The sequence below is a fragment of the Homo sapiens genome, chromosome X (assembly GCF_000001405.40).
Source record: "Homo sapiens chromosome X, GRCh38.p14 Primary Assembly".
Taxonomy (NCBI): Eukaryota; Metazoa; Chordata; class Mammalia; order Primates; family Hominidae; genus Homo; species Homo sapiens.
This window is the reverse complement of record NC_000023.11, coordinates 18,387,929-18,877,177: the sequence shown is the minus strand read 5'-3', so window position 1 is coordinate 18,877,177 and position 489,249 is coordinate 18,387,929. Positions and strand designations below refer to the sequence as shown.

At 41.8% G+C, this 489,249-nt stretch overlaps 3 protein-coding genes, 2 long non-coding RNA genes, 1 other non-coding gene and 4 pseudogenes across 27 annotated transcripts, besides 17 other annotated features; 5 read left to right on the top strand and 5 right to left on the bottom strand.

Moving 5' to 3' along the window:
* Positions 4,296 to 4,795: an enhancer, noted in NCBI's record as "H3K4me1 hESC enhancer chrX:18890501-18891000 (GRCh37/hg19 assembly coordinates)". NCBI's record gives its function as "activates a minimal SCP1, AML or CMV promoter by ChIP-STARR-seq in naive H9 embryonic stem cells {active_cell/tissue: H9 hESC(naive)}" and the evidence as "EXISTENCE:reporter gene assay evidence [ECO:0000049][PMID:30033119]".
* Positions 4,796 to 5,297: an enhancer, noted in NCBI's record as "H3K4me1 hESC enhancer chrX:18889999-18890500 (GRCh37/hg19 assembly coordinates)". NCBI's record gives its function as "activates a minimal SCP1, AML or CMV promoter by ChIP-STARR-seq in naive H9 embryonic stem cells {active_cell/tissue: H9 hESC(naive)}" and the evidence as "EXISTENCE:reporter gene assay evidence [ECO:0000049][PMID:30033119]".
* HAUS1P2 (HAUS augmin like complex subunit 1 pseudogene 2) lies at positions 10,427 to 11,805 on the bottom strand (annotated as a pseudogene).
* Positions 13,633 to 14,133: an enhancer, noted in NCBI's record as "H3K27ac hESC enhancer chrX:18881163-18881663 (GRCh37/hg19 assembly coordinates)". NCBI's record gives its function as "activates a minimal SCP1, AML or CMV promoter by ChIP-STARR-seq in naive H9 embryonic stem cells {active_cell/tissue: H9 hESC(naive)}" and the evidence as "EXISTENCE:reporter gene assay evidence [ECO:0000049][PMID:30033119]".
* Positions 14,134 to 14,634: an enhancer, noted in NCBI's record as "H3K27ac hESC enhancer chrX:18880662-18881162 (GRCh37/hg19 assembly coordinates)". NCBI's record gives its function as "activates a minimal SCP1, AML or CMV promoter by ChIP-STARR-seq in naive H9 embryonic stem cells {active_cell/tissue: H9 hESC(naive)}" and the evidence as "EXISTENCE:reporter gene assay evidence [ECO:0000049][PMID:30033119]".
* Positions 20,647 to 20,886: an enhancer, noted in NCBI's record as "active region_29459". NCBI's record gives its function as "activates an Ori minimal core promoter by ATAC-STARR-seq in GM12878 lymphoblastoid cells {active_cell/tissue: GM12878}" and the evidence as "EXISTENCE:reporter gene assay evidence [ECO:0000049][PMID:35858748]".
* BLOC1S6P1 (BLOC1S6 pseudogene 1) lies at positions 37,698 to 41,666 on the top strand (annotated as a pseudogene).
* LOC124905254 (uncharacterized) lies at positions 41,431 to 45,053 on the bottom strand. Its single transcript, XR_007068404.1, has 2 exons — positions 45,006 to 45,053; positions 41,431 to 44,068 (listed from the first exon to the last, which is right to left on the bottom strand). It is a non-coding gene; the product is annotated as an uncharacterized LOC124905254 (long non-coding RNA).
* Positions 43,240 to 44,163: an enhancer, noted in NCBI's record as "H3K27ac-H3K4me1 hESC enhancer chrX:18851133-18852056 (GRCh37/hg19 assembly coordinates)". NCBI's record gives its function as "activates a minimal SCP1, AML or CMV promoter by ChIP-STARR-seq in naive H9 embryonic stem cells {active_cell/tissue: H9 hESC(naive)}" and the evidence as "EXISTENCE:reporter gene assay evidence [ECO:0000049][PMID:30033119]".
* Positions 49,261 to 202,111, bottom strand: PPEF1 (protein phosphatase with EF-hand domain 1). Of its 19 annotated transcripts, none has more exons than XM_047442194.1 (22): positions 201,048 to 202,111; positions 194,343 to 195,488; positions 190,947 to 191,040; positions 186,084 to 186,324; positions 179,247 to 179,333; positions 176,743 to 176,845; positions 169,352 to 169,519; positions 146,870 to 146,997; positions 143,370 to 143,430; positions 127,226 to 127,386; positions 119,437 to 119,551; positions 115,602 to 115,648; positions 98,002 to 98,168; positions 94,776 to 94,812; positions 93,130 to 93,279; positions 87,905 to 88,057; positions 73,101 to 73,286; positions 70,633 to 70,775; positions 59,033 to 59,139; positions 53,092 to 53,255; positions 51,343 to 51,427; positions 49,261 to 49,902 (listed from the first exon to the last, which is right to left on the bottom strand). In XM_047442194.1, the coding sequence occupies exons 7-22, from the start codon at positions 169,395 to 169,397 to the stop codon at positions 49,691 to 49,693; spliced, it is 1,962 nt and encodes a 653-aa protein (XP_047298150.1). In that variant the 5' UTR covers positions 169,398 to 169,519; positions 176,743 to 176,845; positions 179,247 to 179,333; positions 186,084 to 186,324; positions 190,947 to 191,040; positions 194,343 to 195,488; positions 201,048 to 202,111; the 3' UTR covers positions 49,261 to 49,690. The 19 variants fall into 19 exon arrangements, with proteins under 19 accessions (XP_047298150.1, XP_047298151.1, NP_001365311.1 ...); XM_047442195.1 differs by lacking the exon at positions 194,343 to 195,488 and having other exon boundaries at positions 201,048 to 201,101; positions 201,696 to 202,088; NM_001378382.1 differs by lacking the exons at positions 119,437 to 119,551; positions 127,226 to 127,386; positions 194,343 to 195,488 and adding exons at positions 180,748 to 180,840; positions 191,174 to 191,246 and having other exon boundaries at positions 186,084 to 186,263.
* Positions 82,828 to 83,411: an enhancer, noted in NCBI's record as "OCT4-NANOG hESC enhancer chrX:18811885-18812468 (GRCh37/hg19 assembly coordinates)". NCBI's record gives its function as "activates a minimal SCP1, AML or CMV promoter by ChIP-STARR-seq in naive H9 embryonic stem cells {active_cell/tissue: H9 hESC(naive)}" and the evidence as "EXISTENCE:reporter gene assay evidence [ECO:0000049][PMID:30033119]".
* Positions 184,491 to 188,535, top strand: PPEF1-AS1 (PPEF1 antisense RNA 1). Its single transcript, NR_046642.1, has 3 exons — positions 184,491 to 184,553; positions 185,575 to 185,740; positions 188,273 to 188,535. It is a non-coding gene; the product is annotated as a PPEF1 antisense RNA 1 (long non-coding RNA).
* Positions 202,086 to 202,272: a silencer, noted in NCBI's record as "fragment chrX:18693026-18693212 (GRCh37/hg19 assembly coordinates)". NCBI's record gives its function as "represses an EF-1alpha promoter that drives an FKBP-Casp9 reporter gene in an ReSE screen in HepG2 liver carcinoma cells {active_cell/tissue: HepG2}" and the evidence as "EXISTENCE:reporter gene assay evidence [ECO:0000049][PMID:32094911]".
* Positions 202,197 to 202,269, top strand: TRV-TAC1-2 (tRNA-Val (anticodon TAC) 1-2). The gene has a single exon. It is a non-coding gene; the product is annotated as a tRNA-Val (tRNA).
* On the top strand, positions 205,070 to 237,490 carry RS1 (retinoschisin 1). 2 transcript variants are annotated; one of them, NM_000330.4, is made up of 6 exons: positions 205,070 to 205,161; positions 219,513 to 219,538; positions 220,420 to 220,525; positions 229,846 to 229,987; positions 232,553 to 232,748; positions 235,022 to 237,490. In NM_000330.4, exons 1-6 carry the CDS (start codon positions 205,110 to 205,112, stop codon positions 235,172 to 235,174), a joined length of 675 nt encoding a protein of 224 aa, NP_000321.1. In that variant the 5' UTR covers positions 205,070 to 205,109; the 3' UTR covers positions 235,175 to 237,490. The 2 variants fall into 2 exon arrangements, with proteins under 2 accessions (NP_000321.1, XP_047298293.1); XM_047442337.1 differs by lacking the exons at positions 205,070 to 205,161; positions 219,513 to 219,538; positions 220,420 to 220,525 and adding an exon at positions 226,539 to 226,882 and having other exon boundaries at positions 235,022 to 237,261.
* Positions 215,290 to 215,841: an enhancer, noted in NCBI's record as "H3K4me1 hESC enhancer chrX:18679457-18680008 (GRCh37/hg19 assembly coordinates)". NCBI's record gives its function as "activates a minimal SCP1, AML or CMV promoter by ChIP-STARR-seq in naive H9 embryonic stem cells {active_cell/tissue: H9 hESC(naive)}" and the evidence as "EXISTENCE:reporter gene assay evidence [ECO:0000049][PMID:30033119]".
* Positions 223,549 to 451,570, bottom strand: CDKL5 (cyclin dependent kinase like 5). Of its 3 annotated transcripts, NM_001037343.2 has the most exons (22): positions 434,917 to 434,954; positions 434,755 to 434,803; positions 370,018 to 370,243; positions 366,324 to 366,358; positions 312,656 to 312,701; positions 301,688 to 301,824; positions 297,210 to 297,330; positions 295,228 to 295,287; positions 292,825 to 292,915; positions 289,035 to 289,224; positions 281,750 to 281,830; positions 278,565 to 278,716; positions 272,310 to 273,276; positions 268,266 to 268,367; positions 267,608 to 267,713; positions 263,903 to 264,026; positions 257,212 to 257,311; positions 251,931 to 252,050; positions 248,591 to 248,807; positions 231,088 to 231,171; positions 226,586 to 226,768; positions 223,549 to 223,746 (listed from the first exon to the last, which is right to left on the bottom strand). In NM_001037343.2, the coding sequence occupies exons 3-22, from the start codon at positions 370,079 to 370,081 to the stop codon at positions 223,634 to 223,636; spliced, it is 3,093 nt and encodes a 1,030-aa protein (NP_001032420.1). In that variant the 5' UTR covers positions 370,082 to 370,243; positions 434,755 to 434,803; positions 434,917 to 434,954; the 3' UTR covers positions 223,549 to 223,633. The 3 variants fall into 3 exon arrangements, with proteins under 3 accessions (NP_001032420.1, NP_003150.1, NP_001310218.1); NM_003159.3 differs by lacking the exons at positions 434,755 to 434,803; positions 434,917 to 434,954 and adding an exon at positions 451,483 to 451,570; NM_001323289.2 differs by lacking the exons at positions 223,549 to 223,746; positions 226,586 to 226,768; positions 231,088 to 231,171; positions 434,755 to 434,803; positions 434,917 to 434,954 and adding an exon at positions 451,483 to 451,570 and having other exon boundaries at positions 236,982 to 248,807.
* Positions 227,099 to 227,847: an enhancer, noted in NCBI's record as "H3K4me1 hESC enhancer chrX:18667451-18668199 (GRCh37/hg19 assembly coordinates)". NCBI's record gives its function as "activates a minimal SCP1, AML or CMV promoter by ChIP-STARR-seq in primed H9 embryonic stem cells {active_cell/tissue: H9 hESC(primed)}" and the evidence as "EXISTENCE:reporter gene assay evidence [ECO:0000049][PMID:30033119]".
* Positions 236,345 to 236,514: a silencer, noted in NCBI's record as "fragment chrX:18658784-18658953 (GRCh37/hg19 assembly coordinates)". NCBI's record gives its function as "represses an EF-1alpha promoter that drives an FKBP-Casp9 reporter gene in an ReSE screen in both phorbol 12-myristate 13-acetate-treated (for megakaryocytic differentiation) and untreated K562 erythroleukemia cells {active_cell/tissue: K562 | K562(+PMA)}" and the evidence as "EXISTENCE:reporter gene assay evidence [ECO:0000049][PMID:32094911]".
* Positions 310,927 to 311,489: an enhancer, noted in NCBI's record as "OCT4-NANOG hESC enhancer chrX:18583809-18584371 (GRCh37/hg19 assembly coordinates)". NCBI's record gives its function as "activates a minimal SCP1, AML or CMV promoter by ChIP-STARR-seq in primed H9 embryonic stem cells {active_cell/tissue: H9 hESC(primed)}" and the evidence as "EXISTENCE:reporter gene assay evidence [ECO:0000049][PMID:30033119]".
* On the top strand, positions 320,229 to 320,368 carry LOC124905289 (uncharacterized; annotated as a pseudogene).
* On the bottom strand, positions 341,389 to 342,312 carry GJA6P (gap junction protein alpha 6, pseudogene; annotated as a pseudogene).
* Positions 407,907 to 408,108: a silencer, noted in NCBI's record as "fragment chrX:18487190-18487391 (GRCh37/hg19 assembly coordinates)". NCBI's record gives its function as "represses an EF-1alpha promoter that drives an FKBP-Casp9 reporter gene in an ReSE screen in K562 erythroleukemia cells {active_cell/tissue: K562}" and the evidence as "EXISTENCE:reporter gene assay evidence [ECO:0000049][PMID:32094911]".
* Positions 434,100 to 434,599: an enhancer, noted in NCBI's record as "H3K4me1 hESC enhancer chrX:18460699-18461198 (GRCh37/hg19 assembly coordinates)". NCBI's record gives its function as "activates a minimal SCP1, AML or CMV promoter by ChIP-STARR-seq in primed H9 embryonic stem cells {active_cell/tissue: H9 hESC(primed)}" and the evidence as "EXISTENCE:reporter gene assay evidence [ECO:0000049][PMID:30033119]".
* Positions 434,600 to 435,101: an enhancer, noted in NCBI's record as "H3K4me1 hESC enhancer chrX:18460197-18460698 (GRCh37/hg19 assembly coordinates)". NCBI's record gives its function as "activates a minimal SCP1, AML or CMV promoter by ChIP-STARR-seq in primed H9 embryonic stem cells {active_cell/tissue: H9 hESC(primed)}" and the evidence as "EXISTENCE:reporter gene assay evidence [ECO:0000049][PMID:30033119]".
* Positions 451,250 to 451,319: a silencer, noted in NCBI's record as "silent region_20685". NCBI's record gives its function as "represses an Ori minimal core promoter by ATAC-STARR-seq in GM12878 lymphoblastoid cells {active_cell/tissue: GM12878}" and the evidence as "EXISTENCE:reporter gene assay evidence [ECO:0000049][PMID:35858748]".
* Positions 451,655 to 451,949: an enhancer, noted in NCBI's record as "tiled region #2020; K562 Activating non-DNase unmatched - State 4:PromP". NCBI's record gives its function as "activates a minimal TATA promoter and a strong SV40 promoter by Sharpr-MPRA in K562 cells {active_cell/tissue: K562}" and the evidence as "EXISTENCE:reporter gene assay evidence [ECO:0000049][PMID:27701403]".

Genomic DNA, 489,249 nt, shown 5'->3' with positions numbered 1-489,249 from the left:
GGTGCTGGGCTCTACAACCTCTGCCACTAGCTCCACTCAGAGGACCCTCTCTCCATCAGAAAGTGGCGGCAGCTGTGTCCAGGTCACCAACCCCCAAACTCTGGCTCCTCGCAGTGTCTGTTCAGAATCCCAAATCTCTCAGCAGTCATTTAAGCTCTGCAGTTTTTCCGAACACTTTCAGAAGTTAGAGAACAACTTCTTCCCTTTGGCCATTAAAATGTAAGCAATTGACCTGGCACCGTGGCTCATGCCTGCAATCCCAGCAATCTGGGAAGCTGAGGCAGGAAGATCACGTGAGCCCAGGAGTTTGAGACCAGCTTGAGCAACATAGTGAGACCTCATCTCTACCAAAAATTTAAGAATTAGTTGGGTGTGGTGGCACGCACCCTTAGTCCCAGCTGCTCAGGAGGCTGAGGCAAGAGGATGGTGTGAACCCAGGAGTTTGAGACCAGTCTGGGCAACATGGCAAGACTCTGTCTTTAAAAAAAAAAAAAAACAAAAGTAACTGTACTGTGAGTGGCAAAACAGTTAAACTTCAAATATCAAAATTCAACTTCCTTCAAGTGATCTTCTCTTTAGGTGTCTGACAATGTTCTTTGGAAATTCAGGTTGAAATACAGTGACTTCTAGGGCAAAGAAAACAAGCAGAACATCCATTCCCCATATCCTAGGCACACTCATCCCTCACATGCCATTTGTTCCTCACGCCACCTCTCTGAGAGAAGGCATATCACCCCCTTCTGTGGACAGGGAAACTGAGGCTTAGAGATATTCAGAAGCTGGTCTGGATTCTAGCGCCTGTATAGAAGTGGCAGAGATGGGGCCGGGTGCAGTAGCTCACACCTGTAAACCCAGCACTTTGGGAGGCCGAGGCAGGCAGATCACTTGAGGTCAGGAGTTCGAGACCAGCCTGGCCAACATAGTAAAACCCCATCTCTACTAAAAACACAAAAATTAAGTGGGCATGATGGCACGTGCCTGTAGTCCCAGCTACTCAGGAGGCTGAGGCAGGAGAATCTCTTGAACTCGGGGAGGTGGAGATTGCAATGAGCAGAGAGTGCATCACTGCACTCCAGCCTGGCCAACAGAGAAGACTGTCGGGAAAGGGAAAGGGAAGGAAAAGGGAAGAGAAGGAAAAGGGAAGGGAAGGGAGAGAAGGAGAAAGAAGTGGCAGAGCTGCAATTCAAAGCCAAGCCTTGCCCTTTAAAACTATACACCTTCTTCCAGGGTTGGAGGCCAAAGGATTCCTCCTTTCCACCACTCCTCCTGGAGGAACATGTGTCGGTACCCAAAAGCATGCCTGCAAGGTGGAGAGACAGGGAGAGGTTCGCGTGGCACCCAGACGAGCCCCCTAATTCATGTCATTTTTCTGCATTGAGTCCTGATGATTTATTTCCCCAAGCACAGCCCAACTGAGGCTGAACCTCCTGGGCCCACGTGACCTCCTCAGCCTGGCTCCGGGAGGAGGTAGCTGAGCCGCATCTTCCCATCTGCTAGGTGTCAGGTTTTGCAGGACACCAGGCCTGAAGCTGTCCCTGGCCGTCCTCTCCCAGTCGCCCCACCCCACACCATTTCCCAGCTTCCCAGGAGGCGACAGATCCCTTGTCTGTTCCCCAGCAACGCACCCCGACCCCAAGTCTCTCCTGCCCCCAAGCAGATCCCATTCTCAGAGCACAAGGCATCCTTGGCCTTCAGCGCTGAATGCTCACAAGCTTATGTGATCAGTGTGCACACCAGCACCAGCAGCGTGCCAGGGCCAGGCATGTTGTACAAGTGAAATGCCAAGAGTGTGCTCCAGGGAGCAGCCTGGAAGGAAGCAAGAGTGACAGGGGAAGGAGCTGAGCAGGGTGTGGCATCAGGTGGAACCCAGCCAGCCCGACGCCACAGGGGGCTCTGGAGTGAGCACTGCAAGATAAAAGCAGCCTCTGCCATCAGTTAGCCAGTGACTGCTGGCTGCCCGCGGGTGGCAATGGGGGCAGTTGGGGGGGACGCGGATGGGACACAAGCTCTTAGGCAAGCACCTCCCATCAGTCCAGGGCAATGCACCAGGAAAGGGGGTCGCTGTGCGTTGCTGGCACCCAACATTCCTAGAAGCTGGAGGATGAGTGCACCGGCCAATAAAGGGGATGCAGCGGGGCCAACAGCTTCCACTACAACGAGATACCGCTTCCTGTGCTACGTGCTTCACGTACATTCGCTCTCATCTTTGCTATGGTCCCGGGATGTGGTTGTGGTTACGATAAATGGAGGCTCCGAATGCCCATGTCATTTGTCCAGAGTTTCCCATACCCTTGATGGCAGAGGGGCATCTGAAATCAGGTTGTATGACTTCAAAGTCCATGTAGGGTTGCCAGAGTTGACAACTAAAAATACAAAACGCCGGCCGGGCACGGTGGCTCAGGCCTGTAATCCCAGCACTTTGGGAGGCCGAGGTGGGGGTGGATCACTTAAGGTTAGGGGTTCGAGAGCAGCCTGGCCAACATGGTGAAACTTCGTCTCTACTAAAAATACAAAAATTAGCCGGGCATGGTGGCACACGCCTGTAATCCCCGCTACTCAGGAGGCTGAGGCAGGAGAATCACTTGAACCTGGGAGGCGAAGGTTGCAGTGAGCCAAGATCACGCCACTGCACTACAGTCTGGGCAACAAAGTGAGACTCTGCCTCAAAAAAAAAAAAAAAAACAAAAAAATACCCAGTTATATTTGGATTTAAGGCCCAGTGCACTGGCTCACACCTGTAATCCCAGCACTTTGGGAGATCTAACATGGCGAAACCCCATCTCTACCTAAAAATACAAAAATTAGGCAGGCATGGTGACGCACGCCTGTAGTCCCAGCTACTTGGAGGCTGAGGCAGAAAAATCGCTTGAACCTGGGAGGCAGAGGTTGCAGTGAGCTGAGATGGTGCCATTGTACTCCAGCCTGGGTGACAGGGTGAGAATCCGTCTCAAAAAATAAATTTGGATTTCAGGTCAACAAGGAATCTGGTTTTAGCACAAGCATGTCCCGGACAATATTTGGGACATGCGCAAATGAAACTATTATGCATCGCTTATGTGACATGCAAATTAACGGGGCGGCCTGTATTTTAGCTGACAACACTAAAGCCCACAGTAGTGGGCTGCCCTCTTCCACTCTGGTTACTCAAGCAAACAGGGCCGGGGTGCGGGGGGCGTGGAAAGAGCACATGGCACCAGATACTGGGGGACAGCATTCTGTTACACTGAAATACACACAAATGCTTTCGTGCTTTGCAGAGGGAGGGGACCTACAGTTTTTGTCTGATAACGAGGATATAATTGTGGCCACATCACCACGTTTGAAATTATCCCCTTTAAATGCTGTACCTCCGGGGGGGTTCTCACTGAAAGCACAAAGCGATGAGAAGTGGGACATTTTCTGTCCGGTGTTATCGGGTCCCCGCGAGAACGCCCCCGAGTTCGGCAGGCAGCCCCGGGTTTCCCTCCACCCTCGCGTGAGGGAGCTGTGACTGGATTCTCTCTCTCAATCGATCACTCTAGGCGCCCACACTCGGCGCTGACAAACCTCAACTCTGCAGGAGCCCCTGCACGGAGGGGAAGCCCAGGAAGCACAATCCCCCCCATCCCCGGGGGCTTGAGCTGTACCCCAGAGCTCTAACTTATTTGACGACTCTGCCTCCCCGCCCAGCTGAGGTCCCAAGAGCTGTCCACTGTGCACGATGTGACACATAGCACCTGCAGAAAACCATTTCCAGTGCCTGCTCCCACTCTCGCACTGGGAGGCGTTTCACCAGGCGCCGCGCTGGGGGTAGTGAGGGATGGGGTGAGCTTCGGAGGCTCCCCGAGGCAGCAGTAAATCTAGGCTATAATTAAATCAGACTGTGAACATATTGTTCACGGAAACCTCAGCAGAACATGAGTCATGTTGCTTGAGTGAATCACAGCCTCAGAGTTTCCATTTATAATTGCTTTATCTGGGGCCTTTATATTTCACTCAGGATTTTGGCCCATGCTCCCGTTATTCTCCCTTTTGGGGAAAGCCTGAGGACTGGACATGGCTAAGAGTGTACCTGGGCAGCCAGGAAAAAGAGCAAACGCCAGGAGAATCCTCTCCCCAGCCCCAGGGGCACCTCCCTCCTGCGGATGCCCCCAGGGCCATGGGGACAAGCGGCAGGGGAAACAGAAGGAGGGGACATCGGGCCATTTCGACTCTTGCTAGTTTCTGAAATTTTAAGTAAAATTTGATGAGAGGGAGGAGGTTGAAAGCTCAGGTTAGAATGAAGTTTCATGATCTCTGTGCTGCTTTTGGTTAACTCGGCTACCGGGACACAGCAGACAGCGCACAGTAGTGCCCACACACAGGCCCCGGAGCCTGACTGGGCTCTGCCCCACCGCGTACCAGCTGCACAATGTTGACAAGTGGCTTCACCTGTGTCTGTCTCTTCCTGTGTAAAATAGGAGTGATAATAACAGTAACCTCATAGGCTGGTTGTGAAGATTAATGAGTTAATATGGGTGAAACCCTTAGAATACCAATGGGCTTGGTAGAAGTGCTAGTGTGTGAGTTTTCATCACCATCACCACCAACATCATCTCAGACCACCCGCGGCATCGCTGAGCACTGAGGGACAGGGCCTCACGTGCTTCACACACAACCCACAGGCAGCAGTGCAGGTGGAGGCAGAACTCACAGGATAGGGGTGCTACCTGGGCCTTCCCTGCATTCTGTCCGTCACTTTTGTTGTAGGCGAGGAAATGCAAGCCCCAGCTCACACACATTAGCGGTGAGCCCAAGCAGACAGAGCTGAGCCTCCTGACCCCACCCAGCACGCTTTCGTGTGTTCCCAGGTGTTCCTACTGCAACCACGTGCTTGGAGCCGGGAGCAGGTTTCTCCCTTTAGGAGATTTGCAGGGTGGGGTCTGTAGCACTGGTAGGCAGTGGGAGACTGACACTTTGAGCCACACCCGGGGCTGTGTAGTCAGGGTCCCCACAACCAGAGCGCCAGCACCCTCATCACTCAGTGCACACGTTCAGGATGCAGCAAGTTCCAATGTTGTCACCTCATTTGGAACCTCACCACAATCTTTGGAGGCCAGCTGGGGGCAGGGGGGCGGGGGTTGTGGACGAGGTGCCCCTGCTGCGGATCCTCTGAGAGCTTTGTAATGAAGAGTGATTTCACCCACTCAGACCCAACATGTAAGTGGCCCCGGGGATCCCCAACGTTTTTCCTGCAGGGATCTTTTTATCACCCCACTTTCCCTGCTTTGAACGAGTTTTTCTCCAAAGCTGCAAGTGATAAGTAAATTAATTTGTTCTCCTATAATTTATTAATTGGCAATGAACATAATGGCCAAATGAAGTTTCTGTTCAGCATGGGAGAAAGGGTGCTCCCAAGCCAAGGAGCTGGGATTCCTGCCAAGAGCAAAGAAATGTGACATTTTCCTTGGCCCGAGATATCTTATTAGGAGCTCCAAGTACATTCTCCGGAAGGCTTTCTAAAATGACAACACCAGATAGGCTCCTGTTAGGATGGCTGTCCTCCCCACAGGCCCAGGGACCCCAGGAAGGGAGTCATCAGGGGCTGCGATCCCGCTATGGCAGTCCAGCCCCTCTAGGTCAATGACTGGGTAAGGGCCTGTATTAGTCTGTTCTCACACTGCTAATAAAGAACTAGCTAAGACTGGGTAATTTATAAAGGAAAGAGGTTTAATGGACTCACAGTTCCACGTGGCTGGGGAGGCCTCACAATCATGGCAGAAGATGAAGGAAGAGCAGAGGCATATTACACGGTGGCAGGCAAGAGTGCGTGTGCAGGAGAACGCCCCCTTTATCAAACCACCAGATCTCGTGAGACTTATTCACTATCACGAGAACAGCACAGGAAAGACTAGCCCCCATGATTCAATTACCTCCCCCTGGGTCCCTCCCACAACACATGGGAATTGTGGGAGCTGCAATTCAAGATGAGATTTGTGCCCAGATAGAGTGATAACCCTGACCCTAAGCTGGGCTGAGCATGAGCCATGTTTTTCAGTTAGAAATGCTTGGTTTGGGGCTGGGTGTGGTGGCTCATGCCTGTAATCCCAGCACTTTGGGAGGCAGAGGCAGGCAGATCACCTGAGGTCAGGAGTTCAAGACCAGCCTGGCCAACAAGGCAAAACCCTGTCTCTACTAAAAATACAAAAATTAGCCAGGTGTAGTGGTGCACATCTGTAATCTCAGCTACTCAGGAGGCTGACACAGGAGAATCACTTGAACCCGGGAAGTGGAGGTTGCAGTGAGCCGAGATTGCACTACTGCACTCCAGCCTAGGCAATAGAGCAAGACTTCGTCTCAAAAAAAGAAAGAAAAAAAGGAAATTTTTGGTTTTGCTCCAAAGCCCTGGTATTGTGGAAAGATCACTTGAGTTACAGTCAAAAGGACACCAACTTGTCTTTCAACTCCATGAATGTATCTGTTACTTTATCACTTAAAATCTCACATAAAGTCTTTTTTTAAAAGCCCATATACCTATAAGTCACATTAAAAGTCTAACAACAGTAGGTATTCACAAAGGGGAAAATGGAATGAGCGGCAATTTAACTAGAAAAATTAGAGGAAAAAAAACCAACAATTTAATAGAGTAAGATGAATAAAATGAAATCAAGTATATCAGTCAACTTACCAGAGGTGATTAAACTGAATTCACTCAAGAAAAGACAGAGATTATCAGATAGAGTTAAAAGTAAAAATCCAGGTATATGCTGCTCACAGGGAAAAATGCAAAAATAAAATGAGAGAGAAAAATTGAAAACAATATGCCAAAAAGATATCAGAAAAATGCCAATAAGAAGAAAGCAGGAAGAGCAGAGGTATGGAGAAAGTTGAAGTTCAAAACCCTAAACAGGATGAAGAAGAACTTGTGTATAATAAGAATGTACAATTAAGAATATATAACATTCATAACTTATGTGCACTAAATAACATAGACACTAAAATCATAAAATGAAAAAATATAGAAATACAAACAGAATAAAAATATAGTTTTGGTTTTTTTCCGAGATGGAGTCTCCATCTGTCGCCCAGGCTGGAGTGCAGTGGTGCAATCTCGGCTCACTGCAACCTCTGCCTCCCAAGTTCAAGCAATTCTCTTGCCTCAGCCTCCCCAGTAGCTGGGACTACCGGCGCCCGCCACCATGCCCAGCTAATTATTGTATTTTTAGTAGAGATGGGGTTTCGCCGTGTTAGCCAGGCTGGTCTCGAACTCCTGACCTCAAGTGATCTGCCTGCCTTGGCCTCCCAAAGTGCTGGGATTACAAGCATGAGCCATCGCGCCTGGCCAAAATACAGTTTTAGTAGGGTGTTTCAGTTCACTTCTTTCAGAACTGAATATACCTAATAAGCAAAAAAGTCAGTAAGGGCAAAGACAAAGTGACTGATACAACCAACAATTTAGTGTAACAAGTACATAGAGAGCCTTACATTCTTCAAATGGAAAACATACATTTTGTTTATATGTCCATGAAACATTTACAGAAATAGATTAGGTACATGGCCACAGGGAAAATCTTATTAAAATTTTAAGGAATAATAAAAGAGTGAAAATTTGAAGTTTGAAATATTTTAAATGTGGAAAATACGAAACACTCCTGGAAACTCCTTAGAATAAAGAGGAAATTAGGCCGGGTGTGGTGGCTCATGCTTGTAATCCCAGCACTTTGGAGGCTGAGGCGGTCGGATCACAAGATGGGGAGATCAGGACCATCCTGGCTAACATGGTGAAACCCCATCTCTACTAAAAATACAAAAAATTAGCCAGGCCTGGTGGCAGGCGCCTGTAGTCCCAGCTACTTGGGAGGCTGAGGCAGGAGAATGGCATGAACCCGGGAGGCGGAGCTTGCAGTGAGCCGAGATGGCGCCACTGCACTCCAGCCTGGGCCAGAGTGCGAGACTCCATCTCAAAAAAGAAAAAAAAAAAAGAATAAAGAGGAAATTAAAAGGGAAATTACTGTCTAGAAACTAATGAAAAGAACACTTCACACTAAAACTGACCACACAGTGAAAGCAAGGCTTAAAGGAAAATTTACAGCTTTAAATGCCTTCATTATTTTTAAAAATTTCTAAAAATTAATAACCTATACCAATCATAAGAAATTAGGGAAAAAGGCCGGGCGTGGTGGCTCACGCCTTTAATCCCAGCACTTTGGGAGGCAGAGGCGGGCGGATCACGAGGTCAGGAGATCGAGACCATCCTGGCTAACATGGTGAAACCCCATCTCTACTAAAAATACAAAAAAATTAGCCAGGCATGGTGGTGGGCGCCTATAGTCCCAGCTACTGGGCAGACTGAGGCAGGAGAATGGCGTGAACCCGGGAGGCGGAGCTTGCAGTGAGCCGAGATGTGTACAGATAAAAGCTGAAACAAGTGAAATAGAAAACAAATACCCTCCCCCCAAATATCTCAAAGGATAAATAAATGTAAAACTGGTACTTAGAAAACACTAATGAGGCTGGGCGCCATGGCTCATGCTTGTAATCCCAGCATTTTGAGAGGCCGAGGTGGGCGATCACCTGAGGTCGGGAGTTCGAGGCCTGACCTGAGGCCTGACCAACATGGAGAAACCCCTTCTGTACTAAAAATACAAAAAAAGTAGCTGGGCATGGTGGTGCATGCCTGTAATCCCAGCTACTCGGGAGGCTAAGCCAGGCTGAGGCAGGAGAATTGCTTGAACCTGGGAGGCGGAGGTTGCAGTGAGCCCAGATCACACCATTGCACTCCAGCCTGGGCAACAAGAGCAAAACTCTGTCTCAAAAAAAAAAAGAAAGAAAGAAAAAGAAAAGACTAACGATAGAGACAAATCTCTTACAAGCCAGATCAAGAAAAAGAGAAAGAAGGCAGAAGTTCACAAGAGGAGGAGTCAGAAAGGTGACATAACTACAAATTTAAAAAAATCTTAAGAAGCAGTAACAAGTAAATTTGAAAAATTTAGAGGAAATTGATGATTTCTTTGCAAAATTGAAGTTACCAAAATAGACCAATTACTGAAATAGAGCAATGATCACAGAAGAGATTGGGAAGGGGAGTAGCAATCCACTGTGAAACAGGCACCAGGACTGCATCACCCATGGCTGAGTTTTATCTAACCTTTAGTGGACAAAGGAGACTAATGGTATTTGTACCCACTTCTCTCAAAATGAATGTGTACACTGATAACCTGTGACTCTTGATAAAATGCAGATTCGGATGCAATAGACCTGGGGCGGGGCCCTAAACTCTGCATTTCTAGCAAGCTCCAGGTGAGGCAGATATTGTTGGTTCTTGGCCCACACTTTGAGTAGCAACAATTTAAACTATTTCAGAAAGTAGGAAAAAAAGATACAAAGTTCACCAGTTTATTTTACAAAGCCAACGTTACTTAAATACCAAAATCAGACAATGGTAATTCCAACAATAACAGATCCTCAGCTTCAACTAAATGTATAAATATAGAGGCAAAGTCTAAATAAAATATTAGCAAACAGACTTTGGCATTGAACAACAGAATTAGAAAGTTCTTCAATACAAAGAAACCCAGCAATATGACTCTTTGCATCAATGAACTAAAGGAGAAAACTGCCAACCTAAAAGGAAGAAGCTGAGGCACATTTTTTAATACTTCTTTTATTTGTTTTGGAAATGAGGTCTTCACTATATTGCCCAGGTTGGTCTCAAACTCCTGGGCTCAAGTGATCCTCCCGCCTCAGCCTCCCAAAGTGTTGGGATTACAGGCGTGAGCCAATGCGCCCAGCATCTGAGGCAAAATTCATCTGAGTAGAGTTTATTTGGGCCAAGTATAAGAACTGCAACCCAGGAGTGTAGACAAAAAGAGTGAAACGCTATAAAATATTTAAAGAGGTTTGTTCTGAGCCAAATATGAGTGGCCATGGCCTGAGGCACAGTCTCAAGAAGTCCTGAGAACATGTGCCCAAGGTGGTTGGGTTACAGCTTAGTTTTATACGTTTTAGGGAGACATAAGACATGAACCAATACATGTGAGATATACATTGGTTGGATCTGGAAGGGTGGGACAACTCGAAGTGGGGGGGCTTTCAAGTCACAGGTGGATTCAAAGATTTTCTGATTGGCAATTGGTTGAAAGAGTTAAATTATTATCTAAAGACCTGGCATCAACAGAAAGGAGTGTCTGGGTTAAGATAAGGGGTTGTGGAGACCAAGGTTGCTAGGAAGTGTCACAGATGAATGCCCTTAGAGACAATAGATGGCAAATGTTTCCTATTCAGACCTTTAAAAGGTGCCAGACTCTCAGTTTATCTCTTCAGGATTGGGAGGGTCTGGAAGGGGAGGATCTAGTTATGTTAATGGAGATTCTTTACAGATGCAAACTTTCCCCCACCAAAGATGGCTTTGCAGGGCCATTTCAAAATATGGCAAAAAAACACATATTTTGGGGTAAGATATTTTGATTTTTTTTTATGAAAACGATGTATTTGGGCACAAAAATGAAATACAGTTAGAAACCATATTCTATCAATTATGATATTCTGTAATCTAAGAACACAGAAAATTTTGTTATTAAGAAATGCCAAGAGGAAAAAGAACTCTGTGAAGTCCTATTCAATTTACTTTGTTAGGGAAAAGGCTGTTTATTTGGCTCTTGTCACAGTTCCATCATGTCTACTCTTCTTGTAAGTTCAGCTTCAATGCTATCTAATTCTCACTCTGCTTCTTCAATTTTCACTTGAGCAAGGATGGATTCGGCATTAAATCTAACTAGGACTCCAATTTTTTCTTCAAAGGTATAGTCTGTTGTTTTAATTTTGCCAGTTTCTCTGACAGTGCTACTAGGGACTGATGAGACAGAGAAGCATCCATGCCTCTGGCTGAAAGTTGCTCCCTCTGCAGCCTTGATTCCAAATCTGAATTCCACTGACTTTGGTTTTAGAAAGTCCATGTTCTGATGACGATTATCAACTTTGGCCCTTTCTGTAGACAGATGCAACTCTGCTTTCTTGAGATCCTCTTGTAGACATTTTTCTAATACTAAAGTTGCAGTTAGATTTTTTTTCAAAATTTTCCAGTTCAATCTTGATTTCTTCACTTTTGGATTTGGTACGAAAGAGGTAAGAGGTCAAATCATTCACTACAGGGATAAAACTAGTTAGTGAGGCATCCTTCGTTTCAAGGGCCACCGCACTGCCAACCAAAGCATTCAGATACCTGGAACCAGTGCTAGAGAGATTGGCAGGGGAAAAAATTCACACTCTCCATGAGAAGGTCTTGGAGATACTTGGCTTCTGACTGGTATTCACTTGCTTTCTGCTTCAAGTCCTCTATTACCAGGTAGACATCCCTGTTCTGGACCCTGTTGCGTTCTGAAAGGTGATGTAAAATCTCTGTGGTCCGTGGGTTCACCTCATACTGTGGAATGGGATGATCTCCATATATAATATCTTTTTTTATTATTTATTTATTTATTTATTTTTGAGACAGAGTCTCACTCTGTTGCCCAGGCTGGAGTGCAGTGGCGCCATCTCGGCTCACTGCAACCTCCATCTCCCGGGTTCAAGCCATTCTCCTGCCTCGGCCTCCCGAGTAGCTGGGACTACAGGTGCCCCCCACCATGCCTGGCTAATTTTTGTATTTTTAGTAGAGACAGGGTTTCACTGTGTTAGCCAGAATGGTCTCAATCTCCTGACCTTGTGATCTGCCCGCCTCAGCCTCCCAAAGTGCTGGGATTACAGGCGTGAGCCACCGAGCCCGGCCCAAATATTTTTTCTAACCACACAGCAATGTTTCTCTCTCCTCCAGCAGCTCCATAGCTGCCACTTCCGCCACTTCACTAGCAATATTTTGATTTTCTTCTCTGTCCAGTGGTGTTATGCCAGTCAGGTTGGAAAGTAACACATTATATAGAGTTAAATAAAATTCACCTGATGAGATGTTATGGTTCGTGATGTTATATGGTTTGTGATGTTATGGCGTAACTTCCCAGGTCCCTTAGATAGGAATTTGGGCAAGAGGGAAAAAAGGTCAGAGATTAGTCCTCAAGAGAACAGATTCAAGTTGCCCTGAATATACACTCTGGATTAGTGGCAGTTACAAGTGGATTTTTTTTTTTTTTTTTTTTTTTTGAGACGGCGTCTCGGTCGTCGCCCAGGCTGGAGTGCAGTGGCACGATCTCCACTCACTGCAAGCTCCGCCTCCCGGGTTCACGCCATTCTCCTGCCTCAGCCTCCCCAGTAGCTGGGACTATAGGAGCCCACCACCACACCCGGCTAATTTTTTTGTATTTTTAGTAGAGACGGGGTTTCACCGTGTTAGCCAGGATGGATGGTTTCGATCTCCTGACCTCGTGATCCGACCACCTCGGCCTCCCAATGTGCTGGGATTACAGGCGTGAGCCACCGCCCCGGCCTACAAGTGGATTTTTAAAGGAAAGGAAGAGGAAGTTCCTCAGTTGTTTACCAAGAATTTACATTAAAATAACAAACTACTGACAGGCTACATACAGGGTTCTTTGTATTACAAATTCCAGGCCAGGCGGTGGCTCTTCCCTGTAATCCCAACACTTTGGGAAGCCAAGGCAGGTGAATCACTTGAGCCCAGGAGTTCAAGATCAGCCTGGGCAACATAGGGAGACCCCTGTCTCTACAAAAAATAAAAAAATTAGCTGGGCATGGTCATGTGCGTTTGTGGTCCCAGCTACTCGGGAGGCTGAGGCAGGAGGATCGCTTGAGCCTGAGCGGTAGAGGCTGCAGTGAGCTGAAATCAAGCCACTGCATTCCAGCCTGGGTGAAAGAGAGAGACCCTATCTCGAAAAAACAAACAAACAAACCCAAATTCTAGGAACAAGAAGGCAAAGGGTGAGACAGCTGGTTGGGAACAAAATGACTTTAAACAATTGCCCCCAGGCATGGGGAGAGGGGGAGCAGGGAGGAATGAAAGTCCCATATTCGTGTCTTTCTGGGCCTGCAGACCACACATAGCCCAGACTGTTCTATTCTTCTTTTCTCAAAACCACATAATCATATTAATAGGTGCTAAAAGCAACCATTCCTAATCAAAACTTAAACAGGGCTAGATGGAAACTATGTAAACAAAACGAAGGATATTTACTAAAAACCAACAACAAGTGTTATTTTAAATGTCAAAACACTGGAAATATTTAATTAAAATCAAGAACAAGATTCTTGATGCTTACTAACATTATTATTTAACATGGATTTAAGGCAGTGGTTCTCAACCCCAGATGCCCATTAGCATCAATCTGGGAAGCTTTTAAATATATGTATATATACACCAATTAAATCTCTGAGCCTAAGGGCCTGCCTGCCATAGGAGGTTTTTTTTGTTTTGTTTTGTTTTGTTTTTCAGAGCTTCCTGGCTGATGCTAATGTGTAGCCCAGAATGAGAACCAGTCTTAGAGGCTTCAGCAAATGCAACAGAAAAAGAAAATAAAGCAGCAGGCATCCTCGCTGGGAAAGAAAGAGGGTTGTTAGATAAAATACAGAACACCCAGGTAAATTTGAATTTCAAATGTATCATGAATCGCTTTTTAATATAAGTATGTGCCATACAGTACTTGGGACTTACTTATACTAAAAAATTATTCCTTATTTTTCTGAGATTCATATTTAGCTGGGCATTCTGTATTTTTGTTTGCTAAAGCTGGCAACCCTAAAAGAAGAGATATAAATGAATTCTATTTGCTGATGCTATAATTGTCTACCTTGAAAACCCGAGACCCCGTTACTGGCAGTGAATCCATATGGTTCTGCAGCAACCTCAATTCTTGGCTCCTCAGAAGCAAGAACTCAACTGAGGGGCATAAGGCAGAAAAAGGGACCAAGGCAAGTTTCAGAGCAGGAGTGAAAATTTATTAAAAAGCTTTAGAGGCCGGGCACGGTGGCTCACGCCTGTAATCCCAGCACTTTGGGAGGCCGAGACGGGCGGATCACGAGGTCAGGAGATCGAGACCATCCTGGCTAACACGGTGAAACCCCGTCTCTACTAAAAATACAAAAAATTAGCCGGGCGTGGTGGCGGGCGCCTGTAGTCCCAGCTACTCGGGAGGCTGAGGCAGGAGAATGGCGTGAACCCGGGAGGCGGAGCTTGCAGTGAGCCGAGATCGCGCCACTGCACTCCAGCCTGGGCGACAGAGCGAGACTCCGTCTCAAAAACAAAAACAAAAAAATCTTTAGAGTCAGCTGGGCGCAGTGGCTCACGCCTGTAATCCCAGCACTTCGGGAGGCCAAGGTGGGCAGATCATTTGAGTCCAGGAGTTTGAGAGCAGCTTGGGCAACATGGCAAAACCCTGTCTCCACAAAAATACAAAAATTAGCTGGGTGTGGTGGTGTGTGCCCGTAATCTCAGCTACTCGGAAGGTTGAGGCACAAGAATTGCTTGAACCCAGGGGGCAGAGACTGCAATGAGCTGAGATTGTGCCAGTGCACTCCAACCTGGGCGACAGAGTGAGACCCTGTCTTAATAATAATAATAATAATAATAATAAAAGCTTTAGGGCAGGAATTAAAAGAAAGTACTTAGAAGAGGGCCAAGGGGGCATCTTGGAGGTCAAGTGCCTCATTTCACCTTGGACTTGGGGTTGTATATGCTGGCCTACTTCCCGCATCTTGCATCCTTTTTCCCTTGATTCTTCCCTTATGGGGGCTGCCCACATGCGCGGTGGCCTGCCAGCAATTGGGAGGTGAGCATGCGCAGTGTGTTTACTGGAGGTGTACGCATGCTCACCTGAGGCGTTCTTCCCTTTACCAATAGAATGTCCCCAGAAGGTCATATACCACTTAAACTCCTCCATTTTGCCCCTTAATGCACATGCTCCAGCGCATTCGCCCAATTCCTGAGCTCTTACTGGGAAACCGCTGATCATCAGTTTCAGGTGTTTTTATCTATTGGGAAACTGCTTTTCCCTGGTGCTGGCTGTGACCAATTATTATTTTAGAGAGACAGTTAACCGACTGACCATGACCTGATGGTCACCTGACATCTGACATTCCTGGTGGTGGTTGGCAGGGAAGGGGAGGGGTGCTCTCCTGTCCTGTTTAATGTCTGACTAGCTACCTACTGTAACAATTCTATTAAAAAACTTTTAGAGTAACGATATTTGGTAAGGAGACTGGATACCAGATACATTACAACAGTAAATAGGCTTTTTTGAATAAGTACCTATGAGGCCATAGGGACAGGACTTGGCCCATGCCCACTAATGTATTTTTCCATACATACTGACCAGACCTTGCAAGCTGTTTGAAGAAACTAAGATAAACAGCAACCCCCAATAAATCTTACTCAAGGCACCATACTGGCTGATCGCAGGACCTTGAAAAACTAAAATAAGCAATATCCCAACATAAATCTTACTCAAAGGAGTTAACCCTATCACCCACATGTGCACAAGACCAGACCGCCCAAGGAGGGGCTTATCTGCCATTTTCCGCTCATGTGATGTATGTGTTAGCATAACCCCTTACTACGCCTGTGCTTCTTGAATTCCACCCTGCACATGTGGACACTCTCCTAACCTCATGAATTAGGTATGTCACCCTCATTAAGACACCGCAGTGCACTCCCCTCAGAGGCAGCTGGAGAATTTTTTTCTCCTGCACTGTCTCCCTTATGCCCAACATTTCTGGGCATGTCTTAATCAACCTTATCTGGAAAAGGCTTGCCTGGCCTCATGTCTTTTCTTTCTCTTTTTTTTCTTCTTTTCTTTTCTTTTCTTTTTCTTTCTTTCTCTCTCTCTTCTCTTTCCTCAAGACAGAGTCTCGCACAGTCGCCCAGGCAGGAGTGCAGTGGTGTGATCTCGGCTCACTGCAACCTCCACCTCCCGGGTTCAAATGATTCTTCTGTCTCAGCCTCCCGGGTAGCTGGGATTATAGGCATGTGCTACCATGCCCAGCTAATTTTTTGTATTTTTAGTAGAGACGGAGTTTCACCATGTTGGCCAGACTGGTCTCGAACTCCTGACCTCACGTGATCTGCCCGCCTTGGCCTACCAAAGTGCTGGGATTACAGGCATGAGCCTCCATGCCCAGACAGGAAAGGAGCCTTTATTTCTTATAAAGGGTTATATAGCCTGCAGGCTGGCTATCCCACAGGCTGCGAAGTGTAGCCTCCAGCAGACACTTCGAGGGAGTGGGGAACAAAGATTTATGCTGAACGGGTTACATCCCATGTTCACTTTGGCGGGGAGACTTAACATTTAAATGGATAACAATTAGTCCCTATCAAAGCTGTAGTGATGGCTGGTAGAACAGAGGGTTGGGGGGTCACTTAGTGTTTGGTGGTGGGTGAGCTGCAATTGCATCAACATTGCTTATTTCAAAACCAGTGCTTGTTTAGTTGCTAGAATAAAAGGGAAAAGAAAAATCCTTGTGGCAATTAGAACACAGTTGATTCCTTTTTTTTTTTGAGACTGAGTTTCACTCTTGTTGCCCAGGCTGGAGTGCAATGGCTCGATATCAGCTCACTGCAACCTCCACCTCCCGGGTTCAAGAGATTCTCCTGCCTCAGCCTCCTGGTAGCTGGGATTACAGGCACCCGCCACCACGCCCAGCTAACTTTTTTGTATTTTTAGTAGAGATGGGGTTTCTCCATGTTGGTCAGGCTGGTCTCAAACTCCCAACCTCGGCCGGGCGCAGTGGCTGACGCCTGTAATTCCAGCACTTTGGGAGGCCGAGGTGGGTGGATCACGAGGTCAGGAGATCGAGACCATCCTGGCTAACACGGTGAAACCCCGTCTCTATTAAAAATACAAAAAATTAGCCGGGCGTGGCGGCATGTGCCTGTAGTCCCAGCTACTCAGGAGGCCGAGGCAGGAGAATGGCGTGAACCCGGGAGGCGGAGCTTGCAGTGAGCCGAGATCGCGCCACTGCACTCCGGCCTGGGGGACAGCGAGACTCCGTCTCAAAAAAAAAAAACACAAAAAAAACCAAACTCCAACCTCAGGTGATCCACCTGCCTCGGCCTTCCAAAGTGCTGGGATTACAGGTGTGAGCCACCACGCCCGGCCCATAGTTGATTCTTTAAGTGTAGGAGCGTGTAACTTAACCCTTGCCTGGCGTGGCTTTAGGTCTTGTTTATAATTTGGTATCTTATTGCCACAGAGGGTCCCTTCCATCAGTCTTATGATCTCTATTTCAGCATTAATTCTGGTTAGTTGTTCTGTCTAAACTGCAGAGGGAGATGGTATAACGAGATGTTTCCAACCTCCCAGCTCTCATGGCAGGGAACACAGTTTTTAAGGTCTTTCTGGGGTGCCCTTGGCCAAGAGGGGTTCCACTCAGCTGGTTAGTGGGGGTGTGGATTTTATTTTGAGTTCTCAGTGGCAAAAGGTAACATGAACAAAGTCAATAGACAAACAATAGATGTGGACAAAAATGTATAATAAAGGGTTAATTTCTTTTTTTTTTTTTTTTTTTGAGATAGAGTCTCATTCTGTCACCCAGGCTGGACTGCAGTGGCACAATCTTGGCTCACTGCAATCTCCACCTCCCGGGTTCAAGCGATTCTCCTGCCTCAGCCTCCTGAGTAGCTGGGATTACAAGCGCACACCACCACGCCCAGCTAATTTTTGTATTTTTAGTAGAGAAGGGGTTTCACCATGTTGGCCAGAATGGTCTCGATCTCCTGACCTCGTGACCCCCCACCTCAGCCTCCCGAAGTGCTGAGATTACAGGTATGAGCCTCTGTGCCTGGCCTAAAGGGTTAATTTCTACAGTATACAAAAATATCTTGCAAATTGATGAGAAAAAGATGTATAGACCCAAAAAAAAAAAAATGAGCAAAAAATATGAAGAACAAGTCCCAACACATGAAAAGGTGCTTAAATTGTCTAGTGGTCAGGGAATATATCATGCTAATATCATTTTATACTCATGAGATTCACAAAACACAGAAAGAACTCTAACATCCAATGCTGACAGAGATGAGGGAAAGGGGAATTTTCAGGCATTGCTGACAGTAATGGCATTGTCACAGGGTTTTGTTTTGTTTTGTTTTAAAAACAAGCAACAGCATTTACTTTTAAAAGGCAATTACTATACTAACCAGCAATTTGACTTCCTGCAATCTGTCTGATATGGTTTGGCTATGTCCCCACCCAAATCTCATCTTGAATTGTAGCTCCCACAATTCCCACATGTTGTGGGAGGGACCTAGTGGGAGGAATTGAATCATGGGGGCGGGTCTTTCCATGCTGTTCTTGTGGAAGTGAACAAGTCTCACGAGATCTGATGGTTTGATAAAGGGGAGTCTCCCTGCACAAGTTCTCTTTTCTGCCGCCATATGAGATGTGCCTTTTGCCTTCTGCCATGATTGTGAGGCCTCCCCAGCCACCTGCGAGTCCATTAAACCTCTTTTTCCTTATAAATTACCCAGTCTCGGGTATGTCTTTATCAGCAGCATGAAAATGGACTAATACATTGTTCCATTAGTAGAGATAGATCAGTATCTCTACATAGGGACATATATACAATATTTATTGCAGCTTTGCTTTAGTGGTCAAGAACAGGAAACAAAGTAAACACCTAATAAAAGTAGGATCGCTGAATAAAGGGTGGTCCTCCATAGCAAGGAATATTATACAGCCATTAAAAAGAATCAATTAATGAACAAAAACGTTCATGGCAGCACTGGCCATAATAACCCCAATGCCTATTAGAAGGAGAATAGATCGATAAATTCTGGTATAGTCACACAATGGGATAGTATACCACAACCAGAACGAACAAGCCACAACTACATGCAACAACATTATAAATGTCAAGAATATAATATGCAAAAAAGTATGTACTGAACGTTTCTTTTATGTAAGGCACAAAACAGACTAAAGAAATCGATGCTGTTACAAGTCAGGAGGATGGATACCCTTGGGGAGGTGGGAGGTCAAGGGGAGGAGGCACGTTGGGAGAGGTAGCAGTTCTCGGGCACTGGTAATATTTTATGTCTTGATCTGGGTGCTGGTTACGTGGGTGTATTCACTGTGGAAACTCATCAAGCAGTACATTCATGATTTGTGTATTGAGAAACACCAGACTTAAAATTGTAATAACTTGCAGGGATTTCAACTAGGTATTGATTGTTGGTTAAGAAAAACAGGATGTGGAAAATCATGTATAATATAATCCCATTTTTGGCCGGGCGCGGTGGCTCACACCTGTAATCCCATCACTGTGGGAGGCCAAGGCGGGCAGATCACGAGGTCAGGAGATCAAGACCATCCTGGCTAACACGGTGAAACCCCGTCTCTACTAAAAAAAATACAAAAAATTAGCCGGGTGTGGTGGTGGGCGCCTGTAGTCCCAGCTACTGGGGAGGCTGAGGCAGGAGAATGGCGTGAACCTGGGAGGTGGCACTTGCAGTGAGCCGAGATGGCGCCACTGCACTCCAGCCTGGGCAACAGAGTGAGACTCCATCTCAAAAAAAAAATATATATATATATATATATAAAATATATTATAATATATATATTATATATATATAATCCCATTTTCATACAGCATACAACAATAAAACCACCCTGATTATGTATTCCTGGGGGTGTAAATACATGTACATATGAGGATATATGTGAGTCTCTATAGATTTATATGCAGACAGATAAAAATATGGAAAGCTGGCTAGGCGCAGTGGCTCATGCCTGTAAGGAGGCCGTGAGAGGCCAAGGCAGGTGGATTACCTGAGGTCAGGAGTTGAAGACCAGCCTGGCCAACATGGCAAAACCCCATCTCTACTAAAAGTGCAAAAATTAGCTAGAGGTGGTGGTAGGCGCCTGTAATCGCAGCTACTTGGGAGGCTGAGGCAGGAGAATTGCTTGACCCCGGGAGGCAGAGGTTGCAGTGAGCTGAGATCAAGCCATTGCACTCCAACCTGGGCGACAGAGCAAGACTCTGTCTCAAAAAAAAAAAAAAAAAAACTTGGAAGGCCATATAGCAGGTTAAAATGGCTTCCCTCAGTGAGGGAGAAGGGGATGAGGGTCATGCTGATATTGGGGGAGGAAAGGGAAAAAGGAAAATAATATGCCCTTGTTTAAAAATGACAACAACAACAACAACAACAAAGTATAGGCCAGGTGTGGTGGCACGTGCCTGTAATCCCAGCTACTTGGGAGGCTAAGGCAGGAGGATTGCTTGAGTCCAGGAGTTCAAGGCCAGCCTGGGCAACATAGCCAGACCCCACCTCAAAAAATACATATATGATCCCATCTATGTAAAAAAGATACAGAAATTTAGAAGTAGGTCCTACTAAGGTTTAAAAATTGAGACCCAGGAAATGATTTATGTTGCATAACTCAAGCACATGGCATATTATGAACATTTGGTCATTGTCTGGGAAAAAATATGAAGCCTAAAGATTATTAACAAACAGCAAAGAATACAAACAATCTACTTATCAACTGCTAGCAATATGGTGGACTCAGACAACCTGAAAATTCTTTTACTATAATCACTTAGAAATACTGGGTAAAATGTAACTTAACTATTTTAAATGTAGAGCTAGGCCCACAAATAATAAAATCAAATCCCCGGGTGCCAGAAACAAAGAAGGAAATGAAAAAGCAGAAGGGTGAGTGCCTGAGTTAATGGGGAGCAACTGTCTGCAGAGCCTGGGGGTTTGGGAATGAATGCCCACACAGGGGCAGGAAATGAGGCTTTGGGGCTCTGGGAGCTAGGGAATTGCCCAGAGAGCTTTGCTTACAGCTGAGACCCTCAAATAACTATTCTATAAATGAAAGGATTTAAAAACAAGAGGGACCACAGGACACAGGGCTTTTGGTGGGAAAAAAATAAAAGCTCTCTGAGAAGTCAAAACCACAAGACCACAATTCACATTGCTTTTACTCTACCCACATAGTTCAGAAACTCCAGACTAAAAAGTACCGTGAGAATTATTCATCAAGCAGTGATACTCCTGGGGCACAAGGCAGAAGCAAACAAAAAACTTCTTTGAATTGAAGCTCCCACATCCCAAATATCATGGAATGTTCACACACAAAAAAATAAACCCTGCTAATGATGAGTTCACAGTAGAATATTACAAAGCCCATTGGTGACTAATCCAACTCAATCAACAGTCTGCACATAGTACAAACATACAATTATACCCCCACAAACTCCAAATGCACACAGATAACCAGAAAGAGATTATTTTAAAAATACATATAAAGTAACTGCAGACTAGATAAGACACAATCAGATCCTAATAGAACTAAACTCTATGGAAAAAGGACAAGAAGGATTGAAGAAACATCAAATAGAACAGTAACCCCATAATGTATCAGGGAATACGTTTTTTAAACAAGATTATAGGGATGATAATAAATTCTTCACTGAAAGACATTAGAGAAGACTAAAATGATTGAAAAAATGTACCATTTCACAGATGGGAAGACTCAATATAGCGAAGGTGGCAACTTTCTCCAGATTAGCTTATAAATTTAATGCAGTTCCCATCAAAATCCAACAGAGGATTTTACAGAATTCACAAACTGATCCTAAAATCTGTACAAAGTGCCAAAGGGCCAAAAAAAAAAATGTTAAAGAATAAAGGTAATGGGGATGGGGCTCATACTACCAGATATCAAGACTATTATAGACAGGCACTGTGGCTCATGCCTGTAATCCCAGCACTTTGGGAGGCTGAGGCAGGAAGATCACTTGAGCCCAGGAGTTTAAGGCCAGCCTGGGCAACATTGTGAGACCTTGTCTCTACAAATAATAAAAAAGTTAGCCGGGTGTGGTGGTGTGTGCCTGTAGTCCTAGCTACTTGAGAGGCTGAGGTGGGAGGACTGCTTGAGCCTAGGGGGCTTGAGGCTGCAGTGAGCCATGATCATGTCACTGCACTCCAGCCTGGATGACAGAGTGAGACCCCATCTAAAAAAAAAAAAATACTATTACAAACCTATAGTATGTGATACATGAGATATTAGTGAGAAGATAGTCAAAGAGACCAGTGGATCACAAGGCCTAAAAACAGACCCATGTGGATATGGAAGCTTACTGTATGGCAGAGGCGGCCTTACAAATGAGTAGGAAAGAATGAACTGTTCAATAAACTGTGCTCCCACATCATACCTTAAAATCATTTCTAGTGGATGAGAGAGCTAAATGCTCTTGAAAAGCAAAATTTAAAAAAAACCTTTGGAGGATACAGTTGATTCTCATTATTCACAATAGCTGTGTTCTATAAACTCGCTGTGAACACTGAATTAGCAAATACTGAACCATTGCTCTTAAGGGAAACACAGGGTAGGGTTCCCGTGAGCCTCTGGTCACGACATTTTCATCACCCTATCAATCCAGAACCTTGTTTTGTGTATGTTTCTGTTGAAAGGCATCTCATTGAATTGTATTGCTGATTCCTGAACACTAAACTCCCGGCCAACAGGGCCATCCCTCATGCTTGAAGGAAGCTTCTCTAACACGTGTTTTCTCTGTAAGGCACATCACAGCTTCCTTGCGCTTGGGAGTGCCAGACAACACTTCCATCTATGCTTGGGGGCCATTTTAAACAGCAAAGTCACCCACAAAAAGCACAAAAATGTGGAAACGGTGGCACTAAATGTGCCTCAAGAAGGACACTTGTTTACAGTTTGACAGCTGAGACAAGAAGGCAGAGTGTCACCTTGTTCCACCTCAGCTGGGAATGTGCGTGACTCAGATTTTTTCACTACTTTTGCATGTGGTCACTGAAGATACTGATTTTGGCAAGTAGGCAAATTTGCAAATACAAAATCTATGAATAATGAGGATCAACTGTATCTTTCTGATCTTTCCAGGAGTGAAAAGGATTTGTTTGTAAACAAGACACAAAAAGCACAAATTATAAAGAAAAAGACTGACAAACAGGACAAATAACAATTTAAAACGTCTACTTGAAAATGGATGCCAGAAAAAGAGTGAAAAATCAAGTCACAGACTAGAAGAAGACATCTGCTTCACAAATAAAGAACAAAGTATTGGTATCGAGAAGCGTTTTTAAAGTTCTTAGAAATCAATAAGAAAAATACAACCAGCCATTAGAAAAATGAGTAAAGGCTGGCTAGGTGCGGTGGCTCATTCCTGTAATCCCAGCACTTTGGGGGGCCGAGGTGGGCAGATCACCTGAGGTCAGGAGTTCGAGACCAGCCTGGCCAACATGGTGAAAGCATGTCTCTACCAAAAATACAAAAAGTAGCCAGCCGTGGTGGTGGGTGCCTGTAATCTCAGCTGCTCAGGAGGCTGAGGCAGGAGAATTGCTGGAACCTCGGAGGTGGAGGTTGCAGTGAGCCAAGATTGCAACACTACACTCCAGCCTGAGTGACAAGAGTGAGACTCCATCTCAAAAACAAAAACAAACAAACAAAAACCAAAGTGGTCATTTAGTTACTATATCAAATCAAGAATATGTTATCATTAGTGCAGATTATCTTATATGGGGGACTGGCAATGAGTAACATTAGAACACGTGAGAAATAATTTCTAGACTTGTGTCTCAGTGTGTCTCCATTCTGTAAGTGATACACCTCTTCACTTCAAAAAGAGAGTGGCAAGAGATAAGATTGAATGGGGAGGAAGGCACCTTCTCCGACCACACTAAGGGGTTTGAGTTTAATGCTGAAGACAACAGGAAGCCAGTGAGGAAGCTGAAGAAAGGAAGGATAATCTTAGAAGTAGAAAGTGTAGAAGAAACCCAATAAAAAAGAAATGGAAGCTAAAGAGAGAGGGTTGGACAAGAGAATGAAAACGTATATCCATGCACATACTTGCAACTTGAATGTTCTTTGCGGCAGTTTTCATAACAGTCAAAAAGTAGAAACAGGTCGGGCGCAGTGGCTCACACCTGTAATCCCAGCACTTTGAGAGGCCAAGGCAAGCGGATCACTTGAGGTCAGGAGTTCAAGACCAGCCTGGCCAACAGGGCAAAACCCCGTCTCTACTAAAAATACAAAAAAAATTAGCCGGGCGTGGTGGCACATGCCTGTTATCCCAACTACTTGGGCGGCTGAGGCAGGAGAATCATTTGAACCCGGGAGGTGGAAGTTGCAGTGAGCAGAGATCGTGCCACTGCACTCCAGCCTGGGCGACAGAGCAAATGAATGTTCATCAACTGATGAGTGGATAAACAAAATGTGCTATATCCATACAGTGCTATACTAGTCAGCAATAAAAAGGAATGAACTATGAATATGTGCTATGATACAGATGAACTTCAAAAACGTTATGCTCAGTGAAGAAAGCCAGACACAAGAGACCACATATTGTTGGGTTCCATTTATGTGAGTTATCCAGAAAAGACAAATCTATAGGCAGAAAGTAGGTTCATGGTTGCTTGGAGAGTGGATGGGGTGGGGCAGGGTGAGAGCAGTAGGAGGGTTAACCAGAAGTGTGCGCGAGGGATCCTATTGATCTAATGAAAGTGTTCTCAAACTGATTTATGGTGATGGTTTCCTAACTTAGGAAATCTACTAAAACATTATTGAATTGTACACTTGAAAAGGGTGAATTATAGGATCCAAAATATCCCTCAGTAAAGTTATTTTGAGAGAGAAACAGAGAGTAGAAAAAAGCACCTAATCGGCTTAAGAGAGCTTGCGGGCCAGCTGAGAGGGAGAACGCGCCTGGGCATGAGACTCTGCCCGGCTTCTGGTCCACAGGCCTCTAGGCTCTTCCTGCCCAGGAATAGGGCATCACTTTCAGGCAGGGGCAGCTTGGAGAGCTGAGCTGACCGTGGGTCAAGTGGACTTGGCCTTTGATCCTGCTCTCACTGTGTATCCTACCTCTAGCTAGACCTTGGCCTTGAGACCTGCTTGCCCCAGTTCTTACCTAAGAGGATCTAGCATTGCTTTTGACAGCCCCATTCAGTGACCTGAGCCCAGAGGCTCCTTACTCCAGCCCCACTACCACCACTGCTGACCACCGAGCGGGTCCGACTGACACCTGCCTGCCCCGCCTCAGCTACTGGCCCTTCTGATGGGCACTAGGGCAAGGTCTTCCAGCTGTTGCCCATGAACACACTCTTAATTTTGGCACTGCCTCCATTTGGCTGCAACTGAGAGAGATGGTGGCCCATAATAAGATTATGCTGTGGTGGTCAACCTTGGGCAAGGTACTTAACCTCTCTGATCTTCATTTTCCTCGTGGGTGGAACAAAGAAGATACTGGCATCTCTCTTATGGGATAAAATGAGATCATTCATGTAAACTGCCAAATACAGCAGCCAACACATAGTAGGTACATACAGTGGGTGTGTCTAGTTCTATGCTTGGGTTCCTTTCTGTTTGGGTTGAGAGACCTCAGTCTCTCTGCATGCTGGAATGTGACACAGGTCACCAAACAGACTTACAAGTGTTGACTCTAGAAAAATTGGTACCATTATCAGTGATACATCATATTGATAGTAGGTATCCTTGATATAATTTATTCAAGCAGAATAATGCTGGCTTCATAGAATGAGTTGACAATTTTTGCATCCTAAAATGCCACCAGGATGGCACTTAACCTCTGTGGTCTTCCTTCCCCAAACACACAACCCCAATCTAATCAAGAGAAAAACATCAGACAAATCCTAGTCAAGGGAGATTCTACAAAATACCTGAGCAGTACACCTCGAAACTGCCAAGATTATAAAAAAAAAAAAGGAACTGTCACAATCAAGAGGAGCCCAAGGAGACGAGATGACTGAATGTAGGTAATGCCGTATCCTAGATGGGATCCTAGAACAGAGAAATAACATGAAGTGGAAGCTAAGAAAATTTGCATAAAGTATGCGTTCGTTCAGCAGTTGCCAACCTTTTTGGCACCAGGGACCGGTTTGGTGGAAGACAATTTTTCCACAGACTGGGGTCGGGGGATGGTTTTCCACAGACTGGGGTGGGGGGAAACTGTTCCACCTCAGATCACCAGGCATTAGATAGATTCTCACACGGAGCACGCAACCTAGATCCCTCACATGCACAGTTCACAATAGGGTTCGTGCTCCTATGAGGATCTAATGTTGCCACTGATCCCACAGGAGGGGGAACTCAGGCGGTAATGCAAGCTCACCTGCCACCCACCTCCTGCTGTGCGGACCAGTTGCTAACAGGCCACAGACTAGTACCTGTCCGCAGTCCAGGGACTGGGGACCCCTCCGTTAGTTAATAATAATGCATCAAGGCCAGGCGCGGTGGCTCACACCTATAATCCCAGCACTTTGGGAGGCCAAAGCAGGCAGATCACCTGAGGTCAGGAGTTCGAGACCAGCCTGGGCAATGCAGTGAAACCCCATCTACCAAAAATACAAAAATTAGCCAGGCGTGGTGTGTCTCTACTAAAAATACAAAAAAATTTAGCCGGGCGTGGTGGCAGGCACCTGTAATCCCAGCTACTTGGGAGGCTTAGGCAGGAGAATCACTTGAACTCAGGAGGCAGAGGTTGCAGTGAGCCAAGATCACACCACTGCACGCCAGCCTGGGCAACAAGAGCAAAATTCCATCTCAAAATAATAATAATAATAATGCATCAACATTGGCTCATTAATTGTGGCAAGTTTACCATACCAATGTAAGACGTGAATAGGGGAAACTGGGTCTGAGGTATGTAGAACTCTCTGTACTATCTCTACAACTTTTCTATAAACCTAAATCTATTCTAAAATAAACAGATTATTTACAAAGCAAAAACACAAAAAGTCTGTCGTCCACACATGTATGGATCTATTTCTGGACTCCATTCTGTTCTATTAACCTATTTATTTATCTTTACACCAATACCACACCGTTTAATGAGTAGAGCTTTATAATACATCTTGAAATAAGGTAGAGTGTTAGTTCTCTAAATTCGTTCTGCTTTGTCAATGTTGTTTTGCTTATTCTAGTTCCTTTGCGTTTTCATATGAATTTTAGAATTAGTCTGTTGATTTCTATTTTTTAAAAAAAGGCTGCTGGGATTTTCATTGGGACTGTGTTGAATCTATGGATTAATAAACTGGGAATGGTTGGGGATCTTCACATTATTGAGTCTTCTGACTCAACACAGTATATCTCAAGATTTATTTAGATCTTCTTTAATTTCCCTCAGCAATATTTGTAGCTTCTAGTGCACAACTTGCAAATACTTTGTCACATTTATTGCTAAATATTCCATTTTTCGAAGCTCTTTTTAATAGTATTGGTTTTGCTATTGTTGTTGTTGGTTTTTGTTTGTTTGTTTTGAGATGGAGTTTCGCTCTTGTTGCCCAGGCTGGAGTGCAATGGTGCAATCTCAGCTCACCGCAACCTCCGCCTCCCAGGCTCAAGTGATTCTCCTGCCTCAGCCTTTCGAGTAGCTGGGATTATAGGCATGTGCCACCACGCCTGGCTAATTTTGTACTTTTAGTAGAGACAGGGTTTCTCCATGTTGGTCAGGCTGGTCTCGAACTTTCGACCTCAGGTGATCCGCCCACCTCGGCCTTCCAAAGTGCTGGGATTACAGGCGTGAGCCACTGCACCCGGCCAGTATTGGTTTTTAAATTCCAATTTCTGATTGTTCGTTGTGAGTATATTGAAGTAAAACTGATTTTTATATATTGATCTTATATCCTGCAAACTTGCTAAACTAGCTTATTAGTTCTGGTAGCTCTTTTGTACAGTCCATCAGATCATGTCATCTGCACATAGAGATAATTTTTCTTCTTCTGTTCAAATCTGGATGTCTTTATTTCTTCCTCTTAACTGATTATACTGGCCAGAGCTGTAGGTTTTTCATATATGCCCTTTATTAGGTTAAGGAATTTTCCTTCTGTTTCTAGTTTGCTGAGAAGTTTGATCAGAAATGGATGTTGGATTTTATTCAACATCTATGTTTACTGCGATACTCATATGATTTTTTTGGTTTGTTAATAAGGTGAATTATATGGAATGAGAACAGTATTTAGTCTAAAGCTAATTATTCCCCACCACTGAGGCAAGGTCCTTTGGAGTACTCTATCCAATGCTCCAAAAATCAGGAGATTTTCCACACTAATTAGTGGGACAAGGCTTTATTCTGGGCCCTAAGTGAGCAGCGGGTGGTTCTTTCCCTGGCCTCAGGTAATTTCCTCATGTGCATGCCCTGCTCAGCCTTCTGCTAAAAACTTGAGGGGAAGCCTCTGCAGATTTCCAGAGTTCTCTCTCTGTGCAGCTGTCTCCTCTTCAGGACTATGTCCTACAAACTCTAGCCACCTTGGACTCCCAATTTAGGGATTCTTCTGGCTTTGCCTGAGTTTCCCCTCCCTGTGCCACAGCCTGTAAACTCTCTGAAGGGAGTAAGCTGGAGCAATTGTAGGGTTTACCTCATTCATTTCTCATCTCTCCAGGATGACTATTCTTTAGTGCCTGATGTGCAGTGTTTTGGAAATAATTGTTTCAGATATTCTGTCTTTTGTTTTTGTTGTATCAGGAGGATACATCTGGTCCCTGTTACTCCATGTTGGCCAGAAGTAGAAGTTGACTTCAGGTTTTCATTTACTTTGAAAATCTTCTAGCTGGATGATAGAGATTAAAAGTACTTTTATTTTCCAACTCAGCCTGCCCTGGCCCCTTTATATTCCTCATAAATCCTGCTTGAAAACTGAACAGTTTTTGCTTTGGCTCATCTCTCTTTTCTTATACTCTATTATACACAGCTAGGACCAATCAGCTGTCACTTTCAACATTTTGCCTGTAGACCTCCTTAGTCAAATCCAAATTTCATTAAGAAGCTTTTCCATCTTCCATATTATCATAAACTACACTTTTGGAAATTGTTTCAAAACCACATAACATGTGTAACCATGTTTTGTAGCCTGCAATAGCAGTTTCCTAGCTAATTTTCCAGGTTTTGCTGTTTCCTCACTGCTTTTCCAGCCTCTGCCCTAATGTGGCAGGCCAAGTCTCACTAACACAGGCCTCCATAACAACTGTTTCAATACTGACTGAGTGGTTAAGTTAAATATTAAAAGCTAAAAAGCCAGTGCCCTTATACAAAGGCTGGAATGTAACAAAAGCCCACCAAGAGTTTTGCCTAGCCCTTCCCTGGGCCTTAAAGCATGACAAAATAACGAAGGAATTCTTAACAGGACCCATTTAGGATTAAACATGTTTTATTGTGGGTCTGAAGAAACTCCCCAGGCCTCTGCAAACAAGTTTACTGGGGGTCTGAAGGAACTCCCCAAACCTCCGTGATTTAGCAGGAGACAAGATACGGGTAATCACCTCAGCACTTGGACCCATTTAGATTAAGTAAATTTACTGAGGCTCCAGAGGAAGGTCTTCAGGACTCAGACCTTAGTTACAGATTAAAAGAAGTTAATCACTTATGTCTTTAGATGAGTGCACACTTACACGTAGGCATACAGCTTAGAAGGTATATAAGCTCTGGAAAACTTTGTAATTTTGAATTGGCCTGGCCATAATTTCCAGGTCTTCTCCCTGTAGCCAGTTGCAGAAATAAGAACTCTCTTCCTCTCCAGTTCAACTGCATCTCGTTATTGGGCCACAAGAAATAGCAGCCCGATCCTCAGTTTGGTCCAGGCACACTAACACCTTGTCCTAAAATTACTGACACATATTTCAGTTTTTGTTAGGATAGCACTCCACTTGTAGATATCCTTTTCCTTATAATTTAGTTTTTGCCACATTATAAACTACTCTAAAATTCAATGTCTTAAAAACAGCAACTGTCGGGCACAGCGGTTCACACCTGTAATCCCAACACTCTGGGAGGCTGAGGCAGGCTGATCACCTGAGGTCGGGAGTTCAAGACCAGCCTGACCAACATGGAGAAACCCCATCTCTACTAAAATACAAAATTAGCTGGGCATATGTAGAAAGAAATAGACATAAGAGACTCCATTTTGTTCTGTACTAAGAAAAATTCTTCTGACTTGAGATGCTGTTAATCTGTAACCCTACCCCCAACCCTGTGCTCGCAGAAACATGTGCTGTGTCGACTTAAGGTTTAATGGATTTAGGGCTATGCAGGATGTGCTTTGTTAAACAAATGCTTGAAGGCAGCACGCTTGTTAAAAGTCACCACCACTCCCTACTCTCAAGTACCCAGGGACACAAACACTGCGGAAGGCCGCAGGGACCTCTGCCTAGGAAAGCCAGGTATTGTCCAAGGTTTCTCCCCATGTGATAGTCTGAAATATGGCCTCGTGGGAAGGGAAAGACCTGACCGTCCACCAGCCTGACACCCGTAAAGGGTCTGTGCTGAGAAGGATTAGTAAAAGAGGAAGGCCTCTTTGCAGTTGAGATAAGAGGAAGGCATCTGTCTCCTGCTCGTCCCTGGGCAATGGAATGTCTCGGTGTAAAACCCGATTGTATGTTCCATCTACTGAGACAGGAGAAAACCGCCTTAAGGCTGGAGGTGAGACATGCTGGCGGCAATACCGCTCTTTAATGCACCAGATATGTTTATGTATGTGCACATCAAAGCACAGCACATTTTCTAACTTTGTTTATGACACAGAGACATTTGTTCACATGTTTTCCTGCTGACCCTCTCCCCACTATTACCCTATTGTCCTGCCACATCCCCCTCTCCGAGATGGTAGAGATAATGATCAATAAATACTGAGGGAACTCAGAGACTGGTGCCTGTGCGGGTCCTCCGTATGCTGAGCACCGGTCCCCTGGGCCCACTTTTCTTTCTCTATACTTTGTCTCTGTGTCTCTTTCTTTTCTCAGTCTCTCGCCCCACCCGACGAGAAACGCCCACAGGTGCGGAGGGGCAGGCCACCCCTTCAGGCGTGGTGGCGCATGCCTGTAGTCCCAGCTACTCGGGAGGCTGAGGCAGGAGAATCGCTTGAACTGGGGGGGCGGAGGTTGTGGTGAGCCAAGATCACGCCATTGTACTACAGCCTAGGCAACAAGAGCGAAACTCCATCTCAAAACAAACAAACTAACAACAACAACAAAAAACCCAGCAATCACTTATTTGGACTGTGAAAGGGAAGTATCTTGGGTCCCCAAAATCACTAAGCTAGGAACTGCTTAGGGAAAACGTGCCTCCCATTCTATTCAAAGTCATCCCTCTGCTCACTGAAATAAATGCATATGTGATTGCCTCCTTTGGAAAGGCTGATCAGAAACTCAAAAGAATGCAATCGTTTGTCTCTAGCCTACCTGTGATGTAGAAGCCCCCTCCTCTCTTCGAGTTGTCCCCTTTCTGGACCAAACCAATATTCATCTTACATGTGTTGATCGATGTCTCATGTCTCCCTAAAATGTGTAAAACCAAGCTGTGCTCTGACCACCTTGGGCACATGTCATCAGGACCTCCTGGGGGTGTGTCATGGGCACGTGCCCTCAATCTCGGCAAAATAAACTTTCTAAATTAACTGAGACCTGTCTCAAATTTTGGGGGTTCATAAGACCATAACTTTGTACATCAGCAATTTGGGCTAGCTTCAACTGTGCAGTTCTTCTGGCCTGGATGGGTTCAGGTAATCTCAGCTGAACTCATTCATGCATCTTCAGTTGGCTGGTGGGTTAGCTGGGGCTGGCTACTTTATGATGAATTTAATTGGGATGACTAGGCCTTCCTCCAGAGGCCTGAGTTTGTTTAGTTGGAAGTGGTCCTAAACCATCAAAGGTGATAGTTTCCGTGACAGGGATAATTAATCAATTTATACTGAATATTTGGATTTAAATCTACCATATTACTGTTTGGCTTATCTCTTCTATATTCTTTTTCCCTTTTGACTTCTTTTTAAAATTGTTATTATTCCATCTCTCTATAGATTGGAAATTATATACCTTTACTATTTTTTTAAACCAGTTATTCTAGAGATTACAACATGCATTCTTGACATCACAATCTAATGTTAATTGTTGCTTTGACCGTGTTTTTAGACAATAAAAAGACCTTAGAACCCTTTAACTCCATTTATTCTCTCATCAACTTATGTACTAACTATTGTTATCATTTAGTCTCTGTAATTTTACTCTTATTTTAACTCTTATAAGAGGTTATTATTCATTTAGATTTTACTCACACATTTACCATTTCAATGCTCTTGAGTCCTTCGAGCACTTCTGATCTTCCATATAGGCTCATAGAAGCACATCCAAATAGAGAGAGGTGGTGGGGGTAGGACTTGAGAAGGATCAGTAGTGCCTTGTAAGGCAACTAATTCAGGGGAGGCCATTACAGGTCCTCCAGGCCCCAAAAGGGGAAAAGTACCCTCCTCAGGCAGGGATGGCAGGGCTGCTTCTCCAGGAAAGGAAAATAAGAATCAAAATCTGCTGGTGGGTCCTGGAAACAGTAAACTAGAGGTTCCTCTTCAAAGACTTTCCTCCCCATCTAATTAGGAATAAATAGTAACTTCTCTTAGAAGCAAAATTTATTCAAAGACCTGTGCTAACATTCTTAAATATCTGCTAGCCGTAATAAAGAAATCAATGTACTTTATGTTCTTAGCTTCCACAATTTAGCCTAAATATTTGCCCTGGCATGCTTATACTGGCCCAAGCAAGCATTAGGTCATATCCTGTTCCTCTTCCTTATTTGAAGGTGTTTTTACCTTTCTCAGCATTCCACAAGTTACTTCCTCCTTCCTTTGTTCTCCTCTGCCTTTCCCTCTTTTAGAAAGTTCTAAGTTGCAGGCCGGGCGTTGTGGCTCGCGCCTGTAATCCCAGCACTTTGGGAGGCTGAGGCGGGCAGATCACAAGGTCAGGAGATTGAGACCATTCTGGCTAACACAGTGAAACCCTGTCTCTACTAAAAATACAAAAAAATTAGCCACGTATGGTGGCATGCGCCTGTAGTCCCAGCTACTCGGGAGGCTGAGGCAGGAGAATCACTTGAACCCAGGAGGCGGAGACTGGGGTAAGCCAAGATTGTGCCACTGCACTCCAGCCTGGGTTACAGAGCGAGACTCCGTCTCAAAAACAAAAAAAAAAACACACACACAAAAAAGTTTAAGTTGCTAGCCAGTCAGGACAAATACAGAATTTGAGGTCCCATTCCAGCCAATGGAAACCAGACACAGCAGTAGGGTGGACACGTCAGGTTAAATGACCCTGTCTCCTCTGTTCGGTGTACTCTTACAGCAAAATTGCTGGCGAGTGTACCCTTTCTGCAGAAAGTGAAAAAATGGCCTTGCTGAGGAAATTAAATTTATGTTCAAGTGCTGGTTGTTTACGGCACCGGGGAACAAGCATTTCTAACCGGTCTCCATTCCAATTTTCAGGCTGCCATTCCTTCCCAATCATTGTCCTTTCAGCAACATACCCTAAGAGGTTGGGAGTTCAATTTGTATTGTCATTCAAGCATTCACAGGATTAGACTTCGGGTTTGGCTTTCAGAAATCTAAGCCTTGTGGCTATAGGAGATAAGAGTTTCTTTCCTGGTAGTTTTAGAAACATTCAGGTCCTTTATGTAGACCTTGAGCTGATCACTTTCTTTACCCAAGTTCTTCAGTAAACAACCAACCAACCAACCCTATTATACTCATCCTTTTGACTAAAATGTTAAAAGTAGCAAATACTTGTTCTCCTAGAGGTTTGCCTTCTATAGGTACTTGATCGCAAGTATCTGAAGGTGATAATTTGAGTAACTATTTTGCCACTTCACACTGTGGAGTACAAGTACCTCTTTAGCACTGGAAACAGGGCTACTCGTACCTTTAAATCAAATCAGAGTAGGGAACCAATTTCAGAAAACCCAGAACCAATTCAGAGCACTTATCTTTAAGATTCTGTTCTTCTGGAACTACTCTCAGTACCAAATTCTGTGTCAGTCTGGGTTCAACCAGAGGCAGAACCAGAAGAAGATACAGATAGGTAGGTAGGCAGATAGGTGATTGATGATTTATAGGTAGATAACCAGTAGAAACCAGATGTGGTCTCCATATCTGATGCTGGAGCTCAAAGTCTACAGGGCAGGTAGTCAGGAAGGAAGATCACGAGCAGGCTAAAACCCACAAGCACAAGCTGGCACCCCACAAAAATGAACTGAAGCCTGTGTCCTTTCTTACCATCTCTGACCTTGGTCATCGAGTTGCCCTGCAGAAGCCAAGGCTTTCGGTCATGGAGCTAAACACATGTACACAGCCCAGAAATCAGAGAAGCTGATAGGATCCAGGGGTAGGTAGAGCAATTGCAGGCCTAGCTACTGTTTCACACCAATGAGGTGAATCTGCAGATCAGCCACAGCATGTGTAAGCTGCAAAATAGCAACTCCTTTCCTTTTACCTCCCAAATCTCCTGGCCCACCCTAACCAGAAACATACAAGAGAGGGAATTCTGAGAAAGGTAGTTCAGCCTAGCCAAACTGACACAATTACAAAGCCATCACTTTCTTTAATGGTTATATGTCTCTTCAGACACTCCTTTTGTTCTTGAGTTATATTTTTCCATAGAAAATAGTCCATGGGGCCGGGCGTGGTGGCTCACGGCAACATTACAATTTAAAGATCTTACTTGGCTTTGTGATTCTAGAATCAGGCAACACTTCATTCCATAAAATTAGAGTAAGTGTTCCAATGAGTTGAGCAGAGGAGGTTGGTATGGACAGAGAAAAGCTGAAGAAAGCAAAGCGGAACCAAAGAGTGAAAGCAGATTGGTCTCCTCCAAGTTACTTTCCTTGTAAGGTAGAAACAGAGAAACAGAACACTAGACAAATAACTGATTGGAATTGATTGGTTAACACCAGGTTACTTCAGATTACATTTTCTTTTCCTTACTTTTTTTTTTCCTGTTTTTTTGTTTGGCGGGGGGACGGAGTTTTGCCCAGGCTGGAGTACAGTGGCATGAACTCAGCTCACTGCAACCTCCGCCTCCTGGGTTCAAGTGATTCTCCTGCCTCAGCCTCCTGAGTAGCTGGGATTACAGTGCCTGCCACCATGCCTGGCTAACTTTGTATTTTTAGTAGAGATGGGGTTTCACCATGTGTTGCCCAGGCTGGTCTCAAACTCCTGACCTCAAGTGATCCACCGGCCTCGGCCTCCCAAAATGCTGGGATTACAGGCATGAGCCACCGTGCCCGGCCAGTTTCAGATTACTTTTTGTTTTAAGGATTAAAGGCAGAGGGAACTTCATTATCACTTGGGTGGAAATTGGCCCATTTGGGAAATGAGGCTGTTTCACTATCCTGATTTTTTGGAAGGCCAGCTAACAACTCATTTTTGGTTTGGTGATGTGGCACTTCAGCATGAGTGACTCCACTTTGATTTTTAGTCTGGTCTGTTTGTTGCTTAGTTGAAAACAATGGCCTCCTCCAGATTTTTGTTTAACACCTTTCTCCTCTTTTGATCAGGCTCTCCCCTAGGTGAGAGTGCCACCAAAACTTAGGGCATCAGCGCTGCTCTCAGTTACCATCATCTGGGTTTCTAGTCTCAATATATCAATCACAGGTGATGGTATCTTCATGATCACACACTTCTCTGAGTTTCTGTCATTCCAGCAGATGAGAGACCATTTCATGCTTGACAAATGGCTGTGTTCAAACATTTAAAACTTTTTGAGAGGATACAGTGCACTACGGAGACTACTATTGTAACTATCAGGAGGATAATACCTAGAATTTGGAGTATGGTTCTTAGCCAAGGTTCCCATAAACCAACCCAACTAAAATTAAGTAGATCAAAGAAGGAGCCAGATGAGGGGTCTACCATCATAACCAAGTAGCCTGTTAATTTTTGCAACTGAGTCTCCAATACCTGATGGATTTATCCCTGAGCAACAAGAAGTGTTAGCAACTGTACAGATGGCAGTAGGCAGCAATTTTATTATCCGCCATCCCATGACTGGGTGAAATTAAAGCAAAGAGTGACCATTTGCAAGTGACCTGCAAAAGCTACTGACTGAAATTCTAACTACGGCATCATTCTGCCAAGTGAAAGAGGTAAGAATAAGCAAAGAAAAATTCAGAGGAGTAAGAGTCTTAGGATAGGGAGGCTTCTTCCGATTGTCTCGGGAAAGCTGTCCACAGTGTGAAGTTGGCAGCTTCGCATCCTGGTTTGCAGTTTCAATGTTTCTGGTTGTAACATTGGGCATTCTGGTGAACTCTTTGTGTGGCCCACACATCAGGCATGAGACTTGTCCCTTCCCAAATTTACAATGAGTTGTTCAGCTTCAGCTTATAGGGCTTTAGGAACAGAGCAGTTTTTGTTCTTAGTTGGAGTTTTATAGCCAGTTATTGGAGGAAACTAGAATTCAGAAACAAGTCCAGTCTACAAGTAGATAATAAAAACTCAAACACAGTGAACAGGGCTATGATCTAGTAACGGGGTACTACATTTGTTCTTCTGAAACACAATTTTTCTCTCTACAGTCACTCTCATTCCTACTAATCAGAGGTAAACTAATTTGTTTGCAAAATAAGTTTACTCTCATTAAACTTGGCCTGGTTGTTTTACATAAACGCAGCAAGAATAATCACTTAGGTTCTTTTAAAAGCTGCTTGGTTGGAAATTTTGTAAGGAGTCCCACACTGGACTTTTTAAAACCTCTCAATAATAGACCGGGCGCGGTGGCTCACGCCTGTAATCCCAGCACTTTGGGAGGCCGAGGTGGGTGGATCACCTGAGGTCAGGAGTTTGAGACTAACCTGGCCAACATTGTGAAACCCCATCTCTACTAAAAAATACAAAAATTAGCCGGGCGTGGTGGCACGTGCCTGTAGTCCCAGCTACTCAGGAGGCTGAGACAGGAGAATTGCTTGAACCCGGGAGACGGAGGTTGCGGTGAGCCGAGATTGTGCCACTGCTCTCCAGCCTGGGCGACAGAGCGAGACTGTCTCAAAAATAAAATAAAATTAAAATTAAAATTAAAACCACTCAATAATAAAAAGCCAAACTAAGGCAGACATCAGACTTTGCCTGCAGTATCTAATATCTTGAGAGTGACTTTTTTTCCACACTGTAAGGCTGGGAACCCTTGAAAGCAGGCATTTTATGCGCATTCTCAAATATGACAGTCCAGTCAAAGCCTTAGTATTTTAACCAGTGTTGTCAATTGTATCCTGTTATAAAGCAAGCAAATGCTTATTGAACTTATGTGAATAACCAGATTGCCATAAAAATAAGAATACTCATGAATAGTTTCCAAATTCTGGAGGATAAGGTAGGAAGAAAAAGCAAATGTTTCAATTTTTTTTTTTTTTTTTTAAACGGAGTCTTACTCTGTCACGCAGGCTGGAGTGCAGTGGCGTGATCTTGGCTCACTGCAACCTCTGCCTCCTGGGTTCAAGCGATTCTCCTGCCTCAGCCTCCCGAGTAGCTGGGACTACAGGCATGTGCCACCACGCCCAGCTAATTTTTGTATTTTAGTAGAGACAGGGTTTCGCCATGTTGGCCAGGCTGGTCTCAAACTCCTGACCTCAGGTGATCCACCCACCTTGGCCTTCAATTTTTGTTTACAAAAATAAACTTTATCAAATTGTTGTAAACTATAGGTAGCTTAAAAGAAAAAAGTGTTCTTAAATCTGAAAAACAGGGCTGGCCACGGTGGCTCATGCCTGTAATCCCATCACTTTGGGAAGCCGAGGTGGGCGGATCATGAGGTCAGGAGTTCGAGACCAGCCTAACCAACATGGTGAAACCCAATCTCTATTAAAAATACAAAAATTAACCTGGCATGGTGGCACACACCCGTAATCCCAGCTACTCAGGAGGCTGAGGCAGGAGAATTGCTTGAACCTGGGAGGTGGAGGTTGCAGTGAGTGGAGATTATGCCATTGCACTCCAGCCTGGGGCACAAGAGTGAAACTCTGTCTCAAAAAAAAAAAAAAAAAAAAAGCAGATGAGGCCCCTTCCCTGTTCCTAGCTGGAGGGACACGAGTGTCCTTGGGCCATTGTCCTTGGACGGGGCCCTGATAAGGCCACCCAACAGCCTGGAATCCCGGGAGCCCACGCTGGGTTTAAGTGACACTTCTCTAGATGAAGGGTTAATAGAGGACTTGACTATAAAACAAGGCTGTGGAGCAACTGCCAGATCTGCACAGATCAAAACAAACCCTCCAGGAGCTCACACAGAACCAGGTTGTATTGTCAGACACACTGGAACAAGAGATTTCAAAATTTAAAGACTGTCATTCTATGTTGGATATTAATGCTTTGTTTGCTGAGGCTAAATACTATCCTGCCGAGTTGGTGAATATAAGAAAAGAGATGCTGATGCTTCATGAAAAAAACATCAAATTTTTAAAAAAAGAGCACAGGCCAGGCATGGTAGCTCAGGCTTGTAATCTCAGCACTTTGGGAGGCTGAGGTGGGCGGATCACTTCAGGTCAGGAGTTCGAGACCAGCCTGGACAATATGGTGAAACCCCATCTCTAATAAAAATACAAAAATTAGCTAAGCGTGGTGGTGCAAGCCTGTAGTCCCAGCTACTTGGGAGGCTGAGGTAGGAGAATCTCTTGAACCCGGGAGGCGGAGGTTGTAGTGAGCCGAGATCGTGCCACTGCACTCCAGCCTGGGTGACAGAGCAAGACCCTGTCTCAAAAAAAAAAAAAAAAAAAAAAAAAAAGGACTTAAACTGCAGCAAAGGAGGCAAAAAAGAGTTGGAAAAAGAGCAGCAATGAGAGGAGTTTGAAAGAGAAAATTAGTTAACTGCCAGACCAGCTAAAAGGACGTGACAATTTGTGTTTGTGTGTTTTCTTCTCCTATCCTATATTTGGATTAAGATGGCTTAAGTGTAGACTGAAGTTGAGGTAGTGGCTTATACCGTTATGTCAGATCTTGAAATCCTTATTCCAGGATTACTGTGTCTCCATGCCTTTCTTCCTAAATAGTAGACATCATACTGCTTTGTTTTTGATATTTATATGTAAGTTTTTCAAATTTTATTTAATTTTAAAATGTACTATTTTGACCTTGAATCATTTATAAACTGGAAAATGGTTTATTATGAGTCTAGACTCTAAGTGGTTAAAAATTCAAATGAATTTTTTAGCTTCTTAATGAATATAGATTTAAAACTTTCCAGTTCTTATTTTATGAACTGGCTTGCGTTTCTGGCAATACAATGCTGATTTTTAGTAATTGTCTTTTCATTGCTTAGTTAAGAAGAAATGCCAGCTGTTTAATCACATCTACCCCTGGAAAAGAGGTGAGCCTTGTGAAGAACATAATGGAAAAGTGCACGCACAGGAAATAACAGCAGTTCAGGTGTAGTTCAGGTGAGCAAGATGCCAGATAGATTCTACTAACCAGTGTCGTTGTCACTGCTTTTGAAGCTTTTGGGTTCAAAGATTACATCTAGGCCGGGCGCAGTGGCTCACGCCTGTAATCCCAGCACTTTGGGAGGCCGAGGCAGGTGGATCCCTTGAGGTGAGGAGTTCGAGACCAGCCTGACCAACATGGTAAAACCCTGTTTCTACTAAAAATACAAAATTAGCTCGGTGTGGTGGCACATGCCTGTAATCCCAGCTACTCGGGAGGCTGAGGCAGGAGAATTGCTTGAACCCAGGAGGTAGAGGTTGCAGTGAGCCAAGATGGCGCCACTGCACTCCAGCCTAGGCAACAAGAGCGAAACTCCGTCTCAAAAAAAAAAAAAAAAAAATTCTTGAAGTGGAATGATGTATAGCAACGACCCACTTTATAATGATAGAGATGGTGAAAAATTAGTAAATAGTTTCACAAAGAGGTAGCATGATACCTTTAGTGTTTTCTAGATTTTTTTCTGGATACTATATGTAGAAACTTACTATGTGAGGAAAATATTATGAGGTTTCATTGTTTAAAATCAAGAGTGTATTATTTACTGTTTTACAGTATTATTTAATATCCAACTGGTCTCCAATCTCTATTACATAGGGACTGTGCAGAGCCTGTAAAAGTGTATGAATGTGTATCTTCCATAATCCACATTATATTTTTGGTAAGCTGGAATCACTACCTCTGATCACGTATCAGGCTAATGATGGAGAAAGCATTGGATTTAAGTTCAGGGCTAAGAACTGGTTTGTTTAAAAGTTTAAATTGTGGCCAGGCACGGTGGCTCATGCCTGTAATCCCAGCACTTTGGGAGGCCGAGGTGGGCAGATCATGAGGTCAGGAGTTCGAAACTAGCCTGGCCAACATAGTGAAACCCTATCTCTACCAAAAATACAAAAATTAGCCAGGTGTGGTGGCACGCACCTGTAGTCCCAGCTACTTGGGAGGCTGAGGCAGAAGAATTGCTTGAACCCGGGAGGCGGAGGTTGCAGTGAGCTGAAACGGCACCATTGGCGTCCGGCCTGGGTGACAGAGCAAGACTCTGTCTCAAAAAAAAAAAAAAAAAAGTTTAAATTGTTTGAAAGGGCATTTGTCTTCTTTAATGAATGATGATCTCACAATTCAGTTGACTTTGACCTAATATTTAAGAGTATAAATATATTTTCTTTGAAAAGGCTGAGTGGTGCCCTCAAACACTTGCTAAAACTGCCTAGGGCAGGATTCATTAGGGCTTGCAGGACAATGTCACCTAAATTGCTGAATGTACTCATTGTAATGTGATATCTGACAGAGGGGGTGCAGTGTTTCTGGGTCATTTTGGACCAACTGCAATGGTTGTTTCAGATGCTGGTTCCTGCACACTACTCTCAATCTACTGAAGCACATCTGGTTTTTTGTTTTGCCTTGCTTTTAGTTTTTAAAGTTTCCCCCAGTGATTCCAATGCACCTGAAAAATTGAGAACCACAGGCTCAGTGGTAGGTCAGGGTTTCCCACACTAGGCTGCACAGCATTATCACCTGGGAACATTAAAAAATACAGACATTCTCAATTCTTTTAGTGTAATTAGCTATGATGTGGATCCCATGTATTTTTTAAAGAGCTCCCCAGATAATTCTGATGTCAGGAGCCACCGGTATAGACTATCTAGTGAGTTGTATTATAAACAATAAAATACTTTAAAAGCTACCCAGTAACTTTTGGGATTAATTTTATGAAATAAATTCTGAACTGCTGTTTTTGATATAGTCAGACTTAAGACTGAAACCTAGCAGGCAGGCAATAGATATAGAATTCTAGTTAATTGAAATTTTGTGACCTGTATAAAAATAAATCATGTTTATTGAACGGATGGCAAGGTACATATACTTTCAGAATTGTATTAAGTTTTGAAGACTTTTTAAAAAAATGTCAAAATGTATATATATTAGTATCCACTATCTTAAGGTCGATTATAAACCAGAAGTACTGTTATCTTGGTGATTAAAATCTATAACTTTAGCTGTATTTCAATAACAAAAACATATCTTACTAGACTGAGTGTGGTATCTCATGTATGTAATCCCAGTGCTTTAGGAGGCTGAGGTGGGAGGACTCATTGAGCCCAGGAGTTCGAGGCTGCAGTGAGCTATAATTGCACCACTGCACTCCAGCCCAGATGACAGAGTGAGACCCTGTCTCTAAAAAAAACAAACAACATATCTTACTGACTAAACCTGAATGGAACTCATAATTAGTCTTTCTGTATTTTTCCACAAAATAGCGAATTGGTACTTGGGAGACTTCTGTTTTTTTGTTGTTGTTGTTGTTGAAAAAACTGCCTTTGTTCTGAAATTATATCACCTGTGTTCTGAACTAAGATGATGGGAGTTCATTTTGTATTTACTTTGCAGTAAGTATCATGTAAATACGCAAACGTTGAATGTAATATAGATTGTGATCGCAGTGGTTTTTTGGGTGATACAGTTTATAAATATACCAATTATACACCCTCATACATTTGTCTGATTTTGAATTTGTAAAATGAGGACTACTGTTTACACATTTAATACAAAAAAAGGTCTCCGGAAAAAAAAAAAAGATGAATACTCTAAGAAAACCTTGTTTTAACATAGGGGACTAAATTTTAGTTTTGTATTAGTGTACTTTTGATCTCAAAGCTTAATTTTTAGAAAACCCTATAAATAATTCCCTTCCAATTTTTGCCAACTTGATCACATACAAAATTCTTTTTTTTTGAGACAGGGTCTTGCTGTGTCACCCAGGCTGGAGTGCAATGGCGCAGTTGCGGCTCACTGCAGCCTCTGCCTCCCGGGTTCAAGTGATTCTCCTGCCTCAGCCTCCCGAGTAGCTGGGATTACAGGCATGCACCACCACACCCAGCTAATTTTTTTATTTTTAGCAGAGACGTGGTTCTGCCATGTTGGCCAGGCTGGTCTCGAACTCCTGACCTCAAGTGATCCGTCCACCTCGGCCTCCCAAAGTGCTGGGATTACAAGTGTGAGCCACCTCGCCTGGCCTACAAAATTCTTTTCATAGGATTCATCTCCTACACACCTACAACTTGCTCAGATCTCTTAGAACTTGCTCAAATCTTGTACAACTTGCTTAAACCTTCAGTTTTGTTCTATACTTCCTTCTTTTTCATATTGGAACAACCAATCATTCTACTTTATGACAAAAATTTACTTTCCTTTTTCCCTTATCATTTTGACAACACAAATTCTTCCTCATACAAAAAAAAAATTACTTTTTCTCTTTTCAACTTTTTTTTAAGCCAAACATACGTTTTCATACTTGTAACTTTCTTGACATCCCTCTTACTGGTTCCTCCCTACCTCATTTCTATTTCCTTCCAAAATCCTTATTTTGAAACAACTTTTAAATAACCTCCAAATTAGACAAAATTATTCTTTTTAAGAAAAAAGTATCCTTCTATTTTTTCCTCACCAAAACACATCTTACTTTCTTTAGTTTGCATACAGAATTCCTTTATAGTAGTTTTATTATTGGAATTTTTAATCCTTAGCAATTGTGAATCAGTATTCTATAAATTAAGTTTCATAATTTCTAGAAATATGCACTTTCTCAAAGTACAATTTTTCATATTAACAGACCAAAATATATTTATTTTTCCATAGCTTTTCTTTAAATAGACTAAAATATATTCAGTCTTTATTTTATCTTATTTTTTGAGACAGAGTCTTGCTCTGTCACCCAGGCTGGAGTGCAGTGGCGCGATCTCACTGCAACCTCCACCTCCTGGGTTCAAGCAATTCTCCTGCCTCAGCCTCTGAGTAGCTGGGATTACAGAAGCCCACCACCGCGCCCAGCAAATTTTTGTATTTTTAGTAGAGACGGGGTTTCACCATGTTGTCCAGGCTGATCTGGAACTCCTGACCTCGTGATCCGCCCACCTCGGCCTCCCAAAGTGCTGGGATTACAGGCATGAGCCACTGCACCCAGCCATATTTAGTCTTTCTATAAAATTTAAGAAGCCAAAAATAAATTTAAAGTTACGTTCAAATTAATGTTTCAGTATTCTAACTTAATTGGAAATGACTCAGACAGTTCATGAATATTACTTAATCATAACAGGACTTTAAGTTACGGTAAAAGGTTTTCAAAACTGAAAAGTTCATTTATCAATTTGTATACCATTTACATACACCTAATTTACTCATTTTTAACAATTATGCTTGAGTTGTTCATTAAGCAAAGCTAGCCATCACCTCAAGTTATTTTTCAAAAAAATCAGGAAACTATAAGTATTACAGAAGCAAAAAGATTAATAGGTTAAACATGGTTCTTCCACTCTGCTTTTTTTCCCTTTCCTATTGGGACGGGTTAGTTCTCTTGAACTCCTTCGTGGGCGGAAACTGGAGTAGCTCATTCCACTCAGCCCGCACTGGCTACTCTTGGCAGGAGGGAGCGTGCAAGCGAGTGAGTGCAGGAACCAGAGCAAATGAATCCTGGGACCGACTGGTCACTCTTCTCTGGTGGGAGCAGGCTCTTGTGGGCCCTGCAGCAGCGTCCAAGCATGTTACGACCAATGCTCTTTCAGTTCTGCCATCCGGGGATGGCCAAGTGCCAACCAGGTCAGTGGAGGGTCAGGGTGGCAAACCCTGCCCTCTCAGAACCTGGGTTCATGTCCGATGAACTGTTAGAAAGGTGATGAATGCAGACTTTATTGAGCGGTGGGTGGCTCTCAGCAGAAAGGGAGGCTGGAAAGGGGATGGGAGGGTGATCTTTCCCTGAAGCCCGGCCGTCTCTGGCTGGGCTCCTCTCCGAAGCCGCACCGCCTGAAGTTAGCCGTGTCTATCCATAGTCTCTGACGCGCACTGCTTCTCTGCTCACCACTCAGCTGCTTGTATCCTTGACATTCAGCCACTTGTGTTGCTCTGCCAGCTGAAGTCTTTCATCGGCAAAGGATAGGGGCAGGGCAGGCCAAAAACGGCAACATTTGGCTGGAAAAAAACGGGGTCAGCTGTTTTCACTTAGGGCCAAGGTTCCAGGCTTATGGGTTGGGTTTAGCCAGGAGCCCAGCCCTTCTGTATCACCATGACTGATAGGTATCAAGATTTTTTTTTTTTTCATGTATTTTGCTCTTTGGTTGGCTTTATAGCTTTATTATACATCTAAGAGGTAATAAGCTTGTTTGACTAGTAAATTTAGGGGAAAAATATGCTTGCTTTATAATTAATGACTTTAAACACTTTTTCTTTAAGCCAATTAAATAGAGCTCTTTTATATATTTTGGTATGAAAATATCAGATACACATAACACATAGATATACAAACATACACACAGAAAGAAGCAGATCTTATTGCTTTCATTAAGATTCATTTGCCCGGTCGGGCGCGGTGGCTCACTCCTGTAATCCCAGCACTTTGGGAGTCCGAGGTGGGCGGAACACGAGGTCAGGAGATCGAGACTATCCTGGCTAATACTGTGAAACCCCGTCTTTACTAAAAATACAAAAACAATTAGCCGGGCATGGTGGCCGGCACCTGTAGTCCCAGCTACTGGGGAGGCTGAGGCAGGACAATGGGGTGAACCAACCCGGGAGGCAGAGCTTGCAGTGAGCCAAGATCACGCCACCGCACTCCAGCCTGGGCGACTGAGCAAGACTCCATCTCAGAAAAAAAAAAAGATGGACAGGAAAAGCAACTTAAACAAAGGTAAACGTTGATATGCAAGCTTTTAAGCCAGTGCCTTTCTCATTGTAAAAGTTTCTAATGGTTTAGGTGCAGAGAGGGAGATAGCCTTACAAATGGAGATTTCCTTTACAGATATAAATTTCTCTTAGAAAGAATTTCAAAATCCTGTTCCTTACTTAGATCATTGCCTTCAGGGCAGAGCTTTTTAACAAACAGGGCAAAAACTAACCAGTAGAAACTTACCAGAGCTGTCTTCGGAGGCCTGTCAGTCTTGGTGGTTAACATAGAGATGATCAGAGGTAGGCAGCTTGTTTTTAAGGGCTTCTCTCAAGTTCTTTGGGAGCAGTCCCTTTTTCAATGTTTTGATCATTTGCACAAATGACAACTAGTTTTTCGAAACCGCAGTTTTAGGGGTTGCTTATTGGAATGCCCTGGGGCAGGCCCACAAGTCATTCTAGGTTGTTGGTTGCCATAGAGCTGAAATACTTTGGAAATAGCTTTCCTAAGGTCATTTGCAATCTTTCAGGGTTTGTCTGACCCGTAAATGGACCAGGTGGGGCTTGTCAGGTCACTAATATAACTCTTAGGAAAATACCATTCTGCCTCTTTCATCTATTTTTGGGCTTTCCAGATCCCACCAACATGTAAATTAGTTGGTGTAGATCAGGTATCCCGGCATCTTTTGTTTTTTTTTTTTTTTTTTTGAGACAGAGTCTTGCTCTGTCGCCCAGGATGGAGTGCAGTGGCGCCATCTTGGCTCACTGCAAGCTCTGCCTCCCGGGTTCACGCCATTCTCCTGCCTCAGCCTCCTGAGTTGCTGGGACTACAGGCGCCCGCCACCACACCCGGCTTTTTTTTTTTTTTTTTTTTTTGTATTTTTAGTACAGACGGGTTTCACCATGTTAGCCAGGATGGTCTCGATCTCCTGACCTCGTGATCCACCCGCCTCGGCCTCCCAAAGTGCTGGGATTACAGGCTTGAGCCCCGCGCCCGGCCCCCATCCCGGGATCTTAAGTTATAATTAAGACTGTGAATTCTGGCTGGGCATGGTGGCTCACGCCTGTAATCTCAGCACTTTGGGAGGCTGAGGTGGGCAAATCATTTGAGGTCAGGAGTTCGAGACTAGCTTGGTCTAAATGGCAAAACCCTGTCTCTACTAAAAGTACAAAAATTGGCCGGGCATGGTGGTGGGTGCCTGTAATCCCAGCTACTTAGGAGGTTGAGTCAGGAGAATTGCTTGAACCTGGGAGGCGGAGGTTGCCGTGAGCCGAGACTGCGCCACTGCACTCTAGCCTGAGTGACAAGAGCAAGACTACGTCTCAAAAAAAAAAAAAACACACTGTGAATTCTTCAGATTAAAGGTCTTCCCTGGGTTTGCAAAATTTTTAACCTATGGCCCTGAGCTGTTTTTATCCAGGCAATGTAAATCACTCCAGGATTGTCTCCTGAATTTTCAGATGGTTTTATGCTACAAGGAAACTGTTTAACTGTTTTTTTTTTTTTTTTTTTTTTTTTTTTTTTTCACAGAAGAAGGGCAATTCAGACAGAGTATTAATAGACTAAATATTCAGGCAAAGTAGGATAGAGAGGAGCAGTAGGAGTTACATCAGTTTTACCATCCTTGGTGTGGGGGATATCTTCCATTTCTAGCCTTTCATTAGCTCTTTGCAATGAAGCTTTTAAAAAGGCTATTTTGGAATCCTGGGCAGGTAACCAAGCAAAAATGTCAGCAGATTCTAAGTAGGCAGGGGAGGACAGAGAGAAAGAGAGCTTAGAAGCCTCTACATGCTAATCAATTATATACATCCCATTCAGACTTTAACCCTATAGCTACAGTCTGCTAATTTAGTTCTAAGAATAAAAAGAGGTTGGGCGTGGTGGCTCACGCCTGTAATCCCAGCAGTTTGGGAGGCTGAGGCGAGTGGATCACGAGGTCAGGAGTTCGAGACCAGCCTGGCCAACATGGTGAAACTCCGTCTCTACTAAAGATGCAAATCAGCCAGGCGTGGTGGTGCGCGCCTGTAATCCTAGCTACTCGGGAAGCTGAGGCAGGAGAATTGCTTGAACCCGGGAGGCAGAGGTTGCAGTGAGCCGAGATTGCACCATTGCACTCCAGCCTGGGAGACAGGGCGAGACTCCCTCTCAAAAAATAAAAATAAAAAAAATAAAAGAATAAAAACAACCTTGGGAGGCTTGAACAGTCCACATAAAGACCACTGGAACTCCAAATGGTCCTTGGTATAATCTTTTTTTGTTTTTGTTTTTTTTGAGATGGAGTTTCACTCTTGTTGCCCAGGCTGGAGTGCAATGGTGTGACCTTGGCTCACTGCAACCTCTGCCTCCTGGGTTCAAGTGATTCTCCTGCCTCAGCCTCCCGAGTACCTGGGATTACAGGTGTGCACCACCATGTTGGGCTAATTTTGTATTTTTAGTAGAGACAGGGTTTCACCATGTTGGTCAGGCTGGTCTCAAACTCTTAACCTCAAGTGATCCACCTGTCTCGGCCTCCCACAGTGCTGGGATTACAGGCGTGAACCACCGTGCCTGGCCAAGTCTTTGGTATAATCTGCCCATAGGTTTAAAAACGTGCACAAGAATGGACCATAATGTTTGAATACATAGCTGTCTGGAGTCCCTAAAGGGGGACTATATTTGCATGCATTAGAACTTGGGGTGTCCATTATGTTTCTTATTAATCTTTCTAGATCAAAATCCAGAATACCAAAGACAGCCAAAAGAAAGAAAGATTTAGACATAACAGTCAGTATGCTAGTCACAAATAAGGTGCAACCCACATTTCTGTCTAGCCATATTCTTGGCAACTCCCAACCTTTTGGTTGGTTGACCAAGTTCTCAGAACACAAAAACATGACAAATAGGAAACCTATAGCTGTCCATGGGAGGGAAAGAACCACTAACAAAGGGGCAGCCTAAAGCCAAGAGTACTCAGTTCTTTAGAAATTAAGGATCCTATTTTTATGTTGGAACTTGGGTCTCTCAGAGCAAAGTTGGTTTTGGCTCTGAAATCCCTTTAACTTAGCTAATGATTTTTCTTACCTCAGCACACAAGAAGAGAAGAAATAAAGTGGATAGATAGCTGTGAATTCTGAAAGCCAGGCTCACTCCTACAGTAACAGTCAGTTACTGCAACTACTGTCAGTTACCTTTGAAACTGCAGCCCCTGCCGGTGACTCATCATCCACTGCAAACCCAAAAGCCATGTGTCCTCTTATGGCACAAACCCTTGGTATTTGTTTTAGTCTGTTTTGTGTTGCTATAACAGAAAACCTGCAACTGGGTAATTTATAAAGAATGGAGGTTTATTTAGCTCATGGTTCTGGAGGCTGGGAAGTCCAAGATTGGGTGGCTGCATCCAGTGAGGCCCTCATGCTGTTTTATAGCATGGTGGAAAAGTGAAAGGAGCAGGGGAGAGAGAGCACTCACACACCAGAGAAAAGGGGGCTGAACTTCTTTAATTGCTAACTTACTCCCATGAGAAAGGCACTAATCCCTCTTAAAGACCCCACCTCCCAAAATGGCCAAAATGGCAATAAAATTTTAACATGAGTTTCAGAGGGGACACACCATATTCAAATCATAGCAGTACTCCAAAGTCAAATGCTCACTCTTGGCATTTACCTTGGATTTGAAGGCCAAAAAATTCAGGGGTCTCAATGCAAAAACAGCAGAGTCTGGCACAAAAGGAACTTATTTACAACACCTAGGACTCTGTGAGGAAGACAGGGGACCTGAAAGGGGTCAGCAGCACGTCTCCTGCATTCCTCAAGAGGCCCTTAAGAGTAATTAGTAGTCTCCTTATGGTCCCTTTTATGGTCACCAGATTGGTCAAAAGATAACATTTAAAGATCTTAACTGGCTTTGTTTGTGATTCTAGAATCAGGCAACACTTCCTTCTGTAAAAATAAAGTGTTCTGATAAGCTGAGCAGAGGAGGTTGGTTTTATAGACAGAGAAAAACTGAAGAAAGCAGAACCAAAGGACAAAAAGCAGACTGGTTGTTTCAAAGTTACCTTCCTTGTAAGACAGCAGGGAAATAACAATAAACAAATAATTGATTGGTTAACATCAGGTTATTTTTGTTGTAAGGCAGAGGGAACTTCATTATTATGCCAATTGAAGCTGGCCGGAGATGACACAGGACCTCAGCATGGGTGACCCCATTTTGACTTTTAGTCTAGTCTGTTGGGGCCTGGTGAAGGAGCTTAGTCCAAAACAATGGGCTCCTACAATTTTCATTTAACAGTATGCATAAGCAAGGCCCCATCTTACCAATGAAGGTGTCAAACCATATTAATTATAGGGCTCAATCCAAGTGTATTCACTTTGTATCTCCAACATACACACACACACAAATACGCTTTTTCAAACAATACACTCCCACAGATTCCCCCCAAGAATCCAATATGGTTCTCATCCCTGAAGGGTGGATCCCTTAATTGAGGATCACTGGCTTATAAAATCTCCAAAGAAGATCACAGTTTAAAGATGGAAAGACTTTATTCCATGAATAACCTGGTATTCCTCCTGTCTCCCTCAGTCACTCACAGATGTCAAGCTTAGTAGTTTTCTCTTGTGCTGTATGAGTTCCTTTCAGGATGTTTTCAAACCGCTCTGGCCTCCTGGTTAGGTGGCACTCACGACAACACCACTAGGTCCAACCCAGTTTCTCACTGGCAATATGTAGGTACTAATGCTGAAACCAAATCCTATTACTGACATTTAACCTAATCTTACCAATAACAGCTTGCTAGGGACTTCCAAAACCCATACTATGCATCTGTTTGTGGGATGAATTGGGATCTGCTTTTCTCTGCTACTGACTATGAATTTCAGGGGTGTTGGAAAGGACTGTACTTGTGATTTGGGCCTAGCTGTTTCAGGGAGCCTGAGGGAAGCTCTCATTTGTGTTTAGCCAAGGTTGGTGACATCAGGTTTCATCAAGTCTTCATATCTATGCACTACATAGAAAGCCTTTAAAAACTCATTAAAGTCAATGCTTCCATCTTTGTTCAAGTCCATTATGTTGGCAAGCTTATTGACTTGGGAATCATCAATGTGAACATTGTAGTGAGAACTAAAAAGTTTCCACATGGCACGAAATTCTTCCACGGAGATCAGGCCTAAAAGAATATAGGAGAAGGTTGTGAGTGTTCATTTTAAGACCCACCTAAGGCAAGGGTTGGGGAACCCACACTGATTAAATAGCCCCAGTTAGAAACTCACTAAACTGCCTAATCATGAAGATACTGAAGGATATGGAAGAGTAAGATCATAAATGTAAGAAACAATATCTCACTTTCAACTACCAAGGGATCCTGAACTTATTCTAAAGCCAGAATGAGCAAACAGTGAAGAAATGGGGACGGGGTTGTGGACTATGGGACTAAATGTGGTATAGAAATTACAAGACCTAAAATAGAAAGGTGAGGTGCATGGAAGGAGGGCAGAGAGGAGGATGACATCAAAGCAGAGGGAGAAGATACGGTGGGAGTCAATAAGAGGATTACAAACAATGGTGCTGCCTTTTTCACAGGCAATCATTTACTTTAATGTGTTGATCATTGATTTTTTTTTTTTTTCGGTGTTCAAAGGTCTCTGCATTAGGGGATTATCTGATGAGTTTTTAAAAATTTGAAAATAAGTAATTGTGCATCAAAGCTAAAGGCAGAAGGCCGGGCGCAGTGGCTCACGCCTGTAATCCCAGCACTTTGGGAGGCTGAGGTGGGCAGGTCATCTGAGGTCGGGAGTTCGAGACCAGCCTGACCAACATGGAGAACCCCATCTCTACTAAAAATAAAAATTATCAGGGTGTGGTGGCGCATGCCTGTAATCCCAGCTACTCAGGAGGCTGAGGCAGGAGAATTGCTTGAACCCGGGAGGCAGAGGTTGTGGTGAGCTGAGATCCCGCCATTGCACTCCAGCCTGGGCAACAAGAGCAAAACTCTGTCGCAAAAAAAAAAAAAAAAAAAAAAAAAAAAGCAGAAAATGACTTTTCATAGCCCTTACTCCCCAAAACAGAATCAGATTTCTAGGAATGATTTTTATGGCCATGAGTAACTAAGATACTGAAATGGATAGTAAATCATCTTTTCATTTGTGCTGGTGATTTATAAAAAGTTATTTCAGTTTGACTGATGGCTACCTAGGCTTCTGTAGGACTCTATGGTCTTGAATACAGAGTCTGCAGCCAAACTGAAATAACAATAATATTAAATGAGTTTCTTTTTCCCCTCAAGTTTCATCATGTTAGATGAAGAACAAAATAGATAAAATCAGAGTTCTGATTTCAGAGAACCAGATTAGCCTTTGCTTTCTACTACTGCTACCCCATTTTGACTTTTAGTCTAGTCTGTTGGGGCCTGGTGAAGGAGCTTAGTCCAAAACAATGGGCTCCTACAATTTTCATTTAACAGTATGCATAAGCAAGGCCTCCATCTTACCAATGAAGGTGTCAAACCATATTAATTATAGGGCTCAATCAAAGTGTACTCATTTTGTATCCCCAACATACACACACACATACACTTTTTAAATGGACTCATCCAAGTTCATTTATTTACCTGAGTGATCAGTGTCAATGGCATTAAATATGATTTCCAGGTCAGATCTGTATCTGTACAGAGTTTCAACTAGAGTAGAATGAGCCTAAAATAAAGATTTTCTAAGTGTTAGAACATATTGAATTCATGACACTGATCGCTTTTAGCAAATGTAACAAACAGAAAACATCATCAACAATTGAAATGATGTGATTTAGACAGAAATCTGAGAAGGCCAGACTTCCCTTGGAGGCCCCACCCTCTTCATTCAGTCTGTGATCCTCAGGGGACAGGGCCAAAATGAATAAGGCAGCAGTAACTAACACAGCCACCATTTACAGAGAACTTTATGTGGATTATTTCATTCGGTCCTCTACAACAAGAATGAACAAGAACAGAACTATTATTATGTCCATTTTACAAATTTGAAAACAGGGAGATAAAGGAACTTTCCCAAGGGTCACAGAGCTGGTGAGTGGGATTTAAATCTCGGCTGCCTGAAGCCAAGGCCTGTGATCTTAGTCACCATGGTAAACTGCCTCTGAAGTGACGTCAAAAGCCTCCTTCCTGGGGATACTTTAGTCTCTAACCTACCTTTACTTCCCTTCTCTCTGCTCTTAACGTCTCATCTTCACTGCAAATGATCACCCAAGTCCTAGCTCCAACCAGCTCCTTTTCAGCTCAATGTCATATTTAACTGCTGATGAATTGTTAACTAATAAGTATGGGGATCTGATAAATCTCCCTGATATTCACATTCTAAGAAAAGATTTCTACATTTCAAAACTCTTTCAGACATATTCTGGGTCATGTCAGCAAGTCTGTACACTCAGGCTTAACAAGCAATACATTAAGTATTAGAAATGGTATGTTGTATAAAAGCATGGATGTCAGGCCAGGCACAGGGGCTCATGCCTGTAATCCCAGCACTTTGGGAGGCCGAGGTGGGCAGATCACTTGAGGTCAAGAGTTCAAGACCAGCCTGGTCAACATGGTGAAACCCCATCTCCACTAAAAATATAAAAATTAGCTGGGTATGGTGGCAGGCGCCTGTAATCTCAGCTACTTGGGAAGCTGAGACAGGAGAGTCACTTGAGCGTGGCAGGCAGAGGTTGCAGTGAGCCGAGACTGCACCACTGCACTCCAGCCTGGGCAACAGAGCGAGACTCCACCTCAAAAAACAAACAAAAAGCATGGATGTCATATCTCCCCTTCTGCTAGACAGCACTTACAAAAAAAAATCCAGTATTTGATGTGGACTTGCTTGTGGAAGCTTTTTCTTTTTTCTTTTTGCTTATCCTGGGAACACACAAATTTGCTGAACAGACCACAGTGTACCTGGGAGATTCCCCTTCGGCTTTTCCTAAGACTGCCACTCCATCTATTAGATTATCCCACTCCCAGCTTCTCTTTTTTTGAGATGGAGTCTCGCTCTGTCACCCAGGCTGGAGTGCAATGGTGCGATCCTGGCTCGCTGCAACCTCCGCCTCCTGGGTTCAAGCAATTCTCCTGCCTCAGCCTCTTGAGTAGCTGGGATTACAGGTGGGCACGACCACACCCGGCTGATTTTTGTATTTTTGGTAGAGACGGGGCTTCACCATGTTGGTCAGGCTGGTCTCGAACTCCTGACCTCGGGATCTGCCCGCCTTGGCCTCCGAAAGTGCTGGGATTACAGGCGTGAGCCACTGTGCCCGGCCACTCCCAGCTTTTCAAAGGACTAAGTTATGTTTCACCCTGGCTAGGTTTTAGCTGGGGCTATGTTTCACTTGCCTCTTGTACAGGTTTTTCAATGCGGATATTCTGGAAGCTGGACATGTATTCAACGTTTCCATTTTGGTCTATGTTTACCAGATTCGAACTGAGGGATCTCCATGGTAAGTTCAGCCCCAAAATGTTCTCCATGCAAAAAGCCCACTGGCTCACAGAAAGTTTTCCTAACAACAACAATAACAAAGCCCAAATGATTTGTTAAAATATGATTTTAAAGAATGCAACCTCCTTGGGAGAGCCAGGGCAGCATGGGGCCAGCTGCTCTCCCTCATAATTTATCCTCCCAGGCCCTGCAGCCCTGAAGGAGAACTAACTCAAGGATATCTTCAGTGTTCCACAGATCGTGTCCTTCCTGTCACCTGTAAGAAATCAGACTTCACGTGTTAGATTTTTTTTTTCCTTTTTTTTGATTAACAAAGTAAGGTATGCTTACTTATTTATTTATTTATTTTTTTTTTTGAGAAGGAGTCTGGCTCTTTTCACCCAGGCTGGAGTGCAGTGGTGCCATCTGAGCTCACTGCAACCTCCGCCTCCTGGGTTCAAGTGATTCTCCTGCCTCAGCCTCCCAAGTATCTGGGATTACAGGTGTACGCCACCATACCCGGCTAATTTTTTTGTACTTTTAGTAGAGATAGAGTTTCACCATGTTGGCCAGGCTGGTCTTGAACTCCTGACCTCAAGTCATCTGCCCACCTCAGCCTCCCAAAGTGCTGGGATTACAGGTGTGAGCCACCATGCGCGGCCTAGGTTTGCTTATTATAGAAGATTTGAAAAACACAAAAGAATACAAAGAATAAAAGATGTATTATTCACCTGTCATTTCACAACTAATATTCTTTTCCTCCTAATATATGTAATTTTTCAAAACACAAATATCTTTATTACATATAGGCTGTTTCTATTTTTATAGGGATATCCATTTGGCCCAGCATCGTTTATTGAAAAGACTCCTTTGCCCACTGCTCAGCAGTGGGACCTTCAAGTGTCTATATATGCATGAATCTGTTTCAGGATTCTCTACTTGCTTCCATTGTCTATATGGGTATTCTTGTGCCAATTGCATACCATTCTAATTACTGTACTTTTATAATAGATCTTGATATATAATAGGGAAAGTCTTCCCACCTTGTTCTTTTTCTTCAGGAACATCTTGGCTATTTGGGGCCTTTTGTAATTCCACATGACTTTTAGATACAGATTCTCAAGATCTACTGAAAAATCCCCACCTTGGGATTTTGACTGAGATTGCATTGAAACTATAGCTCAATTTGGGAGGAATTTGTATCTTGACAACTTCAACCCTTATAGTCCTTGAACACAGTAATACCCACCCATTTATTTCAGTCCCCTTTATCTTAATAATATCTTAGAAATCTCATACCTCCCCCGTCTCTACTAAAAATACAAAAAATTAGCCAGGCATGGTGGCGGGCGCCTGTAGTCCCAGCTACTTGGGAGGCTGAGGCAGGAGAATGGCATGGACCCAGGAGGCAGAGCTTGCAGTGAACCAAGATCGTGCCACTGCACTCCAGCCTGGGCGACAGAGCAAGACTCCGTCTCAAAAAAAAAAAAAGAAATCTCATACCTCATTCATTAGGTTTCTCCCACAGTACTTGATTATCTATTGTGAATGGTATCTTTTAAGATTTTTGTTATCTAAAAGCTAATTGCTGGCTACCCCAGCTATCAATTTATTCCTACTTAGCTCCAAAACTAGTCTTTTTTTTTTTTTTGCACATTTTGTGATACTAGAGCTGGACCCTGTAATCATTTCCTCTTTGGCAGCTCGTATAACGTTAGTCTCTGTTAGTAGACAGTGCAGGAAGAACACTGCAAAGAACAGCAAAAGAAAAAGCTTTTCTTTCTGGTTCTGGTGTGCCTTGCTTCTTGTTTCTACAGCACCGCACGGTTAGCATGTGTGGAAAATGTAGTGGCACCCACCTTCTAGTAAATTTCACTGACACCACAGCCCATGGCTTCCTCACCATTAGTGTGTGGGAGACGCGGTGGTGCACAGCCCAAAGAGAGTCTTGCTGGCACCTCAGTGGGTGGCTCCATCCTCTCCAGTCCTGGCCCACCAGCCGGAGACCCAACTGTAACTTGAGGCACCTCAGTGAACTTCTGCCCTATCCAGTGGACCATAGCCACATCCTCACCAATGAGGGCTTGATCTCATCTCTTGATTGGGAGTAGGGGGTCCCTTCCAAGTTTTTCCTTCCTTGGGTCCTCTCTCTCAGCCTTAGACAGCAGCTCCTCCCTACACTTGCACTGGTTATTTGTTTTCTCTCTCTCTCTCTCTCTCTCTCTCTCTCTCTCTCTCTCTCTCTCGCCATGGTTTCGTCAACTTCAACAGTTCCCTCAAAGAACCATTTTTTGGCCGGGCACAGTGGCTCATGCCTGTAATCACAGCACTTTGGGGGGCCAAGGCAGGTGGATCACCTAAGGCCAAGAGTTGCAGACCAGCCTGGCTAACATGATGAAACCTTGTCTCCACTAAAAATACAAAAATAATTAGCTGGGCGTGGTGGCATATGCCTGTAGTCCCAGCTACTTGGGGAGGCTGAAGCAGAAGAATTGCTTTAACCTGGTAGGCGGAGGTTGCAATGAGCCAAGATCGTGCCACTGCACTCCAGCCTGGGTGACTGAGGGAGACTCCATCTCAAAACAAAACAAAACAAAAACAAATTTTTTTTTTTACTTTGTTAATCATATCTTTTACATTTAAGGTTATCATCAATGCCTCTCTAATTTGCATCCCATAAATTCTAATACATTGTATTTTCATTGTCATTCAGTTTCAGCAATCTAATTTCCATTGTGATTCTCTTTGAGCCAAGGATTATTTCTTTTTTTTTTTTTTTTTTGAGACAGAGTCTCGCTCTCTCTCCCAGTCTGGAGTGCAGTGGCGCAATCTCGGCTCACTGCAAGCTGCGCCTCCTGGGTTCATGCCATTCTCCTGCCTCAGCCTCCCGAGTAGCTGGGACTACAGGCGCCCGCCACCACGCCTGGCTAATTTTTTGTATTTTTAGTAGAGACGGGGTTTCACTGTGTTAGCCAGGATGGTCTCCATCTCCTGACCTCGTGATCCACCCTCCTCGGCCTCCCAAAATGCTGGGATTACAGGCATGAGCCACCACGTCTGGCCGGAGCCAAGGATTATTTCTAAGTATATTTCTCATTTCCAAGCCAAAGGGTGATTTTATTACTATCTTATGTTACGGAGTTGTATATGTCAGAGACTTTATTCTGTAATGTTTCCAATTCTTCAAAACCTATTGAGATTCACTTTATGTTCCAGTGTGTGGTCACTTTTTGTAAATGGTCCATTTGTGCTTGATAAGAATATGCATTCTGAAATTTGGGTACAGAGTTCTATGTAGTCTTTTAAGAAAAAAGTTTGCTGGCCAGGCGCGGTGGCTCACGCTTGTAATCCCAGCACTTTGGGAGGCCAAGGCGGGTGGATCACGAGGTCAGGAGACCAACACCATTCTGGCTAACACAGTGAAACCCCACCTCTACTAAAAATACAAAAAATTAGCTGGGCGTGGTGGCACACGCCTGTAGTCCCAGCTACTCGGGAGGCTGAGGCAGGAGAATTGCTTGAACCCGGGAGGCGGAGGTTGCAGTGAGCCGAGATCATGCTACTGCACTCCAGCCTGGGCGACAGAGCAAGACTCCATCTCAAAAAAAAAAAAAAAGAGTCTGCTAATCTTTTATCTGTTTGTTCTTTTAGTTCCTGAGAGAGGAGTATTAAAACCTCCCTCTATCGTGGTAGATTTTTCTACTTCTACTTTTTATTCTGTCAATTTTTGTTTTGAATAGTTTTGAAGCTATATGAATAAGTACATACACATTTAGAATGGATTCAATTGGCATAATTAATATTTTATCATTATGAAATGTCCTTTTTTATTTCTAGTAATATATACTTCCTTAGAGTCTACTTTGCCTGATACTAATAAAGCTGTCTTAGCTTTGTTTTTGTTAGTGTTTTCATGGTATATGTTTTTCTAAATTTAATTTCCAATGTTTGGTGTATATGATTCTATGGTCTAATTTTGCAACTGTTGAGAAATCTATCAGTCTAATCGTTATCTCTTTGTAGCAATATGTGTTTCCTCTCTGCCTGCTTTTTAAAGATTTTTTCTTTGCTACTGGTGCTCTGGAGTTTCACAACAAATGTGTGTAGGTCTGGATTTAACTTCATTTATTCTACTTGAGAATCACTGTTCCTCTTTATGAATTTGAGTCTTTTATCAATTCTGGAAATGTCTTAGCCATTACCATGTCAAATATATGGTCTCTTACATTCTATTCTCTCCTCCCAGTACTCTGAGTAGGTGTATGTTCAACTTCTCATTTTATTGTTCATAACTCTTTTTTTGTTTGTTTGAGACAGAGTTTCACTCTTGTCACCCAGGCTGGAGTGCAATGGTGCGGTCTCGGGTCACTGCAACCTCTGCCTCCTGGGTTCAAGCAATTCTCCTGTCTCAGCCTCCCAAGTAACTGGGATTACAGGTGCCTGCCACCATGGCTGGCTAATTTTTTGTTTTTTTTTGTATTTTTAGTAGAGGTGGGGTTTCACCATGTTGGCCAGGCTGGTTTCAAACTCCTGACCTCATGTGATCTGCCCGCCTCAATCTCCCAAGGTGCTGGGATTACAGGCATGAGCCACTGCGCCTGGCCTGTTTATAACTCCTAAACTAATTCTTTCTTGAGTAGCGTCTAATCTTCCGTTTAACCCATTCATTATGCTTTTACTTTTTTTAACAAGCATATTTTCTATCTCTTTGGTTTTTCTTCAAATCATTCCCAAATGCATGTTTCTGGTTCCATATTTCCTTTGAACATATTTATTTGCTAATTCCAATATTTGATGTCCTCGGGGAAATAATTGTTGTTTCTGCTGACTCTCACTCATGGTAGTTTGTATCCTTGTTTGTTTGGTAATTTTTGATTGTGATCTCATGTGAGTTGATCTTAATCTCTGGATACGTGAGTGGCCAAAATTAGGGATGCTTCCCTCAAAGATAAATTTGCATTTGCTTGCCAGGAGTCAGGGAGCATTACAGACTTAGGACAACTTTAGCCACTTTGAGGGTCCAAGCATGATGATGGAAGTCTCAAATTCAGCTTTTCCATCTTCCTACTATATTATAATTTAGTCTCAGAATTGATTGCTATACCAATATCAGCATTGGGCCCCAGGAAAATCTAGTCTTTTGTGCTTTCTTGTTGCTCCATGCTCTCACATGTGGTTTCAAATCATCTTTCACGGAAAGTGAAGATGCAGCTGGAAGATTCACGTTACTGTGAGGCTGGTAAATGCATTAACATTCTACATCCTCCAAAATCTAGCTGTTTGTTAATAAGAAGGCCCTCCAGAACATCTAGTCTAGCATACTATCAGAATAGAGGTTTAGGGCCGGGTGGCTCACGCCTGTAATCCCAGCACTTTGGAAGGCCAAGGCGGACGGATCATGAGGTCAGGAGTTTAAGACCAGCCTGAACAACATGGTGAAATCCCATCTCTACTAAAAATACAAAAATTAGCTGGGCGTGGTGGTGTATGCCTATAATCCTAGCTACTTAGGAGGCTGAGGCAGGAGAATTGCTTAAACCCAGGAGGTGGAGGTCATAGTGAGCTGAGGTCACGCCACTGCACTCCAGCCTGGGCAACAGAACAAGACTCTGTCTCAAAAAAAAAAAAAAAAAAGTTTAATTCAGGGTTGTTGTTAGTTTTCCAAGTTGAAAATAGCTTGCTAAAAGGGAGAAATATGCCTTTTTTGAGCAAATAATGGATTATATTTTATTTTTATCTCTATTCTTCCTTCTTAGTAAAAATGGAGAACTGAAATCCTAAGGAAGCAAGGAAAATGAAAAGTGATCTGTATGTAACTTGGTGTGTTAAGAAATGGTAAATGTTATGCAAATTTGTTACCTGATTTTCTGTGGTCTTGAAGTTGGAAAGCACGAGTAAGGTCACTTTTTCGTGAAATCACTCTCTCTCTTAATATCTTGATGGCGCTGTTTTCCATAGTATCCACTCTGCAAAGAAAACAATAATTAGGTAAAAGTAACATAAATCATCCTGTTGTGTTTCATTTTAATGTGCAATATTACTATTTATGAATTTTTACTTTAAATGAATTGCCCAGATTCTCACATATCGCTACTAGATGGTAAATATATGCATATGTATATGTATGTGTATGTGTGTGTGCATGCACACATGCATTTCATGAAGTTTTAAAAGGATTACAAATAGTATTTTCTTTTGAATGTCAAAACTCACATGAACAATCATTTGAAAAGAAGGAAAATAAAGAGGAACTTACTATACCAGATATTGAAATTTATCATTAAATCACTGAGATAAAACAACAGATGTTGACACAAGAGAAGACTGATACATGAGTAGAACATAATAGAAATTTCATAAACAAAGGCCGGGTGTGGTGGCTCACACCTGTAATCCCAACACTTTGGGAGGCCGAGGCGGGTGGATGACAAAGTCAAGAGATCGAAACCATCCTGGCCAAAATTGTGAAACCCCGTCTCTACTAAAAATACAAAAATTAGCTGGGCATGGTGGCACGTGCCTGTAGTCCCAGCTACTTGGGAGGCTGAGGCAGGAGAATTGCTTGAACCCAGGAGGCGGAGGTTGCAGTGAGCTGAGATTGCACCATTGCACTCCAGCCTGGGCAATAGAGCCAGACTCTGTCTCAAAAAAAAAAATTCATAAATATATCAAACTATGTATGGGAATAATATATATAATACAGAGGTATTGCAATTCAGTAGAAGAGGACAATTTTTAAAAAGAGTGCTAGGATAGTTAGCTAACAACCTAGACTTCAACCTCTACCTCAGACCATTTACAAAAATAAATTTTCAAATAAAGGAGGAACAGAGGAACAAAACAGTCACACACATACATATAATTACTGTTTTGTTCCTCTTTGTATTTTTTGTGCATGTACACACACACACACACACACACACACACACACACACATGGCAAAATGATAGATGTAAATCCAGGCATATCAATAATAACATCATATGAGAATGGATTAAATAATCAAAAGGCAGAGATTGTGAAACTGGATAAAAGCAACAAAACAAGATCTAACTATATGTTGTTAATAGGAGACACACTTTAGTCTCAAAAATACAAAGAGTTTAAAAGGAAAAAGACAAAAAGGAAATTCCATGCAAACGGCAAGCCTGAGAGCTAGAGTGGCATACCAATAGCAGACAAAATGGACTTTAAGACAAAAATTGTTACCAGAGACAAAGAGGGGTATTTTATAATGATAAAACAGTCCATCAAGAAGATGAAGCAATTATAAACACATGAGAACCTAACAACAGAGCTCAAAACTACATGAAGCAAAAACGGACAGAACTGAAGGGAGACATAGACAATTCAACAATAATATTGAGACTTCAATAGTCGACTTTCAGTAATGGATGAAACAACTAGGTGGAAAATCAACATGGAAAGAGAAGTCTTGAACAGCACTCAAACCAACTAGACCTCACAGATATGTATAAAACACTCCACCCAACAACAAGAGAATTACATTCTTCTATAGTACATGTGGAACATTCTCCACAATAGACTCGATGCTAGGCCATAATATAAGCCTTAATAGATTTAAAAGGATTAAGATCAAAGTATCTTTACTTTGAAGAAAATTTAGGATTTATTGAAAGAAATAAATTAATAAAGTAATTTGGGAAAATAAATAAATTAAAAATTAACAACAGAAGAAATTTGGGCAAGTCACAAATATGAGAAAATTAAACAACAAAATCTTAACCAATAGGTCAAAGAAGAAATCACAGGAGAAGTCAGAAAATACTTTTAAGATGAGTGAAAATGAAAATACAACATACCAAAACATATGAAGTAGTGCTTAGATAAAAATTTATAGCTATAGATGCCTATATTAAAAAAAGAAAAAAGATCTCAAATCAGTAACATAATCTTCCACTTTAAAAGATTGGAAAAAGGCTGGATGTGGTGGCTCATGCCTGTAATCCCAGCTACTTGGGAGGCTGAGGCAGGAGAATCACTTGAACCTGGGAGGCAGAGGTTGCAGTGAACCGAGATCACGCCATTGCACTCCAGCCTGGGCAACAAGAGCAAAACTCCATCTCAAAAAAAAAAAAAATAAATAAATAAAATAAAAAATTGGAAAAAAGAGTAAACTGAACCCAACATAAGCAGATAAAAGGAAATAATAAAGAATAGAGCAGTAAGAAATGAAATAGAGAATGGAAAGATAATAAAGAAAAATCAACAAAACTAAAAATTGGTTCTTTGAAACTAAATTGTCAAACTTTTAGAATGTCCAAGAAAAAAAAGAAAAAAGACTCAAATTTCTAAAATCAAGAGTGAGAGGGGACATCACTACTGACCTTACAAAAGTAAGAAAGATTATAAAGAAATACTAAGAACAACTGTAGACCAACAAATTAGATAACATAGATGAAAAGGACAAATTGCTAGAATGACACAAACGATCAAAACTGACTAGGAAGAAATTAAAAAACTGAACATGCCTGTAACAAGTAAAAAGACTAAGTAATCAAATGATTCGCAAAGACAAGCCCAGAGCCAGATGGCTTCACTGGTGAATTCTATGAAACATTTAAGGAAGAATTAATGCCAATCACTCACAAACTCTTCCAAAAAGAAGAGGTGGGAATACTGCCCACTTAGAAGCTAGTATTACCTTGATACAAAAACCAGATAAAGATCACAAGAAAACTACAGACCAGTATCTCTTATGAATATAGATACAATATCCTCAACAAAATACTAGCAAATGGCATCCAGAAACATATAAAAAGGATTATACACCATGGGTAAGTGGGATTTATTCTAGGAATGCAAGCTTTGTCTAATAGCTGAAATCAACCAATGTAATATACCATATTAACACAGGACAAATAAACAATGGGGAAAGGACTCCCTATTCAATAAATGACACGGGGATAACTGGCTATTCATACGCAGAAGAATGAAACTGGACCTCTACCTATCACCATATGCAAAAATTAACTCAAGATGGATTAGACTTATTAATAAATGTAAGACCTCAAACTGTAAAAATCCTAGAAGAAAACCTAGGACATACCCTTCTGGACATCAGCCTTAGCAAATAATTTATGACTAAGTCCTCAAAAGCAATTGTAACAAAAACAAACATTGACAAATGAGAACTAATTAAACTAAAGAACTTCTGCACAGCAAAAGAAAATATCAACAGAGTAAGCAGGCAACCTAAAGATTGGGAGGAAATCTTCACAAACTATGTATGCAACAAAGGTCTAATATCCAGAATTTATAAGGAACTTAAACTATTCAACAAGCAAAAAACAAATAGCCCCATTAAAAAGCGGGCAAAGGATATGAACAAACACTTCTCAAAACAAGACCTATAAGCGGCCAACCAACATGAAAAAATGCTCAACATCACTGAACCTCAGAGCAATGCAAATCAAAACCACAATGAGATACCATCTCACACCAGTCAGAATGACTATTATTCAGAAGTCAAAAAATAATAAATATTGGCAAGGCTGCAGAGAAAAGGGAATGCTTATACACCGCTGGTGTAAATGCAAACTAGTTCAGTCACTGTAGAAAGCACTTTGGAGATTTCTCAAAGAGCTAAAAATGGAACTCCCATTTGGACCCAGCAATCCCATTACTAGGTATATACCCAAAGGAAAATAAATCATTGTACCAAAAACACATGCAGTTGTATGTTCATCATAGAACTATTCCTAATAGCAAAAACACGGAATCAACCTAGGTGTCCATCAATGGTGGATTGGATAATGAAAATGCAATACATATACACCATGAAATAGTATACAACCATAAAAAAACCAAAATCATTTCTTTTGCAGCAACATGGATGCAGCTGGAAGCCATTATCCTAAGTGAATCAACATAGGAACAGAAAACCAAATGCCATATGTTCTCACTTTTAAGTGGGAGCTCACCATTGGGTACACATGGACATAAAGATGGGAAAAATAGACACTGGGAACTACTAGATGGGGAGGCAGAAAGGAGGGCAAGGGCTGAACAACTAAGTATCGGGTATTATGCTCACTACCTGGGTGATGAAATCACTCATACATCAAACCCCAGCATCACACAATATACCCATGTAACAAATCTGCACATGTACTCCTTGAATCGAAAATAAAAGTTGAAATTTTAAAAAATCACAAAAATCACATGATCATCTCAATGCATGCAGAAAAAATTTATCTGATGAAATTCAACACTCTTTCATGATAAAAACACTACCCAAACTAGGCATAGAAAGAAACTTCTTCCACTTGACGAGAGGCATCTATAAAAATACACAGCTAACATCATACTTAATTATCAAAGAGTGAATGCATTCCCTTAAGATCAGAAATAAGACAGGTATATCTGCCCTCACCAGTTTTATTCAACACTGTACTGGAGGTTTTAGCCAGGATGATTATACAAGAAAAATAAATACAAGGGATCCAGATTGGAAAAGAAGTAAAACTGTCTCCATTAACAGATATGATCTAGGTTATAAAAAATCTCAATGACTCTACTAGAAAAAGATTAAAACTAACAAGTTAATCAAGATTGTACAAGATCAATATCCAAAAATCAATTGTTTTTTTTTTTTTTTTTTTTGAGACGGAGTCTTGCTCCGTGGCCCAGGCTGGAGTGCAGTGGCGTGATGTTGGCTCACTGCAACCTCCGCCTCCCGGGTTCAAGCCATTCTTCTGCCTCAGCCTCCTGAGTAGCTGGGACTACAGGCGTGTGCCATCACACCCAGCTAATTTTTGTATTTTTAGTAGAGACAGGGTTTCACCATATTGGCCAGGCTGGTCTTGATCTCCTGACCTCGTGATCCACCCGCCTCAGCCTCTCAAAGTGCTAGGATTACAGGCATGAGCCACCGTGCCCGGCCAATCAATTGTATTTCTATACACTAGAAATCAAGAATCTAAAAATATAATTAAGAAAACAGGCCAAGTGCGGTGGCTCACATCTGTAATCCCAGCACTTTGGGAAGCCAAGACTGGAGGATCACTTGAGCCCAGGAGTTCGAGACCCAGCCTAGGCAACATAGTGCGACCCTGTCTCTACAGAAAATTGAAAAAATTAGCCGGGTGTGGTGGTGCAAGCTAATTTTAATGTAAGGCCCAGGAATTTGAGGGTGCAGTGAGCTATGATCACATCACTGCACTCCAGCCTGGGTGACTGAGTGAGACCCTGTCTCCAAAAAAAGAGAAAAGGAAAGAAAAGAAAAACAATTCCATTTACTATAGCAGCAAAAGGAATAAAATATTTAGAAATAAATTTAGCAAAATAAGTCCTAGACTTGTACACTGAAAAGTTCAAAATATTATTGGAGGAAATTAAAGAAGATTTAAATAGAACAAAATTTCATGTTCATGGATTGGACAACTTAATATTGTTAAGATGGTAACAGCCTTCAAATTGATCTACAGACTCAACATAATCCCTATCAAATTCTCAGCTGGTATTTTTGCAAATTGACAAGCTGATTCTGAAATTTACATGAAAATGCAAGGGACCCAAAATAGCCAAAACAATCTTTAAAAAGAAGTGCAACGTTCAACTCACATTTACCAGTTTTAAAACTGTAGTAAGTTTGTAAAGTTACAATAATTAGGACAGTGTGGTCCTAGCATTAGGATAGACATAGACATAGACAAATAGAATACAATTTAAAGGCCAGAAACAAACCCTTATATTATGGTCAACTGATTTTTGACAAGAGTGCCAAGAAGGAAAGAACAGTCTTTGAGTCATGGTTCTGGGACAACTGGATATCCACATGTAAAAGAATAAAGCTGAACCCTTCCTTCACACCATACACAAAAATTAACTCAAAATGGATCAGAAACCTAAGTGTAGGAGCTAAACCTATAAAACTCTTAGAAGAGAACATAGGAATGAATCCTTATGACTCTGAGTTAGGCAATGCCTTCTTAGATACAACACCACCAAAAAAGCACATAAATTGGATTTCATCAAAATGAAAAATGTTTGCACTACAAATAATACCACAGAGAAAGGGATAAGAGATCCCACAGAATGAGAGAGAATGTTTGCAAATCAAATACTGAACAAGTGGCCAGTCGTGGTGGCTCACGCCTGTAATCCCAGCACTTTGGGAAGCTGAAGCAGGTGGATCTCTTGAGCCCAGGAGTTCAAGATCAGCCTGGGCAACATGGTGAAATCCCGTTTCATCAAAAATACAAAAATTAGCCAAGTGTGCTGGCTTGTGCCTGTAGCCCCAGCTACTTCAGAGGCTGAGGCAGGAGGATCAATTGAGCCCCGCAGGCCAAGGCTGCAGTGAGCCATGATCGCCTTTGCCTGGGCAACAAAGTGAGACCCTGTCTCAAAAAAAAAAAAAAAAAAAATATATATATATATATATATATATATATACTGAATAAGTGATGTGTATATAGAATAAAGAACTCTTGCAATGCAAAAATAAAGAGTGACAATTAAAAATGGAAAATGTACCTGAAATATAATATTTCTAAAGAAGATGTACAAATGTCCAATAAGCACATGGAAAGACGCTCAACATCATTAATCATTAGGGAAATACAACGCAACACTACAATGAGATTCTACCTCACACCACTAAGAGAACAATAAGAAAAAAGAGAGATCAAGCTGGGCGCGGTGGCTCACACCTGTAATCCCAGCACTTTGGGAGGCCGAGGCGGGCAAATCACCTGAGGTCAGGAGTTTGAGACCAGCCTGGCCAACATGGAGAAACCTCATCTCTACTAAACATACACAAATTAGCTGGGCATGGTGGCGCATGCCTGTAGTCCCAGCTACTCGGGAGGCTGAGGCAGGAGAATCACTTTAACCCAGGAGGTGGAGGTTGCAGTGAGCCAAGACTGTGCCACTGCACTCCAGCCTGGGGCAACAAGAGTGAAACTCTGTCTCAAAAAAATAAATAAATAAAAAGAGATCATAACAAGAGTTGGCAATGATGTAGAAAACCTGGAATCCTCACACACTGATGGTGGAAATGGTAAACTGGTTAGCTTCTTGGGAAAAAAGTTTGCAAGTTTCTCAAAATGTTAAACACAGAGTTACCATATAACCCAGCAATTCCATTACCAAGTATTTACTCAAGAGAAATGAAACATGTACACACAAAAACTTGCCCATGAATGTTCATAACACCATTGTTTATAATAGCCAACTAGTGGAAACACCCTAAATATCTATCAACTCATGAATGGACAAACAAAATGTGGTCTATCCATACAATGGAATATTATTCACCCATAAGAAGGAATGAAGTACTGATATAGAATACAACATGAATGACCTCAAAAACATTGTGCTGAGTGAAAGAGGCCAGCCACAAAAGACCACATATTGTGTGATCTCATTTATATGAAATGCCGAGAATAGGCAAATCCATAGAGACAGAAAATAGATTAGTGGTTGCCTAGGGCTGTGATGGGAGGAGGTGACTGAGAAATGACTGCTCAGTGGGTATGAGTTTTCTTTTTAGGATGGCAAAAATGTTCAAAAGTTAGATAATGGTGATAGTTGCACAACTCTAAACGTACTGTCATTGAATTGTAAATGGGTAAACTTTGTGGTATGTAAATTACATCTCAACGTAGCTGTTAAATTTGAGAATTTGTGTGTGTGTGTGTGTGTGTGCGCAGAGAGAGGCAGAGACAGAGAAAGAGAAATTTTCTAAACAAAGGTACAGATCCAAAAATTATAATGAAATTATAAATAAATATGGTATGTTGTTTTTCAGATTGTCCAATGTTATAACCCTTCTGAAGTAGCTATTAAAATTTTAAACATATAAATTCCATAAATTCCACATTGTAAAATCTTACATTAAAAAAGCCACTAAAACTTATGGATATATGTCCACACACACACACACACACACACACACACACACAGAGGATTTTTTCCAGCTTTATTGACATAAAACTATAACATATTTATAACTGGCAAATAAAATTGTACATATTTAAGGTATACAATGTGATGATTTGATATACCTGTATCTCCAGATATCCTCCACCTCTCAGCCCCTGGCAACCACCATACTACTCTCTGTTTCTATGAGTTCAGCTTTTTTAGATTCCACATATAAGTGATGTCATACAGTATTTGTCTGACTTATTTCACTTAGCAAAATGCCCTCCAGGTTTATCCATGTTGTCATAATGTCAGGATTTCTTTTTTATGTTGGAATAATATTCCATTGTGCATGTACAATCAGCCCTCTGTATGCATGGGTTTCCCTTCAGTGGATTTTTTTTTTTTTTGAGACAGGGTCTCACTTTATTGCCCAACCTGGAGTGCAGTGGTGCAGTCTTGGCCCACTGCAGCCTTGACCTTCCAGGCTCAAGTGATTCTCCTGCCTCAGCCTCCAGAGTAGCTGGGATTACAGGTGTGCGCCATCACGTCCAGCTAATTTTTGTATTTTATGTAGAGATGGGGTTTCACCATGTTGCCCAGCTAGTCACGAACTCCTGGGCTCAAATGATCCTCCTGCCTCGGCCTCCCAAAGTGCTGGGACTACAAGCGTGAGCCACTGCGCTTGGCCAAATTTATTTTTTTTAAAACAGATGGTTGTGCCTGTACTTAACATGTACAGACTTCTTCTTGTCATTATTCCCTAAACAATACAGTATAACAACTATTGACATAGTGTTTATAGTGCATTCGGTATTATAAGTAATTTAGAGATGACTTAAAGTATATGGAAGGATGTGCATAGGTTTTATGCAAATACCATGCTATTTTATATAAGTGACTTGAGCATCCAGGGATTTCGGTATCTGAGAGGGCTCCTGGAACCAATTCCCTACAAATATCAAGGAATTACTAGATAGATAGATAGATAGATAGATAGATAGATAGATAGATAGATAGATATAATGTGATATATCTATATATATATAATATATAAATCCACACACGTATATCAGTCACACTTTCTTTTTCTGTCTTGATAGACACTTGGTTTGTTACCATATCTTGACTATTGTGAATAATGCCACACTGAGCATGGGAATGCAAATATCTCTTCAAGATACTGATTTCATTTCCTTTGGATATATACCCAGTAGTGGGATTGCTGGATCATATGGTACTTCTATTTTTAATGTTTTGAGGAACTTCTATACCGTTTTCTATAATGGCTGTACTAATCCATATTCCTATCAACAGAGTACAAGCGTTCCCTTTTCTACACTCCCTGGTCAACACTTAGGTTTTGTCTTTTTGATAACAGCCATTCTAACCGGTGAGAGAGGGTATCTATCTCATTGTGGCTGTGCATTGCATTTCCCTGATAATTAGTGACGTTGAGCATCTTTTCGTATACCTGTTGGCCATTTGTATGTCTTTGGGAAAATGTCTATTCAGGTCCTTTGCCTATTTTTTAAATTGGATTACTTGGTTTTTTTTTTTTTGCTGTTGAGTCGTATGAGTTCCTTATATATAGGAATGCTAGTTATAGCATTGTTTTTAAATGCAGAATCCTGGAACCAATCTGGATGTCTATCAATTGGATAAGATTTAGTTGCTCCATAACTGTTATGGTACATGTATACTACAGAATAATATGTATGTACTAAAAAGAATGAGTTAGGTCTATCTTTACTAACTTGCGGTGATGTTCATGATAAAATTTTTAGGGGAAAAATTCAGTTGCAGAATACAGTATGCAGTGTGATTCTTTCTTTAAAAAATATACGTACGGCCGGGCGTGGTGGCTCACTACTGTAATCCCAGCACTTTGGGAAGCTGAGGCGGGCGGATCACAAGGTCAAGAGATCGAGACCATCCTAGCCAACATGGTGAAACCCCCTCTCTACTAAAAAAACAAAAATTAGCTGGGTGTGGTGGCGTGCACCTGTAGTCCCAGCTACTTGGGAGGCTGAGGCAGGAGAATTGCTTGAACCCAAGAGGCAGAGGTTGCAGTGAGCTGAGATCGCACCACTGCACTCCAGCCTGGCAACAGAGCAAGACTCCGTCTCAAAAAAAAAAAAAAAATGTACGTACAGGCTGGGCGTGGTAGCTCACACCTGTAATCTCAGCACTTTGGGAGGCCGAGGCGGGCAAATCACCTGAGGTCAGGAGTTCAATACCAGCTTGGCCAACAAGGTGAAACCCCGTCTCTACTAAAAATACAAAAATTAGCCCAGCGTGGTGGGGCATGCCCGTAGTCCCAGCTACTCGGGAGGCTGAGACAGGAGAATCACTTGAACCCAGTAGGTGGAGGTTGCAGTGAGCCAAGATCGTGCCACTGCACTCCAGCCTGGGCAACAGAGCAAGACTCCTTCTTTAAAAAAAAAAGTATGTACATTGTTTATCGTCTTTCTCTTCACACTGAGATATGTGTTTGATGAGGGGACTTCAGCCTATCTTATATTATGTATGCCTAGAATAGTATCTGACACATGGCAGGTACTCAAAGGTTTTTTTTAATTCAATGACTGAATAAATGCTTGACTATTTTTGTAAGAGCAAGAAGAGGGTGGAAGGGGCCATTCTAAACTGCCAGTTTTAGTTACCTCTGGGGAAAAGGATAATTGAGAAAGGAGAGAAGTTGTTAACAATTTCTTTATTCTTCTTTGCTTTTTTTCAGTTGTTAACAACAAACATGTTAGTTCTATAATGTAAAAAATCTTAGACCGGGCGCAGTGGCTCATGCCTGTAATCCCAGTACTTTGGGAGGTCAAGGCAGGCAGATCACATGAGGTCAGGAGTTCAAGACCAGCCTGGCCAACATGGTGAAACCCCGTCTCTACCAAAAATATAAAATGTTAGCCAGGTGTTGTGGCGGGCCCTTGTAATCTCAGCTACTCAGGAGGCTGAGGCAGGAGAACAGCTTGAACCTGGGAGGCAGAGGTTGCAGGGAGCTGAGATCACGCCACTGCACTCCAGCCTGGGCTGCAGAGCGAGACTCCGTCTCAAAAAAACAAAAAACAAATGAAAAAAAACAAACAAAAAAAAAACCAAAAAAAACACTTAGAAAGATAATGTTAAAGGGAGAAAAGGAGTATAAGCTACAAATGCCATCACATGGAGAGAGACACTCAACTATTTGTCACATACACTTCTGGATAGAGAAGAGAAAGGGGCAAGACCAGATAGAGCTGTTTGTGGGTCAGAGAAGGTTGTAGGTTGGGGGACTGAGTGGGTGTGGGGATCTTCTTTTCTTTACATTCAGTTACGTTTCTGAGGGCTGACTGCTTTATCCATCTAAAAAGATGTATGAATTTAAAATTGCTCTTTTTGGTTTCAAATATGGGTGCATTCACCACTTGGTGTCTGGAACTATTTACATTTTGTTGATACTAATGAGTAAGCTATAAATGACTCTCTTCACTCACGTGGCTGCTCTTAGTCACGTGGGACTGGTTCTAATGGGTCCGTGATACCAGTGCTCAGCACTCTCGGTATAGTATACACACCTTTGGCGAAGAGGCTGAAAGCACGTTGCTTTAGTTACTTGGTACTGGAAAAATCGAGGAGTTGTACCAGAACATAGTTTGATGTAAGCTCCTCGATTGCTGCCTTCTTCATAATAATTAGAAGCAGAAAATATAGTCACCACCTGGTTAAAGAAAAAGAGGGTCAGGTTCACGTAACATTAGTTCTCAAAAGGTCATTCAATAAGGTCAGAAATAGCTCAATTCTTAAAAAGCAAAAATCAAAGAAGGTTCATAAACCCTGCAAATCATCACAGTCTGATGTGATTTCTATGACTGCATCGGAGGAAAACAAGGCTACTACCCAGTGTCCCCAGCAGCACTAACTCCTGGCCACTCAGCCAATGTCCTCAGCGCATGGCCCTGCATTCTCGGGTACAATTTTAGTGCCAAATCTCAGAATCCTCTTTAATGTTTGATTTTGCAAATTCTTTTTCCAAGGGGATAAATCCCCTATTTTCTTGCCTTGTAATAGTTGAGCATTCAGAACAAAATTTGTCTGGTACTTCGGTTTTTTTCTTCTGCTTGGAGCTGAGTGATTTAGAGGGTTCAGGGCCCCAGAAAGTCAGTGCTTTAAGGGCAGAGGTGCAGTGGCTAGAATAAGGGACCACGACCACTGTCTTGTGAAGGAACTAGCCTTGGGCTGTGGTAGAATATGGGAGGACAATTTTTTTTTTTTTTTTTTTAAGATGGAGTCTCGCTCTCTCACCATGATGGAATGCAATGGCACGATCTCACCTCACTGCAACCTCCACCTCCTGGGTTCCAGGAATTCTCCTGCCTCAGCCTCCCGAGTAGCTGGTACTACAGGTGTGTGCCACCACGCCCAGCTAATTTTTGTATTTTTAGTAGAGACAGGGTCTTACCATGTTGACCAGGATGGTCTCGATCTCTTGACCTCGTGATCCACCTGCCTTGGCCTCCCAAAGTGCTGGGATTACAGGCATGAGCCACCGTGCCCAGCCAGGAGGACAATATTTGTGGGTGACAGGGAACCTGGTTTAGGCCCCGTTCTGTCCTGATGAGCATGTCACTTCAGACAAGCCACTGATGTTTTCTATCTATTTTCTTACTACAAAGAAACCCTAAACAATACTTGCCTTACTCATCTTGGAATGTTAGTATGAGCTGAAAATGAATTAATAAAGGTCAGAAAAACAAAGTGCTGACACAGAGGGAAATGCCACACAACTTGGTGTCCATTTTTATTTATTGCTGTTCACTATAGAAAAAGGTGCATTCCAGGCCAGGCGCGGTGGCTAATGCCTATAATCCCAGCACTTTGGGAGGCTGAGGCAGGTGGATCACCTGAGGTCAGGAGTTTGAGACCAGCCTGGCCATCATGAAACCTTGTCTCTACTAAAAGTTCAAAAATTAGCTGGACGTAGTGGCGGGCGCCTGTAATCCCAGCTTCTCGGGAGCATGAGGCAAGAGAATCACTTGAACTCGGGAGGCGGAGGTTGCAGTAAGCCGAGATTGCACCACTGCACTCCAGCCTGGACAACACAGCGAGACTCTGTCTCAAAAAAAAGAAAAAAGAAAAAAAAAAGAAACGGTGCATCCCAGAACAACTTGGGACAAGAAACCAGCTCCTCGGTCCTCACCTCTTTTAGCCTTTGATCAGACACCACTGAAGGAACACAACACACTCCGTTTTAGTGGCTGCAGCTAAACTGACTACAGTGAGCAACTTGCTGGAGGTCACCTACTCAGGGAGCTGAAGGGAAGTGTGTTTTGTGTTTTGGGCCCTGCACAGGGAACATGTAAAAAGTGCAAGAGCAAACTGGATTCACTGCTGCCTTTTATGCGCTCTGTGAGGAAAAGGACATTCTCAACCCCACTGTATGGGACAGTTGCCTTATAAGAACCAAGCCTTTCTGTGTGTCTACTTAGTGCCATGTATCAGAATTTCTGTTTCTGGGGCCAGGCGCGGTGGCTCACGACTGTAATCCCAGCACTTTGGGAAGCCGAGGCAGGCGGATCACCTGAGGTCAGGAGTTTGAGACCAGTCTGGCTAACATGGTGAAACCCTGTCTCTACTAAAAATACAAAAATTAGCTGGGTGTGGTGGCGCACACCTGTAATCCCAGCTACTTGGGTGGCTGAGGCACGAGAATCACTTGAACCCGGGAGGCGGAGGTTGCAGTGAGCTGAGATCACACCACTGCACTCCAACCTGGGTGGCAGAGTGAGACTCCATCTCAAAAAAAAAAAAAGAATTTCTGTTTCTGGGATTAGGGAAGATCAGGGAAATAAACCAAATATCTTTTAGGATAAGGGACAGTGAGGCCCCTTCAAACAACCTAGATGAAGCTCGCCTTCTCTGGTTTCTGTTTGGTACTAGAGAAGACATCTTCTCATGGGCTTCTAGGCCAGACATGCTCTGTGAAGAAAAGACTGTGCTTAGGGGAAGGATGTTTATGGGAATGTCACCAACAATTTTAGCTTACCTTCCCATCATGACAGATTTCATACCCTTCGGGCTTACATTCATGAGACCTGATGAGCATCTTCAACTGGTATTTATTAAGAATCTTGGAAGTAACATCTGGTCCAAAATAGCAGCCCCCTCCTCGGCACGTATTTGGAAAACAGCCATTTTTGCCTCTGGGATCACTCCACAGAATATCAATAATCTTGGAACAACAAACCAGATTTCGCTGTAACTTACAAGTGAGAGTATATCTTTCTAGATTCCAACTTATTTGTCAGAAATATTAACCCAAGGTATCCCAAAGACCACTTCTCATTCTTCCTTGAAAATTGTTTCAGGCCTGGCGTGGTGGCTCATGCCTGTGATCCCAGCACTTTGGGTGGCTGAGGTGGGAGGAGTGCTTGAGGCCAGGAGTTCAAGCCCAGCCTGGGCAACATGGTGAGACCTCAACTCTGCAAAAAATACAAAAATTAGCCAGGCATGGTGGTGCATGCCTATAGTCTCAGCTACTAGGGAGGCTGAGATGGGAGGATCACTTGAGCCTGAGAGGTTGAGGCTGCAGTGAGCCATGATCACTCCACTGCACTCCAGCCTGGGTGACAGACAGAGACCCTGTCTCAAAATTGTTGGGAGCAGGCCCCCCTAAAATCTGGCCATAAACTGGCCCCAAAACTAGCCATAAACAAAATCTCTGCAGCACTGTGACATGTTCATGATGGCCATAACGCCCACGCTGGAAGGTTGTGGGTTTACGGGAATGAAGGCAAGGAACACCTGGCCTGCCCAGGGCGGAAAACCGCTGAAAGGCATTCTTAAGCCACAAACAACAGCATGAGCGATCTGTGCCTTAGGGACATGCTCCTGCTGCAGTTAACAAGCCCAACCTATTCCTTTAATTTGGCCCATCCCTTCGTTTCCCATAAGGGATACTTTTAGTTAATTTAATATCTATAGAAACAATGCTAATGACTGGCTTGCTGTTAATAAATACGTGGGTAAATCTGTGTTTGGGGCTCTCAGCTCTGAAGGTTGTGAGACCCCTGATTTCCCACTTCACACCTCTATATTTCTGTGTGTGTCTTTAATTCCTCTAGCGCTGCTGGGTTAGGGTCTCCCCTACTGAGCTGGTCTCCGCAAAAAAGAAAAAGAAAAAAGAATATTGTTTCATATTCATCTCCTCCATGAATAACCAATACAGCAATAACAATAACCAAGAATCAGGCCTTGCCATTTTTTTTTTGTTTTTTTGGCTTTAAAAATTCCATCACAATTGTTTGACAATTGTTGAATCTACAAGGTTCTTTTCTCTTAAAAGAACTTCATTGTCACATTCAGGGAAGAAATTAGCTCCCCACAATGCCCACACATTAGGTGTGTCTTAATATGTTCAAAGACATAAAGTAGGTCTCCTGCTGTGGCTCTGGGCCAGGTTTTTGTCCTGTTGAGCACATAGCCTGAGGAAGCCCTTGCTGTTTCCCAACACAAATGTGGAAACCTGTTTATCTGAGGGTGTCTCCTAAAGCATCTCCTTCACTTTTCCCCCCTCGATGGTAAGTACATTCTCAGTTTCCGCAATACATTTAGTAAATGACTGGTTTCCATAATGTGTTCTAAATCCACAAGTGTTGTATTATTATAACATTTCCTTTGGGGCGCAGGAGAGGCAAATGCAGGTTACATGATGTCCAGGACTAAAGATCCAAATTTTTAAAATCATTTTTCTGCCAGGCACAGTGGCTTATGCCTGTAATCCCAGCACTTTGGGAGGCTGAGTCAGGAGGAATGCTTGGGTCCAGGAATTCAAGAGCAGCCTGGGTAAACATGGCAAAACCCCATCTCTACAAAAACTTAAAAAATAAAAACTAGCCAGGTGTGGTGGTGCCGGAATGTGTTCCCAGCTACTTGGGAGGCTGAAGTGAGAAGATCCCTGAGCCCAGGAGGTTGAGGCTGCAGTGAGCCATGTTCATGCCACTGCACTGTGGCCTCGGCAACAGAGCAAGACACCATCTCAAAATAAAACAAAATAATATTTTTCATAAAGATTGGAGGCTCCGTCTTTGTGGCTCTCATCTATCTGTAATGTTTCTTTTCTTTTCTTTTTTTTTTTTTTGTGATGGAGTCTCGCTCTGTCACCCAGGCTGGAGTACAGTGGCATGATCTCGGCTCACTGCAAACTCCGCCTCCTGGGTTCAAGTGGTTCTCCTGCCTCAGCCTCCTGAGTAGCTGGGATTACAAGGGCCCGCCACAACACCTGGCTAATTTTTGGTATTTTTGGTAGAGACAGGGTTTTACCGTGTTGGCCAGGCTGATCTCGAACCCCTGACCTCAGGTGATCGACCCACCTCGGCCTCCCAAGGTGTTGGGATTACAGGTGTGAGCCACTGCACCCGGCCTGTAATGTTTCTTTATTGAAACTTCTATAACAGCTTAAAGCGGTGAGAAAAACTCTCTCTGCCATTAAAGCTACATAACCTTGAAAATCCTCCCTGGGTCTCACTTTTGAGATCTTTAGAATCAGGCATTTGGACCAGTTGACCTGTAAAGTATCTCAGATTCTAACAGACTGATTCTAACAGTCTATATTTTCCACATGTTTCTTTTGAGTGCATGAAAAAGCAGGCATGTGAAGTTATGCAGTTATTCTAGTGGCTCCAAATCAGGTCTGGAGAAGAGGACCAGGAATTGCTAAACATGATTGTACACCCGTTTATAAGTTTGGTATGGAAGAGGAGCTAGAAAATAAGTGAGGAAAAAGACAGTGAGGTGAAAAGAGCAGAACTGGCAGGAGAGCTACCCTGGAATAAGTACCTGGTCAGAACTAGAGAAAAGAGAAACCCTGTACCAGGCCCACATCAGATACCTGCAGAGTTTTTGATGATTGAAGTGACAGTTAAAACCACCCAAAGAAGAGTCAGCCAAGGGGGCTCCTTTCTCCCCACTGAATTCCAACATCAGCACCGCCCTACTCTATGAATAAATATAATGGAACCCCTTTACTTTGCTGGTGTTTATGACAAAAATAACACTTGCATTTTCAACTGAGTCAAATCTGGCTCTTACACCATGATGTCATGTTTAGGGACATAATTCGACCTGTAATATAATGATGGAGGAAAGATGGAAATCAAGGAGTTGGGCTTTGTTAGGAGGGGATTAAGCTTCCAATTTCTACATGGGATGCAAATCATTTATAGCCAAAATTACCCCTGGGAAACCTCTTAAGTTACCCTTAACATATATAGTTGCCCCTCAGTATCCAAGGTGGATTGGTTCCAGGACCACCTCCTACATCCAGGATACTAAAATCTGTGGATGCTCAAGTCCCTCGTATAAAATGGCGTAGTATTTGCATATAATCCACACCCATCCTCCTGTCTACAAATGGTCCCTGACTTAACGATTTTCAACTTCACAATGGTGCAAAAGCAACAAGCATTCAATGAGCTCCTTGACATGATAGAATTAAGTCCAGATAAACTCATCATAAATCAAAGAGTATCTGTACTATAAATCATCTCCAGATTACTTATAATACCTAATACAATGTAAGTGCTATGTAAATAGTTGTTATGCCATATTTTAAAATTTATATTAGATTGTATTGTTATATTGTTTTCTTTTTTTCCAAATATTTTCAATCTGTTATTGGTTGAGTCCACAATGCAGAACCCGTGCATACGGAGGGTTGACTGTACATGAATGTATGCATACAACTCTATACAATAATATGGATATGTGAATGTTTTATATATATTATATAAATATGGATATATTATTTTATATATGTGATAAAGTATATGAAAATAAAATTTTCCAGTATTTTTCTCCTTTTTTGCCATATACAATAATTGAAATTTACATAAATTCAATGCACATATGATGGGACTCTGTTGAACTAGAATAAGCACTGGCCAAGGAGTTAGCACTTCAAGTAATTACCTAAGTCACCTTGGGCAAATCACTTAACATATTCAGGACTTAGTCATCATCAAAGGAATGAGGAAGATATATCTGACACTCATTTTTCTTTGATTCTAAGTCATAAGGGGTAACAGTTTTTAAGAACTGAGCTTGTCCTTCAGAATCCATTCCCTGAGTTCTGCATTTCTTTTTTCTGTCTAGAAATCATTTACTTGACTAGGTTTACCCAGATCGTAGTGGTAACGTAAGATTAATTGCAGAACTCACAAAAAAATTGCATAAAAGCCCATTTGTTGGTGAAACAAATTCCTCAGTAGAAACCATCTCTTTCATCTCAACAACACATTATCCTCTGAAATGCAGGATCCTTGGGGTGATCACTGCATGAAAGACTAATTAATTCTTTACAACATTCTTTCCTGAAAAATTTCAAACAAAAAAAATGGGAACGTTTTACTGAATTACAGCTTTTATATGACCTGGTCAACAAAAATCTATTTGTGTGTCAGCCTTTTAAATCTCCTCAATCTAAAATAAATCCTTCAAGAAGGACCTTGCGCATGTCTGCAGCTCTAAGTAATCCAGACTCCAAAAGTGTGCTTCGAGGGAGAGTTAATAGCTCTGAAAGGTATATCTAAATGCTTCTCTTCTAAAACATTAATACTATAGATTCACTATTCTTTCATATTTTCCCTTAGTTATACATCCTCCCTTCCAGCTTTTGACCATGTCATTTTTAATTAATTCATTAATTCATTTATTTTTTGAGACAGAGTTTTGCTTTCGTCGCCCAGGCTGGAGTGCAATGGCGTGATCTCAGCTCACTGCAACCTCCGCCTCCTGGGTTCGAGCAATTCTCCTGCCTCAGTCTCCCGACTAGCTGAGATTACGGGTACGTGCCACCACGCCCAGCTAGACCATGTCATTTTTTTTTTTTTTTGAGACGGGGTCTTGCTCTGTCGCCCAGGCTGGAGTGCAGTGGTGTGATCTCGGCTCACTGCAACCCCCGCCTCCCAGGTTCAAGCAATTCTGCCTCAGTCTCCCGAGTAGCAGGGATTACAGGCATGCGCCACCACGCCCGGCTAATTTTTGTATTTTTAGTAGAGACGGGGTTTCACCACGATGGTCAGGCTGGTCTGGAACTCCTGACCTTGTGATCCGCCTGCCTCGGCCTCCCAAAGTGCTGGGATCACAGGCGTGAGCCGCCACGCCTGGCCTAGACCATGTCATTTTAAAAGCTATGCTCAGGCCGGACATGGTGGCTCACCCCTGTAATTCCAGCACTTTGGGAGGCCGAGATGGGTGGATCATGAACGAGGTCAGGAGTTCGAGACTACCATGGCCAACATGGTGAAACCCTGCCTCTACTAAAACTACAAAAATTAGCCGGACGTGGTGGCAGATGCCTGTAATCCCAGCTACTTTGGAGGCTGATGCAGGAGAATTGCCTCACCCTGGGAGGCAGAGGCTGCATTGAGCCGAGATCGCACCATTGCACTCCAGCCTGGGCGACAGAGCAAGACTCCATCTCAAAAAAAAAGCCGTGCTCAGCCCAAACCTTCCAGCCAGGTACCTAGATTTCTTTAAATGCCTTCCTCCTGCTCCCTGTCCACCCTTCAGGCCTCATTGAATAAGGGCTGACTAAAGTAGGTCACGTCCTTCCTGAGAATGCCTGTCACTCTCATCTATCCCTTCAGAAAAAGAGCATGGACATTCAAGTCAACCTCAGGATCAAATCCTACTCTATCATTCCTGACCAGCCAAGACACCTCAATCAAGTCATTTCCCTCTTGGGAGCCTCCTCAATGCTGCTGACTACGTTATTTAAAATTGCAATTTTGGCCAGGCGCCGTGGCTCATGCTTGTAATCCCAGCACTTTCTGAGGCAGAGGAGGAAGGATCGCTTGAGCCCAGGAGTTCAAGACCAGTCTGGGCAATATAGTGAGACATCATCTCTATAAAAAATAAAAAAATGAGGTGAGAGAATCACTTGAGCCCAGGTGGTCAGGTTTGCAATGAGCCGTAGTTGCACTACTGCATTCCCACCTGGACTACAGGAGTGAGACTCTGTCTCAAACAAACAAAAAAAAAAAATTGCAATTTTGTCCCCAAGTCCAGTTTTCCTGTTCTCCTTAACTCTGCTCTAGTTTTTATTGTTCCCATAGAACTTATCACTTAAGACTGGGCGCAGTGGCTCACGCTTGTAATCCCAGCACTTTGGGAGGCCGAGGCAGGGCGGATCATGAGGTCGAGACATCCTGGCTAACATGGTGAAACCCCGTCTCTACTAAAAATACAAAAATATTAGCTGGGCGTGGTGGCAGGTGCCTGTAGTCCCAGCTACTTAGGAGGCTGAGGCAGGAGAATGGTGTGAGCCCGGGAGGCGGAGCTTGCAGTGAGCCGAGATTGCGCCACTGCACTCCAGCCTGGGCGACAGAACGAGACTCCGTCTAAAAATAATAATAATAATAAAAAAGAACATATCACTTAAGATATCATATCATTTACTCATTACTGTATTGTTTGTCATCTAACTCCTCCCCCTAAAATGTAAGCTCTGCAAGGTAACGGATCTTTATTTGGTCATTGACATTTCCCAGAAGTCTAGAACAGTGTCTGACACATAGTAGGTGCTCAATAAATACCTGTTAAATGAATGAATAAAGAGAGGGGAGTCATTCAGACTATAAATAATTAAAATTATTTTTGAAACCTTTCTGGCCTCTGTCTCTTTGTAAGTCTGTCTTAAAGAGTATCATATTCATCTCTGTATAGTGACTTAACTCCGATTAAATATATCCCCACATCTCAGTGAACATAAGGGAAAATTTAAACTATAGCACTCTGCCAAGAATTATGAATTTCCATGACTACAAGACAAAATAAAGAGTATATGATCTTTATACAAAATAGCTCATAGATATTAAGAAATAAAGTAATTGTCAGCTCTGTTTTTATCTGGAAATTTCGGCTCTAGCATAACTTATGTGTGTGTTTATCCACTATGTACCAGGAACTGAGGAAAGAAAATTAGGGGCACAACTAAAATGATTAAACATCAGAAATGAGGTTCTGGCCCATTTTACCCAATGTCAGCTCTGATCATGTGTGTGGGGTCTGCAAGATGCTGTATCTCTATTGTTTGGGGAGTGGGAGGCTCTGTTATGGAATAATGAGCCCCAGTCTCCTCCCTCCCACTTCTTAAGGCTCTTCTAACTCTTCTAGGCTTCCAGAGGCCACAATTTTCTTTGTGTGCAGCTCCAATTTCTTTAACATTATCTTCTTTATTCACCATAATCCTAGAAGAGCTTGTTCTAACCTTCAGTCTTTGGGATTTGGATGTCAAGGTTTAAGGAGGCATCCTTTCCTACTTGCTATGAGATGCCTCTCATGCTTACTTGATTTTTAAATATTTTGGACTCACAGCCAATGATGAATTCCATTTCTCCCTCAGTCTGTCTCCCCACTTCTCTCTCTCCTCATTGATTAGGGTATATTTTACACCAGAAATCACATTTTAGTCAACATTTTCAGCAATCAAGGTATAAGGGTCCCAAATCAAGAAAAAGAGGTTTCTTTAACAATTACTGAAGGGAAGTAAGAAATTTAACACTGTTTGGTAATTGTTTAATTATGTTTCCCAGCTACAGATGTAACCAACATCATGTGGGCACGTGTCTATGTGTACTTGTGACATTGCAAATGCATGTATGTGTGTTTATATCTGAAAACGAAAGCTACTTATTATGGTTATGATTCTATCTACAGGAAGAACACTTTTATCATTAAGCGTTAGTCCATATCCAATAATTTTATTTCATTTCTTTCAGAACAGGAAACCTGAAGAAAAGTCTTCAAAAGTCCTTTCTAAGAGGTCATAACATTCCCATGTAAGAAGTTGAAAACCAGAGTTCTGGGGCCGGGCACAGTGGCTCATGCCTGTAATCCCAGCACTTTGGGATGCCAAGGCAGGTGGATCATCTGAAGTCAGGAGTTTGAGACCAGCCTGACCAATATGGTGAAACTCAGTCTCTACTAAAAACACAAAAATTAGCTGGGCGTGGTGGCACATGCCTGTAATCCCAGCTACTCCAGAGGCTGAGACAGGAGAATTGCCTAAACCCAGGAGGTGGAGGTTGCAATGAGCTGAGATTGCGCCACTGCACTCCAGCCTGGGTGACAGAGTGAGACTCCATCTCAAAAAAAGGAAACCAACCAACCAAACAAACAAAACCCAGTGTCCTGTAACATCTTTTCCTACAGTGAGAGACATGGTATGACCTAGCAGTCAAAAATGAGAAGCGTAGAGTCCAACAAATTTGGAATCAAAACCAGACCCATCATTTAGCAAATTATTCAACTTATGTGAGCTTCAGTGTCCTCTTTCGGGAAATAGGAATAATATTATCTACGTCATCAGGTTGCTTTAAGGATTTAATGAGATAATGCACATAGCTGTTGTTCTTAAGAACTCATCCCTGCCATATAGGGTAAAAACTGACAAGAAAGCAGTTAAAATGTAGGACTGGAAATTTAGAAAAACGCTAAATTTCACCAAGACAAATGAGCAAGAGTACTCAGGAGTGATCAATACATTCTTGTTGAATGGATGAATGAATGAGAGGAATATTTATAGATCTTACTCCATGCCAGAAGCTGCCAGAGACTCCAGACAGGCAGCTCTGGATATGCACGCTGTCACAAAGATGAGTACATGGCTTATTGCCTTTACATCCATGTTTATAGACATACTCAGTACAGTTCTCAAAATGACAACATAGTGACAGGAATGGCAGTGTTAGGGGCTTGGCAGACCCTCTCCCCAGTGAAACAACCATTTAACTGGTGAACATCTTTTTCTTTAAGACAGGGTCCCACTCTGTCGCCCAGGCTGGAGTGCAGTGGCACGATCTCAGCTCACTGCAGCCTCCGCCTCCCAGGTTCAAGCCATGCTCCTGCTTCAGCCTCCCAAGTAGCTGGTACTACAGGCATGCACCACCACGCCCAGCTAATTTTTGTACTTTTTATAGATATGGGGTTTCGCCAAGTTGCCAAGGCTGGTCTCCAACTCCTGGGCTCAAGCAATCCGCCCACCTCAGCCTCCCAAAGTGCTGGGATTACAGGCGTGAGCCACCACGCCCAGCGGAAAATCACTTAAAAAAAAATTAAAATAGTTAAAGCCACTGGAAATTGTCCTAATGGCATACAGCATATGGAGAAACATTTAAGAAAACTTACTAAATTTTGATACCAACAGAGAGAGTCTGTGGCATTTGAGCCATGATCTACTCTAACCCCCTTCACTGATCAGCATGAAGGATGCTCTACTTCAAGTGGATGCATCCAAGACGGGGCTCCTTCTTCCCCCAGCTCCCAGTAGAGGGCTATGGTTTTGCCCCAGAAGGAGCAAGCTGATGGGCATCCCTCATTCCCCTCAGCTCTGCGTTACAGAAGCTGGATTCCAGGCAAGCACAGCAGAGAGGACTGGGGTCACTTCTCCCGCTCATTGGGCAGAAGCCCTATCCTAGGCATGGCAGCCTGCAGGTGCTAGACCCCAACTGCCCCCATGCTTGCTCAATCATAAGGAGGAGGTGCTATGCCAAGAAGGGCAAGCCAAGAAGACCAGGAGCTATCATCCCTGCCTACTACCCCACTTGTGGAATGGGGCTGTCACTGGAGGAGAAGTGGGTCACTGTCCCTGCTCCCAGCTGCAGTGCGATGGCACAGTGGTTTGGCCCAGGGGGTGAGGCAGGTCAAGAACAGAGCACTGCCACTCTTCCTAAGGGACTGGCCTTATTTGGCACAGAGTGTAAGGAAGTTCATGCCTAAAGGCACTGTTGAAAACAATGGAGATTGTTGGGAATAAGCATTTACGAGGAGGATGGTAGTGCCGAGATACTAGTAGTAACAGTACCCCAGCTAGAAGAAATTTAACAGACTGAATCGGGGAAAGACACAGATGAGAAAAGAGCCTTTGTGGAGGTTGGAGTAAGCCTCAAACATGGTTAAAGCCCTGCCCCTGCAAAGGGGTCCAACTTTAATCGGATCAGACTGTAGAGCACTCTGTGGGCCAGGGCATTGTTATTGTTAAAAACAATAGAGCAATCGGCTAGCAATTAGTGAAGGCTAACAGCTGGGACTGCTTCAAATAGAGGCAGATGGGTCCGAAGCTTAAAGGAGAGATCAGGGAAAGAGACAGTCAAAGAGAGCCCAATTAAATCCACACCAGCCCTGGTGGTGGGAGAAACTGTATGCATGCCCAAGGCAGCACTCTGTGAAGAGTGACATCAGAGGCTGCACACTGAAGGGGAATAGACTTCACTAAACTAGTCCAGACAAGTCACTCAACAAATAAACAAAAAAGCAAATAACAACAAGCCCCAGAGGGGCATGGGAATAACTACCTAGGGTTACTACAATGTAAGATTACAGGACATGCAAAGAAAAAAGTATGACTCATACACGGGCGGGGGGTGGGGGGAGCGGAGGGGGGAAGCAGGCAATAAAAACTGCTTTTGAAGGGACTAGACGTCGACTTAGCAGACAAAGATTTCAAAGCAACTATTATAAATATGTTCAAAGAGACATATATAAAACACTCCACCCAATAAGAGTGAAATATATAGTCTTCTGAAGTGCACATGGAGCATTCTCCGGGATAAACCATATGCTAGGCCACAAAAAAAGCCTCAACAAATTTTAAAAGGATTTACCAAAAAAAGAAAAAAAGTTTTAAAGGAATTTAAATCAGGCAAAGCATGTGTTCGCTGACCACAATCAAATTAAATTTTAAATCAATAAGCGAAAGAAATATGGGGAATTCATAAATATGTAGAAATTAAACAACACACTACCAAATAACAGATAAGTTAAAGAAATCACAAGGATATTTAGACAATACTATTGAAAACAAAAGCACAACATAGCAAAACTATTTTTTTTAAGGCAGCAGCAATTGTTTAATAACATAGCAAACTTAAGGGATGGAGCTAAAGCAGTACTTAAAGGGAAATTTGTATCTTTGTTAAAAAATAAAAAAGATCTCAAGTCAATGATATTACCTTCTAAGGAAACTGAAAAAAAGAAGAGCAAACTAAACCCAAAACAAGCAGAAGGAAGGAAATGATAAAGATTATGAGGCAGGAAAATAAGGTCTGGAGGCAGGGAACATAAGGCCAGTTCACACTTCAGCTATGACAGGAAATATCCTCTCCATTGGGCTTATGCTGTAAATGACTTTGTAACTTTACTTCAAACTCTGCATTTACATAGGGTGTACCCCAAGTAACCAATGGAATCCTCTGGGGGTATTGAAACTCCCAGAAATTCTATAACAGGGCCTTTCAGCCCGTATGCTCGGGGCCACTCCCACACTGTGGAGTGTACTTTCATTTCAGTAAAACCCTTCATTCCTTCCTTGCTTTGTTTGTGCGTTTTGTCCAATTCATTGTTCAAGACGCCAAGAACCTGGACACCCTCCACTGTTAACAATTAGTGCAGAAATAAATGAAATAGAGAATAGACAACAATAGAGAAAAATCAATAAAACTAAAAGTTGGTTCTTCAAAAAGATCAATAACATTGACAAACCTTAGTGAGACTGACCAACAAAAAAAAGGAAATATTACTACCAAACTTTCAGGAGAAAAAAAAATAAAGAAGTACTACAAACAACTTTAGGTCAACAAATTAGATATATTAGATGAAATGAATTTCATGAAATAAATTTGTTTCAGGAAATGAAACAAATTCCAAGAAAGACACAACTACCAAGACACAAACTACTCAGGAAGAAACAAAAAACTTGAATACAACTATAGCAAGGAAAAATATTGAAATTAGTAATTTTAAAACTTCCTGCAAAGAAAAGCCCAGGCCCTGATGGCTTCACTGATGGATTCTATCAAACATTTGAAGAATTAAAATCAATCCTTCACAGACTTTTCTAAAACACAGAAGAGGAGACAATACTTTCCAATTCCTCTTATGAGGCCAAACTTATACCAAAACCAGACAAAGATATCACAACATAAGAAAACCATAGACCAATAGCTCTTATGAATATAGATGCAAAAATCCTCAAAAAATATTACCAAATGGAAACCAGCAACATAGAAGGTGGATTATACATCATGACCAAGTGGGATTTATCCCAGGAATGTCAGGTTGGTTTAACATCTCTGAAATCAATCAATATAATATACTGTATTAATAGAATAAAGGGAAAGAACACATCATTTCAATGTATTCAGAAAAAGCATTTGACAAAATCCAACACTCTTTCACAATAAAAACACTCAATAAACTAAGCATAGAAAGAAACTTCCTCAATGTAATAAAAGGCCACTACAAACAAATACACAGCTAATATCATACTTGATGAAAGACTGAATGCTTTCCCCAGTATCATGAACAAGACAAAGACATCTACTCTCTTCACTTTTATTCAACAGTGTACTGGAGGTTCTAGACAAGGCAATTAAGCAAAAAGAAAAAAAAGGAAAAGAAAAGGCAGACAGATTGGAAAGGAAGAAGTAAAATTATTCACAGATAACATAATCTTGTAGGTGGAAAATCTCAAGAAATCCACTAAAAACCATTAGAACTAATACGTTTATCAAAGTTCACAACACAATGTCAGTATATAAAAGTCAGTTGTATTTCTATACACTAGCAATGAACAATCCAAAATGTAATTAAGAAAACAATTCTATTTACAATAGCATCAAAAACACCTAGGAATAAATTTAACAAAACAAGAGCAAGACGTGTATACTGAAAGGTAAAAAACATTGTTGAAATTAAAGATCTAAATAAATGGAAAGACATCTCAAGACAGCCATAGTACCCAAATTGACCTACAGATTCAAGGCAACCCTACCAATATCCCAGCTGCTTTTTGGTAGATATTGACAAATCAATCCTAAAATTCATATGGAAATTCAAGGGGCCCAGAATAGCCAAAACGATCTGGAAAAAGAAGAAGAAAGTTGGAGAACTCACACTTCCCAATGTTAAAACTTCCCACAAAGCTACAGTAATCAAAATTGTACAGTACTGACATAAGGATAAACATAGAGATTGTGAAATATAATTAAGAGTCTAGAAATAAACCCTTTTATTATGGTTAACTGATTTTTTGATAAGGGTGTCAAGAAAATTTAACAAGGAAAGTATAGTCTTTTTAAGAAATGGTGCTGGTGGCCGGGCACAGTGGCTCACACCTGTAATCCCAGCAGTTTGGGAGGCCGAGGCGGGCAGATCACCTAAGGTCAGGAGTTTGAGACCAGCCTGGTCAACATGGTGAAATCTCATCTCTACTAAAAATACAAAAATTAGCCAGGCGTGGTAATGCATGCCTGTAATCCAAGCTACTACTCAGGAGGCAAAGGTTGCAGTGAGCCGAGATCGTGTCACTGCACTCCAGCCTGGGTAACAGAGCGAGACTCTGTCTCAAAAAAAAGAAAAAAAAAATTGGTGCTGGGATAACTAAATATCCACATAAAACAGAAAGAATTTGGAATCTCACCTCCCACCACACACAAAAATTAACTCAAAATGGATCAGACACCTAAATTTAAGAGCTAAATGTATAAAACTCTTAGAAGAAAACAAAGTAATAGATCTTTATGACTTTGGATTAGGCAATAGCTTAGATACAACACCAAAAACACGAGCAACCAAAGAGAAAAAATATATCATTTTGACTGGGCATCACCAAAATTAAAAACTGCTGTACTGCAAAGGACACCATCAAGAAAGGGGAAAAGACAACCCACAGAATGGGAGAGGGTATTTGCAAATAATATACCTGATAAAGGATTTGTATTTAGAATATATTCAAAAAACCTCCTACAATGCAATAATAAAAAGATAAATAACTCAGTTTTTAAGATGGGCAAAGGATCTGAATAGACAATTCTCCAAAGAAGATCTACAAATATCCAATAAACACATGAAAAGATGCTTGACATCATTAGTCATTAGGGAAATGCAAATCAAAACCACAATGAGATTCCATCTCATGCCCTCTGGGATGGCTATAATCAAAATGATAGACAATAACAAGTGTTAGAGAGGATGTGGAGAAATTGGAACGTTCATCCATTGCTACTGGAAATGTAAAATGGTGCAGCCACTTGGGAAAACAGTTTGGGACTTTCTTAAAATGTTAAACTTTTTTAGAATTAGTTTATGACTCAGCAGTTCCACTCCTAGGTACACACTTAAGAGAAATAAAAACATACATGCACAGAAAAACTTGTATGTGATGGCTCATAGAAGGATTATTCATAGTAGCCAAAAAGTGGAAACAACCCAAACGTCCATCAGCTTATGAATGAATAAATACAATGTGTATATCCATATAATGGAATATTATTCAGCAACAAATAGATGTTCAGTACTGATACATGCTACAACATGGATGAGCCTCCAGAACATTGTGCTGAGTGAAAGAAGCCAGACACAAAACATCACATATGTGTCCATTTCTACAACATGTTCAGAATAGGCAAATCTGTAAAGACAGATAGTAGATTGATGGTTGCCTAAGGCTGTTAGGTGGCACAGGGTGGCTACAGAAGGGAATGGGGAATGATGCTAATAGGTATGTAGTTTCTTTTTCAGATGATGAAAACGTTCTAAAATTAGATTGTGGTGCTAGTTGTACAACACTGTGAATATACCAAAAACCATTGAATTATACACTTTAAATGGGTGAGTTACATGGTATGTGAATTATATCTCAATAAAGCTGTTAAAAATATAGTGATGAATTCCAAGAGAATCATGTGGTCTCCTCGTAAAGGTAAAGTCACTTTTTATCTATATATTGTAAGGGACAACATGCACGCTAGTGTCATTGTTGCCACTGCAGTGAACACCCTGATTACCTACCTGTTCCCATTCATGCTCTGTTAAGTGTTCAGTAGGAGATCCATTTGTTTTGATTCTTCCATGTGCATTAAAAGTCACACCTACTTTATTGTGCTTCGAGTCAGTGTCATGGTCTCTGTTTGTTTCCGTTGGTGGTATCAGCACAGATTTCATCTATAAAACAAATTCATGCTTTAGTCCAACCCTCTGCTTATTCTGCCACATACAGAGACTTCAGTCCCAGGTGGGATTCTTTCTATGTTGTGGTGCCACAACCCAATGAAAAACACACGGTCACTTTTTGCATCTCGTCCACCTCCTATATCTCACTCATCCACTGATGTCTGTAAAGTGGGTCTGTTACATTGTTGGTACATTTTCCAATTACAGACATTGCCTATAAAGAAAGAGTTTCTGTGTTTCACTGGAGTTTCTCTATAGGTGTTAAACACATTCTGTGGCATCCACACAGAAAATGGAAGATACCAAGGTAGGGGCAACGAGTCTCCTTATTGAGCCTTTATCTAGCCATAGGATCTTCAGGAGTTCAGAAACACCTCTTAATAGAGTGGCTGCTGTGCATTTTGTTATGCTTTCCAGAAGAAAAGAGAAAAGGTACATCTGTGTCCAAGAAAGTTCTTAAAGGGGACATAGGTTGAAAACTTCAGAAGCCCTTCCAACCTAAATGCATTGTGGTTCTCAGCCTGACTCTGCCAGCCATTGACGATGTTCTCTAATCTTGGCAACAAAACTGCTGCGTTTCTTTGGAAAACAAAACGTCTTTCTGATAGGGCATCAATTACTAGAATCCCTCTTGTTCCCTTACACAAGCAGAGACTGTAATTTTATACTTGTTTCTTTGTAGCACCATGTCTTTAAACAAAACAATATTAAACAATACTTCTGTTATACTGGTGGCCGTGGTTCAGTGATAGACAAATTCTCTGTGGTAGGCACTTAAGTTTCCTTTTTTTTTTTTTTTTTTTTTTTGAGACAGAGTCTTGCTCTGTCCCCCAGGCTGGAGTGCAGTGGCGCGATCTCGGCTCACTGCAAGCTCCGCCTCCCGGGTTCACGCCATTCTCCTGCCTCAGCACTGACTACAGGCGCCCGCCACCACGCCCGGCTAATTTTTTCTATTTTTTAGAAGAGACGGGGTGTCACCGTGTTAGCCAGGATGGTCTTGATCTCCTGACCTCGTGATCCGCCCGCCTTGGCCTCCCAAAGTGCTCGGATTACAGGCGTGAGCCACTGCACCCGGCCAAGCACTTAGTTTCTTTTACAAACTAGAGTGTGTAGGAAATCTTACCTTTATTTTTCAAAAATGAAATTGAATCTTATTCTGAGGTCCTGTCTCATTGAGCTAGGTAGAAATTCAAGCTCAGCTATTGCTAGCTAGTTCACAGCCTACCTGCCCTGTCTCCTGCCAGCAAATGTTCCCATTAGGGGCAGAGCAGAATATTCTGGGAGGACCCTCTGGACTTGGGTCCACACAACTCACTTCTTTTTCCCTTTTTCTTTCTTTCTTTTTTTTTTTTTTTGTAAAGATGGGGTCTTGCTATGTTACCCAGGCTGGTCTCGAACTTCTGGTCTCAAGTGATCGTCTCACTTCGGCCTCCCAATGTACTGGGACTATAGGCATGAGCCACCGTGCCCAGCTGTACACAACTCATTTCTGATGAGCTCATTGAGCAAGGCCACATGGTCTCTTAAGTATGTGTGGCTCTGAAGTTTTCAAGGCCATTTGGGATCAGGATACTTTGCCCCAGCTCTCCCTAAGGCACTACACGACCATTTTCCCCCAGGGAGTCTAGTAGCCATCTTTCTGCAAATGCCTTGCTGGGGAGTTTGACAAATAATAAACCAGAATCTTAGTTTTAGAAAATCTTCCTTCATTCTTTAATCCCTCTGCATTGACCCCCCTCAACCTGCCCACCTTACAAAATACCTTAAATGAACCTAGAATAGAGGTTGTCATCAAATTCCCCCAACCCTTCCCAACCCCTGTTAACAATGATACCATTACGACCGCAGGTGTAAACCAGGAAGTATGGTCCCTCCTGCCACAGAGGGTTGGAGGGTCCTATGGGATGGGAAAGTGGGGATTATAAAACTGGACTGGAACAATCTACTTTTATGTCTCATCTGATAGAGTTCCAAATGGTTGAACCTATCATTTTCACTACAGTTCAATGATATTTAATACAACAAGTATGTGTTACCAGTTCAACCTCACTCAAGGAAGGGTAGAAGACACAAACAATATACAAGTTGAATTTCTATCTTTAAAGCCAGTCTAAAGAGCAGGTAGAACAGTTATCCCTGAAGGGGGTGAAACTTTAGGTATCCTGAGAAAATGGCTGGCCCACAAACTCTCCCCAGGGTCTGTATTGGTGACTGAAACACAAACCTCAGAACCAAGTATAAGGAAAAAAGAAGAGAGAACTGGAGGAGAAAGCTATATGTTTAGTAGTATATGCCATTTTCTTTTCTTTTCTTTTTTTTTTTTTTTTTTTTGAGATAGTGTTTCACTGTCACCCAGGCTGGAGTGCAGTGGCTTGATCTTGGCTCACTGCAGCCTCTGCCTCCTGGGTTCAAGTGATCCTCCTGCCTCAGCCTCCCAAGTAGCTGGGATTACAGGTGTGCACCACCATGCCCAGCTATTTTTTTGTATTTTAGTAAGGACAGGGTTTCACCTTTTTGGCCAGGCTGGTCTTGAATTCCTACCCTCAAGTGATCCGCCCACCTCAGCCTCCCAAAAGTGCTAGGATTACAGGCGTGAGCCACTGCGCCTGGCCACCATTTTCTTCATATAGGTAATTACATTTAATCCTCCCAAAAATCCAATATGGTAGGTATTTTTATCTTCAGTTTATACGTGTGGAAACCAAGGATTAGAAAACCTCAGTATGTTGCCCAGTCACCCAGGAAGGGGCAGAGGCAGGATGTTAACCTAGTTCTGTCTGTCTAATCTTAGAGCCTCACAGTCTTTACTATGTTAAGGTGGCCCTCAACTTGGGATCTCCACAGAGCTAGTGAGGGACATCCCAGAGGCATCTTCTCAATATCTCAAAAAGCCCTCGATAGAGCTGGCTGCTCAGGCTAACCTCAGGAAAGCAAAAGTGTTCAATCTGGTCAATTGGAAGAGGCTGCCATGACTGATTAGCACTGTAGTCATAGGGCAGGTGGTGATGGAATGTGGCATTCATGCCCTGTGTTCACCAATATTTGACTGACAAAGACATCATGTTCCCTTGTGCTCTTGGTTAGAATCTAATCCACTCATTATGTTAATAATGACTATTATATCTTGATCAAAATGTCTTATTGGCTTGATTACTCACTGATATAATGAGAAAGGTACCTTAAACTTAGAGTGGGCTTAAGTTTTATTGCAACTGGGTTTTGTTGTGTTTGAGACAAGGTCTCTCTCTGTCATGCAGGCTGGAGTGCAGTGGTGCGATCATAGCTCACTGCAATCTCAAACTCCTGGGTTCCAGCAATCCTCATGCTTCAGCCTCCCAAGTAGCTGGGACCACAGGTGTGCACCACCACACCTGGCTAATTTTTTCTTTTTTGTAGAGATGACATCTTGCTATGTTGACCAGACTGGTCTCAAACTCCTGGTCCCAAGTGATCTGCCCACCTCAACCTCCCAAAGTGCTGGAATTACAGGGGTGAGCTACCATGCCTGGCTGCAACTGGGATTTTTTTTTTTTAGAGTAAAAGGAGGTGCTATTAATAATTACAATAGGACAACAGGTGTAAGCCAGGAAGCATCATCATCAGTTGGTGAGGTGGGGAAGGGTGGTATGTAAAATCACCACAGAATCAGGAGAGGGCTGTAAAAAACTTTCTATTCAGTTTTGTCTTAGGTTTACCCTGCTTTGATCTTAAATCCCTCAAGAGATAGTCAGTGACTATTAAGTACTTACTACATCCCAGGTGCTGGGGTTTTATCAATGGACTAGAAAAACAGAGGAAGATAGTAAACAAACAGTACCACAATTTCTTACTTAAATTCGGTAACTGTGATGAAAGATATGTACAAAGGGCTTGACAGTATACAAAAGGGGATCTCATCTGGTCTGGAGGTCAGACTTATTAAACTTTAATTAAAAAGATGGGAGGATACCAGCAACGACATTCTCATTCACATGTGTATAAAGGGTCCAAGAAGTCAAGGTGCCACTGGGGTCACATTTCTGTCTCTATCAGATTAAATTCCAGCTCTAGACCCCACCTGTCCAGGTTGGTTGGAAGTTGATGATCAGTCCTGAGGGGTAACAGTTCAGGTTTCCCACTAGGACCATATAGCATCATCTGGCTCCACTGCTGTTACTGGTCTTCAACCCATGTGGCGCCCCTACACCTCTAGCCTGAGGGCTTCCTCTTGGCTTGAGTAGAGGAGGAAGACAACTCCAATGACCCTGCAAGACCCGTCCAAGGAACCCTTCACTAGGCGTGAGATCTTCACAGTCACCACATAGCCACTTGTCTCAGAGGTTCCATACTAGCTCCTGCTCTGCTTGTATTTAACATGATTATTTAAACATTTCAAAAAAATATTTCCAAAAAAAGTATCCTAAGTTATTTGATGTGTATTATGTGGGAAATCGTATCAATTCAGAAATAAACTGCACTTATATAAGTGACTCCACTTATATAAGGTACCTAGAGTGGTGAAATTCGTAGACAGAAGGTAGAATGGTGGTTGGTGGTTGCCAGGGGCTGGGACAGGGGAGAATGGGGAGTTAGTGTTTAATGGGTCCAGAGTTTCGGTCTGGGATGATGGAAAATTCTGTAAATAGATGGTAGTGATGGTGATGGTTGCACAACAATGTGAATATACTTAATACCTCTGAACTATACACTTAAAAATGGTTACAGTGGCAAGTTTTATGTTATGTATATTTTACCACAATATAAATGAATGAATTGAGGTTTTAATTTTAAAAATCAGGATTTTTCACTTTTAGAAACTACATAAAATGCCAACATTTCCTCATTTTTCCACCCTCAACATGAATTTAAAATTTTTTTCCATATATAGAAGTTACCCACTTAGTTCTTTATCATGCAGTCATAGATTTTTCTTAAAATTTATACTTTTATATACTCTAATAAAATCTATAATCTTTTTAGAGTTACAACCACTAAAACACAAATCAATTCAAAATAATAAATGAAGAGGTATGTATTCCCTTCTAAATCCCTGAGAGAAGATTCATGCCAACATTACTTCTTACCTTGTTCCTCTCTACACGGTGGAGTAAATTCAAGTCTGTGGTCTCTGATATCCCACCATGGATGACCAGGATTTCATTGTCAACGATTGTACCGATTGGGAGCCAGGCATAGAATTCTTCCAAGATTTGTAAGATTCTTTTTCCATGTAGCTGTAAGTAAGAGCTTGAGTAAGTTTTGTTTTTCTGACAGGTTCAGTTTATTGAATAGTCCCCAAGTATGGACAAAAAGTAATGATTTTCAGGCCACTCAAAGGAAGTCAGCAAGGAGTCACTAACCAATTAGCATGTATTCATCATGTCTTTTTATTCTGTTTTTGTTTTTGTTTTTTTTTTGAGATGGAGTCTCGCTCTGTTGCGCATTGGAGTGCAGTGGCGCCACCTTGGCTCACTGCAACCTCTGCCTCCCAGGTTCAAGCGATTCTCCTGCCTCAGCCTCCCAAGTAGCTGGGACTAAAGGCGTGTGCCACCACGACTGGCTAATTTTTGTATTTTCAGTAGAGACGGGGTTTCTCCATGTTGGCCAGGCTGGTCTCGAACTCCTGACCTCAGGTGATCCGCCCACCTTGGCCTCCCAAAGTGCTAGGATTACAGATGTGAGCCACTATGCCTGGCCCTTTATTCTGTATTTTTGATACTATGACATCTTGGGGCCTTGCTGACTCTGGAGGAGAGACTGTCCCTCCCGGGGCTAGCTAATTCCTAGATAGTCAATGACTCGCCCTTCATATGCAAACCAAGCAACCGAGAGCCCACACCCCAGCTACCTTCTTTATGGAGCTCTCACACTCCTCATCCCGGGGCCAGTTACCAGACAACTAGGGACAACCTCTGTGGCCCAGAGCAGTCTGAAATTACTCAAATTGGTCAGTCCTAAACCAGATTACACTCAGATGCTTCCCTCCACCCTCCCTCTGCCTTCTTTTTTTTTTTTTTTTTTGAGATGGAGTCTCACTCTGTTGCCCAGGCTGGAGTGCAGTGGCACGACCTCGGCTCACTGCAACCTCCGCCTCCTGGGTTCAAGTATTCTCCTGCCTCAGCCTCCCGAGTAGCTGGGATTACAGGAGCATGCCACCACGCCCAGCTAATTTTTATATTTTTAGTAGAGACAGGGTTTCACCACGTTGGTCAGGCTGGTCTCGAACTCCTGACCTCAAGTGATCCACCGGCCTCAGCCTCCCAAAGTGCTGGGATTACAGGTGTGAGCCACCGTGCTCAGCCTCCCTCTGCCTTCTGACCAACTCTGGTGCTTCCCCACGCGGTCTCCCAGAGTGGCTTGCAGTGCCTCCATTTTCTAGAGAATTGTAAATAAAAATCTCTTCCTTCATGACAGTCATTTCTGTGTCTGCATATTTTACCACACCTAAGTAAAACAAATCCTTGGTACCTTTGAAGCAATGAAATATGTATCTATGCTAAAACTTACACAAAACTCACAATGAAAAAGTGTGGTTTAATCCAGAAAGAAAATATAAGACTCTACTGTGGCCAGGGCTTCCTGCTGTGCTTGTATTTTATTGGCATGCATTCTGACTAGTTGGCCTATTACCTTTCCTAAAGCATCAATCTGGTCTTTCTTGGCTCTTTTTAAATTTCTCTATAGAAACAGCAAAGTGAATACTAAAAAAAAAAAAAAAAGCATGTCTTACCTTATATTTATGCAAAATTTCTTTCGTGAAGCCATACCTAAAAAAAAATGGGATTTAAATGATTTGATTGTTGATAACGCCTACTTCCATGAGTCATGCAAAAAGGGAAGCCCTTGGCATCTCAGTATCTATCACAAGAACTCAAGAAACCAGAGTTCAGTTGGAAGTGTTACTTACCTGAGTCCTTGCTAGGCATGATTGGAAAGCATAAAAGCAACCAACGACATCATCCCTACCCTCAAGGAGCTTATAGTATAGCTGGGGAAAGAAGATAGATTTCTATGAAACAATTATAAGACAACTTAAGAAATATGTGGTAGGCACAGGTTTTGTAAACGCTACAAGTATGCAGAGAAGCATGCTGTGGTAGCTGGGGGAAGCTGTGTGAGAGAAGACTTTTCATTTAGATAGAATTTCTCAGACATCCTATACAGTAAATGATTGGAAAAAAGAAAAGACTGAACAAAGAAAAGACTGAACAACTTGTTACCTAGCAGGTAACAAGTTGGCTTGTTATGCTCTCTCTGATACAGGTCCCATAATGGTATTGAGGGTTTTAATAGAAAGTGTCAGGAACCTTAATGCCTGAATAGCAGTAGTGAAGGGAGATTCAATGATGACAATATTTCTGTTACCTTTCCTTGCTTTAGGATAACAGTACATGCCCTTAATATCCAACACTGTGAAGATGAAATGCAATACACTCACTCTGGCTTTCCATGGAAATCATGTCACATCAGGCTTCTACAGTGTAACGTTCTGTTTTCTGAGATGAATTCCATCCTGTACTCACCAAAGGTGTCCATACTATTTAATCCAACAGATGCCTTGCAGTCCTCACCTTCCTCGCCCTCTCTGAAACACTAAATACAGCTGACTCTACCATCCTTCTAGAAAACTTTTCTTTCCTTGGATTCTGTGACCATAAACTCTCTTGGTTTTCCTCCTGGCTCTTCTGAGCCTCTTTTGCAAGCTCTCCTCTACCTCACCTTAAATGTGGTAGTTCCTTCAGATTACATCCTAGGCTCTCTTCTCCCCTCACTTTCTCCTTTGGGAATCTCATCCCTGCCCGGGCTTTCAGTTTTTATCTAGTGTTAATACCACAGGATGATGTTCCAGGCCACACTTCATTTCTGATCTCTGGACATGTATGTACACTCAACTGCCTACTCAATAGTACCTCAAATCAGCTTACCCAAAACTGAATTCATCATTCCCCCTCATCCCAACCTCTCTCCTCTTTCCACATTCCCAATATCGTGAATGATGCCGCTGTACCCCCAAACTCAAGCTGGGAATCTGGAGGTCATCCTTGATTCCCTCCCCCCACCCTTTTTTTTTGTTTTTGAGACAGAGTCTTGCGCTGTCGCCCAGGCTGGAGTGCAGTGGCGCTATCTCAGCTCACTGCAAGCTCTGCCTCCCGGGTTCACGCCATTCTCCTGCCTCAGCCTCCCGAGTAGCTGGGACTACAGGCGCCCGCCACTATGCCCGGCTAATTTTTTTGTATTTTTTAGTAGAGACGGGGTTTCACTGTGTTAGCCAGGATGGTCTCAATCTCCTGACCTCATGATCCACCCGCCTCAGCCTCCCAAAGTGCTGGGATTACAGGCGCGAGCTACCATGCCCGGCCGATTCCCTCCTCTTTCAGCTCTCCCATATCCAGTTACTGAGCCTTAAATCATCATTGCCTAAACTCCTCTTGAATCTATTTCTTTGCATCTCTATCACCACTACCCTAGTCTAAATGAGAACCCATTATCTATCCCTTTAACCTTCAACTACTTCCTAATTGACGAGCGTGTATTCACTCTTGCCCCTCTCCAACTCTCTCCTCCTACTGCATTTTAAAACACAAATTTTATGACATTATTCGGTGACATTGTGTTGTTCTTGGAAGTCCGTCCAAATTCCTTTGAACCATCCAATCATTTCTTATGTCTCCAGCCCTATCAGGCACCACCCTGTCCCTCAGTCTATGCTCCTGTCCTCCTGAACTTCTTTCACATCTAAACAGTCTTGTCCTGAGCTCTGCATAAGTTGTCCCCTCACTGTGGAACACTGTTTCCCATCCCCCTCTATGGCTCTTTCTTGATTGCCTAATTCATTCTTCAGCTCTCAGGCTAAAGCCATATTTCTATGGGGGAACCTTCCATCATCCCTCAGACAAGGTTGGATTCCCCCTTTACAAACTCATCACACTTGAAAAACCTGCTCAACACGCATCTTCCCTGCTAGATGTAAGCTCTATGAGGGCAGGGGCCACGTCTCCTTCATTAACCATTATAGACACTAGATAAATACGATAGGCAATAAGGATAAACAGCATGCCTAAATAAAAGTATCAAGCTATATTATATATAATGGGCCTCTGATAATAGTCCTGGGATTTTTTTCCTTCATAGTTTTAGCATTTGCTTCCATACCTTGAGAATTAGAATTGAAACTCTGTACTCAAGCCAGGCGCCAAAACTGCCCCAAAGACAAAACTAATCAGTTGCTGAGCTTTGATCAAGGCACCCAAAAGCCCAGGACCAAAAGCATGAGACATGCCATATCTTCCACTGTCCTAGAGCAAACTGATTTCTGTTTTTCATAAAACAAGAGATTTTTTAAAAGAAGAAGAAAAAAAGAAGGGAAAAGGGAACATTTGTCACCTACTGTGCCTTCCAGCAAAGATTCTTAAACCATCTAACCAATCTTTATTCCTCAAGTTTCTGGTGAGTTAGATAGTTGAAATGCTGTGTTCGTAAATATGTTTATGAGCAACAATGCCAGAAGCAATTATCATGTCATAAAACAATACACGCATCGGTGAAAAACATGGAACTAGTTTCTGAGACAACATCTGAGGCAAGCCAAGAGTAGCAACAGAACGACTGCATCCAAATCTGTTCGAAGAACCTGCCACACCTCCAAACCTGGCCTCACACACCTACCCAACACACAATTTAGCCTGTGAAGGTCGGGCATGGGAGCAAGAGAAAGAACATAATAGAAGGGAGAAGAACGGACAGAACTGGAAGAAAAGATAGGAAGGGAGTTTCAGGGCAACTGATACTCAGCAGAATAATGGGGGTGGTGAAAGGGGTAAGAATTGAAGTCCTCCTTGAGATCCCCCTCATCCCTCTTCCAATACACTCACTTCTATCTCTATTAGGAATTAAATATGGCAGCATTTTCCAGAGTGCGAAACTTTTAAAAGAGAAAATCTAAAGGCCTGGGTTACCTCAGATTCATCATAAAATCTTCGTGGTTCCCTCTGTTCAAGTGCAGGTCATTGGGGTAGACAAGAAAACTCACACACAGGATCATTAGGATCTCTATGGAATTCTTTCCTCGATCTACAAAGTCACCATTAAAAACATACGGGTTCCTCTCTGAGGGGAGACCATTCTGTGGAAGGAGGAGAAGGGAAAAAACAAGGAATTAAAAGAATATACTTTTAAAGTCAGGCCGTGTACATAACATCCCTGTTAATATGGAAAAAAGAGGCTGAGTCAGGTTCTTCCACCGGGAAAAATCTGCTCTCTCGCTTGAGCCAGTTTTACTCTTCCACGGCAGGCATCTCCTGCAAAGGCCCTGAAAGTGACAAATCTGCTTGGGAATGGAAGATTCCAGGGAGGATGGGACGGTGCTAATTCTACCCACCACCTACTATGAGTTTCCTCTGAAAGGAGCTGATATTTGTCCTATCAAACATGGCTATTCTGACCTCTTCCTTCTCTTCTGAAAAGAGGGAAACTTCTACCCAAGGAAGACCACCAAACTACGAGCCAGAAATCCTTTATTCTAAGGGGCCCTATGGTCAGCTCCTTGGGGCTGTGATTCCCCCAATTTGCAAAATGGGGATGGCACTACATCCCTCCCCAGATCACCTGGGAGAATGGAAATGAAAGTACTCAGGCAAGTGAAGAGTGCTATGTGATGTGACTGAGCAGCTCGGATGTACTGCCAGCGAGCAACTACACCAGGTGTGCAGAGCCCGGGTATATTCTCAGTGATCACTGACCGGGCCATATCAGTTTTTAAGTATTTTTAATATCACTCTTGAGTATGAAAAAATACTTTTAAACACAGTGTTAGCATGAAAAGCAGCAGAGATCAGAACAAAGGCCTGGTCTTTAAAATAGCTATTAATTCATTTAGTACTATACTATAAAACTCTAAGACAAAACAAACACATGTAACATGCCTACATTTTCTCGATGTCATGTTTGATAGGGAGATGGCTATTTCCCTACTGCATGGCTTCTACTGCATAATAAGACAAATTCAAATGTTTTAAAAATATATTACACAGAGACAAATTTAACTACTCATATATAAAAATGCATGTCCTCCTTCAAAAAGGTTACCTTCGCCAGGCATGGTGGTTCATACCTTTAATCCCAGCACCTTGGGAGGATGAGGCGGGCAGATCACTTGAGTTCAGGAGTTTGAGACTAGCCTGGCCAACGTGACGAAACCCCATCTCTACTAAAAATACAAAAATTAGCCAGGCGTGGTGGTGTGCGCCTATAATCCCAGCTACTCAGGTGATGAGGCAGGAGAATTGCTTGAACCCGGGAGGCAGAGGTTGCAATGAACCAGGATTGCACCACTGCACTCCAGCCTGGGCAACAGAGAAAGACTATGTCTAAAAAAAAAAGAAAGAAAAGACCATCCTGGCTAACACACGGTGAAACCCCGTCTCCACTAAATATACAAAAAAAAAAATTCTCCGGGCGTGATGGCAGGCGCCTGCAGTCCCAGCTACTCGGGAGGCTGAGGCAGGAGAATGGAGTGAGTCCGGGAGCCGGAGCTGGCAGTGAGCGGAGATCGCACCACTGCACTCCAGCCTGGGCGACACAGCAAGACTCCGTCTCAAAAGAGGAAAAAAAAAGAAAAGAAAAGAAAAAAGAAAAGAAAAGAAAAACAAAATGGCTACCTTCAGGAAATAATACACATATTCTAGAAATATTAATCTTTTTCAAATGATTTTCAAATTCCTCTTTTGTTAGATTTCTGACTACATTTAAAAATCTTATTAAACTCAGTATCTTATTATGTATATACATTTTAAATTGCTCATATCAGTATAATAGAAATAATTGAAAAAATTTAATACAGGTTACAGCATATAATTTAGGGATTCTAGAAAACATTTATACAATGTAACATGTTCTGAAGGCAATTTCAAACAAACAAATAAACAAGCAATGGCATAGTGTGATAAGAAGGTGAATTCTCTGGTCCAGGTCCATTCATTACCCATGTGTCCTTGGGCAAGTTATGTAACCTTTATGAGCTGTAGTTTTCTCATCTGTCAAGTGAGGATGATATCTTCCATACTTACCACACACGGCTATTTTGGAACTCAAATGAGACCATGTATATAAAATTGCATTAAAATGGTAAAGCAACATACAAATTAAGAGACTCATTTTATTATGACCATGTTATTTCTAATTCTAAGATTCCAATATTTTCTTTTTCTTTTTTTGAGATGGAGTTTCGCTCTTGTTGCCCAGGCTGGAGTGCAATGGCGCGATCTCAGCTCACCGCAACCTCCGCCTCCCAGGTTCAAGTGATCCTCCTGCTTCAGCCTCCCGAGTAGCTGGGATTACAGGCACCTGCCACCACGCCTGGCTAATTTTGTATTTTAAGTAGAGATGTGGTTTCATCATGTTGGTCAGGCTGGTCTTGAACTCCCAACCTCAGGTGATCCGCCTACCTCAGCCTCCCAAAGTGTTGTGATTACAGGCATGAGCCACTGTGCATGGCCCCAATATTTTCTTATGTATTAATTCATATAAGCTTATTCACACTGGGCTTAGTGTAAACCAGTTGCAAAAATACAGGCTATCGTTCATCAAAACGTAAAGAAGTCTGGGCACGATGGCTCACAACAGTAATCCTAACACTTTGGGAAGCCGAGGTGGACGGATCGCTTGAGCCCAGGAGTTCAAGATCAGATTTGGAAACATGGCGAAACCCCTTCTCTACAAAAAGTACAAAAAAATCAGCCAGGTGTGATGGTGCACACCTGTAGTCCCAGCTACTCAGGAGGCTGAGGTGGGAGGATTGTCTGAGGCCTGGGAGGTCGAGGCTCAGTGGAGCTGAGATCACACTGCTGTATTCCAGCCTGGGTGACACAGTGAGACCCTGTCTAAAACAAACCAACCAACCAACCAACCAACCAACCAACCAACCACAAAGAAAGGGGGAAGGATTCTGCATCTCTGATCTCTGTTACTCTTCCACCAGCCTTCAGCTGTCTAGGGTGAGTAAGCTAGAGGAACCTGAGGACTGTTGAAGGCTATAGACTCTGTTGGGATGTCCAGGTCTGAAGGGGGCTAGAGGAGCAGCGGCAGGGAGCCCTGGGGTGAAAACATGGAAGAACTAGGCCTGAGGGGATGGTGGACACTTGATTAAGGGGGTGGCTCTGCCTCAGCATGTGTGTGATCTTGGTTTGGAGGCAGGGGGAGCTGAAATGTTGGATCCTACTAGAAAAAGTGTAGGAAGATGTCTTCCACATCCTTGAAACGAAAAGAACAGATCACTTGCATTTAGGGGTACCTAGAAACACAGAGACTTCTTTTTCACACTCGATGCAGGAGTAGAAACTGTTGTGCCTCCAACTATGGAAAGGCTTAACCTAGCTTAAGCAGAAAATAGAAAATGGAAATAAGCTAGTACCTAAGAGGATCCGGCAACTAGAGAGAGACAGACCAATCAGATCTACTAAAGCAGATGGTCCCCAATAAAACAGGACTGCTGGAGGAAACAGAGAACTAGTTTGTTTTTAAAGTAATAAGAAGAACATACAAGAAAGAACAAAAACTTATTAATTCTTGGCATTAAGAATATACTATTCAAACTTAAAATATCAATGGGTTGGCCGGGCACAGTGGCTCATGCCTGTAATCCCAACACTTCAGGAGGCTGAGGTGGGTGGATCACTTGAGGTCAGGAGTTCAAGACCAGCCTGGCCAACATGGTGAAACCCCATCTCTACTGAAAGTACAAAAAATTAGCCAGGCGTGGTGGCACGCACCTGTAATCCCAGCTACTCGGGAGGGTGAAGCTGAGGCAGGAGAATCACTTGAACCTGGGAGGCAGAGGTTGCAGTGAGCTGAGATTGTGCCAGGGCACTCCAGCCTGGGCAACACAGTGAGACTCTGTCTCAAAAAAAAAAAAAAAAAAAAAAAAGCAATGGGTTAAAGGTAACTAGAAGAAAGAATGGTTGGGAAAATACATTATTGGCCTGAAAGAGCAAGCAGATGAAAAATCTCTTACTCTCATCATTTTGAGTAAAATCAAAATGATGAAAATCAGGAAGAATAAATAAGAGACTAGCATTCAAAGCCAAGAGACTTAATATGCCAATAATAAGCATTTCAAAATCAGGAAAAAGGAACAGATGAAGAGGCAATAATTACAAAAATATGAGAGAACATTTTCTATGGTTAAAAAAAAGACTTCAATTTGAAGCTTGAAACACGACTTCTACACACAATTGATGGGGACAAAATCCCTACCACCTGGTAAAAAGATTAGACGAGGCCAGAGAGAAAGAACAAGTTACAAAAGGAAAAGAATCAGCCTAGCATCAGACTTCTCATCTATAGTAGTGGGAGGTAGGAGACGGTAGAATAAAATTTACAAATTAAAGAGGAAAAAGGACTTTGAACCAAGATTTCTACAGTGGCCAAGACATTAAGTTCTCAGGGTGATAGAAAAGTACTTGCAGATGTGTAAAGAGATCAACTATCACCAACAACATAAATGCTCAGGGTGAAAGACAGACATGCAAATGTGTAGTATTTAACATCACAAAAACAGCAAACATGTATCAATTGCTTGTTATGTACCAGGCACAGTTTTAGGTGCTAGGAACACAGAAGTAAACAATACAAAGTCCCTGTATTCGAGGAGCCTGCATTCAGAGAAGATAGCATCCACATGCCCCACTGAGGAAAACACTCAACAAAACACTGTAACTAAATAACCATACTAACATTTAAAAGTCCCTGGCCGGGCGCCGTGGCCCACACCTATAATCCCAGCACTTTGGGAGGCCGAGGTGGGCGGATCACCTGAGGTTGGGAGTTCGAGACCAGCCTGACCAACATGGAGAAACCCTGTTTCTACTAAAAATACAAAATTAGCCAGGTGTGGTGGCGCATGCCTGTAATCCCAGCTACTTAGGAGGCTGAGGCAGGAGAATCGCTTGAACCCGGGAGGTGGAGGTTGCAGTAAGCCAAGATCATGCCATTGCACTCCAGCCTGGGCAACAAGAGTGAAACTCCGTCTCAAAAAAAAATAAAAATAAAAAATAAAAGTCCTCAAGTCAGGGAAAGATCAAGAGGAGAGAATACAGATGTGAACAATGAATCATGAAATATATAATTATATATAAATCAATATGACAATATGAAACTTGCATTTAAGTATTAAGCAAAGATTCCAGAAGTAGAAGAGACATGCTAGGAAGGAAAACCTAATAATGGTCAGGAACTAAAACTATGGTATGAGCAATAGCTAGGATTTACAGGGGAGGTGAGAAGAGAAAAATAAAATGCTCTAGAAATCTTAACTGAATGGGAGACATGGAGTGTGTAAACAGTTATCTTATTGAGAGAGAGAGAGAGGACTGCAGTGGAAGAATAAAGTTATAGCTATTTGAGAAATACACACATATACATTATTTACCAGAAATGTCAGAAGTGGGAAGGTAACCACTAGTGAATGGAAAAGCAGAGTAAAAATTCCAAATAAAACAATAAAAAATAAAACTTTACCAAAACAGCAAAAAGAAAAGGAAAAGGGTGAAACAAAGTGAAATAGCAAAGTAGAAGAAAAAATTTCAAATATATCTGTTGTTATACTAAGTGTGAATGGATTAAATTCTCTCATTAAAATACCAAGATTACCAGGCTGTGTTAAAATACAAAACCCAGATATATAGTGTTCATGAGAAATATACATTAAAAAGAAGGTAAGAGAAGGTTGAATATGAGGTAGATGCAACAAAAAGAAAGCAAGAATGGAAATATTAATACCGGGCAAAGTAGAGTTTAAGATTAAAGTACTAAACAGGATCACAAAGCAACATTATGTCATAATAAAAGGCACTTTATGAAAAAAATACAACTCATGAACTTATAGTCAATAAAAGAACACATTTTTGCTTCATACATTTAACTACTAAATGCAAGAAGAAATTGTTTAAAAATACACAGTGTGTTATTCAGATTGAATTACTGCTTTAAAATAATGTCCATAAATTCTTTGGCACTCTGTTTACAAGGTGAAGCCTAATTTGCCTCCCCTTGAGCAGAAGCAAGACTTACTGACTTGCTTCTCATGAAGAGAAAAAAAAGCAAAAGTGATGATGTACAACTTTGGAGACTAAGTCATAAAAGACACTGCAGCTTCCTGCATGCTTTCTTTCTTGGATCACTCACTTTGGGGAAAGCCAGCTGCTCTGTCACAAGAAGAATCAGGCAGCCTTGTGGAGAAGCCCATGTGGCTGTTCTGCCAACAGTCAGTGAGGAATTGAAATGCTGTGTCTACAGCCACATGAATGAACCATCTTGGAAATGGGTCCCTCAGCCCCAATCAACTTTTCAGATGACTGCAGCCCTGGCCAATAGTTTGACTGCTACCTCATGAGAGATCCTGAGCCAGAATCCATCCAGCTAAGCTTGACCCAAATTTCTGACCCACAGAAACTGTGAGATACTAAATGTTTATAGTGTTAAGTCATTAAGTATTGAGGTAATTTGTTGCACAGCAACATTCACAGCCAAATTCTACCAGAGGTACAAAGAGGAGCTGGTACCATTCCTTCTGAAACTATTCCAATCAATAGAAAAAGAGGGAATCCTCCCTAACTCATTTTATGAGGCCAGCATCATCCTGATACCAAACCCTGGCAGAGACGCAACAAAAAAAATGATTAACATATATAATAGAAAAAATATGGGAAAATTGAATATACAACCAATAAACTTGATTTAATATATGAAGAACTTTGTGTATTACAAATAAGAGAATACAGCTGACCCTTAAACAACACAGCTTTGAACTGCATGGGTCCACTTATATGTGGCTCTTCTCCCTCTGCCACCCCTAGACAGCAAGACCAATCCCGCCTCTTCCTCCTCCTCAGCCTACTCAACATGAAGATAAAAACCTTGGTGATGATCCACTTCCACTTAATGAGTTGAGTAGTAAATATATTTTCTCTTCTTTAATATATATATTTGAGAGAGAGAGTCTTGCCCTGTCGCCTACATTGGAGTGCAGTGATGCAATCTCGGCTCACTGCAACCTCTGCCTCCCAGGCTCAAGCGATTCTCTGTAGATTATCTGTAGATTCTCAAGCGAATCCCTGCCTCAGCCTCTGTAGTGTAGCTGGGATTACAGGCCTGTGCCACCAGGCCTGGCTAATTTTTGTACTTTTAGTAGAAACGGGGTTTCGCCATGTTGGCCAGGCTGGTCTCGATCTCCTGGCCTCAAGTGATCCACCCACCTCAACCTCCCAAGGTGCTAGGATTACAGGCATGAGCTACTACACCTGGCCTAAGATTTTCTTAATAATATATTTTTTTCTCTAGCTTATAATTATATAACATACAAAATATGTGCTCATCAACTGTTTATGTTATTGCTAAGGCTTCCAGTCAACAGTAGGCTATTAGTTGTTAAGTTTTGGGGGAGTCAAAATTATATGTGGATTTTCAACTGTATGGGGAATTGGTACCCCTAACCCCAGCATTGCTCAAGGCTCAACACTGTAATTAATTTTTTATATGTCCACGGAACTTTTATGAGAATCAGTCTCGTACTTGACTTCAAAGAACTCTTAAGAAATTCAAAATAAGAAAAATGTCACAGGATACAGTCTCATAAAAATGTGATTAGAAAAAAAGTCTGGCTCCTTGAATTAAGATTCTTGGAAATTAAAAATTATCATCTTAATAAGTATTATATCAAAGAGAAAATTAAAAGCAAAATTACAAGTGCAATAGAAGGCCTAGTTAACACTAAAATCAGAAAAGATGTGTAGCCTTAAATGCCTTCATTATTAAAGATGTTCACGAAAGATGGCATTCATCTTAGGAAATTAGAAAAACAATAAAACCCATCAAATAAGGAGAAGAGCTGAAACTAAGGAAATAGAAAAGAAATAAAAAGGATAATTTGGGTTTATATAAACCCAAATTTTATTGGTTCTTTCTTTGAACCAATTTTATGATTTCCTTGAAAATCATCCATTTCCTAGCAAAACTGATTCAAAAGAAGAGGAAAACATGAACAGTGCACTGGCCCCATGTGGCTTTCTAGCAGAACTCTATTTTAATTTTCATGAGCAAATAGTTTTAATGTGACTTAAACCCATGGTGCCCAACCTTGACTGCACATTAGAATCACCTGGGTGACTGCAGTGTATAGCCAAGTTTGAGTTTGCAACCCAGGGATTCAAATTATTATAAGTAAGAGAAAAAGATGAAAATCTCTCCAACTCATTTTATGAAACCAGTATAACCTTAATTTCAAAATTTGAGGAAAGCATCCAATAGTCTAAAATTATATTTATTATGTTTGAATGGTAAACACACTTTCTATTGCGATGACAGATTTTCTTGTATTAAAACTTCTTATCTCGAATTAAACCAGAATTTGTTGTGGGTAAATTCTTTGCTACCTCTGTGATGTCTTATTTCACCTCTACTATGAGCAAAGAGTAATGAATGTCTTCAGTTAAACCTCATTTTAAGCCCCAAATAGTAATGGTCAACTAATCCATCCACCTTATGCAACACACTTGACACTCAATAAGCCTTAACCTTTTCAGAAAATCTTCAAGATTTTCTTCAAGAATCTCACATGTCTTCAAGAGATTAAGACTTGTGATAATAAAGCTCATTCAAGAGAGTATGTCACTATCTCTGAAAGTGATTCTAAAAGGAGTCCTGAATGTATACTGAACTCCTTTCAGTGTTAAGCCCCTCAAGACAACCGCATCAAAGAGGGCAAGACTCATTTGGATGTGTAAGAACTGCCCTGTTGTTCCAGGATTAGTCGTATTACTTTATATAGTTTGGGTTTGAATCCACTTTAGTCTTAGAGTAATAAGGGAACTAAAAAGCACACAGGATGATGAGGAACTAGTCTACTGGGGTGTGAGTGTCTAGGATATTTAGGATTCCGGCTACTGACATTTCTCCAGGTTTCCTTCAAAGAAGCAAAACCTCATGCCATAAAACATGCTTCACCCAGTTCCAGTAAACGAAACCCTCTGGCTCATTCTGCAGCTAATATGCAACAAACCGTCTATGACATGGTGATTAAGTTGACAGATACAGAAAGTCCAGAGTAGCTACAACTCTGAACTGCACTCAGATGACCTGTAGGGGGAAAAATAGCAGACCATAATTAATTAACTTAAACAGAGACAAAAACCAGATGTTTCCCACAGTCTCGCCTATTTCCTATGGAAGCATTTTACAACAGACATCTGGAAATTATCCCAGTGAATTTGGACATTTCCTGAAGGCACATCAAACAATAAGCTCTGGTCAACTCCACGTTAATTTTCTTCTTCTGCAAACCCTATTTCAGAGGTCTGTTCTGATTGTAACATACTACCTTCACCTCAAAAGGAAAATAAAATTGGCCACTGTGGCAGTGTGAAGCATTTCAGTGATAGAAAATAAAGAAAATGTTTGACTACCTTGACAGCTGGAAAATTATGGGTGTAGTGGGTGGAGGATGGTGGGGAAGAGAGAAAAAAAAGGAAAACAAGGCAGTAGGGCTTCCACTGGATAGCATCAGGATGGTACCCACAGGGTTAAGAGTTCATTAGCATCTCTCTGTTCACATGCATCTCTTTTTCAGCGATAGGAGGTCACCACTCATGGCATCAATTTAACAAACTAATTTGGTGATATTGATCTAAAATTTCTAGCTTTCTATTCAATGAGGGAAAAATGTCTTGTAATTTTACTAAAGCTGAGGCTCTGAAAGAAGTATTTCAAACTGGTCACTCTAATTAAGCAACAGGGCTGATTAAAATTAATCTTTTCAGAAAATAAAATCTAAAAATATGACCTAACTAATGATATGTAAATTACTTCACTTGATGATAAGATTATATTTGAAGCCATGTAAAGTTGAGATGCCCTTTTAGCAAAGGTCTGTTGTTAAGAGTATGGTACCCAGTGGGGAAGAGTCCTTTTCAAACCCAGATGCGATTCTGAGCTGAAAATGTTTCCCTTAGTATTAAGGTGCTAGCTGATACAATTTTTAAGGACAACCAAATATTAAAGAAACCAAAATCTCAAAACAATCAATGAAGAACAATAATTGCTACAAATCCCATCATTTATTGTAGGGCACCACAAAAAGTGTCTGAGAATAAAATCTTTCATGATCCTCCAAAACTTCCCTTCATGATTTAGGCACTTACTAAATTACTAAAATTCTTTGAAGAGATCGTCAGAAATGTCTTCTCTTCCAGGAAGTCTTCCATAAGGTTAGGTGCTCTGCCAGTGGGTTCTTTTAGGACTCCATGCTGATCCCAATCATAACATGTCCAACCCTGAACTATCTTGTCTTTTTATCAGCCAACCTTCCCCACTAAACTGTGATGTCTTTGGGGCCAACAACTGTGTTTTAGTCATACTGTATTGCCAACCCTTAGTAGAGTGCCTCATTCATAATAGGTGTTTCATAAATATATGTTAAATCAACTTTGTATGGTCCTTTAGTGTTTATATGATACCTTGAACATTACAGGGACCAGATAAAAGTTTACTGAATGAATGCATTAGTAGACAGATTCACTTTTGCATATGGTGAGTTATAATGATAGAAGTCTTGAACCAAACCAACCACTTGGATGAAAAGAGTAATATGGTGAGGCCTCTCAGTGACCCTACATTAGAACAGTCTCTCAGGCTGTGCCCTTAGTTGGCTTTGGGCCAGCCCCAGCCTTGGAGCCTATTCATGCTATGCTGTATAAAAGAACTGATGAGGAAGAAAGTGTCTAGCAAACCACCAATTGAGATGAATTAAAATTTTGTCTTAATTCAAAGCCTGAGGTTTTCCTACTTACTCTTGTGAGTGATGGAGAGAATCAGTTAGTCATAGTATAACATAAACTTTGGTCACTTATAGCTCCAAAAATCTCCAACAGGATGTAGTTTGCCAAACTATTCCCCACAATTCAAGATCTATTGCTCTTAAAAACAATAATAAAATAAAAGTAAGTGAAAGCACGGCCACTAACTACTTCTAAACAAAAGATTAGGAGCCTGTGGTTACACTGATGTGACTCAATTGTAGCTTCTATCAGTGAACCAGAGTCAGGTATGACATATAATTGGGATTCAATCAGTTGTTGACAAATTGATTAGTACAAAGCATTACAGTGAGAAACAAAGACCATCACAGAAATTCTACCATTTCCCGAAGCAATCAAGTGATTGCTTAGGTCATAGTTATGCACCTCCTGTAATCTGAGCAGGCAACCTTCGTGTGTGATGCTACCAAGAGAAATCCATCACCCCCCAACCCCCTCACCACTCTCTTCCTTTGAGATGTGCTTCTTCCTTTCTTCCTTATCTATTTTTATGGCCCAGTGCTCTTCTCCTAACTAAGCTTTCTCTTTCTTCATGCTCTCTCATCCTCCTATTCCTAAGACCCAATATCCTCATTCATACTATAAGCATTGCTTAAATGGATTTTCCAGATCACTGAAGCTTATTCCTTTGAAAGCTAAAATGCCTTTAAAAATTACTTTAACCATTTTGGCTGGAAGTTTTTAAAATGTGCCATTTGCTCCCTTTACTTCTTCTTATTTTTTTCAGATGGAGTCTCGCTCTGTTGCCCAGGCTGGAGTGCAGTGGCACGATCTCGGCTCACTGCAACCTCTGCATCCCGGGTTCAAGCAATTCTTCTGCCTCAGCCTCCTGAGTAGCTGGGACTACGGGTGTGTGCCACCACGCCCAGCTAATTTTTGTATTTTTAGTAGGGACAGGGTTTCACCATATTGGCCAGGCTGCTCTTGAACTCCTGACCTCATGATCCACCTGCCTCGGCCTCCCAAAGTGCTGGGATTAGAGGCATGAGCCACGCGCCTGGTCCCCTTTACTTCTTAAGAGTATACACCTTATAACTTGAAACTCTCTTGGCCTTGCAGGCTCATCAGTCTAAACATCCCCTCAGGCACTTCTGACAAGGCAAGAACTCTCTTCCCTACACTCCACAGCTCCAGATCGCTGAGTATTAGTATTTCAGTTTTTATCTCATTTTTATAGTTCTGTCTTTTAATTTTCTTTTCTTTTCTTTTTTTTTCTGAGACAGAGTTTTGCTCTTGTCGCCCAGGGTGCAGTGCAATGGCACAATCTTGGCTCACTGCAACCTCTGCCTCTCGGGTTCAAGTAACTCTCCTGCCTCAGCCTCCCAGGTAGCTGGGATTACAGGCATGCACCACCATGCGAAGCTAATTTTTTTTTGTATTTAGTAGAGAATGGGGTTCCACCATGTTGGTTGGGCTGGTCTCGAACTCTTGACCTCAGGTGATCCACCCGCCTCAGCCTCTCAAAGTGCTGGGATTACAGGCGTGAGCCACCGTGCCCAGCCAGAACGTTTTAATTTTCATTGCTGTCATTATGTCTGACTTTTCCATCTTCACCTCCCACTCCCTAATCTGCTGTGGGGTGGGTAGCCAGACAGGCAAACTCATGTGAACCTTGCGTGAGAGAAGGTTTTACTGATACTGGTTCATGGGTCTTTGAGTAAGAGGCCTAAGGCCTGTCCTGTGAGTAGGGTTCATTGGATTTGTGTCAACAATTTCAAGCGTTCAGAGACCCTTTTTACTTAATTCTGGGTTTGGGACATATGAGTGGTAAGTGAAGGTAAGTAAAGTAGGCTGAAGTTTGACATTGGGATAGGTGGGGTATCACTGTCATTTATATTTATATAGAAACACTGTTTCCAGAACAGCCTGTATTCATGCTTTTAGGCCACAGTACATCCATGCAAACTATCATCATTCTCCAGTTAAACTGCAGACAAAAATAAATAAGACAGAAAAGGGCAAAATCCTGACTTTGGTAAATCAGAGATCATCAGATGGTCGGGGCTTCCTCAGATATCTCTGTGTCCCAGCCTTTCATTTCCCTGCTTTTAACTTAGGACATTCTTTTGCTATAAGCTAAGCGACCAAGCACCATCACCCCCAAGCTCTACGTGTCATTCTCCCGTCTGAGACACCATTAAGTACACTACCTTTCCAGCTTCTTTTTTTCTTTTTTCTTTTTTCTTTTTTTTTTTTTTTTTTTGAGACAGAGTTTTGCTCTTGTCCCCCAGGCTGAAGTGCAATGGTGCGATCTTGGCTCATTGCAACCTCCACCTCCCGGGTTCAAGCGATTCTCCTGCCTCGGCCTCCTGAGTAGCTGGGACTACAGGCACGCACCACCACATCTGGCTAATTTTTGTATTTTTATTAGAGACAGGGGTTTCATCATGTTGACCAGGCTGGTCTCGAACTCCTGACCTCAAGTGATCCGTCCACCTCAGCCTCCTGAAGTGCTAGGATTGCAGGCATGAGCCACTGTGCCCGGCCTTTTTCCTTTTTCTAGATAAATGAAAGTAATGTATTTATTCACTTATTATAAATTCCTTTAAAATAATAATATAGTTTCCGGGTTTTCTGCTGTACCGCTGTTGAAAATACTAATGATATTATTGATCAGCTATTTTCCCCATTGCTTTATCATTGTTGCTATTTTCTTCTTTTTTAAAAAATAAATTTTACCATGTACATTCAAGGTATAATATATCATGATGTTACAGAATACATACATATAGTAAAAAGGTTACTATAGTGAAGCAAATTAAAGTATCCATCATCTGACATAGTTATCCAATTTTTGTTTTTTTGTGGCAATAGCAGCTAAAATCTACTCATTTGGCATGAATCCCATATATGGTACAATTTTATTACCTATAGTCCTCGTGTTGTACACTAGATCTCTTTTCAGTTTCTTAAAGTGGAAACTTGCTGTCATCAATGGCTCTTCCCTCGGTTTCCCCACTTAAACCAGGCAGTTTCGAGATTCTGGTGTATGTGGTTCACTCCATGTCCAAGATGCATTTTACCTTCTTCTCACTCACGCCTGCCAGAATTCTAATCCATGGCTCTTGCACACTTCTGTTTTCCAGACATCCCTCTCACCTCTCTACCCAAATCCATCCTAAATATAATAGTGCCCTAGTCTTTCATCACTGGGCTAGCAATCTCCATTTCCTTAGCACTGTCATTGGTTAGCTCTCCAAATATATCTTGCTTGCATTTGAATGCTATATTTTCACCTTTAGTTCCTTTTATAGTACTTCTTACCACCCACCTCCTCCTGTTCAATCTTTACATTAGCACCTTCCAGTTTTATATGTTCCATATAGTTTTGCAGACAGAATTAAAGAAATATGTTAGAATTCTCTTTTCTCATCTGTCTACTCCAGAGTCCTATCCCTTATCGCACTTTCATACGAAATAAAGAAATTTTCTTTTCTAAATGCCTTGGAATTTAGTGACTACGTTCCCGATTTAATTTACTCAACTATTTGCCCTTTTATATATTTCTCAAGACTCTAGATAAAGAATGACCAGGTTTGTTGTTGTTCTCCACATGCCCTGCCCCCTCCTCCTTCCTCACATTGTAATTGTCAACAATAGCCGGACCGCACTTCTGAACATTTGGTGTGGAGCTACGTCCCAAATTAAATAAATCCCATCCCCTGTCCATCCTTCCACCTTTCCCATGGCACTCCAGTGGGGCCAGTAGAATCTCCATTTCATGGTCAATGAAGCCCCTTCCACCTTCAACTTATTCAGAAAGGCTTCTCTCCTCCATAGGCCTGGGCTTCCTCCAGAGCACAGCAGCACTCCTGACTCCTGCAGCCCTTCTGAAGGAAAGGACCCACCCATCCCCAGGACACCCACCTCAGGCCCAGGAGCAGGGGAGGCTCTGCTTGCCCCCAGGGCTGCTCACAGAGAAACACCCCACCACCCTCCTTTCAGGCCCATGACCTCTGACTAAACTTCCTTCCCCTGCTCCTCATCTGGGTCCACGTGGTGCCCCCCACTGTTGAACACACCTGCTTTCCAGGTCCTTGCCCACCTCATCGCCAATACTCTCTTTCGATGGCTTGGGCTGCCCATGTTCTAGGCTCCACCCCAGGGCATCCCTTGCCCTGGGACTGCTCCCCCTGCACTTCCCACCATCCTACCTCCTAAGGCCCTCACTGCAGTCAGCCTGCTCCCTGACACAGTCGGTCAGCATTCCAGTCCTACTACCCTCCTACTTCTCCCAGTTGACTGGCCCATCCTGGCTTCTCTTCCTTCCCTACCCAGCTTAGATTCTGTGGCTGATGTCCAGAATTGCTCTTTCACCAGCCCCCTCGGCTCCCTGCCAGCAAACCTTCGCCTGGACTTCCTACACCAATCTGCTACTTGGGACACCTCCTGACACTCTCTGACAGTCACACTCTACGTCCTGGCTTGGGCCTGCTGAAGTCTCAACGGAACCTCTTCCTAGGTGCTGGCTCTACCCACTCCTGGTTTGGCCTGTCCTCTTCCCTTCCAAGCTGCTAATCTAATGCATGAAGTGAAAACCTTGTGTTTCTATTATAATTTATTATTTTAAAAATGCTTTTGGATACTTATTTTATCCAGAATACAACCTCTTATGGGGTGGAAGCTCAAGATAATATTGCAGCTGAAAAAAAAAATTGCAGTTCATGGAGGTTGTATGGCTTACTCAAGCTCTCACAGCCTCAAAGAGTGGAACTGATTGGTCATCAAAATGTGGCAGGCCAGGTCTCACTAACGCAGGCCTCCATAACAACTGTCTCAGTACTGACTGAGTGGTTCAGTTAAATATTAAAAGCTCAAAGAGCCAGTGCCCTATACAAAGGCTGGAATGTAACAAAAGCCCACCAAGAGTTTTGTCTAGGCCTTTCCTGGGCGTTAAAGCATGGCAAGATAACGAAGGAATTCTTAACAGGACCTATTTAGGATTAAACAAGTTTTACTGGGGATGTGAAGAAACTCCCCAGGCCTCCACAAACAAGTTGATTGGGGGTCTGAAGGAACTCTGCAAACCTCCATGATTTAGCAGGAGACAAGATAAGGGTAATCACCCCAGCACCTGGACCGATTTAGATTAAGTAAATTTACTGAGGCTCCAGAGGAAGGTCTTCAGGACTCAGACCTTAGTTATAGATGAAAAGAAGTTAATCACTTACGTCTTTAGATGAGTGCACACTTACACGTAGACATATAGCTTAGAAGGTATATAAGCTCTGGAAAACTTTCTAATTTTGAGTTGGTCTGGTGATAATTTCCAGGCCTTCTCCCTGGAGCCACTTACAGAAATAAAAACTCTCTTCCTTCCCAGTTCATCTGTATCTCGTTATTGGGCCATGAGAAATAGCAGCCCAACCCTCAGTTTGGTCCAGGAACAATAATGTTAGAGGTGTTTGAACCAGAGCACGCAGAAACCGCAATTACTTTTGCACCAACCTAATAAAACAGTTGCAGTAAAGAAGCCAGCTAAAACCCACCAAAACCGAGATGGCAACAAGAGTGACCTCTGGTCATTCTCACGGCTATACTCCCATCAGCATCATGACAGCTTACAAATGCCATGGCAACCTCAGGAAGTTACCCTATGTGGTCTAAAAAGGGGAGGCATGAATAGTCCACCCCTTGTTTAGCATATCATCAAGAAATAACCATAAAAATGGGCAACCAGCAGCCCTTGGGGATGCTCTGTCTATGGAGTAGCCATTCTTTTATTCTTTTACTTTCTTAATAAACTTGCTTTCACTTTAGTCTATGGACTCACCCTGAATTCTTTCTTGTGCGAGATCCAAGAATCCTTTCTTGGGGTCTGGATCGGGACCCCTTTCTGGTAACAATAATAATCAGAATATATTTTCTTTCCACCCATCTGAGATACCTACGCTACGCCCAATTATTTGACATGCTAGTTGTGGGGGTCACAGGAGTAGATGAACAATAAATGCATTAATCAAAAAGAGACATTCAGAAGACCAGTGTAAAGGGGTAACCGCTGTGAAGGCAGGGATCTCAAGATCAGTTTTCCATATGCAGTCAGCCATCCCTGAAGCAAACATTCAGGCTGTAACTCTTGGCCCAGAGACAGAAAAAAATCCAATCAAAGAGATGCAGAGAAAATCCATGCTGGCCAAGCAGTCTTGTGCCCTCTGTGCTGGCTCTCACAAGCCAAATGCAATAAATGAAGAGGAGGCACAGCATTGGAAGAACAACTGAGCCCATGGATGGCGAATCAGGGGAGAAAAGAGAGCATGCTGGAACTTATTCCTTATCATAAGCAACTCCACTCATGCATAATTAGTGTGCACTGGAAGAGAAGACTGGTATGTGACATGCTCATCCCTGAACAAAATTAAAATAAAACAGACTGCATCCCTCCCCATCCTGTACCATCTAGACATTTATGATGCGATAAAGACAATAAATACAATCCGGTACAAATCCTAATGGATACACAGACAACAATAATGTAGAATGAAGACCCAAAGTACAATTTTTTAAAAATTTATGAGATGTGTGTTAAAAAAAAAAAAGATATGGCTCTACAAATCTTTGAGCCTCCTGGTTAAAAACAGTAACATTATATCTGTATTAGTACATATCTCTAGTAAAACTAATATTGTTATCTGCCCTAAGACTGCCCTCCCCCAAGAAAAATGTTAATATTTAGCAAAATCATCATTTACCTTGTAGAAGATCAAAAAAAGATCATCCAGTTTCCCATGCAAATCACCTGCAGTGCAAATGAAAAATCAGTATTCAGTAGAGAACAAGATGCAATGCCCATTTTTAAAAGTGAAATACTGCTGATCCACTCCAAGTGTTCTCAGGGCATTGGGTTTTTATCCTATGACGATGTTAATTTGACAGGCAATTTGTCTCCACAGCACTCTTCTCTTCCTCTCCTATAGTGGGGACAGCATCTAGTGCTTCAATTACCTTTTCAGTCCAGTCATTTGCACAGGGCTTCGATCACTCTGGGCCAAGCACTGTGCTAAGGGTTTTACATGAATTATCTAGTTCAGTCCTTACAACCACTCTATGAGATGGGTTTTATCTTCATCATTCTCATCTTACAAATGAGGCTCACAGTAGTTAAGTAAGTTATGCAAAGATACCCAGCCATCAAGTATCAGAGCAAGAATTCAAACCCAACTTTAACTCACTTCAAAACTCAAGCTTGGCTGGGTGTGATGGCTCACACCTGTTACCCCAGCACTTTGGGAGGCCAAGGCAGATGGATCATTTGGGCCCAGGAGTTCAAGACCAGCCTGGTCAACACGGCGAAACCCCGTCTCTACTAAAAATACAAAAATTAGCTGTGCATGGTGGCACACGCCTGTAATCCCAGCTACTTGTGGGGGCTGAAGCATAAGAATCGCTTGAACCCGGGAGGTGGAGGTTGCAGTGAGCTGAGATTGCACCACTGCACTCCAGCCTGGGTGACAGAGCAAGACTCCATCTCAAAAAAAAAAAAAAAAAAAATTGCCAGGTTTGGTGGTGCGCACCTGTGATCCTAGCTACTCAGGAGGCTGACTGAGGTGGGAAGATTGCTTGACCCTGGGAAGTCGAGGCTGCAGTGAGCTGTGATCATGCCACCACACTCCAGCCTGGGTGACAAAGTGAGACCCTGTCTCAAAAATAAAACGAAAAACAAAAAACCCCTCAGGCTCTTAGCGATTATTCTGTACACCCACACTGTAATCCCTAGGAGAGCAGCAACAGTATCTATTGTAGTCAGCATTGAATCCCCAAGTGCCTACCATAGGACCCAGTGGATAAGAGGCACTCAGTAAATACATTTCTTGGCTAAGTATATAGCTTTTTAAAGCCGTGTTTTTAATATACTCCAGTAGCAGCATCTGAAATTTAAACTTTGTGAGTAGGTAGTTGACATTCTTTGATGAGACATAGAAAAAAAATGAAAGCCAACTAGGGGAGATCATGAGTATCTGAAGCCATTAATTAAAAAATAAGGCCAGGCACGGTGGCTCATGCCTGTAATCTCAGCACTTTGGGAGGCCGAGGCAGGTGGATCACTTGAGGCCAGGAGTTCAAGGCCAGCCTGGCCAACATGGTAAGACCCTGTCTCTACTAAAAATACAAAAATTAGCCAGGTGTCGTGGCGTGCACCTGTAATCCCAGCTACTCAGGAGGCTGAGGCAGGAGAATCGCTGGAGCCCCGGGAGGCAGAGGTTGCAGTGAGCTGAGATCACTCCACTGCACTCCAGCCTGGGTGACAGAGCGAGACTCTGTCTCAAAAAATAGCAATAATAATGAGTGACTATGTGAATATCCAAAAGCCCCATTTGGATAACTATTTCTAGGTAAAATATCTTTCATAAGTTCTGCTCATAAATTTTTATTCTTTGTATCCAACTTAATTACTATACAATTTAATTTACGAATACTTTTCCCTCAGTTTGCTTAAAATCCCACAACCAAGATTAACCAAATACATGCAATAGAAGACTCCAAATATACTGGAAATAATAAAATAGAAATTCTATATCACCAGCACTTATTTATAAAATACTACTATAATATTATTAGCATATTAGTATCATTGTGTGCTTAAATCTCATTGCTTTCATATGGTCTCACTCTAAATCTAAGGACATAAAGATGGGAGGACTCTTTACTTAGTTTAATATTTTTAACTTCTAGTTGGACAGCGAAAGAAAAACTCGTACCATGGGAAGAAGGACAGAAAGATATTTCCACTGCCAACAAAAACATGAGTGCAGAATTGGTTATCATTTATAATATAACTGTAGACTAAAAATCCTCTTATATTTCATGCATGCTGAAAACTACGGGGCATATTTAGATGTACATGTAAAAAAATGCATCTCACAATTAAAATAATAGCAAATTTTCATCACAATCTCTCCCCCTTTCCTAACACCGTCTTAAACGGAAGATGGTTTTGAAGTTATGGCCCCAATTTTAAATTTTATTATAAATAATCATGAAATTTTTGAAGTTCAATGAGCTGTTAAAAATAGAAAATAATAATATTCCCATGTTAAGAAAACCCACTGGCCTTGTCTTTTCCCCCTACCAATGGTGCCACGTGAAAAAGTCTAGAAATAAGTGCCAAGATGTGGAAATCTTTAACCAATGGAGATGTCCAGTTAAGTCACGCCCTAATCTTTGTCTCACGATGGACAATGAACCACCAGGTACCTAATGCGAGTCAGGATGGCAGATGTGGGGCTGCCTCTAACCTGGGATACAGAAGACCTGATTTTAATTCTGATCCTGCCACTTTTCTCTCTGAGCTTCAATTTCACCCATAAGAGCAAGGAATAGACTAGAGAACCCTTCAGTTCTCACACTGTGGGATTCTAGGACTGCCCTGCCCTGTAATTAACGTGTGTCTTCTTCCAGATCCTTTTAGCAAGGATGAGTCTGTAGTGGCTCCCAGTGAAACACAGGGGAGCGGATCCCATTCTCAGTTTGGGCTATTCTATATATCCTAAGAGCACACCTAGCCCTGGCCTCACAGACTTCACAGGGTGGCATGGCTTTCTGAGCCTCATGACCCGAAGTCTCTATTTTCCATGAAAAGGCCAGGTGAGGCCTTGAATAAAAGACCCCCACTGCTGAGATGAATCATCTGCCAGTCAGAGACGTGATGCCTGATGAGGCTGGAAATGAACCATTAGAGACTCTTCAAAAACCTGAGTCAGGGCATGTGATGAGGTAGGCACTGCTACATCAAGTCCCTGCCACCACTATCAGACGCTAGAAATGCAAATAGTTTAATTAGATTGTCAAATTCACTTCTACCTGCCAGAATAAGAGAAATGCAGGCTAAAAACTGATTTGGAAAATAACAATCACTGTTTTGTAACCTAAAGGCTTAATTAGAAGTTAAGGGAATTGCTGTTCCTTCCACGCACCCCACTGTCAAACGGTTGCAAGCATGCTGAGCACCAACTGTGAGGAATTTCAATGTGTACTGTTTCTTGAAGCAATATCCTGCCAGGCTGGCCTATATGATAGCAAAATCTCAAATCTTGTTATTTAAAAGAACAAGAAACAGATTTCTGGGACATTCCCACTCTTCTAAAAGCTGCACAGACCAGTTGGAAAAATCTAAAACAGCAGCCAAGGGCAGAGAAGAATTTAATCTTCACCCCGCCACGGGCTTTTCTCTTCCCAGCACAAGTGGCATGCAGAGGCCCACCTAGAAAAAGCAACGTGGAACAAAGATAATGAGAGCTAGACGGAGGGCAAAGAATGCTTATTCCACCCATGGGTGGTTTTTCCATATTAAAATGCTGTCTGCCTTTATAAAAAGCTATGAGCTCTTTAATTTCTCACATAATTAATTCCTGCCAGCTGGTATGCAAAACAAAGACAAGATGGGGAACAGTATTATCATGATAGATAATTCTATATTAACATTTTTCCCTTAACACAGTCCAATTTACACAGTTTTCAAGTTAGGCAAACGATGTAGGACCAAGAGGCTCCTAAATATTAATTGGACAACTCTGCTCTGAAACTTACCACAGATTGTTACCTCTTTGGAGGGAGAAGTTTGTATGTGAGTGAAATTCGGCATTTGCTTCAGGACTTTCTTGGTTTCAAATAGCACCTCTAAGACATAATGGGCATGAAGTATCTGTGAGCGGGAAGCAGAGGAAATAGATGTAATGAACAAGGAAGAAAGACATGACTGTATAGAAAACTGTAAAGGTGGAGCAAGCACGCACGTTTCAGGTCGCTGTATTTCAGGATAACCTTTCAATTATTCTGAAATAGATCATTCTAGCCCAGTGTCTGGCATATAATAAGCCCTCAGTCGACGTGTGTAACTGAGAAAATGAATCATCATCCCAGGTCCTTAGAGCCCAAGAGAAGTGAAGGGAGGCACGCCCTTGCCCTAGGGAAACGTGCAGACAAAAAGCCAATTGTAATAATAAAAGAGAAAAAGAAAAAGGAGAGGGAGAATGAAAAAAAATTATAAATACATACTCCAAAATATAATACAGCAGAGATGTGACTACCACACAAATTTAACATATTTTAATAGGTCAAAACTATTTAGACCTATTGCCATATTGGACCTATGCTGTCCAATATGGCAGCCACTAGCCACATGGAGCTACTGAGCATGTGAAATGGAGCTAATCTGAATTGAAATGTGCTGTAAGTGAAAAATTCACACTGGATTTTCAAGCTCTTTCCTTTTTTGTGGTGGGGAAGAGATAGGGTCTCATTAGGTTGCCCAGGCTGGTCTCGAACTCCTGGTCTCAAATGATCCTCCTGCCTCAGCCTCCCAAAGTGTTGGGATTATAGGTGTGAGCCACCACCCCCAGCCACATGTAATCTATTGATTCCCAACACTGGCTTCAGTGTTACCTTAGCTTATCATTGTAGTTTTTCTGGTCCATTGGTAGTACTTATCAGAGTAACTGTTGTCTAAAGGGGAAGTTTTCTTTTTTATAAAAGCTAAATTAACAAATATTCACTGAGAATATATTGCAACAACAGAAAATTATTATGAAAATAATTTCTCTGGGTCTTTGGATTGACTAAAATCATTTTGGTCATACTAGTCCTTGCCTATAAGGCTATCTTTCCATAGCATTAGAATTATATTTACAACTGCAATATTAAATGCTCAAGATGATTAACTCAGATGGCAGTTTCTCCATTTATAAATATATTCAGGTTAAATAACCACTTGAATAAAATAGTCACATTCTTTTAAGTTAGAGGAAAATACTACCTTTAAAGAATATTTCTTTTTAAAAAAGTAGTTTTAGGGCCGGGCACAGTGGCTCACACCTGTAATCCTAGCACTTTGGAAGGCCGAGGTGGGCAGATCACTTGAGGTCAGAAGTTCGAGACCAGCCTGGCTAACATGGTGAAACCCCATCTCTGTTAAAAATATAAAAATTAGCCAGGCATGGTGGGGCGCGCCTGTAGTCCCAGCTACTCAGGAGGCTGAGGCAGGAGAATCACTTGAACCCGGGAGGCGGAGGTTGCAGTGAGCCAAGATTGCGCCATTGCACTCCAGCCTGGGCAACAGAGCGAGACTCTATCTCAAAAAAAAAAGTAGTATTAAAATGGAGAAACACGTCATTTTTTTAGTTGAAATAAAATTTTAAATAGTAGAAATGGGTAAAATAATGAAAAGTCATTTTCCGTCTCCCCTAGATCTTATTCCCCTAATCCCTACCCCTAGAAACAGCCACTGTTAAAAGTATCGTATCTTTCCCAGAAATATTCTATGTGTTTGCAAGCATACAAAAATCAATATAACCACAGATGAATACAAAAATGCATGTATAAACATATAATCCCTTAAATACAATGTGCTATATCCATACAAAGTAACATTACTCAGCTAAAAATAGGAAGGAAGTACTGATCCATGCTACCACGGATGGACTCTGGAAACATGCCAAGCAACAGACGCCAGGCACAAAAGGCCACATATATTGTACGATTCCACTTACAGGAAGTGTTCATATTAGACAAATCCATAGAGAAAGAAGGTAAATTAGTATTGCCAGGGGCTGGGGGAGGGAGCAACTGGGAGTGACTGCTAATGGGTAAAGGGTTTTGTTTGGGGGTGATGAAAATGTTCTGGAATTACATAGTGGTGATGGTTGCACAACATTTTTAATATACTAAAAACTGTTGAACCATACACTCTTTTTTTGGGGGCTGGGGGGGATGGAGTCTCACTCTGTCGCCCAGGCTGGAGTGCGGTGGCACGATCTCGGCTCACTGTAACCTCTGCCTCCTGGGTTCAAGTGATTATCGTGCCTCAGCCTCCCGAGTAGCGGGGACTACAGGCACGTGCCACCATGCCCAGCTGATTTTTGTATTTTTAGTAGAGACGGGGTTTCACCATGTTGACCAGGCTGGTCTTGAACGCCTGACCTCAAGTGATTTGCCTGCCTCGGCCTCCCAAAGTGCTGGGATTACAGGCGTGAGCCACTGCACCCGGCCTCATACACTTTAAAATGATTTAAATGATCACTTTTACATTAGATGAATTTTTTCTCAATTAAAAAAATCAAAATATACATGATCCTTTTTTTTTTACTCTGTACACTGTGTTGAACCTTTTATTCTTCCCTTAATAACAGTCTTTTCATTTTTATAAAGTCAGAATTATCAATCTTCTCTATTATGGCTCCTTGGATTGATTTATCTCCTTGAACTTATATTAAGCATATTTATTTTAAACTCAGAGTCTGATAATGCCACTAACCAAATACCCTACAGGTCTGTTTCCATTGTTGTTTGCCTCAGTTTTCTTCATGTGTCTTATAACCTCCTGTGCTTGGTTATATTTGTATTGAGTTCTGGAAATTGCATATGAAAAACTGAGGCCAGGTGCAGTGGCTCATGCCTATAATCCCAGCACTTTGGGAAGCCGAAGTGGGAGGATCACTTGAGGCCAGGAGTTCGAGACCAGCCTGGGCAACACAGTGAAAACTTGTCTCTACCAAAAGCTAATAAAAAATTAACTGGGCATGATGGCATGTGCCTACAGTCCCAGCTACTTGAGAGGCTGAGGGGGGAGGATTGCTTGAGCCCAGGAGGTCAAGGCTTCAGTGAGCTATGATAGTGCCACCACACTCCAGCATGGGTGACAGAGTGTGACCCTGCCTTTAAAAAAGAAAGGAAGAAAGAAAAACTGAACAAACAATCTCAGGCCTATTGTCTTCCAGAGAAGACTTAAATTTGCTGTTGGCAGGTGGTTAGGAGCCTTAGCTATCTAAGATGATCTCAGTTCAATCTCAGGAATTACATGATTCATTCCAAGCTGTTCTCTGATCATTGAAAAGCCAGTCTTCCAGTTCACTCTTACTCCTAGGTATGCCCTTTAGGGTCCTAACCTGAGAATGAGGGTACTGGGGTGATGTCAGAGAAAACGGTCATGTAGGCAACTCTAAGGTCCCATTCCGCCACAAAAACATTGACAAATCAAGCAAAAACAAACAAACAAACAAACCCTGTCAGAATCAACTTTGTCAGAACTCTGGAAAATACTCAAAGTTTATAGCAACCAAACAGTGAATCAAGAAAAAGGAAACTGAACAATGGTTCAGCACAAGCGGGAAGTAAAGACTAACATTTGTAAATGGCCCAAGGAGTTGAAGGAGTGCTCCAACAGAGAGCCAATCTGCAAATATTTGTTGTTGGTTTTTTTCCCTTCCTTTTTTTTTTTTTTTAAATCGCTCCTGGTGTTCAAGGAAGTCTCTGTCAAAACACTAACTTAACACAAGCTAAAGGAACAGAGATTTCAGAGACCACACACAACTAGACCTAATAGATATCTACTAAACACTTTCCCCAACAAAAGCAGACTATACATTGTTCTCAAGGACACATGGAACATTCTCCAGGATAGACCAGATGTTAGGCCACAGAATAAACCGCATCGAATTTAAAAAGACTGAAATCATGCAAAGTATCTTCTTTGACCACAATGGAATGAAACTAGACATCAATAACAAAAGCAAAACTAGAAAATTCATAAATATGTAGAAATTACACAACATACTCTTAAAAAACCAATGGGTAATAAAAAGATCACAAAGGAAATTAGAAAATACTTTGAGAAGAATAAAAATGAAAACACAACATATCAAAACTTATGGGATACAGCAAAAGCAGTGTTCAGAGAGAAATTTGTAGCTGTAAATGCACACATTAAAAAAGAAGGATCTCAAATCAATAAACTAACTTAATATTTTGACAAAGAAAATACGAATTAGAGTGGAGATAAATGAAATAAAGAATAGAAAAACAATAGAGAGAATCAACAAAACCAAAAGTTGGTTCTTTGAAAAGATCAACAAAATTAACAAACCTTTAAGCAAGACTGACTAAGAAAAAAAGAGAAAATGAAAATAACTAAAATCAGAAACTAAAGTGGGGACATTACCATCAACCTTAAAGAAATAAAAAAGGGTTATGAGAGAATACTATGAACAATTGTACACCAACAAATTAGATTACTTAGATGAGATGAACAAATTCTTAGAAACTCCACAAATTACCAAAACAGACTCAAGAAGAAATAAAAAATCTGAACAGATCTAGAACAAGAGATTGGATCAGTCATCAAAAACCTCCTAACAAAGAAAAGTCCAAGGCCAAATGGCTTCAATGGTGAACTCTACTAAACATTTAAATTAGAATTAACACAATCCTTCTTAAACTCTTCCAAAAAACAGAATAAAAGGAAGCAATTCCTAACTCACTCTATGAGATCAGTATTACCCTGATACCAAAGCCAGGCAAAGACACTACAAGAAAAGAAAATTACAGACCAATATCCCTTATGAAATAGATGCAAAAATTCTCAACATAATACCAGCAAACCAAATACAACAGCATTTTAAAGGGATTATATACCATGGCCAAGAGGGATTTATCCCAGAAATACAAAGTTGGTTCAACATAAGAAAATTATTCAATATATCACACCACATTAATAGAACGAAGGGTAAAAAACGCACAATCATCTCAACTGATGTAAAAAAAAAAAAAAGCATTTGACAAAACCCGACAACTTTTCCTGATAAAACCACTCAGAAAACTAAGAATTGAAGGAAATTTCCTCAACATGATAAAAGACTTTTATGAAAAACCTACAACTAACATTAAACTCAGTAGTGAAAGATTGAAAGCTTTCCCCCTACGATGAGGAACAAGATAAACATGCCTACTTTCACACTGCTATTCAATATTGTGGTGGAAGTTCTAGCCAGAGCAATTGAGCAAGAAAAAGAAACAAAAGGCACCCAAATCAGAAAGAAGGAAATAAAACTATATTCACAGATACCATGATCTGGTATATAGAATATTCAAAAGAATACACCACACACGCACACATACACACACACACACACACAAACTACTAGAGCTAACAAGTATATTCATCAAAGCTGCAGAGTATAAGATCAACACACAAGTAATGAGCAATCAAAAAAGGAATTAAGAAAACAATTCCTTTTATAATATCAACCAAAAGAATAAATTGTTTAAGAATAAATTTAACCAAGGTGATGAAAGACTTGTCCACTAAAAGCTACAAAACATTGCTGAAAGAAATTAAAGACATAAATAAATGGAAAGACACCATGGGTTGAAAGACTTGTATTGTGAGGATGGCAATTATTACCCAAAGTGATATAGCAATTCAACGCAATCCCTATCAAAATCCCAATAGGCTTTTTTGCAGAAATGGAAAATTTGATCTTCAAATTCATTGCAAGGGACCCCAAATAGCCAAAACAATAATGAAGAACAATTTCAACACTGCAAAAGAACAAAGTTGAAGGACTCACACTTCCCTATTTCAAAACTTACTACAAAGCTACAGCAATCAAGACAGTGTGGTACTGGCACAGACACATAGACCAATAGAATAGAACTGAGAGTCCAATAACAAACCCAGATATCTATGGCCTATAGATTTTTATTTGTTTGTTTTTTTGAGATGGAGTCTCGCTTTCTCGCCCAGGCTAGGGTGCAGTGGCACGATCTCGGCTCACTGCAACCTCCACCTTTTGGGTTCAAGCAATTCTTCAGCCTCAGCCACCTGAGTAGCTGGGATTACAGGCATGAGCCACCATGCCTGGCTAATTTTTGTATTTTTAGTAGAGACAGGGTTTCATCATGTTGGCCAGGCTACTCTTGAACTCCTGACCTCAGGTGATGCACCCGCCTCGGCCTCCCAAAATGTTGGGATTACAAGCATGAGCCACTGTGCCCGGCCTGGCCTATTGATTTTTGACAAGGGTGCAAAGACCACTCAATGGGGAAAGAACAGTCTCTTCAACAGATGGTGCTGGGACAATGCATATCCATATGCAAAAAATTAATTTTGACTTCATACCATATATAGAAACTAACTCAAAATCATTCACAGACATAAGTGTAAAGGCTAAAACTATAAAACTCTTAGAAGAAAACACAAAGGCAAGTCTTCATGACCTTAGATTTGACAATGGATTCTTAGATATGACACCAAAAGCACAAGCAACCAAGACACCAAAAGCACAAGCAACCAAGAAAAAACATGGATAAACTGGACTTTATCAAAATGTAACGCTTTTATGCATCAAAGTACATTATCAAGAAAATGAAAAAACAACCTACAGAACGGGAGAAAATATTTGCAAATCATATATCTGATACGGAATTTATATCCAGAAAGAACTCTTATAACTCAATAATAAAAAGCCTGATTTTAAGTGGGCAAAGAATCTGCACAGATTTCTGCAAAGAAGGTATACAAATGGCCAATAAATACATAAAAAGATGCTCAACATCATTAGTCATTAGGGAAATGCAAAACAAAACCACAATGAAATGCCACGTCACACACACTAGGATGGCTATAATAAAAATAAAAAAAAAAACAAAATAACAAGTGTTGGCAAAAACATGAAGAAATTGGAACCTACATGGGAAGATAGATTGCTGGTAGAAATGCAAAATGGTGCCACTACTGTGGGAAGCAGTTTAGTAATTACTGGAAAATTTAAATATAGAGTTACCACATGATCCAGCATAGAGCTACCATATGACCCAGTGAAATATTCTTAAGTATAAGCCCAAGAGAACTGAGAACACATGTTTATATGAAAATCTGTGAATGAATATTCATAGCAGCACTGTTCACAATAGCCAAAAGGTGGAAATGATCCAAATGTCCATTCACTGATGAATGGATAAACAAAATGTGGTATACAATGGAATATTATCAGCCATAAAAAGAAATCAAGTAATGATATATGATATGACATGAACGAACCTTTAAAACACTAAGAGAAAGAAGCCAAACACAAAAGGCCATATATTTGATGATTTCATTTACATGAAATATCTAGAATAGGCAAATCCATAGAGACAGAAAATAGAACAGTGGTTGCCAGGGGTGGGGAGGAGGCAATGATAACAGGAATGGCCTTTCTATTGGGAGTGATGAAAATGTTCTGGAATGAGATATTGGTGATGGTTGCACAATCCTGTGAATGCGTGAAAAAGTCACTGAGTCGTACACTGTAAAATGGTGACTTTTATGGTATGTGAATGATATCTCAGAAAATGGCAAATGAAATGCTGTTAGCCTACAGAGAGGAGCTTGCTGTGCACCTGAGGAGACTTCTATTAAATGAGTAACAGAGGGGAGCTCTCACTTAATGTGAACTGTTTTCTAAAGAAATGCATCTCTGCTGTGGTATGTTCATCCATTCTTTCAACAGTTATTGGGCATCTGTTATGTACAAGAATCAAGGCAGCATCTGCTTCCACTTACCTGTTGTTCCTTGAAGGCCTCAAGAAGTAAATCAATATCCGTACAAGTGAGAGGAAATTGTAGCCGAGGACCATTATAGGAGTCTGGGACATCTATCGAGTCCACATAATCCCATCTATCCCTCATGTCCTGTTCGCTTTCAAGAGACTGATTTCTTAATTCTGGAAAAGGAAGGACAGAACGGGGGGGTGGGGGTGGGGGTGGGAATCAACATTTCAATACTTAAATTTAATAAATATCTTCTTGAATACCTAGCCCATGTAAGGCACTGTGCTAAATGTTCTGCATATCAACACAGCCCACATATAACCACGAGGAATGACTGACCCTGAGACCAGAACATTCACATGGGTCACCACCATCCCTTCCTGGGCAGATGTTTTACCACAGCAGTGGGTCCATGGCTAGTGGGAAGGGGAGGGAGAAGCACAGGGAAAACTAGCCAATCAAGGTATTTGGATGATCGAAGCTCTAGCTCTAAGTTTTTTGCCCACTCTTACATCTCAGACTTTTACAAATAGGGCTGAAAACAGAACAATACATTATATTTGGTTCAAACATCTGCTGCTATTCAGAACCTACAGAAAATTTAACTGCAACATTCAATTTTTCCCCTGTTAAACACTTCAGAGGATTCTATTTAGCTGTAACGGATTTGTTTTTCTCTTTACTTAAAAATAAACTTTCTGACATGATTTTCATTCTTTCTTGGTAACAAAGCAGATAAAGTTAAAGGACAAATCACAGGCAGAAATACCCAAAGAACCTCTCAGTCTCGGAGAGACAGTTCTACATAACGGAGTGCCTGCATTGTCCATTTTAGTGGGTGCTGAGACCCAGGGTCCCTGCCTGCTAGATTGCCCATGAAACAGTCAGCCCCAGTACAGAAATCAAGACAATTCAGACAGAGAAAGACGAAAGGAAACATGGTAGATGGATTGCAAAAGTGATCCCAATTCTCTATCCCACCTTCTATCCATGCTCTTTGTAATGTACTTTTGCAGCTACTCCCGTCAAGAGTGTGTTTCCCCATCCCTTCAAACCAGGCTGGGCTCATGACTTGTACTGGCCTAAAGAATGTGATGGAAGTGCTATGTACCAGTTCCAAGCTCAGGTCTCTCTGGAGGCCTTGTATGCTTTCATGCACTCTTTAGGAACAATGCCACTACCACAAAGCCTAGGCTAGGCTTCAGAAAGACCCAAGACCATGTAGAGCTGAGCTGAGTCATCCTAGCCAAGGTTGTCCTCGATCAGCCCCCAGCCAGCAGCCACCAGTGTTTGTTCTGGACACATGAGTGAACTCCAGCCAAGACCCAAAAAAACTGCCTAATCAAACCTGCCAAGATCAGCAGAAGTGTTCAGCTAATCTGTAGACTTGTTAGCAAAAAGAAATATTGATTACATGCCACTGAGGTATGGTGGTTGTTTAATACACAATATTCTTGCGGATAATGACCCAGAGGACAATGACATACTCTTCAACTCATTAACACCGAATTGTTACAAAGGCCATTCTTCAGAAGTTCTCTGCAAACAGTTTCTATCTTTTAAAATATTCAGAGTGGTCAAGATATAGACAGAATACATTTTTTTCATGATCCAGTTATGCTGAGAGATTACAGTTAAGAACTAAACGTGAAAAATGTTTTCTAAAGTCATACTATTTGGCAATTTAAAAAAATATTTTCTAAATTCTTGTGTACCACAGTGTTTTCTGGTGGTGGTTGATGATGTTTTATAAGAAGCTGAATTTAGGAGTAATAATGTCTGTCTTTAATGTGGTCCGGGAGTGGTTATTTTTCTCATTTGGGTTTGGTTTGAGATTTAAGAATAACTTAATTATTTCAATTTATATTTAGAGACTAGAAAGGGAGAGCATCTTGACAACTTTATCTCAGATTCATTACGTAGGCAGTAAAGCCTAAATACTTCACTGTCTTCAATGCCCATGCCACCCTTTTCAATTTGGTAGTCGTTCTTGGATATAAATCTTGCTTCAAATGAAAACTTTCCTTTTCCTGACTGTACACACTGAAATACCAAGCAACTCTTAGAAAAAACAAATAACAGCAAAAACAAAAACCCACAAAAACCCGCAGTACTTTCACTATATCATCTAACAGAATTATAAAGGTTATTTTCTGTTATAGACTCTAAAAAATAAAGTGAATATGGAACGCATGGTAAAAACTAGGGGATTCTGTTTTTTAGATGGGGGAGGAATTTATGATATGATTGCAGTGTTCATGAGAAAGGCAGTGAAACAGCCTGGGCAACATGGTGAAACCTCGTCTCTACAAAAAATACAAAAAAACTAGCTGGGCATAGTGGCGTGCGCCTATAATCCCAGCTACTCAGGAGGCTGAGGCAGGAGGATGAGCCCAGGAGGTCAAGGCTGCAGTGAGGTGTGATTGTGCCACTGCACTCCAGCCTAGGCAACACAGCAAGACCCTGTCTCAAAAAGAAAGAAAGAAAGGCAGCATAGCTTAAAGCATGCCTGATTTAGAAAGTCAGATGCTGGAAGGAAAGAGGAAATGAAGTTGAGGATGCAGCTATGGATGCAGACAGGCATATGGAACCACCCATGGAGCTGTTCCCCACACCCTTTCTCCCTTCCAAATCCTCAGAGGCCTGGCAACTTCATAGTCACTTCCTCCCTTGCCTGTATCTCCAGCATGATCCTCTCTTCAGACTCTGTAACACAATTAAACATAGTTAGACACTCCTCCGATCTAAGATGTCACCCCGGGACCTTGCATCTCCCCCACACTGGCGATGCTTTCCTCTCCCAGCCCAGCACTCTGTCTTTATTGTTCCCACTCTTCCCTCTCCCTGGACTACCCTTGCTTTCTCTTCTTTGGACAATTTATCATCCTTCAAAACTCAGCAACCCCTGCCCAGTTGAACCCCAGGCCACACCTTTTCCAAGGCATCATGGTGATAATGACAAGGATGGGAGCTCCCAGTTACTGATGTGCCAGGCACTGTTCTAAGCACCTTACACATGTGTATTCATGTAATGACCGAAACCACCCTATGAGATAAATATTGTTGGTATCTCCATTTTATATACAAGGAAAATGGGGTACAGCATGTAAGTAGCAGAGATGGAACTTGATCCCAGAGAATCTGGCTTTGAGCTCAAACTCTTAACCATTACACTTTTACTGCATATTAAAATGTAACTATGCTACACGATACCTACAGTATTATTTATATACTTATAACCGATTTATTTAGTAACCCCAACTCTGTGAGCAATAAAGCAAAAATCATTTTATTTTCCCAATCACTGCCTCCACCCATGCTGTCATCTCTCCCTTTCCCATCGGCTAACTGACACAGCAAATCAGTTCCATCCCTTCCAGTTATGAAGACTCAGTCTTGTTACTTAAGAACAAAATTAAAATATTGTTTTCATTCTTTAAAAAAAAGAGAAGCTTGGTCTACCGTCCCTTCCATAGATCTGATGACCATCATTGCCTAAAAGTTCAGTGACAAAGATATGAAAAAGGACCAGTTCCCTAAACCGATTCTTAGTTAAAACTACTCAATATGAAGTATTAGTCAACGTCAAATCATAATCCTTCTGCTGGTTTTTAGCAACATAAAAAAGAATAACATAAATTCTCTTCCAGTAGCTAATGTGTCATGTATGAAAACAATCAAAGGCTTTAACATTTCTTATGTATATACTGTTCTTGTGGGCTAGAACTATTATAACTAATAACAATAATTTAATGAACAATATATAAAGATTTGTGCAACACAGAATTAATCCTTACCTATTTGGTTTACAATTTTGTCAACATGAATCTAAACTAATTAAGAATTATAGGCAAATGATACCTTTACAAGTTGTTCTAAAGAAAATACCTCAAAAATACCCCCTACACACAATCTTTTCTTTTACCCAGTACAGACTCAAAATCTGGACAGGGAAAAATTTAAAGCCCATAAATTTTTATACAACAATTTCTGCCTCTACCACCCACATGTCACTTTGAAAACAAGCTCCAGATATTGCTGGAAAAAGAAAAGCAACAATTGAACTACATTTATAGTTATTTTTGTTTCTCAGTTATGAATCTGGATCAGAACCATTGGTGTCCATATAATAAATTCAATAGATGCCAAAATGACATTTCATAAAATTTAACATCTGTTCCTGATTTTTTAAAAACTCAGAAACTAGGAATGGAATGATACTTCCTTAACATCGCTTTATAAATTTAAATAATCAATAATGGTTTTTCCATTAAATCATCAACAAAACAAGGATGCCCACTTTCACTGTTTCATTCTAACACTGATCCACTATCTTTGGCCAATGCAATAAGACATGAAGCTGAAATAAGAGCAGTAATTATTGTATAGAAAGATATAAAAATAAAGTTACTTGTGGCCAATGTGATTAAATACCTACACCCAAGAAAATCAATTGAAAAACTCCCAGAATTGATAGGAGAATTAAATGTAATACAGAGGCTGGGCATGGAGAATTGCTTGAGTCCAGGAGTTCGAGACAAGCCTGGGCAACATGGCAAAACCCCTACAAAAAATGCAAAAAAATTAGCTGGGCATGGTGGTGCGTGCCTCTAGTCCCAGCTACTCGGGAGCCTGAGGTAGGAGGATCATCTGAGCCCAGGAGGTCGAGGCTGCAGTGAGCCATGATCATGTTACTGTGCTCTAGTCTGGGTGACAGAGTGAGACCCTGTCTCGAAAATAAATATATATATATATAATATATATTCTATATAATTATATGGAATATAATATAATATATAATTATATTATAATATATAATATATATAATATAATTATATAATATATATAATATAATTATATAATATATAATATATATTCCATATAAATATATAATTATATGGAATATATATTATATAAATACTATAATAAATATATATTTTATATTTTTTATATGTATAAAATATAGACATTAATCACACTGGTTTGAATCACAGCTTCTCCACCAATGAGATGAATAACCTTGGGAGATTGCCTTCTAAGCCTCAGATTCCATATCTACAAAAAGGGGATGATAATACTACTAATCTCACTGGTTTGTCATGAAGACTAAATGAAATGATGTATTTAAAGCACTTAAATACATGGCACATGGTAAACATGTAACAAATATCAACAATAAAAATATTATTATTACTTAATAGTAGCACAATATAAGATAAATTGACATAATTCAAAAGCTTTACTAAACACTACCGATAACCAATGGAAGATATAATGGGGAAAATGTTCTATTCACCATAGCAACAAAAAATATAAAATACCTGGTCCGATAGGACATTTTGGCTGATCTGAGAAGCAGAAAGAAAAGTGAAAACAACACTTCCACACACTCCATCCCACTCCCCGCTTCCGCCAGTCTCTGTTTAAACCTATGGCTATGTATGGCAGCTTCGGCTTTCTGCCTGTGGGAGGAGGCTGATGTGTGAAAAGTGGACTGGGAATGTTTCTGTGGAGTCTCTACACCCCATGGAGTCCTATGCACTGGTTTTGAGCTCTTAAAGTAGTAGCACAGGGAGATCAACTGTTATAATTGATCATCAAGAGGTGGTAGGATTACAAGGACAAGTATGACTGCTTCCAGGGTCACCTCTTATCTTCAGAGTACCCAACGTGTCTCAAGATACTCCATGCCCCAGAGTTAAGACCATTAATCTGGTGGCCCCGATATCTGGAAATGTTAAATAACCTTCTGGTTCCTAAAAATATCCTATTTAGGCCGGGCGCAATGGCTCACGCCTGTAATCCCAGCACTTTGGGAGGCCGAGGCGGGTGGATCACCTGAGGTCGGGAGTTTGAGACCAGCCTGACCAGCATGGAAGAAACCCCGTATCTACTAAAAATACAAAATTAGCCAGGCATGGTGGTGCATGCCTGTAATCCCAGCTACTCGGGAGCCTGAGGCACGAGAATCACTTGAACCTGGGCAGCGGGGAGGTTGCAGGGAGCCGAGGTCATGCCACTGCACTCCAGCCTGGGCGACAGAGTGAGACTCTATCTAAAAAAATAAAATAAAATAAGAAGAGTTAGAAAACTCTTCCAAATTCATAAGAAAAAGACAAATAACCCAATAGAAAAATGGACAAAAAAACCTGAACAGGAACTTCACCACATGAGATGTCCACATGACCAATAAACATACAAAAAGGTGAGCAACTTGGTCGGGAGCGGTGGCTCATGCCTGTAATCCCAGCACTTTGGGAGGCCGAGGTGGGCGGATCACCTGAGGTCAGGAGTTTGAGACCAGCCTGGCCAATGTGGCGAAACCCATTTCTACTAAAAATGCAAAAATTAGCCAGGCGTGGTGGCACATGCCTGTAGTCCCAGCTACTCAGGAAGCTGAGGCAGGAGAATGGCTTGAACCCGGGAGGCAGAGGTTGCAGTGAGCCGAGATTACGCTACTGCACTCCAGCCTGGGGAACAGAGTAAGACTCTGTCTCAAAAAAAAAAAAAAAAAAAAAGAAAAAGAGAAAAAAGAAAAGAAAAAAAGTGAGCAACTTGACTGCTCAAAGGGAAATGCAAATTAAACCTGAAATACGATACCACTAGATATTCACCAGAATGACTAAAATGAAATGAATGTACTATTGCAAGTGTTGGTGAGGATATGGAGCAACTGAACTGGTGAGAGTATAGCTTGTTACAACCATCCTGTAAAAATGTCTGCCAGTATCTAATAAAGCTGAACAGATATAAGCGCTATAACCCCAAACTTCTATCCCTGGCTTGTGGTACATTTTTATGATAATGGCTCCCCAAGGAATCATGCCTCCCTATGTCCACATCCCTTTATACTGTAATACTGCCACTCCTCTGAGGAAGAGATGGATATCTCTTTAACTGCTCTGAATTCACGTCTGGCCTTGTGACTTGTTTTAACCGATAGAGTATGGCAGAACTGATTTCCCAGAGTTCTAGCACATAGGCCTTAAGAGGCCTGGCAGCTTCTGCCTTTGCCCTCTTGGACCCAGCCATCATGTAAAGAAGTCCAGAATAGCCTAATGGACAGAAAGGCTGCGTGAGAAAAAGAGAGGTAACCAAATTTTTTTTTTTTTTTCTGAGATGGAGTCTCACTATGTCACCCAGGCTGGAGTGCAGTAGCACGATTTTGGCTCACTGCAACCTCCGCCTCCCAGGTTCAAGCGATTCTTGTGCCTCAGTCTCCTGAGTAGATGGGATTACAGGCGTGCACCAACACACCCAGCTAATTTTTGTATTTTTACTAGAGATGGGGTTGGCCAGGCTGGTCTTGAACTCCTGATCTCAAGTGATCCATCCACCTCAGCCTCCCAAAGTGCTGAGATTACAGGCATGAGTTACTGCACCTGGCCGAGAGGTAACCAAGTTAATACCTAATACCAAAATCCCAGACATGTGATTAAAACCATTTGATCTTTCCTGCCCAGTCCAGCTAGATGAGTGAGCTCAACTGATAACACATGGAACAGAGGTAAGTTGTTCCCAGCAAGCCCTGTTCAAATGCCTGACCCACAGAATTACATGCAATAACATGGCTGTTGTTTTTAAGTCACTAAATGTGGGGGTAGTTTATTAGGTAGCAATAGATAACCAAAAATGAATATATAGCCAAATAAATGCATACATATTTTACCAAAAGGGACATGTACAAGAATGTACATAGCAGCACCATTTAAATCACCAATCTGAAAACAACTCAAATGCCCATACACAATCGAATGGATCAATTATGGTATATTAGTAAAATGGAATATTATTCAGCAATAAAAATGACCAAATTACAAGGATGATTCTTACAAATGTAATGATGATCAAAAGAAGCCAGACTCAGGACTGGGCACAGTGGCTCATGTGTGTAATCCCAGCACTTTGGAAGGCCGAGGCAGGCAAATCACCCGAGGCCAGGAGTTCGAGACCAGCCTGGCCAACAAGGCGAAACCCCATCTCCACTAAGAATACAAAAATTAGCCAGGTTTACTGGTGAATGCCTGTAATCCCAGCTACTCGGGAGGCATGAGAATTGCTTGAACCAGGAAGGTGGAGGTTGCAGTGAGGTGAGATTGCGCCACTGCAATTCAGCCTGGGTGACAGAGCAAGACTCTGTCTCAACAACGACAACAAAACAAAACGTTAAAAAAAAAAAAAAAAAAAAAAAAGAAGCAGCAGCCAGACTCAAATGGGTATATACCACATGCTTCCATCTATATAAAGAAGTTCAAAGACTAATCTAGGGTGTAGAAGTCAAGAAAGTAGTTATGTGATTGTGTGGGGGTTGGGTAGCAGTACAAGAAGGCAGGATGGGAAACTTATGTGGCCCTGATCATGTTTTATTTCTTGTTCCAGGTGCCAGTTACATGGGTGTGTTTACTTTGAGAAAATGTACTGAGTCATATAATTTGTATACCTTCCTGTAATGTATACTTCCAAAAAAGCTTCTATAAGAAGATTAAACCACTGTCCCCTTCTTTAATAAAAATATTTTTCTTATATTTTAAAATCACCTACGGAATTTTTTAAAATGCAGATTAAAACAACAACAATGACAACACAGTCTGAGTAGACATCTCCGGGCTGGAACCCAGCCACCTGTGGCTCTGAAACTCCGTAAGTGATTCTGATGAAGTGAGCCTGGGTTGAAGTATTAGGTCATTAGCAGAAAGTGCTGTTTCATTTTATCATTATCATATTTCCTCTCAAAAACATTTTTGCCAAGGAATATGAAGCATAAACAACTGTCTTCGAATTGCAGTTATCTAAAAGAAAAAATGGCAAAGTACCCACTTCCACCCACTCCCCATTCCTTAGGTTTGGCTATTTCACCATTCAGAAGGCTTCTACAGATCATTAAATGCTTTAATTAGTTTCATACATATGCACTTAGCTTAAATCATGCCCATTAAAACACCATTCTTTTACCACTTCACTTTGAAGGGTATTTACCAGATTATTTAAAAGATGCTCCTAGATGCCATACACATTTTAATGAGAGCAAAAAAAAAAAAAAAAAAAAAATGGTTGGCCCAAATTAAAGCAAAATGAGCGTTTAAGTCTGGCATCTGTCTTGGAGATAATAACAGGCAGATCTTAATTTGCAGGAGAAATACATGGTTGTAAAAAATTATAATTTTAAAATCATTTTTGAACTACACCTCCATTGCCTGCCTCTGCTTCAGAATGACTAGATGATAGGTAGACAGACAGACAGATCAAAGAGAAGAGAGGCCGGGTGCAGTGGCTCATGCCTGTAATCCCAGCACTTTGGGAGACTGAGGCAGGCAGATCACGAGGTCAGGGGTTCAAGACCAACCTGGTCAACATTCTCAAACCCTGTCTCTACTAAAAATACAAAAAATTAGCTGGGTGTGGTAGCAAGCACCTGTAATCCCAGACACTCAGGAGGCTGAGGCAGGAGAATCACCTGAATCCGGGAGGCAGAGGTTGCAGTGAGCCGAGACCGTGCCACTGCACTGCAGCCTGGGAAACAGAGCGAGACTCTGTCTCAAAAAAAAAAAAAAGAGAGAGAGAGAGGACAGAAAACAGACACAACGGGGCCAACTGTGTTTAATTTGCCATTTTCCCCTAGATCTGCTGCATGAAATACTCAAAATATTTTGATCTCTCAGCAAAAAAGTTTTGTGGATGAAAAATGAAGTTCCCTTGATCTTGGTTCCAAGATGGCCGAATAGGAACAGCTCCAGTCTACAGCTCCCAGCGTCAGCGACGCAGAAGACAGGTGATTTCTGTATTTCCAACTGAGGCACCGGGTTCATCTCACTCGGGCTTATTGGACAGTGGGTGCAGCCCACGGAGTGTGAGCAGAAGCAGGGCTGGGCATCGCCTCACCCAGGAAGGGCAAGGGGTCGGGGAATTCCCTTTCCTAGCCAAGGGAAGCCGTGACAGATGGTACCTGGAAAATCAGGACACTCCCACTCTAATACTGCACTTTTCCAATGGTCTTAGCAAATGGCACACTAGGAGATTATATCCCACACCTGGCTTGGAGGGTCCCACGCCCACGGAGCCTCGCTCACTGCTAGCACAGCAGTCCAAGATTGAACTGCAAGGCAGCAGCAAGGGTGGGGGAGGGGCATCCACCATTGCTGAGGCTTGAGTAGGTAAACAAAGCAGCCGGGAAGCTTGAACTGGGTGGAGCCCATTGCAGCTCAAGGAGGCCTGCCTGCCTCTATAGACGCCACCTCTGGGGGCAGGGCATAGCTGAACAAAAGGCAGCAGAAACTTCTGCAGACTTAAACATCCCTGTCTGACAGCTTTGAAGAGAGTAGTGGTTCTCCCAGCACAGAGTATGAGATCTGACAACGGACAGACTGCCTCCTCAAGTGGGTCCCTGACCCCCGAGTAGCCTAACTGGGAGACAACTCCCAGGAGGGGCCGAATGACACCTCATACAGCCAGGTACCCCTCTGAGACGAAGTTTCCAGAGAAAGGATCAGGCAGCAACATTTGCCGTTCTGCAATATTTGCTGTTCTGAAGCCTCTGCTGGTGATACTCAGGCAAACAGGGTCTGGAGTGGACCTCCAGCAAATTCCAACAGACCTGCAGCTGAGGGTCCTGACTGTTAGAAGGAAAACTAACAAACAGAAAGGACATCCACACCAAAACCCCATTTGTAGGTCACCATCATCAAAGACCAAAGGCAGATAAAACCACAAAGATGCGGAGAAACCAGAGCAGAAAAGCTGAAAATTCTAAAACTCAGAGTGCCTCTTCTCCTCCAAAGGAACGCAGCTCCTCGCCAGCAATGGAACAAAGCTGGACAGAGAAGGACTTTGATGAGTTGACAGCCGTAGGCCTCGGATGATCGGTAATAACAAACTTCTCCGAGCTAAAGGAGGATGTTCGAACCCATCGCAAAGAAGTTAAAAACCTTGAAAAAAGATTAGACGAATGGCTAACTAGAATAAACAGCGTAGAGAAGACCTTAAATGACCTGATGGAGCTGAAAACCACGGCACGAGAATTACATGACGCATGCACAAGCTTCAGTAGCTGATTTGATCAAGTGGAAGAAAGGGTATCAGTGATTGAAGATCAAATGAATGAAATGAAGCGAGAAGAGAAGTTCAGAGAAAAAAGAGTAATAAGAAATGAACAAAGCCTCCAAGAAATATGGGACTATGTGAAAAGACTAAATCTGCATCTGATTGGTGTACCTGAAAGTGACTGGGAGAATGGAACCAAGTTGGAAAACACTCTTCAGGATATTATCCAGGAGAACTTCCCCAATCTAGCAAGGCAGGCCAACATTCAGATTCAGGAAATACAGAGAATGCCACAAAGATACTCCTCGAGAAGAACAACTCCAAGACACATAATTGTCAGATTCACCAAAGTTGGAAATGAAGGAAAAAATGTTAAGGGCAGCCAGAGAGAAAGGTCGGGTTACCCACAAAGGGAAGCCTATCAGACTAACAGCGGATCTCTCGGCAGAAACTCTACAAGCCAGAAGAGGGTGGGAGCCAATATTCAACATTCTTAAAGAAAAGAATTTTCAACCCAGAATTTCATATCCAGCCAAACTAAGCTTCGTAAGTGAAGGAGAAACAAAATCCTTTAAAGACAAGCAAATGCTGAGAGATTTTGTCACCACCAGGCCTGCCTTACAAGAGCTCCTGAAGGAAGCACTAAACATGGAAAGGAACAACTGGTACCAGCCACTGCAAAAACATGCCAAATTGTAAAGACCATCGTGGCTAGGAAGAAACTGCATCAACTAACGAGAAAAATAACCAGCTAACATCATAATGACAGGATCAAATTCACACATAACAATATTAACCTTAAGTGTAAATGAGCTAAATGCTCCAATTAAAAGACACAGACTGGCAAATTGGATAAAGAGTCAAGACCCATCAGTGTGCTGTATTCAGGAGACCCATCTCACGTGCAGAGACACACATAGGCTCAAAATAAAGGGATGAAGGAAGATCTACCAAGCAAATGGAAAACAAAAAAAAAGCAGGGGTTGCAATCCTAGTCTCTGATAAAACAGACTTTAAACCAAGAAAGATAAAAAGAGACAAAGAAGGCCATTACAAAATGGTAAAGGGATCAATTCAATAAGAAGAGCTAACTATCCTAAATATATGTGCACCCAATACAGGAGCACCCAGATTCATAAAGCAAGTCCTGAGTGACCTACAAAGAGACTTAGACTCCCACACAATAATAATGGGAGACTTTAACACCCCACTGTCAACATTAGACAGATCAACAAAACAGAAAGTTAACAAGGATACCCAGGAACTGAACTCAGCTCTGCACCAAGCAGACCTAATAGACATCTACAGAACTCTCCACCCCAATCAACAGAATAAACATTCTTCTCAGCACCACATCACACTTATTCCAAAACTGACCACATAGTTGGAAGTAAAGCACTCCTCAGCAAGTGTAAAAGAACAGAAATTATAACAAACTGTCTCTCAGACCACAGTGCAATCAAACTAGAACTCAGGATTAAGAAACTCACTCAAAACTGCTCAACTACATGGAAACTGAACAACCTGCTCCTGAATGACTACTGGTACATAACGAAATGAAGGCAGAAATAAAGATGTTCTTTGAAACCAATGAGAACAAAGACAACATACCAGAATCTCTGGGACACATTTAAAGCAGTGTGTAGAGGGAAACTTATAGCACTAAATGCCCACAAGAGAAAGTAGGAAAGATATAAAATTGACACCCTAACATCACAATTAAAAGAACTAGAGAAGCAAGAGCAAACATATTCAAAAGCTAGCAGAAGGCGAGAAATAACTAAGATCAGAGCAGAACTGAAGGAAATAGAGACACAAAAAACCCTTCAAAAAATCAATGAATCCAGAAGCTGTTTTGAAAAGATCAACAAAATTGATAGACTGCTAGCAAGACTAATAAAGAAGAAAAGAGAGAAGAATCAAACAGACGTAATAAAAAATGATAAAGGGGATATCACCACCGATCCCACAGAAATACAAACTACCATCAGAGAATACTATAAACACCTCTACACAAATAAACTAGAAAATCTAGAAGAAATGGATAAATTTCTGGACACATACACCCTCCCAAGACTAAACCAGGAAGAAGTTGAATCTCTGAATAGACCAATAACAGGCTCTGAAATTGAGGCAATAATTAATAGCCTACCAACCAAAAAAAGTACAGGACCAGACAGATTCACAGCCGAATTCTACCAGAGGTACAAAGAGGAGCTGGTACCATTCCTTCTGAAACTATTCCAATCCATAGAAAAAGAGGGAATCCTCCTTAATTCATTTTATGAGGCCAGCACCATCCTGATACCAAAGGCTGGCAGAGACACAACAAAAAAAGAGAATTTTAGACCAATATCCCTGATGAACATTGATGCAAAAATCCTCAATAAAATACTGGCAAACCGAATCCAGCAGCACATCAAAAAGCTTATCCACTACAATCAAGTCAGCTTTATCCCTGGGATACAAGGCTGGTTCAATATATGCAAATCAATAAATGTAATCCAGCATATAAACAGAACCAAAGACAAAAACCACACGATTATCTCAATAGATGCAGAAAAGGCCTTTGACAAAATCCAACAGCCCTTCATGCTAAAAACTCTTAATAAACTAGGTATTGATGGGACGTATCTCAAAATAATGACAGCTATTTATGACAAACCCACAGCCAGTACCATACTGAATGGACAAAAACTGGAAGCATTCCCTTTGAAAACTGGCACAAGACAGGGATGCCCTCTCTCACCACTCCTATTCAACATAGTGTTGGAAGTTCTGGCCAGGGCAATCAGGCAGGAGAAAGAAATAAAGGGTATTCAATTAGGAAAAGAGGAAGTCAAATTGTCCCTGTTTGCAGACGACATGATTGTATATTTAGAAAACCCCATTGTCTCAGCCCAAACTCTCCTTAAACTGATAAGCAACTTCAGCAAAATCTCAGGATACAAAATCAATGTGCAAAAATCACAAGTATTCCCATACACCAATAACAGACAAACAGAGAGCCAAATCATGAGTGAACTCCTATTCACAATTGCTTCAAAGAGAATAAAATACGTAGGAATTCAACTTACAAGGGATGTGAAGGACCTCTTCAAGGAGAACTACAAACCACTGCTCAAGGAAATAAAAGAGGACACAAACAAATGGAAGGACATTCTGTGTTCATGAATAGGAAGAATCAATATCGTGAAAGTGGCCATACTGCCCAAGGTAATTTATAGATTCAATGCCATCCCCATCAAGCTACCAATGACTTTCTTCACAGAATTGGAAAAAACTACTTTAAAGTTCCTATGGAACCAAAAAAGAGCCCACATTGCCAAGACAAACCTAAGCCAAAAGAACAAAGCTGGAGGCATCACGCTACCTGACTTCAAACTATACTACAAGGCTACAGTAACCAAAACAGCATGGTACTGGTACCAAAACAGAGACATAGACCAATGGAACAGAACAGAGTCCTCAGAAATAATACCACACATCTACAACCATCTGGTATTTGACAAACCTGACAAACACAAGAAATGGGGAAAGGGTTCCCTATTTAATAAATGGTGCTGGGAAAACTGGCTAGCCATATGGAGAAAGCTGAAACTGGATCCCTTCCTTACACCTTATACAAAAATTAATTCAAGATGGATTAAAGACTTAAATGTTAGACCTAAAACCATAAAAACCCTAGAAGAAAACCTAGGCAATACCATTCAGGACACAGGCATGGGCAAGGACTTCATGACTAAAACACCAAAAGCAATGGCAACAAAAGCCAAAATTGACAAATGGGATCTAATTAAACTAAAGAGCTTCCGCACAGCAAAAAAACTATCATGAGAGTGAACAGGCAACCTACAGAATGGGAGAAAATTTTTACAATCTACCCATCTGACAAAGGGCTAATATCCAGAATCTACAAAGAACTTAAACAAATTTACAAGAAAAAATCAAACAACCTCATCAAAAAGTGGGCAAAGGATATGAACAGATACTTCTCAAAAGAAGACATTTATGCAGCCAACGGACACATGAAAAAATGCTCATCGTCACTGGCCATCAGAGAAATGCAAATCAAAACCACAATGAGATACCATCTCACACCAGTTAGAATGGTGATCATTAAAAGTCGGGAAACAACAGGTGCTGGAGAGGATGTGGAGAAATAGGAACAGTTTTACACTGTTGGTGGGACTGTAAACTAGTTCAACCATTGTGGAAGACAGTGTGGCGATTCCTCAAGGATCTAGAACCAGAAATACCATTTGACCCAGCCATCCCGTTACTGGGTATATACCCAAAGGATTATAAATCATGCTGCTATAAAGAGACATGCACACGTATGTTTATTGCGGCACTATTCACAATAGCAAAGACTTGGAACCAACCCAAATGTCCATCAATGATAGACTGGATTAAGAAAATGTGGCACATATACACCATGGAATACTATGCAGTCATTAAAAAGGATGAGTTCATGCCCTTTGTAGGGACATGGATGAAGCTGGAAACCATCATTCTGAGCAAACTATCGCAAGGACAGAAAACCAAACACTGCATGTTCTCACTCATAGGTGGGAATTGAACAATGAGAACACTTGGACACAGGGTGGGGAACATCACACACTGGGGCCTGTTATGGGGTTGGGGGAGGGGGGAGGGATAGCATTAGGAGTACACCTAATGTAAATGATGAGTTAATGGGTGCAGCACACCAACATGGCACATGTATACATAAGTAACAAACCTGCACGTTGATCACATGTACCCTAGAACTTAAAGTATAATAATAATAATAATAAATAAGGTTCCCTTTACTAAGCTACTGTTGTGTACCGATAGATTGTAGTTCAGAAAAGGCATTCAACAAATGAATATTGAATGAATTCTAATTCAGCTTTTGGAAAAGTGAAAAAGTTAAATGATTGATTTAGTTGACACCATCCAGAGAGGGAAAAAGGCCACTTGAACTGATGTTGCCAGTTGTTGGGTGTCACATAAACAAAAGAGGTAGGCATCTTTTTAATTTCATAGTGTTCTCCCATCTTCAGAATTTACCGCTCTTGATGAAGACAATTCAATATTTAATGACACATTTGAAAAGACTAAGCTTTTTACTTACCTAGCTCTTCCTTATGTATATGTGTGTAGTTTTCCAACATGAAGGAAAAGAAGGTGGATAACTGGACAAAATAAAAAAAAATTAATCAATTAGTGAACCCCAAACAGCTACTGTGACAAATGCTGTTGGTGTTCCACCCGAGTGCCCTTACTCTTGTGGGGCATTTGTATCTCAGCTGCTGCAGGTGCTAAGGGTCACTTCTATGCCTGCCTCCAGAGGACTGCCTGCATCCAGAGCAACACAGGGTAACACATGAACGCCCCTCCTGTGGGGCTGCCCAGAGACAACGACTGGCTGAAGCAAGGGTGTAACAGCCCAGTCCCCCACCTCCCTTGCCTCTGCCAGGGACAAACTGTAGTGCATTTCACACTTGACAGCTCCAGATGGGATCAGGCTGAGGTCAGACTTCAAAAAGTACATCTTGGCCTAGCTTCTCCCCTGTCCTGTCTCGCATTCCTCACTCCCTTACAGGCTTTCCCTGAAAACACACCCTCAATAAGTCACTTGTACCAGAATCCCTGTCTCAGCCTCTGCTTCTAGGAAATCCAACGTAAGACAGCTACCAAATTTTGTTCATTATGATCTCTTCTTTTCTTTTTTTTAAGATGGAGTTTCACTCTTGTCACCCAGACTGGAATGCAATGGCACAATTTTGGCTCACTGTAACCTCCGCCTCCCCGGATCAAGCGATTCTCCTGCCTCAGTGTCCCGAGTAGCTGGGATTACAGGCACTCGCCACCATGTCCAGCTAATGTTTTTGTATTTTTAGTAGAGACAGGGTTTCAACATGTTGGCCAGGCAGGTCTCAAACTCCTGACCTCAGGTGATCCACCTGCCTCGGCCTCCCAAAGTGCTAGGATTACAGGTGTGAGCCACTGCACCCGGTCATGATCTCTTTTCTTTTTGGTGGTGAAATTAAGAGTTAAGGAATATTCTTAAATATCAAATATATTTTGGAAAGAAAGGAAGGGAAAGGTGGAACTTCACCAGCTTTCCAGCCACAATCAGGGTACTGGCTCTATGGCCACCAGGTATCTGCAAAGACCTGCATTTGTACAGCACAAATAATTTCTTTTTCAAGCCCTGCCTCTCATGAAAAGTAAACACTTTATCAATCTGGGAGTAGATCTGGGAGTTGGGAATTGAGAGAAGGAAGACTTTCCATACAGTTATCAAAATGTATGATTTTAATGCTGTTGATGATGGGTTTGTCCATTAACAGTCAATAGAAACCACAATCAGACATCACTTCACACCCACTACGATAGCTATAATCAAAAAGAGATAATAACAAGTATTGGCAAAAATGTGAAGAAATTGGAGCCCTCATCCACTGCTGGTGGGAAGGTAAAACGATGGAGCTGCTTTGGAACACAGTTTAGCAGCTCCTCAAAAAGTTAAGCACAAAGTTACTACATGACATTCCACTCACAGGTCTATACCCAAGAGAACTGAAAACATATGTTCACACAAAAACTTGCATACAAATGTTCACAGCAGCATTATTCATAATAGCCAAAAGGTGGAACAACCCAAATGATCCATCACCTGAGGAATAGATGACCAAAATGTGGTCCATCCATACAATGGAATATTCTTCGGAATGAGTAATATTAACTAAAAAGGAATGAAGTCCTGATATGTGCTACAACATGGGTGAACCTTGAAAGCATTATGCTAAGTAAAAGAAGCTGGGCCGGGCACAGTGGCTCACGCCTGTAATCCCAGCACTCTGGGAGACCGAAAATGCAAAAATTAGCTGGGCGTGGTGGCACATGCCTGTAGTCCCAGCTATTCAGGAGGCTGAGGCAGGAGAATCGGTTGAACCTGGGAGGCGGAGGTTGCAGTGATCTGAAATCGTGCCACTGCACTCCAGCCCAGCGACAGAGCGAGACTCTGTCTCAAAAAAATAAATAAATAAAAAAGAAGCCAGACATCAAAGACCACATATTATATGATTCCATTTATATGAAATGGCCAGAATAGGTAAATCCATAGAGATAGAAAATAGCTTAGTCGTTGCCAGGGACTGGGGGAAGGAAATGGGGAAATGACTGCTAATGGGTACGGAGTTTAGGAAGCGGGAAATGAAAATGTCCTAAAATTGACTGTGGGGATGTTTGCACAACCCTGTACATATACTAAAAACCATTGAATTGCACACTTTAAATGGGTGAATTGTATGGCATGTGAATTACATCTCAATAAAGAATCAATAGAAAATAATGTACTGGTGCTGGAATGTGTCTAAAGCATACCAATTTGGGATTCACTCTACCTGTATATTTATCACTATATTCTACAGTGCTTAGAAAGACAGCCTATGCTGAGGTTCCTAATCTAGACAAAGGGAGCATCTGACTGAATCACAGTATATCATTTTTCTAGCTGCCAAAAATAAATCTAGCAACTTAGTTCTTTTTGGAATGTTCTTAATTATCTTTAAATATTATAATGTGATACACAGATATATGATTGCTAAAAACTACAAATAATTTCAAATAAAAATGAGAAGTCCCTCTTAACATCCCAACCCACACCCACCAATACCATTCCTGTCCTCAGAACTAACTACTGTAAACAATTTCCTGTGTATCTTTTTCCAGACTTTTGCTGTATGTTTCATGTTCTTTCACATAAATGAGATAAACTCTACATATTGTTTTAAAAGTTGATTTTTTCATTAGCAACTATATTGGAGATCTTTCTAAGATCTGTTTATTGTTAAAAGTACTTTTTTAAAATTAATAAGCATTAAAACTAGATTTATGTATTCTTTAAAAAGGCCTTCCTTGGCCAGGTGCGGTGGCTCACGCCTGTAATTCCAGAACTTTGGGAGGCCAAGGCAGATGGATTACCTGAGGTCAGGAGTTCGAGACCAGCCTGGCCAACATGGTGAAACCCTGTCTCTACTAAAAATTTCAAAATTAGCTGGGTGTGGTGGTGGGTGCCTATAATCCTAGCTACTCGGGAGGCTGAGGCAGGAGAATCGCTTGAACCCAGGAGGCGGAGATTGCAGCGAGCTGAGACCGTGCCATTGCACTCCAGCCTGGGTGACAAGAGTGAAATCCCGTCTCGAAGAAAAAAAAAAAAAAGGCCTTCCTCACCCATGTATATTTTCTTCTAGAGCTTGCAGAGGTTTGTTGCTAGGAAATTCTGCCATTTTTTAACCCCTTGAAGTATTTTTTTCTTTTATAAAATGACAACTTTATTTCCTATTAAGGCATCTGCCCCAAAATAGAATAAGACTATTTTTATTAGTTAACCAGATGTTGGGCAGCCCTCTTAAAAATGTGAACTTCAAAACGGAAAAACACCATCCTTTTCCCAAAGCACACTCTCTCTCAATAACTAGTTCCAAGACAATGTCATGACATGCTCTATTAAAGCCTTTCACCAAGCTTCCTCAGCTTAAAATGGACCCAAACTTTCATTCTTTCAATAACAAGGGGTAAAGAGAATCATTTTATCAAAAGAAGAGAAAAGCTTGCAAAACAGACCTGCATTTGGCCTTGTTCATCAGCATATTCGATGGACTGGAAGATGGTGAGGGCATAGTGTTGTCTGGCCTTCAGTCGAGCTTTGTAACCTCGGTACCAGTTCTGGATGATCAACGCAGCTCTCAGTGCTGCAGACCCACAGAATATGAAAGTCAAAGAAAAACAGTTACTATGCACCTGTTAGGAGAAGTAGGTGCTTCAGTGGAAAAAAAAAGCAGTCCACCTGGATTCCTAGGTTCTAAGAATATTAAAACACCAAACAATGAGATTGACTTTTATGTTTTTTATAAAATGTCCTCATGTCTCAAACACTCAGAGAATAATGATGGCACAGCCATTAGGAACAGAAGTTTTGGAGTAAGACTGCCTGAACTTGAATCCTAGCTCTGCTAATTACCGTCTATGTTACTTTGGGTAAGTTATTAAAACTCTCAAAACCTCAGTTTCCTCATCTGTAAAATAGGAATAATAACAGCACCTACCTTTGGCATGGCTTAAGCATAGTAAATCTATGAATCTATGTATACCCTATGAAGTAGCAATTCCATTCTTCACTACGTACCCCAAAGGCAATTCTCACACAGTCCATCAAGGAGACATATGGGGATGCAATTGCTTCTTTGTGGCAATAGGAAGTTTGATACAAATAGGCCTGGCTGCCTATCACTAGGAAAGAGAATCTGTATCTTTGGTGGGTGCACACCACGGAGTAGCACAACACAACTGGAAGCAATAGATTAAATAAACCCATAGCAACCTAACCAGTAGGTCTTAAAAACATAGTACTTCCATTGGAATGGTTATTAAAAAGTCAGAGACAGAATGAAATACTACTTTAATCAATAGAACTATATAGATACAAAACCACATTTCATAAGAACATATACAAAGGGAAAGATGCACACAACACATAATGGACCGGTTATTTATAGGGGAGTGAATGAGCGTGGGGTACATGAAGAGAAGGGAATAAACTAATTAACATAAGAAGGGGTCTTGCACAGACCAATGATGATAATGTTCAATGAGCTGATGGAAACGTATGATTCACACCACCTTCTGCACCTGAGATTCGATTGATAAAATGCAGGTGGATAAAGAAACACACCCCCTCCCTCACAGAGTTTCTATGAGGATGAAATGAGATGTTACAAGGGGAAGAGTTTAGCCCAATGCCTGGTAAAAAGCACATGCTAAGTAAATGGCAACTGGAAGTATTGTCTTGTTTGTGGACTATCTAGGCAGACTGTCTCTCTTCTGGGGAAGGTAGCCTTTGAGCCACCTTGTAGTTTCATCATATTGAAGAAAGAAATCAGGTAAGAGGTAATGAGATTTAAAATACAGTCTCTTATGCCTCCTCGAGTTTTAGAGTGAAGAGCAATCAACACCAGCTGGCTCCTTTTATTCATGCTATCGTTTTTCCCAGTTGGTGCATAAAAAATAAGAGTTGACTATAACAGGAACGATGTGAGTTCTGAAAGCAGGGGTCCAGCCCCCAGTCTCAGCATCCTCTGGTTTAGTACTGCTGCAGTACACAGAATATCCCAGGACCTGGTCGTCTCGCAAGGTTAATTTATTAGCTTCCCCAAGGCTCTTGGGTTCCAGGGACTCTTTCCATTATTCAGGTTTCAGAAAACCCCAGGAAATAGACCCAACATCACGTATCATGAGCTTTATAGGGAAAAACCACAGGAAGAAGAAATAGAGTGACATGTTGTGGTGTTATAATATACAAATGATTTGGCTGTGTCCCCACCCAAATCTCATCTTGAATTGTAGCCCCCAAAATTCCCACGTGTTGTGGGAGGGACCTGGTGGGAGGTAACTGATCATGGGGGCGGTTTCCCCCATACTGTTCTGGTGGTAGTGAATAAGTCTCATGAGATCTGATAGTTTTATAAGGGGTTTCCCCTTTCACTTGGCGCTCATTCTTTCTTGTCTGCCACCATGTAAGACGTACCTTTTCCCTTCCACCATGATTGTGAGGCCTCCCCAGCCATGTGGAACCATAAGTCCATTAAACTTCTTTTTCTTTATAAATTACCCAGTCTCGGTTATGTCTTTATCAGCAGTGTGAAAACAAACTAATACAAGATATATATATAGAGAGAGAGAGAGAGCGAGAGAGAGAGAGAGACAGAGAGAGAGAGAGGTTTTCATCCATGGCCCTGATACAGTCTTTTGTTGTGATGTCGGGTATGTTAGGCCTCAGGGGCAGCCTCTGACCTCCTGTCCTCCTTTCACCTGCCCCAAGGCTCTAATCTTCCCCTGACTTTCTCATTATGGGCTTAAGGCTCTATGCCCTAGGGGAAGAAATGCTGTTGTCTTGAAGCCTTCATAAAAACCCAAGAGAACCGGGTTCAGTGAGCTTCCGGATAGCGAAACAGTGGAGGTTCTGGGAGGGTGGCCTGCCCCTTCCCCCTTGCCTCGCCCTATGCATCTCTTTATCTGTTTCCTTTGTAATACCCTTTATAACAAACCAGTAAATGTAAGGAAGTGTTTCCCTGAGTTTTGTGAGCTGCTCTAGTAAAATAATGGAACCCAAAGAGGGGGTCATGGGAACCCCCAACTTGAAGCTGGTCAGTCAGAAGTTCTGGAGGTCTTAACTTGCAACTGGTGTTGGGGTGGGGTGGGTAGGCAGTCTTGGGGACTGAGCCCTCAACCTGTGGGATCTGACACTATCTCTGGGTAGATAATGTCAGAATCTGAATTAGAGGACACCCAGCTGGTATCTGCTGCTTGGTGTGTGCAGAAAAGTCCCCACACATTTGGTCACAGAAGTCTTCTGTGTTGATGATTGCTGTGGTGTGAGAGTGGAGAAAAAAAATGGTTAGGGGAAAAAGATTTTCCCTACACACATCTTCAACCTTGCAAAGCAAATAATTGGCAGTGGCATGGCTGAAATCTGAAGTGTTCTCACAATACCATGATGGAGGCTCTAGGGTCACCTGAAAGGCCTGTTCTGTGGGACAGTCGCTATCATGATGAATCACCCTCTGGCCTCAGGGGTTCTCATACTCACAAGCACAATGGTACCTTTCCAGTGCCACTTCCTAGGCACTTACAAAGGACCATGCATTGATTAGTCCTGCAGTCCTCACAACACTGCGAAGCTGACAGAGACTGAGGAACTCACTAAAGCTCACTTAGCTGGTAAGTGGAAATAGACAGTGAGGATTCGAACCCTGGTCTGACTGACTCCATAGCCCAAGCTCTTAACCTCCATAGAGCTATTGATCTTTTCTGTGCCTCTGCTTCTTCATCTGCACAATGATGTTGTAGAATAAATGATCACTGAAGTCTCTTCTATTTGGTATTAGCAACATCAATAACAAATAAACAAGCTTGGCCAAGTGCGATGGCTCACGCCTGTAATCCCAACACTTTGGGAGGCCGAGGTGGGCAGAACACTTGAGGTCAGGAGTTTGAGACCAGACTGGCTAACATGGTGAAACCCCACCTTTACTAAAAATACAAAAATTAGCTGGGCACGGTGGTACACGCTTGTAATCCCAGCTACTTGGGAGGCTGAGGTGGGAGGATCACTTGAACCTAGGAGACGGAGGTTGCAGTGAGCCAAGATCACCGCCACTGCACTCCAGCCTGGGAGACAGAGCAAGACTCCATTTCGATTAAAAAAAAAAAAGAAATAACTGAGCTTATTACTATTTCTGTAATAATAGAACAAAATAACTATCATATGTTAAGGGTCTATTACAAGACATTTGGTCCCCACAAGCATCATCATCTCCATGTTACACATAAGGAAATTTTGAGTTCAGAAAGGCGAGTCTCTTGCTCCAAGTCACTTATTTAGTATGAACTCAGGTCCTCTGGCTCTTTCCACTCCAGTCAGTTACTTCATTCCCTAACCTATGTGTACCTTTCCTTCCTTTGAATAATAATGGCCGCCATTTATTTATTTATTTATTTATTTATTTATTTATTTATTTATTTGAGTCAGAGTCTCGTCTGTAGCCCAGGCTGGAGTGCAGAGCCACGATCTCGGCTCACTGCAACCTCCGCCTCCTGGATTCAAGCAATTCTCTGCCTCAGCCTCCCCAGTAGCTGGGACTACAGGCGCCCACCACCACGCCCAGCTAATTTTTGTATTTTCTGTAGAGACAAGGTTTCACCATATTGGCCAGGCTGGTCTTGAACTCCTGACCTCATGATCCACCCGCCTCAGCCTCCCAAAATGCTGGGATTACAGGTGTGAGCCACTGCGCCTGGCCATTCACCATTTCTTGAATGCCTACTAAGTGGCTGGCACTAGCTGGACACCTGACATCTACTGCCACTTCTCCTCCCTGATGCGGAGAAAGAGGCAAGCTAGGCCCCCTCCCATCTCTGCCTAGCTTCCATCCCCACCCCACTCTCCAAGGGAGGAGCTGCTGTTTTGTATATAGCACACAATACGTTCACTGGGTTCCACTGGGAGGGGTGTAAACTGTGGCATAGGAAGTTTATAAACACCTATGGTCCCCTCTGTCTTCTACTTCCTCTTCTACTCCAAAGTCAGGAAACGGAACTGCCCCACCCCACCCCAGCTTGGGAAGCAGCCATCTCTGCCTATGCTCATACGCCTGTACCCGAGCACACATGCCACTTATTAAGCTATCAGGTCTCAACTCTAACCCCACCCTTCCCTAGTCAGCACAGTGGTGCTGAGGCTGGGACTTTGCAGACCCCATTTCAGCTTTGTCAGTTGCCCCCTGTGAGGCTCTGCCAATAGGGGTGGGAAAGGCAGACTGCAAGGCTGGAGGGAGGGACTAGGGACACACTCCTTCCTGTCTGCTTCCTGTTCCTGACAGTGTAACCTAGCAACTGCTCTTCACCCCAGGTAACAGTCGTCGGATCCAGTTTGCAGCTCATCCAGCACTTGCAAAGCCAGTCTCATGGCAGCCCCGGAGATACCAGCACCAGCTGAGTGCACCACTTCTCAGAGGTCTGGGCTTCAGTTCTGTGGGACCCTCCTTGCAAGTTTCTCAACCGGAATAATTCCACCCTTTTCCCTTTGTTCTCTCAACTCTAGGGTGGTAACTTCCCTGCAGTTGCTATAGTTCTTTACATTCAATTCTCTCTGTTCAAATCACTCTGTGGTTTCTGCCTCCTGACTAGACCCTGCCCGATGAGCTCATCTCAGAGGGGTGGGAAAAATAGGTCCTGCTAAGACCTCAAGCCTCCAACTTCCTGCAGGCTCCAACGCACGCCGTCATTAGAGCTCTACGTTGAGATTTGGGGTACTTGTGCAGCAGCTAATAAAGTGGACTTTGATCCACATCCTGCTGTTGTCCCTTGGGCATACATTTCCCAAGGAAACCTCTCCAGGAGAGGGAAGGAGCCCAGCAAGGTTGGGCATACCAATATCAGACCTCCAAAACCTCACCTAATTCCTAAGCCCCATCCACCACAGGACAGCACTAGCCAGCTGAGGACCCTCCCCTGGAGAAGAAACCTCCAAAATAGCAAAGGGTAGAATGCAGGCATGATAGACCCTACCCGAGGGGTTGCTGGCCCCCATAACCCCCCACCCTGCCCAGAGAGTTGAAGATCTGCGTCATCCAGTTCTAAACTTATTGGACAGCTTAGATCTACTTCTGGTCCTGCTGCTTCATCTGATAACAGGGCTTCTCTTCCCGGTCACATTGATTCCATGCAGAATAAATGAACGAACGAATGAATAAATAAATGCATGCTATTGAGGAGCATGTGTAGCAAGGGTCTTCTATTTTTGTTTCTAGACAGAAGCAACAGCATAGATTCAATAAGTTACCTGGCCAACTTTCTGTGGCCAGTAGGTGGTTTCTCTATTGCCAAGCTGGTTTTTTGTTTTGTTTTAATAGATTCTTTTCTCTGGTGGCAATCACTATCATGGTATCTTGCAAGAAATTAAATAGTCATGTACGGGGTTAGTGAGCAAGACAAATAATGAATTCAGAGTGATTGCTTTGTGCCAGGCATTGTGCCTCGTGCTTTATGTGGATCATCTACTTCAACGTGATTTGATTTCATCCTCCCCCTAACAATCCTCTCAAGTGTGACTGTCCCTATTTTACAGATAAGGAAACTGGGGCTCAGAAACAACATGTCTGGGGTCATGTCACTTGTCAGAGGGACAATGCAGAGTCAAATCCAGTTATCTGTAATTTCAGAACCTGGGCTCATCCTCATTTTGCTATATACATGGCATTTGGAATCAGCCATAAAAAATGAGACGGGGCCAGGCGCAATGGCTCAAGTCTTTAATCCTAGCACTTTGGGAGGCCAAGGCAAGTGGATTGCCTGAGCTCAGGAGTTTGAGACCAGCCTGGGCAACATGGCGAAACCCTGTCTCTACTAAAAATACAAAAAATTAGCCAGGCGTGGTGGTGCATGCCTGTAATCCCAGCTACTTGGGAGGCTGAGGCACAAGGCATGAGAATCACTTGAACCCGGGAGGCAGAGGTTGCAGTGAGCCAAGATCATGCCACTGCACTCCAGCCTGGGCAACAGAGCAAGACTCTGTCTCAAAAAAAAAAAAAATCAGATGGTATATAGAATAGCATCTCCTCCCACACCTTCTCCCGCTCACATTCCCTATCTCTTTACCTGTTCTACTGTTCTCTGTAGCACTCTTGAGCATCTGACATTGTCTACAGTTATATGTGTATGGGTTTATTGTCCATTTTCCCCTATTAGCTAGGAACTTCATTTTTTTCATTGCTGCATCCGCAGCACCTGGGGCAAGGCCTGGAAATGTATTATATATTTGTTGAATGAATGATTGAATGAATGAATGAACACCTTCTAGGGGTGTTGTAATAATACATAATACTGTATTAGTAATCTGTTGACATAGGTATTAGTAATATATTAATTGATTCATATAAAATGCTTAGCATATTGCCTGTCATATAGGAAGCACTCGATAAATGGGAGATACTTTTTTAAAAATTGTCTCTCTCCAGGCTAACAAATTCCAGTTAAGTCCCAAAGACTTCCTAATTATACATAATATTTCATTAGAAATTTCACAAATTATGACTGCACATGGTGGCTCACGCCTGTAACCCCAGCACTTTGGGAGGCCGAAGCAGGTGGATTACCTGAGATCAGGAGTTTGAGAGCAGCCTGGCCAACAAGGCAAAACCTCGTCTCTACTAAAAATAGAAAAATTAGCCGGGCATGGTGGTGGGCACCTGTAATCCCAGCTACTTGGGAGGCTGAGGCAGGACAATTGCTTGAACCTGGGAGACGGAGGTTGCCGTGAGCCGAGATCACACCACTGCACTCTAGCCTGGGCGACAGAGCGAGACTCCGTCACAAAAAAAAAAAAAATTCACAAATTACTGTGGACAAACAGGCTACCATCTCCGAACACAACAGCCTAGAGCAAGAAGAGCCCGGCCAACTGAGGTGCATGCAGTTAGAGCCTGCAGCTTTTGCTCAGACATCACCTTTGCGGGAGGCCTTTCCTGACCACCCCTTCTTACATGGTCTCCTCTCCCCTCATCGCCTATCTCCTTCCTTATTTTTTCTCCATAGCACTTATCACCATGTGATATTTACTTCTTTGTCATTGTCTGTGTCTTTCCACTAGAATGTAATCTCCATAAGAGCTGGGATTTTGATCTGTTGAGTTAGCTGCTGTATTTCCTGAGCCTGGAATAGTCTCTGGAACATAGCAGGAATAAATATTTGTTGAACAAATGAAATGACTGTTTAGTTAAGACTTTGTGTCTTACATTTCTCTTTGTGCTGGCTGGTAGAGTCTTTATGTTTGGTTTGGTTTTGGTTTTTAAATAGGAGTTTATTTGACAGATAGTTCTTCAAACAAGACATTTCATATTCAGAATGATAAGGTATTTAAAGGCTCTCTGCTTTTGAAATTCTTCTGGCAGAGGAATCCTGAGGAAGCAGCAGGATTAGCGAATATTTAATGTACCTTTAAGGGGCCTGGCCTCCAGGCAAGAAGAGACCCAGGCACAAGTGCGACACAGCTGATTAAAATGAATTCGAATGAACTGGAAAGAAAATGAATCCTCTAATAGCAAAAGGCTTTAAGCGAAGAGGAGAAGCATCTATAACCTCAGCTGTTCAAAGCATGATGAGAAGAGGATATGGCTGAACTCTGGCCTAGGACCACAGTCTTCATTACTGTTATTTTTGTTTACAGATTTTCTATATCTGCCATCTGCCAGAATGTGCGGCTGTCCCAGTGAGACTTCTGACTTCACTGGAAAAACAGCTCAAAGCACATGCCCAGTGAACATGAGACAGACACAAAGCCTGCTTGTTGGGCAGCAAGCAAGGCAGACACCTTATGAGGCTCGCTCAGCCACAAACTCTGGCAGCCCTGCAGAGCAAGGCCACAACACAGAGGCCTTGTCCCTGGGAGACACTTTTCTGAAAGAAGAGAGTAAAGTGTGAAGTCCAGTCTCCAAACAATGTCAGGCATTTGAAACACAACTATCACTTTCCCTAAGGGACAAAAGAGATCATAATTGTGTCATTCTCAGGAACCTCTGGCCTTCCAGTGAGACAAGAGCGAGAATAACAGGTCATTTCTACAACATTCTATGTACTTACTCTCGTACCCACCAACCCCATCCACATGGGGTAATAAAAATAAGTTCTGACTTTGTCATTGAGATACTTCCATTTGGGCCCTGACTTACCCAGTTGCCAGCTAAGTAACCTCAGGCAAATCAACGAAACTCCGAGGTCCTCAGTTTCTCATGTAAACAATGAGAACTTTGGACTGTGTGATCTCTAAGATTCTTTCCAGTTACCAAATACTCTAACTCATCCATCTACTTGTTTTTAGTGCCATTGCTGCAGCCCACCTATCACTGTACATAGAAAAGCTGAAAATAACCATCCAAGGGCACGATATGATGTGCAAAACTGAACACTCAAACCAGAAACTTCTGGACAAAGGAGACAAATTCTAAAGGCTATTTGAAAATAAATCAATCAATCGGAATCATCCCTGTAGAAAAATACAAGTTACTAATATCTCTGGCTTTTCCATCAAGGAATTGTAGCCAAAGTTTGCTAGCAATTGGTTTGGGAACACTAAACATTTCACACATTAGTTTTTTTAACTGCCTAAAATATGACTAAGGTGTATGATCTGTTAACTGGTTCAAGTGACAGCCAACAAAAGATGGAGGGAAGATGGATGGGGAAGAAAGGGAAGACAAGAGAGGGCTGGCTCAGACTTCACCACCACGCAGTATATCCATGTAATAAAAATGCACCTGTATTCCCAAAATCTATATAAAACTGGAGGCTGGGAGATAGAGACACATGTGAAGTATCTAAGGCTCAGAGGTTTCAAAGAAGACCAAGCAATCAGAGAATAGGATGATAATCATGAAGATTCCAGAGGTGGGGCTTTTCCAGGTGACCATGGGGGCCAGTAAATGGGAGTGAGCAGCTGAAGTTGAGGAGATGAGGGGGTTTCTGGGGCTCAGGAGATCAAGGAACTCAGACACCAAAGCATTTGGGGCTTATTCACATGTACAGTGAAGATACCCAGTATGAGGCTCAGAGTGGGTGGAGAGTCTTCAATGAATGAAGTTGGTAGATGGCAAAAACAAGAAAGGGCTAAAAAATGGTACTACCAAAGGACATAAGCCTAGGTTGCCACCACTACAAACTTGGTAAACTTATCTCAGGATGTACAGGATTAGGGTTTTTTCTTTTGAAAGAAATTTTTGTTTTTTTTTTGAGACGGAGTCTCACTCTGTCACCCAGGATGGAGTGCAGTGGCGCGATCTTGGCTCACTGCAACCTCCGCCTCCCAGGTTCAAGCAATTCTCCTGTTTCAGCTTCCCGAGTAGCTGAGACTACAGGCACACGCCACCATGCCCAGCTAATTTTTGTATTTTTAGTAGAGACGGGGTTTCATCACGTTGGCCAGGCTGGTCTTGAACTCCTGCCCTCAGGTGATCTGCCCGCCTCAGCTTCCCAAAGTGCTGGGATCACAGGCATGAGCCACTGCGCCCGGCTGAAATATTTTCAAATGTATGAAAAAGTAAAGATAGTATAATTGTTAATAACTAGTCTCTCTCTCTCTCTCTCTCCATATACCATCGTCATTTCTTCAGTCTCCTTTATTCTGGAACAACTCCTCTGCCTTTCTCTTCAATGACACTGAAATTTTCAAACAGTACAGGCCAGTTGATTGTAAAACATCCCTCAATCTGGATCTGTCTGCTCTTTTCCTCGTGATGAGATTCAGGTTGTGTATTTTGGCAGGATAAGTGGTATGTCTTTCTCAGTGCATTAGGACATCAGAAGGCATGTGGTGCTCATCTGTCTCATTATCACTGAGCGAACTTGGATCACTTGGGTAAGGTGGTGTCCATGTGAACTTCTCTACTGTAGAAGTGTTTGCCTCTTTACAATTAATAAACAGTTTGCAGGAACACGCTTTGAGACTGTGTATACATTCTGTTCTCCAAAATATCCATTGATGATTTTTGCTTAAATCAATTATTTCTATGGTGGTTGCAAAACAGTGATTTTTGAACTCATTTCTTCTACATTTATTAGGATTAGGATTTTTAAATGGCCCATTTAAAGCCCTATTTGATTCAACAGGGCAATGGAACAACATGAAGATGACATAAAGCCATCTCATGAAAGGTTCCTTAAGAGTTGTCATCCTTGGACTGGGTGCAGTGGCTCATGACTGTAATCCTAGTACTTTGGGAGGCCGAGGCGGGCAGATCTCTTGAGCCTAGGAGTTCACGACCAGCCTGGGCAATGTGATGAAACCCCATCTCTACAAAAACTATAACAATTAACCGGGCATGGTGGCACACACCTGTAGTCCCAGCTACTTGGGAGGTTGAGGTGGGAGGATCACTTGAGCCCAGGAGGTTGAGGCTGCAGTGAGCCTTGATGGCGCCACTGCACTCCAGCCTGGGTGACAGAGTGAGACCCTGTGTCAAAAAAGAAAAAAAAAAAAAAAAAGATGAGTTGTAATCCTTGGCTATATCACTAGTTCAGGAAAATGTGATGCTTCATTTATACCATACCAAAATAATAGGCCAACTCAATAAAACACTCAGACCAAGAGAATAGTTTACAAGTAACTGTTAACCTTCCTACCATATTATGTTTTGCCAATTTTCCAAAAGAATTATTATGAATACATTAATTTTTAAAAACTATTGTATTCTTAAGTATGTAAAAGAAATTTTGCTATATAAAAGAATTCCTATCATTTTAAATTATTAAAATAGTCTCTCATAGGAAATGTGTTCTATTCAATAATTCAATAATAACCTTTAATCTTCACTCAGGAAATAATATCTTGACTGCAAATTCTGTTTTATGTCTCCCTCGTTATTAATTACTAATCTGTGTTATATTGCCATGTTCGTTCATCCAAGGTCAAATACGATCCGCATTAAATTTTTGTCTTTTGCAGCTGCTAAAAGCTAATGAAATATAAAGCCATAATCATATAAGAAAAGCGTTCTGAATATGGGAAATAACTGGCAATTGGGGCTGAGGGATTGTCCTTTCTTGCACTTAGTTGCAATAGGTCTCTCTGTAACAAGATTTCCTAACAATTAACATGACCCAACTGGAAAGCTGGCTTCTTTGTGAATTTCCTAGTAAAGCTGGAAGCCAGTAAAAATCATTTAAACAAAGAGGTGGTTCTGCTCTCTTTGGGTTTTGTGTTGTGTTGTGTGTGTGTTTTTGTTTTTTCTTTTTTGAGACAATGTCTTGCTCTGTTGCCCGGGCTGGAGTGCAGTGGTACGATCATGGTTCACTGCAGCCTCCACCTCCTGGGCTCAAGTGATCCTCCTGGGCTCAAGTGATCCTCTGCCTCAGCCTCCTATGTAGCTGGGACTACAGGTGCGAGCCACCATGTCCAGCTATTTTTTTTTTCCTTTGGTAGAGACGAGGTATTGCTATGTTGCCCAGGCTGGTTTCAAACTCCTAGCCTCAAGTGATCCTCCCGCCTCAGCCTCCCAAAGTGCTGGGATTACAGACATGGCTACTACACCTGGCCTTTCTGCCTTCTAAAGGTTCACGATTCTAAAATGGATATCTAAATAGCCCCTATCAGAGTCTCAAAATACTTGAAATTTTTAAAGCAAAGGTAAATTAATCACACAGCAAATAAAAAGATGAAGATGTATTTAATTGGTGTAAAGAATAAAAAGGTTGTTGGGATGGGTTTGTTTTGTTTTGTCTGTTTCATACAGGCATTAAATGTGTTTGTAGTACCAATCCTATACAAACCTCCAGGCCAACACATTATCATATCAAACGGTGACTATTACCTAAGAATTGGTAGTGAGAGGAATCATGATTTCAGATGAAGAAAATGGTCTCCTTTTACAAAGAAAAGTACTTATTTAAAATGATTCCCAATAAAACAGGGATTAGAGCATATGATGTGGGCTGAAAATAAAGATTTGGAGTCTTGACACACTGATGTCAAAGCCATGGACTAGAAAAAGCATCCAAGGAGAGTGTTAGAGTGACAAAACCAGAGAGCCAAGGGGGAACCCAGAGGAGCCCCAACATTTAAAAGCCAGGAGAAAGTAGAGTCCACATAAATAGTTCATGCAGAGACCTAAAAGAAAAACCAGGAGAATGTGTTGCCCCTGAAGCCAAGGGCAATGAGTAGTAAGAAGGGAGTGGGCAGGAGTGCCAAAGACTGCCAGGAAGTGAGCAAAATCAGCACTGAAAATGCTCCATTGGACTTCGAGGTCATTCAAGAACCTGTCAGATCATCTTCCCTGGGCTGGGATCAAAGAGGAGGTAGGAGACAGCGGGTACAAATGCACCCCTAAGGAGCGAGCTTGAAGGGGAGGAGAGAGACGAGAGGAACTGGAGGGGATGAGAGGGCCAGAGAAGACTTATTTTAAAGGGAAGGAAAGAACAGTTACAAAGGGCAATTTTGGACAACTGGGAAATTCTGAATATGGACTACATGTTAGATAATGTTACACTATCAATGTTAAATTTCTTCAGGGTGATCTAGTATTGTAGTTATATAAGAGAATATCCCTCTTTTAGTAGATGCATGCTGAAGTACGTAGAGGTTAATTCCATAATGTCTACAGCTTATTTTCAAATTATTTCAAACGGGTGTTTATGTACTATTCTTTCATCTTCTCTGTAGGTTTGCAATTTTCAAAAATATTTGGGGAGGAAAACAAAAGCAAAACAAAATGGCTTGAGAAAAAAATATATATATATATACAAACCAAAAAAAAAAAAAAGGAAAAAGGAAAAAAAGAGGAAAGTCACCGAGCATGTCAAGATGCTGATGAGCAATAGCTAGCGGAATGAGCAGGAGAGGCAGAAGGAAAATCAATGCCCTCCCCTACCTACCCCTCCCACAGCTACAGAGCATACGGATAGTCTTAGAGGGACAATGGACTTGAAAGAGCATCTTCTCTGTCTGCAGTTCATTGAGGAGGAAAATGAGGACGGTCCGAGTTCACAGGGATTTTCAATATACCCTACGGTGGCAGTAAAGACTGCTTGATGGCTATGATAACCTAGAACCCTCTGACAAACAATAGCAAGGAGAATGGCAAGAGGCCCTCTAAACTTGGAGAAAATTCTTTAGGGAACACCAAAGATGAAAGATTTTCATTTGTTATTTTTCCATGAAGGTCTCAAACTGAAATATACATCACAGTAAAGGACTTCAAATTGGGAGTAAGGAGATGGGGATGGAGAGCCGGGAGGGGGGCTCTCAAGCAGCTGTGAATGGCTTGATTGTTCGATTTTTTTTTTTTTTTTTTTTTTTGAGATGGTGTCTCGCTCTCTCGCCCAGGCTGTAGTGCAGTGGTGTGATCTTGGCTCACTGCAAGCTCCGCCTCCTGGGTTCACGCCATTCACCTTCCTCAGCCTCCCGAGGAGCTGGGACTACAGGCGCCCGCCACCACGCCCTGCTAATTTTTTGTATTTTTAGTAAAGATGGGGTTGCACCGTGTTAGCCAGGATGGTCTCAATCTCCTGACCTCGTGATTCACCCGCCTCGGCCTCCCAAAGTGCTGGGATTACAGGCGTGAGCCACCGCGCCTGGCGATTGTTTGATTTTTAAACAGCTAAATTAACTAGATGTTTTACCAAGAATTAAAGAAATATTTAGTTTGCTATTCAGTATTTTTAAGTTTTTTTCATATAAAATAAAGAATGAGTACTTTTGAAAGGAACAATTTCCTTTAGAGAAACTTCTATTTGTCACAGCTTACGCATCAAACCACAAAGCCAAAAAAGCACGGATTGTCTTTGTCGGCCTCTTAGCACTTACAGAAATTGAATAAATACATTTCTAAGTGGTCTCAAGGGAAGAAATAAAATATATCAGTGTTTCCAAAGTGCTCCATGGGAACAAAAAGGCAATAGATTATTAATTGAAATACCATTAACATAAAATTTTAAGTGTCAAGTGAAATTCAGGAGAATGAAATTGCAATGTTTAATTTCTGTTATGTGGATAAATTCCAATTCTCCAAGTCAGGGTAGCATATCAGAAGGGCCATGAACTTTGGAATCTGCCAGATCTGGTTCCAATTCAGGCTCTGCCACCCATGAGTGTGTAACTTGGGGCAGTTAAGTCTCACTTTCCTCATTTATAAAACGAGGGAGACTAATCAAAGCTTTAAGAGTTTTGGTAAGAAATAATGAGAGTAGCAGGCACTCAATAAATGATAGCTATTATTAGTCCTCTCTTACCTGCTACATATCACAAAAGAAATAAAATAACAATGACAATATAAAATTGATGTTACTTTTTTTTTTGAGATGGAGTCTCACTCTGTTGCCCAGGCTGGAGTGCAGTGGCATGATCTTGGCTCACTGCAACCTGTCTGCCTCCCAGGTTCAGGCAATTCTCCTGCCTCAGCCTCCCAAGTAACTGGGATTACAGGCATGTGCCGTCACGCCCAGCTAATTTTTCTATTTTTAGTAGAGACAGTGTCTCACCATGTTGACCAGGCTGGTCTTGAACTCCTGACCTCAAGTGATCCACCCACCTCAGCCTCTCAAAGTGCTGGGATTACAGGTGTGAGCCACTGTGCCTGGTCTTTTTCTTCTTTTAAGAGTCAGGGTCTCACTCAGTGGTGGTCCTGGCTGGAGTGCAGTGGCATAATCATAGCTCACTGCAACCTCAAACTCCTGGGCTCAAGTGATTCACCCGCCTCTCAAAGTGTTGGGATTACAGGCGTGAGTCACCGCGCCTGGCCCGATGCTACTTCTCTACATGGAAGCTGGGTAGAGCACAAGAAAGGGAATAGCCTCGATTTTATATGTAGGTTACGCTTTCTCAAACTGCCGTGATACTCCAGAGGCAGAGTACTGTGGTCAGGTGGAACGACCTAGCAGGACAAAAAACCCTTAACACTAGTCAGACCAGTGGAAACAGGAATCAAGCACGAGCCTTGGCTCTGTGACTTGCTGTGTTCCCTTGAGGCAATCACTTTGCCTTTCAAAGCCTCATTTCCTTTTCTGCAAACTGAGAACAACCCTTCAAAAGGCTGTGAGGATCAAACGTATGTTACAGGGCCTGGCCAACTTGAAAAGCACTATGCAAATACAAGGTACTGTATATAAGTAAATTTAATTAAAGCTAGCTTCTGAAGCAGCAACATTCAGAGGTGGCATAAAATGGTGTAATGGGTGACAGCAAAAAATACTTTGTCATCAAAACTCCTTGAATTCAAATCCCAACTCTGCCAGCTGTAAGCTGCATAAACTTACCAAGTAGGCTGGGCACGGTGGCTCACGCCTATAATCCCAGCACTTTGGGAGGCCGAGGCGGGCGAACCATAAGGTCAGGAGTTCAAGACCAGCCTGGCCAACATGGTGAAGCCCCGCCTCTACTAAAAATACAAAAAATTAGCTGGGCATAGTGGTGGGCGCCTGTAATCCCAGCTACTCAGGAGGCTGAGGCAGGAGAATCACTTGAACCCGGGAGGTGAAGGGTGCAGTGAGCCGAGATCACGCCACTGCGCTCCAGCCCAGGCGACAGAGTGAGATTCCATCTCAAAAAAAAAAAACAAAAAAACGAAAAACAAACTTACCAAGTACCACACTGAGCATGAGCTGCTTCCACTATACAAACAGGAATAATAACCCTTTATTCAGGTTTATTACAAGGATTAGATAAAACATATGTAGATTATGTTGAACACTCTTTGGAATATGGTTAGTAATCAGGAAATAATATCTATCATTTTCTATCAAGAGCTTTCAAAATATTTATAGCCCTTGACACGATAATTTCATATCTAATCACCTGAATATAGAAATAATCCAAAATAAGGAAAAGGCTTTGCACAAAGAAATTCTTCAAAGTGTTATTTATATTAGTATTAAAAGGTCCAATATTTGAAGAATAATTAAGCATATTATGGCCTATTCACCAAATAAAATACTTAGCAATGACTAAAATGATGTTTGCAAAGCATTTATAACAACTTGAGAAATGTTTACATAACATTTTAGTGCTGAAAGTGAGGCTACAAAAAACTAACATTTAGGATGATCAGAAATCTATAATATACAAAAAATACATTGAAGGAAATTATCAGAATGTTGTCATTATCTCTGGGTAGTGGAATGATGAGGGAGTATTCATTATTTTCAACTGCTTTTCTATATTTTTTCCAAATATCTGAATGAGAGAAAATTTTATGCACACAATGTTTGTCTATGAATAAATATAAGTAAACATCACTGCATCAGCTTTCAGCAGATTTATTATTATGAACTCATAATAAACCTTGATTGGCATATCCAACAAGAGATAAAAGAAGAAAAAGAATTTTAAATGGCTCTTCTGGACGCACTCCATATGGGTTTGCCCTGCTCCATAAGGAGCAATGGAGCAGTAAAGAAAAAAAAAAAAAAAAAAGAATTTTAAGGGAATACTCTGAACAAGTATATGTCAACAAATTAGATAATGTAGATGAAATGGGCAAATTCCTAGAACTACCACAAATGACTCAAGAAGGAATAGAAAATCTAAATAGTCATATAACAAGAGACAGAATAAGTAATCAAAAAAACTACGCACAAAGAAAACCTCATGCCCAGATAGCTTCACTGATGAATTCTACCAAATATTTAAAGAATTAATACCAATTCTTCATGAACTCTTCCAAAAAATGGAGGAGAAGGGAACACTTTCCAACTCATTCTATGAGGCCAATATTACCCTGACAGTTAAATCAGACAAAGATATCACAAGAAAACTATAGATCAGTATCTCTTATGAATATAGTTGCAAGATTCCTCTACAAAATACCAGCAAACTGAATTCAGCAGCATATAAAAAGCATTATACACCATGATCAAGGGGATTTATCCTAGGAATGCGAAGTTGGCTTAACATCAATTAACATAATGTGCCATTTAATTAACATTATATGCCATATCATAAAATAAAGGACAAAAACCACAAGATCATCTCAATACATGCAGAGAAAGCATTTGACAAAATTAAACACCACTTTGTAATAATAAAAAAATCAATAAACTAGGAATAGGAGTGTGTTTTCTCAACCTGAGAAAGAGCATCTATGAAAAAGACACAGCTGATATAAGACTTACTGGTGAAACACTGAATGTTTCTCCCTTAAGATCAGGAACAAGACAAGGATGGCTACTCTTGCATTTCTATTTGACATTGTAGTGGAGGCAAGAAAATGAAACAAAAGGCATTGGAAAGAAACAAGTAAAACTATATTTGCAGATGACCTGGTTTGTAAATAAAAATTCCTAAAATATCCACTAAAAACCTATTAGAGCTAATGAGTTCAGTAAAGTTTTGGGATATAAGACCAATATACAAAAATCAATTTTTAAACATTTGCAATAAACAATCCAAAAATGAAATTAACAAAAATCCATGTATAATATCATCAAAAAGAATAAAAAACCTAGGTTAAATTTAAGGAAAGAAGTGTAAAACTTATACTCTGAACACTACAAGACACTGGTGAAAGAAATTAAAGATCTAAATAGATGGAAAGACATCCCATGTTCATGGATCAGATTATTTAATTGTTAATATAGCAATACTCCCCAAATTGATCTACAGATTCAACACAACCCCTCTCAACATTCCACTTGGCTTCTTTTGAGACACTGACACATTGATTCTAAAATTCATATGGAAATGTAAGGGACCCAGAATAGCCAAAATAATCTTGAAAAAGAGAAACAAAGTTGAAGAATTCATACTTCCCAATTTCAAAACTTTATTAAAAAAAGCTATAGTAGGCCTGGCGTGGTGGCTTATGCCTGTAATCCCAGCACTTTGGGAGGCCAAGGCGGGCGGATCACAAGGTCAGGAGTTCAGACCAGCCTGGCCAACATGGTGAAACCCCGTCTCTACCAAAAATACAAAAATTAGCCAGATGTGGTGGTTTGTGCCTGTAATCCCAGCTACTCCGGAGGCTGAGGCAGGAGAGTCACTTGAACCTGGGAGGCGGAGGTTGCAGTGAGCTGAGATTGTGCCATTGCACTCCAGCCTGGGCTACAAGAGTAAGACTCCGTCTCAAAAAAAAAAAAAAAAAGCTATAGTAATCCAGACACTGGTACTGGCATAAGAAAGACATACAGATCACTGGAATAGAATTGAGAGCCCAGAAATAAACATTTATGGTCAATTGATTTTTGACAATGGTGCTAAGAGGATTCAATGGGGAAAGAACAATCTTTTCAACAAACAGTGCTGAGACAACTGGATATCCACATGCAAAAAATGAATTTGTACTCCTACCTCACACCATACGTGAAAATCAGCAACTCAAAATGGTTCAAATGCCTAAAAGTAAGAGCTAAAAGTACAAAACTTTTTTTGGCCTTTAAAAACATATATATTTAGGGGGTATAAGTGTAATTTTGTTACATGTATAATGAAGTCTGGGCTTTTAGCGTAACCATTACCCAAGTAGCATACATTGTACTCATTAGGTAATTTCTCATACCTCACCCCCCTCCCACCCTCCCAGCTTTCTGAGTCTCCAGTGTCTATTATTGTATTCTGGATGCCCATATGTATACATTATTTAGCTCCCACTTTTAAGTGAGAACATGGGGTATTTGACTTTCTGTTTTTTGAGTAATTTCACTTAGGATAATGGCTTCTTGTTCCATCCATGTTGCTGCAAAAGACATGATTTCATTCTTTTTTATGGCTGAGTAGTATTCCATGGCATGCATATATATATATATACACACACACACACATATATATACATATATATATGCACACACATACATACATATATACGTATATATACACACACATACACACACACACATATATACACACACACACACTTACATATACATACACCACACATTTTCTTTACCCAATCATCCATTGAAAAACACTTACGGTGATTCCATATCTTTGCTATTGTAAATAGTGCTGCGGTAAACATAAGAGTGTAGATATCTATTTGATATAATGACTTCCTTTGGGTAGACTCCGTGGTGGGATTGCTGGATGAAATGGTAGTTTGGTAGCTCTATTTTTAGTTCTTTGAGAAATCTCCATAATGTTTTCCACAGAGGTTGTACTAATTTACATTCCCACCAGCAGTGATAAACATTCCCTTTTCCCTACATCCTTGCCTACATCTCTTATTTTTTGACTTTTTAGTAATAGCCATTCTGACCGGTATGTAAGGTGGTATCTCATTATGGTTTCAATTTGCATTTACCTGATGATTAGTGATGTTGAGCATTTTTTTCGTGTGTTTGTTAGCCATTTGTATGCCTTCTTTTGAAAAAATGTCTGTTCATGACCTTTGCCCACTTTTTAATGGAGTTATCTTTTTTTTCTTGTTGAGTTGTTACAAAACTCTTAAAGTAAGACGTGAGCAAAAATCTTTTTGGACTCGGGAATGGATTCTTAGATATGACACCAAAATCACAAGCAACCAAAGAAAAAATAAAGTGAACTTCATCAAAAGTAAAAACTTTTGTGCTTCAAAGAACACCATTAAGAAAGGATGAAGAGAATTCAACAAATGAGAGAAAATATTTGCAAGTCACATATTTGATAGGAAACTTGTATCTAGAATATATAAATTTATCTTACAACAATATAAAAATAAATAATTCAATTAAAAATGGGTAAATGATCTGAATAGACATTTCTCCAAAGCAGATATACAAATAGCCAATAAACACATGAAAAGATGCTCAATGTCATTAGTCACTACTGAAATACAAATGAAAACCATGGTGTGATACCACTTCATACCCACTAGGATGACTAAAATCAAAAGGACAGACAATAACAACTATCGCTGAAAATGTGGAGAAATTGAAACCTTTATACACTGCTGGTAGGAATGTAGAATGGTGCAGTCACTTGGGAAAACAGCTTGGAAATTTCTCAAAATGTTAAACATAAAGCTACCGTATGACCCAGCAATTCCACTTCTAGGTATATACCCAAGAGAACGGAAAACATATGTTCACAGCAGCATTGTTCATAACAGTCAAAAAGCTGAAACAGGTCGGGCACAGTGGCTCACGCCTGTAATCCTAGCGCTTTGGGAGGCCGAGGCGGGCAGATCACCTGAGGTCAGGAGTTCGAGACCAGCCTGGCCAACATGGTGAAACCCTGTCTCTACCAAAAATACAAAAATTAGCTAGGTGTGGTGGTGTGTGCCTGTAATCCCAGCTACTCCAGAGGCTGAGGCAGGAGAATCGCTTGAACCTGGGAGGCGGAGGTTGCAGCGAGCCGAGATCGCCCCACTGCACTCCAGCCTGGGTGACAGAGCAAGACTGTCTCAAAAAAAACAAAAAACAAAAAACAAAGCTGAAACAATCCAAATGTCTATCAATTGATGAATGGATAAATACAATGTGGCATATTCATACAATGAAATATTATTCCACAATAAAAAGGAATATAGTACTGATACATGCTACAACATGGACAAAGCCAGACACAAAAGGTCACATAATATATGACTCCATTTACATGAAATGTCCAGAATAGATAAATCCATAGAGACTGAATATAGATTTGTGGTTGCCAGGGGCTGAGAGGAGAAAGTGCTTAATGGATAAGGGGTTTTACTTTGGAGTGTTGGAAATGTCTCAGAAGTACATAGGGGTTGTGGTTGCACGACACTGTGAACATACCAACTGCTGCTGAGTTGTTCACTTGACAATGGCTAATTTTATGTTACGTGAATTTCACCTCAATAAATCACAGGTATTTGAAAGAAAAAGCAATCCAAAAATCTAAGCTAATATTTCCACTTACATGCAATGTTTTAAAAGTTGAAAAGTATTTCAAAAAGAGAGAGGATTTGTTTTTACAAGTTGGACTTGGCTTTTTTTTTTTTAACCTAGGAAATTTGGCTAAATTTAAAGAACTGTGAGTAATCCTAGATATAAAAAGATAATTTCTCTTTACTCTCTGCTAATAAACGTCTACTACAGCAGTAGAGTTCAGATGGAGCTTTTGAAAGATTTATTTCATGACATGCTTAAAGATTTGAAAGAGTCAGTACACCTCCTATGTCCCTTCCTACTTTCAGAGATGAGTTTCCTACATCATCAGCACAAGTCAGCTGGGTAGGAGAATAACATTTGATTCCCAAAGTAAAACATCCCACGCTAATTAGTATAGCACACTCTGCATCCTAAACCCTCCACCTTAAGCCTGAATAAACTTCCAAAGGCAAGACGTGGAATAGAAGTTGGGGGAATTACCTATAACCTAGACATCAAAGAAGTGGAGTTTAAGAGCAAATTACTCATATTAATTGTCCCAGCTTATTTACTTGTTTTTATTTTAATTTGCTTGTTGGAAACTCTATCCCTTAAATGCTCAAGTTTGTTTCAACTAGATGCCAATAGCCATGAGAAAGAACCTCAGTACAAAATAAACAAAGTGAATATTTAAGCTTCTAATTATATGGGGGTACAGAAAGGCATGCCATCTATTTAGAAACAATACACCTTTTTTTTGGAAACAGATGATCTAGCATTCTCCCAATTCTCCTAGATTATTTTTAAAACGTGATGCAAATCTCATGAAGTTCTGTGTTGAATAGATATAGAAATAATGTGATCATTGAGTTATAAAATCCAATAAAAATTCAATGATGCTACTAAATGTCACAAAAGTAGGGATATAGCTATTTATAAAAGTATTGAAGAAACACATATAAATTACACTGCCTTTCTTGTTCCCTGCCACTGAGTTTTAAATTGAGATTTTATATTGGTACATTATCGAATGAAATTAAATCAAACACAAAATATCTCTAAGACAATACTTTATGGTACTTCATAAATTCAAAGCTACATCTTCCTAAATGTAGTTTCCTATGCTACTCTAACGATGCCTTGTGCAAATCACACAGGGCAGCTTGAGCATCGTGGGAGTAAATGAGAAAGGAGAAGAGGGTGAGGGCAGCTCATTTTCCCCTTTTCATTCATAACCACAGGCACATTCCCAGTACTCACATGTGTCAGATCTCCTGGTTTTCGTTGAAGAACTGCTGCATCCCATGACTTCTATCTAAATCATATGTGTTCATGAATTCAACTTCTGATTTTAAGACAGAGTGTGAAAAGTGCCTCCCTTTAAGCTGCGAGGAACCACTCTTAGCCGATCCTCTTCAGTCATAGATTCTAATGAGGAATACACAGGAGGGAGGGAAGGAAACCGCCAGTTAACCACATGGTAGCTGAGGGGCTGCTCAGCAGGATTCATTTTACGCTTCTTCTGAATCGCTGTTCATCATGTGATGTGGAAAGTGATCAGACATAATCTAATCCTGGCTTATTTTCCAAAACACAGCAGCAGCTACAGAGCAGCTATAGGCTGCTTCTCTGCTAGACATAAATGAGTTTCTCCATGTCTAGGTCACATCCAGCTCTGTATAAAATAGAGCATTCAAAATGAAAAGAAAAATCGAAATATGAGAGTGTACGATTTTCTAATTTAAATATGGGGAATGGGATGTGGAGGAGCTGACATAATTAACTGTTTTGGTTTTCAGCTCAAAGTAATTCAACCTATCTAGGCTTTTAAAAACACAAATTGGAAGTTGACTATGAGACAAAAACAACATATTTAACAGCTATGCTGAAATTCAAAGTGAGTTCTTTGACAGTATTTCGCGGAATAAGTTGGGAACATTTGTTTTAAAAAAAAGGAGGCAGCCGGTCGCAGTGGCTCACGCCTGCAATCCCAGCACTTTGGGAGGCCGAGGCGGGCGGATTACGAGGTCAGGAGTTCGAGACCAGCCTGGCCAACATGGTGAAACCCCGTCTCTACTAAAAGTACAAAAATTAGCCAAGCATGGTGGCACATGTCTGTAATCCCAGCTACTCAGGAGGCTGAGGCAGCAGAATCGCTTGAACCCAGGAGGCGGAGGTTGCAGTGAGCTGAGATCGCACCACTGTACTCTAGCCTGGGCGACAAAGCGAGACTCCATCTCAAAAAAAAAAAAAAAAAAAAAAAAAAAAGGAGGTTTGAAACCTCCCCCCAAATTTAGGAATTGTAATCTGTGAGAGTGTCCTTTTATTTATTTTATTTTTTGAGACGGAGTCTCGCTCTATTACCCAGGCTGGAGTGCAGTGGTGTGATCACAGCTCACTGCAGCCTCAACCTCCCAGGCTCAGGTGATCCTCCCGCCTCAGCCTCCCTAGTAGCTGGGACTACAGGCATGCGCCACCACACCTGGCTAATTTTTTGTATTTTTAGTAGAGACGGGGTTTTGCTGTGTTGGCCAGGATGGTCTCGAACTCCTGACCTCAGGTGATCCACCTGCCTCGGCCTCCCAAAGTGCTGGGATGACAGGCGTGAGCCACCGTGCCTGGCCAAGAGTGCCCTTTTAAACAAGCTCTCTGGGCACTGCTGAGGCCCCTCTGGAGTCTAACTTTGTGTTCTATAGTCCTTCTCATGAGCTCCCTGACTCCCATAATCACTTCACGGGAGTTTTCAACAAAATTCCTTTCCATAGTATACTGTCACGTCACTTTTTAGGGTGATGTTTCCTTTATTTTGTGATGCTCCAAACCAACCTGATCTAATATATTTGCATTCCTTTTTTTTTTTTTTTTTTTTCAGACAGGGTCTCACTCTGTCACCCAGGATGGAGTGTAGTGGCACAATCACGGCTCGCTGCAGCCTTAACCTCCCAAGCATGTGCCGTGACACCCGGCTAATTTTATTTTTTTGTAGAGACAGGGTCTCCCTATGTTGCCGAGGCTGGTCTCAAACTCCTGGGCTCAAGTGATCCTCCGACCTTGTCCTCCCAAAGTGCTGGGATCACAGGTGTGAGCCATCTTGCCCAGCCCTATTTGCATTTCTTGACAGGCACAAAGTCAGCAAACAACTGACATATCTATCTTTCCATTGGTACTACACCAAAAGCTTCAAAATTTCAACTCGACTGAAGAAAGGGAAAACTAAAATAAGCAAAATATTTGAACTATGGCCATGTTTTGAAAATAACAATAAGCTTAGTAAACAGATTTTCTGACCAGAGGTGAACCTGATTATTTTATGTATTGAATGAATTAGCCTTCCTAAACTTTGGGTTACTTCCAAATTTTTATTTATTTTTTGAGACAAGGTCTCGCTCTGTCACCCAGGCTGGAGTGCAGTGGCGCAACCATGACTCACTGCAGCCTCCACCTCCCGGGCTCAAGTGATTCTCCTACCTCAGCCTCCTGAGCAGCTGGAACTACAGGCATGCGCCACCATGCCCAGCTAATTTTTGTACTTTTTTGTAGACATGGGGTCTCACCATGTTGCCCAAGTTGGTCTCAAACTCCTGGCCTCAAGCAACGTGCCCACCTCAGCCTCCCAAAGTGCTGGGATGACAGGCATCAGCCACCGTGCTTGGCTTTATTTCCAAATTCGATAGGCATTTCTTTCGTGTCTTCCTTATCTACATCATGGCTAAAGAACATTAACAAGATCAGATCCAAGGGCAGGATGAGCCCTGTGGCATCCCACTCCAAACCATCCTCCAGGTTCACCACAGATCCGTTACCTTCATACTCGCTGAGCACATTTGTTCAGTTAGCTGGTAAACTCACCTATCATAACTCTCATTTATCTGTGAGACATCCTGGAGAATTTTACTAAATATTTTAATAAAATGATGATATGTATATATTTTGATACTTTGACATTCCAGCTTATTCCAGCAAAAGAAGAGAGAGGGAAGGAGGAGGAGAAAAGGAAGGAAGGGCAGGGGAGGAAGAAAGGAAGGAAATCAATTTGGCAACATTTTTAATACAAAATCATAGAAGTTTAAAGGTGAGAGAGACCTTTAAAATTACCTAGTATTTACACAAAGTGCAAGGAAGTTAAGCAACTTGTCCCATGTCATATAGACCTGTGCTTGTCATACTTCGTTGCATATGAGTGTCACCTGGGGAGCTTTTCAAACTCCCAGTACTCAGCCTGCACCTCATTAAGTCAGAATCTCTTGGGGTTTAAAAAATACTGATGCCCAAGTCCCACCCCCAGATAATTTGACATAATTGGTACTGGGTGGAGGATGAGGCATCAAGATTTTTTTCAGTTTTCCAGATTCTAATACACAACAAAGTTTGACAATCTGTAATAGAGACGGTATTTTAGAAAACCCACGGTGCTGCATAGTGATGATCACATTTTCCTAGAAATGCTTTGGCTCCATCTATTTCAAGCTGAATTTTTCCAGAGGTCATATCAAGTCTGTGGCTTCTAGCATATATTCTTTTCTCATTTTTGAAATTGGGGCACTGTTCATCTAGGAATTCATCTAGTCCTGGTGACATTCTCCAGGTGCCTAGATCAGTGCTCTCCAACTCGAGTGCTCACAAGACTTATTGGGGGTGGGGGGATGCAGATTCCCAGGCTTTACTAACAATACTCAGATTCAAAAGTCCAGTGCCTTGGAATACACATTTAAAGTGCACCATGCCGAGAACTTTGATGCAAGGAATCCCCATATCTCAGTTGAAGAAACACTATTTTCCAACAGTATCCAAATCTCGCTTGGGCTTCGCTCCATCCTCATGCTATTTTTTCCACCCCTTTTTATGAAGACATAAGAATTGGGGCTGGGCACAGTGGCTCTCATTCGTAATCCTAGCACTTTGGGAGGCTGAGGCAGATGGATCCTTTGAGCCCAGGAGTTCGAGACCAGCCTGGGCAACATAGGGAGACCCCATCTCTACCAAAAAATACAAAAAATTAGCCAGGCATGGTGGTGCACATCTGTAGTCCCAGCTCCTCAGGAGGCTGAGGTGGGAGGATCACCTGAGCCTGGGAGGTCAAGGATGCAGCGAGCCGTGATCACACCACTGCACTCCAGCCTGGGTGACAGAGTGAAATCCTGACTTTAAAAAAAAAAAAAAAAAAAGGTATGTTTTTTAATTTAAAAAAGAAAACAGGGGAAAAAAAGAATTGAGCATTTAGTAGGCCATAAACACTGATTGGACTGATTGACATATTTCAATTTCGATTTTCTTTTTCCAGAAAAAAAAAAGCACTGTCTCAATATCTCTCCAGAGGCATTTGGTTTTCAGTCACCCCTCAGTTAATCCACAACAAACACAACTGCATATAAAAGATTCAGTAAGAACTAAAAAGCATCAAACTTGAGTATATTTCTGTTAGACTATTAGCCCCACGGGCAACTTCCAAAGTAGCCCTTGAATCTCTGGCACCTACATGGTGCCTTTCACATTGCAGATGTTGGATAATGCTAAATGAATGAATGAATGAACAAAGGAATCAATATTCCTAGGCCAGAGTTCTTTAAAAATTTAGTTGCTAAAAGTCATTATTAATCCATCATTTTGTGCACAGGTAGGTGCTATTCAATTATACAAAAGCATTTTATTAAATCAGAAAGGGGTAGTACTTATACATAATTTTTAAAGAAAGTTTTAAAATCATGATGGAAAGACATGATGTTCTAGAATTTTTTGATTATCCATTAGAAAAAATTGGCTATAATAATTTTTACATTATTAAATAATTATTATCAGTTTATTTTTAACTGTTTTTCTCTCAGGTAATAGGTTACAAAAAAAGTCAGTTCTTTTTCATTCTCACCAAAATATGAGCTGGTTAAAGCAAGATGCCACTTACCCCTCCCATGTACTGCCCCACCTAGACTTCCAGGAGAGAGGGAAGTGAGTTTGTAAGCAGTGCGTGAGCCTTTGAGGACATCTCTGACGTAAAGCTGATAAAAATGATTGGGGATTTTCCATGACTTGGTAAAATCTAAGCTGCTTCCATTTCCCACCCTCTGTTAGCGTTTAAGTGCATTGAAGAAGTCTCTGAAGAAGTGATTCCCTGAGGCCTGAAAAGGGTTCTCAGGCTCAAAGAGGTGGGGGGCTTCCACAGGGTTCACAAACGCCCAAGAATGTCCTAGTGGGTAACATGAGCCGCTGGGTGGATCTTGGCAAAAAAACAGCTTGAAACTTGCCCATTGCTGCTGTCCCTTCTAATATATACCAAGGATGGTTTTAAAGAGTAAACATGAAATAATGACTCATCATTGGCACTCACTTATAATTTGCAAAAGGAAAGCCTTCCGCTAAAAGGTTTTTACTGTGTGTGTGTTGGGGGTGACTGGGTGGAACTGATAATTTTCCATTTTTTTCATGCTAATCTTTCACTTCCAATGCTGAAAATACAAGGAAAGTACAAAAGACAGGCCGTGGGGACAAACTAACGTTCGCCACCAAGCACCCTCCAACCACTAGCCCAGCCTCCCCGAGTTGTTCTTGTTCATTCTTAAGGTGGTCTGATTTCTAAGCTCATCTCTATCCAACTTCCACACCTTGGCTCAGCCACCCTGACACGACCCTCTCTGGCATTCTAGATGTCAGTTTCGTAGTTTCCTATGCTAGAATTCAGCTTTTCCTAGAGATGTTGGCTTTAGCAAGAAATTGGCTTTAGCTCTAGTCCTGAAAACCTGGAACCCATAGTCATTCAACTGATACCAACACCCTCTACCCCCACCCCCGACCACCACAGTGGGAGTGAAGCAGGCAGGTGTAATTCTTCCCCCGTAGATTGTGCTAGCATGAGGAACAGATGCCTCATCAGGCTCACCCTATTGCATTCTGCTTGGTATTCATTGCCACAGAGGTTTTATAGCCTGATGTCTGTGGCCTAAATATAATGCAGAGGCATAGGGTGAGGCAGAGGAGTCCCTGGCAGCCCGTGCCAGAGAGTTCCCTTCCATCACTACCTTTCCAGTAGAACAGTGGAGCAATTACTTATGTCTGGGGTCTTAAATGAGTAAGGGGAGGTCTGTAAGACCAAGCTGGTGATTCTTCCTGGGTCTCGCCACATGAGAGGATAAGAAAAGGGAGGAAACTATACTGACCACCAGAAGGTGTTTGAAAGTGTCTGCTGGTATATCAGACATGATTGTAATCAGGAAACAGCGTGGCCTGGTGCCAGGTTTTCCAAAGTGTGTTTGTGGAAGAATAGTTCTATGTGGTTTATTATTCTAGGACTAAGGCCAAAATAAAGGTCCCACTATTACATAATAAGTTCAGGGGATGTAGAGCTGGACAGGTTTCTTTACTGCAGGACTTCTCAGAGCCTTTAATATATGAACATACATTGTGAATCTCTCAGAAAGAGCTGACCACTATTTCCCAAAGAGCCTAGCAAGGGGCCCTTTTGAAGTAAAGCATCTCAAGAACTATTGTTCCTAACTGCCTAATGCTGGCCCAGTGGAGCCTTGGGTTTAGAAGTCAGACAACAGGAGTTTGAACTCTTAGTCATTAATTCCCCTGTACCTCAGTTTCCTCATAAGAAAACAGTGATAATAATGCATATCTTACTGACTTGTACTGAGGACTGAGTGGTGGGAAAAAACTAGCTTGAACAAAGACCAACTGTTTTTAGCTGATGAGTTAGGAGGGGCCATGCATGGGTGGGAACCCACTGTGTTTGTTCAAGTCTCTTTCTTCAGAATGCTTTGTCTGGGGCTTCCCAAAGACTAAACCCTTTGGGTACCTACAGGTTCTGGTATAATTTAAGAGTCGCAAAGCAATGGGCTCTTTTCCCTTGAGAGGTCTAAGATCGGAAAGAATGCTATACCAGTAATCATAATAGTAGCTAAAATCACTACTATTTATTAAGGGACTACTATTTACCCAGCATAGTGGGTGCTTTATATTTCTATTATTTCAGTTCACTGTCACAGCAAACTTTCAAGGTAGTATCGTCATCACCATGTTACAGATGAACAAAACTGAGACTCAAATAACACACTCCCTGGCGTAGCTGATTAGTGGCAGAACTGAAGACTCGCTCTGTTTAATCATTAAAGAACAAAAATGTCTGCCCACTAAAAGGCTATGCCTTGGTTTCAGGATCCAATCTGATCAGTTCGCATACGAACTAAATCACTAAAGAGAATTTTGAACACTGTAAGGAATTCTGGTTCCATTCTTACAGATAGCTAGAAACCTCTAAGACGACAAGACGCCAAGGGAACTAAAGGAAGATTTCTAAATATGAAGGTGTGCAGTGGAGTTTGGAGAATACTCCCTGAGGGGACCTAGAAGGGTTTCTCAAAGGACCCCTTCCCTCATTTTCTGGCTCTCAATCCAAGTGACTGTGGAGATTTTCCAAATATCAAGTTCATTTGAAATAGGCCACAATCCTTCAGATTGCCAAGTCATCTGTACGTCTTCTTCAACTGATGGCAACTGATTTACAACCAGCATTTTTGAGAACAATCATTCCGAGAAATTGCAAAGCAGTAAGATATACTCCAAGGAGTACACATTCCCTGTTCCATTGCCACACGATATATGTTTATGATGTAGACTTCTGCTTGCCCCAAATGCCTAAGAATAAACAAACATATTACCTGTTTCTTCTGCTTGGCCAATGTAGAGGTTTTTCCTCACCCCAGGTGTTTCAAAGGAAATGAAGACGAGAAAAAAACCTTCTCTCTGGGGAAATGCAGAGGGCTGAAAGAAAAGAGGTACAATTTCAGCCCTCTCTGAAGCACCCCACACAAACACACACACACACACACACACACACACACACACACACACACCCCACTCTGCAGAGAGAGCTCTTGCTTAAATAAATAAACAAACATATATACACAAAGAAATAACTAGAACAGGGCCAGGCTGCTTTGCCTTTCAGCCGGGAAGGCAAGCCCAGAGCCACGAATCTGGGAGACAATGCACTGGCCGTGAGCACAGCTCTCTGCCCCAGCCCTGCTCTGTTCCTGGCCTGGAGATGCACTCAAGTAATGGGCTGCAAAGTCAGCGGCCACGTGACTGCTTCCAAAGGGACCAGGCTCCGCATGGGCAGGACCACGCTATTGTGTGCATAATCTGCCATCAATACAAAATAGAAAAGAGAATTTCAGTAAATAAGAGCAGAAAAGCACTCTTTAGGTAAACTGAGGATAATTTTTAGAAAACGTTACATTAACCTGGTACAATTAAGAGAAGTGGAAAAACTAAACATTTTTCCTTGGTTCTAGAAAGGTGTGGGTTTGAGGGAGCAGCCACTGGGTCATAAGACATTTATACTCCACCAGCTGTTCAGTAGCTCCTTATTGGAGAACCTACCTGTGAAGGGAGAATGACCTCCCTTCATCAGCAGAAAGGGAAAGGAAAGTTGGCCTGTAATCTTGCTGAGTTTAGGGGAGGAGAAAGACATACTTGAAAATTCAAAGTGCCCATGGCAGTAATGGATGCCAGCAGCCACAGTTCTGCTATGTTCGAGGCAATCTAGTGGTGGTCTTCTTGTTCACAGAGTCTTATACTGATCGCGGCCGCGCTGCCAGCAGTTTCCCTGGCAAACTCTTCCTAGCTGGTGACACAGCATACGTGTTTTCAAGCTTACTGGTCTTAGGCTTTGCCAGCTAAAATTTACAGGACTCCAGCCATAAACATTTCATAACCCCACCCAAGCTGCTCTTTAGCTCGATTCCTTTCTGCAATTGAGAGCCACGGGAGATCTAGTAAAGTGGTTACCTAGTTTGCCATTTAATCGGATGGAGTTACTTGAAAAATAACTGGCAAGGTGGCTCTGGGCTTCTGTCCTATTAGTATATTAACATCACCAGAGGGCCTCATTATGAGGCAATACGACCACTCAGGTTTCCATGGTGGGGACGCCAAGAGTAGGACCTGATGAGGCTGCTACACAAATTGTAAATGATAGCATAATTACTCAGGCTCCAAAAAAAATAGTGGACAATGTAGCTATACAGCTGGCTCTCCCAACCAAATGCCTATTCAATCCTCAGCCATTAAATTATGGCTATGTCTAGATACAGTTGTTCCAATGTCACCTCCTCTGTGTGAAGCCTTTCCTGAATCACCAAAGGGGAATTAGTCACTCTGTCTTCTGGCTCTCAAAGCCATGTGTGCGTCCAATTATAGAGCTGCTCAAAGTGTGCTGTAATTTGCCCTTTTACATGTGAAATCCTAAAGGGAAAGGATCTGTTTCATTCCTCTTGGCATCCCCAGTTGTGTGTGTGTTTTCTTATTTTTAAGACAGAGTCTCACTCTGTCACCCAGGCTGTGTAGTGGTGCATTCTGGGCTCACTGCAACCTCTGCCTGCCAGGCTTAAGCGATTCTCCTGCCTCAGCCTCCCGAGGAGCTGGGATTACAGGTGTACACCACCACACCCAGCTAATTTTTGTATTTTTAGTACAGACGAGGTTTCACCATGTTGGCCATGCTAGTGTCAAACTCCTAGCCTCAGGTGATCTGCCTTGACCTCCCAAAGTGCTGGGATTACAGGTGTGAGCCACTGCGACTGGCCACACCCTCAGTTTTAAACCTACTCATTACTGAATGCAAAAGAGGTACTCACCAAATATTTGTTTAACCACAGAAAGAAAGGAAAGCAGGGAAAAAAAACTCATGATTTAGGTTGTTATTTTAATGGCCAGCTCCTGGACCACGAATTGGATTGGCTGTGCCCTTTATGTGATTTGTTGAAAACTCAGAATTTGCTTTGAATGAATAACTTCATTGTATTTTTCCATTGTAGAAAGAACACTGAAATGTTACTGTGAGCACCAAAGGGGTCTTATGGTCAGCCTCCAACTGTTAAATGAACCAACACTGATGTAAGTGAATAAATCACAATAATGATAATATCTATTGAGCACTGACCATGTTCTAGGTACTTTTAAATTTTACATATGTTAATCTTATTTAATCCACACACCATCCTCTGAGGTATATACTATTACGATCCCTCTTCACCCATTAGGAATTGTGGCCTAAAGTCAAACAGCAAATGAGGGGTGGAACTGGGAGTTGAACCCGGGCACTTTGGCTCTAGAACCCCTGCTTATTATAATCATTACACTCTACTGCCTCAGTCAGCACCTTGTGTGTTTGCAAAATTCAAGCTTCAGCCTCTTCTCAAATGCTCTCTGGCTTTCCTACAGCTGACCAGGGATGTGTTCTCCCAGCCTGAAAAAAGAAAAAATGATGGGCAGAGTGATGTTAACAGTTTTAAACCTCCTATGTGGCAAGCACCTCCTATGTAGCAGGTGCTACTGAGGGACAGAGACACAAATGGCAGAGAAAAAAAAATACACATGATTGGATATTGAAATATACATACTAGGTTCTTAAAACAGTGCCAGGCACATAATAAATATCTATTACATGAATAAATGAAAGCAATATGGTATGATAAAATATCTAATAAAACAGGTACGAGACACTCCAGGGGCGCAGAGAAAGAGCCCTATCTCAGAAAGGGGGATGACGGAAGGCTTCCTAGAAGTGATGCACGGGCCGAGACCTGATGACTGACTAGGCATCAGCCAGAGGAAAAGAGGTGGGAAGAGGGGGTTCTCATAGCTATGCATATTCTACAGTACTTAACTAGGGTGTGAAATGGGAGAGGGGAACTAGAAATCAAAATGAACTTCTTTCCTAATGATAATGCTGCAATTACATAAAGGTGCCCGGATGTTAAGATTGAAAAATGGCTGCCCTCTCCACCTCTTCAGGCTGGACTTAATCTCTCTTGATTGCCTTCCCTTCCTTTCTCACTTCCCCACTGCTGTACTTTCTTTGCTCCTGCCTTCCAAATAAACTTGCTCTCAAATGTTTATCTCAGGCTCTGCTTCTGAGGGATCCCAACCCAGGACATTTAGTTAGTCCATGGCAATAGCAAACTATGGAAAGACAGAGGGGAATGGAGAAGCCTGGCTACCTCTCAAGGGAGAGAGGGATTTGTAGGCAAGCCTCTCCTATTTCACAAGCTTCCTGGAGCTGGCCACAGTTCCAATTTCTGCCAAGGCAAAGTAGTTCTAATGGGCAGCTCCCATTATTGATCATGACATACCCTGAGGAGTATGCTAGAATTGAGGTGAAGCAGCTGGACTGGAGAGGAGACTAAGAAAACAGCGGCATGTGCAGATCTATTTGATGGTGGGTACTTAAGGTGTCTGCTTGTGGCTCCTGATACCTCGAAGCCCCGTAGCACCAAAGGGGGGAAGCTCAGACAGGGCTGGCCTCCCAGCTCTTCTGACTCTGAGCTAGCCTCCTGATGCTGGGGCCACTGGCAAGCAATCACACCCAATCACCACTTCCTAACCCCTAGTAGTCTCCAAAACTGGGGTAGCTTCCCCACAGCACATGCACAGAGATCTGCTGGAGAGCAGAAAGCAAAACATCAGAACTCATATTTTTATCTATTTTCTTATTCTTGTTAACTTTTCTATTTCCATGTATATTTGATCATGTACACAATAAATGAGTTCAGCAGTATTAGCTGTAAATAAATAAATATGCTTGGTCCATTCTCACGAAACTTACTGTGAGGGGTCCATGATGAAAAAAGTTCAAAAAGGCTGGGGGCAGTGGCTCATACCTGTAATCCCAGCACTTTGGGAGGCTGAGCAAGGAGGATTGCTTGAGCTGATGAGCTGGAGACCAGCCTGGGCAACATAGCAAGACCTCTCTACTAAAAAAAAAAAAAAAATTAGCTGGGTGTGGTGGGACATGCCTGTTCTCACAGCTACTTGGGAGGCTGAGGCAGGAGGATCACTTGAGCCTGCAAGATCGAGGCTGCAGTAAGCCATGATAGAGCCACTATACTCCAGCCTAGGCAACAGAGGAAGACCTTGTCTCAAAAGAAAAAAAAAATCGAAGGACTCTAATTTAAAGATCCTGCTCCCTTGTGAAGAGAAGAAAGGAATACCAAGTAATTTTTCACTTAAATAGAGAAAGGATCAAGCATATTTTCAAGGGTGAATTCTGGGTACTGAAAAATCACATTAACTAGGAGAAAAGAGAGGCCAGATCTGGCAAGTCATTAGGAAGTCATTAAAAGAAATTAAAAGTGGGTTATGAGTCACTATCAGATGGAAGAAATTCATAAAAGTCAGTGCTTGCCAGATGTTTCTATTGGGGTCACCTGGTGAGCAGCCACAATGACAGGCTAAAACAGCCATCACGTTTTAAGGTGGGGAAATTCAGCTTTCGAAAGGCTCCATCTTAGATACAAAAGTTGAGCTTTCCTTGGTTGTGATTTAATAAATAGATTAATAGATATCAGAATTTTAATTCGGACCACTGCTTAATCTAACCCTAGCTTGGTCCTCGATGGCTTGAGTTTAAAGAAATTCCTTAAATTAACCCTGAATGTTCATAAATCAAATCAAAAAGCTTCACAGAAGGTTCTGGTCTGGGTAAGATGGAAAAGGGACATTTTACCCACTCTACTCTTTCTCTCTCATGGGACAAAGCTATAAAACCTGGACAGAATCCATGAAACAGCTATTTGAGGACTGTGGCAGACAGACTCTAAGCTGCCCCCAATGATCCCTTCCTCCTGGTCAATTCACACCACTGTGTTCATCCCTTCTCTTCAGCATAGGCTGGACCCAGAAACTTGCTTCTAATCAATTGAGCATGGCAATGGTATTGGGATGTCACTTCTATGACTAGGTTATAAAAGACTGTGATTTTCTGTCTTGCTAGCAGACCCTATTATCTTCACAGCTTTTGTGCTTTCAATGAAGTAAGCTGCCATGTGGGAGAAGCCCAAGTGGCAAAGGACTGGGGGAAGTCTCTAGCCAAAAGCCAGCAAGGAACTAAGGCCCTCAGTCAAACAGACCATGAGGAACTGACTCTTGTCAACAACCATACGGGCTTGGAAGTGGATCCCTCCCCAGTCAAACCTTCAGATGACAGCAGCCCAGTCAACACATTGTGTGCAGCAGCTCACGACAGATGCTGACGTAGAGGGCCCAGGTAAGCCACGCCTGGGTTTCTGCCCCACAGAAACTGTAAGATCATAAACATGTGTTGTTTTAAGCCACTAGATTTTTTGGTAATCTGTCCCACAGCAATAAACAAGTAACATGAGGACTCTGAAAAGTAAATAACAGACGGCAGATGAAGGAAACAGATCAGAGTTTGAAGTACCACTGAACTGACAGTGAGTTTACCTTTTGTTCCCTCCAGTTCCTCCAGGCCAGATTCAAGGAAGCAGAAATTAAAATTAAAACCATGAGATACCACTATATGTCTATGAATATGGCTAAATTTGGGTGGGGGGGTTGAGACAGGGTCTCACTCTGTCACCAGGCTGGAGCACAGTGACACAATCACAGCTCACTGCAACTTCAACTTTCTGGGCTCAAGCTATCCTTCCACCTCAGCCTCCCAAGTAGTTGGGATCACAGGTACATGCCACCATGCCCGGCTAATTTTTGTATTTTTTGTAGGGAGTGGGTTTTGCCACGTTGTTCAGACTGGTCTCTAGGTATCCGCCTGCCTCAGCCTCCCAAAGTATTTGTATTATAGGCGTGAGCCACTGTGCCCAGCTAAAATTTTTTTTTTTAATACAATATCCAGTGCTGGCTAGAATGTGGAGCAACTCGAACTCTAACACTTTGCTGGCAGGAATGCAAAGTGGTACAGTCACTCTGAAAAAGAGTTTGGTACTTTCTTATAAAGTTGAACATACACTTACCATACGACAGCAATCCTACTCCTGGGTAGCTATCCTAGAGAAATAAAATTTTCTATTCATGCAAAAACGTGTATGCAGGTTCATACGGTCAAACATTGAAAACAGCTTAAATGTCCTTCCGTGAGTGTCCCACAAACTGTGGGACATCCATACAATGAAATGCTACTTAGCAATAAAAACAAATGAAGCTGATACACACAACCTGGATGGGTCTCAAAGGCATTATGCTGAGTGGAAGAGGCCATGCTGAAAGGGATACAGACAGTTATATCGCATTCTCAAAAAGACAAAACTATAGTGACAGGGAACTGATCAGTGGTTACCAGGGGTTTATGGGTGAGGGAGGGGAGTGACTACAAAGGGCTAGCAGGAGGGAGTTTTGGGGGGCATGTTCTATATCCTGATGATGATGGTGGTTATGCTAATCTATCCATGTGTTAAAATTCACAGAACTGGCTGGGCGTGGTGGCTCACGCCTGCCATCTCAGCACTTTGGGAGGCCGAAGCGGGTGGATCACCTGAGGTCAGGAGTTCAAGAGCAGCCTGACCAAAACGGTGAAAACGTGTCTCTACTAAAAACACAAAAAATTAGCCAGGCGTGGTGGCAGGCACCTGTAATCCCAGCTACTTGGGAGGCTAAGGCAGGAGAATCCCTTGAACCCGGGAGGCGGAGGTTGCGGTGAGCCAAGGTTGCGCCATTACACTCCAGCCTGGGCAACAAGAGAAAAACTCCGTCTCGAAAAAATAAAAATAAAAAATAAATCACAGAACTGTACTTTAGGTTAGTGCAAAAGTAACTGCGGTTTTTGCAGAGATACGCCCACATACTTACTACTGGAGTCCAGAAAGAAATGAGCTCGACCTGGGAACACCAGGAAATGTTTCGTAGGGCATAAAAGATAGAGAAAGACATTCCAGGGAACATGGGAGTCTGTTATATTTGAGATTAGGGGATACATAGAGTACACAGCAAAGGTTGGGAGCATTAACCTGGGGGAGGTAGGTTGGTGCCACCTGTGTTCTTATAAATCACAACAAAGAATCTGGACTTCAACTTATCAGTCAGGGATTGTCCTTTCAAATGCTTAATGGGCTGGGGCAGATAATACAAATGACTAAAGCAGCCTGGGTGGAAACCATGAGACACTGTAGCGAGTTTTTGTCTAAATGAGGTAGCTGCTACTTACTGGTAGCTCCATCTTCGGCTGCTATCCAGAAATCGCAGCCCAGTGTTGCCTGATGTAATTTTCCAAGAGAAGCTGAAGATAGTTTTATGTACGATCTCCTTATTTTTAAATGTTAGCATGAGTATTTTTCAGCAAATTTATGAAGCCACTGATTACAGGGTACACTGCTGTTTTATGTACCAATAAGAGAGAACACCACTGATCAAACTATGTCACTGTCCATTTCAAGACACATCCCAATATCAGAGCTGCTAAAATGTGAAAAAAAAATGCATCTTAGAATCAACAAAATACAGTCATTCTCATTTTCTCAAAATGCCGTACAGACTGCGTGGATTCCGCTTAAAGCTGCCAGATTGCAAACTCTGTTTAAGTCAAGGGGAGCCTGAGGGTAAGCTGATTAGATTCAAGCTGCAAGATCACTCTGGGGATCAGATGGTGATGAATGGGGAAAAGCAGGTAACAGGAAGACCAATGAGGAGGCTCCTGCAATAATCCAGGAGATAGATGGTAAGGGCTGAATTAAAGTCATGGCAGCGGGGATGAAGGGGAAGAAGGAGCCAAATGTAAAAGGGTTTTATGTAACAAACCCCACAGGTCTCAGACTGGGCATGGAGAGTGAGGGAGACAGAGACATCGAGGAGGATTCCAGGGTTTTTAGTTTGGAAGAATAAATAGATTCATCATTCACTTGACAATATTTACTGGGTGTCTACCATGTGCCAGGCACTATGCTAGGTGCTGTGGTTACAAGGGGTGGACAAGATAGACATGGTTTCTGCCTTCTTATAATTTACAGTCTAAGAGATGATGATATTCATTGCAATAGGGTATTAAAGGGTACAAGAGTCGGACATGAAGGGGGACAAGCGAGTTTATGGTGGAGAAAAATCGTGAGTTCAGTCAGCAGTGTGCTAAATTTCAGTACTTGTGAGACCTCACTGTTGAAATATCCCACAGGCAGGAGAAGCCTGGGTTTGGAGCTCAGGAAATAAATCAGGACCAGAGAGTCAGATTAAATAGGTCATCAGGTTGCTGACAATAGCTGAAGTGATTAGAGAAGATAAAATAGCCAGGGAGAGCTTATAGAGTAAAGCTATAGAGGCAAAAGCAGAACACTGGGGAATAGAGACATTAAAGAGAATGAAAAGAGGAAGGAGCCAACAGGGAGGCTAACAAAGAAGCAATCTGGAAAGTAAGAGGCCAAGGAGTGAGGGCTATCTGTAAAGCAATGGAGACTTGATTACCGTATAGTCCATCTAAACCTGCACCTAGAATTACTGCCTGGAAGCAATTTACCTTTGCCATGTACAATTCAGACTGTCAGAGTTATGGATGTTTTGCATGAATTCCAAATAGGCTTATCAGAACTGCTTCTAATTTAGAAAGCTAGGATATTTTTAAATATTGCCACAATCTGTTTCTTTATCTTGTATGTGCTTACGTTTTACATGTATCTCAGATTGACATCTAGCATGAGTCAATGTAGAGCAATGCTAATTCCTTATTTCTTCTTCTTTTCCTTCTACAGGAGCTACAATCTGCCATTCCAAGAACAAAAGTAAAACAAAGACTACACACTGATGCAACTCCCTCTCATGTTAAAGCACTGGGAATTGGGCAAAACTGATCTAGACAGAGAATGGAGTCACCTTGCAAGACCATCATGAGGTTCTCTGCCCAGAGCTCTGTAACAGGTGAGGCTGAAATGTGGTAAGATACTCTGATCCTTCGGACTTGTCTAGAAAGGTCCTCAGACATCTTCATTTTATAGGAGAGGAAACCACGCCCAGAGAAGTTAGGTGGCCTCCCCAAAGTCACAGTCCTGTGACTCAGTGACCAGCACATCAAGGTGACCCAGTTTCACCCTATACATATATATTAAAGCTTTTAACAAACTTCATACATAAAACATAAAGACCACAAGAGTTGGGCTAAACAACTAAACAGACAGAGGCCACAGGTTAACTTTCGATCATTGTCCCATGCCTACCCGGATCATACTCCATTCACCTGGTCCACTAAGTGCTCTTCTCTTACCTTTCCCTCGAGGTTTGATCAGGTCCACACAGGTTCAAGGGGAACAGACTCCTAGATCTTCACTTTGCTGGTTGTTGACTCTTTCAGCCTGACCTGCGGGCTCAGGACACAATCTATCATCACACAGGTCTTATTGAAGAGGGTTTCCCAGTCTCATTTGTAATCTTCAAGAGGTAGATTCTAGAATGATTAATAGGTTGCCTTGGTGACCTCACAATGTAGGATGCAGATATGACAATACCTGCCAATGGAATGTGGACGACATGACCTGGATGAGAGGACTATTTCTTGCTTATTGAAAGGCAGATTCCAGCTTTCTTTTTGTCACCATTGCCTCCTTATCAACTATTTTTGTGTTCATGAACATGGTAAACAAAGAAAAGTTTGTTTCTTGGAGGAATGTTGATAAAACAAGGCCTGGGCCAGGCACGATGGCTCATGCCTGTAATCCCAGCACTTTGGGAGGCCAAGGCGGGTAGATCACCTGAGGTCAGAAGTTCAAGACCAGCCTGGCCAACATGGTGAAACCCTGTCTCTACTAAAAACAAAAATTAGCTGGGCATGGTGGCGGGCACCTGTAATCCCAGCTACTCAGGAGGCTGAGGCAGGAAAATCACTTGAACTCGGGAGGTGGAGGTTGCAGTGAGCTGAGACAGTGCCACTGCACTCCAGCCTGGGTGACAGAGTAAGACTCTGTTCCACGCCTGCCCCCCGCCAAAAAAAAAAAAAAAAAAAACAAGTCCTAGAAAATATCCAGGGCTTTCTTTTCAAAACCCTCACTATTACTGCCTCAAATGCCTAAAAGTTCACGGAGAAGCCTTTGGAAAACATTTTCAGAGCATTTTCTTTTGTGCACTTATTCCTGGCTTGGTTTCATTCATATATTCATTAAATAAATATTTGTTGAGCATCTATTATGTGCCGGGTACTGTTCTACACCCTGGGGATATACCAGTTAGCAAAACTGGTAAGGTCTCTTCCCTCCTAAAGCTTATAGGCTAGTAGGAGAAGTAAACATGAATCAAATAATCATAAATGTGAAATTGCAAAGGACAAGTATTCATTTTATGAGAGTGAGGTGGGGGGTCGAGCAAAGCCTTCTCTGAGGAAGTCATCTTTGACCTGACAGTGGAAGGTTGAATGTGGATTAATTAGGTGAAGGTGTTGATGGGGGATGGAGTCAAGCATACAGTTGAGCTAAGGCTCGTGACCCGGAGTAGCTAACTGGAGACTAGGATTGGGAGACTTTCAAAGGAGAATCCAGGATTCAATATAGGTCTAATTTACTAAAGCCGAAGCTCTTATTTTCACCAAAATTTAAAGGGTGCACAATCTGTCAGTCTTACAACTCATTTGCGTAAAACTCTAAAACAGCACTTCTCAAACTTTAATGCACTTACAAGTCACCTAGGGATCTTGTCAAAACACAGATTCCCGGGCCCAATCACTGCTGAATCCCAATCTGATTTAGTAGGTCTGGGGTGGGGCTGTGAAGCTGCATTTCTAATAAGCTCCCAGGTGACAGTGAAGCATACTTTGAGGGGCACTGCTCTATAACACAGTACTCTTTTTATTTATTTATTTTTATTTGTTTGAGACAGGGTCTCACTCTGTCGAGAGTGAGCTATGATCGCGCCCAGGCTGGAGTGCAGTGGCGCGATCATAGCTCACTGTAGCCTCCACCTCCCGGGCTCAAGTCATCCTCCTCACTCAACCTCCCAAGTAGCTGGGACTACAGGTGCCCGCCACCACACTCGGCTAATTTTTTATTTTTTACAGAGATGGCGTTTCACCATCTTGCCCAGGCTGGTCTCAAATTCTTGGGCTCCCAAAGCACTGGAATTACAGGCGTGAGCCACCACACCTGGCCTCATTCATAGCTTTTGGAGTGTAAACCAAAAGAAAAATTTTAATCCCCGCCCAACCATTGGAATGGACTTCTTCCTAGGCCAGGGCACTTTAAAATTTAACCTGAAAGACTGCTTCAGGCCATGACGAGAAGCAGAGGTCCAACATGCCTCATTATACCTCTCCGGTATTAATATAAACACAGACCTTAGGACGGATAAGAAACATTTACAATCTGTCCTCTCTGAAGCCTGCTACCTGAAGGCTTCATCTATCTGCACAATAAGAACTTTGGTCTCCACAGTCCCTTAACCCAGACATCTCCTTTCTACTGATCCCAGGTCTTTGGATAAACTCAACCAACTGTCAACTAGAACATTTTTCAATCTACCTATAACCCGGAAGCCACGCCCCTCCTCCCCCTTGCTTCGAGTTGTCCTGCCTTTCTGAACTGAACCAATGTATTTCTTAAATGTATTTGATTGAATTCTCATGTCTCCCTAAAATGTATTAATTCTACAATTAATTTTTATGGTTTACTCAGTAGTAAGACCAAAACAAAAGAATGTTGTGATATGTAAATAAAGCAATGCCAAAAGCTAAAGATTTCAAAGACTTGGAAAGAACGAGAGAAATAATAATCATAAGCAAACTGACGTGTCAGTAATGTAGTGAAACTTCTCTAATTTATCCCAGTGAAGTGGGCTGTCAATTCTTACTCAGTGACAAGTTCAATTTATGAAATAGTTTTAAAGAAAAGTAACAAATTAATCTGATGTAACTAATGAGAAGCAATGTCTACATGTTTAATAACTCTTTAACAGGTCAATAAGAGCTATTTGTAACTAACACTTTCATTTTCTGACGGAAGCTCTGGATTTTATATGATGTGAGAGAAAAACCACCTCCCTTTCCAGGCCTCCATTACTTACTTCTGTCACAGTTCCCACTGATGTGGCACATTCCTCCTGGTGGCCTATGTGAAAACAAGTAGGCGAGAGAGCCAAGATTTCTCTGGTTTGGTTTTCGTGAGAAGGTTATGAAGTTAATATAGGGCCTAAAGTGAAATATTGCCATTTAAAAAAACTAGAAATGAACTCCTCTGTGCAGAGAAGAACAGGAAGATTAAGAAAGGGAAACTGGAGTAAGTTTTTATAATTTTGAGGAAATATCAGCTCTGCCACTTTCAACCTGGGGATCTTAGGCAACTTACATAACTCCTCTAAACCTCAGTTTCCTCATTTTAAAAATGAGAATAGGCCGGGCGCTGTAGCTCACACCTGTAATCCCAGCTCTTTGGGAGGCCAAGGCAGGTGGATCACTTGAGGTCTGAAGTTCGAGACCAGCCTGGACAACATGGTAAAGCCCCGTCTCTACTAAAAATACAAAAATTAGCCAGGCATGGTGGTGTGCGCCTATAGTCCCGGCTACTCCGGAGGCTGAGGCACGAGAATCACTTGAACCTGGGAGGTGGAGGTTGCAGTGAGCTGAGATCGTGCCACTGCACTCCAGCCTGGGCAACAGAGTGAGACTCTGTCTCAAAAAAAAAAAAAAAAAAAAAGAAGAATATTTAAAGAGAATAATTTAAGTGGCAATCTCTTTGTAAACTATAAAGTGCTAAACAAGTATTAGCTACCATTTCCAGGAGAGGCCTGCATTTCCCAAGTGGATATACATCCTAGAGAAGAAATGTGGTCTGGCCAGTGGGTCAGGATGTGTCTAGGGACATAATAGAATTAGATTCTAGAGTCAGCTTGCTTGGGTTCAAGTTCTTGCTCAACCACTTAACAGCTCTGTGTGAGCTTGGGCAAATTACATAACCTCTCTGTGCCTATTGCTTCAACTATAAAACGAGGCTACAGATAGCACCAATCACACTGGGTTGACGTAACGAATGAATGGGTTAACACACATTGTAGCAGCCACTGATCATTACTGTCCATTCTCCCCCTGTTCCTTACTAATAAAACCCCCGTTTTGTTCTAGGTGGCAGTGTTCGGGCAACAAAACTTGATTTGCTAGGCTCCCTTGCAACTATGGGTAGTCATGTGACACAGTTCTAGCCCTTGAGATACAAGCAGAAATCTATGGGCTGAGGCTTCCAGAAAAGCTATTTTCCTGATAAAAAGGAAAAGACTCAGCTGGCATAAGCCTCTTCTCTTTTGTCCTTCCCCCTATTCTGCCTGGAACCAGGACACAATGCCTGGAGGAGGAGCAGCCATCTCATGCACACTAGGAAGAAAGCCTCACACTGAGAATAGCGAAACCATGATGCAGGATGGATGCAGGATGGAGGGACGAGCTTGAGACCTGGATGACAATGTGACACTGTATATCTCCTGGCTTCGTATCATGTGGGACGAAAACCAAGCGCTCTGTGTTAAGCCCCTGGTGTTCTATTTACCTTATTTCAGGCAGCCAAACACATTCTCTAACCAATACAACTATAAAGCAGCTTGGTGCCTGGCTCATAGTATTCAATAAATGTTAGCTATTATTATTATCATTAGGCCAGCATTCTGTTCCCTAACCAGGTGGCTAGCAAATAGTCCCCTAACTTCCTTGTAATAGAATCACAATTTTCCTTTTCGAAATCACCCCCGCTTCCTGTTTTTTAGCCAAGTGATTTGCATGGGACTGACGCAGCCCCCAACTCTAAGCGCGGGCCCTGGTTGACTTAAGCCAATTATCCGAGCCCACTCCCCAAGCAACAGCAACTTTTCAGGAACAAGCACATAATTCAGGCCTAAGACAGCATATCCTCTTCTCCTGGCAAAAAGGAGTGTTTGGGGTGGGCGTATAGCTAAAGAAAGATATTATGAGTGAATCTCGGGGTACCTGGAGAGAGTGCTGGGACAGACTCACTTATCTCCCCCTAGTGTGGTGCTCTGAGCAAGGTTTCACCATGAGAAGAGCCAGTCCAGGGGGTGAAATTGATACATGGGGAAGGGCCAACCAAAAGGCAGGGAAATGGAGCCGGAGCCCTCCATCCTTAGTCTCTGGATCAAATCTTACCTTCGGAAGTTTCAAACCAGATTCGTTTGAAACTGGTTTTGCTCAGTTTGGGTCGGATCTTCTGCCACAGGCAACTACAAGATTCTTTCTGATACTGTTAGAAGAAAAAAATAATAATTTTACTGTAAGGACTACATGCCTACAGGGGAACTTTCCAAATCCTGGTGTAGTGCTTCTATTCAGTAAAATCTATAATCCAGCACCATATAAGTTCACATCACAATCACCTTTTTAAAAGAAAAAATGACAATAAGATTCACAATCAATTTTCAGTTGTGTGAATTCATTCAAATTTCTCTTCTGAAAGAAAAAAAAAGTCAGCCAGTTGAAAGTGTTTTGTTTTTGTTCTTTTTGTAAACACGTCCAGGAGAGGTCCATTAAGAATAAATTTGTATCCAGGCTTTAGAAGAACGCTGAGCCCAGAAGCAGACGCTAGAAATGTATGACTAATATTGAAATAATATTCACAGACAGTTGTCATGGCAGCCTACTCCGTCTGCACAAAATAGAACCCACTGCTTTTTTTTCTTTTTTTTTTTTTTTTTTTGAGATGGAGTCTCGCTCTTTCACCCAGGCTGGAGTGCAGTGGCGAGATCTCGGCTCACTGCAAGCCCCGCCTCCCGGGTTCACGCCATCCTCCTGCCTCAGCCCCTCAAGTAGCTGGGACTACAGGCACCCGCCACCGCGGCCGGCTAATTTTTTGTATTTTTAGTAGAGATGGGGTTTCACCGTGTTAGCCAGGATGGTCTCGATCTCCTGACCTCGTGATCCACCCTCCTCGGCCTCCCAAAGTGCTGGGATTACAGGCGTGAGCCACCGTGCCTGGCAGAACCCACTGCATCTTAACAGGATTTAGCAGAGGAAAACTGCTAGCATGCAGATAGCCTCTAAATGAATTAAACAACCTACTAATTGGTTTTGCTTTTATTACTGTAGATGGCCTTAGGACTCTACCCAAATTGTATCCAAAAGATCCCCAATTCTTGAAATCATTAGTAAAAATACACAATATGACTGGAGTTTAACACCTGCACCACACTTGAAATCTTTCCCTCAGACTGTGCAGAAAGCTTAGAGGCAAGTCTTATTGCGTGCCCAGTTGAATCCATGTGGAAACAAATCAGGCAGTAAGTGTTGTGGGAGTCGAGGGAGTAACCCATTCCATTTCCATCACCAATTAGCACTGGCTGCTATCAGGTGTTGCCTTTTAAATGGGACTCTAGAGGAGTGGGCAGTAGTAGTCAAATTGTTCTGTGTTCAGTTACCTAGTCACAGGGGAGTGACTTTAGAAACTAGGCACATCTCTGCCGGGTGTGGTGGCTCAGGCCTGTAATCCCAGCACTTTGGGAGGCCAAGGCAGGCAGATCACCTGATGTCAGGAGTTCAAGATCAGCCTGGGCAGCATGGTGAAAATCCATCCCTACTAATAATACAAAAATCAGCAAGGCGTGGTGGCGGATACCTGGAATCCCAGCTACTTGGGAAGCTGAGGCAGGAGAATCGCTTGAACCCGGGAGGTGGAGGTTGCAGTGAGCCAAGATTGTGCCACTGCACTCCAGCCTGGGCGACAGAGTGAGACTCTGCCTCAAATTAAAAAAAAAAAAAAAAGAGAGAGAGAAAAAGATACTAGACACATCCCAAGATAGGTTAAGTAAGAGAGGGGGAGACAAAACATTCTAAGCTCATCTGTTTCTCTCTCGAGTGGCCATCTCTAGGAAATGTAATCTCACTGAAAGTGATCGTGGGTGATTGTGAAGGTTATAGATAGCTGGTCTGGAGAGGTATACCATGTGAGGCCTTCTTTCCTATTAGACAGGTTTTTGCTTATCACCCTGCCTATCCCTCATCAGCCTTCTCTTTTGTCAAGTTTCTTCTTTAAGAGAAAGGAGACCGGGCCCAAATTCAGATCTAGTAACATCCTACATTAGGAAAACCACATCAAGCCACTATCTTCCATTAACATACTGGAACAAATGAGTCCTTTGGGTTAACTCATGTTCTTCAGACTTCTTGAGATGAGGCCATGTCATATACTTTTTTTAAAAAAGCTCCCGCACTACCCAACACTGTGTTCCCAGACATATTGCAGGCATGTGATAATGAACAACTTCCATCAAGGGACTGGAACACAGGGCAAGCCCTTGGTAGCTGGGGGACAAATTAAAGACATTGTCAAAATGGTACAGGAGAGAGCTACGGGTGAGCTATGTGCAAAGGTTCAATCAGTAGGATCTGTATTTTTCCTCATATAACTGAAACTTCTACTAAACAGTAGCATTAAAAATGAGGGATTTTATTATTCATTTCACAAGGAATCTGGAGTAGGGAATCTGGGGCTGGGACCCAGGCACCTTCCTTCTTTAGGCCAAGCCATGCAGCTTTCTTCTTCCCAATTGTCAACTCATGGGTGCAAAATAGTAATCACGACAGAAAGTGATGCCCTCCTTCTAGCACCACACTCACGTTCCAGGCAGAAAGAGATGAACTATGGGCAAAAGGGGGGATACCAAATGGGTCTACCTCCTTTCAAGGAAATGAAGCTGTTTTAGCCAGACACATCACCAAAGCAAACAAAATCAGGCACTATAGTGCAGAGGCTAAGCACAGCCCACGGAGCCAGATGGTCTGGGCTTAGAACCTTGCTTCTTTATGTCACTGTGTGACTTGGTCAAGTTACCAACTTACTCTGTGCCTCGATTTCCTCACCTGCAAACTATGATAATAGTACAGGGTTCTCATGAGGATTCAATGAGTTAATACGAGTGAAGCACTTAGAATAGTCCCTAATACACAGCAAGCACTGTACAACTGTGCGTTTTTACTTGTCTTATTGAGGAAAAGAGGAACGGATATTCCTCTTTTCCTCAATATCTGCTAGTAGATAAGCAACTAGCACTATCTGACACAGACATGTTGCCCACTGTATAATTGTACCTGGCCTGGTTACTGTGCCACACGTGAGCAAGCGCCCTGCTGTACATGAGAACTACTGGCTCCCCAGCAGACAGGGAAACCACAACCCAGGTGATACGGTTTGGCTGTGCTGCAACCCAAATCTCATCTTGAATTGTAGCTCCCACAATTCCCACGTGTCGTGGGAGGGACCCGGAGGGGAGGCAATCGAATCATGGGGCAGGTCTTTCCCATGCTGTTCTCATGAGAGTGAATAAGTCTCATGAGATCTGATGGTTTTGGCTTCCCCTTTTGCCTGGCTCTCATTTCTCTCTTGCCTGCCAGCATGTAAGACGTCCCTTTGCTCCTCCTTCATCCTCCGCCATGATTGTGAGGCCTCCTCAGCCACTGGAACTGTGAGTCCACTAAACCTCTTTCCTTTATAAATTGCCCAGTCTGGGGTTTGTCTTTATTAGCAGCGTGAGAACAGATTAATACACCTACCCTACCAGAAGCGGCCATTCCCATAACTGTCAGCCTCATCCCCACTTACTGGGGACTGAGAACAACCAAAACTTTCAGGCATCCGAGCCAGGGCACCACCGTTAGCCACTGTGCCAACGCTCATCCATTTGAGACACAGATCATTAGGACTCTTTCCATTGCAAGTGTCAGTAAGCCCATTCCAGCTGGCTTAAGCAAAGCTAGGAATGGTTTCCTCAAATAACTGAAGAGTCAATGGTATATGCATGACTGGGGCCGGGGCGTAAGTCATGGCACCCAGCTGCTCTATTGCTCAGCTGGGATCCCTTGGTGTCCGCTCCATCCTCAGGTCTCCAGCAGGTCGTGGACGTCTTTCATGCTTCATGGTCATTCACTAACTTCTGAACCTCCTCCCTATGTCTTGGTAATTCCTCCTGTTTGACTCCTAACTCGCCAAAGTAGAAACAAGAAATTTGCTTTTCCAGCCTCTTTGATAGCAAGAGCACAGGCAGGTAAACTCAGCTCTGCCAGCGACTTCAATCCAGAAGAGGGCAACCTGAAGACGTGGAGGGCTCCCAAAGGCCATCTACTGCCAAGGTTAGTGGCAGAGGTGTCCAGTTTCCAGAGACAGCAGTGGTCAAGATTCTGGGCTCCAACACTGGTGTGACTTACTAAATATGTACTCAGAGGAGGCAGCAGTGCGCACCTGCGCTGGTGCAGTCCCTCAGTGAGATTTGGACATCATTCCTGGCTTTGGAGTCACCGAGGCCTTCTTGGAGATCCTGTGAGCCATCTGGTGTCCTTTAATAAACTCCTTTTCCTCTTAAACTTGTGGGAGTGTTGAAGCCGCTTAGGTGGTGTTATGCTTTCGTAACAACCCCAAACGTTAGTGGCTTACAATGATAAAGGTTTGTTTTGCACTCCAGTTCCGCGGACAGTGCAGATGGGCTGCAGTTATGTAACATGGAGCCTTCCCTCTGAAACTCAGGCCAACCTGTCTATGGGGCATTGCTGTTCTTCTTGCAGCAAAGGGGAAGGACAGAAGCAGCCACCACACTGGCTCTTACACTTTTGCTTGGAAGTGATACTCATCACTTCTGCTCACATTCAACTGGGCAAAGCAAAGCCACCTGGGCAAGTCTATCGGGGGACCATGGTGTCAAAATCCTACATGGGGAAGAAAAGTGAATATTTTGAACAAGAGGATTCTGTTGTATGCAACCAAGAGCCCTAATATAACGCAATAGTAAGATGGCAGCAGAAGTGCCAGCCTCTACATCATCTCACGTTCAAGTCCAGGGTGAATTAGGAAACGTCTCTGCTCAAGAAGTCAAGCAAAAATCCAGGATTAGCTCTTACTGGAACTCATTGCCCTGGCTTGAGTCACCCTCAACACTGACACATTGTTTTCAAGACATATTCACTGAGCACTTACTATATGCTGGAAACTATTTAGACTCTGCGTAATACAACAGAGAATGAAGCCAAATCCATGCCCTCATGGATCTTTCATTCCAGTCGAGGATGGTGGGGACAATCAACAAAATAAATTAGTAAATATGTAGAAATTTAGTGCTGCAGGCCAGGCGCAGTGACTCACGCCTGTAATCCCAGCACTTTGGGAGGCCAAGGTGGGCGGATCACGAGGTCAAGAGATCAAGACCATCCTGGCCAACATGGTGAAATCCCATCTCTATTACCATTTGACCCAGCCATCCCATTACTGGGTATATACCCAAAGGATTACAAATCATGCTGCTATAAAGACACATGCACACGTATGTTTATTGTGGCACTATTCACAATAGCAAAGACTTGGAACCAACCCAAATGTCCAACAACGATAGACTGGATTAAGAAAATGTGGCACATATACACCATAGAATACTATGCAGCCATAAAAAATGATGAGTTCATGTCCTTTGTAGGGACATGGATGAAACTGGAAACCATCATTCTCAGCAAACTATCGCAAGGACAAAAAACCAAACACTGCATGTTTTCACTCATAAGTGGGAATTGAACAATGAGAACACATGGACACAGGAAGGGGAACATCACACACCGGGAACTCTTGTGGGGTGGGGGGAGGGGGAGGGATAGCATTAGGAGATATACCCAATGCTAAACGACGAGTTAATGGGTGCATCACACCAACATGGCACACGTATACATATGTAACAAACCTGCACGTTGTGCACATGTACCCTGAAACTTAAAGTATAATAATAATAAAATTTAAAAATATTTATATATATAAATTAGCTGGGCGTGGTGGCAGGTGCCTATAGTCCCAGCTACTCGGGATGCTGAGGCAGGAGAATCATTTGAACCCAGGAGGCGGAGGTTGCAGTGAACCGAGATCACGCCATTGCACTCCAGCCTGGGCGACAGAGCGAGATGCCGTATCAAAAAAAAAAAAAAAAAGAGAAGAAATTTAGTGCTGCAGAGAAAAATAAGCAGGAAAGGGGGGCAGTGAGTCTCTAGCATGAATGGAAAAGAATAATAGCAATTTTCAGTAGACAGTCAGGAAAGGCCTCACTGAGAAGATATCTGGGTATGACCCGAGCAAGGTGAGAGAACAAGCAACAGCGTGATCTAAGGAAAAACTATTCGAGGCTGAGAGCAGCAGCAGCAGCAGCAGCAGCAGCAAAGGCCCCGAGGCAGGAGAGGCCTAGTGTAACTGAAGGGCAGCAAGCAGGCCGGTGTGGCTGGAGTGCAGTCAAAGCAAAGGCAAAGTTATAGGATTTTTTTTTTTTTTTTTTTTGAGGACAGGGTCTTGCTCTGTGACCCAGGCTGGGGTGTAATGGCACAGTCACGGCTCACTGCAACCTCCGCCTCCCAGGCTCAAGCGATCCTCCCATCTTAGCCTCCCAAGTAGCTGGGATTACACGTGCATGCCACCATACCTGGCTAATTTTTGTATATTTAGTAGAGACGGGATTTCATCATGCTGGCCAGACTGGTCTCAAACTCCTGGCCTCAAGTGTCTGCCCACCTTGGCCTCCAAAGTGCTGGGATTACAAGCATGATCAACTGTGCTTGGCCAGTAAGAGGATTTATAACCAGAGAGGCACAAGCCTTGTAGGCCACTGTAAGGCTTCAGCTTTTCTAGTTGAGGTAGGGAGCCATTGAAGGGTTTTGCACAGAATGATGAGAGCTAATCTGAATCTTGAAAGGACCACTCTGGCTACTGTGTGGAGAATAGTCTGTAGGGGGGAAAGGGCAGAAGCTGAAAGGCCAAGATCTGAGGCTACTGGCTATGATCCAGGCAAAATGTGATAGTGGCTTTGATTAGAGTGTAGCTGGGGAGATGACAGAAAGCTAGCATAGATAGATCTTGCAGGTGGTGCCAATAAGCTTTGCTAGTAAGATTACACTGGGGGTGTAAGAAAAAGAAGAATCAAGTATGATTCTTAGTTTTAGGCCTAAATAGCTGGAAAGATGAAGCTGCCATTATCTGCGATAAAGAAAACAGAGGCCAGGCACGGTGGCTCACGCCTGTAATCCCAACACTTTGAGAGACCGAGGTGGGTGAATCACTTGAGGCCAGGAGTTTAAGAACAGCCTGGCCAAAACAGCAAAAGCCCATCTCTACTAAAAATACAGAAAAAAATCAGCCGGATGTGGTGGCGCACGCCTGTGATCCCAAGTACTCGGGAGGCTGAGGCACGAGAATTGTTTGAACCCAGGAGGTGGAGGTTGCAGTGAGCTAAGATGGCGCTGCTGCACTCCAGCCTGGGTGACAGAGCAAAACTGTCTCCAAAAAAGAAAAACAGATCAAGAGAGAAGCGGATTTAGGGGCAGAGATCAGAAGCGTGGACACAGACATGTGAGATGCCTAACCTAACAGACATCTAAATGGAGATGTTGAACATGTAGGTCTGGAGTTTGAGAGAAAAGTCTAGACTAGAGATACACACTGGAATCTTCTAGGTTCTCAAGGGTATTGAAAGCCATTAGATTGAATGAGGTCGCTGGGGTGGTGAGAACAAATAGAGAAGTCCAAGCACCGAGACCTCTGAGGTACGGCTGTGTTTAAAGGTCAAAGAGATGAGGCTCCAGCAAAAGTGACCAAAAAGGAGTATGCAGTGAGAGGAAATAAACATCGCGAGAGGTCCGCATCCTAAAAGCCGAGGGGAAGGTACCTCAAAACAGAGTGATGGGTTGTTTTCAATGCTGCTAGTAGATCAAATCTGATGAAAAGGAAGAGCTATTCTGTGTAGCAATGTGGAAATCACTGGATCAGAGGAATTTTGGTGGAGTGCTGGAACAAGTCCCAGTGGGGGGACAGAACTGGAGAGAGCACCAGACCAATCTAAGAACTGTATTATAAAGGAGAGCAGAGACATGGAAGTGGCACAGGTGGAAGTGGAATTAAGAGCTTTTTTCCTGTTTTTTTGCTTTTGTTTTCGTTTTTGAGACGGGGTCTCACTCTGTCGCCCAGGCTGGAGTGCAGTGATGCGATCTCAGCTTGTTGCAGCCTCGACCTCCCCAGGCTCAAGGGATCCTCCCTGCCTCAGTCCTCCAGAGTAACTGGGACTACAGGTGTGCGCCACCATGCCTGGCTAAGTTTTTTGTATTTTTTTATAGAGATGGGGTTTTGCCATGTTGGCCAGCCTGGTCTTGAACTCCTGAGCTCAAGCAATCCGCCCGCCTCAGCTTCCCGAAGTGCTGGGATTATAAGCGTGAGCCATCGCACCCGGCTTTTTTTTTTTTTTTTTTTTTGCCAGGTTCTCACTCTGTCACCCAGGCTGGAGTGCAGCGGTGCAATCATGGCTCACGACAGCCTCGACCTCCTGAGCTCAAGGGATTCTGCCCGCCTCACTCCCCCAGAGTAGCTGGCACCACAGGATGTTTGGCAGCGCCCCGGCCTCTCCCTCCTGGGTGCCTATAGTACCCCTCTCCCAGTCATAACCAACAAAAGCGTCTCCAGATATTGCCAAAGAACTCCCAAGATTTTGTCCCCCAGGGGACATTTTGGGTCATCACAACTGGGTGGTGGGGGAGGATGTGTGCTACACGCATCCAGTGAATAGAGGCCAGGGATGCTGCAAAACATCCTACAATACACGGGACAGCCTCCTACGACAGAGTTAGCCAGTCCCAACCCATCCTGATCCAGAGGAAGAGCACGAGAGCAGACGGTGGCTGGCAGGGGACTTCCAGAAGTTCTCTTCTGATTGCTTCCATTTTTTCACCGCAATAGGAAGCTAGATCATCAGCTGTAACCGAGATTAGGGTTGGGGGTACAGGAGGTTTACGGAGATAAGACATGAAACCGTCCTTAGAAGTGGACACGTATTCTGGACTGCAGAAAGGGTTCACTTGAGCTAAGCAGTCATGAATTTAGTGTGAAACCAGTCAGCTTGGATGTGTTCTTCTTGGGCCATGTTCAGGGGCAGGGTAGGGAGACAGTCAGATGTAAGAGATTGTGGTTTTACCAACAAGCACAAGGAAGAAATGAAAGGGCAAACAAGCAAGTGATAAAAATGACCACAGAATTTGAGCTGGGTGGGGCCGGGCGCGGTGGCTTACGCCTGCAATCCCAACACTTCAGGAGGCCGAGGTGGGCGGATCACTTGAGGCCAGGAGTTTGAGATCAACCTGGCCAACATGGTGAAACCCCATTTCTACTAAAAATACAAAAAGTAGGCCAGGTATGGTGGGGGGGCGCCTGTAATCCCAGCTACTTGGGTGGCTGAGGCAGGAGAATTGCTCGAACGGGAGGCAGAGGTTGCAGTGAGCTGAGATCGTGCCACTGCACTCCGGCCTGGGCAACAGAGCGAGACTCCGTCTTAAAAAAAAAAAAAAAAAAAAAGATTGTGATGACACCTTGCGAGGGGCGGCGGGGAGAACAGAACACAGTTTCCCTCCTGGAATGGAGAAAAGGAACAAGAGTTTTTCACCAAAGGCAGATACCTGTGTCGCATGCAACAGAGGGACACCAGCTTCTTTTCTGCACAGAGGTTAAGCATGCAACAGAGGGACACCAGCTTCTTTTCTGCACAGAGGTTAAGTGTGGGAACTTGGCAAACATACCTTTATACCCAGGGGCAGACAGAAAAATCGGGATGTGGGGGGCTGGAGAGCAAAGCATTTCCTAGAGACACCATCCAAAACACAACCAGTGGGTGTAACTTTAGGGCCAGTTCCTGGCAGTCTTGTTTTCGACCGCTAGGGGTTTGGAAACAGGTGGGATACACTTATTATCAGGCTTCCCAGGAGTCCTGAGGCTCACTGACTAGTGGGAAACGTGGAGCTCTCAGGAACGTATCCTCCGGCCGGTGGCTGGCCACTCTGGTCATCTCGTGGCCCACAATCTAGGCATCAAGCGCTCGAGAGGCCTCTGAAAACGTCTCACCAAAAAAGCAGACTAGAAGGGGGCCCCATGATGAATATGACAGGGAGCTAACTGAGGACATCGGGAAACGGGTACTAGAAAAACCCACGCCACTAGCTGGCCTGCCTCTACTTCTGGGCGGGGGGCGGGGGTGTGTGTGTGGGGGGGATTACATGGCAGATAACTGCCTCCGTTTTCCTACGTGGAAGATGGGCATAACATTGAGACCCAGAGGTGAAAGGGGACGTGTTTAGTCCAACCCTTGTATTTACAAAGGAGGAGACTGAGACCAGAGGTGAACTGACTAGCTCGAGCACCCAGCTCATGAATGGCCAAATCAAGACGAACATCCAGATCCCCACCTTAGTGTTCCCTGCACCCACCTGGTTTCTTCCAGAGGCCTTCCCAGGAAGACAGGAGTTGGCTGAAGGGAGTTCCTGCCACAAAATCAGTATCACTTATCAACCTACCGACCTCAGCAGAAGATCCAGAGAAAAGGACAGCTGCTGCCTGCAGACCAAGTTCACCTGGGCGCTTAAAGATGCCCCCCCCCCCCCGCCCAAATGATTGCAGGTGGGTTTTCAAGCTTGAGAATGGTGAGCAATCCTAGGGTGGTGACGAAGATCCACCTGGAAGCCCTGAAGAAGGCAAATGACACTGACGATGAAAAACAAGAATCACCCTTTGTGATGGAGGGTCCCAGCCCGTTACCCAGACTACAGTCCTGCAAGCAAGTCAGGGACCCCGCACCAGGTTGAATACTCTGCTGTTACCGTGTGAAATTCTCAAAAACTTAACAAGGGGCCTGGCATCTTCATTTTGCACTGGGCCCCTCAATCACGTGGCCAGGGCCGCTGCCACCCTGGAAGCCATAGACGGGTGGCCCCGTCTACACGTCTTCGTCCCCCAACCCCTGCAGCCCTAGACTAAGGAGACCTAACGGAAGCCCTGGCATTTGCACCCCCTAGGCCTGTCCTCGGGAGGGGAAGAAGGCTGCGGGAAGGGGCAGGGGAGCGGGTAGAGGTCCACACCCTCGGGCAAAGGGCCCGCTAACCAGCGGCCCGTCCTCCTTGCTCCGGAGGCGAAGCCTTCCACGCCGCCGCAAGCGGCGACGTCCTGACTTCCGACCGGCAAGTGGGCCGGGTGGCCGAGGCTCAGTTTGCCGGTTGGGAAAATGGGAAGGCGCGGGGCCCTCGCGGGCGGAGGAAGCTGCCGGGGGCGCAAAGCCCGAGCAGGGTGCACTTCCGGCCGCCGGGCCGCCCCGCCGGCGCCTCGATTGAGGGAAAGTTTGGGGACAGATGATAGCAGGGAGGTGCTCTCGGCCGGGGTTCCGGCCTCGCCCTGGTCCCAGGGGCCGCGACTGTGGCGGGCAGGGAAGACAAGCCGCCCAAACGCCGGAGCCCGAGACTCGAAGCCGCCGCAAACTCCTCGCCTCGGGGGCGGGGTCACGGTGGAGAGGCGGGGCTCCGGCGGAGGGACCGGAACTGCTGTGAGTCTATGAATAAAGTCCCAACAATATTCTTCCTCGTAGAGGTTCCATAGTGTAGTGGTTATCACGTCTGCTTTACACGCAGAAGGTCCTGGGTTCGAGCCCCAGTGGAACCATAGCCGTAAGGCGGCTGTTTTTGCTTTTATAGGGTTTCGTTGTTTGGGTTAAAAAAAAAAAAGGGTTTGGGTTAAACAAACAAAAAAAACCAAAAAGCGACAACGAAGTGTTTTTCTTTGTCCTTTTTTTCTTTTTAATTTTTTGGCATGTTTTTCTCGCAGAAGTGAAATGACAGATACCCTCTCCTATCCCACAAGGTCACTGCCGCCATAGTCCGACATGAGAAGTAGTGGAGGGCAGGGGCCGGGCGAAGTCCTAGACCCGATCCGGCGCCCCCGATCCGGCCGGGCCCTACCCCACCTCTCCTCCCAGTACGCCTCGGAAAATCGGGCGCTCGGGGAATGCACCTGGCTGCCCTTTGCCTGCAAGCCAGCAAGGGCCGGCCACCCAACCTCCAACTAAAATGTGGCAGGCAATACAGCAGCGCTTTGACTGCAGGTGAATTATTAAAGGTCGGTCATGATTATGACTCTGATTAAAAGTTCTATTTTTCATTAAACTCTGATGTGCAGAGCACGAAAAAAAAAAAACCCCACAGTCCCTTTTAATGCAGCAGTAGAATTTGTGGAATAGAGTTCATACACAGTATAAAATAAATGTCAGGCTTGTAGACATTCAATAAATACTGGTTGAATGAGCAAACGTTTCTCTAGTTTCTTTCTGTTCCTCTTTACTATTTCATTACAGTTTCCTTTGGGGAGTTTATTATTTGTTTAAATATTGGCTTTTTTATCTTTGACAAGAGGAATGAGGGTGTGGGCCATGGTGAGATGGTGGTAGCAAAAAATATAAAATGGGAAGGGGCACTCAGTATTTTTCTCTGCATTTTCAACCTAGTTATGCATCCTTAACAGTGTAGAAATTTGCGTCTTTTTCTAACTTGAGTGTAACTCTTTCCCTGTTATTACAATCACTTCATCAACTTTATTCTTTTTTTTTTTTTTGGAGGCGGAGTCTCACTCTGTCGCCCAGGCTGGAGTGCAGTGTCGTGATCTCAGCTCACTGCAACCTCTGCCTCCCGGGTTCACACCATTCTCCTGCCTCAGCCTCCCGAGTAGCTGGGACTACAGGCGCCTGCCACCTCGCCCGGCTAATTTTTTGTATTTTTAGTTGAGACGGGGTTTCACCGTGTTAGCCAGGATGGTCTCGATCTCCTGACCTCGTGATCCGCCCGCCTCGGCCTCCCAAAGTGCTAGGATTACAGGCTTGAGCCACCGTGCCCGGCCTTTTTTAAAACCACCTTAACCATTTTTTTTTTTTTTTGAGACAGAGTCTGGCTCTGTCACCCAGGCTGGAGTGCAGTGGTACAATCTCGGCTCACTGAAACCTCGGCCTCCTGGGTTCAAGCGATTCTCCTGCCTCAGCCTCCCGAGTAGCTGAGATTATAGGTGCACGCCACCACGCCCGACTAATTTTTGTATTTTTGGTAGAGACGAGGTTTCGCCATGTTGCCCAGGCTGGTCTCGAACTCCTGACCTCAAGTGATCTGCCTGCCTTGGCCTCCCAAAGTGCTGGGATTACAGGTGTGAGCCACCACCTCCAGCCCACCATAATCATTTTTAAGTGTACAGTTCAGTAGTGTTAAGTATATTCACATTGTTGTGAAACAGATCTCGGGAACTTTTTCATCTTGCAAAACTCAACTCTATACCTATTAAACAACTCCCCTTTTCCTCCCATCAACTTTATTCTGAATGGTGATGTAAAAATAATAGCTAATTATGTCTAGCACTGTGCTAAGTATTTTATACATATGATCTCTTGTAAGCCTCAAAATAACTCTCGAAAGTAGGCATTATTATCATCATCTTACAGATGAGAAAGTTTAGGCGCAGAGATATTAATAACTTGCCCTGAGGTCACAATGTAACAAGTGCTAGTGCTGCGATTTGGCACCCAGTCTGGGTTGGCAGTCTGTGCTCTTAAACCTACCAGGCTGCACTCATCTCTTGATTTACTTAACCAGCCCCCTAACCTTGGCCATTTAGATTGTTTCCAATTTGTTGTTGTTAAAAGTAACACAGCAATGCACAGCTTTGTGTTAACTGTCCTCCCACCACCACCAAATTTAGCATTTTCCTGAGTGAATAGGTGTGCACATGATGCCTAGTTGCTTTCAAAGAGGGGAATCCATGACATTTTCATACAATTCGAGAATGTTAGTGCTTATGTGGCAGGAAATTGTTCAAGGTCACCCCCTAAAAAATGATGGCGAAGAAAGGACGAAAACCTGAGACTTCTGGTTGTAGTTCTCTCCCTCCATTGCTTCCCTTACATTAAGATAGAATGAACAGTATGGGCCGGGCGCAGTGGCTGACGCCTGTAATCCCAGCACTTTGGGAGGCCGAGGTGGGTGGATCACCTGAGGTCAGGAGTCCGAGACCAGCCTGACTGACATGACGAAACCCCATCTCTACTAAAAATACAAAAATTAGCTGGGCGTGGTGGCGTGAGCCTATAATCCCAGCTACTCGGAAGGCTGAGGCAGGAGACTAGATTGAACCCGGGAGGCAGAGGTTGCAGTGAGCCGAGATGGCGCCATTGCACTCCAGCCTGGGTGACAAGAGCGAAACTCCATCTCAAAAAAAAAAAAAAAAAAAAAAAAAAGAACGAAAAGTATCTTCCTCGCGAACTGAATCTCAGTTGATGCTAGTATCTTCCATGAGACTTCCTTGTTGAGGCAGGTAACTCTGTGGGTTAACTTGATGGGGCTCAGCCAAAGACCTAAGAACTAAATGGATTAAGATGCTTAATGAGGCCAGGGCTCAACTTAATCCCCTGCTCCTGGGCCAGCTCTCCAGTTCAGTAAGGTAGAGCTTTGGCCGAGGACGAGGGGAAGATGTCACGCAAGATAGAAGGCTTTTTGTTATTACTTCTCTTTGGCTATGAAGGTATGTGCTATTCAACCATTGACATTCATTGCATACTTAATACATAATTTAATTAATATCGTTGATAAATAGGAATATAGCCTGAATAATATAAATATTATTAATTAGCAACACGTTAATTAACTAACATGTGTTATTAATGAACAACAGTTGTCTTTGTGTGGATGGCTTTCCAGTTCTGTGAGGAGCCTTCTAAAGTTCAAAGGATGCTTAAAATCCAACAGAAAACAGGATGGGTCTCAGAAATCTATAAAATAGCCATAAGTTGCAACAATTAATGAGAAAGTATGGCATATTCTGGAAAACTTTTAGGAGTCAAAGTGGGAGTGATTGTAGAATTTAATATTCCAAACCGGAATGCTATTGACGGTGGAGGACGATGCTATTAATAATTCTGTTGGGACGACAGGTGTAACCCAGGACCATCCAGGGCAAATTGGGGTGTAAGGTCAACCTAGTTTAAATATGGATTAACGTAACATACCCAGTACCACTGGAATCTAATAAAAAACATAATCCAACTGAGAGTCAGGAAACCTCGGAGACTCAGTACACTCACTCATTTTAAAATTTCTAAATATGACCCTAGCAGAAGTGATATGCTTCAATTAGGAAAAAATAAGGGCAAATCTGTAAAATGTCATCCAGTTCCAATTCCCTCTCAATCTTTGAAATAATATTCTTTCATGCCTCTCTCAATTCTCAAGTACCCATCTGCTCAGAATTTCTCCTCAGGTTCATCCAGATGTTAGAAATTGGTTGCCTGTCTTCTTTGTGGACATCGTGTATTTGTGTGTTATAGAAAATAAATTAAAAAGCAGGGAGAAGGAGGTCTCTGTGCTCTGCAAATGACCTGGTAGACAGACACAGCGAAACTCACACAAGTAGAATCAGAATTCTTGGTTTCACGGCTCACTGTAGCCTCAACCTCCCAGGCTCAAGCCATCCTCCTGCCTCAGCCTCCCTAGTAGCTGGGACTACAGGCACGCACCACCACATCCGGCTAATTTATTGTATTTCTTGTAGAGAGGGGTTTTCACCATGTTTCCCAGGCTGATGACTTTTGTTACTTAGTCACATTTCTCAGTATTTGGAAAGACTGGTGACAATATAATTCCAAGGTCATTCTGCAAACCCCAAGGTATATTTCTAAGTAGGGATCATGTAAACCAGTTGTCTGTTAGGATTTTTTCCCCTTGCAATTAATAGTCTGCAACTTGTCCCAGTAACTCTGACTACTTTAAGATGCTTTGGGGTTTTGTTGTTTTTCCTTTTACTCCTTGCCCCCTCCTCTTTCCTCAGCAAGAAAATCTAAGCAGACTCTTTCAAGGCTTAGATCTAAATACTCCTGGTTGTCAGACACTCCCAGGGCTCACTCTCGGATTTCTCTTCTTTGTGATTGGCATGGAGATTCATTCATTCATTCCTTGGTCCCTTCTTTTAAGAGCTCATCCCTGACTATCTGCTAGGGGGCAAACATTGTGTATGACGGCGGGGCGCGGTGGCTCATGACTGTAATCCCAGCACTTTGGGAGGCTGAGGCGGGTCTATCACCTGAGGTCAGGAGTTTGAGACCAGCCTGCCCAACCTGGTGAAACCCCGTCTCTACAAAAATACAAAAAGTATCTGGGCATGATGGCAGGTGCCTCTAATCCCAGCTACTCGGGGGAGGCTGAAGCGGGAGAATCGTCTGATTGCTGGAGAGGGAGGTTGCAGTGAGCTGAGATCATGCCATTGCACTCCAGCCTGGGTGACTGAGCGAGACTCAGTCTCAAAAAAAAAAAAAAAAAAAAGGACTTGACATGCAGGGCATCCTTGTTTCTTCCACAGTGCTGAGTCTAACAACCCTGTTCTGTGACCTCCCCACCCCCGCGATGCGAAGAAGTCCTAGAAATGTTTACCAAAGCATTTTAAAATTAGACCTGCCCAGTTAGTGGATATCAGCAATAAAAGACAGGCTGTCAGGAGGCATGAAGGATAGCACTCTTTCGTGTTCTAAAGTTTACCAATCTTTGTGCATGGCTGGGGAGCTCCAGAAATGTCCACGAAGAGCAGAGAACATCGTCTCTCCAGGTGCCCTGCAACGTGGGCCAGTGGGAAGGTTTGGGGAGCTTAAATTATCTTACTTGCTTAACGCAGGCCTTTAACAGCACTTGAAAGGAAAGCAGCCAGCCAAAAATAGCCAGTGTGGCTTGGCAACCTACTGTGTGCCCTACCCTGGGCCAGAGGGATGCTCCAGGGGACAGAGGACACAATCACTGAACTTAATCAGCATATTATCCAGATGGAGATGCATAAGGCCCATAGACATGGGAAAGATGCATCCCATTGTACAGCTGGGAACCTGAAGACAAAGGCTGTTTGTCCAATTTACCCTCCACTGCTTCTGTCCTTCAGTGGCAGTGTCTCCTCATTACAGTGAAATAAGGTAAAGAAATTGCCTTCACTTAGGCGTTGGATGAAGGTTCATTTCGGAGAGCACACAGCCTCACAGTAAGGCATTTCCTATGTCTTTTTTTTTTTTTTTTTGAGAATTTCACTCTTGTTGCCCAGGCTGGAGTGCAGTGGCGTGATCTCGGCTCACCACAACCTCCATCTCCCGGGTTCAAGCGATTCTCCTGCCTCAGGCTCCCGAGTGGCTGGGATTACAGACGTGTGCCACCACGCCCGGATCATTTTTGTAATTTTAGTAGAGACGGGGTTTCTCCATGTTGGCCAGGCTGGTCTCGAACTCCCGACCTCAGGTGATCTGCCTGCCTCGGCCTCCCAAAGTGCTGGGATTACAGGCATGAGCCACCGCACCTGGCTTCCTATGTCTTATAATTGAGTCAGGCTTCTATTTCTCTTACACCGCACATATTGGATTCAATGCCAATAAGGATTTTTAGAACATCCATCGTATTAAAATATCTTACTTCATTACTTGGTCATGTTTATTATATAAAAACAAAAAAAGTCCTTCAGCCTCAACTTATAGGTGACTGTGTTACCATCAGAGATTGCAGGGGTTTTTTTAAAGCAGTTTTATTGAGATGTAATTTATATACTCTTAAATTCACCCATTGAAAGTCTATTGTTCGATCGTTTTAAGTATATTTACAGATTTGTGGAGCACATAATCTAATTTTAGAACATTTTCATCACCCAAACATTAAGCCCTCGCTCCCCATTCTCCCTGTCTCCCCCCTCCCCCAGCCCCTGGGCAACCACGGATCGACTTTCTGTCTCTAAAGATTTGCCAGTTCTGGACAGTTCATTTCAATGGAGTCACACAGCATGTGGTCTTTTGTCTTTCGCTTAGCATATGTGGTTGAGGTTCATCTGTGTTTGAAGCATGTGCAGATAACAGATTTACCCATGAATATGCCTGTCGCCTAAAATAGTAACACTTTCACACCAGAAGCAATTTCCTTCTTTCTCTTTCACGAGAGGGACATTATTGCAGCCTGCTGCGTGCGTTCCTCCTGTTTCTCAAGCAGATTGGAAGCTGGTTACAGACCATTTTTAATCATTCATAATTTTATGCTTTTCTTCTCGGCTTCATCTGTTTCCATGGGAAGGAACGCTCTATGGTTGGTGATACCCAATCCAAGAGACTAAACTAGGTTTTCCTGTGTGTATCTAAAGCGCGCCTTTCCTCATGGGTTGCAAGGTACATTTCAAGAAATAGACACGCCTTGAAATTTCCTGCTGTGACAACAAGGGTTTCCTCACAGCAGAGTGGCCCTTTTGGACCAAGGGGCAGAATGAGCCCATATTGCATAAATCTAAGCCCACATTGCATAAATCTAAGATTGGTGACTGGCGGATGTCTCATGTAACATGTGGCGGAATCACAGAAGCCATCTAAACAGGGAGAAAAATATGCAACCACATAATCGAAATATTTCACTATTTTTCCTTTAGAGGCTGAGATATTTCTCTTGTTCCCCTTCCAACAATGCTATTTTCTGGTATGATACTATTAGGTTGGTGCAAGAGTAACTGCGGTTTTTGCCATTACAATATGTTGTCGCCAAAAATGCTTTTGTTCTCCAGTTTGTTGGTGATTAAATCATTGTGTGGGACTGCAGCAGCCATGTTGCTTCTCCTTTGGTGACAGCTTTTTCTGTAAAACGCCTGTCGTTCCTTCTCTCTCTGCTCACTTCCATAAGGATATGGTACCTCAGAACCCCAGGCTGTCTACAGACAAATGCTTTCTGCGGGAGGGGAGTCTGGGAAGAAAAGAAATGCAAGAAATGGGTCCAAAATTGGATTGCACCCAGGAATTGGCTCTGAAAGCAGGCCTCTCTTCCTTGGACTCTAGGTTTGCTCAGTGACAGCTCAACAGACCAGACTCTCTTCAGTGACATACATGGCCTTTGAGCCAAGTGGATTTGGTTATGAAAGCCACACTGTCAGTGACCACCAACACCCCTTGCCTTTGGTCTCCCAAAAAGAGGATCTGGCACTGTTTTTTTTTTTTTTTTTGAGACAGAGTCTCGCTGTGTTGCTCAGGGTGGAGTGCAGTGGCGTGATCTTGGCTCACTGCAACCTTCCGCCCGCCTGGGTTCAATCGATTCTCCTCCCTCAGCCTCCCTAGTAGCTGGGATGACAGGCACGCACCACCATGCCCAGCTAATTTTTGTGTTTTTTGTAGAGACAGGGTTTCACCACCTTGGCCAGGCTGGTCTGGAACTCCTGACCTCAAGTGGTTTGCCCGCCTCGGTCTCCCAAAGTGCTGGGATTACAGGCGTGAGCCACGGGCCTGGCACAATTGATGTTGACCTAACTGACAGGGCCCTTCAGAAACTGCCTCACAGCCAGTCCCAGCTTCTCTTGAGGGTGGGGATGGGACAGAGCATCTCCTGGACTAGCAGCCCCCAGCCAACTAGACCCTAATTGCTGATTTCCTTTGCATCTCTTGATGAACAGCTACAGGCCTGAGGTTAGGAGTTCATGTAGTCGTTAACTCCGCAGAGCACAGGGCACCATCCAGCCTGTCTGGGCTCCCCCTTGAGTTCCAGAAGCATCTGTCTGGCTGCCAGCTCGATTTCAACACTGGGGTGTCCCCTAGGCGTCTCAAATTCATTATGTCCCAAACAGATCATCCTCCTCCCCATCCTCCCCAAATCCCTTGTCTTCGCTGAAACCTTCTTCCCCTTCCGCCCGCCCCGCAAATGGCAGCTCTATCCTCCCAGTTGCCCCAGCCTCAGACTTCCGTTTCTTTCACACCCCCACCCCTGCCACGCGTAATCTGCCCGCAGATCCTGTGGGCACTACTTCCCCAGTGTAGTCAGAATCCAGCCACTTAACACTTCCACTGCCACCACCCTGGGCCAAGCCAGCATCTTCTCTCCCTCGGATGACTGCACTCACCTCGGAACCGGACCCTGTTGCCACACTTGCCGTGGCCAGCCCGGTCCACAACATTGTACCAGAGGGAGCCTTTGAAACTGTGGTCAGTAATGTCCTCGTCTATCCTCAAGTTCCACAAAGCCTCACATGGCCCACGAGGCCCTGCAGGAACTGGCTCCCGGACACCCCCAACCTCGTCATCTCCTAAGACTCTCTCTCCTCTAGCTCCAGCCTCAGGAGCTCCTTGCTCTTCCTGGAACACGCCAAGCACACGCTCACCTCGAGGGCTTGGCACATGCTGTTCCCTCTGCCCAGAATGCTTTGCCCACAGGTGTCTCGCCTCCTTCGAATCTTTGCTCCAACATCACCTTCTCAGTGAGGGCTTCCCTAAGCCCAAAAGGACCAGTCCCTGTTCCCTACTTCCTTGTGTTTTCTCCACAGCAGTCACCGTAATTTTCCATACTATCTATTCTCTTTCTTCATTAGTTCATTAATGTATTCTCCCCACCCACTCCCACCCAACACACACACTAGCCTATGAGCTTTATGATGGCAAGTGCTTTTCCTGTTTTGTTTGCTACTCTATCCCCAGCACCTAAAGCTGGGACTGGAATGTAGTAGATGCTCAATGAATATTAGTTGAATGAATGAATGCTTTGAGGTGAGTCATTATCAGTCATTTTTTGTATGGGTTTCTATAATCTGTGGGCAAGAAAAAGGTGGACTGAAAAGGCCAGAGCAAATGGTGAGCTGAGGGACAGGAAAAACCCTCTTTTTTTTTTTTTTTTTTTTTTTTGAGACAGGGTCTCACTCTGTCACCCAGACTGAGGTGCAGTGATGCAATCATACCTCACTGCAGCCTCCAACTCTCATGATCCTCCCACCTCAGTCTTCCAAGTAGCTCGGATCACAGGTGTGTGCCACCACACCTGGCTAATTTTTATTTATTTATTTGTTTGTTTATTTATTTTTAGCAGAGACAGGGTCTCGCCATGCTGCCCAGGCTGGTCTCAAACTTCTGAGCTCAAGGGGTCCTCCCACCTCAGCCTCCCAAAGTGTTAGAATTACAGCCATGAGCCACTGCGTCCGGCCAGGAAACGTCCTCTTTATAGGGAATGGGCTGAGCAGGCGGAGAAGTAGGGGTGGGGGGACGCATTTGAGGCAAAGAAATTCTATGGACGGAGGCAAGAGACAGTCTGGCACATTTGTGGCTTGGCGAGCAGTACAGAGTGAGAAACATAAATCCCGAGAGGTGGGCAGGAGGTAGATCTATCTCCATGACCCCTTGAAGGACACTTTATTATTATATGCATCATAGGGGTGTGGAAATGGAGAGATCATAATACATCTCAGAGGTGGGACTCAGCCCCTGGCAACAGGGACCCGCCAAAGCGTTTTGCGCAGGAGAGTGGCGGCATCAGGTTTGCACCTCACTGCCTCAGCAGCGTGGAGGATGAAAGAGACAAGTCTCTCTTTAGCAGGTAGAGTACCTGGGAGAGAGGGTGGGGCCTCAAAGCAGGCAGTGGGATGGAGAGGAGAGAAAGCCCCTGGTGGCCATAGGATGGTAGGGATTTAGGAAAAAGAGGAGGCTTGGAGGAGCCTTCTGGATGGGGTGGTAGATGGATGGCGAAGCCACTCAGGAGATAAGAAATAGAGAAAAGAGGCCAGGTGCAGGGGCTCACGCCTGTAATCTCAGCACTTTGGGAGGGCGAGGTGGGAGGATCCCTTGAGCCCAGGAATTTGAGACCAGCCTGGGTAACATAGCATAGACCCCGTCTCTACAAAAAAATTAACACAATTAGCTGAGCGTGGCAGCGCAGGCCTGTAGTCCCAGCTACTCAGGAGGCTGAGGTGGGAAGACTGCTTGAGCCCAGGAGGTCGAGGCTGCAGTGAGGTGAGATAGCACCACTGCACTCCAGTGTGGGTGACAGAGCAAGAACCTGTCTCAAAATAATAATAATAATACTACTAATAATAACAACAATAATAATAAAGAACTAGAGAAAGGAGAACAGTCTGAGGAAGCAGATGAGTTTGTTGTTGTTGTTTTTGAGATGGAGTCTTACTCTGTTGCCCAGGCTGGGAGTACAGTGGCGTGATCTTGACTCACTGCAACCTCCGCCTCCCCAGCTCAAGTGATTATCCCGCCTCAGCCTCCTGAGTAGCTGGGACTACAGGTGTGCACCACCATGGCCGGCTAATTTTTGTATCTTTAGTAGAGCCAGGGTTTCACCATGTTGGCCAGGCTGGTCTTGAACTCCTGACCTCAGGTGATCTGCCTGCCTCGGCCTCCCAAAGTGCTGGGATTACAGGCGTGAGCCACCGCGCCCGGCCCCTTTTGTACGTTTTTTAATGGATCCATGTGGTGTATCTGCTTCAGCATTGGACTTCTCACTCAGCATCATGAGATGCATCCACCCTGTGGCATGTAGTTCTAGACTATCTATTTGCATTGCAGTATAGTGTTCCATTGTGTAAACATACCCCGATGTAGATGCTCTGCTTTTGATGGACATATGAGCATTTCCAGTTTGGGGGTATTACAAATACTGCCGCTATGGATCATCTAGCACATGTTTTTGGTTTTGGAGTATATATGTATGCATATCTGGTGGGTAGCTACTTAGGAGTGGAATTGCTGGGTCATAGGGCGCATATATGTTCAGCCTTTGTATAAATTGCCAAATAGTTTTCCAAAGAGGTTAGACCACCTTGCACCCCCACCAGCAACATATGACACAGTTCAGGTTTCTCCACAGCCTTGTCAACACTAGGTTGGTCCACTTTGAGCTAGCAAGAGACATCTACGGGAAGATATCCTGTAGGCCATTCAGTGCTTACTGGATATCTGAACCTTGGATTTAGCAATGTTTACTGGGTGGGTGGAGGAAGCAGAGCTCTCAAAGGAGACTGAGAAGGTGTACCTAGAGTGGTGGAAGCTAAAGGAAGATGGGACTGACAGCACCCAACATTGCGGTGTGAAGATGGAAGGTCAGTGTTGGGAAGAGTCCATTGGATTTGAAAATAAGAAGTTGGCTGGGTGCAGTGGCTCACGACTGTAATCCCAGCACTTCAGGAGGCCAAGGCCAGAGGATTGCTTGAGCCCAGGAGCTCAAGACCAGCCTGGGCAACATAGTGAGACCTCCATCTCTATAAAAATAGGTTTAAAAATATTGGGTGTGGTGGCACGGGCTTGTAGTCCCAGCTACCATGGGAGGCTGAGGTGAGAGGATGGCTTGAGCCCTGGAGTTCAAGGCTGCAGTGAGCTATGACTGCCACTGTACTCCAGCCTGGGCGACAAGAGTAAGACCCTGTCTCAAAAAAAAAAAAAAAAAAAAAAAAAGCCAGGCACAGTGGCTCACGCCTGTAATCCCAGCACTTTGGGAGGCCAAGGCAGGTGGATCACCTGAGGTCGAGAGTTCCAGACCAGCCTGACCAACATGGTGAAACCCCATCTCTACTAAAAATACAAAATTAGCCAGGCATGGTGGCGCATGCCGGTAATCCCAGTTACTCAGGAAGCTGAGGCAGGAGAATCGCTTGAACCCAGGAGGCCGAAGTTGTTGTGAGCCGAGATTGCGCCATTGCACTCCAGCCTGGGCAACGAGTGAAACTCCGTCTCAAAAAAAAAAAAAAAAAAAAAAAAAGTCATTGTTCTTGGAACCAACCCAAACGTCCATCAGTGATAGACTGGATTAAGAAAATGTGGCACATATACACCATGGAATACTATGCAGCTATTAAAAAGGATGAGGTCGGGTGCAGTGGCTCACGCCTGTAATCCTAGCACTTTGGGAGGCCGAGGTGGGCGGATCATGAGGTCAGGAGATCGAGACCATCCTGGCTAACACAGTGAAACCCCGTCTCTACTAAAAATACAAAAAATTAGCCGGGTGTGGTGGCGGGCGCCTGTAGTCCCAGCTACTTAAGAGGCTGAGGCAGGAGAATGGTGTGAACCCGGGAGGCGGAGCTTGCAGTGAGCCAAGATCGCGCCACTGCACTCCAGCCTGGGCGACAGAGCGAGACTCCATCTCAAAAAAAAAAAAAAAAGGATGAGTTCATGTAGGGACATGGATGAAGCTGGAAACCATCATTCTGAGCAAACTATCGCAAGGACAGAAAACCAAACACCGCATGTTCTCACTCATAGGTGGGAACTGAACAATGAAAACACTTGGAGACAGAGCGAGGAACATCACACACTGGGGCCTGTCGTGGGGTGGGGGAGCGGGGAGGGATAGCATTAGGAGATATACCTAATGTAAATGACGCGTTAACAGGTGCAGCACACCAACATGGCACATGTATACATATGCAACAAGCCTGCACGTTGTGCACATGTACCCTAGAACTTAAAGTATAATAATAATTTTTTTAAAAAGTCGTTGTTAACTTCCTCAGCCAGCACAGAGTCTGACATTGAGGGACTGTCTTTGTCTGTTTGAGAAGCTATAATAAAATACCATAAACTAGGTGGCTTATAAACCACAGAAATTTATTTCGTACAATACTGGAGGCTGGGAAGTCCACGATCAAGGTGCCAGCAGATTTGGGTCTGGTGAGAGCCTGCTTCCTGCTTCATCCCTGGCACCTTCTTGCTGTGCCCTCCCATGGCGGAAGGGGCAAGCTAGTGATACTGGAGGGGGGCAGCGCGTGGTCCCTGCCTCGGGCTCCACCCCCAGGCCTGTGCCCACGGACCTAGGTGAGGACAGGCACTCCTGCCTTCGTGCCCAAATGCTGCATTTCCCAAGACCACCCTGGCCCACCACGCCCCCATCCTGTGCCTATCAAAACTCCAAGACCCTAGCAGGCAGACACACAAGCGGCTAGATGTCGAGAGGAGCACATTGGCGGAAGAAGACACAAGTGGCTGGACGTGCAGAAGGCGTTGAGAGGAGTGCGCCGGCGGAAGAGCGCACGATAGACGCCGGCAGCCCCAGGCCATCAACCGGCGGAACGAGGTGGAGTTTGGCCAGGCTGTCGGAGAAGAGTGGGGCCACCTACCAAGCCCGACTCCAGGAGAAAAGCATCTCCCTTCTGGCTCCCCTATCTGCTGAGAGCTCCTTCCACTCAATAAAACCTTGCACTCATTCTGCAAGCCCACGTGTGATCTGATTCTTCCGATACCCCAAGGCAAGAACCCTGAGATACAGAAAGCTTTCTGTCCCTGTGAGAAGGCAGGGAGACGAGTCTAATGGGGCTGACTAACACAAGCCGCCTACAGACGGCAAACTAAAAGAGCACTCTGTAACACACGCCTGCTGGGGCCTCAGCTGTAAACATTCGCCCCTAGACACTGCCGTGGGTTTGGAGCCCCACAGCCTGCCCGTCTGTATGCTCCCCCAGAGGTTTGAGCAGCGGGGCACTGAAGAAGCGAACCACACCTCCCTTGCATGCCCTGAGATGGGGACAAGGGGACCTTTCCTGTTTCACTAGCTCCCTGGAGTCTCTTTTACACAGATACTAATCCCATGTATGAGGGCAAAGCCTAATCACCTCCCAAAGGCCCCACATCTTACTACTACCACATTGGTGACTGGGTTTCAACATATGAATTTTGGGGGGACACTAACATTCACATCATAGCAGGGACTCTGGTGGCCTGCTACAAAGATGGCGCTCCCTAACCTTCATTGCTACTTGAGAAGGTCAATTCTGCCCATAGCGGGTGAGTAACCAGTGGAACAAGGGCCCAGGAGAGACAGCAGTGTGGTGGCTGCAGGTGAGGGTGGCCCTGAATCTTCCTAGGCTAAGAGACATGTGCGCTTCACTCCCACTGCAGCCCCTGCATAGCCCATCGAAGTACTCACCATGGGCATGGTCCAGTGGCCTGTCTTCTCCTGGGTCCTCAAGCCCCTTGTGAGCAGAGAGTGAGGCTTCCATTTCAGAAGGCCCAGTCCTAGTATAGCGCCAAGCCTACAGTGGACACAAAAAAAGTGGTTGCAGAACAGGGAAATGTGTATTATTGAAATTCAAGCTTTTATAATTGTGATGATAAAGGCTTTGTGTGGTTTCTAAAAGCTTTTTGTGAGCATCAGATTCACTTTTTAAATAGCAAAGTGGTTAAAGGAGGGACTTTTATTTCCATTTTTTACACTCAGGTTTAGTCGGAAATTTTTTTATCATCAGAAAAGAAAGAAAGGTATTTGTTTTGTTCAAAATGTCTGGGAAGGCCGGGTGTGGTGGCTCACACCTGTAATCCCAGCACTTTGGGAGGACAAGGCAGGTGGATCACCTAAGGTCAGGAGTTCAAAACCAGCCTGAGCAATATGGCAAAACCCAGTCTCTACTAAAAATACAAACATTAGCCAGGCATGGTGGCTGTAATCCCAGCTACTCGGGAGGCTGAGGCAGGAGAATCGCTTGAACCCGGAAGGCAGAGGTTGCAGTGAGCCAGTCTCAAAAGAAAAAAAAAAAAACAAGTCTGGGAAATGGAGTTTTGGTGGTGTAGGGGAGAAAAAGTAAGCACTTTTCCTCACTTATCTCAAGGTTCATGGCTGAGATCCCTACGACAAAAGACAGATTAATGAGGGAAAACCATCCATACTTATTTAATAAGTTTTACATGGCACAGGAGCTTTCAGAGATGAAGACCCAACGAAACAGGAAGACCTGTGCATTTTTGTGGACAGTTGTGTGGAAATATGATTGGAGGATCAAAGGGTATGATCTAATGGTAATAAATGAGAAAAGCATAACAAGGCCTGTTTGTTCAGATTCGTGTTGGTGCCCCTGTGTGATATTCCTTCCCTCCGGGTATAGGGCAGGACACCTGTCACATGAGGGTCTTCAGGGGAGAAGATTAGACTGACCTTCCTAGGTTTGATGGCCTGCTTCAGGGAAGAAGAGGTGAAAGGAATTCGATGGCCCATTTCAGGAGAGAAAGGGTCAAGGGCTGTTTTTGTTTCTATGGCCAGCTTCAGGAGGGAGGGGGCAGGAGCAGGTCAGAGAGACCTTCCTGCTTCTGCAGTTTTCTCAGTTTCCTTGTGTGTCCAGGTGCCATATTTGATGGTAGCGTTTCCTGCACCCCATCAGTGCTTTAAACCAGCAGTGTCCAATGCAACCTTCTGCGATGATAGAAACGTTCTGTATCTTCTTAGCCAGTACGGTAGCCACTAGTTTCATGTGGCTCTGAAGCACTTGAAATGTGGCTGGCTTGACTGAAGAATTGAACTTTTTATTTTGATAATTTTAATTAATTTATTTTATTTTTTGAGACAGAGTCTCACTCTGTTGCCCAGACTGGAGTGCAGTGGTGCAATATCGGCTCACTGCAACCCGGGTTTCAAGTGATTCTCCTGCCTCAGCCTCCCAGGTGGCTGGGATTACAGGTGCCTGCCACAAAGCCCAGCTGATTTTTGTATTTTTAGTAGAGACAGGGTTTCAGCATGCTGGCCAGGCTGGTCTCGAACTCCTGACCTCAAGTGATCGGCCTGTCTCAGCTTCCCAAAGTGCTAGGATTACAGGCATGAGCTACCCCGCCCGGCCAATTTTAATTAATTTAAATTCCAATACCACATGGGACTAGTCATGACTACATTGGACTGTGAAGCTTTAAACCATCAGTTTCTGCTAATATATGCAAACTCTTTACCTGCTAAAGTGTGAATTCATTCTCTTTATTCATGCTTCTATAAAGAGAGCTTATATGTCAGTTTTATGTTAAATTTTGCACACTTTCAATTTTCCCACATTATGTATATGGTACTTATACTTTGATTGTGGTTTGATATTTCCTGTACATTATAGACAAACCTATAAAATAATTTCTAAACAATGTCTTAATCTTAAATCATCTAATTGTGGCACAGTGAGGGAACTGGGAATCAACTCCTGAATAGCACATTGGGCAGACACAAGGGATGATGATGATGATGATGATGATGATGATGATGATGAAGATTTAATAAAAGAGAAACCTTGGGCCGGGCATGGTGGCTCATGCCTGTAACCCCAGCACTTTGGGAGGCCAAGGCAGGAGTATCACCTGAGGTCAGGAGTTCGAGACCAGCCTGGCCAACATAGCAAAACCCTGTCTCTACTAAAAATACAAAAAATTAGCCAGGTGTGGTGGTATGCACCTGTAATCCCAGCTACTTGGGAGGCTGAGGCAGGAGAACTGCTTGAACCCAGGAGGCGGAGGTTGCAGTGAGCCGAGATCGCGCCATTGTACTCCAGCCTGGGCAACAAGAGTGAAACTCCATCTCAAAAAAGAAAGAAAGAAAGAAAAAAAACACAGAAAAACTTCACACTGCTAGGGTTAAATGAAAGGGAAAGCAGGATACAACACTGTTTAGATAGCAAGTTCTCAAATATATTTAAAAATACACATAGAAAAATGACAGGAAATGACGGGAAATATTTATACTAAAATGTTAACAGTGTTGGCTTTGGTGGTAAAAAATACAGGTGTTTTCCTCTCCCTGCCCTGTCCACTTTGCTACATTAATGTAGTTTCCAAAATTCTATAACGAACAAAAATAATGATTATCTTTTTTTGGTTTGTTTTTGAGACAGAGTCTTACTCTGTCGCCCAGGCTGGAGTGCAGTGGAGCGATCTTGGCTCACTGCAACCTCCGCCTCCCAGGTTCAAACGATTCTCCTGCCTCAGCCTCCTGAGTAGCTGGGATTACAGGCGCGTGCCACCATGCCCAGCTAATTTTTGTATTTTTTGTAGAGGCGGGGTTTTGTCATAGTGCCCAGACTGGTCTCGAACTCCTGGCCTAAGTGTTAGGCCCGCCTCGGCCTCCCAAAGTGCTGGGATTACAGGTGTGAGCCGCTGCACCGGCCCTATAATGATGATCTTGTTCTTTCTGTTTAATTTTACTGTCCCTAGCTTCTTAGCATCTGCGGATGTTTTTCCTGGCAGATATTTACTCACCATGACTTCTTCCAGAAGGGGTGTTGGTAGCTTTCATGTGACTATTTCTATTTCACTTTTCCATGTAACGAGTGATGCTGTTGGATTTCTCTTTCATTAATTAGATTTTTTCTGTCTCATCCTTTTGCTTTAGCCACATTGGGATTATCGTCTACCGAGGTATGTAACAGTAAGAAGGCTGTAATGTACATGCATAGTACTTTTGAAAATTTTCCTAGCCAAAAATAACATAGAGGACTATCACTTTGTTTTTAAATGTATTTTGAAATATATTTTGGCTGGGCATGGTGGCTCATGCCTGTAATCCCAACACTTTGGGAGGCCGAGGCAAGCAGATCACTTGAGGTCAGGAGTTCGAGACCAGCCTCGCCAACATGGTGAAACCCTGTCTCCACTTTAAAAATACAAAAATTAGCCAGGTATAGTGGTGCATACCTGTAATCCTAGCTACTTGGGAGGCTGAGGCAAGAGAATCGCTTGAACCCAGGAGGCAGAGGCTGCAGTGAGCTGAGATCACACCACTGCACTCCAGCCTGGGTGACAAAGCGAGACTCTGTCTCAAAAAAAAAAAAAAAAAAAAAGTATTTTTTTTGGTGATGGTGACTGTAGCACATTTGACCTAGGCAAGCTCCACGATTGGTGTTTGAATGAGAGAATGCAAGTAAAACAGGTCTTCAATCAGATGGCACAATCTTGAATCTATCTCCCCATAGGAACTTCCAGGGGATGTGAAGAGTCTAAACTTGGATTGGGGCTCCCCACACTCCTGAAGATAACTATAATGGGGTGAACGGTGCCCTCTAGATGGGTGTATCTGTGAGATTATTAGTTGGTCGCCCAGGGTGGCAGACATTTTACTTATTTAGAATGGAAGATGAGTGGTAGCTGTGTGTATTGAGGCTGGATTAATAGCTCAATTTGGCCATTGTAGCAAAGCTGCTATAGACGATGCATAAGGACTGAGTGTGATCACTCCGTGGGGGCAACCACAGTTGCCTTTGACCGTGACTTTTCTGCCCTGCCTCTCTGGTTGGCTGCAGGATGAAGGCGAGGACCCCTGGTACCAAAAAGCATGCAAGTGCGATTGCCAAGGAGGACCCAATGCTCTGTGGTCTGCAGGTGCCACCTCCTTGGACTGTATACCAGGTGAGTATCCCCTGTCCTTGGGATGGAACAGTCATTGGGAACACCCCATTTCTCTTCCTTTTTCCCACTCAGCTGAATTAACCCCCTGAACGCTACCCCCATCTTTAGAATGAAAGATGAGTGGTAGCTGTGTGTATTTATTACTATTTATTACTATTAGTAAGCCTATGTTAATGCGGGTTTTCTCCAGTTGGCCTCTGAGCTTCGAATCTCACAATGGCCCCTGCTTCAACACATGGCGTGATGTCAGTGTTCAGAAACAGCTCCCTAGATCTCCATGTCTCCAGGCTGGGATAGTACGATGGGATCTAACTTTCAATGAAATCGATGAATGAGACTGATTGAAAATAAATTAATGGGAGGACGGGCACAGTGGCCCACGCCTGTAATCCCAGCACTTTGGGAGACTGAGGCGGGTGGACTGCTTGAGCTCAGGAGTTTGAGACTCTCCTGGGCAACATGGTGAAACCTTGTCTTTACTAAGAATACAAAAATTATCCGGGTGTGGTGGCTTGCACCTGTGGTCCCAGCTATTCAGGAGGCTGAGGTGGGAGGATTGCTTGAACCCGGGAGGCGGAGTTGCAGCAAGCAGTGATCGTACCACTGCACTCTGGCCTGGGTGACAGAGCGAGAGGCTGTCTCAAAAAAAAAAAAAAAAAAAAAAAAGGAAAAGAAAAGAAAAGAAAAGAAATTAATGCTAGGCAGCCTGGAATTTTGAAAAGAGCACAGGCTCTAGAGCCAGGAAGATGAGGGCTGGAATCCTGGCTGTGTCACATCTGAACTCTGGGACTGCCACTTTTTTCCTTGTCTGTCCAATGGAGGTGATGATAGCACCATGCCTGGATACTGCTTGCTCACCAAACAGCCATGTGCTTCCCTCCCATTGCCCAGCCCCCTTGTAATTAATCAGGTGGTGCCATCCAAACAGCTACAGCCAAGGTGAGCAGGCCACTTTGAAAATGGCACTGAAGGGCTGGCACTCAACTCTTCAGCTCTCCCTTTCCTGCTGTGAAGCCACCTGTTGAGATAGTGGCTTTTTCTGCAACCTGGTCTCAGGCTGATCACGTGGAGCAGAACTCCCTGCCTACCCACGGTAGACCAGTTGCCTGAGTGAAAAATAAACCTGTGTTTTGTGGAGCCTCTGAAATTTCCAGGCCAATTTGTTCTGCAGCTGATTTAGCCTGTGTCTAAGACAGGGGCCAGCAAACTTTGTAAAGGAGGAGAGAGGAAATATTTGTGGCTTTGTGGACCAAATAATCTGTCACAACTAGTCCATTCTGCTCTTGTCTTGGAAAGCAGCCATAAACAATATGTAAATGCTCAAGCATGGCTGGGTTCCAATAAAACTTTATTTACAAAACAAGCAGAGGGCCAGATGTGGCCCATGGGTCATAGTTTGTTGACCTCTGCTCTACGGGGTTGTCAACAAGGAATAAATAAGATGAGGCATTAAAGCAGCCTGTGGGGTACTAGCACACTGTTGAATAAAGGTTGGTTTCTTTCCTACCAGCCTCCTAAGAGCTCACACACTGAGGAGGGAGGGAGCAGATCCAATTTTCAGAGGCTTGGGCAGTCGCTGCAAATATTTGCAATGCTTAAATCCTTTCCATGCTCAGAGCTTGTTTTGCATGAAACCGGCCTTGCTGCCTCTCCAGGGTTATGATGGTATTGTGCCACTTCATTTACTTTACACAATTGCCTAATAATAGCTTCACAAGAGACAGGTTTGTGTGTCTGTGTGTGAGGCTCTTTTCATTATTTCATTAAATATGCATTAAAAAAGCAAATTGCAATGTGTGTGTGGGAGGGTAGGGTACAATGGTTTCTACTGCGTGATTTTCCTATTTTCTGAAGGGGAAGTCATTTCTGAACTAAGTTTGTTTTCCAAGGGAACTATGGGGTCCCAATCGTGAGGAAACCGGTGGGCTTTTCCTATCAGACATCCCCTCAGGCTCCATGGCATGAGCTCACGCAGCCATTAAATGTTGGTATGATTGGCTCAGTCAATACTGACGCACCCTCATTAATAATCCATTTATAACTCAATTCACCCATCTTTCAACATGTGCCTATGATGTGTCAGGCACTGACAAGGAGACAGAAATGAAGGCATTGTCTCCACCTTAGAGAAATTTACCATTCAGTGGTAACGAATGTTCTTTTCACTAGAGACATGAGACCTCCTGGAATTCCATTCCAAGTAAGTTCTGTCTAAGAAGAAATTGAAAAGACATTGTTTATGTGGATTGGCTTCATCGACCCAATCTAGTTTGATACTTCAAGAAAGGGCCATGTGCAGCCTGGGCAACATGACGAAACCCCATCTCTAGATGGGGGGGGCACGGTGGCATATGCCTGCAGTCCCAGCTACTCGGGAGGCCAAGGTGGGAAGATCGCTTGAGCCCTGGAGGTTGAGGCTGCAGTGAGCCATAGTCGTATCACTGCACTCCAGCCTGGGCAACAGCCAGAGACCCTGTCCCCCCCACCAAAAAAAAAAAAAAAAGAGAGAGAGAAGAGTCATGTGTTTGAGGGATGTGATATTGACCCTGGTCCCCAAAGCTGTCTCCCCTACACAGCTGTCATGAGCTTGAAGTTCTAAAATTAGAAATTCTTTTAGCTTAAGTGTTCTCCTCTCTCCACTATTTTTTGGGTTTTGTTCTTTTTTTATTTTTTTATTTTTTTTTTGAGACGGAATCTCACTCTGTCTCCCAGGCTGGAGTACAGTAGCGTGATCTCGGCTCACTGCAACCCCCACCTCCCAGGTTCAAACAATTCTCCTGCCTCAGCCTCCCGAGTAGCTGGGACTACAGGTGCACACCACCACGCCCAGCTAATTTTTTGTATTTTAGTAGAGACGGGGTTTCACCGTGTTGCCCAGGCTGGTCTCGAACTCCTGAGCTCAGGCAATGCACCTGCTCGGCCTCCCAAAGTGCTGGGATTACAGGCGTGAGCCACTGCACCTGGCCCTGGTTTTTGATCTTAACAACACAGATATTTTCAGAAAGGAAAACTCAACCTCAGCGTTAATGGTTGATTCATTGGTGTTAATTGGTTCTTCCATGAGAGAGGTGATTCAGGGCATTGGGACCAGCCGCAGGCTTGCAGAAGTCACTTGCCCGTCAGTGCCGCATTCTCATGGTATGTCAGGAGCGCAGCTTGGTTTACCTGGGCCCTGTGAATCAGGGCTTCCCTCATAACGTGTCTCACGAAGAAAGAGAACCCTGGAAAGCACAGAAGGACAGCGGGGTCACTCAGAGCTGCCAGGAGCGCTAGCAGGTGCACTCTGGCTAATGCCCGGGCCCCCCACGGAGCAGAAGGCCACATGCATTCTGGCCTCCTAATCTTCACTTTAATGCTATTAAAAATACTAAAAGCTCTGTCTCTTCCACCGTTGAGCCAAGATTACCCCGGCACTCTGAGAGCAAAAAATAGGGTAGGGAAATTATCAAAAGTATAAGAAATCTACTGGTTTGCTAATGGTTCCTTTTGATTCTAGATTTTCTATTCTATATGATGCTTGAGCTTATGATCCATTCTTCCAGAAATATTATTCTACATATTTTCTTCTGTACTCTACTATATTGTCACATATATTCAAGTCTAATATCTATGCATAACACTATTCACATCTGTCTGGAATCTTGTGTTAAGAAAGTCCCTGAATTCTGTGTTTCTTTAGATCTGCATTCTTTATAAGCCTGCCTACAAACTCAGAAAGTAGCCACTAAAGTAAAAAGGCTAGAATATGAAATATACACAGCCTTGGGCTGGTAACATATTGCAAATATGCCTTTATCTATCTCATGATCACATCATGGCTCAGAAGAGCCATTTGAGCCACAGAAGATGTAGGCTTTTCCCTAAGGGTGAAATGAGTATAGAAACAGGTCTAATAGCTGCAACAGCAAAGTGACACTGGGTGGAAAACTTGGGAAGGTCATATTCTGTGTGTGTCTGATAAGGATCCCCTTAGTTTTTTTTTTTGAAATGTAGTCTGGCTCTGTTGCCCAAGCTGGAGTGCAGTGGCACGATCTTGGCTCACTGCAAGCTCTGCCTCCTGGGTTCAAGCGATTCTCCTGTTTCAGCCTCCCAAGTAGCTGGGATTACAGGTGCCAACCACTGCGCTCGGCTAATTTTTGTATTTTTAGTAGAGATGGGGTTTCACCGTGTTGGCCAGGCTGGTCTCGAACTCCTGACCTCAAGTGATCCTCCCGCCTCGGCCTCCCAAAGTGCTGGGATTACAGGCGTGAGCCACTGCACCCAGCCTTGGATCCCCTTAATTCTTTCACAACACTATTTATGTTGCCTTCTAGCATCTACTCAATTTATGGTTTCTTTTGATTAGGCCAGAGGTCGCAGTCAGTGTCTACTTCTTCCCTGAGGCCTCTGCTGCCTGTTTCGAAATGCCATTTCCTATGCTTGTCCCCAGTGGCCACCCAAGATGGGGCGATGGTGTGTGTTCATTCATCTCTCCATCCATCTGTCCAGTCAATACCTAGAGAGTGCCCAGCACCTGTGGGCATTCTGCTCAGCTAGGGGGAGAATGGGGAGGGAGGCAGGCGAGGGGAGATGGCAGTGAAGTATGCCTGAGGAGGAGGGGTGCGTGACAGGTGTGAAGGGTGCTGGGGAGGTAGCACCTGGGGCCCCTCAGCCAGCTCAGGGCGGGCAGAGATCTGAAGGCTGAGGCATGGGGGGCCAGGCGGAGGGGTGTGGACGGGAGGGGATGGCCTCAGGGAAGGGCTGCAGGCCACATGTGGACCTGAAAAGAGCTCAACCAGGCCCACAGAAGGAAGAGGAAAGGGGAAGAAGAAGTCAGGAAAAATCACAATAAGAGAACTGGAGTGTGCTCTTCTTCAGGACACACACAGTGTGGGAAATGTCACATTTTCTATTTTTCCACGTTAGAAGAAATCCAGCCGGAGTGCCCCATTGTAATGGCCTGTGAGGAGTGTGCAGACAGGATTTTTGAAGGTCTTTTCTCCCTATTTAGACTACATGAACCCCCCACGAGCTTGCGAGGGCAGGCTGGCCACAGCCCCATTGGAAGGCAGACGTCTCATGGGTGGCTCCTCTCCCTCTGAGCCATACTCAGTCCGAGGGACCTTCCCAAGTTTTCTGAGCGTGCCCAGAGCTTAGGGCTCCCAAGCCCATCCCAGTCCAGCCCCTCAGGGGAATCAGGTCCCTCTCTGCTGCGCTCAGGCCCTCACCACATCCCTGCTACTTTAGCTGGGGCTGTGACCTCCTTCTCTTGGGCAATGCGCTAATTCCTGGTGAGGCCTAGATCTTCCAGGTCCATAAGCTTAAGGGATGCTGTCGACAAGTTTCTCTCTCACATCCCTCTCTGTCTCTCTCTGTGTCTCTCTGTCTCTCTCTCTCTCTCTCTCTCTCACACACACACACACACACACACACACACACACACACACACACACTTGCTCCTGCCTGGGGCAAGGACAGCCGAAACCATTCATTAGTCACATGAAGCTGGCCTCATTCTCTGGAGGGTGTGGCGGGGGGTGCGGTGGTGGGGGGACGGGGAGGGTAATGGGGACAGAACAGAGTAGGATAGAGGGGCAATGGATTTCCTCCCTATTGAGTCTTTGCCAGAAAAACATGCAAAATTCAAGAAGGTTATCAACGTAGTCTCACAAATTCACCTCCACCAATGTCATGCACCTGCTGCTTTTTGGCAAGACGCTGTGCTCTACGAACTCTACAATCTCCAAATAGTTTCACTCAATCTTACAGCAATTTTATGAAGACAGGTACTACATCATGCCCCCATTTCACAGATGAGGAGACTGAGACCCAGAGAGGTTAAGCAACTGGCCTGCGCACACGCTGAGAGGGTGGGCCCCTACCCCAGGTGTCATTGGCTGGACGCAGGCCTGCTTGACCTTGACTGCCCATTACAATCACCTGCAGCTTTGTCCCCATGCCCAGGCCAATGATGTCAGAATCCCTGGGGGTGTGGCCTGAACATCTGCATTTCTACAGCTCCTCGGGCAATTCCGAGGTACAGCCCAGGCTGAGCCCCACCGGTCTAGAGTCTCTGCTTACCGGATTGCTGGGTTGGGCAGCTGAAAGCATCAGTGCCTCGGACCTGGAGTGTCGGGCACATGGAAGTGCCTCGGACCTGGAGTACTGGATAGGGAGCAGGACTGGAGATTGGACGATGAAGGGCTCGGTTTGGGACGCACGGAGTGTGAGGCTTCTTTGGGTCACCACAGCAGAAGTATTCTCCTGGAAAATATTCAGAGGGCAGTGGAATGAAGCTTGGGGCCCGGGAGGCAGGCATCGGCTCCCAGACACCAGCTGAAGCCAAGGTGACAGTGAGAGCGTCACCTTCCCTGGGGAGTAAGTACAGCATCCACGTCTGGACACACGGGTCTTTAGATCGCAGAGTGAGCCACACATTCTCTGCTGCCTGGACAGGCCCTCCCAGGCTGTCAAGGCCATTGGCCCTGGCCAGGTACCCCTGCAGGGCTACAGACCGCTCTGGAGTGTTAGATGAGCTATTTGGGAAGAAATGGCAAAAGAGATGTGAAGGGGAAACAGATGAAGAAGAGCAAAGTGCCAAGAATAAGGTGACTGGGAGAGGTGGCACTGGCTTTTTCCCTTCCCCTCTGCCTACTCTCTCAGAGCTAGTAGCCCTGAGCGGGGCGGCGGCGGCGGGTGGGGGTGGAAAACAAAAAGGAGGTTCAGTCATCAAATGCTCAAAGTGGAGGGGCCTCAGAGACACCCAAGGTTAGAATTTTGCCCATGAAAAATCCCTGCCACCTGGCCTTGTGCCCCTCCCCCTGATCGCTCGGGCTTGTCTTCCCAGCTGGAGGGGTGTCGCGGGTGGGGGAGGAGCCCTCGAGTCCGCAGGCACTCAGTCCTCGGGATCCCCAGCCCACAGAAAGAATGTCTTCCCTGGCAGGCCAAGGTTTTCAAGGTGCACTTTCAAAAGTTGGCTTGTTAAAAATGCAATTGCTCTGGGGTGGAGTCCTGGAAACTGCATTCTTGAGTACTTGAGTACTCAATAAACTACAAATTCTGTGCCCTCACCCTCAGACCCACAGAGCTGCAGATACTAGTGAGATCAGGCCTATTCCTTTCGTGCATTGGGGCAGAAAGGAAGTTAAGCCTCCCCGGCCAGAGGTCTGAAGCTGGCCTGTTTTTAGCCTCTGGGGACAGGGCATGGCCGTCTCTGCAAGCATGTTTCATTCAACTTTACTGGCTTTTGAAAAATTCTGGAGAAAATACTATGATTTGCCTTAATTGCAGTTTATCATTCATCATCAGAAAACTAGGAGAATGAGGTGGGAGGATCACTTGAGCCCAGGAGTTAGAGTTGCAGAGAGCTATGACTGCGCCACAGCACTCCAGCCTGTGCGACACAGCGAGACCAGGTCTCTAACCAAAAAAGGAAAATATATTTGCCATTTGTTTTCTGTAGAAATTCAGTTAGGAACTGGGTTTGGTTATAAGCACAAGACCCCCTAAATACTGGCTTATTGATTTAGGAGTTTTAACTCACATGGTAAAAAAAATTAGGGGTAGGGAGTTATAATACTTAAGGTTATCAAGGCTAAGGTCTCTGTAGTTTTCTTTTTTTTTTTTTTTTTTGAGACAGTGTCTATCACCCAGGCTGGAATGCAGTGGTGTGATCATGGCTCACTGCAGCCACAGACTCCTAGGCTCAAGCAATCCTCCTCCCTCAGCCTCCCCGGTAGCTGGGACTATAGACGTGAGCCACGAGATGGGGTCTCCCTATGTTGCCCCAGGCTGGTCTTGAACTCCTGGGCTCAAGTGATCCTCCCAAAGCACTGGGATTACAGGCATGAGCCACTGCACTCAGCCTCTGCAGTTCTCTCGGCCTTACCCACATGGTGCAAGATGGTTACTGTCACACCAACTATCAGATGTGATCTAGGCAACAGGAAAAAAGAAGGGGCAAGCAAAACCTGACCAGAAATCCCAGCAGGCAGTCTTTATGTCTCACTGGTCAGAAGTTATGTCACCTGGGCACTTCTAACTGCAAAGGAGGCTGGGAAAGGCCCTTTATTCAGCTGGCTACATTGCTGCTCCCAATAAAAGGAGAGCTCTTTAGTCAAAAAGAAGGGGAGGCTGGGTGTGATGGCTCACACCTGTAATCCCTAGTGCCTTGGGAGGCCGAGGCAGGTGGATCCCTTGAGCCCAGGAGTTCAAGACCAGCCTGGGGAACATGGCAAAATCCTGTCTCTACAAAAAATACAAAAATTAGCTGGGTGTGGTGGTGTGCACCTGTGGTCCCAGCTACTCAGAAGGCTGAGGTGGCAGGATCGCTTGAGCCCAGGAGGCAGAGGTTGCAGTGGGCTGACATAGCAGCACCGCACTGCAGCCTAGGACAGGGCGAGACCCTGTCTCAAAAGAAAAAAAAAAGGAGAAGAAGGGGAGAATGAATGAATACTGGGTTGAAAATTGGCAGCCTCTGACCAGGTAACTCGACACTGTGCCTGCCACTGCAGGCACCACCTCGGCTCACTGAAACCTCTGCCTCCCGGGTTCAAGCGATTCTCCTGCCTCAGCCTCCCGAGTAGCTGGGATTACAGGCATGAGTCACCGTGCCCAGCCTCAACACCGTTTTTACTGTGAGGGGACATACAGACGAGAGGAAGGGGGAGACAATCAACACAGAAGAACCACCTTTGGGTACTACCACTGGGAAAAAGCAGTTCCTTTTAGCTGTTTCTCACTCAACAGTCCCCCAAGCACATTTCACCCATTTTTTTTTTCATTAGACTGGTGAGAAAACTGCAATTTACAAGTAGGAAGTCATTCTCTATATCTCAATATGTCATCGCCCTTCTTGCGTCTCACTGTGGTTTTGTCCCTATAATTGGCATGATCTGCTGCCCAAGGACAACAAGAGACCTGACGTCATGAGGCAGGATGGCTAAATCTGTGTTAATGGGGGAAATAAAGATGTATGGCATTTAAATATGGTATTTCACTGTGCACCTCTTGGTTTTTAGATCTCTAAGTTGGTGGAGGAGGTGAAGTATTTCTCAAAATTCCACACACCCCTTGTGAAGTTGCCATAGAGCCACTTCCCTCTGCTTTTACAAAGGCTGTTGAGTCTCTATGGCAATTCCTTTACTTCATCCTTCATTCCTTTCTTGCGTGAGTAGTGAACCGTTGAAGACACAGCTGTACCCATTGTGAACCACAGAGACAGGTAAAGCCTTCTCCGTCTCCGAAGCGCAAAGCAGATGGGTTTGTTTTGTTATTTCAGTCACCTGGTGCTTGTTGAGTATTGAGATATGTGTGAATGTGAATTCTTTTTCCTTTCCCAGAATGCCCATATCACAAGCCTCTGGGTTTCGAGTCAGGGGAGGTCACACCGGACCAGATCACCTGCTCTAACCCGGAGCAGTATGTGGGCTGGTATTCTTCGTGGACTGCAAACAAGGCCCGGCTCAACAGTCAAGGCTTTGGGTAAGCAGGGCCCGGGGATTTTTTTTCATGTGCTTTTAAAAAAAAATAGGCCTCTCTACCAGCGTGGCCAACACAGTGAAACCCCGTCTCTACTAAAAATACAAAAAATTAACTGGCGTGGTGGCACGTGCCTGTAATCCCAGCTACTCAGGAGGCTGAGGCAGGAGAATTGCTTGAACCTGGGAAGCGGAGGTTACAGTGAGCCGAGATCACACCACTGCACTACAGCCTGGGCGACAGAGTGAGACCCTGTCTCAAAAATGAAAAAAAATATAGGCCTCTCTAATAAACAAATGACACAGAATGTACTTATGAGTGCTGGGGGAGAGATGAAGGAAGAAAGACCTCATCCATGCAGCCAGGGAAGGCTTTCTAAGGAAAACATATTTGACCTGTGGCTTGAAGTTGGCCAGGTGAGGGAGGGGAAGAGGCGTGGGGTACAGCAGGTGCAAAAGCCCTGAGTCGGGATGATACCTCCAGGGTGTGGATGGGGAACATAAGCAGGGCAGCAAGCCTGAAGCACAAGTGAGACAAGGTGGAGAGGCAAGCGGAGGTCAGATGGTGCAGGACCTTAGAAGCCACGTTAATGACTGTGGTCCGTACTGTAGGGATAATGGGAGGACCCTGAGTGCGTATTAGTTAGCATACATGTTCATGCTGTTGTAACAAAGAGCACCAAAGTACAGTGACTTAATGTAGAAGTGTGTTTCTTGCTCACTTAAAAGTTCCATTCATCAGCCAGGCACAGTGGCTTACGCCTGTAATCCTAGCACTTTGGGAGGCCGAGGGGGGGCAGATTACCTGAGGTCAGGAGTTCAAGACCAGCTTAGCCAACATGGTGAAACCTCATCTCTACTAAAAATACAAAAATTAGCCGGGCATGGTGGCAGGTGGCTATAATCCCAGCTACTTAGGAGGCTGAGGCAGGAGAATCACTTGAACCTGGGAGGCGGAGGTTGCAGTGAGCCGAGATTGTGTGCCACTGCACACCAGCCTGGGCGACAGAGCAAGACTCTGTCTCAGAAAGGAAAAAAAAAAGTTTCATTCAGTAGTCTAGGGTCGTTATGGCAGCTTGATGGCATGCGGGGCCCAGACTCTACCTTGTTGTTCTGTCGTCCTTAACATGAAGCGTCTATCTTGGGGTCCAGAATGGTGTCTCTGTCTTCTGCCATCACATCCACCGTCTAGTTAGTGGGGAGAAACAAAAGAGCAGCAGAGTGCGCATGACTTGCCTTTAAGAACACAAACATATTCTATTGGCCACTTCTGCCCACATCCCATTGACCAGAGTTTGGTTAGGGGGCCCCATCTAGTTGCAAGGGAGACTAGGAAATGCCATCTTAGCCAGATGGCCATTTGCCCAGATGAAACTCAGGGGTTCTATTACCAAATGAGGATGGGAAGGGAGTATCGGGTGATAATTAGCAGACTCTGCCGGATAAATATTTTAAGTCGAAGAGTATCGCAAGCACATTTGTGTTTTAAGAAAAGTTCTCTGGTTCCTGTGGGGCCAGAGCAATCCAGGGAGAGTAGTTGAGGTGTGGGAAGAAAGAGGGGGACACGGGCTAGAGTGGTGGCGGTGGAGACCGACAGAAGTAGAAGAATTTGAGGCACTTGGAGATGGAGCCAATAGATAGATTGGGCACTGGAGGTGGAGAGGAGGGGCCCAGGATGGTTCTCAGGTGGCCGGCATGGACACATGCAAGGATGGGGTTAACTCAGAGACGTGGGGTCTGAAAGCAGGGTGGGGTGGGGGCACTTAGGGGCTCACATTGGGACGTGTTTCATCTGAGATGCTGAGAGGCATACAGAAGTCCTCTAGCTGGCAACTGAACTCTCTGGATTTGGGGTTTAGAAAAGGTGTGGGATAGAAGTGAAAAGTCAGGAGCCACCCAAGGAATAAGTCTGGAAAAGGAAGAGAAGGTGGCCCAGGGCTTAAGTCCTACAAAGCTAATTAAAATACACACTAAAAGGAAAAAAGGAGGTGGCGGGGGGAACTACTATAGGTTTCCACGATTTATGAGGAATGTAGCTAAAAAAACAACTTAGTTGCTTCAACGGTTATCTGGCTTGACACTTGTCAAAGCCCTTCTAGATCCACATGGGTCAGTGCTCTGCACGAGGCAGGAATGTCACCAACCGAGGGAAACACAAATAGGTGTGAAGAGAGTGAAATGCGCAGAAAGGTTCACCCTGGGAGTCTCAAGCAGAGGGCAGGGGCTGGTGGTCTAACAGCCATGCACCTGCGTGTTTTGCAGACAGACATGTTCAACCACTCCCAAAGGCAATTTCAGCCACACTCTGAGGCATTTCTTTGACAAATTAGTCGAATCTGGAAATCTTTTCTTGGGAGGTGGAGATGCAGGGAGAGGGAGAATGAGATGCAAGTTAAGTATAACGGAAGCTGGCCATTCCTAGGAGACAAGGCTCAGACTGCAGCCCAGACTGCCCGAGCTTGGCAGGGGGCTCTTTGGATGCTGGCATCCCCTCGAGAGCCAGCACCTGCGGGCTTTTTGCAGACATGCACAGGGGGAGTCTCTCGGTGACTCGGTATGTTCTCGGCAGGTGTGCCTGGCTCTCCAAGTTCCAGGACAGTAGCCAGTGGTTACAGATAGATCTGAAGGAGATCAAAGTGATTTCAGGGATCCTCACCCAGGGGCGCTGTGACATCGATGAGTGGATGACCAAGTACAGCGTGCAGTACAGGACCGATGAGCGCCTGAACTGGATTTACTACAAGGACCAGACTGGAAACAACCGGGTAAGTTGGGCTTATCCCAAACCAACTTCAGCTCGCACCCTCTGGGACTTCCCCTCCTGTCCCCGAGCTCCTGTCACTGCCCTCTGTCAGAGCACCGACTCCACAGCACAGTGGATCATCTGCGCTTTCCCCCACAATGTGCTGTGCTCTCTTTCCTGGGCTTGCTTTGGTGCCCAGCACAGTTTGTTTGCAAATGAATGCTATTCTTAAGCTCAAAAAAAAAATTTGTCTGAGTTTCCATATCAGCATGCAGTTGCCTGAACTCTTAAGACTGACCATTTGGACTATTTCAACTCACTGGATCATTGAATGCACTTTGCTTCACGGGTATGGTCTGATGTTATTGATGTGGGTAGAGAATCATCCATTTATATAGATGTGGCCTCTCCTATTGTTTGAGACTGACAGAGGGGAGCCTTTTGAGAACCTAGCAAGTTACCCATTAGCCAAATGGTTAAAAGGACTTCACCAGCACAAACACAGACGAACTTAAACCTTTGGGCAACTCTACATCCTATTAATCTTTGTGGATTGAGACAGAAGTCTTCTTCACCATTGACTAAACGCAGTAGACTCCTGACTATATATATATATATATATTTGCTATGAATAAAAATGAATTAAAAACTCCCTAGCTCTTTGGAAATGGTAAACATCCTTTTGCCTAAGAGTAAGGAGTTCCCCAGGCTAATTTCAACATTTAATCAGGTTAAGTAGACATGTACAGCTGAGATTCAGAAGGCTTTGTAAGTCTCTGATGACAATTTGTACGGCCAAGACGTTCATGGGTTGTTCCAAGGAGTTTGAACACAAGAGGAAAAACCATCTTGATACTTGGACATTTAATTTCATTTTTATTCTTATTAGCTGGCCTCTTCAAAAGACATGAGAAGTTTTTCAAGCCCTGTGCTTCTGAAGGCCTTGAAGGTTCTTTGCAAAGAGGCACTTCACCCCTGCACTTGTGCAATCTGGTGGAGCCTGTTCCACCCTCCCCTCTCTTCACCTGGCTCCTGACTTGAATAGGCTCAAAGACAAACTGCAATAGAGAGGGTGGTGTGGGGCGGTGCCACTGCGGAGAAAGGCAAGAACATGGCAGACCAGGCCCTTCCCGTTTTGTGGATGGATGGGGCCAAATGCAACAGCCAGATATTTTCAGGAGATAATCCCAGAAGGAGATGAAATGTCCTAGTGGCATCAGGCAGAGCACCATGACTTTGGTAAGAGGGCAAAGAATGATTTCTTTGGAAATGGCGTCAAACACCCACAGCATGTTTTTATGTTACATCCTTAAAAACACTAAGCAAACCCCCTTTCTCTTTACTCTGGCACCACCCTCCCCTTTCCAGAATCTTCCTTCGAGTTTTTATGTCTTTTTGTTTTGTTTTGAGATGGAGTCTCACTCTGTTGCCCAGGCTGGAGTGCAACGGTGTGATCTCAGCTCACTGTAACCTCCGCCTCCCGGGTTCAAGTAATTCTCCTGCCTCCGCCTCCAGAGTAGCTGGGATTTACAGGCACCTGCCACTGCGCCTGGCTAATTTTTTTGTATTTTTAGTAGAGACGGGGTCTCACTGTGTGTTGGCCAGGCTGGTCTCAAACTCCTGACCTCAAACGATCCGCCCGCCTCCGCCTCCCAAAGTGCTGGGATTACAGGCGTGAGCCACTGCGCCTGGCCAAGTTTTTATGTCTTTTTAAAAAAACATTTTCCAAGTTGGAAAGGTACTCATCACTTGTATCAAAGTAGGAATACACATTTAAGTTTTGGCTTACAACTCCTGAGCCAAGCACGGGTTTTCACTTGAGCCCTACTTTGGATACCTTTGGAACATGTAAGTGTGATGTGGGCCTTTTCAAAATGTCAAAATGCAAAGGATAAAAACTCAAAAGCGATGAGTCAAGTGGCATTTTCTAGCAGCACCCTCCAATAGAACTTTCTGTGATGGAAATGTTCACATCTGCACTGTCCAATATGGCGGCCACTTGAAATGTGGCTCATGTGACTGAGGAACTGAATTTTTATCTAATTTTAATTAATTGAAGTGTAAACAGACATATTGGCTAGTGGCCACCCTATTGGATGGTGCAGTTCCAGATGTCCCAAGCATGTAGGTGTGATGACAATCACTCAAGGTCAGATTTTGGGGGGCACCCGCAAACTGCTTTAACTACTTCCTAATCATTTCTATAGTTAAAAGTTGGGGCTAGCTCCAGAAAGGAACCCTTCTTCCTTTTCCCTCCCCGATGTGATGGTGACAGGATTTCCTCTATCTCTCTAGGTCTTCTATGGCAACTCGGACCGCACCTCCACGGTTCAGAACCTGCTGCGGCCCCCCATCATCTCCCGCTTCATCCGCCTCATCCCGCTGGGCTGGCACGTCCGCATTGCCATCCGGATGGAGCTGCTGGAGTGCGTCAGCAAGTGTGCCTGATGCCTGCCTCAGCTCGGCGCCTGCCAGGGGGTGACTGGCACAGAGCGGGCCGTAGGGGACCCCCTCACACACCACCGAGATGGACAGGGCTATATTTCGCAAAGCAATTGTAACTGCAGTGCTGGGTAGATAATTTTTTTTTTTTTAAGATATAGCTTTCTGATTTCAATGAAATAAAAATGAACTTATTCCCCACTCAGGGCCAGAGAAAGTCAGAACAAAGAAAATGTCCCCGAAACGAATTTTCTTACAAAAGCCTAAGTAGCAGGGGTAATTTTCTGCTCATTTTTTGTCTCAGTGATACTGTGAAAGGTGCAGTCTCAGGGGAACACAAAGCAGCCCTGATAATTTGAAAATTCATTTGCTTTACCACATTCAAGACAGAAACATACAGTTTCCTAAAGCCTGGCTTTGAATGCAGAAGGGAGCAGCTCCTCCTAGTTAAGTTTCCACTAAATCATCGCCAAAGAGGACTTCAGAGCCCTGGGGAGGCAGCTGAGGGTCTCAAGGGTGACTGGGTGGCAGGGATGAGTGCGGTGGGTGAGAATCCCGGTGCCCTGAGAGGCTATACGTGACAAATGACCAAAAGCCCAAGGTAGGGGAGTTTCCTCTGCTCACAGTTCTTACCTTCAAGGCGGATCTGGGCTTCCACCCTCATGAACACAGGGATTGGGGAGGGACCAGAGCGCCCAATACACACAGCTCCATTATGCAATCCATTCCAGCAAATTCCCCGTGTCTGTGGTCACCATTTAGGTGATCATACAGGACAGGCTGCACATCTCAGTATATGTAGGGACCCCAAATGACCACAACACAGTACAATTGCCCTTTACCTAGGGCTACCATTTCCTAGCAAACCAAACATAGTTCGAGAACAGCTGGCCCAGGAGCTACCACTGGCTACTCAGAGGAGGCTCATTAGCTGGCTACATGCTTCGCAGGAAGTGGGAAGGACTCACATCATAAAAAGGACCATGTAGCTTTTTCCCTGAAAGCTTCTCACCCTCCACCCTCTGCCTTGCAATACGCAAACTGCGCCTGCTCCTGAAAAGCTCTCTGGGAAGGAATGGGCCTGGCTTTCCGTTCCTGGAGGCGGCGCCTTAGATTGGGAGGCCTCATTGGCCACTTAGAGCGCAGCCTGAGTTTCCAGGCCCCTTCCTGGGAGAGGCTGTTAACACGGGGGAGGGGCAGGAGAGGGATATGGAGAGCAGGTGGTGGAATCAGAGGACGAGGCTGCTCTAAAGACTGTTCTGGCCCCAGACACAGGGTAGTCTTTGCTAGCAGCTCATTTCCGAGTTACTTTTCATTTTCAAATGCCAAGGCAAGTGACTAGACTCGCGCTAATACAGTGCTGGACAACACATTCACCTTTTCTGTGAACAGGCAGCCTTCTAAAAGCCCCAAACATCCTTCTTGATGCTTTGGGGGCTCAATTATTTTATATCCAACCCAGCATCTTTCTAGTCCCTATGCTGTATGCTTGAACTTCGGAAAATGCTTTTCCCCGCCCAATCTTCTCTCAAATATAAACACATCACACAGGGTGTTGGGGGTGGGGGGGGGGGGTGGGGGGACTTATCCCTGGCCTTAGGACACAGGACAAATCTATTTTGGATAGAAATGCCTGAACAGAGACCCTTATTTGGAAAGGTGAATTAACTTTGGTCACGACATGGACTGTCAGACAAAATGGCAGTATCCTAAGAGTTAAGGCACATCAAACACAGGAGTCGAGAGAGTGCAGTTCAGGGAAAAAGGAGAGGAGGAAACAGTGAGGCAGGGAGAAAGGCTTTCCAAATAAGAGTTCATGTTGGAAACTTTTGTCACGGCTTTATTGAGATTAAGTTCACATACAATTTGTATCCATTTAAAGTGTACAATTTGATGACTTTTGGTATATTCAGAGTTGTGCAACCATTATCACTAGATCAATTTTAGAAAGTTTATCACCCCAAAGAGAAATCCTGCACCCATCAGCCAACACTCCCCAACCCATCGGCCACCCCAAGCCCTCTGCAACCACGAATCGACTGTCTCTGTAGATTGGCCTTCTGGACGTTCTACATAAATGAAATCATATAGTATGTGGTATTTCGTGACTGGCTTCTTTCACTTAGCATAGTGTTTTAAAGTTCATCCACGTTATAACATGTGTATCACTATGTCACTTGTCACTCCTTTTTATTGCTGAACATCATTGTTCAGTATCATGTCAAGAGCACATTGTTATTTATCCATTCATCCATTGATGGATATTTGGGTTTCCACTCTTTAGCTATTATGAATAATGCTGCTATGAACATTTGTGTATAAGTTTTTGTGCGGATGTGTGTTTTCATTTATCTTGGGTATATACTTAGGAGTAAAACTGCTGGGACACACAGTCACTCTTGTTTAATCTTTGGAGGAACTATTATCCCAAGTGGCTGCATCATTTTACATTTCCACCAGCAATGTAGGAGGCTTCCACTTTCTCCACATCCTCAGCAACACTTGTTACTGTCCATCTTTGACTATACCCATAATGTGTGAAGTTGCATCTCAACTGTGGTTTTGATTTGCATTTCCCTAGTGACTAATGATGTTGAGCATCTTTTCATGTGTTTACTGGCCATTTGTACATCTTTGGATAAAGGTTTTTCAGATCCTCTGCCCATTTTAAATCGGCTTACAACTTACTGAGTTTAAGAATTCTTTGTATATTCTAATTCCCTTATTGGATATGATTTGCAAATATTTTCTCCCATTCTGTGGATCTTTTTAACCCTCTCGATAGAGTCCTCTTAAGCACAAAATTTTAAATATTTGATGAAGTCCAATTTATTTTTCTCTTTGCTTGTGCCTTTGGTGTCATATCTGAGAAACCACTGCCAAATCCAAGGTCATGAAGATTTACCCCTATGTTTTCTTCTATGAGTTTTATAGTTCTACCTCTTACAGTTAGATCTTTGTTCCATTTTGAGTTAATTTTTGTATATGGTGTGAAATAGGAGTCCAACGTCATTCTTTTGCATGTGGATATCCAGTTGTCCCACCACTATTTGCTGAAAAGACTATTCTTTCCCCCATTGAATGATCTTGGCACCCTTGTCAAAAAACAATTGACCATAAATGTGAGAGGGTTTATTTCTGGACTCCAAATTCTATTACCTCACTTTCTTCATTATTGTAGCTTTGTAGTAAGTTTTGAAATTGGGGCATGTGAGTCCTCCAACTTTGCTCTTCGGGATTGTTTTGGCTATTCTGGGTTCCTTGAATTTCCATATGAATTATAACTAACTTGTCCATCATTGCAAAGAAGCCAGCTGGGATTTCACATTGGAAACTGCTCAATACTTCAGAATTTAATAAACAGTAAGATATACGATTCATAAGACATTTATCTGCAGATAATTTGCTTACAACAGCATATTATTTACTTCATTCAATTCATGACAGAATGTATAAAAACTAAAACTTTTATTGAGGGAAATCTGAAGCCTAATAGAATCTTGCTGTCAAACACACAAACTATGCTTCCAAGTATCATTTCTTTTGTGGGGGAAACTTTCAATTAAAAATTATACATAGTGTAGGAAAAACTCACTCTTACCTTATTTTAACATATTTACTTTTATTTTTAGAAATGCTAGAGCACGGTCTACACTGGAGTTTGTTTAAAAATTGCGGTAAAATATACACAACATTTGCAGATTTTTAAATAATTAAATGAAATGTTACGAACAAAGAAGTAGCATTAAGTGTTGCCAATATTAAGGAAAAAAAATCTGAGCTGATTCGGGTACTCTGTGTGGGAGGAGGTTACTTGGACAAAGCAAAGGTATTTCCAGATAGAGATGCTGCTGTGAATCCATTCTCAGAGCCCAGAAGATTGCACCCCTAAAGTGACCCTTGGAATGGATGCTCACAGAACCCCATCTTTCTGTCCACTTGGGGCTTGGTTGCTAAGGCCCACTGACAAACAGCTTACAAGGACTGTTGCTTCCCCTGTGGTCCCAAGAGTACTTCCATGCTGGGTCATTCTTAAGCCCAACCTTACAGGGCTGATACGAAGATCAAATAGGCTACGTGCATCTAAAGGGCTGTGCGGACACCTACTGAGCTCTGTGTAACTGGCATTAAAGATTCAGTGACATTCCTTCTCAATTTCCTGAAACTGCCAAATTGGGACAGAAGTAATAGCAATGTTTTACAATAGCAATAATGTTATAAGAGCTCATATTTCTTGAGACTCTCAAGTGCTCTGCAGGTTATTATCTCATTAAATCTTCACAACAACACTGAGGTAGGTACTGTGATTACCTCCATTTAAAGATAAGGAAACTGAGGCATAGTGAAGTGCCTTGCTTCAAGTCACATGAGATGTAGGAGATGGAGCCAAGACTCCACCCAGGCAAGCGGACTCTATATCCTAGGGATTTATTTATTTATTTATTTTTGAGATGGCGTCTCGCTCTGTCGTCCAGGTGGGAGTGCAGTGGTGCGATCTTGGCTCACTGCAACCTCTGCCTTTTGGGTTCAAGTGATTCTCCTGCCTCAGCCTCCCGAGTGGCTGGGATTATAGACATTCACCACCATTCCCGGCTAATTTTTGTATTTTTTTTTTTTTTTTTTTGAGACAGAGTCTCGCTCTGTTGCCAGGCTGGAGTGCAGTGGCGTGATCTCGGCTCACTGCAACCTCTGCCTTTTGGGTTCAAGTGATTCTCCTGCCTCAGCCTCCTAAGCAGCTGGGATTACAGGCATGTACCACCACACCCAATTTTTGTATTTTTAGTAGAGACGGGGTTTCACCATGTTGGCCAGGCTGGTCTCGAACTCCTGACCTCGTGATCCACCCACCTTGGCCTCCCAAAGTGCTAGGATTACGGGCGTGAGCCACCGCCCAGACCTAATTTTTGTATTTTTAGTACAGACGGGGTTTCTCTATATTGGCCAGGCTGGTCTCGAACTCCTGACTTCAGGTGATCTGCCCGTCTCAGTCTCCCACAGTGCTGGGATTACAGGCGTGAGCCACCACACCTGGCCTGATCCTGGGCTTTTAAGCTGCATCCCCAGAGGACCTCCAGTGACTTGTTTCAATGAAGTGTTCTATTCTCAAATTGCATCAATTACCATCTGCTGGGAAAGGGGATGGAAGGTGGCACATAAATTGTTGTGAGCTTTTAGAGAAGAATATGTTATACATCGTGGGGACTTGTTACCTGCTCTAATTAGTATACTTATTCCATCAGTGTAGATAGCCATTTCTAAGTCTGTTACCCTTTCCTTCACTTGACTAAGTTGTCTTTATTTCTGCACCTAGAGTAAACTTCAGGCAAAGTTTTTAATATAACCTGTGTTGGAAACTGTTTTTGAAAATTTGAACCTTGGAGTTACTTGAATAAATCTGAATTACTAAAGAGAAACAATACTGATTGTGACCACATTACCATACGTGGACGTGCAGTGACTTTTAAGGGTATATGGGCTTTACAATGAACATATTCGGCTTCAAATCCTGGCCCTGCCACTTCCAAACTGGGTGACCTTGGGCAGGTTAATGTCAAGTATGGAAATCTGTTTCCTCATTTACAAAAAGGGGATAATAATAGTACCTGTTTCGCTGGGTTGTTGTGAAAATAATAATAATAATAATAATAATAATAATAATAATAATAATAATAAAGCAAAACACTTGGGCATTGTGCCTGGCCATAGTAAGTGCTATGAACATTAAAAAGTATAAGCACCAAATACTTTCATTCAGTCTTGGTAAGATTATAGTTGAAAGCACAGGCCACAAGTTTCCATGTCACTTAAGGAGATAGAGTGAAGAGGTGGTTGACAGAGGACTTTTAAGAATGGAGAGCACTGACTTTCAGCTCCTACCCTTTGTTTAGAAAGAGAAAGAAAACTGGGGAATATTTCATCTATAAGTTATCACAAAAGCTAAGTTCTTTCCCTCCTGATTGAACATGTACTCGGTTGGTGTTACCCTAAATGATGAAACTGAGGGCCTAAAACGGGTTAGTAAACTATGGCCTGTTTCTATAAGTAAAGTTTTACGGGACCACAGCCACACTTACTGATTTACATATTATCCATGCAGCCTCTGCAATACAAAGGCAGAGCTGAGTAATGTTGACAGGGAACTGATGGGCCACAGAGCCCCCAATATTTACCATCTGGCCCTTTACAGGAAAAGCTTGCCCACCTCTCCTCTAGAATCAAAAAACCCTTATTAAGCTGTGCATCTTTGCTTTCTCCATAGCACTTAGCACAAGATTGGCCTCTCTTCCCATCCTCCTCAAACTACCACGTGAGTGTCTAGCGACGTGCAAAGGTGACAACACTCAAGTATAAAACAAACCAAAGTTTTCAAAATGCCGTAAGGGGAAAAAAGCTTTATAAATAGGAAAACAAAGATCAACATCATTAAGTTACAGGATTTGCCTAGTTTTACATTAATTTCTGTCTCAAACTGATTACAACCTCAAAGGCCCATCATCCCTCATTTGAATTCGAATGCATTCTTTCTTCCCAAGAAGGAACTAAAATGGAGCTGTTCGCAGTTCAAACACGAAGGACCACAGTGCTCAAGATTGGGACGGCCTGGCAGTCACATCAGTCAGTGCAAAATCTGCATTTTATTAAAGACATTTGGGAAGATCCATTCAAAAATACATTGTGCTCAGTAAAAATTAACCATTTCATGCTGATAATGAAGGTTATCACGGAATAGATATTTGTGTAATATTTACAGCAACAATAGAAATTTTACATAAGTTTAGAATGGAATTACATGCCAGAAAAAACTTGATAAGATGTACCAACACATGATACAAAGAGTTATAGAAACACTTTACAAATGGTTCATAATTCACTTGTGAGGATTTAAGTATTCAACACTTTAAATTCAGTTTGGATTCAAAAATTAAAAAGATTAACAATCACATCACACCCTTGCCACAGTAAAAAGTATGGAATTACACTTTATATAATGGATTATAAAGTCTGTGCAATTAAGAATTTCCACTGATTCTTCATCTACCACATACTAGATGTCACATCATTCTGGCTTATCCCTATTTTTAAGAATGAACAGAGTCTAAATGTCACCCTGCCCTGTGTCTTCCCAGACACCACCTTCAAGCTTACTAGAGATTGAAGAAGCTCTGAATAGTTAGCTAAGTATATACAGAATAACTACCTGAATTCAAAATGGCACAAAGCAATTCTTGGAGATAGAAATTTGGGGCAATGATTTTGTTTGGTTTAATTGTTTCTGTTAATCAATCCAAGTTTACAGTGAGAATTTACTTCTTTTAATCACCGTATTACCCCTCTAGCCTGACTCGATCGGTGACCAAAGAGTAAACAAGGGGAGGGAAACAGACTGAGGGCCAGAATCATTGTGTGTCTCTAGAGAAAACAGGTTGTCTGCAAGCTTTGCTTTCCATTTTGGAAAACCTAAGCCGTGCTGGAGAACTTACTTACACATTCTCCGGGACGATAAGCATCTTTTTTGTTTTGTTTTGTTTTTCCATGAAACTCTACAGAGTTTGAACCGGAGCTTTTGACAATTCTGGCAAAAAACACTTTAGTCCCCACAACAGGGACAAAAGTCAAGGCATCTACCTTTTCTATTCCTGGGTTTCTTCTGATAAGACCTGAAGCAGAGCACTAGGACAAGCTTGTCTACCCCTGAAAGAAATCAGATCAGACTTTTGGGAAAGTAAAATCCCCAACCAAAGGAAGTCCTGAGGAATTCTTAGCAGTCTGTCAAAACAGGGGGGATGGAGGAACAGATAAGGCCTCTTTCTCCCTGATACCCTGTGTTGGAAGAGTAACAAACAAGGCAACTTCTAATCTGCATACAACATGGAGACCGATTTTCAGATTCCAAAGGAGGATCGAAATAGGAACCAAGGATCAAATGGGGTTTCGAGAGCTTAACCTTGTGGGAAATGAAGGGCTTTAGAAGTGAAACTAGTTTCACTGCCGCAATTTTGCTGGCCCTACAAATCCAGCGTGCCGACTATTACAATTTTTTTCTGGCAAAATGAGACAAACTTCCTTTAAATTTGGGCATAAACAGGTGATGAATGAAAATGCAAGGCGGGTCATGATCATATTTAATAGCCTACAGTAAATACACGGAAAGGTGGGGTCAGTGCCCGGAGAGGAGAAAGGTGGAGCCAGGACCAAGCCTAACGCTGATGAATGAACAAACCACTGTGGGAAATGAAGATTCATGTAGTAACTGGCTCACATGAAGGCCTACCATTTGTATCGTACATTCAATTCACAAAGAAAAAAAAAAAGAATCGAAGGGGGCAGCAGGCCCAGAGTTTCCTAGCCACCCCACTTCTCCCACATTGCGTGTATGCAGATAGATGAGGGACTTCTTTTTCTTGTATGGTTTCTTACTCATCGTTTCTGAGACAGAATTTTTCATCAGCTGAACCAGACCTCAAGATATTCTGTATCTCAGCTGGTCAAGAAGCAAAAGGAAGAAATTGTAACTGCTTACAAGTTTGGTTTCTGGTTATTTTTGTAAGCCAGGCTTTTAAGTCTTTGAGAGGATCTTCTTGTGAGATTCTGGCCCTGGGAATTAGCGACAGGACACTTACAACCTTTGTACTGTCTTTTCTATGTCCCCTTTCAAAAACAATTGTGGTTCTTCAAACCATAAGTAAGTTTTCTCTGCCTACACACTTTCTTAGTGATGAACTGAAGGAGGCAAGGAAATATTTCACTATTTTCTGACTTGGTTCAGTGTACCCTACCACATTCCAAAGTTCACAAAAGTATGAGTCTGTGGATCTTAGAACCCACATCTCAATATCCCACTATCATGCAGGAGGTAACGAACTTCTAGATAGAAAAGCAATGCTCTCCAGGAAACATGTTCTGACCAGCAGAGAACGTGCAGATTTACTGAGTCCCAGCTGAGCTCCAGCACCGAATCACATTGAGCCATTGCCCTTGCTGAAAGAGTTCAGTCACCACCAGGTCCCAGGTGAACAGAAATAGACAGATCTTTCTACACACTTGCAAAGTAATCCTCTGGCCTTTGAAAAAAAGTTGTACTATGAGTCATTCTCAATAATACATGGCTAGAAGAAAATAAATGGCTTTTTTCCTTATTTACTCTAAAGACTAGTTTAAGAAGTGAGGATACTATGATCTTAACTAAGAGGGGCTGGAAAGGGAAAATGGGATAGCATTTCCTAGTATAGTCCACTAATTCTCAGATTAGGAACATGCTAAACTGGCTAACTCTACAACCACAACATACTTTATAATACATGGCGTGACTAGAGACTGACAGCATAGCTCTGAGCTTAGAATTAAAGTACAACTGCGTAAGGTGAATCTTAAAGCATGTTTTAAAACAGATTTAACCAAAGCATACAGCACAAATACTTCTATAACAGCCACATCACAACCACCAATACGGACTTTTTTGCTTCTAATTGGTCTGCCATATGCTAATATTTGTAAAGAGCTATTAAATGACTTGAATAAAAAACAAAGACATTTTCTTTCGGGAGACACAGCTGAAAGCCACGGATGCCTTTGAGCAGTTGGTAAAAATCATGCCAATCTGCCAGGCTGTTGCTTGCTTCTAAATATAAGCCTCATGGCTCTATGAAAGATTTTCTAAGGATGCTAACCTAGAATTTAAGTTCTCCAACACCTATAAAGTAACTCTGGTCTCCTTCCAAAGTATGCACCTTTTAGCAGGCCCAAGACAATGGAAACGAACAATAGGATTCCAAGGATTCAGGCATAGTGGTTGAAGACTCTTAAGAGAATGTGATGTTGAAGAAATCACACCTGCAGTACTGTAGCCTGGACAGAACAAGGCCAGAGCCAAGCTCTGCAGACTGGTGGGCTTGGGATGGTGTAGGGCAGGGTTTCTCAACCTCAGCACTAGTAGTGCTTGGGGCTGGACCACTGTTTGTTTGGGGGGCTGTCCTGTGCATGGCAGGGTGTTTAGTAGCATCTGTGGCCTCTAACCACTTGATGCCAGTAGCATACCATCACCTCCCCCCCAGCTATGACAACCAAATGTCCCCAGACATTGCCAAATGTACCCTTGGGGGTAAATCTGCCCCTAGTTGAGAACCACAGTTGTAGAGTCAGCTCACTTGAGCCCCTCAGCATGAAGCACTCCCTTTTGGTCTTGGGCTCTAGAAAGAGGCTAAATTTTAGAGCAAGACCAACAAGGTTCAGTTAAAGGGTATTTAGAACTTCAGAGAGGAAAAACGAGGATGGCAGAGAAATAAAGGTAGAAAAACAGTGAAGCAGAGTTTCTTTTCCAAAGGAGATCAGTGATACTTTCATAAAAGTAACATAAGCTTTCATTCACCCTTTTTCTTCTTTAGGAAGTTACGGCCGATAATAGGACATGGATGTCATGAATTCCCCTTCCTAAAGAAAAGGCAAATTTTTCTGACTTTAAATCAAGTCCTTTCTACCATGGATGGCAATCTTTGTGATGTCAGTAATTTTTCATCAACAGGGGAAAACAACAGTTAAAAGCTAAGAGAGGGCCCATTAGGTGTGAGAGAAAACTTTTGCATCCCCCTCCGTGAGCAGGAAGAGAATTGCATGCTGGAAATGCAGATTGTAGTTCACTTACAGCTTATTGGATGAAAAGTCAGAACAGACAAAAGCTGAGAAGAGGATTAAAGAGCTACCTCGAAAACACTGGTTGAAAACATTTGTAGATATCTGTAGGTATTTTCTGGCTCAAATCTGGGAAAGTACAAAAAGTACGTATTGACTCTTCAACAATTAGGTTTACTTTGCTCTAGGTAGAAGGCAAATATTCTAGCCCTTCTTTGAAGAACCGTCATGAATAGAAATGTTCTGCAAACATCTGAGATCCCAGTGTTAGCAAGGATGACAACATGGGAAACCAGCCCCTAGGTGACGAGCCTCGAATGCCACAGCATGGCAACGGGACCGTGCAGTTCCTAAGCGCATAGCACAGTGAGAAGTCTTTCCAGAGAAAAAAAGTGTAGTTTCTGGTTTGCAAGGGGGGAATACAAGGTAGAGATCTAGTATGAAAAAGAAGAGTTAAATACACACCCTTTTAGAGTCATTAGTGTCCAGGCAAAACTGCTGATGGTCCACCTCATTTGTATCATCAAGCAGCTGCCTGGAAAAGCCAGAATTCAGAGCTACCCAAACAGTACTGAACTGGTGAAAGAAGTAAGACAGAAAAAGAACTAAAGAGCATGCAAAACTATTGGTTTGAGTCAAATTTTTTCAGTAATAGTACCCAGTCGAGTTTCATTTTAGTGCCTATTACACTCATTAAAATTAAATAAAAAGCACCTTAAAATGACCTATCTATATAATCAATACACATTATAGTATTTATATAAAAATGCAATATGTGCACAATTTAAGCTTCAGGGAAACTAGGACCTTAGTCTTTATAATCTTCATAATCATCAGAGCTATGATTCTCAAAATCTCGGGGGAGGGTTAACAGTAACAGCACATTTTGATCATAGCTGACTTGATGCAGGGGCTGACACTCAGAATTTGAGGACAAGTAATAAATACTGAGAAGTTATCTCTTTGAGGGGTGGGAGGGACCTTTAAAAGTATTATTGCTCAGAGACTAATTCCAAAAATCTACTACTACTGATAGATGATGGTGCTGAGGTGACTTCCCTCAAGGATGACCCAGAGGCATGGGAGGATAACACTTGATGGCCAAAGGGTTTGATGATACTTGGGAGTAACTTGGGAGCTGAAAGAGATCAGATGAGGGGAAGATAGGTCCTGTTCTGATGGGGGTTGTGTGCGTAACAGGTGTGCATGAAAATCTTGTCATAAGTGGACAGCCCCAGGAAGAAAAAAATGGATAGAGTAATTTTTTATCTATCTGGAATTGCTCCAGGAGCCTTTTAAATATGGTATTGGAGAGAGCAATAGCAAAAAAGGCATTCAGAAATAGAAATGCCACACATATATCTCACACCCCATCAGCCAAGAGTCTCCGGGACAGTGGACAATATTCAGGAGCATAGAGATGGTTTGCAAGATCTGCAGACAGGTACCTCTTATGATCTCACAACAAGGAATGTTCACTGGCAAATCTTTGGTCTACGCTCTACACTAATGCTAAGTGGAAGAGCACATTCTCTCTACAAAGACCCACGAGTAACGCCTCAATCTATTCTCCCCTGTGTGCAAGTAACGTCCCTGGACACAAACAGGAGCCAAGTGTGTGAGGACGGAAACCAGGCCTGCTGGAATTCTCACTGGCCTATCTGACTTTCTTCCCCTGCAGGTTTGGAAAGAGATGCTGCATCTCGTCTGCTACCAAGGATCATGTCTAGAGGCTACTGCTGGGGCCTCAAAGTTGAGCAAGGTTCATACTGTTACAGTCACGTGTAGCCACAATTCAACTCCCTTTAGTAGAAGTATAATACTCACTTCATATCACAAATGTATAAAAATATGGCAGATAGTGTCATAACGATACTTTCTTTAAATGAATATATTTATAAAACAGATATTTACCATATATATATATTATATATAGAATAAAATACTCCTGATGCAATATATAAATGTTACTGTTTAGTTTTTATAGAAACTACTGTAGCTGTCCCACTGCTTCACAATGTTTCAAACAGCTCAAAATAACTTTACATTATAACATAAAAGATATGATTTTAACAGTACAATATTAATTATAAATAAATGTTACAAATCCTATCAAATATGGAAGTTTAGAAAACAATTTAAGACATACAGTTCATCTGCTAACCCTTCAAAGGGATACTCTTGGATTACAATAAACCCCACATTTACTCTAGGCAGAAAAAAATATGTAGTAAGGGCATCGGTCAACACGACTTTCCTATCCCTTGCAGTGCCAGGACACATCCTGGCATTCCCAAGTTCAACAGAGATTGCACTAAAGCTGGAATGTAAAGGGGAGAAACTGGCAAGAATTTCTTCTTCCTCAATGGCACACTCTATCTATTCTCACACAAGACCTGTGGGGAGTGGCGATCCCTAAGGAACTCCTGTGGCTCTAAGATCCCTGACTAGCATTTGTGGCCGCGAGGAGCTCAACGGCCCCAACACATGCAATATTGCACACACCTTCATAAAGCTGAAAATATTGGCTCACCACTTGGCCCGGCCCATGCCCCAAGCCCAGCCCACCCTTTCCCACCCCTCCCCACTGGCTTGTCTGTCCACCCCTCCCCCCTACCAGCACAAATTACAAGGCTGTCTCTTTTAAATCATTCAGATTTGGCATTCGTGAGCGATTTGTTCTGTTATAGGGGTGCCCATTTGGCCCACTTTTGGCACCCAGCTGTTCAGAGTAGGAAGGGCCCTCTGTGGCACTCCTGGTCACAGAGGACACATGCCAACCAGGATCCATCTGACCTGGCAGCTGGAGGGCTGGCCTGCCCTTCGGTGCGGGTTCCTGCCGGATGTTGCTGCTCCCGCCAGAGGCCTGGCTCAGGGGGTGAATCCGAATTTCTGAGAAGGAATTTTTGGTTTGTTGAGCTGTTAAGGGCTGGAAGCGGGGATCTGAGGAAGCCGGGTGATTTGAGGCCGAAGAGAGATGTAACAACTTGCGCAGTGATTTTAATGGCTGGCTCTGAAAGAAAGGATGAGAATGCACACAGGATTCAAGTTAGAGCGACCATAAGGCTGGGGAGGGAAGGGGGCTTAGAGGTGAGGTGACTGGGTGTGGCCAGGAAGGGCAAGCATGTGCAAGGAGGAGCCGGTCCAGCCATATCTGTTCTTCGGGTTTTTTCAAACAAGACTGTATTATTATTTAATGGAAAAGCCTAGAAATCTAGATAAGACATATAGAGCTGGTACGGCAGCCAATCAAAGGCCCAGGCTCATCTACCTGGTTGCATCCTATCTCTAATCAGGGGATCTCATGCTTCAACCAGCAGGAAGGAGAAAGCAAAAGGTGTATGTTTCTCTGTTTTGAGAAGACTTCCCAAAGGCTCCACAAAATGCTTCCACTTATATTTTACCAGCTAGAACTTAGGTACACAGCCATATCTAGCAGCAAGAGAAGCTGAAAATATGGAATGTTTTAGTTAGCAATGTACTCAACTACAAGTCGTATAGCCCTTTTCGTTCTTATCTCCCCAATTTCCCTCTCTCGATATTGCAAAATTCAAATGTTCCCTTGCTGCACTTTTTTTTTTTTTTTTTTGCTTTTTTTTTGAAAGGGGGAGGGTAACATTTGGGCATTGAAAATGCAAAGCACAAAGAAATATGCAAAACCCCATCAGAACTATCTAAAGAATTAATTCACAGGAGGCCTTCAATTCCTAACATGGGCTCACAGTGGTCCGCCCTGCCTGTCTGTCTACTGTGCAGCTAGACATCCCCAGGTGCTGCATCAAGGAGGGAGACTGACTTCAGGGCAGAGGGGAGGAGCCTCAGAGCCGTCTGCTCACTGGACAATTCCTGAGCCTCATGCTCCTGAACGATGAAAGATGGCTCAATCTCCTCTTCCTCGATCTCGGAAGAGACATGGAAAGCACTTGGAAATTCACAGCCAATCATGACTGCTGGATTTGGCCACTTGGGCTACAACCCTAGCCTTGGGACCCCTCTGGGGCCAATTCTCAGAGTACCTTTGCTGTAAATGTCATGGTATAAGGGACATGCATTTAAGGGCTCAGTAAAGTTTGAATAAAATGTTGACGAACTCAAGGAACATTACAAGATTTGAAGGAACTAGGCACTGAAACCCAAGGTAAATGGCTTCAGAACTGACTCAAGTAGATATTGTTTCAGGGGAAAGTATTCTCCATCATCATTTCAAAGTCTTCCCAAGAAAGCTTTGTGCTCCCTACAGGAAGTAGCAGAGCACACTGTACACTCTAAGTGCTCAAAAGTGGCTTTTTAAAAATAATTAAATTGGTATAACACGATGAGACTCCTGGTGATTTTTATAGCCTTGACCACATGTAACTATCAAGCAATTACAATAAGCTGCATTCAGCAAGAGCTATAAAGTTATTTGAAAAGAGCTTCTAGCCTGGGCAACAAGGCGAGACCCCGTCTCTATAAAAAAATTAAAAAACTGGCCATGTATGGTGGCGTGTGCCTGTAGTTCCAGTTACTCTGGAGGCTGAGATGGGAGAATGGCTTGAGCCCAGGAGGTCAAGGCTGCAGTGAGCCATAATCTTGCCACTGCACTCCAGCCTGAGTGATTGAGTAAGACCCTGCCAGAAAGAAAGAGAGAAGGGGGGGGAGGGGGGGGGAGAGAGGGGGGAGAGAGAGAGAGAGAGAGAGAGAGAGAGAGAGAGAGAGAGAGAGAGAGAGAGAGAGAGAGAGGGCTTCTTGGTAAAAGAAATGGTTTCACAAAGAAAGTTCTAAAGCTCTCTATTCTTTTTGTTTTGTTTTGAAATTGGGAATAGAGAAGCAGGCCCTCACTCAGAGGCTTGTCTCTTTAGTTTGCATACATATCCAATAAACTTGGATATCTGGTTCTCTATGCTTCCACCATCCCCAGCTTATATTATGTTAGAAGCAGAAAATATAAATGGCTGGGGCAAATAGAATGGGAATATGGGGAACTTCTGCCAGCAGTTCTATGCAACAGCTTACAGTTAAAAAGAGTAAACAGAGGCTGGGCATGGTGGCTCATCCCTGTAATCCCAGCACTTTGGGAGGCAGAGGCAGGTGGCTTGCTTGAGCCCAGGAGTTCGAGACCAGCCTGGGCAACATGGCAAAACCCCGTCTCTACCAAAAATTCGAAAAATTAGCCAGGTGTGGTGGTGCACACCTATAGTCACAGCTACTTGGGAGGCTGAGGTGGGAGGATTGCCTGAGCACAGGGAGGTTAAGGATGCAGTGAACCGAGTTTGTGCCATTGCACCCTAGCCTGGGCAATGGGATTGAGGCCCTGTCTCAAAAAAAAAAAAAAAAACAGTAGTCCGCTCTCCCAATCACAGAAATCTGTGACACAAGAAATCACAGACACAAGTAATCCTATAGCCTCAAAAGCTCGGGAGGATTGTCAGAAATTATAGTGCAGAAGAATAAAGGATTTATAAAATACTCAATATCAAAAAACAAAATGCTCATTATGGGATACTGAAAAGATACATTACAAAATTTCCAACCAAAATAGTTGTTTAAAGGAGATAAACCTCAGATACCTGAAAAATTTACTGATTCAGTTTCTGCTTATTCCTCCATTACGGAAGATAAATGTGACTATATAATACAGTCTAATATGTAGTTCCTAATGCAACTGTTTGCCTGTTTCCTGTCAAAAACAGTATGGATTTCAGGAGTTGAAATATTCTTTCAAGAAAACTTATCATACCTGTCTTTCAATTTGTATGCTATTATTTTTAATGAAACCTTAATCTTCCCACCATCTGTGTTCATCCTGCCTGAAATGTTATGGCATGCCTCATTTTTTACCATGAATTATGGTTCTTTAACACAGCTCAGCTCTTTCCTGGGCTGTATTTATGGGCTGGGACTACATCTTCAGTTGCCTCCAGCTAGGTGAAGGCTAACAGAAGCTTGCATCTTTCCCAGTAGAACATGGGTCACTGAAGCAAGATTCATCCTGGCTCACGAGATGCATCTGGCTATAACTGAGGGTCTATTTTGAGGAGGTGCTCAGCCTTACTGTAACATTGAGAGGCTAAGTTTTCTCTAGCATGCCCTCCCCGCTCCTCAGGACAGTTACTGGAGAGTTGGAGAGTCTAGCAGTGGTGCAGGATCCACTCACTTGGGTCTGCAGATCTGAGATCTTCTCGGGGCGCCACTCCTTTGGTCTGCTGCTTGGAGTGCTAGCAGAATGAATGGATTTCTGCAACGTCAGAAGATCAGGGCTGTCGGAATTGGGTACCTAGAGCAAAATATGGACAAGCATTCAATAAGCACACTGAGAAGCCTAATTAAGATATGCAACCACACCCAAGAGGAGAACCAAACTAAAAAGCAAACCAAACCAAAACTCAAATAACCCAGTAAAAATAGAACCCCAATCTCTCCCAATGTTCACAATGCAAGTGATGCTAGTTAAATTCTTCTGCCCTCTTAATAATTTTCCCTGCATTAGGAAAAATTGGCAGATGTCATGCAGCTTTGTTAAACCTCAACCCTTAAAGCATTCCCATGCTGTTAGTTTTAGTCGCTGTAAGAGAGAGCAGTTAAATAGGGCTGTACCAGGAATTGCTGTCGTATCCTCATTCCATATTGCAGTTAGGTTGTGAACCAGTTCAATAAAACAGAAATTTTTTCCTGCTGGGAAAATGATCCAAACACTGTATATGGTAGTGCCAAAGAAGTCTGGTAGGCTTTCAAGGATAGCAAAGTGAGAAAGTATGGTTTGGATCATATTCCCAAACCACTGTCTGATATATCTGGATCTATCATTATGTACTAGAGAAATGCTGGAAATCTGTGCCACAAATTCCAGATGAATGCAATTGCTCTATTCACCAGTTTTGGTGAACACAGAAGAGTAATGTCAAATGCCAAGCAAAAGCCCTGGTTTTAAACTGACCAGCAAAAGCTCAAGCCAGACAAGGAAACAAGCTGTTTTTTCATGGAGCCTGTTAGCTCATTCAATTTGGTCAATTCAACTTGGCTTCAAAAAGACAAATTGCCAATCAAGTGTTAACAAACTCTGTGAGTCAAATGCAAAGATATTTGTTAACTGTAAATGTTAACAGAATTCCTTACATAAAATACAGGCTTTTATAAATGTTATCTGCCCATAACTGGCTAATCAGACATGACAAACTAGCCTTTCACTAGTTTGTTTGCTTAATAGACTTTGTGCTTCAACTTTCTTAACTGATTCAGAAGAATGGCAATGAATTTATATCCCAGTGAATTTATGGAACTGGCTCACGTACTTAACTAGCATAAAGAGAATATGACCTCATGAAAATAAGACATGCTGTTGTCATCAGTAAAACAAGTTTACTGGAGCAGTTTTCAGGGCTACCATACATAAAAACGGGTACCATGGGTGGAGTGACTACAGGAAGCTTTTTCAAAGAAGAACTATGCTTTAAATGATTCTTTGAATTAAAAAGAGGAAAGAGGGATTTCTTGATGCTTGGATTCTCCCCGTTGGTGGAATCTGTCTGCAATATAAGATACAAATAAACTAATTGCAAAAAAAAAAAAAAGTGCTCTTATTGAAACTACTAGCCCTTGGAAGCCCTCAAATTGCTAAATATTAACAGTCACTGAAAGAATCTCGGTGCTGTGCATCTAGAGCTTCTGTGCCAATTCTCACCTGGATGTGAAGATGTCAATAATGCAAATTCAAGACAAGCACAAACTTCTTCTAAGTATATAATGTGAGATCATGATCAATACCTCTAGTAGGAATGCCAAGAGACCTAGACACACCTACTCACATTAAGCTTATAAAACGTTAAATAATTTTTACTTACTATCAGAAATATGGTTATAAAGAACTGTGTTAAAGAGCTACTGATAAACTTCAATCTTCTCCTAATTGCTAGAGAGGACTTCAGCAAGTAAAAAATCTACCATGTAATTTGCCTATTAGGAGAAAAAAAATCCCAACATACTGGAAACCCTTTCGAATTTGGTCAACTTTTAAGCCTGAAAACATCACTAGGAAGAGGTATTGATCACTGTGGTGGGATACTAATGTTGAGTAAGAGGCCTTGTTCTGTACTGCTAGAAATATTTACCCAATGGAAAACATCTAGCACAATTCAGATACTGGTTTTCAAAGAGAAGAAACAGAAATTTCAATATTTAAATGGAAGCATCATCACAAGTTGAGATACTAACTAACTAGGATACAATTACCAAGTTGGCAAAGTCACCATATGCTCTGAGGACTTATGTAACTCTGGATATGTAACCAAAGCCAGATTTCCCAAGGCAGCTTCCAGATTTGCTTGAGTCGAAGCAGGCACCTTTACAATACAGAATTATTTTTTTTTGTCACCACTTTTCCCTGTTTTGGATATCTCAATTGTCAGAGAACTAGAATGTCTATGAAGGTATTCAAGTATTTAGGTAATCTTTTAAGGGTATATGTAAAAAGGGATTTGAGTAAAACATCCCACAAATTTTCTTGTTCCAATGACAGGAACCTCGAGGAAGAGTTTAACTTGCATCGCTGAAGAGGCCAGAGGAGAGCTCCTAGAGGCTCCCCACAGAGGCGGGTCCATGGTATGAATTGAGCCTGGACTTGGTATTTAGGAGAACGCAGTTCTGGTTCTCCCAGTTGATTATGTGATTTTTGGGCTTTGAAGCAAGCCCACAACTTGCTTGGGCTCAGTTCCTATACCAGTGAATAAAAAAATTCAACTAGATTTAGGATCCACCTCAGCTTTAACATGTCATGCGTCTCTATGTACACTGGGCATCAGATTTTCATTCTTTTGGAATCTTATGCAAAGGCCACAATGCCTTAAATCTTTTGAAGCTTATTCTATGTAGTTTCTTTTTGCTGAGTTCTAGAAAGTGAAAAACTATTAACAGTTTAAATGCTCATTCAAAGTAGGCAGAGTTAACCCAATGTCAGGCGTAGGACTCTGAGGTTTGGAAGGCTGTACTGAGCGCTCTTTGGAAATCCCAAAGCCCTTAAATTTTATGTTTCATTTAATTAAAAGATGCAGAGATACAAACAACTTTTGGGTTGGTAAAGCTTAAGGCATTATGGCCTATGCAGAGATATTCTACAGTTACTTTAATATCAAAAAGGAAACTTATGAAAACCTAATAAAAAGTTTAAGTCGAGAGGATGTTAGAGAATGGTTATTTTCCTTTTTACTCTAATCTATATTACTAAAATATCTAAAATTTAACTAAATTCTGAATAATAAAGTCAGCCAACATGTATACTCTACTTGTGCCACAGTGAGCCAGGGACTTTAGGTTTAATGTTGCTCTACAGTAAACATCAAAATCTAAATCTATATACAAAAACACCTTCAATTCCTTAATCTTTCCTACTTTCTACCACTTAATCACCCCACAATGCCAGGAGACCTGTGGTTTAGAACAAAAACCACAAAATAAAAATAACAGTGGTCAGGAGGTAGCCAAAGTTTAACGCTCATGATAGAGAAACATGTTCTACAGACAATGATAAAAGTTTTATTAACACTTTAAACATTTTAAGTATTCCTATGTTAAATCAGGTCTATTTGTTCACCCAGTTTAAGTAACAATTATAGTAGTATCTGACTGAGTGGCATTTTGATTTGACACTTTAAAAGTAAGCTTCAGTTAAAAATATGGGCAGTTTTTTTAATGACTACTTCAGAAATATTATGCAGCCATTAGGATTGAAGATAATAAAGTATTTGTAGTAACATACATATTCTGTGCATGTAGATATAGATAGATAAACTGTTAAAAGCCAGAATACAAAATCGTACTAAAAGGATTGCTCTAATTTAAAACTTAAAAAACAAACAAACAAAAAAAAACCCCACCTTCTTGCCACAAACATATGCATAGGCTAAACAGCTGGAGGAAAATATACCAAAATCCTAATACTAGTTGTGGTAGGGTATTAAGATTTAAAACGATCTTTTTCTTTTTCTCAAATTTTCTATAATGAACTCATATTTATTTTATAAGGAAATACATAAATTTAACAAGCAAGCAAGTGAAAGAATGATCTAGAAAGATTATCTAGGAAGGTATTTGTTAACATTTCTAGAACATCTGTGAGATAAAAATGCTTACTTCAGGTTATTTATACACATTGCTATGAACATCTACCTAATCTACTTCCCATTGAGTCATAATTCTATAATTTTCATAATAGAAAGGGCCTCAGAAACACTGGGTCTAATCTACTAAACTTATAGATGAAATCAGTGAAGTCCATCTGAACAGGCCATTTTGATTGTGTCTTTTTCCTCTTCAAATAAATAAGAATAAATTACGTATGAAGTAAAACTAGAACCAAAACCATTCAAAATGGCTAACTAGGCCAGGCACAGTGGCTCATGCCTAGCACTTTGGGAGGCCTAAGTGGGCAGATTGCTTGAGCTCAGGAGTTCGAGACCAGCCTGGGCAACATGGTGAAACCCTGTCTCTACAAGAAATACAAAAAATTAGCTGGGTGTGATGGCGTGCACCCAGTTATTTGGGAGGCTGAGGTGGGAGATCACTTGAGCCCAGGAGGTAGAGGTTGCAGGGAGCTGAGATCATGCCACTGCACTCCAGCCTGGGCAACAGGGTGAGACCCTGTCTCTAAAATAAATAAATAAATAAAAACGGCTAACTCTACCTTGTTTAGCCTTGAAGTTGTCATAAAGAAAAGGGGGATGCAGCCTCATCTAGGGGAAGAACTACTCCTGCTGCTGTCCTACAGGCCGGGTTTCCCCAAGGTTCTCATGTCACTAAACCAGCAGGATCCTTGCTTGGGTGGTTCAGTGAAGTGATGTGAACGGTCCCATGGAGCCAGCTCTTTGTTCAGGCAAAGGGCTCCCAGGAGATAAGGTGCATTCCAACCCACAGCGCGATCAAAAGGCAAACATATTTTCCTTCTAACGCAAGCCCTAAAATCCCAGATACGATCTTTGTGACTATATAACTCAGAAACACACCTGGCAACGTAGGAATTCTGTAACCAGCCAGGAGAGAATAAGGAATGATGGTTATTTACAAATTTCAACATTTAAAAGTAAACCAAAACCCATTTCCTAAGTTTATGCATATCTTTAAATCCCCAGAGAGAAACAAATCCTGTGTCTTCAAAGTTTTTACATTAATATAAGCCCACATAGATAAGAAGTATATTGAGAAAGGCTTAAAGTGTTCTCTGTCATCCAAATTAAATTTCTTCTATTCCTGGAGATTCTGTTGAATGTAGAAAAGGCTCTGTTGAGAGGATAGTTGTAAAGAATTTCAGAAAGAGACATAATACAGTGCAAAAATGTCAAGTCTCAATAAGAAAACAATCAACTTTGATTGCCAAGTGCAAAGTGTAAAGTATCCATTGAATAATGCAGAAACATGTTATTATATATAGAAACTGGTCATCTACTTACTGTTTGAGATTTCTTCTTTTTCTTTTTCATTGACCTGAAAAATCCTTGCTTCTCTTTTTCCTTGAGTTGCTCTGAATGACTAATATTTTCAGGACTTTTCCTAAATGAGAAGACATTTTTATCATATTGATTTTTCAATCATTTTCTTGCCATTGTGTGACAAATATAATAAGGACTGAAAATGCATGACACTAGGTTCCTATAGCCGGGAAGAATCAAACACTTGGGTAAAGAGCCTCTAAAAAAGCACAGGAGGAACTAAATTTAATCAACCATGGTTAGTGATTATCCTCTGGCACAGGCTCACTCAAAAGAGCAATTTGAGCATTATATGACCTGTAACTGTTGCTGCAAGACTATTTCCATGCTGTTGAAGACCTCAGAGTTTGAGATTATGAAAAGTACACAGCTTAAAGGATGGCTTTTCTGTAACTCTACAAGGGAAAGAGCAAAACATTTTCAACACCTACCTTCATTTTTCTATTTACCTTTTAAAAACCAGCTCGACAAGTTTATTATTAGCGACTTGTCAAGATACTGAACATAAAGATCAATACAGCTATAAAAACATCTTGAATGAAAGTAAAAATTTGCCAGAAACTGGAAATATCCTACTTATTAAACCTTTTATGTATTTATTAAAACTAAATAAAAATAGTTAAGAAAAAAATGTAGGGACAGGTGCAGTGGCTCACACCTGTAATCCTAGCACTTTGGGAGGCTGGGACAGGATCGCTTGAGGTCAGGAGTTTTAGACCAGTGTGGGCAACACGGCAAGACCCTGTTTCTTTAAAAAAAAAAAAAAAAAAGCTTTCACGGGGCGGGGGGAAAAGCTTCTAACTGAAAATACTGACATTAAGCTTGATACCACTGACACCACCAGGTATTCTGAACTCAGAATGATACATTTATAATTTTGAAAGCCAGAAAACTTCAGACATGATGAAATGGGTAAGTGTTGAAAACTTAAGAGTCTTTATTTTTATTTATTTATTTTTGAGACAGTGTCTTGCTCTGTTGCCCAGGCTGGAGTAAAATGGTGCGATTTTGGCTCACTGCAACCTCCACCTACCGGGTTCAAGTGATTCTCCTGCCTCAGCCTCCCAAGTAGCTGAAATTATAGGCATGCACCACCAGGCCTGGATAATTTTTTTACTTTCAGTAGAGACAGGGTTTTACCATGTTACCCAGGCTGGTCTCGAACTCCTGACCTCAAGTGATCTGCCCACCTCAGCCTCCCAAAGTGCTGGAATTACAGGTGTGAGCCACCGCGGCCAGCCAAAAGAGTCTTTAAATGTAGTGTTGTATTGTTGCGAAAAACATTCTAAACCCAATGACAGACTGGGCCTAGGCCCTGGGAATTTGGTAAAAGTTTCTTGTGACAAGTTCTTTTGCAATTAAGGAGATGAAACCCTCTTGCATGGGGCTTAAAGACAGACTGTCGTAAGCTAAACTCCAAGACACAGCATTCAGTCACTTGCCATTGGTAAGGAACACTGCAGAAGAGTGGGGTTTTCTGGAATCACAAAAGCATGACTCTGGATGGAAAGGAGCCTCAGAGAGCATCTAGTAGAAATGGCAATACTATTTTTAACGTTCTGTAACTTCTAGAGGTTAAAGAATTATACGTTTATGAAAAAGCTATGTCGTTCCACAATACTATCTGCAAAAACACAACCTAGAAGCACAACAGAATATTCAGATTAATGGGTAGAAGTTTTTACCAAGCAGAATGAAAGTCTCACAAAATACCACAGGTGTGTTGAGGGTAAAAGTGCTTTCTGCCAATCCAGCAAATCTTTAAGGAAGACATATTCATCATGACTGCCATCTCAGAATGTGAATGGGCATTACTGTAAGAATGTTAATGCTGGCACAAGAGGAAATGAAGGCTTGAGACACCAGTCCTAGGAGGAAGTAGGATCTTGCATGGTAAGAGGAGAATCTATGCAGGATGAAACGGTGAATAAGATGAAAGTGAGAAGGGGAGGGTAATAAAAGGAAAGCTCAATGTTTGCAGTTTGCATGTTGCATCGTTGGGTCCCCAGGACACAGGGAAGATGGGCCAAAGACCCTCTACAGGGGCTTTTCAAGAGGCACTGGATAAACCACAGCCCAGGTGGGGATAGAGGAATGATTGGGACATTTTCAAAGATCCAGGCAGAGAAAGATCCCAGAGGCCAAATGAAAAAAAGAAATAAATTACCCTTGAACTGGTGGGTGAAAACTAGGAGCGAAGCGTGTGTTTGCATCACCAAAGACAGAAAGAAGGATGTCAGAGAGGAAAAACAAAACAAGCGAGAAGCTATGCAGAAACATACATACCCAAAGAATTAACACAGAAAGGGAAGGGAGAAAAGGCTGACAGAGTGACTCAGAGACAGATGGAAAGAGGCTGGCTGGAACAAAGGCACTTGAAAAGCTGTGTTGTATAAAGGAATGCAGAATGAGTTATACATTGACAGCTGGAACTGAGCCATATGGGTAAGGGTGTGGTTGGTCATTTCCCTCATTTGCGCATTCTGGCCCCTGTGATTCCACCTGGAAGACAGCAGCTTCGTGCTGAGTGGGGTAAAGAGGAGCAGCACAAAAGAAGGGTAAATAGGGGGTTCACATCAATCTCAGAGACAGAAGCTTTGAGAAGGACTATTCATCCAGTCACCTGGCACCTTCTCCAGAGCAGCAGTTGGGACCAAAACAGTACGGGAGGAGGGCAATGAGACAAGTGGTAAGCAGGCACACAGGCATGGGACTCTAACGTTATCTAACATGACAGCTATTTCCATAAGGGTCCAAGAGGAGACACAATTCCAAAGATTCACCTAAAGAAAGGAAGGAATTAAAATCCAATGAATCACTCAACCAACATTCAGCAAGTACTTTATACATGTCAGGCCCTGTGTTAGGTGTTGAAGAAACAGAGAAAAATAAAAGAACGAATCTGATCTCACTCAAGCTGCTCACAGACTCTTGTTGGGGGTAGGGGACAGGTTTGACAGCTAGGGAATGGGGCGGGGGAGCATCATGGTCAGGCTTATGGGACTTCAGTATAATCCCTCTGAGAGCAGCATGGAAGGTGAGCTGAAGTGGTGAGGAGCATTACTCTGTGACACTTTCTCTGCCACCTGCCCCTCCCCTGGCGATGTGATAAGCGTGGTTAGCTAATGTGTGAGAAGAGAGAGTCAGTGAATAATTCTACGGGAGTAACTCTGAAAGTTATGATGACAAGCACTAATGGATATCAATATATTCATAACCTTACGAGAAAAAGAAGGCTGGAATTGTGCAAGTTACAGCAATTCTTCATTTAACTAGTGGGATTTCTTTCTTTTTTTTTTTTTTAGACGGAGTTTCGCTCTTGTTGCCCAGGCTCGAGTGCAATGGCGTAATGTCGGCTCACCGCAACCTCCACCTCCTGGGTTCAAATGATTCTCCTGCCTCAGCCTCCCGAGTAGCTGGGATTACCAGCATGCGCCACCATGCCCAGCTAATTTTGTATTTTTAGTAGAGACGGGGTTTTCCCATGTTGGTCAAGCTGGTCTCGAACTCCCAACCTCAGGTGATCTGCCCGCCTTGGCCTCCCTAAGTGCTGGGATTACAGGAGTGAGCCACCGTGCCTGGCCAACTAGTGGGATTTCTAAGTAATTTGGTTTACTCTTTAAACATCAATTTTTAACCCAATTGACAGCAGTCTTTCTAAACATATTTATACATTTTGTCTTTCAAAGCAAAGTGAAGCTGCCTGTTTTATAAACACACACTCCATAGAGATCTATGATATGTATGATTTTCCAACCTGCTTCTCTCCATAGCTATTGCTTGGATCCTTTTCCCTCTGCATACTGTAGTATTACCTTGAACTATTTCTTGCCCTGACAACCTCAGTGCTGCCTGCTAGAACTGAGCATAAATGAAGAACAGACTCCAAATGAGGGTAGGGGTGTTATCCTATTAGTAAAGATGATTAATCCCACCATATTAACTCTATTTTGCTTGTTCTGAGATATTTTGGCTATCTCCTGATTCTTAAGTGGGTTCTACATAACTGAGATGGCCAGAATAACAGCTCTGGATATCATACTGCAATATCTATTTATTGCTTTAAAATATAACATAGTAGCTTGACTTTTCCATTGCAAGAAAGGGGTACACTGTACAAATATTCTCTTCCTGAAGTAAATCTGAAGTACAACTACCAAGGAAAAACAGACTGACCTTAGGTAAGAGATTATTTAGGAATAGCAATTCACGGCCAGGCACAGTGGCTCATGCCTGTAATCCCAGGACTTTGGGAGGCTGAGGCAGTCAGTCACTTGAGCTCAGGAGCTGGAGTCCAGCCTGAGCAGCATAGTGAGACCCCATGTTTACAAAAGATACAAAAATTAGCCAGACATGGTGGCATGTACCCACAGTCTGGGCTACTCAGGAGGCTGAGGTAGGAGGATAGCTTGAGCCCAGGAAGCAGAGGTTGCAGTTAGCCAAGATTGCACCACTGCATTACAGCCTGGGCAACAGAGCCAGACCCTGTCTCCATCCCCTCGCAACAAAGAATAGCAATTCACTATATTACCATAACAAGGCTCTTTGATGTTTTTTGTAAGTTACCAAATGTGCATTTCTCTCAAATATGAAGAATCTGATGAACCAATTCGAGAGCTTGTTCAAGAAAAAAAATCAAGATGAGTCAAGTTGAACTAATGACAGACTAAGTGAGATGCGATGAAGGAAGGAAATACGTCATAGCAGCATTATCACGAAGAGTTAACAGAAACAAAAGAATAGAGCCAGTTCATCACTGGCAATTCTGGAACTCTCAAGTCTCATAACAGCAATACTAGAATAAGGATGACCTGATGAAGACTCAACTAAAGTTCAACATCCCAATTGAGCCTCTCATTCTTTTTAAAACAACTCTTTTTAGGTTTCTGTACATATCCACGCGTAAAACAAGTTCTACTTAAACTGATTATCAAAAGACAGAAATAATACATTACTAACACTGTCTATCTCAAATTTGGATTTAATTTTGATCTGACCTAATTTTCACAGGACTAAGGTAATCTGTAATTGTTACTCTTTTAAATCATCACCACTTCATTATGTAATAATCAAGAGAATCCAATTCCTTCTGCACTTCTGTATTCTCACCATTTAGACAATTTTGTCATGACTTATCAAAGCCACACCAGAAAATGGTCAACACTGGTAAGTAAAGAAGTTATACTTGTGTTCTCACGTTAATTCGCAGATCTTTTCTATATACTAGGGAGCTTAAAACAGTCACATGGAGAAAGAACACCAAAGTTTATCATCAAAATGGAGGGGAAACACCTGATGTTGAAGTTAGATGACAACGATAGTAACTGCAGTCACTAACATTAATGAATGCTTACGGAGCCAGGCATTATTCTAGGTGCTTTTAATGCATTGCCTCATTTAATTATCACATGAACCCTATGAGGGAGGTGCCATTCTTAGCCCTATTTTACACATGAGGAAACCAAGAGACAAATAGACACAGTCCTCTGATTGATAGACAAGTTGCCATCAACCAAGATATCCTATTTCCAGAGTCTAAACTCTTAGTCACGAACATTAAGACTGTCATTTTATAAATAGGCAATGGATGTAAATTGTGCTTATACAGCAAAAGTGTATTTATAGCTTTTAAGAAGTCATTTTTTATATTGTTTTAAGAATAATTAAGTAATTTTCACTATAGGGCACAACAACACTGAAACCTTGATGTAACTTTATCAACAGGGTCCAAATTGTGACATCACATGGAGTCAGGAGTACTGACATAAGGCCCTTCTGTTACTTCTGGCAACAAACACCAGAGAGGGACTCTCTGACAGACTGGTCTTGTTCCAAATCCAGTGTCTTACAGTGATGTCCCATTTTATGCTCTTGGTAGAGAACCTGGGCAGTCTTTCAGGGTAGTTGAGAAGAAGTCTACATTATTATTTTTCTTAAAGTCCTTACTCCTCAGACAGATTTGCTAATGGATCTTGATAAAACTGTAATTCTCTCCCTAAATATTTATTAGATGCGACACAAAAAAGATAAAAGAATAAGAAAAGTTGCCACATCATTTGTGCCTTTCATTACCATTATGCTTTTATGGTAGCATAAAGGACTGTTCCCCTATTTCTTTTTACCCTGAATGACAGACAGGTAGCACAGAGGTAACAACCATGAGCTCTGGAGTCGGAGCCCATTTAAGTTTGAACCCTGGCTCCCTTCTCCATGTTACTGGCTGTCCAACACCGGGCCAGTTCCTCGACTTTTCCAAGCTTCAGTGTCCCTGCCACTAGCATGGAAGCACAGTGTGACTATGAGAACTGACTGAGACGATGCACATCAAATGCTAAGCAAAGTGTACCTGGCTCAATGTCAACAAAAGGAGACCGCAAAAGTCATCATTCATATCAGAACAACACAGTGGAAAGCGTATCAGGTATTTAATAATCCAGGAGATTTTTTTTCCCTTACATGATATTTAATCTAAATGCCAAACTGGAAAAAAGTTACCAATAATGAAAAATCACATTTTCCTTATTCAATAATTTATCTAGAGAAAAAAAGGCCTAGCAGGAGAAAGGACACTAAAAAGCTCATCCAGAATTTATTTCAACTCTTAAATCTACAATTAAAAAAAGGAAGAGTAAAAACAAACCAAAATGCTCACCATGGATCGAATGCTGGTTGTCTTTTTGAGTGGTTGGTTCCAGAACTGCTCTCTGATGGTAGAGAAGAAACTCTAGTTGACACATTATTTTCATGGAAAGAATTGTCTGGACGTGGAGATGGCACTGAATAAAGAAAAAGTAAGTCACTGATGGACTTTTCTTTTTTTTTTTTTTTTTTTTTAGACAGAGTCTCGCTCTGTCACCCAGGCTGGAGTGCAGTGGCGTGATCTCGGCTCAGTGCAGCCTTGACCTCCCAGGCTCAAGCAATCCTCCTGCCTGAGCCTCCCAAAGTGATGAGATTACAGACATGAACCACCACAGACGGCTGATGTTCTCTTTTGGTCAAAGCAGTTTTCACGTTATCCTACTGCATTTTCTCTAACACAAATAAAACAACAAACAAACATATAAAAATCCTCATCAGCTCTTCACATAACTTTTGTGTTTTCTGAGGGTGAAGGCATTCCAGGGAACCTTGTCCCTCCATCCACTGCTTATGACACTAATTTGCAAGGGTTAGTTAACACCAAGTAATGTGTATTGAAAACAGTAAACTGACCTGCCAGCTGATAAAGTGAAGAACATTATATTTTTTTTCTCTCTCTCTTTTTTTTTTTTTTTAAATAAGAGACTGTTACTCATGCTGGAGTGCAGTGGCACAATCATGGTTCACTGCAAACTCCACCTCCCAGGCTCAGGTGATCCTCCCACCTTAGCCTCCTGGGTAGCTGGGACCACAGGTGCACACCACCACACCTGGCTAATTTTTTGTAGAGACAAGGTTTCACCACGTTGCCCAGGCTGGTCTCGAACTCTCGAGCTCAAGTGATCTGCTCACTTCAGCCTCCCAAAGTGCTGGGATTACAGACATGAACCACCGCGCCCGGCCAGGGTATTTTCAAGTGTGAATCTTGTAGCCCCTACCACCATTCCCTGCCACCGTTTTGGCATTCTTTGAAGTTAAAGCTTTCTTATCATAGACCAACAATGTAAAATCTATTCTTAGTTTGAAGTAATTAATATGTGTGCTGAAACAGACAAACTACAGTTTAAGCCTTGACACTTGGGAGGTAGTATCACTCGTTTTTAAACAAAATTACACAGAAATTTAGCTATTTCTACAAAAATATTATTTTTCTCTAAATTCTAAATGAAAAGAAAAAGATAAAATATAATGTATGTGAATAAATACTTTTCTGCTTTTGGGGGGATAGTTATTAACTTTTTCTGTCAATTTCTAAGAATGGTTATAATAAAAATATACTGGAAATTTTACCACAAAAGGAATATACAGACTGTATATAAAGATAAATGACACAATTTCACTTGACTCTTGACCAATAGGAATGAAAACAGGAAGCATTCTGGAAACATCTGTTATTTCAATGATACCACCAAATCTTCCTCTAGGACTTAGTAGTATCATTGAAATGACAGATGTCTTCAGATGTTTCATCTAGTTAAATATTTTCCTTCTATATCTGAAATTTTTAAAATTAAAACATTCCACCTGCCAAGCTCTCACTACCCTCTCTACTAATGAGGTAGAGACATATGAAGTATTTCTCTGAATTAACCAATTTATTTTTTTTTGCAATCAAAATAAAACCGTGTTTCCAGAGGTCAAAGACTAACTAACTTAAATCTCCATTAGCATTTTATATTAATGTATATTCTCCAGACATCTATAGAAATAACACACCTATGCTACATTTTGGAGGTAATGCTTTGGTGATAGAAGAAAAGGCTTTTGCACATGTATGTTACAATATTTTAATTAAATTAAATCTTAATTAAAAGCTTAGTCCCATAAAATTCTTTTTTTTTTTTTTTTTGTTTTGAGACGGAGTCTTGCTCTGTCGCCTAGGCTGGGGTGCAGTGGCGCGGTTTTGGCTCACTGCAAGCTCCGCCTCCCGGGTTCACGCCATTCTTCTGCCTCAGCCTCCCAAGTAGCTGGGACTACAGGCACCCACCACCACACCCGGCTATTTTATTTTTTATTTTTTTTAGTAGAGACGGGGTTTTGCCATGTTAGCCAGGATGGTCTCGATTTCCTGACCTCGTGATCCTCCTGCCTTGGCCTCCCAAAGTGCTAGGATTACAGGCGTGAGCCACTGCGCCCGGCCAGTCCCATAAAATACTAAAGCGTAATCATGGTATCAGGAAAAATGGCATATTCAATCAATACCTTATGCTTTTCCAAAGGTGGGGCTGGAAGGGAAGGAACAGAGTAGCCTAATCATTAAATATACATTTAGTCCTAAATAACACTTCTGTGCATTTATTTAGCTGGGGTTCCTAATTAAAATGACTAAGCAGTTCTCCATGCCCCCGCCCCAAATCCTGCCCCTTTCCAACTATCCTCTTAAAACAACAGAAATAGTGGGAAGTTAGGCAACATGGGCATAGGAGGCTTTAGAAAGCTGTGGTGACTCTTGAAGGCTTTACAGGCCTCCTGACCCAAGGCCTTGCTCTTGGCCCTGTGGGCTTGCTGTCCATTTTCTCCACCAGGGTGTTGGAATGCCCAAGGGCTTTACAATCTATTACTGCATAGTTACTAAAAGGGATTGCCTTTGTCATTCAATGTCTCCTAAGTTTGTACAACCCCAAAAGCATCTGTTTTAGTTGTCTGCTAAATAACAAAGTACATTTTAGCCCGTGCAAGTACACTTGAAATTTTTCTTTAATTCAATTGACAAATATTTATGAAACTGTGCGAGGCAGTGTACTAGTCAATGAGAATAAAAAGAAGAGAACACGAAGAGAACTGAATGTCTCACAACCTTGTGAGAGAGAACTCAGACAAAGAATCAGTGCAATGTGGTCAGTGTTACATCAGAGTTACAGGCAAGGTACGACAGACAGAACGGAGAAGAAAATGTTTCAGTCCATCTGGAACAAACTGTGGGAAGATATTATACTGAAGAGGACCTTAAAGAAAGGGACAGAAACAAGCTGTTCCAGCAGGAGGAAGAGTACATTACAGGCCAGAGGAGGGCACAGCCTGTGCAGTCCCATAGGCTGGGTACGAGAGAGACCTGGGGGGTGGGGGAGAAAGTGGCTGGAGAGCATGGCAAGGGCCAGATCATGGGAAGTCTGGAATGACATCCTAGAGAATTCAGATTTTGTCCTGATGCCAATGGGAAGCCACCAAAAGACTCTCAACAGGTGAGTGATAGGGGATTAGGAGTAGGGTGGGGTGGGGTGGGCAATGGGATGCCTTGCTCTATTTTTTCCCCCCTTGTAGCACTTAATATCTTTTACTGCTCTATATAATTATTATGTTTAGTGTCCATCTCTCCTCCCGAGGAAGTGAGTTCCGTGATGGTGAAGATCTTTGACTATCTTGTTCACCAACAAGTTCTAAGCCAGAACAGTGCCAGACACACAGGTAACATCAATAAGTATGTTATGGCTTGACAGAACAAAATGAGTGGTATGGTCAGAACACAGCTTCAGAAGGATCACTCTAGTCTCTATATTGATGGGTACCTTGGAGATAGGGAGACCAGTTAAGAGGCTACCTAAGGAGGCCAATTCATAAGCCAGGAGGGCCTGACTTAGCAGGAGCAGAGGCAGGGAGAACCGCTGGAAGGCGACAGTGTAGGTGAGAAGGCCGCTGGCCTGAGTCGGTGAAAGCAGTGTGCACATAAAGTGAGAGAGGGAGGAGAGGGGAACCTGTTGAATGCCGGGGGTGGGCTTACCTCTGTAAAAGCTACCAACTCTCCTTGGCACAGGATCATTGTATAGGTGTCTATTTTCTTTGGGGGCTGTGCCATCATCAGAGTGTGGGTCATGATACACTCCACCCTGAGGCAGGAAAGAAATTTATAAAAGTTAAGCCACACATTGATGACAATATTGCCTATGACTTTTTTCTTGAGACAGGGTCTCACTCTATTGCCCAGGCTGTAGTGCAGTAGTAGGATCATGGCTTACTGTAGCCTTGACTGCCCCAGTTCAAGCAATCCTCCTGCCTCAGCCTCCCGAGTAGCTGGGACTACAGGCACACGCTGCTACACCCAGCTAATTTTTTAAACTTTTTGTAGAGATGGGGTCTTGCTATGTTGCCCAGGCTGGTCTTGAACTCCTGGACACAAGCAATCCTCCCACCTCAGCCTCCCAAAGTGCTGGGATTACATGTGTGAGCCACCTGGCCCAAATTTAGAACCGTACCTAATCAATCTATAATTGACTTAATGATCTTTTTGAAAGAAAACTCAGAATTATGCCACAAGGAAAACTACTTACTTTATAAGCCACTTCAACTTATTTGTGGGAGACTGGGTATTAATACATTTTAAAAGCTAGGCAGTAATGATGTTGAACAAATGTTTACAGGCATATTTTATTGTGACATACCTCAGACTTCTGGCGTGTATGGAAGGAAGAGGTGCCTTCTCTGGAGGTCTCTTTGACCGAAGATCTTGCCACAGTCATCTCTGGAGGGAGCTGTTCTCCAGGCTGGAAGTAAAATTTAAAAGGATTTATAAGAGCATCCTGTTCCTAGGGATGGAACTCATCATGGCCTTTATTTGGTAGAACTAGGACCATAACCAGCTAAAATAAAAAATGTTAGTTGGCTAAAATACAAATAGTCCCATAAAAGTGAATAATCTGATGAATGTAATATAAGTCAAATTTCACACAGATGGAAAGTAAAATTCTCATTAAAGTTAAGGCAAGCAGAGAACAAATTAGTCTGAAAATAGTTCAATTAATTATTAAAAACAAAAAAAATTACCATTCTAATATCTAGACAGTCATGGTTCTGAGCGGCCCTCTGATTAGGAATTCTATTAGTTTATCTGAAATTTCTCTAGCAGATTTTAAGTCTGAGTTCTCCAAAATGAACTGTGCAGTTCCAAAAGTATATTTCATGCAGGACTTATATGGCAAAGTCAGATGAAAATAAATGATTTTTGAATATATCAAGGAATAGAGTAAGTCCTTTTAATAATTTTTTGTGTTAAAATCCTCTTAACTACTATAGTTTATGTGCTTAAATTCTTGTCTTAATCTTCTCTAGGATAACAGCACTTATGTTTCATGTATTTTCTGAAGCCAAATCATGATAGTGCTCATCTCCAAAGACATACCACTATCTTTCTCTCTCAAGGAAGTGAGTCACAAGCTAAGAACAGTACTCGGTCCACAATGGTGTTCACCGAGGGGAAAAAACACAGCATTTTCTATCATCAGAAAAAAAGATTAAGGAAGAAAATTACCAAGTCATTAGAAGGAGTTCGCTGCATCGTATATCTGTATATTATGCACAGAAAAGGGCATTACCTTAAGCCTATGTGACATATCAAAAACATTTTATTTAAGATTTAAAATATGATTATTTTTCTCCCTCTCATTCTCCAAATGTACTCTGAGGATTCTGGGCAGGAATTCATCCAACATAGCCTTCCTTCTTTCTATTTTATGAAAATGTCTCATTTGACTTTTACCACCTGTACTGTTTACAAAGGCCTCTACAAAAATTATTTTAAGAAAACAAATTATTAACATCTAATATAAACTCAGTAAGAGTCTCTGTGCTTTTCAAGGTGGCCCGATACTTTGCATGGGAGTGATTCCTAGGATTCACTCACAGCTTAAGTTACTTTTCCAGCCTTCTGGTATCTTTGTGCTTTTAAACTTGTACTTTCTTGCAGCTGGGCACTGTACCTCCTGAACTGGCCTTCACAGTCTGTAACAGATCTGTGCTTAGCCCACAGTAACTGTTTATAATTCGTTTATGACCACCATGTTCACAAAAATTCTTTTCCTGGAATTCTCAGAGAGCAATTACTTTTTCTAAGTTAAAAAGCTATTTGTTTTTCCGATTTCTTCTCCATTTTATACCATGCTGAATGCTAGCACATTTTACCCAATTTTCCCTTCCATGTCTCCTCTGCAGGAAGCTGCCAGATCTTTCTAGGCTCTGGAGGTTCTTTCTCCCGACAGCATCTCCTCAGGGCTCCTCTGACCATTCCTCTGACTCCACTTCCAGCCTCTGCAAATGGGCACCTCTTGCTTTCTCCTTTCACCTGGGTGCCAGACCATCTTTTTAGCCTCTTAGAGCACACTTCTGCTTAGAGGCCAAGGTCACTTCAAATTCAACATGTCCGCAAGACACCAGTGGCAAGCAGCTGGCCTCAGCACCTGGAGCTTGCCTCATAATCCCAGCTCCATCCTGAGCTGGTTGGGTAAACTTGGAGCAACTCACCCAACTTCTCTGAGCTTCGACATGCTCATCTGTGAAATGAAGGGGTTGAATTAGGTGACTTCAAAACTACTCTCTTTCACTCCAAAAAGGAGGTCCTAGAAAAGAAACCATGAAGTCTTCCTTTTTCCTATATTCAATCCTTCAAATCACAAATCCTATTGTTTCTACTTCTGAGGAGTAGAAGATCCACTCCGTTTCCCACTGGCACTGACTTAATCCCAAACATATTCTCTTCACCTCGTGCTTGAATTATTGCAAAAGCCACTCCAAATTTTGCATTTTTCACTCCAGCAAAGTGGAACAAGTTGCAATGCCCAAAGCATACCATGCTATGTAACATCTGTTACCTTCCTTCTCCTTCCAATGCTCTTTTCTTCCCTCTTTCCTGAGGTCACTGTCACTTTCTTCCCAACCTTTCTGGAAGTCTCTGCTCAGGTGCCACCTGTTCTAGGAGCTCCCACAACTCACAACTTGGACTGTCTCGCTCCCTTGCCACACTGGCATGCCTCTAGCACAGTAGCCAGAATGTAACCTCACAGTAGTGGAACAACTTATCTGTTGACAAGTGTCCCCTGCCAGCCCACACACTTAAGACGACAGGGAACCTATTCTTTTCATCTTTCTAGCTAGAGCTTTTCATGTTGCCTAGCTCAGGACGTACCTGAACATACCTTCACTCTTCAGCCAATTCAAAGCTTGTCTATACATCCTAGCCCAGAGAAAGACCTTCAGTTGCCTGTAAAGCCATTTCTAACTGCTTCTGCTCACAATGACCTCTCTCTATTCTCAGTTCCTATTTATAGCCAGTGCCATATTGACTTAGGTCTTACTTATTTCATTGTGTGTTTGTGTGTGTGTGTGTGTGTGTGTGTGTGTGTGTGTGACAGTCTTGCTCTGTCACCAGGCTGAAGTGCAGTGGCACGATCTCGGCTCACTGCAACCTCCACCTCCTGGGTTCAAGCGATTCTAGTGCCTCGGCCTCCTGAGTAGCTGGAATTACAGGCACACGCCACCACGCCCAGCCAATTTTTGTATTTTAGTAGAGACGGGGTTTCACCATGTTGGCCAGGATAGTCTCGATCTCCTGACCTCGTGATCTGCCTGCCTCGGCCTCCCAAAGTGCTGGGATTACAGGCGTGAGCCACTGCACCTGGCTACTTATTTCATTGTTATCATGTATCAGTTTATCTTCCCCAAGAGCAGGTAAGTTTCTCAAGTGCAAGAGCTCTCTCAGACTCTTTTGAGTGCCTGGGAACACCCAGCATAGAAAAGGTGTTCAATGTCCAAATATCAGCCTCCACAATCACAGAAGCAGCAAGAATAACTAAAATTTGTTAGACACTTACTTTGTGCCAGGCACTGGGCACAGTACTTTATAGATGAAATCATGATAACATTATTTTTAAAACATGCTCTACTGTAAGAATGCTACTTCTTGTTTTTTTTGTTTTTGTTTCTGTTTTTGTTTTTGAGACAGAGTCTCGTTCTATTGCCCAGGCTGGAGTGCAGTGGTGTGATCTTGGCTCACTGCAGCCTCTGCCTCCCAGGTTCAAGTGAAGGAATGCTACTTCTTTTAAGCAGGTTAGGTCAGTTCTAGAGTTTGACGATGAATAAGATGGAGGAAGCATTATGCTAAAAATGCTGTTTTAAGATTTAAAAACAATCCAAAAGACTGAAAACTAACATTTATCCTGGTATGAAGTTAAATTTATCTGTAGTTCTGGACAAATTTAAAACTTTTAAATTCAGTTAAAATATTGAGTAAGGTACTAGCAAAAGCTTTTGATTTAAGCAAATGTGGTTTGGAGAGATCAGAGAAAATACCCATGAATTCACACTGTATTTTAAGAAAAACTAAAACCTAACTGATACAGCTGATGAATTCTGTAATAAATCAAAATAGGATTCTCTCAACAAAATATTCCAGAAAAGAACATTTAAGAAAAAAAAAAAGATCACTAAAAACAAAATTTGACTTTTCTTGAGTACTCAACGGTTGATCTAAATAGATTTAAAAAACAAAAAACAAAAAAACAGAGATTAGGCCAAGTATTGCTTCCCTAAATGCATCCTATCAAGAAAAGCACAACCTCCTGTAGTAGGGAAAATAGTAGATGGACCCTCATCACATCCCTCGTACCACCTTCCCCTGAAGGGCCACCAGATTCAGTCAAGGTGCTCAACTGTACCTGGGGTGACAAGAGTTGCAGGCTGTTGGCTCTAGCTGCCATCCCTTGCCCTATGCTCAAGCTTCCATCCAAGCCCTTGGCTCTCACTTTGTCACGGGTCACATACATAGAATGCCTATGAGGACGTTGCTGGGAAGAAAAGGGGCTGGTGTAGCCCAGTCCATAAGAAAAAGATTCGTGAGGTGCAGACAGTGAATGGGAATGGCTACTGTCCATGTGCTCCGGCAGCTTCAATTCCTCCATCGTCTTAGAATGTCTGGTTGTGGTTCGACGTGAGTCCAGCGTTCCCTCATTTCGGTTATTTCTTCCAGAAGGGCTGAGCAAAGTTCTCGTGTCACTGTGTCTGGTGGGGGTTGGGCTGGTGGGAGAATTCAAGTCTAAGCAGCTAGATGGGAAGTACCTACTGGTACTGGGCTCCGCAATTTGGGCCCTGGCTTCAGAAAGGTTGCTCACAGACTTGGAGTCACTCAGTGCCCCATGGCTTTTGGCCTTGGTCCTGTAGGAGGGACTCCTAGAGGACTGGGGAATTGTGTCAATATAGCTATGCCGACTCTGCTTTTCATTGGGCTGCAGTGTCCCAGCTTTGCTTTGAGAGCTTTCCATGAATGAGTGGCGGTTCTGCTGAGATCTGCTGTTTGACTTGAGGTACTTTGTCCCTGGGCCTTCTGAAGGCTTTGGGTCAATATTAAAATCAAACTCTGTTTTTGACTTGGCTTCTTTTGGGCTAAGAAGGTGTGGTATGTTGTTGTTGGTGAGATCTTTGCTGGTAGACCCAGGCTGGCTGCTTGCTTGGTAGGTTTTGGTGTGCAGTGGACTAAGACTAGCTCCAGCAAGGTTTCCATTTAGGAAGCTTTCATTGGCAGGGAGACCTTCGTCAGCCCGGGGCAGGCCTACACTCAGGTTCTGGATGTCCTTGCTGTTAGATCTGTGGTGAGACTGCAAAGCAGTACTTTTGCCGGCTTGGTTTCTATGTTAAAAACAAAAGAAGTATATCAGTTTCCCTCAATAGCTGACACACAAAAAGTATTGTTAAAAAGAAAGAACAAATACTCAAAACACCTGGAAGACTAAAAACATTAATTCTCTCAAGCATGTGCCTTCGAATAACAAGTAACCTATCAACAGCAATTAAGTTTCTTAGACCAACTCACTCTGTAACAAAGCACTGGCCTTGATGAAATTATTCTGGCACTGCTAAATGCTCAGCTAACTTGCTGTCAAAACAGTTTCTAAATGATAATCTGGTAAAACATACTCTCATTATATTGGTACTCATATGAGTGTTTGTGATAGAATGACTGCTAAGAAGAGAGCTGAGCTATAAACTCTTTATAACTCTTTTGTCTGCTTGAATGTCAGAAGACAACATTTAGACTTAAAGGTTACTATGTTTCTTGAACTTCATTTTTATTTGTAAAACTTGTAGCCTGCCTCAGAGATACATACTCACAGCACATACACAGACACCAATGTCTCTTCTGCCTGCATAATCAAAGAATGAGAATTCTAGCAATGTACTTAATAAAAGAAAATGACCCTCTAAAAAGAAATGTAAACTGTCCAGTGAGGTTTGTTGGAAAACATGATGATCAATGTTTATGTCTTGGAGAAGTGGCAATTACTTGGGGCTCTTCAGATATCTCTTTGTACAGTAAACAGGAATCCTGTACTATACCGGATTACAGAGATCTGAAAGAGTTCGTTTCTCTCCAAAAGACACAATTATTCTCTTTTTTATTTAACATTTCATTATCCTAGACCGACTGAGCCCTCCTTTAGGACTTAAAGCTTCATTTCACACTTGGTTTAAAATACAAAATATAAATCCAGAGGAAAATCTTGTCCTCTATTTGAAAGCTGAAACTGACACCATAGCAAGGCCAGTTTGTGCTACTGTAACTATTGAAAGGATCTAATTGTAGTTTGGGACAGACTAGAATGTTTAAAAATGAATAATGATTTACACAATTCTGGTTTTACTATGCATTCAAAAAATTTTGCTGCAAATATTGCTATTGCTACAGATGGTTTGATTTGGGAGAGTTTTGTTCCCATGACACACTAATTGGAAGTCACTTTTTTTTGTTCATGTAGAATGGTAGTCTGTGAAGCTCTGACTTCCAATTTTCCCCATGAGAACCTGCATGCTCAGCCATTAAATAACATAAGGACCCATTTCCTAGTCTACCTTTCAGTCAGTAATCTCTGCCAGAAAGCTACCTGAGAGTGTCAAAAAAGAAAAAAAAATCTGATATCGAGCAAGCCTGTGACAGTGTGGGGGGCCTCATCTCTTGAATGTACTCACTAATCTCTTCCAGTTAGGTCATTAGAATTACAGCATTAAATAAAAGGACTCCTAAATATGAGCACTAAAATGGCAAAGCCCAGACCTAGAAAGGAATTACAAAGAAAAAAATGCTAAGTTTCACTTTCTGTTAAATTATATTAACAGAGTCTATCCCCAGATCAATAAAGTCCCTATATCCTAAAGGCATCAGGTTTTAAACCATTGAGTTGTTTGCCAACTTATATCTTGGTAACTGAAATATCTCAGCGACTTTTCAAACCTAAATAGTGATAGACTGTCTCATCCACAAATAGATCTAAGTGTGTTGGTTATTCTCCATTTGCCCAACCTCCAATCCGTCCTCCACCCCCATGAGCCCGGCCCTGGGCCTCAGGAACCCAATGCTGCAGATTGTCACCCACGCTTCCTAGCCAGCTAGCTTCTGGTTGGGCTTAGCAGTGGAAGGCATCACAAGACAAGAGGAGAGAGGGGCTGGGGGATGTCTTCCCTGCTCCTTCCCTGCAGGCATCTGCACCCTGACTCAGATCGTGGCTGTGTCCTTCTAGATGACAGCTTCTACAGGGTGGCTCTTCCTACCCAGGTCCAGCTCTCCCTGGACTCTCAGAACCCTATTTCATCCCCATTCCCCTTCAGGCCTAGAAATAGTAATCGTAGACAGATAACATGTACAGATATTGGGAAACGTCCTCAGCTCACAAAGACCATAAAGGGACAGAGAACAGCAAAGGCAGCTGCTTGAGCCTTTGGAACTCTTAGAAACACTGTTAGCGACGTTAAGCAGAAACGTACATGTGGATCTTAGAAAGAACACATTCAGAGCAACGTAAGAGACAATTCTAACATGAAAAGAGAGGTTATCCAGTTAAGGTAAAACGTGTCAAAGCTTTAGGTTTTCCATAAGTGTACAAAGAGCCTAAACTGCCATTCTGAGTGTTTGTGTCTTAGGATTAGTTGGAAACCACTGAGCTTTGCACATAACGCCTATGTGGAAAGGGCATCATACTCCCTTTGCATCGGAGCTCTGCCAAAGTGCAACAATAAAAAACAGCTTTGAAAATTCCATAGATCTCTTCGACACACAACTGTAAGGAATCTGTGTTAAACTGCCAACTAGTTAAAAAAATTTTACATACAAACTCTTCTTAAATGGTTGCAGAATGGATGGATGGATGGATGGATAGATAACGATTTAGTTAAAGTAAGTTTTAAAAGCAAATGTCGAAGGTGCAAAGCTACACTTTGATGGAGAAGGCTGGTGAAGGACCAGGAGAGTGGCAGTATGGGGCAGCTGATGCACCATTGCACCGTGTCCATGGTGGGCAGAACCTCAGGAGAGCCTGAGGGAGATAGCCAGGGGCTAAGTAACACAAGAGTCCACTGCCTCTCCTAGAGAGAAAAAATTTAGAAGACAAGGTATGCAACAGCATGTTTGTGTCTCCAGAGACAAGGCAGGGGAGTTTGTACGTGGCAACCAATGTGATATGGTGCTGTGAGCATCTCTAAAATGGTCCTGAGAAGTCTTAGGGAGCCATCGTTTGTGTTGAGATTCAAGCTAGAATTAATGTCTCTAACCAAAAAAGCATCCATGGAATAAGTATGGACCATAGACCAGTGTGGAGCAAAAGCCCTCAGATATATGTAAAATGTGGTAAGATCATTCCTAGAAAAATCATGTAAGACTTTTTCTTTAATATATTCAATACAGTGTCAAGACCTGAAAATGATTCTTCCAGAGATTTTAAATTCACTTATAATTTCTATTCTCCTCTATTTCAAAAGGGGACTTGGGAGGACTCCTCAAGGACCCAAACAAATCATATCTTCTGTATCTGCTGAAAACATCATCACCAAGCACATCCTCCTTAACAGATCCCTAAAGAGGTTCCCGAGGAGAGCCTCAGGTCCCCACTGGTTAATTCCAAGAACTCTGTCTCTCAAGTGAGTCACTAGAAGACAAATACACAGCCTCTTTTCACAGTATGGGTTATATCACTAATCACTATAGCACAAATCAAAAACTTATTATCAGTCTACTGGACTTTATATCATTGGGATAATTTTTCGGTGTAAACTAAAGGAGCTAAGAGACAATTAAGGTAAAAAGGAGATAAAAGCACCTGAACTGAGAGTAACCCCAAAGAAGACACAGGACTAATTTGCACCCCCTAAATGCAAAGGAGCAACCAAATGATGACTACTATTCCTTGACTTAGTGTCCTAAAAATTTCATGGCAACAAACAAAGAAAGCCAGCTAAGAAAGGTCTATAAGATGTGAGGGGAAACAAACTGAAACCAGTCATTTTCAAGAAGAGTAAACAGCTCTAAAACACAATTATACTATCACAGTTAAGCAGAGAAAACATACGATAAATGGTCATCATCAGTTTATGGATGCTCTCCCAGACCTAAATAGTACCAGATCTTGAGCTTTTAAAAATCTGATCTATTAAGAACAACTGATTGGCCAGGTGTGGTGGCTCACCCCTGTAGTCCCAGCACTTAGGAAGGCTGAGGCAGGCGAATCGCTTGAGCCCAGGAATTCTCTACAAAAGATAAAAAATTAGCCAGCCATGGTGGCACATGCCTGTTGTCCCAGCTACTCAGGAGGCTAAGGTGGGAGGATCGCTTGCCAGGAAGGCAGAGGCTGCAGTGGGCCATGATTGCACCACTGCATTCCAGCCTGAGCAATCGAGCAAGACACTGTCTCAAAAAAGAACAATGGTTCTATATGGATGGAAAATTTGGGGTTGCAGGTGGGAAGAAAATTTATATTAAAAAACCTTCATATTAGGAATTATTGTTTTCAGCCAGATGCTATGGCTCATGCCTGTAACTCCAGCACATGGGGAGACTGAGGCAGGAGGCCTGTTTGAGGCCAGGAGTTTGAGACCATCATGAGCAACACAGTGAGACCCCATCTCTACAGAAAATTTAAAAAATTAGCCAGGCATGATGGCATGCTCCTATAGTCCCAGCTACTCAGGAGGATGAGGTGGGAGGGAGGCTTGAGCCTGGGAGTTCAAGGCTGCAGTGAGTTATAATCATGCCACTGCTCTCCAGCCTAGGCGACAGAGCAAAGGCCCTGTCTCTAAAAAAACTAAAAAATAAAAATAAAGAATCATTGTTTTCTATTTATCTTGTAATAGTAGATGAGAGAAACTATTTCCTATCTTCCATAATCCAACGACCCCAGATGACAAGATCAGCCTCTTGGGAGATGAAGGAAAACAGGGAGACCATGACTAGGACACTGTCCTCTTGGACATGCAACCAACAGAATTGAGGAATGTCAGGTCTGAAAGACAACCTGATTGTATGGCCCAAATCCTGTGTGTGTGTTTTTCAGGAAACAGGCTTTGAAAAAATTATGCTGAAAAATAATATTTAAAGAGCAACAATTTTAATCACTGACTTTACTATTTCCATATTCTTATTCTTATGAAAAATTAATTTCTCAACTCAATGATTAGAAGACAAGAGCAACAAAAACACAAGACCTCTCTGTAGAGCCAGACCTATTTGGTCCAGTCACAAAGATTACACTAGGTACATTTCCATCCACCATCTGTGTTTGGCATCCTCTTCTCTCTCCAGGAATCCCCTTGCCTTCACCCAGCTTTCTTCCTCCGGGTATCACTGATGGGTTTCATTCACACAGAATATTCTAGCTCTTGAGGCTGTAAACCCCCTTAGTTGCTAACCCAATGCTACCTTTCCCAGGGAATGCATAGGTTTCCATCATATACTAGTTAAAGATAAGAAAGTCTTTAAGACCCACACAACTCCTTAATTGTGGTTCTGAATCATGCAATAAGCATAAGGAAGATATTTTTGAATAAAGAGGGCTTTCCTTCTTTTCTCTAATTGCATCATTTAAGCAGCCACCTCCTCCACCTACTTGTAAGACCAACACTGCATCTGTATTTCCTTAAAAGGGAATATTTACCTATTAGACAATGTGCTGCTTTCCACATGGTAAGGTTTTCTTTTTGCTGACCTTGAAGGAGAACGATCCAGAAGTCTCTGGGTTTGAAATGTAGGGTGATTCAAACACTGTTCTGTCAAGTATCTGTCAGCTGGGTCCAACTTCAGTAAATTCTTAGGAAATAAAATTTAGGATCGTTAAGAACATTACAAAGTCAAATTTAAGTTCTAATAAAAACCTTATTTTTTTCCTTATAAAAGAAATACACAGTCATTGCAGAATATCAAGTAAACACAGTTCAGGAAATAAAAAAAAAAAGACTATCTAAATCACCTATAATCTCATCATCATTTTCCTCTTTGTATATATGATCCCAGCCCTTTTTTGAATATCCTATATACATATTTTCTTTTACAAAATATACACAGTTTTGTATCCTGCACTTATCATTAATCAAAATCACTTTTACAATATAATTAAAAAATTTAAAGTACACTTTTAATTAAGTAGATATTCACTTGAAAGAATATACATTCTTAATCTTTCTCTTATCCCCCAGATACCCAGTTCCCTTTTCTGGAGGCAGCCTAGGTTACCAGTTTCTTAGGCATCCTTCCATAGATATTCCCTATACATATCTCTACCTGTTCCTTTTATTTTACCCACATAGTAGTATACACATAATTGCCTGAATTTAGCTTTCTTCCCACTTGACATAAGATCCTAAGAAATAATTCGGGGCCAGGTGTGGTGGCTCACGCCTGTAATCCCAGCACTTTGGGAGGCCGAGGCAGGAGGATCATCTGACGTCAGGAGTTCGAGACCAGCCTGACCAGCACGGTGAAAACCCGTCTCTACTAAAAATACAAAATTAGCTGGGCGTGGTGGCTCATGCCCGTAATCCCAGCTACTCAGGAGGCTGAGGTAGGAGAATTGCCTGAACCTGGGAGGTGGAGGTTGCAGTGAGCTGAGATCACACCATTGCACTCCAGTCTGCACAAGAGTGAAACTCTGTCTCAAAAAAAAAAAAAAAAAAAAAAAAATCATTCTGTAGCAGCAAAGAGCCTCAACTCTAATTTTTTGGTTTTAAAGTTTCTTCTTTTACATTTTTTTAAAAGTTTCATAAACTTTTAAGTTCAGTACTTGGAGGGAAAACGTTTTTTAAGACTAAAATAGAGCCAATATAATTACTACAGCTAGTCTTAAGGTTATTAGGGGCTTGAATTAATTTTGGTGACCTGTACCCCCACTAAATTGGCTGACAGGATGAGATGGCCATTTTAGGTACTTAGATGTGGACAAAATTAACACGGCAGCTTTAGAGAATGGCAAAGAGAATATTTCTCTTTGAAATATTCAAAGAAGGGATAATTGGTATTTTTCATTTTTCAAATTCATTTTCAAAAAAAGCTAAAAAACAAAAGGAATGATTCTATTTATATAACATTTGATAATAAGGCAATACTAATCTTTGGTGACAGAAGTCGGAACTGGTTTCTGAGGGGGGTGGGGTGGCATAAAGCCTGGAAGGGGGCATAAGAAGGCTTCCAGGGTGTTAGTAATTTTCTCTATCTACATCTGGGTAGAGTTACACTAATATGTTTACATTATAAAAAGTAACTGACATATAGATACAATTTGCGCACCTTCTGAAAGGACATGTCAATAAAAATATTTACTTAAAGAAATCTGATGGTAAAGATATTAAATAAATAGGAATTTGAATGTTTAACTTCTAAACTGGCAGAAGCACAGGATGATTCGGGTAATCTTTCTACTTTTATTTGTGCTAGCTTTTAATCTGGTACCACACTGATGCTTGGCAATTATATTTGGTAATGATTTAACAAAAACATTCAATTATTTTTAACTAAAGAAAGATGAAAGGCAGAAAACATGAAATTGTATTTAATTCCATGTTCCTACTTTATTCTATTCACATTTTAGAAGTTACCAAATTATTGAGGTCCCAATCCATGAGGACTGACTGTGTGAAAAAGTGTATTGACAAAACCTACCTGATTTAAGTGATAATTTATGACTAATTAAACAAAAGGCTTTAAGGGTTCTTTTTTGCCAGTAGCATTTCTCAATCTGTATTCAGAAGAACACTAGAGCTTTAGAGTTTTATAAAAAACAGTATTCAGTATTTAATTAAATTTGGAAAATATTGGGTAAGACAGAAATGCCTCTTTATTGTGATATTTCTGAAAGCCTTTATGGATTAATGAATATTGTGCATCTCTACAAAAGGTTGTATGGTATGTGGCCTTTCCGAAACGTCACACCCTCCTCCCCCACCTCCACCCCCACACCTATGTACACTATGTTCCCTGGAACACAGATTAACATAGTTTAAAGCACGGCAAAGTTCTGAGAATGCCACTCAGAAATTTCCGACTGTGCTAAGTATGCCTTTTAAAGGCTCTATGCACAGTGTAACCTCTACTGATTTTGACAGTTGACTGACTGGGCATAAAATAAAATTGATCCATTAATAAGTGTTCTTTGAAGGTCTACTATCAAACAACCAACACTTGCTTATGCACTTCTGGCTGCAGTGAAAGCTGGAGAAATATGAAAAACAGTTCCCACTCAAGGAGCCGACTGTCTACTGGAGAAAAAAAAATAAACTTGAATAAAGAAATTTGAGAATGCTTTTAGAGTATAGAGCAGGAAGACTTCTGGACAGGGAGGGTAGCATAAGGAAGAACACTCAGGCCACAGCATTAGCAATGATCCTGATACGTCTAAAGTAGAGCCAGAAAGAGTCTGGGAGAGAAGAGACCAAGTTAGAAAAAGAGAAAAATTAGATTCACTGATCAAATCTGTGTAGGCGATGGGAGGCTTCAAATACCATGTCAGAAAAAATTGTTGAATTTCTTCTTTCAACATTGATTTTAAGATTTGTTTTAAAACCTTATGCTTGAACAGCTCTTGCATGCTAACAGATTTTTATTATTCTGTCCATTTTAAGAATGTCATTTAGGGGTCTCATGATTCTGTCTAGATGGACTGTGACAATACCAGATCCCATTGTAATTTTAAATAAGTTACATGCCTTTTAATATGACATAGTTCCCCATTATTTGCCATTCCACATCTCCTAAAATTTCATTCATAAAAGCAGGCTATGGTCACATGTAGACACAAAAGAATCCACAAACCAAAAGACATTTTATAGAGATAATATCAATTGGCCTTACCTTCATTAGGTCAAGTAGAACACTATTCAAAATTCCAAGGTATCTTCTTTCCAAGGACTGAGGATGGTTAACAGCTGGAAACTGTGAGACATACACAAAGGGAATGTTAACATTTGGGGAAGGACATGTGTGTGCACGTGCTTGTGAGTGTTGCAGAAGGGAGCAGATAAGCAAAAATGCCAATCCCAGTCAAATTCATACTTGTATATTACTTTTGTTGTCTATGTATTTTTTTTTGTTTGTTTTTGAGACAGAGTTTCATGCTGTTGCCCAGGCTGGAATGCAATGGTGCGATCTGGGCTCACTGCAACCTCTGCCTCCCGGGTTCATGCGATTCTCCTGCTTCAGCCTCCTGAGTAGCTGGGATTACAGGCACCTGCCACCACGCCTGGCTAATTTTTTGTATTTTTAGTAGAGCTGGGGTTTCACTACATTGGCCAGGCTGGCATCGAACTCCTGACCTTGTGATCTGCCCGCCTCAGCCTCCCAAAGTGCTGGGATTACAGGCGTGAGCCACCACACCCGGCCGTCTATGTATTTTTATATGGATTACTACGACTGGGTGTCAAATAATAGGAAAACTCACAGGTGAAAGATGATACTTAAATCTAGGCAGACAATACTAAGGCATGTGAAACAAACTAAAATATAAAAATTTGAACTAATTATGCAGTAAAATAGAATATCATCTGATTATAAACAATTCAGTTTTAATACAGTGTATACATAATTTGTCTGCTTATACACATGATTCTTAATTACTGATAGTAATTGAGGGTCTAGCAGAAAGGATATGATAAGACATTAGATAGAATCCTTATAGCTTTTTAACAACAACATACCATTTACTTTTGAAAACATAGAAGTAAAAATAGAGAGAAAGTAAGTGGCCAGTACCTAAAAGGTCACAGAAGTAGAGAGTGAATTCAGACACACATTCTGTCATCGCTTTTAATATGCTCTTACAATGACCTGTTTTCAAATTCTTCCTTTTTTAAAGTTGGAACCGAAGACAAACAGGTTCCTAGATTAACAAATGCATTTTTAAATAAAATGAGGGGAAGGGGTCAAGTTTATTTAGATGTGCTTTTTGTTCTTTCCTCTGCCAACTCACATTCTGCAATATCTAGTGGATGTTAAAGTATTGGGTAATATGACTGGCAGAGCCCAATGCCATGTACTCCCTTCCAAATGTCAGGGCTAGTCTGCTTCCATACATTATTTCCTCTATACCAACATACAAGCATTTCTAAGTACCGAAATCCCTAAACATGCTAAATAAGTAAATGGGAGGACTAATTATACAGTAAAATTTCAAACAAGATATTTAAGGAGTGATTATGACATCATCTCCACACCATGCTCTGGATAGCAGGAGACAAAAAATACAGGTAAGACCCAAACCCTGCTCTTGAGGAATCTGCTGTCTGGTTGGGAAAGCAATCAATGTTAAACTGTGCAACCATAAATTCTAATTGAAGCTCAGAGAAAGGAAAGACCAAGATGGTTTATGGCTGTGGAAGAAAGAACCCATAGGTAATATCTGAATTGGGTTTTGAAAAATATGAAAAATGTGAAGACAGAGAAAAGTAGGACAGCACCTTCCAGATAGAGGAGTAGAAGGAATAACATGAACTCAATACAGATGCACAGGCAATAACCTAAAACTGATTTCTGAGGGAAGTGATGTTATGCGAGGCATTTTGGATATATTATTCTTATTTTAGAGATGAAGAAGGTGACAATCAGAAAGTTCAAATAACTGGTTCAAGGCAAGTTACATAATTAAACAGCAGTAGAACTAGTATTTGCACCCAGTCTTGTGATCCAAACCCACACTCTTTCTAAACCTAGGTGCCTCTCCTAAGGGAAGTACAGAGGCTCCCTTCGATGTTACTGGAGCATTAAATATCAGCCCAAATAGAAAGACACCTACCATGCTGTGATAAAAGACCCTATACCAGTACATGTTAATATTTTGTGTATGAGGTCTATCTTATGCTACCAGATACCCCCTTATTTTTTCTAGGAGTGAAATTTCATTGATAAGAAAATTAATGCTGAAAGTCGAAAGGTATTAGAAATATTATAATAAAAAATGACCAAGCAAACTCCTAACTTCAAAGAATTAATTTACATGCGTTTGAGTGAGACCTACCATTCTAATATGAAATAATTCAACAAATAGCCAAAACTCATGCATAGAAGTTTAAAGTATATCTCAATCAGTCTTGTCTCTTTCTGAATCACTTGGCCAATCCAATACAATCCAATGAGAATGCCTCTTTGCTGAGCACTATGCGTGAGGTTCTGGTCTAGACATTTTACAAATAATATTTCATCTTTACACCAATCCAATCAGGCAGTCTTTTGGTTATCATCATTTTACACAAGAAGAAACAGAGGCACAGGATGGTGAAATAACTTCCTGGCATCATTCAAAATAGTAAATACGGAACCAGGCCTTGAACCACAGCAATCTAACTCCAGAGCCTAGGCCCTATACTATGGGGCATCAATTGTTACTTTATCCCAATAATGCAAACCACTATAGCAACATCTTGTAGATTTTCCTGTCTCTACACAACTAACTTCAAATGCACATCACACTGGACTGGTTACTGGTGAGTCCATGGTGCACAGCAGATGCAGTTTACATGTCCCATGTGCTTAGCTATCTGTCATAGACATTTTCAAATAACATCATGAAAGAAAATTTCTCCCTCAAAAGATATTGTCAAGCCTCCAAAGAGATTAAACTAATTTAGTTAAAACACCACAAACACTTTCAGACTAAAATGTAAAGTATTAAGGTTTATAAAAGTCAAAGTGTGATGGAGGCAGCAATTTCCCTGAAGGATGTTTGTAAGCAGCATTATCACACGCTGTCTAGAATTTTATAGACAGTATTGTTTAGGGAAGAAGACTATGAACAAACAGGACCACAGACAAATGAGAAAGAGATAATCCTTTGTGTGGCCTATCTAATCCAAATGCTCCTCGTTCTTCAATATCCATTTCAAATGTCAAATGCTTCATAAAGCATTCTCTAATGAATCCCCAATGATGATTTCTAACTTTCCAGAATATTTGACACTCTCATGGTCTAAACCATATGGAGATACATTAGAAAACCGTACAATGAGGTAAACAATGCAGTACTTTATTATATACCACGCTTTCTTATAAATTGTATTGTTTTCTAATTATTTCATGGATGAAAGTCTTAATTCTTCAGCTAGTTTGTAAGTTATTAAGGCCAAGCAGCATGTCAGATCTGTTCATACTCTCTTCAGAGAATCCGGCATACAGCCCCATTAACCAGGCCAAGAACAAGTCAGCCAGCAAACCAGGCTTAATGTTCCAGCAGTTAATGTTAAAATCCTGAGGTCAAATATTTAATCATTCAACACTATTCAGCCTAGCAGGCACTATTCTAGGTGTGCTGCAAATATAATGGTGAACATAACAGTTCATTTCCTCAGTCCAGTGAGGATACATATTTGCAAACAGCTACTTAAAGGAGAATGCAATGGGTGCTACAAAAGAGGTATAACCAGAGTGTTATAGGGTCACCAGTTTCCCCTCGAATAGTCTAGAAGGTCTTCACGGAGGGAGGACATTTGGCCTGAGTCTAGGGGAGGAAGGAGGAGGAGAAGAAAGACAGGTGAGTGTTGGGAGCATTATAGAGATGGAAATGCAGACTATAAAAGCAATATGTCAAGGAAATGGTGAGAGGTTCAATGTGGCCAAAGAGCACAAACTGGGCTAGCGGGGAGGCAGAAATGAAGCTGGAGAACTAAGAAGGGGTTTTTAAAGCTACCCTAAAGAGTTTAAACTTTATCAGTAACCTTGTAGAGGTTTCTAAACAAAAAAGAGAATTGTGTGGTTTGAGAAATGTGAGAAGGCTAAAGTGAAAAGAGAAAGATCGGGGGATCTATTTGGGGGTGGTGGTCAAAGGTTAGGTAAAGGTAAAAGGGTAAAAGAAGCATGAGAGATGGAGAGAAAAGAAATACAGTTGAGTTTCAATGCTGATGCCACAGACTGGTTAATCACTTCTCAGATATGTAGTGAATACTCACTGGATATGGTAGATACTGTGTTAAATGCTGGAAACACATCTGTGATGTGATAAAACAGTTGATTTCTGCCCTTGAGAAACATATTCCAGTGTGAGAGGACTAGATAGTTAACAATTAACAAGTAAAGAAACAGACAAAATAATTCCATACTGTGGTAAGTTCTATGATAGAAAAAGGATGCTGTGGGAGAGAAAGACTAGGATGGAGGTGAGGGTGGTACGTTGGGTGGCCAGAGAAAGAGGCACTCTTTGAGATTGACAGAATGAGAAGGGACCACACGAGGGAAGCACCTTGCCAGGAGAAGCAGCCATGGGTCCCAAGTTGATGAAACTGGAAAAACCCTGGAATGTTTATGGAAGCCAAAGAACAAAAAAGGCAAGTGTGCTGAGAATCTGGAGAATGGGGGGAATGGAGATAGGTACGAGATGAGGTCAGGCAAGGTCTCATAGGCTACGGCAAGGAGTTTAGATTGATTTTCAGTGAAAATGCAATTCATTAATTATGACTAACTTTATTTCTGAGTATAATAGATTTTTCTTTCTTCTAGACTGGGGACAAGTCCTATTTATTGTCATATTTCCAACACCTAGTATGACAAATGTTCAAAAATGTTGAGCTAACCTGCTGAACCACATATGCTGTTGGCACCCCAATTACTGGTCATAGCTGGCAAATTTCTGGCTTACAAAAGCAAAAATAAAAGGAGAAACAACAAACTTGCCTGAGGTAACTCAGACAGATGTGAAAGACAGACAAAAAGCAGGAGATAAAAAAGATACTGGCATGCCTCTGTCCATTCATTTCGCCCACATTCACTGAGCCTAGAAGGATCTGGACGGTTGGGCACTCAGGTTTGAGCAGTGGTGGTCTCTAAAGGGAAATTAACTGGGGGCCAGAAAATCAAAAGAAAAAAACAAAGTGCTTTGTAAATGGCAAGGTAACATGGTTTGAGAACTACGCATTTCAGAGAAAGGAAAGAAATGGTGGGGAGATTATTTTATAGCTCCCACAATGACCAGCAATTGCCATGCTGGCCCAAAAAAGTGGCTGAAGATGGATTAAACACTTAATGTTAGACCTAAAACCATAAACCCTAGAAGAAAACCTAGGCAATACCATTCAGGACACAGGCATGGGCAAGGACTTCATGACTAAAACACCAAAAGCAATGGCAACAAAAGCCAAAATTGACAAATGGGATCTAATTAAACTAAAGAGCTTCTGCACAGCAAAAGAAAATACCATCAGAGTGAACAGGCAACCTACAGAATGGGAGAAAATTTTTGCAATCTACCCATCTGACAAAGGGCTAATATCCAGAATCTACAAAGAACTTAAACAAATTTACAAGAAAAAATCAAACTACTCCATCAAAAAGTGGGTGAAGGATATGAACAGACACTTCTCAAAAGAAGACATTTATGCAGCCAACAGACACATGAAAAAATGCTCATCATCACTGGCCATCAGAGAAATGGAAATCAAAACCACAATGAGATACCATCTCACACCAGTTAGAATGGTGATCATTAAAAAGTCAGGAAACAACAGGTGCTGGAGAGGATGTGGAGAAATAGGAACACTTTTACACTGTTGGTGGGACTGTAAACTAGTTCAACCATTGTGGAAGTCAGTGTGGTGATTCCTCAAGGATCTAGAACTAGAAATACCATTTGACCCAGCCATCCCATTACCAGGTATATAAAGGATTATAAATCATGCTGCTATAAAGACACATGCACACATATGTTTACTGCGGCACTATTCACAATAGCAAAGACTTGGACCCAACCCAAATGTCCATCAATGATAGACTGGATTAAAAAAATGTGGCACATATACACCATGGAATACTATGCAGCCATAAAAAAGGATGAGTTCATGTCCTTTGTAGGGACATGGATAAAGCTGGAAACCATCATTCTCAGCAAACTATCCCAAGGACAGAAAACCAAATACTGCATGTTCTCACTCATAGGTGGGAAATGAACAATGAGAACACTTGGACACAGGATGGGGAACATCACACACTGGGGCCTGTCATGGGGTTGGGGGAGGGGGGAAAATAGCATTAGGAGATATACCTAATGTAAATGACAAGTTAATGGGTGCAGCACACCAACATGGCACATGTATACATATGTAACAAACTTGCATGTTGTGCACATGTACCCTAGAACTTAAAGTATAATAAAAAAAAAAAACTGGCTGAAAACTTAAAAAGTTGTTTTTGGGGTAGGTGGAAGAAGTAGCCTATAACTCACTGGGCACTCTAATAAGGTGACTCCTCCTCATTTGGGGAAAGTTTATACTTTCTAAGACGCTATTTCACATATTCTCAGAAAAGTTTTGTACAAAGTTGTCAAGTCTAGGAAAGGCTGCCCAAGACAATACACTAGTTGTTGTTTTTTTTTTGTTTTTGTTTTTTTTTTTGAGACAGAATCTCACTCTGTCACCCAGGCTGGAGTGCAGTGGCATGATGTCGGCTCACTGCAACCTCTGCCTCTTGGGTTCAAGCAATTCTCCTGCCTCTGCCTCCCGAGTAGCTGGGACTACAGGTGTGCACCTCCATGCCTGGCTAATTTTTGTATTTTTTTGTAGAGATGGGGTTTCACAAAGTTGGCCAGGCTGGTCTCGAACTCCTGGCCTTAAGTGTTCTGCCCAACTTGGCCTCCTAAAGTGCTGGGATTACAGGAGTGAGCCACCATGCACGGACCCAAGACAATACACTAATTTGAAAAGAAGATTTGATGTTTCACCGTCAGTGGACCAGAAACATCTACTAAAACAAGAACCTTCAAATCTGGGGAATCCAAGTTTTCAGGGCTTTCCTCAAATCACTACAAATATGTTTGTTCAACATTCATACATTTGGTATATTTGGGGGATGCTTAATATTTTGGATAAAGAAACAATATAAGATAACCAAAGTTTAGTGTGTAAAAATGTATACACTAAAAAAGATTTTGAAAAACTGGAACTTAAAAATTAGAAAAAAGATTAGAATTTGAATTCTAACCACTTTTTAAATCCACAAGTACTATTAAAAAATTCGGAAATAAAATATTATAATAGGGATTATAAACACTGTAATGGGAAAAGAAATAGTATTCAAAGGATAGTTTAGCATTCCATTGTGCAATGAACAATGACTCAAATACTGCAGTATTGATTCCATTTTGGGTTTCAGCAAAACCTCTTACCCGGAGCCCATGGAAGCGAGGATTACTGTAGAAAAGCTTCATCTGCTCAGATGGAAGTGGTCCTAGCACCTTCTGAATAGTAAAAAGTTGGTCAATTTCACTTTCTCCAGGAAATAAAGGCTGTCCATCGCTAAGCTCCCCAAGAATACAGCCCACCGACCACATGTCCACGGACTTTCCATAGGGAGCGCTGAAAAATAAAGGAAGAGATTATTTTGGCAACTGAAAAAATATAATGTTTTGATAATTTCCAAATTATTGTGAACAAATTTATGTGCAGCACACTTGTATATTTATGAAATTAAAAAGTTCCATGTGAAAAGAAGGCTGAAAAGCAAATCATCAGAACACAAGTGAATAAACCTATGCTAATAAAGCCATCAATTTAATAACAATTTAGTTAGTATACACTAATTTGAAATTTATTCACATAAATAGATATGTATCTTAAATGTGAACGGCTTAATAAACCCTAATACAGTATACATATCTGGCAAGTAACACCTCACTTGGGGAATGAAATGCTTCCAAATAATTGTATTTTCTAAGACAAATAATTATCCTTTAGCTCTCTAAATGTCAAAAAGATACATCTTATCCATTTTATGAGTTCAGTCTATTAAAATTTACTATGTACTGATTTATGTGTTTCCTTAACACTGAATATTATTTAACCTTCCATCGCTCAGCATCACAGTTTCTGATGACTAAGATTGTGCTAAGATCTACTATATTATTTATTTGAATATAATATATGTAACCTATGTATATAGAGCTTTATGGTAGCTATTTCCCTCAAAACATTTTCCAGTTTATTTAGGGGTTTATAGCTTCTTCTAGGGTGTGAGTTTACCAGAGGGCTTTAGGAGTGTTGCTGTTATTAATAAATGGAGGTTGTATATGAAAATCTAGGTATCCTCAAAACAGCTTTATATCTAGAGTGTTAAATTTACAGCAAATTAAGAAACCACACACACACGCGTGCACGCTCACACACATTTCCAACATAAATAATCCAAGCTTTAAGAAGGGAAAGCCAAAAGAAAATATCTGAAAAAGAATATGGAAAGAAATTTTGGAATGCTAAAATGATACAGTAGTGAAACAAAACTTTTAAATCAAAGGACTGTTAACATTATACAGAACAAATTTCTAGGATAACAAATCATTGCAATAATAAGTCAATATTTCATTTATCTCATTTCCTTCCCATATCAACCTAAGAACTACACAAGGAAACTTCATTTAGATCTTTTTGGTAAGTTTGTTGGGCAGGGCAAGATACTGATCTTTCTTTCGTATCTGTTTGAGAAAGAGAAAATTTGTTCCATAGTGCTAGATGGAGAAACTTATGGAAAATTTTCACATACTCACTACAAGCTATTTTTCTTCTGTCATCTGATTTGAATAATTTATGCAGCTGGAATGATTCTGAATGTCAAGGACAAAGCCTTGAGAATATATAAAACTTAAATTCTTAATGTATAACCAAATACCTGATTTCAAAAGGATTTTTACAAATATGGCTCTTCAACTAGTACTTGACAATCACTTAATTAGCAATATTCATTTCAGCACTAATTTAGTTACATTGTCCCCATACTTTTAGCAGCTAGCACACATCTCTAAACATAACTCCAGTTTTTCTACAGGTATTATTAAGCAGCAGATACTCTCTGAAGATTCACAATAAGGCTGTCCTCAAAATAAACTTTTTGGGGCCATGTTACAGACACCACCATATTATAACAAGCCCTTCTACTACACTTGAGTCCTCAGATGGGGTTCTAAGAATGATCTACTTCATACTCATTTCTCCATTGGTAAAGTGTCCAGTAAATTCAATTCTCCCAAAAGAAAATGGACTATGCATCCCAATGAGTCCAAAAGGTACACGGAAGAAATATAGACAAACACAAAGAAAATCAATCCTAATTCTAAGATTAAAAATTAGCATAAAAACTCTAAACTCTGCCTACACAATGGAAGAGATAATAAAGTGACTAAGCATCTTTGTTTTTCAGGATAAAGCAAGCTTTTGATTTAAAAAAAATAGTAAAGCTTTCAAAAACTAATGTCAATGATTCTTACAGGCTTTAGGTCAGCAATGAATCAAGAATTACTACTAGACGGTTGGTAGACACTGGAAAATAAGTAGTTAATATCAAAATAAACCCTCAGTGAGTAACTTAAACATGTCGTCATCATGCTCTTCAGAAAAAAAATCCAGAAACTTATATTGCTATTATATAAAAAACATTTTTAAAAATTAAATTCCTCATGTCCCCCAGATACACGTATGGCATGCTAAATTAAAGAAATGAGACCTACAATTTGCGCACTTGTCATCATTATCACTATATCTAATTTTATTTGTGGAGTATAAATTATCTGTTTTTGGGTGGTCCCAAAGAAGGAAATACAATCTAAGGAAAATAATCCTACAACTAGGGTAGGTAGAGAATTATTAATGAGAACTACAGGCTCCTTCTTAGGCTTTAAAGTTAAAATGTACTAAAAAGAAAAGAACCTTATCAGAAGACCTTTTTCTGGTGTTAACAGATGAATGAAAGAGCATTGAAAGTTAAAGGGTGGCCACAAAGTAGATCAATGTAGAGATGTTACTGAGAAAATCATCAATGCAGTGCTAGTTTGAATAGCCATTTATCATCAAACAGGATTTACACTGTTCAGAACAAAAATGGCAATTGGTCCATTTTTTTGTTTTTTGGGGTTTTTTTGTGTGTGTGTGATGGAGTCTTGCTCTGACGCCCAGGTTGGAGTGCAGTGGTGGGATATCAGCCCACTGCGACCTCTGCCTCCTGGACTCAAGTGACTCTCCTGCCTTAGCCTCCCAAGTAGATGGGACTACAGGCAGGTATCACCATGCCTGGCTAATTTTTGTATTTTTTTGTAGAGACGGGGTTTCACCATGTTGCCCGGGCTGGTCTTGAACTCCTGAGCTCAAGCGATCTGCTGGCTTTGGCCTCCCAAAGTGCTGGGATTACAGGCGTGAGCCACTGTGCTCAGTCTGGTTCAATATTTACTCTATGTGCCTGGCAAAGTGGTTGGACATAAGAGATACTTGATAAGTACTTGAAGAATTAATAAATGAACAAATAGATAAGCCAGAATGTCAAACTGTGTGGATATTCACATTCTTAATGTGGAAGTTTATTAGCAAAGATGGCTACAATTAATTTCTTCCATTTCCATACATATACCATTTTATAATATGGCTCTGCCACTTGCCCCATCAAGAGATGGAATTTATTTCTCCATACCATGAATCAGGGGTTGGTCATGTAACATGCTTTGGCCAACGAGGCAAAAGCCATACAAAAAAAGGCTTGAAAGCTGCTGTTGCTTTGGGGCTTACCCTCTTAATAGCACAGAATTCTCCAACTATCACACTTAGAAACTTGGAATAGCTTACTGGAGGATAAGTTTCCAGGGATCAGAGATGGTCTGATCCAGCTGAGACCCCTAAACTAACCAGCTCCCAGAAGACCTACCAGCTGACTATAACTTCGTGAGTGACTCCAAGAGAGACCAGTAGAAGAACCATCCAGCTGAACTCAAACTGGTGATTCCCCCACACCCAGAATTCTGAGCAAACAAAAAGGTGCTTGTTTCATACCATTAAGTTTTAGGTAGTTTGTTATACTGCAATATGTAACTGACACATTTAATTAACTGAAGTTCTTATTTTCCATAGATGAACTCAAAGCAAATGACAATAGAATCAGCAGATGTGGAAATGTCATTCTATTTTGGGACGGTAACTCACCCAAGTAAGAGTTCTGGGGACCGATACCATCTGGTGGCAACGTACTCTGTGTAATTAGCATTATTGCCTTCTGACAGATTACGAGCAAAACCTGAAAGATAGCAAAGTCCAAAGTTGTAACTTTGAAAAAGAAATAATAATTCATGTGGGCAAAATATTTCAGCGCTAGTAATACTTTAAACAACATCAAAAGAATGTAATGACTGTTCTCGCATGGGCTATTTATTAATAATATCCTTGTTATCTTAAAAAGTTAGTAGAGTGTTCCATGTCAATTGAAAGACATACAATGTATTCACTACAAAACCAGTCTCTTCACTATGCTAAAGAAAACCGGGTTTTCGAAGTCATCCCATGCTTTTATAATTATTCAGAGCATACTTTTAAATCAGCTCTCCCAATAAATGCAAACCTTAGGAAAAAAATGAAATAAAGTCCCCACAAAAGCTAGAAATCAAAATCAAAGTCAAACTAGCATATTGTAGACGGTCATTAATTTTGCTATGTGGCACTTACACAGTATTTGCATATGTACTGTTGCTGAGCAATTCTAGCCTTTACATAAACAGTGATGGAAACAAAGCAGGCCAAAATTACTATCATCTCCTAATGACTGAGAATATTAGGGGTATCTTAGTTACCAATTACAGACTCTACCACTACTTTTACCCCCACCCTTTGAAAAGGTTTTAGGGCTACTGCATAGCCACAAAATAAGGCAGGAGGATAAGTTAATCACCCATCTAACTCACCAAACACAACATAGGTTCACTGTGAATAGTTATAGAGAATCAGAACATTAAAATTAAGAGTAAAAATCAAGGTGTACGTCAGTTTTGAGACATGGAAAATACTGTTTCTTAAAATGAAACGGTAAAAAATAAAAACAATCCCAGCGTAAAACAAAACCCCTAACTTCAGATAATCAATGTTTCTTCATAAGACACGCTTTGAAGAAATATTTGTATTTTTGAATGGGGTTCTTCAAGTCAGACCAAGGAGTGCGTACTCTGGGAGGGGAAGCAATTAGGAAGTCCTTGCTAGGGATACACAGGACACAGGATACCGCATGTGGTGCTGCCAGGAGGAACTTCCTGACCATTTACAACAGTCTTTTCTCTGAGAAATGCCAGACCAGGAGTACTCTTCCTACTACTAACCATTCTATGGGCATTCTTTTATATTTATAACTTGCTTTATATTTTCAGTAACTTAAGTCTCTGTTTTGGGTAGTAATCACAATCACGGACAGGAAATCAGAAACAGATGTTGTTCCTGAAAATCATAATGCTAACAAAATGCTAAAAATGCCACAATTAAAATCTTTCAGATCCAGTATTCAATATTTCCTTTTTCCTAAGTACATTCTTTATAAATTTAGGACACAGACTCTTTTACATATCATTCCTTATCATAAAATATGAAGAAAATTAAGTCCTGTAAAACATTTTTTCTCAGACAAACAGGTTAATAATATTCAAAATCTTTGAAAATACTGAGTGACAAGAGCTACACATGCTTCCATTTGCTACACTGGACAAAATGGGTCATTCTACGAAGCAAATTTTGACAATGCCTCTATTTCTTGCTTGTGTAATTCATCTCCTATGCACTAATCTAATCTAATTTTTCCTTATAAGGAGATGGATTCTTAGTTATATGTGGAGGTTTACATTGTATTTGTGATTATATTTAAATATATGAAAAAAGACATTTAAAAAATCAAGTGTTCATTTTTCAGCATACAGGTTAGGCAAAACTATTATTTTAAAAAGTGACCCATGACCCTAACATACAATCTAAAATTTTTTCTGAATTATTTTAATTTAAATGTTTAATAGAGCTTAATACAGAGTTATCTACATGGGAGACACAGACAATTTTCTACTAGGAGAGAGTACAACTAAAAAAATTTCCCTATACATTCAATCAAAAGCTGTAATATTATACATGACTAACCCCATTCATTGAACATTTAGAGGGAACAAATGAAAATGTTCTAAAAATGTCTTTTGACTTTATAGATATATAACAATTGCATATACAAAATACTTATGTGTATTTACAGAGGGATATTTTAGTGTTCATGATTAAACCTGGAACAACTATCAACATTCAAAAAAAATTTTTGTGAAGTCATTAGATATTGGGCATATGGGTGTATTTGCTTTGAATTAGTTCTGATTAAACAAAAACCATGATAAAATTTTAAAAATAGACAATACTCTGAAGAGAGCAGTACTCCTCCAGCAATCAATTTTTCAACATGTGACTCAAAAGAATGTTCCTCTACCAATTTAAGTCAAAACATAACAATTACTTTTAATATTCCTTTAAAAGCTACCTATGTGTTACAATAAATTAATTCTGTAAGTACCAGGACTTAATTTCTTTTTAACTTACCAAAGTCACACAGTTTTAGGACATCATTGTGGCTGATTAAGAGATTTTCTGGTTTTATATCTGGAGTGTCAAGATAAAAAAAAAATTAGTAAAAATGTTCTATGTTCTCCTGATTGACACTGTTAGATCACTGTAATAGCATCTAATTAGAAATATCTAGAGTAATTTGAATAGAAAACTGTGGCAGCAAAAATAAAGTAACACATTTTATGCTGGTACATAAAAGTTTCAATGAATTTCTTTCTCAGAAACATGCAGACCACAACTTCAAAAATATTTTTTTCCTCTTTAAGTATTAAAAGGATTAGTTGGATCTCTGAAAGAATTTTAAGAATAATTAAATATAGGCCAACACATTTCAAAAACCTATTATTACTTCATAAAATACTAGTAATACAAATTTTTGGAGATAGAAATATAAAATGTTTACACCCACAAGATACTTTAAAAATACATGAGAATAAGTAGCTAGCATTATATTTACTGGAGAAGACATACAAGACATGCTTTCTGTTACATTCTTCTACATAATTTCTATATTTACGTCTCTTTAGCTTTTCTGCATGGTTCACAATTATCAATGTCTAATGCTGAAGCCATACTGGATGAGTCAAATTAAGATTTCTAATTTTTTCCATGGATGTTATGAAGATGTGGTGGGAGTTAAGTAGAAATTCACAGAAAATGCAGTTGAATTCTCTCCTTGGGAGGCATCTCGCAATTGTATTTTTAGAGTAGAATACCCATGATCTATATCATATGGTAGAGATGCAAATGGAGAAAGGGCAGAGGTAGTGAAATCTGTAGATTTCAAATCATGGTTTCTACCATTAATTTGCAACCAATGATTCACTATGCACATAATCAAATCACAGTATCATGATGGAAATGCACCTAACTCGGCTCCTCATTAATATCCCCAAACTACAGTATAGACTGTTACTAGAATCATTACCCTAGACACTGGATGTCCAGTTGACGTGGAGATCTACCCATGCTACCAACAATCTTGATAAGGTAACTGCTATGAGAGTCAAATGCAAGAGAAATATAAACTGTTTCTAGGAATAAAAGACGATGGCATTCTTCATATGACCTTTAAACTATTCTCACAAGTGAGAATATTTTTAAAGTGATATCCTTGTGCATTTGTGTATAGGTAAATTAAAATGTAGCATTCTTTTATCTGCTAATCTAAAGACAAAAAGTAAATACTGCAATTTTTTAAATAAATATTTAGGGTCATTGTTGTATCAATTTGTGTCCCACTACTGTAAAACTCTCCAGTGCAAGAAAGATTATCAGGAGAAGAGACAAAGTTGATGCTGAGCAAGTAATTTCCCTTTCATTGCTATAAACCACCCACTTCATGGCAGTAAAGGACAAAACAGTTTATGGGAGTATAATTATGACCTTTATGCAAGGTTGATCATGCCTGCAACTGCAGACAACGGGCACTTTTCACTAAGGGGTAGAGAAAATTAGGAGGTGAAGATACATACTGGAGATTGTTGGTGTAAGAAGGAATGAGACATGAGTGCCAATAGGGGCCAGTGACTTAGGAACCACCTATATAAAGCCTGATTCAGAGTTGTTTCACATTACCTGGTCTACCTGCAGGACCAAGGCTATAGAGATCAACATTTTGCTCTTCTCCTATCCCCAAGTAAGTTTCAAAGTTCACATTTGTTGAGTTCTCTTATATCACTAGGCATTTCTACAATTGGGAGTGGATCTATAATAGTTATACAAATGTAAAGATCTCACCACAATATCCAAATAAATTTGTAATCCATCCTTTTGGTGATAGAAAAGGAGATATGGAGAGCAAATATTTCTCATGTCTTGCACTTTCAAAATATATTTAATTTAAATGGCAATGCCAATGCTTATGAAAATATTCTTAAAGACAGTAACATGTGAAATACTCTTAACTTTATTTGATGTTTTAATATTTTCCATTTTAAAAATCTCATACTCACCTCGATGGACAATATCATTCTTATGGCACCAGTGAATAGCCTTGATTAGCTGATAGATGTAGCTTTTTACTTTCTCAGGTGGAACTCCATTTGGCATTTCTTCCAGCAATTCGAGCATATTCTAAAAATTAAATAGAGTCATTATTTCCCAAATTAGGTAGGCCCGTAAATTATGTATTAACAATTTTACAAAGCATCTAGAATAATTCATCCAATACAGAGCTTTTTTTTTTAATTGTTTTGCTTTCTATCTACAACTTTCTCATGCTGAATCAGCATTAAAATTGGGGCTTTCTTTTATGAGGAATTCCATTTTTACTATTCCCTAATGCTACCCCAAATAATAACCCTGTATACTTTTCACTCTCCCTAAAGGTTTTCAGGCATTATTTTAGAATAATTAGAAGAGAAAAGCAATACAAAGTAGAAATATGACACTGTAATGTATAAAGGGGGGAAAGAGCCTTTTTAAACACAGTGTGCTGTATCTCTGCAACAGAATCTTGTGATAAAAATCAAGCCTTGAAAATACACCTGGAAGATCCACGAAATATTCTTAGTAGAAAAAAAAATGTCCAAAATTAAAAATGATCAATACATTTAGTACAAAAATTCAAACAGGCCAGAAAATACTATTGAAATAAAGAGTCACAGACCCCCTACAATTCAATATTCAAAAACCTTAATTTGGAGTCAGAGACCATTATAACTAAAATTCATGCAAAATTTTTTATTATGTAGAAATTCCACTTAGCCGGTCTCTACTGAATTTCCAGATTAACCATTCTCCTTTCTCACTGTAAAGTACAAGGCCCGTGGTACAATCACAGCTTATTGTTTGTAAGCAACCATCTAGGACAGCAGTTCTCAAAGTGTAACATGTGGATCTGTGGGGTCTCAGATCTTGCGGAGGGCCCATGAAGTCAAAACTATATTCATAATAAGACTGTGATGTTTGCCTTTTTCACTGTGTTGGCATTTACACTAATGGTACAAAGCAACAATGGGTAAACTGCTGGCACCTCAGCATGAATCAAGGCATTGGATTCTTTAATCCAATTAAACCTTGCCTTTAAAAAAGAAAACAGACGTTTTAGTTAAGGACATCTTTGATGAAGCAGTACAAAATATTACTTTGACTAAATTTCAATTCTTGAGTACATGTCTTTTTTGGAATCTGCATGATAAAATGGCAGACTGCACATAAAGCCCTTCTGCTGCACATGCACCATCTGTCCAATGGTTGTCCTGAGGAAAAGCACTTAGAGGATTGAGATGCAAGCTGAATGAGCTGCTTTTTATGTGGAATGCCATTTTTCACTTGAAAGAATAACTGACATACAAACTTATCTATGTTAACATGCAATACGTTTATTGTTATTTTAAAATGAACTAATATTTTTATATTGCTCAGTCATGACTAATATGAGAAACACTAATAGATAAAATACACATAAATAAAAAGTTCTTAGGGTTCCCAATAATTTTCAGAGTGTGAAGGGGCCATAAGACCAGTCAGAAAATCACTGCTCTAATTTGGCCTCACAGTTTTGTTCCCACCAGTCAAGTTGTATACCTATCAAGAATCAGTTGTATTTACTCCCATGCCTATTTATAAAAGATGCACTTGTTATTTTAATATAATTAAATACCATATAAACAAATGAAATAATGTTTTTTTAAAAAAAGAGTTGTTGTTTATAAGAAAACAAAGTTGAATACTTTAGAAAGGCTTAATAAATGAAAAGCCACTAAACTTATTGCCATCTAATCAAATGTGAGACAACTACAAAACACTGGCAAGGAATGGGTGCTAGTGGGGATAAGCATGTCCAATTGAAGGATTCTGCACTGAGATTCCTTTGCAGATGTTTTTGCACATTTGCTTTACCTTAAAGATGCATTACGAGTATGATGTATGTAAAAAAGACCAATCAGAACTTCAGAAGAGCGATAGGCAAAAGGCCTTGACCCTACCTTTATAGCGTGGTAAATGAATACATACAGTATTTATGTTTCCAATTAAAATAAACATTTTAAGTATGTATGCATCATTTTTTGATTCTCCATTTGAATTCTCTTTTTCAATTAACAAATTCATAGATGGTCCCAAATGCACAGGTGGAATAAGAAGGCTTTGTAATATAGAAAACAAATTGTATCTCTTGTTTCACATTCTATTCTAAATTCCTCAGTGGCAGACATATTGTCCTCCAGTATCCAGTCTTCCCTTACTCCGCAGGAACACAATTTTCAAGTGCTGCCCAGAACGAAGAGTACAGTTCTCTTCTGCCTTGCAGCTAATGTGGTCATGCAACTATGTCCTGGCCAATGGGATATGACAGCTGGAACTCTATCCTGACCTTGAGGACAAGGGTCACACCTCGCTGTGGTGGAGCAGAGCTGCCACACTAGTCCTGTACTGCCCTACCTTTGTATTTATATGTGAGGGTGAAAGAAACTTCTATTTTAAGCCTCTGCAATCCTGGGTCTCTGTTACCAGTCCCTTATCCCTTAGAGAACTTTCTCCTTGCTCTCCTGAGACTCACTGTCAATTATGACGCACTGCCACTAATGTGGCAGGTGTGACAGTCACATTCTACCTAAGAACCACAGGATCGGGGGAAGAATCTCAGGCCTGACTGTCAGAAGACTGGAGTTCTAGTAGCAGCTCAGCCATTTACCAGCAGGGAGATCTCAGACACACAAAATTGCCTCTCCCAGTGAGGAAACAGATACACAGAAGTGACTTCTCCATTTGTTATATTAAATTATTATTAATAATGAACAACCACCATGAATAGAACAAAAATAAAAAGGATAAACTAAGAGATGTCAAAATTTTCTTATTTGGTAGTGAAAACTACAAACTGCATGATTATTTATGATAATGAAAAAATAAAAAGCAGCCAGGCATGGTGGCGCGCACCTGTAGTCCTAGCGACTCAGGAGGCTGATGTGAAAGATTTGCTTGAGCCCAGGAGTTTGAGGCTGCAGTGTGCTATAATCATACCTGTGAATAGCCACTACACTCCAGCCTAGGCAACATAGTGAGACACCATCTCTAAAAAGTTTTTAAAAAATAAAGAGCATCTGGTTTCCCCTGGAATCCTAATACAGCAATCCTTTTTTTTTAATAGAACTTTAAAAAAAAAAAAAAAACTTTTAGTTTTATTTTGGTGTGGAAGGTACCTTAGAGGAATGTATAAGTTGACACAGAAAAAGAAACTTAAAACAGATTCTGGAAAAGGAACATAAAGCAGTGGTTTAAGATTACAAACAACCTGCTAGTACCGTTCCAGTTTTTCTAGTAAGGAAATTATTACATGTATTTTTTTTTTTTATTTCAAAAAACAATTTGTAAAGGCTGAATGCATTCAAAGCCACATTACTGGTCAGTTACCCTGGCAATACTGCTTTCCATTTGGTTATGACAATGTTGATACTCTGTCATTTATGGTATAGCAAGCACCTGGGTATAGACCTGCAGCAAACATAAACTTCTCCCACTTCAACCTTCTTTGGACAACAGCATAGGAATCGGCAGGAGCCACCTATTTACTCATCAAGAAAACTTGCTTAAAGGTTTGCCCCACTCCAGTTTCTTCTACTACTGTTAAAGTGTTTATCTGTTTAAGTTTTTGACCATAACAACTGCTGTAGGTCAGCTGCTCTCCAAGAAATTTCTCTTTTTCTTTTTCTTTAGAGACAGGGTCTCACTATGTTGCTCAGGCTATTCTCAAACTCCTGAGGCTCAAGCGATCCGCCTGCCTCAGCCTCCCAAAGTGCTGGGATTACAGGTGTGAGCCACTGCACCAGGCCCCTCTCCAAGAAATTTCTAGGCACACATTATTGATTACTGTAACATACATTTGCCCTTAGGTCATGTTATTAAAATTGTCTCCAACAAGTTGAACATTTTTTAATACAAGCTAAGGCAAGTGTAGACAGCTCAAACAATGCATGCTTTTCTTTTACGGTCTCATCTACCACCTCAAGCCTCACCTTAGGCCTCCTGGCACAGCTCCTTCCCTCAAATAAAGCCAAAGCATTGGCAGTTCACATAAGCTGCTTCCTGGGCCCACTCATTCCCCAGCCTAGGTCTGATTCAGTGTGGTATCTTATACAGCCTCTTCCAGCCTGTACCATCACTGTCAGTTTACCAGTTTCTCCCTCAGTTTAGGCTTAGTTAAGTCAAGTCTAAAAATTACTTGTTGAACATAGAGTTTAAGACTTCAGAAGCCAAATCAGTATATTGTTTAAACTTACGATTATCTCTATACAGTTTAATTGTACAAAATTCTTAAATATATTTCAGAATTTCTAATGATTATTAACAACACTTTCATTTTTAAAGTCCTCAGATTATGAGTACATTGATAAGCCATATTAGATAACAGTACTTTCTTAAATAATGTCAGAAACAGCCTTAAATAAAAGAATCGGGCAAATGTGCACATTGGCAATTAATGACTTACTTTTTCAACATACTCAAACACCAAGTACAACTTTCCCCTCCGACGAAATGCTTCCTTCAACTCCACAATGTTTTCCTGCTTGAGAGTCCGAAGCATTTTAAGCTCTCGTAAAGTCGTTTCTTTGACTTCTTCATTTTCTAGAATGTAAACAATGGTGAAGAGACTAAAATGAAAACTTTCAAGCTACTATTCAAAGAATTCCAAGAACACTGAAAACATCCCAATTTCACCTTCTGCTTTGAGTACTTCTGCATAAGAAGTACAAGAATGGAATATTAAATAACACGTTTTCTTGTTGAAAGGATCAAGAATAAGAAAATCGAAGAAAGGGTTTACTTGATCAGCACAAACTTGACTTCCTGCTTATATTTTCTTATACTCCTTTTACTATGTGTATGTATAAAAATTTTCTTATACTTCTTTTACTACGTGTATGTATAAAAACACACTTATAGATACAACATATGCCTCCATTGTCATCTGAACTATAACACTCTATACAAGGAAGGAAAGAGATTAAAAGGGCCATAAGGAATCAAAACTGTCAGTGTGCAGAAGAACCTCTATGCAGCCGGCATCTGTAGTAGCTGATGTTTTTAAGGATGGCCTGAAACTTTGGCCTAAAAAAACATTTTATTCCTCAGGCTGCATGAGTCACCTCAGGGAGCAGAGGTCATGCGCCAAGCATCCACAATTCAAGTCACAGCCAAGTTGCAGGGAATTCTGAGAGTGTCTAATCTTCTCTCTGAACAGCAGCTGCTGTAGGTTCCTGCTGTCCTCCCTGTGGCATGTCCATCTGTCCATCCCAGATGGTGTAGCTGTTCTGGGATGGAGAACTTATGCTGAACCAATAGACCCTCTTCCATACCATCAACTTCATTCATGATAATCTCCGTGGTTATGGAGGAAGGACAGAAGTCATATTAACTCTAATAGATTAATTGGCAGGGGAGTGATGAAAATAATATTTCTATTTAAATTAGTTTTTATTATACCTTTAGATTTACCCGGGAAATCCTAACTACCATGTTTTTGCATGTATGTACCAGGATACAGGTTCATAATCCCTCATCTGCAAGTCCAAAATCCAAAACACAGTCTAAAAACTGAAAGCTTTTTCTAAGTTTGGGGCAAATTCACTGAGAGGTAACACCTGAACTGACAGGAGACTACATAAAGTCTTTGTTTATCCAATCTAATATGAACATTCATATGTTGTGCTATAGAAATACTACTTGATTACTGAGTGCTGTGCATTATAACATGCCACACGTCCATTCTAAAATCCAAAAATTATGAAGTCTAAAACACATGTAGCCACAAGCTTTTGGGTAAGGGCCAGAATCCTAGCTTGAGAGCTGTGTGACCCTCAGGATTAGACACATCTTTCAGTGTGAGAAGGAGGAAAATGGAGTGTGGAGATAGGGGCACGGAAGCCTACTTGATATGCCCTCTAGAAGAAAGGCTCTCTAACCAAGGCACGCAGGAGGAAAAAGGCTGAATGGATTCCAAAGGGAGAGGGAAGATTCTAAATGCAGACCCAGGAATGTTTCCTCAGATTATTTTCTATCCCAGCCCCCTTTCCCAACCCCCAACTCAAACTGAGTTTAAAGAAAAGGGAATGACATAAAAGCAAGGGCTTTGTAGCACCCGAGTATCCATAACAAACTGGGAACACGGAGTCAACACTCCCTTGTGAACTGGTTACATAAATGAAGTATTCTACTTTAGCCAGAAAGCTGTTGGAGAACACTGGAACACAGATTAGGACCAAGAGAGATACTGCCTATGAGAAGACAAGAACCAGCAGTAGGAAAGGCCAACTGTGGCATAAGCAGCGAATTACCTGGATCACACCAAGGCAGTCAACAGGGAACTGGGTACTTACAGGGAAAAGAGCATGACAGTGGATGTCACCTGGCAGTGGGGGAATGTCTGAGATGCAATCGGGGACATCCCAAAGTAGCTTAGAGCATTGGGAGGGGACAAAGGTCCAGGTGTTCTGCAAGTTGGGGGTGAGCCAGAACAGTGGTGTTCTGTGACTGTTAGAATGCTAAGGTAGCTGCAGCTGCTGAAGCACAGGAACACCGGCAGTTTCCTAAAGAAGCAAGATCGAGAACATGCTTCTCTAATATCCCCTCTGAGTTACTCAAGGTTGGGGTAATCAAACTAAAATCCATCTATCTCTAAGAAACAGAATAACACACAGATCTCAAATAAGAAACAAATGATCTAACAAGGGACTAATTTAACAAGAGACAAGTCTACTGATTACTCATGACCTGGTCTGTGCCTGCCTTTCCATCCCCATCTCATGTCCCTCTCCCTCACCTCCATCTTTCAGTTCCCAAAATAGCCCCAAACTTCATTTTTCCACCTTAATGGCCTTCAGACTTGCTCCCTCTGCCTACAATGCTCAGTCTACTACATAGGCTCTTGACAGGGCTTGCTCCTTCAGGTTTTAGTTTAAATATCACTCCTCTAGAGCCTTTCCCAGACCACAAAAGCAAGTAGGCCTCCATCCCCATTATTCCTTATCACAGTTCTGGACTTTTCTTTCACAGAACTTCTTACCATTTTTCTTGATATATTTGTTTGCTTAGTGGTATGCAATCTATGCAGCCATCCCTGCTAAATCAAGAGCTCATGGAGGACAGGACTCAATTCTTCTGTTCAACAATATACACCAGGACTGTACCTGACACAAGGAGAGGTGATCAATACATTCTTCCTACATGAATGCTTCACCTGTGGCCATAAGGAAATCTCTGCCCATACATGCGTAACTCTTCCTCACTTCAGCCACAGCAACGGGAGGGCAAACAATAGGCACTTTGCCTCTCAGTTTTCTTACAGCACTGTCAATTTCCTCAAGCACCGCTTATCAGGCAGTACGATAAACTGAATTTTCTCTTCTCCCTATTCACCTCTGTCCCTAGGTGTCTTCTACAGTATGTGATTAGAAATGATGGAGGATACAGAACACTGACAGTGCTCAGGGTCAAGAACACACACAAGTACATGCACACAAATACCTAAATAAAAATAAAATCATTAAGAGCGTCCATAAACTATGATGCTTTGTGAATTCTTGGTACTGGAAATGCAAATGAAAAAACATCGTACTATTATTTATTACCAACTTGTGGCAGTTTCACTTTGCTAATGAATAAACCCTCTTCAGAATGGCTGCATCAGGATGGTTTTAGTAGAAGGAACAGTGGACCAGGACTAACTAGGGAGACCTAGATTCTGGACTCGGTCTTTTAATCAACTAACAGTACACCATGCAACTTTAGGCAAGCCACTTAACTTTTCATCAGTAAAAGAAACAAATAAATGCCTCCATCTCCCAAAAATCCTATTGCCTTTTTCAAGTCTAATAATCTATTATTTCTTTTCATTAAAATTGTATTGATTATGAGCCTAAACCTCATGGAACTTGGCTGCTTTGTTATACATACATTATTCGAATCTGTATTGACTCCACTTAACAATGGTTAGAGAAGATAAATGAATCATCAAAAAGCAGCACACAAAATTACCTAGAATGTAGTGCCCAAACAACCTCATTGGAGCAGCTGTTTTTAGGAAATAAAGGCTTTTCTACTTTATGCCAGTCATAGTATTAAAAGTTGAGGTAAACACTTGAGCACTAAGATTGCAATGAATGGGAACAGGCAGAAAGTGGAGTTAATTCCCTAAATTCAAGCAAAATGGGCACTCTTCATTATTACTGGGTACATCCTATAATTTTGTTTTTCTAAGTACTTTGAAGGTTCCTGGCCTGCCCTGCACTTTATGATGAAAACTGTCAACTAAATTATCAGATGAGGGGAGAAGGAAGGCACATTCCAATTACACAGGCTTCTCTTCTCAGAGGTACACAAAGTAGGAAAGCATTTTGCAAGGCATTACAAAATGCCTTACAAAAAGCATTCAGTAAGGCATTTTCAAAGGGTGGTAGCACAGCCCACTGAAATGAGCACAAAAATCACTGCCATCTAGTTGAAATAATCCCCGTGGATTCTTTGTCTAGGCTAGGATTCTTTATCAAGGCTGGGCTCCAGTTTACAAATGAAGAAATCAAGTCTAGAAAGGATAACTTTCTCAGGGTGCATGAATGGAGGGTCATATTCAACCTCATAGTCTGAGTAGAACACAGGCACAAAGGTGGCATAGTATACAATACAGTGAGTTTTGGAAAGTGAGTCACAGTACCCAGGTTCAGGTATAACTATGCTACCATTTAGCTGAACGGCAAGGCGGCATAGTATGGGTGGAAGAAAAACTCAACAAAGATCCTGGGTCAGCATTTTAGTTGCAATTATTCACATACACGCTATGCAACTTTGAGCCTGAGGTCCATCATCTGTATACTGGGGCTGAGTTATACTGGATTATTCAGAAGGACTCTTCCCGAGTCCATACTTCTATGTGATAACTGCTTATGTGCATGCTGACCCATCTTGTCATCAGTTACCACTGAGGGGGTTTAGCTGAATGCAGGATCAACTCTGACAAAGTTATGTGCAGATATATAGAAACCCCACTGAGTGAGGACAAAATGGCAGGGTGGAAAAAGGATGTTAAGTAAAAACAACCCAAAAACTGTCCTACTTCTAAACTTACCAGTAAGGCAAGTTAACACACCTAAAAATCAAGAGCGATTTGCTAAAGAGAACAATTCTTAAGAAGAAAGATCACAGGAGCAAAGGAGATTCAAAGATAACTGATGAAAAGAGAAAAATCTAAAGATGAGCAGAAACTCTATTGTAACTCTATTTTTAAAGAACTGTGGGCTTAGAAAGGAAATCCAGGAATAGCTGTAACCTACTTTGTGAAATCACAAACCTGACATTTTTGTATAGCCAAAGAGCCCCCCACCCCAAATGGACCTTTACACAGATAAACTGATAAAGAAAAATCAACCCATCCTTGATCAAAACCACGGGGGTACCATATTTGAGTCTGGTTGCTCTTATTGAAGAAGGGACATCAATAGACAGACAATGTGGCTGAGGGAGTTTGAATGCTAGTGCTACTGTTACATACACCAAGAAAGATGAGGACCCTCCAATCTTTAGAGATGAAGAACAGGTAAAAGCACAGTAGAAATTTATTAAATCACAGAAGATGCAAAATGATCACCAAATCCTAGAAGAATCCCTGAAGTCTGAAGGAGGTCCATGTTGAACATGAAAAGGAAGTGTGGTAAAATCATGACTAGCCAGAATGCTCAAGCTCAGTTAATCAAATTATTTGTTTAATCAAGGGTTGGACTTTTTGTTTCAAGGCCTCTTTCACACAGAAATCAGGCTCTTGAATTTAAGGACTCCAGATTACGAACTCTGGTTTTGTACCATTATATAAAATAAGAGACCAGAGTACTCCTGATCCAGAGATCAGTATAGAGCTTTCCAGTGTCTGGGTAAACAGAAGAATAAAATAAATTAGAAGACAGAACAGATGATCAATTAAATGTTTTCTAATAATTAAGAAGAATATGTCCATTCCAAGAGGAAAATAGTTCTCTATAGAAAACATTCAGCAGAATACGAAATGCAAGTAATTTTATTTTATATAAAAGCAGAGACACAACCTAAGTTTCATCTTAAATGTAGACTAGTGTATAGCTCCCTGGAGTCAGCCTCCTTGCCATGCACAGAGGCCCAGTGACAAGCAGAGAGGCTCTCCCCTCACTCCATCACCTTACATTTAAGGAAAGATGGAAAAGTCTAAAGAAGCAAAAAGAAGGTCCAAATGTATGTCAAAAATAAATTCTAGACAATAGGTTTTCCTAAAGTAAAGGCTGGACAGACAATATTTTGAATTCTTGCTGGTCCAAAGCTATATAATCTAAATCAGCGCTCTTGGGTTATTTAATAAATTGAGGACAGCAGACACTTGTACTTGTCTTGACAAAACAACAGTGATACATTATCATCTGAACATCAAATCTCACTGTAGAAGATGGGAGTCATAGAAAGGGTAGAAGAACTGGACTAAATTTATAATTTATACATAGTCTGAAAAGTACCTTTTAACTAAATAATCTCTAGTATCTTTATGATCTATGGTCATTTTTTCCCTTCTCAGAAAATCCAAATAATGAGCAGAACTATTACAATGAGCAGAACGAATACAATGGAGACTTCTGGTTGGTCAGGTGTTTACTAGATAAAATTTCTCTGCAGGAACTTAATAGCCAAACTTATAATACCATCATTTAGGGTTATCTTAAAGAACTCATTATCACAGACTCCAAATTTATGAAGGGTCAACAAACAGAAGTCATCAAAACAAGAAAAAATTAACTAATGAAGTAAGCTCAGACAAAATTTTTCATTACTCAAACATTCTTCCTTTTTAATAGGAGTCTATATCCCCAAGTCAGGGTGTCAAAGTCTTTCAGAGAGAATCACAGGCAAAGACACTGATAAATTGTCTGATAGAATTGTATCTGCTAACAACTAGAAAATAAAAACCTCGAAAAGGCAAGGCTTGGTGGCTCATGCCTGTAATCGCAGCATTTTGGGAGGCTGAGGCAGGAGGATCTCTTGATCCCAGGAGTTTGAGACCAGCCTGAGCAACATAGCGAGACCTTGCCTCTACAAAAAATGAAAAAATTAGCTGGGAGTGGTGGTGCGCACCTGTAGTCCCAGCTACTTTGGGAGGCTGAGACAGGAAGACTGCTTGAGCCCAGGAGTTCAAGGCTGCACTGAGCCATGACCATGCTACTGTACTCTACCCTGGGATACAAAGCAAGACCCTGTCACACACACACAGCCTGAAAAAGAAGACACATAGACAGGAATAAAAAAAGAAGAAGAAGAAGAAGAGAAAACTGACAAAGCTTTTTGTATATTTCTTAATGACCCTCTTTACTATAGAAGCTATTCATTGGCCTAGCCTACAATTTTACTGTAAAAACTGTTCCTCCTCCCAAAAAGGTTAACACTTCATTCTTTCTTGAAATAGCATATTAGTTACTACTATAACCTAACTTGTGTTAACTATAAACTTATTTTCATAATTTTAGTTTCATTTTATCCACTTAAAGTCCCAAAATAAACTTTTATTTACTATGAAATTTTGATTCCCATTTTAAATAGTGATCTATCATCCTGGGATAATAAAGACTTCTTGAACTAAATAGTAGTCTAACAAAATATAGTTTCACAAACATTTTTTATAAATTTGTGAATATATATGAATTTAACAAGAAAGTAGGACATTAGCATAATCTTTTAAAGCTACCAGAAATTAACATATATTCTCACAAAATATTCCGTGATATCAGTGAGAGAATAGATGGTCCCGACTTACAATGGTTTGACTTCGATTTTTTGACTTTATAATGGCATGAAAGCCATATGCGTTCATGAGAAACCATACTTTGAATACCCATAAAATCATTCTGGTTTTCACTTTCACTACAGTATTCAATAAATTACATGAGATATTCAACACCTTACTATAAAATAGGCTTTGTTATATGATTTTGCCCAACTATAGGCTAACATAAGTGTTCTGAGCATGTTTAAAGGAGGCTAGGCTAAAGCTATGATGTGTGGTAAGTTGGGTGTAGTAAAGCCTTTTTTTGGAGACAGAGTCTCACTCTGTTGCCTAGGCTGGAGTGCAGTGGCATGATCACGGCTCACTGCAGCCTCAACCTTCTGGGCTCAAGCGAGCCTCCTACATCAGCCTACTGAGTAGCTAGGATTACAGGCACACACCACCATGCCTGGCTAATTTTTTTAAAAATTTTTTGTAGAAACAGGGTCTCGCCATGTTGCCCAGGCTGGTCTCAAACTCCTGGCTCAAGCAATCCTCCTGCCTCGGCTTCCCAAAGTGCTGGGATTACAAGTGTGAGCCACCACACCCAGCCAAAGCATTTTGTACGTAACAATTTTTTCCACTTATGATGGGTTACTGGGATGTGGCCTCATCACAAGTCAAGGAGCATCTGCACTGGATTACCTTGAACATGGCTCAGACCAAGTGCAGATCCTATTTCAGTTAACAATATTTTTACAGGATTATTTCGTTATCTTCACTAAGACTTTTAAACATTAGATCTAGATAATCACTGCCATAATATCAAATGAATATTTCAAGAATAACTAATAAAGGGGATTAATGAGAGCTACATGACAATGAGGGCAATATTATCACGACACTGTTTTTTATTATAATTGGCTAAAATTTAATAAACTGATTGAGAATTAAATGGTTTACCCAGGGGTTGAATAGACATCCTTACCTGAATGAGACTATCTATATACACTTCACACTCCAAAAGAGTTGTTCACCAAACATGTACCCTTTTTTCCATTAAGCAAGACACTACTCCAGCCAGAGGAAAAGGGTAAAGACAGAAAAAAGAGAGTACTAGTATCTCCCTGGGAGAAATGTAAACAGTAGGTAAGTGGGCCAGACTGGAATGAAAAAGTTTATGAATAATTGGTTATGTTTTTGGGTTCTAGCACAGAAATGTTTTGGAAGTATCCCTCTAGAAGTATGTGTAGGTGGTACGTAGGTGTCATTGACAAGGTGGGGTGGGTGATAAGGCTGCATGCCTCTGAGGGATGGTGAGTGATAAGGGTCTGGCAGAGATGAGGGCAGAGCAGATTAATGTTTTGTTGGTTCAATAAAATAAGGGCAGATCAAATGTCTTCCACGTCTAGACTATTCATGAACTCCCAATACCACGTCCAGAAACAGTTTCTCTCACCTCAAAATGATCCAAGTTCCATGTCTCCATTCAGGCAATAACTGTTTTCTACTGTGTTTTATTGTTATTTATTTGCAGGTCTTAATTCTCCTAATAGGTCATATGCTTCTTGAAAGTATCCACACCTCAACTCTTACAGCACTTCACTCAGTGCTCAATGAATTTCAACGGATACACTAGATTTCCACTCTAAAGGTATCATTAACACAGGTAAAAATATATAATTGAAGCTAAGAATTGGTATGCACAAGACAGAGATTATAAAGAACATGGTATTTACTTAAAAAGAAAGTAATGGGGCTGGACAAGGTGGCTCACGCCTGTAATCCCAGTACTTTGGGAGGCCAAGGCAGGCGGATCACTTTGAGCTCAGCAGTTTGAGACCAGCCTGGGCAACATGGCGAAACCCTGTCTCTACAAATAAAATACAAAAAATTAGCTGGGCATGGTGGCGCACACCTGTAATCCCAGCTACTCAGGAGGCTGTGGCTGTAGAATCACTTGAGCCCGGGGAGTGGAGGTTGCAGTGAGCCAAGATTGCGCCACTGCACTCCAGCCTGGGTGACAGTGTGAGACCCTGTCTCATAAACAAAAAAAGGTGGCATACATGGCCTAGATTGTACTTTTTACAAAATTTGATGACAGTTATTATTTTTGGTGGTAACTGATGCTTGCCAATATGCCCTGAAAGATGAATGCACAGCCAGAAGCCTTTACATGCATGCGAAGGTTGTGCTTTGATCTACTGTTGCAACCATTCTTTTTAGGAAATCACCATTTGTCTCTCAGCCACCTGCTGACCCAAAGTCACTGCTCAAAGAGCTCATTTCCAATGGTATCACAGTGGGATAGCCTGGAGCTACTGCTTCCTGCTAGACCACAAATATCCCATTTGAAGCAAGATTTTTTTGTCCCCCCAGAACAAGCAAAAAGTTCTTTTTTACCTTCCACTTTTTACCTTCCCTTTAAGCCTGCCCATACAATGACTGCTAAAGTTCCCAGCTGATATGCATGTGTTTCATATAACTAGCACATCAGAGATGGATTACATCAAATACTACTACATCTATCCTGGAGCAAGTCCCTTTTTGTTATTTAATGTTTGCTAAGTCTTTGAGGTGAGGGTGATGAAACTGTTCATAAATATAGAGGCTGGTGTCTTACATCACTTAGGGGATGTGTGCTGATGAAGGTAAGCTATGACTGCTATTTCCACACTTCTAATTAGATATGAAGATTGATGCTGTGTTGGTACTTCTTACTCTTAGACCATAGTTTTTCAAATAGCAGGCTCTGACTTACTAGTAGTGAAATCAATCCATTTGATGTCACAATAGGCATTTACATGAACAGGAAAGAACAGAAAGTAGAGAGCTTCACATTCATAAGATGAAGTTCGTGACATTTTTGCTTCATTTACATATAGTGTTACATATGTGTGCGGACACTGGGTTAGGATATGAAATATATTTCTACTGTGGGTCTCAGTCCAAAAAGTCTGAAAAAAATGTTGTCTAGAGCACCTTAAAGGCCATACCTATTTTTGTTATCAGTTTCTCTATTTGGCTATCTTTGGATGGCCAACAGTCTAGATTTTAAAACTAATGAACTACTGAAATGCATTATTTTAAACTTTCTTGCCCAGCATGGGGTAATTTTACAACTCTGTCTGAAATGGTCTGGATGTGATGAAGGCCCCTAAGCATAGTATTTCTTCTTAAAAAGCTTTTATTCTCTCAATGCATTATTCTAAATATAAAATCAATCCCTCAATATATCCTTGTATTTCTAACTCTGACTAGGAGCTGGAGATCACCGTAACCAATACTGAAATCTTTCATGTAGTACTTGCTATTTATGTGGACCCACAGAAGTATTTACTTGAAGCCAGTTTTTTTATTTTAATAATATTTAGAAACAGCATAAACAACATGCCTTCTAACCAGCCTTTGGAGCAAGATTTCCAATGCTGCTTGCAACCTTAAAATAAAAAGATGAATTTTCTAATATCATGAGATTTGAAAAGATTCACATAAAAGGAACTAAATGTTTGAAAGCAAAGCATAAGAAATAAGCTATATTCACTTTCTGAGATTGTGACTTCAAAATATCAGGAATAGACAGTGTCTGACCAGCTAGATCCCACTTCTTCCACACTCTATGTATAAAAACTTTATACAGAAGGAAAAATACATATATACAGATATATATATATATATATATATATCTACCTTCACTGTCCTTGAATTTCTTGATCGCCACAATTTCATGTGTTTCCTGCAAGGGAAAAGAAGCAGAAGGAAAGTCATTCTCCAGTGTTTTTCCGACTGGGGATTCCAGTTGCCTGGGGGTATATTCTGGGACAGAGTAGCAAGAAGCCAGAGTGTTAAAAATATATCATCTTCCTCTCCCCCGCCACCTCTCATTTCTTGGTTCCAAAATCTCTTTCTTATCACCCCACAAACATTGTCAAGGAAGGGAAAGGAGAAAGGGAGAGGGTGTGGAGCAAAGAGCAGATATGGTGACAGAATATGCGTAACTCATAAATCATTAGTGTCAATGTCTTGAGGATACTCAAAAGTGCCAGGATGAGTGTCAGACTGTCATCTGTACTGCCCTCTGAAGTCCAGAGACACATTTTAATTGGCCTTCTAAGACCAAGAAAGGGCCTCTCCAATACACAGTAGTTGCTGGTAGCAGAATGCTAACAAGCATATCTAATTTTCACCAGCTCGCCCCTATTGATGGCCACTGCAAATCCAAAGTGAGATAAACATTCCATCACCAAATACCAATCATCACCTTCGTCCTGCCCTTATCTCTTCTGAACAGAAGAAATAACAGAATTCTGCTTTAAAAGAAAATATGAAAATCTTTTTTGTTGTTTTTGGTTGGGAGGAAAGAAAACAAGGGCTGGAAAGGAAATGGAAATGCTAAGAACTAAGTACCACTAAACTAAACAATTTTTATTCAATTCTGGTCTATAAAAGGAATAAAAAAGCTTTTGGCAAAATAATTAATACAAATTCTTCAAAGCCAACATGTCATATAAAAGCCTTCTGAATGACTCAGGCCTGTTCTTTTTTACTTTAAGTGGGGACACTTTCAGATCAAATCTTTTAATATTTAATAAAACGTTGTCCCTGCATCAAAACAAAAACTTTAAAATTAAACACAATACCAGGCAAGTGCTATAAATTATGGAGGAAAAAGATACTTCTTAAAGGTACTGTGTTTTTGTTTTTAATGAAGGAACAGGATTGTAGGGTAGAGACAACTTACTTGTATGTATAGGGTACAACTTATTTGTACATTAATGGATCTTCTGACTTAAAGAAACTCCTTCTTCCAGGTATTTTATTATTGGGAAGGAAGAACTGCCAATTTTAAGTAATGCAGGAGATTATCAGCTGGAATATTATCCCACGTAGTACAAAGGTGACTCTTTCATGTATGCTACTCTCCCATAATACATTGATATCATGTTCTTACCCTGCTCCTTTTCAAATGGCTCTAGCTAGCAATCTACCTACAGCATAACTGAAAGGACAGACCATATCAGGAACCTCCTCTTGCTTTTCTCACAGAACAAAGATGTAGCTTCCAGGAATAGAGAAAAACTGCGCACATCTCAAATGAATATTGTTCCAGGTAGTGTTCCATCTTATATTCTATTCTAACTGAAAGACTCCCACATACATTTCTTTCATTGCATCCTAAGCGTTAAAACTTTGTCTGATTTTATAAAAGATCTTACTCAGTTCAAAACTGTCCACTGATATGACTACAAATTTAAATTTGTAACTGGCACATTTATACCACCTTGAATAAATTCATTAGTTATTTTTCTCTGGCATCTCATAAACACAATTTACTGTATAAAGCAGATGGCTAATGGGGGTCAAATAAAATGTGTATTCTTTTATTTATCCTTTCAAGAATACCATGAAAATCCTCTCTCCTCAAAACTCACTTTCTCTGCCTCCCCCGATATGGTTTATGTATTTACTTAAAGAATGAAATCGAACAGATGAAGTTTTCTACATTAAACCAATTCAGTGTTTAGTGAAAAACACATGCAATTAAGAGAAGATACTGGAAAGAATTTAACATTTCACATGTATTCAAACTGCTTATAAAAATAATATAAACTCATTACAGAAAACACAAAAAGAATACAAAGGGTACAAAAAGGATATAGAGAAGACATTTACAAAATTAACCCTTGTTAATATTTTGGTATATTTTCTTCCAGTAAATTTTTCTCAAATGGTAGTAGTAATATTGGACATCTTATTGTATGTTGTTTTTATTTCACTTGATATTATGTAAGCAACATTTCAAGCTGTTATTTTTAAAACCACCATTTTTCATGGATGGCTATTTAACAAGTCTATTAATGAACATACTTCAACATCTGCATCTTTATTTCCACAGAGTAAATTCTATAAGTGATATAATTGGTTCAAAGGGTATGAATGTTAAAGGCTCCCAATATATAATGACAAACTGACATCCAAAAAAAGTCATGTCACAGTTCCCTTCAGCAGTGTATAAGAATATTTACTCTACACCCACTGCCAAAGCAAAATAAAATCATTTAAAAAAACCTCTCTGGCATTCAATGAGATTAGAGAAGCTTTCTTTTAATAAGTGAAATCGGGTCCACTAGGGTTAATATTTTCTTGTTGATTCATGGATGAGAACTTGTTGACAAATTCTGTTACAAATCTTTTCCCCAGATTGTTGTGATCACTAGAGTTTTGTTGTTGTTGAATATAAATTATTACATAGTCAAGTTTACTGATATAGGCCTTTGTAATTATGTCCATTACTTTTGTGCTCAAAGTCCTTACTTAGCCTGAGCATGGTTAATATTCATCTGCATTTATGTATCTTGATATTTTAATTATTTCTTTCCTTAAATCTTTATTCACTTGTAATTTATTTTAATATATGACATGTTGAGGGAATCCAGATTTAATATAATTTCTAAACACTAAATCAATTTTCCCAATACCCTTTACCAGAAATTTTTAGTTGTTACATCTTAGCATCCTCACATATAGATACTAGATGTGCTTTCAGAGATTTCTAGTGGACTCTAGCCTAGTCTAGTATAGGCTACTGATTTGTTCTTATGTCAGAACCAGTTTTTAAAGTATTGTGACCTTAAACTGTTTTAAATTAATCTGAGGTTATTGACACTGATTCTTCTTATACCATTTTGTTAAATATATTTATTTTTGAGAGGAGGGTTTGACTGTTGAATTTAATTTGTAATTATAGATACATGAGCTATAATTTTTTTTTTTTTTACATATTCAGTTTCCTTCACTGTTTACCACCAGTCCTTTTCTTGTATGGTTTATACATATTTGAGTGATTGATTTGCATTCATGTTTAGCTCAGCCAGAGCACATCTTTGAAAGGTTTTCTGACAAAGTGTCCTATTTTTCAAGTCTTTGCATTTTTGAACATCTTCACGTATACATGGCAACTTGATAGGCACAGAATTCTTGGGAAGGCAACCTTTTATTCTTCAGAGTCACTGGAAGCTTAAGTGCACCATAAAGCCCTGGAAAATGCCATTCACATCACAGACACCAGAGTCTGTATGCTTATTAAAGCAACTTAATGCAGGTAGGAATAAAGTGTCTTCTTGTAACAAAATCTATATACTAGGATATTTTTCCAAGAAGAAGAAAATTAAGGGTCTAAAAAGAAGGGCTGCCATTTTCTAACATAAAGAAATTATAATACTATCACATAAGGCATCAAATGGGGAACAATGACCTGACAGTCTCTGGTATTTGTAGTAGAAAAGAAGTATGAGGCCTATTTGGATTTTGTTCCAATATAGATCACTTCTTTTTTTCTGCCTAAATACTGTTAGGACTTTTCCTTTTCTTTGAAATAAAAATTTTAAATTATTTGGAATATATTTAGAGGAGTGTGTGTGTGTGTGTGTGTGTGTATTTTTTGAATCAATAATACCTGGAAATCAATGAAATTAGGAAAGTCTTCTTATAGCAACCTTAAACGTTGTTCCTACTCCTATTTTTCTATTATTTTCCACCACAAACCTTACAACTTCTAGGTTGGATCTTTCATAATTGCTTAGTCTTGTACTAAGTTTTTGTACTTAGTATGCAAAGTTCACAATTGCATCATCAGCACCTAGAATAGCAGGCACATAGTAGGTGTTCAATAAACATTTAGTAAACGAACATTAATCAGTTCGAAAGTGCTAAACAATTTTGTTTTATCCATTTTAGGCTTCTTTCACTTGTCCTTATCTCAGCCAACTTCTGCATTTTTTGCCTTGTTTTAGCTTATTCACTCTCTGTAGAGGTCATATCTTCCTGGCTTTCTTTTGGGAGACTAAGCAGATGCCTTAACTTTATTGGTTTGTTAGAAAAGGTCATTTTTGGCAATTGTTAAAAAGTCAGGAAACAACAGGTGCTGGAGAGGATGTGGAGAAATAGGAACACTTTTACACTGTTGGTGGGACTGTAAACTAGTTCAACCATTGTGGAAGTTAGTGTGGCGATTCCTTAGGGATCTAGAACTAGAAATACCATTTGACCCAGCCATCCATTACTGGGCATATACCCAAAGGACTATAAATCATGCTGCTATAAAGACACATGCACACGTATGTTTATTGCAGCACTATTCACAATAGCAAAGACTTGGAACCAACCCAAATGTCCAACAATGATAGACTGGATTAAGAAAATGTGGCACATATACACCATGGAATACTATGCAGCCATAAAAAAGGATGAGTTCATGTCCTTTGTAGGGACATGGATGAAGCTGGAAACCATCATTCTCAGCAAACTATCGCAAGAACAAAAAACCAAACACCGCATGTTCTCACTCATAGATGGGAACTGAACAATGAGAACACATGGACACAGGAAGGGGAACATCACACTCTGGGGACTGTTGTGGGGTGGGGGGAGGGGGAAGGGATAGCATTAGGAGATATACCTAATGCTAAATGACGAGTTAATGGGCGCAGCACACCAGCATGGCACATGTATACATATGTAACTAACCTGCACATTGTGCACATGTACCCTAAAACTTAAAGTATAATAATAATAAAAAGAAAAAAAAAAAAAAAGAAAAGGTCATTTTCAGAACCATGTGTTGCTTGTAAATCTTCACAGCCATGTTTTCTCTTCCCATATCTTTTCAGTGTATTCTCTGCTCCACCCTTTAAAACTCATCCTTACGGCCAGGTGCAGTGGCTCATGCCTGTAATCCCAGCACTCTGAGAGGCCGAGGTGGGCGGATCACGAGGTCATGAGTTCAAGACCAGCCTGGCCAACATGGTGAAACCCCATCTCTACTACAAATACAAAAATTAGCCCGGCATGGTGGCGCGTGCCTATAATCCCAGCTACTTGGGAGGCTGAGGCAGGAGAATCGCTGGAACCCAGGAGGCAGAGGTTGCAGTGAGCCGAGACCACGCCACTGCACTCCAGCGTGATGACAGAGCGAGACTCCATCTCCCAAAAAACAAAACAAAACAAAACAAAAAACCTCATCCTTACTAAGATGGAAAGAGATCCACCAGGACTGGCATTTGGCCTCAACTTGAACTTCAAATATGAACTGATGCACCCCAGCCTGATTTTAGAACCTGGCTTGCTAGCACACATCCTTCTCATTGGGGTTGGCTGGTCTGAGACTAAACTGCCTGGGCAGGGTTCTCTGAGTAAGCCAGAAGAGCACATGCCATTCATTAGCTGTTTACCTCGTGGCATTCTGGAGACCACATTTCCAAGCACAGCCTGTTCCCTTCCCTTTACCTTCACCACACTTTGCCACGGGGACTCCGAATCCTAGGATGGTACATGCTTTTTCCAATCCTTCTTTGCTTCTTCCCTTACTATATTTAGGACATTTTAGTCTCTGCAAAGATCTGGAAATGCAGATGTTAATGCAGGCTAGTAGGGGAGTGAGAACTCCAGCTCTAGCAGTGTCAGATTATAGTTAACCTCAGTGAGATGGTTGCTTATTTTTCAGTTCCTGTGAGCATGGGTCCAAGGCATTTCCTACTCCCTTTGGATATCTGGCCTGATTTGGGTTCACAAAGTAGGATGAACAGCATGATGTTCAAGACTATGTTTTCAACCCAGTCCTGCTAATAAAATTAATTCTCCCTGGACTTTGCTAGCAATCTTCGATGTTTAGTTTCTTAATCTGCAGAACTTCATGGGTATTTAACATCTTCGTGGGTATTTAATGGAGAGGTAGGAAGTAACACGCCAAGCTTTATTACTTATTCTACCACCACCCTGAGATGCGATATATAATAAAGGTGTAGACAAAGAGAAAAACATACAAAAAATAACTCTGAAAAACTTGTTTTGAATTTAATTTATTCATAAAAGCATACCATTGCCCCCACAACGTCTGCAACAGAATGTCACCAGCTGTAGTTAGCAAGATAGGCATAGTTTGTTACTTGTTTCAGTGTCTTTATTTAAAATATGAAGTATTTAAAAGCCGACATCTTAAGCAATAAACTAAGAATGTGATCAAATATATCAGTAATTTATTAATGATAATTCCATGCCTCACCCTTAATTCTACCTTAAAATTAGAATTGTATTATGTACTTTGGAACACAAACAGAGAGACTAGGTAACTTTAGATAAAGGTTCCTGAATTGTACTACTGTCTCCATGAGTAAACAAACTATATCAAGGCATTTCACATTTCCCAGAATAAATTTCCCCAGCTGGAAAAAAAAAATCAGAAAGAGAATAAAAAATAAATGTTATGAGTACTAACAAATACAAATATCTGGAGAGCCTACAGTTCCTTCAATATTCTCAAGATCTCTACCCCATAAAAATCAAGCCTCAATCACTAGAGAATCATACTAGACAGACTTATAATCATCAACTCACTTGCGTTGCTGACTGTCTAAAGCTCTGGGTCATTGTTTTATTCCCAGTATTAATTGTGCCTTACTTAAGATTCTGGCAAAGCAACTAATTGGTATTAACAGCCATACAATTTACTAAGTCATTTTAAAATGCAGTTATATAACTTAATTATGCTCTGGAACAGTGAAGTCTTTAAACTGATCATATACTGTATAAGGAAGTCGCAGGAGTCATTATTTTTCAAATGTTTTGCTAAGTTAAAATATCCAACAGGTATCATGAAACAGAACAGAATAAAATACTCTTTTATTCTACTATTCACGGATTAAGCCATTTCAAAAGGTTATAACAGTTATTCCTCAGTATCTACGAGGATATAGAGGGGGCCACTGGTTCCAGGATCCCCGAGGATACCAAAATCCATGGATGCTCATCCCTGACATAAAATGGCACAGTATTTGCATATAACCTATGCACATTCGCCTATATACTTTAAATTATCTTTTGATTACTTATACTACCTAGTACAATGTAAATGCCATGCAAATAAATAGTTGTAATACTGTTATTTTTATTTGTATTTTTTATTGTTGTATTTTTAGTTGTTTTTGTTTGTCTGCTTTTCTGAATATTTTCGATCCTCAGATGGTTGAATTCATCGATGTGGAACCTGCTGATACGGAGGGCCATCTATAGTCTACAATTCATTTTCTAATTGCTCTCTGAGGAAGTGCTTTCTTGGGAGAAATTCTTCATTTCATCATCCAAATAGCAGGGAATATAACTTCATAACTAAAGTATTTTAAATATTTCTGTTCACGTTTTATTTGCAAATATCCTGTCTGCTCCCTGAGCATAAGTAAAACCCTACAAACACAGAAATTACTACTTTATCGCTTCTCAGCCTTCTGGCTAAGATCAAGTGAAACTGATACTTTTTTTTTTTTTTTTTTTTTTTTGAGACGGAGTCTTGCTCTGTTTCCCAGGCTGGAGTGCAGTGGCGTGGTCTCGGCTCACTTCAACCTCCGCCTCCCAGATTCAAGCGATTCTCCTGCCTCAGTCTTCTGAGTAGTTGGGATTGTAGGCACACGCCACCACGCCCAGCTAATTTCTGTATTTTTAGTAGAGACAGGGTTTCGCCATGTTGGCCAGGCTGGGAAACTACTACTTTATAGACCAGTATGGTCCCAGAAAAAGTAAGCTTCATTTTAAGTTATTGTTTTTAAGTACTCTTGCACCAAGCCCCACCCTAAGTGCTTCCCGTGGATTATCTCACTTAATTCTCAAATCATCATTCTGAGGAGATCTCATGCTCATTTTACAGATGAGGATACTGAGTTTTAATGAAGTTCCATAATTTGTCCCATGATCACACAGCTAAGATGTAGCAGAGCTGAGATTTTAAACCCAGGAAGACTGATTCTGAATGCCATTTCTCAACCATAATCATGCTATACTGTCTTTGCAAGCCATGTGTATGTAAATTTTGTTGTAGAAAGTGATTCTGAAACACACACACACACACACATCACTGAAGAGAAATGTTAGCACCAATGAACATTTCAAAATAGTTTTCTAATAATATGTTATAATATTTATACACTGAAAAGTACAGGCAAGTATTTCATTACTTCCATCTTTATCTTTTTTACTGTGTAGAAACCTTCCAAAATAACTTAGTCCAAAAGTATTTATTTTTACATTATAAGTAAAATTATAAAATGGGAGGAAATTCAAGCACAGGATACATTCTATAGCAGGTCAGAGCTAATATGCATTTGCCAAGTACTATAGAAATATAAAATACCATCCATGATATTCAGTGATAAAAGCTAGATTTCTCCAGGAAATTCCTTAGAGATCTTGACTTATATTATTTGTTATTTGAAAACTACCATAGCTTGTCAATACTAAAAGTTAGATTTACTGCTAAATTTCAATACTTCAGACCAAATCACACACACAAAAAATCTATACCAAAGAAAAAGAGCGTTTCAATCAGTCAACTAACAAATGTTTATTGGACCTCTGCTTTATGTAAGGTTTTCTTTTGTATCCTGTGTTTGACATGAGTGAGTAAATGAAGCTGTCTTATATACATAGAAGTCTACAACCTGGTATGTAATAACGCATGACAGTAAGTTAAAAATGCATGACAAAAGCTAAAAAGTATAACAAGTGTTATATGATATGCCACAGGAGTTCAAAAAAGATCATGCAAATATACAGAAAAAAATGTATATCCCCTTCAGATTTAACAGTTGATAATATTTTGGCTTATTTGCTGTGGATCTCCTGCCTTTTGAAATGTAAAATGCCAAAAATAAAACTTCATTCATTCCCATTCCCTCTACCCAGAGGTAATTTCTATCCTGAAGTTGATAGTATCATTCCCACACATTTTTATCACTACGAATGAATCTGCCCATAAATTGTATCGTTTTGTGCACTAAAAATCATGTAACTAGCATATGCTATTGCATGTATCTTTTTTCAAACACTTAAAAAAAATACAATCTGTATCTGACATTAAAAACTAAATCTAGTTCAATAGTTCTCCCTTGGGGGGTGACTGTGCTCCCCCCAAGACATCTGGGGACACTTTCGGTTGTCACATAGGCTGGGGGCGCTACTGGGATCGAGTGAGTAGAGACCAAGAGTGCCACTAAACATCCTACAATGCACGGGACAGTCCCTACAACAGTCCTAGCCCCAAATGTCAAAAGTGCTAAGGGTAAGAAACTCTGCTCGAGTTTATTCATTTTAACCATTTTGTGGTATTTCCGTACAAACATTCCCCCTTAAAAATGTGAGAATGCCATGGCACGTGTATACCTACGTAACAAACCTACGCGTTATGCACATGTACCCCAGAACTTAAAGTATGATAATAAAAAAAAATTTGAGAATGATCACTTGTTGAAGAGATCAGGTAAAGCTTTACTGAAAAGATTAATATGCTATGAAAGAAAATTTTAATTGAAAAAGAAGATTAAAAGATCCATTCTCCAAAAATTATTAAAATTATCACAACACTAAAATGTCTACACTCATTTTTATAAAACAATGATTAGTTTTATAATAACTTTTGTAATACGGTTCCATTAAAATATTATACCGTGAAATGGCCAGGCGCAGTGGCTCATGCCTGTAATCCCAGCACTTTGGGAGGCCGAAGCGGACGGATCACCTGAGGTCAGGAGTTCGAGACCAGCCTGGCCAACATGGCAAAACCTCATCTCTACTAAAAATACAAAAATTAGCCTGGCGTGGTGGTGAGGGCCTGTAATCCCAGCTACTTGGGAGGCTGAGGCAGAAGAATTACTTGAACCCGCAAGGTGGAGGTTGCACTGAGCTGAGATCACGCCACTGTACTCCAGCCTGGGCGACAGAGTGAGACTCTGTCTCACAAAAAAAAAAAAAAAAAGACAGTGAAATATACCAAAAGGTATACTGAAAACATATATCCTTTTTTTTTTTCCTAAAAATTTCAGGAATGGTTTTCATTAGGCCAAAAACAATTTAGCGGAGTCCCACCAAGTCTATACCAATACCTGGCAAAATGAGAACACTTGGACACAGGGAGGGGAACATCACACACCGGGGCCTGTCATGGGATGGGGGGAAGGGGGAGGGATAGCATTAGGAGATATACCTAATGTAAATGACGAGTTAATGGGTACAGCACACCAACATGGCACATGTATACATATGTAACAAACCTGCACATTGTGCACATGTACCCTAGAACTTAAAAGTATAATAGAAAAAAAAAAATATATATATATAAATACCTGGCAAAACTGCCTATTAAGGTTGACATGATGGAGCTATTATTACAGGAAACATTGATGTAAACTCTAACCTGCTCAAAATTAGAATTAAATGGTACGCTAAGAGTACTTTAAGAAAACTCTTATAATTTAGAAAGCATTACAAGAAAAACTGTGTATTTACTTCATGTACCGTTTCTAAAAAGAGGATAGTCTTATGAAAATACTAATACTTTATCAAGAACATGAGACAGCAGGTAGCCAAAAAGGAAGACATGGGAAGTGGGATCTCACAAAGAGACTTTGTACAGATAATGACTGCCTTCCAGGCGGATCACTTGAGGTTAGGAGTTCGAGAACAGCCTGGCCAACATGGTAAAACCCCATCTCTACTAAAAATACAAAAAAATTAGCCCAGCGTGGTAGCACACGCCTGTAGTCCCAGCTACTCGGGAGGCTGAGACGTGAGAATCGCTTGAATCCAGGAGGCGGAGGTTGCAGTGAGCCAAGATCACGCCACTGCACTCCAGCCACCGGGCAGACAGAGTGAGACTCTGTCTCCAAAACACACACACACACACACACACACACACACACACACACGCACACACACACAACTGCCTTCAAGCCAAGTCAGTGATAAATTTCCAACACAACAACTCTGTTTTCTCATTATTTCCAATAAGACATAAAATCTCTTCTACCATCTCTGCGCTGGATCTGCCCTCCATGAATCTTTTATTGAGATGTAAAATGAGAATGTATGAGTGTAAAATATTCAGACAGAATGCCTAACCATTTCTGCATCTTCCCCTACAAAACCTGGGCCTGTCTCCTGTCCCATATATCTCAGTAAACACTAGCCAGAAATTTGGGATCACTGTTGACATCTCCCTTGTCTGCACCACCAAATCCATCCAGTCTATCACTAAGTGCTGTTGGGTTTTGCCTCCTACATTGTTTTCAAATGGGTCCACTGTCCTGTACCTGAATGCTCCTCCTACCCCTGGTCAAGCCTTTGGTACTTTCACCTTCAGTACTGCCACAGCCCTTCTGATATGTTCATCCCCTCAGCAACCAGGTTCTTCCTTGGGAAAGGAAATCTGATTTCAAGCTCCACCATTCCCCTTAAAATTCTCCCTAACTCCACTAACCTGACAACTCCGTCGCAGCTGCTCCACATGGCAGGCCAGGTAGCTCTTCCACCTCCTCTCCCTAGGTCTCCTTTGCTTGCTGAGTCACATCTCTCCTTGCCATGTTCTCTACTGCCTTAGGGTCTATTCCCTTTGTTCTTGCAAGCTTTGCCCTCCCTTGCCCACTCAACCCTCTCTCATCCCCCAGATCCTGGCTCAATCAATCCTCACTTCCTCAGAGGAGCCTTCCCACGGCTCCTCGATGAGATCTGAAGGCCCTGTGGTGTTCTCTCAGCAAGCGCCTCTTCTTTATAACTTGCATTAAAGTTCCACCTTTACAGATTTACATGATCACTTGATCAAGGTCTGACTCTACTACTAGACTGCAAGCTTGTAGTTGAGAAATAAATGCAACTGGTCCAAAATGTGCTCAGCAAAAAAGGAGAACAGCTAGTCCAAACATCTTACTGTATTGTGTTGCCAATGTAAAACATATATCCTGTTGGCCTGGCTCATTCTTCTCTTTGGATATCAGTTACTAATTCTACCATAGCCTAACACTTTTTCCTCCCATAATTTTAAAAGAAAAAGACATTCCTTGGTACATAAGGAAAAACCAACCAGCCAAGAACACAGAATGCAAATATATACATTTTGGGTTTTTTCTTTCTTTCTTTCTTTCTTTTTTTTTTTTTTTTGAGACGGAGTCTCACTCTGTTGCCCAGGCTGGAGTGCAATGGCACAATCTCGGCTCACTGCAACCTCCGCCTCCCAGGTTCAAGCAATTCTCTTGCCTCAGCCTCCTGAGTAGCTGAGATTACAGGCACACGCCACCATGCCCGGCTAATTTTTGTATTTTTAGTAGAGACGGGGTTTCACCATGTTGGCCAGGCTTGTCTCAAACTCCTGACCTTGTGATCCACCCGCCTCGGCCTCCCAAAGTGCTGGGATTACAGTCGTAAGCTGGCCACATTTCGGTTTTTTTAAGGACAGATTCCCTAGGAGACATATTAGATCTGCTTTTCTATGCTTTAGAAAGTTTCGGAAGGGTGTGGTGGCTCACGCCTATAATCTCAGCACTTTTGGAGGCCGAGGCAGGCAAATCGCTTGAGCCCAGGAGTTCAATACTAGCCTGGGCAACATGGTGAAACCCTGTCTCTGCACACACACACACTACAAAAGATTAGCTGGGTGTGGTGGTGCACACCTATAGTCCCAGCTACCTGGGAGGCTGAGGTAGGAGGATCCTTTGGGCCAGGAAGGTTGAGGCTGCAGTGAGCCGAGACGCTGCAACTGTGCTCCAGCCTGAGCAACAGTGAGACTCTGTCTCAAATAATAATAATAATAATAATAATAATAATAATAATAATAATAATGTCAAGGTATCTAGTAAGGCTATGAGACTTGGGGCCACCTTGGATGGCTGATATTTGAGTGCCGCAAATGTGAGAACAAAACCATATTAAAAGCCTTGGACCACTTAATTGATAAATGCAAACAAACCCACATATCCAGAAATCCTTTGTAAGTACTTGTAATATGCTCCATTGTAACTATTATAGTATCAGCCTGAAGGGACGCTGGCTGATAATGCCAAAGAATGAACTAAGAGGGCTAGTTTACACAGAACTATACACTAAAAATGGGTACATCTTATTGTATATAAGTGGGTAATTCAAGATGAATCACTTAAAAATAATTTACCTCATAGTTCCAGGACTAATATAAATTTACTACCCTATGTTCATATTATAGATTCGGTAATTAATAAAATGTTCAAAAAGTAAAATATAGTTATCAAAATGAAAAATGAGACATTCAGAGAACAATTTTCCTTAATCCCTCTGGCAGAAAATACCAACAATTTTCAATGGAAAGAGAGAAAGGTGAACTTTCAAAACAGTCTAGCTCCATACTTATAGATCATATAAAATTTGAGATGCATCTCATTTTTATTTAAAACCCACATCTTCAAACATTATATGTAGATACCCTCAAACCACCTTGTCTACACCAAATTCACACCAAATTGTCTGCAAATGAATGAGAATTTTGAAGACTACATGGCAGTGATGCCTGTCAGACAGCCTTTCAGTTTAGTATTAACCATCACGTCTATACTGCAGTTATTGTGCAATTGTGTTACTATTTCATTTTGTCCTTATTTTATAACACTGAGGCGAGAAAATGAAAATTTCACTTCTAGTGATCAAGTAACTGAGACCAAGATGGCATTAGGCATGCCAACTGCAGGCAATCTAAACCTCAGATAATCATTGGACTTAAAAGCTATGTTCCACTGTGAATGAAGAATACAAAATTTAAATTTAAATGCAGGAAATATATCCTCAAAGACTATCTTGCTGCGGCAGGAACAGTAATTTATAGCTCACTAAATTTAACCCGTGCCAAGAAAATGTAGCTTTTAAATTTTCTGTAACTGTTTTAACCTTGCTTTTCAAGCCCCCACACTTGACTTTAACTTGCATTATATGGTAGTGCAGTCCCTTCTGGTTTATAGTCTTGTTCAGGTAAATGTTAAGTTTTTCCATTTTCTCCCTGCTTCTACCAAGATGGCAGCTGTGGGTATGGATGTGGGTGGGGTTACAGAACTTCACCGTAGTAAGGTAGAGGTTCTCAGGTCTCCAAGACAAGGTTCCTTATACGCGTGGACCCCAGACACTGGCCTGAGGCTGCTGTTGGAGCTCAAGGAGGCTGTAGACTCAGGTGTGCTCTCTTGGCCCAGAGCCCAGGGATCTACCCCAGTTGATCTGTCTCTAATTGGTGCCGAAGACATCTAGACTCCTTAATCTCATTTACACCCAAGACCTAGCTCAATCAGTGTCAGCTACAGCGTGGCTGTCAGCTACAGCGTGGGTATCAGCTTGCCCCTCAACACATCTTTCCCACTGACAGGTTCACTGGCTCTCAACCCAGCTACCTGGAGTGTGAAGTAACTTTGGGATTCCTCAGAAGCCACTCACCAGCTAAAGGAGGCCTGGCAGTCCTCTTTACCTAACCACAGCATGCTACATTTTCTTCTGCTGTGGCTGCTTACATTGTGTTAAAGCAGCCTTGAAAGACTGTTTCTTCCCTGAGTTACAAGAGGGGGATGGGGCATAAGCTTCCTTCACTTTTGGCTTACCTTCAACCTACCCACCCCCTAAACCTTGAATTTCAGTTCCCTAAGGTGATGGGGGCGGGGAATGACAAGAAATATATACCTGACCACCTGCCTGCTCTAACTCTGCCTGTTCTTCCCACATTCCTTTGACACTTGAATGGGCTGTCCTTCATTTCTCCTTTAATACTCAAGGAATTTACCCTACAAAGTGGCATTCATCCTGCTCTCTTTCCTGGGGACATGATAAAAGAAAAGATCAGAAGACAAAAACCAATTTATTGACCAAAGATACATCATCAGGTATTCCAAAAGTATTATCCCTGCTAAATAAAGATTCAAGAATATTGACAGAATAAAAAACAAAGTTTAAAATTATGGACTGATGATCAGCATAAAAATGCATGGTCCAAATGAAGAGAAAAATCTATTGCTCTGTTGAATGAGTGACAGAGCTTGCTAGAGATTCCTTTATCAAGGGAGGGACTGACTGTGCCTTTCTTATGACCAATTGTTTCAGTAAGTTATGTAGAGACCATCGAAGTCAGTATACTTAATTTTTGCAATTATTCATGTATAAACAATGTACAGGTAGTTAACAATAGCATAGCTACTACAGAGCAAGTTGCTCACTGCTTACTCAGAGCCTGAACAAAAGCCAGACCCATGCGTATATACTCATACCTTCTGCTGACGTTAGAGACAGTAGAGCAAAAATGGTAATAAATTAGTGCTCAATAAAAAAATGCTTGATTCTGTTTTGTTTTTATTCATCAACACACTGATGAATTGTGCATGCATGTATATAAAATCTATAAGTCTTGAATTCTGGCAAATACAATATCCTAATTTTACATTTTCTTATAAAATAAGAAAATGAGAATACTAAAATCGCAAATAAAGCCAATGCACCAAGGTTTAATTTTTTCCAATTCATGAGAGATATGGCTGCTTTAGAACAGGCACGAGCTTAACAAAACACTGAAGTTCAAAGAAAGCAAACAGCAATTTGTTTCTGTATAACATCTTCGGGCTACCTAGGCACAAGGTGCTCAGGTGCGCAATGGCTACAACACTGCTAAGATGTGAAAGACTGTGACGTATAGAACAGAAACACAGAAACTCCCTATTCAAGCACTGCGCTGGGTTATCTCTAGAAATCCTGTGACCACACTTTCTGATAGATGTGCTCACAAAGCAGGCAAGGAAGCAGAATAGGACAACTGAAATCTGAAAAAGGTTCCAAGTCACAGCGTTTTGCCATAACCATATCTACAGAGAAAAGTGAAAAATACATTCAACATAGGTAGTAACAATTTTTATTTTCTTTTCCTAAAATCTGATTTTCAAAGCATCTAGTTAAGCTTGTAATAACTCCTCATATCTTATTATACATTGTGGAGAAAACTAGAAAATGCCAGATTTACTTTCTCTTAGCAGAGAAAGAGAAGGCTATTAGATATATATCAGCAGCCCATGGTATTTTTCAAAGAGCTATGTGTAAAATATAATAAGGTTTCTCTTCAGATAATCTGGTCAATCTTTTATTCTTTAATTCATAGTATCCCTCCCTTTTTTCTCCTTTTTCCTTTTTGCCTTTGTTAAATGCCCAGGCACGCCTCAATACCAAGCGTTATCAATACCAGCTCACATTCCTTCCCTTATTTAAAAAAAAAAAAAACTTTCTAGCTCATTACAAACACCCCTTCCCTTTCCTCTACTTTCTTTTAAGTGCCCACCCTATCTAAAAAACAAAAAATCAAATGTTTAGCCAACCAAATTTAATTTAAATTATACAACCCAACCCCGGCCAATAAAAAAATACAAAAACAAAACTCGCGTCAAAAATAAAAACTCTCGTGCCCTTTGTTCAAGTATATTCTCATGACAACTGGCCGAAGAGGCACCCCTCTGCGCAAAAACAAAATTGCTTTGCTAAAAATCCTTTTGTTCAAGTGTTCAATTTCCTTAAGATATTAAGTGTTATTCCTAACATGTGTCTAGTTTGTCTTACATCCAAGTATCTAGCATTTTATCTTACGTATGTAACTAAAAGTCTGCTCAATTAAACTGTATTATCACACAGGCCTGGAAGAGGAACTGTTTATCACCATCATATTGGCCTGATGACCAATGTACACCACACCTTGAGCACTAAAGCAAAAGGAGGAAGAGACAAAACTACCAAAAGTTTTGTCTGTTGTCTTGAAACAAGAGTGGCACGTAAGTCTCAAGCAATTCAATGTTTCAAGAGAATTAGCCAAAGAACACTGTAAACCTGAATAAAATGTTTGTGTCTGGTTACTTGATGTCAAGAACATCACTGAAGCACTCTAGTTAAAATCCTCTTTAAATAATATTCTCTAAAAGGCCTCAGTAAGATCATCAGTTTTGCACATAATGAAAATTTAAAATATTCACAGCTGTTAATCAGAGGAATTCAGGAAAAGAATGCTGCATTACATATCATGCAGCCTGGAGGCTTTCAGGATAACATTCTAATTCCATGCTTTACCTCCTAATTTGTAAGGAAAAGCTCCCTTGCTCATGTCACACCTAATCATTTGCAGTTAGTTTCTCAACTAAGCCTTCACATACACTTGCTTTTATCTGCTCACACTCTGCCTCAAGCATTCATTCTTCATTCATTCATTCATTTATTCAACCAATAAACATTTTTCAAGCCCCTACTATGTAACAGGCACTGGGAATACAAAGAAGTTACATTCTGGAGGGAAGAGACATATAACAAGGAAACAAATAACAGAACAAGATTATGGTAACAAAACAGACAATTCAATAGAGTACTGGTGCAGTACCTAAGGAGGTGATGTTTTAGCTTTACTGAAATGACAAGAAGCCAGCCCTTCTACTTCTAGTTCACTCCTTTTACTCCTTCAAAACCCTCCTGCAGGAAGCACTGCAGGATCCCCCCAGCTTGTTTTGTGTACTCCTCTTTTCGTGATCCCAAGACCCTATTCACACCTCCAGCAAACCACTCACCACAACTGCACTGGAATCTATGCTTTGCCATGCGGCCTCACTTCCCAGCCAGACGGTGATTAAGATCCATGAGGGTAGGTACCTCACTTAACTCTGTGCCCCTGAGACCTAGCAGAAAGGCCCCCACCAAAAGGATGTGATGGATGGGTTAGGCAGTTCAGCTGTTCTAAATACCTCTGATGAAACTTACAGTGACCAATAAGAAATGAGACAAGGGACATGCTGGGCAAAGAAAGAAGATATGTAACTTGTTTGGGTGCAATGGCTCACGCCTGTAATCCAGCACTTTGGGAGGCTGAGGCAGGTGGATCACCTGAGGTCAGGAGGTCCGAGACCAGCCTGGCCAACATGGTGAAACCCCATCTCTACTAAAAATACAAAAATTAGCCAGGTGTGGTGGCGGGCGCCTGTAATCCCAGCTACTAGGGAGGCTGAGACAGAAGAATCATTTGAACCTGGGAGGCGGAGATTGCAGTGAGCAGAGATTGCACCATTGCACTCCAGCTTGGGCGACAAGAGGGAAACTCTGTCTCAAAAAAAAAAAAAAAAAAAAGAAGAAGTAGAAGATATGTAACTTAAACATGGCAGAAAGTAAAAACAAATATTATCTTGTTAAAAGAACCAACCACCTGAGTTTTCAAACGGATAACCTGTTTTTTTACATTTTCATGCTCTGACAGCCATGAATACCTCCAGGGCAGAGAGTACACCCCAATTTCTGTGCCACCATAATAAGCCTTTCCTTTCTGGAGTGTGGTCACTCTGTAATCACTGATCATGCCCTTCTCACCCTTTACCCCAAACAACCAACAGGACTCACTAGAGTAGGTGTGTTACCAAATGTCTATTTAATGAACTAATCGGAAGTTCTAAAGTTCACTCCTGTGGTTTCTCTTGAGCTAGAACTAGCAAAGAATCTTATTATATCAACAAAATGTATTCAAGTGGCATGGAAGATAAATCAATATGAATTTGAAAAAAAATCTGCCTCAGATAAATCACATTGTGGGCTAGTGTTCATGGAAATTTAAGAGTCAATGGTATGAAAACATGCAAATTAATGGAGAGATACATTATTCCTAACAAAACATGGCAGAAAATTTATATTCACATTCTGTGTTTACAAAGAATAGAACAAACTCTAAGATTATAGTACCAAGTACATAGAATATGCATGTAAATGAAACTTTGATTCTACATTTCAAATGAACGAAAAAACTTAAACATTTTCACTGAAAAAGCAAGGTAAAGGGCAGTATGAATCTTTTCTCAACAGAGGAACACGGCTATATTATAACTGCTTTACAATTAAGTCCCTATAGAATTTAAATGTACTGGCATGGATAATATTTACATAATGACGTGTGAGTCACATCCTTCTAGTTATTCTACTACCTGTATTTAAACACAAAGACATGTAAAAACAATAGAAATGATCACAAATGTATAACAAAATGTGATATATAATAGATATACATAATCAGAAATAATCTGGTTAAATTTTTTATTGAGCCCTAAGCAACCAAACAAAAAAGCAGAGATTTCCTTTTATTTTTCTTTATTATTATTATTATTTGAGACAGAGTTGCACTCTGTCACCCAGGCGGGAGTGCAGTGGCTCGATCATGGCTCACTGCAGCCTCGACATCCCCAGGCTCAGGTGATCCTCCCACCTTATCCTCTGAGTAGCTGGGACTACAGGCTACTATCTGTGTGCCACCACACAAGGCTAATTTTTGTACTGTTTGTAGAGACAGGGTCTCCCTATGTTGACCAGGCTGGTCTCTAACTCATAGGCTCAAGCAATCCTCCCGCCTTGGCCTCCCACAGTGCTGGGATTACAGGTGTGAGCCACTGCACTTGGCCAAAAGCAGAGATTTCTAACAAAATCATTGTTTCCTACTTACAAAAACGAACAAAAAAATCTGATTATTAAAGGACTATACTCCAAACAGTTGTAAATGTAACCTATTACTGGTTATTTTTTATACTCTTCTTGCCAAATCTATGTGGTTTAATAAGAAAGAAAACAAAAACTTTTCTAATTAGAAACGTACTTTAGTAACATTTAATTGTGTGACACTTTTTAGAAGCCTAGAACACTTATTTTAGATACATCAATCTTAATTTCAAGCAAATAATAGAAAAGCAAAGTAAAACTCAAAGGTTGTCACGTCGCTGAAAGAAGGGTAAGAAGAACTTCAGCTCTGAGCTAGACTGCCTGCATTTGAATCCTGGCTCTACCACCTACTACCTGAGTGGCCTTAGGGAAGTTCCTTAACTTCTCTGTGCCTCAATTTCCTCCGGAGAAAATCAGATATAATAATATCACTTATTCCTGAGGTTGCTATTAGGATTAAATGAGAAGATACAAGTAAAATGCTTAGAACACACATGAGTTAAAAAAACAGTATCACCATTATCACCCACTACCATCAAGGAGAAAGTTCAGAAATGTTCTACTTTTGGGCATTCCCAAATCATCAAAACCAAATTTCCAAAGGAACTCAGAGATCATGGGGTTGTATCCCTGAGATCTAGTTTCTCCTGCCCATGGAGAGAACTAACAGCCCTTATGATTATAAAGCCCAGACTCACAAAGGCAGTAGAGCTGAACTTCCCATCCAATAGAGTTAAGGTTCCTCCAGGAGTGGGAGGATCATGGGACCACAGCTTCTGCATGAGGCAGAGAGGGGTGTTCAGGACTTCTGACAGTTGTGGTACTTGCGGAGATTCCACCTGTCTGATTACTAAGCACCATAGCCTGGAGAGTTGGGGCCAGGGAAGCACTACCCACTGGATGGCAGCTCCTGGCAAAGGGTTTAATTGTAACCAGAGTAACAACAAGGCACTAAGCACTAGACCACTTCCTCATTTGCCTAGTACCTCATAAACCAAAGGAGGCTTATCTCAACCAATGAGAGGGGAGGAAACTCCCACAATACTACCAGCCAGGTAGTATGAAGCTAGATTCTGTTTTTATTTCTAAAAGAATTGTGAGTGGTTTCCATCTGAGTATAATGGGGCAAATTAAAATTGATTCCACAGGTCTTTGAACTCTACAAAACTATCAGCTATTTGAAAGTAAGGATTATGTCTCAGTCCTATCTGCAGACCCAAGGGTCAATCACTGTGCCTGATACATAGTATATTTGAAGAATAAATTATTGTTTATTCTTTAAATATTAAAATATGTTACTATTATACAAAACGGTGTTAACAGATTTTAGAATTTTCATTATATATTAAACACATGCACACACAGACTTCTCATTCTGGTCAAGATGGAGCAGCCCCACTCCTTCCAGGTCCTCTTCCTTAAGACTAAAAATCCTTGACCGTGACACAAAAACGTACATAGGAAGCCAAGATGGAAAGAAGATGGCACACTGCATAGGGACTTCGGCACTTGAGAGGCAAGTTCCTGGGTTTCCTTATTGTCTCCCATATATGCCCAATAAGGTGCTTCAAAAGCCTTCAACCTGGCACCGATAGACAAATAAAAAAAAAATAGCTCCAAGAAAAACCTGTTCTTTCAGCCAAAAGACCAGGAAAAGGGTAGGCTAACAACTGAAAATCTTTCTGGCAATACCCTCCCTATTCCAGGCAACAGGGAGGGTACTGCCAAAAAGAAAATGGAAAAACTGCAGCAATGGAAAAACTGCAGCACCACCCCACTGAGGTTTCAGCAGGCCCAAGTAGGAAAACACTCTTTTACACATACACATCCCGAGAAAGCAGGCGGCACTGTTAGAATTCCCTGCCTGATGAGATCAGTGAGGCTGACCAAGGAGCTAATCTTTCATTGCCCATCAGGCCGTAGCACCTCTGACTCCCCGGCCAGGGTAGCGTCTGCAAGATGTAGCAGAGGCAATAAGGCAGGTGCAAATCTGAGATCCGATTTCACTGGGGAGGTGTTGGTGGGGCCAAATGAGGAGCTGAACATCCACCTCACCCATCTACAATGAGGCAGCGTGAGTAAAAGTGGAGCTTTTGCGGAGGTGGTATCAATGGGACCAAGAGGGAAATTGAATATACACATTTGCCCTTATCCTATACCTCAACTGGGTGGCTACCTGCTAAAACACACATTAAATAGGATCCAGAGTCTTGCAATATCCAAAATGACCAGGATACAAAAAAAAAAAAAAATCATCATATTAGGAACCATGAAAATCACAACCTGAATGAATGAAAGAAGACAATTAAGAGACATTAACACTGAGATGAAGCAGGTGCTGGAATTATCTGACAGAGATTTTAAAGCAACCCTAATAAAAATACTTCAATAAAGAACCCAGAAGAGCCCATGGGCACAGACAAAGAGCCCCAACAAAAGCCTTCTCTTCTCCAGCTAAAGGACCAGGAAAAGAACAGCCTAGCAGGACAAAAGACCTTAGACAATAACTACTCTACCCCAGCCACAAAACAGTGAAAACTGGGGCCCTACCCATGCCAGCAAATGCTGCGAAGAGAACATGTCTAATCCCCCGCCAGGCTGGTGTCAGTGGAGGCCAACGTGGGGAGTGGTCACAAGATACTCCTGGCCCTCCAGCCACAGTGGTCAGCAAAGGCCTAGGGAGCTGGAATTCCCACCCAACAAAGCAGCAGCAAGGAGCCCCTCTCAGTGGGTGTCAATGGAGGTGGAATTAGAAAACTCAACTTCCATTCCCCTCCTTTCCAGAAGGGGTGTCAAAGAAGGCCAAGAAAAACAGGAGATTAAATAAGATCCAGATTCTAATGACATAACATCCAAAATGTCCAGGTTTCAGTAGAAAATTATTCATCATACTAAAAAGTAGGGAAATCTCAACATGCAAAAAAGACTAACAGGTGCCAGCGAAGACTGTAGAGATGTTAGAATCATCACAGAAAAAATTTCCAAGCTGCCATCATACAAATACTTTAGAGTAATTACAAGCATACTTGAACCAAATAAGAAAATATAGGAACTCTCAACAAATTAATAGAAGATACAAAAAAAAAACTTTAGGCCAGGCATGGTGGTTCACACCTGTTATCCCAGCACTTTGGGAAGGCAAGACAGGAGGACTGCTTAAGTCCAGGAGTTGGAGACGAGCCTGGGCAACATGGTGAAACCTGTCTCTACAAAATAAACAAAAATTAGCTGGGCGCGTCTGTGGTCCCAACTACTTGGGAGGCTGAGGTGGAGGATCACCTGAGCCTAGGGAGGTGAAGGCTGCAGTGAGCAATGACTGTGCAACTGCACTCCAGCCTGGGTGATAGAGTGACACCCTGTCTCAAAAAAACAAAAACGAACAACAACAACAAAAAAACCTTATGAATTGAAAAATAAAGCAAATAACTGAAATTTAAAACTCAGTGAATGGACTAAACAACAGAATGGAGAAAACAGAGGAAAGAATCTGTGAACTTAGAGACAGAATAGAAATAATCCAATCTTAACAACAGAAAAGAAACAGATGGGGGAAAAATGAACAGAGACTCAGAGACATGTGGCACTATAACAAAAGACCTAATATTCATGTCACTGGAGGTTCAGAAGGATGGGACAAACAGAGTAGAGCTGAAAATACATTCAAAGAAATCACAACGGAAAAGTTCCAAATTTAGCAAAAGACATAACCTACAGATTCATGCAGCTAAGCAAACTCCAAACAAGATAAACCCAAAGTAATTCCAGCCAAGACACATCATAGTGAAACTTTTGAAAACTAAAAAACAAAAAAACAGCACCTTACCTATAGGAGAAAAACAATTTGAATGACAGTGTATTCTCATCAGTAACCACAGAGGCTAAAAGGAAACAGCACAATTTTCAAGCACTAAATAAAAGAACTGTCGGCCGGGCGTGGTAGCTCACGCCTGTAATCCCAGCACTTTGGAAGGCTGAGGCGGGTGGATCACGAGGTCAAGAGATCAAGACCATCCTGGCCAACATGGTGAAACCCCGTCTATACCAAAAATTACAAAAATTAGCTGGGCGTGGTGGTGCGTGTCTGTAGTCCCAGCTACTCGGGAGGCTGAGGCAGGAGAATCGCTTGAACCTGGGAGGCAGAGGTTGCAGTGAGCCGAGATCACGCCACTGCACTCCAGCCTGGAGGCAGAGTAAGACTCTGTCTCAAAAAAAAAGAAGGGAAGGGGAAGGGGAAGGGGAAAGAAAAGAAAAGAAAAGAAAAAAGAAAAGAAAAGAATTGTCAATCAGAAATCCTGTATCAAGCAAAAATACCATTCAGGAATGAAAGAGAAATAAAGACAATCGCAGATGAAGGAAAACAAAGAGAAGTAGCTAGCAAACTTACCCTTAAAGAATGGTTAAAGGTAGTTTTCTAAATAGGAAGTAAAAGATAACCAGCCAGGCGTGGTGGTTCACTCCTGTAATCCCAGCACTTTGGGAGGCCAATGCAGGTGGACTGCTTGAGCCCAGGAGTTGGAGACCAGCCTGGGCAACATGGCAAAACCCTATCTATACCAAAAACACAAAAATTAGTCAGGTGTGGTGGTGCACACCTGTGGTCCCAGCTACTCAGGAGGCTGAGGTAGGAGAATCGCTTGAGCCCGGGAAGTCACAAGGCTACAGTGAGCTGTGATTGCACCACTGGGTGACCCTCCAGCCTGGGTGACAAAATGAGACCCTGTCTCAAACAACAACAACAACAACAACAACAACAACCAAGAAAGTAAAAGATAACCAAAGAAGCTTGGAATTTAAGAAAAAAATATTAGAACAGGCTACAAAAATAAAAGGTGGGGAATATAAGACTATCCTTTTGCTCATGAGTTTCATAAATCAGATTTGATGGTTGAGACAAAAATTATAAATTATAACATCATCTGATGTGGTGCTCAATGTACGTAGAAGAAATACTTAAGACATATATATTTTTTAAGTGGGGAGGGCAAAAGGGTCTAAAGGAGAGTAAGATTTCTACACTTCACTTGAGTGGTAAAACACTGATAATAGATTGTGGTAAATACAAATGTATATTTTAATACCTAGATCAGTAACTAAGAACACAATACAAACTGATATACTAATGAACTGTATAAATAAGATGGAATCCTAAAACTTCCTGAAGACAAAAAAATAAGAAAATGAAACCCAACAGGGTCTCATTGTCATATATAAAATACTATACCCAACAGCAGCAGAATACATGTTTCTTTCAAGAGCCCATAAAATATTCACCAAGACAGAACACATCTTGGGCCACAAAACAAACCTTAACAAATTTTAAAGAGCTGAAATCATACAGAGTATTTTCTCTGACCACAATGGAATCCGATTAAATATCAGTAAGAGAAAGAAAACAGGAAAATCTCCAAATAGTTAGAAATGAAACCTAACATTTCTAAATAATCCATGGGTCAAAGAAGTAGTCTCAAAGGAAATTCTAATTTCATAGAACTTGATGAAAATGAAAATACAACATGTATCAAAATATGTGGGATGCAGCTTAAGCAGTATTGAGAGGGAAATTTATAGTATTCAATGTATACATTTTTTAAAAAGAGAGAAGGTTACAAATCAGTAAGATAAATTCTTCTCTCAAGACTAGAAAAAGAAAATAAACCCAAAGCAAGAAGGAAATAATCATGATAAAAGCAGAAATAAATGAAATTGAAAACAGAAAATCAATGAGGCAAAAGGCTGATTCCACAAAAAGAACAATTAATATTGATAAACTTCTAGCAAGACTGGTAAAGATAAAAAGAAAGAAGACAAAAATCATCAGTATCAGGAACAAAACAAGGAAGATCTCTACAGATCCTGCAGTCATTAAAAATAAATAAAGGAACACTACAAACTTTACACTCTTACATTTGACAACTTAGAAGAAATGGACCAATTTCCTTGAAAATCAAACTACCAAAAGTTAACCAAGATGAAATAAACAACTTTAAGAGTCATGTAATTATTAAAGAAATTGAATATGTAATTATAATTATCAAGTTTCCAATAAAAGAAATCTGCAAGCTCAAATAGGTTTGCTGGAGAATTTTAACACTTAAGGAAGAATTAACAGCAATCTTATACAGTCTCATCTAGAAACTAGAAGAGGGACAGAGAATCCAGAATTAGAGATGCACAAATCTGCCCAACTGATTTTTCACTGCAAAAGGAACTCAATGGAGGGAGAATAGACTTTTCAATGAATGGTGCTGGAGCAACTAGACATCCATAAGGGAGAAGAAAAAAGAACTTTGGCCTTTATCTCACACCTTGTACAAAAATTGACAAAATAGATCATGGACTTAAATGTAAAATGTAAGCTTATAAAACTTTTAGAAACAACCAAAGGAGAAAATCTTTAGGATCTAGGGCCAGGCAGATTTCTCAGATTTGACACCAAAAGCACAGTCCATAGGAAAAAAAAAATTGATAAATGACCTTAACAAAATTAAAATTTTTGGTCCATGAAAGACATTGTTAAGAGAATGAAAAAGCAAGCTATAATCTGGGAGAAAATATTTTCAAACATATAGAACAAAAGATTTAAATCCAGAATATATAAAGAACTTAAACTCAACAATAATAAAACAATCCAATTCAAAATTGGAAAAATGGCACGGGTACTTCACTGAAGAAAATAGACAGATGCCAAATAAGCACAGGAACGGTGTTCAACATTTTTAGCCATTAGAGAAATACAAATTTAAACTACAATGGGATCACCTACACAACTATTAGAATGGCTAACATAAAAATAATAATAGTGATAATACAAAATGCCGGTAAGCATGTGAAGAAACTAGATTCCTCACACATTGCTGATGGGAAGGTAAAATTGTACAGCCAGTCTGGAAAAGTATACACCAGTTTCTTACAAAGCATTACATTCACATACCATACAACCCAGCAACTGCACTCTTGAGCACCTAACACAGGGAAATGAAAACTGGAAATGATCTAAAGATCCTTCAAAAGGTAAACAAACTCTGGCACCTCTATACTACAGCATACTAAAAAAGAGCAATAAAAAAGAGCAAACTATTGGTTCACACAAAAAACTTGGGTGAATCTCAAGGGAGTTGTGCTGAGTGAATAAAGCCAGTCTCAAAGGGTTAAATATTGTATCATTCCACTAAAATAGCATTCTTGAAATGACAAAATTATAGAGATGAAGTACACATTAGTGGTTGCCAGGGGTTAGAAAGAGGGGAAGGCAAGAGTGTGGCTGTGGCTATAAAAAGGCAGCACAAGGGATCCCTGTGATAAAACCGTTCTGTAGCTTGACTGTGGTGGACATGTGAATCTACACAAGTGATGCCATTACACATAACTAAACATACACACACAGGAGTGCAGATAAAATTGGTGAAATCTGAATAAGGTCAATGGAAATACATCAATGTCCATTTTCTAGTTACGATACTATACTGTAATTATGCAAGATGTTACTAATGGGAAAAACTGGTCAAAGGATATAAGGAATCTATTATTTCTTATACCTACATGTGAACTATAATTATCTCAAGATTAAAAGTTCAAGGGAAAAAAAGCAAGATATATGTGAAAATGAATGTGAAACAGGAAGTGAGGACAGCAGCGTCCAATCTGATTCAAAAGTTTCAGGAGTTTTGTAGTATCCAATAGGCACACACATTTCATTAGTAAATAACTGTGATTATTCCTCATGCTCATAAAAGGGTTTATGAGAAGGAAATTTAGCCAAGAGACTGAGTTTTCCAAATGAGACTGTTTAAACTGTCACAGCAAGATGCTGGATGGGCAGGTTTAATGTTTAAGTTGTCTGTGTCTTCTCCTTCCCTCCAGCGCCCTGTGGTGGGAAGAAGCTTCTGATGAAAAGTACAACAGTTAAAAAAAAAAAAAAAAGCTACATTTTTGGCACATTTGAAAGTAATGGGTATATGTGTGATCCTGCTACATATAATTAAAAATGTTAATACTAAAACTTTCTGTAATGTAGTCACTGCAATTTCATTTCTAAAATTCTGATTCTAGCCTATTTTGCTTAAATGAAGATGTGCCAATGAAGAGTTTAAAAGTCTAGGAAAGATCGGTGCAGCCAGAAGCTCTCAGGAGGGAGACACACAGGTTGCTTTCTTAAAACTTTATTGAGGCCAGGCACGGTGGCTCACGCCTGTAATCCCAGCACTTTGGGAGGCTGAGGCAGGCAGATCACCTGAGGTCAAAAGTTCGAGACCAGCCTGGCCAGCATGGTGAAACCCCGTCTCTACCAAAAATACAAAAATTAGCCAGGGGTGGTGGCGCACGTCTATAATCCCAGCCACTCAGGAGGCTGAGGCAGGAGAATCACTTGAACCGGGAGGCAGAAGTTGCAGTAAGCGGAAATCACGCCACTGCACTCCAGCCTGGGCAACAGAGTGGGACTCCGTCTCAAAAAAAAAAAAAAAAAAAAAAAAAAAAAAAACCTGTATTGAATAAATAATACTCTCTAGAACTTGTAATATGATGAACTAGGTCTACATTGCATGCAATAAAGCTAAAAATGACAGCAGTTTACTATCAAATATTAAGCAAATTAGCATTTCTCATTGTACAGGAACCCTGGTAGTCTAATGTCTTTGTGTCTGCTAAGTCTCACGACTGAGGTTTTTGAGTACCACCTCCACTGGGGCAAAGGTGCGCTTTCTACTGCGACTTCCTTCTCTTAAACAATCAAGCAGAATCATAATGCTTCCAAGTATGCATCTTGATCTCTAGGTCATCAGGCTGCTGCTGGCATGACTACTGGCTCTGCAGGATGGCTGCTGGCCTACCATGGCTAGTGCCCAGTAGCTAGGTTTTTGCTTTTGTTTAAGAACTCTGTTTATCAGCAGGGAAATCAAAAGACTGGGAGTCAGAGGGGGTACTTCCTGCCTGCTCCATTCAATCTTGCTATGCACTGTAACTAGAAGGGTTTTTGCTCACTTCCTTGTTGTGCCTACAGCAAGAGGAATTGTTTCTTTCTCCAGGAACTAGCTTGTCCCCAGGAGGGGACATGGTGGAGAGAGGAAGAGTTGATATGGAGCCATTGGAGGGACTCTGCAGGCCAGGTGTATCACTCTCCTGATCCTTCACATGATCCTTAAATGCTCTTAAATGAGACACTGAATAACGCAATGATGTTCAAGGCAAGAGACACCAAGGACACCACCAGCATGAAGATGATGAAGGTGCTTTTCTCCGGGGGCGAGAGAGTAAGCAGTCCACTTAATGTGGGGAAAGATCTCGTTTGCAAGTGTAAACCACACTTAGGCTGAATCCATAGACAGACCACGGGATCATCAGGAAGGCCACCTCAAACAGAGGCCTGAAGATGACACCAATGGTACACGTTCGCAGCAAGCTCCCTGGGATTCTCACCCTTCCATGTTTCTCAAGGCCACACTTGAACTTCTTTATTTCAATTCCCTGCAAGTGCATCTCCACACTGACATCATCAATTTGGGCAACTTCGAGTTCTCCCAATTGCCTGTTCAACTTCTCTTCTTTTCACATCACGTAGAACATGTGTGTCAGGTACAAGAGTGGGGGAAGAGACACAAGTATTATCTGCAGAACCCAGAAGCATACATGGGAGATTGGCAAAGACTGGTCATAGCAGACATTTTCACAACCAGGCTGTTGAGTGTTCAATGAAAGGCAAACTGCTCATTATCCCAGGCTGACTCAACTGCAGTACTCAGGAGCAGGATTGGGGAAATGAAAAGGACTGAGAACCACACCTTACCTCCAGCTGGGGACTAAGCTTGAACCTTCTCTAGGAGGTGCCTGAGGCACTCCAGTCACCAACGTTGCCTGTTCGCTGTTAGTTCACTTAAAAAAAGTGAAGTAGGCATGCCAAATGATTGCACTCATTGGGGGACTAAGTAAAATGAAAAAAGTTAAGTTCAAGCAGCCAAAACTGTCTCAAGTTCAAAAGTCTGCTGCTGTTTGGTACCTTCCTCGCTCCTTCTCCCTAATGAAAGAAAATTGCTCACACCAGGTAGAAGTTTATGTGAATTCATTTTCATGCAAGGTGAGTAAGTACTTCTAAACAAGGATGTACATATACCTATAATAGGGCAAGTTACATAGATGGAGGAACAAAATAGACAAATCTAAAGGTCTCTTTCAATTCCAGAATAAAGGAATCTCGAAAACAATGATTCAACAACAGAAACTGAATTAACAATTCATACTTACACACTGACTAATTCATCTTGAGAAAATTAGGGCCAAAATCTCCCAAATAGATAATGATATTCATTCAACTACTATTTATTTAGAGCCTCCTAGGTGCCAGGTACTGTGCTAGGCACTGGTTCATTGGTGAGTAAAATGAAATTCCTATACGTGTGGAACTCACAATCAACCGGGGGAAACAATAATTAAAAGTGCAATATTTTATTAAATGTAAGACAATTGTAAGATAAACCATTATTTTACCTACCATTCAGAAAGGAATCAAGAAATCCAGTTTAAGATACATCACAATTTCAGAAATATGAGGAAAAATATATATCATAGAATCCAGAAAAAAGGCTCAGTGAGCAAGTGAATATACAACTTCAAATTTAATTAAGTGCCAAGAAGAAAACAAATAGGAGGCCCCAGCAGAGGACAACGCGAAGACACCCAGATCAGACTGGATAGGGTCGGCCAGGTCAAAACACTGAGAAAATTGCTGCAGATGAAGGAAGCAGCCTGTGCAAAGATTTTTAAGAGTGAAGACCTCACTGTATTCAAGGAACTAAAAGGCAGGCAGTGAGGTTACCAGGTAGTAGGCAAAGGAAGAAACAGCACAGCCTGAGACTGATGCCAGAGCAGGGGCTACCCTCAGGCATCCATTTGGCAGCAGCAGAGAACCAGGGACAGAAAGTGAGATTACACTGTGATGCTGGGGCAAGACGGAGGCCATGGGAGAAATTATTCAAGAGTTCTAGGGGCCAGTGGGAGGGTTGGAGGAAACTGGATCAGACTGAGGAACCTACAGAGCAGCACAAGGATGGGTATTCTGTGCTAACAGATGGCCAGTGAGTTTTGGTGGTGACAAAAAGTAAGGGATGTCAAGAATGATGGGGCTGGTCCTGAGAATCTCTGGAGAGAGGAACAGGCAATCAATCCTGGCACTGTGGTACTGAAGCTTTAGTGAATGAAATGGCATTTTCCAAGGGTATCTGCCAGCCCAGATAGCATGAAGTAGTAAGATCAGGACAAAAAATGAGCTGCTGCTCCCTCATTATCTGGGAATTGGAGGTCAAGTCCCTGACAATAGGGGTCCCAACTTAAATATGTATTTACTGAACATAGACCATCTATCTTCAGTTGAATTGTTAGCACATGGAAGCTATTTTGTTAAGACTATATTACTATACATTGTGTTCATTCTTGTGGGTTTCTTCTAGGGTACTGTCATAATACATGAAGAGTTCTTAAAAAAACATTTTGGGAGGAGCAACACTGATACCACCCACTAATCTGCTAAGGGTGGTGGAACCTGGCATGGTGCTTAACTCATAAGCATGCCACTCCTGAAGACCTGCTAGTCTTTATCCATTTCCACTCTACGGCCCTTACTTCTTTATAATAAAGGTCTCTAAGCAAAAGCATAGTAAAAGGTTTCTGTCTCTAATTCACAGCATGCTACACAAATAGATCTTATTGTAAAATGGGCCACAGCTAATTGATTATTACACAGCAAAAATTAATTATTTTCAACCAAATCCTTTCAGTACGGCAAATCATTTTAAAACACATTTTATTTAGTATATTAAAATTACATTTATAGAGAAAAACAAAAAAAATTACATTCTATTTAACATTTTAATTCTTTTAAAAATATATTTAATTCTCAAAGACAAATATTCATTTTAATCAAATGAGAAAAGAGGAAAATATTTATTAAACACATTAATCTGCTAACTAATAAGCGATCTTTAAATATACTGCTAATTTGTTTCTTGGTTTAATGGCTGTTTCTCACAGTACGTTCAGTGAGAAAAATAAAACTTAAAATGAACCCTAAAAAAGAAGCAAGGTTAACGAAATTTATAATGTCTCAAATGACTGAGGTTAGTTACAACTGTTATCCAAGGATAAGAACTAAAGCCTACCAAAATGCAAATTTGTAGCCAGTAATCAAATTATAAGGCTTTAAAGTACACACACACTACTTTCTCGGTTGCTTAAATAACACATTTTAGCCAAATTGTCCTCTATCACACAGATTCTCAAACTAATCCTATTAAGCTAAAGTCACCACGATCTGTAGTTTATAATTACTACATTCTTCAAGGTTAATTGAAAATAAACCATTGGCAGCATAAGAGTTCCACATTTATTCTCATTAGTTTTTCAAATTTAAGCCGTGCTTAGTCTCTAGAGATTTCAAAGTGCCTTAGAAAACTGAGTTCTTCTTCAAAAATAAGTGGGGTGAAATAAGTGAAGAAAATAATCCCTAGAACTACTTGAGCATGGTTTACAGAAGGTTAAAAAAAAAAAACAATGCTGTAGGGGAGAAAAGGAAATCAAAATGTGTAATAATTCTAGTTTCTTTAGGGTAAAGTTAGTAGCCATTTGCAAGAACTACATAAAGTTCTTAAGTTTTCCAAATATTTTGTTCTGAAAAAGTTCTTACTAAGCATATGAAAATACAGAGATTTGAAATTCAAAGGGATGAAAATAACTGGGAATGAGTCATTTCAGCTAAGAAAATGGTTCACAGGAAAGTTAAAAAACCTCTTGCTGAATATTATTTATAAACTGGACAAGATATTTCCAATTTTAAAATGTAAACAGGACTTCCAGTTTCAGCATCAACCCATACAGTGCTTGGATACCATCACTCCTGTCCTTACATTAAGAAAAAACCCTGGCCGGGCGCGGTGGCTCACGCCTGTAATCCCAGCACTTTGGGAGGCCGAGGCGGGTGGATCACGAGGTCAGGAGATCGAGACCATCCTGGCTAACAAGGTGAAACCCCGTCTCTACTAAAAATACAAAAAATTAGCCGGGCGCGGTGGCAGGCGCCTGTAGTCCCAGCTACTCGGGAGGCTGAGGCAGGAGAATGGCGTGAACCCGGGAAGCAGAGCTTGCAGTGAGCCGAGATTGCGCCACTGCAGTCCGCAGTCCGGCCTGGGCGACAGAGCGAGACTCCATCTCAAAAAAAAAAGAAAAAAGAAAAAAAGAAAAAACCCTAACAAATTGAAAATCAGCAAATTTCTTGGATTTACGGAATTGAGGTCAGAGGGTGAACCAATCGCCTGAAATCTAGAGAAACAGGCAAATACAAAGAATCACATCCAAGATCAGCAGTACCTGGAGCAGAAGGCACTGGAATCATACACTAGTAAGAAAACTTAAATGATAATTTTGACAAAGGCTAACTGAGACTAGCTTGTGAATGAGAACTCCTGGGGACTAAATCTTAGGAGGCCCTCTAAGTTCTTGCAGTTTTACCTCCAGGAAATCTCACCAGGTTCTGACTATGAAGACCCAAGAAAAAACTCCTCCCCTTTTGTGTAAGACACAAGGAAAATTAATTTGAAATACACCCAGGGGTAAGATCTAATAAAAATCTCCTCTTCTTTTAGGTAGGGAGAGGAAGAAAGTAACCATTTTGAAATAAGGCCAGAATGTTTTTCATAACAAAGGTCAACAGTCCAAGAGAAAATTTACCAGAGCCTTGGTGTCCAGGGAGAAAGGAAATCAGCCAAAGACAGTCCCTCTAGCCTTCTTGTTTCATCTAACAGAAGAAAAGGAGGGGAAGGGGTGGCTGGAAACACTTCTGAAGGTTGTAGCCAAAGACTCAGGTCTTACAGAAGAATGAGATTATAGAACACTTTCTTCCCTTCGCCATACTCTTCCCATCATGTCAACAGAGCTCCAGTACATTAACAGAGAATTACAACTGAAAGAGTTGCAAGACACAGACTCACTATTTATAAAGGAGTTCTTAGGAGAACCCACAGACAACAGACTAGGAAAAATAAAATAACAAAGACACTAGAGGAAACTGAAGCCTCTGGCATCTATACCTACATCATTAAACATGACCTAGCTTCTAGACAGATTAACATATAACCTTACACTAAAGGCCTATTTATTCAGTTCCTATTGCCTAATATATCATATCCAGCTTTAAAAAAATTACAAGGCAGGCCAAAAAGCAAGAAAAAGCATAGTCTAAAGAGACAAAGTAAGCATCAGAACCAGACTCAGATATGGCACAGACTTGGGGATTATCAGATAGGGAATTTAAAATAACTGTGATTAATATGTTAAGGGCTCTAATAGGAAAAGTAGACAGCACGCAAGAACAGATGGGTAATGTAAGCATACATAACTCTAAGGAAGAATTAAAAGAAAATGCTAGAAATCAAAATCACTGTAACAAAAATGAAGAATGCTTTTAATGGACTCGACAGTAAACTGGACACGGCTGAGCAAAAAATCACTAGGCTGTAAGATATGTCAGTAGAAACTTCCAAAACTAAAATGGAAAGAGGAAAAAAGAAATTTTTTTTCTTTTTTTTTTTTTTTTTGAGACGGAGCCTCACTCTGTCGCCAAGGCTGGAGTGCAGTGGTGTGATCTTGGCTCACTGCAACCTCTGTCGCCTCCCAGGTTCAAGCAATTCTTCCTGCCTCAGCCTCCTGAGTAGCTGGGATTACAGGCGTGCACCACCATGCCCGGCTAATTTTTTTTTTGTATTTTTAGTAGAGACGGGGTTTCACCACGTTCGCCAGGATGGTCTCGATCTTTTGACCTTGTGATCCGCCTGCCTCAGCCTCCCAAAGTGCTGGGATTACAGGCGTGAGCCACCGTGCCCGGCAAAATAAAGATTTTTAAAAAGCAAAACAGAACATCCAAGAATTATGGGAAAATTACAAAAGGTGTAACATATGTAATTGGAATACGAAGAGAAAAGTGAGACAAGGGAGAAGAAATATTTGAAAGAATAATGGCAAAGAATCTTTCAAAATTAAGGGTGCCAAACTGCATATCCAGGAAACTCAGAGAACACCAAGCAGAATAAATACCAAAAGATCTACACCTAAGTACATCATATTCAAACTACACAAAACTAAACACAAGGAGAAAATTGTGAAAGAAATCAGAGGAAAAAAAACACCTTACCTATAGAGAACAAGGATAAGAATTACCTCTGATGTCCTGTCAGAAACCATGCAAGTAAGAAAGTAGAGTGAAATATTTATAAAATGTTGAAAGAAAAAAAAAACTCTACCTCAAAGTTACTCAGTGAAATGATCCTTCAAAACTGAAGGAGAGTTTCTCAGATAAATGCTGAGTGAATTTGTCACCAGTAGACCTGCCCTTTAAAAATGCTTTAAAAAGTTATTCAGAGAGAAAGCAAAATTATATAGGTAAGAAACTGGGATCTACAGAAAGAAAAGAGCATTGGAGAAGGAATAAATAAGATAAAATCTATTTTTCCTATTCTTAATTGATAACTGTTCAAAATAATAATAGTAACTATTATTGACTGAGTATAGCATATGGATAAGCAATATGAATAATAGTAACGTTATAAGGGACTGGAGGGAGGAGTTCAAAAATTCTAGTAAAAGTTACCTACACTCCTCAAGAAGCAGTATAGAGTTATCTGAAAGTGTACTTAGATAAGTTGTAAATGTACACTGCAAACTCTAGGGCAATGACCGAAAAAAAAAAAAAGTAAAAACAAGTATAATAGACACTAAAACAGGAGAGAAAATGGAATCCTGTAAAACGGTCAGTTAAAACCAGAAGGCAGAAAAAGAGGGGATTAAAAAAAAAAAGTAAGTACAACAAATAGAAAATCAGTTATAAACATGGTTCATATTAATACAACCATATTAATATCATTTTAACTGTGAATGGCCTCAATACACCAGTTAAAAGAAATTATCAGAGTAGATTTAAAAAAATGAATATAAAGGAATGGGCCAGGTGTGGTGGCTCATGCCTGTAATCCCAGCACTTTGCGAGGCTGAGGTGGGAGGATCACTTGAGGCCCAGGAGTTTGAGACCAGCCTGGGCAACATGGCAAAACCCTGTCTCTACAAAAAATACAAAAAGTTAGCCAGGCATGGCAGTGCACACCTGTAGTCCCAGCTACACAGAAGGCTGAGGTAGAAGGATCACTTGAGCCTAGGAGGCGGAGGCTGCAGTGAACCATGATTGTGCCACTGTATTCCAGGCTGGGCAACAGAGCAAGACTGTATCTAAAAATAATTAATAAATAAATAGAAAGCAAAGCAAAGCAAGAGAAAGAGAGAGAGAGAGAGAGAGAGGCAGGGAGGGAAGGGATAGGATAAAAGTAAAGGGATGGAGAAAGTTATACCACGATAACACTAATCAAGAGGAAGTTGAAGTAGTTATATAAATTTTAGACAAAGCAGATTTCAGAACAAGGAAAATCATTGGGATAAAGAATAGCATTACAAAATGCAAAATTCTCCAAGAAGACATAACAATCCTTAATATGAATGTACCAAACTAGAGAGCATCAAAATACATGAGGAAAATACTGATATAACTGCAAACAGAAATAGACAAATCCACTACTATAGTTGGATACTTTAACAGCCCCTTTCAGTAACCGATAGATACAGCAGGCAAAAAAAAAAAAAAAAAAAAAATGAGTATGGGTATCTATGAATTGAACAATACCATCAAGCAACTGGATCTACTTGACATTTATATAATACTTTAGTAACAGCAGAATACACATTCTTCTCAAGCTTACATGGAACAATTACCAAGATAGACCACAACTGGGCCATAACATATACCTTAATAAATTTGTAGCTATCATACTAAGTATGCTATCATACCACAACGGAATAAAAATAGAAATCAGTAACAAAAACATAGCTGGAAAATCTCAAAATGTTTAGAGAATAAACAACAAACTACTAAATAACACATGAGTCAAAGAAGTCTGAAGAGAAATTTTAAAATATTTTGGACTAAATAAAAATACAAGTCAAAACTTGTGCAATACTATGAAAGCAGCACTTAGAGAAAAGTTTATAGCATCAAGTGCGTTATTAGAAAACAGACGTAAAATCAATAATCTACGCTTTACCTTAGGAAAGAAAAGAAAGAAGGGCAACTTAAGCCTAAAACACGGAGAAGAAAAAAAATTTTTAATTACAGTAGAAATCAATGAACTGAAAACAATCAACAGTAAAAACAAAAGCTGCTTCTCTGAAATCAATAAAGCTGATAAACCTCTAGCCAAATTAACCAAGAGAAAAAAAAACACAAATTATTCACATCAGATTTGAATGAAGAGTCATCACTACCAAATCACATGGACATTAAAAGGAAAATAACAGATTATTATAAATAAATCTATGCCTAAAAATTTGACAACTTAGATAAAATGGACCAATTCCTTGAAACATACAAATTACCAAAATTTACACATAAAATAATAATCTGAATAGGCCTGTGTATATGAAAATTGATCAATAATTATTAATATTCCAAAAAAGAAAGCTCCATTCTCACATGGTTTCACTGGTGAATTCTAGCAAACATTTAAGAAATTATACCAATTATCTACAATCTCTTCCAGACAACAGGAGCAGAGGGAATACTTCCTAACTCATTCTATGAGGTCAGTATCATCCTAATACCAAAATAAGCTAAATATATTTTTCAAAAGGCAAACTACAGACCAATACCTCTCATGAATACAGATGCAAAAATCCACAACAAATATTAAGGGAATCAAATCCGCCAATATATGAAAACAACTATACACCAGGTATGAAAGGCTGCTTCAAGGCCAGGCGCGGTGGCTCACGCCTGTAATCCCAGCACTTTGGGAGGCTGAGGCGGGCGGATCACCTGAGGTCGGGAGTTCGAGACCAGCCTGACCAACTTGGAGAAACCCCATCTTTACTAAAAATACAAAATTAGCCAGGCATGGTGGCAGGTGCCTGTAATCCCAGCTACTCGGGAGGCTGAGGCAGGAGAATCGCCTGAACCCAGGAGGCGGAGGTTGCGGTGAGCTGAGATCGCACCATTGCACTCCAGCCTGGGCAACAAGAGTGAAACTCCCTCTCAAAAAAAAAAAAAGAAAGAAAGGCTGCTTCAGCATTCCAAAATCAAGCCATGTAATATACCACCACCACCATGCTAAGTAGAAAAATCACATGGTCTTATCACTGGATACAGAAAAGCGTTTTTTGAAACTCAATCTCCGTCACCGATTTAAGAAAAAAAACAAACCTCCCAGCAATCTAGGCATAGAGAGGAACTTCCTCAGATGAAGAACATCTACAGAAAACCTAACATTATTGGTACTTAACAGTAAGAAACTGCACGCCTTCCCCTTAAGATCAGAAGGATGCCCCACCTCATAAGTCATATTCAACACTGTACTGGAAGTCATAAGAAATACAATAAGATAAGAAAAGGAAAGAAAAGATATACAAATTGGGAAGAAAGAAATAAAACTGTTTTGTTCACAGATGACATGACTGTCTATGTAGAAAATCCCAAAGAATCTACAAAAACAAAAAAAAGAAAAAGAAAAACCTGGAACTACTAAACAATTACAGCAAGGTCACAGGATGCAAAGTTAACAGACAGAAGTCAATTACTTTCCTGTATACCAGCAAAGAACAACTAGAATTTGAAATTGAAAACACAATACAATTTATATTAGCACCCCAAAAATAGTGCTAAGGTATAAACCTAACAAAATATTTGCAGGATCTGTATGTGAAAAATTATTCATTGCTGTTGAAAATCAAAGATGATCTAAATAAATGGAGAGAGATTTTGTGTTCACAGATTATAAGACTCAATATTGTTGGCCGGGTGCGGTGGCTCACGCCTATAATCCCAGTACTTTGGGAGGCCCAGGCGGGTGGATCATCTGAGGTCAGGAGTTTGAGACCAGCCTGACCAACATGGCGAAACCCCAGCTCTACTAAAAATACAAAAATTAGCCAGGCGTGGTGGTGGGAGCCTGCAATCCCAACTACTCGGGAGGCTGAGGCAGGAGAAGCGCTTGAGCCCAGGAGGCGGAGGTTGCAGTGGGCCGAGATCGCACCATTGCACTCCAGCCTGGGCAACAGAGTGAGACTCCAATTAAAAAAAAAAAAAAAAAAAAAGACTCAATATTGTTAAGATGTCAGTTCTTCTCAACTTGATCTGCAGATTCAATGCAATCCCAATCCAAATCCCCAGAAGCTATTCTGTGAATATTGACAAACTAAAGTCAAAGGGTGTATTGAAAGGCCCAAAACAGCCAACCCAATACTGAAGAATGACAAAGTGAAAGGACTGATACTACTACTCCCCTTTAAGATAACACAAAACTACAGTAATCAAGACAATATGGTATTGGTGAAAAATAGACACAGACATCAATGGAACAGAATAAAGCACAAAAACAGACTCAAGAGCCAGCCTGGTCAACATAGCAAGACCCTGTCCCTATAAAAAATTTAAAAATTAGGCTGGGCGCGGTGGCTCACGCCTGTAGTCCCAGCACTTTGGGAGGCTGAAGTGGGTAGATCACCTGGGGTCAGGAATTCAAGACCAGCATGATCAATATGCTGAAACCCCATCTCTACTAAAAATATAAAAATTAGCCAGGCGTGGTGGCATGTACCTGTAGTCCTTGCAACTCAGGAGGCTGAGACTAGGACGTGCTTGAACCCAGGATGTGGAGGTTGCAGTGAGCCAAGATTGCGCCACTGCACTCCAGCCTGGGTGACAGAGCGAGACTCCATCTCAAAAATAATTAATTAGTTAATTTAAAAATTAGCAGGGCATGGTGGCATGAGCCTATAGTCCCAACCACTTAGGAGACTGAGATGGGAGGATTACTTGAGCCCAGGAGTTTGAAGCTGTAGTGAGCCATGACTGCATCACTGTATTGCAGCCTGGATGACAAAGCAAGACCCCATCTCTAAAACAAACAAACAAACAAAAAATAGACTCGACACAATTACAATCAGCAGATCTTTGACAAAGGAGCACAGGCAATCCAATGGGGAAAGCAATCTTTTCAACAAACGGTGCTAGATGTCCAAATGCAAAAGAAAGGATCTAGACACAGACCTTACAAGTCTCACAAAAACTAAATCAAAATGGATCATACACCTAAACGTAAAATGCAAATGTATAAAACTTCCAGAAGATAACCTAGAAAATCTAGGTGACCTTCAGTTTGGCAATGAGGTTTCAGATGTAACACCAAAAGGACTGTCCATGAAAGACAAAATTGCTAAGTAGGATTTCATTAAAATTAAAAACTTCTGCTCTGGTAAACATACCATTGTAAGAATGAAAAGACATGCCACAGACTGGAAGGAAATATGTGCAAAACACATATCTGGAGAGTGTTAGCACTGAAAATGGCAGAACTGGGAAATCTAGGACTCTGTCCCTCCACAAAAACAACTAATGAGCTTGCAAAAAGTATCAGAATCAACTTTTCCACAACTCTGCAGGTATTCAAAAACTCACAACTACCAGAGGAAGGCTTGGTGAAAGAGGTAGCTGCTTTGTGATAACACTGTGCATTTTAAACTGCCCACCTACCTTTACCCACATATCATATCCATGGCAGATGAGAAGACTAGAAATAGAGGACAACTTCCTCAACCTGTTAAAGGACATTTTTAAAACCCATAGCTAACATCATGAATACTCAATGGTAATAGACTAAAACCCCTCCTCTCAAGATCAGGAACAAGACAAAGATGCCCACTTTCACCACTTCTATTCAACAAAGCACTGGAAGTTCTAGCCAGAGCAATTTGACAAGTAGAAGAAATAAAAGGTGTCCAAATTGTAAATGGATAAGTAGAACTACCCCTATTCACAGATGGTACCTTATACAGAGAAAATTCTAAAGAATCCACACACAAAAATATTAGAACTAATAAACGAATTCAGCAAAGTTGCATAATACAAGATCAAAACACAAAAACCAGTGGGCCCCAAAATATTAAACATGTAATTACCATATGACCCAACAATGCTACTCCTAGGTATATATTCAAAAGAATTGAAAACAAGGACTCAGATACTTGTATGTGAATGTTCATAGCAGCATTATTCATAATAACCAAAGGTATAAATAACTCAAGTGTCCACGAAGAAACAAATGGATAAACAAAATGTGGTGTACATTCTCCCCCCACATATCATATCCATGGCAGATGAGAAGACTATAAATAGAGGGCAAGTTCCTCAACCTGATAAAGAACATTTATAAAACCCACAGGTAACAGCACGAATACTCAATGGTAATAGATGATGTCTAATTACATGTATACAACACATTTTGTTCGTTGTATACATATACAATGAACATGATGTTTTCAAGGTTCAACCATATAATATTGTTATATGTTGTTCCAATATTGTTCAGTCATATAAAGGAATGAAGTTCTGATATACTCTACATGAATGAACCTTAAAAACATCATGCTAAGTGAAAGAAATCGGACACAAAAGGACAAATACTGTAATATTCCACTTATATAAAATATCTAGAATAGGCAAAAATCACAGAGACAGAAAGTAGGTTGGAAGTTACAACTACTGGGGATAGGGGAATTAGAGAGTTATTGCTTAATTGGCAGAGAGTTCCTGTTTGGGGTAATGAAAAAAATGTGCAAATACATAGTAGTGATGGTTACGTAACACCGTGAATACAATTAATGTCAAACTGCGGCCTTAGAAATAGTTAAAACGGCAAATTTTATATTACATATATTTTACCACAATAAAAAAAAATAAACTGGGGCCGGGTGTGGTGGCTCACGCCTGTAATCCCAGCACTTTGGGAGGCCAAGGCAGGCAGATCACTTGAGGTCTGGAGTTCAAAACCAGCCTGGCCAACATGGTGAAACTCTGTCTCTACTAAAAATACAAAAATTAGCTGGGTGTGGTGGCATGCACCTGTAATCCCAGCTGCATGGGGGACTGAGCCAGGAGAATGGCTTGAACCTGGGAGGCAGAGGTTGCAGTGAGCCGAGATCACACTACTGCACTACAGCCAGCCTGGGTGACAGAGCCTCTGTCTCCAAAAAAAAAAAAAAAAAAATCGATAATATTTCTATACACTGGCAACAAACAATCTTAAAAAAATTTCTTAAAAAGAAATTAACAGCAATTTCATTTAAAATAGCTTAAAAAAATCTTTAAAAAATTTCTTAAAAAAGAAATTAACAGAGCTATTTCATTTAAAATAGCAGCGAGGTGCGGTGGCTTACGCTTGCAATCCTAGCACTTTGGGAGGCCAAGGTGGGTGGATTACGTGAGGCCAAGAGTTTGAGACCAGCCTGGCCAACATGGCAAAACCCTGTCTCTACTAAAAATATAAAAATTAGCTGGGCGTGGTGGTGCACATCTGTAATACCAGCTACTCAGGAGGCTGAGGCATGAGAATTGCTTGAACCCAGGAGGCAGAGGTTGCAGTGAGCCAAGATCACAACACTTCACTCCAGCCCGGGCAACACACCGAAAGTCTGTCTCAAAAAAAAAAAAAAAAAAAAAAAAAAAGCTCCAGCCTGGGCAACAGAGCAAGACTCTGCCTCAAAAACAAAAAAGGCATCCGAATGAATAAAACATCTAAGAATAAATCTAACCAATGAGGTAAAAGACTAGCACACTGAAAACTACAAAACATTGCTAAAAGAAGTTAAACACTTAAATATATGGAAAGGTCCCATGGATTGGAAGAATTTATAGTTAGGATGACAGTACTACCCAAAGCAATCTACAGAGTCACTGCAATCTCTATCAAAATTTCAACAGCTTTTTTTCCCAGAAATGAAAAAAAAAATTTCAAATTCATACAGAATTGCAAGGAGCCCTTGATAGACAAAATAGTATTGAAAAAGAATAACAAAGTTGGAAGACTCACACTTCCGAATTTCAATATTTACCACAAATTTATAGTAATCGAACCAGTGAAGTGCTGACATAAAGACAGGCACATAGCCCAGAGGAATAAAAGTGAGAGTCCACAAACAAACCCACATGTCTATGGCCAACTGATTTTCAACAAGGGTGCTAGCACCAGTAAATGGGGAAAGAATGATCTCTTCAACAAATCCAGGTGCTGGGACAACTGAATATCCACAAGCAAAAGAATGAAGTTAGACCTCTATCTCACAACATATACAAAAACAGTACAAACGTTATGAGAAATTACTTAATGGGTACAATGTACATTATTTGGGTATGGTTACACAAAAACCTCAGACTTCATCCACTACGCAAATAAACCCATGTAACAAAACTGTACTTGTACGCCTTAAATATATAAAAATAAAATTTCATTAAAACAATTTTTAACTGTACAAACAACAATTCAAAATGGATCAACAACCTAACATAAGAGCTAAAACTATACTACTGTACCATTAAAAAAAAGACAGCCATAAATCTTCATGACATTGGATTCGGCAATGGTTTTAAAAATATGAGCAATAAAGGAAAAAATAAACTGGACTTCATCAAAATTAAAAACCTTGTACATCATCTAGCACACTATTAAGAAAGTGAAAAGGCAACCTACAAAATTAGAGAAAATATTTGCAAGCCATATATCTGATAAGGAATCTATATTCAGATTATATGAATAACTCTTACAATTCAACCAAAAAGACAACCCAATTTTAAAATGCTCAATGGATTGGAATAGACATTTCTCCAAAGAAGATATACAAATGACCAAAAGCGCATGAAAAGATGCTCAAAATCACTCATCATTGGGGAAATGGAAATCAAAACCACAATAAGATACCACACTACATCCACTAGGGTGGCAACAATTAAAAAGTAATAATAAGGTGGCCAGGCGTGGTGGCTCACACCTATAGTCCCAACACTTTGGGAGGCCAAGGTAGGTGGATCGCTGGAGGCCAGGAGTTTGAGACCAGCCTGGCCAACATGGCAAAACCCCATCTCTAATAAAAATACAAAAATTAGTCAGGCATGGTGGCTTGCACAACTGTAATCCCAGTTACTCGGGAGGCTGAGGCACAAGAATCACTCGAACCTGGGAGGCGGAGGTTGCAGGGAGACACTGCACTCCAGCCTGGGCGACAGAGTGAGACTTTGTCTCAATGAGGAGGAGGAGAAGGAGGAGGAAACAAGAGTTGGTGAGGATGTTGAGAAATTGGAACTCTCATACATTGCTGGTGGGAATGTAAAGGAGGGCAGCTGCTGTGGAAAACAGTTTAAGCAATTTTTCAAAAAATTAAACATGGCATTTCCACTCTACTTTGGGGTATATACCCCAGAGAATTGAAAATAGAAATTCAAACAACACTTGTACATGAATGTTCATAGCAGTAATAGTCACAATAGACAAAAGGTAGAAACAACTCAAATGTCCATGACTGATGAAAAGATAAACACGATGAGGTATATTCATACAACACGAAACAGTATCATGCAGGCATAAAATGGAATGAAGTACTGTTACATGCTACAACGTGGATAAACTTTGAAAACATAGGTCAAAGAAGCCAAACACAAACGGTCACATGTTGTATGATTTGTATGATTCCATTTATATGAAATATCCAAAATAGGTAAATACAGAAAGCAGATTGGTGGTTGCCAGGGGCAAGGGAAAATGGGGGGTAAATAGTGAGTACAGGGTTTTCTTTTGAGGTGATGAAAATGTTTTGGAACTTCAAAGAGGTGGTGGTTGCACAACATTATGAATGTACTCAATGTCACATACTTGTATACTTTAAAATGGTTAATTTCATGTTATGTGACTTTTACCTCAATTTTTTTAAGAAAGAAGGGGAGCCTAAAATGTGACTAATTCCCGGCTCAACCATCTACTGACTTGTATGGCTTTCAGGAAATTAACCTATTCGAGCACCAGTTTCCCCCACATAAGAGGAGGATAATTCCTTCTAACTTTTATGGTTAATGTGAGGATTGAAAGAGACACGAAAATAAAGCAGCTAGCACAACGCCTGGAAGAGGCACTTGAAACAAAAGTTAACTGTTTCGTCTTAATTTCTTATTTACGTTCCTTTGAATCTCACATATTTTTCTCCAAAGTATTTTACACTCATAAATCTCTTCATATTTATGAGAATGTCCTTCTCTTGAGCTGAAGAATTTTTTCACAATCTCAATGAGGACTGTTTTCTTCTTCGTATTCGTCTTTGGGTGGAAAGGGTACTATGCAGGCCAGTGATGTGACAGAAGGTAAATAGACTATATGCGTCTCTGTATGCCCAGTACCCAGCAAATTCCACATCTCTGCTGTGACAGTTGACACGTGAAAGAGGTAACCAATACAAAACTTCCTGCCCAGCCATTCAAAGGATTTACTCAAGTCCAGATCAACGGAAAAGTAATTTTCACTGAAGTCCCCCACCTTATTAACCTTATTCCTCAGGCTCTTAGAGCACCAAGGGCAAAGAGTCAAATAGAAATTAAGACTGTGGTTCACTAAGGCCACTACGCTGTTCCCACAATATTCTCCTAGTTAGGGCTTGCTCAATATCAGAAGTCAGCAAACTCTTTCTATACAAAGTCAGATAATAAATATTTCAGGCTTTGTGGGTCAGTCTCTATCACAACTACTCAACCGTCATTGTATTGCAAAAGCATGCACAAAAAATACTTAAATGACTGTGGCTGCATTCCAACAAAACTTTATTTATAAAATAGAGCCCACAGGCAGTAGTTTGCCAACTCCGGATCTATACAGCTAGGAGAGGTTCTCCTGCCCATCCTAATATGGTAGAGTCTTAACGGCAATGACTTGGGCTTCCTGGATCAAGTTTCAACTGTGCCATTTGGGGAAGGTTCTACAATCCATCATTACTACACCAAGGATTCTGGGCCCTCTGACACACAGAGGTAAAACAGAGGTTCTCACTATACCATTCTCATTCAGTCCATTATCAGCTAATAATGTTACTCCTTAATTCTATTCCCAGCTTTATGGTAGTTCTCATGTGGGGTTCTGGGAAATGCTTTTCCCCTCCCGCTTTATTATTGACATGAATTTTTCCTAAGGCAGGCTTCAATGGAGAAATTTATTGGAAAAAAAAAAAAGGGAAAGGTTTCACACTATCATGTCAACTACCATCTTATCTCAAATTCACCTCCCAAACTATATGTTAAACTTCCTGACAACAGAAAACATGACTTTAGGGCTGGGGCGATGGCTCACGCCTATAATCCCAGCACTCTGGGAGGCCGAGGGTGGATCATGAGGTCAAGAGATCGAGATCATCCTGGCCAACATGGTAAAACGCCATCTCTACTAAAAATAAAAAAAATTAGCCAGGCATGGTAGCGGGCACCTGTAGTCCCAGCTACTCGGGAGGCTGAGGCAGGAGAATCACTTGAACCCGGGAGGCAGAGGTTGCAGTGAGCTGAGATTGTCCCACTGCACTCCAGCCTGGCGACAGAGCGAGACTCTGTCACAAAAAAAAAAAAAAAAAAAAAAAAAAAAAAAAAAATAAGAAAAGAAAAGAAAACATGACTTTATATTTGTTAATTTATCCATGTTAAATTCCTTAAAAGTAAAAATTACATCTTATTTTTTTTTGTAGTCAGTGCCTAGCTAAGTGCCTGATATTTGATAGGCATTCAACAGATTTTCCTTAGATGTCTGGTTGAATTTTACTTTATGATGTCATGCCTAGAACACAGTGTTTTAAGTATAGGAAGTAACTTTAAAAACAAAAAAAAAAGTTGATTTTTTTTAAATTAAAATGCTTTAATATATGAAATACACCTTTAAATTGTAAAATATGAACTACAGCTTCTAATTACACAGTAAATCAGTGTTGGATTACTTTTTATGTAGAAATAGATCACGACGTACTACTCTGTTGTTTTCTGAGACGGAGTCTTGCTCTGTCGCGCAGGCTGGAGTGCAGTGGCCCAATCTCCGCTCACTGCAACCTCCGCCTCCCGGGTTCAAGCAATTCTGCCTCGGCCTCCTGAGTAGCTGGGATTACAGGTGTCCGCCACCATGCCCAGCAAATTTTTTTGTATTTTTAGTAGAGATGGGGTTTCACCATGTTGGCCAGGCTGGTCTTGAACTCTTGGACCTCAGGTGATCTGCCTGCCTTGGCCTCCCAAAGTGCTGGGATCCATGCACTACTTTGAAGAAGTTTCAACAACTGATAAAGAGCTATGCTTAAATTACTCAAGAGTTTCCACTATATAGGTATTTGTTCATCAGTGCCTATATATTGCAGGCCTGTGGGGGGAAAAATGATTCACACTCATTTTTGTTTCTGAAGTTTTGAAGAAAAGTGGCATTAAGGAGCTAGTATAAATCACTTAAGCACATTTATCAGAGCCTAATGAAATTATTCACCTTATAGTACAGAAGAGATGTTCTCTTCTTTGAACTAATTATATTTTTATGATTACCATAAAAGGACTTTAAAGTTAACTATAAGTATTCAATAAATAAGAATGTTAACTTAAATTAGAGAACTGAAGATGAAAGATGTAGTAGAGAGCTGTTGCAGAGTAGCAGGAACTCAGTCCCTGAAGAGGGATGAAAGATAATCCCAAGGATTTGAAAGTGGTACACTGGAAAAGCATTCCAGCCAATTCATCCTCTAGAAGTGAGCGGGGAAACGATGATTTAGGAACTGAATCACTGTAAAAAGGAGGAATGAGGAAAAGTTTTCAGAGTAGAAAGAGGTAATACTAATTGTAACATGACCATTCCCTTACTCTGTTTACTAAAAAACTCACAAACAATAAACTAAATGTAGATTCGGATGATGAGGATAAAGGCAAACAGGAGGCTTGCAAAGGCCCAAAACTCTTCTAGCTCCCTAAAAAAGTTAGGTCAGGCCAGGTGCTCACGCCTGTAATTGCAGCACTTTGGGAGGCCCAGGCGTTGTGGATCACATGAGGTCAGGGGTTCAAGACCAGCCTGACCAACATGGTGAGACCCTGTCTCTACTAAAAATACAAAAAATTAGTCAGTGTGGTGGCACATGCCTGTAATCCCAGCTACTTGGGAGGCTGAGGCAGGAGATCACTTGAACCCAGGAGGCGGAGGTTGCAGTGAGCCGAGATAGCGCCATTGGACTCCAGCCTGGGTGACAAGAGCAAAACTTCATCTCAAAAAAACAAAAAGTCAGATCAGCATGGAAAATGACACATGACCCATTATTTCTTTAATAGATAAAAAGACAACACAAGTGGCCAGGCGCCTGTAATCCCAGTACTTTGGGAGGCCAAGATGGGAGGATTGCTTGAGGCCAGGAGTTCGAGACCAGCCTGGTCAACATAGCGAGATCCTATCTTATTAGAAAAAAAAAAAGACAACAGCAGCATTTGTAGTTTTTCCGGTATCAACAGTCTAGCAAAATCTCAAATACAAAATATTAAAATACAAAGAATTAGAATTTGGGTGAGACTATTTCAGCGTTCCAGGCACTGTTCTACAATTAATTGGATCAGCAACAAAACCCAGGACAAGAGCAGAAACCACACACAATGGTTCTCTATGAGTGCTTCTCTAAGAGGAGACAGATCTTTTTCCTCAAGTATCTTCTTAAAATTGTTTAGCAATAAAAAAAAAAAAAAAAACGTAGGCCAGGCGCAATGGCTCACGCCTGTCATCCCAGCACTTTGGGAGGCTGATCACTTGAGGTCAGGAGTTCAAGACCAGCATGGCCAACATGGTGAAACCCCATCTCTATTAAAAATACAAAAATTAGCCACGCATGGTGGTGGCTCATGCCTGTAATCCCAGATACTCGGAAGGCTGAGGTATAAGAATTGTTTGAACCCGGGAAGCGGAGGTTGCAGTGAGCAGAGATTGTGCCACTGCACTCCAACCTGGGCAACACAGTGAGAGAGAGAGAGAGAGAAAGAAGGAAAGAAGAAAGGAAGGAAGGGAGGAAGGAAGGAAGGAAAAGAGAAGAGAAGAGAAGGCTCCTATCTCATGCTCAAGTTAGCTATTTCTGGAGTCAGATCAAAGCCTAGTTCCACAATTTATCAGCCACATGATTTTGGCCCTATTACACAGACCCTCTAAGACTCAGTCTCCTCATGTGTAAAATGAGGCTAAGAATAGAGTTATCTTGTTGTAGTGGTTGAGACATCTAGTAGAGTGTCTAGCATGTGGTAGATGCTCAATAGGTAGTATTTGTTAATACTAGGTTTTATGTTCTGCTGCCATTTTTATTCTTTATTAAAGCCAAACTCATTATTTCTCCCCCCAAACTCATATATCTTTTATTAAGTTTCCCAGCCTGATAAATAATACCAAAGCTTTTCTAGTTTACCACATTCAAGTCCCTGGGATCATCTTTCATCCCTCCACACATACCAGGTCCCTGCTACTCTGCAACAGCTCTCTACTGCATCCTTCATTTTCAGTTCTCTAACGTAAGATTATTATTTATTGAACACTTATAGGCTGTACCCCAATGTTGGATGTTCACAGCTTTGTATAACTAGCTATCTCAAAAGCATATGTCACCTACTGCTTCAAAACAAACAAAAACTTCTCATAAGTCAACCATAGTCACAGGAAACAAATTACATGAATCACCACTTTCCTGTCCTGGGCTCAATGAGCATCACCCTCCAGCCTCTCTCTATCAAGCTGTACAAGCCCACTTTCCTCAAGTTCTAATTGAATGTCTTTATTTCAACCCCATTCAATTATCCTTGCCTTGTTGTAAGCATGACCTTTTCGTGTTTTTGCTAAGAAGAGCATGCTACAAAACATGCCTATTTCACAGGCACTTTAAAACAGACACACGAGGCTGGGCGCGGTGGCTCACGCCTGTAAATCCCAGCACTTCGGGAGGCCGAGGCAGGCAGATCACTTGAGGTCAGGAGTCCAAGACCAGCCTGGCCAACGTAATGAAGCCCCGTCTCTACTGAAAATACAAAAATTAGCCGGGCATGTTGGTGCGCGCCTATAGTCCCAGATACTCGGGAGGCTGAGGCACAAGAATCGCTTGAACCCATGAGGTGGAGGCTGCAGTGAGCCAAGATCACATCACTGCGTTCCAGCCTGGGTGAGAGTGAGACTTCGTCACAAAAAAAACCAAAAAACAAAAAAAACAAACACATACAAATAAAAAGATAATTAACTATGCATATCTGCAGGGTAAAGGTCCAAACCAGAATATCTTTTTTTTTTTTTTTTTGAGATGGAGTTTCACTCTTGTCACCCAGGCTGGAGTGCAGTGGTGCGATATCGGTTCACTGCAACCTCCGCCTCCCAGGTTCAAGTGACTCTCTTGCCTCAGCCTCCCGAGTAGCTGGGACTAAAAGCATGCGCCCCCACGCCCGGCTAATTTTTGTATTTTTAGTAGAGACCAGGTTTCACCACGTTGGCCAGGCTGATCTTGAACTCCTCACCTCAGGTGATCTGCCCACCTTGGCCTCCTAAGGTGCTGGGATTACAGGCGTGAGCCACTGTGCCCAGCCTAGAACATCTTTCAAATGTGAGTAGTCATAATGAGTCCTAAAAAGAAGCTTAGTCACTGCTAAGAGTTTTCATATGCATGTCAATGTGTATATATAACAACTTATTATTATATATACAATAAATATATACAGCTTAATTTTGTTCAGCTGTCAAAAAAAAAGTAAAAGCTATATTTTTCCTTTGAAATTGAGCAGCATTAATTTCAGTAAATTAGGAAGTATGATCTTTGGTCTGGATCAGCCCAACATCATATTCTATGCACAAAAGCAAAATACACCTATTTATCAGCATGATCTCTCAATTACTGCAACAGTACACAGATTAAAAAAGTGACTTTCTTCTATACTTGTTCAAATATACAACATGCTAAGAATTAATTATATATACACCCCCAGTCAACCTTTTCAAAAAGATACCCAATTTATGCATAAACAATCACACAGACCTGACTTATACATTTTTATAAACATTTCACTAAATTTTTAAAGGTATGCAAAAGATATTGGCCTGATTACTTTACATAAGTACAATCGGGAAGATTACATACATTTTTAATTATAATATGAGTTTCATAATAATCCATTTGTTTGACCCTAAAGCATCAATCTTGCCAGAAGCATCAAATTCTCTATTTTTGGATAATGGGGTATAGATTTGAAGGTCTGATTTTAGCTGAGAAAAGGATATACTATCTATAACAAGCCTAATGACTAAACAGCTGCAGATTCTAAAAAAGAGTTTTATAATACTCTGAGATAGGCACTAATTTATGCTTTAAATTTTCCATCCAGTGATATCTTTTTAGACACATGCAAGGAGAAAGCTACAATACTTAAAGAGCTGGTGTGTGACCTCATGTAGTGAAGGACAGCAAAGAGAGAAATGTTTTAGATGTATCTCATTTGCAGCAACCTCACAGACTTGTTTTTTTTTTAAGTTATCTATTCTTCTATCTCTTCAGACAGACCATAAGCCATATAAAGGCAAGAAAAGTATGGTTTATTTATCCTTGTAATTCAAAGTTCCCTACACACAGTAACTAAAAATCAGAGTTCACATTTAGAGTTGGTTTCCTAAGAGTAGAGATGTCCATTCTCATCCACTTTCACACTGGGCCCATCCTGCTGGCACTAACAGTGTGTGTTTTGAGAACCAGGTATATGAAACAACCATTTTAACAAATGAGTAAATAGAAAGATAAAAACAACATATTTAAATAATAAACTATTTTTATATAAAAGGCAGAAGGAGAGCTTAAAGTTACATGAAAGTATAGAGGAAAAGGTCACAGGTTGAAGTATGACAATGACTAGGAGAAAACATTTGGACTCTGTACATGATGTGTAATATATATCAGATATATGTATACGTATAATACATGTATGCATATGTGTATGTACATATGTAAGATATGTACATATCTCATAAATCTTTGAGTTTTAAAACCCAAGATTAGAAGTAAGAACTGAAGTTTCCATTTGCAATGTTGCATAAACAGAGCCATTGTATAAAAGGAGGTTTTATGTTCGGGAAAAAGTCAAATTTAACTTAGAAACTAATAACCTATTTCTCCCAAGTAATATCCACCCAGGAATTTTTTTTAAGCTTCAGAAACTTATAACTAAAGGCAAGTCATTAAAAGTATAGCATTTAGCATTTTATTAGGGAGCTTTTCATTTGTTTAATTTCAAACTACAGTAATATTTCTTAACAAGGTGTTCAAGGTGCTAAATTTATTTTTATTATATTTATTATTTTAAATTCTTAATCATCCTTAATCAAGAACCAATAGTATTCGAACCATTTTTGAAAATTTAATGGCAAAGAGATCTTCAGATAACTATTATTAACATAAAATAGTTCAATCACCCAATTTCAAGAAGAATACAAAAGCCATTGCATGGAAGTAAGAGATCTGTGATCTAAACACAAAAATATATTAAGTGTCACGAAGGCTTAAATTCAAAAGGCAGGTAGTATTTTGTACAATAGGAAAGAAAAAGCAAATATAAGAGTATCATCTTTATTTATGTGTGTGCATATTTACATACATACACACACATACATTATTTTCAATAGACGACAGATTCAAGAGTTTAAATGTTTTGGGTTAAATTGCTAAAATCACCACAGACATAAATTATATCATTCTGAAACATCACGAAAAAACTTAAAACCTTGGTCTTAACAAATTATATGCAAATGAAGCCAAATACTCAGACTAGGTATGCCATAATAGAAAAATATTTAAACTAATGTTTGTTACAGTTTCAACACTTGCCATCTGAAAGTTACTCTCCCAGTAAAACATGCTTACAACTGAATAACAGCTATGGAAACTTCAAATAACTTCTCTGAATAATTTGTGATTATTACCATAGTAAAATAATTTCTAGTAAGGTTCATTTCACAGCTGTTCAAGGGTAATCAACTATAGCCAGTAATCATAATCTACACTATTATCCCAAGTTCTAGCTCATATCCAAACACCTACCTTATTACCCTTCAAAATCTGGATTCAAATGCATCAAGCAATCTAAGTTAATGGGTCTACATGAAAAATAATTTTTAAAAAAACTCTTTGCTCATAAGTACTTGAACATAAATTAAATCTGTCACTGCCCTGCCTTCTTATTCCTGTCCCACCACCTTTTCTCTTTTCCCATTAGGCAGCTTTTCACTTATACAGTCATGCATCACTTAATGACAAGAATACATTCTGAAAAATATGTCATTAGGTGATTTTTATCACTGTGCAAACATCATAGAGTGTACTTACACAAACCTAGATGGTATAGCCTACTACACATCTAGGCTACATGGTATAGCCTATTGTTTCAAGGCTACAAACCTGTATAGCATGTTACCTTACTGAGTACCATAGTCAATGATAAGTATTTGTGTATCTGAAAATGTTTTTTATCTAAACAAAAAATACCATATCATAATCTTACGGGACCACCATCATACATGCTGTCCACTGTTGATCTAAATGTCATTATGAGGTGCACGGCATAGGTCAGTTGAAAAAAAAAAATAGCACGTGATTGCTAAGAACTAAGGACTACCCAACCATGATCAAGCTTATCTAAAAGTAGTCTCTTTCTGGCAGCATTCACATATTAATTCCACTTCATTAAACAACATCCTCATAACCAGAGTTTTAATTACAGGTTGAGCATCCCTAATTCAAAAATCCAAAATGCTCCAAAATCCAAAACTTTGAGTACTGATATGATGCCACAAGTGGAAAATTCCACATATAAGTATTTAAACTTTGTTTTAGGCAAAAACTTAAAATATTGCATAAAATTACCTTCAAGCTATATGTATTAAGTATATATGAAACATAAATGAATTTTGTGTCTAGCCTTGGGTCCCATCCCCAAGGTATCTCATTACATATATGGAAATATTCCAAAATCCAAAAAAATCCAAAACATTTCTGGTCTCAAGCATTTCAGATAAGGAATGCTCAACCTGTACATGCCCACACGCAAAGACCACTACATTAGTTTCAAAACAGTTAAACATATACAGATATTTCTTTTTAAAAATAATGTACTTGCCTTGTGTCTGCATTTAAGTACAACTCCATAGGCTCCTATAATAAAAAGAAGTAAACAATCAAGGGCACGCATACAAACTACAAAGCTCTGCTATACTGACATTGCTTCTCAGTGTTATAATAATGACTACTAAAGTGACAAGATTCTATAGTGATAATGCAATAATGAGCCACATACAAATGGAACATACTTTATTATACATTTATTATAAATCAAGAGTATAGACAAGTCATTTCTTCCAACAAGTATTTTTAAATGTTTCTTTTTAAAGAAAATTTCACTGGCGATACGTTTAAATGTAGGGTTACACATTTATGGAGACAAGATTTGGTCTCAAGAACTTTGAGAATAAAGGAAAATTAACTCAGAAGATTCTGTGGAACTTAAAACTTAAGAGCTAGGCCAGGCACAGTGGCTCACGCCTATAATCCCAGCACTTTGGGAGGCCGAGGCTGGCAGATCACCTGAGGTCAGGAGTTCAGGACCAGCCTGGCCAACATGGCAAAAACCCATCTCTACTAAAAATACAAAAATTAGTTGGGTATAGTTGCAGGTGCCTGTAATCCCAGCTACTCAGGAGGCTGAGGCAGGAGAATCGTTTGAACCCAGGAGGCAGAGGTTGCAGTAGTCCAGATCGCGCCACTGCACTCCAGCCTGGGCAACAGAGCAAGACTCCATCTCGAAAACAAACAAACAAACAAACAAAAAAACCTTAAGAGCTAATGACATCCCAGTAGTAAGCTCAAGCACAGAGCCCACCAAATACATTATCTGTTCTAGAAGACATTAAAATCTTCCTCTAGGATACTGAAATGCCCCTCTTTTTTTTTTTTTTTCTGTTTTGTTTTGTTTTTTAAGTTTTTTTTGTAGAGACATGGTCTCACTATGTTGCCCAGGCTGGTCTCAAACTCCTGGCCTCAAGCAATCCTCCCACCTCAGCCTCCCAAAGTGCTGGGATTATAGGCATGCACCACCACACCCAGCTGAATGTCTCTCCTGACTGGCAAAGTAGTCCAGGCCTCAGTATTCCAATTAATAGCTAGTAGGATTTGCTACCTTTTGCCATAAATAAAGACTCAGTTCATGCACAAAGGCGACAAGCACTCCCACTGTCTTTGGTGTATTTCAACAAGTAACTACCTTTGGGGTTACTTATCCTATTATCTAGGCAATAGACTTCTTCCTTAGAAGTAGGACAGAGTTGACAGCAAAGTACTCAGGAAACTGAGGTTAAAATTATAATGTGAAAAATCTAATTAAGAGAATCAAAATGTAATGAATGATAGCTGAGCTTTGCAGAAACATCAAGAACATTAACATTAGCAGACTGGCAAGCCTGCATTCATCTATGAGAAGGGGGCTTCACGGATACAAAATTGGGAAATGTGTCTCCAACACAGTCTATGGGACCTGAACAAGTCTCCCTCACTTTGGTAGAGATGGATGAATCCTATTATCACAGTTAGCATAGAACCAGCCATTATAACCATCTAACTTAACTCCACAATTGCCAGGCAATTGTCCAATTCTAACTGCCTATGCCAGTTATTCTATGGGGTAAAAAATACACTGTCTAAACTACAAGAATGCAGAGTTTGCTTGACAGGGGTGTGTGTGTGTGTGTGTGTGTGTGTGTGTGTGTGTGTGTGTGTGTGTGCGTGTTTTGAGACAGTCTCGCTCTCTCATCAGGCTGGAGTGCAGTGGCACAAGCTCACTCACTGCAACCTGTGTGTGTGTGTGTGTGTGTGTGTGTGTGTGTGTGTTTTGAGACAGTCTCGCTCTCTCATCAGGCTGGAGTGCAGTGGCACAAGCTCACTCACTGCAACCTCCACCTCCTAGGTTCAAGCGATTCTCCTGCCTCAGCCTCCTGAGTAGCTGGGACTACAGGCGCCCGCCACCACACCCAGCTAATTTTTGTATTTTTAGTAGAGACAGGGTTTCACCATGTTGGCCAAGATGGTCTGGATCTCTTGACCTTGTGATCCACCACCTCAGCCTCCCAAAGTGCTGGGATTATAGGCATGAGTCACCGTTCCTGGTGACAGATTGTTATATACTTTATATGTATATCCTAGCCAAAAATACATGTGAGGTGCTTTCCAAAGAAAGAAACATACAGCAATGGTAGTTCTGATAACAAAGTAACATATTCTGATATATATATATATATATAACAGTCTGGTAATTTTGAGCCAATCCCAAAGAAGATGATCACCTATGGCTATAATGAGAAAAACTAGTTATGATCCAGAAAAACTTAGGCCCAGAATCTGGAGCATTCTAACCTTGTTACACCGTATGTGCTAGCCTTCTCCAGTCAGCAGCTTTATTGCATTGGTCTCTAATTCTAATACTTTTGAAAAATAAAATAGGCTATTCCAGAACAGATGGTAAGCAAGACACTGAAAATGAAATTTTTACATAACATCGATGAAGAAATGGAAGAGGAGTTGACTAGTGAAGGAACAAAGACCTATTTGTTTTGTATGGTTTGAATTTCAGACCTTGAAACAAGCATCCAATGATTAAACTCTTTATTTTAATTGTTTCTATGTATTTGAAAGGATTTGCCAACTTTAAAACTTAATAACAGCTTTGCTGTTCACATAGGTGAACTTTTTTAGTCCTTTAGGAATTCAGAGTTTATTTGAAAATTCTGAAATATGAAATTTTTGTAACATATGCTTTAAAGATATAAATGCTAAGAAACCATAATTATAATCACTTATCTTCTGTTAACAGAATCATTTATCAAAATTTCCAAAGTTATCTTTAAGTCTAGAGCAAAAATCACTAAGCAGGAAAAATCAGAAGAAATGATTTTTTTTTAGGAGTCAGTTTATACAAAATGACATCATATTTCATCAAATCAATGGTATATCATTGGTCATGAGCATTATTTTATGTACTATTAGGAAAGGGAGAATGCTGCCAATTAAACTGTGACATGATACTGATTATAAGATACACCCTGATTTCAGAGATAAAATTGTATGCCTCAGAATTTACAAAACATAGTCTCCCATTTTCAAAGAAACAGAATTTACTTATTTGTTTATTTACCAGGTATTAAGTAAAATTTCACCAACATGGTGAAACCCAGTCTCTACTGAAAATACAAAAATTAGCTGGGCACAGTGGCTCACGCCTGTAATCTCAGGAGGCTGAGGCAGGAGAATCGCTTGAACCCAGGAGGCAGAGGCTGCAGTGAGCCGAGATCATGCCACTGCACTCCAGTCTGGGTAACAGTGAGACTCTGTCTTGAATGAATGAATGAATGAATGAATGAATGAATGAATGAAATTTAAGTTATTCAAAATAAGCCTAGCTGATATAAAAATAAAATGGAACCAAGAAAAAAAATGCAGACTAAGGAACTCATGATTGCTAAAAAAAAAAAAAAAAAAAGAATGAAGGCAAAGACTGTTGTAACACTGGGGCTCTTTTTAAAAGAAAAGGGAAAAAAATCTTTGATTTATTAAACTTTAAAGGGTTTTAAAAAGTTATTAATTTTTTATTGGAGAGTGAGACCCAAATTGTTTAAGAGTAATTTTATTTTTAATATTTTACTCTTAGACACACATGTGAATTGATATAGGTTAAATTAACAGGATCTAATTAGTAACTTTTTGGTGGTAGGAATAACTAACTGTTCATTGCTCAAAACTCAAGGAACGCAAAAATTCCAACTTACCTTCACCTACAACCCCAAGGATCTCAAATTTATTCATCACATTACCAATGTTAGGAATCTTCATGAAGACAAACTCCTCTTTTGATGCAAGCCACAAAACATGGCACCAAAAGAACTTCTCAGAAAGCTGTGCAGTAAGATCCAAAACCGTCTGAAGGAAGAAATTCTCACTGGTTGGTGGGAACTTTCACATATTTGTTCTAATCATGAAGTATTAAATGACTCCCTGAAAAAAACAAACACAATTAAAAGCTGTAAGTTTTATATTTGCAGTACTCTAGTAACCAATCTTACCTTTTTGTAGAGTTATTTTTCAATCCATTTTAATGTTTTATACACTTAAAATGAAGAAGAAACCAACAGTAATAGGAGCGAAGAACCCAAAATGGAATGAATACAAACAAATGAACCTCTCTGTATTTGAAATGAATAATATAACCACACTTTTGGGGACAAGGACAAATGAATTAACCACAGCTAACTTTTAAAAACAGCATTTTCACTATCTACTCTCCTAAAGCTAAAAATAAAAAGAATTATAAACAAATACTATATTCTACTTAGCTACCTGCTTTTATACAATGACATGAAACTTGTTTGTGTGTGTTCTAAGATTGGGCAAATAGGTAAATATTCTGTGAATATACTGACCTTGGTTTCTTATTCTCATAAAAGGGAGTAACAAATATAAAAAGGGAGAAGGCTTGGAGTTGGAGTTAACAATATAAGCTCAGTTTTTAATATATAGGAGTATAGACAGATATAAAGGTGTTTGTGTAAATGTGCACTCACATACATATATTTCCTAGCTCTGTCTGCTGAGAAGGCCTAGAAGCAATGATACCCCTATAGCTATGAACACAGCTGGTGCTCTGATAAAAGGAACTAGGGTTCCTTGAAGAAATGGCTGATTCCAAGGGTGGGGCAGGAGAAGGACCATAGGAGCCTAGGGCATATTTTTGTGGTGCCAGAAAGTAAGGAAATGCTCAAAGAATGATAGGGGTACCTCAAAAGGACACAGGAGTCAGACTGATGTGACTCCCACTGGCCTAATCGGGAATATTTGAGCAACAAAGTAAATAAGCACAGTAACAGATTATAACCCATATAATTTTTTTAAAAGTCCTTACTGACATAAATAAATAAATGGGGGAGAAGAGAAAGCTCTTTTGCGAAGTATAATTCCAAATAATAAATGTAGTGATAAAATTAGAAGATCGCCATTTGGCAATCACTCTGGTAATAATTATTTCAAGCAAGTATGATCAATACATGCTAAAACTAGTGGTTGAAAATTTGATGGAAAACAGGATATTATCTAATCTCAAAGTATCCACAAGATACCTATTAATTACAAGAAGAAAAATAGTAATTTTACACTGAAGAATCCTGCCAGACACCACCTTAATTAAATGATCAAGTTAACGTCATCAATAAGGGGACAAACCAACATTATATGCCCCCTGATAGGATGTATCACATCACCACTTCTGTGGCATTCCTGCCAGAAATGCAAAACCTGAATCTAATCACAAGAAGCAAGAGACAAGCCCAAGCTGAGGGACATTTTACTAAATAATTGGCCCATATTCTTTTAAAATGTCAAGGTCATGAAAGACAAGAAACAACTGAGTAACAAGAAGCGACTATTCCAGATTAAAGAAGATTAAGAGATATGACAATGAAATACATTGCATGATCCTGGATTACATCCTGGACAAGAAAAAGCTTTTGTTCTTTTTTCGCTATGAAGAACAATTGATACAATTCAAATGTTCACAGATTATAGTACTGTTGTCAGTAGTTTTCTAATTTTCATATTAGTACTTCGGTTATATAAAACAATGCTCTCATTTTTAAGAAACAGCACTAAAGTTTTTAAAGGGGCATCATGTTTACAACTTAAACCACTGAGAAAAATTATATGTGTGTATGAGGGAAGAGAAAAAAGACAGAAAGAATGATAAAGCAAATATGATAAAATATTAACACACTTGGAAAATCTAGGTCAAGGGTATAGGAAGTAGGAAATTCTTTGCACTATTTTTGCAGTTTTTCTCTAAATCTGAAATATTTTCAAAATAAGCTTTGTTTCAAAAAGCTTATCCCATCTCTAAGAATAACAGTGGTAACAACACAAAATATTGTTTTAAAAGGAAGAAACAAATCTAAACAAGAAGTTCCTTACTGCCTATAAAATCTGAAACTTTCTTTTTTTTTTTTTTTTTGAGACGGAGTTTCGCTCTGTCGCCCAGGCTGGAGTGCAGTGGCGCGATCTCGACTCACTGCAAGCTCCGCCTCCCGGGTTCACACCATTCTCCTGCCTCAGCCTCCCGTGTAGCTGGGACTACAGGCACGCGCCACCATGCCCGGCTAATTTTTGTATTTTTTTTAGTAGAGACGGGGTTTCACCGTGTTAGCCAGGATGGTCTCGCTCTCCTGACCTCGTGATCCGCCCGTCTCGGCCTCCCAAAGTGCTGGGATTACAGGCGTGAGCCACCGCGCCCGGCCAAAATCTGAAACTTTTAACAAGAATACCCCATGTGATGTGGGTAAGTATTGTCAAGGAGTGCCCTTCCATACACTGATGGTAGAAATGTAAATTGGTGCAAATTTTCTAAAAAGCAATATATACATAATTAGGTGATTTTAAAATGTGCATATCCTGATAAGGGCATCTGACAAAAACCTACAACAAACATCATTCTTAAATGTGAAGCAGTAGACATAGTCCCTTTAAAACTTAAGAACATGTGCCCAGGCACCATGGTTCACGCATATAATCCCAGCACTTTAGGAAGCCAAGGCAGAAGGATCGCTTGAGCCCAGGAATTAGAGACCAGCCTGAGCAACACAGGGAGACCCAGTCTCTACAAAAACAAAAAAAACAAACAAAAACAAAAAAAACCTAGCCTGGTGGGCATGGTTGTGGGAGGCTGAGACGGGAGGATCACTTGAGCCCAGGAGGTCAAAGCTGCAGTGAGCTGTGATTGCGCCACCGGACACTAGCCTGGGCAACAGTGTGAGACCCTGTCTCCACCAAACAAACAAAAACATGACAAGGAGTTCTACTATTAATACTTATTAACATTAGTATTAAACATCCTAGCCAGGCACAGTGGCTCGTGTCCATAATCCCAGCACTTTGGGAGGCTGCTGGGAGGCTGAGGTGGACGGATCACTCATGCTCAGGAATTCAAGACCAGCCTAGGAAATGTGGTGAAACCCTTTCTCTAGAAAAACTACAAAAACTAGCCGGGTGTGGTTGTGCACGCCTGTAGTCCCAGCTACTCTCAGATGGTGAGGAGGGAGGATTGCTTGAGCCCAGGAGGGCGAAGCTGCGGTGAGCCGTGATCGCACCACTGCACTCCAGCCTGGGCAACACCGCAAGACCCTGTCTCAAAAACAAAAACAAAACAAAAACATCCTTGTGGGTTATAGCTGGCTTAGTAAAATAAGAAACAATAAATGAATAAAATGTATGATTGAAAAGAGGGAAACGAAAACAGAATTTGCATATATTACCTCATAGAAAATTCAAAAGAATTCATAAATTATTGGAATTATTAGTGTTTGGCAAGGTAGCTGAACATAAGCTTAATACACAAATATCAGCAGCATCTGTAAAGAGCATTTGTAAGAAATAGAAAATGCAATTTTTAAAAATCACATTTATGGGCGGGGCACAATGGCTCACGCCTATAATCACAGCACTTTGGGAGGCTGAGGCAAGCAGACTGCTTGAGCTCACGAGTTCGAGACCAGACTGGGCAACATGGCAAAATCCAGCCTCAACAAAATATATAAAAATTAGCTGCATGTGGCAGAGCATGCCTGTAGTCCCAGCTACTCCAGAGGCTGAGATGGGAGGATGGTTTGAGCCCGGGAAGCGGAGGCTGCAGTAAGCCAAGATTGTGCCATTGCACTCTAGCCTGGACAATAGAGCCAGACCTTGTCTCAAAGAAAAACAAAAACAAACCACATTTACAATAATTTTAAAAAGCACCTAAGATTTAACAAAAGATATTCAAAACGACTTTTCAAATATATATGTAACTTTACTCAAGACATTAAAAAACACGTAAATAAGTTATCCAAATTTTACAGCTAGGAAGATTCAAAACTATAAAGGTATCAATTCTTTCCATATTGATCTATATAGTCAATGCAATTCCAATCACAATCCCAACAAGGTTTTCTAAAGAATTAAGACAAGCTGATTTTAAAATATATATGGAAGGGCAGAGTTCCAAGTAGAAGCAACACCCTCCTACTACAAGTATGAGCAGCAAAGAATAAGAAAAAGAAAAGAGTAAGAAAGATAAGAAAAGTTACAAGAGCACTAGGCTTTGAGGGTAGGATCTGGCAGGATGCCCTACTGAATAGGTTGAGGATTATAATAGAGTGAGGGAAATTAAGACAGGGTGGTTCTGGCACGGATAAATAACCAATAGAACAGATGTGAGAGCCCAGAATAGACCATACTTCAGTATCCCTACAGATTCCTACAGACCTTAAAGAAGTCAGAGTAACTCTTGAAGATAACTCAGACCATGTCACTTCTCATAAACTTCTCATTCAAAACCCTCTAATGGCCTCCCATATCATTAAGAGTGAAAAGCAAAATCCACATGAGCCACAGGCCTTGACCTCCCCTCCTGATATCATCTCCTACTAGACTCTCCCTTGACTAGCTTCACTCCAGCTACACTGACCTCCTTTCGCTATACTTAGCTTAGAAAACTTTAGTTCACTGGAATCAAAAATTTTTTAAGGATTATTCTGATATTTAGAGAAAAAGATGTCACAATTTGAGATGAAATATTTATTAATTCATTAAGCAAATAATTACTGACTGCCTCCCATGTTTTCAGGATAAGACACACAACATAGTGGTAAACAAGACAGGCAAGGTCCTTACCCTCATGGAACTTTACATTTTGCTGGTGGAGAAAAAATACGAGACTATTATCTTGTATTTTGTTATGAAAGAGGGAAAAAGAATGATAGACAGGGAGGGCTTCTCTAAAAAGGTAACATTTGAGCTGAGATGGCAATGACAAGGAGCCAGCTATATGAGGATCTATGTCAGTCACATTCCTGGTAAAAGATGCTCAGAGCATTTCTGAAAACGAATCACTCTTTCATTTTCTACGGCTGGTTTGAAAGAACACTCAGGAAATATTTAAATATTCTACTCTCTGCCAATAATGGTATGGTTCATTTCAAAGGAAACTTGAGATAAAAATTAATCATTCTCACTAAGAAGACCCAAAAAGTTCTGTATAAAAGTATTTGTAAAGAACATTTGTGGCCGGGCGTGGTGGCTCACGCCTGTAATCCCAGCACTTTGGGAGGCCAAGGCAGGTAGATGACCTGAGGTCAGGAGTTCGAGACCAGCATGACCAATATGATGAAACCCGATCTCTACTAAAAATACAAAAATTAGCTGGGTATGGTGGTGCGCGCCTGTAGTGCCAGCTACTCGAGAGGCTGAGACAGGAGAATTGCTTGAACCCGGAAGGCAGAGGTTGCAGTAAACCGAGATCTTACTACTGCACTCCAGCCTGGGCGACAGAGCGAGACTGTCTCAAAAAAATAAAAAAAAATAAAAATTTTTTAAAAAAAACATTTGGTCTCACTATTCTTTGTGGCAGTCAAAACTGAGTAATAAAAACTGGGAATTAGGCCAGGTGAGATGGCTCATGCCTGTAATCCCAGCACTTTGGGAGGCTGAGGAGGGTGAATAACCTGAGGTCAGGAGCTCGAGACCAGCCTGGCCAACATGGTACAACCCCGTCTCTACTAAAAATACAAAAATTAGCCAGGTGCGGTGGCAGGCACCTGTAATCCCAGCTACTCGGGAGACTGAGACACGAAAATCACTTGAACCCGGGAGGCAGAAGTTGCAGTGAGCTGAGATATTGCCATTGTACTTAAGCCTGGATGACAAGAGTGAAAACTCCGTCTCAAAAACAAAAACAAACAAACAAAAAAACTGGGAATCAGAATGTGAGTGGGGCCGGCTACAGTGGCTCACGTCTGTAATCCTAGCACTTTGGGAGGCTGAGGCAGGCAGACTGCTTAAGGTCAGGAGTTGGAGACCAACCTGGCCAACATGGTGAAACCCCATCTCCAGATAAAATACCAAAAAATTAGCCGGGTGTGATGGTGGGTGCCTGTAGTCCCAGCTACACAGGAGGCTAAGGCACGAGAATTTTTTGAGCTTGGGAGGTGATGGTTGCAGTGAGCCAAGATCACGTCACTGCACTCCAGCCTGGGCAACAGAAGGAGAGTCGGTCTCAAAACAAATAAAAAAAATAATAATGATGTGAGTGGATACTTATCTTGGATGTCAAGAATGGTCTTTTAAATACCAGTATTCATACTGAAGAAAAAAATTATGCCATATTGGATTTAGCTGCAATTTTATATGAATATAACTGATTAATCTTTTTTTTTAAGGCATAAAAACTAAAACGTTTTAGTTCTGGTGATGGCAAACTACATATCTTGGATGAAATGTCCCTTTACAGACAAATACAAATGCTAGAGGGAATACTTTTCAGAAACATCTTAAAAGCTCCAAACACTTAACAAGATTGTGAAGAATTACCTGGCTAAAATCAAAGCAATCAAAGCAAAAGAATAGAATCCAGAGAGATAATCCAAACCACCCAAAACTATTTTAGCTTTTCTGGTATTTGAAGATCCAGAAAATGAGAGAAAAACAGGTTTGCTCTTGAAATCGTTAGAGATCAAGGAACACAAAATTCAAAGTCAAGGGTGTCTCAAAATGAGAAAGTTTGTTAGCAATAATTTATTGTATATTTCAAAATAACTAAAAGAGTGGAATTGGGAGGTTCCTAACACAAAGAAATGATAAATGCTTGAAATGATGGATACCCCAATTACCCTGATCATTACATATTGTATGCTTGTATCAAAATATAACATGTATCCCATAAATATATACAACTATTAAGTAGCTATAATCATTAAAAATAAAATTTTTATAAATAAGGAGAAAGTTTGATAAATCACCACTCACTTGAAGCCAAAACCCCAGAATATACTCCCAGGATAAGAAAAAACAGAAATAAATCAGCCCTTGGACAAACTTGAACTGTAGGTTTATGTCATCTGGGCGATCTAGATAAAATCTTTAAATGTACTTTGGATTAAGGTGGTTCCACATTCAGATTGTTAAAGCCACCAGTTGTCTGGGTGAAACAAAGAAAAAAAGCAACGCTCTGAGGGAAGATGGCATCAACCAGGCCTCACAATACTGCTACAGATAGTTTCTCATTTACAATGTGCAGTACATAATCAAAGATGGCCAAACACGCAAGGTAAGATACCACGAACAAGAACCAATAGAAACAACTGAAAAAGAAAATGATCCCAAAAGACTTTGGGTCAGGGATAGCCTATAAATGATCAGCAATAGCCTACAAAACAACGGTAGGGTTGATGCAATAAAAACCAGACTGGCCGGGTGCAGTGGCTCACGCCTGTAATCCCAGCACTTTAGGAGGCCGAGGCCGAGGCGGGTGGATCACGAGGTCAGGAGATCCAGACCATCCTGGTTAACATGGTGAAACCCTGTCTCTACTGAAAAAATACAAAAAAATTAGCCGGGCATTGTGGTGGGCGCCTGTAGTCCCAGCTACTCGGGAGGCTGAGGCAGGAGAATGGCATGAACCCGGGAGGCGGAGCTTACAGTGAGCCGAGATCGAGCCACTGCACTCTAGCCTCGGCGACAGAGCGAGACTCCATCTCAAAAAAAAAAAAAAAAACAAAGACTGAACATTGTGACAGAACTAAAAGGTCCAAAAGGTGAAAGATCAAACTATAAAAATAAATTAGAATGCTAGATAGAGAGCATAACAAAAAAAGAGAACTAAATGAAAGAGAAAAATATTAGGATAAAGAAGACATTGAACATGTTTTTAAAATTTGACCAAATGAACATATCAACTATAGCAAAGAACTGCAAAATATCTTTTTCTCCTCTCCAAGCACACATACAACATTCACAAAAACTGATCATATGCTAGGCCATAAAGCAATTCAAAATAAATTACAAGGGCCGGGCACAGTGGCTCGGGCCTGTAATCCCAGTATTTTGGGAGGCTGAGGTAGGCAGATTACTTGAGGCCAGGAGTTCGAGACCAGCCTGGTTAACATGGTGAAATCCTGTCTCTACTAAAAACACAAAACTTAGCCAGGTGTGATGACCACGTGCCTGTAGTCCCAGCTACTCAGGAGGCTGAGGCACGAGAATCACAGAGGATGCAGTGAGCCAAATGGCGCCACTGCACTCCAGCCTGAGCAACAGAGCAAAACTCCATCTCAAAAATAAATAAATAAATAAAATAAATTACAAGGACTGAAGTAAAAGGATGGTCTCTTTCCACAACTAAAGTTGATCAATCACAAAAGAAGTAGTTAGAAAATAATTCTTATGTTTGGAAATAAATACACTCCCAAAATAATCCATATGTCAATCAAGGAAGAAAACATAATACACTTAACAATAACAAAAATACAAATCTATAGAAAGAAAACAATGCTTAAGGAGGAAATTGAGAATCTTATATGCATATATCAGAAAATACTAAAAACTGGAAACATGAACTAAGCATCAAACTCAAGAGGCTAAACAAAAGAAACACAAAATGAGCCCAATGAAAATGTGAAGAAAGAAATGAGTAAGAGCAAAAATTCATGAAACAGAAAACACAAGTAATAAAAAGATCAGGCTGGGAACCTACAGAACTGTGAGCTAATAATATATGGTGTCTTAACATGGCTAAGCATGTGGTAAGTTATTATGCAACAGAAAACTGATACAACAGCATTGTTTCTTTTATATACAGTTTAAAAACAGGCAAAGCTGAACTATAAACTATATTAAGTATGTACATGTAAGTGGTAACTGTATAAAAAAGTGATCAAGGAAGTGTTTATTGTAAAAAAATCAGGATATTAATTACCTCTAAGGAGGGACTGAGATTGAGAAAAGACATATGGCAGCCCGGCATTTTGGAAGGCTGAGGCGGCACTTTGGAAGGCTGAGGCGGAAGGATCACTTAAACCCAGGAGTTTGAGACCAGCCTGGGCAACATAATGAGACCTTGTCTCTACAACAACTTTTTTTTTTTTTTTTTAATTAGCTGGGCGTTGGTGGCGAACACCTCTAGTCCCAGCTACTTGGGAGGCTGAAGTGGGAGGATTCCTTGAGCCTAGGTGATCACAGCTGCGGTGAGCCGTGATTGTGCACTGTGCACTGTGCACTGCCGGGGTGACAGAGAAAGAAAGGAAAGAAAGGAAGGAAGAAAGGGAAAGAGAAAGGGAAAGGGAAAGGCTAGACAAGACAACACAACACAACACAACACAGGAGGGGTTCCTGGGGCACTATTTCTATGTCTTGAGTGATGGTTAAATAGACATTCACTTATAATTGTTCATTAGAGTATATACTTATGTTTAATGTATTTCTACGTTGTTATATTCCATTATAAAACAAGCTTTTAAGACCTCAGAATATTTCTGATAATGATTTCATATATAAATAGTTCCTTCGTCATTTATATGGTATTAAAAAATAATTTTTATCAAAGACAAAGCATTGCAGTATCACATTAAACAAGAAAGTTTAACTGTTCTCTCTCTCGGAAGTTCAAGACACCACATAATGCACTATGTTTAGTGCTGGGTATCACAACAACAAAACCAAAAATTGCCAACAACTGATAACCTGGATAGTGACCACTCACCTAAAACCATGCCAGATGAGGAACTGGTAAGGAAACCAGGTGAGTTTGGCCTCAGTGAGAGATGACTGACATCCAAATGTCTGAAGACTTTGGAAAAAATGGAATCGAGCCAGTGATTTATTCCAGGGGACAGAACTAAGTTCAGTAGTAGAAGCAAAAAGGAGACAAATTTCAGCTCAGTAGTGATTGGAACATGTAAACCAAAAATAAAATCCTAAATTAGCCGGGGGTGGTGGCGTATGTCTGCAATCCCAGCTACTCGGGAGGCTGAGGCAGGAGAATTGCTTGAACCCAGGAGGCAGAGGTTACAGTAAGCCGAGATAGCGCCACTGCACTCCAGCCTGGAAAACAGAGCAAGACTCCATCTCAAAAAGAAAAAAAAAAAAATCCTAAACCCCCCAGCTGACTGAACAAACTCCTTCTTGGCCAAGGGCACCCCAGAGAAACCTGAAAAACTGAATTCCCAGCCAGGAAGAGAGGTCAGACATACCTCGTTATACTCCCTCTTTTTGGATGGCGATCCTAAGACTGGCAAACCAGACACTGTGGCAATAAGATAACAAATTATAAACAACACCTAAGGTCAGGCAAAGCAGGGGTTAAGTCACGCCCTACAAACCATAAAGCCTCATCAGAGATGATTAACCTAGTATAAAGTATAATGTGGCTTACTTTCCAATCTGACTGTGTTATAGCATCACATGACAAATAGCAGACCCTGAAGGCAATCAAAATATTTTACCCCAAAATATATTTCTTTGACATATTTTAAAATAACTGTCACGGGGCCAACAGAATCTCCATAGTGCAGCCAAGCCTTCCCTTTCTGGGCCTTTCCCCCAACCTAGGAGACATTAACTGAGAGCCTGACACCTTTAAGGTCTGAAAAGAGACATTTACCATCTATTCTCCCTGAAAGCTGCTACCTATGAGGCTTTACTACATAACAAGAACCTTGGCCTCCACAACCCCCTTATCTTAACTTTACCATTTCTTTCTACTGACTTCAAGTCTTTAGAAAAAGCTTAACTCTTTCAACCAACTGCGAATCAGAAAATCCTTTAATCCACCTATGATCCCCCACTACCTTGGCTGAACCAATGTACATCATCCTCCAAGTACTGACTGATGATTTTACCTACAATTCTCTCCCTAAAACATATAAAAGCAGACTGCAATCTGATAGCCTAGGACATATTTTGTCAGGGCTCTTGAGACTGTTCCCCAGACCATGGTCACTCACATTAGCTCAGAATAAACCTCTTTAAAATATTTTACAGAGTTTGGTTTTAACATTAACAAAATGATCAATCATCAATGGTTATTCATTCATTCTCATTTTTGTCATACTTGTCAGATGCCTACAATGGGACAGCCACTATTGTAGATACTTCAGGATATAGCGGTGAACAACATGGACCATGCTCCTGCTCTCATGGAGCTAAAGGAGATAGACAATAAATATGATAATTTCAGACAGTGACAAGTATTATAAGGAAATAAAACAGAGTCTTATGATAGAGTTATGGCAGTTGGGAAGGGGAGAGGTCCTTTAGGTAGGAGATCTGGGGAAGGTTGTCTGAGAAGGCAGTATTTCAGAGAAATCTGTCCCATGTAAAAATTCCAAGCCACCAGGGCTATGAGAAGAGTGTTCAAGGCAGTACAAAGAGTCTTAGAGAGTTTGATAAATTCAAGGAACACAGAAGGCCTGTATATCTGAAGCAGAACAGACAAGGAGGAACCTCGCAAGAGGCAGGAAGGGGCCTCTGTAAACAGTTTGTCCCTGGTAGAAAGGAATCCTGTACTAAACTAGATGCCCTCTAAGGTACCTACTAAAGTGAAGATTCTAACTCCCTCAAAAATTGTTTGCGTTTTTGATTACCAGTCACTAACTGTGTAAACAAATAACCAAATGCATTTTAGGTTGGATTTGACTCACACTAAGAAAATACATGTAAAATTAAGCAATGTTTCTGTATTAGCAAACAAGCAGGTATCTAAAGAACTGACAGAAACGTAGGCTTATAATTTATTTCATAGATTATTAGTATTGAATTTAAGAGCTGCCTGGGCCTTGAATGTTTTCTTTGTTACTGAAATTATAATCTTCATCTCAACGGGTCTTTTCTTCTTCCCAAAGAGAGTACAAAATCAGTTGAATCATGAGTTTTGTTTTTGTTCCTGGCATTGTTTTTACACATCCAAATGAGAGAACCATTTTGTCACTGAAAATTGCATAGGAATACATTTGGTACATGACTAAACTTCTGTTATAATAAGAGAGTTCAAATGGTTGGAAAGCATCTTAAAACTCAAGATCCACATACAGAAGAAAACCATTTCTATGGAAGGCACGGCCTTGTGAAAAACACCCTAATTAATTACCCTTTTGTAAAGACTTCTCCATGCTGAATACAAGCAAGGAGATGAAGCACTCCTACTTAGTTTTCTTTCTAGATGGGACCATCTGACCCATAATTAATAGGATCTTCATTTTGCTTTATTCTCCCAAAAGTGGAGAGTAACTTGATTTATCAATCCATCCTTTATAATTCAGTCCCCCCTTATTAAATCAAACAGATATTTGATTATCATGAGTTATACACAATTTACTAGCATAAAAATTTCAAACTACCAAATATGTTATGTGCCTCCCTACCCTTGACCTTCAGAATCCTTCCACAAGGGAGGAAATCCAGTATCAACCCAATGTATCTTCTACCAGCTACTTGATACTTCTCCCAGCACTGCCAATCCTCCTAAACTCCCAGCCCTTCCTAATATGAGGGTCTTTGGATTCAGATTGAAAAACAGAGCTAAGGCTGGGCTGGGTGGCTAACGCCTGTAATCCCAGCACTATGGGAGGCCAAGGCGGGTGGATCACCTGAGGTCAGGCATTAGAGACCAGCCTGGCCAACGTGGCAAAAACCCCATCTCTACTAAAAAAAAAAGAAATACAAAAAATTAACGGGGTATGGTGGCACATGCCTGTAATCCCAGCTACTTGGAAGGCTGAGGCAGGAGAATCACTTGAACCCAGGAGGCGGAGGTTGCAGTGAGCCAAGATCTTGCCATTGCACTCCAGCCTGGGCGACGGAGCAAGACTTTGTCCCCAAAAAAAAAGAAAGAAAGAAAAAGAAAAACAGAGCTAAAATGGGATCAGAGCCAGGGGCGCTGGCTCACGCCTGTAATCCCACCACTTTGGGACGCTGAGGCAGGCCAATCGCTTGACTCCAGGAGTTTGAGACCAGCCTGGGCAACATGGCAAAACCCTGCATCTACAAAAAATTAACCAAGCGTGGTGGTGCATGCCTGAGTCCCAGCTACTCCCAGCTACTCAGGAGGCTGAGGTGGGAGAATCATTTGAACACAGGAAGTCGAAGCTGCAGAGAGCCATGATCACGCCACTGCACTCTAGCCTGGGTGATGAGCAAGACCCTGCCTCAATAAAATAGGATCAGAGAAACTCAGAGTTCATACTAAAACTGTACTATTTCAGATACCCTATTGGTTAAAAGGATTTTGAAGACATCTTCATGAAAATATAAAGATCAATTTTAACACGGTTTCTTTGGGGTAATATTTTCTGAACTGCAAATTCTAAGTAACTGAATTTAAAATAAACTTACAGAAGTTGGGGACCACCTAGATTTTGCTGGATTGATGTGGGTCAGAAAATGTGGTCTGAGTTATTGTCCTCAACTCCAAGAAAAATAAACTTCACATGAAAAAGGAATGGAAGGAACTGAAGTCCAAGACTTGAAGAACACCTACAGGCTTTAAATGAATTCAAGACCATTGACCTGGATAAATTTCATGTTTGAAATGCTTTAAGACTTTCAAAATGGAATTGCTGAAATTTAGTAGTCTTGGGAAAATCACAGGGAAAAGAAGAGGAGAACAAAGACTGGCCAAGAGCAAATGTCCCATTTTCCAGAAAGGGCAAAACAGTACATTCTGTAAACTCTACACCTAAGGGTTTATAGTTAAGCAATCATTCAATGTTTTGAGAGCTAACCATGTACCGGGTACTATGATAGATTCTGGGACATAACAGTAAAGAAAACAGACAAGATCCCTATCTCATAGAGCTTAATCAAAGACTCACACAGTAAGTATAAAACAGTAAATATTAGTGCTATGAAAGAGATATAAGTTGCTGGAAGGGCTTATGACAGGGGTTTCCCACCTATTAGGAAGAGTTGTTGGCTCTCTTAGAGAAAGCAATTAGTGAGCTGAGGCCTGTAGAATAATTCAACATAAACTCATGGAAGAAGGGGGATGCTCCAGGAGAAAATAATTTATGCTAAAGCCCCAAGTCAGGAGGGAACAGGGTGACACAAGAGACCCACAGGTGAGGTGGGGAGGGGTGGGGGTCAATAACATAGTACAAGGTGAGGCTGGAGAAACAGCAGGTTGGGCTATTTCAAGAAGCATAATCTTTGCCATGGGACATAAGGACTTACAGGAGGGTTTTGAACAAGAATAGGAGGGGTGGATTCAGGGAGTGGTATGACAATCTGATTATTTGCAGTTTGAAAAGATCACATAAGCTACAGAGTAGAGAATGGCTCAGTACCTGGAACGGGAGACATCAGTTTTGGGGTAGAACAGCTAGGAAGCCATGGCAGCCACCCAGGTGAAAGATAAGGGGAGGATGGACTAAATTGGTGGATATTAAGAGAAATGAATAGATTTGGGACATGTTGGAGAGGAAGTCAATACCACTGAGGATGGATTAGAGACAGGGAGGGAGGGAAAGAGGAGGCAAGGATAACTTCTTGGTTTTGGGCTTGGGCTATGTATGAGTAGAGACACATGAGAGGTGCTGTTTCTTCACTGAGGAAGACTAGAAGAGAAGGAGGTTAAAGGAAGGATAGAAATCCAAGGTTCCATTTGTCAAGTTAAGGTTGAGTTTAGATATCCATAAAAATGGAAAAGGTACAAACTACAGGAAAAATAGAAATGAAAACCTGAGGAAAAGAATCTGCAACTTATATCACAAAGTTAAACTCAATACACAGAAGGCTACTCCTGCTCATTAAGAGGGGCGGAAACCCAATTTTTAAAATGGGCAAAGTGATATGAACAAATAGTTCAGAGAAAAAGAAACACAAATGGCTCTTAAACATAAAAAAGTTACTCAAATTTACATATAATACAAATAGAAGATTAAAACCACACTGAGATACAATTTTTTACATTAGCAAAAACCAAAAATAACATACCATGCTGATGAGAGCATGAGAGAATTAAGCTTGCTCATACACTGCTGGTGGGAATATATATCAAATTGGAAACCAATTTGATAAAATCCTTCAAAACTAAAAACATATTCTAATGACACAGCAATTACATTTCCAGAATTTATCCCCAGAAACACATACACACACACCACATAATGTATACATACATTATTCACTGCAACATTGTTTGCAAAAACAAGAATGGAAACAGTCTAAATACACATCAACAAGGGCCTAGTTAAATGAATTACAGTACACCCATTCAAATATTTTAAGCTAGAGAGAGAAGTGAAATATGTATGTACAGTACTCTAATCAGCATTTCATAAATTTTAGCTATGTCATCATTAATTTATTATCCAACAAATTAAAATTGTGCTTAAAACTATTTTAATTAAATATCACGTATCTTTTTTGTATCCTGTGGTTCAATATAAGATTATATTGAAAAAAAGGAGTTACTGTTTTTAAAAGTTTGAAAATCCGCTAATTAAAAAGTATAAAAGTACATGGTAGAGGTTATTGATCCTGAAGACATGACGAGATTTCAAACACTGTCAATGACATGGAAAATTCACAAAGGGAGCTTCCAGGCTAAACTTTGTTAATATTTTGAAAAACAGACCCTCTTATCAAGTCTTCAGACTCCTGGTCCTTGTGGCTATAAACTGCAAACTACATGAGAGATTTTCTGAAACCTAGGTTTCTTTCACCAAGCCAAACTATCAGATTTATGGTTGATCTTGACAACTTTTGTTTCCTCATTTAAAAAATAAGGCTCCTCAGTTGGACGATCTCCAAGTTCCTTTTTAGCTTTCAAGTCCCACAATTTAATTCTAAACACTAGGACCCTTTCAAATTGAAAATGAGCACAAAAATCCTCAATAAATAAATGTCAATTCCTAAGGCACCAATATAAAATATATAAAGCCTACCCTCTTTTTTCATTACGGTTCCAAATCATTTACCAAGGTAAGCTTCCAGAGCAATTGAGTAAATTCATTCTAAACAAGGGAAGGCACGGAGTGATTATCTTTCAGCATATTTCAGAGAAACAGGAAAAACAAAGTAAGTGGAATACCACTGGCCAAACAGCTGGTGATGAAGCTATTCCTGTGAGGGTCACTTATGTCAAAGGGAAAAAACATAGTAATAATGACTAGACAGCAGCAACTTTGCGAGGCATGGACAGGAAGTCTGGGATGTTTTCCAAATGTATTGGAAGTTATTTTTATTTACAGAGATATTTGTGTCCTATTTAAAATATAGAAGAAACTGAAGAAAAATCAAGCGAAAATCTTTGCACTTCCTCAATTGTTTGTGCTGCTAACTTCAGAAGGGTACGTAAAATTACTTTGGCCATACAAATAATAGTCAAAAATACAAGCAATTTCATCAAGACCATTAATTGATAAAAGCATTCAATTAAATTCCAAAGAGATCTGAGAAGCTGACTAATAAATAATAACAATTTAAAAAAGAAAAGATAGATTCTTTCCCTCAAAGAGGATACAATTTTTTAAAAAGATATGGTTAAGAGCACTTTTGAGTTATAGCTTTCCCGCATACTACCTTAATGATGAGCTCAGCAGTCTCTTGAAGCTTTGGTACGTTTCCATTTGTAAGCTGAAGATTCATGTGCCTACCTGAGGGCTTTTTTTTTTTCCCCAGACAGCAAATGCGTGGTATCTTTTCCAACACCAATTCTGATTCTCTGACACCAACTGAGTATCCTTCAATTCAATCCACAGGTTTAAGGACTCAGTCTCACAAAACTGCCCTCACTTCGGATTCCTGTCACAAGTCCCAGGTCCCCAGGCTATTCATACTTCTATCCAACTTGGCTACAAATTTGGGGGTTCCCACAACTCACTCTCCTCAAGTTTGATAATTTGCTAGCGTGACTCACAGAACTCAAGGAAATGCATTACTTACATTTACTACCAGCTTCTTATAAAGGATACAACTCAGGAACAGCCAAATGGAAGAGATGCACAGGGCAAGGTATGAGGGGTTGGGGAGCCAGCACAGGCCTTCCGTGCCTTCTCAGAGCACACCAGCCTCCCAGCACCTCGATGATTTTGACAGAGTCAAACTCTAAAATATTTTAAGAGATTTATTCTGAGCGAAATATGAAGACCACGAACTGTGATACAGCCCCAGGAGATGCTGAGAATATATATGTGCCCAAGGTGGTCAGGCTACAGCTTGGTTTTAATTACTATTATTTTGAGGGAGAGTTGGGGGTAGAGAAGAGGTCTCACCATGTTGCCCAGCTGGTCTCCAATTCCTGGACTCCAGTGATCCTCCCGCCTCAGCCTCCCAAAGTGCTGGGATTGCAGGTATAAGGCCACCACGCCTGGCCCCCTACAGCTTGGTTTTGTACATTTCAGGGAGACATAAGACATCAATCAATACATGTAAGATGTACATTGGTTTGGTCCAGAAAGGTAGAATAACTCAAAGGTGGGGAGGGGGGTGCTTCCAGGTCATAAGTGGATTCAGAGATTTCCTGATTGGCAATTGGTTGAGTTTACCTAAAGACCTGGAATCAATAGAATCTCCCTTCTATGATTTGGGTTAAGATAAGGGGTTGTGGAGACCAAGGTTCTTATTATGCAGAGGCTTCCTATGGAACAGATTGTAAATGTTTCTTATCAGACTTAAGAAGGCAGTCTGTGCAGTGGCTCCTGCTTGTAATCCCAGCACTTTGGGAGGCTGAGGCGGGAGGATCACTTGAGGTCAGGAGTACAAGACCAGCGTGGCCAACATGGAGAAACCCCGTCTCTACTAAAAATACAAAAACTTGCCGGGCGTGGTGGCGCATGCCTGTAATCCCAGCTACTCGGGAGGCTGAGGCAGGAGAATCCCCTGTCCCCACCCCAGGTCTTTAAAAAATACCACGAGAATTGCTTGAACCTGGGAGGCGGAGGTTGCAGTGAGCCAAGATCATGCCACTGCATTCCAGCCTGGGTGACAGAGCGGAGACTTTGTTCCCAAAAAAAACAGACTTAAAAAGGTGCCAGACAGTATTCTCTCCTGGACCAGGAAAAAGACCTGGAAAGGGAAGGGGATTATCTATAGAATGTAGATTTTTTTCCCCATGAGAGACAGCTTTGCCAGGGCCATTTCAAAATAGAGAAATATATTTCAGGGTAAAATACTTCTATTTCTTTCAGGGCCTGCAATCATGTTGGTATCTTACTGCTACAAAGTGTGATACATTTTATGTATCATGTTGGTATCTTACTGCTACAAAGAGTCTGTTTTAACATTAATGCTGGTTAGCCATGCCTGAATTCCAAAGGGACAAAGGTATAATGAGGCATGTCTTTCCTATCATGGCCTGAACTAGCATTCAGGTTAGAGTGCCCTTGGCTGAGAGGAGGGTTTCATTCAGTTGGCTGGGCGGCTTAGAATTTTGTTTTGCTTTACAGTGTGTTCACCAACCCACAAGGCTCCAGGGCACCATCATTTAGGAAGGTTTCATTATGTAGGCATGACTGATTAAAGCACTAGCCATTGGTGATTGAGCTCATTCTCCTTCCCTTTTCCCCTCCCAGAAAGTCTGGGGTGAAGATGAAAGTCCTAAATCTCTAATAGTGCCTTCTTCTTTCTGGTTGACCAGCCCCCATCAGAAGCTATCTAGGAGGTTCTGCCAGGAGTCACCCAATTAGCATACAAAAGACACTCTTATCATAGTCATCTTCATAGTACTAGTATAATACAACAATTGTAACATTTATTTTGAACTACATAAAATCCCTTTAATTAAGACACCCCCAATATATGGCAAAATGACAAAAATTTTGAATATCCAGATTTAATAAATTCAGTTGAAAATCCTGAACTCTTAGCTTGCCATTATGAGTTGGCAACGTCTACACTGCTCTTGATGGTCTGCCTCATCAACAGAACAGGGCCTCCCTTCAAATGCATTATTAAATATCAAAGTTTTGTTGCAATTCATCTCAACATTTTAGGTTTCATCATTTCACTGTCAAGTACCTTCAAGAGGTACTTTTTCCTTGTTTTCTCTGGCCAGAATCCCCATTTCCTCTACTGTTCCATAATAGAATTAAGTAGTATTTGAATTTCAAAAGGTCAATTAGCAGAAAAATACCACTTAGCTACATCATGTTAATATCAAAACAAGAGCTCAAACAAATAATTTTTTCACATTGGTCTAGCTAGGAAGTGATTTTTTTTCTTCCCCCGAGACGGAGTCTCACTCTGTCGCCCAGGCTGGAGTGCAGTAGGGGGATCTAGGCTCATTGCAACCTCCGCCTCCCGGGTTCAAGAGATTCTCCTGCCTCAGCCTCCCAAGTAGCTGGGATTACAGGCACACGCCATCACGCCCAGCTAATTTTTGTATTTTTACTACAGACAGTGTTTCACCATGTTGGCCAGGCTGGTCTTGAACTCCTGACCTCAAGTGATCCTCCCGCCTCAGCCTCCCAAAGTGCTGGGATTACAGGAATGAGCCACCGTGCCAGGTGTGATATGAAACTTAGTGCCTACAAAAACAGCTCACAGCCAGGCACAGCGGCTCATGCCTCTAAACCCAGCACTTTGGGAGGCCATGGCAGGAGGGCTGTTTAAGGCCTGGAGTTCAAGACAAGCCTGGGCAACACAGCGAGGCTTTGTCTCTACAAAAAATTTCAAAAATTAGCCGTGTGTGCTGGTCCATGCCTGTAGTCCCAGCTACTTGGGAGGTTGACACAGAAGGATAGCTTGAGCTTAGGAGTTCAAGCCTGCAGTAAGCTATGATCACTAGTGCACTCCGGTGACAGAGGAAGATCCTGTCTAAACAAAACAAAACAGCTCACTCCAATTTCAGATCGTTCTAATTATTGAAAAATTCCTATTCACCAGAAATCTGCAAAGCCACTTCTACCTCTCTAAGCCTTAAGTTTATTCAATGGCAAAGTGAAGAAATCCTCAAATCTCAGTAATCATTTAAAGCACTGAGAGCCTAAGATCTACCCTACTCAAATTCAACAAACATTTATTAAGCATCTATTATGGCATGCTTGCTGTTCATATATGCAATATTTAGCCTAACCACAATTCTTATCTACAGTCAATTCCACCTCTTAAAGCAGGCAAGAAACAAGAAAATTCACTGGTCTTTCTTCTTTTCTTATGCACCAAGATATTTAGAGATTTTTTTTTTTTTAGGAATGAGGAGAAAGATGTAGCTAAGTGGAATATGGAGAAGGAGGAGAGAATAAAGTAGTGAATAAGGAGACAATATCTTCGACCACAAGGTAATTCACAATTTACTCATTAAATAAAATATTCATCAAGCACTTATTTGGAAGCTGCATTAAAGATAAATCTGAATGAAAAATTTCCTCAAAAGAGTTTCAACAAGGTGCCTTGATTGAAGGGAACCAATCATGTCATAAATTTGCTACTCTTTATGCGAGTCACAATACATGATAATCATAGTACATATTCAATCCTTTAAAATAGATAACAAAAGGAAACTTCAGTACTTTAATAATGCCATCTACAATACCACAGAATATAAAGGACTTTACCTAAAATGAAAAGATTTAATTGCCCAATTTCATAACCAAGTTAAGGCTATATGCCATTGTGCTTGACCGCTTTTTAAGCAAAACATCTGACATTTTCTTTCATGAGAAAGCAAAAAATAGACAATTAAATGTTGGCAAAAGTTTGGTTCAGGCATTTTAAATGCAAATATTGTAAGTCATATAACAGGTTGTAAGTTCAAGCTACTAGTGCTGAATCACATATAACAAAGTCTTCCTGCTTTCCAATGTGAAGAGATACTAGAAAAGCAGAAAAAAAAGATTAACTTTGACTTGGAAAATCAGAGAAAGCTTCATTGAAGAGGTGATATCTGAATTAATACTTGAGACAAGAACAGAAGTTTAGCTGATAGACAAAATGGGTAAAGGCATTCTATGAAAAGTTTGTGCAAAAATATAGGCAAAAAAAATGAGTGTTCGGTGAATGCAAGTAATGCAGCATATCTGAAATCCAGGGCAAAAGTCCAGGAATAACACGAAAAAAGGCATGGACAAAATCATAAAAGGCTTCTATACCATGCTAAGAAGTCTAGGTTCTGCTTCAGGATGGTGGTTTTCAAACTTTGCCCTATATGGCTCAAGGGGCTTTTTGAGAAAGGTAGAAGCAAAAGCAGAGTTCCTACATTCCTGTCCTGCTTCAATCAGACAATAGTGTTGCGCTCTCTCTTTTTAAAAAAAATCTATTTTAAACATTGTATTTGCCTTAGTTAAAGAAAGAACAGCAGGCCCAAATGGAGTCACTCAGGCTAAGGTTCCAAGTTACCAAACCAAAACCTAACTTATTTACTTGTAAAATCTGACCACCTAAGAAATCAGGAGAAAGATGATAGCTAAATTCCCTTAAGCCAAGATTCCCTATAAGGAAAGTAACCTTGAAATGACCAACCCACTATTTGATCCTTGGTCCTGCTTTCCTCCACTTTTTTGTGCATACAAAATGTACCCACTAAGTCTAGGTCATTAGAGCTCTTTCTGTTTCGTAGACTGGATGCTACCTGGTCCATGAATCGTTAATAAAACCCAATCAGATCTCTGAGACTCAATTTGTTGAAATTTTGTTGACACCCTATATTTGAAGAAGGGGTCTAACTGCCTTACAAGAAGTTTGAAGGCTACTGCCATAGACAACAAGAAATCAAGAGAAGGTTTAAGTTGAGCATTTTACCAGTGTTATACTTCAGAAAAATCACCATGGAGGCAGGAAGAGAGTTAGGGCAGACACTAGTCAGAAAGCTACTGATTTATAGAGGCCAGGCACAAAATGATGAAATTTAAACTAAAGCAGCAACAGTGGGAACAAAGAAAGGCAGATAAAGTTGAGATATTTAAGAGATGTAATCAAAAGACACAGCGACAATTTAAAAATAGTTGATGAATGAGAAATGGAAAAGTCTAAAATGATGCTAAAATTTCTGCTGTGACCTGTAGGCCAGGGTTTGTAAAATCAAAAATTATATTAAAAAAAAAAAAGAAAAAAAAATTCTGCCTTGACTACTGGGTATATCAGGACTCTACTAACTGAAACTGGGAATAGAGATGGAGCAAATGGAAAATAATATTACATGACTGACAACTATGAGGTCTTAGTTGTTATTTATTATGGGCAACATGGCGAGACCCTGGCTCTACTAAAAATTACAAAGTCAGCCGGGCATGGTGGTATGTCCCTGTGGTCCCAGCTACTCAGGAGGCTGAGGTAGAAGGATCGCTTGAGTCTGAAAGACAGAGGCTGCTGTGAGGAGAGATCCTGCCCCCCACCACCCCCGCATTCTAGCCGGGATGACAGAGGAAGATCCTGACTCAAAATAATAATTCCCTACAGATTTACCATCTAGTGATGATTTTTGAGATCCTGTGTCAAAAACAAACAAAAAAAAGATACAGAGAAAGAAATGGGCTTGGGATAAACCATTCTAACAATTCATAAATAATTAAGAATTGATTATGCAGCCAGGAGTGGTGGTGGCTCATGCCTGTAATCCCAGCACCTTGGGAGACCAAGATAGGTGGATCACTTGAGGTCAGGAATTCGAGACCAGCCTGGCCAATATTGTGAAACCCCATCTCTACTAAAAATACAAAAATTCGCTGGGCATGGTGGTACACTCCTATAATCCCAGCTACTCAGGAGGCTGAGGCAGGAGAATCACTTGAACCCAGGAGGCAGAGGTTACAGCGAGCCGAGATCGCGCCACCACTGCACTTCAGCCTGGGCGACAGGGCGAGACTGTCCCCCCCCCAAAAAAAAAGAATTGATTATGCATATTTATAACAGTATCTAACAGAGAATGAACTTGTAAACAATACTGCATTCTATTTTATAGTTCCACAATACCAACTAGTTAGTTACTTGCGCTTCTCATTTCATGCAAATGACATGTAAAGTGCATTGAAATACAAACCACCATCTTTGTTTTCAGGGAATCCAGAATCTGATAGAGAGAATAAACCCTACACATTCATTATAGCAAAGAGGAAACAGATCTCATCTCCAGGTCTCCTAATCAGCTGAGGAGGAGCTATGCTCTGGCTTGACCAAAGGATTCTTCTCCATTCACAATAGAGTAAGTGGGAAAATCAGATAGCCTCCTGGTGACTAAGGAGCCTACTTCTCAATGTGGTGTCATCATTTTCCTTGAAGTAACTCCTAGTTTATATAATCATAGACACAGGATTCAATATAGAAACCCACAGACATTTCAAATTTAAATATTGTTTGTTATCTGCTATTTTCAATTGTTTAGGCTAACATAAAAATTTTTTTTAACTTTTTAGTTTCTAGATTTTGATATGTCCTCCTTAGAAGATGAAAACTTATTTCAACAATCCAAGACCAATTAAGATGATGAGGCCAGGTGAGGTGGCTCACACCTGTAATCCCAACACTTTGAGAGGCCGAGGCGGGTGGATCACGAGGTCAGGAGTTCAAGACCAGCCAGGCCAACATGGTGAAACCCCGTCTCTACTAAAATTGCAAAAAAAAAATTAGCCAGGTGTGGTGTTGGGTGCCTGTAATCCCAGCTACTTGGGAGGCTGAGGCAGAGAATTGCTTGAACCCGGGAGGCAGAGGTTGCAGTGAGCCAAAATTGTGCCACTGCACTCCAGCCTGGGCAACAGAGCGAGACTCCATCTCAAAAAAAAAAAGATGATGAACAAGCAGTCCATGCACTGCTTTTGCCACAAACCCTTCCTCTACCTGGACCCTTCTTTCTAGTCTTTTGAGAATACTGACACATCTGGGTGTCATCCCTCACTAATTATGTGACCATGAGCAAGTTATGTAGTCCCTTCAAGCCTATTTTCTCATTCATTAAGAAGAACTGATACCACCTACTTATAGGCTAATGAAGAGGATTCAAGATTATATAAAGCCTCTGATGCATAGAAGCCACATAATAGAGATTATTACTAATTAAAAGATAACACTAATGAAACACAATAGATGATGTAATAAGAAGGCCAATAACTTTAGAAAGAGGGATTTATTATATCATCTCAAAGAGCCTACATTTAAATGGATTCCCCAAATGAGACCAGTAATTTATGTCAATGCCCAAAAGAATAGATTCATGAAATGTCATTAACATTTTTAAAGCAATATTTTTATTAAGGAAAATAAAATATTTTAAAGCAAACAATTTTAGTCTTGCCAGTTCTGATGACAATTATATTATCTGCAAAGTAATGTTACTTTATCAAGTTGAACAATATCACTGAAAATTTTTCTACTCGGCCTCAACAATTTAGAACTATGCTAAATCTAGAACAACTTCTGAAATTGCATTGCACTATCATCATTATTGATCATTTATAGTTACGTAAGTAAAGATACCTTTCATTAACTGTATGAAATAGAACATCTTCTGTTGTGCCAAGAAAAAAAAAAAAAAACAAGAACTGACAAATTGAAGAACATCTAGATGCAGAATTGCTAAGGTATTTGTTTGAAGGAAATAAAAACATTTGAGTGGGAGGAAAAGCAAATGTGCTTCAATTACCTTTAGCCCTAAGAAGTTTCATGAAAGACATCACAGAAACAATACACACACAAAAGGGATGGTTACAGGACTATAAATGGAAGTAGTCTGCCAGGGCTATGAAAAATAAAATGAAGCTTCATTCTCAAAAGATAAAATACAAAGAGAAGAGGTGAGTTAGTGTCTAAATTCTAAAGAACTGTTGTTATAAATTAGTATCAAAGGATATAGAAAACAAGATGGGGCAATGAAGATTACTATTTAGAATACGTGAAATATATTTACCTAATGCTGTTTCCATAAGTAATACTTTATTCCAACAAAATTAAACCAAAGAAAAGCACTTCCAGAATGGCAGTGTGAGGTGGTCCATGTGGACCCTGGACCCTCTCCTCAGCAAAACAACCTTAACTGGTACAAAGGATACAAAAAAAGAAGGAAAGAGAAGAAACTATTTACAGTCTGCAGAAATTGCCCTAAGGACATGGGGCAAACGCAGCAATATTTAGTCAAGAAAATCTACTGAATCTTGGTAAAAAGACCAAGTTGGAAAAATTTGAACCAGGACTCACTTCCTTACATGCCCATTCCCTCTCCCTCACCCCCAGCTCTATGCCCAGTGAGTGTAGCCAAGACGAAAGTTTCTCCCCAGGAGCAGTAGGTTACCAGAATTTCACATCCCCTGCCACCCCTCGCAGCCTCTGTTTCATGTTGCAGGAACTATTCCGGTCAAGCAGAGCTACCTCCACCTAGCCTCATTTATAGGGCAGCACCTCTACCCCAGGCAAGGAAGGCTGAGAATACTGAAAATGGAACCAAATGGAAATTCTGGAATAGGAAAGTAAATAACCAAAATGAAAGATTCATTAGCACCCACCTAGCACCTAGATCCTGCTTTCTAATACCATTCTGTGATAAAAATAAACCAGGAGTCGGGCACAGTGGCTCATGTCTGTAATCCTAGCACTTTGGGAGACAGGCCGGGCAGATCACTTGAGCCCAAGAGTTCGAGACCAGCCTGGGCAACATGGTAAAACCCCTTCTCTACAAAAAAAAAAAAAAAATACAAAAATTAGCCAGGTGTGGTGGCCCGCACCTGTAGCCCCAGTTACTCTGGAGGCTGAGGTGGGAGGATCACCTGAGCCTAGGAGGTCAAGGCTGTGGTGAGCCGCGATCATGCAACTGCACTCCAGCCTGGGTGAGAGTGACGCCCTGCCTCAAAAGAAAGAAAGAAAGAAAGAAAGAAAGAAAGAAAGAAAGAAAGAAAGAAACCAGGACTCTTTGGTGAAATGGCTGAAACTAGGACTGGGGCATAAAAATGTACAAGATGAGCCTGGAGCATATTCTAGTGCCAGAAAATAAAGAAGTAGGTTTAAAAAAAAAGAGAGAGAGAGAAGGAGGAGGAGGAGGAGAAAGAGAGAAAGAAAAAAGAAGGCCAGGCGCAGTGGCTCACGCCTGTCATCCCAACACTTTGGGAGGCCGAGGCGGGTGGATCATCTGAGGTCAGGAGTTGGAGACCAGCCTGGCCAACATGGTGAAACCCCATCTCTATTAAAAATACAAAAATTTAGCCAGGCGTGGTGGCACACACCTGTAATCCAAGCTACTCAAGAGGCTGAGACAGGAGAATCGCTTGAACCCAGGAGGTGGAGGTTGCAGTGAGCGGAGATCACGCCACCGCACTCCAGCCTAGGGGATAGAACGAGACTTCCTCTCCAAAAAAAAAAAAAAAAAGGAAGAAAGAAGAGGAAGAGGAAGAAGAAGAAAGAAGAAAGGAAGAAGGAAGAAGAAGTGTGCTATGTCAAATCACACTAGTTAACTGAAGGGGCCCCCAGTAGCCAAAGCAGGGACAATTTTAGCAACAAAATAAAGTAGTACTACATTTGGATTATTAACCAAAGTATTAAAAAGAAATCCATGAGTCCATAATGATTTTTTAAATAAGTAAATGAGAGAGTCAGAGTTGACAAATCCCCTGTGCAGAAGAATTCTAAATAATTTATGTAAATACCCCATCTTCAATAAGGTGGAACATAACTCCATAGTCCTTAAATGTGGGCTGCACATAGTAACTTTCTTCCAAAGAGGACATTATGGAAAGGGAGAAAAAGAGTAGTTTTACAATGCAGAAACCTGACAAACACCGCCTCAGCCAGGTGATCAAGGTTAATTAACATCAATAGTGATAAGCATGTTGATAGTATGTCCCTTTGATACGATGTGATGAAAATGACACTTTACTTACGTGGTCTTCCTCCCAAAAACCTGCAACACCAGTCTAATCACAAGGAAAACATCAGACAAATCCCAACTGAGGGATACTCCACAAAACACCTAAGCAGTATTACTCAAAACTGTTCATCAAAAACACAGAAAGTCTGAGAATCTGTAACAGCCAAGAGGAGTCTAAGAAGATATGACAACTAAATGTAATGTGATATCCTACATGAGATCCTAGAGCAGAAAAAAAAAGACATTAGATTAAAACAGGAAATTTGAATAAAGTATGAACTTTGAATATCAGTAATCAATAATCACTAACAATATGGTTTATTAATTAGAATGAATGTATCATACCAATATAAGATGTTAATAATAGGGAAAACTACATGTGGGGTACATGGAAACTCTCCACTATCTTTGCAATGTTTCTGTAAACCAAAACCTATTCTAAATTATGAAGCTTATTTTTAAAAACTCACTAGAGGAGATGAATAGATTTCAGCTGGCAGAAGAATCAGTGAACTTGAAGACTGATTGATAGAGATTATGCAATCTGAAGAACACAGAAAAAAATGAAAAATGAACAGAACCTCAGAGAAAAATGGGATACCACTAAACATATCTATCTATCTCATCATCCCCTTTTGGTTGTTTCTCTGGAGAGCCTGGACTAATACACAACAACATACATGTAATGGGAATACCAGAGGAGAAGAAAGAACAGAAAAAAATACTTAAGAAATAGTGGCTGGCCGGGCGTGGTGGCTCACGTCTGTAATCCCAGCACTTTGGGAGGCCGAGGTGGGCGGAACACAAGGTCAAGAGATCGAGACCATCCTGGCTAACACAGTGAAACCCCGTCTCTACTAAAAATACAAAAAATTAGCCAGGCATGGTGGCGGGTGCCTGTAGTCCCAACTACTAGGGAGGCTGACGCAGGAGAATGGCGTGAACTTGGGAGGCGGAGCTTGCAGTGAGCGGAGATCGTGCCACTGCACTCCAGCCTGGGCGAGAGTGTGAGACTCCATCTCAAAAAAAAAAAAAAAAAAAAAAAGAAATAGTGGCTGAGAACTTCTCAAATGTGATGAAAAACATTTAACTACATATCCAAGAAACTCAACAAACTCCAAATACAATAAACACAAAGAGATCCACACCCAGAAACATCATAGTCAAAATGCTGAAAGGCATAGAAAGTCTTGAAAGCAGCAGGAGAGGCCAGGCACGGTGTCTTACACCTATAATCCTAACACTTTGGGAGGCCAAGATAGGAGGATTGCTTCAGGCCAGGAGTTCAAGACCAGCCTGGTCAACACAGCAAGACCCCATCTCTATATCAAAAAATACATTTAAGGCCAGGTGTGGTGGCTCATGCCTGTAATACCAGCACTTTGGGAGGCCAAGGCAGGCAGATCACTTGAGGTCAGGAGTTCAAGACCAGCCTGGCCAACATAGTGAAACCCCGTCTCTACTAAAAATACAAAAATTGGCGGGGCATGGTGGTGCACACCTGTAGCCCCAGCTACTCTACTCGGGAGGCTGAGGCAGGAGAATCACTTGAACCCGAGAGGGAGAGGTTGCAGTGAGCCAAGATGACACCACTGCACTCCAGCCTGGGCAACAGAGCCAGACTCCATCTCAAAAACAACAACAACAACAAAATATATATTTAAGAAAAAAAAAAAAAAAGAAAGCAACAAGAGAAAAACAACTTATCACATAAGAAGAATCCTCAATAAAATTAATAGCTGACTTTCTGATTAGAAACAACGGAGATTGGCCAGGCACGGTGGCTCACACCTGTACTCCCAACACTTTGGGAGGCCGAGGTGGGCAGATCACTTGAGGTCAGGAGTTTGAGACCAGCCTAGCCAACATGGTGAAACCCCATCTCTACTAAGATTACAAAAATTAGCCAGGTGTGGTGGTGCATGCCTGTTATCCCAGCTACTTGGGAGGCTGAGGCAGGAAAATCACTTGAACCCGGGAGGCAGAGGCTGCAGTGAGCTGACATAGCACCACTGCACTCCAACCTGGGCGACAAAGTGAGTGAGACTCCATCTCAAAAAAAAAAAAAAAAAAGGAAAGAAAAGAAACAAACGATGGAGACTGGAAGGCAGTAAGATGACACATTCAAAGCGATGAAAGAAAAGGAAAAAAAAAAACTTGTCAACCAAGAATTTCATATCCAACAAAACTATGTTTCAAAAATGATGGCAAAATAAAGACATTCCCAGATAAATGAAAACTTGAGAGAATTCATTGCTAGAAGATCCAACTTACAAAAAATACTAAAGGAAGTTTTACATACTGAAAACAAGTGACACTAGACAGTAACATGACTCCACACGAATTTTTGTTAAAGGGCCACTAAAGCACAAAGGAGGTGGGTGGGAACAAAGCTATACTGGAGTAAGGAAATGATACCAGATGGTAACTCAAATTTCTTCAAAAATTAAGGAAACCAGAAATGGTAAATAAGAAAGTTAATATAACAAACTACAAATATATACTTCCTCTCCTTTATTCTCCCAGCTTCTTTAAAATATGAAATTATATAAAGTTATCATTTTAACAACATATCTCAGGTTTTAACATAAATAAGACATGTATAATAACATCACAAAAAGGAAGAGAGAATAGAGCTACATGGAAGGAACGGTTTCTATATCTTACTGGAGTTAAGTTAGCATACATCTGAAGTAGATTCTGATAAGCATGTATGTGGTAAGTCCTAGAGCAACACTAAGAAAATAACTCCAAAAAAACTAAAAAAAAATCATTAAAGAAATTAAAATGTTACACTTGAAATTCTTCCCTTAATACAAAATAAAACAGTAAAGGAGAAACAGAAAAACAAAACAACAAAATGAAAAATACAGTAAACAAACAGCAAAATAATAGATGTAAATCCAAACATATCAATAACTATATTAAATGTGAAAGGATTAAACAATCCAATCAAAATGCAAAGATTGTCAGACTGGATTTTAAAAAGATTCAGCCAGGTGCAGTGGCTCATGTCTGTAATCCCAGCACTTTGGGAGGCCAAGGTGGACAGATCACTTGAAGTCAGGAGTTCAAGACCAGGTTGGCCAACATGGCAAAACACCATCTCTACTAAAAATACAAAAATTAGCCAGGCGTGGTGGCACGTGCCTGCAGTCTCAGCTACTCGGGAGGCTGACACAGGAGAATCTCTTGAATCCGGCTCACAACACTGTGCTCCAGCCTCGGTGACAGAGCGAGACTCCGTCTCAAAAAATAATAATAAAAATTAAAATTAAAAAACAAGATTCAGGGCCAGGTGCAGTGGCTCACGCCTGTAATCCCAGCACTTTGGGAGGCCAGGGTGGACGGATCACGAGGTCAAGAGATCGAAACCATCCTGGCCAACATGGTGAAACTCCATCTCTACTAAAAATACAAAAATTAGCTGGGCGTGGTGGCACATGCCTGTAGTCCCAGCTACTCAGGAGGCTGGGGCAGCAGGAGAATCGCTTGAACCCGGGAGGCAGAGGTTGCAGTGAGCTGAGATTGTACCACTGCACTCCAGCATGGCGACAGAGCGAGACTCCGTCTCAAAAAAAAAAAGATTCAACTATATGTTGTCTATGCGAGGCGTATTTTACATTCAGCTATAAATAAGTGGAAATTGAAAGGATAAAGATATAAATGCATAAGAGAGCTGGAATGGCTATATTAAAATCAAACAAACTAGATGTTAAGACTTTTAAAAGTATAAGGTAAAAAACTAAAAAAATCTGAATGTGGACTTTATTAATAATCACTATCAATAACCAATAGTCAGTAATTGGTAATCAAAAATCAATTACTAAAGGTAAAGAGGGATGCTGGGTATAGTGGCTGACACCTGTAATCCCAGCACTTTGGGAGGCCAAGGCAGGTGAATCACTTGAGCCCAGGAGGTCGAGACCAGCCTGAGCAACATGGTGAAAACCTGTCTCTATCAAAAATACAAAAAAGTAGCCAGGCATCGTGGTGCATGCCTATGATCTTAGCTACTTGGGAGGCTGAGGCAGGAGGACTGCCTGAGCCCAGGAGGCGAAGGTTGCAGTGCAATGAGATCACACCACTGCACTCCAGCCTGGGCAACACAGTGAAACCCCCCATCTCAAAAATTAAAAAAAGATAAAGAAGGACATTAAGAGTCAATCCAACAGGAAGGGATAAAAATTATAAACATATTGCACCTAATGAGAGAGCTCACAAAGTACTGAAAGTTGAACCAAAGAAATGAGAAAATTTGGATGAGCACAGTAAGAAATACATAAGGAATGAACTACAGAGAAAATACTCAAGAAACCTATCCTTTGTTCAAATGTGAATGCTTAACCCTGATTTCAAGGTCTGATCAATATAAATTTTCTGATCTTGAGTTACACAAGTTACTAAGAAATAGGAATAGTAATGTTACTTGTTTTGGAAATACATTGTAAGAACAAAATCTAAAATTTGTTATATGAGTAAACATAACTCTATACAATGTATTTTTAAAATTCAGATACTAGAAAAGAGCAATAACCACAAACATTAAAGTAGTTATTTTCATCATCTTTTCCAAGAAAAGCAGTAGACTGAGTTTGGAACACTGAAGTACCACCACCAGTTCTCACTGTATTAATACTAAGTATTAGAAGGCTAAAATAAATTATAAATGATGTATATAATATTTGACAGGAAAAAGAGTAGAGATGATAATTTTCCAATTAGCATTTTCTTAAAATGTTCTTACAAAATTACAAAGTTCAGGCCAGGTACAGTGGCTCATGCCTGTAATCCCAGAACTTTGGGAAGCAGAGGCAGGAGGATGGCTTGAGCCCAGGAGTTTGAGGCCAGCCTGGACCACACAGGGAGACCCTGAGTCTACAGAAAAATTTTTAAAAATTAGCCAAGCATGGTGGGCATGCCTGTGGTCCCAGCTACTCAGGAGGCTGAGGTGGGAGGATCGCTTGTGCCCAAAAGGTCAAGGATGCAGTGAGCCGTGATTGTGCCACTACACTCCAGCCTGGGCAACTGAGCAAGACACTGTCTCAAAAAAACAAAGAAGAAAAAAAGAAAAGAAAAGAAATAAAAATTACAAAGTTTAAGCCAGGTGTGGTGGCTCACGCCTATAATCCCAGCACTTTGGGAGGCCAAGGTGGGCGGATCACGTGAGGTCAGGAGTTTGAGGCCAGCCTGGCCAACATGGTGAAACCCCGTCTCTACTAAAAATACAAAAATTAGCCAGGTGTGGTGGTGCGTGCCTGTAATCCTAGCTACTCAGGAGGCTGAGGCAGGAGAGAATTGCTTGAACCCAGGAGGTAGCGGTTGCAGTGAGCTGAGATTGCCACTGCACTCCAGCCTGGGCAACAGAGTGAGCCTCTGTCTCAAAAAAAAAAAAACCAAAAAACAAAAAATAATTACAAAGTTTAAAATAAATAAAAATTCAAAGAATACAAAATGAGAAAATGTGTTCCTATATTTAAGGTAATACTATTTAACTTTTTAAAAGTTTGAACAACAGATTCTCCAAATTTCATTCACTACCTTATATTCATTCAAACACTAACTTTGGACTAAACAATACCAAATCTCTGAATTATTTGCCTGCCTAAGTTGCTTTTCCACTACTAAAAGTTAAGGTCCCTAGGAACGGGGATTCCATTTTCACAATTCTGTACAGCAAAACACGCTTATGCTTTTATCTTCCTCTGCTACTTTGAACAAGTCACTTCAATAATTTAATCTGCTGTAAAAGGGCATTGTTATACTGATTGCTACAAGGTGTGTTTGATTATTGTTTGTTATAAACTGTGTTTACTTTGGTCCTCAGGCATTAGAAATTATTGAAGGTTTTAAGGAGAACAGTCATACCACAAGTGATAAACTTCTATATCAGAAAGGATTGTTGAGGATGAGGGAAAATGGTTCCGAGGAGGTAGAAACTTGGGGACTTATAAAACTTGGGGACTTATGTACCTTAATAAAGGTAGAGGCAACAGAGATGAAAATAGGATGGTTTTCGGGGAAATAATCAACACATACCATACCCTTACAATTTTTCTGATACCATACTATACCATGAATAATCTCCTCACGGTCTTGTAAAAATGAAGAAAGTCTAGACTAATGCTATCAAGGTAACAAAAACGAACACTTTAATTTGCAGAAATTTTATTTCATTAGACCAAAGTTCCCAGGGCCAGGCACGGTGGCTCAGGCCTGTCATCCTAGCACTTTGGGATGGTGCGGGTGGATCAACTGTGGTCAGGAGTTAGAGACCAGCCTGGCCAACACAGTGAAACCCCATCTCTACCAAAAATACAAAAATTACCCTGGTGTGGTGGCACGTGCCTGTAATCCCAGCTACTCAGGAGGCTGAGGCAGGAGAATCACTTGAACCCAGGAGGCAGAGGTTGCAGTGAGCTGTGACAAGAGCAAAACTCCGTCTCAAAAAAAAAAAAAAGAACCGAAGTTCCCCTGATGGCCTACTTTTCATACACCATCCCCTCTCCCCACCCCCAGGTCTTTAAAAAATGCCACAAGAATTGCTTGAATCCGGGAGGCATAGGTTGCAGTGAGCCGAAATCGGCGCCACTGCACTCTAGCCTGGGTGATGGAGCAAGACTGAGTCTCCAAAAAAAAAAAAAAAAGAGAGAGAAGTTCATTTTTATCTTTCATGTAAAAGTCCAGGTAAGTGGTTCCAGCACTGTCCATATCACAGTCTGAGATATCTAACTCAACTCTCACCAATTTCCCCATATCTCAGCCACAGAGAAGGGGGAAAAGTGGAGGACAGGGAGGCCAAAACTCCACTCCTTTTAGGCAAAACACCCAAGATGTACCTAACATCTTCATTCATATCCTACTGGACAAGATTTAATCCTCTACCACACCTGGCTTTAACGGAGACTGGAAAATGTAGTGTTTACCTGGGTGACGAGCACCTACTGGAAAAAAAAAATACTGTACTATTCTAAAAGTGAACAGATACTAGAAGCCAACAAAATATATTAAATATTCTATGACTACATCTAAGAGGTTCATGTAACTCTCCAGGATACTTCAGTTATTATCAGTGAATGCTCTTAAAAGAAATTAGAAGAGGGCCGGGCACAGTGGCTCACACCTGTAATTCCAGCACTTTGGGAGGCCGAGGCGGATGGATCACTTCAAGTCAGGAGCTCGAGATCAGCCTGTCCAACATTGTGAAACCCCCCTCTCTCTACTAAAAATACAAAAATTAGCCAGGCGTGGTGGCATGTGCCTGTAGTCCCAGCTACTCAGGAGGCTGAGGCAGGAAAGTGGCTTGCATCCAGGAGACAGAGGTTGCAGTGAGCCGAGATCACGCCACTGCACTCCAGCCTGGGTGACAGAGCAAGATCCTGTCTCAAAAAAAAAAAAAAAAAATTAGAAGAGATTCTCCAACCCTAGAGAGGAAAAATTAAATGGGAAAGAGGCAAATGAACACCCCATTATGGACTGCAGGAAGGAAATAAATGAAAACTATTTTCAGCATTTTCTATATCTTATCATGCCCTAAAATCCCCTACTCCGTCAGATATCCACATTTAAAAAAAAAAAAATCAGAAACTATCTAGCATGTATGTTATACTTGCACTGCAGAAGACAGAAGGTATAGACCCAGAACACAAACGATGTGTCGCAGAATCAGAGAACAGCAAACCACTTAATTTTGCTGGCTGAATATATCAACCTAGCCAACAAAATTTTGATGCTCTGTATTTCAAAGAGCCTAGAAGTACACAAATTTAGATCTCCTGAAAAAGGTCATCCCCTTTTATTCATTATTGCTAGAGTGGAATATTATCGTTTCAGAAGGACAGCACAATGTCTTATGGCATGCTTGGGTATTTTTAACCTAAATCCACCAAAGACTATGTAAAAGTTACTTCTACTTAAAGTTTGTACTCGTTTTCCTCTCCAAAACTGAAATGATATTATCTGGCCTGGAATTCATTTACTGGGATTGTAAAACTTTAACAACAATGAGAAAAGTCAGAAAATAAGATACAGATGCACTGTATGGTAAAATACACTAGGGAAAGGCCATGGTGTTAATAAGTAAAAGAACAAAAGCTATCCAAAGTACAGCATTTTAAATTCCTCAGTAAATACCATCAGGAAATGAAAATCTTGAGGCTCAAAGTATTTTAACATTGCTATCATCTACTGATGAGATGAGACCAAAAGAGACACTGAATGGGTTCAAAAATATAGTTAGACAGAATGAATAATTGATAGCACAACGGGGTGACTATAGTCAACAATAATTTATTGTACATTTTAAAATAACTAGGCAGCAGCCAGGCACAGAGCCTCATGCCTGTAATCCCAGAACTTTCGGAGGCCAAAGTGGGTGGATCACTTGAGGTCAGGAGATCGAGACCAGCCTGGCCAACATGGTGAGACTCCTGTCTCTACTAAAAATGCAAAAATTAGCAAGGCGTGGTGGTGCCCACCTGTAATCCCAGCTACTTGGGAGGCTGAGCCTGGAGGATTGCTTCAACCCGGGAAGAGCTGGTTGCAGTGAGCTGAGGTCATGCCACTGCACTCCAGCCTGGGTGGCAGAGTGAGACTCCGCCTCAAAAAAACAATAAAAAATAAAATAAATAAAATACATAAACTGAAACAAAATAAGATAAAAATAAAATAACTAGGCTGGGCACAGTGGATCATACCTGTAATCCCAGCTAAGGTAGGGGATTGCTTGGGAGACCAAGGTAGGGGATTGCTTGAGCTGAGGAGTTAAGGCACCAGCCTGGACAACATAAGGAGACCTCGTCTCTACAAAAATTACAAACATTAGCTGGGTGTGGCAATGCAAGCCTGTAGTCCCAGCCACTCAGGAGGCTGAAGTGGGAGTATGGCTTGAGCCCTGGAAGTCAAGGCTGCAGTGAGCTGTGATTGCACCACTGCACTCCCGCCTGGGCAACAGAACAAGACCCTGTCTCAAAAAAAATTAATAAAACTAAATTAAAATTAAAAATAACTAAAAGAGTATAACTGGATTGTTTGTAACACAAAGAAAGGATAAATGCTTGAGGTAATGAATACTCCATTTACCCTGATATGATTATTATGCATTGTATACCTGTATCAAAAGATCTCATGTACCCCATAAATATATATACCTACTATGTACCCACAAAAAATAAAAATAAAAAATAAAAATTTTTAACCACACATAAAAAAAAAGACTTGAGATGCTCAAAATGAGAAGCTCAATGTAGTGGATCAGTCTCTTGTGAACTTGATCAAGCCGGGAACTGTGTTTCCCAGAATTCCCTTTCCTGCACAGTACACCAAGTTCAAGATGGCCAAATTCTTACAAGATCTTCATGAAGGTCACACAGGGTGACGACAAATGCAGAGGTGTGTGGCAGCTTCCAGCTTGTCCCTGCTCTCCTCTTGTCCCCTCTGTGTCCAGCTCTTCTTCTGATCTGACCAACAGTAGAGCAAGACCCAACAACAAATGCTTGGCTGTGGACCCACAGAGGCAGCAGCTACACGGAGGAAACAGCCTTCCACAGAACTCTCCAGAAAAAAGCCTTTCTGCATGCCTACTTTGGTGACTGTACACATTTGGCTTCTTAAAATTTTCCCAGTAAGCTCTCATTTATCAACCTGTACCAGTACCTCAGGAGGATCTATTAGTGATTTTTTCAGGTCTTTCCTTTTTCAGATAGATATTCCCATCCCCAGCACCTCTTATAATTGTGTACAGTCTGATTACCATATAAGTTCCTTACCCATAATACTCACAGTGGTTCTATTTCTCTGACCAAATTCTCAGTAATGTACTCAAAATTCAGCAATTAATCTGTAATCCAGCAGTACTGACAGAATGGGTTTAATTATTCTGATTAAACCCATTCTGAAAGCTATTTTCCTGTTACTATTAAGCTAAAATGTTCCTAAGATAATGAGGTTCACCTCATCCATTTACTTCTTTTTTTTTTTTTTCTTTTCTTCTTTTTTTTTTTTTTCTTTTCTTCTTTTTTTTTTTGAGACGGAGTCTCACTCAGCCACCCAGGCTGGAGTGCAGCTGTGCGATCTCAGCTCACTGCAACCACCATCTCCTGGGTTCAAGCGCTTCTCCCGTCTCAGCCTCCCAAGTAGCTGGGATTACAGGCACCCACCATCATGCCCAGCTAATTTTTGTATTTTAGTAGAGACAGGATTTCACCATGTTGGCCAGGCTGGTCTTTAACTCCTGACCTCAGGTGATCCGCCTGCATCGGCCTCCCAAAGTGCTGGGATTACAAGCGTGAGCCACCACACCCAGCCCATTTACTTCTATATGTAAGAAATGTTCTCTGCTTTCTGTCAAGTGATTCTTTAAAAAGTCTGCTTCATTACTTTTGTCTTTAATCATTTCTCTACATGTGGCACATAAAAATACATATTAAATAATACAACTTACAGTATTTATTCTAAGTGTTCTTTTAATCAATTTGTCATTTGGGGATTTGCTAAGAGAAAAGACAAATGGACTAAAAATTGGTAATTTTAAAGAAGTCTTCTTTGAAATAAGCCCGTGAATTCTAACTAGAAAATTATAAAAACACAAAACATATGAAGTAGTCATTAGAAATATCTTTTCCCCCAAAAGGAATGAATATATACTAAGCATTCAAATCCTGAACTAGACACTGGTAGGTCTGATTCAATGAAATTTTTTTTTTTTTTTTTTGAGACAGAGTTTTGCTCTCATTGCCCAGGCTGGAGTGCAATGGCACGATCTCGGCTCATTGCAACCTCCGCCTCCTGGGTTCAAGCGATTCTCCTGCCTCAGCCTCCCGAGTAGCTGAAATTACAGGCATGCACCACCACGCCCAGCTAATTTTGCATTTTTAGTAGAGATGGGGTTTCTCCATGTTGGTCAGGCTGGTCTCGAACTCCCGAACTCAGGTGATCCACCCGCCTCGGCCTCCCAAAGTGCTGGGATTACAGGCATGAGCCACTGCACCCCGCTATTTTTTTTTTTTTTTTTTTTTTTTTTTGAGACAGAGTCTCACTCTGTCGCCCAGGCTGGAGTGCAGTGGCAGCATCTCAGCTCACTGCAACCTCTGCCTCCCAGGTTCAAGCAATTCTCCTACCTCAGCCTGGCAAGTAGCTGGGACTACAGGTGTGTGCCACCACGCCTGGCTAATTTTTGTATTTTTAGTAGACACGGGGTTTCACCATGTTGGCCAGGCTGGTCTGTAACTCCTGACCTCCAATGATCTGCCCGCCTCAGCCTCCCAAAGTGCTGCAATTATAGGCGTTAGCCACCACGCCCAGCCCTATTCAATGATTTTTTGTGACCTTTTCTAAAGAGTCTTCAGTTTCTTTTTGACCTTAAAAACCATAAAAGTCTAATATACATTTTCGTACAGCTTTTATAAATTACCAACTATTTCTTTCATGATTGTGACATTAGGTATTCTATAGTTAGCCTACTATATTCAAGGGTATAAAAACAACTCAAAAGTGAAAAGACAGAAATTATCTGCCATGAGTAAGAACCATACTTCAATACGAGATCTGAGCACTAATCTCCAAAGCACTACGTAAGACTAAGAAAATTGATTGTATCTGAAAACCCAACCCTAGAAGTAGCTAGTAGTACTGGGGGTGAGGGAAGATTAGGAGATATTCATGCTAATAAAAGAACTCTTGTTTTACAAAATAATTCACTTTATAACTTATTTTAAAAGAACATTCATAAGGTGTGTTTAAAATTACCGTATCTAGAAAAACTCTGGGAACAAATCATTTTACAAGATGGTGTTATTCTATAAAAACAAGTATAAATGCAAAAGCCAGTGCTTACGCTTACTAAAGGCCCACCGCTGGATCCCTACCCACAAAATGGTATAGAACTCATATTTCCAGTGGGAAGGATTTCTTCAGCTCCAACTCAAGAAAGAAACATACAACTAATGATTCACTAAAACACCACTGGGAAAAGAAAGAAATAGCACGTTATGTGGCTTCTTATAGAATGCTTGAGTTTACTATAGAGTTTATATTTAATTTACACTTACTATGAAGAAAAATTGTACTTACAGTATCCGCACATTCTGAAAAGAATCCAGAACACTGTGAATCAATTCCTTTAAGGTCACAAATTTTAACTTAAATCAGTCTCAGATCCCATTCATTTGCTGATTATAATTATAGCTATAGCTATTTTTTTCAAATTGGAAAACTACATACTGAATTGAAATATAATCATACTCCAAAATTAGAATAAGATTTTTCTCTAAACTTGATATTTAAAATTTTTTAATCTACAGGAATAATAAAATTATTTAACCAGCTAGACTGGTTGAAGATACTAAAATTATTTTTTTAATCTGAGCACATTTCAATCATCACTTAACATTAGTTTCTAAAGTTTTCTAAAGTCTTCATAACAATTCACATATACAACTGACATTAATCAAACACCTATCACATGTAAACCGCAGTGAAAGACAAAAAAAAAGGTGGGGGATAATTCTCCTTCCACAACACTAATTACAATTACAGCTTTTGCTTGCCCACTCCCTTAATTCCCAAAATAGTCAACAGAGCCCTTGCTCATTGTAACTGTCTCTTGCTGGTCCTTCATGGAGATGAACCTGCAATGGTGGGCTGTTTTAAGTTGCAATCCCTTTACTGAGGCTGCTTAGCATTTGTTGACCTCCTTGACTACAGCAGCTTACAGACTCCTCAAGTTCACAAGGAGCATGCATGAAAATGCTACAGGACAACCTATGACAATACTCTGATCCCTCAGCTGCAACTCATCAAATTACTAATGTTGTCCTGAACCCCTATTAACTTCAATAGGGACAGCACCATGTTTGAAAAGCCAAAGAAGAGACCCAGAGCTAGTGAAAAAGATGTAGGGTTTTTGAGGGAACTTACATGCAGGGCCATCCAGTCCAGTGGCAGCAGGCTAGAAAGAAGAACTGATCCCACTTGTAAAAAAGCATGCAGTTTATATAACATTTTGACTTAGCACCCTCCCCCACCAACCTCCACCTGGCAACCTTCATTTAACCCAAAACAAAGATCCTCAATCTTCCGGCAAAGCCCAGGATCCACAGGACTGGCCTGGGGGCTCAGATGTTCCTTATAGATAATGAATGAATCTGCTGGTTGGTCACTGCTGGATTCCTTAGTTCGGTACCCTATGAACACAAGTTGTTCTTAGACCTCAGGGTCATTCTCGGGGTATGCTTAAGTAAGTTACTGCTGTCAGGTACATATGCTATACAGGTTCATATTCAGAGTATGCCTCTGTTATTACTGTCAGATGTGTCTGGCATACAACTAGTCAATTTGGTATTTTCCTCTGGAAAACATTACCTGACACTTGCTCACAATGATGCTCATATGCCACTTCTCTCCCAACGAAGTTTCCAGAGTTCTTCCTGCAGTGCATCTCTATTGGCACCACAGAGCATTACCCAAGCAAGCCAATGCCCTCTGCAAATGCGGAGAGCTCCCTGGGGTACTTCCAGTAGGAGGCTCATAAGAACAAGGACTAGGAAATGAGCCAGGCATGGTGGCTCACACCTGTAATCCCAGCACTTTGGGAGGCCAAGGTGGGAGGACTGCTTAAGCCCAGGAGCTTAAGACCAGCCTGGGCAACATGGCGAAACCCTGTCTCTACAAAAAAATACAAAAAATTATCTGGGCGTGGTGGCGGGTGCCTGTAGTCCCAGCTACTCGGGAGGCTGAGGCAGGAGGATCTCTTGAGCCCAGGAGCTCAAGGCTGAGGTTGCAATGAGCAACCACACTCCAACCTGGATGACAAAGCAAGACCCTGTCTCAAAAAAAGGAAAAGAAAAATGAGCACATCAGAGACACCTTATGGCTTCACTAGTGACTTCACTACTTGGAAGAATTTTTTAAACTACTGATAAGTTTTCATATTTTAAGTCCTTGAGATACACATTAAAAGCTGTCTCAAAAAAAATTAAATTTTAAAGATTTCATAAGATTTGCTTATAAATCCATTAGGAACATTTATAACACTGTCTCAAAAAATACTATTAGCTTTCACTGGGATTGAGGCACCTTTGAGATTTGGGTTTAAATTCAAAGATAATTCAGAAATGAGAATGGGGTGTAGTTTTTATCTTTCATTTAGGAAGACTTTCTGCTTCCAGTAATAATGATTATATATAATTCAGACAAATCTCTTCACTGAGAACAGGTAGAAATCTAGACAAAAATGAGTGCTAGGAATGACCAAAAAACCTATCATTTTCCACAGATTGTACACAATAGAAAATCCAAAACAATCTACAAGTAAGCTAGCAGAAAAAATTAGCTTATCAAAGCTGAGGGATACAAAAGTTAATGTTCAAAAACCAACAGTATTTCTATACACCAGCAATAAAGCTAGGAAATGAATTTTTAATACCATTCCTGAAACCATCAAAAATTATCAAATTCCTAGAAATAAAAAGTGGAAAATCTTCTATGTAGAAAGCTATTAAACAAACAAAAAATACTTTTACAAATTAAAGGGACCTAATAAAGTGAAGGGATATCCCATGTTCTTGAAATTTAACACTGTAAAGATGTCAATTCTATCCAAATTGATCTAGAGACCCAAAACAATCCCAACCAATCCTAACAAATTTTTAATCGAAATTTACAGGCTGATTTTATTTATTTATTTATTTATTTGAGACAGAGTCTCACTCTATCGCCCAGGCTGGAGAGCAGTGGCACAATCTCGGCTGACTGCAACCTCCCCTTCCCGGATTCAAGGGATTCTCCTGCCTCAGCCTCCCGAGTAGCTGGGATTACAGGCACCCGCCACCATATCCAGCTAATTTTTTTTGTATTTTTAGTAGAGACGGGGTTTCACCATGTTGGCCAGGCTGGTCTCGAACTTCTGACCTCAAGTGATCCGCCCACCTCGGCCTCCCAAAAGTGCTGGGATTACAGGCATAAGCCACCATGCCCGGCAGAAGATTTAAAAATGTATACATAAATACAAATAGCCAAGGCAAACAAGACGTCCTTGAAGAAGTACAACAAAAAGACTTTCTCTCTGGATTAGGACATATTATAAAGCTCAGTCACTAGACAAACAGATGAAAAGAATGAACAGAAGGCCCAGAAATAGATCATACAGGGATGCTTGCTGTACAAGACAGTTGGCACTGCAAATCAGATCTTTTCAAATGACACTGTCATTTGGCTATTCATAAGGGAAAACAAAATTCAACTTAACCTCCAACTTACACCATACATAAATACTAACTTCAGGTGGATTACAGACCTAAATATAAAAGTCAAAACAATAATGCTCCTTAAATATAATATAGAAGAATATCTCTTTGTGGATACAGCAAGCACCCACCATAAAGGAAAAGACAGATAAACTGGACTATATTAAAATTAAGAACTTCTATTTGTCAAAAAGAAAGTTAACAGTTCAGCCACAAAGCAGATATTATATATACATGTACACACACTGACATTTTTTAAATGGCCAACACATGATAACAAAAAGCAGACCAACTCTTAGTCAATAATTTTACTGATTTTAAATTCCCTAAAGAAAATGCACTTTGTTATTGCCTGAACCTGGGGTAGACCTCACCTTTCACCCCCAGCCTTAGGTACACTACTGACTTTTGGGGTTTTGCAATGTTTATGTCATCACCTAGGTCAAGTTACATAAGGTTTGGCTTTGTGATAATTCACTGAATATCTCCTATACCTTATGAAGTGTTTGCCATGCTTCACTGTGGCATAGTTTAAAAAGCCAATGAGTATCTACACCTCTTGATTTAAAAAAGTGGTAAAATAAAAAAAAGAGAAAGACAGAAGCTGAATATCCTTAATATGTTAGCATCTTACAAATCAGTATAATATAAACACCCAAAGAGAAAACAGACAAAGAGATATTAACAGTCCTTTCACAAAAGAAATGCAATTATCTAATAAAAGCTGTTTGTTCCTGGCCAGGCATGATGGCTCACATCTGTAATTCTAGTACTTTAGGAAGCTGAGGTGGGAGGATCACTTGACCTCAGGAGTTACAGACCATCCTGGGCAACTTAGTGAGACCTCATCTCTATTTTAAATAAAAAGAAGAAAAAGAAAAACCCTGTTCCATCGCAATAGTAATCAATTAAATTAAAAAAAAAACAAAAATGAGAAATCAGTTTTAACCTATCAGATTGGTAATAAGTAAAGTAACTGGAAAATATCTAGTGCTCTCTCATAGGTATGGGAAAATGTGAACTCACATTCAAATCAGGTAGGAAGAAATATAAAGGTTTCTGCCCATAATTTCTTTAAAAAAAAAACAAAAACAAAAACAAAAAAAACACACACACCATACTTAAGAAGATGGTATATTCTGTCATACATGTCACAAAACTAAGAAATGGGCAAACTATTCCACATCTTTGCTTGTGGCTCATAAAATTCACTAGGAGCTAGCTGCCTATTTTAAAGGAGAACTTTGGAACTTGGTATTGACCTATGTAATGAGACTATTTTATGCCCAATATTAATTAGTTCTTGTAAGACACCGTAATAAACTTGCTATTCTAATAAAAGCCACAAATGTTTCATCTTTTTTCTTCTTAGTTGCAGTTCTTCTCCCCAGACTAACAGCACACCAAGCATCTTAAACTGTTTTGCCCCAGATTTCCTCTGTAACAACTAATGTGGACAGGATGTTTTTATGACCATGGATAATGAAATTGCAATCTTTACCAATTAGCTGCTTGTATAAACATTCTGTTTCCCAAATATAAAATCCACCAATTTCCAAACGCACACTGATCATTCATGTGTGGAACACTAACGTATTCAAATTCAATTTGTCTGAGAAAATTTGTTACGGAATTGTATAATTCCATGCATACAAAACTGAGTTTAAAGAAACAAATGTATACTCAAAATATTTAAAGAGAATAATGTTTTGCTAATCTCTGTAAAGTGGGATTTGAGGCGATTCTGCATTCTTCTTCACTGTCCCCTCAAGTACCTGAATTTCTTACACTAAACTTGTACATTCAGGGGAAGAAGCAATTATTTGTAGAAAACATCCTCTTCCCCCTTGTCCCATTTTCCTGCACCATGTGGCCTTTGCGTCTTCTGCCTGCACTGCTTCTAAAGGCACCACCATCCTCTCAACACCCAGGTTCAGAACCATAGCTGCTTCTGAGGCTGTGGCCTCTTTCCTGACACTTGACCAGCCAGCTGTCAAGGCTCACTCATCCCAGCTGTGTTGCTCCTTTCACTTTCCAAGGCTGCTACTCCCAGCTTCCGGTATCTTTTATTTTTTTCATTTATTTTTTATTTTTGAGACAGAGTCTTGCTCCGTCACCCAGGCTGGAGTGCAGTGGCGCAATCTTGGCTCACTGCAACCTCCGCCTCCTGGGTTCAAGCGATTCTCCTGCCTCAGCCTCCTGAGTAGCTGGGATTACAGGCGCACACCACCATGCCTGGTTAATTTTTGTATTTTTAGTAGAGACGGGGTTTCATCATGTTGGCCAGGCTGGTCACGAACTCCTGACCTCAAGTGATCCGCCCACCTAGGCCTCCCAAAATGCTGAGATTATAGGCGTGAGCCACCACGCCCGGCCTCCAGTATCTTTTAGTTTTAATTCATCTTACAAAAAAAGTTTGTTGGCTCACTCTTCCTAAAGTAAACTCCAAGGATGTCCTTTCCTTCACCCTAACGGTTCCCCAGCCCCATATACTCACACCCTAGTACTCAATCAAGGTCTCTGCAGTAAGGCCCCTGCCTTCTTGTTCTCATAACTTCCCTTCTCAAACCTTACTTCAACTATTCTCTGACCAATTAAGTCTAGACCAATGGTTTTCAAACTTTAACACATCACAATCACCTAGAGAACTAGTTAAAACCCAGGTTTCTGGGATTTCTGAGTTTCTGAATCAGTAGGTCTGGAGTGGAGCCCAAGAGTTTGCATTTCTAACAAGTTTCCAGATGATGCTGATGCTGCTGGTCTGGGGACCACACTCTGAGAACCACTTGGTATAGACTATATGTTCCTGCTACATGATTCCATCAAGCAATTCCCTTCACCTGGCATATATTGCAGCTGCGACTGAAATCCTTTCAAGGTGGACCTCTTAGACCACAACCCTTCCATGAAGCTTTACAGCAGGGGTGTCGAATCTTTTGGCTTCCCTGGGCCACATTGGAAGAATTGTCTTGGGCCACACAGGAAATATTCTAACACTAACGATAACCAATAAGCTAAAAAAGAAAAAAAAAAAAAAACCGCAAAAAAAATCTCATGTCTTAAGAAAGTTTACGAATTTGTGCTGGGCCACATTCAAAGCCATCCTGGGCCACATGCAGCCCACAGACCGCGGGTTGGATAAGCTTACTTTACAAGGATACCTTCCCCTCTCTGCAACCCAAATAAAATGTGATATGCTGTGATATGGAAGCCCGGCAGCACTTTATTTCCAATTCTAGTGACAATTATAGTTGGTCTTGTATCATGGTATGTGCCTCCTATCCCCATTAGACAAGGTCAAGAGGTTAGGAGATTCATTCTCATTGGTCTTTGGACATGGAGATGCCTAGCACAGAACCTTGCAAATATCAAGAACTCAGTTTGAAACTTGCTGACTTATGCTGAACTAGAATTTCAAAAGGGCATTGTCCTTTATTCTGTTACACACTGCAAGCCCTCAAATAGTAGCTAGTAATATCACTGACAGGCAAAGTACACTCATTCCCATAACAGTAAGCAACAGGAAGCAGTACTCAACACAATCCATTTACAAAGGCATGAACAAGTTTCTTCAAAGACCGTGTGTCTTGAAAGTAAATCAAGATTGACAATAGAGGGAGAGATAAGATGCTTAGTTTTTATATTCTTTTAAGGTCTTTTGAATGATATGGTAGGTCTATACTATTTTCAGATTTATCTGCAAGTGACCCCAAAGGTCTGTGATGTTTGGTAATTAATGACTTAACTCACACAGGCTTGATGGAAATACTCGGACAGTAAAAATGCCTAATGGCAAACTTTAATCTTTTGTCCTTTCAAAAAGAAAGCAACATAAATTGCTACAACTGTTTTAGAAAACTGGCCATGCTGTGGCCCAGCAACTTCCCTCCTTCCTAGGTATGTACCCAAGAGAAAGGAAAGCAACTGCCCACCAAAAGACCGGTACAAAAACATTCATAGTTTTATTTGAATTAGCCAAAAAACAGGAATCTAACTAGATACTCATTGACAAGAAAGTGGATAAATTGTGTTTTACCATGCAATAAAATGGAAACAAGAAAAAGATTCAGGAAACTTTTGCTCCAATCATTGTAAACCACACTCCCCAAATGAGAAAGAAACCCAAGGGAACGAATGGTTCACCAAAATATTTCCATCGTGTCCAACCCTATCTTCCCTGAGAAATTATATGTAGTACTGTGAATATCAAATTTGGGAACATGGAAAATTTCATTGTGATGCCTCCTGCCAACCCACAGCATTCTGACATGATGGGCCTCCTTGAATCCCACTTAATAAGGGATAAAAACCTAGATAAGCCAGGAATGGTGGCTCACACCTATAATCCCAGCACTTTGGAAGGCCAAGGTGAGAGGATCACTTGAGCCCAGGAGTTCAAGGCTAGCCTGGGCAACATGACAAAACCCCGCTTCTACAAAAAATACAAAATTAGCTGGGCATGGTGGAATGCACCTGTGTGGTCCCAGCTACTCTGGAGGCTGAGGTGGGAGGATCACCTGAACCTGGATAGATAGAGGCTGCAGTGAGCTGAGATCACACCCCTGCACCCCAGCCTGGGCAAGAGAGTGAGACCCTGTCTCCAAAAAATAAATAAATAATAAATAAATAAATAAAAAGAACCTTGATATGGTTTGGATCTGTGTCCTCACCCAAATCTCAGGTTCAATTGTAATCCTCAATGTTGGAGGCGGGGCCTGGTGGGAGATGATTAGACAATGGGTGCAGTTTCTAATAGTTTAACACCATCTACCTGGGTACTGTTCTCGTGATACTGAGTTCTCAAAAGACCTGGTTGTTTAAAAGTGTGTAGTACGGTCCCCCCTACGGCACCCCGCTTCCTCCAGCCATGTAAGACTTGCCAGCTTCCCCTTTGCTTTCTGCCATGATTGAAAGCTTCCTGAGGCCGAGTGCGGTGGCTCACGCCTGTCTCAACATTTTGGAAGGCCGAGGCGGGCGGATCACGAGGTCAAGAGATCGAGACCATCCTGGCCAACATGGTGAAGCCCCATCTCTACTAAAAATACGAAAATTACTCTGTCTCTACTAAAAATACAAAATTAGCCAGGCATGGTGGCGCACACCTGTAATCCCAGCTACTCGGGAGGCTGGGGTGGGAGAATCGCTTGAACCCAGGAGGCAGAGGTTGCAGTGAGCCGAGATCGTGCCATTGCACTCCAGCCTGGGCAACAAGAGCAAAACTCAGTCTCGGAAAAAGAAAAAAAAAATTAGCTGGGTGTGGTGGCATGCACCTGTAGTCCCAGCTACTCAGGAGGCTAAGGTAGGAGAATCACTTGAACCCGGGAGGCACAGGTTGCAGTGAGCTGAGATCACACCACTGCACTCCAGCCTGGTGACAGAACGAGACTCCATCTCAAAAAAAAAAAAAAAAAAAAAAAAAGAAAGAAAGCTTCCTGAGGCCTCCCCAGAAGCAGTCATGCCTCCTGTAAAGCCTGCAGAACCATCCATGAACATATTAAACCTCTTTTCTTTATAAATTACCCAGTCTCAGGTACTTCTTTTTTGTTTGTTTGTTTTTTAAGGCAGTCTCGTTCTGTCGCCCAGGCCGGAGTGCAGTGGCGCGATCTTGGCTCACTGCAACCTCCACCTCCCAGGTTCAAGAGATTCTCCTGCCTCAGCCTCCCGAGTAGCTGGGATTACAGTCGCCCACTACCATGCCTGGCTAATTTTTTTTTGTATTTTTAGTAGAGACGGGGTTTTGCCATGTTTTAGCCAGGCTGGTCTCGAACTCCTGACTTCAGGTGGTCCGCCTGCCTCAGCCTCCCAAAGTGCTGGGATTATAGGCATGAGCCATGGTGCTCGGCCTCAGGTATTTCTTTATAGCAGCACGACAACAAAACTGATACAAACCTAGATAAAAGTTCTTAAATTTTCAATGTGATGAAATTTGTTCTAAAAACCCTCTTAAAAAAGTACACCAGGATACACGTTGAATAAAGCCAGCTAAGCTATTTCCTGTTATGCACATGTATAGCCTTTCCCCTTTTTATCTAAACTATTTAATGCTCCAGTTGTTTTTTATTTCTGCGTACCTACCACTTACTGTCCCAGGCCCTGGTAAAACTAAAGGCAGAAGGAAAAGACAGAAAAGTTCCCTGACCTCCCTGAAGGAAGGAAATACAGGTAATAATAATGCCAGGAAGTAAACTAACCAAAGCTTTTCCAACCCTCCAGGTACAACTGTGGAACCACATTCTAGACCAGTGCTACCTAACAGAACACTCTGCAATGATGGGAATGTTCTATATCTGCACTGTCTAATACAGTAGCCACTAGTCAAATGTGGCTATTGGGTATCTGAACTGTGGCCAGTGCAACTGAGGAACTGAACCTTTATTTTCTTTTTCTTTTTTTTTTTGAGACAGGGTCTCGCTCTGTCGCCTAGGCTGGAATGCAGCGGTGCAATAATGCACAGCTCATTGCAGCCTCGATGTCCCGTTCCCAAATGATCCTCAGCCCCACCTCCACCATAACTCCCACAGTAGCTGGAACTACAGGCATGTGCCACCACACCCAGCTGATTTTGGGGTGGGGGGGGATTTTTTGTAGACACAGAGTTTCACCATGTTGCCCAAGCTGGTCTCAAACTCCTGGGTTCAAGTTAATCTTTTAGTTTTAATTAAAATTTAATAAATTTAATGTCTAATTAACATATTTACATAGCCACATGTAGCTAGAAGCTACCACATTTGACAGCACAATTCTACACATGTCCATCATATTTACCATTAATATATACTATAGTTCAACTATAGTATACAGTATAGTAATTAGAAATTATACTATAGTTACAACTACTAGTTGTAAGCAGCATCACTTTAACAGCTCTTGAAGGGGGAATAAAAAACATTAAGCAGGCTGGGTGCGGTGGCTCACGCCTGTAATCCCAGCACTTTGGGAGGCTGAGGCAGGTGGATCACCTGAGGTCAGGAGTTTGAGACCAGCCTGGCCAACATGGTGAAACCCTGTCTCTACTAAAAATACAAAAATATTAGCCAGGCATGGTGGCGCATGCCTGTAATCCCAGCTACTCGGGAGGCTGAGGCAGGAGAATCTCTTGAACCCAGGAGGCGGAGGTTCCAGTGAGTCGAGATCGCACCATTGCACTCCACTCTGGGCAACAAGAGTGAAACTCCATCTCAAAAAAAAAAAAAAAAAAAAAAAAAGCCGGGCATGGTGGCTCACGTCTACAATCCCAGCACTTTGGGAGGCCCAGGCAGGTCAATCACGAGGTCAGGAGTTCGAGACCAGCCCAACCAACATGGTGAAACCCCATCTCTATTAAAAATATAAAAATTAGCTGGGCATGGCAGCATGCACCTGTAATCCCAGCTACTAAGGAGGCTGAGGCAGGAGAATTGCTTGAACCCAGGAGGCAGAGGTTGCAGTGAGCCGAGATCACACCACTGCACTCCAGCCTGGGCAACAGAGCGAGACTCAGTCAAAAAAAAACAAACAAACAAACAAAAAAACATTAAACATACCAGGGTTTAGACGCATCTGGATTTCAGAGATGCTAGAAGAAAATGGGAAGAAAAGTGTACCTTAGAACAGAGGAAATCCAGTAGCCATGTTTTCCCCTTGAAGATGAGCAGCCTGTGGAAAATGATATAATACATCTATGCCTACAATAGAGCTCCGCACAGAGAAAGTGTTCAATAAACATTTGCTCAACAAAGTACCAAAATAATCCCCGACTAGGATTCTAAGAACAAGGAATTGGATCTGTTATATTTGTATTCCTAGCACCTACACAGTGCTTAGAACAATATGCACTAAATATTTATCTTTTAATTGGCATGCAATGACGACAGTGGAAAAAATGGTGGGGCTACAAATAACATTTCAAAGACAGAAGCAGAACTCACTGACCAGAATGGGGAATTGAAAGAACTCTAGTACTATGCACAGAAAAAGGCAAGTCTAGAAGAGGAGTTGAGTTTGAGGAAAGAAGCTAAATGTAAGAGAATAGTATGTGGTGCCTACTACTTAGAAAACTATATACTAGATACTTTAAGAACTATAAAGGTGCAACTTGCCCTCAAGAAGTTAAGGTCCAGCAGAGGATGGAGTCTGTATGTAACTATAGTGCAAAGAAACGATAAATGCTCTAAGAAGGATACTGATGAAGTGTTGTGGCTATGTAGAAGATAGAAAAGCATATTTCCAGAAGCACAGGGTTAGGGTTAAAACAATAACGCATTACACCAAGGGCAAGAAAGAAGAGGAAAATGGCCAAAAGCAATAGATTGTTAAGGAAAATAAAGATTATTGCAGAGGAAGAAGGCTAGAGATGGAAGTAGGAAGACTAGGTGTATTTGACAGAAAAGAAGGGAAAAGAATTTGAAGGAGATCCAGACTATCCAATGCCATAAAGCAGTAAAATATCTGCCAAAAAATCCTAATTATTGTTACCATTCCAAGTCCAGTTCAGGTCCTATCTACTCTCAAATCCTCTCAAATTCCTTCAGGCTTGAATTAATCTCTCCTCCTCATATATTCCCACTGTACCAACAATATACATGTCCACAGACAAGAACTATGTATTATTAAGCTCAGAACTCTGTAGACATAGCACAGCATCTTTGACATATGGAATATAATATACTCAACTGAGTATAATTATCCTAAAATATTCTCTGAACTGAGTTTATAAATAATAACAGCTTATTTTTCAGTAGCACATCAATGAAAACTACACCACATCAAGATTGGGTTGTGACGGAAGGTTGGGTTGTGACGGGCGGGCGCGGTGGCTCACGCCTGAAATCCCAGCTCTTTGGGTGGCCAAGGTGGGTGGACCACCTGAAGTCAGGAGTTCGACCAGCCTGGCTAACATGGTGAAACCCCGTCTCTACTAAAAATACAAAAATTAGCTGGGCGTGGTGGTGGGCACCTGTAATCCCAGCTACTCAGGAGGCTGTGGCAGGAGAATCACTTGAACCTGGGAGGCGGAGATTGCAGTGAGCACCACCACACTCCAGCCTGGGTGACAAGAGCAAAACTCCGTCTCAAAAAAAAAAAAAGAAAGAAAGAAAGAAAAAGATTGGGTTGTGACATCTACTTAAGTGGCCAGAACTTCTGTTTCATTCAGTTTGTTGGGTATCAACTGTGGATCAGATGTTGTATACAAAAGTTTTTCAGAGGAAGACCTCATAGTAAAGGTGAAAGGGTTAACTCCAAATGAGAAGTGCTAAAATAAAGGTAGTCACGTGCTGCATAATGATGTTTCAGGCAATGACAGAAACAGGCTTTACAGAAATCTTGGACAGGAAAAGGCTTTACAGAAATCTTAAACAGTGATTTTCTCCAAGCATTCCAAATAACAGTTATCTTCTGTTACATGATAATTGTTACGATTATCTTCTGTTACATAAAAAAGCATGTTATTCATGGGAAATGGAATTTTTAAAAAGTATAAAATGCATTACAGAAGCGGGTTTGCACTGTGCACTGAAGTGCCATACTGGCCTCCAGCAGGCCTCTTAACAGTCCTCAACCTAACAGTTACCAAACTCCTCATCAAACTCCTCATTACCTCTGGAAAACAGAGATCTGGCTGTTGCCATCAGTACAAATGTTTTTGGCTAATGGTTAACTATCTAGTTCAACTTCACACTTCTGCTCCCTTATATTAAGCTGGATGCTTTGTATCCAAAAGTCAGTTGCATTTCTTACCCAAAACTGTCAATTCCTCTGGTAACAATCATTACATGTTTTTCATTTAAATAGTGTGCAAACCAATTACAAGAAAGTGCCAATTTTGTAAAAATTACATTGGATGCTTTGGCAAGATTCAACAAAGGTGATGAGTCACTTAAAAAATGTGCCTGTCAAATCGGATGTGGGTTAGATTATGTTAAAAGACAGGAGACAACTATAAAAATCTATTATTCTGCACTAGTTTCATAGGTTATCTAAATTATTGCTCTACTTTCAAGTCGTCGAAACTGAACCTACTGCACACATAGGATGGATTATACAAGATGACACCGAACTTCAGTCAACTGAGAAAGATCCTAGACATACGTCAAAATAGTGGCAATGAGCTAGGCATGGTGGCTCATGCCTCTAATCCCAGCACTTTGGGAGGCTGAGGCAGAGGTTGCAGTGACCCAAGATCATGCCACTGCCCTCCAGCCTGCGTGACAGAGTGAGACATGGTCTCAAAAAAAAAAAAAAAAAAAATACACTTGAGAACTATTATAGTGATGCAATGATATTATATCATTTCCATGCAATGACATTATATCATTTTCAAATGATATAATGAGGCAGGTGGATCATTTGAGGTCAGGAGTAGAAGACCAGCCTGGCCAAAATGGTGAAACCTCATCTCTACTAAAAATGTAAAAATTAGCCAGCATGGTAGTGTGCGCCTATAATCCCAGCTACTCGGGAGGCTGAGGCAGGAGAATCGTTTGAACCTGGGAGGCAGAGATTGCAGTGAGCCAAGATCACGCCACTGCGCTCCAGCCTGGGAGACAGAGCAAGACTCCGCCTCAAACAAACAAACAAATACTGGTAATCAAAAGTATGCTTTAGGCTGGGCACGGTGGCTCACACCTGTAATCCCAGCACTTTGGGAGGCCGAGGCAGGCAGATCATGAGGTCAGGAGTTTGAAACCAGCCTGGCCAACGCAGTGAAACCATGTCTCTACTAAAGATACAAAAATTAGCCAGGCATGGTGGCAGGCACCTGTAATCCCAGCTACTCGGGAGGTTGACACACAAGAATCCCTTGAACCTGGGAAGCGGAGGTTGCAGTGAGCCGAGATCACACCACTGCACTCCAGCCTGGGCGACAGAGCAAGACTCCATCTCAAAAAAAAAAAGAAAGAAGAAAGAAAAGTATGCTTTATGGCAAAATAGTTATATGTGCATTCGTATTTGATTGCTTAGAGCTTTACCAATTTTTAAAATTAATTTTCCAATTATGGACTCCAAACCATCGAATAAGGGGAGCTCCTACAAGAACACCCTGCTAACACTATTCCTTCAAGTCTCTACATAAAGGCTACCTCCTGATTAACAGCCCCAAGGATACTAACCACCTCTTCAAAATACCTTCAACTAGTGCTAGACTGCTATTGGTTTTAACCTCAAAACACTTTAAAAAGCCAAATGCATTATAAATAATGAAAATTACATTACTTTCCTCTTTCAATCTTGATGCTCAATAAGTAAAACAAAACGAGCTCAATAAATCACTGCAGAGTTAGATCTTACAAAGACAACACGCCTATGAAAACGTAGGTTTTTCAAAAGAATCTGTGAAAATCCAAGGCTAAGCAATTTAAGGAGAGAATTTATACCTTAATGGAGGAGAAATAAGTAGGAAATAAGTCAAAGTATGTGAAACAAACTAAAAAAGACAGGAAATATATATGGACCAATTTTAACAAAAATTCAGTTACCCCAGAGAAGTGCTAGACTGGTTCTAAAAAGGAAAATGTTAAAACTCAATTTTAACATTAATGATACATCCACTAATCTTACCCACTGCTACATTTTATTATATATAAAGAAAACATTCATGAAACCAGGAAGTACATACACATCATGGTCTTTTCTTTAAAGTACCTTACAATCCAGTTGTGAACACTGGAATTAATACACAAAAACTTTATGTCCAGAGATTAGGACAATAGGTGTTATTGTCCTAATAAATGTTTGCTGGTCTCACTAAGAGATAAACATCTTAAGATCCTACATTATTAACTTATCAAGACAAAAGGCAAGATGTGACAATTCAGACTCATGATGACCAAATGAACTGTACAAATCAAAATAGCTATAAATGTTCAAAGGAAACAGTACCCCTTTCAGACTGAAGAGGTTATGTTTTATACAGGAGATAGTATATGAACTACATCTGAAAAAATTAGTGGGGTTACAGTAAAGTTGTGTGACCAAAAAGAAGAGGGCACTCAAACGTGGTTAAAAACACTTGAGGCCCAGTGGCCCACGCCTGTAATCCCAGCACTTTGGGAGGCTGAAGCGGATGGATCACGAGGTCAGGAGTTCGAGACCAGCCTGGCCAACATGGTAAAACCCCATCTTTACAAAAAAATACAAAAATTAGCCAGGCGTCGTGGTGCACGCCTGTAATCCCAGCTACTAGGGAGGTTGAAGCACGAGAATCACTTGAACCCAGGAGGTGGAGATTGCAGTGAGCCAAGATTGTGCCACTGCCCTCCAGCCTGGGTGACAGAGCGAGACACAGTCTCAAAAAAAAAAAAAAAAAAAAAAAAAAAAACTTGAGAACTATTATAAATAGTGATGCAATGATACTATAACATTTCCATGCAATGACATTAAATCATTTTCAAAGTGCTTTCATGTTTATCATTTTACTGACTGGACATCACAACCACCCAGTGAATTCACAAACTAGAGAACCATACACTTGAGGAGAAACACAGAAAAAGAATACCTAAGCCTGGGCAACATGGCAAAACCCCATCTCCACTAAAAATACAAAAATTAGCCGGGCGTGGTAGCGTGTGCCTGTAATCCCAGCTACTTGGGAGGCTGAGGTGGGAGAATCGCTTGAATGCGGGAGTCGGAGGTTGCAGTGAGCCAAGATTGCACCACTGCACTCCAGCCTGGGTGACAGAGTAAGGCTCTGTCTCAAAAAAAATAAAAAAAAATAATGCAGTGTTCCATGTGGAGAGTGAAAGCGATGTGTTAATACTACTTACTACCTGAAATAAGCTCATAGATGTCCTACTTCAAATCCTATACAGGGGTCTTACCATTTTTACTAAAAGACCATATTTCACTATCTAAGACAACCAACTACAGACAGCTAAATACAGAGTAAACTCTGAGACAGTAATCACTTATTCTATTAAAGTTTGTATATTATGAAATTCATCTACCTAAAGTTTTCCCCTTGAGTCTGAGCCTAATTATAATTGATTTTCCGTACTCTACCAGAGATTAGAATGAAAAATCTATTAATACAATCATCCTTAGAGTGCAACAAATTGAGCCATTTACCCTAGCCCCAAACTTGGGAAGCCCTTTGCAGTTGTTACAGAAACCAGAAAAGTAGTCTTGCAAAGAATCAGAACAAGGGCAAAAAGTTAAATCAGTATCAGCACATATACCTTCCCTTAATGCCTTTTTATTATGTATAAAACAGTGTGGGTTATCTCTCTTCCGACTTCCAATGTCCTCCCTATCAACCACTAAACATTAATGCTTATTTTTGCCAGATAAAATATAAAAGGGGGCCGGGCATGGTGGCTCAGGCCTGTAATCCCAGCACTGTGGGAGGCCGAGGCAAGTGGATCATTTTGAGATCAGGAGTTTGAGACCAGCCTGGGCAACATGGCAAAACCCCATCTCTACCAAAAATTACAAAAATTAGCAGGACATGGTGGCGCACACCTGTAGTCCCAGCTACTCAGGAGGCTGAGGCTGGAGAATTGCTTGAACCAGGGAGGCAAGGCTGCAGGGAGCCAAGATCATGCCACTGCACTCTAGCCCAGGCAACAGAGTGAGACCCTGTCTCACAAAAATTAATCAATTAAATTAAACATAGAAGGGGTTGAATAAAACTATAAGAAGTAGAGATATTGGCTGGGTGTGGTGGCTCACGCCTATAAACCCAGCACTTTGGGAGGCAAGGCGGGTGAATCACCTGAGGTCGGGAGTTCAAGACCAGCCTGACAAACATGGAGAAACCCCGCCTCTACTAAAAATACAAAAATTAGCGGTGTGTGGTGGCGGGCGCCTGTAATCCCAGCTACTCGGGAGCCTGAGGCAGGAGAATCGTTTGAACCCGGAAGATGGAGGTTGCAGTGAGCCGAGATCATGCCATTGCACTCTAGCCTGGGCAACAAGAGCAAAACTCCGGCTCAAAAATAAAAAAGAAAAGAAGTAGAGATAAGATTTAGGTATGGGCTTAATACACAACTTATAAAAGAACATTCATTCATTCAACAAGTATTTACTCTATACCTACCAAGGTTGGAAACAATAATGGTTAGCATTCTTCTACATCCCAATATACCCTATTTTTACTCCTGCCACCCTTCAGGGACCCTATCTATAAAATGGAACTAATAACTACTCTCACAGAGGTGTCATGGATTAAATGTGGCAACCAAACTTTAAAGTGTTCTGTGCTCAAATAAAGTAACAGTTAAAAGACCAAAAGGTTTTCACAACAGCATGTTAAAAAAAAAAAAAAAGGCCGGGCACAGTGGCTCACACCTGTAATCCCAGCACTTTGGGAGGCCGAGGCAAGTGGATCACCTGAGGTCAGGAGTTTGAGACTAGCCTGGCCAACATGGTGAAACGCCATCTCTACTAAAAATGCAAGAAAACACCGGGCGTGGTGGCGGATGCCTGTAATTGCAGCTACTTGGGAGGCTGAGGCAGGAGAATTGCTTGAACCCAGGAGGCGGAGGTTGCAGTGAGCCAAGACTGCGCCATTGCACTCCAGCCTGGGCAACAAGAGCAAAACTCTGTCTCAAAAAAAAAGCCTCAAAATGTAACTATATATATAGTATGCTAATATTTATCCCTGGACAGGAAGCAGCCTAAAACATCTCTGTATCCCTCAAGGTATTTGGCATACTGTCCTTCATCGAACAAGGGTTCAGTAAAAACAACTTTTTGTCTAAGGTGTGGAGTACTGTAGTCATTTTAATAATCTGGCAAAGAAGAAAGAATGAATAACAGGAACTAGTATTTAATGCTGCCTATTATGTACCAAGTACTGTGTTGGGCACTTCACCTATGTTATTTAGTTTAATTTTCACAGCCACCGCATGAGGTATGTATTAACCAAAAAACCAGGAGTAGATTTTCATTTTCCAAGAATCAGAACATAATAAATCTACACTAAAAACTGAGCAACATATCTTACATTTGGCAGCATCTGCTTATTTCACTTCAAAAGAATTAAGGGGACCGGGCCATATCTTACATTTGGCAGCATCTGCTTATTTCACTTCAAAAGAATTAAGGGGACCGGGCACAGTGGCTCATGCCTGTAATCCCAGCACTTTGGGAGGCCGAGGCGGGCAGATCACGAGGTCAAGAGATCGAGACCATCCTGGCCAACATGGTGAAACCCCGACTCTACTAAAAATACAAAAATTAGCTGCGCGTGGTGGCATGCGCCGGTAGTCCCAGCTACTCGGAAGGCCGAGGCAGGGGAATCGCTTGAACATGGGAGGTGGAGGTTGCAGTGAGCCAAGATTGCGCCACTGCACTCCAGCCTGGAGACAGAGTGAGCCTCCGTCTCCAAAAAAAAAAAAAAAGAATTAAGGGAATCGTATTAAGGGGAAAAAACTTTTATTAACATGAAAAGAAAATGCAGGAAAAAATATAAATGGGCAACAAATGAATCTTATAAATGTTCAATCTTACTAGTAATTTTTAAAATCCAACAAAAAAACAATAAGGAGAAACCATGCGGCCAGAATGGCCAACAGAGAAAAATTAACAGACTTTTCCTTCAGGAGAATCAGCAGTATTTCCTCTACATCTTTCACAAGTGTAGCACATTCCCATGTGAATCATCTACCATCACCACCCAGTGATTCTGGGGGGCGGCAGGGGGGAAGGGCAGGATATAAGGCCAGTATCTTAATAAAATGATCAAAGGTGTACACAATGATTCACTTTAAAAGACATTCTCGGCCATGATGTCTGCAATAGAGAAAAGGGGGAAACCCACGAAGACAGGGCACTGAAGCTCTACTTTAAAATGGCTGACCAAACACACATTTACCTTTCCTCCCACACCAAAACTCAGTGAAATAAGCGAAAGAAATAAAAAATTAATCCAGAGCAGCCCTGAGAATCTAGGAGATGCTCTCAGCACATAGATCAGTGAGGAATTCCAAGGAGCACTGAAGCAAGTTAAAATAGATGGCAAAACCCAAAGAAAACAGGCTCTCAGGCCGGGCGCAGTGGCTCACGCCTGTAATCCCAGCACTTTGGGAGGCCAAGGCGGGTGGGTCATGAGGTCAGGAGTTCAAGACCAGCTTGGCCAAGATGGTGAAATCCTGCCTCTACTAAAAATACAAAAAAATTAGCCAGTCATGGTGGCGGGCGCCTGTAATCCCAGCTACTCAGGAGGCTGAGGCAGAGAATTGCTTGAACCCAGGAGGCAGAGGTTGCAGTGAGCTGAGATCGTGCCACTGCACTCCAGCCTGGGCAACAGAGTGAGACTTCGTCTCAAAAATAAATAAATAAATTTAAAAAAATAAAGAAAAGAGGCTCTCCCTCCAAAGATACATTTTTCCAGAAGAACCCCTGAAAGGTAATAAAATAGAGGAAGTAGGGACTGAGGAAAGAAACAACTGAAGAGCTGTGAAACACCCTTGCCAATGTCCCCTCCCTACCTTCTTTCAACAAGACTAATGCAGCATTTACCAAGCCCTGGCTCTCTGAAATAATTCAGACATCCTTACTCCTCATAATGTTGAGGCCACAGAAGTGGGGCAAGGTGCCAATTAACTGTAGCTTCCATGAGGAATGGGGAATCTCACCACTCAGAAGGCAAGCAACCCACATATTCAATAGAAAAATACTGCATTCCAGGCAAAAGACAAAAAGTAAAGACATCAAGTATGAAACAAAATTGTATAGGAACCTATACGTGCCGGAGCATAGCGTATGAGGCAGAAGAGAGATGATGTGAGGTTGGAGAGGTGGGTGGGCAGAGACTATATCAAGGAGAGCCTGATGGGCAAAATAAGGGAATTCAGTCTTTCTCTTTCTGTTACCAAGACAGCACCAGTGCAGACTTTCAAGTAGGTGATATGACCTAAATCATATTTTATATCACATTGGCAACTGTAGATAATATATGAACTGGACAAGACCCCACTATCTGTCTTGGGAGCCCAGGTGGATCTCAGAAAACGAAGTTTGAGGAAAAGATGTACTTCACATTAGACATGCTGAGCGTAAGGTACCTATAGAATATTCAGGTGTAGATTTCCAGCAGATTACAAGAGACACTAAAGCCTGGAGGGGAAAAGTCATGGAAGAATTTAAGCCGGGCATGGTGGCTGATGCATGTAATCCCAGTACTTTGGGAGGTCAAGGCAGTTGGATCGCTTAAACCAGGAGTTCTGAGACCAGCCTGGGCAACACAGAGAAACCCCGTTTTTACAGGGTGAGGATACAGTGAGCTGTGATCATGCCATTGCACTCCAGCCAGGGAAACAGAGTGAGACCCTGTCTCAAAAAGAAAAAAAAAAAGAATTTAGAAATTTAGAAAAACATCTGTATATAAGTGCAACTGAAATCCTTGGGGTAACTAAGGTACTTCATGGAGACAATGACCTATGATAATTCTTGGCTAAGAAGTCAAAACCAGGTAACAGCAGTGTGTAAGGAGTAAGTAGATCATCAAGAAGCCCACACAGGAGGGAGGGAAAGAAATACAAGAGAAGGACATGGAGAACAAGGATGACAATGGAATACATTGGTTCAAGGGGATAGTGATTAACAGTGTCAGGTGCAACAAAAATGTCAAGTAAAATTAGGACTAAATGAATCCACTAGATGCAGCACACAAGAGGTCACAGGCATTCTCAGCAAAAACAGTTTAAGCAGCGGTGGGGGTGGGAAGCCAGAAAGCAACAGCTAAAATTTGAAGAGTGAATGAGAGACTACGTGTAAATCGCTCTTTCAGAAGTTTCAGTGAGAAGGGGAGAAGTTAGGTAGCTAGGAGAGGATTGGACATGTGGTTCAGGGAAGGTTTCCTAGGATGAGAATCTTAGGCATAAGATAATGGGCAGAGAAAAACGAAGGAGTCAAAAGTGAGACCCTGAGGATGCAGCAACATTACTCAACCCAGGCACTACTGACATTGTGGACCAGGTAATCCTTTGTCATGGGGCTGTCCTGTACATTGTAGGATATCTACACGCCTCTACCCGTTAGATGCTAGCAGCACATGCATCACCACCACCCCCCAATTGTGACAACCAAAAATGTCTGCAGACACTGCCAAATGTCTCCTGGAGGCAAAATCTTCACCCCTCCTCCCCAAGTGGACAGCCACTGGGAACAGAATGGGGAGAATGAAGGGGAATAACTGATGAGAAAAGACTGCCAAAGAAGCAGCAGTGAAGCCTAAGGCTCCTGGCAAAGGACTGCCTCAAACAGCAGAAGAAGCATCTCATCCCCTGAGACAGGAGGAGAGGGCAACTCTGGAGAAGCAGGGATGACAAACTGGTAGAAGTGTGAAGAAAATCAACCAGATGGCTCAAAGTTCTCAGTGAAGTGGAGGCAAGGTCATGTGCTGAGTATGAGTGGTGATATTTAGTGGCAGATTTGAAAACAGTGGCTAGAGTTTGTAACAACTGTTGGGGTCTGGTAGCTGGCAGGTCACACCAGGGAATACCGACTGGGGTTGGAAAACAGCATACTCCCTTCTTCACTGAGAACGTTAAAATGTATTATACCTTCCCACAGAAATCACATACTGTATATTGATTACAGTCCCAAAGAACTCACAAGTCTATATGAATTTCAACTGCATAAAGGAGAGAACAGACTCCTCAGGCTCACCTGGGAAACAAATCCATTTTTTAAATAACATAGTTCCTATCAGATAATGTGAACTGTGTTCTATACAATCAATGTCCAAAAGAACTTTTGGTAAATAACCTGTTCAAGGTGGGGGTTGTCTGTGGTTACAACTACTTCCCAGTTTTGTTTTTTTGTTTTTTTGTTTTTTTTTTCTGAGACAGAGTTTTGTTCTTGTTGCCCAGGCTGGAGTGCAATGGCGTGGTCTCAGCTCACGGACTGCAACCTCTGCCTCCCAGGTTCAAGCGATTCTCCTGCCTCAGCCTCCCATTACAGGTGCCCGCCCACCATCCCTGGCTAATTTTTTTTTTTTTTTTTTGTATTTTTAGTAGAGACGGGGTTTCACCACGTTGGCCAGGCTGGTCTCAAACTCCTGACCTCAGGTGATCTGCCCACCTCGGCCTCCCAAAGTGCTGGGATTACAAGCCTACTTTCTTGTTCTTAACTGGTAGAACTACTTCCTGATCAACAGTCAGGAAGAAAATAGAATAGAAAGGAGTGGCTGCAAAGACAGAAAAACGTATTAAATGAGATTCTTCATATGATAAACACCTGCTCACCCCTGCCCTCTAAATCAAGGGCTGCAAATGCAAATGATTACAGGACCAGGAAACTGGAGAAGTTTCCTGTATTAGTCCATTCTCACACTGCTTTAAAGATACTACCCAAGATTGGGTAATTTATTTTATAAAGGAAAAAGGTTGAATTGACCCCCAGTTCCGTATGGCTGGGGAGGCCTCAGGAAACTTAACAATCATGGCAGAAGGGGAAGCAGGCACCTTCTCCACAAGGCAGCAGGGCACAGAGTGTAAAGGGTGAAGAGCCCCTTATAAAATCATCAGATCTCATGAGAACTCACAGGAACAGCACGGGGGAAACCGCCCCCATGATCCAGTCACTTCCCACTAAGTCCCTCCCCTTGACATGTGGGGATTACAATTCGAGATCAGATTTGGGTGGAGATACTGAGCCAAAGTATTATCAGTTGCCTGAAGCCTGTGCATGGGAAAGAAGCTGGAGGTGAACCACTAGCACAAAGACAAAGACATAAAGGACTGTCCTTGAGTGAAAAAATAAAAAGAAAAGCTACAAGCACCAGCCCAGCGCTGTGCAGAGAAAGTGACCCAAACAGGCTGGATGCGGTGGCTCATGCCTGTAATCCCAGCACTTTGGGAGGCTGAGGCGGGCAGATCCCTTGAGGTCAGGAGTCCGAGACCAGCCTGACCAACATGGTGAAACCCTGTCTCTACTAAAAATACAAAAATTAGCAGGGCGTGGTGGCGTGTGCCTGTAATCCCAGCTACTCAAGAGGCTGAGGCAGGAGAATCACTTGAACCCGGGAACCAGAGGATGCAGTGAGCTGAGATCGTGCCATTGCACTCCAGCCTAGGCAACAGAGCAAGGCTCCGTCTCAAAAAAAAAAAAAAAAAAAGTGACCCAAACAGAAGGGAAAACCCCAAGTCTGTTCTACACAAATATGGAGTCAAAATTTACACTACTTTCCAGGTGCTGGAGACCCATCTGAGAATAGACCAAAACCTCTCTAGACGCAGTGAACCCAAAGGGTCCCATCAGAGACAAATGCAAAACTAGACCAAAAGAGCATTCCACAACCCGGGCATAGGCAAACAATCGTTAAATTGTCAAATACTGCACACCACACGGAGAAACAGCAAAAATCTTGGAGGGAAGAAGGGAAGCCAAATGGGAGATTTCATTCCTCAAAAATTACAGCTAAGAAAATAATCCAAAGAGGACTTAAACATAACTATATTTTTAAATGTCCAAAGAAAATGCTCTTATGAAAATTTAAAAGCTGATTTGAAAGAAAATTTAAATACAGGTTTGAAAGAAAATGTAACAGAAATTCTTAAATTTGAAAATATATTCGAGGTGGGGCACAGTGGCTCATGCCTGTACATCCCAGCACTTTGGGGGACCAAGGTGGGAGGATCACTTGAGACCAAGAGTTCAACACCAACCTGGGCAACACAGCAAGATCCTATCTTTAAAACATGTATATATATGTTTGTACACACATATATATTTGTATATTTGTATAAATATCAATATTTATATATTTGACTATATATAGCCAAATGTTTTTAGTGAAACCCTCAATAAGTTAACAAATTAACTGCACAGCCAAAGAGGAAATTAGTGAATCGTATGATAGATGTCAAGAGATTAGCCAGAAGAGATAGAAATGTAAATTAAACAACACGAAGGATGTGATGAAAAATCCCAAAACATATCTAAATAATGGTTCCATAAATGGAAAATGGAGACGAAACTATTTTAAAAGATAATGGCTAAGATTTTCTCCCACAGCTGAAGACATCAGGGGTCCTCAGACTAATGGAATACATCAAATAAAAGCAGGATACATAAAACAAATCCACACCTAGAGATATCGCAAAAAAAAAAAACCCTGAAGATCAAAAAAACAAGGAAATAAACAGCAACTCAAAAGTACTGTAAATAAAAAATAAATAAATAAACAAGGAAAAGCTCTTAAAAGTAGCTCAAGAGGAGAGAGAATTACTTACCTACAACGAAATTACAACTAAACTGACTGTTGACTTGTCATTAGCAAATAAAACTAGGCCAGGTGCAGTGGTTCACACCTGTAATCCCAGATCTTTGGGAGGCTGAGGAGGATCACTTGAAGCCAGGAGTTCCAGACCAGCCTAGACCAAAAAACTAAAAATTAACGGGAGCTAAATGATAAGAACTTATGAACACAAGGAAACAACAGAAATTGGGGACTACCTGAGGGTGGAGGATGGGAGGAGGGAGAGGAGCAGAAAAAATGACTATTGGGTACTGGGCTTAATACCTGGGTGATGAAATAATCTGTACAACAAACCCCTAAGACATGTGTTTACCTATGTAACAAACCTTCAGGTGTACCCCCAAACCTAAAATAAAAGTTAAACAAAATTTAAAAATCTGTCAAAACACAAAAGAATAACATTAACTATCCCCCTCTACCTGAGGGGAAGGGTGAGAGGAAGGAGAGGAGCAGAAAAGATAACTACTAGGTACTGGGCTTATTACCTGGATGATGAAATAATATGTACAACAAACCCCTGTGACATGTGTTTACCTATGTAACAAAACTTCACATGTAGCCCCAAACTTAAAAGTTAAAAAAAATTTACAAATTTGTCAAAACACAAGAGAATAACATCAAAGTACTCGGGGAAAGGAATTAACCCAAAATTCTGGACCCAGCTCAACAACCATTCAAGGGAAAAAGTGAAGTACAGACACTTTCACAAACACCAAAACCAAATTTACTATTAAGGGGCCCTTACTGAAATAATTAAGAACATTTTTTAATAAAGAAGGAAGAAACTGAACCAAGAAGGAAGAAATGGAGTGAAGGAAGAATGGTGAGCAAAGAAACCTGAAAAGCACATGAGTAAATATTCACTATTTTTATTGGTGTAAGGTGGCTTAAATAAGGCAAAACTAACACATAAATAACATTAACATGGAAGAGGGGCTGACGGTTAAGGAGTAAATCATTCCAAACTCTTGGTCTTATTCAGGAGGACAGGAATAATAATTAAGCTTAGACTTAAGGAAACGCTCATGTTAAAATTTTAAGAGTAACCAAATTTCTGGCTTAAACCCTGGAATAAGAGAACTACAATGAAAAAGAGCTGAACTAATTTCAAATTCAAGACTTTCTTTAAACCCAACAGAGCGCTAGGCGCGGTGGCTCACACCTGTAATCCCAGCACTTTGGGAGGCCGAGGCGGGCGGATCACGAGGTCAAGAGATTGAGATCATCCTGGCTAACATGGTGAAACCCCGTCTCTACCAAAAATACAAAAAAAGTAGCCGGGCGTGGAGGCGGGCACCTGTAGTCCCAGCTACTCGGGAGGCTGAGGCAGGAGAATGGCGTGAACCCGGGAGGCGGAGCTTGCAGTGAGCCGAGATCGCGCCACAGCACTTCAGCCTGGGCGAAAGAGCGAAACTCCGCCTCAAAACAAAACAAAACAAAACAAAACAAAACAAAACAAAACAAAAAAACCAACAGAGCAACCAGTTGGCTCAAAAACTAAGGAGAGTACCTGAAGGGAGAGAGGAGACGACCATGTGCTCGCCTGTTGGAGAGTACAGCTGGACACCAAAAAGAACGGGTAGAAGAGTCAGTAAATGCGTGAAATCCAATGTGGCTTGCTGAAAAGATAGTGTGAAACCACTGGGGGTCACAGAAATTGAGGATATGATACCTCAACTTCCTGTAGGGTCTTCCTCCTCCAACTCCCCCACCCCACTCACTCAGAGCTCTAAAGAGTCCTGAGGTAGGCTCATTGTGATGCAAACCTGGGGGTGGGCAGCAGCTAAGCCTGAGAGGCTGGACACTACCCTCAGATCACTCTCCCCTATCTCCACTCAGGAAGACAAGCCTTCACTGTGACAGAAAGGACAATGGTTACTTCTACCCTTAAGACAATAGTGAAAAATCAGAGCAGCAGGGAGGAGGGGTGGGGGCCCAAGTCCTGGGAGAGGGGTAGGATTCCACATTGAGCCCAATACAACAGCCAGGGAAGGGGCAAGATCCTGAGAGTCAGGCCTGAAACTGAGGCTTAATCAAGAACAGAGACCACATCCTATCACCCCTCCCCACCTCCAAGCAAACAAACTTCCAGGAACAGTAAGAGCAGAATATCACTGAGAAAGGGACGGGAGAAAATCAAGAGTATGTAAAGAGACCCTCACTAAAGCACACTTCGAAGGGGAGACCTGAAATTTAGACTGGAACAGACACTGTTCTGGTAAACCAATTCCCACCCTGATCACAAAGTATCTCTAAGAGAATTTGAAAACTGGGGTACACTAGGTTAACCATAACAACACAAAAAAACTCAAATCCAGCCCAATGTAACAGTGAAAAGGAAGCCTAGCATGACTAACATCATTTTGCTTCTAAGCCCCCCCACCACCACCCAGTGAAACCATCTAACTATGGGAGAAATTCAGTTTATAGTTTAAAGCAAATAGTCCCTTCTGAAAACCCCTGAAGAGATAGGGGCAGTGTACACACAAGTAACAACGTTGTTAATGATTTTTTTTTTTGAGACAGGGTCTCACTCTGTCACCCAGGCTAGAGTGCAGTGGTGCAATCATGGCTCACTGCAGCCTCGACCTCCTGGGCTCAGGTGATCCTCCCACCTCAGCCTCCTGAGTAGCGGGACTACAGGTGTGTGCCACCACACCCAGCTAATTTTTGTATTTTTGATAGAGACGGTGTTTCACCATGTTGCCCAGGCTGGTCTTGAACTCCTAGACTCAAGTTATCTGCCTGACTCGGCTTCCCAAAGTGCTAGGATTACAGGAGTGAGCCACCATGCCCAGCCATGTTAAAGATTTATAGTATTGTGACCTGACCAAGGACAAAGAAGTTTCACAACCTCCACAGACCCTCACTGCCACCTAGATGTCTGTGGTCATCATAGTCATCTCTTGACCTCAACCTCCTCCCTCTTCCCTCTTCCTCTAACATAAAAGGAGGCGAAAATTCATATTAAGATGGTTCTTTCGGACATTACTAGTCCACCATCTTCTCAGGTTGCTGGCTCTCCAAATAAGGTTGCTTTCTTTGCGCCAACACCTTGTCTCTTAACTTATTGGCTGTCATTTGGTGAGTAGTACAACCTTGGACTTGGCTACACCAATTCCTAACTAGATTAACTCAAATACCAGCACTAACGGCCTAGCAGAAGGAAAGACATACCCATTTAAAGACACAAAGATTATATGGAGGCTGAAGTGGGTGGATCACCTGAGGTCAGGAGTTCGAGACCAGCCTGACCAACACAGTGAAACGCCGTCTCTACTAAAAATACAAAATTACCTAGGTGTGGTGGCACATGCCTGTAATCTCAGCTACTTGGGAGGCTGAGGCAGGAGAATTGCTTGAACCCGGGAGGCAGAGGTTGCAGTGAGCCAAGATAGTGCCATTGTGCTACAGTCTGGGCAACAAGAGCAAAACTCCGTCTAAAAAAACCCAAAACACACACAAAAAAATGATATGGCCAGGTGCAGTGGTTCACACCTACAATCCTACCACTTTGGGAGGCCAAGGCAAGAGGAGCCTGAAGATATGACTGAATTGCTGTGATCTCATGATAAAACATGAATGGACAAAGGAGTTGCTGCTTATGGAAGAACAAAGGAACTGTTTTTCTGAGATGAAATCTACTGGTAAAGATGCCTTAAACATTTTTGAAATGACTATTTCAAAAATACACTACTCTATAAACTTAGTTGATAAAGCAGCAGCAGGCTTGGAGAAATAGTTCTAATGTGGGTAAAACGCTATCAAACAGCATCGTATGCTACAGAAGAACCTACAATGAAAGGAACAGTCAACAGATATGGCAAACTTCATTGCTGTCCTATTTTAAGAAACTGCCACAGATCCCCCAACCTTCAGCAACCACCATCCTGATCAGTCAGTCACCATCAATACTAAGGCAAAACCCACCACCAGCAAAAAGGTTATGGGTCACTGAAGGGTCAAATTATTGCTAGCATTTTTTGGCAATAAATTATTTTTAATTAAAGTATGTGCTTTTTTTTTTTAGACATAATGTTATTGCACACTTAATAGACTACAGTATAGTATAAACAAAGCTTTTTTTTTTTTTTTTGGAGACCAAATCTCACTCTGTCGCCCAGACTGGAGTGCAGTGATGCAATCCCAGCTCACTGCAACCTCCACCTCCTGGCTTCAAGCGATTCTCCTGCCTCAGCCACCCGAGTAGCTGGGATTACAGGTGGGAGCCACCACACCCAGCTAATTTTGTATATTTAGTAGAGATGGGGTTTCACCATGTTAGCCAGGCTGATCTCGAACTCCCAACCTCTGGTGATCTGCCTGCCTTGGCCTCCCAAAGTGCTGGGATATAGCGTGAGCCACCACGCCCAGCCAACAAAGCTTTTATATGCACTCAGTAACCACAAAATTTGTGTGACTTGCTTTATGGCAATATTTGCTTTATGGTGGTGGTCTAAAACCAAAACTATCTCCAAAGTATGCCTGTATTGTACAATGTAGATACACATACACACACACACACACACACACACACACCTATTATGGAATAGAACTCAGCATTTCAATGAATTCATGCAATAAATCATGAAAAAAAGCTCAGATATGTCACTCTGGTAGTTGTCACCTTTGGCTTCCCCTTCATCTGCCATACCATAAATGTTGGTAGAAAAGATTCTGGAGCCCCACAGAGAGCTATTAGCACCTACTCATTTACCAGTGTGGATCCAATTATAACAATTACATATCTTACACAGGTAACTAGACACAGGACAGGCATAACTATAGGGTAAGCAGAGAGGAGGATCCACTGGATAGGCACCTGATATACCACTGCACAAGGAAGAAGATACAGACATGAGGAAATGGTGGGGGGCGGGGGGGGGGGCAAAAAGGGGCACCTTTGATAAGGGAAGTGTTTATTGAGCACTTCCTATGTGCAAGGCAATGTGCCACATACTGAGGGTACAACAGTCAACACTCCTTGCCTCCACGGAGCTTACAGTAGAAAAGATCCTGGGATATAGCTAGGGTACAAGCATCAAAGCAAAGCATGTAATACATAAATAAACATTACTTCTTGCAATTCTCCCAGCTTTATATGCCCATCCTTAGATCCTTGTCTTTTTTTTTTTTTTTTTTTTGAGACGGAGGTTCGCTCTGTCGCCCAGGCTGGAGGGCAGTGGTGCAATCTTGGCTCACTGCAACCTCCGCCTCCAGGGTTCAAGAGATTCTACTGCCTCAGCCTCCTGAGTAGCTGGGACTACAGACACACACCACCACGCCCGGCTAATTTTTGTATTTTTAGTAGAGACGGGGGTTTCACCATGTTGGCCAGGCTGGTCTTGAACTCCTGACCTCGTGATCCACCTGCCTCGGCCTCCCAAAGTGCTGGAATTACAGGCATGAGCCACCGCGGCCAGCCAGATCCTTGTCTTTTAATGCACCCTCTGCCTGTAAACCCTTTACCTGCACCTGACATTCTGGACTTCCTTTAAGACTCTTCACAAGCACTCAAGAGTCATTTCCTTTCCCAGTCCCCTTAAGTGCCTGTTGAGTGTACCTCTTCAGGCCAGGCATGGTGGCTCAAGCCTGCAATCCCAGCACTGTGGGAGGCCAAGGCAGGCAGATCATGAGGTCAGGAGTTTGAGACCAGCCTGGCCAACATGGTGAAACCCCGTCTTTACTAAAAATACAAAACTTAGCCGGGCGTGGGGGCACATGCCTGTAATCCCAGCTACTCGGGAGGCTGAGGCAGGAGAATCGCTTGAACTCGGGAGGCGGAGGTTGCAGTGAGCCGAGATTGCGCCACTGCACTCCAGCATGGGCAAGAGAACAAGACTCCGTCTCAAAAAAAAAGAAAAGAAAGAAAATAACTCATGGCAAAAGCGAACTCAATTCAAGCCTGAATCACTATGTAGATTTCCAAGGAACTATTTGAAAGAGGTGATGCTGCAGTTATTCTTCGTATATGTGGAGAGGAACAGTGGGCAAAAGTATTCTTTACAGGCATGAGCTAACAACTTTACACCAAGAAAGACTTGAATGAATGCTCACACAATCACCAAGGCAATCACAAACTTAGTATGGCAAAGATTTCCTAAAAAGAATTCAGCATGTAGGGGCATTTATTGTCGGAGAAAGAAACAAATCAGGATATAAAAAATAACACCTTTATAGCACTTATATATACATAAGCCCACCTGAACATAAAATGTTTAACAGAGACCAATTTAATGTAAAAGATAAGGCCACAGAATGTGAACCAGATTTGAAAATGGTGCTCCTGATGAAGAGTAGTGCTCCTATACAATAGTAACAAAATTTTCTAAAAACATTCTGGGTGCTCACATGTGATTTCATAAAACATGAAATAGCATAAATGCTGAGAAATATTAAACTAGATCTAAGACACTGTATTTGGAAGAACAAAAGAATAAAGCAAACTTAATGAAACATTTCGTTAAAACATTAAATACTTCGAGCAGATTAAAGGTGTCTGGAGGGAAAAAAACAGCAAAGAATTTTAAGTTTAAATATGGAAGAGAGCTAAAGCTGTTAGAAAAAATATTCTAATTCAGTTATAAATAGAAATGACATTCCTATATAAGGTTAACAGAACAGTGAGGGATAAAAGAAAAGGTACCTTTAGAAAATTAAAGGGAATTTCTACAAAAACAATGAAAGGAGTACCGCAGACGACAATCAATCAAGAAAGGAGTTACAAAAATTTTAATGAAACAAGGGAAGAATATTTTACTTTGCAGAGATTATGACCTTTCTGGTAAATTACCAAGGTTCCATTGAACTAAAATTCTTGGGTTTTGTAGCATTTCATTTCATGTCACACCCCTCCTTAAAATCTTCAACCGTTTCCCAGGAGATTTAGGACAAGTTCAAAAACCCAGCAAAATGGCCTACTAAACCTTTTCAAGACCTGGCCCCTGCTGCCAACTTGTGCTTCAATGCCTGTTTCTCTATTTTCTGGTCGTTTTAGATTTCTTTCAGTTCTTTTTTTTTTTTTTTTTTTTTTTTTGAGTCAAGAGTCTCGCTGTCACCCAGGCTGGAGTGCAGTGGCATAATCACGGCTCACTGCAGCCTCCAGCTCCTGGGCTCAAGCAATCCTCCCAGCTTACTCTCTGGGAGTAGCTGGGACTACAGGCACATACCACCACACTTGGCTAATTTTGCATTTTTGTAGAAATGGGGTTTTGCCATGTTGCCCAGGCTGGTCTCAAACTCCTGGGCTCAAGTGATCTGCCTGCCTCAGCCTCCCAAAGTGCTGGGATTACAGGTGTGAGCCACCATGCCCAGCCCTCTTTCAGTTCTTTAAAAGGTTCTGTTGTGCAAAAACCCCAGCTCTCTCACCTTGCCTCATCACATTTGCACCTTCTGTCTGGAAAACTTATTTCCCCAACTAGACCAGGTCCTTCTCATTCTTCGGGTCTCACTTAAATGTTACTTCCTCAGAGCGACCTTCCCACCTCTTCCCCCAAGGACAGACTCTCCAACCCTACCCTGTTACATACAGTTGACCCTTGAACAACACAGGTTTGAACTGCATGGATCTACTTATACCCAGATTTTTTTTCAATATAAATTACACTGAGTGTGCCTCCCTCTCCTGCCTCCCCTTCCACCTTCTCTACCTCTTCCACCTCTGCCCCTGCTGAGACAGCAAGACAACCCCTCCCTCTTCCTCCTCAGCCTACTCAATGTGAAGACGATGAGCACATTTATAATGATCCACTTCCTCTTAATGAATAGTAAGTATCTTTTCTCTTCCTATGATTTTAATAACATTTTCTTCTCTGGCTTACTTTACTGTAGGAATATACTACATAATACATATAACATACAAAACAATGTGTTAATTGACTATTTATATTACCAATAAGGCTTCCAGTCAACAGTAGGCCATTTTAGTAGTTAAGTTTTTGGGGGGGTCAAAAGTTATACTTGGATTTTTGACTGCGTGAGGGTCAGCACCCTAACCCCTACCTTGTTCAAGGGTCAAGTACACTCCCATAGTGTTCTGCAGTTCTCCTCTGCCTCCATCTCAAGACTAAATTCTTTGGCCGGCTCACACCTGTAATCATGGCACTTTGGGAGGCCAAGGTGGGTGGATCTCTTGAGGTCAGGAGTTCGAAATCAGCCTGGCCAACATAGTGAAACCCCGTCTCTACTGAAAATACAAAAATTAGCCAGGTGTGGAGGCACGCACCTGTAGTCCCAGCTACTTGGGAGGCTGAAGCACAAAAATCGCTTGAACCCAAGAGGCGGAGGTGGCAGTGAGCCAAGATCGCACCACTGCACTCCAGCCTGGGAGACAGAGTGAGATTCTGTCTCAAAAATTAATTAATTAATTTTTTGAGGGCAGGGCCTACTTACATTTTATCACTCCATGTAGTCTCCAGCAAAGTCTGGCACACAATACAGAATCATTAAGTAATATTTGTTAAATGAATGAAGGACAGATCCTCAGGATGTAGGACAGGTTATTTGAGAAATAAATAATTGATAAAGTATAAAATAATTATTTGCACAAAATTAGCTTTTGTCTACCCCAACTATTTTCAGTAAGTACAATTAAAATCAAATTTTTTCTTTTCATTTGCATTGCTAAACTTGAATTTAGTGGTAATATTAGGAATAATAATTACTAGCAATTAAAGTTAATATATCCCATAAGCGGCTGACAAACCTTGGTGGGGTGTGTGTCTGAGGGTGTGGATAAATTCTAGGATATGTCACATCTGACCCAGCCTCTGGTAATCTTTGAAAGATTCTACTCATCAGGAAATTAGTTTCTAAAATCAGCAATGTCAGGGTAATCAGGTAAATCCGGGTCAGTAAGTTGTTCTTCAACTATTACTCACCACCTTTTTTTATCTGTCATATCTTCCTCATGAGACTGTATATGTTTACTTTAATTATCAAAATACAATCTCATACTTCCAAGAACCTAATCTTTAAACATAATACAAAATCTTTTTCTTCCTTTTTGAGATAGAGTCTCACTCTGTGGCCCAGGCTGGAGTACAGTGGTGCGACCTTGGCTCACTGCAACCCCTGCCTCCCAGGTTCATGGGACTCTCCCGACTCAGCCTCCTGAGTAGCTGGGATTACAGGTGCGTGCCACCACACTCAGCTAATTTTTGTATTTTTTGTAGAGAGAGGGTTTCACCTTGTTGTCCAGGCTGGTCTCGAACTCCTGACCTCAAGGGATCCGCCCACCTTGGCCTCCCAAAGTGCTGGGATTACAGGCATGAGCCACCATGCCTGGCCCATAATACAAAATACACAGTTTAAAACTGATATCTAAAATTGCAACTTACCTAAAATAACATAATCCTTTTAAACAATATATATTATTTATATATGTTTTGTTAATTTCCAGAAACCAAAGTTGTTCTTACTATCAAAATCAAGTTACACTGGCACTTCATGTTACCTATGCCTATTTCAAACCAGTTACGATTGAACTGACAGTAAAATATTAATATCAGACCAGTGCCGTGTGTCTAACCTGTTTGCCATTAAAAATCCAGACACAACCAACCACACAAGGAGTTATTGATTTACCTGCCTGGTACATATAAGGGTCACTTTCCATAGAGAAATGTTCATCTAAAAGCAAAGAAAATTAGATACATTTTCCAAAACACTTTACTTCTAACCAAACCATTACATTCCTCTCCTATATGTACCCAAAAAAATAACATCCCTAAGCAGTGTCCGTCTACCCAAGCAATACACTGAGCAAAGGAGGAAACCTGCACAAGTGGGGATCAGCCTGTGCTGATGAGACTTCCCGTTCCTAAGCTGGCCTTACTCCTCAGCCCACCCTAGAAGGTAACTAAGAAGAAAATGATGCAGGCAGGAAAAGGCAGTTACAGTACCTTGCATGTTAAGCTGTTTGCAAATCCCATCACAATCCAGTCTGAAGTAGACACAGTGTCTAAATACCTAAATTTGATGAAGCCTGCTCTACGACACGCGCATTAGGCATGGATCTGTCAAGGGGGATTAGAGGTCCAAACAACAAAATGCACAATGTCATTAGCTTAAAATCAAGAAAACCAATTGTTTCCCTGTGCTCTTACATTTGAAAGTAACTTTTTCTTGCACAATAATTACATTACTTTTACCTTCATTTATTTTCCCTGCATTCCCAACATATCACCAAGAATGTTGTATTTTATTTGCTGGTTTAAAAAAGATCAAATGAAAATAAAATTTAAGCCACAAACACAAGGTAATTTATATCATTTGCAGTTATGATCCTTTAAATTCCGCTATGTATTATGCATAGGCAAGAACTTTTGAAAATACAAAAAGCATTATGAAATGATACTGTGTGTGAAAATTTTTTTTTTTATTTAAACGGAGTCTCGCTCTTGTTGCTCAGGCTGGAGTCCAATGATGCAATCTCGGCTCACCGCAACCTCCACCTCCCCGGTTTAAGCAATTCTTCTGCCTCAGGCTCCCGAGTAGCTGGGATTATAGGCATGCGCCACCAGGCCCGGCTAATTTTGTATTTTTAGTAGAGATGGCTTCTCCATGTTGGTCAGGCTGGTCTCGAACTCCCGACCTCAGGTGATCCGCCTGCCTCGGCCTCCCAAAGTGCTAGGGATTACAGGCGTGAGCCACCAGGCCCGGCCGAGAAGTGTATTTTTTTTCTTTTCTTTTCTTTTTTTTTTTTGAGACAGGGTTTCACTCCTGTTGCCCAGGCTGGAGTGCAGTGATACGATCTTGGCTCACTGCAACCTCTGCCTCCCAAGCTCAAGCCATCTTCCCACCTCAGCCTCCCAGGAGGTTGGGCCTACAGGTGCACACCACTGCACTCAGCTGATTTTTGTATTTTTTGTAGAGATGGGGTTTCACCATGTTGGCCAGGCTGGTCTCAAACTCCTGACCTCAAATGATCCGCCCGCCTCGGCCTGCCAAAGTGCTGGGATTACAGGCGTGAGCCACCCACGCCTGGTCTCCAGAAGATATTTTTTAAGGACATCTTTTAGACCAGGCACAGTGGTTCATGCCTGTAATCCCAGTACTTTGGGAGGCCAAAGTAGGGGAATGGCCAAAGTAGGGAACTCAGGAGTTCAAGACCAGCCTGAGCAAAACTGTGAGAACCCATCTCTACAAAATACAAAAAAATTAGCCAGGCATGGCAGCCTGCACCTGTAGTCCCAGCTACTCAGGAGGCTGAGGTGGGAGGATCACTTGAGCCTGGGGAGGTGGAGACTGCAGTGAGCCGTGATCACACCACTGCACTCTAGCCTGAGTGACAGAGTTGAGATCCGGTCTCAAAAAAAAAAAAAAAAAAAGACATCTTTTAAGATCTACATGATTTCATTTGTCAGTATCTGATGACAAAAAGATCTAGGTTGGCCAGGCACGGTAGCTTACACCTGTAATCCTAGCACTTTAGGAGGCCGAAGCGGGCAGATTGCTTGAGCCCAGGAGATCGAGACCAGCCTAGCCAACATGGTGAAATCCTGTCTCTACTAATAATACAAAAATTAGCCAGGTGGGCCAGGCATGATGGCTCATGCCTATAATCCTAGTACTTTGGGAGGCTGAGGCAGGCAGATCACCTGATGTCAGGGGTTCAAGACCAGCCTGGCCAACATGGTGAAACCCTGTCTCTATTAAAAACACAAAAATTAGCCGGGCATGGTGGACATGCCTGTAATCCCAGCTACTCAGGAGGCTGAGGCAGGAGAATCGCTTGAACCCAGGAGGCAGAGGTTGCAGTGAGCCAAGATCACACCACTGCACTCCAGCCTGGGTGACAGAGCGAGCCTCCATCTCAAAAAAAAAAAAAAAAAGAAAGAAAGAAAGAAAGAAAGAAATTAGCCAGGTGCAGTGGCATGTGCCTGTAGTTCCAGCTACTCAAGAGGCTGAGGTGGGAGGATCGCTCGAGCCTGGGAGGTGGAGGTTGCAGTGAGGTGAGATCACACCACTGCACTCCAGCCTAGGCAACAGAGTGAGACCCTGTCTCAAAAAAAGGAGAGGTCTAGGTGAAGCAAGTAAATAAGGTTAAAAAAAACTCATTGACAGGAGAGAATTTTGGGGGGTGATGGAAATGTTCTAAAACTGGATTGTAATGATAGTCACACCAACTCCATAAATTAACTTAAAAATAATTGAATCATACACTAAAAAGGTGAGTTTTATGGTATGTAAAGTACACCTCCATTACGTTATAAAGAAATCAACAAAATTTTGTAATCCCAGCTCTTTGGGAGGCCGAGGTGGGCAGATCACGAGGTCAGGAGATCGAGACCATCCTGGCTAACATGGTGAAACCCGTCTCTACTAAAAATACAAAAAAAAAAATTAGCTAGGCATGGTGGCGGGCGCCTGTAGTCCCAGCTACTCCAGAGGCTGAGGTAGGAGAATGGCGTGAACCCGGGAGGCAGAGCTTGCAGTGAGCCGAGACCGCGCCACTGCACTCCAGCCTGAGCAACAGAGCGAGACTCCGTCTCAAAAAAAAAAAAAAAAGAAAAGAAATCAACAAAATTAACACACAGGTCCCACCTGTGTAGAAATATGGTCCTGCTTTGGCCAAGATATTTCTGGCCCTGAGGCTCTACAGTATTCATCAGCACTTTCTAACTTAAATAGGTAACAAAAGTGATTTTAATCGATTACAGAAAAAGATGTTAAGTTTTCTTTTTTCCTAACATGGACTTCTAAGTGTTCCTTAGGGCACATAACTGTTTAGTTCTCTTAATGATGGGTCTTGTTTTAAAAAAAAATCACCGCCAGGTGCGGTGGCTCATGCCTGTAGTCCCAACACTTTGGGAGGCCGAGGCAGGAAGATCACCTGAGGTCAGGAGTTCGAGACCACTTGGCCAACATGGTGAAACCCCGTCTCTACTAAAAATGCAAAAAAATTAGCCAGGCGTGGTGGCAGGCGCCTGTAATTCCAGCTACTCAGGAGGCTAAGGCAAGAGAATCACTTGAACCTGGGGGGCGGAGGTTGCGGCGAGCCGAGATCCCATCACTGCACTCCAGCCTGGGCAACAGAGTGGGGGACTCATCTCAAAAAAAAAAGAAAAAAAAAATTAAAAATGTAAAGAAAATTTGTTTTAATCACAAGAAGCTTTAAATAGCAGAAAGTTCTACTTTCATGTAGAAAAATTTTCAGAGTCCAACCTCTGTATTAGCACACAACAAGCGGTGGGCGCAGTGGCTCATGCCTGTAATCCTAGCACTTTGGGAGGCTGAAGCGGGGGGACTGTCTGAGCTCAGGAGTTCGAGACCAGCCTGGGCAACACGGTGAAACTCCGTCTCTACTAAAATACAAAAAAATTAGCTGGGCATGGTGGCATGCACCTGTAATCCCAGCTACTTGGGAGGTTGAGGCAGGAGAATCGTTTGAACCCAGGAGACGGAGGTTGCAGTGAGCCGAGATCACGCCATTGCACTCCAGCCTAGGCAACAGAGCGAGACTCCATCTCAAAAAAACACGCACACACAATAATATATCTCTATAGACTTTACCTCCAGATTTTATTTCACTGGTCATAATTACACAAGAGGTGCCCATCTGCAAATTATAATGGCTGCCATTTTACTTCAAGGGTATATCTAAGCCACAAAATTGAATTCAAGGAGTATCTTCGAAGCCTTTATTAGTGTAGCAAATGTAATCAAAGTCCATCAAAAGTTATAATGCAATATCCAGAAACATGAAATACCAAGTAGCTAATTAGAAACAACTACCTCATTTTTGGCATGATTATGTACAGCCTTCATTTATGAAGAAACAGAACCTCTGTTAGAAAAGTCTGACCCTCTGGTTAGAAAAGTCTGCACTTCCAATTGTCCTATCTAGCAGTCCTGATGGATCTGAGTTCAGTCCCCCATGTGACTAAAGGTCCAGCAGCCTTGCCAATGTAGCCCATGAACTCCAAGAAGCATACATATACCTTCAGTACACCCGAGGCATAATATACAGTAGGAACTCAAAATACCCTTGGGGTGGGCCTGGCGGTGGCTCATGCCTGTAGTCCAAGCACTTTGGGAGGCCAAAGCAGGAGGATCGCTTGACGCCAGGAGTTCAAGACCAGCCTGAGCAACATCATGAGACCCCGCCTCTATTAAAAATAAAGAAAAATTGGCCTGGTATGGGAGCACGTGCCTGTAGTCTCCAGCTACTAGGAGGCTGAGATGGGAGGATCCACTGAGTCTGCCAAGTTAAGGGTGCAGCAAGCTGTGATCACACCACTGCACTTCAGCCTGGGCAACAGAGTGAGACCCGGTGTCAAAAATAAATATGCTTGGGAAATCAGTTTCCTAAAGAGAAGCAGAAAGCATGGTTTTGAAGAGCACGGCTTCAAGTCAGACCAGTTTGGATGGCAATTTTGCTGTTTCTGATGACTAGCTGGGTAATCTGAGCAAAGTACTTTATTTCTCTGAGCCCATTTGACATGTATACAGGAGGTAAGAAGACCTACTTCATAGAGCTGTTGTGAGAACACACATGTATTCATGCAAATAAATTACGTGTCACAGTGTCTGGCATGCAGTAAGGCTCAATAGATGGAGTATTATAATTATTACAGAGAAGACTGCCCAAAAGAGAGACCACACCCAAAACCTGACCCTGATTAGGATTGTCTCAAACCCCAATGTTTCTAAGAGCTTAATTCAAAGTATTGACAATCATTTTCAAATACCTGAATGGGCTAGTTCCTTTTAACCTAATAAATAACTTTCTATTAATTCCCAAATCTGAAATATTTAAATGTTATCAGTCTCTAGGTAGAAGGTCCTTACCCTCAGCTTTCACGCCCACCAACAGAATTGCACCCAAGCTCGTATCTCAGTGTGAAGAAATGTACAAACTTGAATGAGAAATGAGGCCAGATCTTTGATTAATTCAGTCATCCATGCGCTGCTCTACACACATAAAAAAAAATTCTAAAAACGATCAAAACCTAAAATCTGAACACTAAAATTGTGCGTCACCAACAAAAGATTTCTAACATTGGGCTTGAGATTGAAAGCAAATTAGAAAAACCTCCAAACAGAAAGTTTAAATGTAGTCTTTTAATTGCATTATTGTCCTAAGTTGAAATGTAGTCCAACTGATGCCATGATCAGATGATAAAGAATCTGTGAGATTCTGTCGCCTCCTTTAACAAGAAATTTGATGTTGCCAAATTATTTGATGTTGCAAAAAAAAAAAAAAAACTTTAAAATCTAAAATTACCCAATTCTGAGTAAATAGCTTTTTCTACTTAGAAAGCAACTTAATACTTCAAATTGTGCTATTCTTGTACCAAAGTGAAGGGTCATCTAAAAGATTTCCCTCATGTTTTAGATCTATGCATGTGAATTAATTATTCCTAAAAGCCTCATATTATTATTTGACATCAATTTATTACATAAAAAAGTCATATTCCCACAGTAACTGCCAAAAATCAGGTACTGTGTTAGCATACCTAATATCTAGAGGAAATAAAGATCACCACCAGTTATCAAAACGGAAGGGGAGAGAATGTGAATTTTAACAGACACGTTGAAGAAAACCTATTTTCCTTGCTCTCTTTGCAAATTTCTTACAGCCAATTTCTCAGATAAAGCTAAATTTTCTTTTACAAAGTAAACTGAAATGAAAATCATAATGAAAGGTTAACTTTCTGCAAGAGAAGCCACTGTCATTTCCAACAATGCAGCTATTGTTAACAGTCTCTCATAGATTCCTGGACACAGTGGTGAAACAAGGCTAGGGGTGATACTTAAAGGAATTTCTCCACCTCTGTCTTTCAGTTTGTAATGTAACAATACTGTACCTTCAAAGTAGAAACACCACGTAAAATCTGGTTCCCGTTAACTGAAACTGCCTTAACCCCAAGCAGCATATTTGCAACCGAATACATCTGATTCGCAATCAGTCAACCTTCTATTACCCATCTATGCGAGACGGCCCTGCAATTTCTTTCAATGGGAGCCTTTCCTTTTAAAACCCCAGGGGACACAATAGATGCCACACTCTGATTTAAATAATTCCAAGAAAATTACAATATAAACAAAGGCAGACTTAGGGAACTTGCATAAGTAAAAATCAAAAACCTGAGAAAAAGGGGTAAAAAAATACCAATCACAAACCCCTAAATCATGAATAAATTTTAAGACTGAGCCAGGAAAAAAGGAATTACTCTCTGGACAAAGAATTCTATTTCAAATTTAAAAAAAATATATCGGATTTTGATTTTAAAAAATTTAGGCTTAGGAAATATGCTAAACAACAAAACTGGAATACTCAACTGTTTGATATATATACATCTAGCAAATTAATCGCTGCATTGACTATGTTAAAAAGGCAAGACAATTCAAAGAGATTTGATACCCTCTCCAATTGAGGAACCCCCAACTACTCTGAAATGGCAGATAATATCTAACACTCTTGGAATGGTTAACTTTATTTAGTATGCCTCTTTTGTAGTTCTATTATTTAATAGAGCCAAACGGAATTTTTCCCTAATTAGGTTTCCTTGTACTTGTGAAATGCTCAGCATACAGTGCTGGCAGCATTAGCTTCTCTCTTCTGGCTCCTTCCCCCCTCAACCACCCTCACCTCCCCCCCAACCCCCGCCCCGAAAAAAAGATTTCCTTCCCAAATGTTCTCTTCTCTGCATTTGTCAACAGAAACACCTACTGGTGGTGTCAAACTGCTAAGACTGCTGCAGGCTTCCTTATTCCTGGTTTCAGTGTCAACGCCAAAAATTCTCAATCCTAAAATAGTACTTTTAATAAAAAGAAATTAGAAGTCTTGCTAGGTACTCAACCTATCATATTCTCGAAAAGCAGCACGCCTTTTTTAAAAATCTATTATTAATGGACCCTAATTGGATTGTTAATCATAAGATCATACTATCACCTTCAACACTAACATACAGGAACAAGTAAATATAGCCTCTTCACATTTTGTGAACAAAACATTTTAAAACACTTGAAGGAAATAAAAACAAATTTACATCTAAGTGTCACTCACATGTAATTCCGAATAGCCTCGGTGAAGATGTCTTTTTTGTAACCCTACAGCAAGAAAGAAACAAGCTGGAAATGTTCCAGCAGATGTTACCTAAAACGATAATCCTGTTCTATACACATCTCTGTCTCCTGTTTCTGACAAACGCTCTCAGACAAATTAATTTGTGTAATCTTTTACATTAACTATATAACCATTACGTTCAAACAAACCTAATTCAGATGCACAGAAAGAAATCATTCGGTGTCAACAATACTTTCTAAAATCAGCTTAAATTCCAGCCAATTAAAATAGATTGTGCTAACAGAATACTGATCTGCAACTACTTAAATATCACAGCACCCGTCTAATCTCACTGTAGAGATACTAAGGTCAGGCTTTTCTTATTCAGGCATCTGTTCTTTAACACTCAAATGAAGCGAAAAACAAAACCCTCAAGGAAGATCTGCCTTTACACTGAAATATGTTCAGGTTATTTTTTTCCCCAACGTGGGCACAAAACGTGTCAATGCAAGGAGGACCTGTTCGTTCTGGGAGACGGTTCCAAATCCCAGAATCCGATTTCTATGAGGGTCCAAAAGGTATGAAGGTCTGAGAAGGGGCCATTCTTCTTCCCCGCACTATGCCAGTCGTGAACTTCACAGCATCGCCTGAAACTTGTCCGGGGGAGGTTGCGGAGCCGCGGGGCCGGCGCCCGGTCGCTAGCCCACCCTCGCGGGCAGCCAAGGTCAGAAGGGCCCGGGCCGCGACTGACGGCCCCTGGCGAGTCTCGGGCTCCCTCCGAACTCGGGCAGGGGGCTGGGGCGCGCAGGCCCCTCCTCGGCGCCGGCGGGAAGGGGCTTACCTCGCCGCAAGCCCCGGGGAGCTCGTGCCGCGGGAGCGGCGGGGCGGGGACGCCGCAGACCCGCCGCTGAGGGGAACCCCGCGGGGCGGGCTCGACCCGCCGCCCCTCTTTCACACCCTTTCGCCTCCCCACACCCCAAAAGACAGCCCCAGCCCCTCGGGGGAAGCCCTTCCAGAGGCGCAGGGGAGCGCTGAGGAGGGGCTACTCCGGGCTGGGACGTCCTCACCGCGTCGCCCCGTTCCGGGGGAACCGGCGCCCCCGCCCCTTCTCTTGTCCGCCCGGGGGGACTGGGTGGGTCTCCACTCTCAGGAGAAGCTGGGTGGACGCGGGGCCGATGTAAGGGTAAGAAGGCTTGGCGGGCGGGTGGCGGCGCGACTACTCACCCCGCCGAGTCCCCCACTTCTAGCAGGGGACCCCACAGCTCCTGAGGACGCCGTCGCCGCTTTACCTTCCCCAGCGGCAGAGACAACTAATCGAAACCTCCGGCCCCGCCCTCTAGCAGAAGCGAACGCGCAGCCTATTTTGCTAACTGCCCCGCCCCAGCCGGCCCGTTCGGACCAATGGGAAAGCACCTCAGGTTTTGCCCGATCCCGCCTTTACCCCGCCCCCTTCTGGTAGGAGCCAATGAGGAGGAAGCGCTTGTCCTGGGGTTCGGGCTCGCGCCGCTCGTGCTCGAGTCTCCGAAGCCGAAGAACGCTGGTTCCTTATACAAGCTCGCCTGCGCGCTCACGCGCGCGCCGCGCCTCCTGGCACGCCAGGTTTGGTTGCCCCGCCAAGCCCTAGCAACCTGGGCTGGAGAGGCTGAGAGGGGCGGGGCCCGAGCCTGGAGTCGACGCCGGGGGGTAGAGCGGGGAAGCAGGGAGAGGGTCGACGGTGGTGGGGTGGGGAGATCGTGACTGAGAAAGGGGTGGCTGCGGGGGTAGGAGGTGGCGAGGAGGCCCCGGAATCCGCCTGTCACTGCGGAAAAAAGAGGGAATCCTGCCTGCAGCGCAGCTACCCTGCCCTCCCTCCGGAGGGACCCGTGCCGGGGGCTGGGGTGGGGGAAGTCGGAGAAGAGGGGGAGAACATACTCGGGGCGGGAGCTGAGAAATACAGGATGGAGGATGGTTTATCTCTGTTGTTGGTAAAAATGATATCGAAGTCCATTGCTGCTGCTGCCCAACTGTTGCCGCTGCGTGTGCACACACACACGCACATATGCACACACACAACACACACTCACACGTACACTCATCCAGCAGCTTGCGGTCCCTTGGGTGAGTTAGGCGCAAAGACCTAGCAGCCTGAGGATTCCTTACACAGCAGCTGGGCGCGTGCAAAGAGCTGTTGCAGCAGTAGCAGCAGCAGCAGCAGCAACGACCCACACCTCCGCTTCGGTCCGATGCTCTGCCACACAAGATCCCCCAGCTGGCTTGAAAGCAATGAAGTCATCGCCCAACCAGTACAAATGTAAAGATCTTAATACCCACCATGGATCGGGTTTCCAAGGAGGATGAAGAGGTGATGAAATTGAAGGAGATAACATTTCCAATGCTACTTTTAGAAAATAAAGAAAAAAAATTTTTTTAAAAAGACATTGGGGACAAATCTATGGAAAGCTGCATAATTATTTTCGCTTTAACAAGCAAAGGAGAAAAATAGGGTCTCTTCTGGTTAGGAAAAGCACGGAAAATAGGCAGTGTATGAGGTCATAGCTGCCACCAAATTAGAAAGATGCAGTACTGTAATAGGAAATAGATATTTGGGATAAAATCCACTTAATCTATTCCTGTAGTGAATCTGGTAACAATATGTAGCAGCATGCTCAGTTTGGCCACTTGATACCAAGCCAATAGGATTTTCTTTTTCATAACGGTGAATATTTGATGAGGAAATGAAAGTGGAAGCATATTAGAAAATTTTACAGGTAGGAGCAATGAATTAGCAAAGAGGGAAAATGGAGTCAGAGGCAACAACAGAGGGCTTCGCAGAGTCTCCTGCCTCCTCCAGATGCAAAGTAACAGTGCTGTGACCTCTAGCTTCACCCACGTGGATCCAGAACTCCTGGGGCAATCACTCCATTTTCATCCCTGTATATCAGAGCCTTTGTACTAGGAATTTCAGCAGCATTACCTTTGACTCAAATGAATAATTTTTTAAAATTTTATTTAGACCTGGTGAACCGGAAGTAACAAATTAATTATCCGTATAGATTGAGAAGATGGAGAAAAAACAATAACTGAACATCTGTTAATATAGGTCCAATTTAGTATTAAGTAGTAATATTAGATGCCTTATAATGTGCCATCCCATATACACAAATATGACCTTCTGCTTAGGGACATTTGCTTTGATCTGGTTTTAAGTAGTGGTAAAGGATTTCTTGCAGTCACTTGCAGTTTAGTTAATTCGTCTTTTGGTCAAAAACTAACCTTTCTAGAAAGTTAGTAAAAGTTTAAAAAGTACCATGCGCCGGGAGCAGTGGCTCACGCCTGTAATCCCAGCACTTTGGGAGGCCAAGGCAGGTGGATCACCTGAGGTCAGAAGTTCGAGACCAGCCTGGCCAACATGGTGAAACCCCATCTCTACTAAAAATAGAAAAAAATTAGCCGGGAGTGGTGGCGTGCACCTGTAATCCCACCTACTCAGGAGGCTGAGGCAGGAGAATTGCTTGAACCCAGGAGGTCAAGGTTGCAGTGAACCGAGATGGTACCACTGCACTCCAGCCTGGGCTAGAGTAAGACTCTGTCTCCAAAAAAAAAAGTACCATGCTGCCATTTAACTGAGCACTTATGTAGAAAGAACACTAATACTAGCCAGTGAATGGATACCTGCTCTGTGCCAAGAACTTCACATAGATTTAGGGTTGCCAGATAAAATACAAGATGCCCCGTTAAATTTGAATTTCAGATAAACAACGAATAATTTTTAGTATAAATGTGTATTTTTATCCTGGATACATGTGGAACAAGGCTAGAAAACTAAATAAGGTTCTAACCATTGCCAAAAAAATTACGAAATGCCCTTCTAGGTCTAGACCTTGTAATGCAATCAGGATCTGGGAGAAAAGCTTAAGAACCAAATTAATGTATAAATTTGTAGTGTTTGTAGAAAGAGGTGAGCATACTTAGACTAAAATATTATTTGCTGTTTATCTCAAATTCAATTTTAACTGAGCATCTTCGATTTTTATTTGCTAAATCTGACACATTATCTCTAATCCTCTCAATTCTCTGCGAAATTCTCACCATTTTCCAGATGAAGAAACAGCTTGAGAACCTCCCCAGCATCGATTTGCTTTTTTGCCCTTCTAATAGAACCCCAACTCTGTTCAGGCATCCACCCGCTCCACACTACCCAGAGTCTCAGTCAATCAATGTGTGGCCTAATTACACTGAAGGAAAGAATTTAACATTTGATGGTTTGAAAGAGGTTTTCCCTGTCTACCCTGCTGGATGAACAAGGAAGCAAGTACGCTTGTTGCCACTGACAGTCATTTCGTGACTAAGAGGAAAACCAGCCCTAGGTCAAAGCCTACACACTAAATAAGGCAGAATCAAAAAATAGAAAAAAAAATTTTTAACTGGGTTCTTGATGACGTCACTGAGTTGTTTCATTAAACAAACTCTGCCCTTTCCTTGCATTTCAGACAGTTTGAGTCAGACTTTCTATTAGATGCCAGAGACGCATCCCACTACAGATGTCAGAACCTATGAGTGCTACTCATTACGGGTCTCAATAATCAATAAACAAGTGGTAATCAAGATGTAAGACATTTTTGGCTGAGCACGGTGGCTCACGCCTGTAATCCCAGCATTTTGGGAGGCCAAGGCAGGCGGATCATCTGACATCAGGAGTTTGAGACCAGCCTGACCAATATGATGAAACCCCGTCTCTACTAAAAATACAAAAATTAGCCGGGCATGGTGGCATGTGCCTGTAATCCCAGCTACTCGGGAGGCTGAGACAGGAGAATCGCTTGAACCCGGGAGGCGGAGGTTGCAGTGAGCCGAGATTGCGCCATTGCACTCCAGCCTGGGCAACAAGAACGAAACTCCATCTCAAAACAAAAAAAAAGTAAGACATTTTTATCCTTGATATATGTGGGACAAGTCTAGAAGACTAAACAAGCATTCTATTCATTGTCAAAAAAACATTTATGAAGTATCCATCTGGGCCTAGACCTCATAATGCAATCAGGATCTGGTAGAAAAGCTTAAGAATCCAATCAACACATAATTTTTTTTTTTTTTTGAGACAGGGTCTTGCTCGGTCACCCAGGCTGGAGTGCAGTGGCATGATCTCAGCTTACTACAACCTCTGCCTTCTGGGTTCAAGTGATTCTTTTGCCTCAGCCTCCCTAGTAGCTGGGACTACAGGCGCACGCCACCACACTCTGCTAATTTCTGTATTTTTAGTAGAGATGGGGTTTCACCATGTTGGCCAGGCTGGTTTTGACCTCAAGTGACCCGCCTGCCTCAGCCTCCCAAAGTGCTGGGATTACAGGCATGAGCCGCGGTGCCTGGCTCAGTGCATAAATTTATAGTGTTTGCAGGAAGAGGTGAGCATTAGTTATTCCTCGGCCCTGCTCAGAGCTTAAATCAAACCGTCAGATCTTACATGTTTTCATTTAAAGTTTATATCATTTGGAAAATTTTCATTTTGGAAATTTGAATCCAATTCCTCATTTGAAACAAAGCCTCTATCTTTGTCCTCCAGGCACTGAGTTTAACCAGGAACAGTGGGGAAAGAACAGAAATGTCAGCCTTAACACTTTAACCAATATTCTTCTGTACCTTGAGCAAACCTTACATTGCAATCATATCTTTTAAGACTCGGGCGTCAGATGGCCTGGGCTCAAATGCTAGCTCTAGTTATGTCCTTGGGCAAATTGCTCAACTTCTCTATGCCTCAGTTTCCTCCTCTGTAAAAATGGAGATGAAGCCGGGCGCGGTGACTCATGCCTGTAATCCCAGCACTTTGAGAGGCCAAGGTGGGTGGATCACTTGAGGTGTGGAGTTCGAGACCAGCCTGGCCAACACAGGGAAACCCCGTCTCTACTAAAAATACAAAAATTAGCTGGGCGTGGTGGTGAGTGTCTGTAATCCCAACTACTTGGGAGGCTGAGGCAGGAGAATTGCTTGAACCCGGGAGACAGAGATTGCAGTGAGCCTGAGATTGCACCACTGCACTCCAGCCTGGGCAAAAGAGTGAGACTCCGTCTCAAAAAAAATTGGAGATGATGAAGATGATAATAGTGCTTACTTCATAGGTTTAGGTGAGTGACTATTTGTGAAATACTTAGAAGAGTATCTGACCCATAGTAAGGACTTTATAAAGATTAGCTGTTACTGAGCAGGCTCAATTCCATGGGGTATAAATGAAGTGGTTTATTTTTCTCCAATCACTACTTTGAAACATGTTTTTATGGTAAATTTACCTTTCATGTCCCTTCATATCTTGGATACTTTTTTTTGACATTTAGGTGTTTTCTGCTATTAAAAATCAACCGTTTAAAACTCTAATCTTGTGTTTGATTTAAATCCCTTTCCCCACTTCCCACCATCATCACCTGTCAGGCTTGTGGCTCATGGCACCTAAAGTGACCAAAGTGACCAACATAAAGTGACCAGGGGATGTGATGGGCCCTTACTCCAGTTCCTTGGAAGGTGTGGTCAGTTCTCTCACCAAGCCTAACTTCTCTGACCATAGGGAGGTAGAGGGGAGAGGGAACCATCAGCTCTTGGCTTAACAACTCATGAAAGCCCCTTTGAACATGGGCTACACTTAATAACTCACTTCTAACAAAATATGGCAAAAGTACTGATCACTGATGGTCATGACCTGAGACTAGGTCATAGAAGGTGTTGCAGCTTCCTCCTTGCTCTCTCTCTTGAATCACTCACTAAGGCGGAAGCCAGCACATGTCATGAGGACAGTTTCAAGAGGCCTTGGCCAGGCAAAGTGGCTCACGCCTGTAATTCCAGCACTTTAGGAGACCAAGGCAGGAGGATCACTTGAGGTCAGGAGTTTGAGACCAGCCTGGCCAACATGGTGAAACCCCTTCTCTACTAAAAATACAAAAAAAACTAGCTGGGCATGCTGGCGGCCCCTGTAATCCCAGCTACTGGGAAGGCTGAGGCAGGAGAATCACTTGAATCCAGGAGACAGAGGCTGCAGTGAGCTGAGATTGTGCCACTGCACTCCAGCCTGGGCAACAGAGTGAGACTCCATCTCAGAAAAAAATAAAAATAAAATACAAAAATACAAAAAAAAAAAAAATAGCCAGGCATGCTGGCACTTGCCTATAATCCCAGCTACTTGGAAGGCTGAAGCAGAAGGATTGCTTGAGCCCAGAAGTTCGGGGCTGCAGTGAGCCATGACATGACAGCACCACTGCACCCCAGCCTGGGTGACAGAGCAAGACCCAATCTCAAACAAAACAAAACAAAAAAGATATATATGGCCTATGGAGAGACCATGATGCGAGGAACTGAATGGAGAGACCATGAGGTGAGGAACTGAAGTCTCCTGCCAATAGCCATGTGAGTACGCCATCTTGGAAGCAGATTCTCCAGCCCCAGTTAAGCCCTTAATGGCTGTAGCCCCAGCTGACATCCTAACTGCAACCTCATGAGAGACCCTGAGCCAGAACCACCCAGCTAAGCCCCTCCTGAATTCCTGACACTCAGAAACTATGGTATGACAAATGTTTGCTGTTTTAAGCCACTAAGTTTTGGGATAATTTGTGACGCACCAATGGGTAACTAATATAAGTGGTTCCTATCTCCATTTTACAGATAACGTTTTAGGAACCTGCCCAAGCTCACCCAGCCAGTAGGCAGTGGAACCAGGACCCAGGAAGAAGTCTAACTCAACCTTTAAGCTCTTTCCCCTCAGCAGTAGAAACCATGTACGGAATGCCACTATGTGCCAGGAACTTCCCTTACGTTGTCTCATTTATTCCACAATAGCTCTGCAAGGAAGACATCTTTCTGCCTTTCAAAAAGGTATCAAAGTAAAGTTCCTGTCTTCTTTTTTTCTTTTTTTTTTTCAGACAGGATCTCACTCTGTCACCCAGGCTGGAGTGCAGTGGCACCATCTCGACTCACTGCAACCCCTGCCTCCCAGGCTCAAGAGATCTTCCTGCCTCAGCCTCCCCAGTATCTAGGATAGAACTGCAGGCATAAGCCACCATGCCTGGCAAATTTTGTGTGTGTGTGTGTGTGTGTGTGTGTATACATATATATATGTGTATACACATATATATGTGTATACACACATATATATGTGTACACATATATATGTGTATACACACATATATATGTGTACACATATATATATGTATACACACATATATATGTATATACATATATATGTGTGTGTATATATATATACACACATATATATGTGTATACATATATATGTGTGTATATATATATATATATATACACACACACAGATTTTTATATGTATATGTAAAATACAATACATTTGTAGAGATGGGTTTTGCAATGTTGCCCAAGCTGATTTCAAGCTCCTGGGCTCAAGTGATCCTCTCACCTCAAGGGACACAACTGTTCCTTTTCAGTTCAGAATATGTAAGTTTTTAGTACATTCTCAAGTCAAGGCAAAGATATGTACAAAAGCATATTAAATAAGAATACTCATCACAGGCTGGGCATGTTGGCTCATGCCTGTAATACCAGCACTTTGGGAGGCCAAGTCAGGCAGATTCCTTGAGGTCAGAAGTTCGAGACCAGCCTGGCCAACATGGTGAAACCCCATCTCTACTAAAAATATAAAAATTAGCCGGGCATAGTGGCATGCGCCTGTAGTCCCAGCTACTCGGGAGGCTGAGGCATGAGAATCGCTTGAACCTGGGAGGCAGCAGTTGCAATCAGCTGAGATCGTGCCACTGCACTCCAGCCTGGGCAACAGAGAGAGACTCCATCTCAAAAAAAAAAAAAAAAAGAAAAGAAAAAAAAAAGAATACCCATCACAAAGCACAATCCAGCAACTTCTCCACCAAATTCTCATAGATTTAATTTTTAATATAATGGAAAATATTGAGCCCGTCTGATTTTATATATTAATCAAATATAATTTTTATAAGATAGATTGAAACAGGAAGGAAATTGTCCACATTTTAAAATAGACCTCAAAATATGCTTACTTCATCAATTGATGACTGCAAGTTGCTTTGAAAAGTATAAAAAATAAGATGATTAATAGAAGGATTGATGAATGGATAGATAGGCGATGAAGCAAATAAAGTAAAATGTTAATTGTAGAATCTAGGTGGTGGGTATGTGGATGTTTAGTGCACAATTCATTCAACTTTTAATACTTTGAAAATGTTGATCACTTGCCATAATAACCCCCAAATAGAGACCACTTATTATTCTATACATGTCAATAAGATTTTCCCCTGAATCCACCTATATCCATCACCTGTACCATAGAACCTTCCAAAACTTGACTTAAAGCTGCTTCCAGGGAATATATGTATATATATTTTTTCTCATTTATTTTATGTATATGTTTAGGGATATGCTTACCTGTGTATTATTTTCTTCTCCAAAACAGACAAAAGTTAGAATTATATGGATGAGTAAACCTAGCAGGACACACTCCCATTCTAGACAGATGCTCAGCTGGTACCTTTAGTGCACCGTAAGATCAATCGGCCACAACATAAATTATTTTAAAGAATGTTACCTTCTGAGATGTTATACCCACCAAGTTTAGAGAAGGCAGTTGGAAAAATATTACCATAAAGACAAATAGAAAGTACCTTTAGAATTTGGAAATTAGGGACATGGAGAAGGATCATAAATAATAAATAATCCCCACAGCAGGCTGTATTTTCCCCCAAATAACTGCAACAATGTCTCTCATCCCACATGTCCTTTTTTTTATTAGATAGAGATGGGGGTTTCGCTATGCTGCCCAGCCTGGTCTCAAACTCCTGGACTCTGGCAATCCTCCTGCCTCGGCCTCCCAAAGTGCTGGGATTACAGGTCTGAGCCACAGCGCCTGGCCCCATATGTCCTTCTTGCAACGTGACTTTGACACTCTTCCCTTTGAGAGATGAAGGTTTATGTTCCCTCCCCTTGAATCTGGGTGGGCTTGTGACTTGGTGAAAGTGACATTGTGTGACTTCCAAGGCTAAGTTACAAAAGGCAGTATAGATTCCATTTGGTTCTCTTGGGGTGGTCAATGTTTTTACCCAGTCGCTGTGTTGTGAGGAAGCCCAAGTCACCCTATGGAGAGGTCACCACCGAGAGGAAGCAACAGCCAGTCCCAACTTGCCAGGCATGTGAGTGAGCCACTTTTGAAAGTGTTTCCTTTAGCCCTAGTCAACTCACCCCAGCTGATGCAACATGGAACAGAAATAGCCAGTCTGCACCAAACCTTGCTCAAATTGCAAATTCACAATCAAAATAAATAATGGGAAGACACTGGCCGGGCGCGGTGGCTCACGCCTGTAATCCCAGCACTTTGGGAGGCCGAGACGGGCGGATCACGAGGTCAGGAGATCGAGAGCATCCTGGCTAACATGGTGAAACCCCATCTCTACTAAAAATACAAAAAAATTAGCCAGGTGTGGTGGTGGGCGCCTGTAGTCCCAGCTACTCAGGAGGCTGAGGCAGGAGAATGGCGTGAACCCAGGAGGCGGCGCTTGCAGTGAGCGGAGATCGCGCCACTGCACTCCAGCCTGGGCGACAGAGCGAGATTCCATCTCAAAAAAAAAAATTAAATAAATAAAAATAATGGGAAGCCACTGCATTTTAGGGGTAGTTTGTTATGCAGCAACAGATAACTGATACAATGCCTAAGACAAAAACAAAAAAAAAAACATGAATTTGCACACCTCAGCTTCCAAAATCAAGAAAACACCTATATTACTGTTCTAGTAGGAGAAAGACCTTGAAACCTATTGACATCTGTCAATAATCCAACTATTTCACTTCAGCCAACTCTGTTAGTCTCTCACATATGAAAACTTTTTTTTTTTTTTTTTTTAACAAGAATTGCTAGCAAATGGCCAGGTTGGCTTGAGTTCATCTGTCCAACAAAGATTAATCAGTACCTGTTATATAGAAAACACTGTACTTATCATGGTGGGGATACACAAATGGAGCCAATCATCATAAGCTACATTTTCCTGATTATTTATTCTTCAAACTGCTAATAAACATGGACATAATCAAAAAGTAATCATATAAAAAAAAGGAAAAAGGCTGTTACTTTACTCATTCATCAATAAGGCAATCAACTCCTGAAAACATCACATAGATTAGCCAAATAAAAACAAAAGTTTGTTATTTTACTAATTAACTTCACCAGTGTAAAATATGTAACTTCAAGACTGTCTTAGTCCAGATTGTGCTAGTATAACAGTATACCTGAGACTGGGTAATTTATAAAGAAGAGATTTATTTCTCATAGTTCTGAAGGCTGAGAAGTTCAAGGTTGAGGATCCAGCAGCTGGTGAGGGCCTTCTTGCTGAGTCACCCATGGTGGAAAGGAGGAGGGCAAGAGAGCACATGAGAAAGAGAGAGAGGGAAAAGGGGCTGAACTCATCCTTTTATCAGGAATCCACTCCCATGATAACTAACCCACTCCTATGATAACAGCATTAATCCATTAATGGGAGCAGCACTCTCATGATCTAATGACCTCTTAAAGGTTCCACCTCTCAACACTATTACATTGGGAATTTTTTTTTTTTTTTTTTGAGACAGGGTCTCCCTCTGTCACCCAGGCTGTAGTGCAGTGGCTTGATCTCAGCTCACTGCAACATCTCCCAAGTAGCTGGGACTACAGGTGTGTGCCACCACGCCTGACTAATTTCTGTATTTTTAAATTATTTTTTTGTAGAGATGGGGTTTCGCCATGTTGCCCAGGCTGGTCTTGAACTCCTGGGCTCAAGCCATCCTCCCACCTTGGCCTCCCAAAGTCCTGGGATTACAGGCATGAGCCAACACATCTGGCTGAATTGGGGATTAAATTTCCAACACATGAAAGGGACATGTTCAAACCAAAGCAAAGACTTTGCAGAGAAGGAAATTTCAATGTGTCTTATTGTCAATTCATTGGCTTCCAAGTAAAAGATTATCTAACTACGCATGCCAATTAAATGGTTGCAAAATCTCAGGCTCCTTTGGAAACTTTATCTGTAATGAATGCATTTACACAAGGCAAGGTCTAGGCAATAGTGTTGGTTTTATGGGCCCCAGCCTCCCTTTCTACTCTTTTTCCCAGCCTCCCTATGATCTCAGATTTAGTACTCCCAGGAATCTCCTAACTTCTCCTCTTTAAAAGTAGCTCTGAGAGGCTGGGCATGGTGGCTCATGTCTGTAATCCCAGCACTTTGGGAGGCCAAGGCGGGCGGATCACCTGAGGTGGAGAGTTCGAGACCAGCCTGACCAACGTGGAGAAACCCCGTCTCTACTAAAAATACAAAATTAGCCGGGCGTGGTGGCATATGTCTGTAATCCCAGCTACTTGAGGGGAGGCAGGAGAATTGCTCGAACCTGGGAGCCAGAGGTTGCAGTGAGCTGAGAACATGCCACTGCACTCCAGCCTGGCCAACAGAGCTAGACTCCATCTCAAGAAAAAAAAAAAGTAGCTCTGAAAAAAACACTTGATAAATTCATTGAAACCAGCCTATAATGTTAATGTGTTGTGTGTAATCTTTACTGGCAATTGGCATTCTAACAGTGACCAATTAATCAACCAATCAATATGACAGAAGCAAAACCTCTAGTTATAAAAATCCAACATTCAGTGAAACTACCAACATTATTCATAATAGTCAAAAAGTGGAAACAACACAAACATCTATGGAGTGATGAATGGTTAAACAAAATGTGCTCTATCCATACAATGGAATATCAGTTGGCAATAAAAAGGAATGAAGTACTGATGCATGCTAAACATGGATGAACATTGACAATGTTATACTAAATGGAAAAAGCCAGACAAAAAAGACCACACATTGTATGGTTCCATTTATATAAAATATCTAGAATAGGCAAATCCATAGAGACAGAAAATAGATTGGTGATTGCCTATGGCTGGAGGGGGGAGCTGGAGGGAAACGGGTAGTGACTGCTAATGAATATGGGATTTCATTTTTTTTCTTTTCTTTCTTTCTTTCTCTTTCCTTCTTTCTTTCTTTTTCTTTCTTTCTCTCTTTCTTTCTTTCTTTTTCTTTTTCTTTTTTTTCTTTTTGAGACAGGGTCTCGCTCTGTTGCCCAGGCTGGAGTACAGTGGTGCGATCTTAGCTCACTGCAACCTCCGCCTCCCAGGCTTAGGTGATCCTTCCACCTCAGCCTCCCAAGTAGCTGGGACTACAGGCACACACCACCACGCTCGGCTAATTTTTAAAAATTTTTTTGGAGACGGGGTTTTGCTGTGTTGCCCAGGCTGGTCTCAAACTCCTAGTGGAGTGCAGTGGCACAATCTCGGCTCACTGCAACCTGCACCTCCTGGGTTCAAATGATTCTCCTGACTCAGCCTCCTGAGTAGCTGGGATTATAGGCGTGTGCCACGACACCTGGCTAATTTTGTATTTTTAGGAGAGATGGGGTTTCACTGCGTTGGCCAGGCTGGCCTCGAGCTCCTGACCTCAGGTGATCCACCCACCTTGGCCTCCCAAAGTGCTGTGATTACAGGCGTGAGCCACGGTGCCCAGCCATGGATATGGGATTCTTATTGGGGTGATGAAAATGTTCAAAAATTGATTGTGGTGATGATGATTATACAACTCTGTCAACACTAAAACCACTGAATTGTATACTTAATTTTTTTCTTTTTTTTAAGAGATGGAGTCTCACTCCAGGCTGGAGTGCAGTGGCACAATCATAGCTCACTGCCACCTCTATGAATTGTACACTTTAAATGGGTGACTTGTATGTGTTATGAATTATATCTCAAAAAATTATTTAATAAATGAGTCCAGGAGAATACAGAGGGGGTTATACTATAAAAATCTCCTGCGTATGCCTGTGGGCTACTCAGGTCTACCCCTATGCTACTCAAACGTGTTCCTCAGAACAGCAGCACCTGAAAGCTCAGAAATGCAGAATCTCGGGCCCAGGCCCCTGAAATGGAGTCCATTTCACTGAGTCATGCCTTCTTTGTGGATCTAAAGCTTTTCAAAAGTTTTCAGTTAGGTAGAACCACGTAAGTTCATCAATGTTACAAAACAAAGTAAGGAAACAATCTTCTTTCCCTTCTAGAAAAGGAGCTGCTCTTATAACATTTGGCAATCTTTGGTGCCTGCTGCTTTTAGAAAGCAGATGGCACTGTAGGGCCGGGGTAGGGGGCACAAGGGTGACTGCTAATGAGTGTTGCTTTGTGGGTAGTGAAAATATTCTGGAGTCAGATAGTGGTGATCAATGCACAACTTTGTGAATATACTAAAAACATTGAATTGTACAATTTAAAAGGATGAACTTCATGGTATGTGAATTACTGTATATTTCAGTAAAGTTATTATTTACAAAAATCAGTGAGACAAGCAGAAGAGGCATTTTTGTAGAACTGGTAATAGTACTTCACAATGCCTAGAGATTCCACTGAATTTGTTTATACCAGGGTTTTTCAACATTATGACTGTTGACATTTTGGGCTGGCTTATTCTAGGGGATGGGGGCTGTCCTGTGCACTGTAGGATATTTGGCACCATTGATGGTCTGTACCCATTAGGTGCCAGTAACACCCTCCTCCTAATTGTGACAATCCAAAATGCCTCCAGACAAGGCAGACCTTGCCAAACGTCCCCTTGGACACAAAATCATCCCTGCCTGAGAACCACAGACTTGCACACAAAGTTGGCCCTGCCTTTAGAATAAGGAAGTTTTCCTTAAAAATAATCTATTATTCTCTGGTATTGACAGGATTTACTCCTGTTCTTTTCTCAGTGGAGATGGTAAATAAATGGTTAAATTCCTATAGTTACTTTTCAGTTGCCTAAATCCTTTATTTATAGATGATCTTCAGCCTTTTGCCTGTTCACTTATGCAACTTTTCTTCATCTGTCCCATTTTCAAGTCTGAATTCTTTTTACAACTATCCAATTGACCTTTATTTCTTAGTTTCTTTTAAAACGGGAAGTTTAAAAATGAAATAATGTCTCTGTCAGAGTCCAAGCAGGAAAAGAGAACAGGCTCTAGATGTAGCCAACAGAGATAATTGTTTTTTGTTTTTTGTTTTTAAGAGTCTCGCTCTGTTACCCAGGCTGGAGTGCAATGGCATGATCTCGGCTCACTGCAACCTCCACCTCCCAGGTTCAAGTGATTCTCCTGCCTCAGCCTCCTGAGTAGCTAGGATTACAGGCATGCACCACCAAGCCCAGCTAATTTTTGTATTTTTAGTAGAGACAGGGTTTCGCCCTGTTGGCCAGGCTGGTCTCAAAGTCCTGACCTCAGGTGATCTGCCCACCCCAGCCTCCTGAGTATCTGGGATTACAGGCGTGAGCCACTGTGCCTAGCCTAATTTTTGTATTTTTAGTAGAGATGGGGTTTCACCATGTTGGCCAGGCTGGTCTCAAACTCCTGACCTCAGGTGATCTACCTGCCTCGGCCTCCCAAAGTGGCAAGCAGAGATAACTTAATGGAGGGAATTGTGAAAGGGGAAAGGTAGGGTTCCCCAGAGATTACTGATTACAGGAAGCCTTACCACCACTAAGACCGGAAAGCAAAAAAGGAAAATGGGTTTTCCTGAGCCCAGGTAAGCTGTGCTGCTGGAGTTGCTGGAATATTAATCACTGCTCTTGAAGAACGTGCTGCCGCCTCCTGGCAGGAAGCCAATCACCTGTATTCCCATGGATGTTGCAGGAACCCCATGGTGACCCCATCAAAGGGGTTTCTTTCTTTCTTTCTTTCTTTCTTTCTTTCTTTTTTTGAGACGGAGTCTTGCTCCATCGCCCAGGCTGGAGTGCAGTGGCTATCTCGGCTTACTGCAAGCTCCGCCTCTCGGGTTCACGCCATTCTCCTGCCTCAGCCTCCCGAGTAGCTGGGACTACAGGCGCCCGCCACCACGCCCGGCTAATTCTTTGTATTTTTTTGTTTTAGTAGAGATGGGGTTTCACCGTGTTAGCCAGGATGGTCTCAATCTCCTGACATCGTGATCCACCCACCTCGGCCTCCCAAAGTACTGGGATTACAGGTGTGAGCCACCGCGCCCGGCCAGTTCAAAGGGGTTTCTTTCTGACATGGGGAAACTACGACACACCGTTCAGTGAAAAAAAAAAAACCTAAACATATGTGATGACAACAGCTTCTATTTTTCGAGCAATGACTACGTGCAGGTATTTTACATACATGATCTTCTTTAAGGAGACAATCATACTGACAGAAGCCTTATGGGGTAGGTATTGCTATCCACACTTGATATATGAGAAAGTGAAGACTTTAAAGAAGGATAAGTTTCCGCTAACATGCGAGTTCATGAAGGAAAGGCTTTGCTTCCCTTTTTCAAACTCATATTCCCAGTGCCATATGATATTTTTCATTTTTCTCCCTTTTTTACTGTTCTGAAGGTACATTGGCACCAAGGGCCACATCATAGATAGCTATTTTTAAAAAATTATTTATATTTTTTAAAAATAGAGATGAGGTCTCCCTATGTTGTACAGGGTGGTCTCAAACTCCTGGGCTAGTGATCCTCCCACCTCGGCCTCCCGAAGTGTTAGGATCACAGGCGTGAGCCACTGCACCCGGCCAATAGCTATTTTTTGAATGAGTGAATGAATGAATGAATGAAAGTTTCATAACAAGTAAGTGTCAGAGACAGAATTCCTACCAGGTCTTTCTGCCTTCAGAGCACATGTTCTTAACTACAACACACTGCTGCCTCCCACAGGTGTAACATGAGCTCAACTAAGGATGGGAATATATATTTTAGGAAAAATATGCTAAAATGTTAACAATGATTACCTGATTACTTCTGGTTGGTGGGCTTGTGGATGATTTTCCTCTGCTTTTATACCTTTTTTTTGTACTATGCATTTGTTTTAAACCGCAAATATAAATTGCTTTTATAGTCAGGATAAATAAATAATTGAATTCATCTATTTTCTTAAAAGTAAGTATTCGGCCGGGCGCAGTGGCTCACGCCTGTAATCCCAACACTTTGGGAGGCCGAGGCAGGAGGATCATGAAGTCAGGAGTTTGAGACCAGCCTGGCCAACATAGTGAAACCCTGTCTCTACTTAAAAAAAATACAAAAATTGGCCGAGTGTGATGGCATGCAACTGTAGTCTCAGCTACTCAGGAAGCTGAGGCAGGAATCACTTGAACCTGGGAGGCAGAGGTTGCAGTGTGCCATTGCACTCCAGCCTGGGTGACAGGGCAAGACTCTGTCTCAAAAAAAAAAAAAAAGAAAAGAAAAAAAGTATTCAAGGTTTGGCACGGTGGCTCATGCCTGTAATCCCAGCACTTTGGGAGGCCGAGGCGGGCGGATCACCTGAGGCCAGGAGTTCGAGACCAGCCTGGACAACATGGTAAAACCCCAAATCTACTAAAAACACAAAAATTAGCCCAGCATGGTGGTGTGTGCCTGTAATCCCAGCTACTCAGGAGGCTGAGGCGGGAGAATTGAACCTGGGAGGTGAAGGTTGCAGTGAGCCAAGATTGTGCCACTGCACTCCAGCCTGGGTGACAGAGTGAGACTCCATCACAAAAAGAAGAAAAAAAAAAAGTATTCAGGGCCAGGAGCAGTGGCTCACACCTGTAATCCCAGCATTTTGGGGGGCCAAGGTGGATGGATCACTTGAGTCAAGACCAGCCTGGGCAATATAGGGAGACCCTATCTCTGCAAAAATATTTTTTAAATTAGCTGGGCATGGTGGTGCATGCCCATGGTCCCAGATACTCGTGAGGCTGTGGTGGGAGGATTGCTTGAGCCTGGAAGGTCGCGGCTATGATGAGCCATGATCATGCCACTACACTCCAGCCTGGGCAACATAGTGAGACCCTGCCTCTACAAAAAATGTTTATAATTTAGCCAGGTGTGGTTGTGTGCCCCTGTGGTCCCAGTTACTTGGGAGGCTGAGGCAAGAGGATCGCTTGAGCCCAGGAGTTCAAGGCTGCAGTGAGCTGTGACAGCATCACTATGCTCCATCCTGGGCAACAGAGTGAGACCCTGTCTCGAAAAAATGAATAAATATTGCAGTGAGGCAGAGTTTTCTTTTTCTTTATTTCCATGGCATGTCTGCTGGAGGCTGCCATGGTATAAATGAAAAGGTCTTGGTCGCAGTCCAGACCCCATATTCAGCAACAGGCACATGAACTTGTTGGCCCATGTATTGCAGGCTGTTGCTCTTCCTGCAGAATGAATCCGTGCAGGTGGGAATATCAATTTAAGCAGGTGTGCTTTTTGTTTTTACGCTATCAATTCATATGTATCATCCACTTTGAGTGTCGTGGTGGATACCTTGGTGCACCAGCCCAAGTCCTCTTGGATGAAAGGCTTGTCCTAGCAACTGGGAATGCTGGCTCATTTAGGAGTTATCTCAGCTGTACAGCCACCTGATCCAGGTGGCCTGCATCTGATGGCTGATAGATACAAGGTTACAAAGGCCTGGCCATCTGGCCCGAACCCAGGATGAAGCTCCAGAAGTCACCCACTCCTGCTTCTCTCCCCTCCCTTCCACAGAGCTTCACCCAAGAGCACTTCCTAATAAACATCCTGTGTCCGTCTCGGAGTCTGCTTCCTGCAGAACCCAACCCGTGACAAGTCTCAGTTCATATTTTATTTTTTCACTAAAAATTAATCTCATCTTCAATAGAGAAAGAGGACCATGATAGGAGGAATGAGGAGTTGAAGGGCATTTTATAATTTAGCAAGATATCAGCACAGAGAGCTAACTTTGCCACTAACCCAAAAAGCTTTGTTATTACCAGACAGCCCTGGCGAGGATGATGTCTAAAGTGTCACTACTCTCAGACGAATCTGTAAATGGAAAAGCCTTCCTAACCTACACCTTCCCTAAAACAATTTCATCTCGTGCTGATATTTTGGGACTAGTGACCCTTCTGTGCCACTCAATTCTTCTTCCTGGAGACATATGGTTACAGTGATGTGCCCATTTCTAATCACCTGCCTACCCAGTGGCCCCAGACTTCATTCAACTAATCACCAGAAGGAACCCTTATAACTTTTTTTTTTTTTTTGAAACAGTCTTGCTCTGTCACCCATGCTGGAGTGCAGTGGCTCGATCTCGGCTCAGTGCAACCTCTGCCTTCCAGGTTCAAGTGATTCTCCAGCCTCAGCCACCCTGGTAGCTGGGACTATAGGCGTGTGCCACCACACCTGTCTACTTTTTGTATTTTTGTTTTTATTTTTACATTTTTATTTATTTATTTATTTATTTATTGAGATGATGTCTCACTCTGTCGCCCAGGCTGGAGTGCAGTGGCACGATCTTGGCTCAGTGCAACCTCCGCCTCCCAGGTTCAAGCAATTCTCCTGCCTCAACCTCCTGAGTAGCTGAGATTAAAGGCACCTGCCACCACGCCCAGCTAATTTTTGTATTTTTAGTAGAGATGGGGGGGTCTCACCATGTTGGCCAGGCTGGTCTTGAACTCCTGACCTCAAGTGATCCACCTGCCTTGGCCTCCCAAAGTGCTTGGATTACAGGCGTGAGCCACCATGCCTGGCCAGAAACCCTTATAACTCTTAAGACAAAATACAGGGAAAGCCAAAGTCTGACTATTCTTCTAAAAGAGACTAAATGTCTAGTGGTTTTTCCAGGAACAGGAATATTTCCTGGGCTCAAGTGATCCGGTTGCCTCAGCCTCCCAAAGTGCTGGGATTACAGGTGTGAGCGACCATGCCCAGCCCTAATCTTTACAATTTTCTAAAAATATGAGATTCAGAGAACAGGTATTAAATTCCTTCCTTCATTCACTAAGATACAGCAGATTTTATAGGCTGAGACAACATACAATGAGGGAAACCCGTGTGCAGGCCCGCCCTGCAGTACCATCTACCCTCAACTTTACTACGAGTTCTGCTGCTCACCGGCAGGGTGACCCTGAACAAGCACATTCACCTCTTTAAGTCTTGATTTCCTCATAATCGTACCTTCCTTAGATTAGTTAGAGCTCCAAAAGTATCAGGTTTTATTACCATAATGTGACTGCCACTGAAATGAACGCAACCAGGCCTATATTTACTCAGCAACCGAAATGTTTCTCTGCCTCTGTTCCATATGAAATATGGTTCCAAGAGGTTTCTTTCAAAATGTCAAATTGGGGGAAAGAATTAGTCAGAGTCAAACAATTTGAGGGAACAATGGTGCCAAATTGACACCATCTGGGAAATCCTCTGTCTACACTTAATGCTTAATCTATTCACTTTTTTTTTGCTCTGTATTTTGTCCTGTTGAAAGCATCCAGTTGCACTGGTATCTGTTTCTCAGATTCCCAGACTCCCAAGTTATAAAAATGTGTAAATCATGAGCAGGACCCTGACTCACATCCTCTTCCCAGTTCTGTGCATTTTGCTTCTTTTGTAACCCACATAGAAATCAGCACCCCCCCATAATCCATTCTACGTGCTGAGAGTCATTCAAGCAGCACAGCCCGACCTCCAAAAGCAACTACAGGCCGGGTGCGGTGGCTCACGCCTGTAATCCCAGCACTTTGGGAGGTCGAGGCAGGAGGATCGCTCAAGCTCAGGAGTTTGAGACCAGCCTGGCCAACATGGTGAGATCCTGTCTCCATAAAAAATACAAAAATCAGCTGGGCGTGGTGGCTCGAACCTGTGGAGGCTGAGATGGGTGGATCACTTGGGTCCGGGAGGCGGAGGTTGCAGTGAGCCAAGATTATGCTACTGCACTCCAGCCTCAGTGACAGAGTGAGACCCTGCCCCAAAAAGAAAAAAAAAAAAAGAGCAACCACACTTCATCAATTTGCAGCTCCCACAATACTTCATATAATCCAGTTTTCCCTTTCCTCTCATTGCAATAGCTTTCCGACCCCACAAATGGCATGAATTTTTCAATCCCTCAGTCTCCACTGACCATTTAAAAAAAATTACCCTAAATAAATAACCTACTAACCTACATGAGTTCTCCCTTTTTGACTGTTCCACCTAGTTCAACCTTCTCTTCTCCCTGTGTGATGGTTAATACTGTCAACTTGATTGGATTGAAGGATGCAAAGTATTGATCCTGAGTGTGTCTGTGAGGGTGTTGCCAAAGGAGATTAACATTTGAGTCAGTGGACTGGGAAAGGCAGACCTACCCTCAGTCTGGGTGGGCACCATCTAATCAGCTGCCATCTCGGCCAGAATAAAAGCAGCAAAAGAACTTGGAAATATTAGATTGGTTTAGTCTTCCGGCCTCCATCTTTCTCCTGTGCTGGATGCTTCCTGCCCTTGAACATTGGACTCCAAGTTCTTCAGCTTTGGGACCCAGAGTGGCTTCCTTGCCCCTCAGCTTGTGGACAACTTATTGTGGGACCTCACCTTGCGATCATGTGAGTCAATACTCCTTAATAAACTCCTCTTTATTATTTATTTATTTATTTTGAGACGGAGTCTCGCTCTGTCACCCAGGCTGGAGTGCAGTGGCGTGATCTCGGCTCACTGCAACCTCTGCCTCCTGGGTTCAAGTAATTCTCTGTCCTCAACCTCCCAAGTAGCTGGGATTACAGGCATGCACCACCACGTCCAGCTAATTTTTTGTATTTTTAGTGGAGACGGGGTTTCACCATGTTGGCCAGGCTGGTCTCGAACTCCTGACCTCAGATGATCTGCCCACCTCGGCCTCCCAAAGTGCTGGGATTATAGGCGTGAGCCACCACGCCTGGCCAACTCCTCTTTACATATACATCTATCTTATTAGTTATATCCCTCTAGAGAACCCTGACTAATACACCCTGCTAGCCTCTCTTGCTCTCCTTTCCAAAGCTACCTTAGTAAACAAGTTATGCTCCTTGCAATTCTTCAGCTCTTTCTCTTCCTTACAAAGATGGGCCCAGAATTTTTCATAAGAGGGGTGTTATGGACTGCATTGTGGTTTTTTTGTTTGTTTGTTTGTTTTTGAGATGGAGTCTCGCTCTGTTGTCCAGGCTGGAGTGCAGTGGCCTGATCTTGGCTCACTGCAACCTCCATCTCCCGGGTTCAAGCGATTCTCGTGCCTCAGCTTCCCGAGTAGCTGGGATTACAGGCACACGCCACCATGGTTGGCTATTATTTATTTATTTTTTTAGTAGAGACCGGGTTTCACAATGTTGGCCAAGCTGGTCTCAAACTCCTGAGCTCAAGTGATCTGCCTGCCTCGGTCTCCCAAAGTGCTGGGATTACAGGCGTGAGCCACCACACCTGGCCCTGAATTGTGTCTTGAGACAGGGCCTTGCTCTGTCACCCAGGCTGGAGTACATTTGTATGATCTTGGCTCACTGCAACCTCTGCCTCTGAGGCTGAAGGGATCCTCCCACCTCAGCCTCCCGAGTATCTGGGACTACAAGTGTGTGCCACCACGCTCAGCTAATTTTTCTTTTAATTTTTGTAGAGACAAGCTCTTACTCTATTGCCCAGGCTGGTCTTGAACTCCTGGCCTCAAGCGGTCCTCCTGCCTTGGCCTCCCAAAGTGCTGCAGATTACAAGTGTGAGCCACTTCACCCAGCCTCAAAATTAATATACTGAAGCTTCAATCCTCAGTGTAACTATACTTGAAGATTGGGCCCTTAAATAGGTAACTAAGAAAAAATGAGGCACTTAGGGTAGGGTCTTAATCCAATATGACTGATGTCCTTATAAGAAGAGGAGGAGGTAGCAGGGGTTCACATCCATAGAGAAAAGGCCATGTGAGGACACAGCAAGAAGGTGGCCATCTACAAACCATGGAGAGAGGCCTCAAGAGAAACTAAACCTGCTGATACACTGATCTTGGACTTCCAGCCCTGAGAACCGTGAGAGAATAAATTTCTACTGTTTAAGCCACCCACTCAGTGGTATTTTGTTATGCAGCCCTAGCAGACTAATACAGGGGGCTTAGGACAACAGCTTGGTCTATGCAACCTCTCCTAAAGATTGTATGTTTACATCAACACACTTTTTAATTAAATTGTATATTTATTTACTTTTTTTTTTGAGACAGAGTCTTGCTCTGTCCCCTAGGCTGGAGTGCAGTGGCACAATCTCGGCTCACTGCAACCTCTGCCTCCCAGGTTCAAGCGATTGTATATTGATTTAAAGTTGTTTGTACGGAGGTGAGGGCTGAAGAGATTACTCGTGGCATCCAAGCCTCCCTCGCCCCAAGGCCTTTCTTTCCATGACCAAATCCACCTAAACCTCATCTGATTTTCTTTTCTTTTCCTTGAAACAGGGTCTCGCTCTGTCACCCAGGCTGGAGTGTAGTGGTGCAATCTTGACTCACTGTAATCTCCGCCTCCTGGGTTCCAGCAATTCTTGTGCCTCAGCCTCCCTAGTAGCTGGGATTACAGGCATGAGCCACCTATACCTGGCTACTTTTTATGCTTTTAGTAGAGACGGGGTTTCACCATGTTGCCCAGGCTGGTCTCAAATTCCTGAGCTCAAGTGATCCACCCCATCTCGGCCTCCCAAAGTACTGGGATTACAGGTGTGAGCCACCACACCCCGCCCTCATCTGATTTTCTTTGAGCTGTTGCCTGTTTCACTCTGTGACCTCATTTCTCAGCACTTCCCAGCTCTGACACCTGCTCAATCCTAAAACCAAGCAAATCTGTCTGCTGCCGCCTTTAGCCCACAACCAGCTGGCCTCTAGACCTGGGCCTCAGTGTACTTCATGTTCCCTCCCTCCTGCCTTCTCTCCATTTCCTCGTATGATGCAGTAGCCAGTGTATGCACTCACAGCTCTGTGCCCAAACAAGAACCACAGGCGCTCCTCCACTGTATTCATCTGCTCAGTCTGTTGCAACAAAGTGCCACAATCTGGGCAGTTTAATAACAGACATTTATTATCTCGAAGTTCTGGAGGCCAGAAGTGTGAGAACAAGGTGTCCGCAGGGTTGGCTCCTTCTGAGGGCTGTGAGAGCCTCTTCCTCAGCTTCTGGTGGTTTGCTGGCAATCCTTGGCATTACTTGGCTTGTAGATGCATCACTTTGTGTATTAGTCTGTTCTTGCGTTGCTATAAAGAACTACCTGAGGCTGGGTGTGGTGGCTCATGGCTGTAATCCCAGCACTTTGGGAGGCTGAGGTGGGTGGATCACTGGAGGCCAGGAGTTCAAGACCAGCCTGGCCAACATGGCAAAACCCTGTCTCTACTAAGAATACAAAAATTAGCCAGGCGTGGTGGTGCGCACCTGTAATCGCAGCTACTAGGGAGGCTGAGGCAAGAGAATCACTTGAACCCGGGAGGCAGAGGTTGCAGTGAGCGGAAATCGCACCACCGCACTCCAGTATGGGCGACAGAGTGACACTCTGTCTCAAAAACAAACAAAACAAAACAAAAAAAGAATGGGGGTGATGTTAAAAGTTCTAGAGCAGGAATTCTTACCCTGAGATCCAGGGTTTATTTCCAGAGGGAGCTATGGCTCACCCACATTACATGCAGAATGTGGATTGGTTGTGTGCACTCCTACGACTGTCTTAGGGGATGGTCCATGTTTTTCACCAGATTTTCAGAGGCCAGGACTCACAAGAGTTACAACCTCTGTTTGAGAGACTAAAAGGCTTGTGTCCAGCAGAAGCGACTGAACAGTGAACCCCAGGTCCCTCTCACACCCAAGCAGGACTCCAGCGGGCAGAGGGCTCTCGCGATCACCGCAGCTTTCCTTAGCAATGGGGCTCTCTGGCTCGGCTTTTCCTTCCCACTGTCACCACTTGTGCTTTCATTCCTGACCCCACTTCACTTAGCCTGCCCCCTCCCCTCATCCCTGAGGCCATCCTATGGTGCCTGATGAGGCCAGTTCCCCTGCATTCTAAACCGAATTTCTTGCTGTCTCCCTACCTCCATCCCCTGGCCTCAGCTGAAACCTGTGTCTGCCAGGACAGCAAGTCCCCAGGTCTCCAAATCTTCCCTGTATCAGCCATCAGAGGGGGTCATGGTGGGGCAAGGGTCTGATCCCTGAGCTGCTATGCACTTGGGCCTCCCCACTGGGGGTTTACTCGACCCAGCTAACCCCAGAGATGGGAGGTCAAGGATAGGGCCTTGGGAGGCTGGAATCAAAGGAGAGCAAGCCGGTTTCAGAGTAAGAGTGTCTGCAGTCGGACCCAGGATGCTGGTTGGAGCAATGTGGGTTATGATGACCCAGAGAGACAAATCTAGTCAGAGGCCACCTGAGACTCCACTGGAAAGACCAAATACAAACATGTGTTCCAAAGGCCGGAGACAAGATCAATATTTTTTTGCAAAGCTAAGAGTTAACACACAGAGGGAGACCAAACTCAGACAAAAAAACAGGACAGGGACAAATGAGAAGGATCCAGGACCATCATCCTGGTTGGACTCAGGCATCTGCTTGTATAAAGGCAGTACAGTGGTTAAGAGCATGGACTCTGGCACCGGACCGCTTACATTCAAATTCTGGCTCATCCGCTTCCCAGCTGTGTGACCTTGGGCAACTTACTTAAGTGCTGCCTTCCTCAGTTTACCCATCTACAAAATGGGGAATACTAATCACACTTACCTCTTGGGCTTGTTGAGAGAATTGAGTGGTTTAACACATGTGAAGGATTTAGAATGGTGCCTGGCACACCGTAAGTAAGTGTCAGCTGATATTATAAAGTCCGCACATGGTGATTCACAGGCAGGCCCTTGTGAGTTCAATATCCATGTGAACACATCACCTAACACCACCATTTCTGCACTGTTCTGGCTCTGTTGCAGGCCACTGACACCAATGATAGCCACGCACCAGCCCAGGTGAAGCCTGAATAGCTCATCACATGCCACACTCTATTCCCAGCTGCCAGGCTTGGAATGCCAGTGCCTGGACTTTTTTTTTTTTTTTTGAGATGGAGTCTCGCTCTGTTGCCCAGGCTGGAATGCAGTGGTGTGATCTCGGCTCACTGCAACCTCCGCCTCCCAGGTTCAAGCGATTCTCCTGCCTCAGCCTCCCGAGTAGCTGGGATTACAGGCATGCGCCACCATGCCCAGCTAATTTTTTTTGTATTTTTAGTAGAGATGGGGTTTCACCATGTTGGCCAGGCTGGTCTTGAACTCTTGACCTCAAGTGATCCGCCCACCTCGGCCTCCCAAAGTGCTGGGATTACAGGCATGAGCCACTGCGTTCGCCAGTGCCTTAACTTTCATCTGCTCAAGCTTCTCTCTCTCAGAACCCCAATGTAGCTTTTTATTGTCTGATTTTCAAAATCCGCCACTTTACCCAAACCCATGCATGCATGATCCTGACTCCCTTTCAGTCGTGATCACCTAGTTACCAGCTCAGTGCATTCTTCACTAATACTCAAACCTAATCTTATATATTCTTAATATATAATATCTCCCAAAGATCAAGCTATTTTCCCACCTCAGCCTCCCATGTAGCTGGGACCAGAGGTGTGCACCAACATGCCTGGCTGTTTTTTTAATTTTTGGTAGAGATGTGGTCTCGCTATGTTGCCCAGGCTTGTCTCAAACTCATGGACTCAAGCAATCCTCCCACCTCAGCCTTTCAAAGTGCTGGGATTACAGGTGTGAGCCATTGAACCCCGCCAGGCTTGACATTTATACCAATGAACTTTTTCTAATCTTTCCAAAGCTGCCTGCCTCTCTCAACGTCCCTTATTGTCCTTTAGGCCACTGTAACAGTACTGACTCTATGTTAGAAAAAAGTTTGCTTGAAGAGGAGAGAAAAAAAAAAGAAACAAGTTTGCTTGGCTGGATGCAGTGGCTCACGCCTGTAATCCTAACACTTTGGGAGGCGAGGTGGGTGGATCACCTGAGGTCAGGAGCTCGAGACCAGCCTGGCCAACAAGGCAAAACCCCGTCTCTACTAAAAATATAAAAATTAGCCGGGCATGGTTGCAGGCGCCTATAATTCCAGCCACTCAGGAGGTTGAGGCAGGAGAATCGCTTGAACCCAGGCGAGGGCGGACGTTGCAGTGAGCCAAGATTGCGCCACTTCACTCCAGCCTGGGTGAAACAGTGAAACTCCATCTAAAAAAAAAAAGTTTGCTTGCTTGAATATAATTATTGCTTTGCTTGAGTTTGTAGATTATTTACTAGAAACAGCCTCGGGAAACTAGGGCTTTCAACGAAGATGAAAGAAAACACGCAGACCAACAACTCTGGGAACGGGCTGACTGGCCTGATAAGAATATGCTGATGGTGCCTGCAGAAGACCACAGAAAGTTGACCAAGAAAGCAATTATTAACTGCCTGTCAGAGGCCATGCATGTTTCGCAAGAATTTTTGTTCGTTCGTTTTTGAGACAGAGTTTCCGTCACCCAGGCTGGAGTGCAGTGGTGCGATCTTGGCTCACTGCAACATCCGCCTCTTGGGTTCAAGTGATTCTCTAGCCTCAGCCTCCCGAGTAGCTGGGATTACAAGCACGTGCCACCACACCCGGCTAATTTTTGTATTTTTAATAGAGATGGGGTTTCACTATGTTGGCTAGGCTGGTCTCGAACTCCTGACCTCAGGTGATCCACCTGCCTTGGCCTCCCAGAATGCTGGGATTACAGGCATGAGCTGCCGCGCCTGGTCCGCAAGAATGTTTTGATCATCATTTCCCCTAATTTCTCTTAAAAACCCCTGATCCAGAGGCACAAGTAGGAAAGCTGGTCTTTCAACGCTAATTTAATGCCTGCCTCAGGTTGCTGGCTTCTCAGATAAAACTAACTTTCCTTTCAACAAAGCTCATCTCTTAAGTTTTTGGCTTTCAGGTGACGAGTGGCTCAGACCTGAGCTCAGTTACAACACCACAATTCTCCCGAGCCCTGGAGCCCTCTTTAATTTCTCCGTAGTCTTCTGGATGCAACAGTAGCCAAGTCCTATCAACAATTTCCCAGTTTGTTTTCATTGCTTCCCTTATTTTCATTCGCGAGGCCATGGTCCTAGTTCAGGCCATTACCTCCACCCATCTTCCGACAATGGCCTTGGCCCGGGAACACTTTCTTCTGTCTCTGGCTCTCTCTTCCCTTCAGTCCATCCTATACGGAGTTGCCAAGCTAATCTGCCTAAATCACAGCTTGGATCGTGTCACTGCCTAGCTAAGAAAAGCTTTGTGACTGCCCACGCTCTACAAAGAAAGATCCAGGCTCCTCACGGGACTCTGAAGTCCTCTTCGAGGCTGCTCTTTGCCTGGTGGACAGAGGCACGAGCAGAACGGCCCAGGTGGGGAGAAGCTTTGGGCTTAACAGCAGCCCGCTCCCACCTGTTCTCCATCCTGAGCCCTAATTGCAGACATGCTCATGCATTTTGCTGACCATTCAGAGGCCCCGCACTCTGGCTCCACTGTGCTTCCCAAAATTCAATTTCACTCTGTGGAGTGTTAAACCTCTTTCTGTTCACTATGCAAATCCCAGCCAGCCTCCAAGACCCCATCCCATTCCAACTCTTCCTCTTTCTTTTTATTTTCTTTTTTGAGACAGAGTCTCGCTCTGTCTCCCAGGCTGGAGTGCAGTGGTGCATTCTCGGCTCACTGCAACCTCCTCCTCCCAGGTTCAAGCCATTCTCCTGCCTCAGCCTCCTGAGTAGCCGGGATTACAAGCATGTGCCACCACACCTGGCTAATTTTTGTATTTTTAGTAAAGATGGGGTTTCTCCATGTTGGTCAGGCTGGTCTCGAACTCCCGACCTCGGGTGATCCATCCACCTCGGCCTCCCAAAGTGCTGGGATTACAGGCCTGAGCCACCGCACCCGGCTTATAGAAGTATATTTTTAATACCACTCATTTGAGATTCATTCCTCTACTGCCATCACTAGATTTCTTGCACTGGCATGTCGAATTGTCGATTTTCTCTACATTTTTGTATGTTCAGTGCCAAGCAAGCATTGATATATCAAAAGTTATATTTAACTACCTGCACAATAGTTGGCATTGTTAACTTTTTAAATATCTCAAACGTATAGAAGAATAAAGACACCAATGTAATGGACAACTATGCCACCAACTCCCAGGTTTAACAGATGCTAATATGTAACCAAATTTGCTTCGGAAATCTTAAGAAAGAAAATAAAAACATAACAGAGGATAAAAGCCTACCTCCCTCCCCTCAACCCATGTATATACTTGCTCCTCCCTTTTCTCTCCAGAGGCCACCACTGTCCTCATTCCCAAGAATGTTTGTACTTTTAACTATATATGTATATTTCCATAAATAATATCTAGAACTGTATGCTTTAAAATTTTATGCAGATATCATATTGCTATGGTTTGAATGTTCCTTCCAAAGCTCATGTTGAAACTTAATCCCTAACGTGGCAGTATTGAGAGGTGGGGCCTTTTAAAAAATATATTATAGAGACTGGGCTGGGTGCAGTGGCTCACGCCTGTAATCCCAGTACTTTGAGAGGTTGATCGCTTGAGCCCAGGGGTTCGAGACCAGCCTGGGCAACATAGCAAAACCTCATCTCTACAAAAAAAAAAAAAATTAGCTGAGCATGGTTGTGCATGCCTGTGGTCCCAGCCACTCAGGAGGCTGAGGCAGGAGGATTGCTTGATCCCAGGAAGCAGAGGTTACAGTGAGCTGAGATGGCACCACTGCACTCCAGCCTGGGTGACAGAAGGAGGCCCTGTCTCCAAAAAAAAAAAAAAAAAGAAATAAGAGAAAGGGTCTCTCTATGCTGCCCAGGCTGATCTCAAACTCCTAGCCTCAAGTGATCCTCCTGCCTCGGCCTCCCTGGGTGCTAGAATTACAGGTATGAGCCACTGCACCCAGCCAAGACGTGGGGCCTTTAAAAAGTGATTGAGTCCTAAGGGCTCTGCCTTCATGAATAGACAAATTTATTCATAGATTTCATGGATTAATGGGTTATCATGAGAGAAGAATTAGGGGCTTTGGAAGAAGAAGAGAGACCTGAGCTAGCATCTTAGCACACTCCGCCCCTTCACCATATGGTGCCCCTTGCCATCTTGGGACTCTGCAGAGAGCCCCCATCAACAAGAAGGCCCTCACCAGATGTAACCCCTTGACCTTGGACTTTTCAGCCTCCAGAATAGTAAGGAATAAATTCCTTTTATTTATAAATTAATCAGTTTCAGGTATTCTGTTGTAAGTAACAGAAAATAGGCTAAGAGGGTGGGCATGGTGGCTCACACTTGTAATCCCAGTACTTTGGGAGACAAAGGTGGGAGGATTACTTAAGCCTAGGAGTTTGAGACCAGCCTGGGCAACAGAGAGACCCTGTCTTAAAAAAAAAAAAAAAAGAAAAGAAAACAAAGACACATGTACCTGTCCTGTTCCAATGTGCCTTTTCTTTTAAACCAAAGGTTGTTTTTTGTTTGTTTGTTTGTTTTTTTGAAACAGAGACTCACTCTGTTGCCCAGGCTGGAGTGCAGTGGCGCCATCTCAGCTCACTGCAACTTTTGCCTCTCGGGTTCAAGTGATTCTCCTGCCTTAGCTTTCCGAGTAGCTGGGATTATAGGCATGTGCCACCACAGCTGGCTAATTTTTGTACTTTTAGTGGAGATGGGGTTTCACCGTGTGTTGGCCAGGCTGGTCTCGAACTCCTGGTCTCAAGTGATCCATCCACCTCGGCCTCCCAAAGTGCTGGGATTACAGGCGTGAGCCACTGTGCCTGGCCACAAACCAAAGGTTTTGTTTTGAGATTTTTTTCGTATTGATGGCTTTATTCATTGTGCCTGTCATCCATTGTACCAGTTGCATCAGTTCGGGTCACATTAAGAATGAGATGGCATATACCCAGCAGATTTAACTAAGGAGAGTTCATTTCAGGGGCTCCTGTGAGAGATATGGGCAGGCTTAAGGGAACCGATAAGGAATGATGGTGACTCGCCCAGGGACTAGCAGCATCAGGAAGGTTTTGTGCTGATTCTCTTTGCTCCAAATTCATCCTTTCTTGTCAGCTCTGTGAAAATGGATCTGGGCTGGCCTGAAGACAGTGGTGTTTACAATTAATTGATCACAACCAGCTGTAGATTTCTTTGTTCCTTCTTCACTCCCACTGTTTCCCTTGATTAGCCTTAAAAAAATAATAAAAAGAAAAAAAAAAAAAGAAAATGGATCTCAGCCCTTTAAGTATCTTGCCTTTGGGCCGGCCGCGGTGGCTCACGCTTGTAATCACAGCACTTTGGGAGGCCGAGGCGGGGAGATCACTTGAGGTCAGGGGTTGAAGCCTGGCCTGGGCAACATGGTGAAACCCCATCTCTACTAAAAATACAAAAATTAGCTGGGCGTGGTGGCGCACGCTTGTAGTCCCAGCTACTCAGGGGGCTGAGGCATGAGAAATGCTTGAACCTGGGAGGCGGAGGTTGCAGTGAGCCGAGGTCTTGCCACTGCTCTCTGGCCTGGGCGACAGAGCAAGACTCTGTCTCAAAAAAAAAAAACAAAACAAAACACAAACAAAAAAACTATCTGGCAAAAAAAAAACAACTAACAAAAAAAACTATCTTGCCTTTGCCAGCTGGCATGATATAAAGCGTCAGTAGAGGGTGAGGGAGTGATGCTGCGGGAGGAAAGGGTTTGGGCAGCATGCTTGCTGGGCCAGCTCCTGTAGCACTCACAACTCCAGTGCTTGGCTCTTGCTGTATACAGCAGCCGGCATCGCCCTGCGGCCGGCAGGTTCCCCTGCCACCCCCTTAGGTGGTTTGGCAGCCTCTAGTGAGTCGCTTTGCCTGGCACCCTAGAGGGAAGATTCCCAGAAAGTTCCAGAGCACAGATATGCAGTCCCACCTGCGCAGCAGCTCAGTGCCTTCTCTGCCTTTTAGTGAGCCAGGGCTGCATGCTCCCAGTGTGGTCTGGATCTCAGCTTTGGAGCAGGGAAGGGCTCTTTCTTGCGTGCTCCATCACAACCATCCGGTAGCAGGAGCTGCTCCTCCTGTCGGCTAATCCTAGGTTCTCCAGAGTTTCTTACTAGCCAATCCCTCTCTGCTACAATGAATCATTGTTCATATTAAACTTTCTCTGGTCAAGTGATTGTGTGGCTTCTCTTTCCTGATTGGCCCCAAATTGATACACAGTTCTCATCCCTAAGCCTGAAGGACCAAGAAGAGGGAACCAGCTACTGAAATCCAGCAAGAAGCGAAGTTATGGGAGAGTGCTGCCTCATTCGGACAATGAATACATAATTGGAGGCTTGTTCATACAACGAAATGCGGTGCAACCATGAATGCTAGGCAGTCTCTATTCTTCCTTCCAGACACTGTCTCAATCCTTCTTCCCCCTGCTCTGTGCCTGGGAAACCGACAGCGGGGTGCCGGCAAATGGTTAACAAGTAGGTGGGGAAAAAAATAACGATCCTGGTTTGTAGTGTTGGCTGATTTCTTTGGCATAAATACTTCCACCATGGCTAAGAGCCAGCCCCAGCACACCACAGGCGGCTAAGACTGCAAACCTCAGGCTCCTTCGCCCTTTGGTTTTCAGATGGCTGGGCCACTGGGAGGCCCAGCAGATGGGAAGTGAGATGAGATCGTTCCTTTGACCCCCTACCACCTTGTAGGCTGCGGTTTGGGTGGGCCTCTGTATCTCTCCGCACAAGAGGCCTAATTAAGTTGTTTCTGCCTTTTCTCTATGACACAACACAGCCGCAGTGAGAATCTTTATGTGCGTGTGCACGTCCCCTGGACCCAGGTGTGACAATTTTCCCTTGCAGGGCTGTCAAATAAAATACAGGGTGCTGGGCCGCACGCGGTGGCTCACACCTGTAATCCCAGCACTTTGGGAGGCCGAGGCGGGCGGATCACGAGGTCAGGAGATCGAGACCATCTTGGCTAACACGGTGAAACCCCGTCTCTACTAAAAATACAAAAAATTAGCCGGGCACGGTGGCGGGCGTCTGTAGTCCCAGCTACTCGGGAGGCTGAGGCAGGAGAATGGCGTGAACCCGGGAGGCGGAGCTTGCAGTGAGCCGAGATCGCGCCACTGCAGACCGGCCTGGGCGAAAGAGCGAGACTCCGGCTCAGAAAAAAAAAATAAAAATAAATAAAATAAAATAAAACAAAATAAAATAAAATATAGGGTGCCAAGCTAAACCTGAATTTCAGATAAACACCAAATAATTTTTTAGTATGCATTTGTCTTAAATATTGCATGGGACATATTTATGCTAAAAAACTGTGAGAGTAGAATGATGGCTACCAGAAGTTGGGAAGGCTTGTGGGGGGTGGGAGGGGGGTGGGATGGATGTGGGATAGAATGGGCACAAAAATATAGTTAGATAAAATGAATAAGATCTAGTATTTAATAGCACAACAGGAGCCAGGCAGAGTGGCTTCCACCTGTAATCCCAGCACTTTGGGAGGCCGAGGCAGGTGGATCAGGAGGTCAGGAGTTCAAGACCAGCCTGGCCAAGATGGTGAAACCCTGTCTCTACTAAAAATACAAAAATTAGCCGGGCGTGGTGGTGGGCACTTGTAATCCCAGCTACTTGGGAGGCTGTGGCAGATAATTGCTTGAACCCGAGAGGCAGAGGTTGCCGTGAGTTGAGATCGTGCCAGTGCACTCCAGCCTGGGCGACAGAGGGAGACTCCGTCTCAAAAAAAAAAATTTGCACAAATAGCACAACAGGATGACTACAGTCAGTACAGTCAGCAATAATTTATCATACATGTAAAAATAACTAAAAACATATAATTGGATTGCTTATAACACAAAGGATAAATGCTTGAGGTGATGGATACCCCATTCACCGTGATGGGATTATTACACATTGTATGCCTGTATAAAAATATCTCATTGATACGATTTGGCTGCGTCCCCACCCAAATCTCATCTTGAATTCCCATGTGCTGTGGGAGGAACCTTGTGGGAGATAATTGAATCATGGGGGCAGGTCTTTCCCGTACTGTTCTCGTGATAGTGAATAAGCCTCACAAGATCTGATGGTTTTAGGAAGGGGAATTTCCCTGCACAAGCTCTCTCTTTGCTTGCTGCCATCCAGGTAAGACGTGACTTGTTCCTCCCTGCCTTCCGCCATGACTGTGAGGCCTCCCCAGCTATGTGGAACTGTAAGGCCAATTAAACCTCTTTCTTTTGTAAATGGCCCAGTCTTGGGTATGTCTTTATCAGTAGCATGAAAACGGACTATCACAGTAAATGTACCCCATAAATATATAAACATACTATGTACCCACAAATTAAAAATTTAAAAATTAAAAACCATTCATTATTTATCTGAATATCAAATTTAATTGGCTGTCCTTTTTTTTATTGCTTGTTTTTTGCTAAATCTGACAACTCTACCTGGGGAGACTCCTAGAAATGGAATTTCTCTCTCTTTTTTTTTCTTTTTTTCAGACAGGGTCTCATTGCCCATGCTGGAGTGCAGTGGCATGATCTTAGCTCAATGCAGCCTTGACCTCCTGGGCTCAAGTAATCCTCCCACCTGGAATTTCTAAAATAATGTCTCCAACATGGTTTGAGTTCTGTAAATTAAATTAAATTAAATTAAATTAAATTAATTACTTAACTTTGAGACAGGGTCTCACTCTCGCCCAGGCTGCAGTGCAGTGGCATAATCATGGCTCACTGCAGCCTAAACCTCCTAGGCTCAAGCGATCCTCCCACCTCAGCCTCCCAAGGAGCAGGGACCACAGGTGCATGCCACCACACCCAGCTAACTTTTTATTTTTTGTAGAGATGATTCTCACTATGTTGCCCAGGCTGGTTTCAAACTATTGGGCTCAAGGGATATATCTGCCTCGGCCTCCCAAAGTGCTGGGATTATAGGCGCGAGCCACTGTGCCCTGCCCAGGTCCTGTAAATATTATATGATAATTTGTTTTCCTGTTCTTAAGATACCCCTTGATCTAGTTTTCGGTCATCTGTAACCCCGTATTGGGTCTTTAACAGGGCTTGACAGGGGGTGGGGCCGTGGTCACATGATGACAATATAGAGGCTAGAGCTCTCTGGTGCTATGAGCAAGACTCTGTCACATGAGACATGTCCATGGAGGAGGCTGAGGAATGTGCTTCCATCTGAAATTCAGCACCTCTGGACCCAGCCTCCCCTCCACCTTACCACTGATTGGCAAATGCCTCTGAGTGGGCCAATGGGGATTTGCCTTTAGAGCGGAGGTCCCTTCCCTTCCAAAATTCCCTCCCCCTGGCCTCAGTTCCCAGAGGCCTGACTCTGGGGTCCTTCCCAGGCTTCTACCCTTGAGCATCAGACCTGATCCTCTCCCTGTTTCCCTAGCAAGTCTTTCTGGTTTGGGGAAGTTTCTTTACTGTTAGGGTATTACAAAGCAAGGTGACAAATTAATGCCCAGAAAGGTCTTAATGATGGTGAAATGTGTTGCCCTCCTGGAGCATTTATGTTTAAAGCAGTAATCCAAAGGGCTGGATTTTTTGTTTGTTTGTTTTTTGAGACGAAGTCTTGCTCTGTTGCCCAGGCTGGAGTGCAGTGGCGCGATCTCGGCTTACTGTAACCTCTGCCTCCCGGGTTCAAGTGATTCTCCTGCCTCAGCCTCCTGAGTAGCTGGGATTACAGGCGCCTGCCACCATGCCTGGTTAATTTTTGTATTTTTAGTAGAGACGGGGTTTCACTATGTTGGCCAGGCTGGTCTCGAACTCCTGGCCTCAAGTGATCTGAAGGGCTGGATTTTAAGAGACCATTTTAGGGAGACTTTCTAGTGCTTATGTATTTAAATGCAACTTATCCTTCTCTTCTAGGGGAAGAGTCCTTGTCTTCTTTTCCACCATTTCCTCTAAGTTTATCTTATATTTCCTCATCCAGAAGAATTCCTAATCTTCTGACCTTGGAGATACAGATTTTATAAACAGGTCTGGATCAAGCAGCCGATTGTGTTCCATCAGGTCTGTTTCCTTCCACGCTACTTGAAATAAGTTTTTATATTAATAGTTATCCCACAGCGCCATCTGCTGGCTGAAAGCCGTAGGTACCTGTAAGTTATTTTACAAGAGCGGGGGTTTTTTTTGTTTGTTTGTTGTTGTTGTTGTTGTTTCTGGTTTTTTTTCTTAAAGAGAAAGAGATTTGTTTCCTTGGTTGGAATAGGTCGAGTTAGGTTAGGTTTGGGTTGGTTTGGTTTGACTAGGTTTGCTTTGCTTCACTTTGTAACACTGATGAACTGGGGTTCTACATAACTGGAAAATTTTCAAAAGATTTAGGTCTTCCAAGAAGGCATCGCCCAGTGAGTGGAGTCTGTTTCAGGGGGTCTGGGCCAGAGATACTGCATTTCTAACAAGTCTCAGGGGATGCCAGTGCCACTGATCCAAGGGTCACCGTTGAGTAGCGAGGGGATACACCTGAGTAGAACAGACGCCTGGGCAGGAGACCCTTATAGTATAGCCCTCCTGGATGCATTTTTTTTTCATGCTTTCAGTTAATACATAGAAAAACAACTTCTTTCTCTTCCTTCATAAGATAATTTTATCTTTCCTCATCTAGACAATTTCTTAATCTTCTGACCTTGGAAGTGTAGATTTTAAATAGGTCCAGATCAAGCAGAAAATTGTGTTTGATTTTGTTTCCTTGTCTTCTTCCAAGCTACATTAAAAACAATTGCGGCCAGGCATGGTGGCTCACGCCTGTAATCAATCCCAGCACTTTGGGAGGCCGAGGCGGGCGGCTCACTTGAGGTCAGGTGTTTGAGACCAGCCTGGCCAACATGACGAAACCCTGTCTCTTATAAAAATACAAAAATTAGCTGGGCATGGTAGTGCACACCTGTAATTCCAGCTGATCGGGAGGCTGAGGCAGGAGAATCAGCAGAACCTGGGAGGTGGAGGTTGCAGTGATCTGAGATTGCGCCACTGCACTCCAGCTTGGGAGAGAGAGTGAGACTCCGTCTCAAAAAACAAACAAACAAACAAACAAACAAAAAACCCAATCACTTTCTTCTAGTTGTCCCCCAGTGCCATCTACTGTCTAAAAGCAGCAGGCACCTGAAAGTGACTTGATAATTTATTTTGTAAGAAACAGCAAGTCCTCCTCTGGAAGGAACAATCAAGTTATTTGTTCCTCACTATTTGTTTCCTAATATACCTCTGAGGTTCTATATAACTAAAACTTTTTAAGAGCCTAAAAGTTCTTAGGAGAATTTAAATAAAGTTTTAAAAAATTTCTTCGAGCACTTTAATGATCCAACGTTTTGATTTTTATTATGTCTTTATTTGATGGTGCCAGAAAGGGTGTTTTAATTCAATCAGACTTTCACCTCATTAATGAAGCATCTGTTGGTGGCAAAGCTCTGAGCCTGGCCCTTTGCAAGGCAAAGCTCCCTGGGAGTTGGGGCTGGAGCAGCACAAAATCCAGGCAGGGCACAAGAGAGCTCAGAGGGGCTTCTTCTTTTTTCTTCCTTTTTTTTTTTTTTTTTTTTTTTTTGACAGAATCTCACTCTGTTGCTCAGGCTGGAGTACAGTGGCGTGATCTCGGCTCACTGCAATCTCCGCCTCCTGGGTTCTAAGGGATTCTCGTGCCTCAGCCTCCGGAGTAGCTGGGATTACAGGTGCGCGACACCACGCCCGGCTAGTTTTGTATTTTTAGTAGAGAGGGTGTTTCACCATGTTGGCCAGGCTGGTCTTGAACTCCTGACCTTAGGTGATCCACCCACCTCAGCCTCCCAAAGTGCTGGGATTACAGGCGTAAGCCACCACGCCCGGCAAGAGGGGCTTCTTGATGTCATGTGGAAGAAGATGCCAGAGATGGGACATCTCCCTCCTTCCCAAGTCTGGAAAGTAATCAGCTCTAGTGGGAACATTTACAGGCCACACCACATCTGGGCACCTGGACACAGCCACAGTGAAGCTGACAGCAACCAGGAAGCCCCTCTCAACACAGCATCAGCTGTGGCTTTCATCCAGGCTTCTCAAATCTGCAAATCCTGGCTGTGTTTTGTGCAGAAGCAGTGAAAGTGCCTCTTGTCCCACTTGGTGTGACCCATTGTCACAAGGGCACAAATTTGGGACTATTTTTGCCCCAAACTTCTGCAGAGTTTGTAATAAAATGGCCAAATGGCCTTTTCACTTTCTTTTTTTTTTTTTTTTTTTTGAGATGGAGTCTTGCTCTGTTGCCTAGGCTGGATTGCAGCGGTATGATCTTGGCTCACTGCAAGCTCCGCTTCCCGGTTCAAGTGATTCTCCTGCCTCAGCCTCCCAAGTAGCTGGGATTACAGGTGCGTGCCACCATGCCCAGCTAATTTTTGTATTTTTAGTAGAGACGAGGTTTCACCATGTTGGCCAGGCTGGTCACGAACTCCTGACCTAAAGTGATCCACCCACCTCGGCCTCCCAAAGTGCTCGGACACTTTTTTATTTTTATTTTTATTTTTTTAAGACAGGGTCTGTCTGTTGCCCAGGCTGGAGTGCAGTGGCATGATCATTGCGCACTACAGCCTCGACCTCTGGGACTCAAGCAATCCGCCCACCTCAGCCCTCTGAGTAGTTGGGACTACAGGTGCATACCAGCACACCTGCCACCACATCCAACTAATTTTTTTATTTTTAATTTTTAGTAGAGATGAGGTCTTCCTATGTTGCCCAGGCTGGTCTCAAACTCCTGAGCTCAGGCGCTCCTCCTGCCTTGGCCTCTTAAAGTGCTGGGATTACAGGTGTGAACCACTGGCCCGGCCGATTCTCTACTCTTATAGAATGAGTTCATTCCTAAGAGGCACCTCAGGCCATGCATGAGTCTAGGCCCTTTTAGTTGCAAGGTCAGAAAACCAATCAACTGGCTTAAGCAAGGCGAAAAAAAAAAAGGAGATAAATTGGCTTATGTTATTGGGAAATCCAGAGGTGTACTTCAGGCATGGAGGGATCCAGGGACCACAAACTGTTGTCGGGGCTTTCTCTATTTCCAACTCTTACTTCTGCTGCTTTCTCTGTTTGTGCTCATTCTTTCCCAGTTTATAAGAGCTTCCTCTAGTGGCAGGAATATGACCATTGAGATCTTCAGGCTTATGGCATCACAGCTTGAGAGCCAGGGAAAATGAGAGTGGTTCTCATTTCCAGCACTGATATATATGATTCTCAGAGATGCAGTCTAACTGGGCTTGCTGGGTTCATGTGCCCATCTCTTGAACAAATCAGTGGCCAAGGGGATGGAGTAGCAGAGTCAAGCACTGTGGTTGGTTGCCTG

What these genes read in the sequence shown, in the direction of transcription:
- RS1 (NM_000330.4), top strand. Translation starts at nt 205,110, where the DNA reads ATGTCACGCAAGATAGAAGGCTTTTTGTTATTACTTCTCTTTGGCTAT. An exon ending in CTCCTTGGACTGTATACCAG is followed by an intron (nt 220,526 to 229,845) that starts GTGAGTATCCCC and finishes TTCCTTTCCCAG; the next exon opens with AATGCCCATATCACAAGCCT. An exon ending in ACCAGACTGGAAACAACCGG is followed by an intron (nt 232,749 to 235,021) that starts GTAAGTTGGGCT and finishes CTATCTCTCTAG; the next exon opens with GTCTTCTATGGCAACTCGGA.
- PPEF1 (XM_047442194.1), bottom strand. Translation starts at nt 169,397, where the DNA reads ATGGGATGCAGCAGTTCTTCAACGAAAACCAGGAGATCTGACACAT. An exon ending in TCAAGACCACAGAAAATCAG is followed by an intron (nt 53,256 to 59,032) that starts GTAACAAATTTG and finishes TGTTGTTGTTAG; the next exon opens with GAAAACTTTCTGTGAGCCAG. An exon ending in CATTGACACTGATCACTCAG is followed by an intron (nt 49,903 to 51,342) that starts GTAAATAAATGA and finishes ATATTCTTTTAG; the next exon opens with GCCTGATCTCCGTGGAAGAA.
- CDKL5 (NM_003159.3), bottom strand. Translation starts at nt 370,081, where the DNA reads ATGAAGATTCCTAACATTGGTAATGTGATGAATAAATTTGAGATCCTT. An exon ending in ATACACGCCAGAAGTCTGAG is followed by an intron (nt 267,714 to 268,265) that starts GTATGTCACAAT and finishes TTCCTGCCTCAG; the next exon opens with GGTGGAGTGTATCATGACCC. An exon ending in AAAAGAAGAAATCTCAAACA is followed by an intron (nt 252,051 to 257,211) that starts GTAAGTAGATGA and finishes ATTTTGCTCTAG; the next exon opens with GTACCCAATTCCGACAGCCC.